The sequence below is a fragment of the Colletes gigas genome, unplaced genomic scaffold, assembly GCF_013123115.1.
Source record: "Colletes gigas isolate AHSC1104 unplaced genomic scaffold, ASM1312311v1 Colletes_gigas_Sc00003, whole genome shotgun sequence".
Lineage (NCBI taxonomy): Eukaryota > Metazoa > Arthropoda > Insecta > Hymenoptera > Colletidae > Colletes > Colletes gigas.
Window position 1 is genome coordinate 107849 of NW_025106632.1, and position 511981 is coordinate 619829.

The window sequence follows — 511981 nt, forward strand, 5'->3', positions numbered from 1 at the left end:
AGGCTAGGGTGGGTCTCCAGTCGCAGCAACCTCCACGTGGTGAGACCCGGGTCATATTATTTACTATGTAATTAATAATCATATTAATTACATAGTAAATAATATGAGCTAATGGCTGCGTTCTTCTAATAGTTCCACATATCATGTTCGTCCTGGTGTGCGGTCTGATAACACTGATTTCGAGTCGCAAATACGTTTGTTGCCGAGTTAGTTTTTAAAGAAATAATATATTACAATTTAAAATAAAAAATAGAGGATTTCCGGTGTATTTATCAATGAGATCCTTACGTATTTTAATAATTTTGAAATCTTTAAATAATCTCGATCGATTGGTGGTTGGTTATTCCAATGAAATTAATCGATTAATGTCCAACGATGGACCCTACAGCTTTAATTCCGTTGAAAAATAATAAAATTTATGTAATTTTATTTTCTCTCTCACTTCCTCTTGTGTTAATTTCGGAATCTGTTGATAACGTTGCGAGTGATAGGAAAATGGTAATGGGGTCCCGGGAGCCCATAAATTCCGGCCGAAAAATTCCATTAGGTGAAAGGTCTATTCATATAAGTACATACATACCTCGTCTGTGTTTACACCTTATGAAGTTTCGTGGGCCAATCTTACTGCCATACCGACTTGAAAATTAAGAGATGATTTTAGTGTTCTTTTCTCACGGATAGCTGTCTAGAAAATCGAATTGGGGAGAGGATTTTTCAACGAGCTAGGGGTAATTAACAGTTATTTATACCCCTTTCTAAGATGCCGGAAGTTTGCTGTAGAAAAAAAACTAAAACTTTGATTCCTGGACCGCTTCGCTGAACCAATGTCACCTAAAGGTATGTATCAACGTCACTGCTGGTCCATCGATGACCATAAGTTGAGTGACCAACGATCAATTAAAGCCATTGCGAAATGAACGACTAAAGCCTATGTATTGTAAATAAGTACAAGACTGATGGTCAGAACAGTCTGAAACAGAGTGGAAAGAGCAGCGGGAGTCATCTTTTAACCACCCGTTTCATATCTCGACAAATTATTTCGCGAAAACTTAATGTTTACGTAAACCGTAAATAGGTCCTTTGATTATTCATATGCCGCACATTGTTAAGAATTGTTCAAACTATTTCGTTGAAATGTGAAACGATGTGTTAAAAAAAATCGATACGATATTACGCATAATGTAATTTTGATGTGTAAGTAAATTAGTCGATCGTTTGAAAGTGTGTAAGCGTGTCATTGGCACGGATAAGAGTTCGTACCATTGAACGCGACGACACATGCATACGTAAATAGGACGATTAGCTGGCATAATCGAGACGAAACGAGTGAAATTCGCAGAAAGCGAGTCCAGTATCGCGCACGGAATGCTGTGCGCGTCGCGTCGCGTCGCGTCGCGTCAGTGAACAACACAGGCGGGAAACATTCGAAACTAGATCACGAGAGCCACGCGACACCAGTTACAAGGAATCGATCTACGATAACCAGAAAAAAACACTGTAAAGAAGGATGGAAAGAGGGGGGATTGAGCGATAGAGTGAATACGAAATGTTAAGAGATTGATCGTAAATGAACCAAGAAACGCCAAGGAACGATCGCGAGGAGAATAAAGATCAAGTCACGCTGAAAGTCACGTTGAAACCACGTACGATTTTTCTCGATTAAAGAAATTCTGTCCAATAGTTTCGTTAACTTGCTGGCTAAACAATTTTCCCACTTATGCCCATTTAACATGCCATTTAACATGCCATTTAATGGTCAAGGACCATTTATTGGTAAAAGTTGATTCGTCGGTAAAAAAAACATTGCGAGAAAAGAATTTATTTCGTTGTAATCGTTGGAATAGCTATTCATAAAAAGTGGCGGAATTCTAAAAGTCAGAGTCGTAAACTTTACGATGCAAAAGGACATGGAACGAATGAAATTATTCACATCCAAGTAGGTACATATTATCTAAATGCTTGTATTCCCTAAGAATACCGGAAAGATGTTCAATTTGTCGATAACTTATCCAAGGAATCATGATTTGCTTCTGCAGTCAAAACAGCAATTTCTTTCTGACTGTTCTCCAGCAGCAACTTTAGGTCGCTTCTTTTTAAACCTACGAACTCTACCGGTCTCGCAAAACCATTAAACTATTCGATCGAAAGTTTATTGTCGGAAAGGATGATTCCTTCCATTGTCAGTATACTTTTCCACCTACGTAAGTAGTACATACATACAATCGAATACATACTACTTGTACAAAGATTCATTCACGCATTCTCTATAGGATTTACAAAATAACTTTCGACAACGACAGAGTAAATATTCTTGGACGATTAGTGTATCGTATCGTATATTGTAAAGCTTATCTAAATCTGTTAATAATATCTTTATTATATCTACGGTATAAGTATGGTATATTAACTATCACGGTACTTTTTTTTTCTCCGTGAGATTTTTCTTTTTCGTTATGGGTAATCACACGTTTATGTATATTGTACAAAGTACACACGTATCTACGTACATATTACTTTTGCGTATCATTATTATAACCAAACACTAGTCTATGCGTAGACTATAATTGTTTACAAATATACTTGACTGTCCAAGTATGTAATAGCTCGCATACGTCACTAGCGCTATTTCAGTATCGGAATGTTAAGTCGACGTTAAAATTAAACGTTGCTACATAATTTGTGAACCTATACAAATAATTTGTGTACTTTTGTCAACTAAATTGATGATATAATAGAATATCAAAGAAAATATTTACATACTTGGTTCGTTACGAATAAAATTACACTATGAGAAAGTAGAAATTGTACAGTGTCGGAATATTAATTTGACTCGGTGTATATGAACGGGCCGGGCCCGGCCGCATGGCCTCGAACGAAATCTTAACTGCAAAAGTTATCTAATCGCAGCGTCATTAAATACATACGTTCGAAATTTATCGCGTTCGCGGAAATTTCATAGCCTCTAATCGTATTTTCTTCGAAATTGTGTGTTTATATTTCGATCGAACAGGAACGATGGTCGCAGGACGTGATTTTCTCATCGCGTGTTCGCTAAATAATATCTCGTTACGTAATTTACGTCGAAAAATGTGGATATTTCACGGTCGTTTCTTTCCCATCGTATACACGTGCGGGCTTGGTAACGGGCTTGGTATATTTCATTCTTACTTTCCAACGTCGAGTCAAAACGAAAAAAAAACAAACGCTCCTAATTTGTTGCTTGTAAGTTTATTCGGAAATTGGGTAAAAAAGTCGTATACGTACGGGAAAGCATAAAGTGAAAAGAAAGAAGGAAAAATAAAACAGGCCATATACAATATATTTATATACATTATGTATATTCGCATCAGGCGAGAGTAAAAATCAATGGATCAGACCACATCTCGTCGAGTATATGTAGATATTCGTGTTCAAGTTATTATTACAAATCGTAAAGAAGAGCCGCATTAAATAAGATATTTCTAAATGTTTGATCGATGTTTGGATTCGAATATGAATAGGCATATTTACGATACGTAATTTGTTATAAAAGACAATATGATGGCCGATACGATAGCCGATACGATAGCTGTAAGTTTGTATCCTTTTTCTTTATTGAAATATCGAGGGAAACGTTTATGCTGTTTAAAGGTTGATTTTATCGGAGTTTATCGTGATTTAGGTTCAATCCTCGATTCAACGATCGCAAGATCGTTATTCGCGTGATAGAGTACAGTGGTTACAGTCGCGAATTCAGGAAACGTATGAACGAAAAGAGAGGAAAATGGAAAATGAAAAATGGGAATGCGTAGCCGCCTTTGGATGAGTAGGCAGAACCCGTGGTGAGGCGTGACAGTACCGACAACGTCGGTGTCGTCGGTGTCGTCGGTGTCGTCGGTATCCTGTCGAGAAGAACCGAGTATGGCCGAGCGTAGCCGATAAAGCACGAGGCAACAGGCGGCTCGTTTTAAACCCGTGGCCTACGGGGAGTTTTCGAAGCGGTGGGCTGACAGTAAGCCGTTGGCCTCCATGGTGTGTATGTCGCGTTGAATTTAAACGATTCTTCTTGGTGGATGTACGTTAACTGTCGCGCGTAAATTTTCTTCCGTTTCTAGATTCGTTGTCTCGATATTCGTTCCGTTTCGAGAAAACACACACACGCACACACACACAGTTTGTTGGCATATTTTTGTACCGTAATGTCGTGACAAGTGATGCGCGAGTGCAACTCGAAGACATTTTTCGATAGGTATCGAGAATTTTCAATGTTTTTCGAGTAAGGTAATTTGCAGGAACACGTGTGCTCGAAATTGTTGCCGATTCGTTGGAGAATCGAATCAAGTTGAAGGAAAGTTTATTGAAAAGAATGAGTTTCGGAGGTGATTAAATGGTTAAACAGTTTGTCGGTTTCGACGTAAAAGACGTAGTAGCACGGCAGACGCGATCCATTCGAAATCCCCGAGTAAACATACAGTGTCGCGTCCAGGACAAAGTGGTTTGTGTTTGACGACAAATATCGAGTGGTTTGGTCAAGCTTGCTTATACGCTCGCAAGAGTTGTGTCCCCTTCGTAGCTAGCACGTTATCAGGCGTTTGTCTTTTGACATTAACAGCGCCAAGATCGGACTTGCTATCGTGGGAATGCGATTTCCATCTTGAGGAAATCCGATGATGGCGGTTCTCGGATTTAAAAAAGAGGCATTTTGAAAGACAAGTTTTCCCCGTAAACTAGTTTTTCGATGAAATCTCCAAAGATGACAACACCGGTGGAGCGTGGTCTGATCGTTGTATCGGTCTTGCTTACCATTTGCCAGGCCAATGAATTAAAGGACTACTGTTCGATGCATAAATTTGACAACTTGCCAGGCGGTTTAAGGTTCACGAAGGAAGTCGTGACGACAGAATATGCAAACATCGGAACATTCAAAGCCCTTCATTGCTGTCTACGGGGCTATAGAAGCATCGAATGGTGAGTAAAAGTTTCGTTTCACACGATTGTTTTTCTCTCTCTCTCTCTCTCTCTCTCTCTCTCTCTCTCTCTCTCTCTTTATCCGAATCGAACAGATCGAAGCGTTGTTAATTTTCAAGATCGGCGTTGTTGTCTCGGATTTGAAAAATATGTAATAAGAGAAGCAGAAAACGCGATTCTTTGAAAGAAAGAAAGGAAGGAAGGTTAATAAAAGCGTGTCGAGAGATGGTCCGAGTGGGAATTAACGCGCTGCCCTATGGCGGGAAGATTGCTAATTTGCATTTTTCAGCCGTGTTAACGTTAGATAACCGAGCGTGTCGTGGTCTCGACGAACCGTAACCCGAAGCGTTTCAGAATTTCCCATAGTTTTATTCCCATCGTTCGAGTGAGGTTTTCGAGGGCCGATTTGAATGGCATGTCTAACATTCGTGCAAGCTGATGCAATTTCTCGGGATTTTTTTGCTCGAGTTGGCGAATACCTGGAAACCTGCGCTTCTCGCTCTCGTGGAACTAATCCATTTATGGAACCAACTTTTTCTTTCTCTCTCTGTCGCTCCGTGGTCGTGTCGCTGGAGGAATACGTTAAACCGGTTATTAGTCCGGCATACGGCACGCTCGATTCGAGCAAACACGGTTTCCGGCAAAATGCATACACGTCGAAACATTAGCGAGAATTCGCGATCGTGTCAAGCTAAGGAATTTTCATGCTATTGAAAATTGGTATTTATTCTTTGGCATTTATCGAGTGTTGAGTGAAAGATTGCGTCGTGTAAAGAGAACGATCGATCCGATCGTTGAACCGATATTTGCAAAAAGATCTCCGAAAAAAGCAACCACGGACATACCGTGGAGGCCGAGTCACGTCGCGCGGTAATAACGTTTCCGCGAAACGCTTTTTTCTTCCACGATAAATGTAAAAGAGTGCGCGTTTGGTCGGTTGGTTGGTTGGTCGGTCGGTCGGTCGGTCGGCCGGTCGGTCGGTCGGTCGGTCGTTGGCTCTTGTACTTGGTACAAGAGATGAAAATCGCTATAGGGGGTCGCAGTTGGACTGTCCCTTGGTAACTGGAAGGCGCAGGCTAACAAAGAAACGGTTCCGAGAAGCGTTCTCAAGGGCTCGGCCACTGTCGATTTGCCCGAATCCCTTTCCGTCCCGGGAACTTTATTATTCGTGGGACAAAGTGGGACTCCACCTTCTTCATTGTGGTTATCCAGGTGTCAAACGGTGTATTTGTTCCGCGCATTGATCGCTCGAGGAGAAACCGTGCTCGGTTCTGTAAAAGTTTTAACCTAACGGACGTGTGCCGTCCATGCAAGGACTCTTTTGGCCCGTTCACACCTGTTACACGTCTCTATCGAGCGTGTCCATCTTGAAAGCACAAAAGAGGATGCGTAGTCGTCGATGAACACGCACCATGTTCATTATACGAGCATCGACTCTCTAAGCCGACCGTCGATGTCGATTTCTCTTGCGTGTTTTCACGAAAAGAAAAAGCGAAATTGTCGATGCGATGACAAACGTCCCGGTAGGCGATGGTGTTTGTTTGCGATCGAATTTAACTGGCGAATAAAGGACATAAATTGAACTTATTTTCTTTGGGCTTTCTTTCTTCAGTCAGTCTGTCTGCCGCGGGAATTTGAAAATGACCGCGTGTTATCTACGCATGCCAGCAGCTGAAATTGTAAATGGCGAAAAAATTGGTTAAACTTTGCGCAAATACGCAATAATGGTTGAAAAGTGAAAGGTGGACTGTACGCACGACGCCTTTCCTTTCTATGTTTCGACATTGTTATCGGCCATTTACACGATTATAACGAGATCGAAATGATGGGCGTAAAATACATAAAGGGAAAATAGTATCGAAAGTTTGTGTACGTATGTACGTGTATCGAGAAAGGTAAAAAGTTTTGTTGGAGTTTGTTGTCGTCGTTCGTGGCGAAACAAGATTATCGTAAGCGGGCGAGATTCGGGCGAGATCCGGGCGAGATTCGGGCGAGATTCGGGCGAGATTCGGGCGAAAGTTATCAAGGGAAAAGATTAAAGCGATGTACTTTTGCTCGACGAACAGAACATAAAGAACAAAGGATGAAATTTAAGTAAAATCGTTGACGCGTGAACGTTCCTCGAGCAAACGCAAACGATGCACGTTCACTGGTAGAAAGTGGCGCTGCAACCAGCGGCAACATCCGTTGTGAACGCGCGGCTCTTTGAAGCCTGCATGCAATGTACCTACGTATACAGGACGTAGAAAAATACGAGCAATAGAATTGGAGTCCGAGTGATTTTTAGACTAGCAAAGATACGCCTCCGTACGATTTTGTTCGGCAAGTTACAGCAGTTGAAAAACCGTTGCCGGTCATCGTCGTAATATTACAACTTAAATAATAGGTTAGGCATTGTTAGATTTTCAACGGCGGTTTATTCGCGTGGGATCGTTGCATATAATTTGCGTTTCAGCGAGTCACGTAACGAGGAGGATAAGACGCGTGCTAGCCAGAACCGGAACCTACCGTAACGAAAAATCCTCGTTCCGAGTACAACGTCGCGTCGCGTAGCGTCGCGTAGCGTAGCGTCGACAATGCGTTCTCGGCGTTGGTCGTTTTGTCAAGTTCGAACGAGACACTCGCTGAGTCGTTAGGGATAACGATGCTGGCGTGTGGAACGCGAACGAGGATCGGTGTCCCCTTGCTCGGGGCACGGTTTCGTCGACGTAGCGGAAGACGGTAATCGTTTTGCGGAAAGTTGTTTCCCAGTTGTCGGCTGACATTCGCTCCAGCTTAGCGCATGTTTTCGCAACACGCGACTTGTTTTTGCGTTTCGTTTCGGAATCATCTTTGCTCGCAACGGCAAGTTTAGCAAAGAAAAAGAGCTCCTCTTTGGCGGTAATGATGCAGCATGTAACGTAAGTACGAGTATGACACCGACTCGTATTTATTTCCAACCGTCGCGTCGTAAAGAATCAGAGTAGGGAAAATGAAAATTGTGCGGCGTGATGGAACGAATTTTGCATCGTAGTTTGCATGGTAGGAGAGGCGCGCGCGCGCGAGAGACAGTCGTGGGAGAGTGCATAGGGCACGTAAGTTTGAAACGACAGAAGTCGGCGTGGCCGTCGCGGCCGTCGCGGCGCCGCGAAGGAAAGTTGGAGGGCACGTAGACGCGTGTGTCTGGCTGCGTTCGCTCGCAGGTGCCCTCGAGGTCTGGATAATGACAAGTCAGAGAAACAGAACCGTAATTTCGCATCGGGAAAGGGACGCGCGGCACTTTGCCGTGGCTTCTCTACTCGCTTTGTCCGTTCTCAGAATGCGTTCGGGCGATTTTCGAAACGGATGGATCGGATTCCTAGGACGAGGGCCTGCTCGATGCATCGCGGCAAATTGACCGTTCCACCGACCAACCACTGATTACGATTCTCCGAATACGGTCGAATAGAAATGCGATCGAGCTACGCGACAACGACGTACTCTTTAAACAATTTCATTTTAGTAAGGTTAATCGGTCTATCGATGCCGACTCGCCAAATAAAGTTTAAGCAAGCAAACGATCGATTCGATCCCGCGCGCGCATACTGGCAGTTGGAAGCTCGTAAAATTAATTGATTGTGATTGATTTTGATACAAGTATCGAACAGTGTTGTTGTTGTTGTTGTTGTTGTTGTTGTTGTTGCGCGTTGAACGAATGGGGAAAGAAAATGTTGGTGGAAGGAGCGTGAACGCGTGACCGGGCCGTTCGGTATTTCCTCGAATTTGTCCGATAGTTCCATGCGAGGGTGAAATTTTTCGCCGATATCGGAGAAAAAGTTTTTCGATCTAGCGACCGCGCACGACCTCCTCTCCGTGTCCGTTTCGTTTCTCGCGAACGCGCCAGTCAACTCCTACCAACAGTTTTCTATTCTCTTGCTCTTTTGCTCTTTTGCTCTTTTGCTCTCTCGGTTCGTGTTACGCGATACGCGTGCACCGTGGCACGTGAACGCGCTGGCAATGCGATTGAATTTAAGGAAAAGTACGGCTGCGGGTGTGGAAACGGGATCCCGACTCTCGGTCTCTCGGTTTCGCGGTCTCGCAGTCTCGCGGTCTCGCAGTCTCGCAGTCTCGCAGTCTCGCGGTTTCCGAGCGTTATCGATGCAAATGCAAATGCAAATGCGAATGCAAATGCAAATGCAACTGCAACGCGTTGCACGAGCGGAGCTGCGAAGAAGGAAACGTCGTCGTGTCGCCGTGTCGCCGTGTCGCCGCGTCGCCTTTACGATTACAAGGCCAGACCCGCGGTGGAAAAAGTTTAGCTTTCCAGGAAAGAAATGGTTAGGTTACTTTTTTCCGTCGAATCGATCCTCGATCGCGCTCGGAGGAAACGTTTGCTTCGCTCGGCGATTCGATCGCGCGCGAAACAAACTCTCTGCGGTTTTACGAACAATGGGAAATGATAGCACCGTGTCGTCCGCTCCTTTTCAGACCTCCGATCGATTCGCGATCCACGATCCACGATTCGCCACTCGGAACCCTCTGCTCTGCTGTTCTTTGGTGAACAACGCGCGCGTAATTTCCAAGCGCAACGCAATCTTTTTGCGCCGAGAGCGAACGCGCGTACAGCGAAGCGTAAGAATTCGCGGAATTATTTCTCGTCACCTTGACGTGCATCCGTCGTGACTTGCGTACGGTCACGTTGCCGTGCGTCTCCGTTACTAGGAAAAACACGTTAAAAGGTAACGGTACATTTTGTAGGAAAGCGTAGGAGGCGAGCTTCGTCGACTTTACTTTCGTTCTCGGTCAGGATCGCTCCTCTCGATCCTCGAATCTTCTCGTTATTCCGCCTGGAAACGTACGATCCTCTCGATAATGTCTTGTACCGTGAATCCCACGGATATTTAACACTCTTTTGTCTCCGTTAATTGCGTCGGGGCATTCCCGTTCGCAACGCCAAGGTCGCGTTTATGTATATTTTTACCTTCGCGCCCAACTGTCTCTCCTCTCGTTCGTAATCCTCGACTATATTTAACGGTTGCGTATCGCGCTCCACCAATAGGCTCCAAGCCTATTACGTTACACATATTTCTATGGAGTAGCATCATTTCCGAGCCGCGATCGGCGATCAGGCGATCGGCGATCGCCGAGCAACGAGCAGCAAGCAGCGAGCAGCGAGACGCGACAGTTACCGATCCTCGGTTTTTTCCCGTCGCGTACCTGTTATGAATCATTCTCGCTCTACCAACGTTGCTCCAACCAAAAGGCAATTCTCGTTTTATTCTTCTGTCGTATTACGATAAACCTTGCGAGTAAAAGAATTTTTTTTGCGCCGGCGATTCGACCTACTGTTTTGTTCCTTGGTTCTTGTACCAATCATAATTACGGGACATCGCGATCGAGGGCCGATATTTTGACAAGTTTCGGCTCTCGGTTCCTCTTCGTTTCGCAATTTCATTCCGTTGAAATTTTTTACGTAATCCAATGTTACGTTAACATATACCAAATTGCTAAATTATACCGTAAACGCTTATTAACAACTTGACAATTGGAATATTCGATGCGAATGGATTAAAGCAACGTTGTTGCGGGGAAGAATATATTTATGGAAAGCGTTCCATGTTCCTCGTCGCGTTCGCGTTCGCGTTCGCGTTGTCTTTAGAAATTCAGCGACGTCGAAGAAACCGTGAGAAAGTCTCCGATGGTGTACGGCGATGACGTATAATAATACATACTCGAAAGAGGGGGAGAGAGGGTGAGAGAGGGACGGGGAGGGCTCGGGAATACACGGTTGAAGCGCGGCAGGATGAATGAGTAGACGCGAGTCGTCGGAAAGGGCTGCGTTCGAGCAAAGTAAGTACGAGAACCGAGGTGAAGCGGAAAGATAAAAACCGCGAGCGGAGAGAAGAGCGGTTTCGTCGATCTCGAGACTCGGTTGGTTCCGCGACGAAACTCGGCTTTGGTGCGTTTTCTTGAAAAGATATCGCGGACGATCGAACGCTGGACTCTTTGCTATCCGTTACGCGCATCTTTACAGACAAATTCCCCTCGATCAATCGTTGGAATTGTTTCGACTTCCTGACAAACGGTCCAACGATATCGAGCCGACGCTAGAATAATACAAAAGAGCAAATATACGTGGAGATATTGGGTCTCTTGGACCCTTCTCTATCGTAAACTGAAATAAAATAAAATATTTTTTTTTCATCAAATTCCGGAAGATTCCTCTATTGGCCAGAACGCGTTGACTGTTTGTTCACGACGTACGCGGCTAACGATCGAAACTGCTAATCACCGCGTATCGGGATAGTAGTTGTTTTCCTACTCGGTTACATCATAGTACTTACGCGGGATGGGGTGTGGTGTTGTTATTTAAATGTACACCTCAGGATTATTCTTGTCAGCTGGCAACGTTAAATGATTTTGGCGTGTTTGGTTAGGACCCCGGGGTATGGGAGGGAAGGCGTCGTCTCGGAGCACCGAGAGATTTCCATTGCGGCAAATATTTGAAGGAACCGCGTTTATTTTCCTACCGATATCCATACTTCCTTGTTTGAGTGACGACGAGTTCGGATTCACCGTTACTCGAGGCAAAACGCTCGACGAATGCGTCACAGTTTGCTAATTACCCAGTCGACCGTCCAACACCGAGAAAACCAACTTTGGATGCGTCGCGTATGTAAGTACTTACGCGATCCGACCTCGATTAACCCCTCGACTATCAAATAATTCCTTCTTCTTTCCTCTTCGCTATCTTCGTAACGATTCCGACGATCTATCGACGATCTATCGACGATCTATCGACGATCTATCGACGATCTATCGACGATCTATCGACGATTTATCGAGTCTGCGCCGTAATCCGAATCCCTAGGCTGGCCGTAAAACGGCCTGAACGAATGGGTCATCAAGGACCCAACAACGGGCGTTGCAATCGGGTCAAGATACGCGTTCCCAGCGTATCGTTATCTAATAGCGCTCGTTACGTTTTAACGAAGCGATGACGCGAATCTGGTTCCTGGAATCGACCTTTTTTTATCTCTGTTCGTGATACAGAACGCGAGAACCGTCCGACGAGAAAAGCAAACGAGATACGTATACCAAGAGCGAACGCAACACCGAACGCAACACCGAACGCAACACCGAACGCAACACCGAACGCTTATTGTATTACTTGTATGTACGTATACACGCGCTCGATATCAGAATTGAAATCCGTACGGCAACTCGAAACAAAACTATTAATACGAACGAAAACCTTTTATATTTCCGATTGTATCCTCGGAAGATTATCGCGAGCCGGTTGCTCCGAGTTTTATCGATTAAATTAACCTTAAACGCGACGACGGAATGAAAAATCAAACTTAATGGTTGCAGGACGCTCGGTCTTGTTTCAAGTCCACAAGTTGTCGGTCCTAAAGCGTCCAGAAATTACATATTCTTCGGATTTATCTTTCGGGGGTGAGGGATTTGTCTTTTTTCGCTGAACGCGTACTTACTTACGTACTATGTATATTTGTAGAAGCAGAGCGAAGATGCAAAATGATGAAATTTCTGAATCGAAAGTACATATCCGCCTATGCTTGATAAAAGCTAGGGAGTAGCGTCGATTCGAGCATCGGCATCTGTCCAGTTCGGTTAACTGATCGAGAGCATATCGCGAGCAGTCGAACGGACCGACGCGACGGACGAAACGGGAGGTACATAACAGAGAAAATACATATGTACGTAAGTACCTACATAATACGCGTGCGTAGATATAGATGGGAACGCAGGTGCAACTGTAAAACTGTCTGTCGGTCGAACCACTTTCTTCCTTATACATATACGCGATTAATTTCCATTTAGAGTTCGGCCTTTTGTTTTACCTTTTCTTCTTCTTTCCTCTTTTGACTTTTCCATGGCCTCGTTTCCTGGGGCCGTTGCTCGCGCTCGTGGTCGGTTTCTCTCATCCTCCATGAAAATTCTGGTGAAATTTCATTCGGGGAGGAGGAGTAAGCGGGCACTAAAGTACCACCAAAGAGGATGCCACGCCTCGTCGGCGGAAAAATTCGCAGGACGTGTTTTAAAAGTTAGCCGCGTCTCGGTTCGAATGATCCGTGGCAGTCGCCGCATATCGCTGCTTCTGGTACGCTGATACGCAAACGATTTCGGTAATCTCTACTCCAAGTATGTGCCTACACTCTGTGGCCCAGGAAACCTTTACCCGTCATCCGGTTGATCGCGAATGCGTCAGCCAACTCGAACTATACGCACTATTGCGTAAGTAACTTACCACTGGAAATCTATAAATAGTAGCCACTCACGCATAGCGACCGATGCAAATCGACGCTAATAACGTCCTCGTCTTGTTCGGCATTCATTGATTTTACCGCCACGAATCCGATCCTTTACTTTCACGCGATCATCCATGGAAATATCCACGTTTTCCGCGTCGCGTCTGATAGAACGGGAATTCGTCGAGACCAAATCGCAACGTAATCCATAAGCTTTTGGCTGCGACTTTCAATTCCTTTAGCATGCACGGACACGCGTAATGTGGGGCTAGCGAATAATGAATCTGTCGCGAGGCCACGGCGCTACGGTTCCGGTCGAATGGCACTAGAAAAGTGTCACGTTCTATCGATTCTAAGCCGACCAATGTCGTTCCAAGGATCGAAAGTCTCGCGACAGATTCGATTTCACGACGTGTCTTGCACGCGAGCAATATGTATTTACAAATCAAATGAACAGAAAAGATTCGTGTATTCTATAATCGCGTGACGACGCAACGATATAAAAGTACCGGCTTTATCGGTGAAAAGAGAAATGATCAGCATCCTTGTTCCTCTGTTTGTTTGTCCGCTCTGCGAAAGAAGAAACATTCTGTTGCGCAGGCGTAGTTTTCTTTATTCAGCGCACGTTCTATTCGGCCGGCCGGCAGTATTTCACGGCGGCGAGGCGCACCACCAACGCGATTAACTAATTCGCGAGTCTCCGTTAATGGAGTTTACTTTTTAAACAAAGAGCGTCGTCCCAGTAATTAAAGAGTGTTCCGCGGTAAGAGGATATTTTTCAAGTAACAGCGTCTCCCGTTCCTCCGTTCACTTTCGGATCGTCGTGTCTCGTTGTGGTCGATGCGCCGCGCCGCGCCGCGCTGCGATGCGCCGCACCACACCGGTCGCCTTTACGATAATTAAAATCGTGACGATGGGGAAGCAGGAGGGATACCTACTCCTCGAGGTATCCGAAACTACGAGCCAACGGATTAGTTCTTTTCCGGCGCAAATCTTTCCAAACCTCGAATCGACATTCGGAAACAGCAGAAAGAGCAAAACCTGTTAAATATTTCGCACATGGACATACTTGTTTTAAAAACATACGTTGATCGATTAAATAATCGTACTAGACGTTGATCGAGGTCGAGCCGAATAATTGGGATTCGAGAATCGGTTGATCGAGCCGTGGCGGGGAATCGGTAAAAAGAGAAGGCTAGACGGAAATTTGGAAATTCCACGGCAACCCGGGGTGGTTGGAATCTTGTTCGGAGGTCGAGGGTTGATCTAATCGGGGCTGGGGCCAGGGGCCAGGGGCATTTGGGCGCACACTTGTTCGCGGAAATCGTCGAAAGCGTCGAAAGCGTTCGGATAGTCGTGATTTCCAGGGATGCCCGCATTCTTCCGGTGCTGTGGCCGGAATATCGGACTTGCATCCGCCCTCGTTCCCCTCTCGCCTCTCTTCAGCTTTGTATCTCAGGCCAGAAGCACTCGACCGCGGCCGATTCGAACCTGCAAATGTTCGATCCCCCGAGCCCCTCCTTTCCGAAGCTTGGCCAGTCGCGCGACGATGTACCTTGCAAATTGCTTCGAGGCTGTGCGGTGCTTTGAAAATTATTGCTCGACCGCGGAAACCTCTGCATCGTTATTATATCCTTGACCATCGCCCAACTTGCTTTCGTATTCGATCCTGGTCGCAGATTTTCCTCCACGCGACCGACATTATTTTCCACCTTTCTTTTCTGCTTGTGGATCAGCTAGCCAGTCAACCGGTCAACCGGTCGCAATCGTTCAACATTTTCTACAATTTTGCTAGCAGTTGATCGCGGTTGTCTGTCGTCCAGTTAATTTTCCCTTTCCGTCTTCGTAACTTCACCGTTACGAAGCTTAACCGATACGTTTCCAATTGCGGAGTTGCTCGAATTCGCCAAAATGGGGAAATTTTTGCTGCCCGACAGCGTTAAGAGCTCTCGGGTCTACGAACTCGTTGGCGCAATTGGAAACAGACGCACTGGAGATTAGAATATGTACTGGAATCGCGTTAACGGTACGCGTTCGTTGGTCCTAGCGACCGGTTGGTGTTTCTGGAAAGGGTGCCGTATCTGCTGTTCGAGCGGTTAATTTATAGAATAAATAGATAGATGGCGAGGTCGCGCGACGCCAGTTTTTCTTTTGCCAATGCCGATAAATACTACTCGAGAATACGTATCGTGGATTCGGTCGAGCGGCGCTGCTTAATAACTAGCGATAAGTTTCTGAAAAGGGAGCGTGGTGGTAAAGTAGCAGTCGATTTCAGAGTACGTCGGTTGAACGAGTGGAGGGGATCGAAGATAATTGATAAGCTTTCCTGAGAACCGAGACTAACTGCATCGAAGCCCCTGAAAATTGATGACGGTCGTTCGCAGTACGGGAACAACGTTACGCGCAAGTACCGCGGAAGCATGGCGTGGCATAGCTGGTGCTGCTATACAGACAGCCAGCTGAAATCGTGATCATCCGCGCTATATGCACGATATTCCAGGGCCCGAACCAGCAGTTTTAGGTGGCCGGCCTTATTGGCTATGCGCTACGAGTTTGGTTACCGGCGCGGCGCGGCTCGGCTCTATCTATCTATCTACCTATCTACCTGCCTGTGGAGCGCTACCTTGCCACCGACAATCGCGTCCGTTGCCGGTCTTTCCCGCACGCTCTCGTCATTCGAGAGCCAGATATCCCCGAGGTCCGGATTCGCTTTTGGAAAACGTGTGTAGGAATTTTATTTTCGGACAAGCTACACGTTACACGCACGCGTACGTCGAAGAGAAACTCGGCATGCGAGTACGGATCGCGTTTAACGCGGACCAAGTTGTCCGTCTTTCTTTCCCGTCGGTTTCGTCACCGTCAAGTGCTCGATGCTCGTGACCCCCATCCTCTATCAATCTAGGCTAACGATATATTCGCGTAACCTAGACGTTGAAGCTTTTATTATCGCTGGTGCACGCGATCGGGTCACGAAACACGCACTCGTCCATCGCGAAACTTACCAGTCGATCGATTCCGATGCATGCGTCCCAACTAACCGCCAACCAATGGTATTCGACCATTGAAACGTCATTTCCGTCTTTTCGATACGATTTATCAGCGAACGATATTTCAGGTGGATTTCTTTCTTTTTCCAAGATTCGCGAGCAACGGTCGATCGGTTGCCGATTTCGAGGTCGTTTCGCTACGTAACAGTCGCGACGATACGTACACGGCTTGCTTGGGTCCTGCCGCTTCGTCGCCTCTGTTATATTCTTTTTTGCCTGGCAGCCAGGTCGCTGCTTCGCTTTCTCCGACGATGACTAATGCTCGTTCTCGAGAACGTTCGTGCTTGCCTGCCTGCCTGCCTGCCTGCCACGACCAACCAACAGAAGAGGAATCACGTGGGTTGCACGATTCTCCGGAGAGCTACAGGATTCGCCTCTGTCCAGTTACAGACCGTTGCCTACCGCTACGATATGCCAACAGTTTTCACGATTCGCAACCAACTATCGTTCAGGTCCAGAGAGAAGCGGCGAATAAAAATGCCCGAACGTAACAACGATGGAACATTTCGGTTTCATTGACGTACATTTCGCGGTAACAATGAAGGCGAGGCACGCGGCTCGACATACTTCTCGGAAATTGTCGTCGTGTTACGACGTGCAAGCCAGTATGTGTATTCTATCGGAAGCTTTGTCCGTGAAAGGACTCGAGAAGTCAGCGACGCGGTAATTCGTTTCCCATTATCGCGTCACAAGAAACGAAAAACTTGAAAGGAGGAAAGTAAAAGAAAGAAAAGAATAGAAAAGAAAAGAAAAGAAAAGAAAAGAAAAGAAAAGCTGTGAAATTGATAGGTTTATTATCGGCTGTGGGCGCGTACGCCCACCGAGGGTAAAGCGCGGCATAACCGTAGCTCGTCGATGCAACAATTATTATCAAAATGCCCGTGGCTCTCGAGAACAGACATTAGATGTTCGAAGATCGTTCCCTCGGCTCGTCTGGCCAATTGCCGTTCTCCGTTCGCGGAATAATCAGCCAAGGCAGATCGCAGCCCGGAGAAGCAGCCGGTGAATAGCGGTTATGAGTTCCCTTTGTTCCAACTCGCCGATCCACTATCTTGCTCCTTGTCTCCTTTTCCTTTCCTTTCCGTTCCGTTCCGTTCCGTTCTCTTCCTTTACCCTTTTCGCTCTGCTCCGCACACCGCGTTCGACCTTCTCTCTGCTGCTGCTGCTGCTGCTGCTGCTGCTGCCGCTGCCGCCGCCGCCGCCGCTGTAACTTGTTTTTTGCCTTGGCCAAGAAACGCAACTCGTCCGTTCCGGTATCGCGCAGAACTGAAATCGGTGGTTCGCGATTCGAACCATATCCGGTTATCCAGAGACTTTGTTAAAGACACGAAATCGAATCGAGCTTACGGCACGATCCAGACCGTATTTTATTTTAGGAAAATAACCGTGGTACAAAGACGAACACGATGGATTTCTTTGTCGCGTAATTAATCGATCGGATTAATTTCGTTCGAACGAATAGTAAAAGTCCTCGGACACGTTGCTCCAATTGTATACGAATGCGGGGCGAGGGGTCTTTGAATATTTGTTGCATCGTTACGCTATACGATAAGTTCGGAGTCGACCCATCATCCTCCGAAAGATAATTCAATTGGCCGGTATCGAGAGATGATGCTAAATAAATAAATAAATAAATTCGTTGTGAAAATGGTCTCGTGGAGGTGATGAGACTCGTACACGCGCAAACCGTTGCCTACCTACAGGAAACGGCATATTCCGTCCGGGACATCCGGTCACGCTTTTTATAGACAGGTGGTTATCCCCTCTTCGTCGAACACACCTACACGGTAGAAACTTTCGAATCGTCTCTGGCCTCTCGAATCGATTATTCGCTATCTTCCTTCCTTTGTCTTATTTATGTCGCGTTGCACTCGATGATTCTAATACCTACTTGTTACCATCCATTCTCTTTCAAAGGAACGATATCCCACGTTTCGGACGTAACATGTAGTATCTTTTCGCGGTAAAATAATCGTAAATAATCCTAGTTGTCGATCGAACGGTCAAGCTTCGACGAGCGACACTCTCGGGCGGACGCGGCTATGAATAATCGACGAGCCCGGTTAATTATTATACATTCTGAATGAGAATCGAAGCGACGGTCGACGAACAGAGAACGATTGCTCGATGTGGATTGGATTCGATGAAACACACCGTTTAAAAAATTAACGCTTCGAATCACTATCATTTTAATCCTAATTATACCTCTAAATGCGTACCGTTATTCGATATTTAACAATTTACTCTGAAAATATTTTATACGTGTATGTAAAAAGTCCTCCTTTTCATTTTCTCCGCACGGTAGAATTATTTTTTAACGCTGTCGTTCGGAGCTGTCCCGCGGTGACCGTGTTGCTTCCTCTGGAAAATATTCATCCAACGATCGTAGCAACGTGAACGCGATCGAGAATATCTTTGTCTAAATCGCAAACGTTTCGAACGTAACTCGAAAGACGTTGTGTTTGTTCGCTAGATTTCCATCGACTAATTCCTATTCGCTTGGAAACGAAAGACATTTAAATATTTAAATACTTGATTCGAGCTTGCTCGATAACCAATCGAACGGAATAAAATTGCACACGGAAAGATAGTACGAGCGAATAAATATCGGAAATTGGAGATCCATCCGTTCGCTTTGACGGTGATATTTAGGGAGTTGGAGGACCGTGACGTAAACGAATTGAACGTAGAACGCGCGTTAAACAATATCAGAGCGATTTGTGGAACGGCACCGATCATCGAACTAGCCACGACGAACGAGATCACCGTTCAACGGGATTCAATGGCATCGTTTCGAACAACTGGTTGGTTACGTCTTTTTCAACACCTTTCCTACCTCCGAGTTAATTATAAATTTTTTTCTGAAAAACCACCGAATCGATTTACGTGCAACTTTGTTGTACATACTTACTCTGTTGGGGACGTTGAATCATCTAACATCTGCCACTCTGAACGAAATAATCCGTACGTAAAGTCTGCGATACACACTTTCACGGATTAGGATAAAAAAGAAAATGTCCGAATGAATTTTCACGGTAAATAAGAGAGTGTCGGACGCAGAGGCATCTTCCTTCCGTCGAAAGACACCTGTTCGCGACACGTGCAGACCATTTGAACGTAGAAATACGCATCGAAGCGAAAACAACGTTGGCACGATCTGGCATCGTGCAACCTGCGCGGTGTGGGGGCTGGCTCCCCTTCCTACCTAATACGAACAAATTTTTTAACTCCGCGAAAGCAACGGGCATCCGTAGCGGTAAGCAACTTAGAATTTCGTCCCGCACGAACAACAAATTTTACTCGCTCGTAGGAACTTGCTTCTCCGTGATCGTTGTTCGATCGTTCGTTCATTCGTTCTTCGTTCCAAATGGAAATCGCTTTTCCGATCAAAAGTCGGATCGGACGAAAACGGTTTTACATCTGCAGTGCCTTACATATTACATCTTTCTACTAAAGGGTTTATAATCCCGTAATAGAATAATAATAATAAAAGTGTCTCTAGTTCTCGTTCCTTTTCCTTCGTATCGAGTCGGATCGAAAAGCGGCGTTCGTCATTATTCGTTTCGAATGGAAATCTCGAAACCCATTTTTAAAGGAAGCACAACGACCGAGGGAATACCGAAGGGGAAACCCTTTACCTACGTCGCGACATGTACTTTTTCTGCCCATTTTTCTACCCGCTTTCTTTCGTTCCAGGAAAGGATGGGCTGTTCTCAGCTTATTCTTCGACCGATCGATTCTCATCTACCGTTTCTTCAATCGCGGATAGTTTAAACGACCGATTACTCGGTGCCGAGTTACATAATTTATTTCCAACTTGAATACATGAATTCGCAAATATGTACCTACGTTTGGTGTATTTACGCGTAAAGTAGAGAATAGAGAATAAAGAATAAAGAAGAAGGAAAAGGAATAAAAAAAAAAAACAGCAGATATTGAGAAATATCGATTCGTCGTCGATACAGTATTATAGTATGTACTATACGCGTATCTCGAACGACGCGACGAGAGGAGAGCGTAACGAAGAAACGGGAAATAACGAAAGGCTGGCAGCACGAGTCGCGCGTCAGAAATTCCCGATTGGATCGCTTTTGCTTCGGTCTCTCCCTCTCCCTCTCCCTCTCCCCCCACCCCCTTATCAGTCAAACGATCCGTCTTTATCGTCGGTAAGTTCGGTGCTCGGAACGTCGAGCAGTTGGAGGCTCCTCCGAGTGGAAACGAGGGGCTGCATTGTGAACGTTGTGCCATTGTATTGGGATCACGGCAAAGTCCGAGTCGGAGAAAAAGCTTTCGAGAATCGGAAGAGTAGGTCGTAAATCGAGGAAAAGAGAGAAAAAAGCTCGTTCGGCGAGGAGGCTCCTACTTGAAATAAACGAGCTCCGAACCGGGATCTTTCTTCGTTTTTTCTTTCTCCTAGCATTTCCCCGATGGTGTGAATCCTTGTTCGCTCGGGGTATCATTTTTTAAGTACGATGCACGGGGCACGTGCCAAGCTCCAAAGATGTTTCGAATCTACCGGAATGCTTGTAAAACGAACCGAATCTTTGTCACGAAAAATGTATCGTTGGCGCCGTCGCTTTTGCGCGACCAGCCCGAACAACGACTCACTTTTACTTTCAACAAACGCTGTCGAAGGTAAGACAAAGACGGAAGCACGTCGAAAACCTTGGTTACTCGAGTGAAAAACTCTCCAACGAGCACAAGGTAGTCGTTGATGCCGATTCTCTTGAATAAAACTTTAAAGCGTTTCGGAATATGTATTTCGAAATATTTTTCTTCGTTTTTGGTCGTAACGCAACATTTCCAACCAACGGACGGTCGATGTACGGTGTTGGAAACTCGATAATCTATCCTGGATCAAAATTCTGTAGCTAACGGTATACATATACTAGAATAGAACTAGAATAGACTTTGTACGAAATTGGTCCTTCTATTAATTTTTACTGTTATCCTGTGCGACAATTTGAACAAAGTGTAGATCGAAGAAAAACACGTTTTTTGAAGGTTTAAATGCAGTTTCACGATACTTTGAGTTGAAAACTCGATCTGAAAACCCCTCTTAGTCCGCTATTCCTCGACTATAAAGTAAACCAACTTCCTCTTCCTCTTCCTCGATAAGGACCTAGTAGTGGCTTGTTTTTTCCATTTTATGAACCGTACGAGCATCATCGGTTCTCTCCGAGCTACGACGCTTCGGTCTCGCCGGCCGTTCCTTGTCATGGAAATCGGCGAATATGTACTGTTTGTTTCGCGGTAGACTAACCGATTCGAAACTAGCGGCCGATGCCGTGCACGTGGAAGCTCTTTAACGCAGCATCGTCCCTATTTATATGCGCAGCGCAACGCCGGTGAGATTGTTGCGTTTATTCGGATAGAACGAGGATGCGGAAAACTTGTATCGAAACGGAATTGACGCGGCGCGGCGCGGCGTGGCGCGGCGTGGCGCAGCGCGGCGTGGCGTTCCGGGAGGCTTAACTTTCCTCGTTTCGTGCGAGAGAAAGAAACCTACTACCCCACCCTTGCACGATGAGTTTAAGGTAAACTCGCTATCAACAGGGAGAAAAGTTTCCAGGGTATCGGGGAGATACGTCGAATTCTGGTTAGAGAGGATCGCGCGAGCACAAGTCGCGAGGCCTGAACCGTTTCAACGGAGGCTGAAGCCAAGCTTTCGCAAAAACTCACCGCCAGACCGGTTGTTCGCCGTCACCGTCGCTCCTTCATCCAACTATAATGTCTACCAACAACGCCGCTATAACCTCCTTTCGCGATCTTACTCTGCCGTCGATATTCTTGATCCGAGTAAAGAGATTCGTAAAAAGGATAACCGCCAAATTGGAATTATTCTGTACCCTGCGTTCGAACGGGACGGCATCGAGTATCAAACTTTTTCCGGTTTTCAAACGTACGTATTATTTACTCGCGGCGTTAAAAGTAATTTAAAACAGCTATTAATCTGATTTGATTTTCGCGAAATCGGCTGGAATCACGATATACACGTATAATCGTATGTACATATGTAGATAAGAGACGGAGCATAAACTCTATCGAGGATTTCGGGGGCCTAGCTTTCGTTCGATATTTTTAGTCGATTTTAAACAAGTTGTTGATACGGCTCCCGAAACTTGTTTTGTATCGCGACTGGAGTGTTTGGCCGTCGAAAGGGCTGAAAGGGCAGAAGGGGCAGAAAGGCGAGACTGGATTCGGCAATAGCATGGCTTGGTACATACGTCGCGAGCGAGGGTGGTCGGTCATCGGACCGATAACGCGACCGAGTCCATTAAAACTGGACATCGGCTGCTCGTTACATAAGTATGTGTTTCGCTCGGTTCGACATTGCCGATCGCAACATTCGAAAATCCTTCCTTTCTGCGATTCTGTTCGTAAACGTTTTCTCGGTTTGTTGTACAATAAATTTTCGCAAATTCGAGATCCAATTGTTTCCTTTTGATCGATTCGAGCGTGGAAACTTGTTAACGACGCATATTTACTCTTTCGAGCGTGGAATAAGTTGGCATCGATTTACCTGCGTTCGTAGCCGAATCCAACGTGTCGCGAGTAGATGAAAACGTAGTCGCGATAAAGCAGAGCACGCTCGGTGCTGTTGTCTCGTCGCGAATCGTGCTCGTGAACTTTGAACAAATTGATGGGAATATTTGCAGCCGTGGCCAGGTTCCCCCGATAAAGGCTGGACGGATGTAACCGAGTTAGTCTCCAGTCACCGGTCCTCGCGTAAAACTTTGCTCTCGATGTAAACGACTTACAAGAGAGAGAGAGAGAGAGAGAGAGAGAGGACGAGAAGCTCCAGGGATCGTGTTTAAAGTTTAACGATGTAACGGCGTAAAAGTTTCTCTCCGTGACGTAAATTGGATTATTCGTAGCAACGAGTTTTTGTTTCGCCACCGAAATGTCCTTCGTTGTACGGTCACGCGAGCATTAACGTTCGAAAGGTGGACGTTTGTCTAGAAGATGTCACGTGTTATTTTGTCGAAGGAACACGTATATGTATATTATACCGTTGGTCGAGGAGGGTTCTCACGGATCGCGATCCTGAAACACGGCAAAAGAAATCGTAACGAAACGAAATGGAAGATGCGTTGTCTGTGGCGAACGGGCCCTTTCGAGCCTCTTTTTCTCTTTCGACCGTCTCTTCCCGTCCGGTTGTCGGGCTCGAGGAAACATTCTTGGTTCGCGTTTTACCTGACTCTCGAAAGGCGATCGTCGCGGTGGGCCGCATGTTCGGAAATAGGACAGGCGAAGAAGAAACGGTCGTGGAAAAAGCAAGTTTCGAACGCGGAGGCTCGATGAGAGAAACGGGTAAAGATTAAAGGAGAGAATAAAGAACGATTCGCGGTATTCTCGTGGTTTGGGGGCTGCGCGAGATCCCCGCGCTCGGCGACGCGACGCGGCAAAATTCCGATATACATATGTATGTACATATACGCGAATGTCCATATATGTGTAATATGGACGGTTCCCACGTACGATACCACTCCCCTCCAAAAAAAAGGGAAAGAGCTGAGAGAATAAATGCTTTCTCCTTGGTAGCTTTCGGGGTACATATACATATACTTTTCCGAGGACGAGAGAGTGGGAGGTGTAGCAACGACCGCCACGCCGTAAGAAGGCAGGTCTCTTCTCCTTTCGAATTTAGTACCGTTTCTTTCTCGATTTTCGCCAATTTGGCCAAGTTTTCGAGCGAAATCAGAAATCAGGGTGGCGCATGGCTGGCTGGCTGGCTGGCGGCTGGCGGCTGGCGGCTGGCTTGCTTCTCTCTCTCTGCCCTCCTGGAGGTCTCGTTTCCAGGCCTGGGTCAGGGTTTTGCTCGCAGCCCTCCACGACGCATGCCTATATACGAATGAATGTTCGTATCTCGGGGTGTCCTTGCAACCTGCAAAAAACGGAACGTGCGCCTCGTAGGTCTCCGTTTTCGGGGTATACGAGAAGAAATGCCAAAGATGCCAATTTAAACCAAGTAAACGGCCTAAACATAATTTTTAAGTGCGCATAAATATGGTTTTATATGGTTCTTCGAAACAAATAACTGTCGATTGAAAAATTTAGTTACGAGTAATTGACAGATTTATAAACAGCGTACGAATCGTTGATAAATTTCTTAGAAACATGTAATTCGGAAAATACAATCCCCTTGTTTAATTTCCCTCATTTTTCCGAGTTCTCTTGTTTCGAGTTCTACTATGTATGTATGTAGTTAGTTTCTAGTAGTAAATTGAGTCATCGGACGCAATCCAATCATCGTTAGAATTTATGAAAGTTTGGTAGGCAAGAAATGTAGATGGTAAAGGTGTTGTTCGACCATTCTCCATTCACCTGGATGCCGTGTAGGCAGCAGGTGCTAATAACGTTCTCAGACGCGTCCATCCAACGATGGCTGTCTGTCGCTTGTCACGGTTTACTTCCGCCCTCTTGGTAATCGCGAGCCACGTTTTTCGGATGCAGAGATTCGCCTAACCTCGTCTATTTACGTATACGTGTACATATGTAGTATGCAGGTACATATACATATTGTAGTTGGTTTCGGGATCGATCTTTGTGCTCCGACTACGAGTTTATTGGCTCTCGTCTCTGGATAGCAAGACCAGTTTCCGTTTTCACGCTGTAAACTGGAACGAGGATTTTTAATTAACGCGCGACAGAAAAGAATCCTATTGGCTCGAAGCGTCCCGTAATTCCAACGAGGTCGTAGCTCGAAGGAATCGAGCGGGAAATTTCTTTTTTCTTGCTCCAGATATCTCCAACTTGAGTCTCGAAACAGTCTCTAGAAATTTGGTTGCTTTCGAATCGTTTCGAACGGCGTTTCGTTCCGTTCGTTCCATTCGTTCCGTTCGTTCCGTTCGTTCCGTTCGTTCCGTTCGTTCCGTTCGTTCCGTTCTTTTCTTTGAAATTCCGTACATTCGACGTTACAACGTTACAAGTGTAAAAGCTTCGTAAATCTCGCGACTTTCGCGAGATTTGTCGATCCGAAGTAGAGACCGGTAACGATACGCGGCAAGTTTCGTAGCTCGTTGAAAGTTGGAGAGCGGACCGTAAACGTATCGTTGTTCGAAAGATACCGATGATGTATTTTCTCGTTTCGAAGGAAGAAAATTTTCTTCTCTTCTAGATTGGAAACTCGTCGCCGAGAGGACTGTTAATTTTTTCGGCAGAGGGATCGTCGTCGTTGTCGCTGTCTCTGTTGGATCGGGCAACACCTTGATTCGGCTCCTTTGAGTGATTCGCGGAAGAAACACGATTCCCGGCACGGGACAATGGCTCGGAAATTTATCATTCCGAGGCACAAGTAGGTACGGAGAATAGTACGTGACGAGTGCATAATCGCGATCTCCTTTGTCCGTGCGCGATGCAGAAAGAAACGATGTCGGGCGAGCGATGGTCGCAGGCGTTTCGACGCATGCGAATTAACGTCGCTCCACCTTGGTCCGCAAACAGCAGATTTTCAGTTGACGCGTTCGGCCACGGCTTGGAGTAAATCGGATACGTTGTCCATTTCACGGTCGAGAAGGTGTCGCGATTCTCGATGCGGCCAATTACGAAATTTCGAAATTTCGAAAGTCGTTGGTCGGCTATTCCGTAAAGAAGGACGATGCACGCAAAGAATAATCGTAACGTGGTACATATGTCGGTGTACGTGTAGCTATTATCGTGACGCGTATGGGGTTGCGGTAGGACGCGACGCGATCGTATCCGAATCGACCGAACCGTCTATGGTTGACCCGACCCGTTTACCATCGGGAAACATTTTCTACTCCGATCTAGCGTAATTTTCCACCGCGGCCTTAACGTTCGAACGTCTTGTTCGGTGTTCCGGACACTCGGTGTTCCGAAAAGTTTAAGTTTCCGGTTGGATAAGTTATTAATAAGCTGACACCAACGACCGTGATAATTGTATCACGCGGCATGTTTTTCTCGTACGAATGCGTCGTGGAGAGTGGACAGTTTAGTTGGAGAAAACCAAGACCGGATGCGTTTTTCAAGATCGTTATCCCGATGAGATCACCTCACCGTCTTCCCATCCTACTTAAAAAGCCGCGGTTGGCATCATCCTCGGTTGGTTATCTTTTCCACCGGACCCGGTTCCTTTCTATCAAAATCAGATGTCTCGAGTTTCGTATCTTTATCTCTGGTTACTTCGGACAGGTATAAATTGTCCAGCGCGCGAGATACCAGTACAGAAAGTTGCCAGTGGATACGACGTATAGCTATTGCTTGTTCTCGCGGAAAACGCACGCACGATAATCGAGTTTTATCATTTTTTCGGGGCAAATGTTGCAAATGCGAACGAAGCGTATAGAAAAACGTGCAAGGTATCGTGTGAATATAAATAATGTATACCATCCGCGATTGATAGCATTCGAGAGAGACGCTAGCTTGCTAAAATGTCGTGTAAGTAGGTACTGTCCCGAACTTGGACAAGTATATGTATGTATGTATAGACCACCTAACCCTCGAGGTTTTCTCTGCTGTTCGTCACGTGTTTGCTCTTGGCACGATCAACGGACAACAAACCGCAAAATCATCTTGGTCTATTTCCGTCGAACCGATACGCCGATAGATGCGCATTCTTCTTGAATAATCCATCGGGTCAGGCGCTGTTAAAGGCGGTTAAGTCTTGGCGGTGCGGCGGTGGACTGTTACTCCCGGACAAGATTACTTATAGGGCGATTCTCGTCCTAACTCGATGCGACGCGTCGCGACGCGACGCGACTATCTGTACTCGAACCTCGTGTCGGCGAGTTCTCCGTCTATGTAGGTAGCCGTGTACTTACTCGACCGGGAGAAGGTGTAATTTAACGGGAACGGCTGCGATCGAACGCGAGTTACGTCAGTTCCCGTTTGCACTTTCCTGTTCTCGTCCCTACGCGAACCACGCGTTTACGCTAAGCGCGTAAATTTCGGACGAAAAACGGGTTAGCTCCCCGGAGGGGAGCTGCCATGCCGCGCGGCTTTCTTACCTCAAGATCGCAGACGCGATATAAGTAAAAAGTGGAGATTTTATATTTTATCGTGAAATTTCCCACGCGGAGCATACCAGTGACCAGCAGACCAGCCGACTTAAAAACCGCATCGAGTCGGGTCGGGTCGGGTCGGGTCGGGTCGGGATCAGCTTCTTTCTAGCGGATCGACGTTGTCGACGTTGTCCAAGATCGTGCACCTCGCGCATACAGGCGCGCATACCTCGGAACTTGATGCGACTAGAGGACCCGTCCGTTCCGGACGTTTATTGGACGTTTTTCTGCTTTTAAAACGTAGCTTCCTGACCGCATCTTGTCTTTGAACGACGTGCGATTTCCCATAATGGGATTTTTTTCTTTTCTTGTCGCAGAGATGGTTTGCATACTCTGTGTGTATTTGGAATCTACGAGCCTGGATATCGGAACACGCGGATAAAAGTTTAACCCGTCCGTCTCGATTGCGTATCCCGTGAAGCAAGTACTTACGCGGTAGGGCTGATGCAATCGCGAAACTCGAAATTGAATGTTCGTCGCACGTGCAATTCTGTCGGAAAGTTTCCACGAATGTAACGGTTTCTCGGTTCGCACCGTGTCCAAATCGACCTCTGTGACCCGCTTGGTTCAAATAACTCGATCGAGCATTCCGCGAAACTTTCCTGGAAAGTGTCGTGTCGCGCGAGCTCGCCGTACAATTAGTCCAAGCGACACGATAGTCTAGATACTGTTACAACCGGTACTCGATTAGTTAGCGGGCTCCGGTAACGGATTACCAACCCTATTACCAAGACTATTTTTAAGGATCAACGAGTTTTCCCCGGAATATTCCCGTCGAGGGTAAAATCTGCTAATGTCACTGGGGATCGTAGCCCCGTTGAGCTTTCGTTTCGAAAGTACTCTCCAAGTACTTGCTTCGGAACACGAGACGGAATTTCAACGAGTCTCGAAAACCTCGTACCTTCGGAACAGACTGCGTCGAGCGTCGCGTAATTGCATGCTTTCGCATCGAATCGACCTTTACGTAATTAAGCATAACGTTCGTTTTACGCGAACCTAATTACAGGCACCTGCGTGTGTATTTTTCGTTATAGCCTGGCTGGCTCGGCGGTTTTCTCTACCTTATTTCATGGCTCGTCAGAGTGTTTATTCGATACGAACTAAACTATTGTTACGATAATCGGGGCGACTTTCTTCGGATATTAATCTATCTTGCTAAACGATAATCTACGGACACTACCTACTACATATATCATCTATTTATTAATTTATCATTCGCGCTTCATAAGTATTGGAATACTTGACCGTTGTCGATGTTGGGAGTATCGTAAATTGACGAAAATAACTGGATGGGATACAGGAGGGTCGCAAACGTTTCGACACACAGAAATGGAACGAAGCTCGCGAAACGGAATAAATATGCACGCGAGCGTTGCCATAGAATGTAGAATGTACCGATATTTCCGACGGTTATCTTCCGGGTGGAAAATTTCGCTCCAAGGGCGTAGATATCGGGTGAAAATTCAGCCAACGGCGCTGCACCACGGATGTCGTTTTGTCCAGGCAAAGTGCCTCGAGTAAAATAGAATGCAAATCCTGTTGCTATTTTATCAAGAACGTATCCAGAGGTCGGTAGAATGTGGTTTCGCGCTACCTCTTTTCCTCCCCGTATATCTTTTATTTCTCCCGCTTCCTGTTCCTCGTCCCATCGTGTCGCGGCGCGGCGCGGCGCAGCGCGGCTCGGCGTCACCCTTCAATGCAAATTTTCCATCGCATTTGTTGAAACCGCAGACCTTCGGCCTTTCTCGGTCTCGCTTACTCCTTCCATCGCCCTTATCTGCTACGTCTGTTGGATTCTCAAACACCCACGCGACTGGCTGGCTGGCTGGCTGGCTGGCTGACTGACTGACTTGTTTTCTTTTTCCCTCGCGAACCGCGTCTCAAACTACATATGTACATACATACATACGTATGTAACTTTTGTTCCGATCGACGCAAATTTTCTGACCAGATAACTGGAAACTGGAAAACGCGTTTGCGAGTTCAATTTTAGTAGGAAAGTAAAAGGAAGAAACGCATAGGCAATCTGTAAGCGTCAGAATCGTTCGGTTATTAGAAAGGTTTTTCAAAATTTCATTCTCGAGAAGAGGAACGCGTTTACCGCACGAGAACGTTTCAGTCGCGGATAATTTCAAACCCAAACACCGAAGCTCTTTGTTCGTGCAACCACGAAGAGCGCTAGACCGCGGAAGTCCTGGTCGTTTCCTGCCCGGTCGGTGGCTCTTCCCTCTTCTTTCACGGTGTCCTCGGGATTAAGTCCAACGTTCTCCGAAAATAATCGAATCGCGTTTAACGTTGATTCTTCTTTTTAATTACGCTCTGTTCGTTTCGATCTGAAAGTTATGGTAATTAACGACGCGACGTAGAGTTTCGTATCGCAAAGATCTTTATTTTTCGTTGCAAGGTTATTTTACAAGATCGTAATGAAAATATGTGTAGAGGAAACGGCTTCCCGAACCGATCCAAACGAACCGCTTCCCTCGAGCAACACACTGTTGGTTAGTTTTACGATGTCTTTCGTGTCGTACGTTGAGCTACGATTCCCAGAATCTGTCGTCGCACGAAACAAGACGCCGCGTCGCGTCGCGTCGCGTCGCGTCGCGTCGCACCGAAGGGACCGTTTCTACCATGATTTACGAGATCTTTTTCCGCTAACGCGTTGACCCATGGCTCGTAAATAGAATCAACCCGTTAAACGAACAATTATTATTATTATTTAAATATATCTACGTAAGATTCAATCCGTTTCCAGCATTACGTACGAATACTTGAAAACTTTACTTTGCGTAGCCTTTTTCTCGGAATCGAAACGTTGCTGTTTGGACCCCAAGTTGGTAGGACGCGCCACGCCAACACCGCGCCGGAGCGCAGCTGAAACACAGAAACGTTTTCTACGTTGCTTTTAGTGGGAATTTTTCGCGTATAAAGAACACCGATCGCCAAAAACTGTCGCGTTCGATTCGAGTAAACTTTACGAAAGAGCGAAACGCTGTAACGATCGATCGTCGAGTTCCGATCGACCATAGTGTGTTTTCAGTGGCTTTGAAACATCGAAAAAGCGCGATCGCGAATGGAGGAACGCGTGTACTTACACGTAACGTTGGATCGTGTTTTGTCCAGCGACGCACGATGAAACCAATCTGCTACCCAACTTTTTCCGAAGATCGTCGAGAGGACGAGGCGGAAGCGAACGCGGGGAAATAATTCCGTGTTGCAATTATGTTTCTGTCACGATTCTCGCGCCGTCTGTCTGCAGCAGCGTAGCGAATCACATCGGTGTCTCGCGGTCCTCGCACGTTTTCCTTCGAACCGCTTCGTCTTCTGCATCCCCATCGTCGGAGAGAATTGAATCTCGAGGGACAGAGCGACGACGTTGCCGGTGGTATTTCCCGCGGGGGCGAGGCTCGAATAAAAAGGGGTCGCGAGGAAAGTCGTGGGGCGCGTCGTTTCAGACCCGACCCCGACCCCGGTGACGTGGCGTGGCGTGGCGTGGCGTGGCATGCTGTGGCGTGGCGTAGCGTGGCATGCTGTGGCGTGGTGTAGCGTGGCGTCCTGACTGCAGATGCTCGCAATCCTTTTCTTATGCGTCGCAACGTGTCGCGGAATTGCCTCGTTTCTTTCGCTTTCTATCCGACTCGGTCTCTCTCTTACGACCAACTTGATCGGTATAATGAATATCCACGCCGAGATCGTTTCGAAAGGTCTGCCGATCCGGATCAGATATTTCAAATTCTAACGTTTTCTCACGCTTTTTGTTTCGCTCGGAGAGTCAGGCTGCTGGTGGTGAACCGGACGTGGACAGTAATTTCTGGCTGTTTATTAAATGAGAAGGACGCGTCCCACGAGGATCTAGGCGAAGGTGTCGCGGGATGGAGAGAATAGAATTACGACGACCCGCACCACTAGGGATCTACGGATCGTCGGAACATTAACGATCGTACAAGGAAAGTCAGTTTAGCGGTTTACCAGCGGGGTCCTTGCGTAGCAAACGATCGTTTACGGTCCTGCGAGATCGCGTCGAGACAGTCGTAAAGCGATTTATAGTTTGCGCGGCTGTCGACGATGCTCGAGAAGTTTCCTTCCGCGTGGACAGCTTTTCGACGCGACATTATTTTAGATATTCGGTGCCCTCCGTATTTATGAAACCGACCCGCGAACCAACATCGATATTTATTATTATATGTATAGAAACCCAGTTGGGATCGCGATCGTTAAGACCGTTCCTTTGTTAAATCGTAACGCGTCTCCCCCCCCCCGAAGCAGTTCGGTTAGCTGGATTCTAAGACGCGTGGAGAGAAATCGAATCCACGAAATAGTAGAACGGACGAACGAGTCGTGCGAAACGCCTTGCATCGCGTAAGTACCTACTGCTCTTACGAGATTTCTGCAACAATTTCGCATTAATTAACGCGTTCGCGGTTCGCTGATCCATATTTGGCTCGGCGTACTCTTTGCTCGCACGTTCCCCGAACCGTGCGCCGATATACATACAAACAAATTTATTACGAGTATTATTTGCATGAAAAAGTTATTCGTTCGAAATTTATTAATCCCAAGTTATAGACCAGAGTTATAGGCCCGAGTTGATCGCGAATCGAATATCGAGCCACCGTCAGCGTTCCTGTTTCTTTCTAAATTAATTAATTATTTATAAACTGGTTGATTATTTGGTTCGATGTACCGCGTAAACTAAATTTTCTCGTATATACCGATTATCTGTTTTTGTTTTCGTACACTGACGTTGATGGCTGAGAAACGTTTGAAAGTCGACACGTCGCGTGGTACATACATATTTTGTTGGTCGAAAGTCTGTATTGGAAAATATAGATAGGTACGAAGACGAGTTATCGCGCGTTACTTACGAGCAATGTTGTGAGCGTGACGCGGAACGAAGCGGAGCAGAGCTAACCCGACAGTTATCGAATTTCGTAATGAGCGAAATAACAGCCCGGAGCAGCGAGCGGGCCGATGAGTTTCGAGGGGCCAACAGCAGCATAGCATTCTCGTGCCGTTTTCGCAGCTCGAAATAAATTCCCCGACCACGCCAATGAAATTCCCGCTTACGATAAATTTTCCAACCGCGGTAATTGCGACTCGGTCGCGTCGCGGAAATTGCACGCGATAATCCAACTCGTCGGGCGGAAAAACCATCGTCTCGCGTTTGAAAATCGTTATCGCGAAACAAGTCGACTATACGAGTCGCGAGAGTGTAAACTAACGATCGAGAGTGGGGAGCAAAAGGATCAAAGTCGCGTGGTCTCTCGTAATCGTAGGCAAGTAGAGTGATCGTAGAGTAGAGTTTTACCAGTTTTAGTTAGGTCCGTCTTTGTAAGTTACTCCTCGTTTAACGTGTATCGAAAGAAGCTGGTAGTTGTCGGTAAACCCGATCGTTTATTCCAAAGTCGATGAAAACGAACAACGAGAGAAGTCGGTGCTTTACAGTTCCCTCCTAAACGCACGCGTCGCGTCGGTGTAACCTGGGATCTGTTGGCGAACGATCCAACTAAACGGCAGCTTGGCGTTTCTCGCGCGCACCGATCCACTTTCCGAAACTTGAAATTACGTAGCCGCAATCTCTCCGTGAAACTTTTTCCATTCTCGAATTTGATCCCACGATCGCGATATCGAACGCGCCACGGTAACCTAACAGCAATTCTTCGGACACTTTTGCCATAGGTAAAAAAAACACTGAACGAGAGAGGGAGAGAGAGAGAGAGAGAGAGAGAGCAAACGCCGAGAGATTCGAGCAACCAACGACACACGGTTCTCGATACGAACGGTAATTCATCGACGACGGTGTGACGAACGATGATCAATCGATAATTGGTTTTCGGTTTTCGTGGATGTTTCGAGGGTGATCGATCGACGAGTTTATCAAGCGGGCGTCGATCAATAGCGACGACAACTATCGCTGTACGGTACTTTTTCCGCACGGAAAGGCCCAGACCACTCGCGCAACTATAAACCGCGACGCTACGCCGTAAACACACCGTGACATTTCTACCGACTATTTGCATAATTGTACGCGAGAGCACGTTGCCGGTAACTACCGCCCACGCTCGCGATAACTGTATCTCGTGGCGGTGACTATGGTTCGCGACAGCCGCGTCGGTTGCCATAGTTGCTCGTCGCTGGCAGACCCAACCCGGCCGCCTAACCCTCGGGACGATACCAGTTTCTCTCTCGCTGCGATTCGATTTTATCCACCCGACCCGACCAGCTCTTTACTCTTTTTCGAGTAACGCTTCGAATACTTGCTTTCGAAAGCTGTTATCCGGAGCGTCGATTACATTCCACCGATTACGCAACATCGAATTATTCAACCGTTTCGTTTCGCCTCGGTCGACTAACGCACAGCTTTCCCGTTTCTAATCCAATTTCAATTAAACGGGAATTTAATTTTCCGTCCTGCGACCCCGACCAAAACGTTCGACGCTTCTACATACATATGTATGTATGTAGTTTGGTTCGTTTTGCCCTCGTCTCGCCTCGCCTCGATTTTGTCGCGTTTCGCTTGTAAAATTACGCGATGGCAAATTCCCCTACCTCGTTCGAGGACAATATCCTCCGTGTACGATCGGCCTCCTCGGGCTCTGTCTCGCTTACCACCGATCGATGATGATCCGACTCTCTACGTACGATGCTTCTAGTTTAGTTCCATCGAATGTCTGGTAAATTGTAGAAAAATAATTAGCAACGTTTGCGATTCGATGGGCATCGAAAGAAATAGAAGGCTAAAAAATGCGTTGGGTGGGTCCCAGGGATGCAAACAAGATGCACGCATTAAACGTCTCGAATAGAAGATGCCGATCGCCTAGCTCGGTCCATTTGTCATTCGCACGAAAAGGCATTTTACGAGTTTTCAGCCACGATCGCGAGATTCTCTTGCCGCGAATGAATGAATGGATTAATAAATTGCGGTATGCGTAATGCGAGGCTCGAAACGCGGCAGTATTAACGGTTCGAAGCAACCCCTGGGGCCAGCTCGAACAGCGATAAAATCTCGCGGTCGACCAGCACTGCAAAACATTCGAATGCTCCGTAATCCGGGACACATGCGGTCCGTTATTTACGCCGAGTGCTGCCTCTGTTCGCCGAATTCTCGAAATTCTCGAGCAGCGTTAAATCGTCTGGCCGGTCTCTGCCATATAAATCGAGAGAGCCGAGAGACCGTTCGCTATCTTCCCCGACTTTACCTGCACCTCTGGAGCTTCGATCGGGTAAAACTCTTGCTTCCGAAATAGTTGCCGGCAAGATAGGCAAGATTGTTTTCCCTGAGAAAAGCAGAAGAACGAGAACAGCCCGTTCGGTGAAAAGCACGGAAGGGATTGAGGCGACTCCGCTGGACGCAACAATTCCGCGGTTTCGTCCGATTTCGATTTCGCGAAAGGTCTTGGAACAGTTTGCTTCCCGGTCTCTGTGCGTTTTCAACAACCCTCGAATCTCGTAATCCACGGTTCCCGTCGATCTCGGCCGCGTCGTTTGTTGGCAAAAAGCGGTTCGGTTGGCATAACCAGTCGTCTGCCGCGTCCTGTTTCCAGAATTCGACGTCGACGGGGAAGAAGCGGTTTTCGATCGTAAAAAGAAAGGCGATCGAAAGGCGATCGAAAGGCGATCGAAAGGCGTAACGCGTCGCGCAATTTGGCAATTGTGATCCGCGACGGACGACAATTTATGATTGGTTGTTGGACGCAACGTTTCTACGGACGGAGCGTATTTTCATTGGTAAAACAAACTCACGGCACGCTCGAAATCTTGTTAATCCGGGCTCCCCGAAAGACGAACGAGATTACGCAAAGCATCGTGCTGCGTCCCTCGATGCGTCCCCCGATGCGTCCCCCGATGTTCGGCGCCTGGCGCCCACCCCACCCCATTCCATCCCATCCCAGAGCACCGCACCGCACCGCACCGCACCGCACCGCACTCCCCTTGATTAATTAAAACGAACGACTCGCTTTGTTGGCTCTCCAGGGTGCCTTCGGTGCGCCAGGCCTTTATTAATCGTTACCGTTTATTAAACGGACGGGCCAACGAATACGTATACGTACTTGCTGGCTTTACGCTCTCGCGATCAATTCCGATCTCGTCGCGTCCGTTTCCCTTTCTTTAACCCTTCCGATATTAACGGTGATGATTATAGTCGTCCGTTAAAATGTTTCCAATTCTTTTTTCTCCCCTCTAAAAGAAACTATGCGTTTCCATATTTTGATACTTTTCGGGCCGAGTACGGTGGTTAAAAGCGGTAAAAGCCCCATCGGACGCGCGTCGCCTTTATTCGATACTATCTTTGAAACGTGTCCTCCTCTCCTGTAAGGCAACGAAATTAGCGAAAAAAAGGGGACCGACCCGACTGCCTCGACGACTTCATCGGACACAGAAACAACTTGTAACGTTCGCCGAACGGCAGGTAACAAGCCGTAAAAAAAGACTAGCTATAGGGGAACGCCGGACAAAAGGAAAGACGGAAAGAAAAATGGGCCTCTCCGGTACAAATCTATGGAATCTGTCGAAAGACTACCCGCTACCTGAAAAAGTCTGCCTTCTCCGCGTCCAGCGATCCCACTATTTCCGACAATGATCATTACCTCACCAAAATTATAAACATTTTTACATGGATATTTTTTTAACAAAATAAAATTTACTCGTTACGATAAAATTTTTATTGTTTGCGGTAAGATATTACGCAGGGATTCAACTTAAATCCGTATACTTGATTTTTAAGAAATCCCCCGATCCTCCTTTCACCAGCGATTTTGAACGAAACTTACCGTAGACATTGATCTCGTCGCGAGGCTTCCCTGGCAAGATGACCGTCACGAACGATGCGTTAAATTGGTCGAAAACTCGCAAGAAAGAGAATCGACGAGTGCCCTGGGCGTCGCTAGTCGCGAGACAAGCGTCCAAGCGTCCAAGCGTCCAAGCGTCCAAGCGTCCGCGTCGAGAGCGAAGGAAGCCAAGGGGAGAGAAAGAAAATTAAGCAAAAGGAGAGCATAGAAGAGAGACGGTAGGCGGATCCCGTCTCGACCTGCTGAAATTCCACCATATACCGGGTGCTCGAGAATACCGATTCCAAAGTTGGCTCGCGCGAAACAGTATGCAAATTAGAAGGCGTCCCGTTCGCGTTAATTAATCCTGGTCTCGCGAGCTGCCCGCGCCGCGCACCGCTTGTTCTTTCTATGCTAACAAGTGGATCCACTCTCGGAAATGACGAATGAAACAGGAGTTTGCCAGTACTCAAAGTCGCCGCACGATCAACTTTATTCCGCGTGGTAAATAAATAATCTTTTCGGGCCCGCGACTGTGCGCGAATCGCACGTCCTCTCGTATCAGCTTCTTCCTAATCAAAAAAAGAAACAAACCTTCAAAATAAGTAGACGATGGAAAGGAACGGTTCTTGTCCCGTGTTCCGTTCCACCTACCTCGAACCAAACTATGTTCGTCTTAACCCTATCGGTAGGTAAATAGAAAAATATCCTAACGTCGCCAAGTTTTTGCATCAAATAACACTTTTATTTTGTTTTATTGGTTGCCGTTGACGCGCGTAGCGTGAATTATGAGCGATCCATCAGGAGCTTGCTGACACGTTGCGCGCCGACTGGAGCGATATAGCGCGATGGATCGACGTGTGGCGAGGCGAGGCGACGCGATTCGTTCCGATCGAAAAGGTTGCCTCGCAACGCGCTCGAGACCAGCTACATACATATGTAGTTCGCGTTACAACTTGGAAACGAACTAAACTTTTGTAACGAGCTAATAATTGGGATTTAACAGGCCGCAGAGCCCCGATAAAAGTTTAATAAAGTTCCTTGTAACGGTGGCCAGTTATCAGCGACTCGTTTACAATTTTTTATCGTACCGACAATCTCGTTATCGTAATTTTCGCCCGTGCGTTCGGTCGGTTGCACGCTTTATTATCGTTGCGAGACCAGGAGCATTCGAATCGAGAAACGAGAAACGAGAAACGAGGACGGAACCGAAATTCGGCACGTTTCGGCTTTCCGCGAACTGGCATGCGACGCCAGGTAATTTCCGTCTTGGAAATAGCTTGGCCGAGCAGGAAACCGGAAGCAGCTGTCCCTGGAAACGTCGAGCCTTTCAATTCCCCTGGCTGTAGCTAGACGAACTCGGAAAAGTCCGCGCAAAGGATGGGAATGCAAATGCAATTCAATTAACTGGCTGGCCAGGTTGACCTCGTTCGAAACTCACCGTTTTCTCCTGTTTCTCGTTTCGTCGTCGGAAATCCCGTTTGCTGTAAATAAGTACCAGCCAAGGAATTAACGCGCTCTCCTCCCAACCGTACTATAGCCAAAAGAATTATCCTTCTCGAGTTGTAAGTTTCTCGGTTACGTACGGAGTATCGATTCGAACGACTATGCGCGCTCTCGGCCGGCCAGGTTCTCTCCAACGTTTCTTAAGGTCCCGATCGAAAGGACCGCGAAAATACAAACTGTAAAACCGAAAGCGGTAAATAGGTTTCGTTGGGAGCGACTTGTTAGTCGTTTAACAAGTTGCTGGTGGTTACCCGAAGCGAACAATGTATCGATCGCAACTCGTGTTTGCAGCGCGAGCTACGATATGGAAATCTTGGTGGACGATTGGTCAAGGACGATGAACCGATATCGGTCGATTCGCGTTACCTGGTCCTGGTGCGTTCGCATCGAACCAAGTACATACTTACATACCATTCTGTTCTGGTGACGTAAAAGGCCGTGGTTCCGCGCGGGCTCGAGGAAATTTCATCACGCGTGCCGGGTGTCGGAACGAACGGTGCCGTCTGCATACAAACCATTCTCCTCCCTCCGTGTCGGATCGCTCTCCACCCACCTCCAACAGCCATTATTACCTGTCCTTTGAAAACAAACTGCTCGACCTCTTTCCTCATCGTCCAACGCCGTCACTCCGCCACCCCGCCACCCCGTAACCCCTCTTTCTCATTTACTGATAACAATCCACGCTCATGACCCGAGCCCTCCTTCTTCTATTCCCACCTACCCAAGATTCGGATGCATCGATACAACCATCCTCCCTTCTGGTATAATATTGCGCACGATTCTTACTCAAACTCGAGCAGCTCTTTGCTATTATAGATAATTCAGAAACGGCGAGAGTTCGATTCGACGCTTTTCCCTCGTGGAGCGAGGCAAATGCTCTGTTGATAAGCTACGACCCTTTTGGTTCCCACGGTTCAAGATTCCGTCGACGCGACCCGGTTAACTAGATCGGTTCTTATTAAAGGTAGAATTTTTAACCGAATCACCCAACGAATTTCCTACCCGGCAACCATCAAACAGCGAGAAATTTTCAAAGCGGTAAAGTTCGCTTTGAGAGAACGGTTCGCGAAAAGAGCGAGGCGGTGACTTGATTTTGGTAAGAAACCTTGTTCGTCTAAACCGCGTTTACGCTAACAAGCCTCCAAGTCCACGATATTTTCATTCTATTTTTAAAAGAAATTCACCAACGTTTTTTCATCGTTGACGATAACTCGGTTTTTTCTCTGTCACGGGTAAGTGGTTTACTCTGTTTTATCGGGATGTTGGAAAAGAAGCCGCCGCGTTCGACCATAGGTGGTGGTGTGGTGAGGTGAGGTGAGGTGAGGTGAGGTGAGGTGAGGCGAGGCGAGGCGAGTTCGGTCTCTGTCGACGCTCCGTTAAACGCTCCACTCGAAGATAAAAGAAGGAAAAGCGCAGGTAAAAGAAAAAGGGTAATGGTTGGTCGAATAACCACGCGTTAGCCGAATCAGTGAAAATTTTGTAGGGCATAGAAAGGAAGGACTGGGCCAGAAACGGATCACTGTCCGTTCGTTGATCGATAGTGCGCGCACGCAACGCTCAAAAAGCGTTCTCTGATCCGAACAGGGACCCATTTGTCCCTTTCGCGATTACGAATCCAAAAAGGCTGGAAAAGGACGCAGCGAACGGGCACGGAGACATGTCCTAATTTCGAATTCTCCAGGCGACGCGACGGCAGCAAGTTTGACGCGTGGTTGTTACGTCGTGTTCGGGGGTTGAAAGGATGAAAGAGTCGCGCGGTCACGGTTATCCTCCGCGATCCGGTCGACGAATTCGTTACGAATTGCCAATGGGAATTAAAATCGTCGCGTTCTACTTTTCTAATCCGAATGTCATCGACTCGGCTGCGTGTCCGAGCAGTCGAATCAATTTGGTAAACGATGCGCGCGACAAATGTTCCTTTAATCTCGATCCAACGGTTTGCTAGGGTAGATCAAGCGTCTGGAAAATATCCTCCAACGATCGACCCTCCAACCTTTCTAATTTATTTATGTAAGGATATTTGGTTCAACACGTGTGCGGAACCGGTATATCGCGATCGAGCCTTTAGTCGGCGAATTCGCTTTCGGGCCTTTAGTCGGCAGTTAGTTCACACAGTGGCCACGCGAAAGACAAAGAGGAGAGTCGGGGTATAAAATCCCTAAGCCTTGGACGAACGACAGAGTTCTATCCTGACGATCATGTAGAACGTCGCGCTGCTACGATATATCTTCTTATTGATACGCATCTTTTCTTAGTTCCCTCGGTCCATTAATTCCTTTTATTCATTTATTTTCGTGGTTAATATGTGCGGTCTGTTTAAAAATATTTTACCGATAGTTCTGTAAATATCGACGAGTTCCGCGATAGCAACGGGGTACGTACGCCGTAAAGGAAATTGCAGCGTGCGATAGATTGATCGTCGATGAGAGAGAAAAGTAGCGTGTGCGGCGGACAGGTGCACGGAATCAGAAATAATGGTAATCGATCCAGTGCGAAAATTACAGTGATAGAAATAACAGACTGTAAACGGTGACAAAGAATTATTACCGTGGAATTTTCAACGAGCTCGTTGGATAAAAAATTGTCCCTTATCGAACGAATAGAAAATCGCCGTTATGTGGCCTGTGTCGAAAGGAAATAAATACGACGGCACGGCGGTGCTCCGGCCATGACCGACTATGAAAATTGGCTAAAAGAACGACCGACGGACAATTCGCGACGAGGAACAACGTAGAAAATTAGATTACGTAGACGGGGGGTGAGAAGGAAGGGAAGCTTTCGAGGCAGGTTTCTAGTTAAGGTAGATTCATCCTTCTGATTTTTCGTTCGTTTCTCCACCTTTCCACGGAAACATATCGAAGCAGACCGGAAATCCTTCTTTCAGCAGAATCGAAGAATTGCACGAAACTTTCAAGTTGTAGCGTTGGTACGTACCGCGCTTCTTCGAACCCCTTTCGTTTTATTCTCCGCACGGAAGCAAGAGCCAAGGGGCTGTCTAGACCGGTGACGGTGTTCGAAAAATCCGCGCTTTTCGATCGCGATCGAATATTTGGTAGGTACATATCAGCGCATCGTCGTTGTTCTTCAAAAACACTCTAATCGGTGAATCGGTTTCTATTTATAGAAAGAAGCAAAGTTTTTCGGTATCGCGATGAAACACGTGTTCACCCCGTGTTCACCCCGTGTTCACCCCGTGTTCACCCCGTGTTCACCACGCGTTCACCCCAGTGTCCCGGTTTCGCGAGCCATTTCTGTCGGTGTTCATAAATTCCCGAGCGACTCGGTTCCCACTCCTCCTCCTGTTTTGCTTTTGCTCGTGGTCGAAACCCCCTCGGTTTCGACGCCGTGTAAACGACACCGAGCCACTTGTAAACGATCCTTTAACGAGCCGAGTAACCGAGTTTCCTTAATGGCCCGTAAACCGTGCCCACCGCCGCGCCGTGCCACGCCATGCCATGCCATGCCATGCCGAGCCAAGTCGAACCGAGCCGAGCCGAGCCAAGCCGAGCCGTGATTCTCCTCTTTTTCCCCTTTGATATTCGATTATTGGACTCTCGATAATAATCGACCGACTTTCAGTCGAGAGCTCGCGTTTCACTGTATCGCCGAAATCCTTGCCTTTCCTTCGTTTGCTCAAACTACTCTTACATATCCTGTTATTCGCGAAACGCTTCGTACAAGACTAACCAAATATGTAGTAAGAACGTTGTTTGCAATCGTATTCGTTGCGCGTTCGCCTCGCAACAGCTATCCTGCAATCAATGAATCGCATATCGCGCCAACACGTTCTACGACCTAATTTCTTATTACTAATCTTCCGTTGATCGCGCGCGTTTTACTTTTGTTTGATGCCCTCCGTCTGATTTCGATCGTAACGCGCATAGATTAGCTAGAGAATATTTCGACAACAGATTGGCAAAGAATACACAGAGTAGGAAACGTGGAAGCGAACGAACGCTAGCCACGAGGATCGATTTTTCACGAGGCTAGCGTGCGTAAAGTATTGTTACGACCACGTGCTCTTGAGGAGAAATCGATCGCTTATCGACGCGACGCGACGCGACGCGACGCGACGCGACGCAAACTTATCGCGCGCGCGGTCTTCTCGAAACTTTACGCATTCGATTCCGTGGAAACGATTAGGTAAACGCGAATGCTAATCGATACTTTGCCGAGCAAACGCGAAACGCTCGGTTAACGAGTTTCTGGGAAAAAGTTGAGAACGAATGTTCCAGAGTACAGTCATCGAAATACTCGGGAAAAACGAACGAACCGAGTTATAGACGACTGGAATAATCGAGCTCGATCGTTTTCAAACTGTTCGGACCGGATCGGAAACCGAGTCTCGGCTCGATTCGAATTTCGAATTTCGAATTTACTTCGGAGCTAACTACGATAGAACCCACAACTGACCGGTCGAATTTAATGGATTCACCGCTCGATAAAATGTCTGATTTGACATTGATATTTTGGTATTCGATTCTCTACAGCGGGCAAAGTAAATACGCATGCTTTATCGAAGAGGTTTAATGGTACGCCGCAGGTGATTCTCGTTACGATGCATCGTCTTTATACATACAGGGTAGTTGGCGGCCACCCCCGGGGGAACATTTTAATGGAAGAGTCTAGAGGCGAAAATAAGACGAAAATGAAGGATATCAATTTCTTGATCGAGGCTTCGTTAAAAAGTTATTAAGAAAATTAAATTAAAAAATTTTAAATCATTCTGAAAAAATTATTTTTACTTGCAATTTTACTTGTCAATTGTAAGCAATTTTTGGTGAATAGACATACCCCCGAAATCCTGCGTATTTTCGAGAAAAAAAATTCAGTACGAGTGAAACTTTAAACGTTAATAACTTTTTAACGAAGCCTCCATCAACAAATTGGTATTCTTATAATTTTCGTCCTATTTTGGCCTCTAGAATCCTCCATTAAAATTTTTCCCAAGACTGGCCAAACACCCTGTATACGATTACATATTTCGTGTACGCGTGTTTCCAATTGTTGCGTAACAAATAGATCGAGCAAGAACTAAAAGCAAAAGGAACCTTATGATGTTTAACTGCGAGCTCGGTTCGTAGAAACTTGTTCCCTAGTGTTCCAGCCGGTTAATATGTTTTCGCGAGTAAAAGTTGAAGCAAACGGAATAAATTACCGTGTCTATCGACGACCCTGGTGCTTTACTTTCGTCGATTTCCCGGTGAAATTGTTTTTTCTAACGCTTTTCTCGTCGCTTCTGCACCAGAGTTGCGAAACTTTTCATCGCCAGAGGGCAAAATTGCTTTGCTTCCGGCTAACTAATCGCGACCTCCGAATATACAGGGTGATTCCGAAAATGGTAGTACGATCGGAAAAGAAGCGATTTCTCGTGTAAAAATAAGTCGAATTACGTTTGGAATTTTGTTCGGCTCGTATTTCTGAATACATAGAAATGGATTGAACGGCGAAAGTTCCAACGAGGTTCCCGCGAGTTATTTATGGGAAAAATACGCCGCCCCGACAAAGGAAAGTTTCCATGAAAAGCAGACGGTGTTCGGTGTTGCTACCTTGCTGCCGAAAAACAGCCCTCCTGCCAACCGCTGGGAAAACTTTGTCTCGCCGATGCAGTCCGAGAATTATTTAATCCTCGCACCGGAACGTTGACGCGGATTTACTCGTCCTGCGAGAACGAAAGTTTGCTCGTTAAAAAAGCCTGGCAACGCTTTACACAGTGGTATTATACGGTAAACGTTCTTATCGAACGCGTTGCAAACAGACCGAGACATTGTCCGAGCGTTGATAATGCTGATCTTGACCACTAAGACATTTATTTCGGAAATTAAAATAAATGAAAGAGAAAGGATGGCCGTGATATCTATACGCCGCGCCGGCTCGGCTCGGCTCGTCACGCGTCAAAACGTATCACGAGCCGAAAGAAAGAGGAAAGACGTATACATATGTACCAATGGAATACATACGTGTCGGAGAAAAGCGATACTATCGATGTTTTTTCCAATAATTTCTCAAGGTACGCGCAGAACGCGTGCATCGATGTAATTTAATGCAGGTAGAAGGTAAGATCGTAGAACGTGGAACGAAGCCAAGATAAAGTGGCGAAAGATTCGCGTCGACACCGGCTGCGGCCGGAAGGGGAGAGCCTTCCTTCCGAAGGTCGGATCTTTTCGCTTTATTTTCGTACGACAGCCAGGACAGCTTAATGGCAGGAGGACGCGCAGAAAATATTGGACGCAGCGGCGAATTAGCGCCGGGTATCGCGATGTCGACTAAATGCGAGGCTAAGATCGACCGGCAAAGAGAACCGGCTCGGCTCGCTTATCCGAACATCCAGAGTTCGTAGATCGGGTCGCGCGCGGCTCCTCCATCGACCGGTTCTGCCCTCGACGCGTCCTGCTCGTTCTTTATCGAGCACGCAATTAGTAAAGGGCCGTGACGATAGTGGTCGCGAGGACCCAAGAATGGTCGTTAGAACCTCGTCTCGTTTCTTTATCCTCCTTCTTCTTCTTCGTCTTCGTGGAGTCTTTGGGAATTACTTGCCGCGAATCCGAAAAAATGCGCGTGACACGGAATCAACTGGAGGGAGGGTATACCTCTTAGATTATTAATAGATCTTTTAATAGCGAAACAATGATGGTCCTTGACAGTTTGATCCTATCGAGAGATCGAAGCGAGCAACGGGAACGAAAAGCATTTAGGGTTAAACTCCCGCGTCCCGGAGAGAAAAGCGTGTCACGAACGAGTTTTACGGCGGACAGAAGACGCGAATTACAGCCAGTGTAAGGGGAAGCATCGGTATTCTCGGTCGGTGCTCAGAGATCCTTTTCAAGCTTCGGATAATTGGATCGGCGCAATCTCGTCTCGAGCCTCGAGGATGATCCGTTCCTTTTTTCAAGACGAGATCAAATTGCTAGCCAGCAGACCCCTTTAATCCCAGCGTCTGTCTGTCTGTCTGTCTCTCTGTCTGTCTGTCTCTCTTGTCCACGAAAATGTTGAACGAACGGGAGGTAAATCGAGAAAATATCTATACATTTATATCCGTCCGTTGTTCCGCCTCGCGTCGATCAAACAACTGCTTCCGTTCGTCTCTCGTACTCGATCGACGCGTCCCTACTTACCTCTTACGTATACATACATATATGTACCTCTTTCGTTGTTCACGTTTCTTTCTCTTGGATGCACGGTAATTCGAAACACCGATTGCTCCGAGTCTCGAAACACGCTCTCGACGAGTTCCCTGTCAATGTGTTGTGTTGTGTCGTCGATCGAAGCGCGCAAACATCAACAGACTTGGATATCGAGGCAAAAATTTCCGTCGAATGGCGTTGCTTGCGTTCTTTGGATTCGCCGGGACCGTCGAAACGCGTGTTTTCGTATTCATCGATCGATGTATCGATCGAACCGATCCCTTTCAAGAATAACAAGGCCCAGTTAATTGCATTCGCGAACAAGCCCAGCTCGAGCCCGACCGTCCTCGATTCAATTTCCAAGACTCGATTTCTTTAATCGACCGTCTCCGATTATTCTACGAAATTATGCCCCGCGTCCCCCGAGCAATTTCGTACTTGGCACACACTCTGCAATCATTTTCGATCATCGCGAAATCGTCGCGTCGGGCCCTCTCGAAACATCCCGACACAAGGAGAAAAAAAAGCTAAGGTCAAGAAAAAGGAATATGCAGAGACGCCTCCTCGCCATTATTTCAATCCTCTCCGAGACTCGCTCGGTCTGCCATTACCATCGTCCCAGGTCGAGACGCCACGTCACGCCACTCCAAACCGCGATCAGGAAAATTTCAAACCTAACCGAGCTACGCTTTGATCCGCAGTCAACGCAGGCGTCGCTCGAATTCGCATTTTTCCTGCAAATTAATCGTTGTAATCGTTGGACGATAATTAGAGAAATAGCCAGTCCACTGTACGTCGTGCGTACTATCGCTTTATTCGTCGGTTTCTCGAACCTGGAAAAAAGAGAGAAGAAGCTAACCGTCGCATCGTTAACTTCCGCGCGCGTCCAAATCGATCAGCGGCCCTTGAACCACCATTTACATATACATATGTATGTATAGACGGTTTCCCGACTTTCCAATCGATTCGACCTTCGTTCACGGCTCGTGCACGGAGTAGGTAGGTACTTGGAAGACGAACAGACAGACGGAGATGGACGATCCCAGTTTACCCTCTTATATCTTCCTTTGGAAATAACTCGCGTCTCTGTGTCTCGCGAGGGAACGAACGCCGCGCCGCACCGCGCCGTGGCGTTCCAGCAACCTGTCGATCAACGATTTCTCTTCGTTCGCTTCGACGCTCTTCGGTTCTCGAAATCCTCGATAATTGACTCGTTCACGGACGTCGTTGAAACGCCATCGACGTTTTCGGTCTCGTAAAACACACTGATAGACGACTACTCCCGACGCCCATCCAACTCGACGCACAACAACGTACGGCGAGGCGAGGCGAGGCGAGGCGAGGCGAGGCGAGGCGCGGCGCGGCGCGATGTTGGATGCGATAGTTTGTTTCCCTTCGACTTGCATTTCTATCGACAAGAGGGAGGATTTTGCTCGACTTGGGTCGTTAACGCGTTTCCGTCGAACGAGATCGGAAAAGCGATAAAGAATAATAAGATAAGAATAGAAACAAAATAATATAACGTAGACGGGAATTTTCCAATGAAAGTTACGTACTCGAAATTAATTAACGGTTGGATAAAGATAATAAGTAACGATAAATAGTAAGAAATAACTGAAGAGCGAATCCACCGACTGCGTGGAAGTAGGAATATGTAGGTGGTAGTTTAGGGAAGGTTCTGTCGATCAAGTACTCAACACGTTCAATTCGTCGAGTACTTTATCCATTTGATTTTCTTTGTAGAATGGATGCCGGACGAGGATGGCGGTTTTCTGGTTGCTACGAAGTTGCTTTGCGTTTCGCAACTGTGGGATTTTGTGAGCCCCAAAACGCTGTTGTCGCACAGAGGGTCCTTAAACAGGCCTAGGCACCGTCGTTACGTTACGGTCGTAAAATAAATCTGCGCCGCGGCGGAGAATCTTGTACATTGGAAATCCCCGAGTGGACCGATCGTGCACTCGATTTCGATTTATTACTATTGGTTGGTTGGAACGCGGAACGTTGGTATACATACATATGTACTTATATCGATTCGAGTCGAATGCTGACCACTCGTGAAACGAACGAGAGTCCTTTGAGCGAACCTCGGGCTTTCGGGATCTGAGTTTCGTTTTCGCGAGCACACCATCCACGAGAAAGTGGATTTACGTGGCGTGGCCGCGAGAAAGATTTCCTTTCTCTCCCAAGAGAGATTCGCTTGATTCGTCTGATTCGCGAACGCGTACGGGCATCGATTCGACGCGAGTCGAAAGGACAGGCGAGCCTAGAAACACCAGAGAGATCACGAATCCCTTTGAACCGTGCGCGTCCGCGTCCGCGTTCACATCTAAAGGGAAGAAAACGGTCGAGCTAGTCGCTCGAAAGACGCTTCCTTTCAGAAAATCTCTTATCTGCTGCATTACGACGGATTACTTTATTCCGCTTTGGTTAGAGAGACGCGCTCACGCGCGCACGCTATAGAAAGGACACAGCGCTTTTATTCCCTCTACCGAATTGAAATGTTTCGAGGCATCGAACGAAAGCTCGTTGGACTTCCTATCGATCGAATTGACGATCTTGACGAAGCATACCGTGTTCGATTTCCTTTCGCGACGCGTCTCTTGTCGCGCTGGTTTGTTTCACGGTGAAGGGACATCGCTGCTCAGGGTTACTCTAGCTACCGTTACCGGTGCTAAGAATAGTAACTGGTATTACGACAGTCTCTTTAATACTCTATATAAAATTACCAATTGTTATTAAACGTCTTCGTTACGTAAATAACACGATTATACGTACGAATAATACATTACGTGGAATAATTTTACGTAACAACGCGATACGGCTAGAAGCTGCTTTTAAACATAACGTCAGGGGTACTGCGCAAACGATTAAACGGACCCAAGAAAATATTCTGTAGATAGAGATGTTGGTACAGGGACGATGCTGTACACATATTTCATTTTATTCGATTCAACGAGTTTTCTGTTGCACCGTTACAAAATTCAAGTAGAAGAAAGTATAAAAAGAAACGTGGCAATGCCAGGTCGACGAGTCTCGGTTTGGCAATTACTGCTTTATAATCTACCGTAGTCTTTCAAATCTTGCTCGAGTATGAGACAGGCGGGATATAATGCTTCAAAGCGTAAGAGAAAAAGCATTAAAAAAAAAAAAAAAGCAAATACAAAATAAATAAAGCAACGAGCCCGTTTGAAAGAGAGACGAGTGTGAGTTTCTAACGAACGTATATCGGATAAGACGGAGATGAAATAGTAGGATGACAGATGAGAGACGAGGTCTCGTAATTTGCAAATGCGGTGAAAAATTACGGAAAAATTTCGACGAAAGTAGAATCTCCCGCGGTAAGCAGAGACAAATTAAACAAATAAGTATTACAGCCCAACGTGTTATTACAGTCTTTCGATGAACCGATTCGCTTAGAAAAATTTCATTTGGCGCGTGAACCGTACATAGAGATCGGCCGTTTCTCTTGAGAATATAGCGGCATCGTAGAGTTTAACGCGGAAACGATCGGTTATGTTCGATTCGGTGCAGGTAGCGGTGCGGTGCGGCGCGGCGCGGCGCGGCGCGGCGCGATTCAACTTTTCGTTCGGGCGTCGACGGTCGTGCTGGTTTCTTCGCGGAAAACCCAATCGCTTCCTTTCTACGAGAAATTCCTTTGTTAAAGTCCTGCACACAGGGTTCCTGGCCTTACGAGCCTTTGCCACAACCAGACTTTGAATAAGAATTTTTAATAAAGACGGGATATTATGCAAGCTTTACCCTACGGTTGGTTCCTTTCGCGGAACATAGTTTAAACGTAGGTATACGCTGGAGAAAACGGATACACCGTCGAGTAATGTTCGAACCACGTCGGTCATTCCAAATTGGTGACCTTTTCAATGTCGTTCTCTCGGTCGGAAACCTATTTATTCTTATTAGATATCATTTGTTCGATATTCAAGTAAAAGTTTCTAGTGTAATTAAAAGAAAATTAGCGGTCGAAGATGACGAGGGTTTCGATAAAAAATCTCTGCATCCAATGTCCATAAATTTACCTAGTACATATTAATTATCATCTCTGTTCGCGGTGCTCGATCTACTTGTTGGCGAATTTGTATTCTATCGGCGACCGATGACGACCGATCAACTTTCGTCGAGCATAATTGCCGGCTTAGTCCTCTCTAATTGCTCCTGTTTTCGAGCACCGGTTCGAGCTTAGCCTCCCCACGGGGCATAATTGTAACCCTGCTCGACGGCCGTAAATCCGGCGTTCAACGATCGGGGGACCGAACGGACAAACACCGATGGTCGTCGGAGGCATTTTCCGAATTTCGCAAACAGCTATCATCAAGTTGGTCGTGTTCGTCGATCGGAAAAGCAAACACGATGGAAAAGTAACGCGGTAAAACGGTTAAACGAAAGATGGCTAGCTACGATGATCACCACCGCGCACCGAGATAAACGAAACGCACCAAGGAGAGGAGAGAGGAATGTTCGAAAGGACGAGAATCGAATTGGCAGCGAACGCGTTAGACAGACGCGCCGCGTAACCAACTCTCGCTACCCATGACGCGCATTTACCGGGAAATAATGTTCCACGAACTACATACCGCCTAATGTTTACGGTTCGGGGAAACGTTTCGAGCCGTTGCGTTGGAGCGAATCCATCGATCGCACCTGCCGCCTACGCCTTATTATATTTATACGAGGTTATCTAGACCGAACGTAACGCAAACTCGGCAAGATACCAACCAGGTCACGCTCCCGGCATGCTGCGTGTGCCTTTTATTCTCATAAAGTATTGCTCGTTCAAGGTCGCTTCTCCGACAATGACCCCGCCCTCCCCAACCTCCTCCTACCGCAACCTTACGTCACTCTGTTTTTCTCTTTGGAAAATAGAGAAACCGTTCGACTCGATTCTGCACCGCGTCTCGAGACAATTATGCTTTTCAAAGCAGAGATAGACAAGGAGAGATTTACAATCACTGTACTACGTATACACGAATCGGAGACAAGAATGTCGAACGTTAGACGCGTAAAGTAAAACGAGAGTGAAAGAGACGAGGAGAGCGTCAAGACAGACCGTCTATCTATGTATGTATAACGTCACGATAGACCCAGACGAGAGGAATTTTCGCGGAATGTATAGCAAGTGTGACCAGACGAATATAGAATTTCGAAGACGGGAATAAACCGCACGACACAGATTCTTGATACGATAAATGTTCCAAGCCGGTCCTAAGCCTACACCAACATTTACAGGGCTTTAATAGTAAAGAATAACGAAGAATCGACAGCAAATATATGTATTTGCTAACCGTCGCGTCGCGTCGCGTCGCGTCGCATCGCATCGAAAGGAAGAACCCTTGGATGCGAAAGGAAAACCGCGAACTCGCGACATCAAAGTGATCCGCGTCAAGTCGAAGTTGTTGCGGTAAGCAACGAAATTACGAATCGAAATTGAAACGTTCGGGGTCCTGGTGTTTCCCAGGATATGCGGGTACAGTATCGCGCGTAATCGAAGCATAAATTCTGCCGGTAATGGCGGACCGGAGCCCGATCTAGCCGTCAGAAATATTTCCACGGGTAGTTCTCCGTGCCGTGTAATTTTCGATATTCTAGCCTCCGTCTCCGTAATATCGCAGGCGCATGCAAGCTCGAGAAATCGACCAAAAGATTTAACGACGCTACGTTTACTCAAACGGGCCTCCGAACGCGAGCTTTCCACGAGCTTCGTTTACGCCAAGATACGTAAGTACCCCTACAAGCGCAATTACGTTCTCGAGTAATTTGTTTTCCGTGGCGTCGATCGGCGTCGATCGGCGTCGAAAAAACATCGAAACCAATGCTTGCTATACGTATAATAGCACAGCTGCATTTATTCGATAACGTTGAAGGATAAGATATTTGTTGTAGGTAAATTGACTCGAATTTCGGCATGGGCACTCTGTTCGCCGTGGCAAGAAAAATTTATCGGATTCTGCGCCAGCCAAGGCATTGCCGCCGAGGCCTGTTAGAAAGGACGGGTGCGATGCGAGATCGGTGCTGCGGTAATAACCAAGTAGCGTACACACCGATACCTACGTACACGAGTTTCGCATTCACAGATTCTAGCAAAGCACGTAACCGTTCGCGGGCGAAAGCTGCGCGACCGCGCGACCGCGCGACCGAGACCACTGGAATTTAGTTTTACGTGCTGGTATAAGAAACGATAAAACGTCATGGAATAGAAAAATAGATAATGATACGTATAGGTCGTATTGGTACGTGTACTCTGTCTGTCGCGCCTCCTCTGCTTTTCCATGGAAACGGATTTTCAGAGTGTCGTTGAATAATCTTCGGTTCGAAGCAGAATTTATTAAAATCCCACCGAGCATCGAGCGGTTCCTGGATGCTGCGGAATCAGCAGACGAACCGATTCAACAAAATTCTTTTTTACAGAAAATTACAGTCGACGGGCGTACAAATTGAAAACGGTGCGCATCGCGATCGCTAGTGTTCCAGCGTGTTTCGAATCGTGGAAAACAATTGTCCTCGTGGATCGATTTCCGACGCAAACTCGCTAGAGTTGCACGGCTAAACCATGTGAATTTCACCAAGCTAGAAATTACGCGAATGATCGTCGCGAAGATTCAGGCCCCGGAAATGTTCGTCTCTGACTGGTAGCTGGTAGCTCGTCGTGACTCGTGACTCGTGACTCGTGGTCCGTGGCCCGTGCAGCAACCCCCGACGAATCGACGATCGCAAATTCTAGATCGGTTCGCCACGGACGATCGTTGCGACAAACACGCTCCCAGTAAACCCCCGAACGTTCAACGAGCTTCAAACGCACAGATTTTTTATTCGCGTCGTTTGCGTTTTTCGACCGATTCGAATTCTCCATTGTACGTCCAAATCTAATCACTCCTGATCCGTGATTTCGCAACCGTTCACTCTGGATTAGCAGTCGAAAGGATCGCGAACCTGATAAATCTGTGGAAAACTAGCCTTACGTCCTATCTGTTTTACCTTGGTTTCTTCCGCGCCATCCAATATCAAACTGTTTAAAACCGAGACCACCGTACCGTTTGCGATCGCGGAATTTATCGACAACATCGAGAACAACGAGTTCCCTCGGAGCGAAAAAAAGTAACTAATTACAGGTAATGAAAGGTCAGAGCGATGTTCGCAAGCTGCCAAGATCGTGGCGTCGATCGCGCGCACTTTTATTTGCCCGAGCAAGAAGCCGTACCCCAACCAAGTTGCTTGACGTTAATTAAAGCCGGATAAGCGATCGTACCGCGTGAAAATCTCTCGAGCCAGCCGTTTTGTCCAGACTCCCACCAACGATCGCGGGATCCTCGATTCGACGAATAACAACGTTATTTCTCAGCATGTACGAGTCAAAAATAAAATGCAACGAGTACGAAAGGGAATTTTAAGGTAGAAATGGATCGATGAATCGAGAAAATATTTATTCGATATCGGCGAAAAAATTTTGCTCGACTTTGAATCGACGTGTATCGTAGGAGAAATATGTTTTCGTCGGCTTGTCGGGCTCGTCGAAATCGACTCTCGTCCGGAGAGGGGGGAGAAAGGTTTCTAGGACGGTGCATTTTCCAAGAAGCGGCCGCGGCACTAGTTGCAGTTGCAGTTGCAATTGCAATTGCAACACGCGCAGCCAACCTTCAAAGTTGCCTCTCTCCTGAAATTGCATCGCATCGCATCGCATCGCATCGCATCGAATCGTCAAGCCGAAGAAGCCAAACGCATTCTTGGATAACTGCATTTCCTATCCATCTATCCGTTGGATTTCTTTCGTCTTTGCTGCTCTATCGACGATTCGTCTGTTTTCTTTCCAAACTGTCCTCGATGCGTCCTCGACGTTTCGCTCGCTGCTGTCTGTGCTGCTGTGCCCCTCTTCTTCGAGATGGAAGATGTTTGCATTGGGTCCTGTAGTATTACGCGCAGAATATCGAGAGGAGGGTAGAGTATCGACGATCTAGAAAAAAGAGTCAAAGCGTAAAGATCGTTGCAATAGTCCGCGGCGATAAAGAATAACGAGCCGAGCCGAGCCGAGCCGAGCCGAGCCGAGGCAACACGAATCGTACAAGAACACGCGCAGTCGGTGTCGTGGAAACGTCGAACGCGGCCATAGAACCGTATCGGCGCGGCGCGGCAACTCGCTTTTCCCCTTTAATCGCTTCTACGAACAGAAAAGTGGAAGATTACTCGGCTCGAAATCGATCCGAGTCTCTGCGTAATCGGCGTATCCTGTCCGCCTGTCCGCTTGTCCGCTGGTCCGTCGTTTCTCACCCCACAATTTCCCGGCCGAGCCTCTTTCCGTGGCGCGCGCGCAAAATGCCAGCTCGCCTATAGATATACATATGTATACATATGTTGACCATGAGAAAACTCCTCGCGAGGCCAAACACTCGAAAGGAAATACATAAACAATAAGAATTTTCTCGAGTGTTTTTCGTCGCATCGAGCGGACCAAGGACCAAGGCACAGTGGGGACAAGAAATTCTAATAAAAACGGCGATCGCCAACAGTCGCGCGCGCGCGTTCGACTTTTCTGTTTTGTAGAAAAACATTAGGATAAACGTTTGTTCTGTCGACGATTGATTTCTCAACAAACACGATTAAACTGCGAAATCATCGCGGATCGATAAAAATCGGCATCCGGAAGGCCGTCGACCGACCTGCACGACGCGTCGCGACGCGGCGCTTCTTCCACGAACATTCGAATCGTTCAACGACGCGTTTTACACGCGTGCTCGATTATCGCAACATAAACTTAAATAGTAACGCGTTGCGACGTATTCGAGCAACGTCTAGTACGTTATCGAACGTAGTCGTTCTCCGTGTATACATAGATACACGACTTTCGATACTGAGATTTCTTTTTAAGCGTTCTATAGTCGTCTCCTGCCACTGACGATACTTGTACAGGGATAGTTTAGAAAAGGACTAACGTCACGTTCTCTGTGTTTTTTTCCTTAGAAGCAAGTAAGAAATAGCAGGAATGAATGGCATTGGTCTCGGGGTGGTCGCGTCTCGCTGTCAACGGTTTTCTCTCAACGCGATGGAGGTGGGTTGAAAAACATCGCTCATTTATCATTTATAATAAATAATAAATAATGAAAAATAATTTTATTAGAATTAATTAGATGAGTATGCGTCTACATAGATCTATCTTGACTCGAGCATCGTTGAGAATCGTTCGAAGGGATCGTGGGTGGGAGCGTTTTTGATTATGTTCGGACACGCTCCCAGCGAATAATCGTCATATGTATATTCAGCCGATCGAGTCCAGTGCGTTGGAGCACGCGTTGGAGCACGCGTTGGAGCACGCGTTGGAGCACGCGTTGAACCACGCGTTCAGCGTGTTTGGCTATCGAGCGCGTTTAGGTAGTCGAGTAACGACTCGCCTCGAACGAGAGACCAGAAGCTCGGAGCGTCACGGACGCAGTCAGCATACGGCAGATATCGAAATGGCTTCGCATCATTGCGTCGTTTTGAAACGTGACGTCCGATGCCAGCGAACAAAAGCGAATTTCAGGACAATGCCACCCGTTCGTCTCGTAATCTCTTCCGCGTAATATACGTGTACGTAGATCCACGTCGGCTCGCGGTGCTGTTGAACGCAAATAAAGGTTTCTCGGAAGACAGGTGAACGAGCCGAGAAGCAAACGGACGTGTCGAGCAGGGAGCGGCCCGAGGAAAAGAAAAGGCAACGCGGCCGGGGACCCTTTGCGAGAGAAAGAAAGGTGTCGCGAGAAGAAAAGGGCTTTTCTTCTCGCGAACGTTTATGCCTGATTTTTCGCAATTCTGGATCACCGTGCGTCAAGTAGTACTACCGGTAGTTGCGATCCAGCAGCTGGGAACCTCGCGAAATCGTTGTAATTCCCGTTGAAATTCCCGTTGCTCGAAACCGAAGCAATAATAAAAGAGCCATCTATCGTTTTTAAAATATTCAGGGTACATATTTATCGCACGAGCCGTTCACGTTGGTAAAATTGATCGACGCGACGCGGCGGGTGCGACGGCCCCTTCGAGTAGATATCCCATCGTTACGCGCAATATTCACGACCGGCTGGCTAGCCTAGCTAGATTTGTTTATCGAACGAACCGAAGGAATCGTCGGTCGGTGTCGTTAAGAGGTTGGTTTGCTTGGGTTGTTCCAGGTACAAGGACAACAGGGCTTATCCTTGGCCAGGTGGCGAGAGCCACTTCATTCTGTACCCAGAGAGCGCGAACCAGACGATATACGCGCAAAAGGTGCGAGCCTCGGACGCGGGACGATATTCCTGTCGAGCCAGGAACGACACGACCATCCTGGAAGGAGACATCACGCTCGCCGTATTCGGTGAGTCAGTCGAGTTTATTCCATTCCCTTTTCCACTATCCACGTTCCTTTAAACCTTGGATATTTTACTTTCCGATACTTTTACCAATATTCGCTTACAAAAGAGATATACGTACATCGACCAAACTAGATAATTACTTTTTAAGAATATTCCGTAATATTTTGTAATCGATAAACGTTATTCGGTGTGTTTTGGGGTTGAATTTGTGCAGGGTAAAATGTGCCGAGAAATAAAAATATTCGTTCCAGGTATTTAAATCGAACACGATCGACGCACCGCGGTGATTTTAAACGAAAAGAAACGCGATTGTTATTTTGAAACGTCGCGTTTGGGTTTTGTTCGCGCGATAGTCGAGAACGGAGAAGATGGCTCGATTTATTCCAGCTTCCGCAATCTGTTATCGTTTGCTTTTCCCCGAGTTCGTCGCGAGATTGGATCTTGGAGTCGAAACGACGCGACGCGACGCGACGCGACGCGATCGAAACGGAAAAGAAAGATCGAGAAATATGTAGTTTCGGAGGTAGGTAATTATAGCGTCGGCAAACGAGTATCGATTATTTGATATTGGGACGGAAGACAATGCGAGAGACGGTGAAGAAGCAAAAGCTCTCGTTACTCGTCAAAATACAATGCTTGGGAAATAAATCAGTCTTTTGCAAACACGGTTGGGTAAAGCGTTGAAATTGATCGGTCGTGTACCGAATTGTTCTGATCGTTGGACGCGCGTAGAAAGACATACCCCGATCAAAACTTTGGGAAATTTATAGCGCCCGCCGCGCCACGCCACGCCACGCCGCGACTATGTATAATCTTGTTACATGGTCGTTCGAATCGCGCGTTCGAGTTGTTAATTGGTTAAATTAGCTAGTAGAGTCAGCCGTAACAGGTACGCGGGAAAATGTTTGGCAACGATGCTCGTGTTATCAAAGGCATTCCTCCCCCCGTTGTGTAGCCCTCGATCGATACATATTGCAAAAATTTACTTCGTTCTCGGTTATTTACGTTCGTGTTTTCGTTGCTGTCTCGCGAGTAGTTGGACGGCGTGACGGTTCAAGGGGGATGATTTACACGGAACGAAACAGAGCAGAGAGTAGAGAGCGATCGGTTAGGAACGTTATGTCGATCGATGAGTCACGTTCTCCGTGTAGGTGGTAAGTTCTCGGAGCCACGGGTCGATTCTTTTTCCTGGAAATTAAGCAAGCCGTTGCCACTAGGAGGCCGGCCGAGAAACACGAGGACGCGGAGAAGGAGAACGAGCGTCGCGGAGGCGCCGTATTATAGTTATCGGTCGGATGCGCGGAACGCGCACCGAGATAACTCGACGCAAGACTATGCGTTAGCTTCGCGGAATCCCGATTAGACCTTTTCCTCGAACGAATTTCTGTCGTTTCACGGTATCTCGCGTGTTTCTCCGACCGACGACTAATTGCGCTCTTACGCTCGTCCCAGTTTACAACTACCGCTCCTTTTGGAATTTAACTTCTTTCTGTTTATGCCACGCCGACAGCGCCGACAGCGCCGACGACGACGACGACGACGACGACGACGACAATTTCACACCGAGATTCGCACGAATCAAACTACGACTCGAAACTATACACGGCACCTTTAATACGTATCTTCTTCTAAAGTAATATGAACGTAATTGCACTGTTTCGTATCTCGAGGAACAAATTTAAATCAGCTTCTTTCGAGTCTCGCGTCAAAATGGACTCCCCAACAAGAACGACAAGACGGCAAGTGTACGCGTTGATAAATAAGTTAAATCGGATAGAGGCTTATCTCCCGTTATCCGATGTATCGATTAATTTGATCGATTCGCGCGAACGTTGCATATTTACATAATTAGAAACGGATCACGGTGTTGGTTCATCGAGTAACCGGAAACGTAGCGCGATTAACCTCGATCGGTCTGTTTGCTCCAACCACCACCGATTACCGAGGCCATTTAGCCAAAAGGTTCGAATTTCGAACGACCAACCGTGGCATACATGGTTCGGAAACGATTATTAATTTACGCGGGAGAATCGTTCGTCGCGGCTACCTATTCGCGAGATTTTTCCTCTCCTCGTCTTTCCACCTCTCGTTCCACAGGCATCTGTCTCTGTCACAGAACGACAACCTCGTTTCCCCGCAATTTCCATCGGCTTCCGGGACAGACTTCATCCACCGGACGAGCATTATTCTTGCTAGCGTTACCAGCGAAATGAGTTTTTTCGGCACTGCGAAAACAGTCGTGCGTTCCTCGCTTCCGGAGAACCAACGATGATAAACGTGATCGATAAACGGACTAAAATACCGAGTGGACTTACAGTGCGTCGCCCTAATAGATTTTCTCGGCTTTTTCGACCGGACAAGAAGAAGAGCACGCGAATACAAGACCAAAGTACTACATTCGTCGGCACGTTGTCGTTTGGCCGTTCGATATTCGATATTGTTTTTCGAGTCGTATGTAGGTACTTACTTGTAAAACCGCAGTAACGATAACAACGACAGAAAGAGCAACATTGAGAAATATTGGTACCGTAAGAAGGAGATTTTTATCCATCCGTGTCTTTGGATTACGTTTTACGATTTACGTTTCGCGAACTATGGTAAGAACGAAGGCGTGGCTGGGCTGGGGCTGGGGTTGGGGTGGGGGTTGGGGGTTGAGGGGACGGAGGCAGAAGGTTAGGAGAGAAAAAAAATAACGAGGGCAAGGAAAGAAGAAAGGTGTGCCGAGTCTGGCGAAACGAAATTAATTTCCGAGCGAGTAACCCCTTGAAACTCGGCCCGTATAAATATGCATACACGTTTAGCGGCGGCGGGGGATGCGGAAGGAGAGAATTATGAGCCAATACCTCAGGGCTAAGTGCACGGAGTGGTTCTACGCCACATACATTAACTAAATGCGTATGATCTCACAGCGAGAGGAAGCTGTACCGATGATGCTGCCCCGGTAATGCAATTAGCCGGTGTACTGTACGCTGCTGGCTGCTATCTCTCCTGGCTATTTCTGCTCCTCGAATCTCTCTCTCTCTCTCTCTCTCTCTCTCTCTCTCTCTCTCTCTCTCTCTAACGTCGTCTTGCGTTTTACGAGAGGTTTAAACGACCAACAAAATGAGCTGTTTATTTCCAATAATGTACAAGGTACACCGCCAAAAACAGAACAACGGCTTAATCTCTATACATATTTCTATTTTCATTATTTGAAATCATTCGGAGAAACGTTCGTTGCGAAAATAGTACCGGTATACGTAGAGTTCCCGCGGTTGACGTCGATTCGCACAACCAGAGGCAAATAATCCACGAACAAATTGAAAAATAACGGAGAATAAGCTATCTTTTGGAAAGTCCGAAAAAAAATTAATTTCGTTTTAGAGCGTTTAAATCGAGTCGAAGGTATCGATCGAAGCGTTCGATCGGCTGTTCCCCGGTCAGGGTAACAGAATTTAACGGGGCAATAGCCTCGCGAGGATGTTGATCGATCGAGGAAAGCAGAACGATGCGTCGCGACTCGGTGTAACAAGGAAAAGCAAACTGTCTTTGGTCGTTGTGCGGCCGTGTGTGCTCCTCTCAAAGCATCGTATGTTCAGGACAAGCCCGTCAGAGGTTTGCCGAAGAATCCTCTCCAGGGTGCGGTGGTCCGATAACCCTCGACCGCGATTCTCTCCAATATTCTGTTGCTAGTTGTTTCATTTTTCACCTTTCCGATGAGTTTGATCGAGCTACGTTCACGTATCTCGAGTATCCGTTTACGGATTAAGAAGAAAAATCCGAAGCAATAATTTATTTTACACGAGGACGACGCTTTTTTACGGACAATCGTTTCTCGAACTACGGGGAAGAAGAAGAAGAAGAAGAAGAAGAAACGTACATACGTTGAGCGTGGTCGGAAGGAACGCGAAATTAATAGTTGGAAACGAATCGAGTCTCTTTATCGACGGGAGTGAAAATATTGACGTAGATTGTTTGAATATCACCGCGCGCGAGACAGTCGAGTCAAGAGTCGAAGGTAAAGTTTCATCGAAATTCGTTAATCCCGAAAAGTAAGGATAGAACGGTGCCATTAACGAGCCGATGGATTCGTTCGGAACCGGAAGAAACGAGTTCCTTCGAGATTAATGGAAATCCGAAGATCCCGAGGGAACCTAACGGACGCGTCCGTCGACTTTCGCATCGAAGAAAGGAGAGAGTATTACATATAGCGTGATTCTCGAGTTATTAGTTTCCGAGACCACCAGCGCCTCGCGACGTTGCCTCGAGATATCGAGACGCGTATCCGTCGATTTCTCTCTGCTACCGGTTCGAACGATGGGGGGGCCGCTAACAGTGAGAGGGAGGAGAGGGGGGAGGGGGGGGGGCGTTGGCGGGGGCGGAGGCGGAGTCGAGTTAGCGCGAACGAGAGGCGTACAGGTATTTGAATAAAACTGCCCACGCGCGCTTCCGAGAAGTCCTCTTAAAACCGCGAAAGGAATGGTGCGCGCCCTTTCTTCGCCGCGGTAACCGGAATTCCTGGAAGTCTTTCTCGAACCTCTTCATGCTCGTTGTCCGACCTCGGTATCGCGAGTTAGTGGAGCTTTCGCTCGTAACTACGCCGACGCCGACGCCGACGCCGACGCCGCGCCGTACAGCTTTCGGAACTTAATTTATTACTCGACTATTTCCTTCGATATTGGATTTTTAATGTGTCGTTCGATCGGTGATCCGAGTTTTCCGCGGCGAATATACGTCGGAAGCGAAAGACAAAGAGAAACAATAATAAAATATAAGTAATAACGTCCCATCGAGAAACGATAATCGTCGAATTGTACGGTGACTGACGGTTTGGAAATTTTTTGCAGTATAGTATACAGGGTGTTCGGCCAGCTCTGGGAAAAATTTTTATGCGACATTCTAGAGGGCAAAATAAGACGAAAATCAAGTTATTAATGTTTCAAATCATTGTAGAAAAATTATTTTTATTTGCAGGGGTCAATTACAATCATTTTTGGTCAACAGACATACCCCCGAAATCCTACGCACTATCGAGAAAAAAATTCGTGTAAATGGACAAATTTTATTAACATGTTTTGACAGTAATTTTGTTAATAACTGTTTAGCGAAGCCTCGATCAACAAATTGGTATTGTTGATTTTCGATTTATTTTCGCTTGTAAAATCTCTCATGAAAATTTTTCCCAAGAGTGGCCGAACAACCTTTAGAAATTGGAACCGTTTCGAAGCGTTCGAAATCCCATCGGTAGCAACGAACGCAAGACGGGACGGGACGAGACTTTTCGACAAAGTCTCCGCACGGTTGATCGAAAAATTGCAACTTTTGCCGAGCTTCCTATTTCCTGTTTAATGGTCTCGCGACCCCGATTCCGGTGAAGAACTTTGGGCTAACGTGCACCGTAAACTGTCGAACAAAAGAACGAGTAACCGAAACTCTTGCCGATAAAACTGCTGCGAACCACCCTCTGCGATCGTAACCGCGTTTCATTACGGAGACAGGCTAGTAGTTGCTGCTTCACCACCACCGAAACATTCGTCGATCCGGCGTTTCTTTTCGTTTGCTTCTCGCTGAATTTTCCACCTGTAACGTTTTCGGATACTAACCAGCCGTAAAATTTCAATAAGTATGCTCGACGCGAAGTGCACGCTGTGCACGTGCGCCGCAACACGCGAACCGCACGCGTATCGATTATACCTGAGATCGCTGAACCAAGAAACTCGATTTATCACAACGAAAGCATCACCTTGCTCGAATAAATAGCGTCGGAGTCGTAGAAAGTAAAGTTGCGTCGTAGGAAGACCGCGTTTTCCGGGTATTTATTTCATTCTCGATCAGCGTTCGAAAAAAGATATCTGCTGTTAGGCATTAGAAATTGGCGAATGCGCGAGGATGTCCAACGACTCGGTACGGAGACGACGGTAATGTTTGCATAATGGCTGTTGCGGTAGCATGTTCGAAGAGATCGGTCGATCGAAGCAGCCATATCCTTGATGCGTTAGAGGAACATAGTACAGGATCTGCGAATTACGTACACGTGTGCGAGCGCCAGACGCAACGCGGTTCGATCGGCGGAACTCGCGCGTACCTAAGGGTTGTGTATGCATCGCGACACGTGACGCGTTCCTGCACACGTACGTACGCCACTCTATGCACACCTGCGATCCTTCAAATCCCATCAATCTATAGATCCTGGATATTGCGGTCGTGAATAAACAAACGATCTTTTGTACGCGTTAATATCGGAACAACGTTAAATGGTGGAGCAGTTTGTATTTTCAATATAAAAGTTGAAGGAGGGGTAAAGTTTTCGGCAAGGTAGGTAGTAGAGCGGCAAGTAGTTTATATTAAGTTTCCGAAGCAAAAGTTCGTGCATTTAGGATGTTGGGTAAAGTAATTTCTTGGCCGGTTTCTGTGGTTCGGTTTCGTTTCCGGGTCGGGAGAGTAGATTCCGTAGAAATGATTTTTTAATCGATCGGAACGGCGACGAACGAGCATTTCTGCCGTTTTGCTCGAGTTTACCCGAATTCCCTCGAACAGAGAATGAACTCCTTGCTGGAAAAAAAGACAAAGCGGACCGGTTCTCGCTGCAGGCACTCCAATTAATCCCATGGATCGATCACCGCGTTGACGCGGTGCATCGGGCTTCGTTGATTATCCAACAGACGATTCAACGTAACGAGTGCGCTTCGGGAGAAATTAACGCCAGGCAAATTGCGATCCGCTCGGAGAGAAACGTTGCAGCGCGACGCGACGACCACCGACTGCAACTACGCTTTGATAAAATTTAATAGGCGGCGACGCGACGCGACGCGACGCGACGCGACGCGCCTCTTCGAATTGTAAGTCATTTCGTTTTGAAAATTTCATTCTAGTTGGCGAAAAACTTTGCACCGACTCTTACCAATCGATATTCTCGTAATTAAATCTTCATCGAGGCTATAGAATGTGTATTGTTTTTATTGCGTTTTACGTTTGCGAAAGCAACGAAGAAGGACGGGGATTGAACGAACAAGGTCGTTTAAGAACCTAATCCTTTTTCAGCCTACGTATCTGTACGTATCTGTAAGTTGATCGTATTTGTCGGACTAAGGAAATCGTGCAGTTTGCAGCCGTCCCGAGACTAGGGCAATTGTTCAGAGTTCGGTTGCCGGTCCGACGAACAAACGACTCTGTAAACGTTGCGACGCGACGAGTTCTTTGTCCCCGCACGAGGGAACGAACAGTTTGCCAATGGCCAGCGGCCGCGCCACGCCGCGCCACGCCGCGTGGCGTGGCGCGGTATGCGGTTCATTTCCGTGATTTCGCGAGGGAAATGAAATTTCGTAATTATTGTATTCTCGCGAATGCACGGTGCGGAAGCCGAGAAGCGAGAGAGAACGAATCGGCCGAGAAATGAAAATCACTTTAATAAACCCCTTTCAAACAACTGTAATTCACAGGCGTTACGAATAGTTGGCATTTCCGTGAAATATTTTATACTCGTTCGTTACGTGAAGGTTTCCCCTAGCGTGTTTGGTGCACAGCGCAACCAGCAAAACGAAGAAACACGAGAAACATCGTCGATCAGAGACTTTGCTCGCGAAACAGACTACGGAGAAGATAAAGGGAAACGGTTAAAACGAAAGTTTCGCTGGTTCTATTAAGCTCAAAATGTCTCGTACGAAAGTTTGTTCAACTTGGAAGACGGATTCCTACGGAGTTTCGAGCTTAGGCCGTGGAACAAAGCTATAGCGTAAGGTTTATTAACCCCTCGATGCTAGAATGGATAGAGGTCGCGAAACGATGCATCGCCTGAAAGATTTCAAAGCGATTGTCCGTAGGTGGTAAGTAGGTACATACACGGTATCGCGCCTCACACTTTTCGCACCAATATCTTCACTCTTTGTTTTTACCTACCTTGTTTCCCCCCTCTTCTTCTTATCTTGGCGTATTCCAGTATTCTGCATAAACTATAAACAGTTGGAAAAGGACCAAACGTTGCGAACGAATCCTCCTTTTTCCTCGCGTTGTTCCCTCGGTGCCTGTTCCGATTTCATAAAACAATCGCGTTGCTGCTTTGTCGAAAGATAAAATAAAAGGGACGCTCGTGACAACGGGCCTTTGAAACTGCAAACTATGTCCGAAACGTTTGCTCGTTTTTCAAGTAGGTAGCTCTGCCCTGTTTCTCGAACTCGAAAAACGACAAACGTCCCGAAGGTTGCGTTGTTTGGAGGTGGAACTCGACACCGTGCCACGAAACGCAGATGGGAAACAGGAACCGGTTAATGGAACGTAAACGGATTTGCTCGCAACTTGGTTGGTTCGTGCAAATATCAGTTGCGAGCAGCGTCGAGAAGCATACAAAATTCTCGTTTCGTCCGCGGCGATTAAATGTATACAATCTATTATACATACATATGTAATGTTTGTCTTGCGAGTACATATATGTATGTATATCCTTTCTACCGCTATTTATTTACGGAGCAAGACTTTTGCTGCGCACCACGATTATTTCTAATACACCGAGAGAAACTGATTCGGCTCGGTGCGTTACCGCGTGTACCTTAAAAAAAAAAAATTCATTTCGACGTGTACTCGAAACTCGCGGGAAATCGCGGCTAATATCGAGATGACTGGTGGTGCTCGTAGTCGATAGCTGGGTTCTCGATCGAAATGGTTTATAACGAGACAGTCGATCGCTCTTTCAGGGGAGAAATCCGGCGGATACACGGGAAAGCCTCTACCGACGTACAGGCCAGCCTCGCAATTGGTACCTCTGGGAGGAGCGGCGAGATTGTTTTGCGAAGCTTATCTGGGAAAAGTCGAGCTTCCGGATGCGAAAAATTCGGTGACCTGGTCCAAGAGCGACAGCAACGTGACGCTTCCGAATCACGGACGGATCGCTCAACACAGGGTATCCAGGTGAGATTTTATCCATTGTTATTTTCGGAACGTGTTTGCGACGAATTTCGAATAAATTTTTTTCTTTTTTTTTTTACGTATGAGAACGGTGGCATCGAAAAACGCGTTGCTCCTCGATCGATTCGAAATGCTCGACAGCGATTCGCTGGACGATGAACGGGCCAAAGAACAGCAGCTAGAATGTTACTCGCAAAGGGCAAGGCGCATAGGGATCAAACCGCTAATTAAGGGACACGCTCACCGGGGAGTATCGGAATTTACCTTTGATCCAGAAGGGGCATATCCTGGTTCCGGGAACCACGGAAGGCGCACGGAATGCGTATATGTATTCTCGAATCGATTAATAGGAGGGCGGGGGCCTATTAACGAGGGTTAAATTTCATCGGTTATTGAAATCTTGGCGGTTATTATCACAGGAAATGGAGCCTCTTGTTCCCCGTTATCCTCGACGCGTCGTCTTTAAATCTTCATTCGTTAACCATTTTACGGACTAACAGGCGTTTAAATACTTGGCTAATCGCAACCGCGATTATTTAAAGCGACTTTTATTTCTGTTTTTTTTCGTTATTTAACGCGTCGTATCAACCGTTTTGTGGGTTATTAGCGACTCGGGTAAGTCATAGCCTGTTGTATGTAGTTAGTAGTTAGCGACTCACGGTACAGTTCCCAGTTGGCTTCTTCAAGTTTCCATTTTGGTGGTTTGTAGGATTCGCGGCTTCGGTTCAGATAGTATGTTTGTTACCTTTATTGGGAAGTGGTGGCGTGGCTGTCGTATAAATCATCGGCTGTGTGCTCCATATGATGTTTTGGGTTATAGATGGACTGCCGAGGGTTGGATCCGTCGCACTGAATCGGTGGAATGCCGAGGTAGGTGCGGTTGTATTTAATAATACGAGATTGATTGAATTTATTATTTTCTCTATGATGATCTATCAGTTTTGTACGATCCCCAGAGGGGGGTACTGTGGCTGTGTTATAGCGTGGATTATAATTGCCTGTTCTTTACCAGGGAATGGATTACTAGTTGTAGCCGACGCGTAGGATTTTCTAGGCTGTGTACGTTTGAGGATTTTGCTCGGTGTTGTGTTTGATTCCGTGGTTGGGTTTCTATGATCGGTGGGTCTCGTCTCGGTGTCACGCACACTATGCATCGTTCTGTTGTCGAAGCAGAATGATGCGGTGTGTCATCACGCACACCATACAACACAATAATACTACAATAACACTGCGCGATAACTAGTTTGAAATCGAACTGGCACTCGCGAGCGACAATAATAGGTCTGATTCGCGGTAGCCTGCTCGTGAGCGACTGACGAAAGCAGCGACCCTTATCAAGTGTAGAAAAAATATTTGGGATCCTTCTAAACGCGTTGCCGTTGCCGTCGTCGTGGTGTCCCGGAAATAACGTATAACGATAGAAATACGTAAACGGCACGATTCGTCCGGTAAAACCAGTGTATGGTTCGTACAGAGAACGGTAGGAACGAACGGGTATTGTATAATTGTTGGCAGACCAGTGAAAAGGTGTTCCTCCCATTGTCCGCGGTTTCCGCGAATGCAAATGCTTTTACGTCCAACGGTGTGTCTCACGGGTAAATTTCGAGATTGCGTTGGAGGAAACCTGTCCTCCAATTAGTGACCGCATCCGCAGCCACGATAATGGTACCGCGTAGCTCGTGCACACTGTAACAAGAGTGTGCATTTCGGTGTTGGCGTTGCTACCGAGACGATCGAGAATACAGCGTTGCTGCGTTCCTAGGGAAAATCAGGATTCATCGTTTCAACCCGATAAAAGATAAAAATGCTCGCCACAAAACATCGCACGCCACGTCTATTCCTATACCTGGGTCTCGTCTGTGCTCGCGATTCGTATCAGGACGAAATTTGTCCGTAATTTCGAGGCGAAATCGGCAGGCAGACGGTGCGTGGTAGTCGCGGTTCCAAGAACACGGCCAACTCTGCGAGGAGAGGAGCGTTCGTCAGGGTCGACGAGTGCGATCGCAGGTCCAGTGATTAGCCTTTTTGCGCCGGCAGTCTCTCAGGGCATTATATGTAGACGTAATAACGGCGGGACAAACTCGAAGCAGTGTCCAACCGAGGCTCGCCAGTCCGTCCGTTTCTCCATCGAACCAGCTCTCCAAGCAAACCCAGTGAAGAAGGGAGAGAGGGAGAGAGGATAAGGAATTCCGAGGAATGTTTGACTCTGGAAGAGAGAGAAAGATAAATATCTGCGGCGTCTGCACGAGCTCCGTCATTACACTAATGATACCTTGGTCTCTCTCCTCGGCGAATCGGCCCCTTTTTCGAGGGTGCCCCGCTCTCGCTGCACCGCTGCCGATTCCTCCGCCATGTACTCTTCTCCTTGGAAGCAGCCAATCTTGCTCGAAACTGGACGGTGGTAGAACCGAGAGGAAACAGAAAAATGTCGGTCTGGTGTAATCGTCCGTCCGTCCGTCCATTGCGTTGCAGCGTTGCAGCGTTGCAGCGTTGCAGCGTTGCAGCGTTGCAGCGGCGCGAGGTCGGTATTTCTTGCTCGGTTTCGAGCGAATCGCCCGCCGCGAATCCTCCGATCTACCACGTGCACCGAGCGAGACAAAAATCGTGCACGTTCGCTCGCTCGTAATTCAGTTCGACCGGCTTCGATTTCAACCGGTCCTCGCGGCTCACCTACCACGGTGCAATTTCAAACCAGGCATGCTCGTCTTTGCTCAAGGAGAAATAATTGGCATATTGGATCGGAGAGAGGAGGCGCGCGAGATCTTCTCATCGGTACTAGGATAACCAAGAAAAGGATATGTCCCGTAACCGAAAGTATGAAGTCTGATCGCGTTTGGCCATCCATTTTCCGTTCGATCGAATCGGTTCGCGACTGAACTCGACCGATCGATCGAAGCGAGTGCTCTTTGTGGAAAATGGAGGAGGTTCGAGCGTTCCAGGGTCCAATTAAACGCGAGACCGAGAGCACAGCGGCGGCGGTGGTGGTGGTGGTGGTGGTGGTGGCGGCGGCGGTGGTGGGCCGCACGGATAAGCCGGAGCCGAGTGCTGCGAGGTCAAGTTGGAACGGAAGAGAGGACGAACCGGGTCGAGGAGACCGGAATGAAACGGAGCCAGGGTCGCGGGCCTTTGCCGGTTCCCGTCCGGTTCTTGGTTCTTTTGTATCTCGTTTTGTGTCGTCGAGCTCTCGATCATCGTGGCGAGATACCGAGCTCGCTCGGCCATGGGTGGTCCGTGTCAAGCTTCTCATATTCTAAGCGTCGCCGTTCGGTCAGGATTAAAGGAGATCCTCGATACCCGAAAGCGACTCACGAGCTCTCTCCGACAGCCTCCAATTTCTATTCCGTTCGCTTTTAATCGAGCCTCCATTACGCGCGGAGGATCGGGTTAATACGATCGCGGCTCGTTGCACGCGCAACGAACGCTCTTCGGCCGTTCGGCCGACTCTAGGATCGAAAACCATCCCAGGCTGTTGGACTTTTGCCGTTCCCGCGCAAACGAAAATCGAAGAATCAACGGTAAGTAAACGAAATTGGTTTGTATCGATCGTGCGACGGTTAGGATCTCGTAACCGTGAAATCCACAGTCGTTCCGTTACGAACAAGAGAGAAATAACGGCCGAATCGAGTAACGTATTTCGTTGCAACGAGATTGGCCGACGGGGGACGTAGAACGGGTAGCAGTCCTCCAAATGCGTTTTCCTCGTCGCGATAAATGTGTTCGCGGAACAATCTCTCCCAACCGGCTCGTTTCTACGAAGCGGAAATTCGCTGACGCAGTCTCGCGATCGAAGTTTCTTACATTTCCGCGGTCCGAGGAACGAAATGGTTCCAGCCGGGTGGGAAAGAATAGTCGGTCATCTGTCTCCGAAGCTTGGTAAGGGGACGGTCTGCTCTAAGCTCGCAAACGTAATGAAACCGTACGAGCTCGAGCATCCGTCTGGCAGAGCTTTGAAAAATAACTTGACTCAGTCGCGTCGCGAGGACGCGAAAAACTTGAGACTACCTTGAGACTACCACGCGACGCGACGCGACGCGACGCGACGCGACGCGACGACGACTTTTGTTCCGAGAAAATGACCCATGAAATCTCGAGCCTCGTTTCTGGCCGCGAACGCGAAACTTTCGCACGGCGAAAACAGAAACGTAGAAAACTGCGAGTACGTTCATCTCCGAACAACAAGTATCAACGAAACAACCGTAACGAAACGTGCGCAGAGAAATCGGAGCGGTGGAGATCCTTTATCCCGTTCGAGTAACAAGAACGTAGCTAGGCTACAGAGACCAACCAGATTGATCGTCGAATGTAATTTCTCGCGACGCGTTAACCTGGGAACGCAGCGAGCGATCGATGGACCGAATTACCAGATGTAACGAACAGAGTCTGGTGTTGTCGATCGACGACGAACCAGTCTCGTAAATCTTGAGCGACCGGTTGCTCGAGGGCTAATAGAGACGAATTACACGCGTCGAGTACCACCGACGCCGATCTATTAACGTTGATTACGTTCGAATGCAAATACACCGATTGGAACCACCACCGCGCGAATACTCGACCAATCAGATTTCTGCTCCCTTTTGCGGCACGTAATTATACTTGCACGCGAAAAGAATCCGAATTTCAATTTTATTTACGTTTCGACCGTTGCATCGTGGAAGCCAGGAACTCGTACGATTCTCGTTAGCCGAGGGAAACGTGGATGTCGTTCGTTTTAGGAAAGAAAAGGAAAGTTTAGGTTCCGAGGCATTTGGTTACGCTGTACGGCCACGGGGGCAAACGAGACCCGAGGGATAAATTGGTTGCTTACGAGAGATACGTAATCGTTATTTTCGCGCCAAGAGAAGAGATTACCGAAGGAATCGAGAGACGTATCGTGAACCGGTGCAGAAACGAGAGATGAGCAAAGCATCGAGCAAACGGGTTCGGAGGGAAGCGAAGCGAGTCGGGGGAGGGGGATAAAAGACCGGAGACAAAGAAAGATCGTTGTTGAAATATCGAAAAGAGTCGAGAAAGAAGAAAATGAGAAAAAGAGCGAGACAGCGAGAACTGCAGAGGAAAAAGTGGACAACGGTGTAGTAGGTGGGCAAAAAAAGCCAGGGGTAAAAACGATATTCGATGGAGCGGAGTCCTCGAGTCGTCGATGGGGGATGGGCGTCGATGAATGCGATGCAATTACCGGAGGTCGACCCACTTTTCTGCGACGCATTAATTGTAATGCTGCCGGAGGCAAAGGTAGAACATTTTCCGGAACGAAATACAGACGAGTCCGACAAATGGAAGAACAAAGGGGTTGGAAAAAATGTCCGGAAGAGAAAACGGTGATGAAGAACCGACTGATTTCGTTCGTCGTGCAATTATTAATACTACTTTTCGAAAACACGCGATACATACTTGGCTGTTGTTTGCAGAAAGTATACGCGTATAGAACAATTCCCATCGATACGGATTAATATTAACGGAACCGGTAACGTAGAATAATACGTATTTGTTAGAGTGCTGCACGGGCTCGTAACTTAATTCCGATGGTTCCGTTACCGAACAGAGAAAGGAGATTAAATCCAACTCCAAGAACTACGCGTTCCAGCAAACGTATCATTTTTTTCATTCTCAAGACCCTCTTTTTCCGGACACGGTGGCGGGACGGGGACCGGGGATAGATGACTGCTGGCAGAAGAAGGTTCGTTTTAAACGAGCTCTCTGGGAAATTTCATCGCGTCTATCCCGTTCTATCCCAGCGCGTCCGCAGCTTCCTTGAAACCCTCCATCGCATCGGCTCGATTCCGCTCCTGGTCCACCCTCTCTCACGGTAAGTTCGCGTCCAAGTTCATTGAATGAACTGTTCACGAGCGCTGCCTGCCAACCAGCTTTTGTTCGATATCGTTCTATTGTTCGCCGGCGCGCACGCGAGCACGCGAGCGCTCTGTAACATAATTGGATATCGATAGTCTTATCGAGCGTTGTTCTCGTCGGTTCCTCTATCGTTGCTTCTCTGCCCCGATTATAATCCAAGTTCCAGTCCCGGGTAAGAGAAGTTTCTCGCGTTCGAACGCTCGCTGACGACCGAAACCACGATGAATATTTCTGGAGAGAAGTATCGAAGAGGAGAGAAAGGAAAAACGAAAAACGAAAAACGAAAAGCGAAAAGAAAAAAGGTCAGGACAGGTAACGATCAACGATCGCAATCTCCAGACATACACACATACATACGTTCGATCAAGCTGACATTATTGTCCGTAAAGGTTACGCAGGATAATATGCGGTATCGTAGAAAAGGAAAACAGCGTTGTTCGATCGATGAAAACGCGACGCGAATTACATAGTTTGTTAGAATTCGAGGAACGTACCGCGTTTAGCGCTAGGCGAGGTCGCGAAATGGATTCAACGCATGGAATTCACGAAACGTTGCGATAGCCCCGCGACAAACTGATTAATTAACATTTGACCGTTTCGTAAATTCGATTTTGCGATCGATGGAAACGCCGCGCGCTTGGATACGCCGCGCCCGAATGGACCGTGATGGCATAACTGTGACTCGATTAAATTAACGTATTATCGGACGTTCTGATCGATTCCTCGGCGAAATTCTCACCCATTCCATAAACTTTTTATTCGCTTCCTTATTTAAAAGTGTTTAAAATTTTACAACGAAACGAGAGCACGAATTTTATTTTTATCTTTTCGATACGTTTGATCGATCGCGAACCAAATATTTCTCGATAGCGTACGTGTACGTTTGGTCTTTCTCGGTGCGAATTTATCGCGATAGGTTGTTTGTTGGTGTTCTCGGAGAGGTTCGTAAAATGAATACATACATACATACGCGTATGAAATGGTGAGACTCGGTGCACGTGAACAGAGAGAAATCGCTGCGCAGACACTTAATCCTGTCTGACCCATGCCTACGCACGCGAAACTGTCTCCCCGGTAGAAACTTAATCTGGCCTGATTCAGCCGGTTGGAATTTGACAGACGAGTCCTGTCTGCCGGAGGCTGGTACAACGGGGACTGTCATCGCGGATTACAATGTGCCGTTTAATTATTCCGACTCGAAACGCCGCGCTGCACCGCGCCGCACCGCGCCGCACCGCGCCGCACCGCGGTCCGACAGGAAATTACGTCACGCGCATTGTCCTTTTCGCCGCGTTCCAAGTTTCGTCCTCGATGCCGCGGAAAACAGCTCGGCCCACTTTACGAACAGGTGAATCATTTTTCCTCCAAAACCGGAAAATGTTTATTTTCTCGTACTTGATCGGTTCCACGAATGCGATCGAGGCCGCGTCGAGGGCGCATCAAGTATCTACCAAGTATTCTGTTTAAAAAGCTCCAACATCGAGAAATGGAAATTTTCTTGTTCGATGTTTGCTCGTTTGGTCGATTCGAAAGAAAGGAAAAACGGCCCCTCGGGAAACCGGAGAAAGAGGATAAAAAGTTTACCCAAGACGAAACAATTGAACCATTTCGAGTACGTATCTGGTTGCGCAGCAAATTCCCAGCTCGGCTCGTGGTTGTTTCATGCAAATAGATAGACGAAGCCGCCGAATGCACCCGGGGACCGGAAGTCATTGGACGCGTTCCAAGAAATCCGGAATCTTTAACAACTCGCTCGACGGAGCTAAAATTCGAGAGGAGAAGGCTGGAAGAATGTACGACGGGTGGTTGGCTCCCTGAACTTTTATCTCGTAAAATGTTGATTTCACGCAAATACGGTGGTGTGTTGACGCACGTTCGATCTCTAGGCGCGTTTCACCTTTTCTTCCTATCAAACGCAAAGAAAGATTTTTCCGAGAATCGCGAGACGAGGAATAATAACGGTAGAAAATTGATCGTCGGACTGTACCTTTCGGAAACTACGTATAATAAGTTTCTCCATGAAAACTATTACCTGCTTGATTTTTCCAAACGTACACCACCTGTTATTTTCTTTAAAATATCGTTTCGGCGATATCCTGGAAAATCCCAGCGATTTGCAAACAGCTCTGGCTCTCTCGAAAAAGAGCATTTTTATCGTTTCGCGTGCACCTAATTCTCACGGCATACCGATAATTTTCTTCGCTCGTACTTGACGCTCCGAAATGAACTTGGCACGAACGTAAATTCAATTTCACGCAACTTCGGCAAACAAAATCAGGAATAAGGATCTTAATTTATACGTTTAAATACGCAAGGTTCTAACGGTAAAGGAATTTAAAGATAATCGTTCGTTGCCGTGTTTATAACTTAATTATAATCTAGTCTATTCATGGTCCATAATTTTTTTAATCGGTCCATGGTTTAAAGTTTACCAAGTTTTGTGAATAATAGTCCCCACCGTGTTCGTCGCGAGAAACGTGTTAAACGTCAGACAATAGGAAAGGTGTGGTGGTTGTCGGGGCGGTTCCATCTAAAAAGATGCGAGGAGAATGAAATATTGTCAAGGTTTAATTAAGAGTCCGCGAACGCTGCACTTAACGTCGATGTCGAGTTTGATGCTACGACGAAGAATACCGGAGTTTATAGGTTTCTCTTAATTAAGCCGGATCGGCCGGCCGGCCGGCCGGCCGGGTAATGTTGATCGCGCCGAACGATAGGACGCGAGGCGAGGCGAGGCGAACGAAAGTAGAAGATTCGATCGATTTCTCGTCATCTTTTACAAGATTAAACACTATCCTCGTCCGTGATCGTAACGGGCGTTTCTGCGAACACTATAAATTCCGAGCCGTTAAGTCGATTTATTAAACTATTTCAATTGACGAGATATGTACCTCGAACCTTTACAGCTTGTTCTATCAACTCCCGTTAGAGGCGACCCATCAATCTTCATTCCTGTCGATTGATCCCGAAGATACACGCGATCACGGCCACTGACGGCCGACTAATGGAAAAAATCAGGTGGCAAATTGTTCCTAGGAATCGATTCACTGTTACGAATCGACCATGTACAAAGCTATGATTTTTAAAGTTCCATCGACAAATAATAGTGCGAACGACGACGATCATCGAGGAGCTTTGGCTTTTCAAGCAATTCTTGGTTAAAGACGGTACGAAATTTCTAAACAAACCCAGTACCTACGTTATAATTGTTTACGTGCTTTATTCTCTCATCGTCTGCTATCCATACGTACGTGAAGTATTATAATTTATTCGATATTTATAAAGGACGTTATCCCAAGGGAGTAAATGTAAGTGGCTGAACTTGTAATAACTAGCTAGTGTTTAGTTGCGAAAAGCAGAGTGAAGTAAGGGTAAACGAAAAGAGTAAAATGAATGATCGGAAGAATCGTTAACGAGGATAAAGTCTGAGCCAGGGTCTTGTTTGCAAGGAGATTTTTCCGAAACTCTCCACTGCTAACGCAATGTTATTTTAAGTGGGAAAAGGACCCAAGGAGAATCGATCGGAGCGAGCGCGGGGTAACGAGCTTAAAGTTGCTATTGTAATACGCGTTAGCGATTATTTGGAATTTTAGCGAGCGAGCCTTTTAATTAGAAGCCACAGCGAATTGAATCGCGTCGGGTCACGTGAAATTGGTCATTTGAAAAATTCCCGTTGCTCGTTGGCCGCGAACTTTTCTATAACTCGAGCGAGCTCCGGTTTCGCACCGAATGAGCAGACAAAACGCGCAAAGTTGCACAGGCCGATGGAAAACGCACGATCGCGCAAACCCCGCGTCAGATTTAAACCCGTTCGAGGGTGCAATTAAACGCGACCGGGAAAATGGAATATTAACGACGCGAACGCGATCAGCGGCTCGCTCGACGCGTTTATCGAGCGAGCCGGAATTCGCTTTAACGTTGGAAAATCCAATTCGAGATAATCGACGCGCTTGAAAAAATCAGCCCAGGGCTGGCTGATGCAATTTTACCCATAGGTCGTTATATAAATATCGGCTCGTCTCGTAAACGGTTTACGATTTTTCAACGAATATGCGCGTCCTTTTTTCTTTTTTTCGTACGGCTATAACGCGAAACGCGCGTAACGTTGCGTGTAACGTTGCGTGTAACGTTGCGTGTAACGTTTCCAAAGCTTTTCCAACGATTCGTTCGTTTCCTTCCAACGAACAACGGTTTTCAACCCTTTTGAAATAAAAGTTTTTGCACGTTAGGTCCGGTCGCTGTAAATTGTAATGAAAGATCAACAGTAAACGATCCAACCGACGTATGCGAATTTCAGGAATTATTTTCCGAGAAAGAGGACGTCGTGTCGAGCGATACCGACAAAAGTAGTACCTGAACGTTCGTGGACAGCTGACGGCTCTATAAGCTTAATAAAAGCCGTGATACTGCGACAGTTGGAAGAAAAAAGTCTCGAATAACGTGGCCGCTCGAATCGATTGATTTATGATCGCCCCTTCCGATCGATCGCCGGTCGCCAAGATCTCCCTTTCGCTCTCGTCGAGGAATCTTGGTTCGTGAAACCGTACAAACTAAATTTCAGCTCGAAGAAAGCTGTAACGATCAAAGCGTTACTTTCAATTACAATGGCAACGATCGTTGAATATATTTCGTTATTTTTTGTGGTTCGCGTGTCACGTTTAAATCTAGTTAAAATAAATAAATGTAAAATAAGTGTTTTGTCATGTATTTTCAGGGAAAACAATCAGATCATCGGCTCTTATTTGGAGATCGAGGACATAACTTTGGAAGATTACGGGGAGTACAAATGCGAAGTTAGCAACGGCGTGGACGAGGAGATCACGTTACCTGCTCACGTTTACCGACAAGGTACGTAACTAAGCCTTTTAATCTGTCTGCTGGCGGTTATCTCTCGCTAGGGACCAGCGAAAAGCGAAAATCTCACTGGAGAAAAATATTTATCTCTGTATCATCGTTTCAAACACACACACATCCAGGAAACCGCGCGTCTTCCCGATGTGCGATAGAAATCGAACTCTGTCTCTATTAATTCCATCCGATTAACGACAATTCATACGCGGTCCGTGGCAACGTCGATCATCACCGAGGAGTGAGTGGCCAATCGAGGCCAGTGTTTCAAATCGTTGCCGGCTCGCACTCGCTCAAGCTACTAATTTTCCAAGTATAAAGTATTTGCGAGGAAGCAAGCCGCGAACCAACAGGAGGAACAAATGACAAGAATATAGGTACATACATGTTTTGTTGTAGAACCACAGTTCGCGTTAGGACTTCAAAACGGATCCTGGAGAAAATCGTTCCTGCTCGGCGTGCTGGTGCTGGTTCTCCTGATCTCGGCCGGCGCCTTTTACGCCCGTTGCTGGCTACCCTTGGTGCTACTATGCCGCGACAAATTCGCCCCGCTCGAACAGAATGGTAATTATCGGAAGGAAACGGTTTTGCGTCCGGTTAATCCTCGCTCTGAATTATCAGGCTTCTTCGAACTCGCGTGTACCGCGATCGACAACCGACTTTCCTTCAGTTCGAGCCGTTTCGAACAGACTGTTGTTTATCGGTTCTCTTTCGATTGCATACAGTAAGCACGTATATGTATGTATGTATACGAAGCGAAAAATCTTGTACTATATTTTTTTTTTTTGTTATCTCTTTTTCCTCCGATTCGAAATTATCTCATTTCGTAAAACCCTTTTCCAGAGAAACGATATCATCCCCCAGGCATCGTAAAATCGATGCAACCTGCAATTTTGAAGGTTCCATTTGTTCGGAAGGTCGTTTTAACGATACCGTAGTCTGCGCTCGGCATCGAATCGCAACCGAAATCGACACATCGAATTCCCATTTCGTCCAAGTTTTACGTATCCTTTCGAACACGAGTATGTCGCTCGACCGTATTATCGCCTCTCCCGCGTATTTCCCTTGGAATCGTCGCTAATATGTACATAGAATATCGAACGTTCAGGAAAAGCGTCAGGAGAGCGTGTAGCCAGAAAATTTAGTTCCCTTGATCTTGGTTTAATCCAGACCGGGAAAGTACCGCGAGTCGCGTAAACGAACAAATCGTTTGGCTTTTTTCATCGTCGAAACGCGGCAGTTTAACGGCCCTTTCCGATAGAAACGCTCCCGGTGAAAATAATTAGAGGATTCGCCTGGCGAATCGCTGCTAAGAAAATTAAATAAATATCGGGGATAGCAGACTTTCTTGCCAGTTTCGAAACTGAGATTTCAGTCTGTCTGTCCGTCGGAGACCCGGGACAATACCCGTTCACTTTACCCTTGACGTTTCGTTCGTAAATAAAAATCCACGGAAGCGCGATGACATCGACTGGTTGGTTTTAGCTACACAGATAAATCGTTGTTCGATTGTTTTTATAACGAACCTGGTATTAGATTTCGAATTGGATATTTGGTATCTCGGTGGGAATTTGTGCGAGAATGAAGCATCGCGAACCGTTGTAAAGATGGTGCATAAGCGCAGGAAATCGGTGGAATCGGATACGATAAATCGGTGTGTCGTGTGGCCGTGGCTCGCGAGTTACACGTGTAAGCCGAAGCTTCTATGTAAGTATGTATGTACGTCCCGCCTCGCGAACGAGATCTTGCCCATGGAGCTGTGCCCATCGCCGCGACGCGAGTACCCCGTATACGGAAAGTAGAAAATTACCGCGATTACGGTGCTTCGGAGAACCACCGCCGTGAACATCTCCCATTAACGTTTCACCGGAGATCGTTTTCTCTTTGTTAACCGGCTGAAAAGCAACTGCTCTCCTCTGCGCGACGCAACGCGCAGAACGTTTTGCTACCGATTACGGTGGACAGTTAGTTACTCGAAACGTTCGGTCGTTAGGTAAACGCCACGAATAACGTTCATCCCACTGGTAAGGTAAATCTTCCGCTGATCAAATACATGATACATATTATATTATCAGAAAGATAGTTATTAACCATTTTACGATTAATTAAACGATTAGTTTTTCTAACCCGAAAGCTTGTTCGTAAACGGACAAAAAAAGTCGTGTATAAAAGGAAGATAAAAAGTTTAAAAAACAGCAAGAAATCGAAGAAACAAGTAAATAAGTAATACTAACGAACGAACGAACGAACGAACGAACGAACGATTTTCCTATTCGTCTGGGTCAGCATATACTTATACGGGGTTCTCTTTGCCTCGCGTTCGATTTTCGATTTTCTACTCGGGAGAAATTGGTTCGTTTCCAATGGACCGCAAAGGACAAGCAAGCAGAGCGCGCAAATAGAGGTGGAGAGAACACCATTTTGTTGCTCTTTTGTTCCGAAGCGCACACAATTCGCGAGATTCGATAATCACGCGGTTAAAAGTCTCGGACCGCGGTTCTGTGCAGTATCGTACGTGCACGGTACGGTATACATATTACGTGCTACGTATTTATTCGTGGCGTTAATTTTTCGTTTAATTAGCCGATTGTTCGCGTGGACGCGTTCTAGCAGCTTGTATCGTTGATTTGAAATTCACAGGAGTAACAGTATGAGTAAGTACTTACTCGCGGTTGTAATCGCGATCGAGGAGCCGCGTGACTCAACGTTCCGCGAACAAACGATAAGCAGCAACTCGGTAGCGGCGAGCCGTGGAATTTGCCAGAGGATTATCCCGGACGGTGATTCGCACGACATCCTTTTGCTCGTGACCGACTCTCCTTATTCGCGCTAACAGCGAATCGTTCCACAAACAAACCAACGGCCACTTTCACTCGCTCTCGTTCCTATCCGGCAACCGATATCCTTTTATCCTTACGATACCAACGCACAGACCACCGATACGTCATTTTTTAACGATATACGCTCGTCACCTTCGATACCACGATAATAACAAACGTAAGAAGAAAAAAGATAAAAAATATCGATCGTTTCGTGTTACATGGTATGCTGAGCGTCAAGAGGCGGTGCCGTAAACACGATGATAGCAAGTAGAAACCTTGGACGGCGAAGGTCCCTTTTCTTGTAAATAGGAAATGTTTACCGCGTCGATGATGCGCGTTCCTCTATCGCGTTTTATCTCGAATCTTGTAGCTTGTTTGCGTCTCGTCTTGAAACGTTTTTCCTTGGTTCGTTGTCTGTATTCCGATCGTTTGTAAATTCGATTATGCCGATATTGCGCACTAGCGACACTTCCGACTAAAATAGTCTGACAAAAAATTCGTAGAAAATATTCCGTAACCTTCCGAAAGCCCGATTAATATGTACGACGCGTACATATTATATGATTCCTCGCTTATTCATCATTCGCATGAACACGAATTTGCAGATGGGAAGGAATGCGACGCGCTGGTCTGCTACCACGAAAAGGACTCGAATCTGGCGATCGGTATAACGATACCAACCCTGGAGACGAGGCATCGGTACAAGTGCACGCCGCTCGAGCTCTCCCATCTCAATCAAAATTGTAAGTGCCAGTTTTAATTAAAATACGCGAGTGCCAAGTTTCTCTATCGCGCGGTGATCAAAGTTAAAAGGGTAAGATGGTGGTTTTGAGGGAGTACGAACGACCGACTCGCTGGCTCCTGGCTGGCTCCTGGCTGGCTCCTGGCTGGCTCCTGGCTGGCTCCTGGCTGGGGCTGCTTCTCCGTCGAATAGAACATGTTTCTTCGATCTACTGACAATTCCAAGATTCCGTTACGATGCGAAACGAGCAAACTATGAAAAATACGTATACTCGTTGTCTCATCCACAGGTAGTTTTTACGGCCGGTTGGATTGTTTTTTAAAACCAAAACTAGTTTGCGAGTTGATAAAAAAAAAAAAATTGGTATGGTGCAACCAACTGAATATTTGATAAAAATAGATGAAAATTATTAATAAGAGAAACACGTTCTCTTTCCTTGGTTTCTATTAAACGTTTGTTCGGTCGGGGGTAGGTGTAACTATAGTATTTTGAGGCGAGATTCGCGCGGAAACCGGCCGATAGGATTTACTCGACAAAGAGAGGAAAGCGGTCGCAATTGCCGGGACAAAGGTAGCCGAAAGTTTCATCTAGTTTCGCGAGGCCGCGTCTCTCTCGCTTGTGCATCTCATGAATATGAACGGTTGGGCTGGCTAGGAGCCCGCGCGCGCGCGCACCGTGATAACGGTTGCTCACCGACAAATATTCTGACGCTAATTTCTTTCTAATTGCCAGGAGAAAATTGGGCCCGTATATGTGTTGCGAGCTGCCCGTCCGACGACCCTCATTTTATTAATGCAAATTACCGCACGTTGCCCGGTCCGGTTCGGTCCGGCCCAACCCAACCCAACCCAACCCAACCCAACCCCGATCCGTTGATGCAAAGTAACCAACCTATACATAAATTTCTTTACTTTTTCGGCATTGTCGGTCGCAAAATCATTGCGCCTTTATAAAATAATAGCGAATATTTAGTCAGCGAGGATGGATATTCCGAGCATGCGAATACGAGAAAGATTACGATTACAAGAGTTTGCACAAGCGGGGCTAGGAAGGAGGGTGTAACCGGAAGATAAAGGCGATCCTTCAGGATCGCGGAATCACGGCATCCCGGGGAGCAAGTTTGTAAATTGAATTAGAAAGTTAGTCGGTTTCTCGGACGTCTAGTGTCGTCTCGTTTGTCTCCCGAAGACAGCAACCGCGGTTTCGAGTTTACGTATGCACTTTGAAAGCGAGCATGGTTCCCCGCTCTCGGTGGCCAGTTCTACTCTTTCTTTTTGCTTCTTACCAATTCTCGAACCATCTGACTATAACTTTTGAAATGGTTTAATTGAAACAGCAGGTGGACACCACCGTTCGTGCAATGGAGGCTGCTTGTATCGTTCGCGGGTTTTTTACAAATTTCCGAGTAAATTGCGTCGCTTATCGACACAGAGAAAACCAACCTGGTCAACTTGATCTCGTAAGCCACAAAGCGTCAGCAACGATCAAGCTGCCGAACGATACCGAGCAGCGCGTTAAACGATACGCGTTATACCTTGCGTCAACTGCTGACCAACAGAAACGCTCCAATGTCGCGAATCGACAGAAATCTACCGGTGTCGTGTTCTCGTTGATGGTAATTTGTCGATTAGACTGATGTCAAGTGATAGAAAAACATTCGATTTCCCAGTAATATTAAGCAAGCAAGCAAGCAAGCAAGCAAGCAAGCAGGCAAGCAACGTCGAATAATAAAAAACGTGTATTATCTTTCAGGGAGCTTGGAGATCGGTCCGCACGCTGCTACGAGCCGTAGAATCATCGTCGTCCTAAGTCCCGCTTCCCTGGGAAACGTTTGGAACGAGACGAGCGTCGGGGCGATTCTGAAACAACTGTCGTCGCTCGCAACGCGAACGATAGTGATCGTCACGAAAGATATACCGGACGTGACGACGATCGCGAAGCGATCGACTCGAGGTTGCGAGACCGGTGATCTTTCCTTGGATCGTTTGAAGATCTTGAACTGGGAGGAATGCGGCGGTGGGACCGGGATTGGGAGCGGGATCGGGATCGGGATCGGGACCGGGACCGGCACCACCACCGGCACCACCACCGGCACCACCATCGGCACCACCATCGGCACCACCACCGGCACCACCACCGGCACCGGCACCGGCACCGCCACCGTCCTCGGTGGTTCGAATAACCAAAAGTTCTGGTATCAGCTTCGATTGGCGATGCCGCCTGTTCGACCGATCGGTAACCAAACCGGCTGCCAGTCGGTGGCTATGATCGTCCAAGCAAACGGAAAATGCGGACAGCAAAAGGCTCGATCGCGCGAGAGTCTCGAGGTGCTCGTTTAAACTCACGAAAGATCCGAGTAACGATCGGTTCGTTCGGTACCTGCGGTTTTAAATTTATTAGGATACGATCAAACTACTCGGAAAGGCAAGGATCTCGTTCGAAAAGTTCAACTTTCTGGTCCGTTGATGTATCTCTGACTTTCAGCAACCGATATATGTATATGTGTGTATCGCAAACCGACCGTCTAAGCTGTGCTATTCCAACGTCCGTAGAAAGTGGAGACTCGGAGTGCGATTCGAACCGTCGCGCGTCGTATCGTCGCAACCGTTCGAACCTAGAAACTCTATTTCCGAATTATGGTCGAAGAACGCTGCGTTTGCGACCTCAAGCACTTTTCTTTCGCTTAGTTACCTGCTTCAAATCGACAAGCGTTCCTTCGATCCTTACAATTTCACGAATACCAATCAATCGTTCTACTTGAATTGCACAACTTTGCGAGATAAAGGGAGGGAAGGACCGATTTTTTTTATTAAATATAGAGCTATGCCTACTTTATCGAGAAACTCAAATCTTTTAAAGTTTTCTTTTTATTTCGTTCGTTCGGTTTTTAAACGCGTCCCTCCTCCGACCAATTTATCACTTATCTAACTCCAACCACGACCAAAGCAATGGTTTATTTAAACATTGACGAACCGCCACTGTGCGACGAAATACGTCTTAATACTTGTAGTATAAACCGCTTTCTCGTCGAATCTGATACACGTGGCTCCACGACAACGACCGGCTTCAAGTTTCCTACCTCGAAACTATAACTATTACTTTACCGGGGACAATTGCTAACGATTCGACCAACTCCGCGATACAAATTACTTTTTCGATGTCCTGTGTTTGCAATTTCGTCAAAGTTGGTGCCAACGATTAAATAACCTTTGTTCGGAATGAACGTCGACTTTTTAGACGATCCATAGAGACTCTCTCGGTAGTGATAAATCCTCTGCGAATTTATTTTCTCCGCGCACACGACGGTTTCTATCGAACAAGAACATACTACCAGTTCCTATACTCGATAGTTTCTCCATAAATTTTTATTTGTTAAAATGCAAATCGATCGAGAATTGTCCAAAGGTTTGAAAAAATATGACTCTTTGTTCGTATGTAAAGAAATAGTGTATCAGGGATAATGTTCTTTTCTACCAGCGTTCTTCGTTTTCGATCAAAAATACATGAATTTTTTTTTAAAGGTTCGTTGGATGCGCGTGTTTCTCAGTTCCTACATAAAATCAGTCTATACGGCGCGTTCGTGTATCGTGCAACGACGATCTATTACAGAGTTAGGGAAATGCTGCTGCTGCTGCTGCTGCTGCTGCTGCTGCTGCTGCTGTTTTGTTCGAAAGAGAGCAGCTCCGGACAGAATTGTTTCGAAGCGAGGTCCGATGAGGAGAAATTAAAGCGAATCTCATATTGTTCGTATTGCGTAATCGCTCATTGCGTGGGCTACTTTTCTCTGTTTGTATATATTGCATACGTATCGGTGCTCCCTTATTTATTTAGTTAGCTATATTTTATTTATAACCGTTTACATTGGCCGGTTTTCGAAATGAATTCGAAAATGCACCAACGATACGCGTTTACTTTACCGGGCACACTTTTCTAAGCAGACTTTACGCGCAAAATCGTTCTTCTCGATGTATGCTCGCCGCGAGATTATCGAATATACATTTGTAAGGTATTTTATACTGTTTTGTACATACATGTACAAGGGGAAAAGGATACATACATACATACATACATACATGCATACACACAGACACGCTATACATATAATTACACACGCGCGTGTGTGTATATGTATACGACGACAGTTTTTATACTGTTTTAAGAATTATCATTGCATCGAGCGAATACGAAAGACTTAGAAAATTGTATTTGCGAACCTAACGGAAACAATAATTCTCTAACCCTATTCCCAGACTAATTATATTCCCTATAACTATACGGGGTGATCCATTTTATTCTATAAATAAATTCATCTTGGACGATGGAGCCGTTTATAAAAAGGTTTAAAAAATGTTCGAGTAAACTCGAAACGATCATGGCGCTTCCACCTATTTTATTAATATTATGCACATGTATATGTTCCCGTCGTTATCTTTCACCATCCGTGGTTTCGACGTTTCTTCCCGTATAAGTTCGTTTGTACATTAAAATGGAACATCCTTCAGCCACGTTCCCATGTACATATATATAGTGCGCGGGGGATGGGGGCACAGGAGATGCGTGAGAATGTGGATTTATACGTATTATATCGTAGCTGTTAATCGCGTAATTGTACTTTAGGTGTCCACGGACAGATTCGCGAAGCGAGCTTAATTTTAATGTCGCATAGTAATCTCTTTACTGTCAGTATTACAATACACTAGTGTACTTGACTCGCGAGGACACGCTTGGACGATCCGCGTCGCGAGCAATCGTTGCGAGCAATCGTTGCGAGCAATCGTTGCGAGCCGAGTAAGCAGAGTATAGACATAGCGTGTTCGTTTAGCTATAGAACCAGTACCGCGAGCCAAAATCGCGCCGTTAAGACAAAGCCGCGTTTTTATTTTACACTTTGTACGGCTGCGCGCGTTCTTAGGATTTCCTAACGGACGAAACAGAAGTAGGTACGTAAAAGTACAAGATTTCAAGCATGGAACGCACGATACGGAACACGCTCGAGACGTGTTTTCGCTGCGAATCAGTTCTAGCTCTGAGAAATCTGACTGACGCGTACGAGTGCGTGGGTGGGCTGTCGCGTGTATCGGCCGTCAACCAAAATCAGAGACAACATTCAAATATAATCGTTACCTTTTTAAATATTCCTTTTGGTTACGACCAACCAAACTATCAATAACAAGTATAATTAACGGAAATAGTTTTTTATAACGAGCAAACCGTTATTGATTACCAGAATTTTATATTAGTTACAAACAACCATATTCGACGATTAAAATTTTATTTTTTATCTACAGACAGTTATTGTCTTCCATTGTCGTGTGCTAGTCGAGGAATACAGCTGGAGCCGGCCTACTCTGCTGTACCGAGTGAGGCTATGTGCCTATCCCAGCGGTGTTGAGTGCATTTTCACCACTGCCAAGTTACACGACCTGAAACTACTAACCACCGAGCCTTGATCACTCCAAGCCCATTACTGCACTCTAAGGACTTTTATTCTAGAGTCTTATCTCACCCTGGAAGCATGGATTCCTGTCCCACGACTGTACTCTCGATCCATATTTGCTTAGCCAGAGCCTCGTTAGCCGGCAACGCCGTTGCCCAGCGTCCACCGCGTGGAGGTGAGGTTGGCTCATGCTGTGGGAGCCGGCGGCGGATGCAATACCTTCCCCCACAGCTTTGGACAGCCTTTTTTCTACACACAGTTGGCTATCGACTATCAGCATTTTACTTACTTCTGACTGTCGTTAATTATTCTTATTATTAAAAGGATCACGCGTAACCAAAATAAAGTTCTGGTTGTCTTTGATGATTATTCGTAACTATTTCCATCGATTATAATGGTTATTCGTAACGAATTTATATTCTCGTGATCGATAATTGTTACTCGTAACGAAAAACAATTTTCGTCATCCACATTATTGTTACCGTCGGGGTGCGGTAACCAAAAATAATTATAATCGAGTATGTCGGACTATCCGAACTGTTGCATCTTACAGGCGTCCGACCGCGACATTGTCCACAGTCGCGTAATGTCGGGGTTACCCACGCGCATTTCTACCAAATTCGTAAGGTGGTCCTTGAAAGACCGAGAAAGCAAAGGTCCGCGTTCGTCCGTTTCTCTTCGCGGCGAACAAAGGTTGATGGTTGTTCGTAATAAACAAGACTATTTATATTTACTGAAATCCTCGGATCGTTACTTTTTATCTTGTTGTAAAAAATAAATTACACTTTGTGAATATGCTGCAACCACTGCCGATTAATTGTTACGTAAAAACGTGTTCGTTGTACGATCAATCTTCGTTCAAGAGATCTAACAAATAATTAGATGGTGGGAAGCCGTTTAAGGAAGAAAATTAAGGCGCGCACACGCACACACGCACACACGCACACACGCACACACGCACACACGCACACGCACACACACATACACACACATACACACACATTGTATTATTAACATAAATAATGCTCTAGATTTATATTTTTCATTTGTAATAATAAAATTACATAGGCACTTGTACGTAAGGCAATTGTTTTCACCTAAAAGTACAATATACGCTTACTTGTTGGACGAAGAAGGAAACAGAACGCGAAACGATACTTGGGAGACGAATCCCTCGAAGCTTGCTTAGGAAGAATTTACTCTTCGACGCCAAGTAGAAAGTGGCCAAGCGGTTTGTTTCTATCGATAACGCGGTTCTCGTTCGTTTAAGCGTATCTTACACGTAGAACAGGTTGCGACGCAGGCAGAACATTGAAAAACTTCGGCTCGCGAATTCCTTCGGTAACAACTATGTACATACATAAATCATCAAGTACATCTTCGACGTTTTAATAAAAAAAACTGTTTCAATATACTATAGCACACGGATCGGTAAAAATAATCCATCTTAGAAAGTAAAGACACCCGACCTCTCGACGTGTATCACTTTTGTAGTTACAGCACCAACGTAAGGACAACAATATGATCGAATATCCTGCATACAGACAGAAACTATTTAAACGTTACAACAATAGAGCAAGGTTGGTACAAGGATTACTTTCTTAAACTGTGCTACGTAATGTACATAGGATTAAGTAAGTACCAGTCTCGCGACGACTTTTTATGGCTACGGTTTTCATAGTAAAACGACATCTGTGTACAAAAGGCAGTTGTTTACAAAAATCTATGTAATAATACTGTGCTCAGGAACGCGACATCCGGTCGTGAAAAAATCCCCAAGACGATAAATCACGATCGATCAAAGACATCGTTATCCACCAACGAACGATTCTAGCAATCGGTCCGACGACGATATTTGCCCACGCAACAAACACTCGTACAAAAAATTGCCCGGTAAAACTAGAAAATATACATATAATATAGCCCGTAATAACGGGACGATCCAATTTGGAAATTAGCAAATTCGTTGCACGATCATCAAAGAGCAGTCGACGTTCGATTCTGGTAGCTTACGCGAGCAACTTCTTTCAAGGCTTCCGCCATTGCTGATCCAGTTTCGTTCACCATCTTCGTCAAATATCCAGTGTCCTTTTGTAGCAACACGTGAGGTGCGTCGAATTCCTACGATCGAACAAGTATCAACGTTCGACGTTATCCTTATCGAACCGTATTTAAATCTAGTTGTCAACGCTTTTGCGAAAAAAAACCAACTTACCACGACGCTGCCAGCATCCATCACTAAAATACGATCGCTGTCCATGACTGTATTGAGCCGATGCGCGATGGTAAAGACCGTGCATTTCGCGAACTTTCGCCGAATCGTCAGTTGAATGAATTCGTCGGTTCGTGGATCAACGTTCGCCGTAGCCTCGTCGAGAACGAGAATAGGATTGTTTTTCACGATTGCGCGAGCCAGACACACGAGCTGACGCTGTCCCACGCTTAGATTCGAGCCGCCCTCGTTCACGTGACCGTCCAGACCTATTTCTTTCATTTCGACCTCTTCCAGCGCTTGCCAAAGCATATCGTCGTTGTAACTGTCGAAAGGATCCAAGTTCTTTCTCAACGAACCCGAGAACAAAAACGGTTCTTGCGGAATTATGCTGATCTTTGAACGTAAATCGTGAAGACCTATCTCGGTGATATTCACACCGTCTATCAAGATGACACCCTCGAGATCCGCGAGACGGAAGAGAGCCGAGATCAAAGACGATTTTCCAGCACCTGTTCTTCCGACTATACCGATCTTCTCTTGAGGATAAATTATAAAGTTCAGATTCTTCAACACCGGAGACTCTGCCGGATCGTACCTCATCGACACTTGTTTAAATTCAACCTTTCCTTCCTGGGGCCAATCTTCCTTCGGCTTTTTATCTGGCGCACTTTCGAGCGGTGGTTCGCTCTCTACTTTGCTGGAAAAAAAAAGAAAAAACCATACGTAGATATACATATGTATGTCCATCACCCTTACACCTGTGTGAAAACAACTTGACAACAAAACACTTTTAAAGAAAATTTCTCTTATTAAAAACTATTCGATTTTTCTATTAAAACAAACAACGATCAAATTTCTAAACAATCATACGCTACATTTCAAACGATACACACCTTCTACTTGAAAGAAGAAAAGAAATTTTTTCAACGACAAGTTGCTTTCGGACAGGTTCAAGATCGGGTCTTACTCCTTAAACATTTTCCTATTACGTGTACTATAATGTACCTGTATTCCAACACACGCTCGACGGAAGTCATTTGATTCTCCAACTCGGTGCTTTGTCGCATACCCCACTGGAACATTCCCGTCAACCCAATGCTTTGCGTTATGGCTAATCCGACGTTGCCGCCAGAGGAATCGTCCATGAGAAACAGGAAACTATAAGTCACCAAGACGATGTACAACACGCAGAAAAGATCAAGCCAAAATCCGAACGCTCTCGAGGATCCTATGAACATGAACCACGCTGACGAGTGGAGATCTTGATGTTGATCAAATTCCTTGGTGAGAATCTCCTGTGCTCCAAATGCTCGTACGGTTGGCAACCCTTGCAGAGTAGCGTTCAGATGACCAAACACCGGCGATCGGGCTGCCAATTAGTTTATTATCACACAATTGGTCACACGTTTGAAATGTTCATTTTTTCGTACGCGTTAGAAACGATAGAATCGAGTAATAGGTTAAACGATTACGAGAGGGGGAGGATAGATATACTTACTGATTCCTTCGAGTCTTTTCACGCTACGACTGGTGGCTATGTAAAACACACGAATGTAATAAAAGAGTATTCCGATGGCCAGCGTGGGTATCAATAACCATGGATTGGCTATCGCGACCACTACTATGATTCCGATCAGAGTCAGACCAATTTGCAAGCAATCGATCAGCGCGAGTGGCAACATTTCGTCTATGGCGCCCATGTCCTTGGAGAATCTATTAAGAACACGTCCCGACGTGTTCGTGTTGAAGAAACGCATCGTTGCACGGCTAATGTTTTCAAACATGCAATCGTGCAGCCGTTTAGATGCTCTCATGCACGCAGTGAAGAATGCGAACGAACGCGTTAAAGTTATTATTACTGTGAAAATGGTCAAACCGCTGTACAAATATATGCACATCTGACGTGATATCGGGCTCTCCCAGTTTATGACTAGATTACCATTCGATCCATTCACCTTTAAATAAAATCATATTCGATCGTTGCAATTCAATCGTGACAATTTAAAAATAAGCTAAATCTCTAACGGATACGTACGTATTTCTCTTCCATATTGACCCACTGAGAAATGAAATAATCTCCACCGCTGGCCGCCATTTGTGTCAGTACGAAAAACAAACCAACTACAAACACGACACACGAATTCCCACCGGCCCGGAAATATCCTGAATATACTTTGCCGGAAACCTTGCCTCTTGTACGCGCTTCGGCTACCTATAAGCAAATTTCGGAAAACATTGCAAACGGGAAACATTCGTAACGGGAAGGAAGCGTGAATTTTCTTTACCTCGACCGGGTCCACCGAGTCGGTGATATTGCTACCGTATGAACTTAACGATGTAATACTGGCATTCCGAGAATTGCTTCTGCTCGGAGCAGCAGACGCTGATCGTTCCATCTCTAAGGCTGCTTGATTCTCCGACAGCCTTCCAAAATCAACTCCCATGGTGGCTAATTCGTCGTAAGAGCTACGATGGTAAACAAACTGATCAATATAGAAATATTTAATATTATTTGAGAAAATTTAAGTAATTGTCCTATTTGAAGGTAATAGAAAACGTAAATTTAATCTACCCACCCCTCTGCTTGTATCGCTCCGTCTTTTAAAACTATTACCCTGTCGACGTTTCGTAAGTACTGCAACTGATGGGTAACAAGAATTCTAGTTTTTCCTCTCAAGTACTTGTCGATACATTCTTCAAACATGTGCTTGCCAACATGAGCGTCCACGGCGCTCAAAGGATCGTCCAATAAATACATGTCAGTTTCCGAGTATACCGCTCTGGCTAAATTAATCCTGAATGTACGAATCGATTGATCAGATAGACCTGCGCGCGCATTATCTACATTATCTACATTTTCGTTAACACACTCGAGACCGTCTCGACTGACTCACTCTATGAATCATGCAATATCTCATACGTTTAGCCGATGACGTAGCAGATGGGCTAGTAGAATCGAATCGCAAAAACCGACGCCGACAACTGGGAATAATCGAGTAATAATACGTTAACCTCGAATGTGTTTAACGAGGGGTCATGACGAAATAATCTATTTAGTTACCAACCTAGCACGTTGCCCGCCCGACAAACTGATTCCTCTTTCGCCCACTATTGTTTTATCGCCGTACGGCAGCAGTGTAAAATCCGTTTTTAATTGGCATACCTTAACCACGCGATCGTATCGTAACTGATCCATTTTCCTGCCAAATAGAATATTTTGCCTAACAGAGCCGGCGAACAGCCACGGTTCTTGGCTAGCATATGCTAGCTTACCGTTTATCTACAAAAAATTAGACAATAATTTTAAAACGTATAGCTACTAATTTTCCAGCCGCATAAATAAAATATATGTACAATACGAACCTTTACAGAACCGGTATGTACAGGCAATTCCTTTAATAATACATTGAGCAGACTGCTTTTACCGGCACCAACTTGACCAACGATAGCAACCAATTCGCCCGGTTTTATGCTGATATTAATATTCTTCAATGTGTCGTCTCCCTCTTCGTACGAAAACCACTTGGCACTAACATTCTTTAGAATTACAATACTATCTTCCTGATAATTATTCGTATTAATTTTATCGTCTTTAACGATATTTCCTTCTTTTATTATATTGTTAATATCAATTTTGTACTTGACTGGATCCTTTAATTCTTCTTTGTTCGTTTCTTCCTTATCGTTTGAAGGTTCAATTTCCTCGTACAACATGAATTTCTCCAAACGTTTTATGGAAACGAGTGCTTCCGCTATTTGTGTTATCCCTGTAACATTTATGGTTTTATCAACGCTTCGGTTAATTCTCATTCTAGTGGTACACGTTTATACAATTACACCTACCTTGTGGAAAAAAAACAGTCATAGCCTGACGTAAGACATTATAGTACGCCGTCAACATAAATACTTTCTCGGCAGTTATTTTAATACCATATAGAACGTACGCCAATATAGTAATGAAAAGTGATATTCTTGTAGTAAATATAATGAAAGACATGGTAACGCCTCTGATCCAAGATGTGGCTCGTATTACGTTTATTTCTCTCCTGAAATAGTACAAAGAAAAAATTGCTCATTTACGAATAGAAACTTGGGGGAATTTTAGTCGTGTGCAAAATTACCTTCTCGCTTTCTCGATCAAACCACTGAACGGTTTTTCCCAAGTATACATCTTGATTGCCTGAATACCACTAATAACTTCGTTCGTTAATCGAACTCTTTCGTCAGTCCTTATGGCAGTTTTCAGTCGCAGTATAGAGGATTTTTTACCCAAATACCCTGCACACGTTTTAAGAATACGACGGCGTAACATACAATAAAAGAATATCTCTCGCGAGTGTAAAACTATTAATATTCTGTACCTTGCAAGGGAATAAACATTAAAAGCGTTGCGATCCCGATAAAAGCGGATACTTCGACTTCTTTGTACATAAAATACATAATGATAATGGTCTCTAGTGGTCCAATCCACAAATAATGCAAAAATAAAATTGCCACGTCAAATCTATTAACGTCATTCGAGAGGAGATTGACTGCTTGTCCTATTGTCGTTTCACCCAAAGCTGTTCTTGAGAGTTTCAGTGCTTTCCTATATATTAATGAACAACATGCCACCCGCATTTTCATTCCCATATGAAGAATGCCCATCATGTACGGATGAATAACAAATATTAATATCCCTGAACATAAAATTACACCAGTCGCGTTATAATAAGCTTCTTGTTTTGTTATTTTGTCCGGTCCGTAGTATTTCAATAGTCGACCAAGGAATATTGGTTGTAGTACCCTGTACACAAAATTATACACGGTTAGTATTTAAATTTAACTGTAACCTCACAAATAGCATGCTCAAAATGCTATTATAAATTACTATTGCTGCAACAATAATGCGTTGCAAATTGGTTACTAATTATTCTCAGAATACCGAACGTACTAAAAACTTTACTTATGAGGCTCGTTAGATTTCTTAAAGGTTCAAGTTAGAAAAGACTCAAACTTGTAAAAAATAAGAAGCGTAAGAGAATTAGTAGATACACGGATGCAAGGGGTTTCGGAACTTAATGATCTCGTCGCATCTTCATTTTCATGAACTTGCGAATTGGAAGAATTGTATAATCTGGACAGTGATACACCATGTTTCGATAGAGAGCGATTATGTTTCGTCTGATTGTAGTAACGGATCGGAAGGCCAAGAAACATGGGCTATGATAATCTGAATAGGTAATAGAAAGATTTTTAACAACTGTACTAGGTACCATAAAACTTTCTATATTAATAATAATAATAATAATAATAACAATTTGTCAAATTAAACGACGCGTCATATCTTAAATACATACCTGAGCATAATTTCCATAACTGCTAAAATTAAACCATAAACCAATAATCGTGGACCAAAACATTTCGCAAGAACTTTTGTTAAACTGGGCTCCCTTAACTTTTTTTTCACATTATATTTCTTAGATCCATTTTCTTTTTCTTCGCTTAGTAATTTGCGTTTTTCATATGCTTCGTATTCCTCTTCCCAAGCCTTTGTTATCTTGTTACCTAAGATACTGCTTGTGTGTTCCTTAAGGGGTCTGCACAAATCCTCCATTTCTAACTCTTTCCGATAACCCACCCAAAAAGTACGTAAAATCCAGCTAGTAAGAAACATAAATTTTTGTTATTATAGTAAATAATGTTTTTATGAAATATATTTTTAGTATTATGAACAAGATAATACTACATCAATAACTTTTTTTAATTTTTGCTATCTTTGATTCAATGATTCTACAAAACATTCCAAGGCGGAAGAATTATCTTTGATTCTAAGCATTTACTATCAATGACAATCGTATAAAGATAACTAAGAACTTGCTCTAAACTGTTCTATGTAAGAATACTAATAGATAACGTATCAAAGTAATAAACATATGGAAAAGTCTATCTATTTGTCTGATAAAGAATTTGAAGATAGTTCTTCCCTTATTTACAGAAGGCTTATTTGCGTCTGTTACAAAGGTACTTTTAAAGCATAGCCCATTCGTCGCGTTAATTTAATATTTCTATTAACAGACAGTAGCAAGAGATAAAAATAACAAAGCATGTATTTTGTAAAACATACGAAAATGTTAAGGCACTAAGAGGATTTGCTCCTTCCAATGGATTCTTCACTCTTTCTGCTTTTACTTTTCCATCCATGATAATTTTGCATCTATTTACTTATTCCAGCTGTAAAATATTTATGTACAAATAATGCAAAATGTTGTAAATGCATTCTGAATAAAGTATATGCTTTAAATTAAATTTTCAGGTATTATACATAAACAAATTGTTATAATCTAAACGAATGACAACAAAAACAAGCGTATCGATCTCTTTAAGAAATTATAAAAAGGTATATATCTTTTTCTGTAAAAGATTGATAACAATAATGATCTTGTACTTTTCATAAAATACTTTATCTTTAAATAAGTTATAACAGAAATTTAATTATTGCTTTATTTTTTAATGTTTGCATACATTTTCAGCAAGGAACTACAAATGCATAAAATGTAAAAAAAAATCAAGTACAATGACTTGATAAAAAAGAAGGTCAAAGTCAGACTCGTAAAAGCCTGTTTACACTCGTCGAGATTAATGTTCCAATAATATTCTAGCTCCTTTATGACTCCATAAATGGTAAACAACAATATAATTTGTTTCTTGTTTAGCAAAACATAATTCTTAGAATAAACAAGCAATTTTTATTTTAACATCGAAGGATGTACTTATCATGAAAAACAATATACACCATGATAAGTTTGATAAGTAAATATAAAATATATCATGATCGTACAATCGGCCATAATTTTCTACTGATATTGCTTACTATTTATAAATGGAAACATAATTAGATTATACAAACTAATGTTTCTTAAATGTATATATAATATCGTATAAAAGGCAAGATTATCTAATCATCTACGACAATTACAAATTGATTTAATAGATAGAAAATCCACTTATCGCACTGTATTACAGAAGCAATAATTTCGCAAGAGCATTAATTTATTTACCTAAATCGTATATTCTGCTTAACTTTACTTATTACTTAATTGCTTAGAGTTGTTGGTACAAATGATACATTTCGCGAGTATATGTGTAAGTGTGCGTGTGTTGTGTGTGTGTGTGTGTGTGGGTGCGTGTGTGTGCGCGCGTGTGTGCGTGCGTGTGTTGTGTGTGTGTGTGTGTGTGTGTGTGTGTCACAAAAGCCATAAATTGATAACAAACACTATACCTAGCTAATTGCTCAATACCAAACAGTTCTGTGATTCCTCGCAATTTTTCCTTTTAACTTTATTTCATATAAAGTACAAAGAAAACAATATTGACCTCATTTCTTAAGAAATTACACAATTATCGAGCAAACTGTTTCTTTGAACATAATATTGCATAGAATCATAAAAACTATATTGGATTCTTCCACAATTATACAAGCTGCCTTAAAATATGATCGTACAGACCAAAGCGATTACATACTTTCAATGAAATAAATTGGAAATAAGAAAACTAATTTTGGAAATACGCGGGGCATGGCGCGTAATCGATGAAATTTCTATTGAAAGAATTTCAGTATAGATATTTATATAGAATAAATAATTAAAAGAAAAATGTGTTTAGGCATTTGAAAAGGTAAAAATTTGAATCAATGCAAGTCACATTTCCTCGTTTGAAACGCACCATATAGGATACGTTTTCGGAAGGAATTAAAAAGAATCGCTAACGTGCACCGAACAAGCGTCATTAAGCGCGATATTCAATGTACAAATTACAAATTAAATTACATTTTCTTCGTATATATTAACTCTTATAACTTCTTACTTTACGCATAAACATAAATAGAAATTTGTGAAAAAATTCGTTTGGCTAAACGCGGCGCGCCTTATGCATTTTCAAACTTGATTCGCTACAAAAACACGTTCGTTTGCAAAGATTTTATCAAAAATTTATATTTTGATTTATCTGTTAATCGAGTTATTTAAAAATAATTAGGATTAGCAAAATGTTCATAAGTACTTGTTAATTAATCTTACCTTGTTCAATCAGGTAAAAATTCGCAATCGTAACGGTGAGTTTCATTGAAGTTAATCATACATTGAATACATGTTCGATCTAATCTGTACACGATTATCTCAATTACAATTGTAAGAAACGTAATTTGCCTTTGTACACACGTCACCGAGGTAAATATTTCACGATAAGAAAGAAATTCGTAAATCACATGCAACTTATATAATGACAGAACAGAATATAATGTTTCGAAATTACGTACAATCGACGAAACTGTATTGCTACAAACCGTCAATAATGATTCATTTAGCGTTAATTGAATCGCGTTCGACGCTCAGTCAATCGTGATATATTTCCGCGTTACCCCTCCCTCCCTTCCCTTCTTCACAGAAACGATAGAGCTTTGATTCAATTGATGGTCCGTGTTGAAAATAAGTCAAAAGAAAGTAGAGGAAAATTATTGATTCGGCATGTCGTATCACTTACGTGCCAAGAGAATAATCCTATCTAGTTTTCAGCACGTAAACGCTTCATTAATTTTCAATTGTTCAATTTGTCGGACAACAACAAAGATCCACTCAAATAGAAGGCCGTTACTCGACTGGTGCTGAACTGGCCGTTGCTCGCATGTGTCATTGGTTAACCTTAAACTAACACGTGAATCACGTGACATGATCGGGAACAGCGGCCGTGGTGGGGCACTTGGTGGGCAATGTGATGAGTATGTATACGTTTAGCGAATCTCCACGCTTCTAGTATGCTTTTTCCGTGTCATCGTTCCTGTTTCTTTCCACGCTGACGATTGACACGGTATCTTACGAGGTAACGACAAAAACCATGTTCCCTTATCATCGGTACATAATCTGAAATAACAGGCAATTAAAAAGCATTATCATCGAGATAACAAAATTGGCATATAGATCCATTTCTTAAAAATAGAAACCTTGCACGATAGAATGATAATACAAAAAACGGCTGCGACTTCTGAAATTTCAAACGAAATAAATCCTGTAACGACATCTATGCAAAAGAATATTAACAAACTCAACAGATTTTCTCCAAGGCAGACAAGACCAGTCTATGTCAGTCTTGATTGTTTTCAATTATAAGACAAGGAAAAACATAAAAACGGATGTCGTTTCAACGCTTGCGTGACCCCGGGGTAAGGAAAAAGTCACCAACGTTACCTTAACTCATAATCAGTGTTACCAGACACGGCAGACCGGTCCGAGATGCCAGATGGAGTCCCGGATGCACCGAGGACACCTCATTCCGCTTTTTCATACTATGCCAGATCACGCGTACTTACGTGAGCTCGGACGAGTTTCGGAGAGTCGACAAAGGCAAACTGACACATGCCCTCTTTCTCGATTCTCCGGAGCTGCCCGAAGTAATTTCGGAGGTGGCTCGTGGGAGTCGAGAGAGGAATGCTCACATTTGCTTTTTACTTTCCGACCTATGTAGGCGCACATAAGCAAAGTATACCATCGCAGACGAGGTATACGAGGAAACCTTTCACCCAATGTATTTTTTCGGTCCATTTTTCTGGGGCTTTATATTCTATTTTCGGTAAAGAATTTTTTTCTCGAAAGTATGTACTTACGTAGGATTTCGAAGGTATGTGTATGTACCAAAAATGATTGCAATTGTTATGGTCGTTTGAAAATTGTGTTTTTTAATCCGTTCCATAGTCACTCACATGTACATTTACGCACACGCTACAACTGCTGCCCATAAATGCTAATTCAGTGAATAGTTTCTCAAATGACCGTCATCCATGAGAAGAGGCCGCTAAAATCACCCCCGAATGTTGAGGTCGGTATGGTAGTCAGATTGGGCCACGAAAATCCATAAGGTGAAAAGTCTACTCGTATACCTCGTCTGTGGTTATACAAAAGCAATATGTACTGTTTTATAATAATTAAGTATTGTAATAATCGTTGTAATTTGCCAATGTGACCAAAACAAACCATTAACGTGCTATTGGATCGTTCTGAAGTAATAGCACTGACAGTAGAAAAATCATTTCGATACACTCTTGTAGCCGTGCTTTTGGTTTTCTATTAATCACATCATTTACACAATACAGTGGCTGGACTACGAATAGCCGGTAAAAACGAAACGCAACCTAAGTAGTACATTGTGCGACCGCCAAATATTTCGCACGTAAATCAAGTTGCGTACTATGAAGGGGAAGGGATAAATAGAACTTGGTAACTTTTATATCTTGTGTTTTATTCCTCCTAGATAAAAAACAAAAGCTTTAATAACTATTAATGTTTCTAAATCTATTTTTCAAAAATAAATCGTAATGTTCGAGAGTAAATTTTAATCAAAAAATGAAATGTAAGAAGGCATTTGAAATTACTAGAGACATTGTAGTAGCGAGTCAGAAATGTTGGCAGTTAGTTCAATAATCCCTAGAGAAAACAGTCATCTGATTGAAAATCTAAATCATCTTTCTTTGGTAGAAGCAGACGATTTTTCTGAGTTACTAACGTGTTCAATCGGTTTTCGTGAAGCGGGAGAATGCAAGTTATTGGGGTCGACGGTCGTGTCGTTGGCTATCTATTTTGCTTTCTGATACTCCAGGCAAAACTCACGAACTCAAGGACCTCGTGGAGACTCAGTGCTGACAAAGTCGTTAAAACAACAGACTTTGTGAGCACGATTGAGGATGATCCTATTTTCGATATCCTGGCGAGTAGTATCAGTGTTGGCGATGGACAAACTTGGAGCAGAACTGCTGTTTTTGAAAAACACGAGAAGCCTTACTGCCAAGACTGCAAAAATGTTCTTTCTGGAAACCATGAACGGTAAGAAACCATGCAAATCTGGTTAATTCTGGGTAAGAACAGAGAAACGTACCTTCTCTTAGAATGTTAAATTGATATCATGCAAAATTTTATTGACAAAATAGATCATTGGTGCTTATGACTTTGTGTTCAAGCATACCGAAATTTATGATATTAAAATTTGGAATTATTTGTTTTCCATTGTGTAACTATTATCATGCTTCAATATCAAAATAAGAAATGCTTCAACGACATTGCAATAAATAAACGGTTTACGTATTTGAGATATGTAATGTTTAATATATGCATAACAACGTTAATACCCTTAAACTACTGAATATTAAATAACATCGTAATTTGTATTTAAACTTATTTCTTATGTTGGATAATATGCTATAGTAGTTTTTACAATGAAAAAAATCATTATACTTGTAGATACAAAAAGTAATCGATACTGCATGTTTTAAAGTTGAATTATCATTTACTTAAAATGTATGTGTACACTTAATAGTTAGCTATTGTGCATGTTCAGCAATGATGTTTTTTCTTTCATAAGTTGTGAGATATGTATATAAGAACGTATTGAATCTTCAAATTCTAAAGAAGGTAATTAAACCGAAAAATCGAAAATTGATTTACAGATATTGAGCCAATATGTGATCATTTTTAATTAATTTAAAAAATATGTTGAATTCTATCTACTTATTGTTTTAATATATTTTTGTTATTACAATTATTTTTAAAATAATTTAGATTTTGTTTTGAATAATTGTTACGATTAATCAGACATAATTTTCTTTTTCTTCCTGTAGTTAGTATTTGTGTGTGGCTTACTGTTCTTTCAGCGTTAAAAAAGCCCTAACTTTGGTCCCCTTGGCAGACGATTCTCGTCATACGTGTTGAAGGATACACCAAACGCTACCGAGTCCTTTCCTCTGTCATCTCAAGTATCAGGCGAGCAAGTCATGTGTACTTCTGGTCAACAGTGCGAGGATGTAATCCTAGACTGTGGAAAGTCTGTTAATTATTCTTATTATGATAACTTGGTTGGCATTGCAGACAGAGATAAACATCCACTAGTTCCAGAACCTAATGTTATACTTATGTTTAAGAAGAATGGTAGCAAAAGTATAGATATTGATATTGATTTGTTAGAAAAACGATTAATAAAAGCTAAACGAGAGGTACAGCATAGCCATTAGAAAATACTATATGCTTGTAAGAAAGTAAACAGATGTACAGATATACAATATATTTTATTGAATTTTTCTATAGAAACCGAAATCTGTTCAACTTTATAATCAAATAGGAAATTTTTGGCGTATAAAAGGAGATGCACGAAGGTCAATTGAATGTTTTCGACGAGCGCTTGCTGTATCGCCACAAAATGCAGAAGTTTTGTTAAATTTGGCTAGAGTGTTATTGGTTCAACAATACTTGGACGACGCAACGTATTTAGCAAGACGTTCTTTAGAATTGCAACCTCCAGATCGGAATGCATGGGAACAATATCTTACGCTTGGTCAAATATTCAAAGTAATTTTAAATTCTAGTAATATATTTTGTTTTCTACTACTGGAAGTTAAGAGTTTTACAATGAACGAAATAGCTGACCCAGTCGTTACGTCATCGATCCCATTCGCCTGTTCCCTCGAGCAGAATCAATTGTTTCAAATAGGATCCGCTAGCCCAACATCTGATCGGAACGTTTCGATCAGATGATATCGAGGTCCCGGTCGAGAGAATGGGTGAACGCAATCGATAATCTAACAACGAGCCATCTATCCCATCCATTGCAAAACTCTACTGGCAATATACTTTATGCGAGAAAGAAAATATCTTTTACATTTTTGTACTTGCGTTTTCTATGTATATCATTTATTTATATATATAAAAAGAAAATGAATTAAAGAATATTGGAATAGTTTCATTATGATGCCTTTAGAGTCTTAACATTTACAACATTATCATTTCATTCTTTGTAGGCATATGGTCATTATCAAGAAGCAGCTATACACTTCCGACATGCTCTGGAATTAAAACCAGACCTTTCTGAAGTAGCCGAAGCTCTAAGAGAAGTAGAGTCGCTTCCGGCTGCGAGTATACATACCTATACATTACTGATAATTATATGTTTGGTATGTAAGATAAGGGTTAAAAAGTACATTTCACTATAGATATTACTATACTTTATATTGAGACAAATAGTACGAATAATTATGCATAATTTTGCAGGTGCTTGGAGTACTTTTAGTAGTTCTAAGCAATGTGGAATGTAATGAAGATTCTAGTCTAGTTAATGGGCAACTTCAACGTCCAGTTCCACGTCATTTTAGTCGCGCTATGGCAATGCGTAGTCTACGGCTTAATGTTACTCGTAACAAACGTTGTTGATTGTTCGCTAAGAAAATTAATAATCTTGTGATAGACTAAAATTTCCAACTGCTGTTATCATTTATCTATCTACAAAGTATTATTTGTAATATGATTTTTAATAATTATTTAGTATATTAATAATTATGCAATTTATTATATCTACAAATGAAAATATACAATAGAAAACAACAGCATTTTTCATTTACTGCAACAAGAAGAACTGCACACTATATACTGTATATATATGCATATATGCATATATGTATATGTGTATATTGTGTAATAATTTCTTTATAAGTTAAGAACGGAATGTAATTTGCGGAATTATACATTTTCGTAATCGTGCTAAATATTAACATAGATATTATTAACAATGTCACTTAGCATCATTTACAATATACAATGACACTAAAAGTATATAAGTAATTCGTTCACTTATTCCAATCACGCAAAAAGATTAACGTTTATATCTGTAGATAATTTACAGTCATGCTATTCATGATTTGATATCATCTTTAGATAATTATTCTTAATATATACATGAAACATTTAACTTCTTTGCAAATAAAGATATGTAACAAATTTATTCTCCCCTTATTTCGAATATAAATTACTCTCTATGTTCATTGAATACAATATCTTTTCTATGTTTTTATATAACAATGTCTTTAAATGTAAAACAATAATGTTTTACCTTTGTTTATTTTGTATGCATTCTAGAGCACATCATTTTTACAAGCTTTATTCTAAATATTACTTAACTAAAAAAATATTTAATTGAAATTTATATCGGTGTAAAATAAGTTTTAAAGTGTTGTTCTAAATAGTACGAAAATACAATAGAAAAATCTTATATTTGACGATATAACTGGGTGATAGGACAAAAAATCTTTTTATCTCAACTTGCAAAATCGAAACCTAATTTAACAATTTCAAACACCTACAGCATTAGGCCTTATTTCAGCATTAGCCTCATTAATTTTTCTTTTATGTACAAACACCAGAAACAAATATTAACTAAGACTGCATACACCATATGTAATTTATACTCCTTTAAGGGTTTTAACAAAGAATGTATCCATGCAATAGAAAATACTGCGATCGTTTTTATTGCATTCTATGTTTAATACTGCGCTAATAATAAAACTCTGTCATCGATGGAATTTCGTACTTGGATATCATAAAGTTGCATTATTTTTTATTTATTCAGTGTGTTCACTACCTGTTTTTGTAATTCAGGTTATCTCATCTTTTAAAGACATCTGTACAAGGCACTAAACTTATCTCATATTCACTTATATAAAAAATATGAGTATTGCACTCATTTTTTAAAATAATTCGTCTAAATGAAATCTGTAATTATATGTACATTTTTTTGCTACTAATATTATAGTAACAAATACAAATAGCAGGAAAACAAAGTTAAATTGTAACGATGTGGTAATTACCTTACTTTATATTGTAACACAGAACAGTAATAATCTTGACAGAAATATATCCTACATTTTGAGCGAAAAATTCAAGTTTTTAAAGTTTCAATTACTTTCACGTGTTCTTCCATTTAAATGGGAACATGTATCAAGTAATTTATTTATCTATGTGAATCTATTGTATATAACTGGTTTTGCAACTAAATTAACACAGAAATTTATAGAAACTCGTAAATACTATAATATATGATACAGTAAAGGTTATGGTCTAAAAATATTGTAGTTAATTTACTATATACATAGAAACATCTTTGTCAATAATTACCCTTAAAAGATATTTATGCGCATAAGTATGCACATAGTGACATACAAATTAATATATGTATGCATAGCCTACAATTCTACAGCACAAATATACTAAATTTTAATACAACTTGTAACGAGTTAAAATTGCACCCAACTGGCATTGCCTATTGTCGGTGGTTGTTGAGCCGGAGGTTGCGATGCACTAGCAAATTCTCCCCATTCTGAACTTGTCGTTTGGTTCTGGCTCTGAACAGGTTTATGCGCAGGTGACGAAGTTGGAGTTTTAGCAGGTGGCGGTGCAATTTTTACACCGCCTGGTGGAGGAGGTAAACCTATACCCGGATTAGCACGCTGCTTTGCTTTGGATGTAACTTCACTGCCATCCTTCTTCTACACATCAAAATAAAAATTTTATCGCATTTCCTTCAATTATAGTATTTACATCTGTTGAATAATTAAATGATCTTACAGTGATTTTCATATTGATTTTAATTGTCTCCCCTTCTTTGAATCTAAGATCTAACTCCTGTTTCGGTTCATCCTTTTCTTTTTCTATCTGTTCTTGCTTTTTTAGCCATTTAAAATGATCTTGAAGCGCAACATTTAAATCAAAACTATCCGATCTGTCTAAGAATCCAACACCGATAAAAGCAGACAGTCCATGATCATTTTGAATTCTCAGAACAAAATAACGAGAAGAATCTGTGACTGGTTCAACCGCAATTCCTGGATATTGCTCGATTGGACATTCGGCAAATAAATCACCAGTAACTTTATCTTCAAGCTTTATAGTTATTAAATTTCCTTGAGATACAAGACGCATACGGCCAGTCCATGATGGCTCTTGGAGATTCCAATCAGCTGCTCTATAGACACACACACGCACACACATACAGAAAAAACTTATAGTTAAATATTAAGTTAAGTGTATCTTGTTATTCGGATTAGTCTAGATAGAAAGTAACATTTTTTTATGCTATTTCAAGATAAAGAAACTTTTTTATTTAATAGAATTAAATTATTAGAATATTATAAAAATATAATAACTTTGAATTAAATCATTATGGTCGTCTACAAGTTACATTTGACAGCTTTCTGTTCCAGATGTAACAATAATATGTTATTCTTTCAACACTTTCCGGTATAACTTTTGCTGACGTATTAGTTGTACGAGATTGAAAATTACGAAAAACACACGGTATCATCGTTTCTTTGACAACGAAGTAAAATATATCATGTACAACCATGCCTTTACGTGAGCTGTTTTTGTACAGAAATTAAATATTTGTAAAGAAAATATTGTGAAAAAGAATCAATCATACCGATAACCCCTATTCGTTGACCTTGGCGGTATTTTAAACACAAATACTTCAGACTTTACGAGTAATACGCTTTCGTACGAATCCATTGTACTTTTGACAAATTGTAGAGAAAGCGCGTACGTTTAAGACCTGAACTTGACGAAGTTCTATTTGAAAATTCGTTTATATTTTGTGACGAATCCCTGTCGTGATTTGATAACTTTATCTCTAGTCACGCCTCCCATCCCCACACAAAGACCGTTAACCACAGATTATTTCACTAGCGATAATAGATTGCCTTCTACGCGGCACGTGTTACTTACTTGTAATTCCAATTAAAACTAAGCAAACCAATTTTCATGTATGCGATTTTTAAACTGGAAATTATTTTATAACAATATCTTATATGTAACGACCGTGATATAATTACACATCCAGTCTTTTTCTCATAAAATACGTAGTTTAAATATTTTTATTCTATAAGATGATTATTCACCTATAGGACGAATGCTACTTCAATGTATGTCACAGTCACAATATATTAGAGTTTAAGTATATTATTTATATTTTTAAAATACATATCTTTTTTTTTAATTCCCAATGAAAACATACATGTAAAATTTAATCCCGTAAATATAGTTGTGAGAAGTTAATCATAATGCATTCCATTTTTCTTATTGGTCCGTTTTATGATATTTTGATAAACAACCAATAATCGTGTTTATTGGAGCACATTTGTATATATTGTGAGACCAACCCAACTGCCGTATTCGCAAGAAGCCGGGGTTATTTGAAGAATTCTGTCAATGTCTATTTCCAATTTTCTTGAATAGACACAACATTTGAATTAGATACAGTTACAAATTATAAAAACGTAAGGCTTCGTGAAGTTCCCTAACCCCCGCACTTCTCGGGGAGTTTTTTTACAGGTTTGAAATAGTCAAAAATTTCACTTGTTTATAAATTCTATTGCGAAATATCATTTGGCGGTATTTTTCTGAGACGAAAGTAATCATTCTTAAAACTATTAAATTGACAGAATATTTTATTCTTTAGGGACAGTAATAAGAAGAGGTGTAAAATGATGCACAGAAGAGGAGGTAAACGAATACGTATGGATGACCCAGTGCCTCCAGAGTATGAGGCACCAATGACTCCGATGACTCCCATGAACGATAACTCGGGAGGAGAAGCGAATGAGTCTTATTCTACTTACACGCCATATAGTCAAACACCTCAAACGCCTATACATAATCCAACGTAAATATAATGTTGCACATCTACAATTATAAATGTTTCATTATGTTGTTTTACATTAATTTTACATATAAATTTTAATATACTTGAGTCAATTTATGTGGTTTTATAATGTTACATGTTACATGTTACGTTATTTTAAACACGTTATACTTTCAGAAAATTTATGTAATATCGATACATTGTATTATATAATATTATTTTCATTTAGACCCGAGCATTATTCGTCCGAGAGCTACAGTTCACCTGGTACATCGCAGCACCAATACCAAGAACAAGCAGGCAATTTTGAGAACCAATCTCAATTCGAACAACCAATGACACCAGCAACTCCAACGAATATGAGGATCACAAGAAATACACGCGCTAGGTTACGTGGTATGTTTCTGGTTAATATTACTTTTGTTACTAATTGTTGTAAATTACAATTATTATTTCTAGGGGGCCCAATACAACAACCAAAATATAAAGAAATAGATACAGACTTTGTTCCAACTACCAGCAATAGGGGAAGAGGGGGCGGTGGACGTGGACGTGGAAAGAGAACACATCACTCGCATAGTCTAGAAGATGAGGCTAGTCTTTATTATGTCATCAGGAATAATCGTTCTTCGTTGACTGTATGTATATATGTATATATGTTTAAAAAAATATTAGACATTAAAAATGACAAATTTAAAAATTACATTTATTTTTATATTGTTTTCATCATATATAGACTATTGTCGATGATTGGATAGAAAAGTACAAAATCAATAAAGAAAATGCTCTTCTCATGTTAATGCAATTTTTCATTAATGCAAGCGGTTGTAAAGGTCGAATTACTTCTGAAATGCAAGCAACGATGGAACATGTGGCAATAATACGAAAAATGACTGAAGAATTCGACGAAGTACGTTGATATTGTTTTTACAAATAAATGTTTATCATATTTAATCAATATTGATTTATAATTTAGGAAAGTGGAGAATATCCATTGATAATGACTGGGCAACAATGGAAGAAATTTCGTGCAAATTTCTGCGAATTTGTTCAAATTTTAGTTCGACAATGTCAGTATTCAATAATTTATGATCAGTTTTTAATGGATAATGTAATTTCGTTATTAACCGGTCTTTCGGATTCACAAGTTCGAGCTTTTAGGCATACGGCCACGCTTGCTGGTAAGATAAATACATTTTTCTATAAATATATTGATACTTGTATATTTAGAAATATAATAATGTTAATATTATTTGTAGCTATGAAACTTATGACGGCATTGGTGGATGTTGCTTTGACCGTATCAATAAATTTAGATAATACACAACGACAATATGAAGCTGAAAGACAGAAAGCTAGAGAAAAAAGAGCAGCAGATAGATTGGAATTGTTAATGGCTAAACGCAAAGAACTTGAAGAAAACATGGATGAGATTAAAAACATGCTTACATATATGTTCAAATCTGTATTTGTGCATCGGTACAGAGATACATTACCAGAAATACGTGCAATTTGCATGGCAGAAATTGGTGTTTGGATGAAAAAATTTCATCAAAATTTTTTAGATGATTCTTATTTAAAATACATAGGTTAATAGAATTTTACCAACATTAAAAACTAGTACACAATGCTATACGACATCTGTATGAATTTATTGTAATTTCTCAGGTTGGACATTACATGATAAAGTTGGAGAAGTTCGATTAAAATGCCTTCAAGCATTGCAACCATTGTATGCTTCGGAAGAATTAAAAACTAAACTTGAACTTTTTACAAGTAAATTTAAAGACAGAATTGTTGCAATGACATTGGATAAAGAGTATGATGTAGCAGTACAAGCTGTGAAACTTGTTATCTCGATTTTAAAGCATCATAGAGAGATTCTTACCGATAAAGATTGCGAGCACGTCTACGAACTTGTTTATTCATCTCATCGTGCTGTTGCACAGGCAGCAGGTGAATTTTTAAACGAACGACTATTCCGACCGGATGACGAAGCAGTAGCGGGTGTAAAGACTAAGCGTGGGAAAAAGCGTCTACCTAACACACCACTTATTCGAGATCTTGTTTTATTTTTCATTGAATCGGAGCTTCATGAGCATGGAGCGTATTTGGTAGATTCTTTGATCGAAACAAATCAGATGATGAAAGATTGGGAATGCATGACAGATTTATTATTAGAAGAGGCTGGACCCGTAGAAGAAGCTTTAGATAATCAAAAGGAAACATCTTTGATCGAATTGATGGTTTGCTGTATAAAACAGGCCGCTACGGGTAAGCTTCCTGTTTTGCATTTGTCTTTAGAAAATTGTATAGTATTGGTGAAAATTTAGTTTAATTTTGAAAATAGGTGAAGCTCCGGTTGGTCGGGGACCAACTAGGAAGATTTTGTCGGCAAAAGAAATGAAGCAAGTTCATGATGACAAACAAAGATTAACGGAACATTTTATACAAACATTACCTCTTTTACTTGACAAATATAGAGCAGATCCCGAGAAGTTGGCAAACTTACTTGCTATCCCTCAATACTTTGACTTGGATATTTATACGAAATCTCGGCAAGAGCAAAACTTAGATTCATTGTTGAATAAGATTCAAACAATTGTAGAAAAAATGCACGACACTGAAGTTTTGGATACAGCTGCGAAAACATTGGAACATATGTGCATAGAGGGACACGCTATTTTCACTAGGTAAACTTTTCTTATTTTTCTCATAAGAGATAAGTAAATTTAACGTTTAACATGTTTCAACATAGGTGTGACGTAGCGCGTTCAACATTAATCGATTCTATTGTAAATAAATATAAAGAAGCTATTGATGAATATAGAAATTTGATAGAAGGAGACGAAGAACCGGATGAAGATGAAACGTTCAATGTTGTACAGTCCCTTAAAAAAGTTTCAATATTTTATTCCTGTCACAATATGAATCCATGGGGAATATGGGATTCTTTGTACAAGGACATCGAAGATGCCAAGGACCCAACGAAGTACTAACATTATGTATAACGTACATATAGAAATTTCAAATACATACATAGCAGGTATCAAAGGTTTAAAGAGTTATACTTGTTACAGGTGTTTGCCACATGAAGCAGTTAAGTATTGTATAAGTGCATGTTTCTTCGCAATTTTGTGGGGACAAAATCACCTCATGGAATCTGTAGATTCTGGAAATCGAGGTGAAGATGAATGTCGACAATTGAAGGAACGTTTACATTCTTTTATGGGTTCCATGCGTCACTTCGTTAGTGGTGATGGAAGCGACACGGTAATTAATTTCTTTCTAAATATCTTTATCGATACGTCATGTAAATAATATATAATATCTGTTAATATTTCTTTAGCCTTCTCCACCAATTTTAAGAGAAGAAGCATACAATACAATATGTGATTTATTGGTAGTGTTTTGTAATCAGTTAATAACGCATTCTAATCCTTTGATGCATCAGTTAGTGTACGAACCTGATCAAGCAATGCAATATATGCTTAATCGGTTCATACAGGAGTACGTATTTTTTGAAGAAGAAGATGGTACGTGACCTTTAGTAGAATACTTTTATTGCGATTTTTCATTTAAAAACAAACAGAGTTAATCAACATACAGTATTTTTTACTTACAGACGAACATGACGAACATTCAAAAATTGAAGAGTTGCATAAAAGGAGAAACTTTTTAGCTGGTTATTGCAAGCTGATTGTATATAATATGATACCCACAAAAGCATCGGCAGATGTGTTCAAACATTATGTAAAATACTATAATGATTATGGCGATATAATTAAAACTACACTAGGAAAAGCTAGAGATATTAATAAAACAAATTGTGCTTTGACCATGCAACACAGTTTGAATATTTTGTATAATGAAATAGTAGCTGAAAAAAGTAAAGTGAATAGAAATAGTGAAGAATTTACTGCTATAAAGGTTTGTACTTGCTTATAAGCATTTGGTATTATAAATGTATACATTAATAATTGAAAAATATTGATTTCAGGAACTTGCAAAACGATTTGCTTTATCGTTTGGCTTAGACGCAGTAAAAAATCGTGAAGCAATTACAGCTTTGCATCGAGCAGGTGTGCTTTTCGCGGTAACTCCACCAGACAGTATAGAACAAGATCCTACTGGTCCACCACCAAATTTATCTTTTCTTGAAATCTTATCTGAATTTACGAATAAACTTCTTAAACAAGATAAACGTCTCGTGTGAGTAAAATCCTTATTCACAGATTTCTATAATGTTACCTGTATTTGTACTATGACTAATTTTTATATTTATATTTTAGATTAAATTTCCTCGATAGGAGACTACAAGCTGGAATGCCGTCCTCGCGGGGAGAGGATTGGCAACCTTTACTTTTGTACAGAAACAGTCTCTTACATGGCGAAACCGATCAAGTTCCAGTGACAAGTAAACGCGCTTACACAAGACGTAAAAAGGATCATTTAGCTGGTATGTTGATACATTTAATATAAATTTAAAAAATTCAAATCCATATACTCGAATTAGAATTTTCAAAGATTTATTTATAAAATTTTAGTACTGTTTTTATTTTAGAATTACACTCTAATACATTAAAACGTAATTATTTTTATTAAAAATCTTTACAGAAGAAGAAGAAGTAGATGAGCCTGAAGAAGGTTCTGATCATGAATTTTTGGGGTGAGTTGGGTGTTTACACCAAACTAATACAGAGTAATATATACCTTACATTTTATTTATTGAAATCATTATGAAAGTAGAACAATTACACACTTGCAAGTAATCGCTATATGTAATACTTGATAAAAGTTTGTAATGACAGCTTATTAACTCTTAAACGACGGGACGCTTGCGAGAAAGTGAACACTTGTGGCCAGAACCATATCTATCATATATGATGCCTTCTATCTCCTGAACTATTTAAATTAAAATGGTCCAACAAAATGCATTATTTTATTTATAATAATCTATTCTTTGTTAGAGATATTCCGTTTATAGTAAATAAGTAAAACAAAAAATACAAATTTTAAGAATTTCAATTCAGAGATCGAGAAAAGACTGAGACTACATTTACCTTTAGGATAAGTGTATGTATATTGAAGCATGAACGATATCAAACAATTTCACATCGTTTACGCAAAATGTGCTGCGCTGAGTCAACCTTAACGGGCATCATATCCTTTTGGAAGTTTTACAGGATTACACTGTTTAACAAATAAAAATCTTTCCCTGATTTTTTATAATACTCTCTAGATGGATCTTGTAGAGTTTCTCGTACTAAATACAAATCTGAGAATAGAATTTATCTAATTTCGAAAAAATATCAGTTTTTGTAGAAATGCACGATTTTATGAAAAGATAAAGCATATTGCGTGAAAATTAAAAATGCTAAAATGTTCAATTTAGTCTTAATAGATGGAGGAAATTCATAAATATATTATCAGTGTATAGTGTTATTAAATTATTGTAAATGGTCAGAAAGTTTTATAAAAATATACATTATATTATATTCGAGAAATTTCTCGCTATCTATTAAGACTAAATTTAATATCGCAACATTTTTAGTTTTTTCATTTTTCCCGAAAATCTTACCTTTTCGAAAAAGCAAATTTTTTTAAACTAAAGGTGACGAAGCAATTCTGCTTTCGTATTTCTATTAAAAACGAGATATTTTACGAGAGTTGTCTACATATAGTATAAAAGTTTTTTTATTTGTTGAAGAGTTTTGTAAGCGTTTTCATATGGGAATGTACATCATTTAAGGGTTAATGTACAAAATTCATATATGCAGCATGTTTTTTTTCTTTTTCTTTTTTAAATTTACATTTGTAAACGGACACTGAATAGTTTTAGAAGGTAGTGCAAATTTAGATGTTACATTTAGGTGCTTACGTAGATATTTTAATTCACCATGTATTGTGCACATTTCTATCTCATTTACTATCGTTAACATTGCACTGCAATATTGTCGAATGCTAAAATAAATCTGCATTGTCGGTAGTTTAATTGCTAATAGAAACTATCTTCCTCTTTGCTGTATTTTATTTTGTGTTATTGCTTTCTACTATATGCTTTGCTAAAATGTATTTGTTACTGTAAGACGTCATATTGCTATCAAATATTTTAATTTAAACATGTAAGATATTTAAAGTAGTAAAGTAAATAACTTTATAATTTGCAACGCAGCATATTATATGTATACATATTAATAATTTTAATTTTTGTATCGTGTCAAATATCGTTAAAGATAGAATATTTTTAAAATAATAGTGGTTTACCCTTTTATCAACTAATTGCATGTTTGTGCTTAATTTATTAATGAACATTTATTACCATTGGCGTCTTTACGTACATCATAAATCTGTTGTGTTCGCATGGGTAGTAATCTTTTATGAATCGCTTGTTGCAGGCTACCTGATCGTTATTCAAGCTAAGAATTAGACTTTTTAGCAAAATATATAATATATGTAATCATATAAGGGGCAAAAATTGTATAAGGAATTGATGAGGTCTATTGTTCTTGGTGCCTGTTTTAAAATCAACTTTCAAACTAGTGTAAGGAATTAACAAGAATATATATGTAATATTGTCAAGTTGTACAAGGAATCAATGAAATCTGTTGTTCTTGGTGCCTACTTTCAAAGCAACTCACCTTCTATAAACTAGTGTAAGGAAAATAAGATAAAAATGCACAATAATAATGTTGAAATAATGAAACGATAATATTTTTGGAATGCCTGACAAAAAAGTACATAGAGAACGATGTGTGTTCTGTTGAACCTAAGAACTTAAAAGCAAGTAAGTCTAAAATACTTTGTATTCTGTTTATATATTGATAATATACAAATTGGTGATAGATACGATAAACATGTGATATTAATTAAAATAAGACCCTCTTCTCCCATAAGTTCCTGAATCCTGCTTTATCAAAATTTGAAGTCCATAGCGATTAAGTAATGCTGCACTTTGTACAGCTTTCTTCTTGAAATTTGCAGGAAATGTGACAGAATTAACCCATCATTTTACATTTCCTGCTTAACATCGGATTCTTACATTTTGTATTTTTTAACACGCCGTTCTCTATATTCATCGCAATATTCTAGACATGTTTCTAGGTATTTGATTTGTTAATACCTGGGTTAATTCTACGAATTTTGCTTGGATACTTTATTATTGTTCCTTCAGATGTAGTGATGGAATGCAATAATACGTATGTACGTGAAGTGTAATTCTGTAATATATGTGTATGTTGTATCACATGGACCATGCGTGTGAAAGTACAAAGAGTTACTTAATATAAAATTTTTGTCCCTTTATTTATGAAATTAGCTCCAACGTATTTCCATCAATAATAACTTGTTCTTTCAGCAAACACAAGAAGAAACGCGGTCCAAGAAAACACCAGTGAGTAACTTATATATCATTTCGAGTTTTATATCTTTAAGTTATCTTTTTTCTAAGTAGATTAAATTTAGATTTACACTTGCGTACAATAAAGTAATTCTAAAAAATATTGTATGAAAACATAATGGAATAACACTATTCCGTTTATATAGAAAACCGCTAGAAACGGTATTCGTGAAATATATTTAAATGTTGTGCACCCTTTGTAGTACCATTAGCTTAAATCTTTATTTCAGATTAGCCGTTAATAAAGTATCAATAACTCGTGGATCTAGGGCAGCTGTCTTTTACGAATCCGGCGATACCACACAGATGCAGACGTCTCCAACAGCAATCATTGAAGATGTATCAACCAGTCCATCTCAAGATATAGATAATAAACTTAAGACATCGCAGATTCAATCGAGGTCGTAAGTAATCAATTTTTCTGATTCAGCAGATTTGAAATATTGTGTGTATTATCATACAATTTTTTTTTTATTTTTTTTTTTTAGACGAAGAAGTCAAGATCATGCAGAACCAAGAGAGTTAAGAAGAACCGCTAGGAATTCTGGTCGCTATGTAGAAGGACAATATATGGTAAGTTGTAATAATTTACAATTACGAGATATGTGTATATAATTTATAAAATATATAATATTAAAATTATCATACATTAATTTTTTTTAATAGTAATTTAATTATAATAGACATACATATAATTATGATTTAAAATATTAGTATACAAAATCATAGTACAAATTTTTAATTACTATATTCCTAAGTATAGAATGAAAATTTATTTTACAGATATTGAGATTTGTTTGTAAATTATTTAGTATAATTTAAAATTCTAAAATTTTTAACTAAAGTTAAAAATATTTTATTATAAAATTATACCAGTTTAATAAGCCATATTATGAAATAATTAAAATTTGAATAAATTTCAAATTATTATAATAGTCCCCATTAAAATAACGAAACATCTTTGTTATAGGAATCTGATTCCGAATAATGAAGTACAATAGAAAAGAATGCATTGCATCCAAGATGGAAGTATTCCAAGAGGAGGTGATTTGTCATATATTTATAATACATGTATCGGATTGAATAGGTTTCAAATAGTATAATATATAGAACTTATTCAATCAGCTACATATACAACATAAAGTAATAGAATTTCTAATCGATCGTCGAGTTTCATTTTATGTTGAGAAATTTCTAAAAATTTTCTTTAAATCATTCTTATGAAATGGTTTTGTTATTTAAAATCGCATATTTTCTTTTTAATTCACCATATCACATTACACATGACATACCATATATTTCGTAACATTGGCGTTTTTATATTAATATAACTTTTAAATATTATTGTTGCTATAAAACTATTTAATGAATTGTCTAAATAAATGACTACAATGTATAAATTATGAACATTTTTTTTCTTGTATGCTTAAATTGCCCACTGTAAACAAAATTATAATTCTAGTTCTATTTTTCTGTACAATTCTTATATGTCTTGATAGAAAAAAAGTAATTATTCCCTTGCGGTTACAAATATCATTACTAATCGAATACTTCCATTTTACGTACGTGATTATTTTCATCTATCACTCGTGGGACGGTATTTACGGAAAATGCTACTCCTTCTACGACCTTTTGGTGTCACTGTAACATTCTATTAAAATATCGTTACATATAGTTATATATGGTTAACTTTTGATTTCAATATTTTTTAAATATACATTAGATATTAATAAATATACGAAGAAGAGAAAATTTTAGAGTTAAATAGTATCCTTATCCTTACTTCGTCTTGACGTCTTGAAGTGAATAGACTCTTTAGTGTGCGTGGTGTAGTTGTTGTTCTCTCTTTATTCCTCTCTCTTAATATTCTTGAATTTGGACTCTTCAGATCATTACCCATCGATGTTTAAAAACAACATGTGAAATAATATTTACTCATATCAAATAATATTTACTTTTGTGTAAGTACAAAATGATCGTCGCAGATAACTTACTTGTAATGACGCTTTTCCTCCATTTTTACTAGGTGTCGGAGGACCAGGTTTTTTATATGACGTCTATATAACATATAAATCATAAAATGTAACATTGGATCAGAAATACGAATTTTCGATTGCAAAAACGGAGATCTAGACAAATTGAATTGTAATTATTTTTATTATATCAAAAATTATATAATTAATTATAAAAAGAATTAATTGGAGGTTCTGGAAATCCATTATTTATTTTTTGATCCAAGATGCTTACCTGAGTTCTATCCTTTTTTTTGACCTTATGTTCGGGAAGTAAACTCTGACTTAAGCTATCATTAAATACTTCATCTGTTGCTGAGCCTGTCTACAATTAAATTTAGGATTGTATGTAGAAAAACACAAGCACGATATAAGATACATGAAATATTTATGTCATACATGACTTGCATGTAGAATTTATTGCTTACTTTAATTTCTTCTTCTGTAAATGATAGGGGATGAAATTGCATTTCTGCAGGGTAAGAAGATTTCAGATGTGGTTTACAAAGAGCATTTCTTTTTTTCAGAATAGATAATCGATCTATATCGGTGTCGAGCGATGAATGGCCGTTTTTCATATCGGCTATAAAATTAAATTCATGTCATTAATAATTTATAATTTTAAAAATTACTTTATTTATTTAGTAAGTTTATTTTAATTTACCTAAATAAATATTATCAAAAATTTCTCCCTCTTCGTCTTCTGCATTAAATGCATTGCCCATTGATTGTATGCTCCTAATACTGCATCTTCTTTCATAAGTAGTTTTCTCCTGTATTACTGCAATTTTGTGTAAAACTTCTTCTCTATTTTCTCCTGATAGTAAATTTCTTTTTTCGTAACTGAAATAAAAAGTTTTGAACAATTTTTGTAAAATACTAGAATGAAAGTTAACTTTAAATTATTTATTATTATTATAATTACTCTAACTTGGAGCTTTGGTGTCCCATTGCGGAAACGACCTGTTGATCAAAATTTTGATATTTAGCTTTAAGTTCTGTCAATTCATTTTGTAATTTTTCCTTTTCTTGTCGTTCACTCAACAGTTTCTCTCCGACATTCCAAATTTGTGAACTCATGTCAGCAACATGTGCCTTATATTTACTTAATTCGTCTGCCTGCTTACGACACTGTATTTCCATTTTTCTTTGCAACGACTCTAATCTTGCCTGTATGCATTGGTCTTGTTCTCTGTTCATCTTTGATATTTGTTCATTATACGCTGTTTTCTATAATAAACATATTATAAGAACAAGCGGATCATAATGATACCAAAAATAAAAGGTATTATATATTATATGCTTACCATTTTAAGTTTAATTTCATCTAATTTATTTTTATATTTATCGTGAATGTCTTTCAACTGATTATCAACATCTTCTTTTTTTAGCCGCTTGCTTAATTCATCCCTTTCTTCTTCTAACTTTAAGATTTCTTTCTTTGATTGCATTATTTCTACTTTCAAATTTTCAATGTTCTTCAATAAAGGTGCCTTTAGCTGTTCTATATGACCTTCGAATTCTGTGCTTTTCATATGTGCACAATCTAATTTCCTTCTTAAATCATTCTTCTCTTCGAGTAACTTATTTATCTGTAACTTTAATTTTTTCTCAATTTCAGACTGATATTTTATTTCATCAGAATTTAAGTTGATTTCAAACGTCGTAACTAAGTTAGAGAAATCATTTATTTCATCATGAAATTTAATATCTTTTTGCAATATCATACTCTTCTGTAGCTCTACTTCCATTACTGTCCTTTCATCTGAATAATTATCATAAGAAATATCGAAAGCTTGTTCATTATTTGTTGGATTTAAATAAGTATTTTTTAATGTTTGTTCAGCCCATAAGAACTTTTGCCACAAAATAGTATACAGGAATTTTATATTTTGCAAGTGATGAACATTAAGCCTAGACAAGGTATTTTCAAGGTGCGTTTTTTTGGTTTGTATATGTTTTAATACATCACATACAGATGTATCCATTGCAAAAATACTACAGAATTTTATTAACAATTTATCCCACTTTTGTTTTAATTCATCTATGGATATATTCAAACTTTCTCTTGATTTTATAATATTTTGTAAAGAGTCTCTCAATGATTCCTTGTGCTTGATAAGATCATTTAAATGTTTTATGCGTTTCTCCTCTAAATTTTCTAGTTCCTGCATCTTATTTTTCAATAATTTAATTTCTTCACATTTTGTATCATAGTTATTTACAATTAATTTTTGCTTCTGCAAGGTTTCCTTTAAGTTTGTGTTTATATTAGATAGATATACAATGCATTTGCATGATGCATTAACAGTATTAATAGATGTGCGTACAGTATTTAATACATCGTCAGTTTTATCACTATTATCCGTCCACGAAAAATCGTACTCATCCTCATAAATATTTTCATCGTTCGAGCTTGCTTCTGCTATTATTAATTTTAAATCAGTTATTGAATGTTCTAATTCTTTACAAACCCGTACAGTTTCTAATTTTTTTATGTCTTCGATTTTACAATTGTCTTTAGTTTTATTATGTTCGCTTTTTTCTCTTCTCAACAACTCTTGCAATTCTTCCATAGATTTCATTTGTTTGTATGATTCAATTTCAAGTTCTGAGTTTTTGCTTTGCAAATTTTGACATAACAACTTTTCATTTTCTAATTGTTTATGAAGTGCATTTTTCAATTCATAAAATTCTTTCTGTATCTGATCTAATTGTAAAGTTTTTTCCTTTAAGGCTTTTTCCTGAGTCGACAAAACTGCATCTTGATTGGTTCTTACTTCCTGAAAATTTAAAATGATTTCCTTCATTTTTATTTCAGAGGCAATTGTTTCTTTCGATAAGTTTTCAAATTTATTTCGTACAAGGTCCAGTGTTTCTTGTTTTAATTTTCTCTCTACATTTAACCGATCCAACTTCTGCTGTTGCTCCAGCAGCTTAATTTCCAATTCTTTTATAAAGGTTTTCGTTTTAGATTCTTCTTCCATTTTCAGACGAACAATGTGTTTTTTTTCTAACTGTAGAGAAGTAATTTCTGCTACCAAATTTTCAATTTTAGCATCTTTGAATTTTAATCGATCTGACATATTACATGCTTCTTGTTGAAATAATTTAAGTTTGTCGTTTATATTATTTAAGTCAAGTAAAATTTGTTCACTTTGAGATTTAAGATTCTTACGTTGTTTTTCTAGCGTTTCATTATTTTCTTCAAGCTTCTCCAATTTTTGTTCAGATATCATTAACTTTTCTTTAGCGCTTATTGCTCCTGCCTCTAAATCATTTATTGTCTGCTTATATTTTGACAAATTATCTTTTAGCGTAGTATTTAAATTTCGACTATCTTTCAATTCTTTTCTATTATCAGCAAGTTTGTCTTCAATTTCTTTTCTGTGCAACTGTTCTTTAGTAAAATTATTATACATCATTTTATAAGCATCTAAAATGTTTTTAATGGTTTCTTCGTTTTGCTTTTGACATTCATTTAATAAATGAAATAGATTTTTCTTTGTTGAATAGAATTCTGTTGCAAACGCATGAAAATTTTCTTGTAAAGTCTTTATACCTATCATAGAAGATTTTAACGCTACATTTTTTTCATTCGCTTCTTTTGTAAGCGTACATACTTCGTTTTCTAAAGCTTGTTTTTCAAATTGAATTTTCTTTAGACATGAAATTTCAGTAATATATTGATCCACAGTAGTAGTAAGTTCTCTAATTTTTATCATATTTTGTGTAATAGTTTCCTCGAATTTTGAGATTTCCATATTATTTTGTTTGTCCTTTTCTTCCAATTCGAATATTCGAGACTGATATTGTTGTGCTTTTAATGTCATTTCTTCCATTGCATTATTCAATGATTTTATTTTTGTTTCTTGTATAATATATTTTTCTTCAAAATTATGTAACAATGTATAAAGAGCTTGTATAAGTTGAATAGTTGTTGCACCATCTAAATTATTATTTTCGCTATCATTAATATCTAAATTATGAATTATAATTTCTTTTAAATTCGTGTTGCAATTTTCAATAAAAGTTTTATATGAATTATTTTGATGTGTTAAATCTTCAATACATTTAACATTTTCATGTATTTGCGCTTTTGCTTCTACAAGTTCATTATTTAGTTTCATACTATTTGTAGTTTCATTGTGTAATGATTCTTCTACATTTTTAATCTTTTCTTTCAAAGAAACTACTTCAATGCTTAAAATATTTTTCGATTCTTCGATTTGTATTAAAGATTCCTTCTGAGAGGTACATAAATCTTCTAAATTTTGATTTTGATTTGTTAAAGACATCTTTTCTTCTTGTAAGGATTCAACCTTTTTAGTTAATTTATTCAAAGCAGTGTTTAATTTAGTTTCTGTATCTTGTAACATTACTGTTTTTTCTTGTAGCTGTTGTGTTACACTTTTATAGTCTCGACTACTAAATTCTAACTTTTTATTTAAAACATCAACCTGAGTTTTCAATGATGCAGATTCTTCTTTTGCTTCTTGTAATTGAATTTCAATTATTGAACTCAAAGCTTCACTATTATTTAAAGGTAATAAAGATGGGCTTAAGGGTGCTACTCCATCAATTTCAAAACTTCTTTCTGTAACGTGTGTCTTATTAAGTTCTTTTAAATAAGTGCATAATTCCTCGTTAGTCGATCTAAGATTCATTAACTCTCTGTCCTTAATTTCTCCCTGAATTTGCAAGTTTTCTAAAGACTTTTCACAATTTTTTACTTTTTCTCTAAAATATATGTTTTCTTTTCTTATTTGCGCTAATTTTGTCGATAAATTGTCATTTTCTACCTCAAGCTTATCTATTTCATCTTGTTTTTGCACTAGCCTATCTTCTAAAAAATTTATTTCCCTTTTATAATATTGTTCACGATCTGTGGTATTTTCATTTGTTGTACAAGATTGTGGAGTATGTATTTTCATTATTTCTTTACGTAAAACTGCTATTTCTGTAATCTTTTCTTGTAACTTTTTCTGTAGGCTTTGAACTTTGTTTTGCTGTATTTTTATGTCCTCTTGTAAATCAGTTTTCTCAAATTTTTCCACTTCCAATTGGCTCCTCAACCTTCTTAATTCACGATTTCTTTCATTCAATAGTTTATAATTCTGGGCAGATTGTGCAATAGGAGAACTTAAAAAATCCTTTAGTGATTGTGTTTTTGGTGTCTTTGGTGTTTTTGGTACATTATTGCCTTCTACCTCGGTAATTATTCTTCTTAATATCTCTCTATTTATTCGTTTTTCGAAAGGAATAATCATTTCAACAAATGCTTTAATTTTTAGTTGAGTTTCATGCTGTAATTTGTTACTCATTGGCCCATAAAATATCGGTTCGTGTTGACATACATGCAATAAAAATAAAGAAGCAACGTCCAATTGTTCCATTTCTCCAACACATTCTTTGTCAAATTTAAACTCGGGATAATCATCTATATGAAATCATAAGAAGTACACCAATTAAATAACTATTTAATATAATTAAACAATATGTATATGTGCACAGACCTTGTAAAAATTGCGTAATAATACGATTTGTACCTAAATTTTCCTTATCACCTTCCCAAGAACTATAAAATAAAATTTATATAAATAAACAAAATTTAATGATAACATACAGATATATTATACTTTCTGCTTATTTCATACAAAAAATTTGTGTTAACCAATATTTTCCATTTTAATTAAGCATAATTAACTAGAATAGCACTTACCATAATTCTATTAACTTTTTATAGAACTTTCCATCTTCTAATTCTTTTAAGTCTGTGACATTCCTTTCTGTCACATCTAAGGAATTGAGCTAAAACATTATTTATTTCAGTATTAATTTAGAATATATATATATATCATTCTACATCATATTAAAAATATACAATCTACAGCACTTTATTATGTTTATAAAACAGTAAAAACTTTTTGTAGTTTTAAATAAACTTTGTTATGATTATCTATGACGATAATTTATAATAGTAAAATAGGAATTACAATTTTTGTTTATTCATTTAAATGTTAATCAAGTTTATTACCACTTGTTTTGTAATAACGATTACCTTTGGTTAAATAATAACGTTGACTAATTACTTCTCACGCACTTCAATTTACATAATATTGTTACTTACCCATTCCAATATTACTTGGAGCCATACTCTCATGACTTTTTAAACAAGAAATTACTTAGTTATAATTGTAGAAACGATAAAACCACAAACTTAAATAGCTTTCCGTCTCGTAACGTTCCATGGAAGATACGTTTAATTTCAAACAACTACTACTTCTTCACATCGCAGGAAGTAAAGTATTTCTCTAACGAGATAACATAAATTTCCCTAATTTTATTTAAAGTCCCTAGAAATTTATTCAAATTTAGAGTTTTTAATGAACACTATTCTCTTAACTATTATTTCTATAGTAAATTATTAATACACAACTCTATAAGATTACTATCCTTTTCTTTTTTAAACCAGAAATAAAGGATTGCGTTACATTATTACTCGTGCGGCACGGGCCCGTGGCCGTCGTGCGATAGAATATGTCGGCTGCCGGCTTTTCCCACAAGTGCTACACTGCTCTCAAGAAAGTTGAAGAATATTGTACATAAAGTTTAAACTACTGTTGTGTTAAGTAATTTTTTAAATATTTTAAGTTTTTTTTAGTCTACATACATTTTTAGTAGATTCAAAGAACACACTGTGTAGTTTTTTTATTGATCTTTTGTGAAAGTTTAACAAAGAGTTTATTATATTTGTTTTTGAATGATTACTAAACAATATGCAAACTACTCAAGAATTTCTTTTCCCTTTCCCACCATATCCTATACAAAATCAATTTATGGAAAAACTCTATATATGTCTAGAGAATGGTAATTTGGGAATCTTTGAAAGTCCAACAGGCACTGGTAAATCTATGTCAATTATTTGTGGTGCATTAAAGTGGCTAATTGATTATGAAGAATTGCAGAAGAGTCAGTTAACAGCTGCAATTTCGGTACTTGATGAGAAAATAGAAAAATGTGTTAATTCCTCTGATAATTGGTTATCTGTTCAGACCAAACAGATAGAATTGAACAGCGAAAGACAAGCGCTTAAAACAAAGTTAAACAACATTCTTCAGTACGAACGTAACAAAAATTTATTGGTAGAAACAGCTAAAAATATAAATAATAAAAAAAAATCGTACCATAAAATCAAAACAGATTATATAAAACATAAAGTATCAGAAAATGATTTGTCATTCGACGATTCACATCTGGAAGATGAAAATATAGAGGCAGAACTACTTTTAGAAGATATCGTACACTATTCAGATGGTTCTGAAAATGAAAACGAGGAAGGAAATATTTATGAAAACACCAAAATCTTTTTTTGTTCCAGAACTCATTCCCAATTGTCACAGTTTATAGGGGAACTAAAAAAAAGTCCTTATTTAAAAAATGTATCCGTCATAACATTGGCATCTAGGTAATTTTTAAGAATATTCTTTACATTATTATATAAAATTAAAATTGAAGAAATTCTAGAAATTATATTTTATTAACATTAATTGTTATATTTATATTTATAAATAATTTTAGGCAAAGTTATTGTATTAATAAAAACATAAGAAGATTAAAACACTTGAATTTAATTAACGAACAATGTTTACAATTACAAAAGAAGAAAACAACCGTTAAGCATGAAAAAGATGTTAAAAAAAAAAAAGTGACAACTAATTGTCCATTTATGCCAGGTAATCAAGATTGGCTAATAGGGGAAACTCTAGCACACATTCAGGATGTGGAAGAAATTGCACAGAAAGGAGAAAATCTTGAAACTTGTCCATATTACGCGTCAAGAAATGCTATTCCGCATGGTCAGCTAATATTAGTACCTTACAATACTATATTGCATAAAAACACAAGAATAAGTTCAGGAATTGTTTTAAAAAAAAATATATTAATAATCGACGAAGCTCATAATTTATTGGAAGCCATTGAAAGAATGCATAGTGTTATGGTTACAGGTAGACATCTATTGCACTGTTATAACCAACTTTTACAATATCAAAAAAGGTATTACACATTGTTTGTTTCGACAATCTCATTGTTATTATACTCTACAATCAATTATATTTTATATTTATAATTATACTCATTTATATTTCAGATTTCAAATGAATTTTTCTGCTAAAAGTGTCTTAAGCTTAAGTCAGTTAAGTTTTTGTTTAAAAAAACTCTTTACAATTTTTGGAGCTACTACAAAGTCAAATCCTAATGATAGTATCGACACAAAAGTATCATCGAAATTATATAAAATAGAAGAATTTGAAGTAACGACAGAAATTGACACAGTAAACATATTCGACTTGTTGAAATTTATTAAAAATTCTCGGTTGAGTCACAAACTACAAGCTTTCGTAGAACAATATGGAAATAATGTAAAACTTCATAAAAATGATACAGAAATTTCTGGTGTGACACAATTTTTAAATTCCATTAAAAACAAAGGTTTAGAATCGGACGTATCTCAGTCACTTACAGACAAAGTACCAAACGAAGAACAATCAAATAATCCATTGATATCAGTTGTGAGCTTTTTAGAATGTTTACAAAATAGGTGTAGCGATGGACGCATATTAGTCGTTCCTGGTTCAACTATTGGACAAAGTTTTATAAAATTTCTATTGTTAAATCCAGCAGCTCATTTTCATGATATCGGTACGGCCATAAATTTAAAAATACATGCTGTCTTACAATTCCTATTATTTTATGTAAATCTGATATAATCTAATTATTGATAGTACAAGATGCAAGAGCTGTAATACTAGCTGGTGGAACAATGGCACCAATGAACGAATTTACAGAACAATTATTTATAGCAGCAGGTGCCGCGCCTGATAGGATTGTTACATTTTCATGCGATCATGTGATTCCTCAAGAAAATATAATATGTAATATTATAACTCACGGTCCAACTGGTATTGAATTTGAATTTAATTTTCAAAATCGACAAAATACGAAATTGGTATATATTTCACTGATAATACCATAATTAAAGTGATTTTAGCAATTAATAAATAATCAATAAGGTATGTCAATAAAATTTTAAACATTTCAGATAGATGAACTAGGAAGAGCATTGTTAAATATATGTAATATTGTACCAGCTGGAATTGTAGTATTTTTACCCTCTTATAATTTTGAAGAATTAGTATACAAACATTTAGATAAGTCTGGAATATTAAAAAAAATTTCTTCAAAAAAGTGTGTTTTTCGTGAACCCAAATTAACTTCTCAGGTACTATTTTTATTTACATTGTTAGAATTATTTCATGAAATTTTCATATAAATCTTACATATTGTAGGTAAATGAAATTTTGGAACAATATGCACTTTGTATAAATAAACCACAAAGTCCTCAAAATGGATCTCTACTATTTAGTGTAGTAGGTGGTAAATTAAGCGAAGGATTAAATTTTTCTGACAATTTGGGTAGATGTATTATAGTTGTAGGAATGCCTTACCCAAATATTAAATCATTAGAACTACAAGAGAAAATGAAATATTTAAATAAAAATGTTGTACGTATTTATTTTTCTTTTTTGTTCTAACAATGTATATTGCATAACAATAATATAATTTAAATTTCATAATTCCTTCCATTCATTAGAAACCTGATGCCGGACAAAACTTTTATGAAAATTCATGTATGAAAGCAGTAAATCAATGTATTGGACGAGCTGTGCGACATATTAATGATTACTCAACAGTAATATTGTTTGATAAACGCTATTGTCAAAAAACAAAAGCACTCCCACATTGGATTCAACGTACAGTAATAATTCATAACACTTTTGGTAGTATGATTGGCAGTGTAGCCAAGTTTTTTGCTAAAAAAAAGAAATTATCACAATAGAAAAACAGTTAATTGATACAAATGATAAAAAATTTTGTAATAAATAATTAAAATAAAAAATGTCTTTATAATAACTTAATAGTAATTGAAATATTTTTAGTGTACTTACATAATACTAACGTATCAGATTACATAATAACACATAATATTAAAATTCGTAAATTATAAGTACAAAGTTCTAATCATACTACATATAATTTGCAAGTTGTATTTCAAACTTGTATGTTAGATCGTGACAATAAATTTGCCCAGGGTATAATATGGAACACGGAAAATGTGACTGGAAGAAATTCATTTTATATATTATTCTTTAGGATTTTTATTCTAAAAACTTTTATTCAGTTAATACTTTTATTATGTACTTATAGACACGTTAATTCTATTGTTATATACTTTAAAAAAGGGACTTACGTAATGTATTGCGTTTGGGTAATTTTGTGGCTGAATACTAAAACCACAATACTTTTTATAGCGTGCTCCTTGTTTTCCCAAGAGAAATTCCAATCCTTTAGGTTCAGATATTATTCTTCCCCATGGTTTTTCAATGTGCATTTCTTCTCCGCTATGTTCAGCATCGCTACTATAACTTTCATTGTTTTCTTCTACATTATTATCTGTCTAAAATAAAATTAATAATAAATTCATAAGTTTAAAAAGATGTTAATGTTCAAATAAATAAAAAGTACTATTGATAATTAATGTATATGAATTCAACATGTATTTACTTGTAATAAATCATAATTAGTAGAAAATTTTGGAATAATCTGAGGTGGTAGACGGCCTCCGGTATAAAATTGTACTCCACACTGATCAGAGTAGATTTCTAGGATGCTAAATACCAATGTATTTTAAACATTAACATTATTTAATAAATACTTTAAACATATAAATTTATTTACGAGTACCGTCCACTTTTTACATGCCAAGCTTTTGCAACAAATGAACTTCCAGATTGTCCATTTTTTGTAATGCAAAAATTGTGATCATAGCCTTCTCCAAATGGTACCTAATATTAAATAAATAATTGTATTCGATACTTTGAAAATGTAATGATATTGAACAACTTTATACCTTTTCCATATATTCTCCTAAAACCCTGGGTATTCGAAAGTCCATGACTGTTCCACCTACACCACGTATTGCACCTGTTGGAACTGGATCTGTGTAGTCCGCAAATGTCCATCGATCACAGTTTAATAATATTTTATGTTTTTTTAGCTCTACTTCTCCAGCATCCTATCAGATTGTTTATTTTATCAAGTCATATAATTAAATACATGTGAATCATACTGCTACTCACATGTCCAGCTAAATTAAACACAGAACCATGCGATAAGTTCACTATCGTCGGTTTAGAAGTTGTTGCTCGCATACACATTTCTAACTTATTATCTGCAGTTAATTTGAATCTTATTGTAGTTAATACTGCGCCTGGGTACCCTTCCTCTCCATCTTGACTTAAATAGCTCATGACAACTGAACATCCAGCAATGTATGAATCCCATACTTTGCGGCCAAAACCATTTACCTAATAAAATTGTGTAAAAAAAGGTATTTACATATTACATAGCCTAACGTAACATAATGAATTTACTCCTCCATGCAAATGATGTTTTCCATTAAAATCATTTTTTGTTAATTCATAATCTCTGCCTTTGATAGTAATATGACCATATTTAATACGATTTGCACATCTGCCTAATATACATCCAATAAATGGATTTGTCATAGGGTTCATGTATCCTATAAAATTCAGTTATATTTTAACAATAAATATTCATAAAACTTAGTTATTTTAAGGGTAGAAGCTGAAATTACACCTTTCAAATCATCAAATCCAAGAACAACATCAGCAGAATGTCCATATTTATCTGGACATTTTAAAGATATAATTGTAGCACCCCAAGTAATAACAGTAACTTCCATTTGATTAGTATTTGCCATTGTATATGATTTTATTATTTTTGGAATAGAATCAGTAAAAATTTGATCCCCATCGTTTTCTTATTTTTATAATTTATTATTAACTTGTAGGTATATTATTTTTTATTTTGTCACAACAAAGAATAATTAAACAACCTACCGACCCAGATTTCTCCAAATATTCCTTCTGTAATTGTTATATTTTTGCAATTACAACCACGAAAATCCATATTTAATGATACAATTATATTCAATACAATTTATACAATACTTAATGAGTTAGAATGCTTATGGTATTAAAATCAGTACAATAAATTTCACTTTTCTAATATAAAGAAATTAAAAATACTACTCATATAGGTACTAAGTATTTATTTGTTTAAACAATAGAAAGTCATTTGACGAGTACATTGTCATGCTGCATATATTTATCATTTCTAACCTTATTTTAACTTTAGTAATGTCATACATTTTTTCAATTGATTTTAAAATCGAAAAAATCGATACTATTTTTTCAGGCGCGTTTTATTATTAGAAAATGTTGAACAAGATATTGGGCACTGCATGACCATCAATATCTACAGACATAAAAAACAGGTTGATATGAGAAAAAGGGCAACAAATATTAAATTTATGATACGCAAAATTAAAAAAATGAATTCATTAAAGAAATGTAATAACGAATATCGTCTTCGATTTTTTACTCAACAGAATTAAATGTAATGGAGTATACACAAAAATTGAATGGAAAACGTGTCTGATTTGCACTAAAAATTCATGTATTTTTCCAAGCATTGTACATTATTCTATAAATATTAATTATATAAATTATAAATAGTAACCGGAGTATATATTATATTAATTATTACAATTATTGTAATGTTTAAGCATCGCAGACTGTAGGTGATGCTTTATTATCATTAATAAATCATTTCAAATAACAACAGAGATATAATTACATTTTTTTTATCATATAAAACGTTTCCGATGAGTTTTATCCAAACGGAGGAAATGGGAATGTTAGAACTTTAATATTAACTCAATTATTTAATCGAAATCAGTGTGGCCAGATTTGGCATAATAGACTATTGAATTGAACGCATCGACGACGACACTAGTAACGACGAATTTCCTTAACCGACATACCCTACCGCACGAGCCACATGTTACGTGTGGTCAGTGTTTCACGCAACTTCGGAAATCGATAAAGAAGGCGAATAGGAAGGAAGGAGCCTTTCCTTCTTGATCTTGAAGAGCTAATGTCAAACAATTTCGAATCTCGACTGCCCAGGCATTTTTACTTTCCGACCTATGTAGGCGCACATAAGCAAAGTACCCATAATGAAAAAAAAATTTTGTAAAATTTATTTTACGGAAATACACGTTTTAAGACCTCCTGATCATATTTTAATTATTGAAAAAAAAGAAATTTTTTTTTATTCCCATGTATGAGCACACATATGTATATTATTAATACGATTTTTGAAAATAAATAAAGTAAAAGTTATCTCATTGAAATTTTTTCTAGAATTAGTACCTAGAAAAAAGTATTAGACAACATTTGATTTTGATTTAGATTAAAAATCAAATTTATATTGTTTTAAATTCGCAGCCATTAGCTCGGTGTTACCCATAATGAAGAAGTTTTTCTTCAAAGGTAACACCGATTACCAGGTCTCACCACGAGGAGGTTGCTGCGAGTGGAGACCCAAAGTGAGACCGATGGAACAAAGTTCGATCAATCTTCCTTTTTACAGACTTAGAACTAACGCATGACGCAAAAAAAAAGATGCCAAGTAATTACTTTTCTAAAACAAAGGAGGAAGCTAAATTGTGGTAGACGCGACACGACGAAACGCGACACAATACTGCACAGTGCAGTAGGAACATGAGGTGCGACACGTACCGAATAGCGGGTCAAAAGGGGCAGCTCGTTACCTCTTAGCAAGTCCAATTGAAGGGGAGGAGAATCGACGCACCAGACACGGGTTCCCCATTTCTCCAACGCGTCCTGCTGGGAGCCCGTAGGACCCAACCCGGGACGTCTGACACAGGAGAGAGATCCTGAGTCGGGGCTACCGCAGACAGGAACAGGTCCCCTCTACGGCCGATGACTCTTTCCCTAGAATTGTCTCACCAGAGGACGGCAACCGACCCTTCGAACCATCTAAACGGCCGATCACTTGCTTTCTACATTAAAGCAGCGGTGACCGGAGCTGGAAACGGGGGAACGAGACTGGAAAAGAAGCTGTTAATTAATTAATTACTTGGCAATCTACGCATTAAATAAACTAATATACAATATAAACAGAAAATTAACGTCGTAGGTGGAATTAATGAGATTAAAATGGGAATTGAGAAACATAGGAAAGGAAAAAAAGAAATATTCGACGTTAATTTTACCATTCGCGCCGCGCCTTAAATTTAACGGTAATACGCATGAATCTTGCATCCGTCGTCCTCTATCTAAAAATTGATCTGAATAAAAACTAAAATAAAAATTAGTAGTTATAGACACAAATTAGAATTAATTATGTGAACAAATATAGGGACAAATATAAATATAGGGACAAATACAAATATACAACCAAGAACAGGATAATTAAAAAAATAACAACCCCACGATGAAAGACAATGAGGAACAAAATAATTTGAAAAATCACAACCCAACGAAGTAAAGAATGATGAACAAAATAATTCGAAAAATAACAACCCATCGATGTCGAAAATAAAGAACAGAATAATTGGAAAAATATCTACCCAACGATGTAATATATGTAGATAAAAGCTGAAAGAAAAAACAATTGAATGAATTATTGGAGAGAGGAACGCAACAACGAAATATTACATCCCTATATATAAATAGAAAACACAATAATGGTATTAATTATATGAATATAAATATATGTATGTATATACCAATCGGCGACACCAATCGGCGACACCAGTCAGCATCGCAGAATCAGAGAATCTGAAACAGAAAGAAAAACGCGTGACAGTACCCCCGGCGGTTCCAGGAGTACTGAAAAGAGTCGGTCAGTTGTGCCCGCTTTTATGCAGTCAAGCCAAAGAATCAACGAGCCAATCAGCAGCCAGTCAGCAGTCTTCCGGCTTCAAGAAGTTCTATAAAAACCGTGCCCCCTGGCGGGCCCGCGGCAGATATCCCTCAACCACCAAGCAAGACGGACCGTATCGAGATGAAGAATTTAATTGAAGATTTCCATTCAATCAAAATCGAAGATGGCGGCCAAGAAGATGGTTCACGAGCAGCGGCCAAGGGACAAACCGGTCTTTTTAAAGACCAAGAAAATCTCATATTTGGGAACAACACCAAAACTGAACACCAAAACTGAACACCAAAACTGAACACCAAAACTCAATACCAAAACTGAACAACTAAACTGAACAACTTTTATATTTAACAACTCAGAGACACTTTACATCTCTGTTTTGTAACAAGTTTTATATTTAACAATTCAGAGACACTTTACATCTCTGTTTTCTAACAACTTTTATATTTAACAACTCAGAGACACTTTACATCTCTGTTTTGTAACAACTTTTATATTTAACAACTCAGAGACACTTTACATCTCTGTTTTGTAACAACTTTTATATTTAACAACTCAGAGACACTTTACATCTCTGTTTTGTAACAACTTTTATATTTAACAACTCAGAGACACTTTACATCTCTGTTATGGCACAAGTTATGCAATAAAACTGAACATGGTATATTTGCCTATATGTATAGGAAAGAAATTCGTCGTTAGTATTGTCGCCCGTCAATGCACTTAATTATGCAAGATCAGTATACTATCTAATTTTATTTTTCATTATACCGGTTTGTAATATCGTAAAGATCAATGCAAAAACATTATGCACAGCTCTTGTATTTCTTTGATTTATCCAAGTAGTCAAAGTATAATATTTAACAAACTTTTGATTCAAATAAAACAACGAAAGACACAAAATTTGTGTAAGTACCTGTTACATGCAACCTATGTATAAATGCATAATAACTAATATTGATATACGCATAACGAACTTAGTTTGTGATATGAAACATTAAGAAAAGTGTAAATTAATAAATAGGTTTCAAAATGGGTATTCCAGGTTTAACAACTTTCATAAACAATCGTTCAGATCGTTATTTGGAATAATTCGAGCCATGTGATAGGTATTTAGTTATTTAGCTGTCAAATATATAATTCGTACAAGTGCAATTGTGTTTTTGGCGGTGATTACGATAAATACGCTCAACGAGTATCGGATTTTTTTGACGATTTGATAAAGTGCAATGCAGTACCATTAGTTTTGATTAAATAAAATTAGATAGTATACTGATCTTGCATAATTAAGTGCATTGACGGGCGACAATACTAACGACGAATTTCCTTCCTATACATATAGGCAAATATACCATGTTCAGTTTTATTGCATAACTTGTGCCATAACAGAGATGTAAAGTGTCTCTGAGTTGTTAAATATAAAAGTTGTTACAAAACAGAGATGTAAAGTGACTGTGAATTGTTAAATATAAAAGTTGTTACAAAACAGAGATGTAAAGTGACTGTGAATTGTTAAATATAAAAGTTGTTACAAAACAGAGATGTAAAGTGACTGTGAATTGTTAAATATAAAAGTTGTTCCATAACAGAGATGTTCAGTCTCTGATTTGTTCAATATTCAATTTCTATATATTCTCCATCAAAATACGCGTTGTTTGCAACTTGAAACATTAAGATCCTTCAATCCGTTCAAAAGTTATAATGTTTTAAAGATGCAGAAATGTTCGCTCGAAATTTCATGCGTATGGTTAAAACATTATAACTTCTGAACGGATTGAAGGATCTTAATGTTTCAAGTTGCAAACAACGCGCGTTTCGATGGAGAATATGTAGAAATGCTTTATATATACCTATAAGTATGCCATTATTGAAATAATAATTCTTTAATTTTATGTTGGGGGACAATTCGTTAACAATTCGTGTATCAAAATTGCACAGATGTCGCTCGGTCACTCGTGAGGGTCCGTGCTCCTAGGATATAAGAGCCCCCTGAGGCGTTCATCGGGGAGTTATCTCCCAACCACCAAGCAAGAGGGTCCGTATCGAGATGAAGAATTTAATTGAAGATTTCCATTTAATCAAAATCGAAGATGGCCAAAGATGATGGTTCACGAGCAGCGGCCAAAGGACAAATCGGTCTTTTTAAAGACCAAGAAAGTCTCATTTGTGGGAACCACTAAACTGAACAACTTTTATATTTAACCACTCAGAGACTTTTTACATCTCTGTTTTGGAACAACTTTTATATTTAACAACTCGGAGACTTTTTACATCTCTGTTTTGGAACAACTTTTATATTTAATAACTCAGAGACTTTTTACATCTCTGTTTTGGAACAACTTGTGTAATAAAACTGAACATGGTATATTTGCCTATATAGGCGAAAAATATACAAATACAAATTGAATTTATTGAATTGATATTAAATAAACATTCTTTGCTATAAGTTCAAAAAATTATTATTTGAAATAGTAGAACAATTAGAAAATAAATCGTTTGAAAATAATTTCGAAAGTCTTACTTGATAAACTATATCCGAACGATTTATTTCCAAAGTATTGTTTTATGTCAAACATGATCAGGGGGTCTTGAAACGTGTATTTACGCGTCAATTTTTCATTCAATATGGGCTTTGCTTATATATTTGTGTCTATATAACTTGAATTTAAATTCAAATGGTAATGAAAAATCAATGACGCATGTTTGTACATTATTTTTTAATCCTGGACTCGTTAATGGTACTTCTCTAAGATTAGATAGGGACAGTAATGAGGAAGAAAATTTAGTGTCAGTGCCTTCTGGTTCGTAACATTTAAGCTTTTTATTACAGTCTCTCATCATGTATTTCATAAAACCTCTCCTTCTATTCATTCCTGATTGCAGAAATGCATATATAACTCTAATAATTTTTAAACTTATTACATTGCTCAATGGATAGGAATAATCCTCTATTTGTACAGGACAAATATATAAATGTCGAACCAACAAATCCATAAAATATGCAGGATAATTGCCCATAAGAAATTCATCTACAAACAAATTAGGTACATTAGCTAGTGCATTATTGGTAGCAGATTCTGACCCCTTTAAGCATGTCTAATATTTCAACTTCGTCTTCTTCCTCTTCTTCTTCTTCTTCTTCGGATGATTCAAAGTCTCCATTTTTATCAGTTTCTTCTATGTACATTAGACTATTAACATCTCCATCAAATTAAAAAATTCTGTTTATGGAATGTGTTGTGGCACGAGCTGCATATTCCTGTGAAAACCCCAATGGAAGTAACCAAGTATTTCTGTAGATGCATTTGTATAGCCATTTATATTAATTTCTATTATGCTTAATATTTATTGTCTTACGGTTTTAGGTGATCTACATAGTATTCCAATGACTGCTTTGTCCAAGGTGTAAAATCCGCTCAACCATTGTAAAGTTGCTTCTATACAATACTGTCGATTACTATACCTTTTTCTTGTTATTCGTCGTAACTTTAAATAACGAAAGAGGTTTCTAAATGTACCAAGTTTTACATAATCATTGCCTAGTAATATTGCAGCTAATGGCAGTGTAGATTGACTTAAACCTCTATAAGAATTTAATAAGTGTTCAACTTTATAAATTTTACAACGTTTCGTGTAACCATTTCCAGTTGAACTTTTCACCGTGTAATTGTCCAATGTATCAAATGGTATGTGCAATGTCCCAAACACATAAAAATCTGAATCATAACTCAATAGAGGACAATTCAATATCCTTGCTACAGTAGCTATAGCATTATCAGCTTCGAATAACTTTAACAAATCGTCAAAAAAATCCGATACTCGTTGAGCGTATTTATCGTAATCACCGCCAAAAACACAATTGCACTTGTACGAATTATATATTTGACAGCTAAATAACTAAATACCTATCACATGGCTCGAATTATTCCAAATAACGATCTGAACGATTGTTTATGAAAGTTGTTAAACCTGGAATACCCATTTTGAAACCTATTTATTAATTTACACTTTTCTTAATGTTTCATATCACAAACTAAGTTCGTTATGCGTATATCAATATTAGTTATTATGCATTTATACATAGGTTGCATGTAACAGGTACTTACACAAATTTTGTGTCTTTCGTTGTTTTATTTGAATCAAAAGTTTGTTAAATATTATACTTTGACTACTTGGATAAATCAAAGAAATACAAGAGCTGTGCATAATGTTTTTGCATTGATCTTTACGATATTACAAACCGGTATAATGAAAAATAAAATTAGATAGTATACTGATCTTGCATAATTAAGTGCATTGACGGGCGACAATACTAACGACGAATTTCTTTCCTATACATATAGGCAAATATACCATGTTCAGTTTTATTGCATAACTTGTGCCATAACAGAGATGTAAAGTGTCTCTGAGTTGTTAAATATAAAAGTTGTTACAAAACAGAGATGTAAAGTGTCTCTGAGTTGTTAAATATAAAAGTTGTTACAAAACAGAGATGTAAAGTGTCTCTGAGTTGTTAAATATAAAAGTTGTTCAGTTTAGTTGTTCAGTTTTGGTATTGAGTTTTGGTGTTCAGTTTTGGTGTTCAGTTTTGGTGTTCAGTTTTGGTGTTGTTCCCAAATATGAGATTTTCTTGGTCTTTAAAAAGACCGGTTTGTCCCTTGGCCGCTGCTCGTGAACCATCTTCTTGGCCGCCATCTTCGATTTTGATTGAATGGAAATCTTCAATTAAATTCTTCATCTCGATACGGTCCGTCTTGCTTGGTGGTTGAGGGATATCTGCCGCGGGCCCGCCAGGGGGCACGGTTTTTATAGAACTTCTTGAAGCCGGAAGACTGCTGACTGGCTGCTGATTGGCTCGTTGATTCTTTGGCTTGACTGCATAAAAGCGGGCACAACTGACCGACTCTTTTCAGTATTCCTGGAACCGCCGGGGGTACTGTCACGCGTTTTTCTTTCTGTTTCAGATTCTCTGATTCTGCGATGCTGACTGGTGTCGCCGATTGGTGTCGCCGATTGGTATATACATACATATATTTATATTCATATAATTAATACCATTATTGTGTTTTCTATTTATATATAGGGATGTAATATTTCGTTGTTGCGTTCCTCTCTCCAATAATTCATTCAATTGTTTTTTCTTTCAGCTTTTATCTACATATATTACATCGTTGGGTAGATATTTTTCCAATTATTCTGTTCTTTATTTTCGACATCGATGGGTTGTTATTTTTCGAATTATTTTGTTCATCATTCTTTACTTCGTTGGGTTGTGATTTTTCAAATTATTTTGTTCCTCATTGTTTTTCATCGTGGGGTTGTTATTTTTTTAATTATCCTGTTCTTGGTTGTATATTTGTATTTGTCCCTATATTTATATTTGTCCCTATGTTTGTTCACATAATTAATTCTAATTTGTGTCTATAACTACTAATTTTTATTTTAGTTTTTATTCAGATCAATTTTTAGATAGAGGACGACGGATGCAAGATTCATGCGTATTACCGTTAAATTTAAGGCGCGGCGCGAATGGTAAAATTAACGTCGAATATTTCTTTTTTTCCTTTCCTATGTTTCTCAATTCCCATTTTAATCTCATTAATTCCACCTACGACGTTAATTTTCTGTTTATATTGTATATTAGTTTATTTAATGCGTAGATTGCCAAGTAATTAATTAATTAACAGCTTCTTTTCCAGTCTCGTTCCCCCGTTTCCAGCTCCGGTCACCGCTGCTTTAATGTAGAAAGCAAGTGATCGGCCGTTTAGATGGTTCGAAGGGTCGGTTGCCGTCCTCTGGTGAGACAATTCTAGGGAAAGAGTCATCGGCCGTAGAGGGGACCTGTTCCTGTCTGCGGTAGCCCCGACTCAGGATCTCTCTCCTGTGTCAGACGTCCCGGGTTGGGTCCTACGGGCTCCCAGCAGGACGCGTTGGAGAAATGGGGAACCCGTGTCTGGTGCGTCGATTCTCCTCCCCTTCAATTGGACTTGCTAAGAGGTAACGAGCTGCCCCTTTTGACCCGCTATTCGGTACGTGTCGCACCTCATGTTCCTACTGCACTGTGCAGTATTGTGTCGCGTTTCGTCGTGTCGCGTCTACCACAATTTAGCTTCCTCCTTTGTTTTAGAAAAGTAATTACTTGGCATCTTTTTTTTTTGCGTCATGCGTTAGTTCTGAGTCTGTAAAAAGGAAGATTGATCGAACTTTGTTCCATCGGTCTCACTTTGGGTCTCCACTCGCAGCAACCTCCTCGTGGTGAGACCTGGTTAATCGGTGTTACCTTTGAAGAAAAACTTCTTCATTATGGGTAACACCGAGCTAATGGCTGCGAATTTAAAACAATATAAATTTGATTTTTAATCTAAATCAAAATCAAATGTTGTCTAATACTTTTTTCTAGGTACTAATTCTAGAAAAAATTTCAATGAGATAACTTTTACTTTATTTATTTTCAAAATCTCGTATTAATAATATACATATGTGTGCTCATACATGGGAATAAAAAAAAATTTCTTTTTTTTCAATAATTAAAATATGATCAGGAGGTCTTAAAACGTGTATTTCCGTAAAATAAATTTTACAAAATTTTTTTTTCATTATGGATACTTTGCTTATGTGCGCCTACATAGGTCGGAAAGTAAAAATGCCTGGGCAGTCGAGATTCGAAATTGTTTGACATTAGCTCTTCAAGATCAAGAAGGAAAGGCTCCTTCCTTCCTATTCGCCTTCTTTATCGATTTTCCGAAGTTGCGTGAAACACTGACCACACGTAACATGTGGCTCGTGCGGTAGGGTATGTCGGTTAAGGAAATTCGTCGTTACTAGTGTCGTCGTCGATGCGTTCAATTCAATAGTCTATTATGCCAAATCTGGCCACACTGATTTCGATTAAATAATTGAGTTAATATTAAAGTTCTAACATTCCCATTTCCTCCGTTTGGATAAAACTCATCGGAAACGTTTTATATGATAAAAAAAATGTAATTATATCTCTGTTGTTATTTGAAATGATTTATTAATGATAATAAAGCATCACCTACAGTCTGCGATGCTTAAACATTACAATAATTGTAATAATTAATATAATATATACTCCGGTTACTATTTATAATTTATATAATTAATATTTATAGAATAATGTACAATGCTTGGAAAAATACATGAATTTTTAGTGCAAATCAGACACGTTTTCCATTCAATTTTTGTGTATACTCCATTACATTTAATTCTGTTGAGTAAAAAATCGAAGACGATATTCGTTATTACATTTCTTTAATGAATTCATTTTTTTAATTTTGCGTATCATAAATTTAATATTTGTTGCCCTTTTTCTCATATCAACCTGTTTTTTATGTCTGTAGATATTGATGGTCATGCAGTGCCCAATATCTTGTTCGGCAAACTATGTTCACCACAGAAAATTCTCTGAAATTCCTACATCTTCATACAATGTTATATTACACAAAAGGTTTTTTCACAAGCTTTGGGTTCTGCATTTCATTATTTTTAAGGCGCACACCAAAGCAGTCATTTGTTACTTAAATACACGTGGAACACATTGCACTTAGCTTATTAGTAATAATCTTATAACTACAAAGTAATTTCAAATTTAAATAAATTGCCAGTGATTACGGATTTACGGGTTGCAGTACATTCTACGTCTTCTAAGCTCGTATATTACAAAAAATACTGACAAAAAATTAATTTCACACACGAGTACCGATTAATTAAAGAATTGTGGTAACTCCTCGATATCGATATTTTGAAATGTCATTAAGTAGAATCACTTAATATATTTTACAACAAATTAACATGTAAAGAATGGAGGAGATAGCACAGTAAATATTTAGTTTCATAATTATCTTCTTGGTCACAAGTGTTATTGTACAAATTACTAATTTGTAAGCAGCATGCAGTTTTAGTAGAACTTTAATAAGGAAATATTTACAATTTTAGTTTATATTAAAAGAAACGCATTCAGAACAACAACATTTGGTCTTATTCAACTTCTTGGTGGAAAAGGAAACTATTCCCCAACTCTCAAAAACATTATTAGTTTACATATATAAATCAAGTATATTAACATGTGAATTTGAGAATGATTCTAATAGTATATATGAAAAATCACGTTTTACACAGTTATTCTGAACACTGTTTCTTCATAAATTTTGTCTAATCGATGAAACATATCATCTATAAATGTTTTTTAATGAAATACAAAACTGGGTTTTTTTTCTTACTTTAAGCTAAAGAATTTATAATATATAAAAAATAAATATAGCTTAGACTAGCACTGTTGGCGATCACGCGCCATTACACAATCGATAGTTGATAGCTGCCTAATATTATATTTTGTATAAGTAAATTATTGTTACTATCAACAGTTATTGATATTAGCATTCTAAGACTTCATTAAATATTTTTCAATTACCTTGGAAGCATGTTTAATTTTTTTGTGTCTCTTAACATATTAAGTACATGATACTAGCACCGTAGAATATCTTTGTACAGCATAGAAAGGCATACCCATGAAATATTATTCTATAGGTCTCTAATAACATCATAAATATTTCAGTCACTCATTAATTACTCTCAATTACAAGTAAGATTTAAAAAATTGAAGTTTGAACAAGTATGAATATGAGCCGGATGAAATATTTTACATCATAAGTTATGTAATAAATTCTTGTAAATGTCAATTTAATGGGTTCACTTTTCTAGCTCAAGAAACACTTGAATGCATTTTCAATGCTCGGTTAATTCCACTTTGAGAAGAATTTTATTGGTGAAATGTTCAATAAATTTTCTGATAAACAAACTGGAATGTACTAGCAGTACAAAATTCTAATTACTTAGGCAAGAAAGTAACATGTTAGAAATCTATTAGGTATTAAAATTCACCAAAAAAATACTTCTTCAAAGTTCGTCCCTCCTTATTTCTTTAATTCTACTGTATTTTATTTACATTGCGACATATCCTACAATACTGATTATCATTCAGGAAATCATTGTAAAAACATATAGTTTTTGAGACAAAAATCTGTGTCGCTTTTTTATATGTATATGTATAACATTCTATACGAGGTCGGAGAAATAAAAGAATTATTTTGATTCCTTGAAACACGGCGTAGAACATACGCAACATGTAAATAAGTTTTGATTGGCTTGTAAGTTTAATCTAAATTAGTTAGTTGTTATTTTACATTCTCGAACCAATAAATTAAACACATGCATGCTTAAAAAATCAAGTTTAGTTAATTTACTTTTAGTAATTAATAAGAAATAGAATACAGATCAGAATATGGGGCTTCATGAGTGTATTTCTTTCCTTCTTTTTACTTAATTGGTTGGAAAAAAGGGAAAGAAATACGTTTTTTTAATACCCTATATTTTGGTCATATATTAACAATTTAAGAATAAAAGAAGTTTTAGGACACTCGTGCACATAGATTTTATATAGTGTACCTATATAGAGGAATGTATCGACCATTGTTACATTGTTAAACAAATAATAATTATCCAATGTATACTTATATGTACAATATTGATTGCGTATATGGAGTGTTTTTGTTCTAAAACAGTTTTGTAAGTATATCACACCTTAAATGGCTACATACTTTTCATAGATATACTAAGGTATATCAAACACTTTTCTACAGGTACGTCAATCACTTGATTGCATACTGTTTTTATACATAAAACAAGTGTCGTATTAACTGCACACGACGTACTAAATTAAGTCTATCACGCTGGTAGCTCACAAATTCATTAAAATTCCTACTGTACAAAATGTTCACACATATACCTCTGGTGCCATGGTATCCATATAAAGATTAACACAAAATAAAATAATATGTCAAACTTGACGTAGTATAATTAAAAATAAAACAAATTCATACATATTATTATTATTATGTATTACTAGTGTTTTATATATTTATGCAAAAAAAAAATTGCATATACAGGAAAACACTGTGATTTTAGAAAAAGTTACTGTTATCTGTTGTTCGCAATATGAAATTTGCCTACAGGTATACATAAATATATTGTCAAAAAGTAAGTTAAGAAAACTTATAATTGATTTTCTATACCGATCAATGTTTTCCTGGCTATACAATTATTTTTATCATATTATGCAATCGTTAATTTTAACATTCAATTATTGTTGTAAGTTAAAAAATTTTGATGGAATGTAAATTAATGTTAAATTGAATATTTTCAATAAATGTGATCCGACATTTGTATGATTAAAGGAACAATAAAATCTCATTTCTCTAATGTGGCATTGGATAGAAACAAGTGGATACAATTTCTCAATATTCAGAAAAAGGAGTTAATATCATCTTCAACGAATCTGTATAATATAACAAGACGAGTATAATAGAACATAATACTGTTTTATATATGTTCGCTTCCAAAACAGTTAAATTAAGGCATTCATTCTCTTTCAAATGGTTGAAGTGCTCATGTGAATAATAGAAATACACAATATTTACATGCTCAATGCCAGCAGTAGATGCAGGATGTGCGGAATGTATGAATAAAATATTTCTAATACGTACAATTCAAATATCATTAGATAATGTTGAATGCGCAATGCAAGAATTACAATCCTGACATTCATACTATTTCTACAAAACATACATGAGACATACCAGTTCTTTATCGAATTAAAAACAGTCTGATCGAATATAAGAGTCTTTTACAAGGATGTCTCAATATTCCAAATGTGGAATGTTAAATTCTTACTGTATTCGATGACCTGCATTAATACATGAAAAAATGTTCTGCAGGAGGCAGTGTTTTGAGAACGCGCGCGCTATCGCAGAATTCTCTAGTCATAATGATTTGATAAACTTTTGCCGCATCAGATACTCTTTAATTCGTATGATTCTAATTAAGTGTTACTTTCAAGATTATATTTTTATCATTTTAAATGAGCCAATGCTATGATAAAAATTCTCTCTCTAATTCAGAAATACTTGGTTTCCTACTTCTGTTCATTCGTCGATTAGCTTGTAAGGGTACGGTAACATCTTGGTTTTGTCCATGTACAGGAATATCAAGTAATGTCTCTCTATGTTCACGTGAAACTCCATCACGGTCGAAAGTTACAGGTGAAAATCGAACCCTGCTTATAGAAATCTGACTATCTTTAGCCGAAACGTAGCTTGAATCCTCGGATGTTAAAGAATCTGGTGGAGTAGGATTCGTTGGCGTGCCTGAACCCGAATTATTTTTGCTTACACTTTTATTTGGAGAATTATATGAATAATTGGATCGTTTTAAACTTGATCGTAACCGACTGACCACTTCTAAATTGCTTGGTCTTTCTCCCGAGTTTGAATTTGAATCATGTGAGTTTTGACGCGTCAATAATTGTGAACTATATTCGTGATTAAGCATACTAGAACTATACGTTCCTGCATTCGAAATTACGTTTGAAGATCGTTGATAATAATGTCCAGGCGAATACAAAGAATAATCGTCCTCATCTTCTAAACGAAACGTTGGATTAATGTTACTTTGACTCGATGTGCTTGCATTTGAAACATTTGACGAGGTACGATGATGAGTATATGGAGGAAGTCTTGACACAGGACGAGCTGGACTATTTATGCTGCTCGGATTGTCATAAGCGTGTGGAAATTCGGGGCACTCAAGCATTCTATCACTGAAGGGAAAAAAAAATATATACGAATATAATATTCAAGAATCCACCTTTGATGTTACCAAAACACTTACTGGTAATCTGTAGGTACAAAATATGTTGGTTCTGGTGGTCTATAATATTCTGGTGGAACAACCGTATATAACGGGGGTCCATAGTCTGGAAAAGGGGCAACATTTCCCATGTATATCGTTGGTACTCTTTCCATTCGATCAACCCGTCCTCCTGCATCATGTGTGTATACATCTTCGTTACTAGTGCTACTACTCTTTCTTCTAGGGCTTGGCGTTGGTGCATTAGAACCTGTGCTGCTTGCATAATGTTGAGGTGAATCCGTGAATCTCAAGGGTTTGTCAGGCATCACACTCGGAGGAAGACCAGGTGCTATGCCGCCCATGTTACTTAAGAATGGTCTACAGTAATAACAATGATTCTCTTACTTTAAATGTAAACATGTACAAAATCTCAAAAAATCTATACACGTATAGAAGAAGAATAATACTATTGCATATTTAATATTTCAATTTTGTACCTATAATGTCTGGCTGGTCCATGATAGGTATTATGAGGATAACCGCTACTCGAACTGAACTCATAGTCAGGCCCAAGATAACCAGAATTACGATTTGATCCAGTGTCTGCTTGAAACCACCATCGTGGAGATTCATCCTCACCTTCACCATGCCGTGGATACAATCTTGGATGAATCGGAGATATGTTTGACATTCGTACATCATATCCAGTAGCTACTCCAGCTAGCATGGCTGCGATATTATACAAAACCAGCTCTATTATGCTTAACTTTGGTTTTTTCATTTCTCCATTGTAGAGAGTGGGCATTGGAACAGGCATTGGCATGATGTAAGGTCCAGTTAATCCAGGTTTCAAAGAATAATCCGAAGTTACCCAATCAGTCGACAGATCAGGTGGTAAAGCTGTATAATCTATAAAAGCAATCAGATTTCTACAATAATAATGGTGATATTGATGCACATTTATAAAAAGCATAAACTTATACTGTACGATTACTTAATATTTCTACTTTCCTTTTCATAATATTAAATCGATTAAAATAGTTTCTCCGTTACTAGCATTTCTTTCTTTCAGTTCCTATCTAATGAAACCCTTTACAATGATTTTATTTTTTTTCCTTACCTTTGTAAACCATCTTTAAAGGTTTCTAATTAGTATTACACGAGCCTATTATATTAAATTTATGCGAAATAAGTTTAGTATTATGGTTGCAACATGCTTACTTGTTATTGAATTACTTAAAATTAATTGTGTATATAAGCACAATGTGACACGTGCATCATATTAAAACATTACATGCTACATTCTTGTTTCAATCGTCTTTTACTACTAGTACTTATTATAAAGCTTACTCGTTACTTTTTTAAATATAGTCACGATATAAGCACAAAGCCCATATCTTAAAAATAAACGAAGTTTGTTGAAAAATACTAGAATTTTTAGAATAAAGCAGTGTAAAAAAAAAAGGAAAAAATAAAAAAAACATTTGTAAGACAATAAGCACTTACTCTAACTAATTTTAAACAGTTTTCTTTACCCTATGCAATTTCCCTTTTCTCATTTTAGAATACTTTCTCGTATCATCTTCACTTTGGTTTGTTTATTACTTTTGATTCATAATAATAAATGTATATAAAAGTACATAAAGTTAATATTAAATGAAATTATAAGATAATATTCTTTTTGGAAGAGAAATCTGTGTTTACAACTTTCTACTAGTATCAGAATAAAATAGGAATATAAAACTACTAATGGAGTATTCATTCATAAACGAGATTGGAATTTTAGGGTAAAAAAAGGACCAACCCAATCGGCGTTAACTGTTAGGATCCTATTGGAAGCATGCAAAAGGATTCTTTTACGCTCGGCCATTGGCAAAAAATAATTAAAATAATTTCGATATATATAAAATGCAGATATAATAGAAGAACAATATTCTATTATTTTTTATTTGATTTCATAATTAGTATAGTAACCAGAGCAAGTATACAAAAATGATGTATAGTTTTAACTATAAAATGTATACAATTATAATTGTTAATAAATATATACACATCATATATATATATATATATTTAAAATTGTTTAATTACGCCTGGATTACCATAAACCGAGCGTAAAAACTCAGAAAACGAAAAAACAAAATTCAATGTGTCCAACTGAAAAGGTTTTATTGAAAAAAATTTCTATTTCTAAATACAAGTGTGCGTGTCGCTCCATGTGTTGTACGTGATGTGTGCAAATTTTCAGAATCTAAAAAAATGTCAAGAGTCTATGGTAATACAAAAATGAAATCGCTGTTAACTCGGGTTGAATAATTAACAAAATTTAAAACTGACTTAAATGCATCTAAGGCAATAAAGAAAACAGTACAACTCTATTCCCGCAATTGAAACACGATAGTCTGTATAATTTTACTTTAGATTTTTTAACTTTCGAAATTACAACTGTTAAAACACACTTTTTTTAAATAAACGCTCCTAAATAAGAAAAACAATTTTAAACTAAAAAAATTCTTTTGTTGTAATGGCAGAAGCATATAATTTCTTTTCATATAGTAGTGGGCTGTTAGCTCTGCTTTTGTTAGAATGTTACGTACTCCAAATAACATCAGAAAAGAACCAACACCAGAAAGACTGCATTTACATTTTACATCATACTTATTAAATTACAGTTCAAAATATGAAGTTCTTATCAGTTTAAATTAAGATAAATAATTTTTAGATTATTACAGGGTATAAAGCTACCCTTTATTAAAATACCCTAAAATAATATAATGTTCCGTAATTTGATAGATACTTTTATCTTAATAAAATTAGTTAATTAACAGGGGTACCATTTAATTCCTGATAAAAATTTAAAACCGTTTCTTATCGGAAGATACACGGTAACAACATGTATCATTTCAAATAATTCAACTGAATAAAACAATCTTAAACACAACACTATTGGCGTAAAAAAAGAACAACAGTAGTTCATTGTTAAACGTTTGTAACTGTACACGTATTGCTAAAGTATATGCAAATATATTGGGCTTTTCTGAGATAATCAGCACATGTTGAAAATCTAATCGAATGGCGTATTCATGCACTCCTACAAAAATAACTTTAAGCACAATCTACTTAATTATAGAGTTTAGCAAAAACATGAAAAGAAAACCTTTAAATATAAACATAAAAAGGCACTGTCCATCTGAGATCTTTACTATGATGCAAAAAAGTAAAAATATCATTTGTTGAGAGACTAACTGTGATATAGAAAAGGAAACAATCAGGTCTCTTATAAAGTGTAAAACAGTTGCGCAGCAATGTAAAGAGACTTACGAGTGTGATAGATGCTTTCCTCAGAAAGGCCTGCAGTAAAGAAAATATAGGATTGTTACTAAAACATATAAAACAGAAAGAAGACATGTTTGTGAAATGCGTTTACGAGTTTATATGCTCTTACGCACATCTCTATCTTCGTGAAATGCAACGTTATTTATCACTTTTTTTCATAAATTTCTCAGCAACAGAAGTTTTAGACGACGCATAAACGACTGTATTAACGTCTTCAGAACTTCTGTGGGAAGGAACGTCCCTAAGCGATTCAACTAGGTTTCTTTTTGGTCCGTAATTAATCGGTGAATTTTGTCGTTCGCAATCCTGGATATAACTAGGTGTATGCATGATCAAATTGATGCTATCAATATGATCCTCCTCGCAACTACGCAAATATTCGTTACTTTTTGATCTTTGACTTAACAAGGAATTCATATCGAAACTCTGATCTAATTGTGGAGTGTGTTGCTTCAAACATGCATCCGATACGTTGTTGACACAATCAAAAGATGTAGGCGACCTCTTAGATTTACTCTCGTGAAACAAGCCTAATGAATTTTTTGAAATAGAACTATCGTTTGAATGTTCCGAATCAAAATTACAAAGCTCTGACTCGAGACTCTCAAAATCTATACCTTCTCGTGAATTTGCAGTCAAAAACTTGGGCACTGCGCTATTTTGATCGGAATCACGCCTACTAAATGGTGGTATATGTACCGCATTATCTAAAGCGCTATATTCTACTTTAACAGTGGCGAGTTTATCGTCGAGTGCATCTCGACTTCCCCAAGCCTTCATTTTATTAAAAACTCTTAATGGACTTTTAGACATTCTTGATTTATGTTGAGACTTTTTGCTTATTGAATTTTCGGGGCTCGACTCTAAACCATCTGTATTGTTGATTTTAATCGTAACAGAATTTTTTCGCTCTGAGCTACGTGGTGAATTCAAGGAGCTTTTCCTTGAACCGGAAGGGGAACGAAAGAAATCAGCGAAAGCAGCTAATCGTGATTCCGAACTGTCTCTGCGTTTCGATTCTTTCGATTTACTTCTTTCACGTTTCTTCTTCTTGACACGTTTCGCAGTGCCGACCAAACTAAACGCTACGCTCTGTACAACGTTCGAAGAATGTGAGTGCTCCCATTCACCGGCTACGTGTTTCTGACACTTGGGGGGCGAGATCTTTAAAGTGTTTTTACTGGTAGGCATCGAGTAACTGTCCGTGACTACCAAATGCTCGTCCGAAAATTGAGTTTTAAAATTGTTCGCCGATTTGTTATGCAAAACCACAGATTCATAAATATCGTTGTCCACAATAACTGAATCTTCGTCTATATTGCAAGGTGGACAGCTCGTACTTTGCACAATGTTGTTAGAATTTTCTGGAATGTTGTTATAACTATATCCTGGCTGATTGTCTATCAAATTATTTGCTGAGGAGTACAACTTTCTGGAGGTGGGGTTACCTATTTCTTGAAGAAGCGGGGAGCGGTGTACACTTGCCAACAGGGCGGTACGCAGGGGTGTCTTTTCAAGATCTGGAGCAGAACGAGACCACCGCTTGCCACCTGGAGACGCAGGATTTGGTGGCTGTGTGATAATAGCCCCACGTTCACGTTGGTGAAGTGTCGATGGTCCCCAAGTCTTACCCTTTACTCCATCTGCTGGTACTAAAGGAGGAAGACAAAAAACAAAACGCTACTCACTACAATTCTAGTTCTCGCTACTAGGCTCTTTTAAACTTTTTGCGCGTTTCAAAAAGATAAAGATGTTCCGTAAGATAACTGTTACTTTTTCATTCAAATTTTTACATATATGTATATTATAAATCATCAGACAATTAACAAAACTTGTGAAATAAATACTCTATATCAAATGATACTACTTATGCAATTACAAAATTTTATAGTACAAAATGAAATCGAAAACATTTCCTATAATTTTATTTAAAAAGGAGGAGAAGAGAAAATTGGAAAACACAACATAAACTTTACATGTAATCTTTAAAAAATATATAAAAGTGTATTCAATTATTCACACCATGCTAATAAAGATCAAATATTAAATTAATACAACGTGACTACAAAGCACAATCAATGTGATTCAGATTCCTAACAAATACTGAAAAATATCTCAGGGCAAAATCATTCATATCGTACAACACGTAATCAGAAACGTGAGCTACTAAAAATTCTAGAAACAAGTCACTCACATGCAATTGCACGAAGTCTTGGAATACTAGGCGAGCCTGGTGGACTGTTAGGTCTCGATGGATTTCGTACTTTCCCCCGATCTAATGCCGTGTGTTGAACAGTTATTGTATGACGAAAATCTATAAATAAAAGTGTGCGATCATTATTATTCTAGCCGATCATTTAATATCATGTTCTAGTAGTTTCAATTTTGTCAGAATACTGCTAAATAAAATTATATTTACAATATACTAACCAGAAGGAGCACTAATGTTACTTCCAGGTTCTTTTTTATTCAGTTTTAATCTTGATTTCTTGAACTTTCCGCGCCTTTTGTTTGGTGTAGGAGTATTTTGTTGCTGAATTATCATTACAGTGAGTTCACGTTCTAATAAGTCTATTTCTCGGGCTGCTAATTCTTGTTCTCGTTGCCTCAAGTTTTCTTCGTGTTGTCGTTGTTGTACTTGTGCTTTCGTTAATTCTTCCTCTCTACAGCGCAATTCCTAATCGGCAAAAAAAAATATAACAAGATTAAATTTCAGAAACATTTGATAACCCTGATATTTATTATTTAAGAGAATAAATATATTTGCTGTCAAAAACGAAAACAGTTATTAATCTCAGTAATGATTGAACATTACCTTACCTCTTCTAAGGAACGGCATGCCTTTGTATAGCATTTGAAAGAACGATTATAAATGTTATTCACGTTGATAGAAATTATATGCTTACAACTTACAATGATCGAAGAAGTTAGATCTTTAGACAAGTTTGCATTCATACGATAGAAAAATAAAAGATGTATACCTTTTCCTTCATGCGCAATCCATGAAGAACTTGTTCAATTTCAAGTCTCCAGTCTTCTTGCATTGTGTGAAATGACTCGTGTGGCGTTGCTGCAAATGCACTACGTACTTCATCCAGTGCTACCAGGATTTCGGCAAACCCTGGTCTTGAATGACTATCCGATGCCCAGCAAGCTAAATAATTAAATATTTTTTATTTTATTTTCAGGTTCAAGCAATAATTTTCATGTTTTTAATATCGATACTAATGTACCTTCCATTAAAAACCTCCAAGGCTGAGGACAAGTCGTTGGAATAGGCAATGTAAGTTTATTTACTGCAACACCATATGCTACTGCCAAAGCATCTATTCCTTTATAAGGAGTTTCACCAGTTAGAAGTTCCCACAAAAGAACGCCATAGCTGCAAATGTATCAAAAACATAGTAATAAAAGATAAAAATAATTAGACTAATTAAAACAAGGTTCATTATAATTAAAGTGATACAGGAGGCACCTAAAACTGACCTCCAAACATCACTGGCTTTACTGAAAGTACTCTTTTTAATAACCTCTGGTGCCATCCAAGCATATGTGCCTGCTGCTGACATGCGAGTTGTCTTATAAACTTCCCTTGCTAATCCAAAATCAGTTATCTTCAATGTTTTATATTGTAGATCATCATTTTCTATAGGCTCGCTTAATAGCACTATTATCGATGAAAATAATATTGACAAGTTATTTATTCATTTAAATATACACATGATGTTTTTTGTAAATGTCTTACCATTAGAGCTTTTCAAGTCCCTGTGAATAAGACTTATAGGAGCTTTATTATGAAGGTAGTCCATGCCACGAGCAATCTGAATTGCCCAATCAACAAGTACGTCAGGCCTGATTTTTCTACCACTAAGAACCCTATTCAAACTACCTCCTCGCGCATATTCCATTACGAGACACATATTTGGCATTTTTAAACAAACACCTTCTAACTGCACAATGTTCTCATGTTTCAGTAACCAAAATAACTTTGCTTCTTGTTGAACATTTTCTAACGTAACACTTGGATCTTCATCTGGATCTTGACGGGCTGCTTTAACGGCTACTTCGTGTTTCTGCCAGAATCCTCTAAAATAATTAGTAAAAATGATGGATGTTATTGCAAAAAACCATTAACATATTTAACTGTGATATGTTAGAGACATGAAACATTACCTGTAAACTTTCCCAAACCCACCAACCCCTATCACTTCTTCTAATTGCAACTCTTCAAAATCAATTTCAACAGGTTGAACTTTATCGATCACCGATGAGACCCTATCAATACTATCTGCTTCTGCAACAAAATTGGCTGGAAAAATACCAACTTTTCCATGGATTTTTCCAGTCCACCATCCCTCGTCACCTGAGATTTTTGAATCCTTTGACAGGACCTAATACAACAAACATGACACAAATATATATATACTTTAATGTCCTGATATAAACATTGATTATCCGAACTATGATTATAGGAAGACGAATTCATTGGTCTAGGAAAACTAAAATTGTAATTATCTAATAAACCAACAAGAAATAAAATAATTTGTAAGATGCATGATTATTGCTTTAAAGAACACATGGCAGATATAATAGAAAATAAAAATTAATAATTTTTTAATATAGCTAAGTTTTAAATGTTTAATAATATTTTAACCATTTTCCCAATTCCAACACTACTTTTTCCTCCTATTACTCATACTATATACAAAACATATAATTTGAACTGGGATATTTACATCTAATACTTATAAAACATTAAACTAGGATACTTGAATCATAGGTATAATGTATCTATCGAAGAGATTAGTAAAATTTTTTATGTATAACAAATACATGTTTCAAAGTGTGGACAATGTTGATGCACAACTTGTAACACTATATGTATATATGTCTATTTTATTTTGTGTTCCAATAGAATAATAGATATTTAGTCGTTTAGATATTCAACATTTTATTGTATTTAAATTGATAAATGGCAGATAGTTTACCTCGACTGTTTCGCCTCTTTGCAAGGATAGCTCATCCTCGCCTTGGGCAACATAATCGAATAATGCTGTAAAAATTGCAGAACTATTGTCCTGCCGTGATTGAGAAGAGGAATGTGTACCATGGGAAGGACTAGTCTGTTGAGAAACAGTTCTTGCTGTACCGCCACTATGTGTATCAGAAACACTGCTATCAGACATATTGTTGCTAGATGTACGTCCATACAAATATCCGTAACTAAAATACAAAGCTTAAATAAGGTACACGTTTTTAATGTTAAAGTCTCATGAAATTTGATACGTTTATGAATATATAGATAGATAATTATCTGTACCTCGTGGAATGATTATTTGTTCTATTATTATGTTGATATCGTGGAGATGAGTTGGCTGTGTTAGGACTATGAGAATTAGAGGAGCCATTCTCTGGATGAAGTAGAAACCGCTCGCTCCGATGACGAGCATCCGGTTGTCCGTGGTCCATCAAGGTAGACAAGCCTCTTGCCGATAGCCCGGCTGGCGGCATAAGGCCTGACACTCTCTGTATTCTTCACCTTTCTGGAAATTACACCTTCTTTGTCTTGTAGCTTTTGTGCAATATTGTGTTGGTAAAATTGCAAGTAATAACATAGAATGCTTTAGCTGTGTTGTTAGTTCCTCTTGAAAGATGATAAAAATACATGTACAAGAATCAACAGAAGCTCTATATCCACCTGCTATTATTTTTTAACACTGTCCACAAATCCTTGCACATTTCACATTATTTTTACACGTGTCTCTCAAAACCATTATTGATACGCGAACGTAAAGTAATTTTACTTGACATTTCAACGATAATTTAAATGTACGCACACGTTTCGCGTAAAAAATGTGGGGTGACAGGAGGTGATCACCACCACTAACACCCCATGCATAAAAACACTTTAACAGTGACCGGCATTTTGATTCGCGAGTCCGGGAGCAATGCGTGAGGATTTCGTGATCTTTCGTCGAGGATCGTAATCCTATAAAGATCACTAGAGGGTAAAATTTTAGAAGAGTAGAAAAAAGCTCGATATGCCGTAAAACCACTTTGGAGTCTCGCGTCGGGGTGTGTATACCCACAAGCCACTGTTGACGAGGCTGATTCTCCTCATTAAATCGGGACTAGAAGCAATGTACGCGGGTCGTGCAGGGTTGAAAGCGACGTGTTCGCCTCCCGGAGGACACGACGCTTCGCGTCAGCCCGCAAACCGCACGATGATTCCACATTTAATGATAGAAAACGGAGCAGCACTCATAGCAATAACCTAACGGACGCCATGTTTCGTTTGACGGCCCCACCGTTGACGTGATGATATATTGGACTGCAATTCATAGGGAGGACATTTGAAAGGCCGCTTCGCTCGTGTTGCTCGAGTCTCGCAAGGTTTATCCACAATAAAGCAATAATTAAATTGCTCAAGAAAAATCATCTTTTTACTTGAACTTTGTTAAAAATAATACATATATCTCATTTAACATTTAAATCTTTTAACAATGGAAAAGGTTCTTTAGCGATTACATTATTTGTTTTATAATTCTATTCAATATCAACGAACCGTTTATGTGCAGTAATTCGGAAGGAAATTGTAAGCGTATGTATGCACTAACCGCTAGCCCTATATGAAATCGTATGGTTCATGCCAAAAATCATCTGGGAAGTGAAGATGGCTGTGGAGTGTGGAGCCAGTAAGTTCTGTGCGCCAAATCCATTGATTAAATAAGGCCGAGATAAAATGTATCGCCTTATTATTTACCACAGAATTTTCCAAATAGAGAAGATAGGCCACGTATAAAGCTGTGAAACAGCAAGTGATGGGACGATGGTGAGAGGGTATGGTATGGGTTCTCAAATGCTGGAAATTATGAGACAAGGCGTCTGGGCTAGCCTGACAGGAGGCTGGTTTTACGATCCTCATCTCGACGTTTTTTCAAACACTTTTCATCTTTATGTTTGGCTTTTCTTGCTCTGCCTGCCGTTCACTATATATCTTGTAAGTCAATTTATATGCATATTAATATTCGTTTGAAAGTTGTTCGCTTTAGACAAGATAACGTTTACATAAACTGTATATGTTTACATTGCCATGTGGGTAAATAATCGTAATTTATTTATAGTATATTTCGAATTTTATTATTTCTTTCTCTAATACTTTAAATCTACATGTGGTAAATTTTATATAATTACATGGTTTGTCTATTTGATACATTTAGTTATTTTCTGAAATATTCATTTTTTATTTTATAGTACTTTCCACCGACATTATGTGTTTGGTTGGCGTATTGTTCTTCGATCGGAGCACTTTTTGGTACAATAAAATGTGTAAATCATGCGCTTCATTGTGTGTACGATACAACCGAGTGCTTGGAAGAATCAGGTCAAGCTGTTAGTCAACAAAGGTCAGAAAGTGAAAAAAGACGCACGACGCATAACAAATGCAGGGAACAATCACAGGATCAAGTAGATCATGGAATAGAACTTCAAGTTTTAAATGGTACTAAAAATTATGTCTTTTATAATGCAAATGTATTATATAACTCTATAAATTATATTACATGTGATTTTGATAATTTTTAGATATAAAACATAATTAGCCATTGGAATATTATTTTTTCATAGGAAAAACAGATACACCACCTGTAGAGTGCTCGTCGCGTAACTCTTTTATCGAATCAAATGTGCAAAATGCAGATGCAGATAGTATTACATCCGAATACAATCGAGACAAGCCTAGTTCAACTATAGATTTAAAAGTCGAAATTCATAGAAAAAATAGCTCGGAAAGTTCAGAAGAAGCACAACAGATGACTAAACCGATGGTACCAAGTATTTATGTGCATGAAACAGAATTAGCTTCCGCACAGTACCATGAACCACGTTTTCGAAATATAGTGAATGGTATTAATTTTGTCATTTTCACTGTGAATATTTTTTTCGATTCGATCGCTTTCTCATATATACTAATATTTATTTTTTGGTGGTTCAATTACATACAGAAAGACGATTAAAGCTGCAACAGAATGTGCAGAAATGTGTTGTAATTGCAGAAGAAGATAGACAAGGATCAAGAAAGTTATGCAGACATGCATCCGAAGAATCACGAAACCGTCATTCGAAACAAAGTAGCCTTGGTAAAACAGGTTCTGAAAGTCAAATAAAACAAACAAGTTCTTTAGAATTGGAACATCATGGAGATGATTATCCTTATTGGAAGTCTAATCAAAGTGTACGCCGTCTCAATTCTAATTCGATTCCAATGGAGACTCATTTAATGAATGATCATCCACAAAGTTTAGAAATTATATCAAAAAAGGAAGACGCAGATAAAAATAAAATTTTGTCGCACCCGCAATCTTTAGAGGTAAAAATTAAAAAATTTATAATTTCAGAAAAACATTCCTATAATGTACGGTATAAATATCTATATGTTATATTTTTGGTTTCAGGTTATTACAAAAAAGCCACATCAACAACTTATTCATCCACAAAGTCTTGAAACGATTGGTGCTACTAGCAAAAACATAAGTACTACGGATGACAATAATTTACCTCTTCACCCTCAAAGTCTTGAAACAATCAATACTAAAAAGGTATTAATATAACGTTAATGTACATATACATATACACATACATAATACTATACATATTTAATATTAAATGAAAGGTTCATACCACCGGTGTCGATATGTATTTCTTTTTCTATTAAAATTTAAAACAAGTATTTTTAATGGAATATTATTAATATTATATCGAAAATATATGGATATTTTAAAGGTATTACCTCAAAATACATTGAAAAAAAACCAACTGCAGTTATTACCATATCTTAGTTATGGGTCAGAAATAGTACACCCTATAGCGGAACAAAGCGATGAACAATTTGCTAATGAAAGCTCTGGAGGATTCCGTGATTCTTATAGTCCATTACTTACTCGGAAAACTTGCGAAACTAATTCTACATCTAATCGGGATAGAAGTCTTAGTACTAGCCGATTCGAAGATAGATTTTCGAGGTAACTTTAAAATAAAAAAAAAATATTTAATAAATTATCATGTAATTGATTTACAAATATAAAAAAACTGTCTTTTTAAATTTGACATTATATTTAGATTTAATGGAGATGGTGGTATAGATAATGATTCTGCAAACTCACGCGATGCATTAATTGAAGAACCAAAGCCTGGTGTTAACAGAAGATATAGCAATGCAAGCCAAAGCAGTCATGAATTTTCGGATGGCGAGAGGCCCAAAGACAAACAAGATAAATTGAAAAGTATAGATGACCCATTAAATATCGGAAGTGTAGTTGGAATAGATCGATTGTTTGAAAGTAGTGATTGTGCAATGGAGTCACGAACAAATAAAAGTAATTTTAATTTTTGATTACTTAATATTAAAGAGATATGTTTTTGTAATTAGATATGGTGTATATAAAGAGACATTCCTGAAATAAAATTTATCGTTCCTTTTGTTGTATAACAGATATACATAATAAAGAACCAGATTCTGGTTCGTCTAGTACAACGACACTGAGTATGGAAAACGAAGTGAAAAGAAAGTTACTTCCGCAACCAGATACGGATAACAAACGACATCAAGGTGCGATACCCAAACAAAACCGTCCAAAACCTGCAATGGATGCCATAGATGATAATATTACGACTACAGAACAAACCCGGCCGAAACTTAAACGAACGCTAGAAGTGAGAAGAGATAAAGATAGAAGAAGGGATAGAAGATTTGAGCAACAAACTAGCGGTTCAAACAACGAATTAAGTACACTTAGTTTTGCATCTTCTTTATTAGCTACATTGTTGACTTCTAGCCGAGATTTACCTGGTCAATCCAGTACTGTGTCCGATTTAAGACTAAGTCACAATTCTGAAAATCGAAATCCACGAGCAAGACGAGGTACATTGAAACGCTTAATCAGACTACATCACAGAACACGAGATAGAAGTCGAGAAGACAATGTTGTACCGCTCGCTGCTTTACTTGGATTAATATCAAACGACGAGTGTGATATAGTTGCCAATCATAACGACACGGTAGTACCTTTAGAAGCAGTACCTTCTTTTGGAGATGAAAATGGACGCTGGTTGGCTTACACCTTTGACGAAAAAGGATCTGGTGTTGCCGCCGCTGCACAAGTTCCTTCTAGTAGTAACAACAAACTATTAAACACGTTGTTACGTCAGCAACTTAATCAAGATTTACATTATGGCGCGAAGTGGGAGCTTACAGATTCCCTAAGCAACAGTTGTAGTAGCTTGTCTTTGAACTCTGCCGGCTTAAGTGTTATAATAGACACACCGCCAGTTTTATCGAGCCCAGAAAGCAACCAAACTAAAGCACAAAATTCACTGTCATCAAATTTAGTTTCTTCGAACACCGGAAGCACTAATCATTGTACAGTGGAAATTTCAGAGCGAGATTCTAATCAATGTACAATAGAAACTTTAGAACGAGATCTATTTAATCAGGAAATAATACCACATATGGACTCAATGACAGATAGAAATGGAAGATTACAAGGTTTATTAGGATATCTTAATTTAAATATTTACTCATCAGACATTCATCGCCGAATGCCACTTTTAACGTTACCACCGCATCAAGAAGCTGATATAAATACAAGTTTATCTTGGAACCGATTTATTGGCAGTTTAGATGGATCCGATTCTAAGCCTAAACAAGCAAGACATTATTATAAATGGAAAATTGGCAAATTACCGCACATGAAAGTGCGGTTTGATCGTTTATTTTTATTAGCTTTATTAGATCGAAATTTGACGATTTTTGAAACAATCGTTTCAACGTTTTTGGCAGTTGCTGTTGCGGGATTAGGTCTCGTGCTACTTCAACAAGGATTCTACCAAGATATATTTGCCTTTATGTTTTGTTTCGTAACCGCCGGATGTCAGTATTCATTATTAAAATCCGTTCAACCTGATGCTGCTTCTCCGACACATGGATTTAATCGTATTATAGTATTTTCCCGGCCTATATATTATATACTATGTTCAGGATTCATATTAATCTTTAATGAATTTCTAAGAAACTTCAAAACGTCGGAATTTCGAATATACGGACTGCGTGTCTCCGATTATGACGTTATATTACAAATTCGTAATATTTTGTTAATTTTCCTTTTGTGTTTTCCAATAGTGTTTTCTTTAGGTTTATTCCCACAAATCAATACCTTTTTAATGTATCTCTGTGAACATGTAGATATTCATTTGTTTGGTGGAAATGCAACCACCAGTCTAGTCTCTTCGATATATTGTCTTTGTCGCAGTGTCATCACTGTTGTCGTTCTGTATGGTTTTGCTTACGGTGCACTTACGGAGCCCAAATCCTCCCAACATATTTTATTCTCGATTTTTGCGGGTCTACTAGTTGCTATATCCTATCATTTAAGCCGATCGTCTTCGGATCCTACTGTAATATGGGATATTGTAAAAACGAACTTATGGCCGCCAGAAATTTATATGGAAGAGAAAGAAGCAAAAATCATCGAGAATACGACTCGTGGAGATAATTTGTCTGAAACATACAAAGAAGCAAAAATCAGAGCATCAGGAACGAAGAAACACGTGAAAATTAAAGTTGCTGAACAAATGTCGGACACAGAATTAGTGGATCCTTTGCCTGAAAAACTAAGAGCAACAGTGAACGCAAGATTGAAAAATGATTTGATAGTATGCGCAGTGATAGGTACTTTGTCATTTGGAATCCATTGTTCGACCGTGTTTACTGCTTTACAACCAGAACTAAACCCAGTCTTATGGGGTATCGTAACTTGCCTTGGATTTCTCTTACATTACATTGTACCACAGCTTCGAAAACATTCACCGTGGTTGTGCTTGGCGAGACCAATACTACGTAGTTATGAACATGGACAGTTTGAAGTTCATGAGCCAGTGAAGATTATGTGGTTTGAAAAAGCATACGTTTGCCTTTCTTTCTTAGAAAGAAATGTTCTCTATCCGGTAGTGTTTCTAGGAGCACTCACTGAATGTTCATCGAAAATCGTAAGCAAATTTGGAGAGAGTATTGGTGCGTTAATTATAATTATATGTGGATTGAAATCCTTAAGATCTGCGTATTCTGATCCATCGACACGTTACCTAGTTCTGATATTTGCTGTGCTGTTCTTCAAACTAGATTACCGAGAACTCAGTGAAACGTTTCTTGTAGATTATTTTATCACAGGAATAGCATTTGCAAAAGTTTATGAATTGCTGTTAAAGATACGATTTGTAGTTACATACATTGCGCCTTGGCAAATCACATGGGGTAGTGCGTTTCATGCGTTCGCACAACCTTTCTCGGTTCCACATTCTGCTATGCTGTTCTTACAAGCAGTCATTTCTGCAATCTTGAGTACTCCCTTAAACCCACTTTTGGGTAGCGCAATTTTTATATCATCTTATGTACGTCCGGTGAAGTTTTGGGAAAGAGACTATAAGACGAGAAGAGTTGATCATTCCAACACACGAATGTCTTCGCATTTAGACCGGAATCTAGGCGCAGATGATAATAATATAAATTCGATCTTCTATGAGCAATTGACGAGATCACTGCAACACAGTCTTTACGGAGATCTTGCTCTTGGTCGATGGGGAAACGTGGAACAAGGCGACTGTTTTCTATTAGCATCCGATTATTTAAACTGTTTGGTGCACATTGTTCAATTAGGCAATGGATTAGTAACGTTTCAATTGAGAGGTCTTGAATTTAGGGGAACGTATTGTCAACAGAGAGAAGTATGTATACTGCTATATCAACTACCAAACATTTGAAAACAAACGTATTGTTTAATTTGAAAATTATGATTTTGATTTTAGGTGGAAGCAATATCTGAAGGAATCGAAGACAATGATAATTGTTGTTGCTGTGAAATGGGACATTTTTCAAACGTATTGAGTGTAAATGCAGCGTTTAGCCAGCGTTGGCTGGCTTGGGAAGTTGCAAGATCTAAATACGTTTTAGAGGGATACTCGATTTCGGATAATTCAGCTGTTTCCATGCTTCAAGTGTTTGAGTTTCGTAAAGTATTGGTTACTTACTACGTAAAAAGTATTGTCTTTTATGCTGTAAAATCTTCAAAATTAAAATATTGGTTGGGGAATTCCGATATTTCGGACGCTCTTGAAATATCTCTCGATAAGAACTTCGTCGACCTTGATCCCGTTTTCAATATGAACATCGATGAAGATTTTGACTTTCGAGCCAGCGGAATTACAAGAAGCAGTTTTTGTAATGTTTATTTAGATTGGATACAATATTGCATTACCAAACATGATAAGGTAATTTATTGTTAACGCTAAATTATTTTAACTTTTATACAGCACTGTTTCCTTCTAATTATTTTAGACAGTAGATAGAACAAGAGAATCACCGTTAGTTTCTCTGTGTCTTGCATTGAGTCTTCTGGGGAGACGTGTTTTGGGAGCAGCATCTCACAATACTGTATCCAGCGTTGAATTTTTTCTATATGGATTGCATGCTCTTTTCAAAGGTATAATTTTGTATATAATAAATAATAGCAAAATCGAATATACATATACACACACACATATATTCGTTTAATAAATTTCTTTCTTCTATTCAGGAGATTTTCGTATAACATCAATTCGTGATGAATGGGTGTTACATGATGTCGATTTATTACGAAGCGTTGTAGCGAAAGGTGTAAGAATGGCACTAAAACTACATCAAGACCATTTTATGAGTCCAGAGCAATACGTTGAATCCTCTGCTCTTTACGAAGCTATAGATAGTCATGATAAAAATCTTGTGATTAGTCACGAAGCAGATCCACTGTGGAGAAACGCTATTTTAAACGGCGCACCCAGTCTTCTAGCTCTTAGGTATTTTAATACTGTAATAATTGCGAGTATTAAAATGTCATTAATACTCGCAATTAATATCATGTTTGTCCTTTGTTTATAGACATGTCCTCGATGACGGCATCGATGAATATAAAGTAATTATGCTTAACAAACGTTTCCTGAGCTTCCGAGTAATTAAAATGAATCGCGAATGTGTTCGTGGCCTCTGGGCTGGACAACAACAAGAATTAGTATATTTGAGAAATAGAAATCCAGAGCGAGGTTCTATACAAAATGCAAAGCAGGCCCTCAGAAATATAATAAATAGTTCTTGCGATCAACCAATTGGATATCCGATTTATGTCTCGCCATTGACAACTAGTTATGCAGAGACCAATGAACAATTATGTTCTATAGTAGGAGGACCTTTGAGCCTCGGTGTAATTAAGCGTAATGTGTTAAAATTGTGGCAAAGGTACGACCTTTTCATTATATTACAGTGTTATAAGCTGTTATTGTCCCTTGAAAAGTTTATTATTGTATAAAATATTATTTTCAGAATCAGAAGAAGGTGCGGTCAAGGTTGTTCATCGGGTGGAACAGGATCTCAAGACGATGGAGGTTTTGGAAACAATGGAGTATATGCAATGACTACTTATAACATTCATTCGGGTACTTGTAATTATCAGTAAATTAATATCAATTACTTTTTATGATATTAAAATGAGATTCTCGATATAGGTTATGGTCAATCGGGTCACAACACATCTGGCTCGCAATCTATAGATTCTGGATGTCAAATTGGCGAATCAACTGGTCGTGGTTCTTTGGGAAGAGCAAATACAGGATCTCTTGGTGGAAATAGAGAATCATTGGCTTCAGTTGGAAAACCGACTAGCTCGACGCTTGCTAGTTTGGCTGGTCTTCTTAGTAATAGTGATATTAAGACCGAGACTAAGAGCGAAACAAGTTTCTCCAATAAACTTGAGAGAGATGAAGGTGTGAGAAAAGTTCGTGTAAGTCGAAAACAAACTTCATTTTAATTGAAATATGTTTAAATATCTACAATTTCCTATATCTTCTTCAATATTATTGAAATTATTTTTCTCTTCAGTTTTGACGGTTTTATTTGTTATTAGATCATAGATCCTACTCTAGTATACGATGCTATTAATTTGGGCCGTCGAATAGATGTAATTTGGCCAGATGAGAGAATGAAACAACAGGGAGGTAGATCCGGATGGCAACATTGGGTACCAGAAAGAGGTATGGTAGGATGTGTTATTTATCATTGGTTCCCAAATCATCGTGATCCTAATCGACGATCTCACGTGGATAAAGTTATTTTACTTGTTAAAATTGATGATAAATATGTTCCAATAGCGGAACAAGGTGTACGAGACATAGGGGCAGAAGTGTGATGAAGTATTTTTTAACCTTCCATTGTAATACACACTCTGAGAATTTTCGTACAGTCATTTTTCAAATCACGCATCGCGAATGTTAATATAAATGCATTAAAAATGAAGATTTCATTCCAATTATAAAGTAAAAAATACAAAAATTTTTGATGGACGATTATTCTTAAAATTGTAAATAACGAAAATCGACGAATTTTAAAACGTTTGTTAATTCCATTATAATATATAGCTTCAAAATACTCTCCGCTATGCAGTTTTTGAAAAATTTTCATTCGCTCAATATTTCTTTTATATTCATTTGCTCCTGTATTCTTTCTTCGTTACAATAATTATTCGGTAGATGCAATTTTCTGGACATACTTAAAAAATATATTATGAAATTCAAAAGTTTGCGCAAACGATAATTAAAATTGTTGCCACTTGCAACTATGATGGAAATATTACCGAGAAGACTAATACCAATCACCAAGTTATTCAATCCAAAGTAAATTGTATCATGTTGTATTATACTATGTATCATATAACTATTAGATCGTTTAGTAGTTATGAAAACTGGATGTTACTTGTTGTTGACGAACTATCAACACAATTGGGTATATTCAGGTTTCACTAATTAGTAAAGAGATCCATATTTTTTTTTAGCACAAACAATTATGTAATATAAATTATACAAACTTGATTCACAAGTAGCCACTATACAATTCTCTATAATTGAGTATTTTTCTTTGTTCGATGTATATGAAAATGAAGAAAGTATAACAATTATTAGCTGTATCAGCAAGTATTTATACATATTTTTAAATTAGATTCTGGACCACAGAGTTTGCTATAAATTATCATGAATTGCATTGTTAATTAGAAAATGAAATAGAAATAATGCTTTGGCATTATTATTGTCGAATATGCCCAATAACAACAAGTAACATCTATAGGAATTTGTATATAATGTCATTCGTGTTTTTCTACATTTTGTTACATTTTTTTTAAACTACTCGATATAGATAAGTTGTAAATATACGTAAAATTTCTGCAAGATTAAAGCGTCCAAACGTATTTACTGAACGTGTAATTTTGCGGAGTCATACAGTTGGCTCTGCAGAACATATCGGTGCACTAATAGCAGTGTAATATATGTATAACTCGAACAACTTGGTTTGTATATCTTTATTGTATGAAAATTATGATGAACACAGTGGTGTATTTACATTTGATATGTATTTCATTATAATATCCATTGAAACTAATGCATTAAAATAATGAAACACTATCATAAAAAAAATAAAAACCACATGCCATGTAAAAACTTATCATGTGTAAATGCACCACAACATTTATCTACAAAAGAAAAATAAATATTATCATTTTTCTTTTAAAAAGACTTGTAAACGTTTCTTCCTAGTTTTGTATATATTCGTAGTTACGAATAAGTTACTTTTAAATTTATTTGTTTTGCCGCAACTGTTAAAGAAATTTAAAGCGTGTGTACTGGTTATTAAAATAATAAAAAAGACGAGGTTGCTTGCAAAAATATAAAATACTCTCTTGTTTATGATTAAATAAAGAAAGAGTAGTACATATAATTATAGTATATATATATTTGACATGAATGATGAACAATTTTGCAAGTAACCAAAAAAATCACAGCATTGCCTTATCATGGTGTCTCTTGAAAGCACCTGACTGATGAAGAAATTTTTAGCTAGTCCTTTAATTATTGGTATACATTTATGTATCACTTGCTGCCAAGGGTAAAAAATTTCTCTCTTCAGGGAATACATGGATTAAATGGTCTTTATTAAATATCTGGCCTACTATCTACAATCGACAGTACTTTCATACACAGATTGTACAGAATTGTTTTACGATGTAGAATAAACACAGAACAAAAAGTTATATTGGACAACAATTTGTTTATAATTCCTGCATCTATCATGTGTATTAATATCGTAGATTCGATATTTAACATTATATGATTGTTAGCTCTGTTGCACAATGTATTTTAAATGAATTTTATTGAGATCGCTGAGATTAATCTTATTAATTGTATTCCATTATGAGATATTTAAGTAGTAATGCAAAGAAAGTGAGTACCTTGAAATATATTTCAGTTTTACACATTAGAATTACTTTATTAAATATTGCTAGTATGATGACACTGTAGATCAAAAAAGGCCGTTAATCTTAATTATTACAATGTATTGTACTATGTAATACACAATCAGTTTTAAAGAATCATTTTATAATCATATTATAATATAATTGACACATAAAACATTACCAAAAGTTTGTAAAGTAATTAACAAGTTATTATTATAAAAATTATAAATAATAAATGAGAATACGTTATCTTTTTAGAAATAGTAGTTTTATATTTTATCCTAGTATTTATTCATTATGAATGAAGAATGCACCTACAGTGAAAATTCTAGATAGTGTTGAAATTTTCTAAGGAATCTTTATTGAAATTTTGAATGATTGATTTTCCTGGAACTACGGTTGTTTATATGTTCCCATACTATTTAATAGAATTTTATGTAACTTTTTTATATAACTATATATATGTATGTATATATATATATATATATATATTTTTATTTAATTTTATAATTTACGTTCACGACATGTAATTGCTATTGTTTTGTCTATACAATTCAGAGAAGAAAGAAGTAACTCTATATAAATCATTTTCATAAAAGTAATATTTCAATGTTAGGATAATATTTATGCTCACTGAAATAAAATTATATAGCACAATACAAATTGATTAATTATTGAAATAATTTCATACAATGTACAACCGTAATATGCGTTTAAACTTCATTCTTACCATCTTTAGAATTTGAGGGACCAGTATGAGTAAGTTTATGTATTATATTTTCTATCATATCCATATCAACTAAACCTACAAATTTATCAACAACCAGCCCCTTTGAAATTGCTATAACAGCTGGCACAGCTTTTACTTCAAAGATGTGTACTAATTCTGGATTTGATTCTAAATTTATAATCGCAAGATCTAATGTATCCATTGGCTCTATAAGGTGAATTAATCTAGGTGTGAGTATTTTACAAGGACCACACCATTCAGCATGAAAATTTACAATAACAGGTACCGAACTATTCATTACCTTACTAACAAATTCACTATTGTTATTTATTTCAAATCGTTTATTCTTCTGATGGGACAGAGAAACACTTCGCACCAACATTGATGATAGTTTAGTAGTGTTGCGCAGCATTTTTTAATCTTATAAACACTGTTTCTATTACAAGTAACAATAAATTGATTAACTGGAAACAATTTTTAATCTAAAGTACCCTTTCCCAGTTACTGCACATAATAAATAGGAATTAGCAGTCATACATATTTACACTCCTATTTTGTTGGTAGGTTCTGAAAGTTATATAGAAATAAACAAAATTAATTCCTTCTCTATATCGGTTGCTTATATCGAAATTACAATAGAAGTTTCATTCGATACAATGAAAATATTTTATGATGGTTTGTTTTAAATTGTTGATAATCTAACTAATTCGTATTATTAATATTAACATGCTCGTAACGTCATACTATTGGATATATCTATGGGAGACTCAATAATCAATGTGTTAAAATATTATATAGTCCAATATTATTAGGCCAAGAATTTGTTTTAGAAATTTGTATCATTTGATAATGGACAATCGACTACGTAACTATTTTTTTTAATTATATTACAAAATACTTACTATAAATATCTAAGAAATCCAATTACTTATTCGAATTGGCCTGACAGATTCTATTAATTCAAATTTAATATATCCTACCAAGCCAATGACAGAAGATACAACCAACAGCACAAGTAATAGAATACGCCAGATAAATAAATGATCATATATCTGGAAAAGAAATATTCTTTACAGGTATGAAAGCATGAAGATTACAGTTACTGGTTAAAATTTGTATTATTTTTTTTACATAATTATTTTATGTACAAATAGCAATACAAGTATATGTTAATTTCCTATTACAAAAATAATTATTTTGCATACCTTTTTCTCAATGGAGACCGGTTTGACAGATGCTCTTGGTAAAACAATTAAAATAATTGTACATACGCTAACAATCAATATAGCAATAGCACCAATTTTCTTCTCAACGCGTAAAGTAATAATAAACAGAAATAAAGCCAAAGCCCACAGAATCAGAATAAGGAATAATCCTATACCAATTCCAAATATCAAATTAGTCATACCACTAAAAAAAAGAAATTCAAATATATACTCATCTCTTATCATTTATTACTAATCTTTCTAATGCCTGATATATGATTCTGCTGCTTAATCACGAGTACAGGAAAGTTATTATGTGGAATCCACTGAAGATAACGATCTTTGTAAAATATGAAGAACGAATCTTTCAACAATTAGAATTTGATCACTGACAATAAATTATCGAACTCTCAAATCTACAACTACTCAAAACTATATACTTGTATTTCTATTGAAGTATCTGTCTTCACTAAATAAAATGTAAAATGTATGTTGTTACTATTCATACTTTACAACTTGCCATGCAATACGATATATCGAAACTAATTATCAACAACAAAATTCAAAGAACTATTTATCACACAATTCTACACAAAACTTTAATACAACCTATACCATCATACCTTTTAACAGTGAATTACTTATTGTGAAAACATTAATTCTTATTAATGCATATTGACTACACTTTAACGAGATATTTGTAGCCCAAACTAATCACCAGAGGGCCGTAAACGATTACTAGATAGGAACACTTTTGAAAAATTTTCGAATTAGGCTGCAATTTCTCGCCCATTTATGATTCTTTTACAGTTATTTCTGCTAGAATTGCTTAAAACAGTGTGGTCAGATTTGGCATAATTGAGTACATCGATGACGACACTAGTAACGACAAATTTAGCACCTAACGGAGTTGTGGCTGTGTGGTGTAGGCCGTGTAGGTACTATACTACTGTACTGTGGACTGTGGGTCGTGGGTAGCCACACTGTTGGGCAGTGTGGCCACCTGAATACGTGATATTGAATGAAGTTTGGAAAGGAATCGAATGGCGCGTATCATGGTTATAGATGTAGATACTAATTTATATGCATATAGAGTAATGGATTCAATTAAATTATTGGTATGTACACGGTAGATTAAATTTTTAAATGATATACGAGAAGTTCGAAAAATTAAGAAAAAAAAAAAAATGATCTGTAGTACTAACTTTTAGGTTAAAGTAAACGAATATTATTGTGAAACAAATACACATTGATAAAAGGTGGTCGTGTCTACTAAGTAGAATCACGTGTTCCAGGAAAAGAAAGGAAGAATTTAAAAATGATCATACGCAAAAGAATCTGGCCTCGTACCTTAAGTGACTTTTTTTCAATGACTTTTATATTAACAATTGTGCCTCTATTATATTGGTTTGAATTGTGGGTTGTTTTGCCTACGATGTATGGATATGGAACATTATCACATATTTTACACTTTTTGTTTGGAAATTTTATTATGTTGAATATAGTCGGTAACTTCACGTACATAGTTTTCTGTGATACCAGCACCAGAAGAGATATTATGCCAATAAGTGTTGCGAATACTAAAGATGGTTGGAGACTGTGTGCTTCTTGCGAAACTCTTGCACCACCACGTTCATGGCACTGTCCAACATGTAACATTTGTATCTTAAAAAGGGATCATCATTGCATTTTCACTGGATGTTGTATCGGTCATTATAACCATCGATACTTCATCATGTTTTTATTGTACTTATTTGTAGCAGCAACATATTGTTTTTGTTATAACAATATTTTTATTTGGAATAGGATTCGTTTTGAGTTTCCTATATCGATTATAAAAATTATTTTTCCATTAGCAATATTTGTTTTTGGATTTGATGGATCTATAAATCAATTTTATTTACTTCTGTACATTGTGTCTGCAATAGGAATGTTATATACCGGAGTTTTGTGCATTTATCACTTTTGTCTAATATTTAATGGTAATGTGGCTAATGAAAGTAATAAAAAGATCTATGTATATAATTTAGGGTGGAAACAAAATATAAAGGAGGTATTAGGCGATCGATGGTATCTTACATGGGTAATTCCATATATAATATCTGAATTACCACATAATGGTGTAATATGGGACACATCAAGTTCGTGGCAATATTCAAACTCTAAAAATAAATAAGTATCAATTGTGTAATTTTGTATAAAAACGTATGCCAAAATGAGCTACATAGATAAATTATGTAATCAACAAATTGTGTTTTAAATATAAAAATGTGGAATAAAATAAGTTATAATGTTTAGAATTGCATTAAAACGTATGTATTATTTTTTAAACTTATTAATCTTTATTATGTATCTACGTTTCAACATATAATGTTGAAAGAAAAAAAGATATAAATCATTTTTTATAATTACACTATGAATCGTTATTATTTACAAAAATGTAAATTTAAATATGTGTACATTAATTAATCCATATTTATTTCTTCTTTTTATCAACCAACTTATGTAAATAGCAATGAATATACTTTAGCAGAGAATAGTGGAAGAATTTGATTTCAATATTTACATGTAAAAATTTGGAAATATTTATGCAGAAGTTTCTATTCATACATACACTGAAAATTTTATAAACGAATGACATAGTATGATTGTACATTGGTAAGACTAGTTTAAAAGTATATATATATGTATTATTCAGTGATATATGGTTGAACTTCAATGTCTTCTATTACATATTCTTCACTTTAACACAATCATTTTAATAAATATACAATATCTGTATCGAACTTTAAAACCTTCTATTTGCGATTAAATAATAAACTATTGTAAAAAAGTTACATTGCAACAAAAGAGATAATACCATTAGAAAATTTTATGTTAAACTTACAGTTATCACAATATTCACTGGAATATAATAATTTCAAATATATAATATTTGTATCAAACAAGAATAAATACACTATTATGACTTTATGTGTAAAAATTTTAGTCAACATCATTCAAAACGCAATTAAAATTTCGAGCCATGAACACTGTATTTCCTTAAAAGAAATAATATTGTGAAGAAAGAGAATAAAATATGTACATACAATACATGTATAAACAGTTATATTTTAATAATTTTAATGAATAAAAATAAAAGTCATACTTTGCCAAGTAAGTTAACATATGCTCTTTTCCTATAAGTCCTTTTCACTGCAAACTTTACACAGACTAATATAAGTATGACAGCAGATGCAACGTACAACACAACACAAATACTTATATCAAAAATTGTAAAATCCCACCCAAGCTTTTTAGTACTTGGGTATTTATTAAATACAAGTCTTTCCTGTCTTATTTTCATTTTGTCACCATTATCTTTAAGCTTGTTGGTTGAACCGTAATAATTGATTCCTTTATAGCTATACTTTGTTTTGAGATAATATAAAACGTTTTCTTCTTTCCAAGTATTATTTTCATATCTGCAAATTGGACAGTGTTTCGCTGCTGGATATTGAATCTTCTTATGTTTAGGATCTTCTGTATCATCGTTTGACAATCTTGCATTGACTTCATTATGAGCTGACCACAACCATAGAACACTCTCATTAATATTGGACACATCAAACATTTTATTTTTTGCAGCCATTTGTACAAAATGTTCAGCGCAATCGGCACACCCAAAAAAATGTTTTATGTATCCATGCATTGCCTCTAATATCTTTTTCGGTTCACGTTCAGTATTTTTGTGTTCAATAGCAAAATTAACTGTTAACATATGAAACATTGTCCAAAGACCGCAAGAATATCCACGGTATCCTTCTTTGCTTCCTTTACACCCAATCCATTGTGGGGGTCCCGAATATATAGGTGATATTTCTTCTTCTGTGGATTTAACTATGTGACTAAATTCCTCTCCAGATATATTGGTCCTTTTTTTAATAATATCGCGAATAGTTTCTAAAAAGATATTACTATGCCTTAAAGGAAAATATTCAGCTAATACATTCAGGTACTTTTTTAATGCATTCATCTTTTCTTCTTTTATTATTTTATGTAGTGGAATTTCATGACTGATCGAGTATCTCAAAGTATTCTCTAAATCTAGCTGATACAAATGATCACCAGTTATTTCTGTTTCTTGAGGCTGTTTTGGAGTACTAATACTCAATTTATGATTTACAGTTTCTATCGAACGATTTTTCATAAGGACTTGTTCATTGATATGTTCTCCTTTTGAAATCATGAATTCTTTAATAGTATTATAGGCGCCTTCTCTCGTCGGTACTTTGATTTTAAGAGATTTTTGTGTGTCATTACGACTGAAAACTATCAAACTTGGAAAATTGGTAATTTTATTTGTCTCGCACAATAACTCATTATCGGATGTTACCCTCCTTATTTGTAATATTGTGATCTTGTACATATCTAATATAACTTCTGCACCTAAATGTGAGTCTGTTTTTTCAAACAATAGAAAGAAGTATTTTACAGTACTTGGTACAGCTTTCCAAATATTTGTGGTTTCATAATTTCTGTAATATTCAACAAAAATCTAATTACAGTTTGGGGAATTTACAGAAAAGGTCTCCTCTAATATATTTTAATCTGACTTTTTTTAATCTATGGAGAGGTACTTTTTTGGCAAGTCCATCTATTTTTTATTTGTAAAAATACAAATATGTGTTAAAAAAATATATATATTTATGTACCTATATGGCGTGATATTAGGCCACGAAGTGCCACGTCCTTCTTGCTGTTCCTTTTCTAATAAATCGATTAAATTATTTCTGAGCTCGGTAACAGTTTCAGATTTTTCCATCAATAATCCTAATGACGATGGATGCGCATTTACAGAAAAATATTTGAGCATAGGATAATTCATAATTTCATATTCACGACAAATAGGATTATTGTCATCATTTGCACAATCTATCGCAGCAACTACTACAATATCTCTCCATGCTAAAAAGAAATATTTAAATAAATTACTTGTAAAGGATGTTTAATAGTATACACTTATATATATATATTTGAAAAGATATTTGCTTCAAAAATTTGTCCTGATGTTAAAAAAAAAAATTGATGATGTTAAAACATATTTTAAATTAAATTAAATCGTACAAAATATATAAATATCTTATATCATAACTATTGACTATTTAAAAATTATTTGTTTCAGCTTTTTAAAGAAAATGTTTAAAATTATTTATATTAATCAATAAACATAAATTCATAATTAAATTAAAACATAAATAACCTTTTGCAGTAATTTCTACATATGATGTATATTGTTTTGAAGTACTTGATATTGTACTTGTTGCAATTTCATGCTTTCAAACAATTATAATATTTACCGTGAACATCGCTAGCGAAAGCTTTCCACAAAGGTGCAAATCGGAAACAAAAGCCGCACCAACTATTATAAAATTCGACTAACCATCCTTTAGTATTTCCGTAGACAGATGACTTAAAGTTAGTGACATTTAGGATAATTACATTATCACTGGCATTGTATAATCCGTGTGTAGGTATTTGACTCTCGTATGAATCTTTTGGCGCAGCAGCGTTACAATTTACTGTTATTATACTGATTAAATACAGTTTTAACAATAAGTCGACATCAAAGTGTTCCATGTTTTCTTCAGTTTCTTATCTCAATCAGTCTTTATTGGCCTCCATATCACACATACAATGTTATAACAACAATTATAACCAGGGTTGCCAAATTGAACTCTTAGTTTTAAGTCGAACAATTCAAAAACAAAACACTAGAGACAAGCAAAACCATAGGCTAGATATAGAGAGCATGAATTGAACATACATAGGTCGGCATATTAATTGCATATATTAGTTGCTTTAACTGAAGCGGTAAATTTAAACATAACCTGAAACTTATTTAAGAAAATAAGCTACATAAAATATGTAAAAACAATCGATAACAAAGAGAAATAAAGTGAAAGTGAATATTCTGTACTAAAATGTATTTTTCATAATTGTATTATAAAAAAAGACCGAAGTTCAAGTTCTTTTTACTGAAGAATCACTCGAATGCCTGTAAACATTTTCGCTTCCTAAGTTATTAAGCATCTCCGTAGATATGTTAATATTTTCATAACTTTTATTTGTAGGTAATAATTCTGTTCTAAATCTAACAATGACATTCAGAAGTTACAACCACAGACGAGGTATACCTTACAACTTGTACATATGTATACATATTCTTTTGTTTTCTGCGTTTACACTCTACGACATCTAGTGGTTCAAGTTTTTAAAAAGTATATATAGTCGTAATAGAGGCAGATTTCTCCATTATCATCCGTTTCAAATTTGCTCATGCAAATTGCGATAAACTGGCAACCCACGAATCAATTATGGTTACTTTTCCTACTTTTCCATACAAACTATGCGTATTCTGCAAAGTTGGGACGAAAGTACGGTTCGGCTCGCTAGGCACGTATACCCATTTTACTACATAAGAATTGCGCTTGTGATCATCATTTTAAAATCATTAAAAATTTCCATTTTTTCAGCACTCATTTTAAAATTGTTTTTTTAATGTATCTAAATAAGATCAGTATCATCCACAGTATCATCGATAAACATTAAATTTCAAATTCTAGATTTTGATATATAGCTTTGAACTATTTGGGATCTGTCACAAAATTTTACTATTGGTTGAAGATTTTTAATATCTATTGTCATAATTAGTCTCATCCAGATAACTTTTATTCGAAAGATATTAAATTTTGATTCGTCTGTAAAAATTAAATTACTCCAAGAAGTAGTTTTTTTTATATATCTTATTAGTATAAAATTTAGATTTTGATAAATATTTTAGATGTATTTCTTTTGATATATTTTAAGAGTGTACGGAATAAAAATTACATCTAGATTAACAGAAGGTCGTGTACTCGATGGTAAATTTTAAATTTTATTATTCAATTTTTGAAGGTTTCGTAAAGATAAATTCTAGATAATTACCCATTTATATTAAAAACACTATTTATTAGCTGTTTCAATATGAATAGCCGCTGCTTATTCCTATACAAAATGAAAACAATAGGACATCACCCTTAAGGATAATAGGAGGTTTTAGGATGGTGGAGGGAATGGGGACGAAGGTACGTCGTACGTTTATTTATTTTATAAACACCTAATTACGGATATACCATGTAACCAAACCAACTGATAAAGAATATGATCGGTATAAACCTTGGAGCACCTTATGCTCTTCCCTACTTATAAAAGATTTCGATGCTTCTTGAACTTTTTCTGAAACGTTCGGCCAGTTTCACCCCCAACCACTGGCTTGTCCAGGTCGGGGGCCTGACGATCAACGATTTCTTACTGTCTTGAGGCTTGCTTTTTATAGAGTGCTTGCAGTTCTTCTAGGCTTGAGACTTCTCAGCCGGAAATGAATGCGATTCGGATCATATTCTTTGTCACAAGCGCGAAAAACCTTCAGATCTTCGAAATTCGAGCAAGACAAACATCTTCAGATATCTTGTCTTCGACTTTTCAAAACTTTCATTTTTTCAGAGTGAAACTTCAAACTTCCCTCTATCATCCAATACCTCTTGATTCAAAACCTTATAAACAAACAAACAGGTTAGAGAACTTACTTCTATTTTTAATTTTATTTTTGTTTTATATCGTTCTTTTCTGTGTGTAATGTGTATCGTTTTCCTTTCTTTTTTCATATATAAACATTTAGGAATACCACATTTTCCAGATTCATACCACTTTTTACCAGTGATAATTAATGTCCAAACGGCTGGAATACAACTTTCAAGCAAATAATTAAATTGTCAAAGGAAAATAGAAACTCAATTATATTCCAACCTTCACATTATAGTCATTATTGTTACAATAACGTAAACCTTATCTTCATAAAGTTGTTAGGAAGCAATAGAAACGTTATGAAAATAAGATTTTTCGTGTCCATTCTAACCTTACTGTTTCATGCAAAGAATATGCTACACTCCTTTGCATATTAAGTTATCTCATTAATTGATATTGTACAATATCGTAATTTAAATGCTGTATATTTAATTGCATATGATGCAGAATTATGTAAGGTAAGAATAGTAGTGAGAATGTAGCGTTTGCATTTTTTGACCCGGTACAGTATTGTTAGAAGAAATTTGAGGTCAAAGGGTCAAGTCACACAAATGGTCTCCCAAACACCTGGCCTCTCGCATCACACTCGTGTCACTTAATACCGACCTGAAATTCATTAAGCAACAAAAACTATGATTGTTTGACCCAGGTTACGGGTTACACTTAGTTACTACCGTACGATTTTTATTGGATGCATTCCTTGATGCTCCTGTCTTCCATTCTTGCTAATTTAACTACTTATTTGTACTTAAGCATCTTGTTTTAACTAAATATAAGCGGTCTACGAAAATATGAATCCAAATTAACAATTTCTGTTATAAATGACCAAGTTTATTGCAAACGTTAAAATCACTGTAATTTGAATTCACAAAAATACCACTTCATATTATTTACTGTACATGTTGTACATAAATAACGTAGTATTTAATGTCTCCTTTTTATTATTCTTTATTTGATAAATAAAATAAATTTAGCATTTTGTTTGTTGTTAATAGACAACTAAATATCTGAGTAATTTATTTTCTTAATTGCTAATATGTATTGCACTCGCGTATAGTTAAATATATAGTTCTTTTTATGTGAAAATTGGTTTTATTGTATTTCAAAACATACAATTTATTATTTAACGAACTTTTAGTTTTGCATAGAATACCCTCTTTTCCAATTACTTCTCTAAATCGAGATTTTACTGTAGTATTTATGTTTTTATACAATTTCACGAACATCTTTTTTATTCAATTACAAAAATTCCTGTTTTTAAAAACAACTGAATACAATATACTTGTATGGAAAATTAAAGCATGCGTAACAATTGAAGATATATGTATTACACACTTTGTGCGTTTAAATCATTTTAAAAGCAACAACTATTCTGTCATTTGATATTAAAATAAATTTAAATGATGACAGCAGTATGCAAAATTTATAGTTCCATACGTATAAACATATTTTAATATTATTATAAATCTTTAAGATTCTATTGAAAACATTCAATTTCATGTTAGAGGTGTATTATTAAATAAAGTAATTTAAAAACGAAACTTTTCTATACAAGTCAAAAATATTAATATACTTCAATGTTGATACAGTAAGATTTGTCGAATTATACAATATCAAATCAATGAGTACCTGGTTCTGTATTTTCCTAAATGTGGACATTCAGTGAATTACATATCATGTAATATAAATCTTACTTCAAAGGAGACACATATCCATGTAGACTGCTTATATTAAAATATGACGTAAAAGAATAAAAAGTGAACTTACGTGGTGAATAGGAGCGTGATCTAGATCTGTCGTACCGTGAACGTCTGCGACTGTAGTATGGACTGGGTGAACGCCGATAGCTTCCTCTGTAACTGCTTCTTTTCCAGAATAAACAAATTTTGAGTGTGGTGCTTAGTAGTTTATGGATTACTGTATTGTACACAACAGAAACAAACTATACTCACTCTCTACGTCTAGGTCCATCCCATCCTCTGTCATGTAGGTGCGTAGGTTTTCCCATGTAAATTCCGGGAGTAGGTGTATGAGCTCGCTGTGTGATTGAAAAATCCACCCTTATTCTTCGGCCATCAATTTCCATTCCTGTGCATTGTTCTTTTGCTACTTTAGCGTCTTCGGATGATTCAAAATATACAAAGCAAAACCCTCTAGAACGTCCAGTCTGAAACATGAATTTTTATGTTATCCCGTTTATATATAAATACATGTTAATTCATAATATAATTTTAATAAATATTATTTCATTCTTTGCATTGAGAAAAATGAAATAAATATGTGATCAGAGGCCTTTAACAGTTCATACAAACTTAATGAATGAACGTTCTAAATCTCTGACCCAATTTACTATTCCCCATTTCGAAGTAATAATTAAGGGGTTATCACCGGTTAATATTAACTTTCTTTTATTAGAAAAATTTAACTAACATGTATATATTTAGTATATGTACGATCAAAGTAAGTTTACGTACAGATATTATATTTAAGTTTATAATATATCGATATTTAAATACCTTTGCATCGATTACAACTTGTACACGTTCAACAGGTCCATATTTGGAAAAGATATGATGAATTTGTTGCTCGGTTGTAAAAATAGAAAGTCCAAATACACCTAAGCATCGAGAAGGACAGGGATTGTCCCTGTTACCAACGTGACGTCGTCTAGACGACATTGGACTGCGAGAGTGTGAACGATAGATGTTCCTGTCACGTTCACGAGAATAACGAGAGCGTGAGTATGATCGAGATCGGCTTCGAGAATACCGCCCACCCCTGTAAGGAGAACGACTACGACTGCGACTACTACCACGATGACCTGCACTGGCATACTTGTTGCTGCGATATGATTTTCTTCCTCTTGATACAGAACGGCTACGTGATCTTGAATACTCTTTCACCGGTCTATGGGATTCTTTACGTTCACGCGATTTGCGTGATCTTGAGTGTGAACGTGAATCTCTCAAGCCTCCATCTGCCGTTCTTGGTCGTCTGGGACTTGCACTATGACTACCACTTCGCTGAAAAGAAACTTATTGTAAATATTTGGAGAACTTCTATTTTAATTTATAATTTAATACGAACTGATATATTTGGTTTGTGTTTTGAATCATTTCACACACAATATATAGATAGAAAAAATAGATTTCGATTATACCAATATATGTGCATGCAAAGATTTAAAAAACTTTTACAAGTGCGACAATTTACTTATAAGCTTAACCTTTCTATTGATAATAAAGATATTATATTTACAATAACTAATATACCTTGGACAAATTAAACATTAGCAATGGCTCTTGGACTAATTTCGCATTTAATTTTACATTAAGAAAAGACAAAACATCATTAAAATCGTAATACACGCTTAAAATATAGTTGAACGTTGATGGATCGATAATGGCTGTAGTCAGCCGCATGCCGTTACGAACGTAATGCTTATAAAATTCTAATAAAATGCTATTTTTAAAAAGAAGTAAAGGAATTACCTCCATGTCACTCATTGTGGAACTTCAAATACGAATAAATGTGGTAGAAAGTACTGCAAATTGACGAAAACGTTCGGTATAAAACACCGTAGCGTCAGTGCGTAATAATGGCGTACAATCTTTGTGCCGTTTCAGCGGGCAACAACCGGAAATGATTCCAAGTGGTATACAAATGCGAAATACCCCAACATCCGCTGTTGCCAAGAAACAATTGTTAAAATTGAAAATGGCGATGAATTCTAAAAATGGCGCCAATTTTAATAAACAACAATATTAGAAATCGTTGAGTACCATTGAAGTTTTAACTTTTAATTTATTGAATAAAATTTATTACATGTATAAATTATTACTTATAAAAGGACAATCTAGATTTTATTTTTCTATTATGTGACTTGTACCAAGATGTATTCGTAGAAAAACACAATACAAGGGGAAATTAAATCACTTTACATATGCATAAGCTTAAAAGAAAATAGCTGTTTGTATTTATCAAGAATAAGCAAAATTAAAATTTATGGTAATCTTTCAATTTTGTACAATGTACAAATTTTGTGAAAAATTTTTAGTATAACAGAACGAGAATACGTTTCCATAAAACCGCCGGTGATGCATTGCGCAGAAAGATGCGCGTGCTTTTGCGTCTCGAAAAACTGCTCACAATCGCATACTGCGGCAGAGACAGAAACGAGGAAGATTCTCCGGTAGTCAGCAAACCATTTTTCTGTCGTCAAACGGATCAAGCTTTTTGTGAGACTTGGATCGGTCACAAAAAGCGGGATTCGCTTTTCGCATAGGAATTGGCCTGTTAAGGAGCCAGCTTATTCACATAGAACATTTGAAAATTGTAAGTAAAGGTAGTGACTTTTTTGATTTCATATAGCGGACGATACTGTGACCGGTTGGTCTGTGCACTAGTCTCATTATCATCGTTTTAAATAGAACCTTGTAAACGATGAAAGACGTCACTGTCTTTGTTCTTGTTTTGATAATAATAAGACTTAACCTTTATATTTTATTCCTATATTTTCTATGCTCCACATACTAAAATTAATCAATGAATTTTATAACAATCATGGCTGCCAGCCGGTTTTCCTACAATTTTATACTGCGTAGACCTTGTACTCGTCAATAACTGATTGATCAAAATTGCAACAACTTTATTATTATTATTATCGGACTTTTATGATTTTACAACTTGGCTTAACTCTTTAGTATTTTTTATTTCGTTAATCGCGAAAACTTCATAAATGATGAATTGATGAAATATACAGGGTGAATCACGCGAATGGGACGGGTTATATGTATCTCAAATCTGTTTTAAAATAATAAAAAAAAATATAGAGGGAAAAATTGAACGATACAGCAATGTTTGTTCTCCGACGACTTCACTTTTTTTTTATAAGCGCAACAATGTATCTGAAAATTGCAAATGTATTTTTTTTTAATAGAATTATATACTTTTTTTTATTTATTAGATATCACATTTTTGATAATTTGAATTTTAACTTCCCATGAAGATAAACTGTCAGTAACTAAGTGAATTTTGTTAATCGGTAGAGTTTCTGCCCTCAAAACATTGACTATTGTTAATCACTGATATTCTTATGTTCGGAAGCATTTATAATTAATATATGAAATATCTTTTATAAAACATGATTTGTCATAAACATGAGACATTTCACAAAACATTGAATTTTTAAATATTGTACCCTAATACTTTTTTATGCAGATGTTCCAAAGAATTCACATAAGCAAGAAAACTATACGATTCTAATAAAAAAAAAGTGCATTTGAAATTTTCAGATGTATTGTTACCCTTATAAAAAAAAAAGTGAAGTCGTAGTAGATTAGATATTACTGTATCGTTTAACTTTGCCCTTCGCAGTTTCTTTTACCAAATTTTAGATATAACAGTCACAATTTACATGTCTCATCCTATGTATCTACTTAGTAGCAGTATTTGATAAATTGTTAAAAATTTTATTTATTTGCAGTTTGTACAGTATTAAAGTATCATTTTATGTATTCAATTTTTCTATGATAATCAATTAACTATCAATTGTAGTATATTGTACATAAATATTAAAATATGACCAAATCTTATTTATAAATTTCTAAATATAATTTTTGAGAGCATTAAATAGGCTTTGAGTAAAATAACATTATTTTCATCTATAGGATATAAAAATGGAGGAAATGCATCAACCACAACAGGTTGGGCCTAATATGATGGCCAGTGTAGGTGGGGTTCCTAGCCATTCGAATAATGTTAACCGGCGTAGCAAAGTTCGATTATCATTACACAGTTTGATGGTAGAAAAACTTCCGTTAAGCGAAGCTGCTCAATTGGAGATGAAATCGTTATCCAACAAAACACCAGTTTCGATTCTTCAGGAACTGCTTTCTCGTAGGAACGCAACACCAACATATGAATTAATACAAGTAGAGGGTGCTGTCCATGAGCCTATTTTTCGTTATCGAGTCACTGTTGCTGATATTGTTGGTTTGTACCTAATTTTGGCAAAGTATTAATTATTAGTTCCCTTAAATTATTAAAATAAAAATTTACACTTTGGCACTATAATGTGGATTTATCCATTAATCAAATTTAAACAAAATATAATTTTGAATTGAATATGCATTTTTAAAAGAAGTTATTTGTTTTTCCATTTAAATTTTTGTTACTTACAGTGATTACTTATTTTTTTTATCATTGAATTCAAATGGTAAATAATAAGTATTTGGCGATTGAAGCAGATCCAATTGTTTCAGCAGTGGGGACCGGAAAATCAAAGAAAGAGGCAAAGCATGCTGCTGCTCGAGCTGTATTGGATAAGTTGTGTAGATTGAATAGCGAAAGTCCAGACTCCCCACTTCCAAATAATATACCAGAGTAAGAATGCCAAGTACACATATCATCTAATTAATTTTCTGTTTGATAAAAATTTTATATAATTTATTTCTCGCAGTTCAGAAAATTTACAAGAATTACCAGGTTTTGGAGAACAAAAAATAATCACAAATCCAATTGGTTCGTTGCAAGAAATGTGTATGTCACGTCACTGGCCTCCGCCAAAATATACAATGAAAAATGCGGAGGGTCTGCCACACGAAAGACAGTTTACTATTGTTTGTTCTATTTCAAAATATTGCGAAGTTGGTCAAGGAAAAAGTAAGAAAGTTGCTAAAAGGCATGCAGCTCACAAAATGTGGCAAGCTCTACATGACATGAATATTGAAAATTCTGATATAGACGAGGATGAGGTAAGAATGTATTTTTTACCAGCATTAAATTTAATGTATTAAATATTTTAAATAATTTTAAATTGAATACGAATGCTTATTTTGATATGGTCATAATTTTTTCTGTTTTGTGTAAATGAGGATATTCAAGTTTTTATTTCATTTATGCATTTTTCTGTTTTCACTTTATATATTTTAAAATGATACACGATACATGATATATCACAATTAATACTCATTACATAACTTGCTTTTGTGTACTTGTATGTGTACAGTTTTTGTGTATGTGTGTGTATGCTTAGTGAAGTGGAAGTGATTTGGCACTGCAAGCAGTATTATGAGGTATAAGCTACCTTTCTGATCACCCTTAATCTATAACGGATAATTTTCAAGATTATAATATCAGTAATATATATGTGTTATACGTAGTTATATTAAAAATCATTTACAAACCAGCATATGTTTTAAACAATAAACACGCTTGGATCATTTCCACTTCATTTTACTCGTAATGTAAGTGCAGTCATTGGGGATCTGTCTCCAATGATTAGCATATAATTAAATTTTTTACGTATATTAATTGTCCGTTATAGGTTTTACAAAGGCATACAAACCTGAGTGCCCGTTACGCTGATCTGAAAGGTAGCACGATATCAACACTAACAACTATACATAGTCTTAAAGTTTCACAATTTCATAAAAGTATGAAGTCGTCAACTGGTGTTAAGCTATTTGAACTACAGGTTCGTAATATAATTAAGTGAAAACAAGTAAATTTTTTGATCGATTTAAGACGTTTTAATGATAAAATAATTGTTTGATTGAATTTTGTAACTTTATTAACTTTCGCGTTATTATCTATTTCTGTTACAGAATACATGTTTAAATGTTGATGATATAAATTTGGTGCAATTTTTACAAGAGATTGCTTCAGAGCAGCAATTTGAAATAACGTACGTTGATATTGAAGAAAAATCCATCAGTGGTAAGTCATTATTATATTATATTATATTAACTTGGTAACTAGTATATTTCACTGTTTAATTTATTATTTACTGAAAAGAAACGTTGAAGTCAAAAAACTTGATTTTATTTTTCTGTAAGTACACGATCCATAAATACATCATTTTCTGATGTGGGTATATCTTCCTGTATTTGTTCATTAAATGCCACTGCAATTAAGTGTGGTTTTTTTTGTTGTTTCCTCGAATAAAAATTCAAAAATTTATCATAATAACCCATTCCATGTCCTAAGCGCTTTCCTGATAGGCAATGTATAAACGTTAATTATTATGAAATAATACATTTTTTTCCTGAATAATTAGTTCAAAATTGAAGTTATCTTACCATCCATATTAAATGCAACGCCTGGTAAAATTATTAAATCCAAACCACCTGTGATAAAACACGTGTTATTTTTCATTTAGAGATTGGAACAGTTATAGAACTTTATCTCAATATGTTCTGTTAAAACAGTTAATATGGAATATTTATAATAAAAGTTCTTGTGAGAACAGAGAAATAACAATTCTTAAAAATAAAGGTCTTGATAAGAACAGATGCATTGAAGTTCTAGTTTGAATAAAATTTATAAGAAAACAATGTAAAAGTTAATGAACAGAGGTTTATATATTTAACAAGTTATTTAACAATTTTTAATACGTTTCAATAAATGCTGATAAATATAATAAATTTTGCCAAATTCTAATAATATATATATGTATATGTATACATTTATATGCTACTAACTTAAATTTATTTAAAACGTATAAACATTTGTTCGTTAATATTTTATTTAATTTCTTATAAATTTGATTCAAACTAGAACTTGCTGCTAGAAAAAGAGTAGCAAATCCAATAATTAAAAACACAATAATCATTTAGGATAAAACATATCTTTAAATTAATTATATAGAGACTTGCCAGTTTCTAATACATTTTCTCTAGGTTCATCAAAATTTGGTTGCTTAATGTTCCACTTAGTTAATGGTAATTTTTCATAATCTTCCATTGAAAGTAGTTTAACCATTTCCATTTGTTTATTCCTGTATCTAGGAATAAATACCTCTTTTTGTTTTTCAAACAGATGTTTTAATATTGGTATTGTATCAATTTCATTTTCTGTACTTAAATATAATGAAATCCTTTGACTTGTTTGAAATTCTGCTAACGCACATAGCTATACATGAAAAAATATATTTTTTTAACGAAAATTGATTTCATTTTAGGAATAGAGGTTTGACATAACCTCTTCTATTCTAATTATGGTAAATTAGTTATTTCTGTGTATACTTACTTTTTGAAACACATTCTTTGATTGCCTCTGTTTCTCTTCAGAACTAAGTTGTGCAATAACATTATTCATCTTTTTACGTAAAAGATGTTTGGCAGCTTTAATTCCACACATGATTCTTGTATCTTGTTAGTATTCCTTCTGAATCTTTCCTAACTAGAAGAAAAAAATCAATATTATATGCTTATATAAGAAGACGAAACATGTTTGCTTTCAATACTTAACGAATGAATGAAATGTATGACCTTATGACACAGTTATCACAAAATATTGAAATATCTAAGTAGTATACATGTAATATACATTTGGCATGAAATAATTTCTAAACATTCTCTCACACTATTTTCGTTATAATAATTTCTTTCATTTTTTATGGTATTTTGATCGTGTTTGTAGTCTTTAACGTTATATTCAATATTGGAAGGTAGGATTTCATTATATTTTGGTGTTCAGTTGACATGACTTTAAATTATTACTATAGTATAGATATATGTATAGGGCGAGATACATACTTACAAGCCACCTAAATAACTCGTTTATTTTTTTTTTTTTTTTTAATTGGCGTATATATTGTTTCTAAATTTTGTATAAACAAATAATTAACTTGTTCAATTTTCAAAAAATTTATTGGTACTGTACGGGTTCGTGAGTAACGCATAAATTGTTTATACATTTGTTATAAAGAAATAATTAAACAAATAATAAATATTTAATGGGTTGCTCATAAATCTGTAGAGTATTAATGAATATTTTGAAAAATTATGAAGTTAAGTCTTGATGCTAATTTACACTTTCGCATAATGAGCAACTTTAGTTGAAACTAAATGCATAAAAACAATTGTTGTAACGTGACTTACGAGCACCAATTTAATCCTGTGAATTTAACGTGATTTTTCCCGATAAATTACTACCGAGAGGAAATAGATTTTGATTTAGGTGACTATAGGTAGGTAAATAAAGTAGCTGTCGGATATCGTTTAATGAAAAGTTTCGTTGTGATTCGGTATCTATTCTTCAAAGGCTGTTGTATTTATGTCATAAATACACGATAATGTAAAATGACCTTGAATCACTTTTTAAAACTTTCGAGATATTTAGATATAAAGTTTTCAAATGAATTCCTTGTATATGTTTTGCAATAAGTATTCGGTGTGAGCGACAGCGTCCGGACGCTATCGGCGAGAGCCTTTTTTACATTGTTTATCTTTGACATTCTCTATTTTGTCATTGTACACTTTAATTTCTTATGACTGTAAAATTCTATGGACTGCGTGTTCGTGCGAAATAAAATTATTTTTCTGTATAAACAGGAAAACAGTAACATTGCATATTGTCCATATTGCCCAATTTGGAATGATCAAGAAATCTTTACGTATAAACGTACAGTTTTTGTACTGCAGTTCAATAGCATTCACGAATACAAATAAATATGAAATATACAGAGTGATCGATTACCATTGTACAATTCTAGTATTCAATCTATTTCAAGTCGACTATTTTAATTTGTAATTGACCTTCAGCAATGAGTGCTTTTCAATCGTAGATCTTTATACGCATCTTAAAATGCTTTATTAGAAGGTAAGTATAGAATATATCATTTCATTTAGAAGGACGAAGTTGAACTTGGTATCTGTTTCATATCTTCACCTATAAAAAACTACTGATATCAGATTAGATTATGCCCCCTTTGAAATCAAACAAGATTCGTTTGAAGCATTTTTCTCTGTAACCAAAAGTAAACAAGTTATTCAGGTGGTCTGTTTGTTTTAAGTCACTGTGTGCATGAAAATGACTGTTTCAGTAAGTAAGATCAATGTTTATTAAAATAAGGGACAATTTGATCATAAAATAGATTTATCAATTAAGAGAGTATTTTGTTAATTGTTACAGGTAAATACCAGTGCCTTGTGCAACTGTCCACTTTACCAGTGGCTGTTTGCTACGGTTGCGGTGTTACTAGTAAAATTGCTCAAGCTAGTGCTGCTCAAAACGCTCTGGAATATCTCAAAATCATGACCAAGAAGTGAGCCAGCGCTTTGCTCCTGCCAGCTGTCACTATCAATTGCAAATCCCACAACAATTTGCTGTCCATAAATCAAAATAACAACACAGATCCTACAATTTTGTCAGCGAACAATCAAGTGTTCGACAAGGGCAAAAGTGGTCAAAAAGTTGATCACGCGGGGAACAAAAGTAAACTATCGAAATTATCGGTCAGAGCAGTAAGTAGTACTGCCATAGGGAACAAAGATGACACTTTGAATATAATTACCACAACGTCGGGTGTCACAGTCTCTGCGAGCAGGATAAATCCATCTATAAAAAAGAATAGCGAAAACAACGAGAATTTAAAATCGAATGTACAACAATTAGTAAAGAATACATCGATTATAACTACAAACCAATCTGGTTCTAAATTTAGTAGCGTACGAGGTGTTGCTGCATCTTGTGTTAGTGGTAATGTTTCTCACGAGAATGTGTCCAAATCCAAAGATTATTCTGCTAAAAAGTTTCCCAGCGAGATTGATTCCAAAATGAAGAATTATCAAATGCAATCCGACTATAAAGAGACCACCTCTGTAAACAATCAAGATTACAAAACGAGGAATAGCACAGCTATGAACAATTTACCATCGAGGTTTGTCAATCAGTCGTCCGTTCAAGCATTGCACAGGGAGAATCATGCGAGCTCTTCTGGTGTACATCATTCTCGTCCAGCATCACGTAACGATAACACCGCCTTTTCTATAGCTAGAAAAGCTTTGGAGCAACAAAATCCGACGTCAAAAATGGCACCGATCAATTTTCCTCCGTTACGCGCCCCGCAGAGTATCGTGAACGTTCGTCACCCATTCGTAACGGAAGCGAGAATCAAACACAATGAGATAGGCGGTCCAAACTCTAAATCGAAATTAAACATGGGAAGTTCCCTGCAGACCAGTGTTAAAGATCTGGACCACAGTAGGCAAACTTTTCATAGTTACGGAACGTCGCAGATTGCTGGTATTCCAAACGTTCAAAGTTTGAGCAACGTCACGGCAAACATATCGCCTTATCCCAGACCAGATAGTTTTCCTCAACCGACCGTTGCAAGCGTGCTGTTCCCAGATACTTCGCAGTTCCCCCAATCACCGCCCTTCGGTACAACGCAAATTGGACAGCTGAACCAGTATCAGGCTTACGATCCTGGTAGTTTTGCGACTACACCAGTGAACGTAAATCCAGTAATTCCACAGTTCTCCGCAGAAAGTTCTATCCCGTATCCGCAGTACGACAATCCTCCTCAGTTCGTGCAACCTAATCATTATCCGACAGCGGATATAGCGAACAGTCAATATCAATTTCAGGCGGCGAGTGTGGGACAACTACAAGACTCACCGATGTTCATACAAAGTCTACAAAGTCCGATCGCTGTGACGGATCAGTATGTTGCACCGAATTACGCTAGAACGGTCAGGACCGAATTGGTGCCGCGATTGAGGAGGCCACCGAGATTCAACAAGTAAAAATGATTTTTTTTTAATATTCCTGAACAGAAATCTGTAGCCCTAAGTAAAAGAAGAGTAAAAGGGGAAGTAAAAAAGGAATACGATGAAGAATGTAGAACCGTATTCGACTTTTTAATCGAACAAAGGGCGTTTCTCGTGTATCTGCAAATTTGCCAATTTAGTTGAACTATTAATGTGTGGAAGATGTGGTAAAAGTTATTTCAATTTCTGATCCATTTTGAAATAAATTTTAACCAGTCTGCATGGTCGATGTAGTAGTATGCATTGTGAAGCGGTAATTGTTATTTCTTTTGGCAAAATTTGCGCGGATGCACATTTTTAGATTGCATTAGCCGTTTGAAAATTCTGTCTAAAATGGTTTTATACGGACACACATGTACAGAAAAGAAACACATACATGAAAGTAAAAAAAAAAAAAAATTAAAAAATAAAACAGAAAAAGGAAAAAAATAATCATTTTGACTTTTTTCCATCATTTGATGTGACATGGCAGAGCATAGTAAGTTGAGCTCGATTACGATCCTATGACGGAATTTATCGTGGAAACCCGAGAAATAAAAAGAGGCGGTTGCATACAGTTCGTTAAATTGTATATAAATTATGACTACTCCTAAGAATAGTCACATTTCTATAAATATAATATTGCGAAATCCTTCTAAGCGACAAATTTGTTTTTGTCGTGGCCGACCAGTGAATGGAAATTTGTTAAGTGGAACAAAGCCCCACAGTCACATTACACGTAAAACTAAAAAAAGAAGAATCCATGAATTGTGAAATAACAAGAAGGAAAACAAAGCAACTGGATTATAATTATAATATAAGTTCTAGTTTTAATGAATGGTATTCTACAAGCTATACTTTGCATAGAATTAGTGGAGGTTTTCCAATATTTGCATATTACTTAGCTTATCGCTATGTTTTTAATGTGCTTTACTATCTATAGATGGGATGGCGGTGTAACGATGTTCATTGCAATAAGACGTGCACCAAAAAGAATTCGACCTATGGTAGAAAGGAAATGCGTGTATCATTTTTAAAATTAAAAACAACAAGAGAAAAAGCCATAGAAATAAAAAAGGGAGGAAAATATCAGTCCCTTCGGCATCTTTGCTTAATTTGAACATCGTCTCTCCACCGAACGTATGTACAGTGCAAACGTAGCTTTCGACGATCCGAGTATAATAAAGGCGATCGCAAAGAAATAACGATATAATCTTTCAGTGGTGAATGTTTTTGCTTTAGTATAGTAGCTCATAAACTCATAAGCATCATATATTAATACGCGTAAGGTTAATCGTTAAGGATTCCTTATTAAGTACACATCTTGTATAACCAAGTATGTATAATACTCGTGTGTATTGAATTTTGAATTGCCTGCGTGTGTCGATCTCACCGGATGAGACATTAATACTAAATGAAAAAGAATAACATTGTATGGTCACGTGGCGTCGAGAGGATACAAATGGAAACAGGGAGGAAAGTGGATGCGTTGCGCGACAGTGTACTTCAGCCCGTGGATCACTACCATCATTTGTAGATACAATGGATAACGGAGAAATTGAGAGAAAAAAAAGAAGAAGGAACGATATTACTGAACGGAGGTTCGATTTACATCGAATAATATATACTGCGTTCGTTACAGCAAACTCTGATTTTTCTCCTGCATCCGATTACTATTCACGCATAACTGGAATCCGTGTGTGCATACGTGATTTCATCAGACGACGATTCTTCTCGTACTACAAAAAAGCGTCTTGCTCATCAGTGATTCTACAAACGTTACAAATACATGTATTTTATTTGTTTTTTTCCAAATTCATATCCACGTACAGTTTGAACAAACTCGCCCGCTTATTGACGCTTCTCCTTTTGAATTATTAAAGTTGCTAATCGATGGATACATTATTGCGTGTCACAAACGGAGGGATGGATAACTGATCCAGAGTCAAATAGTGTGCCAGTTAATGAAAACTGAACGTATGATGCAAATGAAAAAACTTGAGACGCAAAAGTTTCATGTTTATGAAATGGTGTATGCATACCGCATTAATCGTTGACTCGATAGCGATGCAATAATGTGGCGATGGATTATGCAGGCGTAATTTCGATACGTTTGACGCGCGTCCAACTTACACCGATAGTACAAAAAGTTCTTCAGTAAAGCAAATCGAATGTGCGAGCCAAGATATCGCGGAATCGCGTTGAACGAATGGAAAGAATACATGTGTTTGCGCGCGCGCGCCTCTGTGTATGTGTGCGTGTGTGCGTGTGTGCGTGTGCGCGTGTGTGTGTGTGTGTGGTGTCAAATGACTGATACGACTCGTCACGAGTATCTGGAGGATGATGAGGAAACGATAAAACTATCCAAAGCGATGTCTAGAGAATCGTGACATGATTTCCTGGTCGGAGCATATTTCATAATATACTTTTGGAAAATAGGCATTACTTACATGCAAAGTATAGAATGTGTATGTATGTAACGGAAGTACATTGCTAGGTTGAATCTCCAACCAATTGTTTCTTTAAGAAAAATGGGAAACAGTTAGAAAATAAATAAACGATTCGATTAGAAATCGTTGCCGATTTAACCGAAAATTCGTTTCGACCTAATAACGAAGACAAAGCGAAACGATTACTCGCCACGGGCGATGTTGATCTTGTGCAATTATTGTTTATTTCCTTAGTGTTCGTAGAATTACGAAACACACGGTGTGCCTTCGGTTCAATGATCTGATTTTTCTTTTTTCGTTTGTTTGACTGTAGAGCGCTGCTTCGCGCGATGACAAATCTAAACAGTTCACGCGTATCCGCCGTCCGCGAGCAGTTTCGTGCCAAATACGACACACAGTCGTCGCGAACATTTTGTTTTTAAATGACAAAACGAATGCGACAACAGACGATGTTCTCCTCGTCACTGAAACGTGGCGAAATTATTGAAAATTCACTGCTTCTAAGGGAACATATCAGTTATGTGATGTAAAATTTAAAAGAAAAAACGATCTACTGCAAATCTACCTAGAATTGATCTCTTCTTTTGTAATTCTGTATACAAAGTTTTGCACGTTTTTTCTTCGTTATGTCGACCAGAGTTTATGATGATACATGATATTCATGGTGTTCGTCTTCTTTAAGCCTAAATTATATTTTTATATAATTTGTAAGTTTTCTTTTTTTTTTTCTATTTTGTTTCAACCTTTCGTATGACTGTGACGATTGCAATTTGGTTGATTTGTGCATATTGTGAATGATCATATGCGCGAGTGTAATATATTCGGTTTTAAACGGAGCGTAGCAAAAATTTGAATTTTACAAATGTATATGCACCCTTAAAAGTATTTCGTCCGTTGATCTTTATCGATTTTGCTTTATCTATTAGTGCGTGTGAATGCCAGGAGGATCTCGGAGAGCGTTTTAGATCGAATAGATCCATTGCTCAGAATCGTTCATCGAACACGATTAATTGTTTAAAAATTAATTGATTCAATTAATCACTACTAAAAATGAAGAAAAAAAAAAATGAAAATGAAATTGACATGCTTACTTAATTTATTGCACCCCTATGCTGTTAATATTCCCTCGCTTAGGGGGTCTATAATTTTGAGCGAAGTAAAGTAGCATATAATTGGGACTAGCAGATGGAAAATTGAGGTATAATGAGAGAAATATTGTAACACATAATGAGATCGCAATGAAGAGAGAACGAAGAAACGGAAAGGGAAAGATTTTTCGTCTTTTCCGATAATGGGAAAGTATTTCTTTGTGGACCAAATTAGGAACGAGAAAAGAAAAGAAGAAGTTTTAGATTTGATTCGCAAAAAGGCAATTCACTTGTATAATATTTTTCCTTTTGTTAAGTGTATCATATGCTTTTTTCTTTTCTCGTTCGTATTATTCATTCACAAAAGAGGTCTTACTCGTAAAAAAGAAGAAGAAAAAGAATAAAAAGAAAAGCATATTTTCAGCGACTTGTACGAAGTCGGCTGATACAGAAAAAGTAATAGTATTTTCAGCGAAATCGCAGAGTCTCGTGTACGAAGCGAATATAATAATCTTCAGATGACTGAAACGAAATTATCTCAACCATTGTTATGCATAGGTGGGATCGAATTTCATTTGCCATTGAAAATTTAAAATTCCTATATTTGTCATTGCATCTTCATGTGATTATTATCAATAGATTGTGAGATTGTCTTGATGAAAATAAATCCAAACACAACCGTATTGAGACTATTTAGAATTATACGTAAATAAAAGTTTTTCAGAAACGACTTGAATAATGTATAATTAAAAATAATTCGAACGATGTAGTGTTTGGATACAATATCACTGGGAAAATTATATTAATCCATTAGTGATATGTATGAAGATATAATGGAAAATATAAAATTTTCATTTTCATTAGTGGATGATTCATCTCGGTGTTGTATCTCGACCACTTTCCTCTTTGAACGTTATGTGTCCAGTTCGATTATAGTCTAAAATTGATTAGATCGATGTCTGGAAAACTCGACCTTCATCGTACGACTGAAATACCGAGCACCCAATTTCGTGTTAGTTATCCGACGATTACTGTATAATATGAAATTAAGTCAACTACGAAACAATTTTGTCATACGAATTCATCTATGAGTTTTTGTTCGAGCGTTACCGCGTTTTGTAAGATTTTAGAGATGAACGAAGAAATAATCAGAAGAAGTAAAAGAAAAAAAAAAAAAGAAAAAAAAAAAGAAAAATAGAATTTCCTGTAGATAGGAAGGCACGTTTTGAAACAATTTTTTATGCATTTTTCGTTGCATCTGTGCATGTGTCACGGATTTCTACCCTTTTCTCTCAACCGGCGTCGAAATGCAATTGTACAAAAAGAAACAAAACAACCATCGTCATCCTTGATCTTCCCAGTACGATCGACTTTTTAGATGAAGGAGAGCGAGCGCGAGAGCGAGATCGAAAGCGAAAGCGAAAGCGGAAGAGATAGAAGGGTTTTAAAGGAAAAAAAGGCAATATTTATTTGCTATAGAAAAAAAAATTGAAAGAGACGAGTTGTTGAAATTTTAATGTCGTTGCATAAGCGATATTTCTCAATTTCCTTTTCCCTTCTCAACGAACTTCGAATGCTTAGGCAGATCGGGGACTGGTACTAAACACCAAGTAAATTCCGACGATTTTACATGGAAATGTAGATATTCGTTCAATCCTTGTAAGAAAAAAAGAGGAAACAGTTTTATAAGATGTATAAATATAAACGATTCAGCGTGACTGGATGTAATTTGTAATTTTTATATGTGGAGGGGGATACGTTATTATTTTTCATTTTTTTTTCTATTCTGTGAAAAGCTTTGCTCCCTTCCGGCCCCTTTACCTTTTCCCCCCATCTATTTTCTTTATAAGTTAAATCATTTTCAGTTTGTAAAATAATATAGTCGATTTGAATAATCGACACGGTGTACTGGCACACGACACGGACATGGCATACAGATAACGACTTAAAACAATATAGCGAGGCCCGTTTCTGTAAACGAGGGCCATAAATATTTATAATCAAGGTTGTTTTATGTATGATTGTGCGTGTAACATTGTTAATAAACTAACGATGCTTATGAAAGTTGTTTCGCGCTTTGTTACATCTCGGTTTCCTCATTGCCGTACTTCCTCTTTTTTTTTTATTGAGATGTGCGATATAATTGTATGTATTAGGAAAATGTGAATGTTTTTTTAATTTATGTAATTTCCTAATAGATGTTAAATTTTCTAAAGAGATATCAAGTACAATAAGTAATTATGTTACTTTAACGCTAAGCTTACTTACTTAACAACCTTACGAATCAAAGGTAAAAGGAAATTAGTGTACGAACGAGTATAAAATTTGTATTTGTTATTTGTGAACAAAATTTGTTCGATTTTGCTAACCAGTGCATAGTAAATCATACGAATGCTTGCAAAATAGGTTTTGTATATGTCTGGCGTGTGCAATTCTTTCCACTGCAGTTCTTATCGCGTTTATGTACCTGCAAAACCATCCACTTTTTATACTACATAAATTGAATCGGAGCTACATGTTGATAACAATATTTTACTCGAATAATCGGAGCAATTATAACCAATAAAGAACATGCATTGTATCGTGTTTTCGCGTTCGTTTAAAATCTTATTTCACCTCTTATGCAGAAAGTTACGTCGATTTATTATAGCCGGAGAAAATGATTGCCCTTGTTCACGTGACTATTAGCGGCACGCCTTACGTGTTTCTGTAACGGCAAGCGGGGTTAGATTTAACAGTGATGACAATGAGTGGATAATAAATTTCTGTAGTTAAATTGCTACCCTCAACATCGTACACTTGTATGTATATCTGTATACATATAGTGCCATTCGAAAGGGTTCTACAACTCGATAGTACGATACTCCTCGACTGTAGTTTAAGAACAATTACGCGGGAAAGAAAGAAGGTTAAACGTTTGTCTTGTTATTAAATGCAAACGTACGCGGGACACGTTATAATTTGTACGCGTAATTAGATTGTCTTTTGTTTCAGTATGCGTTACGATTCGTAATTTGATCCGTCACGACGAAAACGATACTACCATTATCGGAGCACGATTCGAGAAACGTGGCATTGTTTTCTTGGATAGAAAGTCAGTATTAACCAGGAAAACGAGACTCTTTTTCTCAGAAACTTACGATCCAGTAAGTTTTCACAATTCTAATTCAGAAATAGAATATTATTTTGATTAGATTTTTTTTCAAATTTACGAACGCATGCGTAGTTTATGTTATACTGCAAATGAACCCTTAAGAGTCGAAGCGATAGTACCGCCGCCATGCCGGTAATAGTTGCGCGCGCACTTCGAGTCACGTTTCTATCACTGGAAACGTTCAGTTGCCGCTGCGCGGCCGCGTGATTCGCAGTTTTTCAAGTTCTTCTTCGGGAAAAGTTCCTTGTTTCTGTTATGTGTCTTATATTTGATCCGCGACATAAAGTTAGTAAAAAAGTTACTAGTTTGTTAATAACAGTTCATCGAGTTCCTTCTTTAAACAATTGTTCGCATTAGTATCGATGTGGAAAGAAAGTGACTACGAAACAATTAAACGTTAAAATCGACAAGCTAAGATTTACAAGTGCACCTACACAAATTATAACGACGTTCAAGTAAGAGGAATTTTATTTTATAAACACTTTATTTTCTGCATTAAACAACGACAGTGATGGAACTGCAATTATGCTCGAGTACTAACATGTGTCACACGTTGACGGGTGCGGGAACACGAAATTTGTTTCTAGGAAGCGGAACAATAGAAAAGCGAGGGTTATGAAATAAGAATAGTGACCTTGGTGCAACCGCATTGTTAACAGATTGTTTATAGTTACTGGTTTTTTGATAACTAACCTGATGCTTCGGTAGAATGACATGTTGTGGCGTGCTCGTGTAAACACAGTACCTTCGATTTAAAGATTTTCTTTTATTGGCTTTCGATCGTGTAAAATTTTACGTGTCGAGTAATAAATGGCAACGGGTGTGACGTTTTATATTTTTAGAGACAAGTACCTGCATACACCGAAACGGTACTCTTACGTACGGAAATACACGGAAGTCGTAAATTGGTTAAAAGTTTTAGGTTAAACTTGTGAACCTGAATGGACCGATTAGTTCGCGTCAGCTGTCTGTCATAGGCAAATCGAATCCGTCTTTGTAAAATACTGTGTTTGTGTGTCGCGAAAGCAACAGTTGTCTCAAGAATATCAGTAGATATCGAAACCTGGCTAGTTGATTTAATCGGACAAAACTTTTGCAATACTTTCGTCAATTCCTTTTACGAAACTCGACAAAAATACCTTGAATTATAAATTATGAAATTTTAGACGTTTCTTGTTCCCTCTTATTTAATTGACAATCTTAAAGCGCTGGTTGCCGGTTTTCTTAGAGAGTGTTTCGAACATGTTTATCGCATTAAGTTTCCGCTTTCCTGGTGAAAACAAATTTCGCGCAGTAAAACTTTAATCGAGGCGCTACAATACGTTCCATGAGATTTCGTACGGCTTGATTGGACAATTGTTTCACAGACGCAAAGACGTAAAGACGTATTTCGAAACTTTCTTATTAACGCGAATTTCCTGTTTAGACGAATGCAGTTTCAAGCAAGGAGTCTCCATCTTTCATAAAAATCGCACTTTTCAGTTGCGTTTCACATTAAAAGTGTTTACGTAAAATGTGTCTGACCAAATTGATAATTAAATAATCTCATACGAACGTTCGTTTAATTTTAATTTTATTCAATAAATTTTGTTAAACGATCAACACTGTTTAGGAATAGTATTTGGGTGTGATATTATAAACGATTCTCGCGCTTGAACAACCATTCCTCTTTTATGTTTTGAATACAATTTAATTGTGTAAATTTCATCGTTAGAAAATCAGTAATATTTTTTTTTTTCTCAAGTTTAAAGTATTGTCTGTCGGATAACAAAAATTTCCGCTTCTGTGTAATACAGTTTTAAAACGAACCCGGAGACTTAAGTTCCTCGAGTGTTGTTTTCGAATGAAATTTTTAATTAAACGAAAAAGATGAGATAGAGAAATGAAATATGGAAAAGTAGTGAAATCGACATTGGAGAAGTACATGGACATGCTTCATGAATGAAACGTGCTATCTCTGTTTCCCGAAGAAGGCACGGTGTTTCCTTCCTATCGGGATGAATTGAACGACGTCGTCAGGAAAGTAATTGCATTCGATCAGCTAATTGCGTCGCGATAAAACGCGTAAGTTAGCTGCTCCTGTTACGAGATAGGACCTGGGCATCGTGTCCTCGGTGAGTACCACCTTGTTCCATTATTCAAATTGAATCTCTTGTGGAATTGCCACGCAAACGCCGCAGCCCTCACGCGTCGAGATCAATTATACATATGTATATCCGCGGGATCGATCAATCGTTTTGCATTTCTCGCGATACTGTATTCAGAGGTTTAGGATGAACGGGGGGAAAAACGAGAATAAATTACGGAATATGTCAATAATTTTCATGTAAACGAAAATGTGACCGGATAGTCGAGAGTCCAGTGTAGTTGTTTTTCGTATTTTCCACCCTCTAGTCACCCTTGTCGTGCAAATCATTTCGTGTATGAAAATTTGAATCCAGTCCATCCCGAGATCCATGTTCGTTGTGCTCTCATTTTGGTGATTTACCAGTGCTACGCGATCGTTTCATTACAAAATGGCCATTTATCAACTTCACGTAACCGCTGCGTCGGACCCTTGCGTCGCTGCATTTTCACGTCACACTTTACGATGCAGTTAGTTGGCCAGCTAACTACAGCGATGTCTTAACTCGATAAATTTGTCTAACGACTAGGACTCTCGAGTGCCTGCACCTCCTGATATCCTTTAGATTTTATTGGCTATGAATAGGGACGTGAGCAACGAGTCCGTGGCAAAGTCGTTATCGAAGTTTATCGGTTATACCGTGAAAACGATGCTTTGCATTCACCACCGATCAAATAAATATCGATTATCGTTTAGTTATCAGCGTTTTTTAATCGTCTCGTTCGGCAAAACTACGCAGCTATTACAATTCTTTTAATTTCGATCGCGATTCGAAAAGTATTATTATAACATTTCATTCTATTCTACGATTTACGAAGCTTCGTACTAGATTACTCGAGTAAATAGAAGCAGTAAGGCTGAAATTTCATGAACAGTTTTATCGCTCAATGGTAACGAAGTTACAGACTTTATCGTAATGCAGTCTGGTGTACATATACTTGCAATATCATACAACGCCATTAAATATCTTCGTGGTAATAACGGGCACCCACACCTATCTTCATAAATCGAACACATAACTCTGCGTTCGATTTTATGATCGATGCTTTATTTTCACGGTGCTGCGCCGCGTGTAGGTATTTATGTACGAAAGCATCGAGGTGTTCTTTAGTACAACAAAAATCCCAGAGAGAATCAAGGGTAAGAATATGCGCATCGCGTGTAAAAATGAATCTACTATTTTTCGGAGCTTTTATTAACAGTAGATTTATTTTCCGAGTAAATTCGAGTATAAGGACACAAATAAAATTGTAACTTTCTGTCCCGGAGTGTAAAATTTTTAAATAATTCCGACTTAAATCTTGTATAGTCTATAGCAGCGGTTACCTTTAAGTTGTATAATTATTTGCATCTGTGAATACGTAGAAATTGTCCGAGCAAAAGGTTAAGCGTCTCGCATATTAGATTTTGATATTTTATTCGAACCGTTTTACTTAATATGCACTTACACGTAGCTTGTATACTTATGCTCCTGTGCAGGGTTCAGTGAATTCAAAATGGGTTATTCAGATTATAGACAAGAGTTACCTCTGTATCGTTCTTAGATCTGAACTTTGTTGCATGTGCCTCTTTATCATTAAACTGTAGCTTTGTATTTTAGAGATTTTAGCAATGAAAAATTACCGAATAAAGAATTTCGTGAGTAATTGAACGTTCGTATAGAAATGTTTTTTTCTTCCGCAAATAATTCTTGTCTTGGCTAAAAGATTGTACATATAGAAGTAATTACAAAAAATAATTTCATTCGAAAGGAGACAACGTTAGATCTGTAGTGAGTAGATTGCGACGTTAATGAGCAGCCACGTAGAACTGAATTACAAACTGTACAATATAGCGTATATGTATGTTTGTACGTGTCTTTAAATGAAATTAATGTTTTATACCGAAGATTATACAAAGTAATATCAAAGTCTTACAATGAAATTTCATACGAGATAGAATTATTAACTTAAGTAACGATTCAGATTAATCTTGAAAGACCAAGTTCATTTTTCCAAGTGCCAACCGATCGTTGTGATATATGTAGTATACTTTATATTCTATTGTAAACGATTATGGTTTGAAGAGTGTGTGTATAAAACCTGATGACCAAACACTCGGTTTCTTTCATACTCTTTTAATCCATATCCATAATCAATTAAGCTTTGATTAAATTTCAATTATTTACCGATTGTCAAGTGAATTTTAGTTAATCTCCAATCAAATTTTTGTTCTCGATACGTGATTGGGGTTCCGGTTGAGTTTGCGTCCGGACACCACAGAATCCAAACAGTTTTGCTCTTTTGTCAGTATTTGATCGTGCTCGAAAGCTAGAGTAGATCGATTATCTTAATCGAAGCACTTATTATAAAGATTGTCATCAAAGTACCAGGAATAAAAAGTTCTATACTGGGGAGGAAATTAACAGTGGCTTTATGCGATACCGAGTGCTCGTATCTTTGCGAAACTGCATCTTGAACTGTAGTATCGATTTCCACTATTTCTTTTGCTATTTTAAGCTGGCATGCGCCGAATAAAATGCTCTTCAATCAGTCTTTAGTAAAATTTCTAAGGATGCTATCGTCTTGGATCTTTCGCAAACTTCGTTGCAACTACTGGAATACGCTTCTTAACATCGCATTTCAATTCACGTGAAATATACATACATATGTATACACGACGTTGCTCGAGCCGATCGAGAAAGTGCTTTCTTACTCGGGAGTAATACATATGTACATACATATGTACATATATCAGGTTGATTCGTAAATTGTATCCTTTGACCAATAACATAGAGATCAACCAACATTGGCACCAATCGTTTTTAAATCAATTAAAAAAATATTTAGTAAAATCTCAGCAATTTCAAACACACAGATCGATACTCGTATATTTATATATTGCAAGCTGCATTTCATATAAATGTATTACTTACATTTCTAAAATTATCGAGTATCCGCACCTAATGTTTTACATATAGCAACAGGTACTTGCACTATGTAATATATCAGCCAACAGAAGCGTGTTAACACTCCATACTCCACGTTGTTTATGAAGTCACATATTTACTATCTACATTTTACTACATGTTCTTCGATCGTCATTTCCAAATAAAATACAAACATATTTTTCACCCAACAGCCTAGTGGAATGCTAAAGTCTAGACGGTAAACTTTGTTGTAACAATAGGAGCGTACTTATCATCGATGATAGTGCATCTCTCGAAACCAAATAGATTCGTGGTTTTAGCGTGGCATGGATGCATTCGATGAAAGCTGTGCGTGCGTCATGATACAGAGAACAGTCAGGTACATACTAGCACGGTTAATAGCCATGTTGAGAACATTATCGGGTGACCTTCGTTAACCTCTCTTCCGCCTTCGTTCCTAGCATGAAACTCTGTCGAAATAAACGCGATTCCCATCTATCGACCTAATTTCGAGGGGTCTCTCGAACTTGTCGATCTCGCTCATCGATACGAGCAATTTGCTGCGTGAACTTGCGGGAACTCTGCACTCCAGTAATTAATATTCTTTTAACGAAGGGGGGATTTCGATTAGGAACGCTAGAGAAATCACTATTATCTACTGAATTTCTTGAAAGCATGTATCCCTTAAAACTCCACTTGCATACGACCCAGTAGAAAAAAACTAGTGGTCGATTGAACTTGTGAAATCGGTACAGCTACCAAACGTGGAAAATTCTTTTCTCCCTTACACGATGTACAAGCTAGCTGTTATTAACAATTTTCACGAAAAATAACTTTTCTATCGTGGGTAATACCGATTGCCAGGTTTCACCGCGAGGAGGTTGCTGCGAGTGGAGACCCGAAGAGAGATAGGTTCCAATTATTCCATCGATCTCTCTTTCACATTCTTAGATTACTAAACTTGGGAGACGGAAGGAATCAAAGTTCCTTCGATCTTCTAGTTTAGTTATGCCAAGCAATTATTTCGTTAAAAAGGATGAAGTTAAATCGAGGGAGACGAACGCGACGCGGAACCGTGCAGCGGATCTTGGGATCGAACCTTACTGGCCCTTGCTAACTCGATCTCTATAGGAAAACGGATGCTGCAACCCTGAATCTCATGGTATAGAAGTTCAACGTGTATATCGTTCAAAACAAGGGAATAAAAGAATAAATGTTAATTACTATCGTGATTGTAATATTATTTATATGTATACATATTTTAAATGTTGTTGGTTCATATAAATAACTTTTTACCGAGTTTCATAGTAAAAGATAATTACGTAGGTAAAGGTTTATATAACAAGGAAAGTAATAATTGTTTATCGGATATACATATATAATATAACGTTTGTTTAATTTTAATAATCGGTCATATTTTTCACGCATGATTACGTTTTGATCGTAAGAATATCGTTGATCACGATTCGGAACAAAAATTTATCGATTACCTTGAGTCGTCGTCTATGGTATTGTAGTATTCTATTGACAATGATATAGATATTTGTTGCGTCACAAATCGATCGGATGTTTAGTAACCTGGTATCTGGCACGTCTGTTGCAGCAGCTTTTCTTATTAAGCGAATCTCTCGTGTCTCCTTTTGATTCGAGCTATTTCAAGATAGAATTCCGTCGACGTTTTTACCGCAACTAATAACAACATAATTTTAATAATGAAACTTTCTAGAATTGCCATTTTGGAAACAAATGAGACTGCATAATATTATAGAGAAACTGTGAACTTAAAAATATTTTACAACCACCGAATTAATGTATCAAATAATTCGATTGAAAAGCAAATACTACCGTCCGGTTTGTCGTATTGCGCGGATTAAACGTTTGTTTCATCGTTTTGCGTTCGTTTCGCTTCGTCGACCGGTTTTCAGCAAAACTTTTAAGTACGCCCGGCCTCGTGGTGTTTCATAACAACTTCCAAAAGTATCTGAAAATTCAACTTCTCGGCGGAATTATTTGTAAGCCCGACGAGCGGTCCGCGAAGCCGATCTGCGTCATTATGATTTATTTTTATTCCACGGTTATGAAAGACGCTTCGATGGTCGGAACATGATCTCTCTGAGGGCAAATAAAGGATATATGTATGTATACATATATGGGTTTTCCACGTATTATCACGGTCCTTCGTTTTTCTTTCGTCTGCGCGACCAAATGCTTCCCGGCGCGGTCAAGAATTTTTTGAGGGAAACAGTGAACTTGGAGTTTCCGGTTCGGTTCGTTCTGATTCAATACCAAGCGACTGCACATTGAACAATCCTATCAAAACCAGGGTATCGATTAAAGGTGTACCTACCGTACTGTAAAGAAAAGTTTTGGTAGCCAAATTCAACGACCACTTTTGACTATCCCACGCGAAGGTGGGCCCCCTTCGACTGGAATTGATTGTCTTCGAGGGAAGTATATTTTCGTTGGCAAGTGCTAATCCGTCCGATCTTTACGCCTCCGCGAGCAGAGAGAAAACGTTTCCCGCGGGACACGAGGAAATTCCTCCAACCATTTTATATTCGTTGTTGTCGATAAATAGGGTGTACATAAATGAACTCAGCGATACTTACGTCGGGTCTAATCAATTCAATCGATCGAACAATATATTTACGACTATGCAGTACAGATATTAGGAACTTTTTACAGAAACAGGATGATAAAAACAAGTACATATGTATACTCGTCGAATTTTATACTAATACGATATAATATCCATATTATGGGCACATTATTATTAATTTCTCATAATTGAGTCAAATTATTCTTAATTGGTTTAATATGCAAGCTTTGAAAGCAGAATAATCGAATGATCGGCACTCGTATTAACGTTCCGTTTGTCCTGGAATCGAGATGTTTTAGTTGTTTTTAATTAAGATATATTTTCAGTATTGAATTCATAAACACAAATGTTCACCGAGATCACATTTTATTACAAACATCTACTCGTTTCCGACCTACCACGTCGCTCTCTTCGCGCTGAGAATTCAACTTTATTAAAGTTCGCGTGAAGTTTGCACTTTAAAATCTCGTACACGTCCCGAAAGGAACGCGGTTGCCAGTTATGTATACACTTCGTAGGATGTTATATGTATGCTTTTTCTGGCCGCTGCTACGGCCGACACGACACAGTTTGTAAGGTATTATTTGAACATCACGATACCCGAGTATTATACCGCCTGATGATCGGTTAGAGAAAAATATCACGAATTCATAAAACCACGGTTACACCTGTCGCGTTTTAGTACACGAAATATTCGCTTGCTTTTTAAGTAAGATGAAAACACGACAGCTTTTTAACAAAACAATTTCATCGACCGATATAATCATCGTTCAAGTCGAAATATTTTTGACAAAGTATTATAAAGGTGTGTGCTGATTCACTGGCTTCCTAAAGGTATCAAAACTGCGAACAATTGAACCCTGGTTAATTGAGATTCCACTGTATTCGTTTTGAGTAGTAGAACATTAGATTGATCGGACATCTTATAAAATCTTAAATTTGGTATATGTATAATATCTCGAATCATGTCGCTGCAAATAAGCAATATATTTTCAATTATAGATAAGTGAATGATTGTGTTGAGTAGAAGCTGTTGAAGCAAATAAATGGCTTCGTAGGGGGTTTATATTTGCAGGAAAAGTTTATCCGTAGCGAGAAGTCGATTATAAAGTTTCTAATAGCCACTTCGGAGAAGATTCTATGTGGTGATACGAATTGTTGCAGTAAATATCTTTGCTTCTCAGGAACTATCAGTCGAACTGAATGATATAAAGATCGCGATGTGTCGATGGTGCTTTCGAAGTGATATAAAACGTGATACACGTGTGTGGAATATCTTCTACGTAGCGGACACTTTAATTTAAACATATTTTATTTCTTGAACGTTTTACATAGAAATGTACGTATATGTACATTGTTAAGGGAACCTCTGTTTTATTTAACAAAATTTCAAATTTGTTCCAGGCATTCGTTCCGATTAAAGGATCACTTAGTCTTTGTAGCAATAATTGATTGGTCAAATGGGGTTTAATTTTCGAAACTGAACCATATAAACGTACAGACTTGATCGATGAGAATAAAATTCAATTAAACACAAAATGAATTATGTGAAATTGTTTCAGTAGACGTTAATCAAATAGCATTTAAATGTTATAAATAATAAATAATATAGTTTGAAAATATGCTAGAATTGCAGATAACGTTCTAACAGACTATTACCATGTTATTAACTTAATAAAGCGTTTAATAAAGAAAGTGATCATAATTTTAATCATGTTGCGGATAGAGTAGAATAAGTAGAATAAATTATTCGGTATGTATATCGATTGTGGAAACGATTTGAAAATATTTATAGCAGAAATTTTGCCGATCGATTGGGCATTTGACTTTTAGCAGATAGTCCGATGCAAGTAAAATTAATTTGAATGTTGGAAAGCGTGTTTCGAGGCTGGTTGCTGTTTTCATTGCTCGCGCTGTTTGCTTTTCCCTCGATTCGATTTACGACACTCGAGTTATGTTGACAATATACATACGTTGAGATTGAAAACGCTTGGAAAACGAATGAATGGATACACCCATTTAGACAACAGAAAGCAACAGTGAAATATGCCACGGGAGATTTTAACTCGAACGTGAATAATGTTTGTTAGAAACAATAGGGGGTATGAATATTTTCGAAACAATCCATCGATGATATAATGTTCCTTTCGATAGTTTGTGATGTATCAAAACGTGTTCAGTTAAAATTGCTACCGTGAAAAACGGATGATATACATATAATGAAATGTGTCGCTATTATTTTTAGTTCGATACGTGAAACGTGAAAGAATGTAGTTTCAAAGTGAAAATATTATTACCGGTTGCCATAAAACAAAGTTGGACACAGGACAATAATTGAACATTCTATCAATTAACAAATTATATTAGTCAATTATTTTCGTCAGAGTATGGAAAGACTAATGAAATGATGATAATTATGCAAATAATAGAATTTTCAGAACATACGTGAAAATACTTTAATACACGTAATTAAAAGAGATTAAATCATAATTATTTAGTAGTTACACGCTATGTCTGACATTGTTATGCGAACGATATTTGTAGAAAAATGGAGGTTGATTGAATTTCCACGTAGTGAAACGAGGTAATTCAGTCCATATTCACATAGCAGAGGTAAAAATACTATACGGCTTATCGCAGACCAAAGATCAATTACCTCGTGGTTGAAATATCGTAATAAAATGTTTCCACGATTGTGTCAGGAATTTCGAAAATACCAACATCTCCAAACACACGATACACGATACAAACAGATAATTTCGATACGCTGACTGTCATTGAAAAATGTTCGTTCCTGTTATTCTGTCGCAACCTGTAAAAATACGATATCCGGTCAAGTATTTCTATTGTGATATCGAGCGTGGCGCAGCAAAGTAAAACGAATTTCTAAGAAATTATAATTTCACGAAGCTGTCGGCGGTAATGTATTATTGAATTACGATAGAAATATTTCACGATCGAGATAAAATCGAAAATCGAACGCAACGGTGGTTGAATTTAGTAACCTCGAGCTGGCAAAATGCATCTCGAGGTTGTTTGCGACGCAATAAATCCGCGAATTACACCGTTGACGTCGTTCTGTAGCAACTGAAATAATAACGCGCATTGGTTGAATGTTTTATCCGACTGATAGATAAACATTGACTTCCGCATCTATGTTCCCTGAGATTTACGTACTCGATCCATACCTCTGATTTTCTTTTATTCTCTATTTTATATTATTCGTCGATCGACGAGGCGGTGTAGATTTCATTGGAAGCTTTCCCGAACATTGTTTGTTTTGCACGTACAGTGAAAATAGACTGAAAATTCCGATATTACCTACTCTTTGTCAAACCCGAATATTAAAAGGATGAAACATGACCGGTGGCAACTAAACACGCGATGTAGAAAATGTCAGCCGTACACGCTGCACGCGTCCATTCGATGATATAACTATACGCAAGTGATATGTACAACGGACAATTCGAAATGGTCATTATGCGGAGGCAAATATTTGTTAACGATGTATAGTAATATACACACGTGCTCCCAGGAGCACCATAGTCTTCTATCACAAGCTATTTCGTAAACGCAAATCAATTTGTGTTAGGAATCGTACGTTCCTCACCCACTAACACAACCCGTTCGACCAACCACGATTTAATTACGTCCTGTCCTCCACTGGAGTCTCCTCACCAACCACTTCTGCTGATATGAATCTAATTTTACAGATTCACACGCACACCGGGTAAGTCAGGCTCTCTTCAGAAAACAAATTCAAGCGGAACCGATGTAATTTATCGAGTGGTCGGAAAAAACAAAACTTTCAATCGCTTATAACTGAAATTTGTAACCAAAAACATTGCAAGTCGCGAAAATAACGTTATCCTACAATGTTTTTTTTATTGTGGTTATAACAGTTAGGGTATTTGCTAAGGGCCGTTCTATTATCGAACAAAATCCAAACTTCTTAGCCAACTCCGCCTTTGTTTCTTTTATAGTTGCTGTTAATTCACTCGTTCGATTAAATTACTTTGGTGCAACGTTGGCCCTATATGTTTCGCCTGAATGGTTCAAGTTTAATGCGATCCGATATTGCACACGCACGAAACTTGCCATGCTCGTCGAAAAGGAGCTGGTCCATAAAGAGCTTTCCGTGTGAAAGGGTCGTGAGAAGTAAAGACGGGAAGGCGGTTTCTTCTTTCATCATTCTGTAGGTAATCGATGATCCTCTTTGAAATTTACACACTATATATATATATATATATATATCGTTCGAAAGTTTGGAAGCTGTCGAGTATTGTAAAATCACGTTGCAGATATTTTTTCTGTTTAAAAGAAAAAAATGACAGAATATAACGCATTAAAATTCGACAATATGTGATGTAAAAAAATTCGTTAAAACATGCGATAAAATTTTTCTTACATGCGGTTATTTTCGATCTATTTTCGAAGGAATACCGCGATGTATGCCAAACTTTTGGACGATAGTGATCCGAACGGAGGAATTAGAAGCGTCCAAGTATTTACAGACGTTTCAATGCATCGAAACGTACACTTCCCGTTTTTTGAAGGATACGTCGGGGGTATTTCTGTTATATGTATAAACGAACAGTCGTGATCTATGTATATCCACGGTATGGAAATGCGGGGAATAACATGTGGGTAACTGCGTTGGAACAAATGGAATTGTTTGGGGCGTTTAATTCTGCGGAGGAAAATCTGGGAGTAATTGTTGCTCCGTTGAGTGCGCAATCAGGCAAGAAGATAACAGTTTAGATTTGCGAATACTCGTTAATTGTAACTCGAATAATGTTTATATAGGGATTTTCAATAATAGCGATTTCCAAATGTGTGTGTACTATGTAATATCAAGTTTAAGTAAACCATACAAAATTTACCACGATCGATAAACATTAAATTGGAGGCTCGTGTTTAACCGCTACGAGAATTATAACTAGGACGATAAAATCAGAACAGATACAGAAATTTGACCAGAGAATTATAATTTTTGAAACACGAATAAGTATGTAGTTACAACCCTTTCTTTTATGAATTTATTCCGCAATAATTTCGTTTTTATTAGGCAACAGCACGCAAAGTATTTTTAGCAAAATTTTTTCAAGAAACGAACATTCCCGAACGCATATTTGTCGGAACTTTTTTCACTCGAAGCTATAAACAATTGATTGCATACTAAATAGAAAGTTTAGAAATGTTATGATCAATGGGTCCGAGGCTGGACCCAAGCGACTACGCTTTTGTAAAACTAATGTCCTTATGAAGAATAACTATTTATGGAAAAAAAAGATGCCGAAATTGGGATGTGTGCAAGCATCCTATCATATCAGTTAAAGCGTGAGCGTGTATTCCCTTTAATCGGGTTCCATAATAAATTTTAGCGTGCGGGATCCAGAACTGCTGATTACGTCACTGCGAACCGCGCGGCTAATTCATTAACGAAAGCGAATCGCGAACTTGCACGGCACGAGTGTGAACGTTCAGTCAGTCACTGCATATTTATAGTTGCCGCTCTGAGACGTGCACGAACGTACCATTTATGCTTTTTAATTACAACGATTGTTCCGAATCATTCTTTCGAGGTGTTAAAGGGTCAGTCAAACCTAACATTTTGTTTTTATTCGCATTCACCCTTAAATTACGGTAGAGACTATAGTATAGTTTCGAAGCGGTGCAACGCAATTAATGGAATTAATGCGTTGTCGCGTGCGTAGATATTGTTTAATAAACGCTGTTAAAATTTAATCGCGGAAGTAAATTAAATTTTAATGATGGCATTGATATTGCATGGCGGATATTATGCATCATCGAGTACATACAGGGGTATTGAATCTATTGCAAATCGTAAAGCCTTCCGATTTACGAGTCCTATTTGCTAAAATATGTGACGCTTTCACAGTGTCGTTCCAATAATCAGAACCCTAGTTATGTATGCGTCGTGGCCTCACGACAAATTCAATAATTCTTCTGTAACTACTTTTGGAACTTCCTCTTGCTTTACTCGATCCATGGACCCGATGAAATTTATTCAAAGATTAGAAAAAAGGTCGTTAGAACCAGTGGCCAGTAGCTCACCGAATCATAATACTGGAAATGGAGCTGTTCGTGCTGTGCCAAGTTCTTTTTGTTTATGGGAAACGTTTAAACGCGGTTGATTTTTATTCACGGTTACTTGTTTTTCGGTATGTTTCTACAGATTTCTTTTCCATTTCTGCTGATTACCTTATCCGTTTCATTATAACACTTTTGATTGCTAAATATGTAGTTGGAATAATTCATCCTGAAATTGAGATAACCAATTTTATTTGGTCGAAACAAATATTATTTGATGTCAAGAGACCGATAAAATATTTCCAGTAGAACAGTTTACTTTCCTTTCTGGGTCACTTCAAGATTTGATTGTCGAATATTTTGCAATTAGTTTAACAGTAAAGTAGAGTTGGGAATATATTTTATTGGATTTTATGAGTGTCATTAAAAAGCGATTTTAATAATTAAATTTTTTCAAGAGATCTTGCCAATAAACACTTGGCCTTCTTTTCGCACATTTTCAGAGTACATATTTAACAATTTTATTTAAGATTTTAACCATATAAAGTGCGAAAAACCTCATAAAAGTGGTCTAATTTCCAAACGATCATAATTCCGAGCTCATAGACACCAAAAAAAAAGTCTTAAACATTTCCGTAGAGGAAATCAACAGGGGTTAGGTGCCTAAATTTTTCGGCGAAATTGAAAAATTTCAAATCACTCTGGAAAAATCATTTTCGATTGCAGGGGCCAATTACAATCATTGTTGGTGAATAGGCACAACCTCGAAATCCTAATCATTTTCGAGAAAAAAATTCCTCACCGAAAATATACATATGTATAATTTCAGGCCAAAAATGTAACTCGAAAATTTCGCGCGTATCTTTAAAACGTCATAACTTCGAGTATTGTGGAAATTCTAACAATGTTGGAAAAGTTGTTCTTTAATAAATGTTCTCGTTAAATGTAGGAGCTTTGTTTTGTTTCAAATGTTCGACACTGTCTTGTAAATTCAATAAACAGTCGAATGAAAAATTATTTTCGTTTCTCATTAGTTTCGTATTAAGCAGATAACGTGTCTGGTACGGCAAAAATACTGGAATATTTATAAGAATTAGCTAATTTGAAAACCACAGATCAGAATCGATCGCCAAATAAATTTGAACTCGACAGGTTTCCGATCCTTCAAAATCGGGCAAACGAATGGTTGAAATCGCAAATCTCGCAAGCCTACGCATGCTTCTCGAGGGATTGATTTCCTGGCGCAGCTGTTGTCGTAAATCTATTTTAACATACACACTCTTGACGTTTATCGGCAAAATAGATGCGCGAGCTTCTTTTTACTTTGAATCTCCCTTTCGACGCTCTCGTTTTCGAAGATGTTGTTTACATCGTACAGTTCGCGACGGAAAATAGTGCACACCATGTTTTCAAATTAATTTTTCTTGCAACCGTAATGTATTCGAACAGTATAGTATAGAGATTCGATATCGTTTACCGAACACGATACGAGACGTTTCTTTCTTTAAAAAAAATAAATAAAAGTTACGATCGAGACCTGTAAATTAGATCCGATAAGGTATTAATTTCTTTTTGGTTGTACGGTGTAAAGAATTTTTTAAATTAATTGTCCGAGGCCATTGCTCTTCATCGTAACAGTTTTTTTAACGTATTTATGTTATCTAGGTAGCTAATTCAAAATTATTGCTTCTTTTATTATCGTACAAAAGTACAACATTAAATATGTTTTTTTCCATGGCAATTTATCCAACATACTTTTGTATTTGTTCGTCCATTAATTCTGTGTGACCAACAGTGTCTATTTGTTCCGATACAAATTTAAATTTAGTCTTTGCCTCATATTGTACAACTCTGCCCTACATCCTGACGCGTCCACCACCTACTCGCAGTCGATACATTCAATGGAAAAGTAATGGAGAAACGTTATTTTTATGAATGTCAGGAGGAGTAGTTTACGAAGAGTAAAATGACAAACGTAAAATTAATCTACGAGCAAATCTTTAAGTAAGCTGGACAAATTATTAGAGAAAAATTCACGTTTTCGATAGAAGATGTATTTTTGCAAAAAATCGGTGTTGGTATTGTCTGAATTTGTACAAATTGGTTCACTGATTTACGTCACGTGTAAAAATAATTCGAAACTGCGACGCGCACTGTATTTTTTGTAAAAATTGCGTACAATGCTTTTTGTTGGCCGCTAGGTTCCTTTATTTTCGCGCGAAAATATTACTCCGAGTGAATAATCGTTGTTATCGTTTCGAGAAAAACCGATAGACCGCGCAGAAAAATGTTATAAGTTGGTTCTTGACACCGAATACGAAACATTATATTTCATCGTGTTAAAGTTATCGATGACGAAAGAGAAAAAGAGAGAAACATATCGAGTGGCGACCGGTATCGGTTTTGGTGGAAAATTGAAACACAATGCGAAACATCGGTGGTATTCGTGTTTCAAAAAAATGTTTAGCCCGCCGACGCCAGGTTCTGTTTCAGTTATGCTGTTGATGAATGAGGCAGATTGGTATTGGAAACTTGTGCTCTGTGGTTAATTCGTCGGAAATTGGCACAGAGCCAGATACTGCGTATAAGACCGCAACGCTTCTGTCGAAACTGTTTCGCGCTAAATCGAAGATCGTAGAACGTTCCTGGATGCGTTATAGCAATCGTACAGCAGCTCGTCTTTCATCCATGAACGTTGACACGTGTTTCCTTTGGGAATTGGTACATAAGTCGAACGTTTGTTTCGACTTTATTCGCCGAAAAGAAAAGAAGAAAGTTTACATACGGTACAAAAGTACAAATAAGTGATATGCATCTGTTTTACAGCGCCGTGAATAATTATAAATTCAAAACGCTTATTCTGTTTTGGAAAATGTGGAATGAATATTCTTTCGTATAATGTTTCTTTTCCAAGATAATTGAACTTGAAAATTTGTCAGATATCCGAACGATTGAATACGGTTTGTCTGCCGCGTCTGTCCATTGCTCGCTATTTCTACTTGTTTCTGATGGCCAAGTGGTGCTCTACTCATTCTCAGACTCTATTGCTCGCTGTTTTGCGGTGTATGGTTACCATTTTCGATAACCGTATTTCGAATTAAACAAAATATTTTTCCCCAAATATTGATCGTGCTTTATTGTTTTTAAAGTTGGATCATTTTCGCGTCCGATCGTGTATATTTATACTTCTCTGGAACACTTTCATAACGGCGAATTGTAATTGCAAAAAATGTCACCATTACGCTTGAATAGAGTGGCGCGATCGACAGAGAACATTCAACTTGGTCAAGATCGACAGAATGATTTTGTTCAGAATCGTTTTAATAAACTGGAAATGAAGTGGATTTGCACGTAGACTGTGAAATAAATGTTAAAAAGTGTAATTCGATGTTTAGCAGTTTTCATTTTGTTTAAATTCAATGTTTTATCGGTCTTGGGATTGAGTGGCACTCAAATGGCTAAACGAGGAGATCGCTTAAAACTACAGATTTTTTACGAGAAGAGTATTTCAGGTGGGGCAACACAAAGTTCCATTAAATGGTAATTAAATTCCGTACCTCGTCTATGATTCCAACAAGTGTCATGCATATTCGTTAATGTCAGTAATGTGATTGTAATTGTGCCGACGTGACAATGTACATATGTTTTCGTAGCACCGAAAATGTTTAGCAGAGGGAAGAGGCCAATGCGAGCCAATAGAAGTATACATACATATGTATTATGTAAACTTTCCTTCTACTTTATGTTCGAAACAATAACGTTAGACGTTCAGTATGAAATATCTATCTTTTGCGATTAAATTGTTCGAATGGACGTTATTTTAACATGAATTAAGAAAAATATTAAAAGTTATTATTTTTATCGAGATGAATGATCACATTAGGTATCTTTTTTCGACCAATGGAAATGAATATACTCTTAAGGAGAGGTATAAAATAAATCAAGTACAACTGGTATTCACGAATCTCGGTGAAGGTAAAACTAAAAAAATAAATATTACGACTAGTTTTAAGTTACATGTATGGAGTCACAACATTAGTTTCCACCAATCTTCATAGAACGGTCTAGCAATTCAGTGCTGCACGTTCCAAGAGAATGAACAATAATAATCTCTCAGGACATTATAGAAGTGTTTCACGTAGCACCGAGTGTAAATATCCGAATGGCTTGCCTTTTTGCATCAGAAACAAAGAGCATGTATTTCAGGGTTAAAAGCGGATCGTCACCATCCGTCTGTCGACTGTCCGTTAAATTTCATGAGCACTCACGCTATGTGTTCGTCGGACAACTGATTGATCGTGTATTCTGTTCCTTTGTTATCTTATTGTGTTTGAAAAATTGTTCACATCGTTCAGCAGCGAGACTTAAAACATTGTATAATATTTATTTATAGTTCGCGTTAAAACGCTTTTCTAAGTTAGAAACAAAAATAGATAGGATGAACGCGTACATAAACTTTTCTTTATACGCCTGTGTGCCGAATACATCTTCGATGAAATCACATGTTATGAAACGTCAGTTTTCGAAAAATTTCATCTCAAGTGGAGTTTTTTACACGCATTGATCTGGCACTTACTATGTTAAATAAATCGTATTTCTTTTTATGAATCCTCCGCGTATAAAAAGTTTGAACGTAACGCTTTCGATAAATATACACTATGAGGAATAAAAAATGAATCCGTTTATTCCATGGTTTTATTGGATGTTTCGAACGTCTTGATAAATCGTAAGCTATATTTGAAAAGCTGTTCGGATGTTTCACCACCGTGGAACCTTATTAGGAAGATCGATTCTAAAATATCGCAAATACTTATCGTTGAACGTAATGTTCAATTACGAACGATTGATTCGACGAATAAATAACATCGTCGGTAGTAATGATTACTATAGAAGGAGGAATAAAAATAAACTGACTGTTCAAAGCCTCTTCTCTGACTGTGAATCAATCAAATGCAACTGCGTTTGCGCAATGATAATTTGTTTTTCTGTTTGGGAGACAGAGAACTTGAGCAGTAGTATGGTAGAAATAGCACGTCAGTAACCTTGAACAGTCAATTGATTTTGTTCCGTTTCATCAGGTGGACGTTGTTACGAACAAAGTCCTGAAGAGTGACAAATGAAACCAGCTTCCATCGATCTCCTTTCTCATAGTCCCTATTGTCGACAGCCTGAACTATTAAATTGGGTCTACTAAACTAACATGATAAATTGTCTCGCGTTAAACGTCCTGAACATGTATAAATACAAAAGTAAAAATGTAGTACAAAAAGTGATAAAATAACATTTACAGATATTTCTTACACGCATTAACGAGTTTATATGGTTTTTCTGTTACAGTTCCTGCTGCGATTTCAGTCATCACATCTTTCGTAGTTTCAATAACGATCGTTAACATGGACATGCAGACTGAGGTGAGTGACACTAGTCTACATATACATCAAACACTTGAACTTTATATTTAAAATTCGAAGAATTCGATCAAAGGGACAAGAAAGTTCAAATAAACGTGTTTGTGACAGTTTCAGAGATTAGCTTTCTAATTCGAAAAGTAGCTTGAAATCGATGTGCTCCGATATGACAGTAATAGAGCAACAGTTAATTAATAGGCGTGAAAATTTCTGTACGTAACATTATTGGTTGTCGTGGTTATGTATGAATTATGTGCACAGTGGACACAGCATTCGAGGCGTTAATTCACACCAAGTAATTAACACAATTTGTAAAGACATCGAGTTCGAGATACATTGTTATCGAAGCACCGATTATATGTATACGTACATAGATATATTGTAATTTTCGCTTTGGGGTAACGTTGCGATAAATTTTACCGTTGATTCTACGAGATATGATTGACAAAAAATGTAAAACATTCGAATTGAACGATCGTAACGAAAACTTCAATAGTTTAAAATATCTAAATATAATCTTTCAGTAGTAGAATTCTTAAAAATTCTACTCGTTCGTTGTACATTAGTTTTATTAATAAAAAGAATCTTACATTCGTCATAATTAAATTATCAGATCATCTGAAAATTAACGAGTGTATTATTGCAAATATTACTTTAAACGAAGGTATATGAATTTTTGTAAAGACTGTTTTTCAACCTTATGTAAAAAGAAATTTGCATTAGTTATGGGATGGCTTGGTACGGAAGCAATCGTTGAGTTCATCTTTGAGAAATAAATTCTGCCCTACGCTACGGTTCGAATGAAAATAATCTAGACGCGAGCAATCGTTTCAAGATCCACGAGAGGTAATGTTAACAAGCAAATTCGTCTTCATTCGTGATTCCCAGCGCCAAGTTTAAGTACATACAATAAATACAAGCTGGGCTATCAATCTCACGCTGCTTGCATCTTTCATGATCTCCGATCCGTTAAGATGATTTCATTTTCTATCTCGTAAACGCACGCGTATCTGTTGTATTTCGCGAGGCTGCACTTACAGATATTATATGCACTATATTCTCAAGGTAACGAAAGAGTGATCATTTTTTATAGTAAATATTCATGAATAAAGAACATTTTCAGCGCACACATTTTCAAAACAATTTTCCTCGAGCCATGATCGTATACCGTGCGTAAATTAAGGGTTGGTGTAGCTGGACGATGATCGATGTCGATCATCAACTGACATTAATGAGATTCACCGATTCTCTGTGTGTTCCATTAATTACGATGTCGTCGAATTATAGCCAGCCTTACTGCTCTGCAGTCTGCGAACATGGACACTGTCAGGAATGTCAGATCATTTGATACCGAAGAAATTTCTCATGGGCGATAATAATTGTATCCTTGTTGAAAAGTTACCAAAATTGTTGAAACGATAAAGCAAGAAAATTCTTAAGAAGTAAACTGCAAATTGCAAATGTTAATCAACAGTTTCGTTATTTAGAAATTGCAAAACATCTAAAAAGTCTTTCGATATCGGTCGAATATTTTAAATAATAATTGTGTAAACGAGAGATGAAATATATTTCTCTGTTTGTAACGCAAGTTCGATTCAAGGATACAATGAAGTAGAGACGGACTCTAGTTGTTGTTTAATTATTATTCGTTTGAATGAGTAAAACTAATTGTCACAAAGGAAATTCTATAGAAATTCCTACTCGCAGTAGTAAATACAGCACTTGTGCTTGTTTTTATTCCTGTTACTCCCTGTACTTGAAATAGATTATAACATATACAATTAGTATTTTAACATTTGTAATCGTACGACAGCTACATATAACTTAAAAATATTTTTAGAACCATACATTCTAATACGTATCTTGCGAAAATATTCTTAGTTTCATCTGTCCTCGTATCTTTGAAATAATCCAAGCACCATCTATTTTAACAGCAATCTATGAAAATACATGGAGCTTATTATTAGAGTATTTTCTGAGACTGACAGGAACAGATAGAACGTTGAATATTGTCTGAGGATGTTTATTTTGTTTCTCACCACTAATAGAGAAGTTCGAGCTTGTTATTATTAAGCTTAAAGTCTCAGAATTTTAAGAGGATCGTAATTTCACAGGATTATATCCACTCTGTTGCGTATAAATCGTGAGAATCTGAGAAAATTAGGACGATTATCAGAGCCAGAGATATTTTATAATTTCATTTGTTCCACTATCAGGTTTCCAATTAGCCATTTAATTTTCTAATAATATTCTGTAAACAAATATCCATTAGTTTGGAAACCGATCGTTAATTCTATTCCATTATCGATGAAAACGTTCGGATGACGGAATATCGCTTCACCTTGGCATTAAAACGTTTTCGTCGAAGATATGACTTTTATCGCACCCTAGAGCGTTTTCCCACTCGATAATCATTTCGTTACCCTTAATCGAGTTACGCTCGCAGACGCTGTCGGGCGAGAAATATAAAACATTTTATTTCCACTGCAATAAAGCGCAGAAAGAAATCGATCATCGACGAGATATACGTTCGTAGATTTTCCTCGATCGTCCACGGCTCCACGAGCAACAACAAAAAGCATTTGTCCCGCGTGTACCGTCGCGATTATCCTCGACGAGCATTAAAAACGAACGTTGTTTTTAGTACATATTTTACGCGCGGCGTTAATGAGCTGTTATTGACTTGTTTCTTTTACTTGACATCGACGTTCAATCGGTAACCGGAACACATAGGCGATTAAACTTAAAAAGAAGGAAAGACACGAGAGCATAAAGTAACCAAATGCAATTTTTCTCGGTAACGGTTGATTCTTCTATGCACGTATGTAACTATTTTCCGCGCTGTGTGCATCGCAAGAGCGAAATTTGTGCTTGATCGGCCACGATCCCACAGCATTTCACCATCTGGAAATTTTATTTAACCGCGACAGTGAGTTTAATGGCCAACAGAGGATTACTCTATAAATTATTCAGCTGTCGTATACGAGATTGTCCGGGAAGGAGACATATTTTTTGATCGTGGCGCAAAGACATATGTACATACATACATTTGTATACGCGCTGAGGATTCGAGGTCTAGGGAATACATACATCCGAAATGAAACGCGTCCATAAAAAGTAATTGAAAAATAGATAGATGTAAAGCAACTCAGATATTTTTCGATATATCGACCGACTAACGATTTTCTGAAACATTATCGCATTTTCAATATTTGCATTTCCACATACCTGGCATGTAATTATTTGCCCATTTGATTAATCGACCGAGTAGTCTTCGCGTCGGTCGTTTCTTGGCTTTCTGTCATGGTAATTTAATAGCGTGTGATTGTTTGGGCGAATACTAATATAACTTGATCGTGTAATTAATCATCTACAGAAGCAACGTATAGTTTGAAGCAGACCTACCGAACGTGAGCCGTTCGCGCAATTATAGCATTTTAAAGGGCTCTGTTCGCGGAATGCTGGTCTTTCCTTTAAATCAATCTCGACTTTGAATTAAAACTGTTCAAGATTACGGACGAACAAGTTATTTGCAAACTAATTTTCTTCGTTGCGATAGATATAACAAACTTTGTCTACGAGTAAATTAAAATAAAATTACAAACACGATGAAATTGTTGAACGACAATTTAGAAAATATTTCGCGGCAAGTTATCGGGTGACAATCATGCTCTGGCACTTTGGCGTTTTATTTAAGGAAAGAGAGTGGTAAACGTAAATCAGTTTTTGTCACAATAACTTCTTCTCCGGTCGTGCAATTTCCTCGGATCCGTGGACTTTCTGCACGATCGAGAGCAGTTCGTCGATCTATTAATAAAGTGCATCGTATCAAACGACGTATCAAGGACGGTAAGTAACGCAGATATTCCAGCTAGCTGTAACAATTTTAATATTTGCATTTTACACCTATTTGCATTACCTCGCCTATAATTATTTATGTGGTTGATTAATTGGCCGAACAGTCTTTGCGTTGTCACTTCTTTGCTTCCTATCGCGGTAATTTAATAGCGTATGATTGTCCGGGGCGAATACTAATAATTAATAACTTGATCGTGTAATTAATCATCTACGAAAGCAACGTATAGATTGAAATGTTCTAATCAACGTTCGCTGGCTCATTTCTACGATCTTCTTACTTTGCTCGATTTCTTTCCGAGGGGAAAACTGAAAGATGATGTTTACCGCGAACAACCATCCACCCCAGAGAATACGCAAGGGAGAATAATTGGGTCTTGTAGACGTACATTTCGTCGGCAATGAGCGAAAGAACACTTGAGAAAGTTCTACAGAACGTTTACATACTTGTACCAGTACTGTAGATAACTGTTGTAATTCAAATGGATATTATTATCATACATCATAGTATTTCTCTTAACTCTATGGATATTTAGGTAGCCTGCTTCTCGTAATTCACACTATTATATTATATTTCTGATTTTGATAATATCTGATTAAAAATAATCCGAGTGATATTATCCCATTCACTTTCATCGTCAGATTTTATCACTTGGAAGCGGGTATTACTTTAATCGAACTACTAGGGAGACACGGGTGTCCAGTTCGATCAATAGTGGAGGTTACGGGTACTTGGAACAATGGATAATGGATTGCTAGTGGAATTGCTAGGAGCTCGTGGGTCGCGGTGGCTATCTTAAACCGTGTGTCTCGTCTTAAAGTGTAAATTAGCGTGCATAGGGTCCGTGTTGCTCGAACAAACAGGCAAGCTTGCGTTCTTGACACGTAGAAATCATGTAGAATCATGCCTGACGTAATTCACAGTCAGAGAAGTGGACTCGAGTAACTAATTAAGTTTGATTCGATTACAGTTTGGTCAATATTCAAGTGGTATATTTAACTGGTATGATATTCTAAATTCAATCGATCTCAAAATGTTTAGGGATGGATTGCTTTTTAAGGCTGTAAGTGTATTTTATCGATGAGATCGAAGGCGTTCCTTAACGCGCGAAGGAGATTGCAGAGATACGGTAAATGCGAATTCATTCGTCGGGACTCTCTCGTTTTCAATGCGTCAGAATATGTATATTGAAAAAGATTTCACGCAATATGTAAGTACTGATCCGATGGCGAGCTTATTCGGAACGCTGATGCATTTGAATGCCCTCAAGAGACTTGGACGAATCATAAATTTTAGATGACCTCATAAGCGATGCTCGAGTGGATTCGGATCTCAGGATCGAATTGCATGCTTGGAGGTCGCGCAATTGGTCCAACATATTCCATTCGTTTAATATAGACACGTTCGTCTTGATAATACATATTCAGTTTCTGGATTTGAAGCAAGGCGAAGCACAATCGTGCAGGAATCACATACGACATTTAATGTAGATAAATGACAGGAATGATTCGTTCACATTATCCAATACTTTAAAGCAGATCAATTATTATAGATTTCGTACGTTATTCCGTATACTTTCAACAGCACAGAATGAAAGTAGTAACAGTTTTGTTTGTGTATTCGCAACTCTGTTTTTGCCTATTATCCTAAAAATTATTATCGTTTCTGCATTCAAGACACGCACAGATAGATCGATTCGGGTGAAGTAGATTTTCTTTGACAACTTTATTCCGTCTTAGATTCTAACTTTAGGTAATAAATAACAAAAGTTGATAGAATTTCTTTGGTTTGACGCAAAACTTCCGAAACATGGACGTATCATCGTACCGAAAAATATCGACACTGGTCTCTCGAGTAAAGCACGAGCCGTCGCGTCGTTCGGATAAATCTTCGTATGTATGTATGTATGTATGTATGTATGTATGTATGTATGTACTTGAACCTATGACGCGTATCTCAACTTCGTCCGTACTGTTTTTGCTCATATTGCGTCAGCACTATTATTTTTGACCTCGCGGTCGAACGATTTACCGGTCGATGGATTTTAAAATACGTCAATTTGTAAAAATACAACGCGAGACGAACAATTAAAGTTTGAACGGTGTTCGAAATATTGTCGTCGCGATGAATGTATTATGAGTGTTCCTCCAGTTATTATTCATGTTCAAAGTTTCATCGTGTGGCGCAGCATTCAGAGTTTCTACGGCTCTCGTCAAGATTATTTTTAGCGTTAACTGTTCCTATTTATAAAAATTCCGAATATGGAAAATGGCATAGTCAAGTCTTATATCGCTCTTGTGTACTATAAATGTTTCGTTGTACGAGGTAAAAATCAATTTTTTTTTTTTTATTTTTTAGTTATCAAAATTATACGTTTTGTAACGTAAAGTGAATAATATTTGGTTAAGATTTTATAATTTTGGATTGGCTACTCGTTGATAAATACACAACGGAGTAAAAAGACGCGTGACCATAGTTTGAATAATGTTCTATAATACATATATTGCAAGTTGCTTGCATATTTATCATATTTTTTGTGCATATATGCATATTTTACATGCATAAGTATCATATGTTCTTTGCATATCTTACGTGCAAACGTATTCGCGGTCTAATCATCACTGTTTAAAGCTACGTGTGATAAATTGGACGTCTTCTTATCGATAGACAGGCTCGTTTCGAACTTCTGTTCTTTTGAAAGTCGTGTATTCCATGTACAGTGTCTAATATAATGTAAGCCGTCGATTCAGAAGTTACTATAAAGTCTGTCCTATTTCGCTTTGTCTTCGAGTTACCAGACTCTTTGTGTTATACCATTGTCTTCGCAGGAAGTGTTCAAAGTAACTACTGCGTTGGTCTTCAATACATGTTCTTAGTTGTCTCATTACTGACATTGTGATCTAGGTTAGGCTGTAAACCATCAGTCACTGAACCTCCTTCATTCATTCTACTATAGATATTAAAATCTTATTTTTCTTTTTTATTCATAAACTACGTTTAATAAATGAGTTCGAAACTGGGAATTTAATAAATTCGATAGTAATTGTCATTAACAAAGGTAATATTATTTATTTGACTGTAGGATCGTGAAAAAATTGTAGTACAATCCTGAAATTAATTTTGCAATCGGTAAATAACATATAGGGTGTAAAGAAATCATGCGTCACGTCTGTTAAAAAAAAGCAGCTTCCTTTACGATTTACTCTGTACACTAAATTTTCTTCCGAGGTTTATGCGCATAATTTATTGCACACGCTATGCAAGTCAGTTGCCTATGAATAAAAGTATTACTTTCGTTCCTCCCATATATGCGATCTGTTCGCGTTGGAAATAAATTCAACGGCTCGGATTTAAAGGTACTTTTTAGTTAAAATTATAATTCCGCTCGCATTTTTTATTAGCTGTCGCGAAACCACGGTATGTCTCGATAATCTGATTTTTCACTTCCGTCACGTGTCGCATGGAATATCAAGCCGGGCGTTCTTGCAGGAAATTCGATTGCATTTCACGAGTCGTTTCACGAAGGTTCGATTTCGTCGACAGTCGTCTAGTTTGTGCTTCTTGTTGGTGTGATTGCTACATACAGCGACGATCATACACGTATGTATGTGCAGGCCATATTTTAATTTTCAATCTACGTACATTTCCCTTGGGAGCTTGGAACGGTAACAAAATTACGTTCTCAGGGAATCTCAATTTCGTAAATTGCCAATGAAGTTTTTATTTATTCAATATAATACACAAAAAACGTTTGAATATTTTATATTCAACGGTACTTTTTGGGACTGGCATTTACTTACTTACGTACGTATGAAAATTTCCTCCCTTTTACAGTTAATATTAAGTCTCTTGTTCGCTGCTTTTCATTATTACAAAAAAGGAAGCATCAAAGCGTCATTACATTTACAGTATACATGTACTCCTTTTTTGGGATCTGTTGAAACAGGTTAACCGAGTTTAGTAATTTATTATTCGATTTGGCTAGTATTGAAATCAATTTTGTACAAAGTTTCGATCGACACAGCGATTGGTATAAATCTAGGATGAGTTGCAACTGCGATATTGGGAATAGGAGTGAGGAAGGTTTCAGAGGAACAGGGAGGGATCGTGGAGCGTGGACGACTGCATTTTACAAGTACATATGTATAAGTGATGCAGATGTCGGATGAAACATTGTAGACGAACAGCTGCGCAAAAGTAAGGATGGATACATTACAGTTGTAACTCATGATATAATTTATTTCACCGGGAGCTTTCATGTCACGATTTTCAATGTGAAAAGTTTTTCCATTCCGTGTATAACAGCGAAAACTTTAATTCATTATTAACGATAGAAAGTCGCTAAAATGAGACATTTTACATTCTCCTTGCTAATTAATTTACACTGATTCAATTTTCTTTTCTTTTTCGAGTAGGATTTTCGATGAATTTATAAGGTTGAAATTTATTCTTTTCGAAGGATTTATTATTTACTTCATCCGTTCGTTTGTTTAATACTTGTGACACTCTTTCCAAAATTTGTTCCAAATCGATGTTAGCCGTAGTTAGTTCCAGAGAAAACAACTGTTTAAGAAAAAGTACTGTCTACTAATTACGCAAATACCCTGTATTTAAATTTAAATTAATTTGCAATTAAATAAACAATTTATGGATCAGACCGGTCGTGATAATCAAGGCAGACTACATATTTTTCTCAGAAAACAAACAATAAGAATAGAAGTGTGAAGTTTGAAAATTCATTGTACGTACATATATTATAAGAAAAGTCGTAAAGTTAAAATGGCGCTAAAATAATAGTCGCGATAAATATCAGAATCGCGATATCGTGCATTGAAATTTCAAATACGATTTTCCTTTGGACGATTTTATATTATACATTATTCGCGCAAGGCAACAATGAATTTGTACGTTCTTTATCAACGTGTAAAATTATACGTATAACTGAATGCAAACGCGAGTATCGCTACCAAAGTTCGTTTGATATTTGCGAATATCATTAATATCGTGATTCCAAACGTTTCATGTCGTTTGCGAACGACAATTTTTACACAACGAAGTAACTTATGTGATTTTTCATCGTCCATATTTACATGCTTGAGGAATGCCTCGGCGAGCCCGGAAATGAGTTTTAAATTATCCCGTGAAACGAATTCACTATTGTTCTTGGCGATAAAATGTTCGAAGAGGGACGTTGATTCTGTCGGACAAATGATTTAAAAATTTTCCTTCTGTTTTCGCGTACTCCGAGACAGATGTACGAAGTTCGGGTCGCGGGACAGATATTGCTTGCATTTGAAATAAAATTGTAGTTCTTGGAGCGCGTGTTCCGGTTTTCAAACGAAATTTCTTCCACCTCGAGAACGTTTTCGGTTCTTGGACTATCCAATGCGGGTGTTGCAATATTTTATGCTAACGGAATCACGTCACGAACATTTGAGCCTGCCCTGGTTATTCTATAGCGTTTAAAGGCGACACTCTTTTACCGCGATACGCGCAATTTGTCATTCACATGATAATCCTGGATGAGAAATTACGTCGAAAGATATTTTTACTGCTCTTCTCAAAAGAACCATTTGAAGCCGTAAACTTTAATATTCTGAACCGGTTTTCAACCGTAATAGAGTGCTTGTCGATGGTAATGAAAAAATTAGTCGTATTCGTCACTTAAGGCTAAGAACTGTAGCTTTTAAAGTGGTGTAAAGCAGTTTTTATAACTTGATATTATTACAATTAGTAGTTCAGCACGTTGGAGTAATTTCGACCATACTTTTTTTTGGGGTTTAACCTTGTTGAAAAACGGAGAAAAAGCATTACATGCAACGCCTATTCTATACCTCGTCCGTATCTAAACTCATGCGCTTTATGAGTTGATATCTAGCGAAGACCAATTGCAAGGGACACGTGGAACTCCTGCCCGCGTCACCAGAAAAAGCGGTTCTACGTATTTGGTGCAAGAAATGTAATAAGATACTTGAGACATCTCCTCCAGTGGTTAACCAGTATCCTTGTCGAGTGTCTCAAAATTTCAGTTTCTCTACCGAAAGAAAGGTTATATTTTGGTTGTCGGGCCGCGTGTGATGGATTTCAGGCAGTCTGGCATCTTCCTTTGTTTTATTTATTTTATATTTTTAACGCACCGATCGCGTCTCTGAGCGAAAATATTTTTCGAACGCTCGGATAGGCGATAAATCCCATTCATTTAGAAGTTGAACTGTTCGATAAGTTTCTAAAATCGAAGTTGCAGATTAAATATGATCGCACCGCGTTAAAGTTCTGCACGATCGAAAAAATTTAACTTTCCATCAGGAAAGTTTCGAACCGTTGAAGCTGCGAGGTTCGACCAAAAAATTTTCAACTTCTATCTCGCGCCAAGACCATTCGCGGTCTGTTTTTATCGTTGAAAAATTCAAACCGGAGAAAAAAAGTCGGCGTAAAAACTATCGGTGGATCCAGGTCAATTTAAAGAATTTTTAATTAATTTTTGAATCGATAGCGGAACAAAAGTATTTAATTTGTTTTTTTGTTTTTATTGTACTTATACCATAGCGTCTCGTTGTTAACGAAAGTGCTAACAAAAAATGCCGTTCCTGGCAATTATCGTTTGACACTCGGTGCAAGAAACGAGTTTCTTTTGTCAGAGTTTTTAAAAGAATTTAATCTTTGGAGAAAAAGGGAACAGTGGAAAAGCAATCAACGGTTCGTAGAACGTGGACAAAATTAAAAACTAAAACAGCAATGGAATTTGAATAAAGATAAGGAATACTAAAAGCTATGAGAATATGTATAGTTATCGAGTATCTGAGATGCTTCCGGATAAAGAGGGGTAGAATGGAATGATGAAATTGATCGCCTTCCGTAATGGAATTCTTCCCCGAGACACTGATAGTGCTTTCATTAAAAAAAAAAAAAAAAAAAAATTGAGAAAGATAACATTGAGAGGAATGGAATAATATTGGAACATACCTGGATTACGATCGAACGTTAATTTTTATTACGACAATTATGCATATCGGAGAAAAGTGTGTTAGTTATTTCTTACCAAACTTAAAAAACGAATCACATAAGAATTTATCTAATGCCAGATTAATTCAAATCTTATTTGATTCATTAATTTTTCTGTTATGTTTCTATAAGGGGTGTATAAAATTTATTACATTCCTATAATCTTTCGATCCTATTAATATTGGGAATTTGATGGTTTCGATGAAATGGAAGTGTTAAATCCAAGTATGAAACGATGGATAGGTCGAGTTGGAAGTTTTCACTTTTAGCAGTAAATCGCGAGATTATTTTTCCGATCGACGAGTCGTAAATTGACGCTCGAATTCTTGTATTGCATGGAAAATTTGGTGGCTTAATTTTTTGTAGTCCAAGGATCGATGATGTAACCTCGGTCCACCAATGGTGTCTCGAACGGATGTCATTTGCCGTTTTTCTCCCAGTTTCGGTAACAATGATGTTCTACGAGCGACGTCGCAACAAAGAACTTTTTAAAGTTCTGCTGATATCGGGCTTTCCGTCTCTTATTACGTCGCTTGTGCATAAACTGCACTTTAGATCGCGCTATCAACCGAGCTAGAAAAATAATACGCGATATCTTTAGAGCAGAGAATAAACCGAGCAATTCTCGATATCTCAACCTAGTTTCCCGCACGTTCCCATCGAGACGTTAATGTTCAAAAATACAGAATAGTACTTCTCGAACAGTAAATATAATGAACTTGTACGAATTTCGTTTCCATCGAATATCTTCTTGTCGGTCCTTTTTCGTATAGAGATTGAAATTTTGAATTTAAATGCTGATCGTCTCGATTACATTAACAAAATGATATTCTTTCGCGAGGTAGTAAACTGCCCTTCTCAAAAGTGGAAAGCCAACCAGACGTTTCCAATCCTCGTTCGCGTAATGTGCACAATATTCAGAATCTTTATGCGATATGGTTTTTAATTAAAATGGAAAGTCATGAGAAGAACAAAGAGTCAGGAAATCCTGAAATTATCAAAACGAGGAAGTAGATGCAGCTTAATCTTCAAATTAAAATTTGCGTAACCTAATATTAATTAAAAAAATGTCTGAAAATACTTACTGTTTAAATTTTCTATTAAATATGCTTGGTAATTACAAGAGAGGAAACAACGTAGTTCGTACAAACGATCTACAGATTTATACTGTCCAAGACTCCGACGAAGATTGAAGCACGCGACGAAAGAAACTATTCTGGCGAAAATGACGTTGAAAAAGGGCCCGTCGGAAAGAGCAAAGTGCCGTTTTACGGACATAATTTTACTTTGTAATGCGAACGCCGTATCAGAAATTTCCCTCGAAACGATCGGCATTGATCTTCATCAATCTTCGGATTGACTCGTCAACACGATCGCAATTGATCTTAAATGAACCCTGAGGAATAGGGGCGAGGGAGCCGTGTTAATGTCAAGGCGCGGATATTGTTTTGGCCATAGGCTGAATCTTCTGTTCGCGGCAGAGAATTTTCCTTTCAGACGCAACGAGCTCTTTGGTCTTGGTCCTTTGATCCTTCTAGCGTGCGCCCATCGCGAAGATTGTTTGTCATGGAAATCGCTGGAGTAAATGTTATTCAATTACCGAGGCCGTGATGCGTTCGCACGGACGGCAGCGACGCGACGTTACCCTCAACATTAATAAAACACGAATCGTAAATATCGCCTTCGGTCACGATTGTCTGAAGCAATATGTAAAATAGAAAACTAGACGCTTCAGTTCTCCTGTTTGGTATTCACGGGCTCGGTCTTTGTTAAGTCTCCGCGGAGCTCGCGGAATGCGTAACAAATAATAACTGATTGCCAGCGCAAATTAACCTTATTAATGCAAGTTCGCTCAGCCTGGAATATTTGCTCCTGCGGGGCTCCGATCTACTGCCTTTCCACGTGATACGATGCTACAGCGTGGAATTAAATTTAAATAAGACATCGTTTAACGCAACCGTTGCGATACTTTGTTTAAATATTGCCGTCAATTATGATAGAACTTTACATCGAAGCTGACGTCCTTGTTTTCTTCTGGAAATTCTAACTAAAAATGATCATGTTCCAGAGCACTGTAGTCTTCCGAGTCTACCGGGACACCACCTTCTTATCCCTTATCGTGCCACAAAGTCTATGAAACCAGGGAGCTTTCGACCTAATATAAAAAAAATGTACGAGTCATTTTACGACAGAGACGAAATACGGGGCCAGAATCGATCTTCGTTCGTCGACGGATCGTTATCATTGACAATTCTGTGGTATTATCTGTTTCAACTTAATTAGAAGATAGCAAGATCGTCGCAAAACGGATAATACGACAGCACGACAACATCTTTACAAATATTGGCAGAAATGGAAATAACGAGCAAATATAGATACGTTAGCCAAATCGTGTTAAATAGCGCAGGTGTTTTATCATTTCGAAAATTTATTTTGCCGACTAAAGGAAAAGAGCTTCGTGCTCGTAAATAAAAGGAAATCATTCCAGGTCAGGAACGATCTCGAACGGAATTAAATACTTCGCTGCTACTCTTAATGCTCGTATACCACCTACCCTTTTTCATCAGAATTTTCTCTGTCAGTTGTAATTTACTACGCTCTCAAGAAGTCAACGAGCTGAATGCATTGAAATACTTTGACTATTCAGAGTGATATACGAGCCAGCGGGGACCATTAACTTTTTCGTTTGCGCGGCCCTGAAAAAAACATCATCTTAGAAAACAATTTCCCGTCCTGGACGAAATGTCTTTCGCGCGAACATTTGCATCAGAACGCTACGTGTCACTGTCTAAACACAATGGAACCCTCTCCTGGTTCTTCTCGGTGCATCGCTCTTCTTTATTCGAAATAATTGCATTAATTACGAGAACGTATTCGTGTGTCGTGACCATGCAGACGAAAATTTAACGGATTACTTAATTGGACGAGAGTCAGAACGGTAATTAGAATTTACGAAGCTTGGTGTTGTTCCGGCTACGCGGCATGAACAATATAATTTAATACAGGCCGCGTCAGTAGGATTATTTCAGTCTCGAACAGGTAAGTACTTATGTACTTCCTGACTTTATTTCTGTCGGCTTTCACCTTTGACACGTTTCCATGCTTTCACTTATTTCGGTCGGAGCAGTATTAGTTTGCCTAGAATTGTCTTTTTATGCTACGTACACTCGTATCTTACGTTAAGTTCTATTTTCTCTCTGTTTCTTGTCACCTTTAAACTTTCATTGACCGATATATGTACAACGAAATTCTTCAAACGTTGATTCGTATAGTTTACGCAGAATAATTTGGAGCATCCTAAAGCATTTACATAAATTGATCGTAGAATGTAATTAACTCTGCTTGATGAAACGGAGGAAATTTGATGAAAAGCCGTTGAATATCCGATCGCGAGATGCATTACATTCCGCGTTTCTTTCTTGCAATTATATTTATTATCTTCATGATCGTTTTTCATTAGACACTCCAGAATGAAAGGGATAATGGAACGTTTAATAAACGGCAGTTCAGTCTCGTTTGAAAGTGCTCTAATCGCGATCTTAATGAAAGAAGAAAATTAAACAAGTCCGAAATTCTAATAAGAAACGTCGGTTGCTTTCTAAGAGAATAATGTCGATTTACATAATAGTTGAACTACATCGAGTAAATTTAAATGTTCGATCGAATAAATTTCTATGCGTTTGGGTCGGTCTTATCGATTATTTATTACTCGAATAGAATTTTGCTGGTTTCCGGCGTGAGCATTCGTGACGTGCAAGCGTTTGTCGAACCGCGTGGCTAGAGCGAGTATGCGAGTTCAGAAGCGCATAATTGTATTGGAATATCGAACGCGATCGTGCGAATTCGTTGCCGTTTCGTGCCGCATCTCAATCGGAATCTATGTTTCGCGTCGTTCCGTCGGCGTTTCTAGCTTTAAAAGCAATAAGTTTCGAAATGGATAATGCACGTAAAACGCGGATGCACGTAACAGTGGAATCGGAGGGGAGGTTTCAGTTGCCTTTAAAATGGGAAGGCATCGATTTGAACCGTGTCGAAACGCATCGATGTACTTGCTCGACGTTCGGACAAATGGGAAAATTGCAACAGGTTATACGCGACATCTGTTGCTTCGCACTTGGATCACTATGGTCTGCAAAAATTGAAACGGACAGCTAGGTGTACGATTTCAACGAGAAAATAAACGATATAATTCAGTCGTGTCGATATATTAGTTTGAAGGGGTTCGTTCGTTTGGGCGGTGAAAAAAATGGATCTTTAAATTGCATTTCTTCCATTAGAGCGATATTTTTAAGAACAATAGATTTCGAAACATTTAAAGTGCACTTGTTTTTTGTATCTCTTACAAACTTCGTAGAATTGGAAGCTGTTCGAAGCAATTTATGCTCGTCTCGTGGAAAAAGCTTCTTGGTACGTTCTTTCTGCACGCTTCGTTTCGCCATAATTTCAGCGTCTAGTCACAGAGTGTCCAATATTACTCTTCAAACGTAAAGTTTTCTTTTGCAATGTGTTACGTGTGCCCCTTTGCCTTCGATCGTAGCATTTCTCATAAACAGCACCGCCAACTACTAATTGCATCGAATAAACGAAAGAAAAAATAGTAGTAGCGTTGATAGAAACGTAATAAAAAAGGTTAAAAAAGGTAAATATAGTTATGAAAAATGTGAGAATCAATATGTTACAGCCAATTCTGACGATACGTCGTATCACATGACATTTTTAACTTTGTATACAGGTTAAATTAGAATATCTCTGCTATGAATTGTTTCTTTTAATTTCTGATTTTTTTCGTAGCTGGGAGGACCGAACCTGAGAGCAAACTTGGGCAAACTTTATTCACGAATAACGAATAAAAATTTTAGACTCGTAAACCTCGCGTGGCCGGTGGTTTGACAAATCCGTTAACCAATTCTATTTCAGCAATGAATTTGCGAATGAAACGTAAACGGAAACTAACGGAAGTTAGTTCGCTAATGAACCTAAAATTTCTATTCATTATTCGTGAATAAAATTTGCTCGACTTTGCTTTCAACCTCGCCCCCCTTGCAACGAAGTAAATCCAAAGTTGGAAGCAGCGGAAATAAATTTAAGACTAAGGTGAAGCAATTGTGACGTACTGTGGATTAATTTAAACTTTCAATGCACCTTTTCTTTGCAATTTCCAACAATTTGTACAATCGACGCTCCTTCAACGCGTTTAATTATATTTAATACATACCGTGTTATAAGACTGTACTAAAGACATTCAACCAAGAACATTCAATTTTCGATTTAAACATAATGAAATTCCATTTGAGATTTTGGAGAAGAAAGAAGTTGTGTCCAGGAGATGCCACGAGAGCGTCTATGTTTGAGGATCAAAGCGAACCTCGCTTTGGTCACGTTTCTCTTCATATTTTATTCAGGCTTAGACTTGGCAAAGATACCAATTAGTGTCAATATCAGATCCGAGTTAGAATTTCCGGTTTAAATCAAAGCGAGCTTCGAGATCGTTAAGTTTGCGTTTGTATCTTATTTGGACGTCGTATTGTCAGATACGACCATTTAGTATCGATATCAAGTTTGTGGGAAAGTTTTTTTTGCGCGCTTCGATTTGTGCTACCGTTTTCTTTGTTTCGAATGTATTTTCTAATTACTATATGTATAGCTAGAAACTTTTGTTTCTCCGGCTCGTTGTTTCTTCCTAATATTCATCGGTCATTCGACAATAAAACATTCGAAAGAGAACAATGTCGTTTCATTCGCGAGAACCGCGGCTCGGTATTGCTTCTCTCGAATTGAATGTTATTTTATAACCTCGTCCGTCTCCTCTGGTTCGTTTATTTCGAGACAGGGGTTGGAAATGCAATTCAACCCCCAGAGTCGTACTCCCTTCGAGCGTGCAACCAGGAAGAAAGGTATTCGTTAGAGAGGAATGAAAGGAATTTGTCCGCGGGCCGTAAACTGAATTATCGGACACGTTATTGCGGAATTAAATTTTGCGGATTGATGTCGAATGTACAGTGTACCTAGCGAACCGGGGGAAAACTCCGGTGAACTCCAAGAGGTTCAATCGAGTTTCAGTATCGTCGCTTTAATCAGATTCAGTGTCTTTCTCTTTCGTTTAGTGAATTTTTCACGAGGATTATTTAACTAGAGCTCCGAAGAGTCTAACAAAGAATAAGAACTAGACCGCTACTGGGGACTGAAGAAAGGCAAAGTCGAATCTTTCGTGGAAAAAGTAAAGTAAAACACCGATCGTGAGATTCAAATTTCTAAATTCTCGTGATCGTTCTTAATTCAAAGTACATATCTTATGATTTAGTATCTTCACTTTTGTACATACATACATACATACATACATACGCACGTAAGAGTAAACTTTCGTTCCTTTGCGAAATATAGAGTTCTCTACGTGGCTCGTATAGAGGGTTGACATCGAATGTGTATGTACTGTTTCGGGGTGAGAGTTAACCACGCGTGAACCTAACCATCCGACGGACGAAAGTGAATGGGATAGCGGTGACGGATTACGTGCACTCGGTGGCTGAAGCAACAAAGCGATGTCAGAAGCGTATCAGTGTGTGTTAAATGTAAATAATTACCTCTGTACTTACCGAAAGACAACCTCTTCGAGGATCGATAAACCACACTCGACTTGGATAAAAATTTATTTCTACGCTCTTATTTCTTGTTTCTTCGCTGGAATTTAAAGAAAACCGTCAAGTGTTGCGTAAAATTGGTAGAATTTTCCAACAAATTCAAGCAATCGACATATCGTGTACGGGCTACTGAAAGATTCAATGATTCCGATCGATGTATTGGCGAAAATAACACAGTGAACGTTATACGGATCGCGTCCGTGGTAACAGCCTAAATGAAGAGAATCAGATGTAACGAGGGAGGTTCCTGGTACGGCCACATCGAACTTTGCGTTTACATACGACGTATATACAATGTAAATGACGTTCGTGCGATACATCAATGACGGCATTGATGTGGTAGTAAACGCGGTTCTGGTGGACGAGGACTGAAATCGATCACGTCAGTTACACGCGAAATTGGAGAGGGGCAGGCAATTTTATTAATAACGAGTTGAAACGAATCCATGACAATTTTATATTAAAAGATCGGGAATGCTCGAGCATTTATTAAAAAGAATTTCAAATTGATTCGTGGAAAGTAGCCATGTATTATAATGTAGTTTCGATGAAATGGAAGACTACGTTTCTCGATCGAAAATATTAAATTCAATTTATTTGCTTACTTTATGCATGTTTAGACGATTCGATGAATTAGGACGTTTTGGTAGAATTGTAAGGTTAAACTTGTTCGTACAGTTTTATGCATCGGATCGTTGGGGATCCAAAAGTTAAAAGTTTTACGATTATTCGTAACGAGATCCGCGATTCCGTTTATCCAGCGATTTGCCGACATCCAATCGCGAAGCCAATTTATACGACAATTTCAACCTATCGAGCGTGATGCGATCGTTTACCACACGTGTGTCTTTCGCAACTCCTGCCCGAGTTTAGAACCATTTACCACCACGCGTCTATTCAAGCTGGACATTTTCTTCGTCTTCGCGTCAACGTATCGTCGAACGATCGGAAAGATCTGTCTCTTCGTGTCTCGGCAAATTGCACGATGGTGTCCATCGGTTAAACGAATTTGGGGAAAAATAGATTGAAGATATTGTTTCCAAGTACATATATTTATACCAGCAGAAAATCTGAAGGATCTTGCGCGCAAGACTAAACAACACATAACGCGAACCTATTTCGATAGGACGCCAATCTCCAAAATAATCTTACGCAGGCCTTGGTCCTAGATTATCCGCTCGAAAACCTTACGACTCTGTCTTATTAATAAAAATATGTTTGCTTCCGAAGGTTTAAAAATAAATGTTGTTTCCCTGTTATTTTGTAAGATGAAACTATACTGACCGCAATGTGTGTGTTTTTTTTTCGAGTTATTGTAGTCAGCGATATTGATGTTTACCGATGAAACATGGATTGGTCTCAGCAAAACTTGTAATCGATATCTCTGACGTGTTTCTTTTTCGAGCGTACGTTTATTAAAACTTGTTAGCGTCATTCGATAAAGTGACTTTTGATCCGTGACCCATCGCTTCCTCGGCGAAAACTTTTACAAGAAATCATTGCAAGGTTCGATCGATATAAAAACAATTAATTATTATTTAGCGTTAATTCTCTGTACGCGTGTTTTTAAGCGTACCGATCTACTATAGCTTAGCGTAATAGTAAAATTGGAGCGCATGTGGCGCGCACGTGCGAAAATACAACCGTCTGTGGTTTCAAGGTGAACCGCGAAGCCATTATATTCGATGCAATTCACGGACTTTAACAATATTTCTTAGAACTTTCTTCATGATGCATCCGTTCAGAAAAAAAGAGACGCGAAAACACCGAATAGCGATTCACATTCGCGACGTTTATTCGATCGGACAGTCGTTCGAATAAGCTTTTAATAGTTTTACGCGAAATATATTTTCATTTTACAATTCAGAGTTGTTCGACATTGTTCTTTCACATTTTCTGTAACATCTCTATTTTTCTCGAACGTGCAAGTAAAAAGCGTGGTTCAACGATAGGACAGCTGTCGTTGTTAAACTTGATATTGAATTATTTGGATAAGGATTTTATAATGCCTGCATACTTATCTTTCCAATTACCTACGGTTCGACGGCAAATTGAAACGATACGGCCTCCGGATACTGTTTGCAAAAGAATGTAATCGAAAGCGAGCAAGAATTTTCTCTCGCGACAGCGATTCAACGGACGTTTCCTATTCCTTAAATATACTTTCTTTCTTGCACCTTGCGCCCCTTCGGTACCTTGATCGGTACGTATACAAATGGAATCGTTGCATTCCGAGGTTGAGATGTCCTCGGGGAATTTCAGTCGAAGGCAGACTAAATTACTCTGCTCGTGGGACGACATATTATTAGGTTATTATGTATACCGAAATTAGTTGTAATTGAAGGCACGACCGTGTCGACGGTGATTGGCGAATATGTATGTATTTGCAAGGAAATAGACCGCCGCGGCGCGATTAATTGCCGGACTATCAACGCGCCGATAAATTGCTGAATATTTCACCAGTCCTGTCCAACTGGAAAGTGATTTGGTTTGTCAGAAAGCAGCTGTTGCTCGTCGATTATATTCACCGCGTTTTGACGTTTACGTACCCCGGTTTAGAAACTACGATATTTTGTGAAAGCATACGCTCTGAAATAAAACGAGTAAATTTATTTCGTAAACAATGTTACTTCGTTTCGCAAAAAAAAAATAAAAAGCATCCTCGAAGAAAACTCGATTAACGAAATATTTTCATTCGACGTGAATGCTTTCTTCCGCTAGGATTAAACAAAAGCCAATTCCACGAGTTCCCGTGTTCCTTTCGCGAAGTACATATTGTCATGAAATGGTTGGTAGTTGCATCGATGCCAGGATAAACTCGACACGAGAACCGGGAACACCGAAACTTGTCACTCAGTTTTCGTCGGATCGCGAAACTTGTACGAAGCTGTGTACATACTATGTTTCGCGGTACGAATGAGTAGCGAAGCGAGTCGGAAACCTTGTACATAATTCCTTTAGTCGTAGCGCTGCTATGGCATGTGTAGGAACAAAGTATTGCTATCGACGGAAACTTTGATTTCAATTATGTTGGTTGGTTCGATCGAACCATACCTTTTACCGGAACAAGTTCCTGATTCGAATTTTATTACGTAATATCGTCGAAATCGTACGTTATGTATATTAAGAAATAGAAAATGATTCCTTATTATATATTATTTTAAATTACTATAGTTTGTTTGATTTTTGAGTTACTCATTTTATTAATATCTTTTAATTACAATTTTTAATTTTTTCGTTTCATATTTGTTTTTACTTACAGTTCTTTATGCGCGACTTACGTTCACGAGGTATTTAAACGACGTGCCTGCGGACCAAAGGATAATTTATTTAACGGTAATTTGTCGACATTATGTTTTATCGTTTTAGATTTATTAAGTGTTGTGGAATAGATCGAGATTAAAAGTTTTGTATTGTAGATTATGGAGACACTTTTGTCGGTTTTTTATGAATTTGATAAACAATTATGTATACGGGTAGTAATTCGATGAATATTTGTTTGCAACAGATGCCCGGGAATATGACAGTAGGGAGCACCCTCATTGACGAGGAATTCCGTCGTATTAAACTTGAAAGGGAGCAAGAATGCTACATACAGGCCATGAATTCAACAACACCCCCACCAGGTACGAATTGAATGTTTTTAATGCATGCGAATATAACGGAAAGAACTTTTAAAAATATTTGCGGATTTTTTATTACGTCCGATCGGAGCGTCTCAGATTCGGTAAACCTTGAGACGAAGATATACAAATGTACGAAATGTTCGAGTATTCAAGGTATCGTTATCTCATCGAGAGCTTGAAATTATACCGAACGATAAAATGAAATTAATTGTTAATCACACACACACACACACAGCACGCACTTATGCATTAAGAGAACTCAATTCTTCTTTTTCGACTCCGGCGATTTGTTTTTCCTTTTCGAGCGGGATTTTGAGCCGAATAGCAGTTCCTTCAGGTATCGAAGAACGCGAATCACGACGTAGAGCAATACCGCGATGCTGGCAAGTACAAAGCCATACACGTCAAAGAGATGTAGTTGCCACCAAGAAAGATAAATGGCGGGCGATTGTAGAACGTTTCCATTTCTAGCAACGTATTCCACCCAGTAAACTGCCGTGTCCACAGCGCTCATCGGTCTATCCTTGAAGAGTCGGGAAACTTCCTTCACGTTATCTCTGAAAATTCACCATTTCTTTTTATTTTAGAACGGTTTTGTAAATACGCGAATGATACAGAGTGTAAGATATAGTTGCTACGTGTACGTACCGATACGTATTGTTCTTCAAGATCACATCAAACGCGTACGTTAGCGTTTCTTCCGTGACATTGTTAAGGGATCCAAGAGACACGGCGAGATTTTTACTGGCAGCGTTCTGTAAATTGGTGGGCTGATCACCGAACAGAGGAATACCGATCATAGGAATTCCAAAGTATATAGCTTCTTGGACACCCAGTAGACCGCCGTGCGTGAGGAATGCCTTTGTGTTTTTGTGCTCTGAAATTTTTCGATTAAATATTTGCCTCGGCTTCTCGATACAAAAGGATGAACGCTAAATACCAGACTCGAAGTACACGGGCTATCTTACGCGGCTGCGTTTTAATTATATTTTTTATAGCATATTTAAGAAGAAATTTCAGCGTTCTTCGAATCCTGTTCAGATTTTTCAATAACGATTGTTCAAGTTATTTGGTTACGCACTGAAGACGGCCACTTGTGGAAACCAGGACTGTGTCATAACGTTCTTCGGCAGTCCTGGAACGAGCTCCTCTTTCTTCGCGATTTTCATCAGCACTCGAACTGGGGCGAGTTTTTCGAAAACTTTGTAGAACGTTTTCTGAAGGGATTCGGGGAACGTTTCGATCCTCATCATTGACCCAAACGTGACATATACGCAACCGTGCTTGCTCTCGTCCAGCCATTTTTTCACTTCCTATCGAATCGCAAGAAAATCATAATGAATTTAAATTTTGGAGCTGAAGTATATTTTTCTTTTTTATCATTGATCGTACACGCGTCTCTAAAACTTGCAATTTTTCCACGACGTGCGGGTCACGTAAATTGCACGTTACGTCACAGCTATAACCAATTATCTTCAATGCTCTTTCAGCGTTAACACAATTACGACACGTTTCTGAAGTTTTGCCGGAACAAAAACGATTACAAATGTCTCTAAAAATTTACAATTTATTCCAGTTCTAGTAGTTTATTTCGAAATTGAGCCAGAGGAATATTATTACGCAATTATTAATTTTTTCTAACTAATTTCCGTGAATAATAGGAGGATATTAAATACGACGGTATATTACATAAAGGTCGGACGTTGCAGTCGGTGTTTTCTTTGAAAGTTCCGTCGTTTTTCGTAAACAAATTGTATTTCAGGAAATACACGTGATCAACTGCAGGGCATGTTTTTCATAGAAATCAACCTGTTAAGTTTCAAGAACATGCCCACTGCCGATTACATCGAATCTAAGTCGTTAAAGTTTTGCGGATATTGGAAAGACAAAATTGTCTTAACTTCTGTATTAATACTGTTATAAGTTTTGTGGATACTCGAAGCAGCTTGCGCAGCGTGTTCGTCTAAATTAATTTTGAATACCAAAGTGTACCAAACATGAACTTTCTTTACGTTCATGCTCAACTCTGATCTATCATTCGTCTCGTTTCAAACTCGTTTCTGTCAAAAGAATTCGTATGTTTTCGTATGTTTGCTAATCTCGATCCTTACCCGATCGATGTTAATTCGACTTCGATATCTGTTCGAGGCTTTGATCGAGTACTTTGTCATTACGGTAATCATAGTTATCGATCGTGGATTTATTTACGCGATAATCATCAGATTAGATTATTCTTACGACCTTTAGAAGAAACGTGCGCGAATAGATGAAAGCAATTCCCTGAGATCGAAAACCTCTACCTCACCGGGGCAAGTGGATCCGAGTCTTCGGTGACGTGTAAACCACCGATCTCGATCACTCCTGGTGTCGTCGGTTTAACTCCGTGTAAACTGTGATGCGAGTTCACCAGAACCGCTGACAGATCTCGGTGAAGTTCGTAGGCCGGGACGTCGATGTTGAAGTATTTTTTCACGTATTCACGTTGAAAGTTCATGTAGTACGTCATTTGTACGGCGATAGTGTTCGTTATGAAGGTATTCACTAGCCTCTCGTAAAAAGTCATTCGTTGGCCGAAGGGAGCGAATAGGGCTGGCATGAAGGATGGATTATGCGGATATCCCACACTGTTTGAGAGCCAGTCGTGAAAATTTGCTGCTATCACGCCAATCATGGGGACCTTTAGGTGACGACCAAATCCGAGGAAGCAGGGCGCGATGAATAACTGGAAAAAGTATCGAGAATTCTGTTAATTTCATATAAAAAAAAAATCAAGAAAGACTGATTTTAGAGCAACGATATCGGGTATCACGACTCGATTTAAAACTACCAACTACATATTATTAAAAGAAACTAATTTCCCTAGTCTCCTGTTACGAATTTCTGTTTCTCCAGGATCGTGAATTGTAGGAAAAAAACGTGTAAATTGATTTAACCACATCGATCGATCGATCAATATCTGGTCAAACTTGGCGTTTAACTCACGATTGTCACTCTGAGAACAGATTGCTTCCACTTTGACTTTGAACTAATGTATTTGTACTTGCCAAGTATCGTATAATACATACATATAATGGGGTCTCTACGAGCACTCTGGCCAAAGTTTCAACATCCACGTACAAATTCAGTTGGCCACCAGTGTGTATGTATTTACTTCGGAAAGCCTCGGTGTAACAACGACAGCTATTATTTGCGCGTGTGTGTTTTACCACGAAAATTTACATACATAATTCCTATAGCGGAATAAGTACCTTAATAATTAAACTTTGGCCTATTCGATTCCATAGTTTTACAGTTTATAAACAAAACAGATAGCATCTTTTAAAACACCCATGTACGTATTTACTAATTCGTTGTGTTCGTGAAATAAACACAGCCCTTATTGTTAGTTTCTAGGGCAAGCTAAAAGTTGTTTGGGAACGTTACACGTCGAAAATTTTCCAATCTTCCTAAGAAAATATATGTAGATTGAAAATTGAACTCTAGCTTATACGTAAATGCGATATACAGCCGTCATCACTGTGTGTATACATGTACAATACATTGTTTAAGATATTTCCTTTTCGATACGCGTTTAATACGAATCGACACGTTCGAATCCTTGAATTTCAGTCACGGAATAAATTAACCCATATTCCGAATTGCAACCTCATTCTGTCTACATACATACATGTTCAAGCTTCGACATCGGTTACAAGAATGTAAACATAAGAAAACAGACAAAACAGAAATAGAAATAGTTACGCGTGGGGAAATTAAATCATTTTCAACTGTCATCTCTATCGCGAAAACATCCATGAATATTTTTATCACGAGGAAATTTTCCAAATTGATCTTGTTACGTAATTGGTAATTAAACAAAGATTAAGAGACGACAGGGATACATATTGCGCTTTGATAGGTGTCAATATTGGTGTACATCGTGTGTGAGAATTATGCTTGCCAAGTGTCACTCGTTGTGTAAGACGTAGATTCAATGACTCATATTATGTAAAGAGGTTACTATACTGCTACCTAACTGCCTCGTTTGTTTTATTCCGTCAACATGAACTTACATAACTAACTACATTTACGAACGGCTTCGATCATTCATAACTTTGTCTACAACATTTTCGCAACTGTTATAGATATTACGAGATTCTTTTTAAAATTTACTTTCAGAATGTTTCAAGTATTTTTATATCGCTTCATTGATTTCGTTAAATATTGATCGACAGAGTCAACAGTTGCATTTATTATACATAATTATCACGAAACAAGACGCTGTTCGTAAATTAAAATGTCTGCACGAACGAGATTCAAGTTTTACGTACGTTTAGTCGATATGTATTTAAACTTTGCAAATTATGATGCAACAGCTGATTACCGTGTAATAATTTTATTAGACGAAGAAAGAATGTTTTTACATTACGAGTCATTGAAAACCACTTACGACACGATAAGATTAGAGATACTTTTTATTTAATTTCCTAGATTAAGAGGCAAGTGTGTGTTTATAATCAGAATTTGTTTTTGCAATATTCATAAATCAGCCAGAGAAATAAAAACAGAGTAATACACGTTGATTGATCGAATTTCATCGAGCTTCGCAAAAAGGTGTGGAATACGTGTCTTTTATAGAGAACAACAAGTTGTAATTCAATGGTTAAACAGTTTCTTAAGTAGGAAGAGAAAAAATGAAATCGTTTAATTTAAACTTGGCCAATAAAAAAGTACCGTGACCCTCGTTGTATTAACCCGCGGAGTTTCTGCGAAATCAACGTTGTTTAAATTGTACAAGGAAGAATAGTAACTAGAATACGGGTATAAAAACTGATAGCGAGGAACACTGGATAAGAAAATCTTGTCTCTATATTTTTTTAAGACCGTAGCGGCCATTGTATCGCCACTACGCCCTTGCCAGGGTATGAATGGGAATGAAATGTAAGGATAGTTTTAAGCTTTCTATTTTTCCATTTTCCCAGGGTCTCGTGCGAGCCTGGTCGTCCCCTGTTAAACACTTGGCGATCAGAGGCCCCGGGCCTCTTCACTTTTTGTTATGACTCTTTTCCGCTGTAACTAAACTTTCCCTACGCTAAGTATTTTCCAGTTTCGTTTTTCCACCTTTCTGCCCTGTCTCTTGTTCTCATCTCCCTTTATTATCAGGGTAAGGAAATGTATACATATGTACATACTTATGTTGCGAAGGGGGCGAATGAACGAGGCTCAGTCAGTCCGCAAAGACGCGTTCATACCACATCAGTCTGGTAAAGATGTTGTCGTCTACACACCCACACCCGCGAATAATCATTTAATAATTGTGGAGTAGATAGTGGAGTTGTTATTTGAACCACCAGTCCTCCCAAGACTATCAGTCCTGGAATGCTTTCTTTTTAACGCGTTATCAAAGTATGGGACGGAAGACATTGTCAGTTCAGTATTTGAATTATCTTTCGCATTATCGAGCTACGTTTAATATTCTGACTCTCGAGTCATTTTGCACTATATTATCGATAACTGTCAACAATGTTTATAGGAGAAACGTAAACATGAATTTTAAAATATTCGAGAAGAAGACAATTTTCGAGATATCTTAACGAGGTAAAAATCTTACCGATAATTACACAGTGTGTTTTTCTTATACATATTTAAAGACATTTAAAAATTAAAAATTCCACTTTAAATTTCACGTCGATCCTTTTATTTAGCTTTGCATTTATTTGTTTGGTGACTTTCAATTAGAATTAAGCAATAACCACACGTGTGATTATTTTGCAATTATAATAGTAAATAAGTAATCAAGTTATTTTCATTCAAGTATGTGTATACATATAAGTATTAGTAGCGATTACCTCGATCTTTACACGAACCTCGATACTCGCAGTAAATTTTCAGTCCGGTTTTCTTGCAATAATCGAGGTTCTACTGTATTCGAGCAGGCAGTAAAATGAAATTTCGTCGCTCGCTTACCTCCACGATGACTAAATCGTACGGCGGATCCTTGGGTGGATTATTTATCAGGTTCTGAAACTTCTCGTGGCCCAATAAAGTACAAACTCTCGAGCCCATATCGATTATATGTTTCACACTGGTCGAAGACAGTTTTTCGAGGATAGAAGCATTCATATTGTTCACCACCTCTTCCAAGGTACCTTTCATGGAGATTTCATTGTAATTTGGCAATGGTTTCTTCTGGGGGAAATGCGTGATGGCGTCCACTTGATGACCACGTTCCGCTAAGCTCTTCAACAGCCGTTCTCCCGTAAGCCAATGACTTTTCCCGTTATTGGGAAATATCCCGAGTATACGTAAGCCATTCGCGATCTGGCAGCAAGCCAATATCGTTAAAAGAATGGACAGACCAAGTTTCATCCTGTTTATACGGAACTTGACTTATATTCTTGCAGCTAACGTTCAGAATCCAGCTGACGGTTTGTTGACCATCGATCCTTTGATCAATTACTTAAGATATTTCGAGTCTGGTAGAAGTGCATTTTCCTCGAGTTCAATTACTTGACGTTACACTCTCGAGATACCGCGCTTAAAAAGCGCCGATTTCTTTGAAGAAAGATTACGAATTTCTTCAGATAACCCTTCTCCGTCGAACGTTCCACACGCTGCCGAACGTAACTCGCGACTAACGACTGACCATGTATCGTCACTGCTCTCAGGAGCTAGTCATTTATCTGCACGATATTACGTCACGAGATAGTGGCTTTTTATAGCGGCAATAAAACCAATTGTTCCGTATTTGATCTAGCATTACACAGAAGCAACGAAATTTTATTTACATTGTATTAATAAAATTTTTTTAATCGGATCGATTCTCGTTCTTTTTAAATTTTTCTTTACATAAATAGAAGATGCACGAGGGAAGAATGTTAGGGCGATGGGATCTGTTTAAAATAAATTTAGTATTACGTTTAAAGACAAAAATATACACTATAGTTTGTAAACGGTACTACGTCGCAACGCGTGTCATGGTTTCGAGACGCGTTGAACAGAAGGACGCTGCCTGGCATAATTGGTTCTTGCCAGTAGAACGAGCATTTGGACCAATACACGCACGGTACCAAGGCTGCGTGTTTTAAACTCTGTCTAATAAAAACTGTAGTACCGTCGATTCGAAGTCATTTTAACAAATGGAAATAAATTAGAAGAAAAACGCTGTATATCGAAGATGGGAGCGAACTGATGTTCGAATTCGTCTTACGAGATACATATTTGGAAGCGTAAAATCTATTTGCGTCGTGGTAGGAGTAGTCAAACGAGATGATTGCGAAACAGCGTTTCCAAAACTTTGCTATCTTCAGATCTCCTATCGCGAAATTAGATTACGGTTCGAGTTTTCAACAAAAACAGTGAAAGCTTTTTTTTTTTTTTTTTTTTTTTTTATAAAAGTTTTATCAAACAAAAGGGTAAGATTTCTTATTTTGTTGTGCGCGAGAAAGATAGAGAAACGGTAATTAAAACAGAGAAATTGGATACGTTTTGAACTGAGATTAAATTGAATTTTTCGGATTATGCGAAACAAAGTTATTTTCAAAGTTTAGATCTCTCTCGGCGGTAGTGACGCGGTTAAAAACATCGAACAGTTTCGTAGTGATGTTTCAGAGAGTCGGGGATATTAAATGAAATGCGAGAATTTGACCTCTTTTTGTGCATTATTCGCTGAAAAGGGAGAAGCGAAATGTTGCAGCAATTTTAAACCGGTTTTTTACCTGCGAACAGATGGGCATCTCAATTTAGTACGGGAGACTAGAATCACATAACACACACGGGCTACAAAAGTGACACGATAATAGGAGTAGCACAAAATCATTTTTCATTCGAACCAAAGGGGTAAAATCACATCTTGAACAAATTGCAGATGTTTCTTTATCGCGAATCGTAGTCCAATTATTATCGACATGCAGTTTTGTAGATATAAAAGAAGCGTTCGGCTTTCGTCTAAACTTTTTTCTGCATTTTTGTCAAGAAATGATTTCATCCACCCTAAAGAATTCATTTCGACACCCAAGTCGCCTTATCGTCTCCGATATAAACAATCATCGGCTCAAGATTGCCATCGTGAACCGAAGTGTTCGACGAAGCTCTCGAAAATCTGGGTCAAAATGGACCCGACAGAGGCGTTCGAGGATTAACATCATCGTCTCGTTGAAAGGTAAATTTTCACGTTAACCTTCGATACGTTTAAATTTATATTTTTATCCGTGGTGCTATCTATGAACATTAATGTTTCTTTTCCTTCAAACTTTTCCACCTCCATTATGTCCAAAAACAATTAAATATTCCAAACATACTGCATTTGCTCTACCGTTTTTAAGCTTTCTGTTCCAGTTGATATTTAAAAATAAGCCGTTGTTCAGACTGTCTCTCCGAAGCTTATACTTTGTCTAAATCCTTGTATCGATGTTTTTCTTCTTCGTAAAAAATATTCCCCACGCGAAAGTATTTACTCGATATTCAGCGTTTCGCGAGTCTGGTACTTACATATGTACCTCCGGTTTCTTTTTTCTCGCGAATTAATGGTTCTCTATATTTGTACTATATTCTATTCCGTGTATTGTACGTGTTATTGCAATATGATTTGCGGTGCAAGGTCGAGTCCATTGCTCGAGTAAATACCAATCTGAATGCGATTTGCGGGTTTCTATGCAGTAGTTTATCATATTGTGCTCTGACAGATGTCCTTTTAGTGCCTTTCGTATCGACGAATCGAGTTTTCATACACTCGGTGACAAAAATGTTGGAACGTTATAAAAATGTTTTATTTATTTTGTACTATTCTTTACGATAATACGATAGAAAATCGGACAATTTGGACGCCGAAAATACGTATATTTTAAAAATTGTAGTTTTTACAGTTACTTGAATAGTATGAATGGCGGTCGAGGTGTGAACGAGCTCTTTCAAAACAACAAATCGAATGAAAGGCACGCAGTGGTTACTTTTTTTTGTTCAAATGGCTGTGCATTCGGTGATTCGAGGCTCGTCAAAGGTACGGATGGACATTAAAGCGCTATATGTATTAAAAGTTAAATAAGAAGAAACGTATAATTTTATATAAAAATATGATTATTTCACTTTTTTTTCTGTTTTCAAAGGTAAACAGATTATTCAGACGGCCACCCTCAATGTGTAATTCTTGCGAAAAAAGAAAGGAAATTATGCGGGTCCGATAAACTTGTTGAGAGGGCCAAATTAGCTTGCGGTACGGACTTTGTGCATCACTTTATTAAACCATTTGCATCATGAAGCGGAATGTGTTGAGTTACCGGGGATTATCGAGTACGGAATAATCTGCAAGCGATGGCCCGTTTAAAACTCATTTGCATGAGTAATCTAGATTTACCTCGTGCTATGTACGACACAGACACAGTCGATTCATTGACAATCTTAGTTTTTCTATGTTGTTACACTACCTGCAGATTGTTGTTCCACGGTCGATGTTGCATTACTCGACGAGCTTCTGTGCATTCAAACGAACCTTTGCCCGAGTATTATACATAAATCATAGTTTCACCTACAAGACATATGTACATCTTTGCTTTATATTCCGTATTTTGGCATCAATTTTATTTCATAAATCATTAAATAATTCGAGTTTTGAATTAGTTCCACGAGGGAACGATCCTCTTTGGCGAAGTTGTTACTTGCGAAAATTTGAGAAACGATTGTACATATTTTTATTGAAATTCGACATAAATTGCCCCCAAGTAATATTCAGGAGTTCCGTAAATCTACCGTTAAAGAAGCATCGTATAAACAGTAAATTATCTTTTATCCTTTGATTGAAATTTGTATTCAGGGAAGAATTTTACGAACCGTCAAAACTGCGAGTGACACGTGTCGCGTCGCGCGTGTATTCGTTCGGTGTGCATCCACGCAGCGCGGCGCGTAAAGGTCGACGCGCGAAAAATCAACGTCAGCGCGTAACTTTGGAAAAATTCACTTCCACCAGTGACGCCAAACGAATATCTACTTTTCAGCTTTCCACGGTCCCGCCGACGGCAATTTACGATTCGCTCGCCTCTTGCCAATGAAACGGAACGGATTCTCGACTCGCGAAACTCCCGTGAAACACGGATCAAAATGAAAAATCATCGGACACCAGAACTTTAGTATCCCTAACTTCTTTAACGCTCTGAACGGATTTGCGGAGCGTCGTCCATTACAATTTACGAACGAATCTATTTTAACGAGTACGTTTGTTCGCACGAACCCAATATTAGAAACCCTCTCACCGAAATAACATCAAAATCATTTAGATTCTTTCTATATACATATACATACATATGTATCCGGACGATATCTTGTTCGCGAATCCAAGCAGTTTCAGATTTTTTGTTGCTTTGTCACGTATTTGTTACATGCGTATCACTCGGTCAGTTTTTATTAGATAACAAGACAAAATTATTTTATCTTATCAGCGATGCGGCTGATTAATTTACGATAGTACATACATGCAAACGTAATGATAATTGACATCTTGAGTCGTTTATATCTCGGACTGTACTACGTGGATTCAAGTGTCTTTTTTTTAATCGATGCGTCGATGATTTTAGAATAACAACACTGTGAAGATTACATTGTCAGATGTGTTTGTACAGTAAAGATATTTATCAAAAAATGAAAGTTAATAATAGAAAGATAAAATCATACCATTCTATTGACAAGAGATAAAAGGGATTTACTACACGAGAGTGAAAAGGTCCTGATCTGTATTTCATGGAAAAAAAATATACTGAAACGACTCGTTGCAAAAATTATAATTACTTTGTAGAATGAAAGTAAATGAATTTTTACGTTTACGTCATGGCCGTTTTGACGCGTAAAAATGATATTTTTAATAAGAAAAAAGTGCAAATAATCGCTTGTGGCGTTTAATACAATATCTTTCAAGTACGAACAAAACATGAAAAAAATAATTAAAACTGACAAATAAAAATGGGCGGCAACGGAAATCTAAAAAAGTTGTAAATATCAGTTCTAAAAAATTCTTTATTAATATTCACTAAATAATACATAGAATACAATATTTCAGCAATTTGATAAGGACTAAGGTTACCATGTCGTGGAATACTTGGTAGAATTTTCCAACTTTTTTCCTTCATTTGTGTGCTTGAGGGTTAAAAATGAATATTGTGTAACAATAACGATGACACTCGTATTTCTTTATCCGTCGATACCAATAATCACGTAACGATTAGCAGTCTGACAGGAACAATTCAGTTTTATCGTACAGGTGAACCCTGTGAGGATAAGCATCGGGTTTGGTCACTTTCTATTTCACACATGATAACAAATAACAGATAAAAATGATCATTTTATAAAATAATTTGACATAAGAGATTGATGAACAGGCGAACTTAGAATCTGGGAAATTTTTCAGTTATTTGAGAAATTATTCCATGTGAGAGCGAAATAACGAAATTATCTGAAGAAAAATCATTGTACTATCGAAACTTCGATTCTACAACGAAATCGATAAGTCTCATAGCCGCTTCGATGGTGCCGTTTATACTTCTGAACGAGTTTTAGTAACTGCCTCTATATTAACCCTTATTAACTACCACAGTCGTGCGTCACTATAATTTTCTTTTCACCCTCTTTACAGTCATTTAAGTTTAACAAAGGTGTACTTTCAGTACTTTCCTAAATCCCGGTCGACGTTCTGCGTGTAAAGTAAGCACTACATAGGTACTTGGGACGACGTATTTCGTGAGAATTTCGTTTATGGTTTTTGGAAGCGCATAACTTCGTTAACCCCGAAATTTCCAAGTGAGCTCATATGTATGTATATCATACGTTATACGAGCCCACTGAATACATTTTCTCTATCCATCGTACGGTACATTGACTCAATATCGTAATAAGCCAGCATTTTTTTCGTAAATGGTAATTATTAATAGTTTTGTCGTTTTTTTTTAACCAACATAATACTGTATGCCAATTTGTTATACATATTTATAGTCGGCTCGATCCATCGAATATTACGCTTACGCCGAATATCATCCATGCCACGTATCGTGTTGCATCGATAACTGCTAGAAAGCAATTTTCAATATCGTTTTTGCATTTGGTCAAAGCAACAATATAATCAAAGCGATTCCCTTCCGTTCGTGATTTCATTTTCCGACGAAGCAAAATTGACAAACTCTGATCACGTTAATTGAATTTAATTAACATTAGCGGACCTCTGAAAATTCTCATTGGACGAGAACAGCAGAGATTCATTATGAGTAGGCTTTAAACGATTGATGTGACCTCATCGATAACATAATTATACGACCACGTTCCGGTATAATTATTATTTGACAAATAGGTACAGTTCGTTGGAATTTTTTCGGATTATTAGGGAGTACATACATATATCGCTCGACAAAAGAGCTGTAATGAGGTCTCGACGAAATGTTAATCCATTATATTTACCTGGAGTACACGTGCATACATACACTACGAAATAGGAAATTTAATAGGAGATAAATAGAACGTGACTGATTCGTTTATTTGATATTTCCCTCGTTGTTACGTTCTTGACGCGACTGAGCACCATCGTCCCAAATTGTGTATCCTTAAATCAAACATTCGCACTTGAAACAGTCTCATACAATCAGTCAAACAGAAACATTCTCAAACACTCATTCGCAGTGAAATATTCTCATACATTCAAAGCATACAGTTTAAATCACACTCAGTCTACAAATGAACAAACGTAAAGTTCAAATACTTGCTAAAAATCAATTTATTGACATGAAAAGACGAAAATTATAAGCGATTAACGCAAACTGTAGCCACGTTTTGTTGGAGCTCGGATAGAGTTGTTACGAGCATCGAACTGCAGCTTTTGCATTTTCACTTCGCTTCAAGTATTGTTTTTGTAAATAGTTCAGCCTTCGAGAAGCTTTTATATCGTACACTATTGCTCGCTGAAAGTTCATGTAAATGCACTTTCCAAGATAATGAAACGATGGTATTCTAATACGTTTATGTGGAAATGGTGTACTCGTTTTACAAATAATCTCTGGAAAGTATTATTGGGATTCGGATTGTTTCCAATTGTTCCGGAAGGCGAGTATATCTGGGATGGTATCGTAGGAAATTACTACGTAAAAAAAGATAGGGCAAAAATAGAGCAAGTCGAAGCTGCATTATCCGAACCAGAGCAATCTCGACTATCATTATTAGAGATTGTAGCGATAGCTCTGCAGAAAGTAATACATACAACGTTAATCGACCAAGCAGAGGTGGAGTGTTCCACGAATATAATATTTATTGGCATTTCTAGGGAAGCTTTTACTAACGCGTAGAATGTTGAGATCCAGGAAACGAGTGGTCGAGAATATAGCTAGATCGTTTCATAGTGTAACGAAAACTAGTTTAGTAAATGTACAAAGTACATAGTTTATTCGAGTGGCGTCGTGAAAGGAAAAAAGTTTACTAGATGTATAAAGTAGTTTAAATAGTATCGCCGATAACCTTGTTATATCATAGATAATAAGCGATAAGATTGCATCGCGTCAATCCTGTCTATTTTCTACATACCGATTGTGTCAACATGAAGTCAACGTATTCTATAAATAATATTTTTCATTGTTTCATCTTCTTTAAAAGATTTACTTTTGATATCCCCCATTAACAATAGCTGTGTTTGCACTATCTTTAATATTGATTACATTATATAATAGATACCGATAACGGACAATAGTTGCACATTTTCGATTTATTCTCTCTTTGGAAATTATATTTTGGAACGAAAGTAAAGTTTCGATTATACGCAAATTGTTTACAACTATGTTGACGTTTCGATATGTTAAAAGTTTGTACATGTCAACAACGAATAGTACTTAAAAATTAATAATATACTCAAGATTACGAATTAAATTAATAAGAACTATGATTAGGGTTGTATTTACTTCAATTTATATTGAAGATTGGACCAGATGATTCGCTGTGTGATTCTAATTCTTTGCAGATTGATTATTTTGCGTTGCATTCGACGGTTCCCGTTTAACTTATCGGAGATGCTTGTCTAATTTTGTTTTTCAAGAGTGACATAATTTATTCTAGACTATATTACTTATATACAAATAGCTTCTTACAAGCTCTATCCCCATTTGAATTCTAAATAAAATTGAATCTAACTAAATACAGTAGTCCATGGAAGATCGTAAACGATTTCTTAACATGCCAGGAACACGATAGGAACAAGAAAGTTTTCATGAAACTTTTTTCTTGTTTGACACTTTCTGATTGCCATTCGCTGACTTCAACACGAATCGTACCGCGACTATTAAAAGATAAACCGAAAGCAGCGCGACAACCAGAAGGAACGCGTAAACGTCCAATAGCTGCACTTGCCACCATGTTAAATCCATCGCGGGTGATCTAAGCGCATCTGCACCGTGTCTAATAATGTATTCGATCCAATAAACAGCAGTATCCGTCGCGCTCAGAGGTCGATCTAAGAACTTGGCAGAAATCTTCCGCACCGTATCCCTGAAAACGAGACACAAAATACAGTTGAATTATTCGTATTTGTGCAATTTGATATTTTTAACTCGATATTTTAATTTCTTATTCACCCCCCCTCCTCCGCCATCATTGTAATTATCAATGCCCACATTCAAATTTGTAATTTTCAACATCCATTTTCTAATTTGCAATCTCTCGTTCTTAAATTATTATACAGGGTGTTCGGCTACCCCTGGCACAAATTTTAATGAGAGATTCTAAAGACCAAAATAAGACGAAAATGAAGAATATCAATTTGTCGATTGAGGCTTCGTTAAAAAGTTATTAAAAAATTAAATTAAAATATTTCAAATCGTTCTGGAAAAAGTATTTATTTTCGGTTGCGGGGGTCAATTGCAATCATTTTTGGTGAATAATCATACCCTCGAAATCCTACGCATTTTCGAGAAAAAAATTCGGGTAGATGGACAAAGTCGACAAAATTAAAAAAATTTCAAATCGTTCTAAAAAAATTATTTTTAGGTTCAGGGGTCAATTACAATCATTTTTAGCCAATACACATAAAAAAATTCTTTACCGAAAATATACTCTGTGGCCGTAAATGTTTCTATAACTTTTTAACGAAGCTTCGATCAATAAATTAGTATCCTTGATTTTCGTCTTATTTTGGCGTCTAGAATCTCCCATTAAAATGTTTTCATTAAAAATACCCCAAAAATATCCCAATAAAAATACCGGGTCCGCCAAATAACTTTTTTTTTTCTTGAAAATGCTATAAAAAAAACTACTGAATATTTTCTCAAATTTCTTTTCTTATTTGAAAGTACAATCCTTCCGGTTAATAATGGAAAATAATTTCATTCAAATGGCTGCCTCGGCTGGCCATGCAGTAGCCTTCACGATCGGTCCAATTTTTAAGCACATTATCGATTGTGTGCAGCTGTATTTCCACCAATGGCTTCACGAATATTGTCCTTTAAAGCGTCAATTGTCTCTGGCTTGTCGGCGTAACACTTATCTTTGACGGCACCCCACAAATAATAGTCCAACGGTGTCAAATCGCAGCTCCGAGGTGGCCAAACGACATCAGCTATGCGGCTGATAATGCGATCTTCAAAAACAGGGCGCAAAGCATCGAGTGTAGCTTCGGCTGTGTGGCACGTAGCGCCGTCCTGTTGAAACCAAATGTTGCCAATATCCTCCTCTTCAATTTTTGTGAAAAAAAATTCGTTCAACATGGCCCGATAACGATCGCAATTGACTGTAAAGGCCACTCCTTGCTCATTTTCGAATTAAAATGGCCCAATTATGCCTCTGGACCAAAATCCGCACCAAACAGTGGCTCGTTTTGGGTGCACCGGCTTTTCAATGTATGCGTGTGCGGGTTTTCTGTGCCCCAAATGCGACAATTTTGCTTGTTTACATACCCGCCAAGATCGAAATGAGCTTCATCTGAAAAGATGATTTTTTTGGCAAAATCGGCATCTTCTGTAAGTCGATCGCAGGCCCACTTAGCGAAGCGAAAACGCATTGGATGGTCAGTTGGCTTCTTCAACTCCTGAACCAATTGGACTTTGTATAGCGTCATACCAAGGTCTTTATGCAAAATTCGTCTCAATGATGTCTCCGAAATGTTCAATTGGTGAGAACGACGGTGAATTGATGATGTTGATGGCGCTTCACGCACACTTTCTGCCGCAGCAGCAATATTCTCGGGTGTACGCACTGTTTTTGGCTTTTCACGCTTTGGTTTATCGACGAGGATGCCAGTTTCTTTCACTTTTTTCACAAGATAACGAACATACGGAGCTGACGGTGCTTCTCTTCTTCCAAAATCCGTACGCAATTTTCGCACACATTCTGCAACATTACCATGATTTTCAAAGTAATGTCGCAATATTTCCCAGCGTTGTTCAAGCGTATACACAACCATATTCGTTCAGCGGAAGGATAAAACTAATTATGTATCTGTCAAATCAGACATGAGCTAAGTGTTACCATTCACGAAATAAGCACTACGTACTTGAAAAAAAAACGTTAGATGGCGGACCCAGTACATAAGATAAAAGTTTATACTTGGTATTTGTGCATCTGAATATTTTATTTACGCTTGGAGCATGATTTTAATATGTGTTTAGGGAGAATGTTAAACCAATATGCAATAATCTACCTGTATTTGGGATCGTGTAGAATGGCGTGCAGCGCTTTGTCCATTTCCTCCTGAGTCAGTGTCTCGATGTCTAATCCTACTGCAATGTTGTTACGAACGTAGGTATCGATATTGATAAATTGATCGGCAAATAGCGGTATACCAATTAGGGGTACACCGTAGTGAATCGCTTCCTGTGTGCCCATAAGACCACCATGAGTGATGAACGCTTTTATGTTTCGATGCTCTGCAAGAACAGACTCGATGTTATTCAAAAACGTTTCTATTTGTTTCCATCGTGCCTTGTAATTAATTGCAATCTTTTAAGAAACCACTAACAATAAATCTAATAAAATAGGCTCTGTATTCCTTGTCTCTTTTAAACTACTTAATGGGATATAAACGATTCTACGTTTTACAAAATCTCTATTCTTTTTTCCTCGTCCTTTTATCATTATCATCGTATAGACCGAAGCAAATAGAATTGCTCAAAAGTATTTTCGATAAAACTGGCATACTTGTTCGTTTTATCTGTTTCGGGCTCGACCCATTTAGTCTTGTTTGAAATGCTTTTAAGGAAAGCGACTTACTCAGAACTTTGACCTGGGGAATCCATGGTAAAATGTGAATGTTTTTCGGTAAGCCAGGCGGCAGCTCGCTCGGATTTGGAATTTTCATTAAAACTCGAACAGGTGCTATCTTTCCCAGAGAGTTGTAGAATATTTCCAGATATTTGGCCGGGAAAGATTCGATTTTCACCATCGATCCGAACGAGAAGTACATAAATCCACTGGTGCTCTCGTTCATCCATTTTTCTAGGCTCTGAAAGACGCGTTATATGTCGTTTAAACAACAATGTTTCCGGTAAAAATTTACTATATTTTGAATCGTCGAATGTCCCTGACTCGAAGCCAAAACCATAAACGCGTAAGCTCGAGTGGTCCAATTTAGCGACGTTGGAACCGTTCCGGTGTACGAGGTACGAGATTAGAAGGGGCATTTAAAACGACATGGGAACAGTAATTACAGCAGGCAGTTCCACTCCCTCCTCTTGAACGTGTAATCCTCCGACTTCGATAAGCGCCGGCGCCGTATCCTTTATTCCGTTCATGGACATGTGAGAATTAGTCAAGATCATCGCGACGCTGTTTTCCAGTTCCCTGATGTCCGGTAATCCGGGGCCCAGGTACTTTCGCATGATCTCGTTCTGTTCTCGCGTCGCGTAATTAAAGTAAAATTTGTTGTACAAAGTGTGCAGAAGATTATACGTCCTCTGCGAGAAGCTCATGTGCTGGGAGTAAGAGAGGAGATTGTTCGGCGCGAAGGCAAGATTCTCTGGATTGGCGATCATGTCGTTGCTCCATGGATAAAGAACCGAAGAACTCACTCCCACCACGGGCACTTTTAATATGTGACCGATAGCCGCGTAACAATGAGCACCGAATATCTGAAACAGATCAAGGAAGAATAGTTTTAGGCGTTGAGTAAGGTTTGATGAAAAGATACCAATGAATTGAGTCGACCGCGAAACGATGGAATTGTTCTACGAACGATCCATCTTCGATGCAGCCATTTGCAAGCGCACCCTTGGGATTTCCTAGCTCACCTGTCTTAAAACTTTAGCGTCCGATGACGCGGAGGAGAAGTTTTGGTCATTGGGTATTACCGACGACTGTAGGAATGTTTGGAAACTACACGGTGTTACAATGCTTGGAATTTACGCAGCAGTTGGCCATCCGTGTTGGAAGTCTGAAATTTCTTTCAAGTCTTGTACACGCTTTACGAGTGTAGCAAATATAGCGCAGAAGATAACGAAGATGAATCGTCAATCGTCAATTGCAATTTCATTTTTCCCGCCCAGTAAGCCAGTTTAGACCCAACATCGACAGTATGGTTTCTTTCACACGGATACTATATTCCCTCATTCGATAGCAACCCACGCGGGTAAAACTCTCGAGCGGATATGTAGCATTAGAGAGCAACGATAGCAGTCTTCGCGAAGGGTCCATTCGGTGAAGAGAAAATTATACTGCCCGAAAAGATTTATTTCCCCGAGATTCCGAGATTCCGAGATTCCGAGATACCGTATAATCTATTTTATCCTCTTTCGTCCGTATTCTCTTTTCCTTCCGTACCTTCCACATCGGACACGTTCAACTACCCAAAATGCAGGCACGAAATATGTATACTTAAATGCCACCATCTTGACTCCAAATATTCTTTTCTTGCTTCTTTTTCCAAATCGAGTCTATTTTTCATTACTCGGCCAGGAGTTGGATTTTGGATTTACGCGAAACGATTACACAGCAATTCTGTACTTTATTCGCTACAATTTTTTACCCTCTTCCGTCGTATCAATAATTATCGCCGTCGATAATGATTTATCGAATAATAACAGAACATGGGTGTGTCATCGTTAGTCTCGGGTGTCATTATTATCGCATGTTTCTAGATTAGGCACAATGACTTTGTAATTACAAGCAAACTGTTTGCGCAACTGAAGTTTCTTAACGACGCCTGTTAATTTACGAGTTTCGTTTAAAAAGAACGAATTCGATAAAGATTATCGTGTCGCGTTCTTTTTACTTTCACCGTCGTTATTTATGATTTCTCGCGATTAGTTTCTATTACACTCGAACTCGCTGCAATTTGACAGTAAATTACCAACAACGGTTCACGTAAATAATGCTGTCGAGGTAGGAGAGAAAATGTCTTGTAGAAAATACACCGAGTAAATAATATCGGAACCACATTAGGCTGATTAAAAAAAGGCTGCGTTCGTACTTTACAATTCATGAGCTGGCTAGTCAAATCGTTAAATGCATTACGGTCGAAGGTCGACGCAAACCGCCGAGTCACGATAATTGTAATCGAACAATTTCTAATACCAGACTTGTTCCAAAGCTGTGAACGTTCAAAGTTATTTTTATGTTTCCTGTCTACCGTTCAAGTAGATATCATACGTTATGAAACACTCTGTACATCGACAATAATTTCTAACCAGCTCTCTTGGAATAAATGAGATATGTAAAATTCTTATCGATAGAAATAATGATTCTCGCCAAGTAAAATTCAAACGTTCGTGGTTTAGGAAATCCTTTGAGGAAATAATGATAAATTCTTTACACGTTACTTATGACTAGACTGCGAATGTTTATGCATTTATGGGAAATTTTAATCCTGAAAAAACTACAGAATGCATTTAATATGCAAAAATATAAGAAATACTTAAAGCAAGATACGAATTATTATATGTATTTAGGGGTTCGGACAGCCCTCTGGGAAGCTTTCGTTTCATTAATTCTATTAATAATTATGACTTATTTTTATTTGTACGAATTAAACATGGTTGCTTCGAGTTGAGATTTGTTCAGGCATTAGAAATGCCGATGTCGTCCGTGCAGCGAAAATAATGGCCAACGCGTCTAATAAACTGTTGCGTATTAATATCGTGATCATATTGGCGAGCAATAAAGTGGACGAGGGTTGTGGATTACGAGAAAGGGAGGGTCGTATAGGGTGGAGTGGAACCACGAAGAGACGGAATAATTAGCAACAATTTTCAGAGCTCTTAGTACAATAATGCCTCGACTTGGAGATGCGTTTGATTTTGTTTGTTAAGCAGACGTTCGGCATTCTATCCTCGTGCTATGCCGATGTGTACGAAACACGTGAGCGTTGTGTAAGACACTTGAAAACGTATGACACGTACAGACTGTTCCGTTTCAATTCAGAAACGAATTGTGCGTTTCTTGGAAAGTCTGTCGAATCGAACTTCGGCTAGTGATATTCGATCGCGACGCTAATTATTATTAAAAGTTTCCATCGTTTTCGTAAATTCTTTTCTTTATTAATACAATATAATATTTTCCACCGGTTCTACTTAATTGTTATTTTTTCCAAGAATATTTCATTTTCTCGCTCGTCTGGATAAGGTCATTGCCCTCGCGATGGTGTGGCGTGGCTGGACTTTCCATGAAAATTCATATCAGATTAGTAGCATGCACGCCCTCTCTATTATTTTAGTAGAATTTTCAGGTATAAAAGGAGCATGCATGCTGCACGTTTCACGGGCTCGGTTTCTCAAGCAAAGACTTACGAATAATTATCGTTCGAGAGCAAGCAACGATGAAGAGTCGGGTTATAGACCCCTTCGAACGTTTAGTAAACCTTACGGTACTGTAGCCATCGCGATATAATGAACGCTTTCGCTATTATTATTATGTTTTGGCGATAAGAAAAGCACGCATATACCGCTCCTTCCAGCAATTTCCTATCGATACTCGCGAGTAATCTGATTTTAACGTACTTGAACGATAAGATGATTACTTGCTTAAAAGATTATATGTATATACATAATTCCTTTCAATTTCCTGTGTTAAATTTGAAATTAAGCTCTTTGTAAATTCATTACGAGTCCATCGATCTTATCTAATTTTCCCTAAGCCCGTATCAACCCATATAGAAATGGAAAGATCTCCATCGATATTTTCCATCTATCTTTTTTAACGTTCAAACTATCCGTCGTACCTATCCGAATAACACGTCCCCGCAGAAAACATATTAAAGGCTGTGCTCGTGATCGAGTCATAGAGAGAGTCTATAGAACGACACTATCGTACCGCTGTTGCATGCTTAATACGTTTTAGTAAAAAGATTGTTGCCGCTAATGTGTCAACGCATATTGTATTTTGCACGAAACGTAAACAGCGCGTTATGACGTGATAGTCAATAACGTTCAGTCGTATGTTCGTAATTAAGAGAAATTATTTTAAGGGATGATTTTACGAAATTCCGTTCGATTGGTCTTTTTATACGTACATATATCCACTTATAAGAATTAATAAGAGTCAATCAGTATTTCTTTCAAACGAGACATGTGTATTTATAAACGTGAAAGTGTGAAAATTTCTCGAGTTTCCATCAACACTTGCACTCTATCGAGCCCCCACTTTCATTGTCAGGTGTTTTGTATCGCTTTGTAGTACGAGCAAGAATTCTTTTCGAGAGGAACAATAAGTACAGAGCATGTGATTCGAGAGAGGGAGGGGCTACGCATAGCGTTCATGGAAATAGGTAAAAAGATCTTAACGAATGTAATAATACATATACATATAGAAGACGTCTTGATAATCATGATTCTTCCTAGATGCAAAAAAATGATAAATTGGAAAAGTGAAACTCGTACCTCGATGATAACCAAGTCGTAAGGTGGATCCTTGGGCGGATCACGCACGAGCTTTTGTACATCAGGATGTCCCAAAAAAAAGTGACAGATATCGTTTCCCACCAACGTGGCTATTACGTAAGACATAGGCTGATTTAGGCTGTATTGGAATTTTGAATAAGTCAAATTGTTCATAAACGCCGTGGACACTGGAAGGACGACCACATCCGTGTAATTCGGAATCGGTTTTTTAAGAGGAAACAACATGCCTATTACGTCCACCTGGTGACCCTTTCTAGCCAGACTCTTCATCATGTGTTCGAACATTATGAAATGACTCTTCCCTTTGTATGGAAACACGCCCAATATTCGATATCCGTGACGCATGAATAGCATTGCCCAAAGGCAGATTATCGACAGCAACTTCATCTTGATCCTCAATTATTTAACGTCACTGCACCTTCTTCGAGTTCGGTGTAGTTTGATCAACATGAATTCTTTAGAACAGAATAAGCAAACTGCAGCAGAGAGAGAGTCTGTGCTTCAATTTACTGGCAAGCGAAGTCTCAATAGGACGGTAGATCCATGTTTAAATAAAATGTTACATCGCACAACTTGTGGCATATCAGCAAACTATTGAACAGATTGCTCCATCGGGAAACTGGTCCTCTGGTTAGGTTCTATTTTTTCAAAACTGATACTTTTCACGGTCCAAGTACCGTTCGGTTTAAATGATCGAGATGAACTATCAATTGCAATAATATTTTATGCATACGTATGTTTCGATATTTGTTGCGTCACAGATGCTCTTATGCATTTATGTAACGATTGAATAACAAGACTTTTTATAAATACTATTTTAAAACTACTGACAACAGTTTAGCATCGCGTATAGATCGATCCCAAGGAATTTGACGAATACCAAGAACGTTTATTCGGATGTACATTCGCACAGTAAAACTGAGAAATTGATTTACCAAAATTTCACGATGGATATATGTACATAATCAATGAAATACTCGAAAAGGTTCATCGTTCCTGTATTAGACTTTTGCATTTTCCAACGAACGATCTAATAATAAGAATCGTCGAATACTGATTGACGAAGAGATCGAAACGTAATCTAATTTACTGCTTACACGTTTACGTAAGTTGAACGTTTCGTGTATTGAACGAAATTTAACGTAGGTAGTATACTATATTACCGAATGATTGAAGTTGGGGAAAGTTTCACGTTCGAGCAACCAATCTCTTTGACTTCCATCTACTATTCTCTACCCCCGAAGTGTAATATCAGAGACATTGTGCGATTTCTGTTTCTACCAATTACCCGGAAAGTTTGCAGTTAATTGATGATGTTCTACATCTCTTAATTTCGTACTTGCGTGCAACCGACGTGTTCAAGGGGATTTGAGGCTAGGATCTATATTTTGTTAGAATGTCAGATGTAATTACTGTTTTTCGAAAAAGAATTAAGAAGAATTTTTTCATTTATAAATCTTTAAATCTCCAAAAATTGTTTGAATAAATATTGAAATAAAAATTTATCAAAGAACTGTGAGAAGTTTCGGGCACAATCGCTACTGTTCGTTAGGAGATTCGCTACTTTCGTCATCTCACTTAACTCGTGTAGATTCCACGAGACGTATGTACATAGATCGCGTTATAGGGGTCACTCGACAAGCTGATAATAGTAATTTGTGTTTAAATTATAGTACGAAACCATAGTACAGCCGGCCACTTTGTCCAATCCCCTTTGGTTCAATCAAGCGCTGACAATATTACAGATCTTACTCGACAGGAGAACCTGCTTTTCAAATATTCAGTCGGTCGAGGTATGTATATTTCACAATACGTGTGTACAGAAATATTTAGCGATTCTTGCACACCAAAGGCGTGCAAAGTCTCTGCTCGAACTATATAATAAAAGTGTTTTTGCATTAAAATCTGCATTGAATTAAAATGTATAGAATTATATTGTCTTACGAACCAATTCGAATAAAAAATATAGCTGGACCTTTGCCAGTTATGAAATTAACTTCTTAAGATAGCAGTTCTAGGTCAGTCATATTGTCACTTGCCAAGCATACTAACAGTTTCAAAATACAAACTTGCTCGTAAATCTTCCGAAATCTCTATCCAATTATGCTAAAAAGAACAATCGTACAATATTTTTACGAGCTTCTCACGAGTGTCGGGAGAGTGAGAAAAAAAAAAGAAATATACCAAGAACACAGTTAGCGAGGGAAGCTTAAGTTCATACCTCCATGACGATCAAGTCGTAGGGCGGATCCTTGGGAGGATTACGTACGAGCTTTTGTATCCGAGGATTTTTTAAATTTTCACAGATACTGTTTCCCAAATACGTGCCCATAGCGTAAGCCGTTGAAATTTTTCCCTCCTCCACTATCTCATCGTAAGTCACGTTGTTCACTATCTGTTTCTCTACTTTAAGCGCGATCAAGTCCGTGTAATTCGGGATCGGGTTTTTAAGAGGAAACGTGCTTATTACGTCCACTTGGTGGCCCTTTCTGGCCAGAGTCTTCATTAAATGTCCGAACATCATGAAGTGACTCTTCCCGTTGAGAGGAAACACGCCCAATATTCGATATCCATCGCACATAGATATCATTATCCAGAGACAAATTATTGGCAGCAGCTTCATCTTGCTTATTTAATTTTCGTTCACCTCGGAACTCAAGTTGGCCCTACTGTTTACGAGCGAATCTCGCCAATATATAGTAACTTTAGTTTTTCGTTCTTCGTTCTTCGATAGGATTTTTTTTATCGAAAATGTACCTCTCAAGCATCGGTAATTTCATTGGAGTAATGTAAAGGAGCACTCGGAATGATCGCACGATCCTCGGTTCACTGTTGAATCGATGTGACAATGTAAGCTGCGACACATGTCACGAGGCACTTGTAGCTATACTGGCGCGATAAACTAGCGCTATATGTACTTAGAGAGTGCTGTAGATAAATCTGACGTTACAATATTCAACTTGCTTTACGATATCTAACAGAGTGATTGGGGTTCTTTCACCGACGAATAACCCTCTTCTAAATCTATGCGACTACATACTCTTATTTTCATTCATGTTGTCGCAAAGTTATCCAGGAAATCGTCGAAATTGATTCCTTCATTCCTATTGCTCGAGTATCCCGTCTGGTTCGATAGAAATCTAAAGTGAAACTGTCGAAGCTTATATTTAACACGACGGCTTGCACGTTTTTGTTTCGATTACGCTGCATTCGCCTCTTTCCTTGTTTTGCATTCCTCAACGATTTCGAAAATACGGAAACTTATTCGGTTTTCATTTGGCTCTGCTATTCACTTTATACGTAGCATTAAACAGTGCCACTCTATCGCGATTAAATATCGTTGATACGTATAAGGAGATGATCCAAATTGTATCGTATCGACTTTAACGATTTAACAGATTCGTCTATACGAGGTTAAACAAATTTTATAAATTCTGGCTGAATATTATACGACGAAATGTTTTCAGATTTATATAATCGACGAATACAGTGTAGATACTGATAATAAAATTATAATTGGAAGTTTATGTTGCGTGCGTCTCATCTGTTCCTAATAATCGTCTCCTCAACACAGCAAGATTTGGTACGCCGATACAAAGTTCTTTTTTTATGTGTTCAAGAGTAATTTACTTATATGTATGTATAGTACATATATGGAGAAAGTTTCAAAGAAAACAGCTAAAAATCTGCGGTGTACAGAAAAATTTTAAATCATATCCACGCTATGATTAAGAAACGGTACGATTTCAGCAAATAGTGTATCGATATGATTTGTAATTCTTGCTGTTATTTGGAAGACGCGGAAGTAAAATTTATTCGTACGTAAAAAAATGTAAGAAAGCAACGAGTTTCATACCTCGATGATAACCAAATCGTAATGTGGATCGTTGGGCGGATCGCGTACGAGATTTTGTATACCTGGGTGGGCCAAATCCTGACAAAGGTTATTTCCTAACGTTCTGGCTGTGAGGTAAGCCATCGACGGATCCGTATAACTCTTCATCATAGTATATGTTAGATTGTTTAAAAAGGCCTCCGGCACTGGGAGCACGACCAAATCCGTGTAATTCGGGATCGGTTTCTTCATAGCGTAGGTACTTATTACGTCCACCTGATGACCTTTGTTAGCCAGACACTTCATCAACTGTTCGAACATGACGAAATGACTCTTGCCTTTGTAAGGAAACACGCCCAATATTCGATATCCATGGCACACAGATAGCGTCGCCCAGAGGAAAATGATCGGCAAAAGCTTCATTCTCGATTTTCGTTTCTTTAATTTCACTTCACTTTCGAATTCTACTCAATTTATTGTCTGAAATTAAACTTAATTTCTGATAATCTCGCGTCGCATTGCCGTTTAAGGGTGTGAACGTAGGAGATTGCCGCGATCCTTGAATACATATGTACAAACTGTCGGTAATTTGTTAGAAAATCAGTAGAACTTAAACAGAAACTCTGTGCTTGAAACTACTTAGCTGGATTACTTTGTTTTCTCTGGCGAAAGGTCCACAGGATATACTTGCACGATATTCGTGTGTTCGCTGAAGCGATGGGTCAGTAAAAGCTTTGGTACATATTCCGAGGCGCTTTGGAGTTAGAGTGACTAAATTACCGTATGGCATCTGTGCTTGTTAAACCGTCATCGATCAATCAGCTATTAAAATATTTGATTCGTCTTACGATAGAAATATGATATCCGTTGGAGAGATTGATATTCGTTAGCAATCTCAATTAAGATTGATCGTTGGACGGTGGTACTCGAACGGTCGTTGAAAGTTTTGTTTACCCAAATATCAGACGAGTGCTCTGACGTGTGCTCTGTTCGACGAGCAGAGGCAGAACAAAATAAGGAACAATTTGCGGCTGTCCTCTGCTCGTCTTGGAAAGAATTCTGCTTCATAAATTCTTAAATAATACGAGTTTAAAAATTTTTTCGAGAGAATGATAGCTGTTGAACCGAGAGGAAAGACGCTGTTCCGCGTTGAAGAAGGTATTTGCGAAAAATAAGGAAATATGGAGACATAGAAAATATCAAGCGTGGAAAAATACTAGTATCGTGCTCGGTGCTTTTATTGAATTAAAAAATTCAAAAGTGTTTGATTATCACTAGGGTCGATAGCGATAATAGTTTCGTAAATGATGCGATCTAGGCTCTTGAATCCATTATCGCGAAAAATATAGATTCCGCAAATTGTAAAGAAAGAATTTTAGATCAACAAAAACGGTTTCCCAGTTGACTAAGAGATCAGTCTGTTCCGAAAATAGAACAGTAATCGAGATAATCATATCCGAAAATGTGATAACGCTTTGAACTTTGGAAACGATCGTCGGTGAAAAGATCATGCCTGCGTAATCATTTAATTACGTTCCAAAATCCATTATTCATTTTTAATCTTTGTCGTATCGATTATCGTTCGTTGATAGTTTACTGCGTTACGAATAAAGTAATCGCGAAATACATACATATGCGAGTCGTTCCGACGACCGAAGCACGATTACGGAGAAACCGAGCAATCAGCCTTGAGGGAGTTTAATTCAATCTGCGACATTTAACGCGAGTCACCCGTACTCGCTGTTCCGTCCACGTATGTAGCCTAATTGTCTTGTTTGTAATAGTCGCGTGTTAAGTTAACGCACCGTGTCAGAGCTAGTATTGTCATTCGACGAGGTCATTTAACAGCCGTGATACACGTTCTTGAAATTTCATTTGATCCTTTTAAAATCTCTTTGCAGCAAGCATCAAGCGCAAGGATCTCGCTAAATTTAAATAACAAATAATTACTAATAATTAATGTGTATGTTTTTAAAATTTACTTACTGTGTTTGCTAAATAATTTCTTACCGATTTCTTCCTAGAACCTATCATTCGAGTTTCTTCGGTGAACATTTCAATTTTTGAATATTTTGCTGGGGAGGATCGTAAGAATTTTGGAAAGGCTTAGGAGGGGCATAGCAGAAAAAAGGTTGGGAAACACTGGTACAGATTGAAAGAGCTTCAACTCTCGGAAACGAAAATAATCGAGTGCAACGTTGTGCAACATTGTAAGAAAATGATAGATAGTTGACGTAAACTTTCATTATCTCGGGTGTATTACGTGCTTATACTCCAAGAGACAGGGAAACAAAACACCGATACAAGGTGGCAGAGAAATTGAAAAGAATGGTTTGGAACGGTATTATAATATTGTATAATATTATCTCTTGAATTCGTACCTCCAAGATGAGCAAGTCGTATGGTGGGTCCTTGGGCGGATCGTGCACGAGTTTTTGTATTTTTTCATGCCCCAAATTGTCACAGACAGAATTTCCTGCTATCACCGACACACAGTACGTCGCCGACGCTTTAAATACGTCGTTCAATAACTCGAACGACATGTTGTTTACCATGTTTATCGACGATACCGGAAGCACGACCAAATCCGTGTAATTCGGGAACGGTTTCTTGAGAGGAAACGTGCTTATTACGTCTACCTGATGGCCTTTTTTCGCCAGACTCTTCATCATGTGTTCGAACATCACAAAGTGACTCTTTCCATTGAAAGGGAACACGCCTAATATTCGATATCCATCGCACATCGACACCAACACCCAGAGACAAACTATCGGTAGCAGCTTCATCTTCGTTTCTCGTTTATTTAATTTCACTTCACCTTCGACTATGAGATCGATTGTTACAAGTTACGATGATCTTTAAAGGCACATTGTTCTTCACTAGCACGATCCTTTCTGCTCTTCGCCGAGATCAGCTGTCGAGTATGATTTCTTAAACGTTGATAATTATTTTAAAGAAACTGTGTACAATCGGGTCGTAACCTCTGTAGTCGAATCTAGTTAGGTTAATTAGCTTCTTGATGGTGGTACTGGAAGAGATTGCACAATCTTGAAATATCCGCTGGGCTGATCAGCTAGCTAAAGTTTCGGTACATGTTGGCAGACGTTTCGCGTAACACTGGGGCAAATGATTTTATGAAACGCTTACAGTCTCGTAGATAAACACCCAAGCTATAATGCTTGATGACAGAAGCACGATACATATGTATATGTACATATAATGGGGAAACTGAGATTCTTTAACGAATATACAATGTATGTCAACGGACTCGTTCAAGAGATAATTCGAGCGAGTTCAATCGGTCGGTTCTGTTCACCCAGCAAGGCGGTTGTAATTTTGTTTGAAACTATTCGTGAAGCCTATCATAGGTTACAAACAATTTCAATATTCTGACGTCCTTCGTTGCTCAAATTATGTCGTTAGTATGTTAAACGATTTCATATGTAAATGCTGTTTCGAAGCGTCCATTAATGGTACCTATCGTTAGCGGGCTATTTTGAATTTATTAATAAATTGCGATTACGAAACCATTTCTATTTTACTATAAATCGTCGAAGCTGCTGGAGGATAAAAATATCAAAATCACTTTCACTTTATCGTATTACTTTTTTTCTTTTATTTTTGAACGATATGTCGTCACGTGTTTCGACACATGTCGCAAAGCACTTTGAGTAACATTGGAATCATTATGCAACGCTTTGAGTTCAATAGTTGCATTCGTCGTTGCATCGTTCGACGATAAAAGCACGATAGTTAACGGAAGAGTCGAGATTTTTTAAACGATTAGTGTATCCATCGATCGTCGAGCAGAGAACTCGAGCGGATTTAAAAGATTCTCTCGACCCAGTTCAGCGTTTCAATTTTCTGGGTCTATTAATTTCCGAAAATATTGTTCAATCGATAGTCCATGGTCAGATTTGGAAATTCGAAGCTTAATATCTGCACGCGTGTAAGAATTTTTTTTTAAATTGACAAAATACGTTGATTTTGTAAACCTAATTATCTAAAATGATAATAATAATAAGATACAGTAACGCGTTTTGTTTTTAAAATAGGATTACGTTGGTATCTGGAACAGTCTGTTGCTCCTTCGGTTCAATTATTACGTAACTATGACATGCAAGGAAGTGAATACATATATGACTCGGCACTATTCTATCTTCGAACAAAACACCGTTAACGTTTCTAATCACACAGCAAGTGCCAAGTTCAGTGACGAAAGACAAGTCGGGACGTTGACTAATTGGTATGGACGATGGAAACTACCAAATGTTTCTAAACGATTTCTAGCTTCAGAAAAATAGAGTTATCTTTTAGAGCTATCTATGTGTTTCTACCATTAGCTATTGACATGTTTTCTTAGCGGTGTCCAGTTATCTTATGATTTTTCTTTCCATTAATTATACATAAAAAATTTGCAATTAAACATCGATATTCCAGAAATTTGTCTTTGAAATCGGCCAGCTTGTCGCACTCGAGTGCTTACAATTGGTGTTTATTCGTGTCCATGACCTAACTGTTAAACAAATCTTGCTTGGTCATCTTTTAATATTGCTTGTTACGTGCCTATCAGGGGAATCATTGCTCAACGGAACGAAGGAAAAGTACTATCTATCGGGATAAGCGATGGAAGCTTTTCCAAGTCCATTTTTACTTCTATCAGCATGCGAACAACGGATCTGTATTTCAATTCTGTACGCGTATCGTAATACGGGTTTATCTTGTTATGAAACGCTCTCGGAAAAATTGCAATTACAAACTTAGAAAATTTTGCACCGTGTGCCAAGATTGACAAACGGTATCGTTCCAATCGAGAAACGACAGAAATATTTATCGATTTTTTAATGGAAAATAAACAGGACAAAGAGACACGATAAGATAGTATGTACGTATATTGTTTCCATACGACAAAACGTTATGCAACCTTTTTTTAATTACCATGAATACACACACAAGTGAATCTATTTCTTTAACTATGTATCGTTTCATATGTATATGTACAGGATGATAAAAAAAACTTTAAAGGTTTATAATACCGAAAAATATCAAATTCTTTCGATTCCATTTTGTGGAATCGCCTAAAGGCAATGGTCTACTCGACGACGATAAATAATGTGTTGGATCTAATACAAGGAATAGAAAATGTACGTCGGTCTTATGATCCGCAGATGCGAGACTTGCATTGAAACGAAAATAAGCTGTATCAAATGTCGAGTACGATAAAGAAGGCGCTTAGACGTATAAAGACATTTTTGTTAATATTGGCAATAATCTTTCGTCTATAATCTTGAACTTGTGCATTTCTGATAAAGCAATTCTTCTGTATTGCATTCAATGTCCTGCGATAAAGATTTACGCGCGATGTTAAAAGCTTGTATACGTAATGACAAAAGTTCATTTTTCATCTAAACTACTGATTGCGGAATCTACAATTGGTCAGATATCATTCGTCCCTCTCGGAGAGTGAAAATTATATAATAAATTAAATATGTTTGATGGGTCAACTATTCTAAATAGACCTACAGATCGTACTCCGTTTGTCTGTACGAATATTTAATTAAAAATAGCTCTTACACACACGCAACGCGTGATAACGAACGTGTTAATTATCGAGCATTTTATTACGGTTTGACTTTTACAACAATGGTAAATTTAATATAAAATTTTCTTCGATAAAGAAACGTGGTTCAAAGCTATACATCGATGACACTGATAATTCAATAATAATAAATTACAATTAATATAAATATAAGAAGAGTAAGCATATCTCACTGAAACTATCGTCGACGGACGAATAATGCCCAGCATTTAACGAATAATTCTTACCTCTATGATGACCAGGTCGTAAGGTGGATTTTTTGGTGGATCGCGTACGAACTTCTGTATCGCTGGATCAGCCAAACTCTCACAGACAACGTTCCCTCCCAAGTTCGATACGACGGACGTCACCGAACCTCTCATTGACTTCATTATTTCGTCGAAAGTCATGTTGTTAACGAACTGCCGCTTAGTCGGGAGCACGATCAAGTCCTTGTAATTCGGGTACGGTTTCTTCAAAGGAAACGTATTTATCACGTCCACTTGATGGCCCTTCTCGGCCAGAGCCTTCATCATGCGTTCGAACATCATAAAGTGACTCTTGGCGTTAAAGGCAAATATGCCCAATATTCGGAATCCATAACACGCGGACAGGATCGAGAGAAAGCAAATTATTGGTAGCAGCTTCATCCTCGATTCTCATCTATTTAACACTTCGGTTTCGAGTTCGAGTCGATCTGACAATTTACAAGACGAACGCGTCTAAAAATCAATTTTTAGTAAATTAAAAGTACACCGATCTCGAAGGATGCATCGTTCTTCGGTTTGCTCGTCGCCAACAACTAAAAATCAGCAAAGTCCGCTGCCAAGTTTCTATGCTCCGATCTGTTCGGTATGACGTTTGAAAGAACAGTACCGTTTGCACGATCTTCGACTACTGATCCGTAGATCAGTGCAAGCTTCTGAACGTATCTAGACGCGCTTGCAGTTACGTTGGCTTATTGAACTTGAGCTATGTCTGCAGCGCCATAGATAAATTCGGCCTTTCGGTACTTTACTTACATACGTGTCACGCTAATGCAACCAACAGCGCGATATCTAACAGATGCATTTTTAACGAGCCTTGTGTCATCTAACGATCGAACAAAAGATTCGTGCCTTTGTAGACAGTTTTCGTCGATGCAATTGACTCTGGCGTCGATAATGGCATGCGATAATTTCTCAAAGATGGACGATGGATCTATTCTACTCTCCAAACACCGTTCGGTTTGCACGATTTAGACCAACTGTCGTTTGGAACGCGGTGCAATTGGGTACGTGGTGTAACGTAATCGCGATTACATCACGGGCTGCCTTTATGCGTTTAAATCGTCTGACGAGTATGAAAAGCGATTTTATAAATACTGTTTTGGACTTGGCTCGATCCCCCATTTCATGGTTTGCGTTTCTATTTATTCGTTGTCGCGGATAACGACGAACGCGGCGACGCATGGAATTTGATGATGTTTGCGATTGAATATGCGCACGGTAAGGTTATTCGATACTTTCGCGTACATCTGTACAGGAAATCAAACATTCATGCCGAATCTGTTTCATTTTTTATGTCTTCTTCGACCTTTTGTTATCGAACGCTTTTTAATTTCCATTCGAAAGTACATTTACATACCTATCTGCGGCATATATATGAGAATTATTTTAATCTAGGTCGATGGTAATTGTGGCAATTTACATTTGACAATTTGTGCACATCATAGATAATTTCTTATTTGTGTAATTACATGTTTTCAGGCATATAATTCGTTCGTGGTAGGAAAGACACGTAAGCTAGTTTTATTATTTTGCAATTTTAATAAAGTTCTGCATTTACAAAGGCGTAAAATTTACACGAAAAGAGTGTAAAAAAATTCTTTGGCTCTTTTAATCGACTCGTGATTTGGCAATACTAATAATTTTGGTACGAAGATTACCTTGGTCCCGGATTTGTTAGGTGAACTTATTAGTACGATTTATCTAACAGATCCAGTCTTAGATGCGACGCTATTAGATAATCGTTTGAACAATTCGTCCGTGCCAATTATACGTATTAGTAACTTATCGAGTAATTGGATACTATTCAAACAATCAGTGGCACATCTAAAGCAAGATTTGCTGGATAAGCCTTAATAATGAATTCCTCGATAAATAGATCTGGGACGAAACGCAATAATATATAATCGCGTAAGAAAATTTATTTTTATAATATGTATATCGAGACTTTTCAATACTTTGATCGTGAAAATGCTTATTAATTACTTTATCGAATTGTGCCACGTAAGACTGTTTATCCCTCACCTAGGCGCGAACCTTTAGTTCTTGATAAATAATTTCACTGTGAGCTTATAAAATTAACAATTTACAAATACCGGGACGAAAAAGTTGAAATCAGAAATTTTTTACTAGAAATCTAAACGATAAAATTCCGATACGAGTCAAAATGGATAAAATATTGTTTTAAAATTGATGTAACCCTCAATATGTAATTCTTAAAGCAAAGTTCTGAAACTTGAACGAATTAAAATCGATGGCGGAGCGGAGCTTGCAACTTTATTAATATTGTTTCTGGCGCGGAGGTGAAGGTTGTGTCTGTAAATCGGAGGACGAAATTCTTTCGTGCGTGAAAGCCGGATACGTCCGGTGGTTGCACTCACTTTGTTCCGTTTTTCGGTATACTAAAAGCTTTACGGTTTTACCATCGGTCGTGATTTCCGTTCGACGTTTTCCATGACCACTTTAAGAATCCAGAAGTAGAATTGCAACCGTGTTTCAAAGCGATCGAAAGTTAATTTTTTTAATTTTTTTGTTACACATCCGTGTAGTCGTATTTTGACCAAAGTTCCTTTCACAGTAAAAGAATTTTCTTCTCTTAATCATCGTTCGATCGATCGTGCTCAATGATCCAGGAGGCCCTTGTATCTATTCCGTTTCTATCGATAACAATTCCAATTTTTAACGATCGATCGGTGCTCGTGAATTTGAAGTGTCTGTAAAATAAATAACAGAGAGCTTGCACGTGATCGCTTAAGTTATCGCTTAGTATGTAATTATAGATAGATCGTACTGCTTCAAAGTTTCTTTCACTCGACGAAATTGATTTGATTAATTTTTTCGTCTCTCTTATCGAACAGTATTTTATCAAAGATTTTCTCGCACAAGTTCCGTCGCGAGTTTATTTTATTATTTATTCCGATTTGCTCGTGAATTTCAATTTTCTCTTTGAAGAAGTTTACGTTCGTCGATAATTGCAACTTTGCGTCGAAACATTTTTTAAAAGCTTTTACATAAACGTAAGTTTCAAACTAGTATTCAATTATCGAAATTATGATGTTTAACGAATATACAGTCCAAGACTAATTATATGAGACACGTTTGTACATTGCTTTCATTGAAATATAATTTTTATGGATGGTTTAACACTTAATCGCTCACGGACTATTATTTTTTAAAGAAGCTATGAATAGAGTGTTGCGTCGCGAAACATGACGTTCCGCGACGCAACAGCAATTTGGCGTTTACATTAACGCTACGAGCCCATTAGCGAAACGGCTTTAGTGTCAATGTAAACTAAATCACATAATAATAACCGTCATAAAGGGCCCGCTTGAGCGAAATACAAGTAGCAGCGCACCAGTCCTGAACGAAAAAGGTTCTAATTGGATGTGGCTGGATTCTTGCATTAGGATACAAGGCGCGACATTTCGCATACAATCGAGGGACAAACACGAAAAGTTGTACGAACCGAACAACAACGAGAGAGAGAGAGAGAGAGAGAGAGAGAGAGAGAGAGAGAGAGAGAGAGAGAGGGAGAGATTCCAAGGAGCTATAGTCCTCAACAAACCACAACAAACATGCAGGAAGAGCTACCAGAGGTGTCTCACGGATCTCGCAGACACCGAGCTCTCACATAGAGAAATGACTTATTTCTACTTGCCACGCCTAGAATTTGATAAAACTAGCGCGGAAGAAAAGAACAAAGAAACTCATTAAATTCTATTCGGTAAAATGAAATTGGAAAAGTTTGACAAGGTCGCTAAACGGTGTTTGAAGTTTCTTAGTTTTGTAGCGATTTGTAGTTTAACGAGTACATACTCGAGACGTTTCGCTTGGAATTCTCAAGTATTTAGAACTGGAAAAGCGAGCCTAACAATTGGAGAACAGATTTCCCTGGAGAACTTTGCACGTTACATTTCTATTTGAAATTCTTACCAATAATATTTTGATATACGTAACAATGCAGGCAGCTGTTTCATGTTGTTTCGAGTAAGATTTAAACGGATTTCGCCTAAATCGTTTTCACGCAACAAACGAATCGCTACGCACGTGATCGCTTCAACGTTGATGCATATTGGATAAACGATAAGATAAAATTCTCGATATTCTGGAACTCTTAAACGATTTTTAGAGCGGCGTGCAAAAACCCTCGATAGACACACGGTTGTTTCAGTTTTGGAGAAGATTAGATAAAATATGCAATCATTTTTTACACAGCTCGAATGGATCCTTATTAAATAGATTTTTCATACAGGATTTTAGTGAATTCTTCAGAAGGATTTCATTCTCTTCGATACGAGAAAATTATCCACGATATTCATTTAAATTTTCTTTATTGTCAGTACTATTACTTCGGCGCTTCTATAATTCTTTAATAGACGCCTATATTTAATCCGACCTGTATTTTGGATCGTGCAAAAGGGCGATATACGTATGTATGTATATTGTATGTATTTTTATGTTCTGCGAAGAATACGTCGTGCGGTTCGTTAATTTTATTCGGTTCGACCAAGAAACATTACACACGGACTCGGTGACTTTACGATTACGTTCCATAAGAAATTTCATATCTTTACAGAGTCTGAATACATTCTGAAATCCAACTATACAACAATGAAAACATTTAAAGTTACGTATGTAAGTACGTATAACGCTTTCATGTTGAAAAGTGGTGTTACATTGTTGAAAGAATGAAATTCTTTAAATGTAAATGTTACATTCTGACCAACGATTTCAAATGCTTGTAGGAATTTTCAATTTATCGTCATCAATAATAAACGATGCGTTTTCGATCGCATCAGTTTTTGCAAAAGTTTGGTTCGTTGGAGATGTTTCGAGAGCCGGGACGAATAGTTTTGGGGTGTTAAGAATTTATTTACTTACCGAGCACCGAAATCTGTGGCATCCAAGGTGACGCGAGCACGTTGACGGGAAGACCAGCGGGTAGTTCCGTGGCGTTTGCTGATTTCATTAGAACTTTCCCCGGCGAAATTTTCGCGAACGACGCGTACAAGTTTAGTATCGTGCTTTGCGGCCACGTTTCAACGTTCATCAGTGTACCCGACGCAAAGTACACTTTGTAAGCCATGGTTCGCCGAATCCAACCATCTCTGCAAATCCCTAAACCACGACACGCAGACCCGATAGATTACACTTTACAAGCACTTGCGTGTTACATCTATAATACAAAATAATTCATAAATACTTGGCCATACCGCAGTATGTGAATCTACGCGTTAAAAGAAGCCTGGAAAAATTCTTTTCTCCATATTAAAATATTCGATTTAGATAGTAAATCATTCGTACATCGCTTCACGATTATAATTGATTTTAACTACGTATTGTATATTTATGATTTGTTGGTCTGAAAGAAGAACGATAGCCTCTTGCTAAGTGAAAATTTAGATTCGAATGATCGAAAGATTTTCACGTACACTCCTCTGCTGATACTACGATGTCTATTCGTCAAAACTAACGCCACATTTCTCTCCGATTGTCTAACGTCAGGCAAATCTGCTCGATTTCAGCGGACGTTTGACGATAGAATTGATACATTTGTTCCCAACTCGAGAGGAAGTTCCATAATCGATCGGAGAACGTGGTCAGCACATCTTTGTCGTAGGATCCCCCGGAATAAAAGGGATATCTTGCAAGATTAGCCATTAAATCGTCGATATTAGGCGTTTGGGAGGAAGTTGTAGCGATAGCAGCCGGTACTTAGCTTCGATATTTATTTCAAATCCCAAGTAGCAAACTGAACCAAGATAGTAAATATAAGAAACTATTTCTAAGTTTGCAATATTAGATTAGTAAATTTAGTATAAATCTATTATATTGCACATTATTTACCTCTGCGATTACCGAATTGTAAGGTGGATTTTTGGCCGGGTTTCCGATAAACTGTTGCATCCTCTCGTGGACCGTTAATTCGCATAAGCCACCATCGAATCCGGGTGCAATATTACATATACGCGTTACTTTACCGTCCAATGATTTTCCAATCTCTACGTTTAGGGTATTAGCCGCGTTTCCCAGAGTTCCACTTGAATCGACGATGTCCGTGTAATTAGCGATCGGCGTTTTTCTCGGGGAAATGGCTAATCGTATCTCTTTGCCAATACTTTCCAGAGAGCATCGAACATCGTCAAGTGGCTCTTCCCGTTCGAGAAAAACTGGCACAATGTTCCGTAACCTTCATTTAGGTATACAGGGTGTTCGGCTACCTCTAGCAAAAATTTTAATGAGCGATAGTAGATGCCAAAATAAGACGAGAATCAAGAATACCGATTTGTTGATGGAGGCTTCGTTGCAAAGTTATTAACGTTTAAAGTTCCGCCTGTAGAATGACAATCCGGTAAACAGTTGCGTTCGCGCGGACGGTTGCGGCAGGCGAGTGCTAGTGGTTCTCACGCAGCATGAAAAATTCTGCTTACCGACATTATCGACAGCCTTAGATTTTTCTCCACTTATGGGAATGCGAACACCTTACGTTGAATAAGATTCAACCTGTCTTATGAAAATCCAGAAGGGCATATCAAAACTCGCCCGACGAGATTTTCACAGAGAAAGGGTGAATGCCAGTTCCAATACACAATGTTGTGAACAAAAATCACCCACATGCGATTATACACGCCCCACGATTGTCCACAGTGTCCACAACTATCCACAAATAATCCTTTCAGGCACTAACCACTATGCAATTAAATAAACACGTACCGCGATTATGTTATTCGCGAATGTCTACGTGTACGTGTATCACGATTCTTCCGAGTCACTTACGAATAAAACTGTTATTAATTTTTCAAATACGCTTCAATTTAAAAATGTAAAAAGGAATCGCAGGATAAATGAAATTTTCGATAACGTAAACTGCAACGATCATGCACAAATTTATAAACCGTCTCTATTTCTATTTTGAGAAAAATATCAGTCGTAGGCTTAAGTTTCTCGAGCGTGATATTAAAATAGATTTAAATAAAAATTTTAGTATTTTGTATTCGTTTCTCATTTCGTTGCTCCAATTATCCGGATCATGTTGTTATTATTCCGAACATTCGAATATCCAGATTATCTGGATAATCCTTCCTACTAGGAGCCTGATCTATGGAATGCCTTTGTTTCCAAGTTGATCATACTTGCTTGACAGTATTTAAATAAATCAAATCTTCAGCCTCGTGCTAACGATCTTATCAATGGCAAAGAAATCCAATCTGACGATTCATTGTTTGATAAGAATTCTCTTTTAGCGAGAATCCTAATCCTAATCTAAGGACAGTTCTGGTAATTCATCAGTAGTAGAAACAAACGAGCAAGGCATAAATTCTGCACATCAAATAATGCATGTAAATGTTTGTGCAAGGCTCTCGGTATTATTGCACCGATTGTTACAAGCAATGCTATCTACTTGTTTCTCGACTTTGTGTTATCATTATACGTATAGACTCAACTGCGTGTTCGGTCGACCTAAAATTATCATACTTAGAGATTATAATTCGATACAATTACAAAGGGACTTTAATTTTAAAATGCAAAATTTTTTAAATCAAGGAAATGGTGCATTTAATTTTTCAGCCATTTCTTCCTAACGTATTCACACTTTTAAACTTACCAGTTAATTTTTAAGATGTCAGGCACACCGTGATAAAAAAGAAAATGTCGCTTTTAAGAAAATTCATTGAAATGTCCGCGAAGGGAAAAGAATCCATTGTTAGAATTCCTTTTAACACACACATAATTAATTAGCTGTCCTAGATACGTGGGATACCATTTTTTAAAATTCCAAGTATGTAGCTCGTTTTCAGCTTGTTTCTCCAGGCTTAGAACTTTTTTCACCTCTTTTACTGTCACGTCCTCCAACGTGCCATAGTCGATGCTCGTTGAGAAGAGCATAATTACAAGTTTTCTTGACAATCGGTACAGCTATGGCTAGAATTATTTCTAAAATCTATTTTTATATTATTTCAGCGACCGCTATGTGTATATGTACTTCCAAGTGAATTCTCTGACGGATCTTTCAAGTAAACTATCGGTCGTGGGATCTTTGTAAATAAATTTAATTGCTTTTCGAGCAATTTCAGCTCTGCAATTAAGAGGAATTAATTTACCGACATTTTCAATTACCGATAATTCGGTAACATTTTCAATCGATACCACCTTGCTTGTAAACCAGCGTTGCAATTTATCCACGTACGAAAAGAACGGAAAATTTTACAATTTTACAAACAACACGTTTTCCATGTCATAATCTATATTTTTTATACGAAAGGACTTTCGTACGTTTCATTTTTCACTTTGTTCGCCGTGATAAAAATTTTTCCAGTGGTCGGAGTCGTAGTTCTTCTCTGTGAAAGTACCATAGTTTATACCGACTCGAGGTAAAAGCATTACGGAGAACATTAAGTTCACGGTTGGCTTGAAACTTTAATATTCTTCTCAAGAACTTGTCAAACGCTTACGCATTTTTAATACAATTAAACGTGGTACGCTCCGTATTCAATTATACTTGTATGAACTTCCGGTAGTTTGTTAATCCAGTTAAAAGCCCCGTCGTTAAGATCGTGTAGCGGTTCCGTTAGCCATTTTAAACGTTTATCTCATCGCCTGTGCAAGCAGTACCATCGTTTCGTAATTTCTTCGAGACCGGCAGTGTTTGCAAATCATACTGCAAAAGAACATTCTCCGATTCCTTTTCTCGTACATCTCGAACAACATTCAAATATTATTTCGACGAGGAAAATTTGTCGTTCGTTGCTTGCAGAAATTAACTATCTCCTGGATCTTCAAATCTAACAATGTACATTGTATATTAGTTTCTATCAATTTTGTACAAATGATTTTGTAAATTAAATGACCCGTGTTTAAAATACTTGACGGTAAAGTGAAATATTTTACTACCGTCGTTGGTACATTATTATCATGAATACTTTATTACTAACAATGAGTGAAATACGCAACATTCGTCGATGCATCGTGTAACAATTAAATTATATCGTATCTTGGATTAAAAATTGTCGACGCGTACAGTGAATTAGAAAAAATACTTACATCTACTTAGAACTTAGATGACCGTGTTTAGCGTGAATGATTAAATATAATAACAAGCATGTCGTTTCTCGAATTAGAGCCATCGCGCAGCAAGCAGTTACGAATCAATTAATATAAAGTAACTAACTAAAACGAGCCTAAAAAATGATAAAAATGGCAAAACTTGGACGTTCTATGAATTACGATATAAAAAATTCGTGAATTGTTTGTCGCGACTCGATGTTATCTTCGAATTACACTTGAAGAAGACGGCTGCGAGCCTTTGAAAAGAAAAATACTCTGAATTCACGAAAATGATCCACATCTTCTTGAAAGTAGTCTTTTTGTAAAAATCGACGAATCGTCAGTTGAATTTCTTTGTACTTTTCGCGTCGTCGTTCTGGAGTTTCTTCAGTACAATCTTCAAGAGAACTATTAGTAGATAAACGCCGAGCGAAGAACAGAGGGCTAGGAAAGCCAAAACGTCGAGCAAGTGTAGCTTCCACCATGGCAGGTCCATCGCTGGCGATCTCAACGGTTCGACTCCGTTTCTGATCACGTATTCGATCCAATACGTAGCTGTGTCCATTGGGCTCAATGGCCGATCTCTGAACACTTTCGACAGCCTTGTCGCCGATTCCCTGGAATAGAAAAGAAAATTCAAACGTGTATAATTGAAGTTTTTACCAGTTTCGGTACGAAGATTCTACCGTGATTTGTTAAGATTTTCTTTCTATTTAAAATTCTATTTAAACTGGTTGGAAATATTAAATGTACATCGATTTAGGGAAGAAGTAGGAGGATGCTCACTTGTATTTTGGATCGTATAAAACGGCGTTCAATGCAGCATCCATGGTACGTTCGTTGATTTCGTCGTCGTTTATCTTTGCTGCAACGTTTTTGTTCATCAAGATGTCGATGTTTCTCATTTGGTCAGCGAATACTGGTATTCCAATTAGGGGAACTCCGTAATAGAGCGCTTCCTGGAGTCCCATAAGACCACCGTGGGTTATGAACGCTCGCGTATTTTTGTGACCTGTGGAGAATAGGTTGCATCCGTCTTTTAATTTCTTCGCTCGTTTACATATGTATATGGACAAAGTGTTATTTGAAATGTAATGTTAGACTTACTGAGCACTGGAACTTGAGGTATCCAAGGTAAGGTCATCACGTTGCTGGGAAGACCAGGTGGCAGTCTCGTGGTGTTGGTCGACTTCATTAGAATTTTCACCGGTGCAATTTTCGCGAACGACGCGTACAAGCCCAGCACCCTGTCTTTCGGTAATGTTTCGATTTTTATCAACGATCCCAAGGTGAAGTACACCACACCATGCTCCGCGGAGTCCAACCAAGACTTCAATGCCTACATCGAGAAGGGGTGATTAATTACACTTGACGAATTTCTGGAATTTCAAGAATTCGGTACGAATCGTTTTGAGTAGGGATCGAAACATACGCGCCATTTAAACGAATTCTACGCAAATAATCCGAATAGAACTGTGGGATCCTGTGGAAGAGATGTCAAAGGAAAGGGGAGGGAAACCTTAGACAAAGCGACGGGATATTGAGTGTCGATCGAGGAGCGTATATCACAGACGAGGTATACAAGCAGACCTTACACCTTACGGATTTTCGTGGTTCAATCTGACTGCCATACCGACCTGAAATTCAGGTGACTGAATACCTGTAAAGAAGTATTAACCCTTTGCACTCCGAATTGTATTTGAATTTTGTTACCAGCGGCTTTCAACACTTCCAAGTACAAAAAGTAGGGTTAAATTTAAACAAATTCAATGAAATATCTGTTTTACTTACACTATTGTTGTATTTTGTAATTTTCAAGTGTACGATATCTCGAGTCACATTCGACATAGGAGTGCAAAGGGTTAAAGAACATTTACGTACGACGACGAACAATTTTCTAAAAAATCAAAATCGAATTTTTAAGAAAAATCGACAGGAGGGAGTAGGTGTCTAAGAAACAAAACAATTTTTTAATCGTTCTAAAAAAATGATTTTCGGTTGCAGAGGAAAATACAATGTAACGTGTAAGTACAGGAGGCGATGATTTTACGTATTTCGAACGAAACAGAGTAATAATCGAGTTATAAAATCGTCCAGGGATTGGCGTGGAAGCAGAGATATAATTTATTGATTTTGATTCCCAACTTACCGGTGTCAATGTGGAGTTATCAGAGAGGACGTGGAGTCCACCAACGTCCACGATGCCCGGAGTTAAGGGTCTGACGCCAGTAATACTATAATGTCCGTTCACCAAAGCCAGGACCACGGATTTCTCTAATTCTCTGACATCGGGTACGTCTTGGCCCAGGTACTTCCTCATTATTTCGGTGTGACTCGACGAGTAATAATAAAATTTGTTCAAATCCACGAAGCTTTGTAGAAAGTTCGTCAACCGATCGTAAAATGTGTTTATCACGGTTTTTTCGTTGAATCCCCCGGAGAAGAAAGCGTAGCTTATGGGGCTGCCCATAAAATCATCGACGAAAGGCATATCGAGAAAAGATACAGCGATGGCGACAGGAGTTTTCAGCCGATAGCCAACTCCTAAATAGCACGGCGAGCCGAAATACTGTAAATAAAGAAATTATTTAATCATTTAGAAGCTCGCTCGTGACATCGCGAGCAGTCAAGAACGATCATGAAAAATACTTGATCAAATATATAGTAAATAAGTTTCATTGCCACGCATTGGGACTAAGCTTTAAGTCATGGAACAAAGATATTTCCAACCACAAAATAATTACTTTCTATTTATACGTTGAGAGCCCTATGAACTTACTGGTCAACAAAGGTCTGATATTATCACTGTGTTGACCAAGCATTTTTTACACATCGAATCGAGCGTATATTTATACCTCTGTTATGATCAGGTCGTAGGGTGGATCGTTGGGTGGATTGCTGATGAAATTTTGAAATACTTCGGAACCCATTAAATCGCACACAGGGGCACCAAAGTCCTTGGTCAGATAATATATGACGGGGTCTCTGAACTTTTTCGCGGTCTCGATGGACAAGCTGTTGACTACGCTTTTCGTTGTCCCTCTTAAATCGACGACGTCCGTGTAATTAGCGACCGGTGTTTTCGATGGAAAGTGACTGATCATGTCGATTTGGTGTCCCTTTGTCGCCAGTCCTTTGCACAGAGTCTCGAACATCCTTTGGTGGCTTTGTCCACTGTAAGGGAACAGGCACAGGATTCTGTACCCTTCGATTTGCTGTATCGAGACGGCGAACACCAAGAAAAATAAAATCTTCAGATGCCTCATTTTCCTTGGTCGTTTTCTTCCTTAGTCCTCTGTACCCGAAACAATTAAATATTCCGATTTTAAACGACTGCATCAATATTCCCTTTATAGATTAAGAATATATTCCAGTGTTTTCATTCGACGCGTTACACCGTGCGACTTTTCTCTTATCGTCGCTATTAATGAATTTTTTTAACGCCTTTTGATACGTCTCGGCTATTGCATAACCTATTTTTTATTATACGTTAATGAAAGATTACGCGAGTATATCGCGCGCGACGATGAAAGTCATTCTACTTTTATCAATGAAACGAAACCAATTGGCCTGTCTAGTTCTGGGTCAATGAAAGCTACAGATAGCGATGCGAGCGGTATTCAATTAGTTTCGAATGATTTAAGACACTTGCTGAAATAAGTAAGTTACTTGTTGATATACAACATTTATAAATCAAGCCAATTTTACGTGTTTTATATTTTTAACCTTATCGGGAACAATTACTTTTTATTCTTAATATTTATTCACCGTTTTAATGCTCAAAGTGTTACACCGTCATACCGCAAGAACAACGATGAATTCTTCAAATTAATAAATATAACCTGCTGGATAAAAGTTGAATAACTAGATTTTGATAAAAATTATAAAAAGAATAATCTTGTAGAAACACCTTCGATAATATTCTACTCCTAACCACTCTTCTGATTTGTGTTTCAAAAACTAAAGAACAATTCGATATATGTATCAAGCCTGTACCAGGTAATTCGGTGAACGTTAATTAGATAATTAAATTATTGCATCGTCCAGACGTGTCTTGTCATTCGTTGACAATGAGCTTCGACTGTCACTTGGAAATGATTCGATCAACAATTCTGTCCACTCGTTGGTCAATATATGTATACGGGCTGTTTAAATTCCAATGATTATCTGCACAGTGTACAGGAACGAACAGCTAGATAGCAACACTTTTATCCAGTTTATTAACATAATTATAGCCAATGATATATTACAATGCCACATTTTTCATGATAAAAGCCGAGGCACCGGTAACGCGTAACGTTTAACGTTACGTTTTTATTATTTTTTATCCAAAAACTAGTTTACGCTGTCAATTTGTTCAAAGTTACGTCCAAGTCGAATGGTACAGTGTGTCGTAAAAGGAACCAAGTTACAACGCGTTGTGTTTCTAAATAAATTTCAAACCGATTTGGAGATGTCCATTTTTACATAAAAAAAATACCACTTTGGTAAACTTTAAAATATTCTCCCTTGTTATAATCACACCATTTTGCAATTAGATAAATATAGAAATTTTATTAATTTACTGAATAAATGTACGTTTTAGTACGGAGAAAAATGACGCATTTGTTTTGTTCCTTAAAAATTAATGATTCGATTACCCAGTAACTGATACTCTTATCGACGACGGAAGAACAGTTAATAATATATTAAAATAAGTTCCTGCATAAATACAAGTATGATATTGAAATTACAGTACTGTGGGAACATATTATCGAAGTTTGAATAATAATTCATTGAAACACATTCCGATGTTACCATTCTTACAATGCAAATGTTGTTGTTGTTGGTTTACGTTACGACATTCGGTTTGGCAAGGGTATCTTACATCAGTTTATCGAAGCATTGTATAAGTTACCCAAGGTCACAAATGGTCTTATGTTAAATTTTTTTATCTTTTCATACCCACGAATAAGAGATCTAATCTAATGTCCGGTTATGGGCCAGTTGTAATTATAATATTAACGAGGCTCGTTATTTATCGCTTACATATTTTCTGATATGCTGTAAAGTAATATTGTAACACGTGCCAGTTTCATAATCAGCGGAATTAGGAATCTTAAATAGAAATGATAATTATTAGATGCAATTAATACGTTACACAGTTCAGATCAAAAGTACTAATAGTATTATCTTGTATGACTGGTACGAGGAAGGAATTAATATAATAATACGTTTGTCTCTTGAAGTTAAATGCTTTGGGAAATTAGGTATTGCAGGAAGGATGAATTAACAGAAACGGAACCGGTAAATATCCAAATGACAGCTTTTCGATACAGCGATGGAACAAAAATATCTGTATAAATACTACTTGGACGGTAATGAAACGTGACAAATACCATATTTCACTTTTAAAACACTGGCAACGTTATACTAATTTCTATGGTAATTCGAAACAGTGATTGTAATTGTAATTGCGATTTAAAGTTTCGTTTTCGAGATATCCATAAGTCAAAGTTACGCGTACGAATGTCATGGGCATTGCTCGTGCGTGGGTGACCGATAAGCTGATTCGGTCGAGAAACATGCGATTATGATTTTCACGCGTGCAAAAACTACAACTGCTTGCCAAATGTGTTTTCAAAGTCGTTTCAAACGCTTACTATCGATGTTTCTTGGACTATCTAACGTTTTCGATTCTCAATTCTCGAGTCTTTGTCCAACGTACTAATATTTTGATAACCGAACATCTTGGAAATTGTTAATTTAACGATACATACACGATCGTGCAATTATTGTTTTTGATAAAACAAATAATCAACGATAATATGAAACGATGAAATGGTGATAAATCGTCACTATTCCAAATTGCCTGTCGAAAAATTACGTTATCGATTATTACGACATTATTCACGCGCCTATCATGATTTTAGTTCCGTTTCCCCCTCAGAATCTTTACACCGTACAACCTTGTGTTTTACCAAATTTATAATACACCGATAATCTTTAGTTTACCAAAGACCAAATGGCACTGTATCAAGAAGCCATTCTTCACGACCCTATCGTACAAGGAAAGTGAATAAATCGGGATATCTACTTTTCAAATGAAAAGAATTAACTGTATTTTTTGATCAGTTATTTTTCTTTCAACTCGAATCATTCTGTTCGAAAAGGAGAACGCTTTTCTCCGACAAACAAATAAAACTTGTTCGTTGCCGCGGACCAAAAGTTTCGCCCGGGGCAAATCCCCCCTCCCCCCCCCTCCCTCTTTCCCCTAGTTACACTGCTGTCTATACCACGTCTACGTAGAAGCGGTATAACTGTAACGTGGTGGCCTGTTTTTAATCCAACACACTTGAAATTGAAACAGAATCTGTCGATATCGAAGACGTATTCCCGAGGAACCCTACGCAGAAACGTCTCAACGTTTACGATGCTCGTCTTCCGTTCCAATCTCCCACGTTTTACGTATCGTTAACAATAGATGCACGGAACAGCTCTAACACCTATCTAGATTGTCGCAAATTGCACGCGATATTGACACTGCTGAAGACACTCGGTGAAAATATAGTCCTGTCTCTCGATAAGACTCTGGGATAACATTCTTGTCAGACGTGTATGTCATTGATTAGAACATTTTGTATACGATGGAACAAACGATAGAACTTTCTCAAACTATAAATCACGTTTAGACTATAATTGTTTCAATAATAGGTGGTTAAAACTCTATCTATTCGTACATTGAAAATTCAACTTTAGGGGTAGTTCTACCATGATTGTTCTATATTGTGTTGATTCTGTACAATTTCAAAGCGCCTGAATCGATCAAATTTGGAAATATTTACAACGTTTTTGGGATCACAAAGCATTCCCTAAATATTATAGACAGTTGCAAATTGCAAAATTGCAAGGTTCGATAAAATACGAAACGACATCGAGAATGTCAAGGTATTTGGGCAAAAAGTCGAGTGAGATATACCAAAAGTTAAAAGTTCAAGAAAATGTTACTCTCAAAATATTAATGTAATTTTTGAGACGTTTTTTTTACGAAACGATTAAATCGACAATGTACCAAAGGGATGAAAACGACTCTGAAAGTTGTCGTGAAAAGGATCCGTGATTCAATTTCTCGAAGATCGCGTATTTTTGAACGAGTAGTCCAGTTACGTAATCAGCAAATAATCCATCGAAAGTTAGTACATTTTCATTAATTATTCTCCTTAAACGTATTGATATGTATATTTTGTGCAAGGTGGAGTCCTTGGACTATATGATCGATGGATGGTGATATCTCGAATAACATTGTGCTGCGTGCACAGGTATTGAATAAAACTTCCATTGTAAGTCGGGTAAACCATAAATAAAACAATTTACATTACAATAGTGGAATTAAAATTTCTAAGAAACTCGTGTTCCCATACTTTGATCTTCAGTTTTCATACACAAATTTTCGCAAACGTCGTTTAATATTTTACCAAAAAAATTCAGAAGAATATCGCTAACCTTTAATCCATTATGTGAACCAATTTATTCTGTTGAAATCCGATTAATCGATCGAAAATACTAATAGTTTTCAAAGTATTGGACGAAGTACGTATTTACTAAAAAAAATACGTACAAAAGTTTCCTAAAAATTAACGAATTGCACTTTGGAACGTTCGTTCGCCGATTCCTCGTCTAATAAATTAATTATTTACAAAATATACAGGGTGTTATTGGACGAGTGGGTGATTCTACGTACAAAAATAAGTCGAAGAAAAGAAATAAAGTTTTGAGAGAAAATCGAATTTGAAAATGCATTGAAAATACGTTTATTATTATTCGGTATTAAGATCTGCTTTATAAAAATTTACAGGTCTTTCACGACCACCGGATTTATGGTAATTATGAAATGCACCGCACTCAATTAATCCCTGTTCGATTTCGAAATCGTTGCCTGTAATACTTGGCTCCTGTTGTTGCGCTCTCATTACTAACTCCTAATGCTTTCACCGTGTCAACGTGTTCACGATAGCTTTAGCGTGACATTTTCACGATTACATTTTCGACCGATACAGACTAACAATAAAAATGTAAACGAAACAATTTTCAAACTCGATCTTCTCGTAAACGAAATTTCAAACGGGGAAAATGTTATTCCTTTTGTTTCGACTTATTTTCGTAGTTGGAATCAAGTCCCTGTCCGACATTACCCTGTACATTGTATTCTGAACACGCGCGGGCAACAAATATTTAATGTCGAACCTCTCGAAAACGAGGTCCCGCACGGAAACAGTTTATTCTACGTTTTCCACTAAATGTTGCACGAGGAATCACCCGAATCACGGTTCTACGGTTTCGACTTGGTTTACGGGATTCACGTCACCTTCGTCTCCTGTTAATTCAACGTATAAATCCCTCGAACGTCGTATAGCTTACAGTTCACAGCGATTTCGAATCTTCCGATCGGCAATTACGCGAGGTGGCTCGAATTAAAAACGGACCGTTTCACTGGTTTCGTTCGGGGGACGGAAAGTGAACGATTTGTACTTGAAAAAAATTTCACCGGTACCAGCACCACGCAGACTCCGTCGCGTCGTCGCGAATGGACGTTAACTTAAAAGCAAAGATCTTAATTTACCCCCGGGGACCAACTGAATCGCGACTCGTCCATGACTGGCTCTTATAGTCAGCAAGTTCGGCAAGCTTGCGCTTGTAACCAATCAGAGTTGGATAACCTCTTTGCGCTGGTCATCTCGGTGAACTGTTCTGAAACAGTCGGTGGCGGGGTGGCAGATTCTCTAGACATCGATTACTTTTTGGTATCATTAGCAATTCATATTTTGCGCAAAAAACCTTATATTTCATCCTTTACCATCGAGCCCTAATCAGTATTTTCCAGCACAGCTAATTGTCTCTTAAATTAAATTTACTTCCACCCTTTGCTATTATATTTTCTGAATTTTCATTTTTACCGTAAGATGTTCTCCTTTCGTTCTTAAATATGTACAACACGGTTAGGAAAGAGAATTTTCTTTTTACAATTACGATAGTCTCTAGCGTCTACCATTGCAGCACCCCCATACGTGTTTACTTAATTGCCTTTCAGCAAAAATAGAAATATTTTTAGAAAAATCTCTGTATTCTCGACAGTTTCGATCACAGCTTCCAATTCTTCGTAATGGCGCGAAATTTTAATCATTCTTTTGTTCGACGCTTTTCCTCATTGAAGCTTCCAAGCATTCGTATCGTGGAGGCTTCTCGGTTCAAAGTTTCGCCTTGGCAACGTTACTTACTTTTACTTCATTGAGAACGTCTATTTCATCAATTCAAATGTACTTGTAACGTGCGTAACTAGCAGTCTGGCCACTCATTGTGCAATCGGTATTGCATCATTCATAGAGACATTGATCCGAGCAGATTAGGATTTTATTTCGGTCCTTATTTAAAAACTAACACTTACTATCTGTTGGATAAGCTTTTTTTCTTTTAACCCTGGAGCACCAATATGTAGAATTATATCTCGGTCGGCAATCGTATTCGCGCCATTCCTAGTTAGTTTTGCAGTGCCATTTGCTTCAATTTATTAGCCAGCTCTGTCAAGTTGAACGTTTGAATTTACTTGTTTTTTTTTTTGTATCGTTGCTTTAGAGTCGAAGCCTTCAAATTGAAATATTTTCGTAAAATATATATATATGTATATATATATATTCCGTTAGTTTAACGATCTTCTTCGTGATCCTCGCGGAAGGACGAAAAGCACAAACGCTTGGCGTCCTAATGCTCGATGCGATAATCGATAATGACCGATGCATGCAGCAGCAAGCGAGTACTGCAAATAAAGTGCATCGTTTTATTTTTTTTTTTAACAATCGCCATTAAAAATTCAGCGATAATACCGTTCGAAGTTTAATTAAATGCTCGCTCGACCTTGTATTCTTTCCGCGAGCACAATCACGATTAACGTTCAAATTACCGTTCAACGACGAGAAATATAATTTTGTATCAAACAACAAAAATGTGGCCGTCGTTGACAAATTTTTGAACATAGCGACTTTACTGATTGCACGCGATTATATCGTTTAAAGAAATTAATATATAATATTTAGAAAATAACAAGGTAGACGAATTAAGAATTTTTTAGAGACGCGTTATAAGAAAATTTTTTAATCGTCCTGTTCGTAATCAACGTCGTAAATATTGATATATATTTATAATAATATTATTTTATTTGTATAATTATTTCCAACGAAATTCGTATTAAAGAGACGCGTCGAAAAGTATTTTTCGTTTCCAATTGTTGCACGAGACGCGTTCGTGATCGACGATTACGTCATTTTCGGTACAATACCGGGACATTATTAATAATTCACTTATCGTTGCAGTAGATTCCGTGAGAAATACATATTATCGGTAGTACATTAATTAGCATAAAATGTTTCGATTTAATGCGTGGCGTAATTTCCTCTCTCGGGTGAAAAAAACACGAGAAAAAAGTATCCTAGGGTACGTGTTGCTTATTTCGCGACACGAAGCACGAGGAAACTCCGTTAAAAAATAACAAAATTAAGATAACAAATACGTGTACTTGAATGGCTATCGTAATTATATGTATAGAAATTTGAAATATCTGAGGAAAGAAAGGACCTTGTCCGTGGAAGTTCGTAAACGCATGTATTCGTTTTTAATCTGTCCAGACGAATTATCAATTCCGAAAATAGTTTCATTACAGTAATAATTGTCTTATCGTTTGACACAACAATTTTTTGACACATTCGTTTCTTTGTTGAGTGACCTTAAGTCAGTGATACTTACCCTGACGCATTGCTATTTAAAAACTAAAATATTTCATCGAATCTTTAGGTGATATTTAATCACGTGCAATTCTAATATAGAATATTTCTATAATTGTTTTCTTTAAATAATTATTTTAATTTAACATTTGTAGAATGCTTTGTCGACGATGCAATCTTTGCGAGCATCAAAGACGAGTAATTCCCGAGTAAGATAAAAATTTAAAAAGTTTACAAATTTACGAATTCATGTTACATTACAAAAACGCAATGTTTGCACTTGGTTTACGGAAGCATTTTTCCGGTACTTGACTATGCAAATGTTATCTTTATCTTCAACGCGAGAAGAGAATTCTCCTAAAGTTTAATTATCCGATGTAATTTTCGTTAAAAAATTAGAGCGAGAAGAGAATGGTAGTAATTTTAGTAAGGATAGTAACCATTGTTTTCTAGATATAATTATAATAATTTAAATATGAAGTATCATTGATATCCAATTTAAATTCCTAGAACCACCCCTAAACGCACATTATTTTTTAGCGAGAGCTAAACTATTTGGACGAAAAAGGATTCGTCCTATAAAAAATTGCGAGCCTCGTCGTGTCGGACATTTTATGGCGTGGCCCGCGGCTACATAGAAAATACTCGACCTTGTTCACATTCTACTCGTTGATGGTACCTCGTTATCCTCAACCCGGAACTGATATTCGCGTTTCGATAAATACGAAGCGTCGACGGGGAAAAGGAACCGGATCAGGCGTGGCGGTGGTTCAAAAACCGATCTATCGTCGCAGGCGTTTGAAAATCGGGGTTCGTGGAAAGGGGAAACGTTTATCGTATCGTGACATTCCAATATCAGGAAGATGACATTTCACAACGTGTCAGCGTAACAATCCAACGCAACGTGACAACGGACACGATAACACAACACGGTCGATGTGCCCGCTATCAACCAAGGAAATTTCTCGCGGTTCTGCTTTATTTCAGGTATCAAGACACATAATATGTATACTCCCATAGATAGCGAAACATTCATCGTGAATGAAACGCAGGGTGTCATAGACGAACAGCTACCGTTTTACGTTTAAAGAACTTTCAAACGAAACGATACAAATATTGAAAGGCACAGGAAAGTATTATAATTAAAATGGACACAGATCAAATCTCGTTTACGTAATGTTCAATGCAGAAACAAATTCGTTATGGAAGGTCATAATTTGGAGCGCACATTTAATTTAAATTCGAACAGAGAAAATATTGGAGAAAAGAGCACGCAAGATAAAGGATAAATCATTTTTCGAGCTTCGTAATTTTATTTTCCATCACCTTTCCGTGGACAACGACGTCCGTACGAATTTTTACGCTCGCTTTTAGGTAGAAACGACTGTTCCATTTTATACGGGAGAAGTTTCCAATAGGTACGTCGATACTTTAAAAGGACAAGACAGAATCGTGAAGGATCTTAAACTCCACGGAGTTGAGTCTCCCGGGATCTCTGGAAAATGGTCCTCCGAGGGCCATTCGGTGGCATATATGTACCTGTTGTATCGTCTCCCACTAGCAATAAAGCGAGCAACGGCTTCTAAACCCGGAGCAACATACGTGCGATATTTGTTCCGAAAAAATGTCAAGGGAAGGATACACGGCGTCTATGATACTCTAAATAAAAATTGCAGACCATTTTCTACTGTAACGAAAACAAAACAAATCGCTCCCTTAAAGATATTGTAGCTTCTGTAATTATTATATGTATACTTTCAGAGATGCACACGTACAAAGACGTTTTAATACCGCAATTATTTCAAATATAATATTCAGATCCAGACATTACCAAAGAAGATTTTCTGCGCTAGGACCGACAATTCTGGGTTCAAGCAACGATCCTTCCTTCGTTCGAAACGTTAACGAAGAAGGAACTCCTATTCCATTAAATTTAAGTTAGAGTTTTAATTAATAGCAACAGAAGCTGAGCGATTAAGGCAGCAAAATTTGGTGTTTGAGATTGAAACGAATTTCAAGCTTAATTCGATTCAATCGCACAATGTTAGAATTGAAATGACAATTCGGAGGCGGTGAAATTCATTAATCATTTGGACGATTACGTGCCTTCTGTTTTTTTTTTTTTAATTTAATTGTATCAAATTCTGCAAATTTGTTGCGTTTAACTCGGTTCTCGTATAAACGGTTGCAGAAGTTGTAAATTACGTACAGAGAGGCTCTCGTGCAATGTTTTCTCGGATTGCAATTCCGGCTCGAAGGATCGCTTACTCACCATTCAGATTTTTAATTCGTTGCCCGACATTATTGAATTATATCGAAAGTTACGAGCGTCGCTGTCAGCAAAATGTGATTGTGATATAAGCTTATCCCTTCGTTTAGGTATCATACGAACGATACGGTCTCGTGGGACTGTAAAAGATGTAAGTTTATTATACATATAATCGTTCCTCCATGACCTAGATTGACCTTGTGATAAAGGTCTTTGCACTCGCCAAAAGAGCTCTGCTATCAGCTGATAAACATAAAAGCGTGAGATGTAATAAATGAAAAAAAAAACACACAAGAGACGACCTTCGTATCTCCGAAATGACTTCATCTATGAAAAAGTTGGCACGATCATACGATGACGCTCTTTCCATTAAACAATTTTTATTCGAAGATTCGCTCGCGTGATTCCAAAGTTACTCACGGTGCTAATTATTATCGGACCCCCCTTTTTTCTCCTAGTTCAGTTATTTTATTTACACGTATCTGAACGAAGCTAACAAAATCAAAAAATATTCGTTTGCCGTCGTTTCCGGACCGGGAATTGTAAACTCTGGCGTTATATTCGCGATCGATATCGCAATTGTTAATAACAGTCGTCGAAGTTATATCTTTATATCCGCGTACTTGTTTTTTAATGTCAATAAAAACCAAAACTTTACGATTTTAAAATAAACACATTTAATTTAAATATTCGATCGAACGATGTAAAAAAATCAGTTATAGGTAACAAAAGATTTTCCATTGCAGAAGATGAAAGGTCGATCACGTTTATCTCTTATTTGTGTATTTATATCGTGTTTACCGTCTTTTAATTGATTGATACGTAATATCAATGACAATGATGTAGTAATAAACTTATTGCATAATACGCTCAACGTTTAAAAATGTCGTTCTTGTACGTCGATACAAGTTTTCCATCGATGCGATACTCTTTGGAGTAATTTTTCAAATTATGTTCAACTTTGGACATGTTGCATCCCGTAGCACTCAATTTTACGCGTCTGTAACTTTAACGATTTACAAAATTGTTATTTATAACACCATTGAATGCTCGCGCCAATCGAGTTATTAATTCTATTGCTTCAGAGTTCCGCGTAGGTATAAATCAAAGTATGAACGATCACGAATTTTTTTAAACTTCTGCATTATTTCGAACGCTCTTGGAGAATAAATTTACGCGCTATTGGGCGGCTTGATTACACATGGAATTGCTTTCCAATTAATCCCTTACCGTGGAATTCCCGTCAAAGAAAGAAAAAGGATGGAATACGGCTGATGCTGGTTCGCGAGTTACAAAGCTCCCAATAGTCGACCAAAAAGTTCGAAATCGCGAACAAAGATTTATCTTTCAAACGGTGAAATATTTCCACACCCAATAAAGATTTATAGTCCTTTGCTTTCTGTAAACGTACTGCGGATCCTTGGTGGAATTTTTTTTTTTTTTTTATCAATATTGACAATCAGAATTAATTCGCAAAGTAACTCTTAAAACGAAATATAGTTCTGTTAACACGTGATATACATATATTAAATCAGTGCAAAAATCAGGACGTTCAATTTTCAAACTTTTGATCGGTACTTCGGAAACCTGTATCAACCTGCATTACATTTAACATAAGCTCCTTTAGGTGACTGCAGCTGTTAAATACGAGTGTAGTTACGATAGTTGTGTATAATATCCAAGTTAAAATTTTTTATTCTCCCTATTTTCTTATTTCATCTTGAGTGTGAAAGTTAAAACATATATTAAACAATTTATCTATTAAATGGTGATTGTTTATTACTACGGAAGTAGATGTCACCAAAAAACTATAGCAACGGAAAGAATTATATTAATTAAAATCTCCATTTAATATTATAAACTACTATTATGATTTAATTTTTATTTTAAAGTTCGAACGATTGAAAATTAATTTTACATTATAATTTTTAATAACTACGGTTTTTTCCAAACCTTGCGAAGGATAAGGGTAGCCTTGATCGTCGATGGATGTCGAGCAAACTCACATTCGATTGTGTTTATTACCGGACGATAGGAAGTCACTTTTCACGAGAACAAAACGAATTGGAATATATTTATAAATTCTGTAACTTCACGATGTCACACAATATTCTTCTAAAAATATTTCTTCGTTCTCCTTTAATGTCTATTTTGGCTTTACCTGCCGCTAAGGAGATTTGAACGTAACTGTTTCTTTTGGATCGATCGAGTTTCGTTAGCTCCGTTAGTTCAAAAAAGAAAAAAAGGAGACGATGACCACGCGATACACGCAGTTGTATCGGATCAAAATTTAAATAGCGGTGTCTGGTCAAATCAATATTAAAAATCTTGCATTGTCTCGTAGGAGTAGCAAGTGTTACAAATACGTAATTGTTTTTTTAATGTTGCGGAACAAAACATTTTCACGCGTGATTCCACGCATGGAAACGATAAAAAAGAAGGTATACTTTGAGACACCGTGCGTTAAATGGTTGGAAATATAATTGATTGTAATCCAAGTTACGTTTCGCGTAAACGGAATATCGTAGGGATGGAAATTCCAGATACAGGGGTAAGAATATCGGGAGGCATCCGCGTCGCACATTATTTCCACGTGGGGTAACGTCACATCGTGGCGAACCATCAGGTTTCTAGTCACGTTAATTAGAACAACCTTCGGCCGGTAATTTCTGTTGGCTGTGGGAGAACGGGCGACGGAAAGTGCATCCGCGTGTAATTTAAGTTACAAGTGGAACATGCGACGTTTACATTAATTAAGGATACGTGGTTGCGTAACAGACAGGTCCTGAACAGAGATGCCTGACGGAGCCCTAAAGTGCACCGGGGACACCTCGTTCCACTTTCTCGCACTATGTCGGATCACGCGTACGTCAGCACCTAGAGTTTCGGACAGTCGACAAAGGCGAACTGACACGTGCCCTCTTTTTCGATTCTCCCGAAATAATTTCGGAGGTGGCTCGTGGGAGTCGAGAAAAAAAGACTCACGTTTGAATTTTTCTACAGGCCTCTGTTGACCACTGCTAATATTTCTGACAACTTATTAACGATTACTACTGATTACTGTCAGCCTCTACCAGCCTTCATTTTACATTATACCTATGTACTGTGTATCGTGTCAGCAGATGCACGCAAAGACCATCAGAGGCGAGAAGAGGACCAGGGTCAGCAGAGGCAGGCAGAGACAAACAGTAGCCAGTAATAATCGTTATACATTGCCAGATATGTATGTATATCAGAAGCGATAACTGAACTAATATACATATGTATGCTCGTACATAGGAATAATAAAAAAAAAAATTTCTGTTTTTTCAATGGTTAACATATGATTCGGGGGGTCTTAAAACGTGTATTTCCGTAAACAAATTTCACAAAATTATTTTTTTATTATGGTATGCTTCCTTCCTCTCTGGACTACCACGAGCCACCTTCGAAATTATTTCGGGCAACTTCGGAGAATCGAAAAAGAGGGCCGTCAGTTTGCCTTTGTCGACTCTCCCTCCGAAACTCTAGGATAGTGTGAGAAAGTGGAATTAGGCTCCGTCTGGCATCTCTAGTCCCGAAGCATCATCCTTCCATAAACGTGTTATTAAACTTGTTAGCCGAAAACTGCATTAACGACGGATCGACTAATTTGCAAATAATCTTATTGATATACATAATTCCATCGCATTTACGTCCGATTCTTGTGCAAGATTATTATTTGTATATTTCAAGCATAGAACTAACATTGGTATTAGAAATAAACGAGCACACACGACGATTTCGTGAATTTATTACCGTGTTGCGACGTTGTAATCCGCGAGAAGAAATAATTCCTTTTCTTCTTCTCCTAATGGAAATCCAACGTCGGAGCAAGAAGAATCACGATCGAAAATGTCCGAATAAATCCAATGGAAAAAGTCGTTTATTTCCGGTTGGATCGTTCCTTGCTTTTCTCATTTATTCGATCTCGAAACCTCGATGTCCTATTAATTCGAGTAAAATGCAACCGATGTGCTTTACCAAAGGGAATATTCTCTCGTTTTACGCATGAAGATCGATATTTAGTTGTAAAGTAGATTGTGGGTTTAACACCTTTATTTCGATGGTCGATTAATACCTGAGACAGAATTTAGGCAAGCTTGCCCTGGTAAATCGCGGTTTCTAAGACGAGAAGATCGATCGACGTTGTTTTCTAATCGAGTTTCCATACGAGAGCGCTACACAACTTCCACTATTATTTTGCGCGGAGCTGCCTAACAAATTGGATTTAACGCATCAATAACGAACTACGAAAGAGCCAGCTTGCGTTTATAGTTACCAAGTTCCTCGCCAAACTGATTACCATGTACACGGCGAATATTCGTCATCCGGGTAATCGGTGTACATCTAGCTATTGCAAAAAAAAAAAATGACTCGCATTGTAAATAAAATCATAACTTCCCGAGGATAGTAGCTTCAGAAAATAAATACTTAAATTACCGATTAATACATTTAGCACTAATTTTCTCCTCGTTGCATCGATTGCACTTTTGTAAATATTTCTACTGCAGAATCAACCGGTGTTATATCTTCCTTTTAATTGAAAACAGATCTACTGCCTTTTTTCTACGACAATACCATTTAAAAAATATTTAATTTGTAATGTTTATTCCGGCACTAATACTCACCATACTATTACTAAATGTAATTTTGTTTAAAAAGAAAAAGTACTTCATTTTCCATCTCTACCATAGAAATTGAAATTGAAATCGGATCGTTACTTTTAACTTAAAACGACAAGAATTCTCTTTATAAAATTAAAAAGAATATAATTTTTACGTACGGGATTTTTGTGTAATAATCAAAATACTCAAACTGTAATTATCATTTATATTTATACTTTATAGTATGTAATTTCATTTCTGTGAAATTATTCAGGATAGATGCGATTCCCGATTCCTTTTTCTCGCACGATTAGAATTACTTTAATTTGAAAGACATCAGGTACATTTCGACGTTTGATTTGTTAACATGATTTCTCGGAAAATTGTTACTACGATTGGTAAAATATATATTGTTGATTAGATCTTGTATGATATCGATTTAATCAAATCAATCGTACCACAGTCGAACAAGAAATTCCGGTCTTATATGTAAGTACATATGTATGTACGTCTAGATTCGTTCCATTAAATTTGAAAAAAGAAAACCATTACCGTGTAAATTGTATTTAAAAAATAGACTGGGTATCACAGATATTTATAATTTCTATAATGTATTTTCATTTAACGACACTCGCTACTTCTTTCAGAGCCATACTGTCCAATAACGTTCGACGGATGGTCCTGTTGGCCAAACACCCCAGCTGGAACAACAGTGTACACGCCATGTCCAAATTTCGTCACCGGTTTCGACCCGTCGCGTGAGTTACTCTAACATTTTTCTCCTATTTCTATTTTCCTAGGTCTTCTAAGGCAGGTAGGAGCGAACGAATAAACAGTCCTCGTATTATTTCGGTATTTAATATACTCCAAGCGTATACATAATAAATTACAAAGAAACAATCGTGTTTAATTGTGCGTATCAAATCCACGTATGTATCGCTCCTCGTAACGTGTGTACGTATCACAATAATGTTGACTCGTACCATTGAGCGCACGTTTCGGTAGAAAAATATGTCCGTTAACAAAATAAATCGCGGAGATTGTCTGTGTTCGTTGAAACTCTTAAATCGTACGTGATACCTATATCCGTATAAAAATAAAAATGCCAACCGTTTAAAAAACGCTTATCGGGTGTAACCGGCGGTCGAGCGAACGCCCCCGCCACGAATTCTGCGCGCACGAACGTAATTTACATGTCGGATATGTCATCGTAGCCGGTTTTGTTTATGATATCGCACAAGAGACTCCTGATCGCCGGATGATCGTAATCCGCGAACTTTGTCACTAGCTTGTCGTATCTGGCCAAGTTCTCCTTGGACTTGGACGGAGTCAACATCTTCACCGCCATCAGCGTAGCCTCGATCGATCCATTTTCTATCAGTCCCTCGATCACGCCCAGAGTCGCGTCCTCCTTGTCGTAATCCTTAAACAGGTTTTGATTGAACAAGTATTGCATCGTGTTCGACATGAACGAGAGGAACATCGGCGAGAATGTGTCGACCAGATCGGGCAACTTCTCGCCCAGTTTCGTCCCGAATTCCTGGGGCGTTTTCACGGACACCTGTTCCCTCGTGTAGACCAGCATCAAATAAGACGTGGCGTCCATCTGTGGCGTCAGAACGCTCAGGAAAGCCTTCAATATACCGTCGATGAGCCGGGGATCCACGTCCACGTAGGGAATCATTCTGATCAGGTAATCGACGAAGCTGTGAACGGCGTGATTCACCGGGTAGAAGTGCGTCCTTTTCGAGTGAGGCACGTTCCATCCGTTCTTCACGACCTCCGCGAAGATAGTGGAGAAGGTCTTCAGTCGCGAGTCGAGTTTTTCCTTGGCTGGCAGCAGATGCGCTTCGAGCACGAAATGCCCGGCGGCTCGCGAGACGCTCATGTTCGAGTTGAAGAGGAACCTACGCAGAAGTTCCTCGGTGAACTCTTCCGGCAAAAGATTGCAAACGGCCGCGTTGATCTGCGTGAGCAACGCCTTCACGTACGTCGAGACGGTTTCACGCTCGACGCCGGCCTCCGTGAAACTGTCTATCGTTCTCAGCAGCAGCTTGACAAAGTCCACGATGTACTCGTCGGGGATCAAGTAGATCGTGCGTATCAGCACGGAGAAGCTGCCCTTGTCCTTCGCCGTGACGGTGGAGGCCATCTGGCTCAGCAACGACCACGTGGCCGGACCTGGTTCCTCGCGGAACAGCTCGATACCTTTGTCGAACAATACCTCCCGGATCGAATGGTGCTCCTCGGTCCTGCACAGCGAGACGAGGAAGCTGTGAAGCTGATCGCGCGGCGCCAGCATTCGCATCAGTCTTATTCCGTGTTTACGAACGGTTACTCGTTGAGCGATCAACGTTTTCGCGAACGCGATCGCGTCCATCAATGCGGTTCTTCTGCAAACGTTGGTCAGAGCCGATAGAGCTAGGGACAGGTAGTCTCCCTCGCAGAGATTTCCAATGAGCTGCAAAGACACCGGTGGATTCACGTACTTGACGCTACTGACGATATCGTAGATCAACGAGTAATTCTTCTTCGCGTCGTCGTTGTGAACGTCGATCGTTTTCTTCGTGGGTATCAGCGGCTCGATGATCTTCGTGAACGTTTTACCGTGAACGAGGACGGCCACGATCTCCAACGAGACGCCGCTCTTGTTCTTCGTTAGATTCTCGAGGCACTGCTCCACGAACCTCGCGGGTATGTCGTTGTACCAGCGAGTCGCTCTGACGAAACGCCTGGTGCTCTCGCGACTCCAGGTGCCCATGCAAGCCTTCAGGTACTCTTTCCACTTGGACAAGATCTCCTCCGGGTTCTTCTTCAACAATCCGAGAGCCTCGCCCGACTCGATGTCGGCGATGCTCTTTTTCTCTTCCGCGAATAGACGATCGAAGAGGTCCTTCTCGTGCTTCTCCAATATGGATCGAAACTCGCCGAGCACGTAAGTGCTTTGGTCCTTCGTCGTCAATACCCTCTCGACCTTCTTCAGCAGCCAAGGATAGTTCTTAATGGACATGCGTTCTACCCGAGCGTTATGCTTATGGTTCACGTGGGTCTCGTTGAAATTGTAGAGGGACGAGCACAGGGTGTACAGCATTCGATCCCTGTCGGTGTTCCAAGGAGGCTCGTTGGAATTGTAACACTGGGAGACGACGGTCAGACAGGCCTCCAGACACGTTCTTTCGTACTCGGGATACTTTGTAAGGATGTTCCAAAATCCGGAATACCTGTTGCTCTTCAGCTCGACGAGCGCGCGTATGAACTGATCTATCGGCTCGTCGTAGATGATTTTAAAATGAATAGCCGATTCGAGCACTTTCTCGCTGATCGTGCTCGACGTCATGAAATCGTTCTTGACGATCGCGCGCACGATGATGTCCATCAGAACCGCCCAGTGGTTTCTGCTGAGATGCGGCAGATCGTAAAGATTCAACAGACACTCGAACACCTTCAACAGGAACCAAGGTTGCTCGTTCTTGAACCTGTCTCTGAAGTAGGTCAGAGCCTCCAACAGAGCTTGATCGTCCTTGTTCACCCTGCACGAGTATATCATTTGGCAGAGCAGGGAAGCTCTGTTCTCCATCTCGGATGTCTTCGAGACCTCTTCCTTGATCATTGGTATCGTCTCGCTCGTAGACAGGTAACACCTCCATACGTGGGTGTAATCCACCGTGCTGGCTGGACTGCTCTCTTTCTCCATCTTGATCCTAGCTTGTTTGATTCGCTCCTCGGCGGGCAGCATTCTCATCACCTGTACGGTCACGCTTTGCCAGTCGTCCAAGATGTTTCTCCCGTAAGCCTCGCGATAAGACTTGACGAGCAGATCCAGCTTCCTGTCGTGTGGATAGTACTCCAAATAGTCCAACATCTGATCCGTGCAAAACTCTTTGATGCTGCTGGGGAACAGCTTGGAATATATCGTTTCCATGCGTTTCGCGGTGATCAATTTCAGCGGTACCAATTTTATGTACAGCTTCGGTTTACGTTGAAAGTACTCTTTGCCGTTTTTCAGAAAGTTCTCGGCCCCCTTGTTGCTGAGGCGCACGGCGGGAGGGAGTTTCTCGTGCATCTCGTACAGTTCGACGAACGATTTCAATCTCTTCTTGATCAGTGCCGCCAAGAAGTCACCGAAATCGTAGATGTTCACACGGTGAAGGTTCCTGACGTAAGGGTCCGTCTCTGGCTTGCTCAGTCTGAAGTAACGGACGATGAAGTCTGGGTTTTTCCGGAAGATCGTGTCCACGAGCTTTCTGCTCAGGACGATTCGTCTCTCCAGGATCGCGTTGTACATGAAAGTCTCGCTGCAAGCTGGTAGCAACGGCAACGCTTGATCGAGGCCGTATGTGGTGGCAACCGCGGTAAAGAATTCTTCGGCCAGGGTGGATCTCTTGGGCGCCAGACGGATGGCCAACGTTTTTATAATGCGTATTCTCGTGTTCAAGGAGACGTAGGGAAACAGATGGTCGAAAAAGTACCGTACGTTCGTGATCGTCGTGTTGCTTCCATCGAAAAAGCTCGATGCTTGTAACGCTTTGTTCACCACGGACGCATCCTCGGATTTCAGAGCCTCGGCGATGGCCGCGTAGTTGTCCAGATTGTTTGGTTCGTTTTTGATCAGCATCTGAGCGGCCTGCACTTGTATCAGTGGAACCAATATACGCGGGATCTTCTCCGACTCGACTATTTCTTCCAAACTGTTGCATTCCGATATTCGTTCCTTTATCAGTTTCGCTATCCATCTGTACTTCTCGCTGGGAGTGGCGCCGCTTATGGCACGAATGCCGTCCAAATAAGGCGTCTGGATATTCATTTTTCCGTGACTAGGAGGTGCCGTTCTATGGATGCGTTTAAGAATTATGGTTACTATTTGATATTCGATATACAAGGTATAATTAATAATAATGCAAACATTTATTTCGACCTTTGAATAGTTTTAATTTAAATTAAATTCAGAAAGCTTTGACAATTCGTAAGAGAAGTATTAATATACCAAAGTGAACGTAATTTCGCTTCTACTATTGGAAGAGTATAGCGGTGTGGAACTTGATTCTAATCAAATACATATATATCGATGGACAAACGCTAGTTACGAGTAATTACGTCACACCAGTATATACACGATGATGATTCAGAAAAGATGCTACAATCAGTTTTGTTGCAAGTAATTAGGTACAGTAGCAACATTCGTGGTTTAGTACTTTCGGATTTACTGCGGATTTTGACGTGGTAAATATAGCACAGTTGCTAGTTCTCCCTCCCAGGAATACGAAAATGCCTCTTAATTCTTTTTTTTAAGAATAATGTACATTGTTACATCTTCGCACAATTATTTCAAATGTAATTTTTAGCCGAGAAAAATGAAACATTAAATCAAACAGAGAGGCATCGGTCAGATAGTGAGAATCAGCTGGTAATTGTAAAATGCATCAACAATTGATTTTTAATTAATATTTACTTGTCGGTATATGGAATCAGTCGAGTATACAGGATGTTTGGCCACTCCTGGGGAAAATTTTAATGAGATTCTAGAGGCCAAAATAAGGCGAAAATCAAGAATATCAATTTCTTGACCGAGGCTTCGTTAAAAAGTTAACAATTAAATTCAAATTTTTCAAATCGTTCTGGAAAAATTATTTTCGGTCGCAGGGGTCAATTATAATCATTTTTGTTCATTAGACATACCCTCGAAATTCTACCCACTTTCGAGGAAAAAATTCGAGGTGTGAAATTTTTCTACAAAATTTAAAAAATTTCAAATCGTTCTAGAAAAATTATTTTTGGATGCAGGGGTCAATTACAATAATTTTTTATGAATAGACATACCCCCGAAATCCTACCCACTTTCGAGAAAAAAATTCGACAAGGCGTGAAATTTTTCAAAAAATTAAAAATTTTAAATCTTATTAAAAAAAATTATTTTTAGTTGCAGGGCTCAATTACAATCATTTTTGGTGATTAGACATACCCCCGAATTCTTACGCATTTTCGAGAAAAAAAATTCCTTACCGAAAATATAAATCCATGGCTTGAAATGGTTCCCCGAAATTACATTCGAATCTTTGAAACATCATAACTCCTCAACGGATTGGACGATTTTAATGTTCAAAAAGGCAAACTACGCGTATTTTGATGGAGAATACGTGGAAATTCCAAAAATATTCAAAAAGTTGTTCCTTGACCCTGCAAAGTGAGAAAACCCCTATAAAAATGGTCCAATTTTCAAACGGCCATAACTCCTATAATAGTGAATACATTTCAATGAAATTTTTTTCTGATATAGTGCTCATGAGTACCTACAAAAAAGTATTGGACAACTTTTCTGTAGGGCGTTAAACAATATTATTAAAAATGAAAAACGATATTTTAAGAAAAATCGACAGGGGGGTAGGGTAGGGTGCCCAAATCTTTCGGCAAAATTGAAAAGTTTCAAATCACTCTGAAAAAATTATTTTCGATTGCAGGGGTCAATTGCAATAATTTTTGGTGAATAGACCTACCCCCGAAATCCTACCCACTTTCTAGAATAAAATTCAGTACGGGCGGAACTTTAAACGTTGATAAATTTTTAACCAAGCCTCCATCAACAAATTAGTATTCTTGATTTATTCTTGATTAAAATTTGTCCATGTGTGGCCGAACACCCTGTATAATGAAAGGACCGGTAACTCGCGAAATGTTGATATTTGGGTACATCGTGACACGATCTTTAACCAAAACAAAAAGAAATGGTAATGGAGTGGGGTGTATCAGTGTCATTTCATATTGTCACGTAAAACGACACAGAGAATCCAAAGTACAGTTCCAAACAAATGTTTTTTTAATCTTTAAAAACACTGTCCAAGAATATAAAAATTTCTTTCCTATACGATATTTAACGTTCGTTGTTCAAATATGTTTCTCATCGCATGAAGTTCTATGCGCGTTAAAGTACCAAAAAGAATCATCTGTACGTTAAATCTACTGATTAGTTGTGATAAAGATCGCGGTACTACTTTGTCGTTCGCTATATACACGACGTATGACGAAATCAACGTAACACTCGAAAGCTTTACTAACGTATGTGTACAACGAAAACAATTCGTTGCTCGAAACGTGATAAAACCCGTCGCTTGTACGGTTCATAACCAAAGAACAAGATGTCCGAGCACTTTTTTATCTACCTCAGAAATGATAGCCGATGAACAGCGAACAGAATTTCGTCCAATGTTTTGTTACAGTCGTCAAGCACTTTCGATTTTTTGTATAAATCAGCCAGGAATTTGTTGTATTTTTGTAACACTTCACGGCGAATTTTAGCTGCCCATACTTGGAGATATCGTGACGACCGACCAGTTCGTGACAAAACACGGACGGGTCTATTCTTGCTACAAAATGAAGTTGATCAGCGTTGACTAATCTCAAACGTCACTATGTATTTACCCAGCCGGTTTAAGTTAGGTTAGGTTCACTCGAGTCGTACGCGTTCCCGGAGAGCGACGTTACGAGCTTGTCGGAATTATTGTTCCATTGCTATTTCGATCGTTGATCGACAGACGGAAGCTTCGTTTAATTACGGTACGCGTTATTTGTAAAAACTTTCACGTAAATTTCGCGATCATTTCGTCCCGTGGAACTGATCGAGACGCGAACCACTGCGCATGCGCGACCGTATGAGCCTTCTGGCATGAATCCAATCTCTCTTCCTTCTTTCTCCGTTTCACACAATCGATTACCGTAGGAAGCGTAGTGTTTGCCCTTTAATGCATTCCTTCAGGCCCGACGCAGACATTTGCCGGGCTGTGTGCCAAACTTGAGCACGGGGCCTTTTCTACAAAAATTAAAACATTCAGCGAAAAATCGCGAAAATGTGTAGCGTATATTTTTCATTAAATTTCATTTTTTCTAACCATACTTGTCGTATACAATGAAATCAATCTAAAATTTTCTATCTTTCTTAAACGTGAATTTCATAATCGCATAAACTTTTTTATTGCCGTATCTTCAGTCGATAAAATCACTTTTAGCTAATTGTCGACGTTAAAAACCTCTGTTGCACCGGTTTAGATTTATTTGAAGCCGGCCCCGTGTTTCATCGTGCACACAATGCTGTAGTTGATGGTCTTTTACAATTTTCGAAATGTACTTATTTAATTATTACAAATGATCGCAAAGCCTACAAAAGTGTCATCTAGTGGCCAACGTAGTAATCGTTTACCAAAATAACGACATCACCGATTTTCAAAGTTTTTAAAATATTTTTAGACCATTGCTTTTTGCTCGTGATGGCCTGGTTTCATTTATATGTAATTTTAAATTCAGAATAAATAATAATCATTTGCTCTTGCTTATTTTTGGAGCGCCCCTAGCGACAGGCAACCCGATGCTCGATCGCGTTCGAAGTGCATACGGATATTAATCTGTATCCTACATATACTATTATACGTTTGTTTAAATTCGAGAACACCGGATCTATTATGTTTGGTAAATTTGCAGATTTTGGACAGTACAATTTATGAATATTTGAGACAGTAAAATATATAAATTTTTATATTTATTTCATTCAAGTAGAATTTTACGAAGGTGTTTAATTATATTATTAAAATTAATAATAAAGTTGCAGTAATACGTATGTACAAATAATATCTAACGAGGAGTAGTCATCATAATTTATTCTTCATTCTCTTCCAGTCGCAGGTGTGCTCCTCCCGTTTCCCAACTTTCATTTGAAGCTTGTTATCGATCTCTAAATAATTATATATGTCGCCATTCCCGACCGGTTTCCAAATGGTTGAGATCAGCTCTGTCGTCGTTGGAGTTGGATTTCTAAAACAAAAAAATAAATATGTATGACATAGTTTCACGGTTTTAATATAATAAATCTATGAAAAGAACCAATAGGGCTGAGAAAAATTTCAAATAGTTTCGGACAAAATACTAAAAACTGAAATATTTCCACGAGCAAATCCTATCTACACTGAAACACGAGCAGCATACCCAGTTTTCGCAAAGTTGGTCCACATTTCGGTGAAGTACTCTATGACTTTGTACTTTTCGGTTCCGGGTTCCGGTGGCCTCAAGTTCATTAATTTCATCAAGTGCGGGAAGAACAGAAAAGTCAGATCTTCCGCATGCGTTGTTCCTGTAAACAAATTAAATTAAAAAATATGCGAGTCCGTCGACGCATTTATTCGCGTTCGCATTAAACGCAACATTTTCCCTGTGCTTTACATTTATCGCCAGATACAATGCACCAGCCTCTTCCCACTAAATATATGTATACGAATGTACAGAAGAATTAACTGGACATTCTGTCTCTTTATCTTGAACAGTTTATATTTCTAGGGCAGCATTCAACCACTGAAACTTTGCCAGTTCGTTTCTATCTCAGGATTGAGCTGCAGCAGTTAGTGGAAGATTGCTGTTCTAGAAATTGATCGTTGTCGTTTATCTCCGACTCTACGGAAACTGTTGATACGTACTTTTAGACGCGGACGATTAATCAAGAGATATTTAACGTTAACTGTAACGCGACATTTGGAAAAAAAAACAGAAAATACGAAAGTTGGATGGATACTATGTTATGTACATTCATACCTGGCAGAGTGACGTTCAATCTCTGTTTCATTAGCGAGTTGCCAGTGTCGTAGGTGAATTTATACAAATACGTGACCTGGGAGTCTTTCTCGGCGAGAACTTTAACCACTTCGAAAATATCCTGAAGGAACATCATATCGCTCATGAAATCCGCATAATTTTGCATCGTGTTCGCAGCGACCCGTTGATCGCCAAAATAGATACGCTTCAAATCCGTGGCAGACATGTCGTCTTTCTTTAACGCTTTCAATACATGCGGATGGACGACTATCTCGAAATTCGCATTGCATTTCTCTATGTCGTCCACGATCCTCAACACTGAAACACGAAACGCTAATGAATTGAAGATCAAACGAGGAACGTCATCAAACAAAAGTTATAGTCAGCCTTTTTCTAGTTTTACAATAAAATCTATAGTAATAAATTCTTATTTATTTCGTTACTTCGTAAATTAATTATGCATTTACAACTACTCTAAATTCCGTAATATTTTAGTTCGATAATACAGCAAGCAGAACGAGGATCAAGTGCATTTAGTATAGAGGATTTTCGGTCATTAATGGTAATCGCCTTAAGGGGCCAATTCTACTGCTCAAAGACGAAAATCAACATGACGAAATAGCGGTAGAGGCTTTGTGTTCGAGTTACTAATTGCTTAAAATACGCGAGAACCCTAAGATTTCGTCCACTTCATCTTTATCACGATTTTAAAGTAAAAAATAATTTCTCTTAAAATCGATTGAAATTTTTTGAACGATGACAGATTACAAATATGTGCCAGAGAAAATAAAAAATTATTATTCCACTTTCACAAATTAATGTAAATCGTAAAGTAAAAAAGCCTCAGCCCGTAATTCCGTTATTCGTCTAGATTTTCGCGTTATTTTGGCTTGCAGAATTGCCCCTTAAAAGGATCACCATTAGTGGCCTGATATTTTGTGAGTGACGGAAAGAAAAATAACAAAGGAATTTATACGTATAGTTCGCTGATCCAGATTATCCTTATCTTAATCGGGATCACCTCTCCTCCCAATTACGTTGGATCAATGTGGTTTTGCAGTACTGTATTCGATGGTCGAATAAAATTGGAATTACGTACACGTTAGAAAAATCTCGTCTTCGAGTTGTTCGAAAGAAATAATTTTTAACGAAATATAAAAAGTAACATATATTTCATCGAACGATAGAACTTTGTTTTTTAAAATTGTATTCCCTGCGAAAACTTTTATAATCGTTTGGAACGGCAAAAAAGTGTAACGGAGCTCGATGAAAGGGAAAATGAACTTACAGGGAACCAGCAAACTTCCTTCGTTGCTGTTGTAACCGAGCAAATAGGGCAGTTTCGGAGCCGCTTTCATGAGAATCGATGGATGTTGCGGCAGAAATGGATTCGGAGATTTATCGTCGATGCACGGGCCAAACACTCCGAATAGAATGTATTTTTCCTACAACATTTGACATGTAACAGAGATTCATGATTTGTTTTGGCAAAACTCGCTATTTATTGAAACCGTAGAAAAGTAGTAGGGAAACAACAAAAAAAAGTAGCAAAAACACGTTAATGTAATTGGCGCGTAGCTTCCAATTATGGAAACATCCCAAACTGTCTAATTTTGGGACTTTGCCCATTTGGCACGTCCATTATACAATACTAAATAAGTTACAATTAATAATGTTACGAACGGTATCCCTTTCATGTGCTTGAAAGCGATTCGATATTAATATTGAAATCATATAACGATTCTGATCTACGTTCGATCGAATCTTATGATTTGTGTTCATCAATCGTTCCGTCACGCAATGTTCTCGAAAGTAAAATACAAATTAGGCAATAAGGAATTAAACCATCATCGCGCCTGACGTTGCATTTAATACAAAGCCACGTAAAAAAATTTAACGTAGCCCCGTAATCGCGTTAGTACTTTATTGAAATTTTTGCAATATGTTCGCGTCGTAGTTAAAAACGAATTTAAGAACATTTCATAATCTTCGCGTTCAATGCATTAAACATCAAACATTAATTGAGTTTCGTTTTAATCAAACACCGCCATAAACTCTTGCTGCTACATGTTTTATGCAGGCAATATCGATGCAAATATGCTCGATTGTATAATAATTTACAACGGAAAAGGTCCAATTAGCGGGTAAAACGTTATGGTATCCTGTGGTTCAAATTACGAACGGAGCAAGTTTGATACCATTTGGCATCCAATCATTTCTAATTGCAATTTTCTTACGACTGTTTCCTAAAAAATTAGACGATCGTTCAAAAGGGCCGAAGAAATAAATCGAGCAATACGTTTTATCGTAAAGAAATCGCTCAAAATATGGCGAAAGATCATAGAACAAAATGGCACATATACATGTGTATAGTTGATCAAGTAAATTCTGCACAAAATTGGCAGTATTCAATATGATAAAAATGAATTACATCAACCGCAATTTCTTCTTTTACTTATCTTAAGAGAGACTAGAAGAAACGCCATCTTATTAATGTTTGAAATTTCGTTTTTCTTCTCATTTCACACTGTAAATTTCGATCTTTTTTATCGTGGTTCCAGCGAATAAAAACAGCAATCTAGTTGCTCTCTTATGAAAAATAAAAGAATGAAATTCCGCCAACTATCGGAATACTCGAGTTGCGAACGTTGCGTGACCATAAGTTTCGCGTAATTCTCGAAAAATGAGGACCACCCGATCGATAAAGAATCGATAAAAGATTGAGGAATGAAACGCTTTTGTGCGACCTGATGAGCTTTACCTCTTTCGTGAGACACTGGTTGTCGGCGGTTACGAGTTTTAGCGCGTCCACAGTCCTGAGGAACTCGAGCGCCGTTTCAGGATCGGTTGTCTCTTTGCCGAGTTTCGCTGCCAGCTTGAGAACTCTCGGTATTGGGTTTTCCATGGCCATGGCCCAAGGGTTCGTCGCCACTCCGCTCTGTGATATTGCTTTGTGAAACAATCCTGCGACAAAGAAGATGGGGCAAACTTTTCTACGAACACAATACGGGAAAATCGACGAAAAAATACAATAAACCTTTCATAAAAGGGTTAGGTATCTTTGACGATATTTGGACGATTCGAAATATCTGCAGTGAACAACAAGAGGGCTTCTGGGTGTATAAAAACGTAGCGAATTGAACCTCGAGCCAATGGTGATATAGTGAGATAATGGACCGACGCTGCGCCAGCGCTTTCTCCAAATATCGTTACGTTATCAGGATCTCCCCCGAAACTCGAGATATTTTCCTTGATCCATTTCAGAGCCATTACTTGATCCTTCAGTCCTTGATTACCTGGCGCAGATTCTCGCTCCAAGTTAAGGAAACCTGCAACAATTCACGGTCGATTAAACAATATGATGCAACATTTCAGTTCTAGGTTTGGACCATTTTCAATTCCGAAATAAGTACCAAGTTAAAATCATTTAATAATTCTACGGCTAAATTACGCTACCGACGTAGTTATTATTGCTCCCGAAAATGGTCGAAACGTTCAACGTTGATCAAGTTAAATCGTTAAACTGTTTATCGATACGATCGATTGGAAAAAGAACCGTAATAGCAAATAGCCAACGCTATCGTCTGCGTACAGTCTGTCTCTGTCAGGAGCGACAGTTAACGAGACGATGCATCGATAAAATTCATGGGAAAATGACACCATCGCCGATACCAATAACGGCTACCCACCCAAGACGCCAACTCTGTAATTAATCGTGACCAGAACAATGTCCTTGCGGATGAGATAATCGGGCCCATAAATTGTGCTGTCGCCAGACCCGTTCATAAAGGCACCGCCGTGTATCCACACCATCACAACACGCTTCGAGGGTGCCTTATTCACCGGGGTGAACACGTTCAGAAACAGGCAATCGTCACCTCCAACTAATTCGTGCAACATGATGTCGATCTGAGCGCAATTCCCGCCGAACTCCGAAGCGTCTCTGATTCCGGTCCATGGCTCGGGGGGCAAGCAATCCTAGATACAAAAACAAACGCTTCGATACCAGTTTTAGTACTTTGGCTCATCGAGTTCAAGGGAAACCACTGTGACGGATTGAAAAAATCCAATTTTTTCTTATCTCTTAAAAAATATTTATGTAAAATTCACAAAAATGATAAAGTTACGGAAGATTTGGTAGATGTCGAAATTTTAATATACATAACGCTTCAAACATTTATGAAAAAAAAATTCTTGAAAATTCCCTTTGTCTTCGCAGTGGTTTTCTCCCTTAAATAACTGTAAGATCTGTAAATATGCACTTATATACACTTACAAAAAAAGAAAACTGCTACAAGAATATTTAATTCGAATTGGCTACTTTTTCAGGAAGATTATGTTCACCAAAGGACGCATTTACATTATTTGTATTAATACCGGGACTACGGGTTTTATGCATACATGACAATCGCGAATATGAAATATGATAAACGTATGCAGAAGATGCGCACATGTGCGGAATGAAATATTGTAATTGTCGTGTTTAATTACGACAATTACTTTTTCCACGGTTTGCGTATGTTTCTTACATTAACATACATCGTGAAAAGGGGTACAGTCTGCGATCGAACAATGAAAAATTAATCATTCCCGGCGCTCTATAACGGTAATGATCGGGAAAATACGTTCGCATTATTTAAATGAGAGAGTGCGAGAAGGTGGTTATCGGCATCAATGAATATTAAAACGTACACGCAATATCTTATTTATCGCAGAAGTTGTAAAATCAATCGATACGTTAGATGCGATTTATAATCATGTAATTAAGTAATTGAAACGAAAGAATCGCGAGTGTTCACAATCTGTTGTTCGGATTCGTGTCGTTGATTACTTTTAACATGCTTTATCATCGATGTAATTGTTTGATATTATCTTGCTGAAATTATTGAATGGTGTCTAAAATTTGTATAAATAATAATTTAAATATCTTTGCCGAATCATTTTGAAATTTCATGACAAAAGATTTGTAATTTAAATGGCGAAAGTAGAATGAATTTGCAAAGTATTCAAAAATGTAAATTTAAAAATTGATGATGGAGGTTACTTGAAAAATAGGTTGAAGATAATTATTTCTACGTAGTTTTGTAGTTTTAAAGAAAAAGAATGCAACGTTTGCGTCAACTTTTGTCAATATTTCTGTCCTCGCTGGAAATATTTCACGAGAAGGAAAAATGTGCATATTTTTAAAGATAATTTCACACCTTTAAATCGTACTATGACATAGGAACAATGGTTTAATAGAAATATTCTATTTGAACAGTGTTTTAATATCTCGGGATTTCCGGGTTTATAAATCTCCCTTATCAAATTCCTTCTCTTATCAGCAAATAATGATGACAGTGTAGTAATAATTTGGAGCAAAATAATATTATTCTATTTATTAATTAGCTCGGTGGCTTTATTTACAGAAGACGTTGGAATGGTTCAATAATACTTTTAATCGAGGATAAATAAAAATTTATTGCAACAATATCTATGCGTGATATTGATTTTACAAAATGGCTCGATAAAGTACAATCGAACCTGAATTTTCAAAGTTAAGTTTATTACAAATTTTAATCGTTCTTAACTTCAGACTCTGATAAATAAACATTAGTTGAAAACTACTATCTAATCTTTGTACTATGCACTGTCTTTATTGCGTAAATGTTTTGTAAAAATGTCTAGTGTTATGGGCTTGAACGATATGTTCGACGAATCAACCGTTATTAACGTTCCTTTTGAATATTTAAACACGTATTCGCAAGATTGGCGGAGCGCCATACTTTATCGCTTACATTATAATACCGATTATCGTTAAATTGTTGGTTGCAAAATTCAACGTTTTTTCTCTCGAATCGAGACATCTGTTGGCATTAATTCTCCTGCAATTATTCAAATAGATTTCCCCAAGATCATATCTCTATCAGTTGTCGTTTTATTTACACCAAGAATCGTAAAACAGATTTACGATGTAAACCAACCGTAATAGTGCTATAAAAAAATCGAGTAATGATGAAAGAATGTATAAGTTCTGACAATGATTATAAATCGAGACAGTTCCAAGTGCAACTAGTATACATATTACGACTGTGGCTATTTGACATTGCAATTATTGACAATCATTCTCTGTTTCATCCTAAACGTCTTCGTATTTTATACAAGTGTAAGTCTAATAGAGCACAATTTACTGTGCCGTAGATCGTATCCGTGATGTTACGTGTGGATCTACAGCGTGCAAACGTAACCTTGTAACTGCACGGTTGTGTGAGATATGTAGAAATCGGTGATATATCAGAATGCACAACAGATGTTCCAACATCATCGCTGGGGCGGAAAAGTATACACTACTGCAGATACCAATTTAAAATAAGAGTACACCACGATCGTTCATTTATGAATATTATTTCATCGGTAATGGCACCATATAATACATACATATAATAATACATTGTTACTTCGACTCTATTCCACAAATTAGCATCGAGGTACAAACAATTTGTACTCTTTCTTTTCTATCGACAAAATAAAACTGTTATGTACTGTTATTGATATAGATTCAAATTTTGAATTCGACCATTTCGTTTGTAAAATATACGAACATTTTTTTTATCGTTCGAGGCCTGTTGGAAAATATTTGAAAGTTAGAGGCAACTATGCCGAAACTATCCGCTATCGACTCGTATTAAACACACTCGGCATATTTTCCAGTTGGTATTCCAGTTGGTGAAACTCGCGGATGACAGGCGATTCATAATCGACAATATCAATAACGTTTCACCTTGAATCTGAACGGTCCAATCGGCGGTTTCGCGTACGGTATCCCACGAAAGGCGAGCAGTTGTCCACCGTAAATGTTCTCGTCTACCACGCCGCGAAGTTGGCCTTGTTTCACGGTCACCACGGGACTTGTGCACGCCATCTGACGATCGGATAGAAACTTGTCGAAGCAACGCAACGGTGCGAACTGGTCCTACTGGTCGCCTTGTAGCAAGGTTTTATAAAGTCTTCTGCACCACGGAGTCGTTGAACCGTTTAGTGGGGGAGAGAAGGAAATGAGAGACTGGCCAGCAAGAGCCAGTGAATCTTTGGCTACACTCGCGAGTACTACGTACGTGCAACTTGCGCCAGTGTAACGTATTTCTGCAGTCGTACAGAGATATTTCAAGGTTGATGAATAACTCCAATTACACTCGGTTCGGTCGGTAAAAGCAATCCCTTTTCCTGTGCAATTTCTATACAGAGAAAAGAATACAAAGTATGCTGTTATAATAAAAATGATAGGCACATACTTGCTTTGCTTCGAGGTGAACGTAAGATACCCTAGTAGCACAAAAATATTGTATACACATTCATATTATATTAAAAAGAGATTCAATCTTTTTTTAATATTCAAATATACATACAATATTTATTTTATATCAAGTAACAAATATTTTTTTTTAAATATGCAGGAAATATCTATTTCATGTTACGAGAAAAATATGTTTTTCTCGATATTAAATGAATCTTTATTCCATATTAGAAATAGAATATTTATTTTTAAATATTTAGGAAATATTTTATGTTTATCATGGATGAATATTTGTTCCAGAATATAGTTGCGAAGTAAAATGTTTACTTTTAATTTGCATTAATTCGTGTATATCACTTAATCGACATGTATTTATATTATAAGAACATTAATGCAACAAAGTTGTGTATGAAAAATAATCGTGTAGCTCTTACGTCTTACGTAATATGATTGAACTGTAAGATTAAACATCCTTTTAATTATTATTAATTTTTGTTATGTGTTAATAAAATAAATGAATTAACAAATAATCAAAATATTATTTTGTTAATTGGATAAAATTTATTGTAGTATTATAAAATAAATTTAAATTATTAGAAAATGGTGAACTTGGATCTTGAAAAGAAAATTTTGTTTACAATTTCGGGAGTGAAAGTGCTGAAATTTATAGATCCTGAAACTAATAATTCCCGAGATTATTACAATCTATGAAACGCTATTCACGATGACGTAGATTTCAAGAAACGTTCAAAAAATAGGAAGAATCTGTAGCAACGGTTGAAATGGAACTTTATTAAATAAGAGCTCCCAACGAGAACGGACAAATAGAAGTTTTAATTTGAATTTTTTAGAACGACGAGTAGGAGTTCTCGTAAAATGTACGTTCGAAGTGAGAAAGTTTCCGATCGCCTTTTACATCCGTAATCTGTACACTTTTAAAGTCTCGATGGGTCTTCTTAACTTTGGAGATAATTAAATTCGTAACTTCATAAATACCGATGAATATTAAGAAAGTGATCGATTTTACGTAACGTAAAAGAAATGGAAAGTCCTGTCCCGTATTTGTTCACATAAATATCAATATTTTTTAATATTAGTTATTTTCTGTGGCAAATTGCTCCATTCCGGCTTGACGTTTCATTGATATGCGTATTGTATTATGACCTCGGTGCACCATAATTAGAATCAATTATCGAGGAACGGAATATAATTAATCAAATCACGTTTGGTTGCTTTTGTAACTCGAGCGTGGCATTTAAACAAATCCTTGATTGTCTAGACGTCAACGAATTTGATACAATATTCTGTTTGCACACCCTACTCCTGAAATAGTCAATTTTCTTAATTTAAAAATAAAAAACAAATCTTGATCTCCCGAATACCACGGTTTTATGCCTACTTGTTTTGACAAAACGGTGACTTTCCAGTTGAAATGTCAATTATACTCTGAAAAAGAACTTTTACGGACGTTATTATTTACGATAAAATACTTCAGATAATTTTCACGGTCAATGTATTTCATATTTTACTCATGAATTATTTATAGACTTTTCTTAATTCCATCGTTATTGTCAAGGAAAATGAAGATTCGCGAAATATTAAAAACGTTCCATTGCATATTGTCTAATAACTGGACTAGTTTACTAATTTTCAACGTTTCATGGAGCTCTGAATTTTTACTAATGTAAACAAATTTTTCAAACGAACTCGTTGCGTAACTGGTTGAAGCTGTTGTTTCGAGATCGCTGCCTTTTTTGCGCGGGAGTTCAAATTCCAGTCGATCGAAGGAAAACATTTTTTTATCGCGCGTTTCTTTTTATCATACAGCATAAGGAAAATTTTCCCTGACCAATAAATACTAAAATTTGATCTTTATCTAAATAGCTTGGCTTCGAACGAACAACTTTGATCCTCGACTTTCGATTTGCTTTTCTTTGCACCCTCGTGGTTTCCATAGTTTGCTACTTGATTCGTTCGTAATCAACAAGTTTTACTTGGTTGAAACGTCGAGGCGAACTACTTGTTGCGCGATATCCCTTTCGTTCGAGGAGTACATTTACTTTTTTCTGTAGCACCGAAAAAGCTCTCTCTATTGCGTACCGTTCGAATAAAAAGTAATGATAAACAATCTCTGTTGAGTAATATCCCGACCACGTCCTTAAGAGGCTATTGCTGTCCGGACTCTCATTTTTTCGGCCTTTATGATTTTTTTTTTTAATGGTAGGTAGGCTATTCTCTACTGAAATTTTGCAGATATATTTAATCATCTTATAAGCATGTACAGTATTTTTTTCATCGAAAAATATTAAAAATTGTACGAGTTATACTACTTCTTGTTTAATGGCGGTTTTGAAGAATGTGCTCCACTGACTAACACGATTCCAGTCAGGTTAAAGTATACTTTATTTATTTATTTATTATTAATTAGGAAGGGTGTAGTTATAGCAGAAACTAGGATGGAGTCGAAATCTCGATAAATAAAGGAACGACGACGCTTCAGGTTTCGAATTTCTATTTTTTAACTAAATATTTTTTAAAATCTCTAATTTCAACGATAAAGGCGTGTGTAAAATTTGAAGCCAATCGGTCTGCTAGATCTTGAAATATCATGGAAGTCAGTTTAACAAAACAAATTTAAAGAAAAAGTATAATAGTATAACTCGTAGAATTTTTAATATTTTTTTATGAAAATCTGCAAAATCTCAATAGAAAACAGCCTACCTATTATTAAAAGAAAAAGTCAGAAACAATGACAATCTAGACATCAATACCCCCTTAAAGTTAGATACGAGTACAAAATTACATTTCTATTGCAACGTTATGCAACTGAAAGTACGATGAAACCTAGCGAAATTTTCTTTTCATCGTGGACTGCACAATACGGAAACGAAAAAGTTACAAAGTTTGACGTAACAATAATCGACCGACAAGAATTTAAAATTAAAGTATGTTTAAGAAAAGAGAATTAGTATCGAAGAATGTAACTATAACCCTTATATTCGATTCTATCGTTTAAATGTTCTTTACTTGGTATCTCCTTGTAATTATTCACAGACAGTCTCGTACTTGATAACATTCAATTTTCTTTTCCTGTTCGTCTTTGTTATGTAACCATCTTCTACACTTGCATCTCTTTCTTTGCTAATGGGTCTAATTTAATCCCGTGAATAAATAAATAAATAAGTAGAAAAAAGCCGTAAGAGAATCAACGTTCGTTTCATTCAACGTTTCTCCATGCAGTTACGTTTTTCTTTATCTCTTGCCGAAATTTAGATATAACCCGTTCCATTTGCATGACTCACCCTCTATATTCAGAATTCTGAAACTTGGAGCATCATCGTGCTACGCACGTTCTACCATATTCTGAGTGTTCGCGTTAGTATTTGGGTCGATGGAATTTCCGAAATCTCTATTCCAATACCGTACGATTAAAGTTTCACTCGAGCAAATCTTCAACTGCATCTTATACCAACTATATAAAACAGTATTAAATAATTTTAAATAGATTTTTCGAGTATCTGACGCTCCCTTAGAAAAGGAAAAATTCTAGAATATTTTTAATGTACATTTAATCGGATTTCGTTCGAAAATAAAAATCTGACGGAAGCTGGAAAGACGTGGATCGATTTATCACGGGATCACTGTGACTGGATTATTTAAAATCCTCATCACTTACTTCGCGTCACTCCTTTTGATAGAAAAACATCCGATGTCACGCAAATGACGTGGCTCTTTAGAAAATTACATTTAAATTGAAGTTGGACGACTCGATCGAGATTGCTCGTAAACTTGTTAAACTTTAACTAACGTTACACCGTTTTCTTCCAGAATTTTTATGCAAAAACACGAATACTTTGTGAATATAATTAATTATGCGAATCCATTTGAACCTTTACGGTCTCTTTGTTACGCGATATTTTAGTTTTATTTTTACTTGCAGGAGTACGAACGAAAAAATGTGGGATACTTTCTATAAAATATCTCGTAACATTTTATTGATCGTACGCGGAACGGCGAGAAGAATCGATTTGCATACAATAAAAATACATAATTCAATTTAAAACACGAGTGCAATATGCAAATGGTACCCAAAGGGCAGTCGAACTGGTAATTGTTACGGGCGATCGATAAATCGAATCCTCGGTTTTTTAAATTCAGTCGATCATCGTCGTTTCGAGGGAATGAATTTACGATTTATTCGAGTGGAAGATCATAAAAACCAATTTGAACGTGGTTGATCGTCGCGTTCAAATCGATGCACGGTCTGGCGGCTACTGGGGAAAAAGTTTCGCGAGTTACAGCGCGATATGTATAAGCAGGTGGAAATTTCAAAAATTCGTTTCTACTAACTCACTGGTCGCTGATTGCTAACAGAATGCAGATCATCACCGATCGAAACGAATTCGTAAACCGTGAGAATATGTATTGAAACGAGGAAATTATGGCTCGGTTAAGTCGGAACAGAAAAATTTGCATTCGTATACATTTTAAAATCAATTATTTATACCTAACTGTTTTTTGTTTAATAAGCCCTTACAAAAAGACTCGATCTAACTGCCTGGTCCCGTTATTACTGTATAAAATTTTTTAAACGCGGATAATAACGGATAATTGCAGCGTCGCATCGAATAAAAAATGGCAAGTTTTCACTCGGCGAATTTTGAAAGTAATTTCGATTTTCAAACTAAATTTCCGGAGAATTTAAATCAACGTAAATAATGACGAAATAAAAGAGATTGCAATATTTTAAAAACATTATAAAATGGTGTGTTTTGAAGTTTCACGCCCCGTATATTGTGTACCTATTGAAATAACCGGTGTCACTGGTGAAATAAATGGTTCCGGGAATTTCGTGAAAATTAACAACCATACGATTCGCTGATGAGTATCAAAGCTTAAGCTCTAAAGCCACGCCTGTAGACCGTTCCTTCTATCTACCATTCACGGATCATTTTACGCCACACCTGTACACTGTTTCTCGCCGAAGCTGACGATATATTTAACAAGTACACACCGTCCTGGGATTACGGAATATAAGCAAAATTGCCCGGGTAATCAGTATTTCTGAAATACAACCTCACTCGAAGCGGCTCTAGATCTCCGAATTATGACAATAAATTCTACAGAATGAATCATACGTTCCCAAAACTTTTTAATCGTGCAATGAGTGTACACCTCGACGCGACGATACGAATGTTCTAACAAACGAAAGAACATTTGATATTTACTTGGGGGAAAAAATAAGATAATCTGCCCCGCGTAAACATAATGTTTTTGATGTAATCTTGTGTTATTTTGTACTAAACATGTAGTGTTATAAATTATTAGTTCAGGCACGTACTGATAGAAATAATAACAAAATATTGTTTCAAGTCAGTTTGTTTTAATAATCGTAATAATAAGCGTAATCAATTTCTGGTTTGCTATGTCACGATTGAACTTTAAACGCAGAAATATACAAACATTGTTACGTATCGCTTAATAAATCCGTCACAATTTTAGAACAACACGATACGGAATACAATTTCAAATTAATTTCATTATTTTCCGGTGGTTTCCAAGATCCAGTGTTGCAAAAGACAAACTTTAAAAATAATCGTTTCTGCTTCGATCGATATATCTAATACATTACTAGAAAACTTTCTAGAAATATTGTAAGGATGTTACAAATTCAGCTCGTATCGTTAATTTATTTTTCTCGTAATTATCGTTCATTATGCCGTTGTTCCCGCGTACCCCTAATTGAAAATCATCGTAATACCTCGACGTTGTTGCTTCAAGTATTCGAGTAAAACGCTCCTAAGGGCGTCAGCGCGAGCAGGAAATTGCACGTTGCTAGAGTTTCTTCTAACTAATTAAACGATTAAATCGATCACACTGGTTACCCTTTCATACTACCGTTTAATTTCCACTAATTATTATTAATCTTTACAAAGATCGTTCGACTCGTAATCCACTAATCGTACAGCATTTTCCCTTATTTTATTTTCTACCATGTTGTTCTTTATTTAATTAAATCGATTTGCAGTTAAGAAGCGTTATCACGTATGCAGAATTTTTTTTGCGTCGAAAATCGAATGGAAAATATGAAGAAAGCGAACGCGTTGCGCGACTTCCGGCAAAATCGATACGCGCGAGCTATCCATTTCCGTTCCATTCGTCAACGAATTGACCGTCCGGTTTTCCTTCTTTTGTGCAGAAAATAATTTACGGTGCTGGGTGTCCCATATTTAGTTTCCTTCCGTGCTCGTCCGCGGAAATTCAGCAGAAAAATTACCCGGCAACGTATTCGACGTCGAAGATTCTTATTCTTATTCTCTGGTATCAATTTCAGCTAACGAACTAACGAAAGGAACGCTAGAAATAATATAGAAACCCAAAAGTTTTCTCGATTATTTACATACAAGCGTAAAGTAAATGCATGTTTGTGAAATCCAACGGAAATACAAGCGAAACGACGCGACGCGTCGCGATAAGAAGTCGAGGGCCATAAAACTGACTCTACTTCGTAGGCGATATTTTCTGGTTTGGACAATCTTTCGTGGTTCGAATAATATTTGATCTTTTATTCGATCCTCCGGGGATTCGGAAGTTTTTTTAAGCCTCGGGAAACGTAAATACGGTTAGCGGGGGAAGTAAATGTTCCAAGAATTGACGGTTGTTATCCATCTTCGCTACGCTGGAGCCTGAACACGCTGGGGACAACGATGAGAAACAGCGAGAGGGTATAAGAACCAACAGGGAACGAGATAATATTAAAACGTTAATGATAGTACTTGAAAACTTTTTCCTACGTTCGATAGTTCTCGAGATATTGCGTTAAATATATGAGCCGTTTATTTTGAATGTGGCGTAAGTCCATTTTCCAAAAAACTCGAGTTAGCTACCTTAATAGTTACATTTTTACATGATCTTTTCATTTTTAAGCAACTTGTTACTAGTATATTTTAAATCGTTAAGATTTTGTAACACGAAAATTTGCTGGTTAATGAAGTGATGAAAAAGTTTATTTCGAAAGTGGCGTAAATCCCATTGTGAGAGTTTTAAATGGATATGGAAAATATTGTGCAATAAAATTTTATGAGATGCCAGCTTTTTTATTTTGTTGCATAGTATTATCAAAGTAAAAAATTTACGTTGATTAAAAATTATTGTATTTTGTAATTTTCAAGTGTACATCTCTTTGGTTTGGACTTGAAAACATTCGACGTAGAAGTGCAGAGGATTAAGGGAGGAAGCCACTGTGACGGATGAAAATGAAGGCAATTTTCAAGAATTTTTTTGGGGCTAACTATGAAACTTTGGCGAAATTCTTTCGGATTATCCAATCTTTTCGCTTTAAATTCCATCGAGATCTCCGACTTTAACGCTTCGTCGCGTCGCGTCGGTTGCTTTTTCTCATCCTTCGTGACCAGCAAGTCGCAAATACTCTCTCGTGTTCTTGTTATTTTCTCTTATATTTTCCGATATTCTTGCCCGTGACTTTTTCTCCCGCTGAAAGAGAATAGGGGAAGATAGCCTCGCGCGATTTCCACGGCTGGAATTTATTTTTCTTTTCTGTCGCCGGTTGACATTTCACGGCGTTACAAGTTGTAAAATGCCAGAACGAAGGTTTTAGATTATCGAGATACACCGTGCAACGCTCGAACCGGAAAACTCGATAACAAACCCTTTTTCTGCAGGGACGAATTAGTATGTCATAAGTAGAATACGGATCTTCGTGCAAATTCATATTTTTATTAATGGAATTAATGAAATTGGAGCTTTGTAGAGTAATAATTCGTACCTTACTTTAAGTATTTCTTATATTCTTGCATATTAAGTAAATTCTGTAGTTTTTTGAAAATTAAAATTTCCCATAAATGCATAAACATCCGCAGTCTAGTCATAAGCTATGGGGAACTTGTACAAGCGTATAATATTTAAATTTTTCACGCAGAATACGATACATCAGATATGTAAACAAATCATTTAATTTCAGATAATTCGAAATAACTTGGTAAACGGTGTAATCACGGAATGGGGGGTGATACAGGGTTACCTTAAGTGACAAGTATTTATTAAATTAAGCCAATGGATTACCAAGGAAATAATGGAACTCCGCGTGCTCGTATAAGGGTTAAATGTCGCAACAATGGGAACGAATGGAACGAGAAGGGGCGTGTACAAGACAGATAACGATATCTGATCCTAGTTTTCTTTTGAAACGAACCGCTGTAAAGGAACTTCCATTAAGCTAGGAATAATAGTGAATCGAATGAATGAGAACGAATGAGAGAGCAGGCAATCCTGATACAATCCCTCGGTGAGACATAGTCCGCCGTCTCAGAAATGGATAGGAACTCTTTGTACGTGTCTGAAAAACTGTTCTTGCGATCTCTTTGCGTAAAGATCTTAATCGAGCGATTCCACTACGGTTATTCGAGTTTAAACTCCGAAAGGGATAGATGTTCCGATGCCGTGTATACGCGAAATCCTTTTCTCTATCAGTTTCGTTACGACAGTAATTATTCCAGTACAGATAGCCGTTCTACGACGCAATTAATTTTTATCGCGATTTATCCAAACTGAGTTATTGTATACAAAATTACGTAGATAATAGGTCGACGAATTAACGCCTTATCGACGGGATTCGATTCAAACCTTACGAAAATATTGAACTTGGTGGAAAATAAGGCAAATGTTACGATATCAACGAAATTCTAAACGTTCGGTCCATGCAAAATCTAAAAACTAATTTTGATTGATTTGTAATGAATTTAATGATTTAAAAAATTTCACTTATATTTTTTTTTAATTATAATTAGGCGGACTGTAAACGCTGGATCAATTTTCATCCTTTGACCTTCGTTTGGAGGGCGGTCCGCTTATTTCTCGAGTAGATTAATTGAAATTCTTTATTCAATTATTTTCAAACGATGAAGTGCTCTTGTACTTCTTTGCAATTTCTCGTTAAAAATTTAAACAACTTCACGGATCTATTAAACTTTTCACTATGCAGATACGTAGAACCATCCGAGGGAAATTGAATTATTATTTTTTTGCGTCAATCTATTCCCTCTTTCGCATCGTTTCGAATTAAATTTGAAACTTTAAGTTTGATCTGTAGCAACCGTAAGAAATTTCTTGCGGGAGGAACACTTTGAACTTTCAGAAGCGGTCCCACTGATTGTATTAAATACTGTTTTTAAACGTCGAGCGATCGAAACCCGGGAAGAAGTTTCTTGCCTCCGCGCAATAGATGCGAAAACGAACGATCGGGTTCCTGTGTATAAGCTTTTTGCGGGACGGAAGTGACTTACACACGTGACTGGCAGATTTATACCGTTCCCCGATTTTTATTCTTTCTCGTTCGATTGGCTCTGAAAATTAGTCGGATCGGAGCGAGAAATTGTCCGCGTAATTTAATCGTTCCCTTGGATATTCTTCCACGACGCAAGTCGTCGCTGCATTCGTAAGTGATGACATATTCCTAATTAAAATTTAAACAAACCGTGCAGTATAGTAAATATTTTTAAATTGTCGTAGAAGGCGAAGAAATTTTTCGGTGAAAAAAAAAATTTCAAATCGTTCTGGAAAAATTATTTTCAGATGCAGGGGACAATTACAATAATTTTTGGTGAATATACCTACCCCCGAAATCCTACCCACTTTCTAGAAAAAAATTCAATACGAGCGGAACTTTAAATGTTAATAACTTTTTAACGAAGCCTCCATCAACAAATTAGTATACTTGATTTTCGTCTTATTTTGGCCTCTAGAATCTCCCATTAAAATTTTTACGTGGGTTGGTCGAACACCCTGTATACGACAATTTCAAAATATTCAGTATACCGTACAATTTGTGTAAATTTCAATTAGGAACATGTCGTCGTTTAAATACTTTCGTGAGGTCTGCGTATTTATGGTTCGTGAGTGAAACGAGAAGTATTTTCACCTTCGAGCTCGAACGAAACGTCTATTCTTTTTCACGACGAATGATATTACAGTTTTAGGATGTTAGTAACGCACGAAGAAATCCCGAGGATTTTCAAATCCTCGAGTCTCTCGGATTACAGTCCGGCACGTTCACTCTCGCCGGTGACAGTTATTGAAACGCGCGGCGATCGTAATAACGCACTTGTTCCGGTATGGATTATGTTAAAATTCGAAAAATTGGCGCCGTTTCAATATTTTTAAGCGAAACCATACATATACGTATATTATCTCGCGTGCCGTGCGCCAAACTTTAAAGCCGTTTCTCTCGAAACGATATTTTTCAAGCTGGCTGCCGCGATATCTCAGAAACCAATAGACCGATTTACCTATATGCACCTCGATGCACGCGTAAAATAAATTCACCTCACACTCTACGCTCTAAATATCTCCTTTGCAGCTTGGAAAAGTAACGAGATTCCGACGAAGAGATCGAATATCTTCTCCGACTCGTTGTAATTATTTTTATTTACAATTTTCTCGTTTCTCCTGGTTCAAACGATAACCATATTTATACGGAATATGTAAAGTTCAAGTTTCAAATCGATGCATCGAACATGTTCGGTGCTTCGAGCTGAACAGACGTTGGAACGAATCAGACCCGTTGTTTAAAAGCGTTCGAGAAGCTCAATTCGTTCCTTTATTAAGCACTCCTCGAATAAATTGTCCCTTGTAGCATTAATTTATTCTGAATTGGAATTTAAACTCCTCGGTGACTCCGGTCGTTGTCGTAAAATACGACCAATGAAACCGTGCGCTCGTAAAAAATTCAACGCATCTGCTTATTGATCGTATCTCACGCGTACCGGGATCGAACGACCGAGGGAACGATTGAGCGATCGGCAAATATTTGATCTTTACAAGCATCGTTGCAAATTGCTTTCCGCGTTTCGTCCGTGGGAACGACGCGACGTCAAAGAGTTACCCCAGAAGTGCTCCAGCCATCGTGTCTTCTCGATCGAAACGAGAAGAGGCACGCGTCGTCTCGACAAGTGTTTAATTTTTACTTGCTCGAACGCGAAAACATAGTTAACTAGTGTTAGTTTGATAACACGGGACTTGGAAAGTCGAAAGTGGAAAGAGGAATCTTTTTAAAATAACGAATACGCTACACGTGGTCAGATTTATTATCGTCTAATAACTGTCGTCGTTTGGAAATTATGTTTGGAACACACCTGGATACAAATTCTTGGTACACAGCAGTCACAGTCTGTTTTTTCACTGCTCATTTTCTAACGAAGTTGAGGAACAAACATTCAATCCATTTGCACGTAAATTAACATCGAATAAGATTACAGTAGAAATATCATGCGAGAAAAATATATTAAAATATTGCTGGAACTCGTTTAGCACGTTAACGCGATAACTGATTAAAACATTCAAACTGTGAACTGTTGAACGAGGAACTTTATTTGCAAAGCTTTGGTTAGAACGTCTAGTCTCTACAAAGTCTCTCCTCGTAGTTCTCTTTTAAATCGTTGCCGGTTCCTCTGGCAACCGGAAGGTACGGGATCTCGCTTCCGCTCGTTCGAAGGGGCAGCTTCGCATCGTTGCGAACAGTATGATATCACGCGGTATTTGTTCAAAATAGTATAATTCTGGTCGACACGTTTTGGTCAACAAGCACGTTTCGTTTACTTTTAGCAAAATGATCGTGGCAATCCGCGCTAGCATCGCGATTTCTAGAACACGATTACGGTTCGCGTGTTCGAACGTAATCGATCGCAAATTTTATACAAGTTCTCGAACCCCGCATTTGAACTAAATGGTGAAACTGATAACGATGGAATCCGTATTGTAAATCAGTTTCGTAAACATCCGTCGTGCGTTGTTTACGAGTTTCGAACCACGTGGGAAACCACGCCGTAAAATTTCAAGATAAAAATGCACTCGAGTTATTAACATTTTTTGTCCAATAATAAAAATAAAAATTTCTGCGTTCCACGTTTCTCTGTATTTTCAAAAGATAAATTCGGTTATCGTACTTTGTATGTTTGCAACCTTTTTTCAAATTTACCCGTGCAATTTTCGAGAAATAGTTTCTCGTCAGTCTGGAACTAAAATTAGTGTTGATTGTCTGTCGACGAGAAACATTAATTTCTGAATTGTATTGCACCATGGAACTTTATTTAAAAAGTATAATAATTATTGGAATGGAATGGAGGTTGACTAGATCTTCGTGAAAACGTGGATAACACCTATAATTCGATTTATTATGGCACAAGGAGTTTCTCTTGTCACGTAGTTAAATTATACATTCTGAGACTGTCGTCTGAAACCTGTCGTACAGCACGTGTCTGAATATATAATTTTGCTACGTGTCTAAGAAGAATTCATTGACATTTAATGAGCGAAATTGCGAGTCATTCATGTATTTATCGAGACGAAGTCAAGATTTATTTTATAATATTTTATATTAGAACTTCGTTCGAGTATGAACTTCCAGGAGAGGTTTCCTCGACTCGAACAAATTCAACGCACGATCCCGCGTAACTTTACTGTTTTCCGTTATTGCGCCGGCAAATTCTAATTTCAACGAAACGTCCAAATTAAACATTCTTCGTGTACAAACGAGAGGCTTTTGTAGATTTCTTGATACAAAAATTTAGCAAAAAATATTTCCACGAATCAAAATGTAAATAAATTGTAATAAATTGCAATAAACGAGCAAACTTGCTTTAACGATTAAAACGATGAAGAAAATCTAATATTGTATTCCTGTCACGAAGTTAGGGTTATATTGGACGCTTTATCATCTAGTGGCGTTAGGTCAAGTAAGTTAAAACGAAATTGGAAAACCGATGGGCGATGTTTGACATGTTTCAACGACCTATAAGAGTAGAAATTTGCAATCAATGGAAGTACTATAGTCCACGCAAGAGTGGTAGCAAAGAGAGATTTTATTTCCCCGAACGTTCTATACTGGAAACAATTTTACAAAACAAAAAAATATGGATGAAATATACGTAGTAATTATTATAGATCATTTGAAGATTCAGGTAAATCACGTACACGTTTCCAGAAAACAACATTTTTATCTCGAGACAGAGAAAATCGTAAACGACTGGGTTAAAATGGTCGACAAGAACGCGTTAAGTGCAACCAATTGCACCCTCGCTGAACAAGCTCCTTGCTCGATGTTCCGTTTTCTCGGTCCCATCTGGTACGTTGGTTTTTAAGGGCAGAGGGAGCGATAAAATTCACGGAGGTACTTTTGAGGAGGTCAGAACAGCGTGAAATACGAGCTGTCACGGCATGAAGCAAAGCTTATACGTGAACGACTCGCGGTCAGAGTCCTGGCCAAGAAAGTTTGTCATAACAGCAACGTTCCCAGGATTTATTGGCGTACGTGTGCACGCGAAACTCTGAAAAATTTGTGCGTTTCCCGAACCAATGGAATCTGTGTGTGATCGCTGGCCTATCCTGCTAGTTCTCCGTTTAATCAGAAAACTTCGTGACTTGGAGAGTCGCGAGATGTTACGAAATGTGCAGAATTACGAGCGAGGAAAAGAGAGAAGAAATCCCTGCAACCGAAGATAAGATCCAAACAAAGAAACTTTTCTGAAATATGAATTCTTCAAAAATTTTCGGAAATGGATTCCATTCTTCTCTCTGATTTAGCTTCCCCCCTTTTTACTATTTGATCCATAAAGAAGGAAAGTATCGCAATAGTTTCGAAAATATTTGATTGAAAAAGAGAAAGCATTTGAACGCCCCATGATCACGTTTTCCACGATAAATTATCAGCTCGACAAAAACAATTTACAGATCACGTTCCATTATCGAGCCAGAGCCCAGTTTAAATGTCTTTTTAAGAACTTATAAACGAGTTTCTTTTTCCGCGGTTTTTCCACGATTCAAACGAGAAAAAATAGTCGACGAGAGCGTTTTAACACTGTGCTACAAAAATAACAATTTCCTCAATTATAAATGCAAACAACGTATCGTATAATTTCGATTTGCTTTGCGCGACAATCAGTGTGCATTTCTATTCAAACAGGATTATTTATCAAACTTGATTGCAAAATGGAATGGTTTTAAAAGTTGTATTAGTTCTTTTGTACGGATGAACTCGTCGATATTATTGTAACTGAATCCAATCTGTTTGGATTGAGTTTGCATTTTACGAATAATACCGCACAATCGACAATTCTAACGCGTCGAATCTGAATGACGCACGGTTTCCGGATACAGATGATCATAGCAAAAGGAAACTAGGTATCCATATAGAATTAGCTTTGCTATTTGATTCGACGATAAAGCTACAGTATCACACGAATATCACTTTCAGTCTATTTATTAACTCTGCATGAATTGAGAAAAGCAGAGATTACGCTTCTACTGCGAAATGTACTCAGAATTTATCATTTAGTAAATCAAAACAATTGATCGTTAGATATTATATTTCAATTTTACAATCTTTTCCTTACTCGGTTCATTTTTAATTCATAGAACATTTTGTTATTCGATCAATTTGCAACTATCGACGTGGAAAAAAGAAAATATGATATTGTATACATATAACCATCCATTTTTATAGCTTCATAAAAATTTAGATAAGGCCTGAAAACCTTAAGAGACACGATAAGAGTTGGAACATGAAATATTTCAGCAAAATAATTGAGAACAATCAACTCGTATCTATTCCTATGTCATGCTCTATTATCTCACAATCTAATGAATCACACAATACCATAAATCATATAAAGCCACGTAAGTAAAGAAAGGAATTCAAGGGAGACTCAGATTGTTATTGTAAGAATAAGTTTACCGAAACGTTCAAACATTAAGTCCCTCGACCCGTCCGGTGGACAAATTATTTCGCGAAAAATTATTATTTACTCATACTGATGGGGCCTTTTCATTATTCATATACCACATATCGTTAAGAATTGTTCAAACTATTGCGTTGGAATGTTAAACAATGCCAAGTTTTATTTATAATTGTTTAATTCACACCATCGTCGAGTAGGTACTCTGTATAGAGTTCACATGCAGCGATTGGTATTCTCGTAAAAAATTATTTTAATATTTGTCAAGATATCGTATCGCGCTTACCAATGATCGATAGCATTACCATCGCGAAATCGCGTTTTACGGGCAAAAAGACAGATTTCAATAAAGAATGTGCAATAAAGAAACCTTCGATGTTAATTTTAAGATTCGCGACTAAGCTTAAGACTAATTGACTTAAAATTAAAAGTCCCTCGGCGAATGAATCTGCGATTAATCTGGATCTGAGCTGAAACTAAAATTGATGCTTGTATTGGTGACACGTGAAAGGAAATTTAATAAAGAATTTGTTGTGCTGACGTGCAGCGAGGTAGATGAGATGTTGATGTACCATCCATGATCATAAGCTGATCATTGTTGACCATCGAATGACCAATATACAATAAAGCCATCACGAAATCGAATATAAAAGGATCGAATCGAATTTTTACAAGGATCCTCTTAGATGCACGATTCTGTTCCATTTTGACATTTTGTTCCAGTTTGAAGGAGATTTAAAGTAGAAAATAAATGTCCCATTGCACCGATTATTTCCGAGTTTTGACTAATTTTGCTCGCGAAGAACGTTGCTTGTCTACTCTATACGTCGTCTGTAATAATATGACATATAATATATCTCGTTAAGCTGTCGAAGACTATGCGATGTTTGATTGTGAAAGGAACTCGGCGTTAATCTTACGTTACTCGTGAATTCGGTTTCGTGGGATTTGGTGTTCCTGTTTCCGTGTGTATCGAACCACAGTCGCGGGCTTTAAATTTGCATAAGACACTGTCGGTTGCGTCTCTGGAGGTGACGGAAAACGAGGAACCGTGTCGTCTCGTCGCGTCGTATCGGGTGGAAATGTGAGGAAAATAAGGTATTTCCTAGGGAAGAAAGCGTGTAAGTAAGTTTCGACGAAGGAAACTTCGAGGGAAAATTCTCGTCGATATCACGAACAGCGTCCGTTGCACGCGAGTATAAAATTCTGTCGAGCCTCCGCCACGAGACAGTAGACATTCTTACTCGGTAACGAGATTCGAAGTTCGTGTGTACGTTTGCCATATTCTCGCCACCTTCTGCTTCGACAATTCCGGATCTTTAAAATGCAGAACGGCCCTTGGCGCTTTAGCGAAGTTCGGCCCAAACTTCGGGACGAACGCGAACGAATTTAAAAACTATTTCAGCGATTAATTGTTGCTTGTCATTTAAGCAATTTACCAAAAGTATACCACGACGTTGTCTTTCGTCCGAATTTTTCTAGACGTGCCTTGTTAAAAGTTTCGTCACGTTCGCAAAGTTTATACGTACCGTCTTTGAACGTTGACCGCCTGATGTGGACTGTTTCGAAACACTTTTTAAGAGAACGACACCTACATAGGTTAATAAATTGAAAAGGCTGACGAAACGCAACGAATCACCAAGTTCAGTGTTCTCGTAAAATAAAAAAAACAGAGACTGTCTCGAGTGCACATCGGATGGTTGATCGTCTCGGATCGATAGACCGAGAAGAGCACCAAAGAAGCAATAACGTCTCCGGTTGATCCAGAGGGGCGAACGAGTTCGTGGGGATGCTAATACAGAGACAGAGCGTGTCTTTGTCACCGGATATGCGGCTAGATCTCGACAGATCTTTGACTAACGGAGTTATCCATCGAGCTAATAAAATAGACGCTTTATCGCCGCGACCGTTAACCTGGCTAAGAAACTCGTCATTTACGATTAGAGGAAATGACCTCGTGCACGTAATCTCGAAAGTGCTCTATCCGTCGAAGCGCTGATAGGAAGAAGCGAAGGTAAATTCCACACCTAACCTGGCCATCTTGTGTTTTGAGCGAGATAGAGGCAATCAAAACGCAGACAGATCCGTACTACTCTCACACTTATCTCCGTTTTACTATAGATCGGTCCAACAACTCCAGAAAATCGATTTTTTCCCCCAAAGTAATATTCAGAAATTAAATACCAAAGTTTCATGACGTTGTGATGGAAAAATAAGGATTTGAAAGATGAAAATAGTAGGTTTACTGTGTAAATAATAAATAATAACAAACGTCCAACAGACTCGTTTCCGACAGAGACGATAATTATACATAATTTGTCACAGAACTTAGTTTTGGAGCCTCGTTAAAATTCGAGAGTCTTGAGAATCTTGAGAATTAATTTTTGTAACTTGATAGTGAAAATAACTTTAATTAGATTCGAATAACAACTGTTTCTACAAGTTTAATTCTTTCTCCGACTGTACCTGTTAAAATATGCGAAAGGGCTGCACCGAACGTTTTAAAAGGTCGCATGCTACCTTTAAGTAGCAGGTTTTTCATCCCTGGATTAGCGAATAGCAGTGAACTAGACCTGAAATTCGTTTTAGGAGCTTCTGGTATTAGCTCCCAGCCGCTGGGGATGAAATACTTAACGTGTAACGCTTACGTCGAGACAATTTAATCTTAATTTTGAAATATTCGAAAGTACTCTGTCGATCACAAACAAAATTACAAAATTTCGCTCCGGTAACACCTTCTATCTCGATAATTGTGAATTATCTTTTACCGTTTGTACATTTAAACTATAACCTATGTAATTAAAAAGCACGAAATTAATTATAGAACATTGTTTGTCCCTCTACACTATATAACTTCTGTTTTAAACGTGTTCCCTAGATACTAACAGTTACATTCTACTCTCCTGAGATTTCCGTTCCCAACACGACCAACATTATATTTGGACAAATTTAATATTCTCTGTGTTACACGGGTGGAAATTTATTAGCAACTTCTACGATACTAAATCGCTTTGTTACAAACTTACGCTCGATCCTGTGAAAATTCAGTGGTCTAAGGAAATTTACATTTTCTGGAATTATCAAATTAAATCGACACTCTTACGTTGCAGATTCGATCAGTTTTCAAAGAGATGCTCGCGGTAATTATTCTTGTTATACCTTTGATTAAACCATCGGTTCGAAACTCCAATCCTATCCGTTCCAAGTGGCAACGACGCTTTGACTTTCAGTTTTCGTCTCAAGTTTAATTTGAAACTCGTTGCTATCGAATTAGGATATATCGTTCGATTCAAATCCAAAGCGGAAACTTGATACGTCTCTGAATAGTTCGCTGGGTTTTCAGTTCCAGCAACACTTTCGCTGATTAATCGCGCTTTCGATTGCTGTTTTAGCCATTTCCCTGTCGTTTTCCTACCGCGGGGATAAGAGAAAACTGAACGACTGGTGCTTTTACCATTGATGGAAATGCGCGCCACGCAAAGTAAGAAACACCGAAAGAAAACAATCGGGGAAAATATCAGCGAACAAAAATATGGTCCAACCAGGAATTAGTTTTCTAAATCAACGAATTTAAAATCATTTCTCTTATCGCAATTCTCTCATTTTCCGCTTTTTTTTTCTCGTAAGTACTTTATTAATTAGTTGTCGGACCTTATTCTTTTAAACTCTGATAATTGCAAAAATTATTTTCCCTCGTTTCAGGTCTTCGCGAGGGAAACTTTATTATTATGATATTAACTTTGCGTTGTTATAACTCGGCCAACGAAAATATTCTCCCTTTAATATTTGCTCGTTTTCACAACCTTTGGTGAATTTTCCTCTTGTTAAATTGTAAACTGTTGACAATGGAGCAAAAAGTAATACGGAAAACCTATTTGCCTTTACAAAAACCTTTATAGACCGAGAGACCAATTAAAAATAAAAATTGAACCGTTTCGTATCGGACTTGGTCTAAAAAAGAAAATCCATCGATCGCGTATAGATTTGTTCGATATTAATGCAAAAAAGATACGACACGGTAGAAATTAAAGGGGACTTTCTAAATCAGAAATTGATTTAAATTCTCGCATTAAACTCGATCTTCCGTCAGAACTGATAAAATTCTGATAGAAGCCATTATTTGAAATTGATGCCGTTACTTTTCCTACGAAATTCCACCGATCGATTTAATACGATTACTATAATACTGAAATTCTTCGATGGAGGATAGAAAATCAATTTAATAAAATTTCTCGGTCGGGCTGGTTTAATTAATTCGCGACTGAATACGGAAATTAAAATTTTTCTACCAACAAACAATAAATCTAGACAATAGAAGCTCTTGTTTGCGATCGAATGAAAGCACAAACACAAACACGAATAAAATTTTAATAAAATGAAAAATTTAATATAGCTCGTTTTAATAAATATAATGACATTTTTGAAATTCGATGCTACGCGATTAACTGAATCGATCGATAATTTAATGGCAAAACAAAGTTAGGAATTTGACTTTGCCGAATGCTGAAACCAATTATGTACATCTCTTTCAGCCAATAGCTCGAATGTTTCTGGAATGGAAAAATAGTTGGGGAGAATGGGTTCAACCATTTTGTTCCGGCGGAGAATCGGCCAGAAGCTGGATATTTGCAGCGAAATCCTCGGGAACGCACGTGCATTAATGTGTTTGATCGACAAACAAGCTAAGAAGCTTTGAAATTAGCCACTTGCCTCCCAATCATTTTCAGTCTCGACCAAGTAGTCGTTTTTCCTGCCGTGGAAATGCTCGTCGTATTTAAACAACGTTTTTAATCGAATTTGTACCATTTAAGAGAATATGTGGAGAAAGAAAGATTTAATGATACGTTCTTGCTGATTAAAACAATATTTTTTGGAACAACGAGAAAACCCTTGAACATATTTCGTAACGAAACACGCGCGTAAGATTTAGCTCGCTAATGTGTTATTTTTATTACCCGCGTGTGTATCCGCTTTATTACGCTCGAAATTGCGTTTTTCGTTTCGCTATTTCATTGCAGGCATAATTGAATAAACCAAAGTACGTTCTTTAATAAATTTTAAACGCGGTTTGCCGGATGAAATATTACGACGATTAAAGGAATTACCAAAATCTGGGAAAAAATGTAGAATGGTACGGATTTCTGCCTCCCATTTGCATTTTATTCTACGGTAAAAAATTTTTTTTAAGAGATAAATGAAACGAATCAATCCATGAATATTTGAAAGGCAATAAAACCGATCGTAAAAACCGAACAAATAAATACGTTCAACAAACATTAACATCACCACCGAAAGTTAAATTTTTAATTGGTAATTTTAGAGACGAGTTATTTATCAAATCTTAGTTCATGTTTGTATATACGATTATAACATGAAATCAACTGTAATTTCATTTTCCAACGTGTCTCGTATTTTGCACCGTATATTTGTAAAGATTGTAATTCGTTTGCAGAGAAGAATGAAAAATTTTGTACGGTAGCATAGAAAACCAAGAACTGGGCGAAACAAAAGGAGTATCTGTAGAAAAGAATGGACCTTGATAACGATCGAGATTCGACCATGAAACAGTTGTTGGATGCTTAGTCGTTCCTTAAGTCCGTCGCCAACAACTCCCACTTATTTGTTCCCTCCGGGTGCATTAGCTATTTCTCGATAAGCCACTATCGATTTCAAGACATACGTCGTTTGATACTTGCTCTCGTCGTACACGAAGAGCTTCTAACTCTGCAACCCGGAAACTTCATTTTGGACTTACGTAACTGACCACCGAACAACTTCATTCCTGGAGAAATCTGTTTCCGCTTCCCCTTAATTCCCTTAACCGCATACGACACAGTACTTAAACGAATCGTTCAAAAAATATACTACTTTATGCCTTCTATACCGTTTTACATATAATTTAACAATATTAGAAATCAATAGAAAGCATCGAAACAAATAATATTATCACATTAGTTAACTGAAACTTTGGTTAAACTTTGCAACGCTGAATTTCCAAATTTTTATCATTTTGTTGAATATATCTCTTCCGGTGATTATATGTGTATGTGTACGATATTCTTTTCTTTTTATATCAACGAATAACAGTAATATTCCATTTTTAAGAAGCATGTCCTTTCAACAAATTTTTTTTGAAGAAGTCTATAGAAAAAAATAGTGAAAATTTTGAATTGTCTTTTACAGAGATCACTGAAAACCATGACAACAAAATAAATATCATATAAGATATTTTAGCTTAGATATCTTGGAACAATATTTCAATTATAAATTGAATAGAAATGGCCGGTGACGTAAAAAGACGAAATTTACCAATTCGTACAAAATCCCCTGACTTTTCCCAACGCGATGAGCTCGTCTTGGCGTCGACTCGATTACATTAAAAATTTCGAAAGAAATAGCACGGAGAAAAGGGAACCTCGGGATAGTAAGCTTTTTTTTCTCGATATCCCGGAGAGGAAGACATTTAGGCGACTGGCCCGAATACGTCAATCATATCTTTTCTGTGTCGTTCGCGGGAATGGGAACGGTATATCGCGTTGCCTTCGACAAACGTTCTCCGGTTTTAATGGTTCGAACGAGCCTCTGTTCGGCAAACGGCAGAAGAAAAACGAATCTTTTTAACCGCGGAAAATCAAGCAACGACGTCGAAAAAAAAAAGGATTCGTTCGCGTGATTAAAAATTTCGAGAACGTTCGACCGTAAGGCACGTTATTTTTTAATCTTGACTAAAACATTTACGCTACTTTCCATATCTTGGCGTTTCGGGCAAAAATTTTAATTTTTCCTTCCAACAAACTTTAAATGAAATTTTTTTTTAAATCCTCGAGGAATTTTAAAATGATAATGTTATTAAATAAAATATCACGAGAAACAAAAATTAAAAATGCTGGAAAACTTTCTTGACAAATAACTCCTCGATGGGTTTCGTGCAGACGTAACATCGAGTAAATAAACGCACAAAGGAACACAGCTGGAAATAAAATGTCCGTGGAACGACTTTCGTGCGAGTGCCCTTAAGGAACGTTTTCTAAACGCCTTACGTAGCTTCGGTTCTAAGGGTTTTATATTGCTTACATTCTTCACTTTCCACTGTGACGTTGATGAATGGTAACCCTGTGCTCTGCTCCGATGCGAGTTTTCAAGCAGAACGATATTACAGGCACGGGGAGACAATGGAAATTTTCAAACGAATATCAACTCATTTAAATTCAATCGTAAAATTCAACGTGCGCCTGCGAAGTTGCGAAAACTCCAGAGCGTGCTATGTATCTTCGTTCTATTCCAACTAATTTGCATAATTCTCTGGGTCGAAGAAACCCGTGATACGTGATACTATCCGGTGCAATCTTGGACGATACACAGAATGTTTTATAACTATACACGAACTCTCGATCTATGTATTTCATTTTTATTTAATATTCGTTCAACAGGTTGTACCAACATCCAAAGAAGGTATCGAGAAGAATGTTGGAAAATTTTGTTTAATACGAAAAGAACCCTGGATAACGTTATTATTAAGATAGACAAATATTGTTCGAACGTCTGCATAAACGTATGCATGTTTGTTATTATTGGAATTTTATTTTAATTTTTATAAACTTGAAAAATTTCCACACGCGTTGTAAATTGTTGTCTATCGTTGTATGTAATCGTCTTCCGTGCAAAGCAAATTGGAATGATTTATGAAAGACAGTTTAAATGCCAGAGATTCTCGAGTAATCTTTCGCGTTATGAGTTTGTATACAAAAGATAAGCTATCTGGGGTACAACGTCTCAGAGGTTCATTAATACGCCATTAGCATATTCATTCATGCAAATTATAAACAGTGGCTTATTTTTCGCAACAAAACTTGGAAAATTAAACAACAGACACATACTGATAACGAAGATAACACAATTGGCATGAGCAAAAATAACACTGTTTCTCAAGGTCACAAGATTGCACCTTCTTTTAAAAATTTTAACCTTCGAGTAAATAATATTAGAAATGTTTTTTAACAATTTCTAAGAAAATAATTACTATTTACGACGAATAAATCTACGTAGGAACGGTTATGTAGTTTCTTCCAAAAGCAAACGAAACGGATCTCTCGGCTGTTCGAGCTTGAATTCCCAACGACTTCGATGCAATATAACTCGGAAACATCGATAAAGATTCGAAGCAAAATTTTCTTCGAATTTCACGCGTCTTCCGGCGGGATACGAATCGCTCAATCAATACTTCCGATGCGTGGTATGCTTGTTATGCATAAGCCTTCTCGTGTCGCGTAACCCGATTCCGTCGTTCGACGTCGGATTTATCCGCGATCGTCGAAAAAGCTGCTCTTCCGCGACATTACGGATGCGATCGCGAGTCGCCGCGTCGCGAACGTGACGAGCATCGACAATTTTCTACGTGCGTGTCCCACTGCTCGAAACCTGAGAGAAAAGTTGAAATACACTGGGGGGGGGGTCCGGGGGAAAACTGTGTCCTTTGCAGAAGTCAGTCGCTTCGAGTTGCAACGCGAACTACGACCGTACACGTACGGATTATGTACGAATTCGGCTTCTTACGAACGGCTAACACCCTCTATTTGCAGCGAGGAGAAAAGCTTCTACATAGAATTGTACTTTATGATAAAAATTAGTAGCTTGTAGCGGCGATTAAAATAAATATAGTAAATGATACGAAATATTCTTGTGGAGATATAAAGATACGTGGACGGACGATGAAAAATGAATTTCCTAAAGGTGATTATTTTAAATATAGTTAACCCTCTGATGCACGATTTAATTGCAAGCCTTTTTAAAAATTTTATTCAACCTGTAAAAACGTGTTAATTTTAATATATTAAACTTTACAACGATCGTAGCCTCATTACTGCGAGACTTAACAAACGAAATACTAAAAATGGTATAAAGTTACATTTAACGGTAACAGAATTTATTTCTCGCGAATGGATGTCGCTGTATATTTAGTAATTGCATATTTTCCATCGATTTGGTATTTTCGTAGACGAAGCTTCGAACGAAGAAATATTATTTTTGACCAGTAGATTTTAATTTTTATTTTACTAAATTCGCAAAACCGACGCAGGACATTATACGACGACAAATTACGAAAATTTGGTCGAATCGAGGAAAGAATTCTGGATGGACGGAGACTTTTTTCCCGCCATCGTGTGTGTCTCTCGCGCGACTTTCTCGATATGTCGCGGGACCGTGTAAATGCAGCGTCAGTTTCGCAGTCACGTTGACACGCGAACGCGACTTTCCGCGCGTTTTTGCCCCGTCCGCATATACAATTATTCGGTGAATACGCCACGAGACAAAAGCACCCGCGAACAATGGCATTTTCGTCGAAGCCAGCCTTACGCGTTTTGTGTCCGCTGCAGATGGCATCTCGAGCTAGTAATGCGCCCGTCAACAGTCGACGAAATTTCATGCTTTCCATTAATAATTGGGGAAACGTTTAATGCACTCGAGTTTTTCTATGCTCGCGAATTATGCAGGCTCATTTTAAAAAAAATACCTTTTCTGTTTACTTAAATGTTGATATATCCCAGTCAGCTCATATTTTTTCTTATTGTCAAACGCTTTTGTGAATTTCTGACCATTCTTTATCTCCCTAAAAGATAATATTTGTTGGTTTGTCTCTCTCAAAAAGAGAACATTTTCTTTCATTTACAAAAACCATCGACTATTGATTGGTCATCGACTTGGGAGAGGAGGACCCATTTTCCTGCCCCATTTCGGCAGGAAACTCCTGAACGTGGTTTTCTCCTCAAGGAGATTATCCTTTTTATTATATATTAGGAGATTATCCCTTGGCTTATTTAGACAATGAATAGGACCGATCGGTTGACTGACCTTTCTTCATTCTAACACTTTCTTCCGAACTGAATGGACGTGCCCTTCCATGTGTTTCGAACAAAGACAAAGTTTAGTTTAAAAGGTATTTGAACTGTATGTTTTATTTCTATTCCACCACCTATTTCCAATAATATTTTTACTCGACTTAAACAAATTTGTCCGTCGAACATGTTTTCCTTCGAGTTCGTGCGAGAATCGCCCGAAAAGTTTACGCAGCCTCGAGTTTCGAAAGAAAAATAAAACTAACGCGTTGATCTCGTAAATCGCACACGTGCACGTTAATGTTCGACGACGTATACTCCGCTCTAAGAAATTCCGATCGAACGAGCGCGGAGAAAGTTTTCAATTTTCGGTGTTGGTCGTTCGGTGTCGGGAGAATGTTGATGTGACGTTTATTGCAAAAGCGCGCGTGATCTACGATACATGCTGTTCTTCTTCTCATCCGACACCGTCTATCTCACGGCGCTGCTTCGATCTTATTGAACAATACGAAAAGGGAATCCGAAGGTCCGAACATCTTGCGCTTAAACATTCCGAACTTGCCTCGAAAAATAGCCAAAACGGTTTTATTCCTCGCGACATTCCCAAAAAAAGAAGTTCTATTGTAGGATTTAACGAAGAGAATTTATTTGAGGAAAATTAATTGAACATAATTAATTAATACTTGGCAACGCAAATTAGAATCACGTCTGTCTTTCACAGACACTCGTTTCATACTCCTTGTTGTCTCGCTGTCCCTGATTATCCATTCCTTTACAAACAAAACACTTCCAACCCTTTTGCACATAAATTAATATTCATAAAACTATAGCGCGGTACAAATATTCGATAGAAATCTCCTAGCTATCGTTATTTGTCGACGATCTTACATAAAATTCCAAAAAGACTAAAGCATTGTCCACGATAAATGAAATTTATCTTTGTTTCGTAGTTCTATCTGAAGAAATGAAATTTGTCCAGCCTTTTTATTTATTCCTGTTGCAGTGTTTTTGAAATACCGTGTTATGGGAGGGTACTAATTCATAAAATTAAATTTTTCCTTAATGATTGAAACAGTACATTTATCAAACGAGTTATCTGTTTAATTGCTATAAATTTGTCACTTTTAATGGTAGTGCGTTATGTTTCTTTTTACGAGACACTCTGTAACTGTTTATTGCAGAGTCAGACGAAACCGACAACATCGTTAACAATTTCCAAGCTACAAAAAACTCTGATCGTGATAAAAGATATTAAAATGGTATAAAAATTTATATTAGAATAAAGTTTCAAGCCTGCCCTAATATTAGAAACAACAATTTTTGCGTTCCACGGTGTTCATTGAATACTTTCACTTTCATTTATGTTGCAAATCCTGACCTAAATTATATACTCGATTGGCAGTTTTAATTTGGATAAATGTACGTACTTTCACGATACGTTTCCATTATAATCCTTTGATTTGGAATATTACAAAGCAGCTGTACGATTTATTTTAATAGTATCTGCTGCCATTCGGTGTAAATAATACATTTTAAACGTTAAATCTAATAGAATATTTGAATCCTGTGAAGTAAAACAGGTTTTATTGACATTAAGAACAGAGAAATATCGATATTCCTATTATTCAGAGAGTTCTTTATAATGGTGAATATTAATTATTTACGAAATTAAACCGTAATCGCGACACTGTGCATTTGCTGTACATTTACAATTCCAGTATGTCTCCATTGGAAATTCATCGATGATGGTGATAAATTTCCTTGTTGCAGGGGTGGCGCACAAATATTGCGAATCAAACGGTACCTGGTTTCGACATCCAGAGTCCGATCTGGTGTGGAGCAATTACACGACATGCGTCAACATGGAGGACCTCAGCGTAAGTGTGTCGAATAAGAGTTCGTTCGTAGCGGAGTTACGTTTTAAGGTTTGATAAAATCAATACGAGATAGCTGGAGTTAGCTTCGTTAATGATCCGTGGTTTAACTAACGACGTGGACGAAGCTACGCGATGTGCTATGTACCACTTGTCGCGAACTGTAATTCCAGAAAAGCAATAGCAAGGATCCCCCGTTTCCGTGTTCCTTGAAACTAGTCGTACAGCTGCCGTACGATCCCCAGATGCTTCTGGCGAGGATTAATGCCGGGAACAAGATAAACAAGATCCTGTTTCTTTCCCGACTAACGTCTATTTAGCAACAGTTTCGAACAGAGATTATTTCCATGGCGTTCGATGCGATCTTCACGAGGGAGTAAGGTCGAGGATCAGCCAGCGGAGATAAAGGGACAAAGGTTAAAGGGATAACGTGTCACATCGACGCGCAAAGTGCGCGTGATGTTTCGAAAATTTGAATCTTTCGATTCAGGAGAATGTTCCTTAGGTACAGAATATGGAATACAAATTCTTTTCGAAATGCTAAATTTCCAAATTTTTATCAATTTCTGCTGTTTGAATATATGCTGTTTGAAAATGAAATATTACTGTTATTTGTCGATATAAAACCACAATCACGCGCACGTACACTTTCCAATTCAAATTTGTCTCTCCCCCTCCGGTGTTTTCTATTGTTTTATATTTTTAAATAACCCGCGACCAAAAATACAAAACGTACGAATGGTCGATCTCTGTATCGCTTTATATCCCAGGAATGATTTATCGAGAAATCAAGAAAATTGGTACACTTAGTGTTCGAATTATCTATAATACATAGAAGGTGGACAAGTTTTTCGGTGAAATTAAAAAATTTCAAATCATTCTGGAAAAATTATTCTCGGTTGCAGGGGTCAATTACAATCATTTTCGGTCAATAGACATACCCTCGAAATCCTACCCACTTTCAAGGAAAAAATTCTTTACCGAAATGTCTGACCATACCATTGATATGTTCCCCTGAAATTTCATGCGTATCTTTAAAATATCATAACTCCTGAACGGATTGAAGGATTTTAATGTTTCAACCCGCAAACAACGCGTATTTTGATGAAGAATATGTAGAAATTCTAAGAATATTCAAAAAGTTGTTCCTTGACCCCGTAAAATGAGGAAAACCCCCCTAAAAGTGGTCCAATTTTCAAATAGCCATAACTCCCTCAATAGTGAATATAATTCAATGAAACTTTTTTCTAAAGTAGAGCTCATGGGTACCTACAAAAAAGTATTAGACGACTTTTCTCTGGAGCGTCAAGCAAAATTATTAAAAATGAAAAACGAATGTTTAAGAAAAATCGACAGGGGTAGGATGCCTAATTTTTCGGCGAAATTGATAAGTTTCAAATCACTCTGGAAAAATTATTTTCGATTGCAGGGGTCAATTAGAATCATTTATGTTCATTAGACATACCCTCGAAATCCTACCCACTTTCAAGAAAAAAAATTCGAAGTGTGAAATTTTTCTACAAAATTAAAAAATTTCAAATCGTTCTGGAAAAATTATTTTCAGTTGCAGGGGTCAATTACAATAATTTTTGGTGAATAGACCTACCCCCGAAATCCTACCCACTTTCTAGAAAAAAATTCGATACGGACGAAACTTTAAACGTTTACGAAACTTTTTAACGAAGCCTCAATTAACAAATTGGTATTCTTGATTTTTGTCTTATTTTGGCCTCTAGAATCTCCCATTATAATTTCTCCCAGGAATGGCCGAACATCCTCCATAATTATCAGAATTGTAATCTTTTAATTCAGCGTTTTAAATTTAGCTTAAATTTAGCGTTTCCAAAAGAATTTGTGTTTCATATCGTACCTAAGAAATATTCTCCTGAATTAAAATATTCAAATTCCGATGACTATATGAATACCTAGTTGTTCGAACTTTTATATTCTATTCTTTTGATATCGACGAATAACAGTAGTGTTCCATTTTTTCGCAGCACGTCCTTTCAACAAATTTTGTTTGAAAATGTCGATAGGAAGAAATAGTGAAAAATTTACGATAGTAGAGCGTCAAAATGTACGTATACGAGTTCATTTATTTTAAAGAAGGTAGCTTCAAAGTTTTATGCAACGATGTACATATATTGTAATAAACGGAGAAGTATAATAGAATAAAATATGAACACGGAGGTAGGATGGAAGCTGTCAGGTTGGAACGAAGGGGAGAAATAAATATATGAAAACAACAGACGGAAGCAAGGAAACCTTTTTCCCATCTAATTTTCGAATAAGAGCACCGGATCTGTTTCCAGGAACAATTTTTCGGGGGGAAAAAGGTGAAAATAACGATGACTATGCAATAACAATTATCCAGCGTATAAAAATCTAGAATGGAACGAAAAGTTATACGTTGGATAATGTTTTTGCTATCCATCGCGCATTATGAGAATTTATTTTCATCCATTGCGAAGAAGGATAATATCGAAACTTTTGAAATTAAATTTGTACGTTGCGGGAATGTGTAAAGCGAAACGTGAATTTATTGATGGACTTTTTGATGTTTCGTAAAATTAAGAATGGTTCGGTTCGATAAATGTTTCGATGTAAATGGTACATGAAAATTATATTACCGATGATTTTACCACGTTATTCCATTTCATTTTTAATATCCGTGGTTGTTCAAAGTAGCTCGTTTTCATCAACGTTTTTTTAACGAAATTTTTGTTCAGCATCGAGAAAAAATTTAATAATCAACCTTGCGCGTAATTCTATGAAACATTATTCAAACGCAATGTTTAAATATTTATGCGATGTAATTATTATTTTGATTCGTACAGATTTCTGTCTTTTTAACTTATCCTAAACCGGTTAAAAATCTATAATTACTATACTTTGAATTCCTGAAATTTGATCACCTACTGAACATTTATAAATTCTGTTAAATATTATATACGATTTCAAATTTTCTAGATTTTCTGAAAGATATAAATATGCCCAACTTTGATTCTATTATTCAAATATTAATCCAGATTTATACAATATTACACAAATATTAATATAAATTTCTACAATATTTCTGTTATACACATATTAATGTAGATCTGCATAATATTTGAATTACGCAAATGTTAATCTGAATTTCCAATGATATCTAAATCTCATCTCTGTGACAAATTCGATAAAATCTGATTTCAATATTACGCATCCTCGTTATAAACTTTTTCGTTATTTTTAAAAACTTTTAAAAAATCCATCACCATCCACCATTTACTTTACTTTTTATCCCATTCGTGTATAGCAACCCAGAAGCAACGAATGCAAGTTGTAAAAATCTATTTATGTTTTTTTTACAAAGTCTTTAATTGTACCTCCGCGACGCTTTCGAAAAAATTTTAACATTCCATACTAAAATTTGCGACAGCAAACAAGAGAATGTAAAACACATCCAGCGAGAATAAAACTGCAAGTCTGCAGAATATCATAAACACAGAAATTGCATTTCTTTCCTAACTAAAAATTATAGAATTTTATCGTAAAATTTATACCCTCCACAATGTTCTGTTTTTTAAACCGTTGCTACTTTTTCCATAGTTTTTCTTTTTTCTGTTAAGAAAGTAATATACTTTAATGCTCGCACACTTATCTGAAAAGCAAACGCTTTCGTACTTCTTTGGCTATTGCTGCACGATCAAATTTATACTTACGGTTAACACAATTTCTTCGCATTTGCCCCTTTATAGAGTCGGAAAGCACAGCACACGTCGTGCGCGGGAAATCCCACCAATTTAAAATTGAAGAACGAAAAATAAATACACACGGTATTTCCAAGTCAGAAATAAAGCTGACACGAGTGGAAACAGATTCATCTTTGCAAACGTTGACGCGTACAATTTAGAAAAATAGTCGTTGATTCGGTCAAATTTTCATAAAAAGATTTTATAGTCTCAGTGTGTTCTCATACATTTTTATAAATTTTAGAATCTTCCTTCTTAAGGTCTTCGTCAATTTGTACGTGGTAGATTGATTTTTCAAGAAGGTTCGTAAATTTGACTAAAATTTTATTGTCTCTTTTACGAACGACAATATCCGTTTCTAAATGGAAGATATGGAACATATGATATCTTTATAGCGCGTTTCTTCTCAGTTATTGAACTAACAAGCCATTTGAATTTTTCACTGTTTCCATAAAAATATCGTAACTGGAACATTAAGAGTGGCATTCAATTAAATTTTACGTTGAAAATATCGCTGAAACCACTTTGCTGGACATAAACTAGAAGGCACTTGAACTAAATGAAATAAACTATCTTTATAGATGAACGTACGAATGGAAAAAGGTTTCTTTTCTTAAAGCCACGACTACTGATTGAATATACTGTATCTAAAATAAAAATAAAACTACTTGAAACAAGTCTCCTGTTTGAACAAATAACATAGGAATATATTTTACGGTAAAAGCACCTTCGAAATACTTTTAGTAGCACTCAAACGGGAAAATACATAAAATGAGTGAAAAGGGATGTCGTCGTAAAGGAATGAATAAATAAGAACAAACTTTTTTTTCAAGCCATCATTCCGTCACCGGGGCTGACATGGAATTGTATTTTATAGTAAAAGCATCTCCGAGTGGTTTCCGGTCGTAGAGAAGCGAGAAAAAAAATAAAAACGAATTAAAAAAATATATCCTCATTAGTAAGGGAATAAATGCAAGAAAAAAAAAATTCTTTCAAAACCGACCCCATTAGTACGAGTAACATAGAAATGTATTTTATCTCTTAAACGTTTGAATACCACATTAACGAGAAAGTATATTGCAAAACAAACGAAAAAAGCTGTCGTCGTAAGGGGATGAATAAATAAGGGCAAACTTTTTAAAGCAGAGACTGTTATGACTAACATAAGAACGTATTTTACGCTAAGTACGCGTTAGACATACTTTACCAGCACTTAAACAAGAATATACATAAAATGAAAATATCTCCTCGCGAGCAAATAAATAAGAGAAACTCTTTTAAGCCACGACTTCGCCGCTACGAGTAACATGGAATTGTACTTAATGGTTGAAGCAAAGCTTCATAGTTATTAGTAGCGCTTAAACGAGAAAGTACCTAGAGCAAATGATAAAGAATATAGATACCTCGTGAACAAATAACGTAAAGTTGTCATTTAATTGTAATAGAATTTATTTCTTGAGAACAATACCTATGAATGTTCTAGCTTCTAAATGCAACTCTTAAAGAGAAACGTTGAGAATAAGTGGACTGCTAATTTGAATAGCGAACTCGATAGAAATTGTATGTTTCGCCAAAGTGTCTCTGTCCTTTCGAGATATTCTCTGACGTAAATGAAGAAATGAGCACAGCCTCGTTCTTTTCTATTCTTCGGGCTTATCCCGGGCAAATTCATTTCATTGCATCTTAGCATATTCATTCGCTCGACCGCCTCGTGGGATTCTTGAAAGCCGTCTGGTTCCCTTATCGCCGAGCTTAGTCGTTAGATTTTGCTCTTTAAAGCAGGAAATTTTCACTATGGAACGAAATCTCGATCATTGCGGCTCGCGGCGAAAAGAAATTGTCCACAAAACTTATTATACAGGGTGGTGTTCGGCCAACCCTGGAAAAAATTTCAACGGAAGATTCTGGAGGCCAAAATCAGACGAAAATCAAGAATACCAATTTGTTGATGGAGGCTACGTTAAAAAGTTATTAACGCTTAAAGTTCCGCCGGTACTGAATTTTTTTCTCGAAAGTGGGTAAGAATTCGGGGGTATGTCTATTTACCAAAAATGATTGTAATTGACCCCCGTAACCGAAAATAATTTTTCTAAAACGATTTGAAATTTTTTTTTCGCCGAAAAATTTGTCCACCTTCCTGAATTTTTTTCTCGAAAATAGGTAAGATTTCGGGGGTATGTCTATTCACCAAAAATGACTATAATTGACCCCCGTAACCGAAAATAATTTTTCCAAAACGATTTGAAATTTTTTTTTCTGTTGAAAAATTTCACACATTCTCGAATTTTTTTCTAGAAAGTGGATAGGATTTCGGGGGTATGTCTATTCACAAAAAATGATTTTAATTGACCCCCGTAACCGAAAATAATTTTTCCAGAACGATTTGAAATTTTTGAATTTAATTGTTAATAACTTTTTAACGAAGCCTCCATCAACGAATTGAAATTCTTGATTTTCGTCTTATTTTGGCCTCTAGAATCCCCTATTAAAATTGTTCCCAAGGTTGGCCGAACACCCTGTATACAAAACCATCAAAACCATAAAATAAGCTAAATGTTCCTTTTTCTTTTACCTTCAACGAAAGAATTTGCTAAATTATTTATCTTTCCGTCTCGTTGATGTTTCACCATCGTATTAATTTGACAAAGGGACAAATTCGAAGCAAGAACATTAAAGAAAACGAATTATGTTGATTTAATTCGACTAAAGTTTGAATGGTATCCTGAATTATGAAATATAATTGAATATGACGCGCGAGAAGGTCGTCCTTTCTGTTGAACAGCGTCTTCCGTGTGTCCTTTAAGGACCGATAGCAATCAACGTCTATTCAGCAGAATTGTCACGCGTCACGAGAAGACTTTACGCGCGATTAATCATCCGTTTACTGGACAAAACAAACGAAGAGTGTCAGTCGTTTCGTTTGGTAGCGGGTTAAATGAAATTTCCGGAAGACAAAGAGGCGGCGAGTTTAATTAGACACCGCCGGAAGTTGATGCAAAGTTCATCTAACTAGAGGCGGCAACTGTTATATAACTTCAAGCCCATATTAATACGACGACCTCGCGTGGAGACCATTATTTTGAATTCCATTATGCGCTGGTCCAAGTTCCTTATTGTCCGGAGGAGGACTTTCAGCGTTTTTGGCCGTGATAATTTCCGAATTCAATTGAGAACCGTTCGAGTCGCCTCGTGGTATTATCGATACGAATAGTTCCGGGAAATATCTTCGCCTCGGGTCTATTTTCTAGAAGGAAAGGCGGAGGAAGAAGTTAGTAAGGGATTACGTCGTTGTAGGGATCGAAGAAAGGCGAAGTTTGTAATCGAAATTGGTGAGATTGCCCCTTTTCCGCGTCATTACCTTTCTTTTAATTAAAGAGGATTACTCGATACACATTCTACACAAACATTCATCAATGTTATTTCTACCAGAGGTGCTGTTTTAACTTTATGAAAATATTTCTTTTATTTCCATAGTTATTTGAATCCGGGATGCGAGAGACGTAAATTTGATGGAAATGGATACAAACCTCGGGAGAAGTAGTATTAATAATAACAACCTTAAAATATTTTCTGCCTAAAATTATCATTCTCTCGATTCGTTATTTGTGGTGTTGATCGGAAGGAATTAATTATAGCACGTCCAGCAACGAAAACGACGCATCGTTCGATTCGAGAAACGATTCCGATCAATTATAGATTTAAATTGGCGTGTCTCATAAACCATTATCTTCGAAAGCGATTCCCTAACGATGAAATTAATTTTGGTTTCAGTGGCAGCAGGTGATTAATGGAATTTACGAAGCCGGATACGCGATATCGCTAATAGCGTTGTTACTGTCGTTGGTAATACTGACGTACTTCCGGTGAGTCGGTGATAATGTAACATCCAATTTCTATCAAGAAACTCATAAAAACTTGATCTAATTAAACCTCTACAACTCATCATCAATACGCACTAATTGAGATTTTAAAGCAATAAATATTCTATATAACTTATAAAATTAACTAATATTATTTTCACGGAATAATCTGTGCCCATTGAAATTTACTTTCCAATTTCTATCCAAATGTATTATCTATATTTTCAAAGTCTGATTCAATCCTATTATCGATACTTGTCCATACGTATATGTTCTACAAAAAATATTTCACAATTCGTTACGCCGGATGAGTGCAGCTGATAGTCTGAATCTATTAAAATTTACCTTTTATCGTACGACTACAATGGGTTAAAAGAATTTTCGAAAATGTTCCTGGCGCAGGAAATATTGATAGTTCGGTTATTCTATTGGCCCGTTTCTCTTCCTTTCGCGCCGGATACTATAATTCAAAGACCAAACTGGGCCAAACCAGCTTGACGTAAAAATGGTCGTTATGGTTATCCGTGATCCATAGTCGGGCGAACCTTTCAGTAGCCGATATTTTCTGCTCCCAGGAGGTTGCACACATCGATGAGTACGATCATACAAATATGACTCCATTTTCTGGTACAACGAGTGGAAGAGATATATGCATTCAACTCCTTAAAGGGATAAACCACTGTGACGGATTGAAAAAATCGAAATTTCTTTTTTCATTTCTTTCAATTACACGGGGCTGCACTGCCTTTACTTCTTTACTTTGAAACTCTTTATTAAATTATAATATTTAACTGCTTTGAAATACCACTTGAGTGGTACTTTACTTCAAATTTTGTATGGTGGTACCTAATACTATTCTTATATCGCTTATATTAGGTATTTACATAGAAATGATGATTTTGTCACGGCGTTTTGAGATTTTTCCTTCAAAGTTCCACCATCTTATAATAAATAATTATTTTAAAAATTGGGTACGTGCAATTGAAGCTACTGTCTTGTAGTTTAAGAAAATTGCATGATTTCTCGTTTCACAACTTGCAGTGAAAAATCACACGTCCGGAAGTTTCTAACAAATTTTTTGGGGGGCTCTCACACTGGTTCCTATTATAGCTATAATAACTAATATTTTTGTACGAAATTTTTACAAGAAGTAGTTCAAGAAATGCACTTTCGAAAACATTTTTGAAAAAAATTCAGAAATTCTTGAAAACTGCCTTTATTTTTAACCCTCACAGTGATTTTCTCGAATAGCATATCCACAATTTATTTTTACTAGTTCGCGAGAAGTTCTCGACGAGGATAATGATGCAACGAATAGAAAATTTAGTCTTTTTCGAAAGGTTGCCGACCCCTGGTCCAGACGATAGTCTGATCGGTGACTCTCGTCCCTGGCACTCGCTTATCAACGCTCGAGCCACTACCTTAGGGCCCTTATTACACTCGTTGAGCTACGTATACCAGTATACTCGAAGGGGTTAAAGTCTCTTCGTGTTGCGCGATCCACGTCACGGTAACTCTGCTTACCCGCGTCGCGCTGGATCCTCGACGAAAAAGATGAACTCGTAAATCTCGAAAGAAATTCACTTGATCAGTTTTCATCTAAAAACTAAAATAAATGGTCCCTGTATCTCTTCCGCTCCGAGTACACGAATGGCTCTGTTTCGCGATTACGGAGAAACGCTTCGTCGGTATGTTTATTGTTCCTTTCTGAATGCAGCTCTCTGAGGTGTGCAAGGATCACTCTTCATATGAATCTGTTCGCATCGTTTGCTTTGAACAACGCCCTCTGGCTCGTCTGGTACAGATTCATCGTCGCGAACACGGATTTACTGTTAAATAATGGGGTACGTGCGAACAAGTCGTCCTCTGACATTTACCCGTCTTATTTACTCGTGGAACACTGTTTGGCTTGTTGCAAAGCCGCGAGAGAAATTATCCACTTCGTCGCGTTTAACCAGAGACATCCAAACACCTTGTCTTTCGCGATAATCTCGCGCTATAATCTACCCACTTATCCAACCTCTTAACATTTACTGTTAATTAGACGTGTCTTGGAAACTATTAAATAATATAATATATTCCCCAATTTTGTGCAATATCGCTAAATTTTGTAAGCTGTGGTCGAATTTAACAAGAGCTCATATTAGATAGAAACATAAATAGACCAAAGGCCCGAATTTTGTTTGATAGAGAAGGTGATGTTTGCCATTTTGGGGACACAACGATTTCTTAAAAATGTTTAGATAATGTGTCGCCTCTTACACATCGTCCTGCACTATTTTCTGCTCACCAATTACGCATGGATGTTGTGCGAGGGTTTCTACCTTCACACTCTTCTCGTTAGCGCCTTCATCAGCGAGCACAAGCTAGTAAAATGGCTGATGGCGCTCGGATGGCCGGTGCCGGCGGTCATCGTCACCATTTACGCCTGTCTCAGAGCGATAAGCAACAATCCTGCGGACTCTGCACAGTAAGTATATTGAAACTTCAATACGCGATCCTCTGGGTGTTCGCCGTCCCAGATTCGTTGAAATTACGGCGCGAAACTATTGTTTCACGAACGAAGCCTGACCCCCTTTCCTTTCAAATTAAGCTGCTAAAGTTTACTTTTATTCTTAAGATCTCGGGGCTTTGAACAGTCGAGGTACGATTTAATTCGAAATAATTGTTCAAACGTATGTTATTTTATTTTATTTAAATTTGCTCGTAAGAGGAATGGCTGCAAACGAGAATAGATTTGTTTTATGAATACCTCGCGAATGGAAAAATGTGTTGATTTTTATATACATAAAAATTGATGACGAGTGTAGTCTCATGATTGGGAAACTTGACATTGAAAATTTATACACGAATTAGACTCTCGTTATTGTACGACAAGGGGTTAAAATCTGGTGGTTTTGAAGAAAATCAGTGTTGAGCGATCGAGTAAGCGTTGGCTAAGGGGTCTGACCATTATTCATTATTTCTACTTATTTTATCGTACCTAGTACCTAGTAATATCGACGATGGTGTGATAGTCTCCTCTACTTTCCGTCAATTTACTACCTTTTAGCCTCGAAACAAGCTGAAACGGATAATATCAAAACACTGTTGGTATTAACACTAAACATACCGGCACTCTATGGTTATACTGTCATAAATGACTTGATTTTTCTCTTTCACGAGGCAACGTACTTCTAATTTTTGCATTACACGTATAGAAAGTTGTGTTTTGATGTTTATTCGTAAGTTCATTGCCAAGTTAAATGGCACTAAAATAATATTGGGTGTTAGAAATTCTAAACAAAATTTAAAAAATGGTCATTTGACCGGTCGCGGTAGGTTTAATGTTAACGAATCTCGATGCAAGTAGAGATAGCGAATAATGGTCAGACGCGTCAGCCACATAGCGATCGAACTCTACTTAAAAACGAAGTCTCGCGCTAAAAAATTTTTTCTACATTTTTTATTTATCCCACTAGTACTACTACACGCTTTTAAACAATCTATACGGATTTTTATATAGAATATTCGGCTGAAAATGTCCGAAATTTTAAGGGGTGATTCCACGTACGAAAATAAGACGAAGAAATTACATTTGACATTTTTTTAAAATAAAAAAAAAAATGCACGTTTTAAGTATAGCACTATTTAAACAAGAATGATCTTGCGAATGAAGAGTATAATAAAATCGAGGAAGTAAAATTAATTCATTATTCAAAAGGTTGCTGAAGAACAATATAAGGGACACAGTTGGAAATTTAATTGGCCACCTATATCGCTGTTAAAAGCAATAAAGTCGAAAATGTATAATATAATAAATGTATAATACTACAAAAATGGTAATGGAATGAGACGTACGATACACAGCAATGAAGTGATTGTAGAATTCTAAACAGAAAGTATAATCCGAAAACGAACTGCAGGAGAAATATTGCAAGTCAAAGTAATTAAATTAAAAGCACCTTTTATTATTAATATCATTTGCTTATTCTTACCCTGTTGATAATATTGAATTATTCCTGAGTATTAACCGCAGCTCATTATTAATGTTCTGTATTATTGTGCACAGTCGAATCGATTTTCACCCTTCGAATGTACAATGTATTTCAGTTGCGTTCGTTTATTTCGCTTCTTTTTTGAGTTTTAACTTTCCAACGTTCACGAAAGAGAAATATTTAAATTCCAGCTGAATTCGGCATGCTTAGAAATCAGAACGTCTCTACAGGAATTTACATTTCATTGAAACATTCAAAGTTTACTTCCTGACCAGACTCGAAATACTCGCTCGTTAAGAAACATTGAATGATATTTAAACAGAATTAAAATCTATCATTCACTGTCTCTGTGTAAAAAATTATAGAATGCTTCTACCTTTAAAATACGACAGTTTCATGCAATGATTAATAATTAGAGTTCACAGGTATGATCAAAGAATTTTAAATTAAAATAAAAGCAACCAAACCCCACGTCATTACGAAACGAAATATAAAAAGACAAAAGAGCGAATGGTTTGACACGAAACATAATTTCGAACATGTATTTTAAGAAATAATGACCGGGCTGGAATGAAAATAATACAAATCTACTAGTACCCTCGAAGCCAAAGTATTTTAATATACCAACAATGGTATATTTTTCGGTGAATTGTTAAAAAAATTTTCGAGCAGTATGGAAGCCAACCGCACGAATCACAATGCCTCGAAAAAAGTAAAACAGAAATCCATTTTCGAGGGAAATGTTTGAAAATCGTCGAGTTAGATAAAATTAACAAAGAACACCGGGGCGATAGAAACACGCGAAAAGATAAAAAAATATCAAACAAAAGTAACGCTTTCCATAGAACAATTCCGAGTGATCGAGCTAGATTAAATACGAGTAAAACCAACGCCAATTCGGTATAGAAAGTCCAAAAAGTATAAAGAAATTATTTGAAATAATCTAAAAAGTTTATTTACAAATATCATCGTCCAACTGATAAGATTCTGTAGCCAAGAAAATAATTTTTTAATAAGAAGCTAACAAACAACGACTTTATCGGTGGTTGCAGGTAAATCCAATACGAGTAAAACCAACGCCAATTCGATATAGAAAGTCCAAAAAGTATAAAGAAATTATTTGAAATAATCTAAAAAGTTTATTTACAAATATCATCGTCCAACTGATAAGATTCTGTAGCCAAGAAAATAATTTTTTAATAAGAAGCTAACAAACAACGACTTCATCGGTGGTTGCAGGTAAATGCAAACTGACGATGTTCCGTAAACCATTTGTTTCACGAATTTGCACTGATTGAAATTAAACGGACTTCCACTCGACATCAACGCGTGACGTCGTTACACTGTGAACGATGACGAACGACCAAACTTCCCATAACGATACCTCGTGAAGACTGACAAATGGGCGTAAAGCATAATTAAATACAAAGTTGGGCGTTTAACGGACTCTGCTATATTACGAAATTCATAACACGGATTTACTCTTTTTCTTGACAATACAATATTTCTATATTCGTGGAAGTTTATCATTCTCTTTTTAACTGCTATAATTTTTATAATTTTTTTGAAATTCCAAAAAACCGCATATTATTGAGAATATCTATACCAAAATTAAATTCAGTCGAACGGTTTTTTGCCATTTTCTTCGTTATAAATAAAGGTAAACGTCCAAAAAAAATTGTTTCAAAAAATTCAATGTATGGTTCGTAGATTGTAAACAGGTCGTTTCAATCAAACGAACACATTTCCTGTAAAAAAATTCGTGAAAATACCGCTCGTGTTGGAGTAGAGAAATTTGTATTTGTTTAAGTGCTCGCTACATGGTTGTTTGACAAGATTTTATAATAAAAAATTTGTATCCGTATAGATTTTAGGCTACCAAAATATCGTATAAAAAGGAAATTATCATTTTTCTTTTAAATAGCTCCTACAAAATGGCTCGATCTGGTCCCCTTGAGTTCGCGAGAGGTTTCGAACACCACTTGGTTTTATTTTAAGCAGATCGCTATGTATATTTGCTTCGCTCCACGGCCGGGTGTCGATCACGAAAATTAACCAGACTCGTGCATTAACGTGGACGAATCGAAAGGGAGCAGAAAACCGTGATATCCGGGGTCGCGCCATGTCAAGCGACCGCGTCGCGTTAATTTCCTATTGCGTCGGTTGATAGCAAACGGATGCATCCAAGTCGTGCAGACGGTGATACCAGGGAATACCATTCTCTGATATCATCGGGTCCGTGAAAGCAAAACGTGCGCGGACCGCAGGATCAAAACCAAGGCAATTGGATTACCATCGCACTTGCCCCGAGGACAGTTCACTCTCAAAATCCCTAATGAACAAAGAGATTCTGTCCGAGCAAATTAATGAGCATCGCGATTTCCGTGCACCAGCTCGCGTTGCTGGCCCACTCCAGAGTTATTGATCCCTGAAATCGACTATAACGCAACGTGGAGGTCCTCGTCGATTCCTGTTGTCCTTGTTTTCCTCTAAAAGTTTACACAGAATGTCTTGGGGCCTGCTAGAATGGGACTCATCTCTGAGTCAACTCTAGCAGGCCCTGCTTGTATCAATGGAAGGTGGGGTCGAGCGCTTGCGAGAGAAACAAGAAATTTTATAACGATGAGATTTGGAATCGTCGCCATTATTTTACACATTTTTATATCTTCAAGTTAAAAGCATGCACCGCGTTGAATGAATATATTATAATACAATGGCCCATGATGCACGAATTTATTTCCAGTTTGCCCTGACCTTTGCAAACTCGTTAGAGGAAAATTAACAACAGGAATCTTCTGATCTCTATCTTCGATATTTCCGTGCAACGAGATAAAGTTAATCGTTCGACCAACCCAGTCGCGTTGATAATGATCGCAGGTGTTGGATCAACGAAGGCAATTACATGAGCGTGCTGATCTATCCGGTCTGCGTCTCCATGCTTTTGAATCTATTGTTCCTCTTCAACATCGTGAGGGTGCTGTTGATGAAACTGAGGGCGGGACCTACGATCGGCACACAACCCTCGAGATCCATACGACAGGCATTTCGGTAACTAATCAAACGATTCTACTTTATACCGTTTACAGTCGACAGCAATTCGATTTTCTCACGTTACGTTTCATCTGTTATTACACTGCTCGAAATTATTAGGGGACGAAGAATGTTGGAGAATTTAGGAGAATGAACGAAACACCAGAGGCGAAAGAAGTATATTTCATTGTGTTTCTCTTGCGTTAGAATGTCTTTTACTTTGGCTTCACGTTTCAATAAATCTGTCTCGCTTGGAACGTGAAAATTATTAACATTGCACAATCTTGTTCCAACTGCATATAGAAATGTACGTACAATTTATTTAGATCGTAGTTTGTCTATCCTTTTCACGATACCACTGTGCCGTTTCGTTTAATTTTCCATTGATAAACATATTATTTTCCAATTTTACAGTTTCTACATATTATCATCAGTAAAATTCTAATTACATTACGTTCGAAGAATGCTTGGCTACGACTAGATACTAAAAATCAAAAGTATCAGTCGATATTAAATAATAATCGCAATAACCATTGATTGTATATTTAATGTAACTAGATTTTTATTGTATCTCCTGTAGCACGTTGCAATGTTTTTTTATTAAGAAACTTGAAATTTTTGCTTCTCGAGTAGATAAAGTAGAGTGAGTAGACAACCCCCTTATTCTTTGGAGCAGTGTATATTTAATTCTTTCACGAATTCCCTTTCACTGTTAGTTGCTGTTCAAAATAATACTTTACATTTACTAATTTAAACTTCACACACACTCATCACCAGGAAAATACAAGAAACAATGAATATAACTTCTTTAAACTAGAAGAAAAAGTAATGCTATACGTTCTTGTATTTTACTTTCAAAGACTGTTCTATTCCAAGCCTTTCTAAATTTACCACCAACGCCAGGAGCAAAGAATGAAAAAGTCCAAGCTATCACTTTCAAATATTACTTGCAACTATTAGTATTTTGCGAATCTGCTCGTTCGAATCGTTCCAGCTAATCGTTTTTACGCTTTGTTAGAGCAACGTTGCTTCTCGTGCCGCTTTTGGGTCTACATTATCTGGTAACCCCGTTCAGACCACCGAAAAACCACCCCTGGGAACAATTTTACGAGGTTCTCTCCGCAATAACGGCCTCGTTTCAGGTAAATAAGCGGATACTCTCGATGGAAAATTAACCGCAACTTCGATAAATTGCAATTAAGACGCGTTAACGAGTTTGGTTATAAAAAAAATTGTTTGGTAAATAAGGAGAATATTTTGTACGATCCCCGACGAGTGTTGTTTTTACAGGGTCTCTGCGTCGCCATATTGTTCTGTTTCTGCAACGGTGAGGTAAGTGAAACGGACGCTCGCCCGTCGCGGCGTTTCTAATTAACGAAAGTGCAACGAACGGGACATTTTCATTAATAAAACGTTGTTCATCCCGCCAGGTGATAGCGCAATTCAAGAGGAAATGGGAGGGCACGGCGCTTCTACGAAATCGGGCCAATTCTTGCACAGCCACGACGGTCTCGGTACGGCAAACTCACAAGACATTCAGCATTCACGGTCCCGTAGAAATGAAAACGCCTTAATGAAACATCATTTACACGTTCATATCGTCTTCCATTCCTACTGCGTCCCGTATCCTTTTATCGTGAATCCGTTCTCATAAATATTCACGTTACATCGACTCGGCTTACGGTACGCATAAATGTTTCATCGGGTTCGTTAGCGATACCAAACGCGAGAATCATTCGAATCTTAAATCTCGACAATTAGAACGAATCATCGAACAACGGTTAAAAATACAAAGAATACCTAGTTTATAATTTTCTCACTTTCGTCGATTCTTTACTGGTTTTCTAATCTTCCTTGAAACGTTATTAAACATTTTTTAAGTAACTACTCTAAAAAAAACTATACAGGCTGTTCAGCCACCCCTGGGAAAAACTTTAATGGGAGATTCTAGAGGGTAAAATAAGACAAAAATCAAGAATACCAATTTGTTGATCGAGGCTTCGTTAAAAAGTTATTAACGTTTAAAGTTAAAGTGTGCAGATTGCCGTTCTACGAGCGTAACTTTAAACGTTAATAACTTTTTAAGGAAGTCTCGATCAAGAAATTGGTATTCTTGATTTTCGTCTTATTTTGCCCTCTAGAATCTAAAATTAAAATTAAAATTTTTTTCAGAAGTGGTCGAACATCCTGTATATGTGTGTATAAGATCCTTTTGAATCGCGTAAAACAAATCATTGTTTCGATTATATTTTTGCTCCGTCGAGTGCACGGTATAAATGTCTTCCCATATATTTCCAAAATTCACCGGACTCGTGCGAACGAAATGGAACCCACAGAACAAACGGACCATTATAAATGTTCGCACGACCGCGCAGTAATATTTCCGTTCATATTGCATGATTGATTTACGGCAGCCTTGATATACAATGCATATGACTCTCTGATACGCTGTTAAAAATTTTATTATACTCCCGTATCGCGTCGCGAAATGAAAATAAAATATCATTTAGCTTTCGACGTAAACCGTTTGGAAAATTTTCAATATATCGATAAAATTGCAACTAAATTCGTACGAAACGATATTTCTCTTCGCGTCAAATTTATTAGTATAGATTACGAGATCGTCAAAATGAATTAATTATCTTTTTTTTGTGAATTTAAGGCCCCTGTAAGCGCGAGGCCCAGCTTCTGACGGGGCCTGGTCAATGGTGCGATACGGACCGAACAAGTCCAACTAATCGAAACTAATTACTAACATGATCGACCTGTTTACTACTAGAACGAACTACTAACATTCTAGCGAATGTAGGGAGCGAGAGAGAGAGAAATTTGTCCGTGTCGTGCCAGTGACAACGTGCCCGAGTCAAGTCCATTGTGGGACGTTGACTGTTTCAGTTTATCCGCTCGACCGCAGGTCCGATGGCGGGAGAGGAGAAGGTGTGACTACCAGTCGACCACGATGGAACAACTGGACCTAAAGCCCGTAGACAGACAACAATCCGAGCAACTGGTCGCCGCTCGTCGGGTCACCAATAATCTCAACAATCACGCTTAACTGTTCGTCGAAATCAATGACTCTCTCAACAGCTACGAACAAACGCAGTGTTGATGGTTCCCGGTGAGAGTGATCGTACTTGACCCGTGAAACGATTGAACGGTGATTGAAAACATTGGCGATCGAATACCGTAAAAAGATGATTTTTTTAGCTGGAGAGTTTATTTTCAGTTTGGTCGTGGTTTTGGAATTTTTTAATTTATTTAAAAATAACAACCAATTAGAACAAAAACACGAGGACGATGATACCGAGTTTGCGTATTAGTCAATAACAGATTGTGAAAATATTACGATAGCTATAAGACAACGAGTACGATAACTTACAAATGTATTTCCAAAAAAAAAATACAAGACGATTAATGTTTTCATCCGTGTTTCCGAGAAGCTTAATTTTGAGAGAATGGAACAAGAGTTATTTGAATATTTTAATAGAGTCTTAGGAATGAATAAAAATAAATATGATTTCAATTTAGAAATAAGTTTTCTTGGGACCCTCGAATATTTTTGGGGTAGCGTTTAAACAAACGAAAACAGAGAATAAAGAATATTATCTCCCAGTCCATACACTGTATGCATCTCATTGTTCAATTAAATATTAACGATCATTGTTCAGGTTTATAGAATTAGAATTTACCGAAACGAAAGATAGTTTATTAACCTCTTGGGCACGAGGGATTTTCTTTCGCGGATGCCATCTTTTTGAACGACGCGCCACTACAGTGGCGCTAAATTCACAGTTTGCTCACTCTGCCGTACAGAGAAAGTCGCGCGCAAAATTCAGCCGTGGCTAAGAGGTTAATTCGTGAAAAAAGTCTGTTATAACTTACAACAATTTTCATATTTTTTCTCGTAATATTTGATTGGAATAATTTCTCGCAAAACGCATACCACCCCCAAGAAAATAACGACTGTTAATTGGTACTTACGTAAACGAACTTTCATACTGAGTTAAGGTGTGCAACGATTCTTAATTTATACATACAGAATGTTAGACCAACCCTGGGAAAAATTTTAATGGGAGATTCTAGTGGCCAAATAAGAGGAAAATCAAGAATACCAATTTGATGATGGAGGCTTTGTTAAGAAGGTATTAAAACATTAAATTAAAAAATTTCAAATCATTCTGAAAAAATTATTCTCGGTTGCGGGGGACAATGACAATCATTTTTGGTGAATAGACATACCCACGAAAGCCTACGCACTTAGGAGGAAAAAATTCTTTACCGAAATGTCTGACCATACCATTGATATGTTCCCCTGAAATTTCATAAGTATTTTTAAAATATCATAACTCCTGAACGGATTGAAGGATTTTAATGTTTCAACCCGCAAACAACGCGTATTTTGGTGAGGAATATGTAGAAATTCTAAAAATATTCAAAAAGTTGTTCTTTAACCCCGTAAAATGAGGAAAAACCCCCCCTAAAAGTGGTCCAATTTTCAAATAGCCATAACTCCTTCAATAGTGAATATAATTCAATGAAACTTTTTTCTGAAGTAGAGCTCATGGGTACCTACAAAAAAGTATTAGACAACTTTTCTCTAGAGCGTCAAGCAAAATTATTAAAAATGAAAAACGAATGTTTAAGAAAAATCGACAGGTGTAGTAGGGTGCCTAAATTTTTCAGCGAAATTGAATAGTTTCAAATCACTCTGGAAAAATTATTTTCGATTGCAGGGGTAAATTACAATCATTTTTGTTCATCAGACATACCCTCGAAATCCTACTCACTTTCAAGGAAAAAATTCGAAGTGTGAAATTTTTCTACAAAATTAAAAAATTTCAAATCGTTCTGGAAAAATTATTTTCGGTTGCAGGGGTCAATTACAATAATTTTTGGTCAATAGACATACCCCCGAAATTCTACCCACTTTTTAGAAAAAAATTCGATACGGGCGGAACTTTAAACGTTAATAACTTTTTAACGAAACCTCCGTCAACAAATTAGTATTCTTGATTTTCGTCTTATTTTGGCCTCTAGAATCTCCCGTTAAAATTTTTCCCAGGACTGGCCAAACATTCTGTATATGGTCATGGTATAAATAATATGAAAACCAGATAATGTACATATTGTCTCAAAAATGCATGTCACGGGGATGTAAAGGGGTAAATGAAAATGAGAAACATTCTTATATGACCGGTATATTGTATCACTATTTCGGAATTGCTGAAATAAATATTCCGAGTTACTATTTTAAAAACCCTTGTAGAGAAATTTTCGAGTGTACGTAAATAATGAACGTTTGAATACGAGTGTTGTAAAAGATTAAAAATATTCAAGACCATAGTGATTCGAATCGTTTTGAAGGTTATTTGATTCGAGACTCCAACCCCTTAATTACTGACATGTATTTTTTAACTGGTCTTCTACATATGTACATACATTTCTCTCATCACATAACATGAATCATTCAAGTTGTATTCTTTTGCAAGTATTTAACTTAATAAAAGTTTGATAAGAATAAATATTAATTTTGACTCGATAAAAAAAAACTATCAGATAATTCCATTATTTTGTGTTTCAAAAATTTGTTTCCATTGAATTTGAAAAAGGAATGAAAAAGAGAATTAAAATTATATGATTGACCAGAGCAATCTTATTTTTCTTTGATTCAATATTCCTTTTAAATAAGTTTTTTGGGAAAGCATAGCTTTTATTAGGTGAGAAAAAAACAATTAATGCAATTCATCATATCAATGGCGTCACATAATTTTTATACAAAATACTGGTTTTGTAGAAAATATTTACCGTAACAATGCTGTACGCGCGGATATAGCTAAACATGTAAGAAAATGTATAAATACTTCTAATACATAAAGATTTACAGTTCAGACCAGTAATAAAATTAATTACCCTCTGCCCACTGATTAAATGCTTTATTTGCACAAATTGTCGTTTCCATGCCGACGAAGGATTTAACACGAAAAACAGCAATTCTTTTTATTCTTTATTCTTGTGTGCATAACAAAATATGTATTGTAAAAATAATTATATGTGGTTTAAACTTTAATCTAAGTTATATACACATACTAAAGAAAAGTGATTCTGTTTCCATATACTTGGATACTCCAAACCAATCCCATCTTATATACTATACATATAAATACATATTTAATGAAGTACATCAAAAAATTTATAGATCTAATTAAACTTTTAAATAATTAAACACTACCATTCCATTGGATTCAATTAAGTAAAATACAATAAATACTTATTTATACATATATTTGATTAAATATTGATTTTAATGAGGTATATATTTCTAAGGCCAAATTAAGTTTGCTATTTTCGGTAAAGTGAAACCAATCCCGATACTCGACAAAAGATTGACACTGTGATTATCTAAAATTTGTCTACCACAAATATATTTTACTCCTTTCCCGGGATGTTCTACTACAATACCATTCTCGTCCATTCCTATAATGATAAATTTTATTATACGACGCAAAGTGCATTTTTTCAACGTAAGAAAACACCAATTTACCAGAATATTGTAAAGTAGCCCCTAGAATAGAATCTAAGATACTACCAAATAAACCTCCAATTCCTCCAACAATGATAACAGGCCACTGTGGTGCAGCTAATTGAATCATAGCTGTATCTACAGTGTATAGTATGGTTAAGTAATAAAACAAACCCACTGTTATACCTCCAAGCGCAGAAACAAGAAGACCTACCCAAGAGACACCACCATTTGTTCCTATACACAAAAATGCATAACACGTTACAATCTTAGACAGACACACAGCTTTTTGGGGGTCCTGTGGATTAGATGGTAGGAAAGGACTCGTCGGTAAGGCAACCCAACAGCCCCTGCCTTAGATGCCGGGATATTGGGAGTATATGGATATTCAGACGGACGATTGGTCAAGTGCTTGCGAGAGGAACGGTCCTTCTAGCGGCGAGTACGGGAAGCAATGGACCCCACACCTTTATAATCATAATTTTTTCTATCTTTACCTCTTGGTACTCTTTTCCTTGTGGTAATTAAAATGGGATTTCCACTACTAAGAACCGATCCAATTTCCGAAGCCCATGTATCGCCGTTACAACATGCAAAAGCTCCTAAATTATAGTAATTATAAAAGATTAAGATGCTGTTTCGCTAAGTTATTTTCGAAATCCTGACAATCTTGTCTGCGCAATAGAATATGGATTATCATCCACTTTGAATGTACCTAAAATTCCTACCGACAACCAGGAACCCCTATAATTCTGATTGAAATCAATAGGTAGTTCTGTGCATCCTATATCCACTAAGTATAAAATTGCCAATTGCGTTGCCATACCGCCATTGCATAATACTTGAATCCAATTTCTTTGACCACCCTCCTTATAATCGAGTTCAAATTTTTTCTTTTGAGCGGACCGAAACTTTGTCGCTTTGGAAGAGGTAACAAAGAATGCAAAGAGACAAGCCACGTGAGCGTAACTTGTTAGTGTCAGAATAAAACCCATGAACATTCCTGTAACAAAACATCCAACAGCTTCTTCAAAACGTATCGAACGTCTTGATTTTAAATCCTACAGAGAGTAATCATTGCGTACCTCTTTTCAAAATAATACAATATATTTTAGTAAATATTTTGCAATTTACTTTTTTACTTTTCGATATGTCCGTCTCATTGTATCAGATTACGAACAAAGTATTTATACAATCATTTTTATCTGAGTTGTACCAACGACTAATAATCATCCTAATCGACTTTATATAATACATATTTGTTCTCTACAATGTAGAGAAAGCATTTTATTACCAAGTATAGCACCACTGATGTCCAAGCTTTTCTTTCTGAAACCCCAAAACGACATGAACATGGGAATCACAACTGCAGCCAACCATCTCCATGGTGATATCACCAAATGCTCTAAAAGAAAAAGGTTATGTCTTCCAAAACAGTTCACGTAATATACCGAATAAGTAGTGAAGAAATAAATTACGATTAATCTGCCAACGTACCTTCAAAGTGGTTCTCAGTATCTGAATATAATGTTGAATAAATCACATTTATGGTCCAAAAGAGCATAGAAATTGGAATTGCACAGGCAGTAAGGAAAACCGGCAACAATACACCAGACCGTTGGTTCTCATTTTTCGTCGAAATCATAATTAAACACTCGATATAATCAGTCTACTACAAACACTAGTCTCAGATCAAGTGACTGGTCAATCGAATTCAATATTAAATTCGTAGTTAAACGTAAAAAACTATTTCGTAGTAAGTTTTTGTTTCCAAAAAAAGTTTGTACTCCGATCTAAACATATTCAATGGTACACCCATCAGTTATAAGATCAATACCATCTATCGGGATGTATTAAGTTTCAATTCCTGCCACGTATAGTATTGCAATCTATTGCAAGACATTGTCGGTTATGTTACACGCGGTATCACAAACGAGGAATACGAGCACGGACAAAATATACGAGTAAGACCTACGTACACCTTATAGACTTTTGTGCTCCACTGTGAGATGATTATAGCGACCTCTTCTCACGGATGGCGATCAACTGATAAACTATTCACTGAATTAGTATTGATAGGCAAACAGCTGTAGTGTGTGCGTAAATACATGTGAGTTGACTATGAAAGGGATTAAAATTCATTTCTGAATCTGTTGGTAACGTTGCGAATGATACGAAAATGATAATGCTGTTTCGAGACCCCATAAAAATGAGCCGAAAAAATAAATTGGGTATACCTGATCTCTGACAATACTTTAGAATCTTTGATGAATCAACGAGAATCAAAACTAACCTAGCGAAGAAGCTCTATATTTATGATGATCTATGCAAAGCGGATCGCAGCCAATTTGCTAATATTATTTAGTTTTTAATTAATAATTGCATTACCCGGCTAAGAGCGATACGATTATTAATTAAACGGTAAATAATATTACCCAGGTCTCACCACGTGGAGGTTGCTGCGAGTGGAGACCCGAAGGGAGATAGATGGAATCAAAGTTCCATCGATCTCCCTTTTACATTCCTACAAGCTAGATTACTAAACTAGAGAGATAGAAGGAAGCAATGTTCCTTCGATCTTCTAGTTTAGTTGTACCAAGTAATTCTTTCGTTTAAAAAGGGATGAAGCTATATCGTGGGATACGCGTGACGCGATACGACGCGACGTCGATCAGCAGTGATCGACGCAAGGAACGAGATACGCGACACGCGAACCGAGTAACTGGTCAAAAGACTCAGCTCCGTTGCCTCTTGGCAAGTCCAATCGAAGGGGAAGGGAATCGACGCACCCGACCCAGTGGTTCCCCATTTCTCCCACGCATCCTGTTGGGAGCCAGATGGACCCAACTCGAGACGGCTGACTGAGAGAGGGAGCGTGTGTCGGGGCTACCGCAGACAGGAACAGTCCCTGATCCCCTCTGCGGCCGAAGTACCCTTTCCTTTGGATCGTCTCGCCAGAGGGCGGCAACTGACCCTTCGGACCAGCTAAACGGCCGATCACTTGCTTTCTACATCAAAGCAGTGGTGACCGGAACGAGAAACGGGAGAACGGGTGAACGAGAAGCTAGTTGGTAAAAGAATTACTTGGCACATACGCGGACGCATACAAGGGAGTCGTCGATGCTTATATCTAATTTTACCAAGCAATTATTTTGTTTAAAAATGGGTGAAGCTAAATTATGGGATACGCGACGCGATGCTGAACCGTGCAGCAAATCTTCGGATCGGAGCAAGAAACGAGAGAACGAGTGAACGGTAAGCTAAGTTAATAATTGCTTGGTATCGCGGCCTTAAAAATAAATTTAACTTGGAAATAAAAGTCCCTCGATGTCCCAAGATAATAGAGGCCTGTAAGTAATCTGAAAAAAAACTAAAAAAGGCAGCATTTACGATTAGTTAAACAATTAAATATAATGAATTGGTAAACACAAAGCCCTGAAATAAAATAAATGGACCCAGAGAAACCAGTGACGTAAAATAGACATGGACAAAACCACAATGTATACAATAAGCAACATTTAAGACAAGAATAAAATACGGGAACGAACAAGGAGCCAGAAGTAAAATATGTAAGGAATCCAGAGAAATGAAAACGATAGATTCAAGCCCAGCAGACATTTGAATGTCGAAAAACAAGTGAGAAATTAGAGATTGAGATATCATTCATTTACCACTGTGTCGATAGTGGTCGATGAAACAGATTTGTACATGCAATATAGAATGTGCATCGAACAAACCAAACAAGGAAGGAACAAGTATTGAAATATGGAAGGAGACCAAAGAAATAAAAGTAAGATGAAACCCCACGTTCAAGCCCAACGGACGCTCGAAGGTCGAAAAGGAAAATAGAAAGAGAGAGACAGAACTCGCTCATTACTGGTCACTAATGGTCAATATTGGTCAGTACTGATCAGCAAAGTTGACCAGTGTTCGACCAGTGGTCAGTAGTGGTGAGTAAAGGTGGAGCGCGGACCCACGAGGGTCCGTCACGTCCGCCAGCGCCGAGAAAGAAAGAGAGAGTGAGAGAGTCACCGGCAGGTAGCCGCGAGGCAGAAGAATTAAAGGGGTGGGGATGACCGTCCTTGGCGAGTTCACCAACCAATTAACGGTTAACCGTGCCTTTGACCGAAAAATAAATATTCTACGCAAAATGGTATTAAAACAATTATTTATACAATCCACGCTATCGAGTATTATTTTAACTATTGCCTGATGTTAATTAATAATTATTGCAAAGAATAGATATGAAAATATGGAGAAATTCGAGGAGACTGAAAGTTTCTTTGAATTTCTGTCGAGAACCAAGGTCGTACATCACGTATACATTTCTTCGATCTTCTGTCCTTCATACGATAATTTCTTTTGTATAAGTTTCCATCGTTCATTTCTTATCAGTAAATTATACAGGATTCTAACGAAGATACGTAAACTGCGTCACTAAAATCGTAAAACAATATGTTGCAATACCTAATAAAACACACATTAATGCAGTTGTGCATTTTGGATCGTAAATTTGGAGTGTCGGTCAATTGGAACCTTTTTAAAAATATTAAAAGAATATTAATCGTTCTGGAAAAATTATTTTCGGTTGCAGGGGGTCAATTAGAATCATTTTTGGTAATAGACATATGCTTGAAATCCTACGCATTTTCGAGAAAAAAATTCTCGTCGAGGTTACCCCAGGTAGGAATCACGATTGTAAAAGAAATACAGTAAACATTCCAAGCTACCGTTTTTCTTTTGATGCTATGCGAAATACACACGAGGTATACGAATAGACCGGTCATCTTATGGACTTTAATGATCCAATCAATCTGACTGCCGTTGACGGGAGGTTGGATTTCAGTTCTTTAGAGCGAGAAGGCAAATGTCAGCCTTTCTGTCTCGACTCCCACGAGACAATTTGCCTTTGTCGACTTTGTGACATGTGTGAGCAGTGCACCGGGTGCTGAATCTGGTATCTCTGGTTCCCGGTGCACCTAGTGCCCGGTCTGGTAACATCGCAGGGGAAGCATTTTGAGTTCCAAAAATTTAGGACCAAAATTTGAGAGGCTTCGAAGCGTGTTACCAACGCAGGCTCAAAAAACTGAAAAAACTGAACATGGCGCTCGCGATAAACTCTTTCGATAGCTGGCTCAGTACGAAACTTCAAGCTTTAAATACCGACGAAGGTGTGTTTGGATCGTACATCAAAGGAGTTTTAGAGGGTGATGAATCGGAAGATGAGAAGACCGAAGCCCTTGAAGGCATACTCGCGGGCATAACGGTGAGAAGCACACGGATTGTGAGGTTAGAATGTGCTTGGTATTCGTAGACGAAGTTAATCAGCCGGTCAAAAATAACAGACGAAGCTATTACTATTCTTTCTATCGTCGACTGGCATTGTGTCTCTTCAAACTTGGCACATTATACGTCTCATTTTCGGTGCATGCCTGCTCAGCTGTTGTCACGTTCGTCGTATTGTTTAACATCCTAATATAATGCAGCAATGCTATGTAATATACAATTCTACGAACAATATCTTCTATTTGAAGATTGTGACTTTTGGTCCTATCGATTTTTAGGATGATAACATTAGTAAACACGTGTCAGAAATTTTGAGCGCCTGGGCTAAATGGTTACCTATTGAAGAAAATGCAACTTCGAAGGAACCGGTGGAAGATGTGGATGTTAGACTAGCACGAATGTTGGAGTCCCAATCTCTTCCGACTACGACGCAAAGGAGTTATACGGAAGAGGAAAGGCGAATAAGGGAGGCCATTCTTGCACAATATAGTCAGACAGCGGAGGAAGATCACAGTGAAGGTGACGGTGAAGAGGAAAGCGTAAGCAAAGGAGATTGTGGAATCGAGAAGAATACGAATGCTGCCACGATAGTGCAACAGGAGAGAGAAAAGAGGGAGAAGGCTAAATTAGAAAGCCAGAAGAAAAAGGAGAAAGATAAAGAAGATAGGTATGTTTACAAACTTTATACGTATACCGTACTTACAGACAGATTAGTCTTAATAAATGTATTTTTTTATTCAGAGAGAAACAAAAACAATTAAAAGAAGAGAAAAAGGAGAAACGAAAAACACAGAAAGGAGAGCGAAGGAGGTAGCATTGGGAGAAGAATATTCTAAATTCTACGATAGTCAAGATTTCAAATAATCAAATGCAAATTAGCATATGTATACATCTGTGTTTATTCTCGTGCATGCAAGGATCTCCAACAACCATTTAAATCATTTACTAATACTCCATTAGTAATTTGTGTCTGTAGTATGCATATCCTAATAGAACACAAATTCACACAAAATACCAAACAATGCATGTTACTAAATAATGTTTATTACGTTTCTGCGGTTTGTAACATTACATCTTGTGCCTTCTATCGGTTGAAAAATCTTTGTAAAACATTATATCTTTCTGTGAAATAATTTTCTACTTATCGTTTTTGTATTCTTCTTACGAAAACTGTTTAGAATTGAATTTCTCAAATTCTGTTGTTGAAATAAGGTTCAAATGATAATAGAAATAGAGATAAATGATTTGTACTTCTCGTTACGTTTAGTGTGTCACATTTTCACACTAGATAGATCATGTATTTAATATCAATACATCAAATAAACCATTTAAATAGTCAACATCGTACCTACCTGAATGATCGTAAACTATAATGTTATTTTCCTAATTTTGACGAACGACAGAACATACGTGATGTAAAGGAGAATGATTTTATTCAAAGTAATTTAACTTGAGCGATGGTTAATTGATCGAACATTGTTCTTATATTTGTATTTTTTATTAGTATATATTTACACACAAGATACCATGTCGAAACCGAGTCATCTTGGTATTGCATTAATAATGAAAGACAAACGCAGTAAGATAAAAACAAACGAACAAATGATACAAAAGATGATGATGCTTCAGTATTGTATCGTTACATATACTAATGTCATTATCATAATCATTTATTATTAGCAATTCTTTTCTTCGTTCACTATAATTAAGTTGGGCAGAAATTGACGAACTCGCACTTATACGATATAACAAGGTCTTCCCTGTTCAACGCCGAGTACAAATCATTGTATCAACTCCTGCTCTCTCGCTCTCATTCTCTCTCTCTCTCTCTCTTTCTCGCACACCTTCCTATATTTTTCTCTGTGTGTATATATGTATATCCTTTCCCCCTCCCAGTTTTTATTCATACTCATTAACATTTTGCAAAGCTTGTTACGATGCAACGAATAAAATCTGGGATATATCGATTTTCTATGAATATACTTCAAAGTAATACACTAATAGATTCCTAATGAAATTACAATTAGAATTTACGCCATCAATTTTAATTTAAACATGCAAAATACTTCGTTAATTTCCAAAGATATATTTATTGTTACATCTTGTACGTGTTTCTATATTCATAGAGTATGATCTATGTATATTAATAACATGAAGTCCAATAGAATTCGATAATGATAAAAAACATACGATAGAGAAGTTTACAAATTCAGTTACAATCTCTCGTTCGGCAGCAGCGTGGAACACTGTGAACCAAATTGATTTTTCGCAAAGAAGAATGAAACTCGCTGCTCGTATTCATGCTCTAAAAACGTTTAAAGAACTAGAATCATTTTTGACGACATGCTAACGTAAAACCCTTGCTAGTGATCGTTTTATCGAGGGTACTTTAAAAACGATCGATCGTTATAACCGCTTGATAGATCGATATGATACTACGGATCAATCTCGCGTCAAAAGGGGAGGGGGAAAAGGGACGGTCGCGGGATGACAACAGTCTCACCATGTATGCACAGTTATTATCTAATTGAACTCGATAGATCTAATCACGTTGTTAACTCGATAACTAGTCGGACGCTGTTCTAACAGATATACGCTAACAGCATTCCACGCTGAAGCTTGAGAATGAATCTTCCCTTCTCTCGTACAAATTTAGACCTTTTTAGACTGTCATCTCCTTTTTTTTCGCGACAATACCGCAGTAGAAAGTGACTGTGGTTTTCGTCCACATTAATTCCGACCAAATCACGACAACGACGATCTTCTCCAAATGTAATTGAATTTAATACGAACTTTCACTCGTCGTGCCGTTTCGTTATTCAAGTTCGAGTATCTCTTCCTACTCGTTTCGCTGTTTCTCATTTCAAGAAAGTATACACGAATATTTTTATTATTTTTTTCTCACAACGTGGTTAGTTTACGTAGATTTAGCCGATCCTAATGCATGTAATTTGATCCCACTGTATACGATAGTGAATACAACTACAAATTCAAGGACTATACAATTGGCGTAAATGATTCGTAATGACGAAAAAAAAACGTGACAAGAGGCCGCTAGAGGTCTTTCCTCTACTCGATTTCACCACGTTTTTTTTTACACGTTCGTAAATTTTTTGCGCCAAAGCGTGTTCCAGTCGACTTAATGAAACCGTTTGCGCAAAAACGGACGCGAAGAATAGATGGTTTAGTTTTTGCTCGGCACACGCGCTGCTTGATTAGTTGCTCGTCCATTTGAGGACGTGACGCTTCGAAATTTTGTAACTCTGATCGCTGAATATACATCGCGTACAAGATGGAGGCAATCGCAACCGAATAGTCGTCGTCCACGCGCGGTGAATAAGCTAAAGGATTGGCATGCCCACCGAGATAACCTCTGTTGCGCGTTAATTTTTGTTGCAAACGATTCGATCGACACGACTGTGCATTAAAACATTACCAGGGAGAGGGGGCAAAGGAGGAACGGGGCTCTATATACCGGAGCTAACACATTGTTCGAACGAACTTTTTCGCTATTTATTTCTAAACGGATAACCTATATTTAACTCGTTTTTTGTCGCTTTTGCGTGAGTTTCTTCTTAATACGTAAAATCGTATATGTATATATGTGTGTATATATATATATATATATAGTAATGTAACGCATTCTCCCCGTATGTTTTTCCTTCGTATTCCATTTCTTGTTTCTCTCTTCGTTCGCTCCAGTCACACTCACGCATCCAGACGCGCACACACGTTGTTAATGTTAGTTATCATACACGATTTGATATTCTTGTTCGCTATAAATCTGTGTGTTGCCTTAGACACTACACTCGTTAAATGAAGTTCTTTTGTGGACAGCTCTTTCTCTCTCTCTCTCTCTCTCTCTCTCTCTCTCTCACACTCTCACTCTCACTCTCACTCTCTCTCCCCCTCTCAGCCGTTATCGCCTGTGAATTGTTAATCGCTTAGTGTCGCTTATCCAATCAACCAAATCGATCAACGATTCACGAACCCGCGAAAGATTTGTAAAATGTATATAGTGGAGGCGTTGTTTGACGCTTAACGCTACCTTGTCAGTCGTTCTAGCGCGGGTTCGTCTTTCGTACTCTTCAGAATTCTTTATAGCTTCTGCAAGATGAGGCACTTGGGACAAAAAACATACCTAAATATCTCTGTTGTTATCGGAAGTATGAAAGTGGTAAATACAAGGGCCATATAGACTTAATTCCTCAACATTTTCAGGCTAATACGGTGCACTATCACCGTTCGTTGAGGTTATCTAATCAATGTTTACATTAATATTACATCTCCTTTAAAACTCTGGGTCATTCAGGATACCGTCAACAGGCTCGTACATATTTCCTTTCCGTTTTCAACACTCTGATAATCGATATCAACTATACACAGATTATAATTTACTTACACACCGATATATTTTTTTACACAATGCAAAATCTATATATTTTGATCTTTTGCAACACATATATAGAAAATTAAGGGTAAAGTCGAGTCTAGAAAGAACTTTTAAAGGTTTACAAAGATTTACTTTCATGCAACGCGGCGAAGGATCGGGCCAAACAATTGTTCACTGCAATACCGAAACCTTCGAACGAACAAATTTACATTGTTTTCCTTCTATAGAAAGGAATAATTTTTACGGTTACTCTGTCTCGCGTGAAAAACAACAGAGATATTCACGTGCTTTTTTAGATACCTCACCCTGTGTTATTTATGCTTCCTTTATACAATTATTCCTTTCTGCGTTATTTTTTTGACGATGCAACTACTTATTCTTGGGTAATGGTGTAAGCTGTCTTCTGGTATCTAATGTGCGAGTTTCTAACCTCGTGTTAATCAATGGAAGAGCTCTCGGCTTGCGACAGAAAATTTCTTCCAAGCATATATAAAAGTTGCTTATCTTTACAAACATTTTTCTCGAGGTGTCTGGAACGTATCGAGGGCATACAGCGATGATCAAAACGCGCACAGCGATTACCTTTTGCTCGTAGCGTGTTACAAACGGATCGAGTTTCCGTGTGGAGAGTCTGTCTGAAAGACGCGAGGCCGTCGTGTTCGACTAAAATCAACGCTACCGTTTATCGAATTGCACCGAACGCGAGAAACTAATAAAATGCGTTTCATAGAGTGATAATCGTGTGCTCGTATACAAATACTACGTGAACAATGGTATTACGTATTTCGACGAGTCGTCGTCCTTACGGAGAAGACTCGAAATAAAATTCTACAATGACGTTTTATACTTTTCAGTCTTGTTACGTGAATCTTTTGTCTCCTACTTTTTATCTCCACGCGCAAGTGTTCTTCGACAGGTTTTGGTGTTCGTCGCTTTAAAAATATGTTTTCCGTGGTTGTCTCTTGTAGGTTTAGCGACGAACTTACGGGAACGCCCTCTGTCTTGTATCGCACAGCGGAAAGCGGTTTGTCTGTCTCTAACCGAATTAGTCGTAACCCAAATTAAAACATTGGAAAGGTCGCTAACAATGAGTGTACCGCAAGCTACGACATTACGATAGCTACGAGCTGGAGTATCTCTCGTCGAGTCGAACTTTCATCGGTGATCTTTCTCCGAACACGAGCCAGAAACACTTCGTTCGCGTGTATTTCGGTAACGTGACAATTTACACGGTACAAGGTTTCTCTTCAAATCCTTCGCATATACTAAAGGGCAGTGGTTGTCAAGAATCTTCGATGTTAATTTAATCTAATTGTTTGTAATCGGTGCGCGAAGAAAGGTGATATCACTTTTGACAGCAACAAACAGCGAGTAGGAGGGCAAAGCGGTTAATTAATCAACGACAATGTCCCGTGAGAAGCGAAATCAACGAGACCGGAAAATCGCAGCAACTGCAGCAAAAGTGGGTTGAAAAAGTTCTGGAAAATTTTCCAGCCGATCTTCCACGAGAATAGAGATTAATTTGTTTCCATCGAGATAAAAGGAAAAAAGCGAATATGCGTGCTTGTAAACTCTTGGATTTTCATCGGCTTAATTAAAGTCTGTACAGTCCTTACTTTGTATAATTATAATACGTTATATCTCTGTGTTATTATACTCGTGATAGAACTTTCGTTAATCGTAATTATAATCTTGCGATAATAGTGAGAGCGATAATCATATTTAAGAAAAAAAAAATAATGATTAATAGTAATAAAATCATTATTAGCGATCGTTTACATCTTAATATCAGAGAGATCTACATAAGACAGTGGTAGATTAATATCACAATAAGACTAATCAGGCCTCGTGAAACCGGGGTACGCTTTGTATTGTATTTTTTTTTCCTTTTTTTTTCTCTCGAGCCGTACCATCCAGTTGCCTTTACGTTTCATTATTAATCACGACCCTGTTGTTTGCTACGGGGTTTCAGAGACGACTCAGGTTCTCCATCGACGTAACCGCAAAATTCGATGCTGGTTCGATGGGAATCGTGTCGCGCGGGAATCGTTGTTAAAAACACATTCACCCTTTTCGCTAACCTACTCGTACATTTTTTTCCCTATAGTGATCGTAGATTTGCGAATCGGACACACGTTTGCGTCGTTTGCGCTCGCGGGATCGCCGAAGTTACCACCGATACGATCCGCGCGCGGTTCTACGCTTTCTAAATCCACGGCGAATGGTTCTTTCATCCCGATACCGATTCGCAAAGCGCATTTAGCTAAGTAAATTCTCACTATTACTCGGAGGACAAGGGTCGAATGTCGGGGGGAACGAAACACTCTACGTTACTTTCGATCGACTACGATTGGTGCATACACGTCGTTACCATTACCTGAGTGACATATATCGGGGAACGGCGCGACGCGTCGTCTGTTCGTCGAACCAACGAACGAGCGAAACGATCGCGTGGCGTTTTCGCAAGGACGCTCGCGCCTCCCGTTCGTCAAATCATTTTGGCCTTATGGCTCGATGCATGCCAAGACTAGCAACATTTTGTTTTTTTCTTTGCGTGTGTTGTGTGTGTGTGTGTGTGTGTGTGTTTTTGTATCTTTTTTCTTTTGCCTAGCCTTTTGACGTCGTCGAAAAACGATCGGGCCGATCAAGCCAGCCAATTCTACATGTCTCGATTGTTGCATATCCTGAATACACGAGTGTGTTCGCTCACTCTAAGCGCGGATCGGACACGCTGCCGCACGAACGGTACAACGGTGCATTTACGAATGGATTCGTCGACGAATCGCGATCAGAATCATTCCGTACCGGGGCTAAATTGGTCTTAGGCTCACGGACGACCGTGTTATTGCTTTATTGTCGTGACCAAATCAACCGGTCGTGTTCAAACCTGTTTTACGACCTGTTCCTTCCGATCGAATTGTTTCCTCTCTCGAACAACAGAGACGCACCGATATCGAGGATTATCGGAAGTGGGGGGGGGGGGGCAAAGTTTGAGGGTATTCTTTATCGGGTGTCCCGGTTGTACGCGCGAGAGCGAGTTCGATCGCGACACGGTACGGCGCGATAACATCTAGAAGTGGCTAGCGCAGACCCGACTTCACAATATCGGCGGTAAAAACGTACCGGAATCGTCGAGATTCGGGTCCAGGCTCGCGACTATATCGCCGGTCGAGGCGTGTCTCGCGGTGGTGGTCTGCACGCTGCTCGAAATAGCATGACTGCTCGCGCTACCGTTCAGCTTGCTCTTCACCACGAGGCCGGAATTGTCGGCCCTGCTGATCCTCTGCGGACACCTACGGCTTCTGTGCATAGTGCGGATCGGGTACGGAGGATCCTCGACGGTGATGGCTCGTTGCCGCGACGCGCTAACCGCCACGCTCACCGTCTGCGCGTGCGTAGCCTGCGACGAGCTCTCGACGGTCGTCGTGTTCGTGTTCGTGTTCGCGTTCGAGTTCGAGTTAGAGTTCGAGTTCGAGTTCACCGTCGTCGACGAGGCCACCGTCGCGTAAGAGGGACTCACGTGAGAAGAAGATGCGTTCAGCCATTCGTGACGCCTCGCCTCGTCGGGGGTCATGCGCTCCTTTGGATCCCACCTGCCGCAAACAAATGTACAGTTCGATTACATTTCATTTCGGTGTTAATCTATACAATTTCTTTTGGAAATTTAATTTTTCATAAACATGTGGTAGAATATAAAGGGAAAGGAATTAGCGTTACGTGCAAATATAAAGAATGGATGAAATTCATTAATTCCAAGAATAGATAGCTCACTCCTTGCTAGCTGGCTAGATAGCTGGCTAGCTCACTCCTTGCTAGTTAGCTAGCTAGCTCACTTCTTGTTAGCTAGTTAGCTAGTTCACTGCTTGCTAGCTATCGAGCTGGTTCACTCCTTGCTAGCTAGCTAGCTCACTCCATGTTATCTATCTAGCAGTGAGCTATCTTCGAGAGACTAGTCCTGATTAGGAGATGATCGAATGGGAACGCGGTAAGCAATACCGATGTTTCTAGGGCTATTTATCATTCCTCCACACCTCAAAACTATATACGAGTACGCTGAAAACTTACTCGAGGCATCTGCTGACAAAGTCCACGAAAAGTTTGTCGGTGCAGCGTAGAGCCATCCCAAGGCTCTTGCTGCCAACCCACCTTTGCTTGCCTTTGCTATTTGTCACGCATCGAGGACCTCCCTTCGGATCTGAAACGATATTTCATTTTTCCAGGGAACTATTCGACCGTGCTATCAATATTTTTTCTAAGAATTTTTGCTATCATAAAAGTATTCACAAACTGATCTATAACGAGAAGGTTCGATGTAGTTTTATTTTTGTTAAACACGTTTTGATCGTTATCTTTGATATTATTTGAGATCTTACCGAAGTAAAGTCTGCGACGAGACGCATGATTCATAATGTGCTCTGGCGGCAGACCGAGAACTTCCATGATGCAGGCGAGCTGTTCGATTTCATCCTCGCCCGGGAACAATGGACAACCCGTGTACAGTTCGGCAAGAATGCAACCCAAACTCCACATATCGATCGGCGTACCATATGGAAGACCCAGAAGTACTTCTGGACTTCGGTAAAACCTGGACTGAAGGTATGTATATACACGTTGGTGGCTGTAGCACGAGGATCCGAAGTCTATGACCTTAATCGAGCTGCTTCCCCGTTGTTTCAGTAGCACGTTTTCCTGCAACGAAACGCAGCCAAGATCAGACAAACGATATCAACCGAGCTGCTTATTAACTAACCCCTGTTACTTGTTACCTCCCTCCTTTAATTTTTCTAACAAGATTATTTAAAGTAGAATTTTAACGATCGCTGGCTGGGCTCGGAGAACCCTGACGCTTTTACAATTGAATTTAACTAAAATAATTGCATGTAATGTAAATACTTATTAATATATAAATATAAAATTTATTGTTAATAAATTATGACTTATTTATTTATTCGATGAAATCATAGATATTTATATATTATCAAGCTATACATATATATATATATATTAATAATAATATCTTTATCGATTAACGACCGTAAAGAAATCGTAAAATGATGAATGTTCATTGAACTAATATGATATCTAAAGAACCGAAGTGTACGTTCGCATACTTACGGGCTTCAAATCGCAGTGGATAATGTTTTCTCGATACAACAGTCTCAAGCAGCTGATCAACGAGTTAGCGAATCGTCGTATCAAGCTCAAACTAAATCCCTGGTAGTTGTTCTTTTTGATTAGCTCGTATAAATTCAAACTGGAAAAAGTAAACGACGAGGAGCGGTTAAGAGAAAAAAGGGCCATTCGGAAAGGGCTGGAGCAGGGAACGAAGTATAACCGGGCGTACCTCATTAACTCGAAAGTGATGCACAAGTGGTTCCTGAAGTAGAAGTATTCTAGCATGTGTATCACATTGTGGGACGCGTTCGCGTCCAAGTCTTTCTTCCTGAGGTGGTCCAAGATTTTCACCTCGATGAGCGCCTGGTGATGGAATCTCTTTTTGTTTCTGCAAGGACGAGAGAATGCGTCATTCGAACGAAGGAACAAAGCATACACAGGCCAGCGAGCGGATACGACAACGATGGAAATGCAGGGAGGGATTGGCGACAAAGCGTCTATAATTGAACGCCCGTAATGTAATTGAAAGTGATTCACGTTCATGACTGGTCTCCAGCCACGTTTGCTCACCTGATGATCTTGATGGCGATGAACTGATTCGTCTTGTGATCCATCGCTCTGATTACCTGCCCGAAGCTTCCTTTTCCTATTACCTCCAGTATCTCGTATCTGAACAGACCGGACAAGCAAATTTTCCAATTACGAATCGCGAGATACGATTTCATAACGAGAACAACGTTCGCGCAACAGTTTCACGGAACATTTCATTTTTACGCTTCTATGAAAATGCAATCTTTTCGTTCATCGGCAAAAAGTAACATCCTTCTTTTCGTTTAGCGCAATAAACTCGTAGGGAAAAAGCACACACACGCACGCACACACTTTTTCCCCCAGTTTATCTCGTTTATGCGTGGCTCTTTCTTCGGTGATTTTTTAGTGTTCTATGTATATACTGTTCGAGCACTTAGTCTTCCACAATTTTTATTAGAAATCTCTCAAGCTGGTTACGAAACATTGGAAAACGGATTTTCTTTGATTTTTCACACTATTTTTCATTTCTCTTCTATTTTTCAGTTTTCTTTGTTTATTAAGACGACAAAATTGAGAATAATGATAACAGGAATCTGCTTGGGCAATTGAAACGTTTCAGATATCTTTCGAAATTTTTCAAGCGATAAGAAATTGAGCAGAAACGAAATTTTCAATTTTTTACCATTGGGTACTCCCCCCTCTCGATCGAGATAGAGGACAATTTTTGTTTACAAGTTGTTATCGAAATTGTTTTAGGCTTATTAGGCTAGACGCTTAAAAAAATTAGCCACTCCGCGGCGGATCGAAGAGGTAAAAAAAAGTTTCTAGAGAATCGAGGATAAAAGGAAAACGCACCTGTACGAGATATGATCGTGGAGGACCTTGTTGTAATTACCGTTTTCGTCATCGTAGCCACCGTTTTGGGACGCGCCCTCCTCACCGTGAATTTTATTGGACATCATGCCCAGATACCAAATCTCCGAGTATTTCTCGATTTCAGCGCGCTCGAACTCTGTGAACTTCGAGCCGTAATACTTGATCGCTTCTTGAGGTGTCATAGGCAATGTCAGAGGCAATCTCACGGCTATAATTTGTTCGCCCCAAACAAAAAACAGAACGCATTAATGCACACACACGGAACGCTCAGAGACATCGATGCAGGCATCGAAATGAAATTATACGAGTGCACCAAAGTGTCTCTTGAATCTTCAAAACGGTATTAGGAAATTTCTATTCGAGCTTTAAGAAACGAAAACTGCAAATCGATCAACTTGGGAAATAAACAAAGTGCAACTGATATGGTAAAAAAAAGGCAGCAATTTTCGTTCGATGTTTTGAATTTGTTCGCGTGGTTTACTTTGTCGATCGAATGTTTTCGTACTCGATGGAATAAGAGCGACCCGACCCGCAGCTCTGGAATACCATTTCGAGTTTAGGCAAATACGAACTCACACGTACGATACACTTCGTGAGGTGTGGCGTTGATAGAAGGCTCGTGTATCGGCATATTATGGATGTTATTAGTCGTTGAATTGTTCGTGTTGTTGTTGTCCGATTTGTCCACTCGTGTCGGTTTCGGATGAAAGAATGACAGTAATTTCTGAAACAAACAATCATAGTTTTCTAGTCAGATTTGTACATAAGTTTTGAGTTAGAGAATTTATTGAATTGCACGTTCATGGATCCAGAGGATCAAGCATTCGAGAGAGTCGTAGGACAGGACACTGTTTCATCAAAATTACAGGGTTCAAATTATTTATACGTTTTCCCATAAATAAATAAATAAATAAATAAATAAATAAATACCGAAAGTGCAAGTAGAATGGGAATTATCGTCGCTAATTAACATCGAAGATCTTATCGTACGGACTACTTTCGCCGGAATAATGGCCGGCTATTTACCGACAACGTTCGAGAGTCCGCGAGTTTCCCAACGCAAACAAGTTTTTCCACGCGTGGCGTGCTCGCAACTTTCAAATTTATTTATCCGCGGCGCACAAAGAAAGTCGCGTTTTCGTCGCTCAGTATTTTACAATCGCCGGGAGTTTCACGACAGGAAAGTGGGCAACGGGGTGGCGGCGATAAATTTCACGGTGGACGTCGACGACAACGAGAATCACACCGGTGATTACGTTCTGCCCAGAGCTCAGCGATCCTGGGCTCCACCATTCGCGTAGAAAAGTCCCCCGGGCAGTAATTATTCGACCGAATGCTCGAAAGAACATCGCGGAACGATCGTTAGAATTTTCCAGAGCTTTGTTTCACTGCGCGTTCGTCTTCCGTTACGACGCGCAATTTTCTCATTATTATTTGCTCCCGGTGCCTCGATATTATTTCGTGATTCAAGACTTTATATATTGTGTCGTTCGAATTCGTTCGAATTCGTTCGAATACACTCGACGGAAACGCAAATCATCCGTAAAACCGAGATACGAGGACAGAGTACGCTCGAAAGGTTTAATCAAATTTACCTTTCAATGTATATAAACGAAAACTATAAAGTTACTTTAGACAGTATTTCCATAGGCCGTCAAACAAATTTACTAAGAGCAAAAACGAATTTAAAAAAAAAATCGACAGGGGGAAGGTGCCTATAATTTTCGGCGATATTAAATTATTTCAAATCATTCTGGAAAAATTATTTTCAGTAGCGGGGGTCAATTACAATCATTTTTGGTCGATAGACATACCCTTGAAATCCTAACCATTTTCGAGAAAAAAATTCCAGTAGGTGGACAAATTTTTCAACAAAATTAAAAAATTTCAAATCGTTCTGGAAAAAATATTTTTGCCTGCGGAGGAGAATTACACTTATTTTTGGTCAATAGACATACCCTTGAAATCCTACGCATTTTCGAGAAAAAAATTCAAGAAGGTGGACAAATTTTTCGTCGAAATTGAAAAATTTCAAATCGCTCTGAAATAATTAATTTCCGTTGCGGGGGTCAATTACAATCATTTTTGGTGAATAGACATACCCATGAAATCCTAACCATTTTCGAGAAAAAAATTCAAGAAGGTGGACAAATTTTTCAGCGAAAAAAAAATTTCAAATCGTGCTGGAAAAATTATTTCCAATTGCAGGGGTCAATTGCAATCATTTTTGGTGAATAGACATACCCCCGAAATCCTACCCACTTTTGAGAAAAAAATTCAGAAAGGTGGACAAATTTTTAGGTGAAAAACAAAATTTCACGGAAATGTAAAAAAAGTACGCACGGAAAATTAATGGGACGTCGTAGGTCGTGTAACTCCGTAGAGAGAACACAACGATACCAAACGACTGCTGATTGTCATTCAAAACAGCGCGCACAAGCGACCGGTGGACTGCCCTTGGCCATACGGAAAGACGACGCTACGCAAACGAAACGCTTTAATGTCTGAAAAAAAGAGACATAATTGTCCAGCCGTTTCTCTACGTGTCGTTAAACTTGTCTCTGTCGAGGGTCAATATCCAGACTAGCGACTATAATCACGGACAACGTATACGAGTAGACAGCTTACACCTTATGAACTTTCGTGGTCCAATCCGACTACCATACCGACCTAAAAAATTGAGAGGTGATCGTAAGCGCCCTCTACTCATGGATGGCGGTCAGTTGAGAAACTCACTGAATTAGTGTGATAGGCAAACAGACTAGTTGTGTGAAAATGCATACGAATTGACAAGTACGAATTATTCGCGATTCTTTGACTAGTTAAAGTTGTAAATAATTTCCATGTAATCATCCAAGTGAATAATGTTAACAAATTCAAGAATCTTGTATACAGGGTGTTCGGCCACCCTTGGGAAAAATATTAACGATTCTAGAGGGATTCTAGAGGCCAAAATAAGACGAAAATCAAGAATACCAATTTGTTGATGGAGGCTTCGTTAAAAAGTTATTAACAATTAAATTCAAAAATTTCAAATCGTTCTGGAAAAATTATTTTCAGTCACGATGGTCAATTACAATCATTTTCGGTGAATACACATACCTCCGAAATCCTATCCCTTTTCGAGAAAAAAATTCAGGAAGGTGGACAAATTTTTCGGCGAAAAAAAAAATTTCAAATCGTTTTGGAAAAATTATTTTCGGTTGCTGGGGTCAATTACAATCACTTTTGGTGGAGAGACATACCCCCGATATCCTACCCAGTTTCTAGAAAAAAATTCGAGAAGGTGTGAAATTTTTCGACAAAATTAAAATATTTCAAATCGTTCTACAAAAAATATTTTTAGTTGCGGAGGTCGATTACAATCATTTTTGATGATTAGACATACCTCCAAATTCTTACGCATTTACGAGGAAAAAATTCGGGAAGGTGAGAAATTTTTCGACAAAATTAAAATATTTCAAATCGTTCTACAAAAAATATTTTTAGTTGCGGAGGTCGATTACAATAATTATTGATGATTAGACATACCTCCAAATTCTTACGTATTTACGAGGAAAAAATTCGGGAAGGTGTGAAATTTTTCGACGGAAAAAAAAAATTTCAAATAGTTTTGGAAAAATTATTTTCGGTTGCGGGGGTACAATTACAATAATTTTTGGTGAATAGATATACCCCCGAAATCTTGCGCGTTTTCGAGAAAAAAATTCAGTAAGGACGGAACTTTAAACGTTAATAACTTATTAACGAAGCCTCCATGAACAAATTGGTATTCTTGATGTTCGCTTTATTTTGGCCCTGTATCACCCTGTATTCAATATCGGTAAAACGATTTTGATCGATAATTTTGTCGAATTATCAATAAATGAGAACGTCGGTGAATTTACAGTCTCTAATCGACAAAAAAAAATAACATTGTACAAGTAAAAGATTTTGTAACTTTTTAAACAACTGGTTTAAGCGATACAGGGGATACGACTCACACATATTCCATCTTAAAACGAAAATGTTAAGAAATATTTCGCTGCCTGTGATCCTGGTTAGAGAACTCACACGATCGATCTATCGTGGCGATCTATTTTTGATGTTATAATTGCATATTCGGGTCACTAATGGCACCGCAAGGCTCCATTAGATCGTTTAAACGTGTCGTAACGAGAACGTTGGTGTGCAGCGAAAAAAATTTGTAATAAATTAATCCGAAGTTTATCTTTGCGATGCCTCTGATGAGTTTTGTTGCAAAGAAATACTTAAATTATCCAAAAGACGACGAAAGATTAAAAAACAAAATGGCACGTACGTATATTAGCGATCGAGTAAATAAAATTAGCAATATTTGATATCGTTATAAAAAAGAAACGCGAACCGGACTTATCGCACTATCTAATATTTTGACCCAGTTACTAAACTCACCTCGCGTAGGTTGAGCGTAAAAGGGTAAAATTATGGCACCTAAGAGCACCCGAGAAAATTATTTAAAGCTCGAAGAACAGAGCAGCAAGGGAGATGTTCTCAAGGGAACGCGCCGAGGGTCAAACAATTTTTGGCTTGCCGTATCGGGCGTTGCGTGAATCTTGGCTTGTCGCGAGTCACGGGTTTTATTTATGCTTTCGAGCTGTTAGGACAGTGTCGCTTGGCAAAAGCTCCGCCGTGCCACCGAGAAAAGAAAAAAAGAAAAAAAGAAAAACGGAGGACGAGAGGGACTCGCGAGTGCACGATTACAATTTATACCAACGGGCTGTGCTTCGAGCAGAGGTTTCTCCGTCTCGGTCATACCACTCTTTTACTTTTTATATTATATTTATGCCGATGCAGCGGAGCATGGGTGTTATGCGATGGCTGGACGATAATAATTTTTCATTACACGAGGTCGATCGAGCAACGACCATTGCGAAATTCAAACTTCCAAGTGGTTTTCACGCTTTGAAAAAAGTGGTACACAAATCCCGAAAAAAAACAACGAACGAATCGTCACGGATTTGGGAAAATTTAAAAATGAAAATTAAATCCTCGAATTTGCTAATATCTTCATTCAACTGTTACCGTTGAGCCTCGGAGGCGACTTTGAAAGAAAAGAGAATAAAAAAAGCATTGCCTTATATAGAAATCGTTGCAGCTGACTCTAAGGGGGTTCCCCCCGGTTGGAAGAGATAAAAATGTTCGACTTCGCGTCTGGGTTCCAATTTAAGAATCATCGCCGTATTCAGAATCGTAGAAGAAAGCTTGCTCATCGTTCTTGAAGAATGATACGATTTATTTATTTTTCGAGGAGAGGGTAAACAGTTATTTTGTCTCTTATTCGTTGCACAAAGTGTCTCGATGAGCATTTTGTCCATCTCCGGTAGAGATTCCTATTGGCTCCCCGATACGAATAGTTTGATCGCGTGTAGAAGAGGAAACGAAGCACGGAGGAAGAAAGGATACGCTCGTAAAAGCGGATTTTTCCCAAGGACGACACACACAGCGTTCCAGCTCGGCAATGCCGGTGTCCCGATCTTCGAGAGATATGTAGGTACCTACACGTACAATAATTCCCTACGTCCGAGTTATGCATGCGGTTTACCTTGTGACATCTCTTGGCTGTGGCCACGCGCCTTTCTAATGCGATTCCTCGACCGCGACTGCTCCTATCTATTGCTTTACGGGATCTCTGAAACCTAACTGCCAATTTTAATAAGAGGGGGTCACGACTTTTACGACTTTCTCGGATTCGTGGAAATCTTTTTTCGCTCAATTTCGAACGACGATTACGAAGAATGTTTTTCCTAACCTCGATACATTGCAAAAAAGATTATAACCAAATTGTATTGTACTTTATTTAGGTTATAACCTCCATGACACATTACGTATCTTTCGATAAGGACAATGTAACGTCGCTACCCGTACTCGCCACTAGAGGGCTACGCTCCTGTCGCTCTCATCTGATGGACTCGTATAACTAATTTCAACAGGATAATATGTTAACCCTTTTAGTGCCGAACGACGATATATCGTTGCACATGCGATTGGTGTCTTATTCTTCGCATTAGAGGAAAGCTCTGTCACAAAAAGAATTTATAAAACATTATAAAGGGTCTAATTTTATTGCAAAAGCATTTAAGAAATTATTTTTGGGTTTAACCCTTTGCCAGAAGCCTTTTTCGCTCGCCACTAAAAGGGTTAATATTACTTCGATTACAGCGACTCCAAACATCAAGAAATTCCCATCGAAGGCAGAATTTTAACGCGCCTAAACGAAACACGGAAATATTCGCGACGAGAGCAACACACGCCCAAGCCCCTAATCTTTCATGACCTAGCCTCGAGTCTACGATAGAAAGCACTTCGCCGCGGAACCTTTCACGGTCCCAAATCGGCTCGTGAACCGTCTCTGAACAATACGGGACGGGACGGTCCGTTTGGTAAAACTCGTGTACGGCCAACTGCAGAAAATTATTCCAAGAATCGAATCGCACCGTTGCTCTCGGAAACGCGACTCGACACGCAACGCCAACTTTCACCCTCGTGTAATCGCGAGTGCCCACGCGTCGCGAAACATTCTCCTTTCCATCGGGAGCATAAACAAATCGACGGTCAACGCGTTCCCATCGATCATTGCAATCCACTCATCCCTGGCGCGCTACCCGATTTTCCCTTCACCGTAAAACCGTGACCCAACTGGAAAACGTTCAGTCGTGTCCTGGACACGCGTTGCACGCGTGTACCTACGTGGATGCGTGGGCCTTGGAGACACGTGGGCGTTTGCAAGGTATCTCGGAAGCGCATTAGAAACGTCGAGCGAGCAAACAGGGGCTCATTAGACCAGGTGGGACGACGCGGAGTTATTAGAAAAGTAACGCTAACAAAGTCTCCCCGTAATTAAATATTTATTCGCTAATAATCGAACAGGTGGGTAAAAGAAAAATAACAAGGGGAGACCAGAGAATAGAAACGTTAAAAACTATTGAAGAGATTGTTTATACTACTTTTTTTTTTTGCGTAACTTTATTTACAACATCTCATCTACCTATATACAAAGGCAGATTGAAATCAATAATTAATAAAAATCTGTGTTTTATAATTATCTGATACCTGGACAAAAGTATCACATTTTATATAAAACCGTATTAAATTGTAATTTAATATTTTTTAACGTGTCCTCTTCGTTTCGCTATTTCTTTTAATCTATTTGGCATAGAATGGACCAACTTCTTTGTTAACTCACTCCTGATACGTACAGAAAAGAAGCGATCATCGCAATATATTCACATTCATGATGCAAAATAATTAATTTAGAAGATATTTCAAAGATATTTCGGGTAGAGCAGCTCCATGGAACTTTTTGAGTCTGTTATTTGTACGAAAGAAATTGTTATCTATAAGAGAAATAAAATAAATGAATTATTATTAATTTAATTTAACGAGGGACGAATTAAAAATATGTACTATTTCTCTAGAATAGTTTATTAATAAAATAGCAACTGCACGGTATCAAGTCTCGTCGAGTCTCGGTCCCCTTACCCTGACCCGGACTGACCCGGCTCGTTCATCGAGTAAAAGACAACTGAACTCGGCTGTGCCAGTTTTCATGGCGCCTTCGTTGGCGGGGAATTACCGAAATGCTACCCCAACACATTCCTAAACGCAGCTGCCACGATCGAAACGTTGAATTAAAAACGAATTTCGCTCGTAGCAACCAGCAATAAAAACATTCACATTTTTTTACGATCGTCGGGTAATTACTATCGTTAGGCAAATAAACGAAACGATTAGAAACGTAACCGTTGACACGCAAACGAGTCTAATAGTTTTCGAAGCATGAAATATTCAACGTCTACCGGGGCACTTAAAAAATATTTAGCTTGCGCTCGATTGGTCGTTGACGGTGCTTGTCGCGAAAATTTTTAAAAGGATTCTCGTGCAGTCGAGTAAAAAAAGTTACGCTTCTGCCGTTGATCTAGCATTATGTCTTTACGACGATTATTTAACAAATTTAGGAACCTGTAAAATGGCAAACTGTACACATTTTGACGAGCGAGGGTAAAACATGGAGCATTTTCAAGTTTTCATTAGAATTTGAACATCTTTAGAACCGTACTTATAGTATTCTTTTTATTTGTCAAATAAACAAAAATGGTAAAACTTGAAAATACAGTAAATTCTTGACTCGCGTGATTAATTTATTCCAGAGCTTTAAAAAGTAATTTATGATCAGACGATCATCCTGACATACATATCCGCGATAATGTAATTCTCTTGCGAGAAAGCGCTCGAGAAGCTTCGCCACCTGGCGGTGTAATCGCAGTACTGCTACGGGCGAGGTATCGCGCGGGACGAATATGCGCATGCGCGCGCAAGTAGACTGTCGTATACAGGGGTCATGTGGTCTGCCAAACAGTCGTACACATGAAATCTTTGCATATAAATTACATGTTAATAACGCGCTTCTGAGACATGCTACATAGCCTATGTCCGTCCTAGAGTATGCAGGAATAACGTGTCAAAATTTTAGGAAGATCGGTTCAATAGGTCGTGAGTTTTGCGCGAACATAAAAATCGGCTCTCTCTTTATATAATAGTAAAGATAATAGTAACGGGGAAAGAAAAATAGTGCTCGAGTTAAGAACAACGAATTACCATCCTCGAGGTAAATGTAGACGGTGTCTTGCATTTTATGCTTCTAAAATGTCTGCTCGTGAGTACCGTTTTTAAATTCCAGGAGAATCCGACATTCTGAAATTTTAAAATCCTTTCAGAATTGTTCGCGAGGCTGGGCTTGTTTCGTCGGACAACGACGCGGCGAGTCCCTCGACATGTGTTAATATAATTCCCTTGCTCAACCAGCTGGCGAATTAAAATTGCATTATTCATAGTTCGCTACCGCGTAACACTGACATAACAATGCTGCCTATAACTGTGCGTAATTGCCTGGCAAGACGACGCGTCTGACAATCTTCAACCTCAGGACCGTGGAACCCTAACGATTAATGCTAATCAATTTTCAGCGGTGGCCCTTTGTGCGACGGACAGCCTAATCGTATCTCTGTGCACGCAAACGCTCGACGAGTCACGAGGTTCGTTGTTCGGAACAGACGAAAAATGAACGAATCGAACCCGTGGGTACTTTCGTTCGATACAGTTTCTCGTTTTAAACTGCTCTTCTTCGAGAACAAAAGCCTAAAATATTAATTAATTTGTCCTGCAAAAAAAAAATAGACAAAGCGAGTCCACGCGCGTCTTGGTAAAAATTATACCAAGATTACACTTAGTTTTTAATTATCGTAATAAAAATAGAGAAATATTTTCTTGGAATTTCGCAAGTTCTATAAATATATTTACGTATATGCCTTTTACTCGTATAGTTGTCGAAAATTAATTATTAATTAGTATTAAACGACGTCAACCGACCAAATTGAACGCTAAATATTAAACGTTATTCGACGTACCAGACTCGAATTGGTACGATCGTTGAAAATTGGAGGAGAAATATGTACGAGAAACACTGTATCGATTAATAGCAACGTCAACTCAACGATCCAGATCGAACTAGCAAGGAAAGTATGATTATCAATCACACGGCGTGGTGGTCTCTTTAATTGTGGAAGAGCGTCTTAATGGAAGCGCGAGAGGTTCGTTTCGCACCGAATTATCGATATTCGATTTAATGCGAATTTTGCACTCTGATCGCAAAGCAGAACGAGAACGCTCGCGTCTATGCATTTCGAGCTGCATTTGCGAATCGTTCGCAACTATAGCGATCGAGAGAAAGAAAAAATATGTTCGATAAAATTGTCTCGAGTCGGCGCAAGAGATGCTTCTAAATTTTGGCTATGTTATTTCGAATACAAAATGATTTTCTTCTTTCCTGGAGACTAGAAAATTTCATAATGAAAAATATAGTTCAAATTGAATTATTTTTCATTTAAAAAATTTGTAAATGTTATTAAAAATGTAAAATAATTGACTGCTAGTTTCTAGTTTTTCCTGTTTAACGATATCTTCGACATTTTTTTTTAATTATAGCACGAGAAGTGGAAGTATTTGATTATTAGAGTCAATTTATTTGTTGCAAGGGACCACCAGTGGCAGTTACCGTGTTAATTCGAAAGCAATGCACCTGGCGAACAAGAGGATCGTCGATATCAACTGTAACGCTATTATTGACCTAGTTGCTAAACCTATGAAAGTCGACGAAAGTGGTATCGGTTTGATCACGATGACTCTCGTAACAATCGAAAGTCACGGACTGCATTCGCGTTCCTCCAGCGCACATCTTGAACGGAAATCGACTTGACATTGAACAACAACGATGGCGTGTTACAATGAATACTTTTAACGCGTCACTGGCTCCGAAGAAATACTTATTTGTTTGTTGTACGGGTGCATCATCTATGATAATAAAAATAAAGCGAGGAAATGCACGTTTCCATCTTTCGCGTATCCAAAACTGCACGAAAATTACGTTTAAAAAATCTGAAGGGGCTGCAGCAATTATTAGGAATATTACTAATCCGTTCGATCGAATAAACGTAAAGTGTAATTGTTGCGCGTTGATTTCATTTACTATCTGTTATTCGAATTAAAATTTTGCCGATTTGTGCCTGGAACGATGTCGATTGCGCGGCGGAAATAACGCCGTGGTTCGGAGCCAACAGTTTCAGGAAGCGGTAAAGATAACACGTTGCGTGTGACACGTTGGAAGAGAAAAATTGTGACACTCGGAAAGAGAATTCTCGCTGTACGGTCGAAAGCTCTGTCGTTTACTCGCAGGTTGAGAAAAACGTATAGAATTTTCGCTGTACGAACGAGTAATGCGCTCCGAACCCGCGGCTGAGTTTCATAATTACGCGATGCTAATGAAATCGGACGAGAGAAACACGCGAACGTGGAATTGCAGCAAGCATGAGCCCGTTATTATGGCGCGTCGTCGAGAAGAACGGTTGGGAATTGGTGCACAGGTGTATTTATGCCAAAGGATAATACACCGTTCTCCGTGCACTGGTTGCAACAAAGGGTAAACGCAAAACGACTTCATTTGCAATACGTAACATTAGGCTCTTGCGCATGAAATGGCTGATTTTGCAAACGCACAAAACCACATTCGCAATCTAACTAAAATCTTCATGATAACATTCGTATATAAAGTAATGTAAATATCTTTATTTACTATCAGTTTTATATTTTATTAGCTATTCGAACAATTACGCATGGAACAATGTCTTGATGTACTGTTCGTCTAGATACAAGAGTTGTATTTGTCATAAAAACAAACGAAGGTATATTGTATGTAAATGTAAATTATTGTAAATGATAACCTATTTTCTTTTCAGTACATTGTAACTCTCAACATGCACTGATTTTAATACACAGCTGATAGTGGTTCTCACTAAGAAAACTGTGAGGCTGTCGATACGTCAATAAGTAGAGTCTCGATGTGTATTATTGCAGTTTAAGTTCAAGTTTAAATTAATAAACAATTCCAAGACATTGGAAGTCTTTATCAACATAAACTTCAACCGAGACAATGATCTACAGCAAGATCTGTTATAAGAAGATATGATCAAGTGCACGCGTACCAAAATTTCTAAGCCGATTTTCTCGAAAGCAAAGCCTCGCACGAAAGATTGTTATTCTATATTTTTGACTTATTTTTTCATGCAGAATCACACTCTGTATATAATTATAAATAGGGTAACAAGATCTATCAGTTCTGAAAATCTCGATAAAATCGGAGGCGCGAAGGTCTGCGACTCCTCATTGTGTCATTGCGCAATGGAGGAGAAATGCGTGAAAATTTTGACGCGGGTAACGGAGGAACGCGATCTACAATCCGTACTTGATCGCCTCGTATCTTGGATCTTCCATTGTTGGAGCATTTTGCCGCGGTTAGATCCGACACCGATCGCGAAACTCTCGCACGCGTACCAAGTAACGAACTGTTGGCTCTGACGGCTACCCGAGCGAGCCGGATTTTCTGTAAAAGACTCCATATTAATTACATAGTAATTACATAGTAATCGACTTCGGGGCCGGAACCAGCGAACGATTTAACGGCCTTACTCTTGCTCGTTCCGTTTGCCAACGTTCCGACAAATTATGCGGATTGCTCAACGCTCGAGCGACGCAACAGAACGGTTTTCCTGCGTCCGAGGCGAGAACGAAGCACACAGCGCCCGTGAATAGGCGCGCCCGAAGGATTCGCGACGAAAATAGTGACGCGCGTTAAATATTTAACAGCAACGATGCAAAAACAGAACCTGGCGTGCGTCAAACGACGATCGTCCTTTATAATATGCGCGGTGCAAGCCGACGGCGCTCTTCCTTGCCTACGAAACGCCTCCACGGTTATTTACAAACAGTAGCTATATCGGTACCGACGATGGTTATGAAAAAAATTTGTCAAAATTAAGCAACAGCTTCGAGGTTCTCGTAGAAATTCTTCGCTATAAACGAAAACTATACAGTTTATTTATACGATACTTCCGTAGGCCGTCAAACAAATTTACTAAGAGCAGATACGAATTTTTAAAAAAATTCGACAGGGGGAAGGTGCCTAAATTTTTGGGGGATATTAAAGTATATCAAATCGTTCTGAAAAAATTATTGTCACACGCAGGGGTCAATTACAATCCTTTTTGGTCAATGGACATACCCTTGAAATCCTAACCATTTTCGAGAAAAAAATTCGAGTAGGTGGACAAATTTTTCGACAAAATTAAAAAATTTCAAATCGTTCTGGAAAAAATATTTTTGACTGCGGAGGAGAATTACAGTCATTTTTGGTCAATAGACATACCCTCGAAATCCTACGCATTTTCGAGAAAAAAATTTAAGAAAGTGGACAAATTTTTCGTCGAAATTGAAAAATTTCAAATCGCTCTGAAAAAATTATTTTCAGTTGCGGAGGTTATATACAATCATTTTTGGTAAATACACATACCCCCAAAATCCTACTCGGTTTCAAGAAAAAAATTCGAGTATGTGCCTAAATTTTTCGGCGATATTAAATTATTTCAAATCGTTCTGGAAAAATTATTTTCAGTTGCAGGGGTCAATTGTAATCATTTTTTGTGAATACACATACCCTTGAAATCCTACTCAGTTTCGAGAAAAAAATTCTCCATTGGTAATGGGGTCTCGAGAGCCCATAAAAATGGCCCGATAAAATACGTTGGGTGAAAGGTCCTACCGGTATAAGTCGTCCGTGATATTTCGTTATTTAAAACGGTCGGCTCGGGATCGATCAAAACCGACCGTTACATTTATGGATGAGAGATAGGATTTTGTAGGGAAACGACAATGTCGAGGGTAGTCCTGGTCGACAAAAGAGATTCCCATTATTTTCCCACGAAGCACCGGTGGTCTCGAACGAAACCTGGTAGAAAATACGCAGCTCGGTCAGCTTCTTTCTCCGTTCGGGCAGCGTGGCAGGACTAACCTACGTTTCGAATAATAAACTGGTTTCGGAGTTCCGGTTTTCCGTCTTTCTTCGTCCCGATATCAAACAGCCGGGGATCGCGCGGACCTTAATAAGGCAACGAAACCTTTATGCTCGTACATGGCAAGACTAGACGACAGAGTGCGTCTTTTTCTATCCGTTAGCACAGCGCATACCGACGTGTACGAGCATCCTCCTTGATCGATCGAGGACCTGCTCGACGACGGCAATCAGCGCGCGCCATATACAGGGGCGTCAATAAATATCGGGGACATTTTTTTTCGGCGTCGACTTCCTCGGTTAAAACAGTGCGTCGATACAGTAGGTCAGAACAGTGTTCCAACGATCGGAATCGAACATTTCAAAATATGTACTTTTAGAAATTTATTATTTCTATGCACAAAGGACGTCGGTAAATTCGAAGTATTGTATTTTACGCGCGGTCAAGCATTATACTTTCGCCGTTACGAGCAAGTAACGCCGCCAGTCGTTCCAACAAAAGTCCATTGTTATTCGTAGTTTTCATTCGAACTGTAATACTTTCGCGTCTAAAAGCGTCGATTTTATTAAAACGCGCATGACCAGTCGACGCATTAAGATTCCGTTACACAGCCCCCGCGCATCGGTTCCAACGAAAACCCTCTCCTACGTCGCGATACTCGTAGAGCCCGACCGAAGACAATGGAAACTGGAAAGACAATCGAACGTCAAGCCCATGGAAGCCTTTCATTGCCCAACATACAAGCTTCTGCGTATTGAAATTCAATCGTGCTGCCGCATCTCGAATGCCTTTATCGTCCGCGTCCGTAGGCCGCGCCGACACAATTTCCGTTACGTCGACGGGACATTCGAATTCCCGAGTTTCCCGCTCGTTCCTACGATCCCGCCGAGGACGCACAAATGACCGGGGAGAGCAATTATTTCGTCACCTCCGATATGTCAAAGAGCCTCTCTCCGTTCGCCGGTGCACGAAAATTACTTCCCCGTTTTCACGGGTACGGCCCTGGGAGTCGGCGATCGATTTCGTATCGCTCGAAACACGGTTCCAACCACCCACCGATCGTCGATCGATCAACCTTATCGTGGGAATGGATCTTTTAATTGCTTCGCCCACTGCTGCGGATCTCGTTAAAGATCCTCCGGGTAGTTTTTTTTTCTCGCGAAGCGTGAAACACACTCGGGTCGAAACGTTCTCGTTCCACCGACGGAATGAAAAATCACGGGTTAAATTTTTATCCAAATAAAACAGCGACAACGTCACTATTACTCTTGGTAATTCTGCGGTTTAGTGATTTTGTTCTAAATGTTATTTTTTTACGTAAAACTTTAAATCTTAAAAAACTACTTTTGAGCAGACATAGAGGAGTAGATTCTCAACAGCTTTTGTTTGAACAATAATTGCATGAATGCATTGTACTTAATTTTCGAAATAGTTGATACTACATACATATTCACTCCGTCTATATGTGTGACGAAGGCGCGTTGCACTGCAAGGGATTGTCGAGCGTCTTCTGTTTACATCTAGGTGACCGACAGGCGAGAGCGTATGTAACGGGTGGACAAAGAGATTTAATTTAACCAATTTCAATAATATACCAGCTCAGATTTACTTATACATATGTATATGCTTAGTGTCGAACTCGTTCCGGGCTAAAAGCTGCTCTCTCCTCGGCGACGAAATAAAAAAATAGCTGGACCTAACTTAATCACTAAAACTAATTGTCGAAATATAGGATTAAATGAACTAATTAGTTTTATATTTTGTAGCGACGCTGAGCATATATGAATTCGGTCTGAGATGGTATATTATTTAAATTGATTAAATTAAATATTTTAGTCCACCCGTTACATATACAGCTCGCCTGTCGATCACCTCCTCGACGTAAACAGAAGACGCTCGACGATTGCTTGCAGGACACAACGCGCCTTCGACACACGTACAGGCGGAGCGAATGGTGGTAGTGCGAACGAAAAGAGTCACTAAAGTGTCGGATTACATTCTCTGTTTCTAAGAAAAACATCTGCCGTTTCAGGGTTAAGTATTCTCGCTCGATCGTCGATTTGGCAACTGCCTTGGAACGAATTATATCAGTCGGTCAAACGGAGAAACGTGAACTCGAATCTCCAAGTGTTTGTTATTCGAGGATTCCACGAGGGGAACAATAAACGATATAAATTTGTAAAAATAAGCTGTTAAAAAGTGACGAGTAGGTTTGTTCGAGACGCGCGAAGCGTGCACACGTGTTACGGACGGGGTTCCGTGTGTCGCGTCGTGTTGACACATGTAACTGGCGAACGAACGCTGGAACGCAAGAAGCGCATCGAATGCGCCGAATCTCGGGACTTTCTCTCTTCTCGGCGTGTCTGGAGATCCTCGCGGTCGGACACGAACGCAATTCTCGACGTTGGAGGAACGTTGCTTGATACTCGAGATTAAACGGGCGGGAAGAGTTTGGAACTCGTCCAAAAATGCTCACGGCGAAGACAATGGGGATCGCGCGCGTCCACAGAAAGTGTAAACCGAAGGCAGATGGGCCGCTACAGCTTTATTTTCTTCCCTCTGTTTGGCCGCGTCTCTAACACTCGGAAATAGAAAAATGTTGAAGGAACGATATCGCGATAAAAAATGCTAGCAATGTCTACGTACTTCGTACGAGTCTTTACTGACATGTAAACTCATTGTATAAATAGTTTTTTTTTGTTTAAATTAACTTATTTCGTATTTACATCGATTTCAAAATTATAGAATTGTACAATTATTTAACGAATTATATAATCCTGATAGAAAAGCGACGAACGATGTGACTGTCAGAAACAATGTTATCTTCCTTCCTCGTCTCGTCGGAGGGATCGAACTCGAGAGTCTCAAAGTTCTCAAGACCGTTTCTCTCAGATTGTAGGTTATTTCGGTCAAGGTTACGGTAAAAATGTATCAGACTTTCTCTTAATACGTCGAAACGTATCGATCAAAAATTTTAGTTATCTCTAAGATCTTCGCTCAGTTTCAGTCAGAAATTCTCTCGTTTCTCAATTCGTTCCGAAGTTATCGAGAGACGTGCAACCGGTCGAGAATTGCGGTCACTGGTTCGCGACTCCCTGGTTAGGTTAGGGTAATCGAAACGCTGACTTTTGAATTTTTGCGAAAAATATAGGGCCCCAAAAGGCTGAGTTGCCTTGACATACAAAGAGACGTTCACTCTGGAAGCCGGAAAACGTTAATCGTGCTGTCTCGTGAACGATAAGTTGTTTTGCAACCACGTACCTGCATGTTGATGCAAGGTGTGTTTATGTTGCTATTATCCAGCCGGTAGAATAACAATGTTCGACGCGACGAAATTTCGGACAGAAAGGACCACGAAGCTGATCGTCGTAATGCAAAGTATTCTGCATCTTCTACCGTCTTCTGCACTTCCTGTTACCTACAGAGACGTTTCAGAACGTGAATCGCGATTTAAAGCTACTTTTTTTTTTTTGCAACGATTACCATGTCGTGTAGTATTCTCGTTTTGTCTGACGGATTTAATGCTCGGAAAATGATTAATTGTTAAATTAAAATTAGCAGTAAATACGATATCACGATTGCTTCAAAAGCAAATTCAAATTTTGATTTCGTTAGTTCGATGAATATTCCTTTGTACAGCTTTGTTCGATTATTCCGTGTAAACCCAACTGCACTTGACGTTTCCACGAATCTCCCGAATATTCCACGTGCACACGAATTCGATGATTTCGAGTCGAAATAGACAATAAAATTAACGAACGAGCAGAACTTTTATTCCGAGCTCGACGATACTCTTCTCCAGAGCATAATTTTTTATCAAAACGTTCGATACGAAACGTGATCGTTGTAACGCGTATAGACAGAATTTAATAAGAGAAATAACTGTCTCGTAGCGGGAGGAGAAGGATTATTTCGCGAATCTGAACGTATCATCGAAACTTGGACGATGTTTTCGTCCGGATAAAGTTAAATAGGTATCTCGTCGTAACGGGCAGGGCGCAAACAAGCATTTCGTATGCACCGGGTGCGTATGGAAATGCACATTGTTCGCCGTGTAAACGCGCGAACGAGCCGGCGGAAGTCACGTGAGAGGCTCGTACAGCCCACCGGAAACGAAGTCGATACGAACGTCGGACAAGTCCCTGTTATTACATAAGAAAACGAAACATCGTTCGATCGAGTATCCAGCTTATCTGCCCCGACGATCGGGAATCGACGAATCATCGGAATGGTTCTATTAACCCTGTGAACTCGCGGTAACGTTAACGGGACACGCGTGACCCCGGTAAACCACGTTTCTGATCTAGGTGGAGCGAAATTAATACACGACTGACTGGCTGTGGTCCAGCAGCGTTCTTCGATCGCTCGGAGGTAGTCGCACGCTACTGCGCAGAAGGGTTGGCGCAGTCACGTGCCTCGGTCGCTCAAGGTCCGTGCAAAAAGTCTTAAGGATAGGCGCATACTATCGACTTTCCGACGACCAAACAGATTTTGGTCGACGTTTCAAAAGGCACTGCACCCTATACTTGTAAATACTATAATTATAAATTCAAACGCTTCCTCTGGAATGGGACTGTTACACTATAAAAATAAGTGTGATCGAGTAGCATAGGAAATTCACAGATCAGAGAAGGGCAAAGCAGGATGTTCGGGCCACCATTGGGACAAATTTTAATGGGAGATTCTTGAAGGCAAAATAAGACGAAAATCAAGAATATCAACTTGTCGATCGAGACTTCGTTAAAAAGTTATTAACGTTTAAAGTTAAAGTGTGCTGCTCGCAGATCGCCGTTCTACAGACGGAACTTTAAACGTTAATAACTTTTTAACGAAGCCTCGATCGACAAATTGATATTCTTGATTTTTGTCTTGTTTTGGCTTCTAGAATCTCTCATTAAAATTTTTCCCATATGTTTTGTAAACGATGTTTACGTACGAAAGTCTTAATAACAACGCGACGCGGAAAAACTAATTTTCTAAGGGGGTTCGGGCGTATCGATGATATCGGTACCGCTACGGAGAGCAGCAGTTCTTTAATTAGCGGAGTGGCTGACTGCTGAACCACTTGACCCGCTGCACGTGAACAAGAATCGATGTCATTTGGTCGAGGACTCCGCGGTGTTCGTTAAACCTGTAATCCTGGGTGCTTCCTTCGAATCGTCCTGCGGCTTTCTTTTACCCGTGCACAAAAAGAGGTTGTCTAACGGTTAAATATTCTGTAATGAATTTTAAATGTGGACGCAACGTTTCGTTCGAAAGAGGAATTTTGTACAGTTGCTCCCGTTACGTAAATAATTACGTACATTTACATTCGTTTGTCTTTCATAAAGAGAAGCTGTTTCCCCGCGATATTATTCCTTTTGCAAAAAAGATTTATTGAAAAATGTTATCGGCGCTACTCGAACGAAATAACGTTTCGATCTCGACTCCTGTGTTCCTGGAGTGCATCTACGAATGCTTGTTAGATTCTGAATCGCGCACTCGAAGCTCGAGAACCTTGGAAACGACGTTGGGTCGAACGCGGATACAGCAGGGACAATTTCGCTGATAACCGAAACTGGTTATCTCCGTACACCGGACGGTACGAAGCTACTGGGTATGGTTCATTGTCCTTTTGTCGGTTAGGCCACACATGCTTACAACCACTTACCGGCGTCAACCGACGTTTACAAAGGCGTAATTGTGATTTGTATCTGCATACGTATCCGAGCATCCATCGCATACGCAATAACAAGGAACGCAGGCCTCGCGATCGCGGTTTCTGCTAGACGTATTTATTCAATCAGCGACTTTCTTTTATCACCTGTGTATCATTAACCCATTACCATACAATTACGAATTTATTGATCATAAATAAAATAAAAAAAAATACTTATTATTAATCATAAATCCTTTATAGAAAATTTCACAATTACGAAGACTACGAAAATTCAAATTTTTTACTCGGACCTTTTCACGAGATAAATCGTATATGTATTTGTAAAGTGGTTATTGGAAAGGTGAGTCATCGATTTTCAAATTTAGTGTAATTTTAATTGTGAACAGTTTCAAGTGTAAAAAGACATTTAAGAAAATTGAATTTTAAGTATTCGATTGTTTAAATGACCCTATAAAGGTTGTAAAACTATTTTTTACTAAATTACAACGATTCCTTTTTTAAACATAAGCGAACGTCTGCTTTTAATTTATCCATTTTCATAGTCCGGTTATCGAGTAAAAATCTCTACTAAAGTATTATTGTCAACGCAAACGGACTTATTGCGCAACCTAATACAATAGAAAACTTCCAAGATCCATCGATCCTCGGAGTACATAAATAGGAAAGTTTATATCTACTTAAATGTTAAGCAGATGGTACAAGTCGAAAAAAAGACAGTAAATTGAAACAACATAACGTGCATTAGAACGAATTCAATGATAGGTTTAGCAACAAATCAACTTTCGAAGACCTTTCGAAACCAATTTCCGCCTAAGTGAATCGCACACGTGACACACATCCCTATATACATACTATAATTTCCGTCTCCGTGCGTCGTACATATCTTACGTGGAATTCTCTACCGATTAGTTTTCTCCCTTCGTGAAACGAGGCAGTCGTTGCGCAAACAGTAATCGCGATTTCGAGTCGTCTCGAGGTAATTATCAATACCGCTTCTATCGCTTTGCACGAGATACCGTTTCGATAGCTTATCGTCATATTTAAAAGAGAAACGAGTCAACCCAGTTCTACATTGTACTGTGTACTTTACGCGCCTAGCAACGACTATCGCTCGTAGAAAACAACGTCCACCGGATGTACAGTTACGAATTGCAGAAAAATCATCCAGTTCTCGAAATTTCAACCGACGCTTCGTAAAGTTCTCGGATCAAGTCTCGACAAATATCCACGCTAAACGGATCAGCGTGTTCTTACCGGGCTATAAAGCTCGATTCAACAAGATTTCCTACACACGGTTGCGTAACGAATACCGAGTAATTGTGTTTTCCAGATTTGCGTCTGCTATCCGCAGGATTTCTTTGTTTCTACGCGATAATCGACGTCAAGGACTCCCGTTAGACTATACATAACGTAAACGGTGTAAACATTTCTAGGGAATACTCAAAATTAGTGTGATTAAAAATAATCATTTATCTTTCCTTTTCTTTCGAATAATTTCGTATTTTATGTTCAAAACAGATTCGTTTGTATGTGTTTCATAGTATTCGATGGGTATACGTGTTAATAGAGCGTGTAAAATATACACAATACACGAAATATGTAGAGTGTGTTCAGTAAATAGATAACGATTTTTCGTAGAAATTTTTTTATGCGTTCCATTTTCCACGTAGGCGTGCTGGGGGAAATTAATGGTAAACGTGGCGGGTGTAGAGGTGTTTTTAATCATCCGTCAGGTAACAAGTGGATGGTTAAACGTTAAGGGGGGAACCTCATGTAAAATGAAATTTTTGAGCATCTTTTTTTTTTTATTTTTTACTTAAAACCTTGTTATTAACAATTGTTCATAATCAAAAATCCGGTTATTTTTTCAAACCTTCGCCATTTTTGCAATTTTGCAAATTTTAACAAAAGAAGAATGTCATGCTGAGCGTTTCTGCATAAACTAACTATTCTATTTTGATTTTTTTGTTTCAGATCATTTTTGTGCATTGTAGCTTTGCACGGCGAATTTACAGGATGCCATTTTCAAGCCACCATTGCACCATTGTTATTAACAATTAAAATTTATAAAAAATATTTTTCTTTACATTATAACGTTAATAAATGATACTTCAAATTTTAAATGAATCTGTGCATTGGATTTTTCAAAAAAAATTCTTGAAAAACAGGCCATTTACATGAGGTTCCCCCCTTAAGTAACCGCAAAATGGAGAAGCGATCCGCCAGGGGGCCAAACGAAGGCGCAGAGACGTTAACGTCGCGGCGCTTTCGCTCGTGCACGCGGCCTTATAATCGAACGGACAAATGGATATCTCCATTAGCATAGGTATAAGTGCACCCGGGAGACCCACATATGCACGGGCGCATAAAGTCAAAGTGCGTATGGAGATAACGGTAACTCGACGATGCGCGTGTACACGAAAACGTGCATACGAGAGAAAACACGCCTGTTGGAAAAATTATGCCTTTCTATCGACACGGCACAGCGACATGGAAAGACAATAGATTCACCTATTCGCCAAAAATCCACTTATCAAAAACGTTTCTTTCCTCGTGCAACGATAAACAACGTTAAAACATTTGAAATACAAAGTATCAGGCTTTCCGCTAGACTTGAAAGTAACAACAATCATATTTTCATAATTCTTGATTAAAATTTAATTTTTGATTTTTAATACCTTGAATATAATATTAATAATACTAATATTAAATACTAGCATGTATTTGATTTTAATTTTGACCTTGTGCAAAAGCAATTTATGACCAGACGATCGTCCTGACATATATATCCGCGATAATGCAATTCTCTCGCGAGAAAGCGCTGGAGAAGCTTCGCCACCTGGCGGTAACATCGCAGTACTGCTACGGGCGAGGTATCGCGCGGGCCGAATACGCGCATGTAGACTGTCGTATACAGGGGTCATGTGGTCTGCCAAACAGTCGTACACATGAAATCTTTGCATATAAATTACATGTTAATAACGCGCTTCTGAGACATGCTACATAGCCTATGTCCGTCCTAGAGTATGCAGGAATAACGTGACAAAATTTGAGGAAGATGGGTTCAATAGGTCTTGAGTTTTGCGCGAACATAAAAATCGGCTCTCTCTTTATATAATAGTATAGATAATATTTAATACCGGTAAACTTAAAACTGACAAGGGGACTCCTTACAGTCGTGATAATTGCTTTTGAAAATATAGCAAGTGCAAGTTATAGTATATGTATACAGATTTGTAGGTACAACTTGTACCTGGTATCGTTAGAAAAGCAATTTCCACGCGTGTAGGGTCCCCTTGTGAGAAACTTCCAAAGCGTTAAAATCAGCCAAAGGTTTCCAGGTGTCAGTCGTACCTGTTCGAAGGCTGACGCGATGTTACGTCAGTATTACAGTTAGCTTCGTCCAAGACCCGGGCATATCTCGTCGGAAGAAAGTTCCAACGCGGATAAGATCCTCGAATTATCGTCCAAGAAAGTAGCATCAAGAACGTTTTTTTATATTTCGAGAAAGGGACCAGCAACGTTTCTTAACGATGTCAAATCGGTTAAAGCGTACGAATAAAAGTCACAGGCCTTAGAAAGTGCAGAATGCGTGTTACGAACGAGAGTCACAAAAGAAACTTTCGCCGGAGATGATTGGAAATTTCATAAAATCGTCGAATCTAGTCGATTACAATTTTTGATTGCATTCACCGTTGGCTTAATAGCCTTGGTAAATCACCGTTTCACGAAGACGTCGACTAATCGCTTTCCCTGTAACATTGATGCTTCTTTAAAGCAATATCGATGTACAAGGTGTCAGCAATGAACTTTACGATACCCGTATCGAAAAAATTTAAATATTAATTTGGTGTTTACGAACGAAGTTAAATAAAATTGTACGAAAAGAGCAATTATATTGGTGGAACGGTATCAGAGGTGAAAAGTTATAATATATTATTAGCAGATAGGTATACTATATTATCGCAGTTATAATGTTTCTGACCGCGATTTGCGAATGGTCATTATGTCGAAGATGCATCGCTGTAATCCGTATTATTTACGTTCCGTTATCGCATTCGTGTTATCCGAGGCATCGGTATATAATTTATCCGGTGTTACGTGTACCGTAAAACGTAATTGGCGCGATAAAACCGATTAAACGGATCTCGGTGGAAACCGACACCCGTGGAATTTGAAACAATCGTCGATTGACACTCGGCAACGATCCTCTTGCAATTGTATAATACGTCCCTTGTACTTAGTCGGGAACGCGTTCCTTCCTCGAACGTTTCGAAACGCGTGTTAAACATTCCACGGTGGACTCGTTTGATCGGTTTCGTAGCCGCGATCGATCACGCTTTTTCTTAACAGAAACGTTTCGTTTCTTTTTTCGTCGCGGAGAAATTACTCGAAGCGTCAAAAATAAAATGTTGGACGTTTATTTACGCAAATATCTCGACAACCATACTTTCCTCCGGTCAAAGTATACTGCTCAAAATATAGTACGTTTTGATCACTGGCAAGAATTAAATTAAATTATATTTATAATTTATCGATACGTCGAATCGTTGATAATGTTTCGACATTTATCGATAGGTCTAACTAGATGTGCGCATGCGCGTTTCCAGAGGCGTGCATCGCGAGCAACAGCGCACCGTGTTGCATGCCTTTGCAGTGTTTTTTTTACCGGTGCAAAAGGCGGCGAGCGTCGCCTTGGTTGCGCAACGCGAGCGACGCAACGAAATTCGATCATCTTTGACTCGTAATAACGGCATGGAAAAAAAAAAAAGAACATTAAGGAGACAAATGGCAGTGACGTGGCACAATTCGTATCGCGGAGAAACTGGAAACCGTAGCTCGACCCACGAGGTCGCGATAAGTGAAAGAAATAATCGTTACCGACGTCTACGGATTAATCGATCGAATCGGAAGAAGCTGACTCACGATGCTTCTAGGGACTCGCGAACAATGGAGAAAGAATACAGATATTCGATACTGATTGTGAATCGATTTGATAGAAAATCTATCATTTCCCCGACTATCGATGCTCGAATCGATTCTTAGATGTTCGTGATTCAGAATGACTCGTCGAACTTTATATTTAATATTCGACGAATTGTTTTGTTTTCTTCTAGAGAGGATAATAGATCGAACCAATCTCACGAAAATTTCTCGATTATAATGCGAGTGAGCGAGAAAAATGGCTATACGCGGCAGACTTGACGTTGAAATTGACGTTATTAATAATTTGGCAGCGTTCGAAAGTTGCCAAACTTTTTAATCCGTTCCAGATTGAACGGCAGGCGGCGGTGTTCGAGGCAAGTTGCTCAATTTTCTACACGGCAACGTAATCGACCGACAGCAATTTGTCTCGAACGTAACTCGCCTTGTACCACTGAATTTTTCTTCGATCGAATTCGAAACGACCAGCGTGAAAACTCTATTTCTCGAGGAGCGTACTCGACCAATACGAAAAATATACACTCATTTATATGTGTAACAGGCTTTGAAAAATATTAACGATCGAAAGTTCTCGATGAATTTACCTGTAGATTGAATTTTTATAGCTCGAACCTGCAAATCCACGCGCGTGTCGTAAACGCCCAACAGCGCTCAGCAATTATGCTTACATAAATGAAAATGTAAAGGTTCGAAGTCGAATAACATACATTTAAGAATCTCCAGTCTTGAGCGCCAAGATTTATGTGTTTTATACTTTTTCGCTCAATGTCAAAGTCTTGTTCGGTATTTTATAACGTTCGTTTACATAAAAAATAGCCTGTTCGAAAACGATGCTCGGATAAATATCAAAATCTGATTTATAGAATGAAATTATTTTTTGCCTGGAACAAATAAAAATTTAACCGAATAACTATTCTTCTGATTATTATTCGTATAAAATTCTCTGTTCGAACAATCTCGAATAATCACAAATTATTAACGAATTATTGTTGTAATTATTATTCGTATAAAATTCTCTGTCCGAATAATCTCGAATAATCACGAACGAATTATTAGCGAATTATTATTGTAATTATTATTCGTATAAAATTCTCTGTCCGAATAATCTCGAATAATCACGAACGAATTATTAACGAATTATTGTTGTAACTATTATTTTATTCGTATAAAATTCTCTGTTCGAATAATCACAAATTATTAACGTTTAAAAGAGCCGGAAGTTGGTCTTCGTTGACTTCGTCGATTCGATATAAATCGATCGAGAGGATCTGTGCACCTGCGACGGTTAATTGTCGCGGAACGATCTCTCTGGAGTGTCCCGAGCTATCGTCTACTCGAGCACACGGTATCTCGACTTACCTCTTGAGATACAGGGATGTTGTTTTTGTTCCGGCTGGTGTTGGATGTATTATAAATGGAGGAGAGTGTGGTGAGGGTTGCAGTCCCGACACCGCCGACCGTCTTTCCACTGACCTTGGTACCAGCACCACCGACATCTTTGTGCAACGTTCCAGGACTCTGAAATGAAATATCGGCGCACGTTAGGACAATGCCGGGGGCGTACTTTTTCAATGATAATGAGAATACGACCTGCCGTCGTTAAATCACGAATGAAATACGAGGCTAAGAGGGAATTAATGACAGCCTCGTTTTAGAAAAAGAAAGAAAAAGATGATGCTCGGTCGGTAAGGCAGAATTGTAGCAACCTCAGATTCGATGGACTCGTACAATTTCACCGATAACTAACTGTTTAACGTTTTAATTGCCACGTCACCCATATATTTACCACTATGATACCAGAAATATTAATTCTCAAGTTAAGACGTCGAAGAAAACAAATTTGGATGGAAGTTGTGAATTTTAACAAGGTTATGAAAATAAGTACCGAAACAAATTTTAGGTTATGCAGGTTACAATGGTGTAAAATCAAAATTTTAACCTTCTAGAATATTATACAGTTTTCATCTGGCAGTGAACGTGTTAATCCGATACATTTGAATCTCGTTCGTTGAAAGAAAAAATAACACAAGTCCAAGGAGCGAAGCTGGCTCAGCTGAACATAACCTATGCGACGTGATCTTTGTAATCTTTGATGTCCTATCGTATTATTTAAGTATTTCCACCAACTTCCACAAACGATACGCGTATCATATTTTGGATTAAAATAGAGACATTAACAGAAATAGCAGCAAACATCCTTTTTAAATCAACAATAAGCCCACTGGACGATGTTGATATTACAAACTTATATCTTTCAAGATCAGAGGCCGATCAACGGCTGAAGAAAGTGAAGTAGAACGCGCCAAGTCTGATATGGGTTTGTGTCAAGAGCAGGCGTGGGCAATAAGGAGCTAATTAGCTTTTCTCGAACCTATACACAATGGCTCATAAAAGGAACGGATCCAAGTGTGTTCTCAACGATGTGTATTATTTACGTAAAACGTATGATAGATTTTCGATTTCAATAAAATAATGATTCGCGTGAAAGTGTGGACGAGACCGTGGTCGCTCGGAGGCATTATTTTTCTTCGCGCGCCATGACAGGTGGCGTTCGCGGCACAATCGAAATAGGAACAGCGGCGAGTCGCAGCAAACGAGAGATGCACGCTTTCACGTCATAACGCAAACCGTCGACATAAATTCTCTTGTATTGGAAACGAGCTGTAACGAAACCTCGCAGCAGCATGTCGGTTACGACTGGAAAAGAACCGAGAAGCCTATCATTTTTCGACGTGTAAAATATGTGCGAGGTAAGCTGATAGGTATCGAGGACGGTTTTTCAGATTTTAGAAAATTAGACACCGAAGAAACTTGGCTACGAACAGTCGTAACAGTCGCGCATCCATCAACCACGGTATTAGAAACGAAAGTAAATCGAGAATGTACGCCATTACTGTTTTTACGATTGCAACGGGGGATCGACGGGAGCTTAATATTTATTTTATTTTATCCGTTCCGCGCGTCGACGTCTTTTAATTACAGGAGAGTGGAACACGACTCTCAGCTCGTTTGCACAAGATTAATTTGTTCGAGAGTACAATTCAAATTTTCAAACGACGATTATCCAAAACAAATTTTGTTTGATTTAATTTACTTTTAGCAGTTTTTATTTTGTTTTTGGCGTTACAGTGAGCCACAGTCAAAATTGTACATCGCATGTGTGAAAATGTTTCGTTCTAAAAAAAAAAGTTTAGGAATGATTTGGAAAACAAAATACGGCGGACATATATTGTAAATAACAAAACATTCCACAGCTAAAATCGTACACATTAAGAATATTGTTTTATATTTAAATTGAATTAAAAATTAGTACTTCGTAGGGACGGAACTTTAAACGTTAATAACTTTTTAACGAAACCTCGATCTTATTTTGCCCTCTAAAATCATTCTTAAACTTTTTGAGACTCGCTGTAATGTTTACCAACGTTTCGTGATATTTTGAGAAAGAATCAGGAAACGGGAAGCGTGAATGTGTTGAAAAAATGATGTTGTACCGTTTCGAGCGATAAATATCGCGTAAAGCCAGCATTATTGGGAATGTCTTGTAAACGGAAACGTTAGCGAAGCGCACGGTGACGCGTGTTGTTCCATTTCCGTCGCGCAGTTGTCAAAGAAACGCGAACAATGGCGTCGGAACACTTTCCACGGTAAACACATCCTCGTGGAAAGGTACGTTGACCCGTGTGATCTAATGACACAAGGTTACCGTGCACGTTTCGACATTGATAATGAACCCACGGACACGTCGAGAAACCAATGGCGGTGCCCCGTTACTTCCAGACGCGCCTAAGTTCGTTTAGCAAAACGGAAAGCTCGTCGGCCGGTACGCTCTACGCACCTTTCGACTTCCTTAATTACCGAGAGCTCCTTAGTGATCGATTTCACCTTAACGCTATATGAAATTACAGTCACCAATATAGTGAAACGATAAGAGTTCGTTGTACTCGTTTATTAATCCTTTGCGGTCGACGGGGCTACCGTACACCTCGCAGATATTATTTCAAACAACGCGTTATTTTATTCAATAATCATTTCAAATTATCCTCGTTTTTGGTGAAAATTGTATTTCGATTTTGGGTCTGGTTTACAACTTTTTTTTTGGAGATCGAACATCTCGTACAATATACCTTTTTGTTAATTATTTATTAATAAAATTCGAAATAAAAAAAAACTGTTTATTTTTATTTTCAGGCAACGTTCGAAAATGAATTATTTCAAACAGTTGTTTTTTTATTTTTATTTCAAACTTTGCTCGGGTCTGTTCGTAACGCAAACTATAGCTCAACGACGATGAATCAGATATCCTACCGATGACTGCACCCGAAGAAAGTCATCAAGCCCACCTTAACGATCAGCAATTTACTACGACAATACTCGAAGATCGCTTTCACGAGCCATTGTCTTCGGACGAACCGGTGATCGTGATTATTCGTTAATTAAAAACCCACCTATCTTGCTTCCAGGCTCTTTAGACACTGCCTTAATTATGGAAACAATAACGAGTTAGTCATCGAAAGGCTCCCTTGCGTTTCTTTATCGCTGAAACTAGATATTTGAAAAAATGAAAATGCCGCCATTCCTTTACGTAAGAAGTGAGAATTTCAAGTAGTTCGATTCGAAGGAGAAACTTTTTATAACACTTTTCACGAACGAAGAAAAAAGAAGAAATAAAAAAAAAAAAAAGACAACTTTCTCGTACCACGCTTTTCCATTCAATTTATGCGTCCGATCGAAAGCAATAATTTCTCTGGCTCGCGAAACCGAACAGTTTACGGTGCTTGGAAGTAGACCATAAAGGTATTCAATCCGGAGATTGGAAGAATCTTTCGAGCAGATGCGTGTTCGGGCTTGGAACGGACGAAAGAAGCGGGGAATACAGAATGAAGACCGGACGGAAGAGAAAGGAATAAAAGGATACTGAAACCGCACTGCTGCTGGAACCCTATCATTAGCTCTCTGCCAAGGGTCGAACCTTAATCCTTCGCTAGACCTCGCGTTTTTCCATTTTTCTCGAGACACCTGGCCATACGAGCACACCGCAACAATCAGCAGGTGAACGGATTCACCTCGTTTGTATACAAGGTGCGTCCTGAAAGCTTCCAGGACTCCTTACGCGGACAACTTCTTTGACGAGTCAAAAAACGATCTATTCTCGCTTAAAATCCAGATTGTTTTTCCAAATCACACTGATTTTAGCTATTCTTTTGCTTTATCGAAGAATATGGTAGTTAATGGAAGTATTCGAATGTTTGGACCTACGATTTTGGGCGTCAAATTACAGGGTGTTAGACCACCCCTGGGAAAAATTTTAATGGGAGATTCTAGAGATCAAAATAAGACGAAAATCAAGAGTACCAATTTTTTTATTGAGGCTTCGTTAAAAAGTTATTAACGTTTCAAGTTAAAGTGTGCAGACTATCGCACGTACGTTCTACAGGCGGAACTTTGAACGTTAGCAACTTTTTAACGAAGCCTCCATAAAAAAATTGGTACTCTTGATTTTCGTATTATTTTGGTCTCTAGAATCTCCCATTAAAATTTTTCCCATGAGTGGTCGAGAACACTCAGTCAATTTTCATCCGATTTACTTAAAATTTTGTATAATACGATAGTTTCTAATACTATTCTCTTGAGTTGCACCTACGGAATTTTCGATCAAAAGAAATATTGATTCTGTCACAATTTTATTAAGATTTTTCCACCAAAGTTCCATCATTTTATAATAAACAATTATTTTAAAAAATCCGTGCATGCAATCGAAACTACTGTCTTATAGTTTAAGAAAATTGGACGTTTCTAACAAATGTTTTCGAGGCCTCTCATGCTTGATCCTATTACTGCTATAATAATGAATATTTTTGTACGAAATTTTTTCAAGAAGTAGTGTTCAAGAAACGTACTTTCGAAGAGATTAAACATTTATCACAAAAAGTTTCATAGTTAGGGCCAAAAAAATGATTGAAAATTGCCTTTATTTTCGTCACGGTGATTTTTCCACTTAAATCGTGGAATATTGTTGACACACCGTGTACGTCGCCGATCGGGAACGCACCGGTTGTTCGTCGAGCGTTTCGCCAGCACACGGACGCAAGAATACAGGAGAGAAGCGAGATACGGCTCGGGTCGGATACCTGCTCGGACCCACGAACACAAACGCGGCCAGAAATCCCTTCGGGACACGTGCAAGGTTGGCAGATGCGTTTCGTCTCGACACCTGCCGGCTCGCGCAGGTACAAAGGCTAGGCTTAGGACGGCAGTCACAGCTGCTCGTCCCAGCTATCGCATAGAAAAACGATCTTACCCGAGAGGAAACCTTTTTCGACCTTTCAGGACCGCGGCGGCCATCAGTTTTGTTCCGGAACGATGTGCACGGTGCGTGGGCGAACAGATAAAACGGAACCCAGGACCGCACGAGACAACGCGAGGGAAACGATCGATAAAACCACCATCTCCCGGACGTTTTTCGAAACTTCTACTTGGTCGCTGACCAATCTTGGAATTCAGATTCTCGTTTTGCTCGTTTATAAATGCAGTATTACTCAAGGACAATACACAGTGCTGACTAAATATTAATATTAAATTCCAAGTAATTTTAAAAAGTTTTAAATATTTGATAAATACATTTTTGTTATTGTTTAGTCAATCAATGTATTTACATTATTAAACTAAAATAGATAACAAGTAGTATGTCAAAGTTTTTTTTCAAAACAATTTGTTTAGTAGTTATGAGCATTTGTATCACCCAATCATAGCAATACTTTTGTCCAGCACTGTATACATATAGGAACGGAAGGGTCAGTCAAGTGCTTGCGAGAAAGCGAACCCTCTGGTGGCGACGCTGCAGATTACTCTACGAGACAACCGCGACATCCCTAGCGAAATGATGAAATTTTTTATTTTCAGCCATAATTAGAATAATAGGGTTGTGGTTACTTATTTGTATTGGCATCGTGAATTATTGTCTCTCGGTTGAAAAGGGTTTCTCCGTTCGATTGTTTTTCGAACGCAAACACGGGAGTGGGAACCTTAAAACCTGATTTATCGAACTATTAATGCCTCGGTATATTATACAGAATGAATGACGTAATTGGGACGGGCCGTGCCTCTTGTTTCATCCAAGGCAGACAAAAATGGTAAAGATGAAAGTTAAATGATACGACAACGTCTATCTTCTCACGACCTTACTCCTTTATGAGCGCATGAATACTCCTGCAAAGCGCAAATGCGCTATTTTTAACGAAATGATAGGTCAAAGTCTAGTTACGGACAAGGCTAACCAAAATAATATGTTAGTCTTGCGATCAAAAATATTGGTAAAACCGAGTTTAATGATATTATTTTCACTGTGAAAATTTCATTATTTGAGGTTCATTCTACGCAAAATCAAACACTTTTTGCAGACGAATGTTACTTCAATTTGGATATACAGGGTGGTTCATGCAACTTGTGCACCTCTATAACTTCCAAGATACGTGTTGCACGAAACAATTTTGTATACAAAAGTTGCATGGTTTAAAGGGGTACATTATCCAGTGCATTAATTTTTTTTATAGGTGGAGACGTTTTGGAGATTTGAAGGTCAACTTTGTTTTTTTAAATGGAGTAGTCAATAAAGATTTCTATGTATTATTTTTAATTATTGATAACATTACTGCCAATTCTAAGTTTAAAAAATTTTCCTTTGAGAGTGTGGCGGATGCTACCAAATGTTTTTAATTATGCATTTAAAAATGCAATTGAACTTTGTGGATGTTGCAGCCACGAATCAAAGGAGATCGTTCTCGACTTGTTTCTACACCAGCGTGCTCTACAAATAACGAAACAGGTGGGACCAACGTGTCCCAATTACGTGACATACTCGGTATAGACGTACAGTTATGCTAGATTGGATCTAGTCGCGAAAGAATTGCGTCGAGCAAGGTTCGGTCTGGCCGAAGAATGTGGATCGGTGTAACAACTTGGGTCGTGAAAAGATTCGTTTATGACACGATTAGAATCTGGTCGACTCGAGTATATCGAAAGGATTAAAAACGATCGGGTTCGGTCGGGGAGGAGATTCGATCGAGCCTGATTGGAAGAAAATTAGGCCGAGTCGAGTCGAATCGAATCGTAAAGTGTCCGTACAAAGTCGATTTAGATCGTGAGAAGACTCGTTCCGATCGAATCGTGTCGCGAGGAAATTAAACCCAATAGTTGACTGAGGTCGCGGCGAGATTGAATCTTATCGAGACGGGTTGCGGAAAGATTAGATAGATTTCATACAGACCGATCTTATCTGAACACAAAAACCAGTAGTCGGAAAATATTTGGAGTACGACTCGTAAATCATCGTGCAAGAACCAATATGGCGCGTTCGATAGAATGGAATAAAAACGCGTACGTGTTGCATTGAAAACATAGCTTAGCGTTTGCTCAGCGTGGTAAAGCATAGTCGAAGGAACGTTGTTAAAATAGTTGGTTAAAGATTTAGCGTGCTAACTGGCTGGATATATGCATAATTAATGATGTGTGTGTATCGTGGCTGTCATTAATCGGGTTGCACGCGTTCTGCATTCTTGTGCGTCGGCTAACCAGACAATTGACAACTGACCTAGATGTTAAAACTTACGATTCCTTCTTACGTTCCAGCTTCTCGCGTACACCCATTCTGCGGACCACTTATGAAATATTCACCGAGTCGTGACTCGGTTCTATAAAACCCGCGGCAAGAAAAATTGACGCGTAGCCACGATGTGAAGAAAACTTCCGCGTAAAAAATAATTGCAAAATACCGTTGCAACGACCTCCGGGTTTCGACGAACAGAAAACATATTTCAAACGTAAAGTAGATATCGATCGTTTCTAAGGAATCGAAATTTATGAGGTTTAAAAATTACTCAGTTTTGATAAAAATTTCTACAAAAAAAAATAATTGATATAGAGTAAAGGTATGAAGTACAAAAATGTGGATAGCGGAGAGGTAAATGGGATGTTCCGAGTGCCTTGCACCGTCGTGGATATCTGGCTTAAGCTCATGAATTTTTAAAAGCTGCATCTGTTACCCATCTTTTCACGACCCTGCTCATAGTAAACCAATTTCTTCGTGACCCGATTCGACCAAATCCACCTTCTTACAATTCGACATGATCAGAGCCCTCTTGCTACGATCCACTTCGACCTGAAATCTTTTCCCGACACCGCTGAATCTCACAATTCGACTGCAAAGGGTGATCCTAAAAACTGGAACAAACTGTTACGCCTTTCTAACGACCAAAGGCAGAGAAAATTGATAAAGGAAAACGTCGGTACGGGGCTTAACGAGAACTATGCAATTATCATTCTGTGACATTATTTTTTTCTCAAGCGTGACGACGAGGTCGAAATATGCATATTTTCTCTAAAAGAAACTGCTTGCTATTCTTGACCATTCATCTTTCAGGGTACTCTGCCGCTACTTACTATTTAAGATGCTTACAAGGGGATCTTGCAGTCGTGGAAATTGCTTTTGAAACGATAGCAGATGCAAGATATGGCATATACCTAGTATCAAAAAACTCTAATAGGATTCTTCACGATTGGACCTTCGTGCTCGAGACATTTTGATTTTAAATTTGGTGAATTTTATTATTTTGACACAAAGTTTTAACATTTATGTCATATACATATGCATGAAACGTCATCTTATGGTTTCATTCTACAAATTTGAAAAAAAAAAATGAACATAGATTACAAAATTATAACATATGATATATACAGGGTGAGGCATTTTAAACAGGTCACCTGAATAACTCGCTTGTTTTTGAAGATAGGAGAAAATGCATTAGACCAAACTTATTTGGTATCGGGGGGCTCATAATCTGGTATTACCAATTTTTTTGTAGGTGGAGGCGTCAAGGAGATATGAAGGTCAACTTTGTTTTTTTAAATGGAACAGTATATTTTATTACTTACATTCTGATAGAGTGTTTCAAGGCGAATACAATGACCTATTATTAAGGTCATTCAAGGTCACCCAAAGTCAACTGCAATAGAAAATAAATTGTGTCAGAGTACATTTCGAATACTTGTGTATCACGTGTGTGTATTGCGTGACACGGGTCACAAAAGATAAACAAACATTCAATCACATTGTACGCTTATCCGTATCCTCAAACATTATTGGTAATTTTACTACCGACTAGAGCACAGCTTCGTAACATTTATTCAGTCTAAGTGTTTAGTTTTCTAAAATGCGTTACACGATAGCAGAGAAAGTAGAAATGGTTCTTATTTATGGTGAATGTCATAGAATTATGAGGGAAGCGGTACGTGTGTATAGTGAAAGATTTCCCGATCGTAATAATAGACCTTCACTTTCTGTCTTTACAAACATTATAAAAAAGTTCCAAGAAACTGGAACTGTGGATAACAAAACACGTAATCTTGCCAAACGAGCAACTGATGATGGAAACTCGATAAATATTGTAGCAGCTGTAATACAAGATCCACATGTTAGTACAAGACAACTGGAACGCGAAAGTGGCATCAGTCAACGAAGTATTTTACGAATATTACACATTAACAAATTTCATCCGTTCCACATATCACTTCATCAACAATTAACTGAAAATGATTATACAAAACGTTTACAATTTTGTGAATGGGGCTTACAAAAACTACAAGACGATGAAATGTTCTTGAGTAAATTGTTATTTACCGATGAGGCCACATTTACAAACCATGGAGCAATTAACCGTCACAACATGCACTACTGGTCGGTAGATAATCCACGATGGTTGAGAGAAGTCGACAAACAGAGACCTTGGTCTGTAAACGTCTGGTGCGGTCTTCTTCATAATAAAATAATTGGTCCATATTTTATTGATGGCACGCTAAATAGTAGTAAGTACCTGAGAATCTTAGAAGACGTTTTGCCAGAATTGTTAGAAGACACTTCACTGGACATACGACAATCCATGTGGTTCCAGCAAGACGGATGCCCTGCTCATTCAGCACGCAATGTTACAGAATTTCTAAATAGAAAATTTGGAGATTCTTGGGTAGGTCGATCAGGAAGTAACAAATGGCCGGCACGATCCCCAGACCTGACACCTCTCGATTTTTATTTGTGGGGAAAATTAAAGGCAGAAGTGTACCGCGAAAAACCAACTACCAAACTTGACATGCAAGAACGTATAAGAAGAGCTTGCTCTGTAATAGATACAAATGAAATTTGCCAGGCAGTGTCATCAGTATTGCAACGATTTAGACTATGTATCCATGTTCAAGGTCGCCATTTTGAACACTTGTAATAGCAGTATCAAAGTATCCAAGTGTTCGAAGAGTGCTTTGACACAATTTATTTTCTATTGCAGTTGACTTTGGGTGACCTTGAATGACCTTAATAATAGGTCATTGTATTCGCCTTGAAACACTCTATCAGAATGTAAGTAATAAAATATACTGTTCCATTTAAAAAAACAAAGTTGACCTTCATATCTCCTTGACGCCTCCACCTACAAAAAAATTGGTAATACCAGATTATGAGCCCCCCGATACCAAATAAGTTTGGTCTAATGCATTTTCTCCTATCTTCAAAAACAAGCGAGTTATTCAGGTGACCTGTTTAAAATGCCTCACCCTGTATATATCTGACATATATATCCGCGATAATGCAATTCTCTCGCGAGAAAGCGCTCGAGAAGCTTCGCCACCTGGCGGTAACATCGCAGTACTGCTACGGGCGAGGTATCGCGCGGGCAAACAGTCGTACACATGAAATCTTTGCATATAAATTACATGTTAATAATGCGCTTCTGAGACATGCTACATAGCCTATATCCGTCCTAGAGTATGCAGGAATAACGTGTCAAAATTTGAGGAAGATCGGTTCAATAGGTCTTGAGTTTTGCGCGAACATAAAAATCGGCTCTCTCTTTATAATAGTAATAGATAGAATACAGCAAAAAGAAAATCAGAGAATACACTTTTATAACACAAATGTATAGAAGAGTCAAAAAACTCATTTCAAATCGTACTAAAACAGTTGAAAAAATGAGTCAAAAAGTCTACTATACTGTTAAAAAAAATAGAAGTTTGGGTACAGGATTTTGCATATTATTTTTTAAATCATACAAAAAAATCAGAGAAGAGATTGCAACAGTTTTGAGAGCCCCTGGTATCTCCGATTGCAGGCAGCAATGTTCCAGCGAGACGTTCGCAAAGTGCGCTAACGCAAGTGCACGACGATGGATTTCCTAGTCGAGATGTTTTCACAAGTACCAATTAGCCGGTGGTCATTGATCGGTGAAACCGCTCCTGGCTCCTATTACCGACCGACGGTTAACTCTCAACCTATTTCAGAATATTGCGACACGGCTTGGGGCCGGTTCGCCACGAAAAATTGCACGCAACTTTTTACGGGGCCACGATACGCGACTAATTAGCGACCTTATTTGAGAACTATGTTTTAGAATCGTTCTGGTATTCGAAACGTTCGAGTAACTCGAGACGCTCGAGACGAGCAAAATTTCATTTCTTCGAACGTATCGAGTACGAGTCTCACGAGTAACAGCTTTTATTTTTATTTACCAAACGAATGCACACATTTTGGTATCGTTAATTATCGCTGATGACAAAATTATTTACAATGATATAACCTTGATACTTATAAAATTGTTAATAACATTACTATTGTTACAAGTACTATTGCACAAGCACGAATATATCAAACTATGCAATTTCTACGATATCAACCTAACCTAACTCGGGGACCTAACCTCGCGAGAATTCCGTCGTAAGTAGAATTCGATTAGATTCGTTCGAAAAAATGAGGTTAGGTTTACGGGTGCAGAATCGTAAATGTTTATCCCAATTCGCCAGACGTATCCGTCGAGGGGAGCAAAAAAAAAAGAAACGCGACTCTTGCCTTTTTGCACGAACAGCCGCGATGGATTTTTGCGTAAGTGAATTACACGGGTGTGCGCGTAACACGCGATGACGTTCCTCTTTCGTTCGGTGGAAACTGGTCTCGGGCGAGGAGATCGACCGACAATGGTATCGAGGACCGAGCAACACTCGAGCTACGCAGGGCCAGGAACGACGGGCAAAGGGAGAGAGTCGCGGCGCGTGTTCCCCTGGGGTACCACGAACGCCAAGAACGCGTAGACGAGTATAGAACACGAATCCGCTTTGACTCGTGCACGCAGAAGAACGAAAAAAGGGGTTCTCTGCTCGAGAGGCGACGTCTGTTACGGCCAAAGGACAGAGAGGAGAGTCGAGTGTGTTTCCTCGACGTCGAATTATTTTATTGCCCACCGACGAAAACCTAACCTCTCAGGTTTGCGTCTTACGCTCGTTTCTCCCGCAGAAATAAAAATCAGATCGCGAGAAGCACTCTGGTGACTTTCGAATTTGTACTTACAATTTGAACGAAGAAAAATTAATTAATTCGATCGTCGTGAATATAAGCTAATTTTTCAATTGTACGAACAAAAATATTACTGCCATGGATTTACCATTATGGTGCTAGAAAAATTCATTCGCAAGATAAGACGTTGGGATTTTGAAACACATTTTAGGTTATGTAACTTACAGTGATCTAAAATCAAAATTTGTACTTTTCCAAAATATTATACGGTTTTGTAAAAAAATAAATTCAGAACTAAGGAGGTTAAACGTACTTTGGAAATATTTCTTAACAGCGCTTAAATACTTCTCCGGTATAAATCTTCGTACAACGATGAATTAAAATAGCAAATTACCATTCCGAGAAACATAAACTATTTCTCCAGCAAGTAATACTCGAAGAAGTATTTTACCACTTTAAATTCGCGTGTATCGAGATTGCATGTGCGATACGTTCAAACGGCGGAAAAAATATGCGTAATATTCAACAGATTACGGGAATATTATAGAATTAAATAATTATGTTGTAGAGATACGCGCGAGACGCGATGTACGAAGGAATCGTTCGTATTAGGCGCACGAAGGGTACATATTCGCCGTGCGAGTGTCCAAGGTGATACGATCTGTCGCTCTCGGCCGAAAGAAACCTGCTCCGCTCGTGTTATTAATCGAAAATTGTTTAACCAGTTTAACGTTCAACATTTATTGCCCCGTAAATATATAGCGTTTAACTACCGCAACACTATTAAATCATAAATGTATTCCGACAATTTTTCTTGTATAATTTCAGTACGCGGTGCAGCAATGCATATTGAATATACATATTACAATAAAATCAATAATATTAAAGATATTAAACGAACGCTACAAGTTCATTAAACGCAATAAACTTATACATATTTGTCTCTGGACTTGTAGATTCGAGGTTATGTCTGATAAGATGGAACTTTAACTGACTTAGTATATTTCGAACAACCAAAGTTATTAGCTTGTTAACAATTACAATTTAATAAAGCACAAACCTAAAAAAAGTGCCACTATAACCACAGACCTGTACTAGAGATCTTTATTATCGATCGCGCGCTCGAAACGTGTCGTCGTTTCGCAGATAAAGATACATACATTGGAGAATAAAATGAAACTGTTCGAACCAGCCTCGACTTCCCCGTATTAAAGTAAGAAACACTCTGTAGTACACGCGGTGAACATTATTCGCTGCTTCCAGTTTTGCATAAAAGGAGATCGAAATCATGCTCTGCAATCGTATGTAAAGTAAAACAAAGGGAAAAAAAAAAATTAAGAGCGAATCAACCGGCTGGGAAAGATCGGAGAGAAAAGGATGCGCGGTAACTTGTTCGAAAAGGCCCGTCTCGTCGACTTTCGAAAATTTCTCCCTTTCCTCGAGGCGAACGACGGAGCCCCCTTTACCGCCATCTTGACGGTCGCGGGTAAGCTGGAAGACGGCCCTGATGGCCTGTAAACAAGTGAAACAGAACTTTCACGGCCACGGGCTCGACCTGGTCACTTCGTTTCAGGTATATGCTACATATATGTACGTATGATGAGGTCGAGCAAAAAACAACACACCGGCGAACAGCAACTATCCTCCTGTTGGCTGCTCTCCGTGAGAGCGGAATCGACGTATAAAAAGGAAACAGGTTATCGAATTAAAACGATACTACCGCTCGGTTGCTGGCCCCGAGACACGTAATTTCTATCCCCCGGCCTGTCCAGGAGGATATTCGGAGGCAACGGTACACGCCCCAAGGACAAATCCGTCCCGATATACCTTCGATATTAGGTTACAAACCAAAGCGCCTCGCAGACCGGGCCATTCCGTGAAACTAACCCAAACCTAACCTCATTTTTCTCCTACATCGCGGAACAAGATATCGCCTTTCGAAATTCATAATTACGACGTCAATTTTTGTTCCATACATACTTTCAGAATTAAAAAGCTTATCCTCGTTTAATTTCTATCGTCGTAAGGGTTTTGCGTTGCGTCGATACGCAAACGTCGAAATAATATTATTTCAACCCTAGTATTTACAGAGAGAAAGAAACGATGCCAGATTATGTGTGTTTACGGATCTACGGCTCCCGGCGTTCGTTTTTCTCGGATGTCCCCGTTAAAAACACTCGCTACGCAGTTGGATTGTTTTCGTTTACTTACAAACTCCCGGTTGAATCGCGTTAAATTTTTCGTTTCGTCGCGTTACCGTTCGTGGAATTTCTAACGTCCTTGAATAGTTTTTAGATGAAAAAGTGATAATCAACTTACAAGGCACGTTGTAAAAATAAACGATTTAAGAAAAACGTATTACGCAGCGGTCGGCGATCGTCAATAATGTATCGTTATCGTCTGCAAAATCGTATTATATGGGTAAACAGGTTTTAAGATAAAGTGTGCAACAAAAGCACACAAGTTTATTTCATATCCTTTTATGTCAACACATTTGTGGATTTTTCACGAGGATCTTATCGCGTGCAATGTGTGTAATTACGACACAGCGTGTTACACGTTCCCGACACGATATCGATGAGTTATCGTGCGTTCCTCCGTGAATCGATTTATTTATCTGGCTACCAGGAATAATAGTTGGAGGTTCTCGAGAGAAGACGAAACACATTGGTTACCGCGAAATGACACCATGTGTAACGTTCACGTATACACGCACGTGTCCCCGCGGCCGTTGAAGTTTTCGTCACCTTCGAGCGGGTTTCCTTGCGCTTCTATTCCCACACGCCTGTCATTCCTTCTCTCCTGCAGCAGTGACAGTGAATTAAAACCACTCACCACGCTGTGTGTCTGTTTATATTTAGACCGTAGATGCACCGGAGAACATGCGAGTCGACTTCGCGTCGAGGGAGTCACGTTGCTCGAAACGTTACACGATACCGATCGTCGGACTGATATCCGATAATGAAAGTTATTGTTGTGCCGGCGACAAAAATAGATATATTTTTACGCTCCGAACTAAACCTCGGATTCGCTCCTACGACGAACAACTGCACGATTATTATGTAAATCGAATGTCTGCATTCCGCGCGAGAGTATCGTTTGAAATGGAATCGAGCGGGGCATTTTTACGAATAAGAAACGAAGACGATCGGCTTTGTCTAGCGAAGGCAGATGTCGATAGCGTCGCGACAGTCCAGTCGATGTATAGGGACTTTATGCGTTCGCGAAGATGTCGAATACTTGCGAAGCTTGTTTCAAGTGACAACCAAGTTTTTTATCTAGATAAAAATTTACAAACACCGAACAAAGATGTAACGCTATAAAGTATTAACATTTAATCTCTCGTTTCTAAAAACATTAGAATAATGCAGTGTGTTCGTCAAAACGCGCCTTGATTGTATCGTTCGCACACGCGCGTGCAAGCGTATACGTTTACGTGTAGAGGAGCGTGAGACTCGTGGACGGACATCTCTCGTGTATTCATCTGCATTCGCGTCGAACGAGGTTAACGTTAATGAGGCACAAACATCTCCAGACACTGTGGCCAGACCTTCCCTTTATTCACCCTGCCACGAACCCTCGCTGATACGCCACGTGTACACGCAGCCGGGGATGGGATATTTTTTGTTCGGTGTGACCGTTGGTCCGTTCCGTTCGACCAATGAACTGCGCCGGTCAACGCACGCGGCTTTACGAGCGAACGGACAGTTCCGCAAAAAGCTTGGACGAATTTTCGAACCGTATCCGAATACGCCAGATTCGTTTTAACCATTGCTCGCGTTCGTTTGCGTTACGAAATGTTTACGGTTTTAACGGTATCTCGGATAATTTCGAATCACGCAATTATGCTCGTTAACTATACTAGGCCAAGTCTATAAACCTTCGCTGCACACACTTGTTTAACACTTACGATAATATTCCAGTCTTCTTGAATAGACTCGTACGATGTACCGAATGTGATGGATAAAATATAGTAAATGTACTGGATGGGCAAAGAATATAATATCTTTAGAAATGCCCCGTATAGGCTGCATCGAGAGATCAGTAGGGAAGAAAGTTCTCGGAAGATTCGAAAGGGTCCATTAAACTTCTCGCGACGAACAAAAGCGCATCCGTGCCGCCGAAACAAAAGGCGGTAAAAAACGTTCGATACATATATATTGTATATCGTATATATATACCAAGTAGAAATCCTCTGAATCGCGTTGTCGTACCAAGACCATATATTATCCGTCTCGGGTCACTAACAAACACGACACACCGCATGCCCACGTACCGTTATGTTCGCTCTTGAAGCTGGTCCTTATCAAACGCACGGTATTGCATGACACCACGTATTTAAGATACATGGTATACCAGACCAGTGTAAGGGCTACTTACTCCGTACAGGGACTTCAACTTTACATGATTCAGCGCGGGTACATCCACCATGGAACACTTGAGAAGAATAGTGGTGGTTTGGCTGGGCATCTTGGAACCGTCTCTTCGCTTGCACGTGTAACAAAACTAGCGGCACGTCACTACCGTGGGAAACATCCATTGGTGTCCGACACTACCGATCTACCGTATCGTCTTGCAACGAGGATCAGAACACAACACCGGCAACCATAAAGAGAAAACATAGAGACTGAAGTGTATCGTTGCTACCGATCGACTTCACGATAGGAGAAAAAAACACACGAGGCCGTTCTCGCGCGTAGGATAAACAAAATAAATGCTGGTACGAACACAAAGAATCGACGGACAGCGAGTCGAATCCGCGTCTCGTGGCAGTGGTACAAGTGGCAGTGCACCGTTACTGATCCCGATCGAAACGTACGTTGTTCGCGACGTTCTACGTTTTTTTTTTCTTCTTCAACGACTAACGACGGGGACACGATCGTTTCGGTCCATAATCACGTACCTATCGAACGAGTATCGTTTGAGGGTGCTCGCGAGAGAGCTCCCGTGCTGAACATACTCCTACCTGCTGGCCGGCTGACTGACTGACTGGTTTTCACTCACTCACTCACAACGCGAAACCGAGTGGAATTGTACATCTCTCCCCACCGCTGCTCGTTTCCCTATCCCCTCCGGCACGGCTCTGTCCAATAGCGATCCCAACGCACGCAACGCGTGTGCGTCAACACACTTGAAAACCACGTGCGTGCGTGAATCTGTGTCGGTGCACTCGGTGGTGCCGCCGATGCACGCACGTTTTGGCTTCTGTGCCCGGGTTTGCGTATGTGCAAGCGTTTCATTTTACTTCGTCGCGTACTTACGTACTTGGAGAAAATCGTACAAACTCGTCGATGAATCGTCTCAGATTTCGATCATCTTTTAATATTTTAAGAGATAACCTTCCTGCTTTACGCCGTTTCTTATCGATGCAATTCTGTTTTCACTGCTTTAAACTATTCTTTGGTACATTTAAATATCCCATTTTCTCCGGTATTTCTGGGTTTCGTATATAAATTTTTTTTATATACATTTTCAGACGAGCATCAAAGCGAAGTTAAAAATGTATTAATCCGCTCCAATCGCAACATACATATAGTGCGTATACGAAGTATTACGTAAGATTCATAGCTAGCGAATAACGCACTTTCACTGTCATCCACCGTCTCTGATTACACGATATGAAGGAAGTTCTGGATCTGCTCGGATTTGTTTCCTCTTGGTTTGCGTCACGAAAAATAGTTCGCGTAGAAATGCTTTAATTAGCGTTGCAAAATCGAAACGATAACGTTACGTATTGGCTGTACGAGCGGAAGTTGATTTCTTAAGAAATGATCGTTGATTCGATCGCGGAAACAGGTGACTCATTCATTCATCGACGATCTTCGACAAAATATTTTATCTAAAGCCTATCTTCTGACTGATCGCATCGCGAGTGAATGGACAAAATTAAGGGTAACGTAGAAATATTTTTTCAGCAAGGAACGGAAGAGTCCAAAGTCACGATCAACTGCGTTTCTGAACTATACACGGTATTACGCATATTCCAACGAATGACACGATAACGCGCGTGTATCCGCGTGGCGAACGATACACAAGGCGTCTCTACCCACTACCCATGAAACAGGAAGAACGAATACGGCCGACCGTATTTTTTTTTTTCGAAGCGAACGCGACCGCATGTTACGCTCTTTTGCCGCGTTTTATCCGGCTTAAGATCAATGTGTCAAAGTTATGCCACACATTTGTATCGAAGGTGATCCGAGCTGGACGTTATCCAACGACCGCACAGAGAGAAAACCGCAGACAACTCGATCACCGGCCGGGCAGATTCTAGTTACGCGACAGGTGACAAATTTTTCTACGTCCGACGGGGAGACACGAGCTTTTCACGGGAGACACGGTTCGTTCGATGCTAATCGACACGTAACCCATTATTTTCTCTCGGGAAGCAATTGTTCGCGTTTCCACGAACTCGGTACTCGAATGATCGCGCTATATCGAGCAAGCACGACAGTACGGTGGTGGACAAAAGTAGAAGCATCGCATGTAATTTCAAATAATTATTCTCTGTTACGTGCACGTTTATTCAAGATGTGTCTTATTTGTTTATATGTAAAAAGACCAAGGGTCCTGTGGATTAGATGGAAAAGAAAGGATAGGGAGGAGTGTTTCGTTCGAAAGTTCGAAGGTCGGTCGAGTGCTTGCGAGAAAGAACGGTCCCTCTGGCGGCGAGTACGGGAACCGATGGACTCCACAGTTTAAAGTCTGAAAATGATTTATGGAACCTAGCAATTAATAAACGGATGTCGAAATTAAAAATACGATTTTGTTAGTATATGGTTGATCCTACCTCGTATTTAAATAAATTGGAAACCAATCGTCGTACAAAGTTCGGGGTATACGGTACCGTGACTTTCTTGTTGACTAAATATTTATCAACGTTTTCTATCTTATTTTACGATCCTGCAATTTAACGTCCCAGCTGACATGAATTTCACCTCGAGTAACACACGTTTTACTCTGTGTAATTCTTTGACGTTTACAAAAATGTTGGGTCCTCCCTACAGTCGGTGCGAAGAACATGGTTGGTCGTTTCAAGGCCGCTTCCCTTAGCGTCGGTGACGTCACAAATTATCTCCACCATTACCAGACATCAACTTTCTTCGGTTACCCGTGCCAAGCGCGTATAAACTTATTTTCTTACTGTCAACCATTTGCCTTTCTCTTTCACTCCGACGATTACTTTCTCGCTCTATCAGATGATTTTCTAGTTTGTCGCACGCTGTGCACCATAAAGGAATCGAAGTGTAATCGAAGGAAATATTAGGTTGTAACGTGGTCGTTATACTTTCCATTCTATTATTAAATATAATTTATTTGATCGTCGGTAAAGAAGAGGCGAATTACCGGCAAATCATCGAGGTTATTTTTCCACATTTACCGACAAACCGGTAAATCGATTTTACCGATATTACGATCGCAACTAGCGACGTTTTGCTGGAAGAATTTGACTGTAAGTGGGCATTAGGGAGACAGCAGAGGATCCTATTATACCGCCACGTTTACGAGGGTGTACGCGCGTGGGCGTACGGTGTGTACAACGCGAGACCCGCTGGCCTTTGTTACCAGCTGGGGAAAAAGGAAACGAAACAACGCGACTGGGAGGAAGAGACAGAGGTGTGCGCACGCCCGACGAGACAGCTGTCTGACCTGATTCCGCGAAAGGGTTTCCAATCATAATGACAAGGTGGGCGAGCGTTTTAGAGGACGAGGCATTGACCGGATGCACCGTGAGAAACGCATATCCGATCTGACCAGAAAAAAACACAAAGACGCAAATCGAGAATTTTATCTTGTTTGAATACTCCAAGTTAGATTTAATTCTAGAATTGCTCGTTAACCCTTTGCACTCCGAATTATATTCCAATTTTGTTACCAGCGGCTCCCAATGCTTTTAAGTGTTTTATTTGAAATTTACCTGTTAAAATAAGTATTTTATTTACACTGTTGTTGTATTTTGTAATTTTCAAGTGTATGATATCTGTTTGGTTTGGACTTGAAAAAATGTCCTCCTGAGATAAAAATTGATGTCGAGTCACACTCGACATAGGAGCGCAAAGGGTTAAATAAGAAATAACAAATTTATAGAATGAAACATTACCATCACGGATCAATTGCTGTTTGCTGGTCTCATCGATCAACATCGTGGATTTGCACGGTTAAGTTTCCAAGGGTAACGGAACCGTGAAACTACTAGAAAAGTGTTTGTAGGGTGTTTCGAATCTAAATAGACTCTGAATGGAGCTACACATTGTTTGGAATTTCTTGGGTGGCCGAATCGAGGGCCAAGCATCTGGCAGAGCCAGCATCTGGAACGTGTCTTGGAGACCTAGAAACGCAGCGTTTCGAGTCAACGTTATTGTCAGATTGCAGGTTTCTCTGCTGAGAAACAATCAAGGGAAAAGTACGATAAGAGCGAGACCAGAGTTCCGTGGCTTACTTGATCGCGATAAGCACGAATGTAACGTTTGTATCTGATTTTCGAGGGGATTGTCGGCATCGTCGACGATTGGGTAACGAGGGGGAAGAATGTCCGAAGAATTTGAAAAAACGCCAACGCTTATCTATCGACAGGGTATGGGTGATTTCACCTGCCCGGACACGTACACGTGACTGTTAATGACTCACTATCGGAAATCTGCATGAGTGTACAGAACGGTAAACCTGAACAACGTGTTGACTAATTAAATTACTACGTTCAACGGTCTCCGAATAGGAACTTTCAATGCCTCAGCCAACGAAATAGAGTGCAACTAAAGGTGAAATATATTTTTAGATACCTACTGTCGCGCTGCACCACGCTGCAATAATGCATTTTTTTTTTCTTTTTTCACCTTTTCGTCGTTCCATAAAATTGGGTTATACGGTCGACAAATACTCTAATCCTTTTACCATGCAATTCTTATTCATGAAATCTCTTTTAGAAAACAAAGCACACCGACTTATGCGTCAATCCTGTATTTATCGATCCATTTTTGAAAACTGTACAACGAAATATGAATGATTCACCCAGATTTCTCGAGGCGGGAAAAAAAAAATGGAGATCGACGCGACACTGGTTTGCTCGAACTCTTCACGGCCAGTGCAATACGACATAATTGTTTCTCCGTTCTGGATACCGTTAAGGGTAATAAAACTGGCCACACTTCTGTGTTTTAACACACCTTTCGCAATTAAGATAAAGAGATCCTCCGTAAACATTCGGGGAAGGCGTCTTTATCGGATCCAGGAGAGAATAAACCTTGTCGAACGATAAAAGTCAACTTTCTCGGAGGAAGAATACAAATTTCGATGAATGTTAATGCTCTAAGAGCCCCGGAGGTTTATTGCCCCAATTTTAGACGCTCAAATAATAACATTGTCACGGTCGTAAATTTTTAACGTAATCGTCAGAAAGTAACATTCTTCTTTCCCCCAAATCGAAAGCAAAGCAATTTTATGTTATTTATTCTTTGGAAACTTGGAGAACAAAGAATAGCAAATTCGAGATAAACAATTTTTTATTGGTAATTTACTTAACTTTGAGTTTTCAGGACACAGAGAAAGTTTTGTGAATTCGTTAATTTTGATCAAATACGCGAATGTTTTCTTAACGATGCTTCTTTTTATCACAAAACTGTTTCGAATCGAGTTGAATCGTTTTCTAACCTTTTTTTTTTGTAAGAAATATTATATTACAGAATTTGCCTTTTTTATATAGTTTAAGAATATGCAAAAAGTATATGGTACTTTTTATGAAAGCCTTTTTACAGCCATAAATTTTAATACCAATAAAATTTGGTTCGAAACACTTAAAAAATTCTTCCCATCATTCTTTCCTTAACTTTAATTTGAAATGGTAAAGTTACGATCGCGGATATCGAAACAGCTGGTTAGAACCCTCTAAAAAATTTTCTAATATCAGATTGGTACCAAAAGGAATTAAATGCGTCGCTTTCTCCTATGATTTATTTATACATCGCGCGTTACTTTCGTGTGCATCGTATTTTAATACCGTTTCGCGAAGCGTATCGTGCGCTTCCACGTGCATTTGGAAAATTAGGGTTGTCCAGGAAAGAAACGGTAGGAATTGGCAATATGATCTAATACGAATTATTCGAACCATTAGAAATGAAACAGCCAACGTGTCACGACGCGAGTTGCATTTGTTGGCTTTGGAATTGCTAACGCGTTGCTTCATCGTCGCTGAATCAACGAAGACTGGTAATTTTCATAGGATTCCTACGTAGCGGACAGTACGATCGTTATTTCGCTAATAATTGCCCGGCTGGCCGTTAATAATTTTCGAGTCGCGTTGCTCGATGTTCTCCAACGATTCGAAAGAGCGGCCAAACATCAAATTAATAATTAACCTCGACATTTCACCGTATTCGCCGTTCCGGATGCGAAGCGGAACGACTAGCGCAAAAATGATATAATCCAGCGAAAGGGAAACTCGAAAAAATGTTACCGCGTTAAATAATAGCGACTTTCTCCGTGGAAATACAAAAGCTGAAAATGATTTCTTTTTTTCGAGATTAACAAGAATACGCAACCCGAAATAAACGAGACTCTTTCTTTCCTACGATCCTGGTTAATCTTCCGTCGAAGCGAAAAAATAAGAATGAACCAGAAAATTAGGTTGCATATTACCTTTGAGCACCGGCTTGGCGAACTTTCACGTTCTCTGGCCGAAACGGACAGATTTCACGACAAATAGAAACTTACGGTAGGATGTAAACGCGCGCCAACGAAATATCGGATATAAAACGTCGACAATGTGATTCACTTGTAATTTTGTTACGAGCTTACTGGGTCTTCGATATCCGATTTAATATTGAAAATTAGGGGAGTCATAAAAAGTGAAACACTTTTTACCAGTGGATAAAAATGATCTTTGCATGATATTTCAATATTTTACTAACATTTCGCTTATTATTTCAAATGACTAAGAGGGGCGTTTTACGTTGATATTGATCATAGTTAAAATGTAACTGTGACAGTAAATGTGAAATTTTTCGGCAAAATTAAAAGATTTTCAATCGTTCTAGAAAAATTATTTTCGGTTGCGGGGATCAATTACAATCATTTTTGGTGAATACACATACCTCCGAAATCCTACCCGCTTTCTCGAAAAAAATTCGGAAAGGTGTGAAATATTTCGGCAAAATTAAAAAATTTCAAATCGTTCTAGAAAAATTATTTTCGGTTGCAGGGGTCAATTATAATCATTTTTGGTCAATGAACATACCCCCGAAATCCTACCCCCTTTCTAGAAAAAAATTCGGGAAGGTGTGAAATTTTTCGACAAAATTAAAAAATTTTAAATCGTTCTACAAAAATTATTTTCAATCACGGGAGTTAATTACAATCATTTTTTATGATTAGACATACCCCCGTATTCTTACGCATATTCGAGAAAAAAATTCAGTACTGGAGGAACTTTAAATGTTAATAACATTTTAACAAAGCCTCCATTAACAAATTGGTATTCTTGATTTTCATCTTATTTTGGCCTCTAGAACCCCCCTGTATATCGGCTCAGTCTGGTTTTGGCAGCTTAGCGAGTACATACTTCTTACTTTTGTATTTACTTTGTATATAAATTTTATAAATGTACAACTGTAACTTGTTCAAACAATATCCCACCAATCACCATATCAAATACCGTGAATTATCTTTCGAATAATAATAACTCGTGGCTGGTCGTTTTCGAACAACAGGAGTTCCTAGTGTTCTATTTCCCTTGTACAGTAAAAGGAGTTAATTTTCTCAAGATTGGTTAGAAACGCGGGCGTTACGCAAACACGGTTTAACAGAAATAACGAAAGAAACAGGATATTACAAATTGTCTAACAAAGGCGTATCAATATTTGCCTTGTCCCAGTTTTTCAACGTACGAACCAGCCTGCACATAGGCCGAAGAAGCAATACTCGCGGAATTAGATTGTTGCGTCCGCGGGACCGTCGCGTCGTGTATACGCGGCCGACTGAAATACAAAGAAAACAGGATATTGCAAAGTGCACGGTATGCCATATTGGCTCCCACAATTACACTCGCGTACGCGCGTAATATCGCGCGGATAATTGTCCCTGGTTTTACGGTCCGAGGCAGGATTCCCTGGAAACTGGTAACGAGAACCACGCAGAAAACGCGAACCAGCGACGCCTTCGACGCGCACGGCCGCCTTTCATTTTCGACTCGTTTATTCAGTGACACCATTTTAATGGAGTTCCCAAGGTAAGAAAGTTCGTTGCCAGCCAGACGGTTACTCTCTGATCGATACGAGCTTTTCGGTGAAACATAAGTACATTAGATGAAGTAATAGCGACCGAGATAGCAGAGACGTGGACAAAGAAAGGAGAGGGGACGATAGTGCTTATGAGATACATGTATACAAACAGAAAAACACAATTTAAGAATGAATTACTTAAGGGGGGAAATCAACCACTTTAACGACTGAAAATAAAAGCAATTTTCAAGAATTTTTTTCGCCATAACTATGAAACTTTTGCTGATAAATGATTAATGTTTTCGAAAGTACGTTTCTTGAACTACTTCTTGGAAAAATTTCGTATAAAAATATTCATTATTATAGCCGTAATAGGAACAAATGTGAGAGGCCTCGAAAAATTTGTTAGAAACGTAGGTGCTGAAATTTTTCGGCGAAAAAAAATTTCTCAAATCATTGTAAAAAAATTATTTTCGGTTGCGGGGGTCAATTACAATCACTTTTAGTCATTACACATACCCTCGAAATCCTACGCATTTTCGAGAAAAAAATTCAGTATGGACGGAACTTTAAACGTTAATAACTTTTTAACGAAGCCTCCATCAACAAATTGGTATTCTCGATTTTCGTCTTATTTTGGCCTCTAGAATCCTCCATTAAAATTTTTCCCAGGGGTGGTCGAACACCCTGTATAGAAACAAAAAGGTCAGTCGAGTGCTTGCGAGAAAGCGAGCCCTCTGGCGGCGAGTACGGGACCGCTTAGATCGTTCTCCGAGACTGGAATCATTAAAGTGCAGAATAATTTCAAAAAATAAAAGCTACATAGAATCGAATGCACGATGTGGCTTATAAATTCGAATGTCGTAGCATTCGCGTCGTTTCAACGCGTTGATACTTTCCGTTTTACGTTTTCAATATCGCTCGTTTATAAAACCTATAAAAAAAAAGTGTTGCCAGTTTTCGATCCCAGCCCACTCTGTGGCTCTCGGAGATTTCTAAAGCCTGGCGGTTCTATTTCTCTCGGCTATCGTGCGGACGAACGCGCGAGAGCAAGTTTTATTGACACCTCGCGTCGGACCGACGCGTCGGGCTTTACGTAACGCCCGCGATTCGTTCCCCGACGTCACGCTAATGACAGCCGGGTCTGTTGACAGCGAACGACTTCGGTGGAAGCGGTTTACAACGCGACGTTGAGTCACGTTCCAAGGAAAATTGCTCGTGGCGTGAGCAACACACCGCAGAGGCTGGTATGAATGAAAATATCCGTTGTCATGACTACCAGGTGAGAGGAGCGCGGATACTTGTAGGAAGTTCCGCTTTATGAATGAATCGACGACAATACAAACACGATAAACGCACACAACAGTGGCGTACGTGTACGTGTACGTGTACGTTGTGAGAGCATTAACGCGGTCTGCTGGCACGTGTTAAAAACGGTCTACGCGTGCATCTCCAAGGGATCGAGTAGCCGTTCAGCGACCATAAGGGACGATCAAAGTTCACGATCACGATCCCCGTTAGGGTCCCTCGATCATCCATTTTAATTATTGGGTTGGAACATAAGTTTGAGCCGTTTTTTTTCAAACATTAATACTTCGAGCTACCGTGTTTTGGCAAAAACCAAAGTTTGAAACACGCTTCCGAAAATAGCTGTTACGCAACGAATCTTGTATAACGGTAAGAAGCTGTTGGAAATGTTCCTCATTCCCATGTTGGCAAACATGCACGTGTGGAAATATTTCTCTTTTCTGTGTTGGCAAACGTGCACACCATCTTTTGTTTTGGTATAACAGTTGAAGAGTAGTACCATGTATGCAACGATTCGTGCAATATTGAAATATAATCTAAAAAGTATGTGCGTCGTTTTATTGTCTAATCTTATAACCTCCGCTGCAGAAACACAGGACCGAAATCGCACGTAGTTAAGTTTCAGTTCCCAGAAAGGCACGAGTCGAGAGTTAGGTTAGGTTATTACGAACGGCGTTCGGCTTTGTATCTTGCCGAACATAGAGAAGGACAGCGAAAGATAAATAAGAATAACGCGACACGAAACTTATTTATTTTTTTATTCTTTTGTTAATGGGATCGTTACTAATATATCTTTGAGGTTTTTCTGATTAAAATGAGACCAAACACGATATCGCTAGGATCGTATTTGCGTATTTGATCGAATTTAACACGATCTTATACTCCTAATTATTTCAAGTGTCTTGAAAAGAAATTATATTGTGTTTGGTCTTATCTCGATCGGAAAACTCTCACGAATACACTGGTAAAAGTCTCATTAGAAAAAGAAACAAAAATAAAAAAAGTTTCGTCTTTACATCGTGTACTGTGCACGTGTTGTCTCAGCGGTATTCGAGGCCAGATCAGGTTACGTTACACGGTCAGCTCGACGTTGTGCTCCTTTGATGTGTCAAGGGGAGTCCCCTCTTAGTAACAGGGATGACTTTCCCTTCATTTATTCGATCGAAAATGATTCACAGCTATCCAAACATTCCTCTACTAACATTTCGATGAAAACTGCACACAGAATCTAGCCGTGATCGAAATAGAACTGAAAAATAACAGTTACAGAACCAATACGTATAACAGTTACAATGTTACACATTATTCGAAAACTACAGGGTGTTCGGCCACTTTTGGGAATAATTTTAATGGGAGATTCTAGAGACCAAAATATATTTTCGGTAAGGAATTTTTTTCTCGAAAGTGCGTAGGAATTCGAAGGTATGTCTATGCACCAAAAATGATTGTAATCGACCTCCACAACTAAAAATAATTTTTGTAGAACGATTTGAAATTTTTCAATTTTGTCGAAAAATTTCACACCTTCCTGAATTTTTTTCTCGAAAGTGGGTAGGATTTCGGGGGTATGTCTATTCACCAAAAATGATTGTAATTGACCCCCGCGACCGAAAATAATTTTTCCAGAATGATTTTATATTTTTTAATTTAACTTTTTAATAACTTTTTAACGAAACCTCATTTAAGAAATTGATATTCTTCATTTTCGTCTTATTTTGCCCTCTAGAATCTCCCATTAAAATTTACCATAGATTTACCTAATATATATTTGTCTCCAAATCGGCTCCGAGCTTCTATACCATTTAAAATATGCTTTCGTTCGAAATTCGATGCATACCCTGTTTCAAGATCGAGCCACAGACATTTTTCAAGTTCGAGCGTGAACACTAGCAACGTTTCGGTAGATTATTGCACGTACGTGCTCGGATGTCGGATGGTAGCCGGACTCGAATTACACAACATGCAAATAATTGACCGGGAAACGTTTGCTCGTGCAAACAATACACGCGATAAAAGGAATTACACAGTCGGTTACGATCCGGTTAAAGCGCGAACGTATGCAAACAACTTCGAAATCCTGAGCGAGAAACGAAAGCCTGGTTATCCTATCGGATGATACCAGGCGCGAACTAGGCACTTATGGTCTCTCCGCATATCCGCGCGTATGCTCTTGCATCAGTGCATCTTGTAAGTAAACATGTTTAGCGCCCACTCGGTGAGTTTTCTCAGTGGTTCTCAATCGTTGCATCTTCGAGACCACCAAAGATACGCCAATAATCGCGCGTTCTTATCGGCCATTTACCGATAAGAGATACGATGCTTCTCGTTTTAGTAGATCTCTAGCAACGTCCACGCGTAAATCACCTCCTTTTAGTTTACTTTGGGCGTTAACACCATAACTATGTACCTTGACTGGTGTAAACATTCGTTTAAAATTATTGCACCGCCATTTTACGACTTTTCCACGACTGGTCGAACGATTTATATTTCGTAAAAAAACTAGACAAAATATGGTATCAAATTCTGAAGTGTAACGAAATTACTCGAAGCGATTAAAAATCATTTTTATTATTAATAAAGGATACTGTTCTACTGACTTATACGTCTGATTTCTGTACGAAATTAAGTCTAATTACTAAGCAAAAACTTTCCAATAAGATTCATTTTATTAAGAATATTGTAAAATAATAAATACACGCTTCCTTTACACAACAATTTGAATAAATTTTCCCAGAGACGGGAAGGCATTTTTTTATAACTAATAAAACAATCCATACTTTTCTTTCTCCGTAACATTCTTGTTCCGACGTGATCGTTGAGATGAATATTAAAATTGAAGGAAAATACTATTTTATTTAATTCGAACGTGGGAAAGGGACGAAAGAGTACGAAATGAATCGTGCCTATGTCGATTGAGGAGATGAGCAACAGACGACAAACGAAACGCTGTAATATTCATGTAGAAGTACTCTTCGCGGGTTAACGTCTAATCCGACGGAATTCTCGTTTACGAGCGATTAATATCGCATCCACGCACGCCGCCCACGTAGATTAGATCCGTGGATCTTCTCGGCCCACGCTTGTCACTGCATCATAATACAACGATTTAGAATCTTCGTCTGCCACGTAAGAGAGAATTTCGTGATTCATCGATACCTTCGACTGCCTCCTATTCCTTCCTTAACACTATAGCGCGACAATAGTGACTAAGTCCAAGTGACTAAAGTAATTATGCACAAAACTGTCACGAAATTTATATCGGTATAATTTCCATTTTTTTTTATATAATTATATCATTTTTTGTCTCGAAGTTCGTAAGTATATAATAAAACTGTGGCGGCCAAGGCACCACATACGCCTTAGCCGTTCGAAGCCGCTACAATGTATGGTTGCACACGAGACGATGGTTGCACACGAGACGACCAGAGCCGCGTGAGCCGAAAAGCCGTTGTCGTCGTCTCTGACCGTCTTTTGTTTTTGAAGGCCTCTTGGTACGGTGGCGATGATCGTACCAGAGAGTCGAGCGTAACCCGCACCACGAGTCACGTCGTTGTACGACAGCAACAATAAAATTGTGCGGAACGGAACAGAGCGGAGTCATTATCTTCCCGATCCCACATTGGTGACCCCGACGTGATCTCGCCGCGCAAGTAAAGTTTTTTTAAGAAAATTTGGACATTTTTTGTATACGGACAATATTAGTTAGTGTAGAGAAATAAGTGTATAGTGTTAAGGACATAAGAAAAGGACACGGTCTGACAAATAGTAAGCGCGGTGTGTGTGTGCGGTGAAACTATTTTTTTTTTTGTGACTAAGACTGGTAAAATGACTGACCCTAACGTTAACGCAGGGACATCCGCGGGTGTGCCGTTGGCAGTTGATCGCGTCGCTGTACGAATACCCGAGTTTTGTCCGGGAGACCCGGAGATGTGGTTTTCGATGGTAGAGAGAAGTTTTGAGGTATCCAATGTAACGTCGGAGACCACGAAATTCGGGTACATTCTCGGCGCGTTAAGTGCGCGACACGCCGCGGAAGTAAGAGACATTATCATGAATCCTCCGGCCACGGATCCGTACACGACGCTCAAAAATGAGTTTATTCGCCGGCTTAGTGCGTCGCAGGAACAGAAAACGCGGCGGTTATTGGAACACGAGGAAATCGGGGACAGAAAACCGTCCCAATTTCTTCGTCACCTGCGCGGATTGGCCGGTACGGCTTTTTCGGACGGTGTATTGCGGACGCTTTGGATGGGCCGACTACCTGCTAATATGCAGGTGATTTTAGCCACGCAGCGGGACACCCCGCTGGATAAGGTGGCAGAGTTGGCAGACGCTGTTGCGGATACGATGACACCGCGGGTACACGTCACGGAGGCCGCGATTACGGGCGTATCTACATCCTGCCAAATACCCCCGCCGGGCCCGAGCATCGAGGCCATGTTAAACATTAAGATGTCACAATTGGCTCTTTCCTTGAGGCAGGAAATTTCTGCCATCCGTGAATCCTTGGTGGACCAGGGGCAATCTTCCCGTCGCAGGTGGACCCACCGAAATCATCCAAACTCGCGCTACCGCAGACGATCTCTATCGCGATCGCGAGAGCGGCCCGCGGGAGGACAAATGGACCATCAAGGGAAATGCTGGTACCATTGGCGGTTCGGTCCGGCCGCGCAGAGGTGCGTTGCACCGTGCAATTGGAACGCCACGGATCAGGGAAACGACCTGGGGAGTCGTTGATGGCGGCCAGCGACACAAATCCAGCATCACGCCGCCTCTTCATCTTAGACAACAGCTCGAAGACGGAATTTTTAGTGGATACCGGGGCCGATTTGTGCGTTTTTCCGCGCCGCCTGCTAGGCGGATTGCGAGAAAGATCGGAGTACCAGCTGGCGGCGGCGAATGGGAGTGTAATTAACACCTACGGGACAGTGTCGTTAAACCTGCACCTCGGCCTACGACGGGATTTCGTGTGGCGATTCGTGGTTGCGGATGTTACAAAACCCATAATCGGGGTAGACTTTCTCGATCACTTCGATCTTATGGTGGACATCCGCAATCGTCGCCTCGTCGATCGGACCACGTCGTTAACGGTCCGCGGAACACGAGCCGAGGATGAAACGCCGTCGGTGAAGACAGTAGCAGGGACTACCGTTTACCACCAGCTCCTGATGCAGATGCCGGAACTTACACGGCCTAGCGGCACCCCGATGAGGACTACGCACCAAACGGTGCATTACATCGAGACAACCCCTGGACCACCCGTTTCCAGCAAGCCGCGGCGGCTTGCACCGGACCGGCTCAGGGCTGCCCAGAAGGAGTTCGACGCGATGGTGAAGATGGGCATCGCTTGTCCTTCGAAGAGCGCGTGGTCAGCACCCCTTCATATGGTTCCGAAGAAGGGCGAAGAAGCTTGGAGGCCTTGCGGTGACTATAGAGCGTTAAACGCACGGACAATTCCCGACCGATACCCCGTGCGTCACATTGAGGATTTTGCGCAACAACTGAGTGGCAAAAAGGTATTTTCCACAATAGATCTCGTCCGAGCTTATAATCAGATTCCGGTTGCGTCGGAAGACGTCGGAAAAACGGCCATTACAACGCCGTTCGGGCTTTTTGAATTCCCGTACATGTCGTTCGGGTTACGAAATGCCGCGCAAACATTTCAGCGCTTTATCGACGAAATTTTACGCGGTTTCGATTTTTGTTACGCGTATATAGACGACATTTTGGTCGCCTCAGAATCCCAAGCCGATCACCTGCGCCATTTAGAATTATTATTTAAACGATTAAAAGATTATGGCATTGTTGTTAATCCGAATAAATGCACGTTCGGACAGGAAGAAGTTAAATTTCTAGGCTATCGGGTAAATGAAAGCGGCACTCAACCTTTGCCCGGCAAGGTACAAGCCATAAAGTCATTTCCCCTTCCGAAAAACGCGAAGGATTTGAGGCAGTACTTGGGAATGCTTAATTTTTACCGCCGTTTTATCCCAGATGCCGCTCGCTTTCAAGCACCCTTGAACGACCTTCTAGCCGGCAATTTAAAGGGCAAGACCCCGATAGCCTGGACTTCGGAAGCGCGTCAGGCTTTCGAAAATACCAAAAATAGTTTAGCAAACGCAACCCTGCTTTCTCATCCTGCGGTCAACGCTCCATTGTCGGTTACCTGCGATGCTTCTGATTACACCGTAGGAGCTGTTTTACATCAGTGCGTCGGCAACGAACGACAACCATTAGCATTCTTTTCTAAGAAATTAGGATCTGCCGAAAAGAAGTATTCAGCTTACGACCGGGAACTACTTTCTATCTATTTAGCAATAAAACATTTCAAACATATGCTCGAAGGCAGACATTTCACGATTTTTACAGACCATAAACCCATAACTTTCGCTTTCAAACAGAAATTAGATAAATGCTCTCCTCGACAATTCCGATACCTAGATTACATTGCGCAATTCTCTACAGATATTCAACATATTTCCGGTAAAGACAACGTCGTTGCCGATGCACTGTCCAGAGTGGAAACGGTTAACCACTCGATTAATTTCGAAGAATTGGCAAAATCGCAAGCCCAGGATGAGGAGTTGCAGCGGTTGTTGAATAGCGAATCTAGCCTGCAATTACGCAAAGTCTCGTTGCCTGGCACGTCTTCCGAAATTTTTTGCGATATTTCGACTAAGAATGTAAGACCTTATGTCACCCCTCCTTTCCGACGTGCAGTTTTTAATATGTTACATGTATTATCACATCCAGGTATTAACGCGACGATCAAGCTCATAACGCAACGTTATGTTTGGCCGTCGATTAAAAGAGATATTCGCACGTGGACACGTTGCTGTATACCGTGCCAAAGATCAAAAATTTCCCGTCATGTGACTGCACCATTGGCTACATGTGTTAAACCTTCTGCGCGATTCGAACACATTCATTTAGACATAGTAATTTTACCGGTGTCCGAAGGTTTCAGGTATTGTCTGACCTGTGTAGACAGATATACGCGGTGGCCGGAAGCCTTCCCCATGGTCGATCAGGAGGCCCAAACCGTAGCTCGAACCTTTTATGACGGTTGGGTAGCGCGGTTTGGTGCTCCCGTACGGATTACCACCGATCAGGGTAGGCAGTTCGAATCCAAATTATTTTTTGCGCTGAACAATTTAATTGGATCCACACGCCTTCGCACAACGGCGTATCACCCAGCGGCCAATGGGATGGTAGAGCGTTTTCACCGACAGCTCAAGTCGGCTATAAGGTGCCACGGATCCGACAGGTGGACAGAAATACTTCCGACGGTTCTACTCGGTATTCGTTCCGCCTGGAAAGAAGACCTCGGCGCTACCTCAGCGGAATTAGTTTATGGCGAGCCATTAAGATTACCGGGAGAGTTCTTGTCTTCGCATTCAGCGGAAGGCACAGAAAATGCTTCCGATTTTACTAATAGACTACGCAACCATTTTTCTAAATTGAGTCCCTCTAATGCATCACGCCATTCCGTTAATCGTACATTCGTTTTCAAAGATCTTAGCAGTTCAACACATGTTTTCATCCGAACAGATTCAGCCAAAACTATTTTACAACCCGCTTATGAAGGTCCATACGCCGTAGTGCGCCGAGGCGAAAAAACATTTACAATAAACATTAGAGGTAAGGAAATAAATATATCAATTGAAAGGCTAAAGCCTGCTTATATGCTAGCAGAAAACAGACCGGATCCCGTGAGCATAGAAAATCAGCCGGTCACACAAACAAACGTACCTGACAATGCGCCGGTTATACAGCAACGTGTTACGCGTTCAGGTAGACGCGTACGTTTTCCCGAGCGATTTCAAATTACGCGGTAGTACTTAAGGCTTGCGCATTATTATAATAAGTATCATATACCATTTATTTTTATCCATCACTTTTATGTACTTTCATGTATTTTTGGGTATTACGTATTATATATTAAACTCCATGTAAATTCCTTTTTTTTTTCAACTGTGTTCAAATACTGTAATGTAAATCTTAGTTAGGATAACGTATTTTATATAATAGAGTAAATGGTAGTGGTAATGTAGTCGGTCAATTTTTCGTAATTGTGCCAATTACTGGCAGGGGGGTAGTGTGGCGGCCAAGGCACCACATACGCCTTAGCCGTTCGAAGCCGCTACAATGTATGGTTGCACACGAGACGATGGTTGCACACGAGACGACCAGAGCCGCGTGAGCCGAAAAGCCGTTGTCGTCGTCTCTGACCGTCTTTTGTTTTTGAAGGCCTCTTGGTACGGTGGCGATGATCGTACCAGAGAGTCGAGCGTAACCCGCACCACGAGTCACGTCGTTGTACGACAGCAACAATAAAATTGTGCGGAACGGAACAGAGCGGAGTCATTATCTTCCCGATCCCACAAAACAAAGGACTTTTCAATGCAGCGATATTGTTATACATTGATACGTGTTCCGAGAGTACTAAAAATTTTTTTCAACACGAAATAGCAACAATTGTAAAAGTTATTGAAATCCACGTACATGGCAGACAAATCTTAAAAATATTCTGTTTAGTTCCGACCATAACTGTATCCTTACTAAACAGAATGCTTTTCGATTGTTGTCGAAGCACCCTATACTTGGAAAGTACAGACTTAGAAAGTACTTTTTTTAAAGGAAGGATTGAAGAAACAGCTTAATTTTTCGCAGAAACGAAGCAAATAATCCGGAAGGAGATTACGATGTAAAATTTTATGCAGCACGTCGGGTTGAGTCAGCGGTTAGAAATTTAAAAATCCTGAATGTACTTTTCCCCGCGTACACGTAATATCGAATAGAAGAAGTTTTTATCTTCGATACTCTGGTCGACGGAAAAATCGTCGGAAATCGCTATCGATCGGGCTGTTCGACGTCTGTCGTTCAACGTCACTCGTTAGACGTCCCAGCCAAATTGGGAGGCACGCTTCCTGCTCGGGTGCTAATTAATTTGCATTTACGAGACGTTGGTTGCCCGTGCAACGACCCACTTGCGCGAACCGTTCGTTCCCCTTTATCAATCGGCTCGGTTTTGAGAACCTTTCGAACAATCACGACCGCTAGAGAAAGTTACAGGACAACTTCGTTAATTAATAGGTTCGGCCAGGTTGACGCTGGGGATCGACGCCGAATCCAGTCGGCACACCTTCTTTTCGCACGATCGATCGCGATCAATTGGTCACAGTTACGCACAGATACGAGAGAAAGGTTCATTTTCCAGAAAAAAAAGCCCAAAGAACCGATAAATTATTCGTGAAATAAAAAAACATACAATTGATTCTTTTTTAAAAATAAAATTCATTCTTTTTTATCTTGTGGAATAATTACCGAGCAACTATTCCAGTGAAAAATAGTCAAGATTATACTCGAGTCGAGCAAGTCTTCAATCCGTCCAGAAGTTATGATTTTTTAAACATACGCTTGAAATTTCGGGAAAACTTTTCTGGCCACACAGTATATTTTCGGTAAGGAATTTTTTTTCGAAAGGGCGTAGGATTTTAAGGGTATGTGTATTCACCAAAAATGATTGTAATTAACTCCCGCGATTGAAAATAATTTTTGTGGAACGATTTGAAGTTTTTTAATTTTGTCGAAAAATTTGTCCACCTACACGAATTTTTTTCTCGAAAGTGCGTAGGATTTCGGGGGTGTGTCTATTCACCAAAATTAATTGTAATTGACCCCTACAACCGGAAATAATTTTTCTAGAACGATTGAAAATCTTTTAATTTTGTCGAAAAATTTCACACCTTCTGGAATTTTTTTCTCGAAAATGCGTAAGAATTCGGAGGTATGTCTAATCATCAAAAATGATTGTAATCGACCCCCGCAACTAAAAATAATTTTTCTAGAACGATTTGAAATTTTTTAATTTTGCCGAAAAATTTCACACGTTCTCGAATTTTTTTCTTAAAAGTGCGTAGGATTTGGAGGGTATGTCCCTTGACCAAAAATGCTTATAATTGACCCCTGCAACCGAAAATAATTTTTCTAGAACAATTGAAAATCTTTTAATTTTGTCGAAAAATTTCACACCTTCTCGAATTTTTTTCTCGAAAATGCGTAAGAATTTGGAAGTATGTCTAATCATCAAAAATGATCGTACCCGACCTCCGCAACTAAAAATATTTTTTGTAGAACGATTTGAAATTTTTTAATTTTGTCGAAAAATTTCATACCTACTCGAATTTTTCTCTCGAAAGTACGTAGGATTTGGAAGGTATATCCATTGACAAAAAATGATTATTATTGATCCCTGCAACCGAAAATAATTTTTCTAGAACGATTGAACATTTTTTAATTTTGTGGAAAAATTTCACACCTTCTCGAATTTTTTTCTCGAAAATGCGTAAGAATTCGGAGGTATGTCTAATCATCAAAAATGATTGTAATCGACCCCTGCAACTAAAAATAATTTTTCTAGAACGATTTGAAAATTTTTTTATTCGCCGAAAAATTTAGACACCATGCGATCTATTCAGGCGATCTATCTATGTCTCCCGAGTATCCTCATCCTCCGTGCTACTTAAAATTCGACAGCGTGTGTTTTTCTTGGATCGCACGAAGAACCTGATCTTGCGAGAGACGCCTTATTGTCACAGCTTTCCCATTGTTCAAACTAATTGCAAACATTTCGCGTACATCGTCGTTCGATAGCCGTGAGAACGAGCACGGTTATTTACGAGCCTGTTGGTTTAACGAGATACTTTCGTCGACGCTGCATTAATCGAGCATGGCTCACGGTGCAAACTTTATACGTGTATACAACCGATCAAACACCTCATATCAAGTCTATACGTCATATTTAGAAACGTATCAACCCCGTTTTCGTCAACAATCATTATTGTTTGGTGTAGTCTATCGCGTCTTGTTTAGCGATTCTTTCCCGATCGACCGTTGGCAATTTTGTTCCGAGCGCTTTTCAAACGAAGTATTAAAAATGCTTGTGCGTAATTACCAACACCCCGACACACCATTTGTTAACGTTACGCTGTATTTTCGAGCGATTTACATAGCCCGACGCTCGCGCCGATAAATACGAACGTTATCGAAGTCAGACTTTTCTAAAAATAAGTTTCCGTTCATCACGGTAATAACCCATCGCGTTACAATTGCACAAAAGTTCTCGTGTTACGCGGAAAGCAAATCTGGCCGCGGGCCAAAAGGAACTCTACGCGGACTACCGGATTTTTTTGTTGCCGCCCCCGACTACCTGGCGTTCTTATCTCTCGCATATTTTGAACCACGGACACGAAATCCGGAACGAGAAAACGAAGATAAGCTGTGAACGTAAAAGAACAGGAAATACCATCGCGGGGTTCGGACGAAACCGAAACCGAAACCGAAACCGAAACCGAAGCACCGGGAAACTGGAGAACCGTCGAACGCGTATCGCCTCGAAAATGCTAAGAATTTCCAGCCCCATTATCGTCGTATTTCCGCTAGTTATTTCTTTTCCCTTCTTTCGGTGGGCGTCGAACATCGCGTCAACCGATAACGTTTTCTACGTGTTATGGTTTCGGTAAGACCACTATTAATACTTATTATTACTTTAATAATACTTTAAGACTACACAGTGTAACGTTTAGAGAGTGAAAAAGTCACGTAACATCATCGAGTGCAGCGAACGTTCTAGTCGTCGCGCGGCGAAGTCCAATTCGAATCGGTCTCATAGGTGGCGACACTGCATTCCTCAACACTACGATTTAACTTCACGAAGATCACGAGGAAAATTTTGTTCGATTTCAATTTTTATTCCACGAATAACGGATCAATCGATTTAACGACGATCTTGATTAGTCGATCGAGTTTGTTTAGACTCGGAACGCACGCAAAATCTAATTGGACGCTAGAGATATTGCTATTTACTCCGACAAGGTCAGTTTACGCATCCACGTTAATTGAATTACACTTCCCAGCTAATACTGTACGATCTTGCAATCATAAACTCCGGGGTTTTTGTCTCCGATATACTGTTTTCTATCGATCCGATGTTACCGTGTTTACTAAAACAACCGACACTCGGAATTGAAATAAATTCGAATTGGAACCGGCGCGGCAAACGTTACAGATTAATCATCGATGAAATGTATACTCCGACGCGATTGCGTTCGGAGATTTAAGCTGATTGCAGGTTTCCACGAATATTATTGTTGCATGCAGCGGAACCGTGGAAAAATTTCGAGGTAAAACCGAGCCCGAGGAGGAGGTCACGATTTCAACGAGCTCTTTTTGAACGTGACCTAATTCAAACTGTAAGAGTGGATGCGTACGAACGAGTCGTAATTTACGCGTGGATGTCATAAAAACCGAATAAATAAATTTTGCGAATTATAGATTCGAACAATGAAATTTCAGTGTCGTTGGATCGATTTCGTTTTCTCTTCTAAACGAAAGTTTTCTAAAAACTTTTTATTTTATAATTTAAAATGAATTTGGAAGTCTATTTAAAATGCGTTTACAACATTAATATTTGTAAATATTTTATTAATACTGTCGACGTTTGGAATGCTACAAAATAACAAGTACTCCTTACTATTGAATATTTCTGTTACGGTATAATTCGAAAAGATTTGAAGTATACGTTTTGGATGGCATTAAAAATATAATAAATTAAATAAGATTCATGGCTTTCGATAAAATTCTAAAAATTAATACCAGGATAAATTTTGTATGTGGTAATTTCCTAATCGTCGAAAAAGAAAATTTTTATTTCGTTGAATTTTGCATTTCGAGTTTGTTGTTCAAAGGCGCTAGAAAAAAAAGGGATTCAAGGAATTGGATCATCTAGGTGTACGGACATCAAGGATACAGTTACCGATGCAGCGTGATCATGGTCACTACAGTATGTACACAATCCCACGGGCGAAATTGACCGTGAACCTTTCTGACCTACTTGCTTACATAATTGATACGTCTTCGTTAGTGCAACTCTCGTTGTGCCGCAGCGATGCAACAAAATTACGTGACCATCGTAAACGCGAAGCACGAGGCATTGAATATTTCAAATATTTTCCATCGCTAAGTTTTCCACGAATTTATTGGACGTCCTGATATGAAGAAAAATGATTAAAATACCCTTTTTCCAACGACTACCATGGGAAGATGTCGAAACGGTTTTCGATTCGTATCGTTCCGTTTCCGTTCCGTTCCGCACGTTCGAAGCACATTTTTGCTGATTGCTATCTACGATCTAATTCCACTAAAGTTTCAACTCAATATAACTCACCCTCCCCGTCTCTTGGTACAGATACGCACGTTCTTTGGGTCGCCTACTCACCTGAAACAAGCAACAGAAACCCATTAATTGACCGACCCGACCATTGTGAATACGACAATGATGTAACGGTATAATCGTCGAACGTGTATAAAATGTACCCTGTTCCGCTCGTTTGGTAGATACTCGCTGGTAAGGTTAGGTCGTCGACGCGTCAGCGTAGAGAGACTGACAGCTGATTAACGACAAAAGAAGCGGGCAACACGAGATACCCAGAAGCGAGGCGAGTTCAAAGGAAGTTGATTCGAGCTGAATTCTGTTCGAAAGACTCGTTGTAGGTTAACACGCTTCTTCGTCGGAACGTTTCAAAAAAAAACTCCTACGCACTTGCACGAGCCGTTCGATAACGATTAATCACACGCGACGTTGCTCTTTTACGAAGATTATAATTATAAAATTTTAGCGTATAGATTGCAACAGTTGTCGATAAAGATACGTCGCTTATAGAGTTAGTCATTCGAGGCTTTGTGTACGTTAAGAACGCGCCGTATTGTTTACCGCGCACGACGACCGCGCAGCTCTTTTGCCGCGTACAAATAACCAATAAGAGAACAGCCACGGTGGTAACAAAGCAACAACGATACCGATCATTCTATCTCTCGTTCGTGTTTTGGAAAACTGAATGTTTGTTGAATTTAACTGTAATAATTTTGTAATAAAATAGTAAGCTGTAGAAAAAAAAAATTCGAACAAAACAGTAAACTTTAATAAATAAGGGGGTTAAAAAAACGATTACGACGTAACTCGATAACTCGTAACGAACTCTCTTTCTCAGACTGTTATTTAACAGACAATTTATTAAGCAATTATTTTCATGTCGTTTAATCGATCCTATAAATTTCTGTCTCCCTTTCCCCCCACTCCTCTCTCAAGATTACGCTTCGTGGCGACGCGGAAAGCAATGGAATCTCGTGCTCTCCCGCGTCCTCGTTTTTATTCAGCTCGGAGCGAAACCGAGAAGCGTTTGATATTCGCCTTAGGAGCGAAACTTCGCCCCGACCATTTTATTGGCCGTGTTCCAGCCAGATAATTTTCATAGAGGAGTTACGACGATGCGACGACTGACAAATTGCATCGCCGTGTCACTGCACCCCGCCACACGCTGATAAAGTTCATTGGGCCTTTGTCATTTCCCGCCAGGTCTTTGTGCCCCCGCTGCAAAGAATAATGACCAGCTCGATAAAACTTCTCACCGCGAAACAAATTGACAATGAATAACCAGCGCAACGCAGACGGAACGTGGACAACGAGTGCGCGTTAGATTTATTTCCAGAAGCAAAAAAATCGACTAGAAAACCCAACAATTGTACGAAGCTTTCAGAAAAGAAATGCTACTCAAACGAATTATCTTTATTCGAGAAACTGAATATCGCTGTTCCGTTATCTGAAATTTGTTGTTTAAGAATGAATTTGTTCGTTAGTTCGTTCGCCGACCGGTTAACCGAGAAACGCGAAAACATTATTCCGTAAGATTTCGTTCGAAAGCGAGAGCCGAGAGAGCATTTCTCGAACGATAAGTCTGTGTCCGCGAGGAGAATCTTCGAGAATGGAAACGGAAATTATTTATCGTGAAAGCTCGTCCGTTGCTGGTGCGAAACAAAGATTCTAATGGTCGTTAGCGCGCTATCCCGTGGTTCTTGATCGCCGAAGAATGCTGAGTTGGCACAGGGATGTTGCACGGATAGTGCCAACTCACGCCCAATGTGGTACACACGGTTTATTTTATCGTCAACTTTTTATTCGTGAGATCGTTGAATGCAGAGTTCGATCCTACGAGCACCTTTATCGCGTTAAAATCGAATATACGCTCTCCAATGTTTAATTCCCTATGGTAATTCTGCTGTTCAATGACTTTTACCTAAACGTAAAGGCTATATTTTGATATTAAAAAGAAAAAAGATAAAAAATGTTAAGAAACGATAATTGTTCGGCCTTAATCTTCGAAATATTTGCAGACACAGTTGATACTGCCAGATTCACTCCGCCTGCGCCATGGAGCGTCTTCTGTTTACATCGAGGTGACCGACAGGCGAGCTGTACATGTAACGGGTGGACTAAAATATTTAATTTAATCAATTTCAATAATATACCAGCTCAGATTTACTCATATATGCTTAGTGTCGAACTCGTTCCGAGGTGCAAGCTGCCCTCCCGTCGGCGACGATATAAAATACAACCAAACTTTTACACAATTTAGTGATCAAGTTAGGTCTGGTTATTTTTTATTTCGTCGTCGAGGAGAGAGCAGCTTTTAGCCTGGAACGAGTACGACATTAAGCATATATCAGTTAGGTCTATGCTGGTATATTATTGAAATTGGTTAAATTAAATCTTTTGGTCCATCCGTTACATACGCCTCGACGTAAATAGAAGACGCTCGGCGAGCCCTTGCAGTCACACACAACACGCCTTTGGCACACGTACAGGCGGAGCGAATGGTGGTAGCACGAACGAAAAAGTCACCCGAGTGTCGAATTACATTCTCCGTTTCTAAGAAAAACGTCTGCCGTTTCAGGGTTAAATATTCGCTCGACCGTCGATTTGGTAACTGCTTTCGAACGAATTTTATCCGTGTTTGCGAGTGGTCAGTTAAACGGAGAAACGTGAACTCGAATCTCCGTTTGTTATTCAAGAATTCCACGAGGGGGAACAATTAAGACCGACAAGTCGAGATTGATCGACGATCCGGTTGGAAAAAAATACGGATCGTTATTAATAACAATAATCGACCAATAATTTACTAACTGAATGGGACCGTTTATCTGAAACACATACCGTGGCTGTCGCTCGAACCGATTTATCGCGGTAAAACTTGGAAGACCAGTCGCGTCGTTTATGAAAGCCGTGTCGGCGCGATCCTCGCTGCGCGTATACATAGTGTATACCAAATAAAACGAAAGCTAACGAGAATCTCGAGTTTTTACGAATCGCGGCGGGCATGCATCAACAACGTTTATTCGCAAATTGACAGTCGATTGCCGATTGATTCCTGCAACCTAATCGCGTTCAAATTCTATGATTTTTAAATGAAAATTTAAAGCAATTCCCGATAACAATCTGGTCTTTCTTGGATAGTAAAAATTATAGAAAATTCTTGGTTCGAACGCGTCGCTAAGAACGTTACGATCGGTGAAAGGGATAGCATAATAATCTCGTTGAGCGAGGATTAAATAAACGGCCGCTTAAGCGAGCAATTGAATCAGAAAGTTAGCTGCGTTCTCGGATCGGCGAGAATGGCTATTGTTACCGCCGCGAAGTTAGGAAGCCGGGGCACATTAACAATAATTACCTTGTTAACGCTTTCTCGGATGATAACGCGGTGCCAAGTTTTTTTCGAATTTAGGAAACTCGTGAAACACGTCGCTACGTATGTATTATGTATGAGATATAGTATACGTTTTAACGAATGGACAACGCGGTATAAAGTTTCGAGTGAGAATTTAACGCGATGACTCTCGATGTGCTATATTTCTTAAATTCGACAGATTTACCGACTCGAAACGGTCGCTCCGGCCGGTTGGTTTTTCTCCGCGGTGCGTTCCCCTCGACTAACCTAAACAAGGGCCTGATAAACAAGTTTCCCAACGAGAAAATAAAAACGGAAGAAGTTAATACGATACGTTCGCCGGCGGGGCAGTCACGAGAACAAACGATTACCAACCGAACAAAGACCTCTACGTTTATTAGCCCACATATTTACCCCGAGACGAGAGCAAGACTAACGGTAGCCTAACCGGCTGGCGCGATAAGTGGCGCGTGGTCGAGGAACGCGTCATCTCGCGGCCAACTACTTACATACATCGCATAATGCTATTCTTTCATGGAGGATATCGGAAAGGTCGTAGCGTATTGCGGATCCGCTATTATCGCTGGCTGTTTCTTACGCGGGTAATTATCGATAAAGTCGGGCTGGCTGTCGGTCTCCCTAATAAAATTCGAGGCAACCCTCTGTCATTCCTGTCCTATCACCCCCCTCCTCTTACAGTCGTGATAAAAGCTTCGAGAGAGAAAGAAGAAACACGCTCGGGTCGATATCTCGCCGACCAAGGTATCCTTGAGACTTTTCTTAGGTATTGAGACGTCTCTCTCGTTTCTTCTCGGAAGCTCTTCGCCATGGATACCGCGGACGGAAATATATCGGTTGTTTCGCGTCTAGATATTCGATTAATAAAACGTTCGACACACTCGGGCGTGAATGGCTCGTTCCAGCCCACGCTCGAACAGGGTGACACTTTTCCGTTCGCGTACGCCGCTTGATAAAACTAGAGGATCACAGGCGGTGGATTTATCGTCGAATTAATTCGCTACTTTTTTTTTTATAGCCAACACGACGACTACACGGGGTATCGAACCAGTTATTTTATAGGCATTCGCGAGGCGACCTTTACCGATTTTAACGAAATTTGTACAACGCTACAACTGTTTCAGAGGTCTCATGCACTATGATATTCACCAACTTAACGACCTAAAAGATAGTTTTCGAAGAACGAATCAAAGTAATCAAACTTGCAGGCAACGTTGAAAGTTGTAACGATTCTTAATATGCACACGCTTTCGGGGCACACTCGCATGCAGGTGCTGGGAATGATTCATAGGCGACGGACACACTATGCCCCGGAATCTAGGTAAAAAATATTTCCCAATCGTATCACAGAGCTGAATTAATGGTTAAATAGTTAACAAGTGAGGTCACGAAGTTGTCCACCTTTATAGCAGCGTTTCTCAAACTAGCAAGTTTTAAACTGGAATCACATTATTATTTTTAATCCTGTTTTTGTCTTGTTTAAATATAATACAAAATTCTCTTATAAAACAACGCGCAAAGATAAATATCTTTAGAGACCTAGAAAGTCGTAAATAGAAAACAACTCGAAAAAGAGTGGGTGTCAAAATTGATCGGTATACAAAGTTACAGTTAAATCGGGTGTCCCGAAGGTCTCGCGTCCTATTTTCAGGATACCCCAGGTGTCCGCGAATGACAGTACGAAACAGAGATAGGCAAAATGGTTATTAATACCGAACAGTTCTATTTTGACTCGGTCATTGTAAGATATTTCTTTTTTTTCATTCTATTTTGGAAAATTTATTGTTCAAGAAACACTGTTATACGAGGTGTTCAGCCACCATTGGAAAAAATTTTAATGGGAGATTCTAGAGGCGAAAATAAGACGAAAATCAAGGATACTAATTTGTTGATCGAGACTTCGTTAAAAAGTTACAGAAACATTTACGGCCATAGAGTATATTTTCGGTAAAGAATTTTTTTCTCGAAAGTGCGTAGGATTTCGGGGGTATGTCTATTGACTAAAAATGATTATAATTGACCCCTGCAACCGAAAATAATTTTTCAAGAACGATTGAAAATCTTTTAATTTTGTCGAAAAATTTCACACCTTCTTGAATTTTTTTCTCGAAAATGCGAAACAATTCGGAGGTATGTCTAATCATAAAAAATGATTGTAATCGACCCCCGCAACTGAAAATAATTTTTCTAGAATGATTTGAAATTTTTTAATTTTGTCGAAAAGTTTCACACCTTCTCGAATTTTTTACTAGAAAATGCGTAAAAATTCGGAGGTATGACTAATCATCAAAAATGATTGTAATTAACTCCCGCAACCGAAAATAATTTTTGTAGAACGATTTGAAATTTTTTAATTTTGTCGAAAAATTTCACATCTTCTCGAATTTTTTTCTCCAAAATTGCGTAAGAATTTGGAGGTATGTCTAATCATCAAGAGTGATTGTAATCGACCTCTGCAACTAAAAATAATTTTTGTAAAACGATTTGAAATTTTTAAATTTTGTCGAAAAGTTTCACACATTCTCGAATTTTTTTCTGGAAAGTGCGTAGGATTTGGAGGGTATGTCCATTGGCCAAAAATTATTATAATTGACCCCCGCATCCGAAAATAATTTTTCCGTGAATGATTTGAAATTTTTTAATTTAATTTTGTTAATAACTTTTTAACGAAGCCTCGATCAAGAAATTAATATTCTTCATTTTCGTCTTATTTTGGCCTTCAGAATCTCCCGTTAAAATTTTTCCCAGGTGTGGCCGAACACTATGTATAAAAAACGATTCCATGTTTCATTCGGAATCGTAAACGTAAAAATTCATCTACTTTCGTTCTACAAAGTAATTATAATTTTTTCAACGAGCCGTTTCAGCATATTTTTTTTTCATGAAATACAACTCATGACCTTTTCACTTTCGCGTGGTAAAACCTTTTCATCTCTAGACAATAAAAGGATACGATTTTTTTGAATAAAATGAAATTTCTGCAGAAACGTTTCATTTTATATTTTACTTTTTGATAAATATCTTTACCGTACTCATCTTATGGGGTTAACTGTGTTCGAGAGTGTGTGCTTGAGGGTTAAGAAAGGCTGGTGTAGAGGAACGATCATCTCGATCGGGGCGTTTCGCCCGGTGATATGCGTAACAAATGATTCAGAGGTGAAACGGGGTAAAAAGCGAAGTCTAAGGTGTTATCTACAGGTTGAAGCCTCACCGTGGAAAACTTGACGGTTAGGAAGTCGTAGTATTTCACCAGGAACTTCATTATGCGGCCCGTGCGATCGGCTCCGTTCGAACAGCATGCGTTTCCTAGTCGTTCGGAAGTTGGCTTTCGTTCGCGATCGTGCGAATAAATCGTTACGGGGTAATTAAAAGACGATTGGCCATCGCGGTTACCCGGCCGCGATAATCGTTAGATCGATTCGTTAACGCGAGAGAAATCGAGAGAAACGTTCGGAGATTTTCTATTCGCGGCAGAACGCTCGTTATTTCTGCGCTCGTACGAAGTAAGGGTTTGTTTTCGAGGTAGCTGAATTCGATTCGACGCGTTGGTAACGACGCCCCGTGCGATTCCTCGAACGATCGATAAACGTTCGACGAACGAGCCTCCGCGCGAGGTCGACTATTATCGTTCCTTATCTTCGTCGACACTTTCAATCACCCATCGCTAACTATCAATCGCTACTGAGACGAAACGACGACTCTGATTCATTTCACTCTCGATTCGCCGCGCGCCTCTCTCCCTCTCTCTCTCTCTCTGTTCTTCTTCCACGAAACGTCGAGATTTTCGTTCGAATCGGGATCGCTGCTCCCGCGTGATTTATCGTTCGTTTACCCGTTTCGATGCAGGGTAAACGTCCCAATAATTGCTAGTTTAATCCGTTCCTTCACGATTTCGTTTCATCGTCCGAATCCACCCTTGTCGATCGATTCCGGAACTCTGCGGGATCGTTACTATTCAGAATTGCATTTTAAGAACATGAAAACATCGAAATAGACATGTTATGCCTCGATCCTATAACCGATTTAATAAAAGAGAAAAAGGTGTACTTTTGCAAACCATTTAATTGAAGCATTCTATTTTAATAATTTTGATACATCTGTGTCAATAATTTGACGACTTGTAAGAGTGTACGAACACGATAATTAAAGAGTTACAAGACATCGTATCAGAGAATGATAAAAAACTTTCCAATCGTTATTTTCATTGGTTATATTATTTGAGAACCTATTGAATTCGACAGTGGTAAAATTATGATAACTTGGTAAATCTACATTTTAAATCGATAAAATTCTAATCTGGCCCGGTGCGCGAGAGAGCAAAACGAACGAGTCGATTAATCATCGAATCTACATATACTATGTATCGTGTGGTTGTTCACGCTGAAACCGAAACGAATCGAGCTACTCGAGCGTCGCACGTGCAGATGCAAAGATCACTGTCCGACTCTCGATTATTTCCTCCGGAGGGTTGCGCATTATCATGCTGCAGGCCGCGCGAAACCGCCAACTATCGACGAGGAAAAACCCCGTTGGCTCCTTTCGTGGCTCAAGGCGATCGTTTCTTTCGAGCGTTGCGAATCAACGCATCCATAAAAAAAAAAGACGTGGCAGGCGTTCGTTAATTACCGCTCAACGGAACGATTTCCAATTAACGGAGCAGGTGAAAAGCAAATAATTGCGGGTGAAAAGGCATCGACGGAACTTCCGTGCTCGCGAATTCGAGCAAACTTCTGAGAGTTTCTCTCTTGTCTCGTTCATTGACCCATTCGGTAAAAAAAAAGAAAGAGCAACAACGAGAACGCACCGTCGTGCAAAAATAAAATCACGTTTTCGAGATTACGAACTCTAGCGCCATCTACCATAACGGCAACGAACGATAAACGGTTTTCTGCGTTTAAAAATATACTCGACGTTGAAATTGGATAACTATTTTATAAGTAGCGAGTGACCGCCATGATAATCAACGCGTTGTATTCTTAAAATACTAAAAATTTAAAAAAAACTAAAATCGGTGGGTTGCTTCCTTCGTAAAGGTTTTTGTTCGACCGCCTTCGGCGAAACCCTCGAGAAGGTTACGCTCTCCTCTCATTTCCGAATACGACACCTCTCATATCTTAATCCCTTAACGTTCATGCCCGAGTCTGACTGCTTTGAAAAACAATATTTGTTTAATCCAACGGTTTAAGGAATGATAATATTTATTTTCCTTTAAATTATACGTTAGATACAACATTGTACTTAAAAAAAAAACTATATTTTCAGAAACAAATCCACTAAAGAAAACTGATAATTGTTGGTTAACGATCGCTTACACGTTTAAATAGGATAAAGATCAAATTATATTCCATGTTTTTGACCGATCGTTTTACGTAAAATCGTCCTACATCCGGTTGTAAATAAATTAACGAGTCACGTTTGAGAGACAAACGGCGTTTAAGCGGAACAGTTTAGGTCCCGCGAACCATCTACGACGACCGAAGCGGGGCAAACGTCGCTTTTGTTGCAGTTTTCCCGTCGTATTTTCACACGGTCGACTGTTGTGGAAGTGTCTCGACGTCGTCACGCGCCGATAACCCGAACGCTCGTATTTCGCTCGATCGTGGACTCGCGAATTCAATTGTGTGCAAGCGGACGGTTTGCCAGCACGTTCCTTTAACCGCAACACGATCCTCTCGTCGATCGATTCGCAGTGTCTCGATCGAATGAAAAAGACTATTATCGTTTCCGATCGAGAAGGCGACGTTAAAGATTGTCCTCGAGCAAAACGTTCATAATGCACGAAAACTCCGCCTTGTCACGAAACGAACGAAAAAAAATATTATTTTAATTTATCACCGTGGTCGTGTGCAAACGGTTGTTCAGCTATATGCAATATTTAGAGTATAAAATAATGCGATCGAAGGATCATGTTGAGTATTAAGGTACATTTACATTCATCACGTTTCATGAGAACAAGATCATGAGTGAGACAACGCCATCTAGTGTATGTATGTGTGCAGTAGCAAAGAAGAAGAATTTACGTGAGCCTAGAGCGAGAACCCAAGTACAAATGTTAAAACAATTTATAATAAACCAGTTCGTAGATCAGTAGAACCTTTTCACCACGCATCTTTATTTAACAGATCATTTCTGTACTTTTATTTTGTTTCCTTCTCTGCGATCGTTGCTTCTCGATTGACGGTAATAAAAAAGTTTCTTGTTATGTAATCGCCTAATTAATTTGACAAGAAGCTTAAACGCGTCCGGTATCGGGGGGACTCCCCCTGATGCCATTAACCCCCCGTAACCTCGTGTAACTGTAAAGTCACCTATACTTTCAAAGTCGGACTTCCTCTTTTCACTTCTGTCAGCCATATTTAAATAACAGCTCGTATCTCCTAAATGAAATTTTTCGAGACCAACGACATTTAGACTCTGTTTGGTAGCGGAGCATCGTTTCCTCGAGATTCTTGCGTATTTCGAACAGCTTCTGCCGGCGTTATGACCCAATTTGAACTCGCGAAACATCATTATTCGTAAATTGCGGTTGTTCGTGTCCGGAAAAAATTCTGTGTACGGTGTGGAGCCTAAAGCAGGCCACCCGAATAACTTCCTCGCTTTTACCGATAGAAAACGATACATCGAACCAGTGCTCTCAAGTCTTATTAATTATAAAACCATTTCGTAATAGTTTAACTATATGTATAGTTAAGAAAATTTAGCGAATTCGTTCGAAATGAAATATTTTCGACCCACGATATATCATTCGAAATAAATTTTCCTATTGTTCCGACAAATCTAACGATCGAACGAACAGTGTGATCATCTTAAACTTAATCTTTTTCTCCTACGGGACCCCTCTGTTGGCACTCGTGCCAAGTTCTTCTTCACATCTTGACATCCGTAATACCGTCGAACGAAGGAAATAATCCTGGACTAAATCGCGAGTGAAACATCGTAACAAATTAAATAAAATGCGACGAAATCGATACGCGTAATAAATTGTTTGTAAAGACTCTTTTATTCAATGTTATATTTAATTTTAGCTACACAGAGGGTTATATAGTTTATAGAAGTGTGGGGGTCCCGATGATTTACTAGTGATTAAGACTCTTCCTTAGACACTAGGATATTGGGTGTCGGTCGAACGCTTGCGAGAGAGACAAGAGCGTAGCCCTCTAGCGGCGAACCCCCACAGAAGTAAATTTATAAATGATTAAAATTGAGTAAGAAACCTTTCCCAAGAATTCTCTGATCACCGAAAACCGAATTTCATCCGGAATGTCTCCGATTCCCCGGTTGCAAAGTAAACGATACTCGCGTTTCACGAAACGTCAAATTCACGCAGGATGAAAAGTCACTCGACGATCGACGCCCGCGCGAACGTTGACGTTCTTCGAGAAGGAAGAATGTTCGATTCTCGAAGGGTCGAATCACTCGTTGTTCTCCGACGGGAGGGGGAAAAAATGTGATCTTTCGATGGACAAAGTCACTGGTGGATCGCGACGCGAGCTGTTGGCGTCGCGACTAGTTTCCGCGGCGGACGGCGAGGAGCCCGAGCGGATTTCTGCACGCATTCCCGTGCGTGTCGCGTTTACGACGCACGCTTACGCAACGCGGTCGCGTCTTCTGGGGGCCGCGTGTTTATTTGCAGCTCGCGGTCGACAGTTTCTTTTCCGTCAGCCAGCAAAACCCGCCGGAAATTCTAACGCGATTCGGTCGAAATTGCAGACTCGATCGATCAAGGACAAAAATCAGAATTTAACACGTTGTCGTTTCAAATTTTCTGGTTGTAAGAAGAAAAAAAATCAAGTTTACGTATCAATCGGATTGTAAAATGTGGGACTTGCATAATCGATGTTATTTTTATCCAACAATTTTGCTCGCGCATCTTTTTTTAGAAAAGGCAAATACGCGCGGATTAACAAAATATATTAATGTAGGATTTAACGAAGAGGATTTATTTGAGGAACAAATATACAAATCATGTAATTATAATAAACGAATTTGGAACACACAAATTAATAATTGGCAACACAAATTATAATCACATCAATTGACAACGCAAATTAAAATCAAATTAAATCCGCGTTGCGTCTTTCACAATCACTCGTTTCTCACTCCCTGTTGTTAGTTAGTTAGTTTGTCTGTTAGTTAGTTACTTTGCAGTTAGTTAGTTTGCAGTTAGTTAGATAGTTTGTTAGTCTGTTAGTTAGTTTGTCAATTAGTTAGTCTCGCTGTCCCTAGTAAAACACTTTCAACCCTTTAGCACATAAATTAACATTGAACAAAACTACAGAGTGGCACAAATATTCAATACAAATCTCCCACATTAAAATGTAAATTTTCGAAAATTTAGAACAACGCGAGCGTTGATTTAGCAGAGGTATTGAAATATTTTCTTTTTCTCATATAATTTTGTTATAATTCTAATTTAAAAATGTGCTCTTAAAATCAAAGGATAATAGATTTAGAGCATGAGTACCTAGTGCAACTGCATCGACTGGTCTAACGAAAACTATGGGGTTCCATCTAAGAAAACGGTTCGATTGAAATTTGCAAATTATTGGAAACCATTTAATTTTTTCGTATCCGTTTCCTAGCCTAACCATTTCGAAAATCCATCTCGTTCTGGTTGCCAGCTGTGTACATAGATATTCTCCGCACGATACTAATGCTCGCCGTGACTGAAGGCCATTTAAATTAATTTCTCCCCTCGCGAAGAAATCTCCCGTCGCGTTTCGTTGCGAACAATGAACGGCCACAATCGGGAATTAATTTCCAAAGGAACTCTCGCCGCAACAAAAGTTGCTGGGTAAGAGCGAGGAAAAACTAGGCGAAGCGCCTAGATTCGCGGGAATTCGATCGACTATCGCGATAAAGAGCGCGTATCTGCGCGATTAATTGCGAGAAAAGTGAGGTATTAAAAGAAAGTTGCCGAGAAAAGAGAAATCTGGTCGTGGCGCGTCATAAGTAAACAATTCTCGCCTGGTTAGCGGTAATGGCGTCGACGACGGTTTCCGATTGATCTCGACCTTCTCGGATATCGTCGATCGAGAATCGAACTCCGTCGACCATCGATCAACGCCACGGACCGGAGAGGTGAAACCAGCCGATGTCTAGGCCCGCGGGTTGTGCAATCGGCTCGTTAAATGCACGATGTAGGCCTCAGCGATGTGCCAGAAACGAAAATACCTCGAGACGAAGTGGCAAACCGAAAATCGCGGTTACTTCCCTGAACGATTCGACCGACAAAGGGGACGTTCTGACGATTCGGATAATCGTCAAACCAAAACGTCCAAAACAACAGTTATTTTCTAACTTTTGTCCGTTTAAATTCTCGATCGAACGAAATGTAATTTTTACGAATGATTTGTTCTTTTTGATGGCCATATTTATTTAGAATAGGGAGAAATCATCTCTTTATTTTTTACCAATTGCTATTTATTATATTGTGTTACTTATCTATTTATTTATTACAGAACCGACAGAGAGGTATAATAAAATAATATTGGGGTTTTTTTTTCAAGCGGTCATCCCCATCCCAGTACTGACCGCGCCCAATGGTGCTTAACTTAACTGATCGGACGAGAGTCGGTGTTTTTCACGTGGCACAACCCTTCGCTGATATTAATTTTAATTTATTCGAACACAAACCTTTGAATATCTCAATTCGCAAGAAACAACCTTTTTTTCCACTTATTATAAATCACCATTATAGTGTACGAAAACTAGAACCAAACGGGGATTACACGTATATAAGAAAAAAGTTGTTCGGAATATTGAATTCTATAAAATATTTGAAAATAATCGAAATCGGTGAGATGATCCCTATTCTAAATAATTACCGGTAAAATGATACAAAAATTGATGTTTACTGTTTCAAAAATGACAATTCGATGACTCGAAGGATGAAAAGAAAATTGAAAAATTCACTGTACGAAAAGTCGTGAAGTAACGTTGTACGTAAGAAATTGTAAAAAAGTTTTTAAAACGATCGTGTTGAGTGTAGCGTTGATGAAATGATAGTATTTACCAAGATATCCTGAAGCGACACCGGCATCAGCGAGCACATTGACATGACTACTAGCAGGTTACTCCTGTGTGAAACTTGGCGTCTGTGTGGGTCTTTTAACGATTTTTTATCGCTCACAGGTTTGGTTCGATGAACGCAGAAATACTATATCGCCGATAAGGTGGCTCGAGAAATTGTTCAGCCACGTTCGAAGCGTATCGTTTATGGGACGAGCAACGCGTGCCACTGGTATCGGTCGAAAGCCATCAATGGACCTCGATTTACACGATTTCGCGACGACTTTTCGAGTCAGAAATTCGAAATTACGATACCGATACGATATCGTTGGCAGAACGAGGCTGGAATCTCCGCTTCGCGGACGATGAATCGATCGAGCGTACTACACCGACGCGAAATAGAAAGTGTGACGTTTAGGAAAATACCAGGACCGACCTGGTTGCGAGAAGTTTCGTCGCCGGAGACGAAAGAACTGATCTCCTCGCAATCGGAAGGCCGACTCGACACTGGCACGTCCTGATTCCGCGGAAGACTCCCTCGCGCATATATTAAATTAAGCCACAGTGCGAGGCAGTATAGTCACCGCGCTGCCATAATCCAATATCTCGCAGGTAATCGTCGGTCGACGATAGAGTCGATACTAAACATCCAAACAACGACGCCGCGGTGCGTCGCGTCGTTCAGCCGCAAAGAGACATCGACGAAAGTCATGTTCGAAACGATTTCTTAAATTTCCACAGAACCGTCTATTCGACCTACGACGAGGGAAATCCCAGTAATCGTGATATTCAACAAACGGAAAGCATATTTTAAAAATCTTTGAAATATTTTCTGGCATGATGCTTTCATAGTACTTTAAACAATTATAACAAAGTACACTATCTAAAAGATAATTGATAAAACGTAAAAAATGAAAATTGTAACTATAAGAAGAACAGAGACGTTTAAGCGTCTCATAAAATTTGTCGACAATTATGAAATGACAAACAAGTTTTTACGCGTAACTTTCTTAATTAGAGATTCGGGAGCAATTACAACGTTTCCAACCCTGCCAGATGGGCCTCGAATCGAACGAACGTAACCGCGGTAAAGTTTAGCGAAATACGACGTCGTTAAAATTAAGCATCGAAGCTTAACGCGTTGAAAGAGTTCCATCGAGAAATACGCGTCTGGTTTTATTCTCCAAAGATGATTCGCGCAGGTGGAATTTATCGAACGGCCGACGAGGTTGACCACGGACTGCAACAACGCTATTAACCACTTAATTTAACGTTGCGGACCATTAGTCGCGAGTAACTAGTCCGAGTAACTAGCGGCTAGTCTGATTTAAGTGGAAATCAGCGGCTCGTTGCTTTGAAAATTCCTGATTTTCCATCGCCGTGGCAACGAAGAAAAATAAGAGAAGCCTCGTTCCCCCTTTGAGGCAACCGGTTTCGTACGTAAAAATATCCTTTAAATTCGCCATTCGTGCGAGACGGGAACGTTGCATCGCGACAGGACGGCGAGTCACGTTGCTGGGAGCAGCCAGCTGTTAATGCAGCAGGCTTCGCGATTAAACGCAGCAAATGGAATCAAATAATCGTTAAATACGGATAATTTGTCTTGTACGATCGAGCACCGCGAGTTTCGAAAATCTCATCTAATATTACTTACAATATTTATCTCGATATCCCTAACGTTCGTTTCTTTCGAGGATTCTTAACAACTCGCGGTGGAACTCTCCGTATTCGTGGCCGAATCGTTTTTCAATTTTTCTAAAACACTGGTAAACACTCGTCGTTCGATGACAGGCGCGAAGAATATTCGATTATGCGTGGCTCGACTCGCCTCGCCTCGAATATGCATTCTGTTCAACGGTCGTGTCTCTAGGAGTGCGTGCTCGAGTAGTAGAATTCTTTCTAGAGTCTCCGGTGGAATGTTATTGTTCGTCGTTGTGCGTTTCCGTTGGCAACGCGAACACCGGCTTCGCTTTCGTCCTACGTCGCGAACTCTCCTACGAGGCGTGTCGAAAATGTAATCACGCACTGGTACACACGTAAAAGTTACAAAATAATTTCAAACTCACGTTCAAGGAGTAACTGACGCTTGGCCCGCCACTACACTCAATGGCAGCACCTCTCGGGCACGCTTTGAGCGCACAGGGGATAGGTGGCAGTCGCTCAAACAATGATGCGCTCAACGCCAAAATTGGGGATCTGCTCATAAGTGACGAGCGCGCGCATCGATCGTGGGGCCTGACGATCGGTGCCTCGTGGACACACGGTGGCCAAAATCAACGGCCAATCGCCCCAGTTGTATTCAAACCGCGAACAGTCAAGGAGTTTGTCAAGTGACTTTTATCGTGTATCGTTTCTCTCATTTTCATATAATTATTATATACTCAAGGTACCTACGATTATAAACCCTTTGCAATTAATACAATTTCGAAGGTGTTATGTGTTTGATTTAAATGCGTAACAACGGTCGTGGCTCATACTCGCTCTCTGCAGGAGATAGCGATCAATAACGCCGTCGCTATCTCCTTGTAAACTCACCCGCGCTCATAATTCTAACTCAACGCTCGTTCATTTTGTCTACTCTGTAAATAAATTGTGAACACCTTGATTAAATAATATGCCCCATTTTCATTTTTTGCGACTCTGCGAACAATCGAACTAAAATGAAAATTACAAAAGATAACGCGTTGCTTCGAGATATAGAAATACGTCTTCGTGGTATCTGGTCGGTAATTGTTGTCGCAAATTCTTGCGTTTACTAGCTGTCGGCGTTCGTATGGTCCTTATTAACTCTGGTTGTTGTTACGTTGCACAAAACACCGTGATAGAAACGATCGATGAATCGTTTGCAGCGGCAGCAAGATTGGCAGTTACTCGCGGACTGTAAATATCCACATCCGGCTTTATACAATTATCAGGATGTGCGTGATACCGAATTCGATGTTCGAGCAGTCTCACGCGAACGCCTCGAAGCCAAAACGAGCCATCTTTTTAAACGTCGTCGATTCAGATCCAAAGAAAGAACTTTGATAACGTTTAGCTCCCTTCGAGGCTCGCGTGAAGAAAAAGAAACGATACAGGGAGACCATTGAGTCCTGTGCGTGTAACGGTTATGTGTATTCGTTCGAAGCACACGGCCTTCGAAAAGAAATCGGTATTAATAGACGCCTGTTCGTAGACTCGGATTAATTTCAGGTCTCTCGTAATTTTCCAAGGTAAGAGAATCACACGACGCGCCGGGAATCGAGTATCCGACCCTTAATAAGGCGGCCCGTAATGAATATTAATTATATTTTCACCGAGTATATGCAAGACGAGCGACCTTACACTCGATACACACACATATACGTATACCATAACTCTGTAATTTGTCTTTTACAAGAACCACGTGACGTTTAATGAGACGCTCGAGATATGTATATTTCGGTCGAACTTGGGCCCAACTTGCACATTCAGGGTAAGGAGGCTCCTTTCAAGAATCCGACCAGATACGAATAAGTGGAACGCGTAACTTTCCAAATAAAATCAACAATTTTTTGATATTTGATATTCGAGTAACTTTCACTAGCCGCGTTGGAAACGAATGTTCCCTGGAAACGAGTATTCGAACATGATAATTCTCTGCTGCACAGATGTCGAGTAACATCTCTCTTAATCGCTTCACCCAATTTCCTGGGGCAAAACCTCGGATCGGCTCTAAGTCGATTGATCCGGATTCGAGCGTGTATACGTAGGCGCTCGTACAGGTCGGTGTTGCACGTATAACGTGTATGTTACGACCGGTCGCAACAGAAGCCCTTAAGTAGATACTCGCCACCCCTTGCGGATCCGGCTTAAATCTTAGTCCGGCGCGTAAGCACGTGTACACGCTGTTTCGCCTACAGATTCTTTTTTTAAGCTTCGTTAAGTCACGGCCCGAGCCTTAATTAAAAGACTGACCCTGTCGGTGATTCCATAGCGAGGGGCGCCAACCCCGTGGCGAACGCCTAGGGTGCTGGACCAACTCGGGGCTCGCTTTGCACCCGGTTTAATGATAATGAACGAAACGAAGGGGTTGCAAGCGTGGCTAACGCCGTACACTGCCGATCATAAATTTTAAAAAACCTCCCTTATCGTTCCCTTTCAACTCGATACCTTTATTCCAGACGCGTGCCACTTCGTGCCCTTATCGAAAACTTCACCCTTCAATGTACGATTTAATTTCGAATCATTTATCAAACGTATACTATTTAATTTTTTAATATATTGTACAGCAAGGGTTTGATATAGAGGTTAGGAAGAGAAATAAAGCGTTTATTTGGAAATTTTATATAACGTTTCTTTCCCCCTTTTTAGTTTTAGTTATCAAGTTCTTGCAATAAGCTTTATAACCTCGCGAGACGCGTACACCCGGAATGAGAGTATAACGTTACGCCTATGCCTCAATGTCGAGCAGATATAAATCACGACCAGCCGTCTGCGCGTTGCCGCGGCGAATGTTTAACGGTGCTCCTGTCAAAAGTGAATTGCAACAATCTTTGCGACCCGGCAGAACTAGGTTTCGATTTCACGCGAGTCCGGTTCCGTGCGAGGACTGATACGCGTTTTGCACGACATCCGATCGTCTCGCTCCGTACATTTTTCCGTTAGTCCAGCGCCATCTTGTGGACGCCAAGGAATTATTCCCGTTCGAAACATCGTTTGACAATCCGTATTCAGGATTTGATACAAAAATTTTGTTACGGGTACTATTGCATCGTTGAAAAACTGTGTATTTAAACTTTTAAAATTCGTTGAGCTATATTGTTTCGGTGTATCCGTTACACGAAACAATATAGGTTAGGAAAGCCATGGTTCGCGGGTTTTTTCCCCGAAAATAACGCGATCGACCTAATAATGTTTATTTTCCTGAGCACGACAGTCGGAGCCAGGATTGCGTGGAATAAAGCAAGACGCGAAACGCGATAAGCGTTTGGTTTTTTGTTACCGGAGAGCGAGACGAGAGCCGTAGGCCTGCACGTGGCTACAAAAAACAGGCGGCGAGACCGTCAGCCAGTCGCCTCTCTTTTTTCCATCCTCGTGTATCGATGTTTAAATTTAAATAAACGGCTAAGCGAAAATAAATTATATTTCTTACGTTGCATCAACATTATCAATATTTCTTTAATTTCTTCTGCAAAAAAATGAAGAATATCGAGAAAACGGAAACGCAGAATGATTGTCCAAAATATCTTTGATATTAAATATCTGAAATTCGTCCAAGTACGACTAATTTCGTGTCTGGAAATAAAGTCGATTGGAGATGTAGAGAGATTCGTCGATAAAAGACAACAAAAAGAGGATCGGCAATAATTTCTGCATTCTCTCGCGATAATTACTGTTCCTTTATGCACGGCGACCGGTTGAATGAATTCAATTACACGCTAGATGCACTACTCTGACTGCCAGCGTCGCACTCATCAAAAGCTCTCAATGGACGTCTTAAGTGGGTTATCCTTTAGGTTTAAACGTAATATGTACATAGACGCTGCAAAACTCGATTCTGGATTTCTTCGCGTTAAAAGATTAATATAGACCAAGAAATTACGAAATTTATTTACTGCACACTTTTCTCGAATTCTAAGGATGGCCTCGAACCTGTCTGCTAAAAAGTGTACAGAAATATTTATACAATACTATGTGTTTAAATAAGCTTCGTGTTACAATCAATCCAGAAGGATATTTAGTATTTGAATTAATAAATCGTTGGTAAAAAACGAAGACGGTAAACTTTTATTGTTTTTAATCGGTCGTGCAACAGACGTTTGAATAATTTTGGGAATTCGGGTCACAGTACAGGGACATTCTATTTTCCTTGGTTTACCAGACAGGGCGGAATCGTTCCGGAAGTACATATGCCCATTAATGTCCGCCTGGCGATAGTCTAATGGCGGTGTGGACAAGTGGCTCGCGATAGACCCATTAAGTGTTGCTTTGGAACAAGTGCCACAAAGGTGCGTGCACGTTTAAAGCGGTAACGATCTAGATTTCTTGCGCAAACGCGTACTTGCCACGACAGAATATATGTATACCGGCTATGTACCGTCACGGAACGCGTCGTCCTTTTGTCTATTGAATTATACGCGGCTACGGTAGCGTTGCAGGGTGCATGGAATATCAGACAGAGCGTATCCCATTATCCGGTGACTTGGTGATACAGATTCACCGACGCGAGGGCAACTGTTATGTGAAACCGTTGTGCACTTTCGGTGACTGAGAACGTTCGACGTTCGACGTTCGCTCGTTGGCCAAACGAACGGATCCGTTTCAGGGTTAGGTTCAAGGCTCGAGACGGTGGCGCCACTGCATTCTGTTACGGAAACTCTAGTTCCGTAATTTTTTCCAGATTTTGAACACGTTAACCGTGAAACTTATTTCTAAAACTCTACTTTCAGGCGAATGTTATATAATAATTGTGACGATTTAAAATAAATAACTAATACCTTTTACACCGACTGTACACGACCAGTAAAATTTTATACCAAGATCGATAAGAGTGTTGTTTGCACATTAATTCTTTTTCGATATACATATATACGTTATTTAACGTAATTGACTCAATCTCGTTATTTATAAGTTTCCTGATAAAAATTTCAAACTTTGCACTTGGAACCTTGCATTCACGTTTGAATTATTCCAAGATCTTTTAATTATTAAATAATATATCAAAAATTATTGTATAAAGTCAAATTGTTATTTATCGAATACCTAACGCAGGAGTGCGAATTTTGGAAATGTTGGTTAACATCGACGAATTATGCGCGTTAGACATATTTCGATATTTCCACGATGCGTCTGTACCTACAGTGAGAAGCAGATGTCGCGATGAATTTACATGAGACGGACGAAGCTGAAAGCGTAATGCATACCAACGATAAGGAAATTAAGTAATCCGAGCACTACGCTAGCGTTATTTCTCGCGTCCATATTACGGTAGTTTATACCATTCGAGGCTTTCGCGTGTAAATTCCATACTTGGCTCGCAACCATCGTTACGATCGCGCAACAAAATCAACTCGCGAAAGCCACTTTATCGGCCATAAATCACATCGAGCGCAACTGTTGCGACTCATCGACATCTTAAATTCTTTTCTCTTAATTGTACCATAAAATCTGACAATTTTCGACAAGTAATGGACCGCGTTAACGTGTTCACCGTTTCCATAAATAGAAATTGGTTTCGCTCGAAACTTGAACCATAAGGCTCCAGAGAGACAAAACTGTCCTGACCCATATATGGGGTCAAGGACTCCCGAGTGAGAACTGCCCTGACCCACATGCGAGTCACAAGACAGTTAATGCGTAGACGTATTAGAAATTGTACTCTGTATAGCTTCAGATAGTGATTAATAATACACACAAGGTAATTAATTATCTACCAAATGATCGACTAGAGTGATTTTACAAACTAGGACTAGCAATAAATTGTGCGCAGCGTTTGACTGACAAGTTGATTTTGTTTTTAATGTAATTTCATTCGATGCATAGACCTTTTTCGACGGATCTTATAACCCATTAACGAATATTTTAAACCAATATTTGAACATTTTTATTCATTTATTCATAGATACGATTTACCCAACTCTGGTCGAACGATCATGATTGGATAAATAAATACTATCGACGTAAATGACGATGTTGTTAACGATTATAAGATAACCTATTTTACAAATGAAAGCCTTCGATGGTATAAACTGGCATGCGCTTGGAACAACGAATCAAAGTTTTCGATTCGTTCGTAAATTACAATTAACCCTTAAGTGGACTCTCAATCTCGACTGAATTATTTTACTTAACGTTGAAAATCAACTTTCTTTTAAAGCGTTCAAAAAAGTAATGAACTCACGGAGGATTATATAAATTTTCAAATAATTACATTTACATATATCAAATAATTGTTAGTTTAATCTTGCAAAAAGGGTCCCAATAATCCACTTAAGGCTTAATAAACATCAAAAGAAACGAAGCCAAGACAAAAGCTAGCTCACGAATGAATACAAAAATTTGGTATTCGTAATTAACGAATAAAATTTTATCAACTCCAGAGCGACCTAAAAGGGCCTAATAAATAAGGTAATTGTTTACTTCAGGGGACCTGTACTCCGATTTTAATGATTTTTAAATATAGAATAATATAACGGGCGAATCTAAAAATTGAATTTAACCAATTTCAATGATTTTTAATTGTGATTGCACGACCCTCTAACTGAACCTAATGTATCCTCACTGGGTGGTACGTACGTGATGTTAAGATCAAGTTTATTCGATTTGAACAATTTTGAATATCAATGTGCGTGGCCAGCGACAAATTGATGGATTGGGTTAGGGTTAGGGTAGATTTATTATTTCCCACGCAAATCGAAATTCAAAAATAGTACGATTCATTCTGTTTTAGGCTCACCCGTTATAATATTTTGGTCGTCGTGCGTTGCAATTTTGCAAATATCTCAGGAACTACGGCCGTGCGGAGGTTATGTATACATATAGGAAAAAATTGTTCGGAATCCTATTTTTTATAACATATTTAAAAATCATCAAAATTGGAGTTGAGGCCCCTAAAGTAAACAATTAAAAAAAACTAATTCGACATAGCGTAACAGCAACAATAACAAGAATGCTCAAGCGATCGAAGGTAAGAGGAATATAGTTTTGAAAAGATCGTGCATGGTATGCGTGGTGTTTGGGAACGCTAATCTACGGTGTACACAAACATAAACTTGCATCGCGCAGCTGGTAACGCGAAAACAAAACCGCGTGAATCGCGTATCGAAACTCGTCGATTCCTACGTACGAGGCTAGTTTGGCCTGGATAGAAGACGCGCAACAATTAACATTCCCCTCGCCGTACGACAACTAAAAACAAACATCTCACGCCGTCCTACACAACGAACACTTTGGTACAACCACAGGACTCACCACATGAGATCTATGTCTCTTCTCCTTAGATTGATGCTTAGCGTGATGTTTGCTGCTTCTGTGGGGCGGGTAAGTGTGATAAAAGATAAGGTCGAAGCAAGGCTGGCGTCACCTGACCTCCGCCATATTGCATTTCGCGAGGCCTATCTGCTGGCTGGTCTGATGATTCTGATGACCGGGTACGGTCAGGTGGGACGAGCACTTCCCGTGAAGCTTCCTGGTGGCGTTCGTGGCCGTTTGCAGCGTCGACGAGACGTTGCTCGACTTGTCGTCGTTCTGCGTGCTGGATTCCAAGGTCAAAGTGTTGTCGTCCAGGTCGACGGTGAAGGCGATACGATGATGGGGCGGCACGATCTTCACGTTTGAGCCGATGGGCGTGACCGTGGTGGCCGGGTCCAGCTTGACCAGGGCCGCTTGCAATTCCAGGGCATCCATTTTCACGCGATCAACAGTTCAACCGTCGTTAACGTCGAACGGGCGATTCACTTTGTCGATCGTTCGATCCGATATTGGATCACGCGTCGAACCGGAAACACCAGCACCCTTCGCGCGGATATTTTAAGACGCCGGAACGGAATCATAGGAAAACGGCACGATCCGCGGATACTCCTCCAGCCGTGCATCGAATCATCGCGCAAAAATGTTCCTTCGACTATTTTTACGCTTCTGGAACACGCGTTTCGATCCCCCCCCCCATCCACACCCCCCACCCCCCAATTCGCTTGTTGATGTCTCCCCCAGGCGTATACGCCTTACGATATTTCTCGATCGCGGGATCGCATTATTCCGGCCCCCGTCGTTGCTCGATCGTTCTTTTCGATCGCCGTGAAAACCGCTACGGACTCTGCAAGAAAAAGACAACACGACGCTTGAACGGCGTTTCTTCGCGGCGAATCTCGATCAATTCTCGTCAAATGTCGTCGATAGAAAATTGCACTTTGTCTTTTTTTCGATTGCCACCGATCGATGTAACTTTCGATGACGTTGGGCTGTTTTGTGGTTCGTTGCAGGCTGCACGCGACGACTCTCGATGGAAACTGGAGGTGTCGCGGAGTATCGAAACGCGTGGCGTAGCGTCGTTACTTCTCGAAAGATCGCGTGACCCGTTTCGTTACACGTTGGCGAACGATCTTTCAGATTTACCGGGAAACCTACGCCTACTTTATTGTTCTACACGCGTTCGAGTTGTACGCTGCGTCGAATAGACAAGTTTATGCTCGCTACGCGGGTGAAAGATGCTGTTGGCGTGAAAGCTGGCATTTTGTGCGCTCGTTTTGCGTGGTCTTTCGACAACTTATTTCATACAGGGGATAGAACAAAATCTAACGAAATTAATGTTTCAAGAAAGCTTCCATATTTATACCACGAAACTAATTAGTTTGGCTTCGATTCTCCTTAGAAGCCGAGTAAACGTAGCTCGTTCTTCTTCGATATTTACAATTAATTTTTAACACCTTACAGTATTAATTTTCATAAAAGAATCGCTTGGATTTCTTTTTTTATTGACACAAGAATTCTGGAAAGACTGGTAACCAATTACAAGATTTCAGCTTAGATGGAAATCTAAATCAAACCGTTTTGTTATGGCTCGCTTTTATGAAACATCCTGCACGTTGAAATTTACGAAGCAGGGTATCTTAAATACAATTAAGGAGCGAACGATGATGTCTACCGACCAATCGATAAGAAAATGCTGATATTGGAACGGTACAAACGTCTACGAGAAAGCAGAAAAAATGATACTGATGGTCGACCGATGGGGGTGCAATACTTTTGATATAAGCACTGAGTAGTACGGTGAGATTAATCTCTTCTAGATGAAGAAAATAGGTGAAACGTAACAACAAGGTACAAAATTAACTACGGTCATACAAACGCAAGTCGTGAAATTAATGTGGAGTTCCAGTGATTCTGGGTATTAACATTTTCTATGCTTCTAATTCACCATCTTCCTAACCCGGACAAGACACCTCGTGAAATATCGACGACACTTTTAGTATCGTTGCATTGAAAAAGGAACGTGCATTGGAGTTTGCAAACGCATCATTGTGCTAGTTGAGAAAATGAAGTCACGCTAACAATAAGATAAACTGTCCCGTGCCATTCTACTTTGTCATCTATAATTTTGTTCTACCTTCGACGAGTTGGATACCGCCACCCATGTTAATCGTGTCATTTACTCCGCGTAAAGAGATTCCTACTCGTATCGGAGTAATTATAATACTGCTACGGAATAACAATTTCGATTGTCTCGCAGACACCGACTCGAGGGAACATTTTGTTATAATATTTTTAAAAGAAACGTCATCTTCGCGGCGACAACCGTGCTCTTATAACTGCGAGACTTAGGGTTCGTGTTTCTCGCAGATATCCAAGATACGCCGTGTACGAGCAATGTTTATAATCCGGATTGCAACGGTGTCATAACACAGCCCCATAAACGGCGAAAGTGACAGAGAAAAAAGAAAACCGGGTAAAAATGCACGCGCGGGTTATTTGCGTTTCGTTCGAACGCGGCGTCGGATGTTATTTCCTGTTTGCAACTGGAGACGCCCCGCGTCGGGCCACGCGGTGTGATTCATACACTCGATAGAAGGTAGAAAATTTGCATACGACGTCTAGGAGGCAGCATCGGTTTCTTTTTTTGTTTTTTTTTTTTTGGAAAAGAAAGGAGAAAGGAAGGATCGACCGAAACCCGAGACCGCTTCTTGCATCCGTGGGCGTTGCAACGGAAATCGCTCAGTGACCCGAACAATCGATAAGCACCCAAGAACGGTTCGAGGAAAACCGAGTAAGACAACTTCCATCGCGCGAATGTCGACGATGCATCGATAAACCCAATAAAAAAATATTTCACTGGTTCTTTTACAAATTTAAAACTTCGTTGAGAATTTTGTTCTACTTTCGATGTATTCGATATATTCTTAAAGGATTTGAGATTAGTGTGGCGTCACCTCCTATGCTCGCCACCAGAGGGGTCACACGCTCTCGCAAGCGCTCGACCGATCCCTCTTGTGGCGAGCATGGGAGCTGACGCCACATTAGAACGTAAAAAAGAATCGATTGCAAATATGTTAGAGCGGAGGAAAAAGGCGGTAAAAAATTAATAAAAGTTATATGGGAGTTTAATGATTTTCGGTACAGGTACGCCAGTGTTGCAACGTTGAAGAAAGAGAGAGAGAGAGAGAGAGAGAGAGAGGGGGGGGGGGGGAGCGCGGGATTCCACTGTGGGTTGAGGATGTTGCGCGTCCTTAAAGGACCCGACTCGCAACAGAACCGTTCGCGCAATTAAAAACCGTCTATTCCGTGGATCGCCTATTCGCGAGCTCGAGATGGTCACGGAAAAATTTTATGCCCGCTTTATGGGACCTTTATCTTGCTTTATGCGCGGTCGGTAAGTCGGTGCTAGTGTTCGCGAAAGGAATCCCAAGGGCACGGGCCTAGACCTCGAAAGGACGGTCAACGCACTTTGGGGATCCTTTGTGCGAAGTCGATCGTGTTTCTAAATCGTTTTCACCGAGTACGGAGAGTTGTCGGGCCCTGAAACGCCTACGACGACACCGATTCAATCGCATTTCGTTCATCCTTGATCGGAGATCGCAAAACCGTGACCGAAACCCGAAAAATTAGCGTCAAGTATTCTAAAATAGGTATAACTTTAGGTATCGCCGAACAGAGCGTGTGAATTTTGTACGGGAAAATTCTAAACGGTAAACACGAAATATTTATTTTTGTACGCAATGGTTAAAGATATGTACGGATGAAACAGAAATAGACGTACATTATCAATTTGTAAACGTTAATTATATTTGCTTACCCTTCCCTTCTTCTAAAATAGAAATGCACGCGAGGAAGAGGAACGTAATTAAACGCGACATTTATTCCAGAATACGAGTCTTTGCGAACCAAAAATAGAACCCACGAGCGATGCTGGTGTATCCGTTGTTCGAGAATCAATATTCGTATGTATTGGTTTCCGAAGATCACGTCGTGGAACGAAGAAAGTAACCAAGTTGTGACTTAACCTCACAAAACACCGAACCACAAGCATCGTACAAAGAACCGACGTATAACTATCGATATAACTAGCGTTAATTATTACGAACGTTCTTGCTTTATGTTATATTTGCGTATGTTCGACTCAAACAATAAAATTCGTCTCTAAAGAGATTAGAAAACACTCGACATTGTGCTACGCGATAAGAACACAAATGGAAATGAAACAAACTTGGCGAATGCAAACATAATAATAAGAAATATAAAGCTTAAGAAAATGATTAAATAACTTTTATTCTCGCCCCGAATTACGGACTATACCGATCTCGAACGTGCACCGTACGATAGTTTCTCGCATCGTTTACCAAATACCGCGTCACTCGGCGCTCGCTGCGCGTCTAACCTCAAATTTTTTACCGAAGATTATCGCTCTTTCTGTATTATCTTGCGTCCGAACGCGGTCACGAGAAACGGAATCACAGGATGTCCCCGATGACGAAGCCCGGGATCGTTAAAGGTGGACAGAGTCGAGTGTCTCGAACAAAGAATCTTGAACCGCAGATTGGACAATGACCACTCGCTTGGAGCGCTGCGACCTTTGCGTATCGCCGCGAGGAGAAAATGATGGCGGATGTGAGAAGCAACGACGACAGTCTCTTTCTAGTCCTAATGACAACTTTGCTCCCCGCCCGTGCCATAGTCGACGTCGAGCCGGAGGTAATTAAAGGGCGTGGAAACTAGTTGGAACAGTTTTCTTTCGGTGCGGATACGGTATTGGACGAAAATATAAGACGCTTGGAAATGTTGACGATCTTTGTGTCGTTGCAACATTCATGGAAAGTAGTTAAATAATCTTTCTAGCATCGTTTTAAAGGTTTACGATGTTTCGTTGCGAGAAACTTTGCAGAACACAGATTAACGAACAAAGAAGAGAGGTTATGTTTTCTTATCAACGTTCCGTGGCGTGTTTTCGCTTTCGTAGACTGTCGACGTTGCCAGAACAGTTAAAATGTTTAACAAAATTGATATCGATAATAAATCTATGGCAATGATAATAGACATCGTGCGTGTCAGAGAGAATTCGTTGTTGTAATAATAATAACGGTTCGGTAATGTGATAGAGTCACGGTGGTAATAATTGGAAATAGTACCGTCGGAATTTAATAGCGACCGTCTTTGTCTGAACGTTACATTCACGTACACGGTAATCGCATTGGATCAAAATTTGATTAAAATCGCATACATTCCTTGAAATTACTTACATTACGCGAGTCGGTGCTGCGATTACGGATCGTAGCTGTTCGACGCGGGATACCATTAAATGGTTATTTTATATCGTCGTGTAAAATAACAGAGGTACATTCGTTGCTTCGATATGAAAAAGAGGAGATGAAGAATGCGTAGATAAAGCTTGTTGCGATTTAATTGAAGCTTGCTCTAATGAAGATAATGAATCATCAACTCAGCTACTTTTCGTTAAATTTCAAATTAGCTTACCTTCGGGAAACTTACTTTTCTATCCGTTCTCCTGTGCTCGAAGTCTTTCATAATTTCTCATTAAACAAAACGGACGCGCGTATTCGACTGATAGAATAATTGCTTATGCGATTCGAAACCCTTCGAGGTCGTTATCATAAAGAAAAGAAAAAAAAATAATTGTTCTGTAACTGGTTCCCATTAATTTTTAAAAAGAAAATTTATTTTTCGGTAGTTTTCGTTGGTAATTGTTCAGAATAATGTTCTCCTCGCCGATTTCATTGCACCTTTGCCATAACGTGTGTTTTGGTGTACAGATTACGAATCTGCAAGAAAAAAAATTGCCGCCCTCTTCTCGTTTCCGAGATAAAAATGTTTGTATATGTGGAAAAAAGGGTCGTGGCCATGTTAGTCATACATACGGTGCTGGCAGAACAGAGGCGCATGCGCGTTCACGCGTAATCACGGGACGTGCAATAGACGAGGTGGTTGAGAAAACTTTATATTCTTTCTCGATACGAGATCAAAAATTGGAAAAATATGTAAATTATGTACGTAACCTGTCGATTAATTGTCAGCTAAGAAAGTGTGAATCTGTTCGATGCGAAACATTTGCAAGAAGAAAAGATAATTTAATCGAGAATAGTGGCGACACCTATGACTTAACCATAGTTTTATTTACATTGGTTTAATTGCTCATGAAAAATCATACATTTCTTATGTCGGTTGACGAGATATTTAAGAAATTGTGTGTGTTTTACCCTCAATTGTGGGAGTGAGAAAAATTCCCCTAAACATGAATGTCTAATATTTTTCAATACCCTGTCAATTAATTTATTTTGTTAAAATTTTATAAGCGATAATATCTGACTGCGTAAAATCCACATTTTTAGTTTCTTACATATTTATCAATACCCTGTCAATTAATTTATTTTGTTAAAATTTTATAAGCGATAATGTCCGACTGTGTAAAATCCACATTTCTAGTTTCTTACATATTACACCTTTTGTACCAAAGAAGACTTTATTCCCGTTAATAAATGAATAATAATAATAATATATCAAGTTTGATCAAAATTGAAGCTTCCGAGGCAGCGTTAAATACTTTCGTTGGAGAATCGAAAGAAAGAAAATAAACAGATTCCATTTTATCGCGCCTCTGAACGCGTCGTTTCGGGTTACCGCATACGCTGTAAACCCGCCCTTTATGAAAATCAGTCTGACCGCGCACGAAAAGAAAGAAGCAGTATCGCGCGTGCACTTTATCGCTGTGCACATGTCAAGGAAGAATAGAGATAGCCTGGAATCGCGACTCGGGCTGTCCTCCACTGTGGACAGAGCCTCGATATTGGACAGCAGGTTGGCCTCATTTACATTGCGCAACCTATGGAGCTCGGACGCGAAAAAAAAAATCGAATAAAGTCCCATCGAAAAAATGCAGCTCGCGCCAAGGATACTGGAAACCCAGCGCGGCGTCGCTCATCGAGACGATCGGGTCGGTTACGCTCGATGCGAGCGAGTCCCTTTTCTCATAAACTACGCTACATTATGGACACCACGCACACATTATCCCGCGTCACGAGATTAGCTTCTACGCTAATATCGACCGTGAACTTAACGATTCTCTGTGCAACTACTTATCGAACCCGATAATTACGACCGATTCGTCCAAAACAAATTAAACACTTTAACGGCCGGTATAATCAATTAATGCAATCAGAAAGTTGTTTCGATCACAATCATTAACAACAGACTTATTCCATTTTCAAAAAAAAAAGAAATTTCTTTCGATCAATCTATAAAGATATCGTATGTCTATATCTCACTGATATAATTAACTCATTTCCCCAAAATGTACTTATATCGATTAACGGAAGAACACCTGACGATTCCTAATGCGAGCGCTCGTTCTTCGAGCTACCGTGTATCGATGGATCGGTGCCCGCCTGTTGCGCTCGATTTACGAGTCACGAGCGATCGATCGGCGATCGAGATCGAGCCGAGCATAAATTCACCGGCAGCTCGATATTTGCTCGAGCATGGCCAATAAACACGCCCGTTTAATGATTTATCGCGATCTTGCGGTTGACGCACGCACGGTACGCAAGTAAATACATACGTGGATACGTGTAGGTACGTGGGGTACGTTCTCCGTCGTGTCATTCGGTCGGTACTTTTGTCCCTCTTATTCGTCCACGGATCGCGGGAGAACGCTTTCTTTCGCGGGACGGGTCGACTACTGAGTCATACCGAAGCATTTGGTACAGCAGGAACCGAACCCGCGCCGCGGCCAGCTGGTTTTATCGAGAACGCGACAGCCGTCCGGCGGACTTTTACGCCCCGAAGTATTTACGAGCATTACGGTCATCGGTTGTCCTCGCTGGAACGCGATTCCGGGTATTAAGCCGTTAAAGGCCACCGACGTGTGGTACGTTCCGCGATTTCTCACCAAACACCAACTACGATCGATCATTTTTACACGTCCAACGATACGCGATTAATTTAACGCGTTTACCCAGATTGATAATACACTGTCCCATTCATTGGTCGTAAGAAACTGTACAAGCAGTTTTTTCTGATCAGCACAATTTCCGAAAAAATCGCTGGCTAGTCAGAATCGCGTGAAAAATTTTTTGATACCTGGACGAGTTGATGGAATAATATTTACACAATTTATTTCACAAGAACCAGTCGCGAAAGAAGCCAAAGGAGGAAGATATACATACAAGACTTGAATTTTTATAGGTTTTGAGATGAAAATGCTAACTCTGTCCTACTCTATGATTCTCAAAGAAAAGATTGATTTTCATTTTCATGAAGCAACAAAGGGATCATAACTTTACAAGTGAATGCGAATAAAGCGTTTGCAAACATATTTTCAGAGAAAATTTACTTTTTTTCCCGATAACCTAAATTCATATTTTAACGAGTAAATTGATTCTAGAAGAAACACGTGTTTTTAAAATTTAAAATTTAATTTTTTTTTTTAATTTCTTGCATCGTGCAAGTTCCATTTTAAAAATATTCCCCTGTTCCAAAGACATTTGCTCGACAATAGTTCCATATATCCGAGCCTAGCTCGCCAAGAGCTCCGTATCAGCTTTGTTCGAATTTTCTGCAATCGAGGAGGATTAAAAATTTTCTACGCCATGGATATACACCTGGACTAGTTGGTTGCGTACGACGTAAATGATATCGTTCCGTCATATATCGTCGATCGACAAATCGAACTCTTCGCTCGTAGAGATACCTGGACACTTTGCGTCAAGAATTACCGGTCCACTACGACGACTTTACTCGCGACAGTAAATTCCGCGATAATGGAGTTTTACACGGTCAACGAAGCAACCTAAACCATACCCAGTTTCCATTATACGGCATTATGGGGCCGTTAAATCGAACACGCGGCCTATCTTCCTCGAAATCGCTCGGAAGTTTTCTTCCGCTCTCGGTCCATTAGACAACTTTCAAAGGATTTAGTGGATTTTCATTTTCACGCGTCTCTAGCCGATACTACGTCGCGATTTTCGTTGCATTTAATATTACGTTATCGAAATATAACGATCTTCTCTCTGAAAAAGTACACTCCGTACTCGTATTTCTCGCATTAAACGCTGTGCATCGAGACCTAGTTTCCGAAGAAATCTCCCTGCTCCCAACCGTCAGCTTTTAAAGGTACCCTCGAGGAATAAATTAATACGTTGGGAACCGTGATCGATATTGTGTATTGTACCGTTCAAGTACAAGAATTTTAATACCACGTTTGCGAGTGTTCTTCAGCTTTTTTTAATAATTTTACGTCGAAGGGGATCGAAACGAATAACCCTCGTTCCGAAGTTATTATCTGTGATCTGATACCAGCTTTCAAAGGACCCTCGAAAAATCCGTTAATATCTTGAAAACTGTAATTAGTTTCTGCTTTGAATAAGCTCAATTATTAGTATGCGATGAAACATTGATCGAGGGTCACCGCGTAACCGTGACTAGAGCAATTTACCTGAAAATTGTTTTCGATAGGAGAGTAATTCTTCAACTTTTGTTTGTAACGTACAATGATGATCGAGAAAGCACTTTTCAAGTAATTCTCGAGAGTGCTTGCAATTCTTTTCGATAAAAAAATAGCAACGAAACGTAACTAAAACGTAACGTTACCGAAACATACGTGCAAGGCGTTTCAACGGACAAATCAAAAAGCATCTTGTTTAGCAAGGACACAGTTACGGTCAAAAGTGAAAAGAAATCATAAAATTCAATTCGTTTTACTAATTTCTTTTCGTTTAAGCTCGAACGACAAAAAAAAAACAGAAAAAAGTGATATTTCAATTTTAAACTGTTGCTAGTCTTACCAATTTGTATGTTTAAATACTTGTAGAATCGTAGCTATTTCTTATTGAAAAAAAATTGAAAATTGAAAACTCTCGGAACGTGCATGAAATTTCTGATAAAACCACTACGTTAAACAGTCCCGCCGAGTCTAAAGTGATTCTTTTTCGATCCCGAAAACCAGAAGGCCGCCTCCTTAAATTATTTACGACTCCGGTAGTTATTTATGACTCGACCCAACGTCGATGTAAAGCTTCTCTAAAACGCTATTTCAACCGTTTAACCTTCTGACGGGGCACGGGACAGCCACGCAAAACACACATAGGATAGAGGAGAGAGCGTACGTTCGTACCGCCGCGCCGGCGATAATCGTCGAGAAGGATCTGGAAGTTGGCAGCGATCGCGTCTATCGTTATTCCCTACGGCTTTGTTAGTCAAGCACGCCCTAATTTTGCGAAAGGCATATGCGGGTCGCGCCCAGGACGGCGCTCAGAGCGTCGTCGACACGCGGATACGCGAGGATTTCTCGAGGCGCGATCGTCGCCGCCGCGTGCAAGAGCAAAGAGCATCGAGCATCGAGCATCGAGCATCGAGCGTGTGGGACACGAACAGCGAGACGCGACGCGGAGGATCGTAGCGTACGTTACGCGTAGGCTTGTTCACCTGCAGCCTGCAGCCTGCAGCAGAAAGGGAGCAGCAACTCGTCGATCTCTCTCTCTCTCTCTCTCATTCTATCGTAGCCGAGGTTACCATCGCGTTTCCATCGCGAAAATATCTATTCGAGCACGGTGGTTAGCATCGATACGATTTAGCAATTTATTCTCTCGTAACGTTACCACCGCGTTGCACGAGTAGCAATATCGTGGTCGCTTCCGTTCGTTACCCTCGGCGCGCACGAAAGGTTTCAAGGTTGTTAAAAATTCTCGTGAGGAGGCTAAGAAACCGATCGAATCGCCGCGAAGGAACACCGCGCCGTCCCCGATAAATCGGTCATTTTTCTTATCCCCGTTGGAACCGATCGTGCGTGAGAACGGAGAAAGTAAGCGCGGGGCTAACGAGATCGAGATAATCTCACGTGATCCGTTCTAGGCCCCGTGGATCGTAACGGTCGCGACCGTTCGATCCGTAGCGACGGCCAGGATACACCGCGAACGAGAGCCTTTGTCCTGAAAGCCACTTGGGGGGTTCACACCTTCTCTCGGGACGTCTTCCTCTCTTGGTTCGCTCGCTTCGTCCGCCTATCAGTGTCTTATCTCGTCGGCGATACCGACGGTGAGTCACCAAAAGCCACAAACGCGACAACGTCGCACGGATACGCGGGTACGCGCGAGCCACCGATCAGGACACGTCGACGAGGACGCGATTTCGACGCTCGAGCACCACGACTACGCACTGGACCACCCGGAGTCCACCATTCTCTGATTTCCTTCGACGTTCTCTCCCTTCGTACTGTGTATACGCCAACGAACCACCACCCATCCTCCCCAACCCTCCCTCCGACCCCTCCGTTCCTCTCTGCCACCCCTAGCCAGCCCGTTATAGTAGGATGCGGGGAGTTACTGGGGTGGGATCAATATGAGGTTGAGCGAACGCGGGAAATTCGCGCGCAGGTCCTTCTCTAACCCCCACCCCTCGACGACTCTACGCCACCTGTCCTCTTTCCTCGCAGCTTCTGCATCTCCTCGTCGCTCGTCGCTCGAGCCAACGCGTAACCGTTTCTCGCTTTCTCCTATCCCCACCTTCTTCGTTTCTTTCATTTTTCTCGTTTCGTTCATCATGGTTTCGTGGCCGTCTTGTCCGCCACCACCTCCGCTTTCAACCCTCGTCCACGATCATCCACGCGCCTTCGCCTATTCCTCGACTTACGTTTCAGCCTGTTTTCTACTCGACAACCACCCGAAACAAGTTTTTTTTCACGATTCCCTTCCCACCCCCGGGGGAGACTCGACGGGAAAATTGCGTTATCAAAGCGTTCCGTCGGCCTGACAACGTAAGAGGACCAACCGGTATCGCGGGCGAATTATTTCGGCGATATTGATTTCTCAGACGCCCTAGACGCACGGTCGTTCTTTCTATTTCTGCGAGGGTTTTTCGATCGTTTCGAAACTGTCTGTTAAGAGCAATCAACAGTCCACGATTGTACTATTTACGTCGACTTGGGACTATCGCGTTTTCACCACCGAGATTTTCTTCGCCATTTGGCTAAGAGCTGAACAGAAATATACGCGTACGTGAATATTCGTCGCATTATTAATATCGTAGTTACCTCGCGACAGAAGTTGATCCAATCGTCCTCGAATTTATATTGTTCATAATTTTTTATCGAGATTATTCGAAGCCTTGACCTTGATGCGTATTATCAAAATCAAGGTCACTCGAAACTGCTCCCCTAATCTGTACAATTATAGTTGAGGTAATTAAAATTAATTTCTAATGACTTCATGACTATTGTTTTTGTAATCTTTGAGACAATGTATCGAACGAGTAAGGCAACAATTACGACGAAAGAACATTAACAAATTATTGTATAAAACTTTATCGAATCGAATAACTACTGTCGTACAAAATAAAGAAGAAAGTAAATTTTATTCTTTAAATACATTTTGTATCGTTTTGCCTGGTCGAATGTATACATTTCCATTTGCAAATATATAACCTACAAAACCTCACGAATAAAACTGTTATAATTGAACATACGTAGCAATAATTTTCATTCGAGTATCGAATAAAAGATACAAAATTAATACTGTTCTATCCTTTTGTCTCTAATTGTATTATACAATGTGTACATCCAACGTACTTTCAACTCGGTAATTTTCTTAAAACACCAGGAATTTTAATTCGGCGGAACTAATATTTCCCCTTGAATTCTACAGATTCCAAATACACGAGAACAATGTTTTACATAGAGTAGGCAAATTAGAAATTACACAAGGAAAATGGTAAATGCATAATTATGGTCGTTGATGTTACTTCGATATAGTATGTATATTAATAAAAATCAATTATTAATTTGATAAATCCGAGTTATGAGACGAGCACGGTATAAGATTCAACTTTGCGTTAAAAAGATGTTTCGTTATTTTCCCAAATAAAAGTGAAAAACTATCGAAAGGTTTCTAGGTTATGTATGCAAGGAAACTTCGATAGAGCTATCGAGCCACCCACGTTCCATTTCGCTCGCAAAATTAACACCGAGTCGCATCGTAACTAAAGACGGAACGTTCCACGAATTTATAACCGACTACGGAACAATATCTGCGTCTGCAATAGGGATCTCCATTACAGTTAATTCGCCTGTGGGTTCACGGTGTTTAGCATGTGAGAGAGCAAGGGGAGTCTCTGCGGCGCCGACGCAACAGCAAATTGTACCCGGAATCTAAATCTCACCAGTGCCCACATACTCACCTGAGGAACTACGTACTTGTACCCGCATTCCCGATACAAATGGATAGACTGACACTGTGATTAAGTGGCACGGCATCTCGTGTTCACGTGCACGCCTAAACCTCTGTGTCCTGTGAGAGAAAGAGGGCGAGAAAAAGAGAAAGAGAGACAGAGAGGGTGTACAGTTGATCGCAAAAGTAACTCGCAACAATTTTCGCATAATGGAACATCAAACGGTTAAGTACTAAATTTTATACAATATACGAGGTAAAATGATAAAATTGCTCCCTGGTCCGAACCAGTTTTATGGTGTTTTTTATTCGCGATCGTTGGTAGCCGTGTTTCGGTGTCGTGCAAACGACGTTTTAGTCGAGAACGCGACTTGTGCGACGCCGAGAACGGCTCGTTCCCTTTTCCGACTTTCTCGAGACGAGTGCGTTACTTTTTAAATTTTCCACGAAAGTTACGGAAGTTTACAAACGACCAAAGTTTCTTAATTTCGAAAAATGATTCGATTCGATAAAATATTGCCAACGAATACGCGACACGAACGTTTTGTTCTATGAATCGGAACTTTGGAAATGAAGCGCACGATATAATGCGCATAGTTACCCGTCGAACGCTTTAATTAAATCGCATTCGTATCCGACGACACGAGAACTTCGACAAAAGCTGAGCATGTGCTCGATTGCTAAGTACTTAGAGTCCGTCGAAAGCGATACAGAAAAGTGGAGAAGGAATTGAAGAGATAAATAGGTATACGCGGTACGCGTTCCAAATCCGATGTTTCCCTCGCGATAATAACGTAATGCGGAAAAATATATCGACTCGCGAAACACATTTCGACGAGTGTTTTATACAAAGCGATTCCAGAGGAAATACAAATACTTTGCCAATGAATTCCGGGGCTAATTTTAGATAAAAAAATTTTGCATCGACGGTACAGTCGATTGCAAAAAATTGTAAATTCGATTCCGAAAGATAAATTACAAGAATACTGGTCCGAAAATTAAAATTTATTTTAGCAGAACGAATGTTGATCGAAACTTTTGTAAATAGTACATTTGAAATTCTCTGATCTTCTAACAATCGTCTCAGTGGGAAAGGGAACAAAGGAGAAACTTGAAGCCCAAGGTTGCAATTAACGATGTCGATGATGGAAGAGAAATATATTTCTAATGAAAAAATCTGACATTTTATCGAATAAGAAATATTCTAACACAGTACTGCCATCCTTAGCTAATACACTTAGTTCGTAACTTTAATACTTACTAATAGTTATATATGTTACAATAAAATAAATTTCATTTTATGTACATACATACCATCTTGTTCCTGGAACAATCATCGCCCAAATTTTCCGTCTAGCCAGTCTGACTAAACATTATATAGAGATATCGTCGATCCATTGAAATTTATAGATAATTTTGAATTCGTTAAGGTTAGGCTTGTCGAGTACTCGAGTGCTCGATATAAAAAAATTCAATGTGGTGTCATCTCATCGGTTCGAGACACGAACTGTACGTAATACTGGTAATACAGGAACCTTCGAGTCGATAATGAAGCGATACTACAGAATCCTGCTACACCTACAGCCGCGAAAAGAAAATGTCGGTACGAGTCTATAAGAGAGGAACCAGACATTCCCCATTACCCGTTCTACGAAATCATAGTAACAAATAATAACTGCACTAAACAAGTTTCTCTACCGCGTATTAATCCGTTAGCTTCAAATATTTTACAATAAGATCGCATCATTTAGGAAATAGAAAATATACACTGATTTTATAATTTTATTGAACATAATCTCTTATTATTCCTAAAAGATTTTTTAACAAACTTATATTCCTATATCGACGTTCGAATCTATTGTCTCGTTCGTTCTTCGGTTTCCCTTAATACCATCGCGCAATTTATCCTCGGGTACTAATATAATGAGATTCGTCATGGGATCTTCGCGATCGTAATCGCGAAGCAGATTCCTGGAAAGATTGTATCGCATCGAACGAGAAAAGGGGAAGCTTCGAGCGGACGGGGCATTAATAATACGCCTAATGGGGTTTTCGGGTCTAACCGCAAGTCCCGACCAACCGTAACATAGAACCAATTTTCACGGTGATTTTAAATTCATCTCGCCGAAATATCGCAACGCTCGCTAACGAGATCCCGTTGGTCCTTTTTTCGTCGTGGCCCGTCGTCCGACAAGGACAACACTGATTCTGCGGTTTAACAAGGGGAATTTCGCTCGGTCTCGTTTATCAGACGATTAACGCGTTGACCGCAATTTAAAAAAGTCTTAAAAGGATATTGTCCACCGCACGGCTTGCCGACCGAGCAAACAACACGGCCGTGACTAATTTTACCAACGAAACTCTGTCTTTCGTTGTTCTTCGACCGTCGTATAGCAGGCCATTGTTCCCCTATCTTCGTGACAAAATATTATTCCACCAACAGTGATCTTAAATAAGAGCTCTTAAATATACATATACAATAGATATATCTTTCGGGAATTAACTTCTATCCAGTGTCCATTACGTTGTCGTTTGACAATATATATTGAGATAGTAAAAAATAATTACGGGGAAATAAAATTTTGATACTGGTGAAATTCAAACGAATCAAATTGACTAAGCACGAAGGGGTATAATAAGGATAGGGAACAGAATGGCGACTTTCCGAGTGTAGAATGGGCAGCGATGGCTCAAATGGTCCGTATTTCAATAATGATAAATCACCCTGGTTCGACGCAACGACAGACATGGCCGGTTTCAAGATCTCGCCGCGAGATATCACCGTCAGTGGTCTATCTCGTGCCTTCTATCTTATACGGTCCTGTCTCCTCCTGTGCTCTACAGGACGTTTCAAAGTTCGTAACTTTCGTCCGTGAAAGAATCTTCTTCGGAAATGATCTCGAGACTACGTGTTCTCCGATTTGGAGGATTACACGTTCGAAAAGAAATCTAAGGGAGGCTAACGAAACGTAGGAAAATAATTCGAGAATTTAAAGATTTAGAAATTCCACTTGTAAAAATTATGAATAAAAATAGAAATATCGAAGTTTTGATAGTCAACGAATAAAGAAAACGCTTGAATCGATGAAAATTTAAACATTAAATTTTGTTGACTATATGTATAGGGGGGGACTCGGGCCCTTTCCTTTTGCAATACTGAATAGTAGTGGTTTAATCAAAATCGGTTCGTTAGATTTTTAATTAACCCGGAACGAAGAAAAAGAGGCAAACAAATCAAAAAAATAGAAAAAATTGTAAACACACATGATTCGACTTAAATACTCTATAAACGTCCAAGTTGGAACTACCTAAAAATGTTATAATTACAAACAAAGTGACAATTTTATTTATCGATCCGTAATTTTTCTTACGCTACGAATGATATTTGTGCAACGAATGTGAATTTGCGTTGTAACTTCACGGACACTCTGTATACCATTCCAACTTTCCCCTGATCAATGTTTCCAGGGACTCTTCGAGTCTCTAGCAAACATCCGTGAAAGAGACTTTAATTAACTTAAATAGTAGTTCGTTACTTCAGGAAACAGAATTAACGCACCGCGTATGTACATGCACGTATAACGCTTAGACCGAGACAGCACTTTATACTACTTCCCAGGACCGAATTAATGCCATCCAATACCCTAAATACAGCTCATGGGCACACCCTTTTATTTACAATTACTACTCTATGCGTATGACTTTGTACGGTGATAGTTTCAAACGATCGAAAACGCGGATACGTAAGAGCTAGTTAATATTAGAATTGCAGAAAGATGAAAAATCATATAGTCACAGATTGGCCAAAAGCATCAACAAATAAAGAAAAGAGAATCTAAATACTTTGGCCAGAAAATTTGTTCAAACAACTACCAACAAAATTTGAACTCTCAAGTGGATTATTAAGTGGAGGCCACTGCCGCCCTCCGCGAGTTTAAACTAATAATTGTTTACATATATATGTCAATGTAATAATTTGATAATTTATATAATCCTCTTGGAAAGTTAATTTCCAATAATAAATTTAGTAAAAATCAAACATTAAGTAAAATAATTCAAAGGAGGATTACGATCGAAAGTTTTGAGAGAGTTGATAAATATGGAATCTCTAATGGATGTTTTTTTGAAAAAAGTTGGTTGCAAATGGATTGAATAATTCATGAATCGATGATCAAGGAGGTCCGGGTGTGTGTCCGATACGCGATACGTACTCATCTCTTCCGGGGACTTACCTCGTCTACGAAAGATCTCGGCTGCATATTGGTCCAGCACATTTTGCACGGGCACGCGTCCTTTTCCTTGAAATTCTCGTTCCGTTCCCGGTCCCGTGTGGCGACCTGGGGCGGGGGTGGCGGCACAGGCGGCGGAAGAGGACTAGTGGCGACCTCGAGGCTATCCGAACTGGAGTTATGACGTCGCGGCGGCGTTATGTTGGTCAGATTGGCTTGCGTGGGCTGCTTGGTCTCCGACTTGGAATGCGACGGGGACAAGTACACGTTGAGCATGCACTTGTTCTGTTGAGGCTGCGGCCGCAAGAAATCGTCCAACAGATAAAAGCTCTGAGCCCTGCTGGATCTGGTGAACGCGGTGCGCGTCTCCGCGGTCGGCTGATCGACCTTCCCGGCATTATCGCGATTCGAGGCGCCTATGCACTCGTCGTAGAACTGGTGTATGGCCGGAAGGTGTCTGTCCTCGGCGTCCCTGTCCGTCGATTCCGCGGCGTCCTGGTACAGCCTGCGGCTCACCTTCGATCGTCCCGTCTGACTAAACTCCCCGTTCTCTCTGTAAACGTCCCGGCTGACTCGCGACACGCGGGCGGAATAGGACGTGGGCTGCTGATAACGCGACGACTTGTAACCGGAGCCGCGCAGATCCTCGCGTACGTGGTCGGCCTCGATCATCGAGACGCTCATGTTGTGGGACATCGAGTGATGGACCGCGTGCGAGCCGCTCGGGGCCCTCAGCAGAGCGCCCAGGGACCTCCACGTCCTGTCCAGCTGTCTGCTGGAGTTGGACGACACGGAGGATCGGGTCCACTTTCGGTCGTTGGCCGGCGACGTGAGCGCGTTGTTGCCCACGGACCACTTCCGGTCGTTCGCCGGCGAGGTCACCGACGGCCATTTTCTTTCGTTCGACGGCGAGGCCATCGACGCGTTCGACCACTTTCGCTCGGACGACGACACCGTGGCGGTGCTGCTGGTGGTGGTGGTGTTGGTGGTGGTGGTCGTGGTGGTCAGCGAGCAGTCCGCGGACGTACCGTTCAGCTGATCCTCCCGTTGTCTGGCTTTCCACCAGGACGAGGTCGAGGTGAACAGTATCAGGGCGCCTCTGAGGGGGTTCTGGTTCTTGGATGCGACGCCTTTCGGCGAGTGTTCCCGGTCCTTGATCTTCAGCGAGCAGTCGCGGAAGTTCGTGTCGCACTCGCAGTCGCTGAACGCCGACGCGTCCCGGTCCCACAGCGCGCTCTTCTGCGCCGCCACCTCCTCCTCGTGGTAGAGCGTGGCGTTGGTGCTACGCAGACGGGGCCTGATCTTCACGAAACCGTAATCGTTGCTGTCCTGTATGGACTCGAGCGCCTCGACGCGATGCTGAACGGTGCCCGTCGACGGTTGCACCAACGACGTCTGACCGGACGCGTACTGATGATGGCTGCCTCTGAGCTGCAAGCTCGGCTGTTGCAACAGCGTCGAGGTCCTCGCCCGGTGTCCCTCGCCGGCGGTGCTGCGCTGCAGACAAGAGAAGCTCGCCGAGTGTCGCAAGCTCGAGGGCGGATTTCCCGGTTGACTCACTCCCAACATCTTTTCGCTCTTTGATACGGTCTCGCGGTCTTTGATCTCGAGCGTCGGACAAAAAGTGATTTCACTCGGGACGGATCGATGATGCCTTAGCTCGTCATCACTATATCACGGGGCCAGCGATCTTTGTCGATTGTTCCTGCAGCGGCGACACGCGCGACGACGATAACCTTTCCGTGTTCAGCTGCTCCCTTCTGCACATCCTCGACGCGATTCTCCTGGTACAGGCGGCTACATCCTCGTTGCTCTCGGTGCCTTTCGTACCGTACGCAGACGGTTCGTACGAAATCTGTAACAGAAAGTAGGAACAGGATAGGGGCTAGCAACTCAAAAGAAAAACGACGACGACGACGACGACGACGACGACGACGACGAAATTAAACGATCGTGGGCGATCTTCATTTTCGGGGATGGAAAAATAGCATTTCTTTACCGATACGTGTTACTCACAATTTTGTTCGACAAAAAACAGTCACGATTGCAAAAGTTACCGAAACTCAAAGTGTTTTAACCGTCAAGAAACACTTATTACGTGGGAAAGAAATTCAACGAAGTTAAAACTGATCGTTTTTAGCGGGTTAGATAAAAAAATGTAAGCGTGTCGAGGAGTTAATGAAATACTAAAATTTCGAAGCGAGCGTTTTCCATGCTTTTCGACTCAAGAGGGATGCAGCCGCGTTAAAAAGAAGCTGTGGGGGTTAAAACAACAGAAAGCAAAAACAAATTCAAAGATAACAGTAGGGGTGATGGTGAACGTAAAATCAGGGAGAGATCTATCCTAGGTTGGGTTCGGATATCAATCGATGCGCGTTTAAATTATATTTTTCGATTATCGTACGGTGAAACTTGTACGGTGAACGTCCAAAGGTCCCCGGCGGATCGCATAGTCTCGAGCCACGTTGAAAAAATGCGAAGGAAACGCACTTTCGTATTTCGCTGAACTTCGTGGCCTTTTCGTGGCGTCGATGGAAACGTTGAATCGAGTTTCTTGCGATAGGATGGCTCGACGGGCGCATTTCGAACGCTGATTAAAATTCTCTGGGCTGCTGGCGGGTCACTGTTAACGTCCAAGGGACGATTACGCGTGCACGCGAGTATCTTGGCGACACTGAACGCCTTCGCTGCTCGGTTCACATACTTTGGCCGAACAACGACCGCGACTGCTTCCGATTTGCGAAGTCACGAGACCACGTGACGTTGCCATTGCTCTTTCGTGCATTTCCCAGCGACGAAATCATTTCGCGCGTATTACGAAACCGAAGCAGCGTTAAAGCTGAACCAGCGTTCAGGTGGAAAATCCTCCGTCACGGACCACGCTGTGTTTCTAACAATCTTATTCGATACAATACAATAAAAAACATTTAATGAACCAAACGAATATTTATATTCGTAGATGTAATATTTATACATATAACGTGACGATACAATATAGGTAAATAAATCAACGGATGACCATTGGCAACTTTTTTATAATATAATCGATATTCCTGTTTATGCTGCCTACTTCTATCGATAGTAATGGTATTCTGAAAGAGAAAAGAAATAATTGCCGTGTATCATAGTTTCTCGAGCATACAAATAACGACGCGTCTTTCCACCGAATTAACAATCGAAAGTGTGCTAATCAGACCAGCCACGATAATCGACATTTTCTATAGCTGGAACGAGATGTAAATGGGGAAAAAAAGAAAGTTAGCGTGTTCTATGTGTCGCGATGATTTTCTGTTAGAAAACGCAGAAAAACGAGACATGAAAATTGTTTTCCGTTAAAAGTAAATAAACAGATTTAACAAAGAATCGTATAAAACGTTCTTATATAATAAACCCAACTATAACTTGCGTTATGTGGGCACAAGTATATCTCCAAGTCCTCGTACTCGACAGTTTCTTCGCAAATTTTTATTTTCGAGACGCGTATCAACGTAGACAAGAAAGTTAGAAATGTTTGTGAATGAAATACGGAGAAGAAGATTACCCTGGCAGCTGATTAATGGCTCAACATTCTGTATCGATCGACGTATTTTTCTGAATTTCAAAAAATTGTAAGATCTACTAGACCAATTGTTAAAACAACAACAAAAACTCAATATTTCAATTTTAAAATGTTGCCTTTCGATTATCAAATTTATTTCTGCCCTTTTGGTGCCCTGCTGGAAAAAAATGGATCGTTTTCGTTCACTTTTCTGGTTTAGACAAACAGAATGGCTGGGAATCGTAGAAAACACGAGAACGAAGTTCTGACCCCTAATTTTGAATTTTGACCATTCCTCGTTGCAAAGATTCGTAAATATTTAAGGAAAACGCCAAAATGCAAGAAGTTGCATAGTTTCTTCGGAAAAGAAAAAAATACTTCCGATCGCGAGGTGTTTTCTTGCTGTGTCGTCCACCACGTGTGCTATTTCTTATGTTCACCAATGTACTTGTAACAAAGATAATAGTTAAGCATACAATTACACAAGTGAGTCTCGATTAAACCTAATCCACGACCAGCCACCCCCGGTGAGGGTAAAACGGAGAAACGATTCCGGTCGCGAATCGCAAGAAACAAGCGCGATGTCGTCGAATCGAATGAAATGGAATTGGACGATTGTAACGGGTACATGGAACGAGTTACATGCCTCCCCAAGATTTCTCTGACTTTATGGCAACGGCACGCGGCTGTCTACCGCGTGTCTATGTAGGTGCAAAACAGTGAATGGTTTTTCAAGGCACGAAAGTAAGGAACGCCCACACGCGGCCGATGCTAATGTAAAAAGGCAAGGCCGTTCGCGCGGATAAAAGTTCACTGCATCGTTGCGAAACCGATCTGTTGCGACAACAATGCCGCCTAATGGGACACCGGCGAATCTGAGCGAGAACTTGGTTTTAATTCCGCTACGCGATACCAATTAGACGCCGATACGCGCTCAGCCTGTACTTTCTACTATGCTTGCTCGTACCTGCGCGAGCTATTATTGCTTCAGTGCGTTCTTTTACGCCGAACCACGCAGGGGAGGGGGGGGAGAAAATTTCAACACACGTAGAAACGAGCAATCTCTTTGTCCTTGCGTCGGATATTTTCGATAAAATGCGCCTCGGATACGAATATTTCATCGAATACAGTCTGACGGGAGGGATAACAATGGCGGATGCCAATTTCGAGATGGTGGGCTCTCGCGTCCATGATATTACAATAATCCTAGCTTCTGTACGATACACCTTCTCGCGTCAAAAATTCACCAACGATCGAGTATTTATTTATTTATTTAGTCGATACACAGGATGCTCAAAGTACAACATGATAATCGAAATGAGGTTGTAAAGGCAATTTTTTAACGCGAATTGAGTAAACAATGTAATTACAAAACGTTAAAAAACTTTAAATACACAGTTTTTAAATCGTGATTGCGAAATATTATTAATCTTCATCGAGTGGAATTATTCGAAAAACTTGTCCAAAGCTAATATGCAGTATACTTTTATAACTTTTTTATAAACGACGTTCACAGCTGCTTTAAATACTTGTTATTTATTGCTTTTTGCTGATGATTTTTAACACTAGAAAGACTGAAACTTAGTATATTGCACTTTAGTACGTTTGAAAATAGAATATGCATCGGTGATTTGATCGTCTTGCTATATTTATCAAACAAACACTCTCGAAAGGTTCAACACGAATTTTTTACGACCAGCAGCAACGGACCATGAATATTTATCGATTCAACTTAATCTAAATATTTGGCCGCTTGAACGTCGTCCTATCAAATCTGACCTAATTTTCATTTACAAAGTTCTTAATAGATTGGTCGTGTCTCCTGAGATACTCTCCATGTTGCGTCTAACGATACCTAAATTAACTGCAAGAAGACACCATACAATCATATATATGTATATCGAGAATTTCATACTACGTTATATGGAAAGTTTATCTGTTTTTGTTTAATAATCGATAACTTCTTCTCCTCTTACACCACATTCGTACAGAAATTAGATAATAAATTTTCCAAGCGGTGCAACTAGATATGGCGTCTGTTGTATTTACGTTTACTCTCTCATATAAATTTCTCTATCTTTGTATACATATAAGGGGATTCGTGTACCCATAAAGAAACAAATGATAGATAAATACACGATTTTAGCCTCCCCCTGTGAGATGGTCAAAGAATAAGTGTCGACAGGTTATAGGTGTTAAATTGAAATCGACGTTTGTTATACTGGCCGTTCCTCCTCTTCTCGAGAACGCCCATCGATGAGGTACGTTCGATGGCAAAATACGAAGAAACGGGTCTTTCCTTCCCCTAGCTTTGAGCGACGAACCAAAGGCACGATTTTCTGCGGTTTAATTTCGACGTCCGCTACGTTCGAGATCGCGATCTCGCGGGGCTCGCTTGCAATTCTAATGCAGTCATTAACCAGCATCGTTTAAGTGGAAAAACGTCCGTCTCTCTTTGCCCGGCCCCCCACCACCACTTTCTTGCTCGCCCACTAAAATTCCGCGCTCTCGCGGAGTTACCTGGCAAAACGCAAAAGCGGCGTTTAATTAATCCCGCCGACTTGACCGAATTTTTTCAGCGGCGCGATGCGGATCATCCTAGAAACCGCAGAGCTGTATAGCATTCAGTGCATGAAAAGCAAGGAAAACGGAGGCGGCTGTGTTAATGCATCGAGCCGGCCGCGGTATCGCGAAATAAACCGCGTATCGCCCGTTGTCGAAGCCAATTCGAATCGACGAAAAAAAAGAAAACGGAAATAAAAATAGAAAAGGAAAGGGAAGAGAAGAAAGAACCAGACGGTTTTCGAACGACGGATGTTTATACGGTTGGCTCATGCATATGCGCGTCGAGCCTTATACGCGATTCTAAAATCTGTCGTTCGTCATTGTTCGCGAAAGGATTGCGAGTCGAAGGAACGACGTTCTAGAAGCACCGGTAACGGAAACCATATTGTTGAATATCGATGAATATTAATAATTACGATCAAACCTCCAGGGAGCAGGGAAGAACTAAAAATCGTCGAGTTAAGGTAAATGTACCGATAACTTGTGCCGGGATGGATCATTTACCGAAAATATGGTTTCAAAATGCTCTGGGAAAATTATTTTTAGTCGCAGAGCTCAATTACAATCATTTTTGGTGATTAGACATACCCCCGAAATCCTACCCACTTTCTAGAAAAAAATTCGACAAGACGTGAAATTTTTCAAAAAATTAAAAAATTTTAAATCGTACTAAAAAAATTATTTTTAGTCGTAGGGCTTAATTACAATAATTTTTGGTGATCAGACATACCCCCGAATTCTTACGCATTTTCGAGAAAAAAATTCGACAAGACGTGAAATTTTTCAAAAAATTAAAAAATTTTAAATCGTACTAAAAAAATTATTTTTAGTCGTAGGGCTTAATTACAATAATTTTTGGTGATCAGACATACCCCCGAATTATTACGCATTTTCGAGAAAAAAAATTCCTTACCGAAAATATAATTTCTGGCCAGAAATGGTACCCCAAAATGTCATGCGAATATTTGAAACGTCATAACTCCTGAACGGATTGGACGATTTTAATGTTCAAAAAGGCAAACTACGCGTATTTTGATGGAGAATACGTGGAAATTCCAAAAATATTCAAAAAGTTGTTCCTTAACCTCGTAAAATGAGGAAAAACCCTCTAATAGTGGTCCAATTTTCAAATAGCCATAACTCCTTCAATAATGGATATAATTCAATGAAACTTTTTTCTGTGGCAGAGCCCATGGGTACCTACAAAAAAGTATTAGACAACTTTTCTCTAGAGCGTCAAGCAAAATTATTAAAAATGAAAAACGAATTTTTAAGAAAATCGACAGGGGGTAGAGGTGCCTAAATTTTTCGGCGAAATTGAAAAGTTTCAAATCAATCTGGAAAAATTATTTTCGATTGCAGGGGTCAAATACAATCATTTTTGTTCATTAGACATACCCTCGAAATCCTACCCAATTTCAAGAAAAAAATTCGACAAGGTGTGAAATTTTTCTTCAAAATTAAAAAATTTCAAATCGTTCTGAAAAAATTATTTTCAGTTGCAGGGGTCAATTACAATAATTTTTGATCAATAGACATACCCCCGAAATCCTACCCACTTTCAAGAAAAAATTCGACAAGGTGTGAAATTTTTCGAGAAAATTAAAAGATTTTCAATCGTTCTAGAAAAATTATTTTCGGTTGTAGGAGTCAATTATAATCATGTTTGGTCAATAGACATACCCCCGAAATCCTACGCACTTTTCAGAAAAAAATTCAAATAGATGGACAAATTTTTCGGCGGAATTGAAAAGTTTGAAATCGTTTTAAAAAAATTATTTTCGTTTGCAAGGGTCAATTACAATCATTTTTAGTGAATACATATATCCCCAAATTCCTACGCACTGTCAAGAAAAAAAATTAATTACCGAAAATATGTGTGGCCAGAAATGGTTCTCCGAAAATATGAAAAATCATAACTGCTGAACAGATTGGAGGATTTTAATGTTTCGAAATGCAAACAACGTGTATTTTAGCGAAGAATGTGTAGGAGTTCCAAGGATTACTCGAAAAGTTGTTCCTTAATCCCGTAAAGTGAAAAAAAGTCCATAAAAATGGCCCCAAATCCTCGTTTTTATCGCTTCGTACTAAGGTATGGTCCAATTATTCGGCATATTCGATCGATGATCAAAGTTTTACTGCGTTTAGTTTTCGTTGCATCGAAGGAAGAAGAACCCGTCCGCGAATATGAACCTCGATATATGCTGATCTGTTGCGAGATTTCTGCGCGCGTGTGGGTACACGTTGAAAGGAATCGGAGTATCGTTGATACAGCATCCACCTTTCGCCCGATAATGATGCATCGTCGCAATATTCGACGGTGGGATACGTAGATTTAAAGCGGCGGTCGGCGAACATGCAACCGAGTCCAAATACGCAGTTCGGTAAACGAAGGAAGCCAATTATATGTACGATTCCCGGGCCAGGTACGGCGAAAAAGAAAGCAGAAGAGCCGGTGGAACGACGAAGGGACGAGCGGAGGAGGCGGATAAGTAGAGCTTGTTAGACCAAAAGGAAAGATAAAAGTTGACGGCGCACGAGAAAACCACCGCGCCGTGGACGAGAGAAGAGAGAAAGAAACGGCGCGTGCCGCGGGTAAAGAAAGCGTGAACTTTTATACATATAATTAGAGACTATATAAATTACGCTCATTAATTGCCAGCACATCGTCGATCCCGCATCGACGATCGTTAGCGCGGCGTGCTCGCATGCCGATCCTTTGTTACTGATTGGCGTGTTAATTATATTGCTGCCGATTCCGACACACCGCCTAGGTACTTGTACGAGCCTCGAAAGTCGTGACTATCGAGCTCGTACCGACGTCGGTGAAAAAAAAAAACACAAATTAAGACACGAAACGACGAAATAACTTTAGAAGAAAGTTCCATTACGATGATGTGGCCCGTTATGCAGACGATTCAAATGGATTTGTCGTCTTTGGCGAGACGTTTCCATCGTGGAAAGGGGTTTGGATTCTGCGAAAAAAGATCGGAACGACCGATTCGTATAAACGCGGAGACAGGAAAGAATGTATCGTGTATCGTTTTTTTGGTTGGGTAAGGATCGTTAACCCTGAAAAGAAGGGGGATCGAAACTGTTGCGTGGAAGATCGATCAAAAGTACATTACTTTTACAAGAGATACAGCCTTTTTTCAAATAAAAACGGAACAAATTCTTTGGGAAAATCACTAAAATGTAGGTTTACCCTTCTGGTCGCTTTCCGAGCATCTTAGCGTTTTTAACGGCAGAAGAACGTTGATAAATGCCTTCTAGAGGTTCATCGATCCTCGAGATCAGCTCTTGTATCGCATTAGGAGAGATTATTTCGAATACAGACGTTAAACGACAGAATCGTCAAAACGAGAAGCGAGAATCGTATACGGATTTTTTTATCTAAAATGTTTAAGTAAAATTCGCAAAAATGGGAAAGTTATAGAAGATTTAGTATGATAACTATGACAAAGTAACTATATCAAGAAATGTATTTAAACCGAAAACATTAAACATTTATCAGAAAAAGATTCATAGTTGCGGTGAAAAAATTCTTGAAAATTGCCTTTATTTTCAGCCATAAAAGTGTACTAAATGATCTTCAATGGAAAATATTGAACTTGTATGGTGTTGTGCAGTTCGAAAACGGGGGATTAGAAACCGTGTAAATTTTCTAATCGAGCCAGTAATTCGCGCGGCGGTCGAAGCGTTGAATATTTTCTATCGATTTCGAATCATCGTTGCGTTGCACCGCGATATTCGAATCGAACTAAAACGCATCGAAAGTCACAGGTGTGCAGGAATGAGAGGCGCGTGGGCACAAACCAGATACGTACATACGTGTACGCAAAGAATCCTTGCGCCGCGTCGAGGAAAAATTCGAAAAGCACAGGAATCGCGTACATACGTATTCTGTAACATCGTTTCCCGTTCGGGTGGTTCGGTCTTTGTGAGTTTCACGCGATTTTCCGCGACGCTTTCTTACGGTTGAAATTCATATTCCGCGTCTGTCAGCTCGCTGTTTCAATGCCCACCCATTTCCCCAGCGGAGGCATTCTTTGCCTCGGTGTAAAGCAGTTTTCGAGAATAAAGACACGGTTGTTCCTGCACACTTTCTACATACGTACGTACGTACGACTCGACACAGCACGAATGACAGAATTTTTAAAGGCAATTGCGTGGGTAACAATGTCTTCGAGAACAGTGCAGTTGGGTTCGATGTGCTTTTGGAAAAGTTCTCGATTCGATGGGGAAGCAATGACAACGGGTTCTTCTATTTCGACGTATCGAAATTACAAATCTATGTTTAATCCCTTGCCATACAATTACGTGTCTGACTCCGTGACAAGTTCTCGATGTCAAGTTTCACAATTAGGAGACCACTTGTCATCAAGTCTTATCCCTCTGCACTCCTATGTCGGGTGTGATTCTACGTCAATTTTTATCTCAGGAGCTCCTTCGTCAAGTCCCACTCGACATTTTTTCAAGTCCAAACCAAACAGATATCGTACACTTGAAAATTACAAAACACAATAATTTTTAATCAACGTAAATTTCAAATAAAACACTTAAAAGCATTGGGAGCTGCTCGTAACAAAATTGAAATATAATTCGGAGTGCAAAGGGTTAAAAATGAAACTGTTGGTTTTTCTCTTCTAAAAGAGAAAGTTTTCTTTATGTAACAAAAACTATCGACGCGTATGTTGCGTTTAGAGATACGAGTCAAGAGGGTGCAGCTGTGTCCCTTCCTTGACTTTTTTAGACAAAATATAGGACCGATTGGGTCTGAGGGTACGATTGGGTCTGTATGTTTCTTTCAATGCGTAAAGACGTGCCTTCCAAGTGTTTCAAATAAAGCTTAGTAAAAGTTATATCGTTTAAATTATTTTATTTATTCCACCACCTATTTCCAATAGAAACCATTTACCATATTTTTATACTCACGAGGTACTCGTAAAACAAATCTATTTGTATCGTGACCCACTTTTGTTCCATGCACGAACAAATTTAAACGAAATTAAACAGTATACGTTTGAAAAATTATATGAAATCGTACGTGAAAGGGTTAAGTTCGATGGATTTTGAAGGAACGATGCTCTTGGGATTCGTTTAAAGTAAAAACGAGTTAATGCCATCGAATTATTTGTACATCTCGTATCCCGTTGTACCTGTGTCGCCTACTAATTCGAGGTAAAGCAACTGCAGTTGGAAAACTGCTAATCATTCGCTACCTTCTGTTCCGCGAAACAAGAATAGATTGGCCATTGTACGCCTAACCTGGCCGTCCTACGCTCCGAGCAGCGGGAAAATCGCGACACCAGCGGCGACGCTAGCTTCCATTTAGTGGCCGAGAAACGTTTAAGCGAGGTCGAAGATTCCATCGACCTCGGCGGCGCAAATTACTCGATTAAATCGTCCAACGCTCGAGCCACTCTCGCGCAGATTTTGATCGATCAATTTTAATTTGCGTCCACGAGACTTCCCTCTCGTTTACAACGTTCGCTCGAGCACCGGCGGCTGCTCGATTCCTCGACACAAAAGATGCACCGAAAAAGGGGAACCCGTGTCGTTTCGAATCCAAATCGTTCCGTACACAATTGCCAATGGTATCGTTCTCTCTGCGAGAAGTGACTCGAGGGCGTGAGCAAATTGCAAGCCTAACTGAATTCAAATCTTTTTGCACGAGGACCGTCTGAAAAGTTTCGAGCCTGTTGGATTTCCTAACCGTCTCACGTTGTTACAAAAATCATCTCCAGTGACGATTGTATATGTCTAGAGTTTTGGTCATGGGTTCTACGAACTCATGGTGTTTATTATAGAAAGATAAAAGTTCGTCGCTAGGGCGAACTGCGCTTCACTCTCGCCTTTCTTCTGCGGGTGAAGTCACAGTCTTGTAACAGATCTCTTCGAGAACAGAACTGAACTCTTAAGCCGTGTCCCCACTGGGTCGGCTTTTGCCGTTCGGCAAAAGCCGAGAATTGCGTCTACACTGCGTCGGCAAAGAAATGGATTTGCCGCGGTGCATAGCAGTGGCACGGCCGTGCCGCCTTGTGCCGCCTTTTGCCGCCTTTTGCCGAACGCTGTGCCGATCGGCAAATGCCGAGCCGTGCCGACCCAGTGGGGACGCAGCTTTAGATATACCTTTTACGTATCATTTAATAAAAAGTACATTCTGCCAGTAATTATTGTCGTTTCATTCGAATCACACGTCTCATAGCCCTACCTTTTCCAATAGAGTCTAACATAGAAACAAGTATTTTTCCGGTTAAATATAGATTTATTTCTCAACATAGTCTCTTCTTGAGTCGATACATTTTTCCCAACGTTTCTGTCTGTAACCCTTTTAACCCCTCCAAATAGTAGTTGGTGTCATTTACTCCTCGTTCGATGGAAATCTTTGTCCTCCAAGGGATATTTTAAGCTTGGAAAAGAGGAAAAAATCGCTGGGGGCCAGATCCGAATACGGTGAATATGGTGGGTGGTCAAACAATTCGAAACTCAATTCGTGAATGCGAGAGCCAAAGTGTGAGCAGGTCTATCTTTACAAAAATACTGACATCGACCGACACAAACGACTGTTAAACGATAACCAAGTGCCAAAAATTGCTGAAATTTTCACAGGTATTTGTCAAAGCATACACCATTGTACTGCCAAAATGGTTTTGACGAGAAACACCACCTTCGTGTCGAGGCTCAAGACTTTTCAGACAACCCTGGACGAATCGTCTTCGAAAGCAATTCCTCGAGTTAAATTCGTTAACCGGAAATAGTAACACGATGGTCGATCAATGATGGGAATTAATGAAATTTTTTACACACGTAAAACTAACATTTGAGTATCGACGAAGCGTTGATGAAGCTCGAGTCTTGGAAAAAAAATGTATTTTGAATTCGGAATAAAAGTGGGAGGCGTTCGAGCACGAGCATGATCACGATTCGAGGAACTAGTTCGAACGTTTCTAGATTCTATCGACGTGGAATTAAAATATCATTGGACGGTAAATGGCTGGGTAATACACGGAATTCGAATTTCCGTGGGGTAGATAGGGAATCTTGGAGAACGTAGGGTGGAGAGGACCGGTGAATCGCGAGAGGACACTCCTGAGGAGTGGAAGGATAACGTTACTGCATCGAGCCACGGTGGCTGAGCCAATGGCGTGGGCGTTAGGCGGTGCTCGAACCCGTACCTGTGCCGCACTAAGTGCACCGTGGGTATTTGTATGTGAAATAACGCCTTATGCGCTATCTCGTTGGAAGGTGCGATATATTGTGAACCCGGTCTTGTCCACGTTGTCGCGTAGGAGTCTTTACCAGTACCCGCCGGGGTCTACGTTCCACCATTTTATTCCTCTCGCTGCTCTCGATCTCATCTCGTTTCCTTCTCTTTTTTTCCTCCCTCCCCTCCACCCTATCTCTTCCTTTCCTTTTCCCTATTAGTCGTGCTTGCCAACAACCGTCCTTTTTCCATACCACGATCCACGTTACATCATAATATTCGTCGACAGAACTTCCCTCGAAATCTGTTTGAAAATGTTAGGTCTGGACGTGTTTAAAAACAAAGCTCTCCCCCAACGACGACTTCTGTTCCGTTGCGTTCGAGTATCGAGAAAATGTGATATTTCAAGTTAAAGGTTTTCGAACGAACCGGAACAGATCACGAATGATATCGCGAATGTTAAATTTGTTTTCTGTTTTCAGTAAATATTTTATTTTTTTTTTGTAAGTTATCGAGTGAAGAAGAAATTGTACTCTCCACTCTTAAAGAAAAAATTAAAAATTGTTGGAACTGTGGCGGCCAAGGCGCCACATACGCCTTAGCCGTTCGAAGCCGCTACAATGTATGGTTGCACACGAGACGATGGTTGCACACGAGACGATGGTTGCACACGAGACGATGGTTGCACACGAGACGACCAGAGCCGCGTGAGCCGAAAAGCCGTTGTCGTCGTCTCTGACCGTCTTTTGTTTTTGAAGGCCTCTTGGTACGGTGGCAATGATCGTACCAGAGAGTCGAGCGTAACCCGCACCACGAGTCACGTCGTTGTACGACAGCAACAATAAAATTGTGCGGAACGGAACAGGGCGGAGTCATTACCTTCCCGATCCCACATTGGTGACCCCGACGTGATCTCGCCGTGCAAGTAAAGTTTTTTAAAGAAAATTTGGACATTTTTCGTATACGGACAATATTAGTTAGGGTAGAGAAATAAGTGTATAGTGTTAAGGACATAAGAAAAGGACACGGTCTGACAAATAGTAAGCGCGGTGTGTGTGTGCGGTGAAACTATTTTTTTTTTGTGACCAAGACTGGTAAAATGACTGACCCTAACGTTAACGCAGGGACATCCGTGGGTGTGCCGTTGGCAGTTGATCGCGTCGCTGTACGGATACCCGAGTTTTGTCCGGGAGACCCGGAGATGTGGTTTTCAATGGTAGAGAGAAGTTTTGAGGTATCCAATGTAACGTCGGAGACCACGAAATTCGGGTACATTCTCGGCGCGTTAAGTGCGCGACACGCCGCGGAAGTAAGAGACATTATCATGAATCCCCCGGCCGCGGATCCGTACACGACGCTAAAAAATGAGTTCATTCGCCGGCTTAGTGCGTCGCAGGAACAGAAAACGCGGCGGTTATTGGAACACGAGGAAATCGGGGACAGAAAACCGTCCCAATTTCTTCGTCACCTGCGCGGATTGGCCGGTACGGCTTTTTCGGACGGTGTATTGCGGACGCTTTGGATGGGCCGACTACCTGCTAATATGCAGGTGATTTTAGCCACGCAGCGGGACACCCCGCTGGATAAGGTGGCAGAGTTGGCAGACGCTGTTGCGGATACGATGACACCGCGGGTACAAGTCACGGAGGCCGCGATTACGGGCGTATCTGCATCCTGCCAAATACCCCCGCCGGGCCCGAGCATCGAGGCCATGTTAAACATTAAGATGTCACAATTGGCTCTTTCCTTGAGGCAGGAAATTTCTGCCATCCGTGAATCCTTGGTGGACCAGGGGCAATCTTCCCGTCGCAGGTGGACCCACCGAAATAATCCAAACTCGCGCTACCGCAGACGATCTCTATCGCGATCGCGAGAGCGGCCCGCGGGAGGACAAATGGACCATCAAGGGAAATGCTGGTACCATTGGCGGTTCGGTCCGGCCGCGCAGAGGTGCGTTGCACCGTGCAATTGGAACGCCACGGATCAGGGAAACGACCTGGGGAGTCGTTGATGGCGGCCAGCGACACAAATCCAGCATCACGCCGCCTCTTCATCTTAGACAACAGCTCGAAGACGGAATTTTTAGTGGATACCGGGGCCGATTTGTGCGTTTTTCCGCGCCGCCTGCTAGGCGGATTGCGAGAAAGATCGGAGTACCAGCTGGCGGCGGCGAATGGGAGTGTAATTAACACCTACGGGACAGTGTCGTTAAACCTGCACCTCGGCCTACGACGGGATTTCGTGTGGCGATTCGTGGTTGCGGATGTTACAAAACCCATAATCGGGGTAGACTTTCTCGATCACTTCGATCTTATGGTGGACATCCGCAATCGTCGCCTCGTCGATCGGACCACGTCGTTAACGGTCCGCGGAACACGAGCCGAGGATGAAACGCCGTCGGTGAAGACAGTAGCAGGGACTACCGTTTACCACCAGCTCCTGATGCAGATGCCGGAACTTACACGGCCTAGCGGCACCCCGATGAGGACTACGCACCAAACGGTGCATTACATCGAGACAACCCCTGGACCACCCGTTTCCAGCAAGCCGCGGCGGCTTGCACCGGACCGGCTCAGGGCTGCCCAGAAGGAGTTCGACGCGATGGTGAAGATGGGCATCGCTTGTCCTTCGAAGAGCGCGTGGTCAGCACCCCTTCATATGGTTCCGAAGAAGGGCGAAGAAGCTTGGAGGCCTTGCGGTGACTATAGAGCGTTAAACGCACGGACAATTCCCGACCGATACCCCGTGCGTCACATTGAGGATTTTGCGCAACAACTGAGTGGCAAAAAGGTATTTTCCACAATAGATCTCGTCCGAGCTTATAATCAGATTCCGGTTGCGTCGGAAGACGTCGGAAAAACGGCCATTACAACGCCGTTCGGGCTTTTTGAATTCCCGTACATGTCGTTCGGGTTACGAAATGCCGCGCAAACATTTCAGCGCTTTATCGACGAAATTTTACGCGGTTTCGATTTTTGTTACGCGTATATAGACGACATTTTGGTCGCCTCAGAATCCCAAGCCGATCACCTGCGCCATTTAGAATTATTATTTAAACGATTAAAAGATTATGGCATTGTTGTTAATCCGAATAAATGCACGTTCGGACAGGAAGAAGTTAAATTTCTAGGCTATCGGGTAAATGAAAGCGGCACTCAACCTTTGCCCGGCAAGGTACAAGCCATAAAGTCATTTCCCCTTCCGAAAAACGCGAAGGATTTGAGGCAGTACTTGGGAATGCTTAATTTTTACCGCCGTTTTATCCCGGATGCCGCTCGCTTTCAAGCACCCTTGAACGATCTTCTAGCCGGCAATTTAAAGGGCAAGACCCCGATAGCCTGGACTTCGGAAGCGCGTCAGGCTTTCGAAAATACCAAAAATAGTTTAGCAAACGCAACCCTGCTTTCTCATCCTGCGGTCAACGCTCCATTGTCGGTTACCTGCGATGCTTCTGATTACACCGTAGGAGCTGTTTTACATCAGTGCGTCGGCAACGAACGACAACCATTAGCATTCTTTTCTAAGAAATTAGGATCTCCCGAAAAGAAGTATTCAGCTTACGACCGGGAACTACTTTCTATCTATTTAGCAATAAAACATTTCAAACATATGCTCGAAGGCAGACATTTCACGATTTTTACAGACCATAAACCCATAACTTTCGCTTTCAAACAGAAATTAGATAAATGCTCTCCTCGACAATTCCGATACCTAGATTACATTGCGCAATTCTCTACAGATATTCAACATATTTCTGGTAAAGACAACGTCGTTGCCGATGCACTGTCCAGAGTGGAAACGGTTAACCACTCGATTAATTTCGAAGAATTGGCAAAATCGCAAGCCCAGGATGAGGAGTTGCAGCGGTTGTTGAATAGCGAATCTAGCCTGCGATTACGCAAAGTCTCCTTGCCTGGCACGTCTTCCGAAATTTTTTGCGATATTTCGACTAAGAATGTAAGACCTTATGTCACCCCTCCTTTCCGACGCGCAGTTTTTAATATGTTACATGTATTATCACATCCAGGTATTAACGCGACGATCAAGCTCATAACGCAACGTTATGTTTGGCCGTCGATTAAAAGAGATGTTCGCACGTGGACACGTTGCTGTATACCGTGCCAAAGATCAAAAATTTCCCGTCATGTGACTGCACCATTGGCTACATTTGTTAAACCTTCTGCGCGATTCGAACACATTCATTTAGACATAGTAATTTTACCGGTGTCCGAAGGTTTCAGGTATTGTCTGACCTGTGTAGACAGATATACGCGGTGGCCGGAAGCCTTCCCCATGGTCGATCAGGAGGCCCAAACCGTAGCTCGAACCTTTTATGACGGTTGGGTAGCGCGGTTTGGTGCTCCCGTACGGATTACCACCGATCAGGGTAGGCAGTTCGAATCCAAATTATTTTTTGCGCTGAACAATTTAATTGGATCCACACGCCTTCGCACAACGGCGTATCACCCAGCGGCCAATGGGATGGTAGAGCGTTTTCACCGACAGCTCAAGTCGGCTATAAGGTGCCACGGATCCGACAGGTGGACAGAAATACTTCCGACGGTTCTACTCGGTATTCGTTCCGCCTGGAAAGAAGACCTCGGCGCTACCTCAGCGGAATTAGTTTATGGCGAGCCATTAAGATTACCGGGAGAGTTCTTGTCTTCGCATTCAGCGGAAGGCACAGAAAATGCTTCCGATTTTACTAATAGACTACGCAACCATTTTTCTAAATTGAGTCCCTCTAATGCATCACGCCATTCCGTTAATCGTACATTCGTTTTCAAAGATCTTAGCAGTTCAACACATGTTTTCATCCGAACAGATTCAGCCAAAACTATTTTACAACCCGCTTATGAAGGTCCATACGCCGTAGTGCGCCGAGGCGAAAAAACATTTACAATAAACATTAGAGGTAAGGAAATAAATATATCAATTGAAAGGCTAAAGCCTGCTTATATGCTAGCAGAAAACAGACCGGATCCCGTGAGCATAGAAAATCAGCCGGTCACACAAACAAACGTACCTGACAATGCGCCGGTTATACAGCAACGTGTTACGCGTTCAGGTAGACGCGTACGTTTTCCCGATCGATTTCAAATTACGCGGTAGTACTTAAGGCTTGCGCATTATTATAATAAGTATCATATACCATTTATTTTTATCCATCACTTTTATGTACTTTCATGTATTTTTAGGTATTACGTATTATATATTAAACTCCATGTAAATTCCTTTTTTTTTCAACTCTGTTCAAATACTGTAATGTAAATCTTAGTTAGGATAACGTATTTTATATAATAGAGTAAATGGTAGTGGTAATGTAGTCGGTCAATTTTTCGTAATTGTGCCAATTACTGGCAGGGGGGTAGTGTGGCGGCCAAGGCGCCACATACGCCTTAGCCGTTCGAAGCCGCTACAATGTATGGTTGCACACGAGACGATGGTTGCACACGAGACGATGGTTGCACACGAGACGATGGTTGCACACGAGACGACCAGAGCCGCGTGAGCCGAAAAGCCGTTGTCGTCGTCTCTGACCGTCTTTTGTTTTTGAAGGCCTCTTGGTACGGTGGCAATGATCGTACCAGAGAGTCGAGCGTAACCCGCACCACGAGTCACGTCGTTGTACGACAGCAACAATAAAATTGTGCGGAACGGAACAGGGCGGAGTCATTACCTTCCCGATCCCACAGAACAAAGAGTGGAGTACATTAGCAAAACCCCTTACAAAATTAATAAAAAACGACTTTTATGAAAAATCCATTACCTGGAAATTACCCAGACCAGACCAAGCGATAGTATCTCGAATTATTATAGGTCACACTAAACTGACCCATCAACACCTCCTCCATAAAGCAGACCCACCAATATGCGAAACGTGCAAAGATCTCCTCGCAATAGAACATATCATCATCCACTGCTGAAAATATATTCCAATCAGGCAACGGAACAACATAAAACCAACCCTAAAGGACAATCTGAATCAGTACCTCAAAACGACTAAATTGTACAACAAGCTCTAACAATATATTCTCCGAGTCGCTAATAACCCTTAGCGGTTGATGCGACATTAAACAAATAAATGAAAAAAAAAAAAAAAAGAAATTGTTTTCGTTAAGATATCGTAGGTATATTCTACTAGCTCACTGTACATGCATACATATGTACAATCTGGTCTGGCGTGACCCGAGAGACGATTGATTCACGGCCAGCGAAAGAACTATTCGAAAAAGGGCATTAAGCCGTGGAAAAATCAAGCGGCAGTTTGCTGGCTGAAAACGACAAACGCGTTACACGGAAGAGCGGTCTCGCTGTTTTAAAAATTAATCGGACTCCGTGAGCCGCGCGCTCGGTCGATTCTTGACACCGGAATGTACGGCATAATTAGGATCTTCGAGTCCCACGCCACGACGCCGTTCAATTTATTTCTGACTTTACGGTTCGTCTTATTGAATTACTGGCATTACTATAATAGGCCGTTCAAAAGGCGACGTTAAAGTTACACGCACCAACAACTATCCGCCGCAAGACTATTAGCCGGCGGGAAAAATACGTTTTCCATTATTGCTAAAACACGCCGGCCGGGGGATTATCGTCGTCCAAGGATGGCGAAGACGTGTGCAAGCGTAACTACGCGTGGACTACGAAGACAGAAAAGACACGCACGGCCTAGCCCCTCCATAACAGGATACTCGCGATGTTAAGTACTTCCGTAATCTATTGCGTATCCTTTTTTCTTTCCCGACCACTCGAAAAGCGTTACGAAGCAATTCACTTCGCTTCGAGAATTCAGAATTTATCGACAAACATTGGCAAACGTCGACGAATATTTGATCGATCTATACGTACAGCGACTCTTATTAACACATCACGGGAAACGAGTATTCCTGTTTTCACGACAAGCGTGTATTTCTTTGGTAATTTCTCCGATAACGCAAGGAAAAGTTATAATATTACGAACATTTCGATAAAATATATTTTTAATCACATTTTTAGTGTGTGCACGTTGAGAGAATTCTGTATCATTAAAATCACCCGTCGTATAGAATATTCGGACACTATAATATTTCATTCATTATTCCGGTCGTTCTTAACCTGTACGTGCAGAGCATTTTCTACTAAAAATTACCCTGTAGTAACCTGACTTTTTTTACGTAAAATTTATCTCTTGTTGTTGGAATTTTTAGGTTCTACTGCTGTGAAAATTCTATCGTTGAAATTATAGATAATTCAATAACAGTGAGTTATTCTTCCATTGTAAATGATTTTAAAATGTATTTGAAAACTAAATGGCGATGCTTCGCGTCGTGACAAATTTTTCTAATAAATTTTATCGACGAACACGAATGTCACGAGCGAATAACAAATATGGCGGCTGTGAGACGATTGGAAGGACCTCTGTTCGCAAGAAAGAATATAAATTATTCTCGACTGCTTGTTATATATCCAAGTGCGTAAATTATTGGTTGTTAAATATTGTATAGAGTCAACGATCGAAACGAGCTTTCGATTTTAATTCTCAGGCGACTAGAAGTCGCGAGAGTCATTAGTATCGATGATAGAGAAGGCACGCGAGCGCTGAGGCGGAATCCAGAGGAGACACGCACGTTGCGTATGCCGTATCTAACGAGCGCACTCTCCAAGCAAATCTTATATCAAATCTTTCCCTTTGACCGGTACCTTGAGTTTTCCTCGCCGGGAACACGTTACGCTAATAATCCTACCGTATTAGACGGGACGATCTCGGATCTCTTATTCGAACGACGAATAATTGATAAAAGATCAGCGATAAACGTTTCGTTCGTCGTTAATAAATTCCCAAATATAATATCGTACTGTTATATTAAATTACATAAGTAAATATCATCCAAATTACAAATTACGTCGTGTTCCGTTTCACTTTAATCAGAAAATCATCTCGAAAATGTTGAAAAAACTTTTATTAAATTACCATAATCTATTCTGTTTTAGATGTATAAGTTTGTAAAAAAGGGCATTGCCCGTTAAAATGTATTATTCGATAGTAATAATAATAATAATAAAAAGAAGAATAAAAAAGTTTTGCCTTTAGAGATAAAATTTTCACACTGAACGCCAAAGTCCTTTTTCACATTTAAGATGAGAGCACGGTATTATAACGATTCGCTAGTCTATATGCATTTTACATCGGACTTTGTACCATCGCGTAAACGCAAATTCGTTCAAAGGAGCTGACGCCCACCCGGTATTCAAATTCGTGACTAGGAACTGAGATTCGTTGACCCATGACTGGTCAACAGCTAAATAGGGTGGTCGTAGCCTGCATGCAGGAGGACGACGCCCATTCTCCAAGTAACTCCCACGTCCCGTGGCATCAGGGAGGAATTACTATATCAAACGGCAGCGTGAGAGAAAGAAAGGCCCCCGCCGTTAATGAAACAACGCTAGTCACGTCTGCACGTTTCATACTCCGTATCATTTCGAACGCTGTTACGAAACGCCGTTACGATACTCTCCTGGTAGTCTCGATGAATCGTTCGGGTGTTACGACAGTCAAAATAGTTCGCGAGGAAACAATGATTCTGCAGACTTACCGGTAAACCCACGGTCCGTATTAACCTTTCGATCGTCTTTTTCGCAATTTACATTCATATTTACGACGTACCGTGCGCTCGAAACTTTCATACACTGCACACGGATTTTCTTTGTCACGTAATTAATTTACTTCCGTTGTTATATTTCGGTTTCACTTCACTCGCCGCGAAAACAATATATCCGTGAATGATTCGAAATTTTTTAATAACTTTTCAACGAAGCCTCGATCAACAAATTGATATTCTTCATTTTCGTCTTATTTTGCTCTCTACAATCTCCGAAAACCGCACTTTATAACTCGAACGATTCCACGATTAATAATAATAGAAAATATACAGAGTAAGCGTTAACGGACTCGGTGGAGAAATGTCCAAATGTCCGTAAAATCCGACCGCGTTGCGTCACTTTATGAAGCGAGTAGAGACGAATGAATGACCAAGTGCGTCCCACGGTTATAAATAACGAAAATTTCGTAAAAGATCGCGTGTAAATTCCAGGCCGCGCGAAGACGCGAGCGGAACGCATCTAAAACGAGCTTAAAACCCAATGGACGCTTCACGCCGCGTTTCTTTTAATTTTCCGGCCTGTACATCACTGTCGCGTTTTGTTAGGGGGACGCATTTCCATTTGCTCGTATCGCGTTAACCGTTGATTAGTCAAATGCATTCGCACCCCTACCACCTTCCACCGATCCGTCTCTCTCTTTCTCGATCAGCTGGTGGCTGCTTTACCGTCTTTGTCCACCGGTCGTTCCATCTCTACCTTCGAACGTCACTTATTTCTTTCAACATTTTATTTCTCCCCTCGTTCCTTCGCTCGACTCTATTTTTCACCCCTTGTTTCTCTCGGCGTTCCTTTTTCCGTTGTTTGTCTCCTCGACGTCCCTCGTTGCCGAGCTGAAAATACGAGCACCGGAGCTGCTGGTCATTGTGTCGAAGAAACTGTCTTTGGTGACTGCGCGAGCACGCGCCGTGAATTCTTAAACGATCCCAGGACCCCGGAGAGAGAAGCTACCGAAGGAGACCGAATAGATCAAGGGATTACTTTGATGGATAGATACGACGATAGTTACCTTAACCTCTATATTCTTTCCGTCCATCAAGCTTACAGGACATTTCAGAAATGCGTACTGCTCGAGAAATAATTAAGATTTTGCTCACCAGGGCGCTCAATGGCAGCACCTACCAGCCACGCTTTGTATGCTCATGGGGAAGCTGATCGACTGATCGTCGCACTCGTAAGCTCAGACGGAGATGCGCTCAACGCCAAAATTGGGCATCTGCTCATGATTGATACGCGCGCGCATCGATCGTGGCTCTAAGGATCGTTGTGGCCTCGCGATGCCCAAGTTCTCGGCCATCTTCCCAGTCTCATTCTAACCGTCAACGTATACGCGTCTTTCCGTTAGAAATAAGTGACCGTAGTGAACCCATTTTATTATTTTCTCACACTCGTCAGTTTCTCTCGATTGATACGATATTATAGAATTTCTGCAAAAGTACTCGTAACCCCCTTACAATTAATATAATAATAACGCGTTGATTTTCTTTTCCTTTTTTTCTACGATCTCAAGTGGCTAATAAAATGTGACCGAACCCTCTCGTATATTTGTACCGTTTTATTATTCATGCACTGGACACCTAACCGGCATTCACAATTTTATACAATCCCATTAAATTTTTCTCGCATTCTCAAACACATATCAAATACTTTACACATTGACGTTGAAGCGTTTCGAACCAAGTGTCTTAATCCAGGGCCAAATTGACCATATAGGTTGCAACTTTAGTTTTCCTGAAACGATTATCGACGACGAATTTATCTCCCTATTACTTCGGATAATCGACCTTCTACTGTACGTATAGTGAATTCTCGAGTTACGCAGATTCATTGATACCTACAAGGTTGTGGCTTCGCTTATGTTCTTGTACATATTTTGCAGGTATGTACGTATGTAACCACTTGTTGAATCAAGCTTTATTTTCATAAAGGTTTCATTTTGTACACGTTAAATTGAAACTTTAAACTATTCAGGAAGAATAACTGTAACGTTGTCGAACATTTAACCTACACAGGATGAATTAATACGAAATATTCTATTATATTAATACATTTACAATATGTAAAATTTCAAATACATTAAATATATTTCACTGCGTTTCAAGCACAAATACATGCATTCCTATACGAGTCTCGTTAATAGCTATGAAATATCGAAATATTAATAATATGTAAAATGCGTTAAAACGTTAAATACAATTGTTAAACACGACACGTTACAGAGCCTGCAATGATCGAGATTCTTACAATAATTATGGTAACTAATCAAATGAGTAAAAGATCTACTTAAACACTGTATCTCCACGACACGTACGATCATTACTACTCGTCATTGTCCCCTTCAATTTCACTCGTTGTTAAGTGATCATTTCTTCCACTTAGAATTATATTAGAAACACTTACCACACGTTATTCAGCAAGAATTACTCACACTGTACGAATTGACGTATACGTACCTGCAACAAAATTGTATAGGATTAGAATCATACAATGTATCGATATGTTTTAATGTTGTAAAAATGTAAATTAGATACTTCGTTACAAGAATTTAATTGTTGATTTATTTACTGCAACAGCAATGATATTGCTTTGGTTATTTACCACATTTCCTTAATTAACTCGCTGTTAATTATTCAACTTTAAAGAGAATGCGAGACCTTCTGATAACCAATTATGTTAAAACTCTAAACTCTGGCAAAATTTTGTAATTTTATTTACGAAAACCTAACCTACGATACTTGAAAATGTCAAATAAATCGTTCAGCGATAGTTTTGTTGATCGGTAACTACAGAGAATAAAAAAAACTCAAGTAATAAATCTTGGATCTCTAGAAATTTTCCAAAATAAATGCATACGATTAATACTCAACAGAGACAGGTACGAAAGAATTCAAACTTTCCACGAAGATTCCAAGTCCCGCCATCTTGTAATTAAATCGTAGCGAATAGAGTTACTAAAAAGATGTTTCCATTTCATCAAAGAGAAATCCATATACGTTCCATACGTTGCAAACTAATATTTATAATAAATACGAAGAAACGAAAACGTCAGAACGGTGCGCCTCGTAACTTCGTAACTGGCCAGTGGAAATACGAAAGAAGCGAATAAAAATTTCGTTACGAGCGAAATATCTCATTGTTATCGCGCTTTCACATCGCGGCGCGCGTAGAAACGCATTTCGAGCGAAAAATTTTTCGAAATCGTTGAATAAAATCGCAGCGAACACGAATTCATCGCGGGCGTTGCTCGAAGATATTTTTTTCGCGATACGGACCGGGTGAATCGTTACTTTCGCTGAACGGCGAGAAAAAAAATTGGTAGAAAAGTGTTTCTCATTTTGTTTTCTTTTTTTAGTCGCGGCGAACAGAGGAGAGAAACAATATTCATACTTATGTATGAGGACGGCGGTAAGGCAACGGGTCTAATATACAGTCGATGAATGATTTATAGAACGGTATCTGGTTTTTATCCAGAAGATTCAGGTTGTTATGCTCCGGGCAGCAGTTGTGCCGAGATTGGTCCGCCGGAGGATGCAAACCGTTCCGTGTAATTGCGACCATAAACATAAAGGCTGTTTAATAAAATTCATCGCCATAGTGAGACACCACACCTCGGCTAACCGTCTCGGGTGATTTAATTCGCTTGCCGGCGTTAAACTGCACAACACTGTTGCTTATAAAAAGAATGTTTACAAGGAGGTACGATTTTACGAGATACTACGGTATAACGTATTGTACAGTGCGCGTCACGCTATTCATACGGGTCATACAAACGCTTTTTTCCCCCTGTAATTTCAGTATGCGTTGCAATACGTATCGTATTAATTAATTACGTATTTATAATTCATGCATTTTGTCTTGTTTTATAGATATTTTTATTCTAATAATAAATAAGATAAACTGAGAAACTGCCATTAAAAAAGAAACGAAATTACTGTCAAATGTTTTACCTACAAATAATCGATGATTGATACTAAATAATTTTTGTTTAAATACTTTTTTTCTGTTACCATTGGAGTTCATAAAGATAAGGTGTACTGGGGACACCCAGTACGTGTATACCTAGCCATTTATACTGACCAATGAGAGATTATATGTATTGTAGACTGTACATATAGTATGCGCTTTGAATTATTCAAACGATAATAATAAGTAATCCAACTTGATATTTAATTCCATGTAATCACCGCCAATTTAAACACGGCGATTCGAGCTCTAATTTTTTCACTAGTCGCATAATTGTTCTGCGATTTAACTGGTTTAATCGCAAGAGACGGATGTGCCTTTCGTGTATTCGAAGAACTATTAATTGGTGCACGTGTGGTAATTTCGATTATTACGGATTTCAGAATATCCAGTGCGTAACGGTAGTACGGGAATATTTCCTATCAAGAATTATAATTAACAGGACACGTAAGCTTTCTTAACATTGTCAAACTGCTTCTACGATCCTGCATACATTATCAGAATAATATTGGAGAAATTTGAAGAAAATTTGAAAATGTACACTGCGGGCAATAATAATAGAATAAAAGTGAATACCCCTGATTTTATAAATATTTTTTTTGGAACAGTTACTAGTCGTAACGTTACTGTTATATCAGAACCAATTAAAAAATTTAACAATTAAAATAGTTTCAGAGTGGCTTTTTTTAATTTATTGCTATTAAGTAGATTATCGTTTCTATTTAAATATTCTAGTCTTGTGTACTATGAAAGGAACCTTACTAAAAATACAATATGCATTCTTCCAGGCGAGCAACGTCGTTCGAACAACCATAAGCGTCACTGCATGCTTTTGCTTGCGAGAGGAAAATCTGTGAAGAAATCCAATCGAAACACGTTGTAAGATCGTCTGACCCGAATTTCGATTTGGATAACTTGTCCTACTGATAAATTCGAATTACATCATGCATATAAATTACATAAGATGCAACATACGGACATTTTATATAAAGACCAATTGCAAAACTTTCTGCCATTAATACATCACCTGCTTCGGCACTCGCGGTAACTATAATTGAACCGCGCCAATTTAAAACATACAATAGAACCTTTCCGTTGACATCATTTATACGAAGAGAACTCGGACAATGATCCCGTTTAGATAATGTTAGGATATAGTATCTACTATAAATAGACAGATCTTATGAAACATACTCGTGGATGAAAACAAACGCACGCAGACAGCCCGGAGATCAAGAATCGTTACTCAATGCACTTTAAATAGTTTCAGATTTATTCACCTATTATACACTATATAGAAGTATCGTGTTTACGTTGCATTTGTTTCCTATACAGATCAAAATCCATAGAAGATAGTAACGAATCTTTGATTGCAAATATTTCAAAAAAATCTATCAATGTGCAAAATTTGAATTAAATCGGTGCCCGGAAGGCCTTGCACTCTCCTCGTTAAATGCTTTTTTTACCAATTTTCTTTAAGATTCCTCGATAGTATAAAATTCATTTTCCTTGAAATTTAACAAAAAAAGTTCTATTGTATCATCGATAGATAATAATAATCATTATCAAATACATTCAAGCGATTGTGTACATGAAATCATGCTGCATTAACTTAAGTTAATTATCGAATAAAATAAAATTCAAATTCGTTTTCCAAATTATTCGATTCGTTCCTACTAGAAACTATACTCGCGTTTCTTTGAAACAATTACGAATAAACAATGGTAACAAGGAAGTTTGTTTTTAAACTTACTCGATACATACTGTAGGAATCGAGGAAAAACGAAAAACAGAGGTACGGGATTCGAAGCCACGATCTTCGGATTGCTTGGCCAGCCGTTCAACCAAATCCGCCATCGCCGTACCGCTGCTATTCCGGTGTTAGTGATTCCTTTTCTGTGGTTTTTCGGGATTCCCGATTCCACGATACTTTCGTGTCTTCGCTCTAAACATCCAAAAGCTTATTCTCACCCAATTGTCGGTCCAAAACATTTCGAATTTGCTCGACAAAGATCATCAAAATGTTCATAAACGATTCGAAGTTGAAATAGGGAAAGTGGATTGGAAAATACCAGTTTGTTTAAAACGAACAAAAAATAACGATCGAAAATAGGAAGAAATAAAATTGCATAATATCGTAGGAAAACGAATAGACTTTTTATTTTCAAACTCTCCAAGTTCATATGCTCGACCAAAATGACCCAGAAACAACGGAATCGTTTCTGTCGTGTTCAAACAAACGACCGTATAATGCAACGCCCGTTTATGCCCCCCTCGATCCTTTCCGCCTGTCGCGTAACCCTATCCAATTAAGTCAATTATGAAACGACAGGCTTTACTTTCAATTAAACCAACGGCTACGGAAGACTTAATAAGAAATCGCGTACGAATGCCCTTCCTTTATCTACGATTCACGCTTTCACCAGAGAGTTTTAGCTTTACGCCAATCTAATTGTTCGCGCCAACGTCTCAACCGCGAGACAAACGGTGAAGCGAACCTTAGAACCGTAGGTGTCGACCTTCGATTAACCCGTGCTTAGCGTGCTATGCGCGAGGAAAGTAATGAGAAAGCGTGAGAAAAGTATCCTTTTCTCGTTCGCTAATTTCCCCTATCTTTTACCCCAGTGCGCCCGACCAAGTTCGTAAAGTCATAATAAATGTTCGATTACACAAATTCTGGACAAATTTATCGTAGATATAAAGCAGAATAACCTCATTTTATATTTTCTTGGAACAGGAAAGTTACCGTTACATCAGAATTAAAAACTTGAACAGTTTTAAAATAGATACTTTCGAAGTGTTTGATAACTTCTTTCGATTCGATCGAGCAGATGATCGTTTGTATCTCGATATTCTAACCTAGCATCGCGAAACGAACCGCGCTAAAATATGCACTTTTCCCCGACGAACAGTGCCCTCTGTACGACTATAAGCGTCACTGCACGCTTTTGCTCGCGAGAGGAAAATCTGTGAAGAAATTGAATCGAAACTCCATTGGCGGAGGATTGTCAGTGGCGGCTGGAATCCAGGTGAACACCCAGGCAAGATTAAAGTCGAGTCGCGGGTCAACGCGACGGCAGCAACAGCGGCAACCACTGGCATCGCTGTTGCTGGTGTTGGCTGCCTCCTCTTCAGAGAATCTTTCCTCGATGGACCAGTTCCGGCAGTGCTGCTGCCGTGCAGCCGTTGGCGAATGGAAATAGACTTGGAAAGAACATAGAAGAGAGGCAGAAAAGAGAAAGAGGGCGAAGAACACGACCCGTGTAGGGAGAGGATAAAACAGGAGCAAGGTTAGGAGAGGGACGACGAAGGAAGGAAGAAGATGAGAGCCCGTGTAAGAATAAGAATAAAAGGAAGACGCGAAGGATGGCAGCGCGGAGGTGCCACCGTGATAGACAAGGAGGATCGCGCGGACAGGGGGGAAAAAGTGAAAGACAGAAATAGGAACGAGGAAGGCGAGAAGAGGATGAAAATACCTAGTCGGACGAGTAAAGGGGAAAGACGAAGGGAGACGGACAGAAGGAGCGGCGAACGCGATAGAAGCAGATAGACGCAGGTTTCAGACGAAAAAAGGAAAGATGAAAGCCACGGTAGGTGTAAAGAGAAAGAGGCAACGAAAAAGATGGGCGGAAGATAAGACGCGGGGCGAAGAGAGACAACCGAAGGAGGTTGAAGGAGGCGACCAAGAGGCGTTAGAAGCGACTAGACGCGACCGACTGGAGCGAGCCAGAGAGAGAATGCAACCGCGAGAGTAACACGGTGGAACGAGTTGAAAAATTACTGTCTGTAAATTCTTTAACTCTCGGGACTCAAGTGGAATTCTTACAGAATCGGTCGCACGTTTACGCTTTTCTTGAAAACGCACGCGTTCTTGCAAGCTCATCGTTCCACCACTCGAACGTACGATTCCGTCTCTGTCGCGGCGAATATTTCATAACCTCTTGTAATATTTTCAAACTTGATGCTTCCGTCTTGTAACAGTTACAGCGTATCGAAGTTGTACCAGGCCGATCAACGATCGCGAGTAAATCGTTCCGTTCGATTTTGTTCGAGAAAAATACTCGCGTTACTTATGGATGGTGACTCGATACGTTCGCTGGAGCACGTGCAGGGGGCAGCGGTTCCGAGCAGGCGCGCGTGCTCGCCCGCCTTTATCACTTACCGGGTGCCAATTTTCGACGGTCGAAAATTACGCTCTCGAAGTTGACCATAATTGAGGACGCCGCGCGGAATTATCGTCCCTGGGGCCGAACCGTCCGGCGTCCGTTCGGCGATATACATATATTTCCTATCGAAGCTGCCGTCTTGGTTCCGCGCACGCTCGAACGAACGCGTGCATCACTTTCAATATGCATCGGAGGGAGTCCGCGTCGTGGCGTCCGTCCGCCTTATTTCTCATTTTTGTCACCGGGGCCGTAATGGACTTAATTCGCCACGCAGGACTCTCGGTCTCGAAACGGAGGCTGCCCGGAGAGCGAGGAGGAGGGGGATCCTCCTCGCGCGACAGCCAACATCACACACACAGCCGGTTGGCGTGCCGGTTGGGGCTATAATCGTACTCGCGTGTAATGTACGATCGGTAGGAGGACAAGACCCACTGGGTTTCTTCGTGAACGAGCTCGCCTCGTGGAGGAAACTAGTGTGTGCGGTGATGTCAATGACACTGCAGCCGCGCAGCTGCTGCACACATAAGTCAAGCTCAACACACAACACGTGCAACCCGCAGGTACGTGCGTGCCTCGGTCCAGCCACCAGACCCCGAACGAACCTGGCACGAGTCCCAATACCTGTGCTCCTGCAGGTATTTGTTCGTCCGTATGTTACGTGTTCGGGAGAACCCGCGCCGTGAACACGTACCGTGGTCAGAAGAGAGGATCCTACCTCTGTGCACGCCTCCGAGGGCAGAAGTCAAATATTTCAGTTCCTTCTGTGACAGAGCAGGCTAGGTTAGCTGAACCCTCACGCACCTTTTCCCGGACCCTCGTTCTCTTCATTCAGAACAAAAGACGACCGGCGTTTTATCTTCGTGTACAATTACGACCCTCGAAGAAGAAACGTGCGATGATTAGTTACCAAGTATGCAGTAACGTAGATTACCGTCCTCGCGTTTACGGTCACGCACCCTTCGATCGTTCTGACCGAAGTTATGGGCAAAAACTGGTTCCGAAATTATCGTACATGCAGTCAGCGATAAAATTGACGCGACATCTATCGATTCCGCGTGAAAGTATTATACCAGATTGTCCCGTAAGTTGTGTTTTTTTTTCGTCACATCTGAAGAAATACGTTCAAACGGTGTATATTCTTGATTCCGAAGGGTATTTCGGGGTTCGGTTTCTGTACATTTTTTAGTATAGAACACCAGAGAAAGACGCTCCACGGTTTCAATAAAGGCAACAAATGTCACGTTTGATCTTATTTTAATCGAAATCATCTTACAAATACGACGGTAAACTTAAAAAAAAATAAATGAAATCCTACTAATGTTACAAGCAATAAAGTGGTTTTTAAACTCCGCCAACTGCCACGACCCACAGTCCATCTTTTTCTCTCTCTCGCTTACTGTCCTTTTCTACGTTCGACGCTACCGTAAAGAGGCTGAGACTGCCACGAACCAGAGTCTGTCTTTTTCTTTCGCTTAAACTCATTGGTATCCTCTTCTACGTTCAGAATGACCGAAGAAAGTGTCGACAAAGGGGTTTCGAATTTCGTGTCTATGCCTCGATAAATACGAACAATCCCGAAGGTTTCGTTTTTATCGCGACAATACTGTATACCTAAACCGAAAAATTATTAATTTCGTTAAGTTTTCACTCCTGAAACCGTTCAGCACATTGGCATGACGCATAATGTTGAATGGACTTGGGTACCTTCAAATTTTATAATGAATCTGATTGTTAATTTTTTAAAGTGGCCTAACTCCATTCTTGATAAGAAAACGCATATTATTCGCTTAATAATTGCCACTATTTTAATAGGAACTATAAATTTAACACCCTTGGATACACTTAAGCGGTATGACTCATTAGTATCCTATACGTATATTTTTAAATTCATTGAAACGCAAACCCTTAAATATCTCGATATGAAGATAAATGGACTTAAGCCACTTTCAAAATAAACGGCTCATATATGAGTCATCTGTGTTTTCTTACTAGGGGTCGAATGATGTAGAAATACTCGTCATGGAGATTTCCATGTATCTGTCTTAAAATAAATTTAAAAAAAAAATATTATTTATTTTAAAAGCTACAGCAGTTTTTCCTAACGTAACGCGATTGAAACAAAACACGTGAAATTTTCCCGCACCCACGTAAAATACGACCTCGAAACGCCCCGGAGTCGATGCGTTGATAAAAATTTTTTTGAATTTTCGAGTCGCCGAACTTCTCTTGCGAGCCGAGTAAAAAAATGTTAAAGCAATGGGGACGCGGCTTTACGCAAGACTCGCCTCTTAATATAATCTAGAAAGGAGTACGGGACGTGTTGGTGGATCAAACGCCAGAAAACGAAATGGTATCGAACCGACGAGATACGTAGACGGGAGCCGGGACAAAAATAGACAGTGAAACACTCGCGCGAGGACCCTTTCGTCGGGACTAAGTGCGTAAGTGGTGTAGAGTGGTTGACCAGTTGGTCGGAAGTGCACGCTACGACCGACGTCTATCGGTCGATGGGACGTCAACACGAATCGTGACGAAAAGATGTAACCGAAGGAGGAACGGGTTAGGTTAGGTGGGCCGGAGAAACAGTAGTTTTTCTGTTTCGAAGAAACGGGACGGGACGTGATATAATCGTATAATCGTATAATCGTTGCGTCGAGAAAAGTCAAAGGCACGAGAAACAGTACAGAGAGGATCGTTTCGTACACGTTCGACTCGTGATTTCGGGGCTCTTCTTCTTCGTGCTCGGAATCCGAGGAAAGAAAGAGAAACACGGAGAGACCGAACGAACGCGCGTCGGAGTTGTGCCTCAACTTTCACTCTGATCTGTTACGCCTCGACTATATTCCGCTGCCCGCGCCCCCTCTCGCCTCCGCGCGCTTACCACCGTCGATCCTGTTCTGATTCCTGTTGCGAGGGTACAAGGTAACCAGACGTATAAATGCGTACCACCGGACACCGATAAACCATAGGGATCGGCCGTAGCGGATCGATATGACGTCAGAGACGTGCAATCGATAGGCAACGACGAAAGGGATGCAGGTGTATATAACCCGTACCAACCGCGTCACGGTAGAACAAAATCCCTGATTATGACTAACGATAGAATTAGACGTACTAACGCTCGTTTACAATGCAGTCGCCCGAAGCTATGCCGCATACCAAACAGCCAATCCGTGGTTCCAACCGCTTCAATCGCGTTTGCACAAAATTCAAACACAAAGGTTCGCTGAAGCAGCTTAACATTATTCTGACCAAACACGTCGAAAAATACCATTTAAACTTTCAACTTGAAATTACTCTCTAATTATTTATCCGCATTTATTTGCACGGAATACACATTTTTAGAAATGGCGTCGAGAGGTTATCTCGGTCTAGAATTTCGAAAAGACGATTTCCTTCCCCTATTTTTTCGAGCAAAAGTCTTGGAAAATTTGCACGGCGACGCCAACGATTTCTACGTGTCTGCGAAGCTAACGAATTTAACTACATATATGCCCGATGCGACAGTGAAGATTAACGAGACCTGAAAATGCGTTCGGTATACGTGTTCCAGCCGAGATCGATTGTCGTACTGCGACACTAGTGTTGGAGTTGGCACAACTTGAGGGTTGGCGTTCGCGGCTGGCCCTGGGATCAAGCTTCGGACCACGGAGACCTTCCCAGATGCTCTCGACGTTCAAGAGTAAACTTTGATCAAATTTAGACGTGCCTCGCGGACACCATTTCCGAAACCATTCACGATTAGAATAATACTCGAGGGAGCAATACAACCGTTTTGAACGCGATCCTGCCAAGGTTTACCGTTCCTTCCCTCGTTTGCATCAGTTTTCGTACGAATAATTGATTCCAACTGGAAATCGATACGGCAGCCAACACAACGAAATTACTTTGAATTTTTTCCGCCAGGATCCGGTTGTATCTTTGGCTTTCGCGAATAATAAATTTAAATTAGAATTAATTTATATAAACATAAAAATTTACAACATAGAATTGTAGGCTTTTTTAAATATAACTAAATCGAGAAATTTAAACCTATTTTTGTGTACGATAACAATTTGCATCGAGAGAAACTTTTTCTGTTTTTATCAACGTTATTTTCGTTAATAGCTAATGAAATGCATTTTTACGCGGAAATTGAAAAATCGTTGAAACCACTCTCCGATGAGTTCCCTTTACGCGAAACGAAACCGTGTCACTGTAAATTATGTCTACGTACATATTACGGAATCATCGATAAAACACGCTGCCTTGGTACGAGAAAACGCGATGAAGAATGGGTGTTAATATTTCATCGAACACTTAAACGAGAGCAGATAAACAACCGAATAATTGAAAAGTTGAACGACCAATTCACCGAAAACGATCAAAGAGCTGAATTATTTTCTCGATACGTGCTTCTTCGCGTTCAGACACAATAATTACAAAAGTGCTTGATAATTTTATCACTCGGAAAGATACGTATCTCGCTAACTAAATCGGTTAAAATTACATTAACGAGTACATGGTATTTATTTTACGTCCGACACGCTTTCCAAATTATGAAGGAATTGCATATTATTTGATTTTATCGAGCAAACAAGGTAGAACTAATTTAATTCTTTATTAACGTGACGTTTCAACCATGAGGCTCTTTCGAATGTAATATAAAGTTATGAAAATTGCAAAATTATACGGGAAAATTTAGTTAGAAAAATGTAAAACGATCAGTCAGGATAATTCGAGAAAAGTATGAAAGCCTTGGATACGAAATGGTAAAATACAACTGATCGTAATAAATAAAGTCTATAATCATATACATATAAATGAAATATGAGTAAACAAAATTAAATAATGTAAATTATTCATACTGTTAAAAATTAGAAGAACGAGACATAATAATAATTCTGTATAAAAATCAATGTTCTCTCGCTAAAAGAATAATCAAGTTTATCGAGAAAATGTTTGGAAAATAAAATAAATCCAATCTTCGAACTTTTCCTTTACAACGTACAGTTAAATGTTAGCCAACGAATAATAAAAATGTTAACTGTGTTTCAGAAGTTTTTGGTCAACTCGAGGGAAGGAAACATCGACCTAAAATCACCGCCTGAGAGGCCACATGCTTTCGTGTCAACGTTATTGCATTACTTGGCGTGTTTTAGAATTTGTGTTTGCGTATCGCGTTTTAACTCTTCGTTAAACCCCGACTTTCGAATCTTTCCTGTGAAAACGTAAGAAAGGAAAGAACACGACCACGATATAAAACTTGTTTCGCACGTTCAACGTACACAATTGAGTCGCACAACTCGTTGCGCGTCGTATTTATTGAAATGTTTCCTGTTCGCTTGATCGCGCTATGATATTAGCAAGATGCTGCGAAATATACAAGACGAGCGCGGTGAAATGTAATGACATTAAATTTCTCGCAAACAAGAATCACTTCCTTGGAGCGACAGTAGGAGATTTATTTACCCGCAGAGATTATTTTCTCCGTCGAGGAAATAGCCACGAAACGCTGGAATAAAAATTTTTATAAAGAAAATCTCTTTGTACTTTAATAAGGAATAACTCTGACTCACGGCTTTGTTTCGGTTTCGTTGGACATGTTTTTTTTGTCCCGAAGTATCCTTTTTCGCTTCCAATAATAAATATGTATCAAGCTTGCGGGAACTACAATGGATATTCATGATTTATTAAAAGTAAACAATCACTCTGATTGGTTAGGATGAAATTAAATTCTTCCGTAAAGTAATTTATAAAATATGGATGTGTTTTCCTTTCGAAAATATTTATATTTTTATATGTCATTTAATTTTTCGTTACTCGTCATTTATCAGTTTTCTGTTAAATATTTTCTCGTCTGTACAAAGGAAACGATATAAATAATTATAATCCAAAAGGAGAAACGATAGTAAACATTGTTCGCATAGAAAACATGACGCGAATACGGTAGAAAATAACTTGCAATTACACCACATAATTACGCACAATTTGAAACTTTTATGTTACCGAAAGCACAACCGGTATTACATACACACGCGCGTCAATTGTATAGCAGGCGTCTCATCATGTACGATATGTTACCTTGGAAACGTATACTTTGTCGCACACATATACGGAGATCCAACAAAAACCGAACCCTTACTATTAAGTGGAGTCGTTATTTTGCAAAGGGTGTCTTTTCAAAACATCGTTCAATTCGCACTCCATCTTACGACACGTGGTTACCGCATAAATTTTTCATTCCTTCTGTTGGCAAATAACATACAATTACGGTCTATTTAGAGTAGTTTCCGATGCAACGCGTTTGTTCCCTTTTGGGCATTTTTGCAACGTAATGCAGCCCTGGTGTCTCGCTTTGCGAATTTCTCATAACCAACAAAATAATACTACAACAATAACAACGGAAACAAAGACGCCGGTTCGAGAAAAATATATTTTTTAAACGATATCCTAACAGAAGTTTGCGCATTCCGGAAACCGAAGTTTCGCACGTGAACTCTCGTTCGTCGCGTAGTTCGGTAAAACGTCTTTTTCAACGCGAGAACCAGAAGTCTAACCTACCATCCAGTTCGTATTTCTCTCTCTCCGTTGCATCACTTAACCGCGTCCCGAAGCTGTGTACGTATAACACTTACATACACGTGTGAACACTTTACCCAACGTTCTTTCTTTCTTTCGAGCAAGCCTCGTTAACAGAGCCCGACCGAAACGGAGTTTCTACGCGAAACGAAACATCCTCTCGCAGAACGGAACGAAAAGATTGCGAGAGAGGCTTAGGCTTCTTCGCAAGAGGACTCTCGCGTTCACGACACCTCCGATGCAACGGAAGGGAAAAAAGACAGCGGTATTTCTCAGCGTGTACTTACCATGCAGAAGAACTTCACGTCGGCGTTACGCCCGCGTACGAAAACAATCTGGAGGAATACACAAAAAAAATCCGCAAATCCCTAGGCTTTGGTCCTGTGTGTCAGGAGGTTCCACCGGAACCCACGCAGTAGACTCGTACCGTTTCCCTCGGTCCGATCACCTTCGCAGATCATACGCGGGTATGGATAGCCGGTGAATAGAAAAACCTCACACGCGTACTCCTACGATGCCGAGTAAAAAAAAAGAACTTTACGCGACGGAACAAAGTCAAATGCAACACACACGAACAACGGTACAGCGCGCGGGTTCAGCGGCCGACTGAAAGGATGCAGTCGCCTTTGGTCCGCCATGGTCCGCTCACGGACCCCTGTGGCCCCTCGTGGTCCGGCCAACCCCCCACCGCAACGCAACCAACAGAGACAAAGCAGCTGCGCGCGCACCTACACATTTTTTGACCCTCCGCCATTCTCCCTTCCCTCCACTCCCCCCCCCACTCTGCCACCCTTAGGCTCGATTCACCACACCACGCATCGGTGATACTAGACGGCAGAGACCTGTGCCCAAAGGAAACTGCTTCTCCGCTTCCACACACTAATGCACAGCCACGGTACATACATACGTGAACTCCACCGCTTCGATCACAGCTTCGGGGATTCGAGAAAGAAAGCAAACGCGTATTCTTACTTCTCGCTCGCGAAACAGCTGAAATCCTACTTGCGTCAACCGGCATATTTCGAGTCTCGACTGCCCAGGTATTTTTATTTCTATTACACCATAAACGAGGTAAAGATCACACCTATCGTTTAATGGAACTTGGTCCAACCTCGTAAAATATCAGGTTTCAGAATAATCTTTCCGTTTAAAGAACAGTGGCTTTAGAAATTATAGCCAACCGAACTACCGAAATCGGTAAAGCTATCAAACATTGCCAAATCTTTCTTTGCTCGGTGTTACAACCACACTACTTTTCTTTGTGCGTGAACATAGCGTTTACACCGTGTTAAACGTAATATACATTTACTTGAGATTATATATGTCAGTGTATTTGACAAACTTAGTCCGAATCTTATTTCTATAATAAAAAAGAATGCACTGCCAAACGAACGATTGCACCGTCATCTACGGCGAGACATTCAAGTTTGTCGAGAGCAAGTATGCGAAAGATATTTTCTACATATTATCGTTGTGTTGAAACCAATTGAGATTTCTTTCTTCTAAGATGGTTTACAAGTAGACGTTACATCCAATGTATGTTTTTGACCCATTATAATTTTGGTGTCGCTCGCAATATTACCAATGGGCTATAGAAATAAATACAGGAGGAAATGGTCTGTAAGAAAAGCGACAGATCCATGTTGCCGACTGCAAAATAATCCGTAGGTCTACAGACCAGGTCTACACGTATACCTGGTCTGCGATGACAGTCAGTTTTGGCCAGAAAGTCTATAAGGTGTATGGTCTACTCGTATACCTCATTTATGGTAAATTAATATTTGAAAATATTTTTCGATCGTACACAATCGAGGCGCTACCTAGCGTCGAAGACATCTTCATTTCTCGATAAAGTTGGACGTTCTGCCGTAGATGACGGTGTGATCGTTCGTATAGCAGTGCATTCTTTTATTACAGTACTCTTTTTTTATATCTCAAGTTAGTTTACACACAAAGAAAAGTAACACTGAACTAATGCGAATTTAAAATATAAATAACTTTTTTACCGAGTTTCATAGTAAATGGTGGTCCCTAAAATGTTTCTTAATTACGTAGGTAAAGTCTTATAAGGAGAGATAACATTTGTTTAATTTTATTGGTCATATTTGTTATATATAATTTCGTTTTGTTCGTAAATCTAGAGATTTGTTCATAAAATCAATAATCATAGTATATTGTACAATGTTACAATATTAGAATGTAATAATAATGATGGTATATAGAAATATACTATACCAAATTAATAACGAATGATAAATAAAGTTCATGAAAAGTGTAACGAAGAACTTGTTTCAGTTTTGGAAAATATAATGTATGGTTCCACGCAAGCAAGTTCACAATAGTTTAAATGTATTTAGACAATTGACCTAGATTAAGAAACAAGAAATATTTTAAGAAATGTGAAAAAAGAAACCGTTAAAAAGTATATAATTCAAATTATATTAATTGTATGGTCTAGAAATTGAACTTGATTGCAATCGAGGCATTGAATGGAGAAAAATTATTTATTACCATAATTTATTTTCCATAAATCTATACATATAGATTGACTCTGAATTGATTTAAATATGTTATGTATAAATACATTGGTTGCACTGGTCTTAAATATGGAAAGCAGGTCTTGAATACTGAATTCGCAAGGAAACAAGTTAATTTAGAGGAAAGAAAATTCACTCTTAAATCAACTTGTAAAGAATCGAGGAAACTAAAACGTTTTACAGGACAAAGTTATACATCTTACTCAAGAAAGAAGATAAAACACATTTTTTTTGTTACAAAGTGCTGAAAAGAGGAGCTTCCAATGCCTCGATTGTAAATTTAATATATTCTAATGAATTCGTCACAATTCTGCATGTAGACACGCTTAGTAATATCACGAAACTTATTAAATTCTAATTTATGTTGTAATGTATGTTATTCTTTTATATACTTAATATTATGTATTCTTCCATAATTACTACATCGTATTTCGTTACTTAAAATTCTATTCACGCTGATCTCATCTACTAATTAACATATTTTACAGATGTAATACTTACATCACGCAGTGGGGTAATTAGGGTTGTAGGTAATGCATATTAATAGGAAAAGGAAACTAAAGTATAATTCGAACTTCCCTCCGCACGTTGTTTCTCACTTCGTCGTTATTTAGTTGTTTGATTCGGCCAGTCGCGGCGCTGCATGGGGTTTCACTGAATCTCGTGCACGGCTATCCCTGGAGTTTATCAAAGTGTACGATGTCGAATAAACGCAACAAGCAGCGCGTCTACTTGACACTGCAACAACGGTACGACATTTTGCTGCGATTAGAGAATGGTGTTTCGATGATTCAACTGGCGAATGACTACAACGTGAACAGCATGACCATCCGTCGCATCAGGGCGAACGCGGTCCTGATACGACAACAATCGCAGTTAATGGGAATTAAAAATCAGAAAAAGTTTCGGTTACCCGTACTGCATCAGTTGGACATGCGTCTGTACTCGTGGTATTTACATCGACAGACGTTAGGCGATCATGTTACCGACACGATGTTGCGCGCAAAAGCAAAAGAACTGAACGAAGAGTTCGGCGGTCCGTCGTCGTTTACAGCAGCCAGAGGTTGGATATGGAGGTTCAAACGACGACATGGCATCCACCCCCCCAAGTATCACGACGAGTGTGCATACACCAACAGGAGGACGAACGAAGATATTTCCTGGCTGTCTGTACAGCAACTGGGAGAGAAAGATATAGAGCTGCAGAACTTTCACAACATGGAAGAAATGGGACTAACGTGGAAGATCGTTCCACG

General features: G+C 39.0%; 27 protein-coding genes and 1 long non-coding RNA gene across 67 annotated transcripts; 10 read left to right on the forward strand and 18 right to left on the reverse strand.

Annotated features, from left to right (window-relative positions):
- The first annotated feature begins 4009 nt into the window (after positions 1 to 4009).
- On the forward strand, positions 4010 to 83734 carry LOC122404709. 3 transcript variants are annotated; one of them, XM_043408912.1, is made up of 8 exons: positions 4010 to 4947; positions 54793 to 54974; positions 63639 to 63852; positions 74411 to 74544; positions 74944 to 75108; positions 77972 to 78109; positions 79861 to 80116; positions 80240 to 83734. In XM_043408912.1, exons 1-8 carry the CDS (start codon positions 4718 to 4720, stop codon positions 80445 to 80447), a joined length of 1527 nt encoding a protein of 508 aa, XP_043264847.1. In that variant the 5' UTR covers positions 4010 to 4717; the 3' UTR covers positions 80448 to 83734. The 3 variants fall into 3 exon arrangements, with proteins under 3 accessions (XP_043264847.1, XP_043264846.1, XP_043264849.1); XM_043408914.1 differs by adding an exon at positions 53609 to 53696 and having other exon boundaries at positions 4820 to 4947; positions 79861 to 83734; XM_043408911.1 differs by having other exon boundaries at positions 79861 to 83734.
- Positions 83735 to 83872: 138 nt separating this feature from the next.
- Positions 83873 to 95982, reverse strand: LOC122404707 (probable multidrug resistance-associated protein lethal(2)03659). Its single transcript, XM_043408906.1, has 18 exons — positions 95765 to 95982; positions 95398 to 95675; positions 94281 to 94657; positions 91867 to 91973; positions 91100 to 91402; positions 90122 to 90546; positions 89882 to 90038; positions 89604 to 89806; positions 89124 to 89527; positions 88826 to 89040; positions 88337 to 88555; positions 88046 to 88226; positions 87796 to 87972; positions 87259 to 87715; positions 86766 to 87129; positions 85761 to 86457; positions 84028 to 85666; positions 83873 to 83985 (listed from the first exon to the last, which is right to left on the reverse strand). The coding sequence occupies exons 4-17, from the start codon at positions 91941 to 91943 to the stop codon at positions 85523 to 85525; spliced, it is 4023 nt and encodes a 1340-aa protein (XP_043264841.1). The 5' UTR covers positions 91944 to 91973; positions 94281 to 94657; positions 95398 to 95675; positions 95765 to 95982; the 3' UTR covers positions 83873 to 83985; positions 84028 to 85522.
- A 243-nt stretch (positions 95983 to 96225) lies between these two features.
- LOC122404710 (tetratricopeptide repeat protein 17-like) lies at positions 96226 to 99146 on the forward strand. 3 transcript variants are annotated; one of them, XM_043408916.1, is made up of 6 exons: positions 96226 to 96610; positions 97470 to 97543; positions 97649 to 97773; positions 97865 to 98125; positions 98575 to 98727; positions 98825 to 99146. In XM_043408916.1, exons 1-6 carry the CDS (start codon positions 96324 to 96326, stop codon positions 98981 to 98983), a joined length of 1059 nt encoding a protein of 352 aa, XP_043264851.1. In that variant the 5' UTR covers positions 96226 to 96323; the 3' UTR covers positions 98984 to 99146. The 3 variants fall into 3 exon arrangements, with proteins under 3 accessions (XP_043264851.1, XP_043264850.1, XP_043264852.1); XM_043408915.1 differs by having other exon boundaries at positions 97470 to 97773; XM_043408917.1 differs by having other exon boundaries at positions 97470 to 97773; positions 98575 to 98750; positions 98825 to 98976.
- A 1425-nt stretch (positions 99147 to 100571) lies between these two features.
- On the reverse strand, positions 100572 to 102244 carry LOC122404711 (NECAP-like protein CG9132). 2 transcript variants are annotated; one of them, XM_043408919.1, is made up of 3 exons: positions 101749 to 101831; positions 101171 to 101567; positions 100572 to 101091 (listed from the first exon to the last, which is right to left on the reverse strand). In XM_043408919.1, exons 2-3 carry the CDS (start codon positions 101522 to 101524, stop codon positions 100840 to 100842), a joined length of 606 nt encoding a protein of 201 aa, XP_043264854.1. In that variant the 5' UTR covers positions 101525 to 101567; positions 101749 to 101831; the 3' UTR covers positions 100572 to 100839. The 2 variants fall into 2 exon arrangements, with proteins under 2 accessions (XP_043264854.1, XP_043264853.1); XM_043408918.1 differs by lacking the exon at positions 101749 to 101831 and adding an exon at positions 102024 to 102244 and having other exon boundaries at positions 100576 to 101091.
- A 503-nt stretch (positions 102245 to 102747) lies between these two features.
- LOC122404708 (cohesin subunit SA-1) lies at positions 102748 to 111969 on the forward strand. 4 transcript variants are annotated; one of them, XM_043408908.1, is made up of 20 exons: positions 102748 to 102876; positions 103059 to 103262; positions 103471 to 103637; positions 103701 to 103879; positions 103978 to 104151; positions 104218 to 104422; positions 104501 to 104830; positions 104910 to 105515; positions 105592 to 105934; positions 106000 to 106233; positions 106322 to 106514; positions 106591 to 106777; positions 106867 to 107171; positions 107242 to 107453; positions 107534 to 107700; positions 107859 to 107910; positions 110599 to 110634; positions 110871 to 111044; positions 111129 to 111213; positions 111611 to 111969. In XM_043408908.1, exons 2-20 carry the CDS (start codon positions 103084 to 103086, stop codon positions 111626 to 111628), a joined length of 3846 nt encoding a protein of 1281 aa, XP_043264843.1. In that variant the 5' UTR covers positions 102748 to 102876; positions 103059 to 103083; the 3' UTR covers positions 111629 to 111969. The 4 variants fall into 4 exon arrangements, with proteins under 4 accessions (XP_043264843.1, XP_043264842.1, XP_043264844.1 ...); XM_043408907.1 differs by having other exon boundaries at positions 102750 to 102931; XM_043408909.1 differs by having other exon boundaries at positions 102750 to 102931; positions 110910 to 111044.
- Positions 111970 to 111992: 23 nt separating this feature from the next.
- Positions 111993 to 118892, reverse strand: LOC122404712 (myosin-2 heavy chain-like). Its single transcript, XM_043408920.1, has 11 exons — positions 118783 to 118892; positions 118375 to 118463; positions 118169 to 118230; positions 113960 to 118092; positions 113584 to 113882; positions 113317 to 113495; positions 113081 to 113235; positions 112888 to 112977; positions 112642 to 112697; positions 112424 to 112544; positions 111993 to 112291 (listed from the first exon to the last, which is right to left on the reverse strand). The coding sequence occupies exons 1-11, from the start codon at positions 118813 to 118815 to the stop codon at positions 112217 to 112219; spliced, it is 5292 nt and encodes a 1763-aa protein (XP_043264855.1). The 5' UTR covers positions 118816 to 118892; the 3' UTR covers positions 111993 to 112216.
- A 539-nt stretch (positions 118893 to 119431) lies between these two features.
- LOC122404733 (ATP-dependent DNA helicase DDX11) lies at positions 119432 to 122553 on the forward strand. The gene is made up of 7 exons (XM_043408955.1): positions 119432 to 120120; positions 120234 to 120710; positions 120805 to 121355; positions 121439 to 121662; positions 121756 to 121935; positions 122003 to 122218; positions 122308 to 122553. The coding sequence occupies exons 1-7, from the start codon at positions 119432 to 119434 to the stop codon at positions 122551 to 122553; spliced, it is 2583 nt and encodes an 860-aa protein (XP_043264890.1).
- LOC122404564 (galactose mutarotase-like) lies at positions 122398 to 124870 on the reverse strand. 2 transcript variants are annotated; one of them, XM_043408627.1, is made up of 10 exons: positions 124748 to 124870; positions 124374 to 124663; positions 124148 to 124296; positions 123854 to 124081; positions 123625 to 123789; positions 123453 to 123559; positions 123279 to 123384; positions 122965 to 123171; positions 122663 to 122833; positions 122398 to 122527 (listed from the first exon to the last, which is right to left on the reverse strand). In XM_043408627.1, the coding sequence occupies exons 2-9, from the start codon at positions 124495 to 124497 to the stop codon at positions 122741 to 122743; spliced, it is 1179 nt and encodes a 392-aa protein (XP_043264562.1). In that variant the 5' UTR covers positions 124498 to 124663; positions 124748 to 124870; the 3' UTR covers positions 122398 to 122527; positions 122663 to 122740. The 2 variants fall into 2 exon arrangements, with proteins under 2 accessions (XP_043264562.1, XP_043264560.1); XM_043408625.1 differs by lacking the exon at positions 124748 to 124870 and having other exon boundaries at positions 123459 to 123559; positions 124374 to 124556; positions 124637 to 124706.
- Positions 124871 to 130166: 5296 nt separating this feature from the next.
- Positions 130167 to 131464, reverse strand: LOC122404697. The gene is made up of 3 exons (XR_006259717.1): positions 131453 to 131464; positions 130905 to 131033; positions 130167 to 130806 (listed from the first exon to the last, which is right to left on the reverse strand). It is a non-coding gene; the product is annotated as an uncharacterized LOC122404697 (long non-coding RNA).
- A 6322-nt stretch (positions 131465 to 137786) lies between these two features.
- LOC122404941 (mitogen-activated protein kinase kinase kinase 10-like) lies at positions 137787 to 148880 on the reverse strand. The gene is made up of 15 exons (XM_043409348.1): positions 147910 to 148880; positions 147578 to 147812; positions 146763 to 146980; positions 146335 to 146675; positions 146076 to 146256; positions 145823 to 145971; positions 145571 to 145743; positions 145410 to 145430; positions 145020 to 145266; positions 144784 to 144903; positions 144038 to 144241; positions 142575 to 142604; positions 139751 to 140162; positions 139293 to 139631; positions 137787 to 139221 (listed from the first exon to the last, which is right to left on the reverse strand). Exons 1-15 carry the CDS (start codon positions 148098 to 148100, stop codon positions 138495 to 138497), a joined length of 3588 nt encoding a protein of 1195 aa, XP_043265283.1. The 5' UTR covers positions 148101 to 148880; the 3' UTR covers positions 137787 to 138494.
- A 297-nt stretch (positions 148881 to 149177) lies between these two features.
- LOC122404602 (pecanex-like protein 1) lies at positions 149178 to 159175 on the forward strand. Of its 4 annotated transcripts, none has more exons than XM_043408703.1 (16): positions 149178 to 149284; positions 149372 to 149589; positions 149844 to 150090; positions 150216 to 150494; positions 150593 to 150957; positions 151043 to 151186; positions 151371 to 151609; positions 151707 to 151963; positions 152080 to 155366; positions 155448 to 155909; positions 155977 to 156121; positions 156215 to 156473; positions 156556 to 156909; positions 156994 to 157106; positions 157176 to 157450; positions 157574 to 159175. In XM_043408703.1, the coding sequence occupies exons 2-16, from the start codon at positions 149419 to 149421 to the stop codon at positions 157853 to 157855; spliced, it is 6879 nt and encodes a 2292-aa protein (XP_043264638.1). In that variant the 5' UTR covers positions 149178 to 149284; positions 149372 to 149418; the 3' UTR covers positions 157856 to 159175. The 4 variants fall into 4 exon arrangements, with proteins under 4 accessions (XP_043264638.1, XP_043264639.1, XP_043264637.1 ...); XM_043408704.1 differs by having other exon boundaries at positions 149280 to 149589; positions 157574 to 157700; positions 157818 to 159175; XM_043408702.1 differs by having other exon boundaries at positions 149280 to 149589.
- Positions 159176 to 159362: 187 nt separating this feature from the next.
- On the reverse strand, positions 159363 to 162814 carry LOC122404604 (thioredoxin, mitochondrial). 2 transcript variants are annotated; one of them, XM_043408710.1, is made up of 4 exons: positions 162511 to 162814; positions 161888 to 162092; positions 161585 to 161734; positions 159363 to 161249 (listed from the first exon to the last, which is right to left on the reverse strand). In XM_043408710.1, exon 4 carries the CDS (start codon positions 161092 to 161094, stop codon positions 160666 to 160668), a length of 429 nt encoding a protein of 142 aa, XP_043264645.1. In that variant the 5' UTR covers positions 161095 to 161249; positions 161585 to 161734; positions 161888 to 162092; positions 162511 to 162814; the 3' UTR covers positions 159363 to 160665. The 2 variants fall into 2 exon arrangements, with proteins under 2 accessions (XP_043264645.1, XP_043264646.1); XM_043408711.1 differs by lacking the exon at positions 161888 to 162092.
- Positions 162815 to 162865: 51 nt separating this feature from the next.
- Positions 162866 to 164128, forward strand: LOC122404603 (probable palmitoyltransferase ZDHHC24). 3 transcript variants are annotated; one of them, XM_043408707.1, is made up of 2 exons: positions 162866 to 163005; positions 163099 to 164128. In XM_043408707.1, exon 2 carries the CDS (start codon positions 163206 to 163208, stop codon positions 164061 to 164063), a length of 858 nt encoding a protein of 285 aa, XP_043264642.1. In that variant the 5' UTR covers positions 162866 to 163005; positions 163099 to 163205; the 3' UTR covers positions 164064 to 164128. The 3 variants fall into 3 exon arrangements, with proteins under 3 accessions (XP_043264642.1, XP_043264644.1, XP_043264643.1); XM_043408709.1 differs by having other exon boundaries at positions 162879 to 163005; positions 163183 to 164128; XM_043408708.1 differs by having other exon boundaries at positions 162881 to 163005; positions 163086 to 164128.
- A 785-nt stretch (positions 164129 to 164913) lies between these two features.
- Positions 164914 to 167554, reverse strand: LOC122404612 (sulfhydryl oxidase 1). 3 transcript variants are annotated; one of them, XM_043408731.1, is made up of 3 exons: positions 167227 to 167554; positions 166582 to 166834; positions 164914 to 166404 (listed from the first exon to the last, which is right to left on the reverse strand). In XM_043408731.1, the coding sequence occupies exons 1-3, from the start codon at positions 167504 to 167506 to the stop codon at positions 165030 to 165032; spliced, it is 1908 nt and encodes a 635-aa protein (XP_043264666.1). In that variant the 5' UTR covers positions 167507 to 167554; the 3' UTR covers positions 164914 to 165029. The 3 variants fall into 3 exon arrangements, with proteins under 3 accessions (XP_043264666.1, XP_043264668.1, XP_043264667.1); XM_043408733.1 differs by having other exon boundaries at positions 167369 to 167504; XM_043408732.1 differs by having other exon boundaries at positions 167310 to 167492.
- A 1231-nt stretch (positions 167555 to 168785) lies between these two features.
- On the reverse strand, positions 168786 to 173118 carry LOC122404886 (transformer-2 protein homolog beta). 6 transcript variants are annotated; one of them, XM_043409221.1, is made up of 5 exons: positions 172984 to 173118; positions 172009 to 172515; positions 171445 to 171659; positions 171260 to 171354; positions 168786 to 169461 (listed from the first exon to the last, which is right to left on the reverse strand). In XM_043409221.1, the coding sequence occupies exons 1-5, from the start codon at positions 172996 to 172998 to the stop codon at positions 169436 to 169438; spliced, it is 858 nt and encodes a 285-aa protein (XP_043265156.1). In that variant the 5' UTR covers positions 172999 to 173118; the 3' UTR covers positions 168786 to 169435. The 6 variants fall into 6 exon arrangements, with proteins under 6 accessions (XP_043265156.1, XP_043265158.1, XP_043265155.1 ...); XM_043409223.1 differs by having other exon boundaries at positions 168786 to 170098; XM_043409220.1 differs by having other exon boundaries at positions 171260 to 171357.
- Positions 173119 to 173656: 538 nt separating this feature from the next.
- On the forward strand, positions 173657 to 180684 carry LOC122404502 (interferon-inducible double-stranded RNA-dependent protein kinase activator A homolog). 6 transcript variants are annotated; one of them, XM_043408502.1, is made up of 7 exons: positions 173657 to 173837; positions 175162 to 175486; positions 175741 to 175876; positions 175953 to 176247; positions 176820 to 176969; positions 177100 to 177211; positions 180410 to 180684. In XM_043408502.1, the coding sequence occupies exons 2-7, from the start codon at positions 175171 to 175173 to the stop codon at positions 180544 to 180546; spliced, it is 1146 nt and encodes a 381-aa protein (XP_043264437.1). In that variant the 5' UTR covers positions 173657 to 173837; positions 175162 to 175170; the 3' UTR covers positions 180547 to 180684. The 6 variants fall into 6 exon arrangements, with proteins under 6 accessions (XP_043264437.1, XP_043264436.1, XP_043264438.1 ...); XM_043408501.1 differs by having other exon boundaries at positions 173657 to 173827; XM_043408503.1 differs by having other exon boundaries at positions 173657 to 173827; positions 175756 to 175876.
- LOC122404503 (5-formyltetrahydrofolate cyclo-ligase) lies at positions 176991 to 181049 on the reverse strand. Of its 2 annotated transcripts, XM_043408507.1 has the most exons (6): positions 180922 to 181049; positions 180792 to 180835; positions 178523 to 178675; positions 178150 to 178405; positions 177574 to 177621; positions 176991 to 177488 (listed from the first exon to the last, which is right to left on the reverse strand). In XM_043408507.1, the coding sequence occupies exons 3-6, from the start codon at positions 178631 to 178633 to the stop codon at positions 177316 to 177318; spliced, it is 588 nt and encodes a 195-aa protein (XP_043264442.1). In that variant the 5' UTR covers positions 178634 to 178675; positions 180792 to 180835; positions 180922 to 181049; the 3' UTR covers positions 176991 to 177315. The 2 variants fall into 2 exon arrangements, with proteins under 2 accessions (XP_043264442.1, XP_043264443.1); XM_043408508.1 differs by lacking the exons at positions 180792 to 180835; positions 180922 to 181049 and adding an exon at positions 178765 to 178815.
- On the forward strand, positions 180547 to 188108 carry LOC122404734 (the record flags this gene model as incomplete). Its single annotated transcript, XM_043408957.1, has 1 exon — positions 180547 to 188108. A coding segment is annotated over one exon (1479 nt), but the record flags the coding sequence as incomplete, so codon positions are not given.
- An 810-nt stretch (positions 188109 to 188918) lies between these two features.
- LOC122404548 (calcitonin receptor-like) lies at positions 188919 to 349172 on the forward strand. Of its 7 annotated transcripts, none has more exons than XM_043408596.1 (14): positions 188919 to 189175; positions 207744 to 207817; positions 228573 to 228646; positions 228819 to 228936; positions 287768 to 287878; positions 330311 to 330417; positions 337920 to 338011; positions 339726 to 339852; positions 340252 to 340478; positions 344863 to 345033; positions 346034 to 346157; positions 346306 to 346347; positions 346446 to 346529; positions 347930 to 349172. In XM_043408596.1, exons 4-14 carry the CDS (start codon positions 228819 to 228821, stop codon positions 348068 to 348070), a joined length of 1344 nt encoding a protein of 447 aa, XP_043264531.1. In that variant the 5' UTR covers positions 188919 to 189175; positions 207744 to 207817; positions 228573 to 228646; the 3' UTR covers positions 348071 to 349172. The 7 variants fall into 7 exon arrangements, with proteins under 7 accessions (XP_043264531.1, XP_043264529.1, XP_043264532.1 ...); XM_043408597.1 differs by lacking the exon at positions 188919 to 189175 and adding an exon at positions 190737 to 190834; XM_043408594.1 differs by lacking the exon at positions 228573 to 228646.
- Positions 228930 to 235523, reverse strand: LOC122404544 (UDP-glucosyltransferase 2-like). The gene is made up of 5 exons (XM_043408584.1): positions 234883 to 235523; positions 231242 to 231658; positions 230018 to 230249; positions 229585 to 229813; positions 228930 to 229493 (listed from the first exon to the last, which is right to left on the reverse strand). Exons 1-5 carry the CDS (start codon positions 235282 to 235284, stop codon positions 229196 to 229198), a joined length of 1578 nt encoding a protein of 525 aa, XP_043264519.1. The 5' UTR covers positions 235285 to 235523; the 3' UTR covers positions 228930 to 229195.
- On the reverse strand, positions 242693 to 258047 carry LOC122404547 (UDP-glucosyltransferase 2-like). 2 transcript variants are annotated; one of them, XM_043408590.1, is made up of 5 exons: positions 256965 to 258047; positions 246567 to 246986; positions 246130 to 246361; positions 245561 to 245786; positions 242693 to 243414 (listed from the first exon to the last, which is right to left on the reverse strand). In XM_043408590.1, exons 1-5 carry the CDS (start codon positions 257367 to 257369, stop codon positions 243135 to 243137), a joined length of 1563 nt encoding a protein of 520 aa, XP_043264525.1. In that variant the 5' UTR covers positions 257370 to 258047; the 3' UTR covers positions 242693 to 243134. The 2 variants fall into 2 exon arrangements, with proteins under 2 accessions (XP_043264525.1, XP_043264526.1); XM_043408591.1 differs by lacking the exon at positions 256965 to 258047 and adding an exon at positions 252970 to 253576.
- Positions 268772 to 278068, reverse strand: LOC122404545 (UDP-glucosyltransferase 2-like). Of its 5 annotated transcripts, none has more exons than XM_043408588.1 (7): positions 273472 to 273588; positions 273244 to 273296; positions 272331 to 272770; positions 271625 to 272044; positions 270583 to 270814; positions 270262 to 270487; positions 268772 to 270092 (listed from the first exon to the last, which is right to left on the reverse strand). In XM_043408588.1, the coding sequence occupies exons 3-7, from the start codon at positions 272739 to 272741 to the stop codon at positions 269816 to 269818; spliced, it is 1566 nt and encodes a 521-aa protein (XP_043264523.1). In that variant the 5' UTR covers positions 272742 to 272770; positions 273244 to 273296; positions 273472 to 273588; the 3' UTR covers positions 268772 to 269815. The 5 variants fall into 5 exon arrangements, with proteins under 5 accessions (XP_043264523.1, XP_043264520.1, XP_043264524.1 ...); XM_043408585.1 differs by having other exon boundaries at positions 273244 to 273317; positions 273472 to 273579; XM_043408589.1 differs by lacking the exons at positions 273244 to 273296; positions 273472 to 273588 and adding an exon at positions 277820 to 278068.
- LOC122404542 lies at positions 287903 to 294706 on the reverse strand. Its single transcript, XM_043408582.1, has 2 exons — positions 294275 to 294706; positions 287903 to 291949 (listed from the first exon to the last, which is right to left on the reverse strand). Exon 2 carries the CDS (start codon positions 291922 to 291924, stop codon positions 288310 to 288312), a length of 3615 nt encoding a protein of 1204 aa, XP_043264517.1. The 5' UTR covers positions 291925 to 291949; positions 294275 to 294706; the 3' UTR covers positions 287903 to 288309.
- Positions 295679 to 303748, reverse strand: LOC122404543 (juvenile hormone esterase-like). Its single transcript, XM_043408583.1, has 8 exons — positions 303448 to 303748; positions 300377 to 300665; positions 299831 to 300016; positions 299449 to 299651; positions 297976 to 298132; positions 296688 to 297005; positions 296088 to 296232; positions 295679 to 295916 (listed from the first exon to the last, which is right to left on the reverse strand). The coding sequence occupies exons 1-8, from the start codon at positions 303586 to 303588 to the stop codon at positions 295754 to 295756; spliced, it is 1602 nt and encodes a 533-aa protein (XP_043264518.1). The 5' UTR covers positions 303589 to 303748; the 3' UTR covers positions 295679 to 295753.
- Positions 349173 to 351156: 1984 nt separating the features above from the next.
- LOC122404651 (transmembrane protein 19) lies at positions 351157 to 353490 on the reverse strand. The gene is made up of 6 exons (XM_043408814.1): positions 353033 to 353490; positions 352830 to 352940; positions 352251 to 352538; positions 352033 to 352137; positions 351557 to 351772; positions 351157 to 351489 (listed from the first exon to the last, which is right to left on the reverse strand). The coding sequence occupies exons 1-6, from the start codon at positions 353178 to 353180 to the stop codon at positions 351335 to 351337; spliced, it is 1023 nt and encodes a 340-aa protein (XP_043264749.1). The 5' UTR covers positions 353181 to 353490; the 3' UTR covers positions 351157 to 351334.
- A 3000-nt stretch (positions 353491 to 356490) lies between these two features.
- LOC122404942 (coiled-coil domain-containing protein 43) lies at positions 356491 to 357874 on the forward strand. Its single transcript, XM_043409350.1, has 3 exons — positions 356491 to 356801; positions 357100 to 357488; positions 357563 to 357874. Exons 1-3 carry the CDS (start codon positions 356637 to 356639, stop codon positions 357633 to 357635), a joined length of 627 nt encoding a protein of 208 aa, XP_043265285.1. The 5' UTR covers positions 356491 to 356636; the 3' UTR covers positions 357636 to 357874.
- A 4217-nt stretch (positions 357875 to 362091) lies between these two features.
- LOC122404943 (probable serine/threonine-protein kinase dyrk2) lies at positions 362092 to 474257 on the reverse strand. Its single transcript, XM_043409351.1, has 12 exons — positions 473953 to 474257; positions 472558 to 473403; positions 471552 to 472512; positions 393117 to 393275; positions 368319 to 368460; positions 367716 to 367944; positions 366900 to 366998; positions 366559 to 366717; positions 366330 to 366468; positions 365588 to 365903; positions 365280 to 365409; positions 362092 to 364807 (listed from the first exon to the last, which is right to left on the reverse strand). Exons 2-12 carry the CDS (start codon positions 473115 to 473117, stop codon positions 364312 to 364314), a joined length of 3390 nt encoding a protein of 1129 aa, XP_043265286.1. The 5' UTR covers positions 473118 to 473403; positions 473953 to 474257; the 3' UTR covers positions 362092 to 364311.
- LOC122404944 lies at positions 453921 to 454769 on the reverse strand. Its single transcript, XM_043409352.1, has one exon. The coding sequence runs from the start codon at positions 454559 to 454561 to the stop codon at positions 454235 to 454237; it is 327 nt and encodes a 108-aa protein (XP_043265287.1). The 5' UTR covers positions 454562 to 454769; the 3' UTR covers positions 453921 to 454234.
- Positions 474258 to 511981: the final 37724 nt, after the last annotated feature.

What these genes read in the sequence shown, in the direction of transcription:
- LOC122404564 (XM_043408625.1), bottom strand. Translation starts at nt 124,706, where the DNA reads ATGGATTTTCGTGGTTGTAATTGCAAAAATATAACAATTACAGAAGGA. An exon ending in AACATCATTTGCATGGAGGA is followed by an intron (nt 124,082 to 124,147) that starts GTAAATTCATTA and finishes CAATTTTATTAG; the next exon opens with GTAAATGGTTTTGGCCGCAA. An exon ending in TGTTTAATTTAGCTGGACAT is followed by an intron (nt 123,790 to 123,853) that starts GTGAGTAGCAGT and finishes ACAATCTGATAG; the next exon opens with GATGCTGGAGAAGTAGAGCT.
- LOC122404944 (XM_043409352.1), bottom strand. Translation starts at nt 454,561, where the DNA reads ATGGATGCCCTGGAATTGCAAGCGGCCCTGGTCAAGCTGGACCCGGCC.
- LOC122404612 (XM_043408731.1), bottom strand. Translation starts at nt 167,506, where the DNA reads ATGGAACACTTTGATGTCGACTTATTGTTAAAACTGTATTTAATCAGT. An exon ending in TTTCGCTAGCGATGTTCACG is followed by an intron (nt 166,835 to 167,226) that starts GTAAATATTATA and finishes ATTTCTTTTTAG; the next exon opens with CATGGAGAGATATTGTAGTA. An exon ending in CCTAATATCACGCCATATAG is followed by an intron (nt 166,405 to 166,581) that starts GTACATAAATAT and finishes TGAATATTACAG; the next exon opens with AAATTATGAAACCACAAATA.
- LOC122404886 (XM_043409217.1), bottom strand. An exon ending in AAGTTGTAATCGATGCAAAG is followed by an intron (nt 171,660 to 172,008) that starts GTATTTAAATAT and finishes TTCATGTTTCAG; the next exon opens with ACTGGACGTTCTAGAGGGTT. An exon ending in GATGGACCTAGACGTAGAGA is followed by an intron (nt 171,358 to 171,444) that starts GTGAGTATAGTT and finishes ATTCTGGAAAAG; the next exon opens with AAGCAGTTACAGAGGAAGCT.
- LOC122404710 (XM_043408915.1), top strand. Translation starts at nt 96,324, where the DNA reads ATGCAAGTTATTGGGGTCGACGGTCGTGTCGTTGGCTATCTATTTTGC. An exon ending in CTTTCTGGAAACCATGAACG is followed by an intron (nt 96,611 to 97,469) that starts GTAAGAAACCAT and finishes TCCCCTTGGCAG; the next exon opens with ACGATTCTCGTCATACGTGT. An exon ending in CGCTTGGTCAAATATTCAAA is followed by an intron (nt 98,126 to 98,574) that starts GTAATTTTAAAT and finishes CATTCTTTGTAG; the next exon opens with GCATATGGTCATTATCAAGA.
- LOC122404651 (XM_043408814.1), bottom strand. Translation starts at nt 353,180, where the DNA reads ATGATTTCGACGAAAAATGAGAACCAACGGTCTGGTGTATTGTTGCCG. An exon ending in CATCAGTGGTGCTATACTTG is followed by an intron (nt 352,539 to 352,829) that starts GTAATAAAATGC and finishes GTTTTGTTACAG; the next exon opens with GAATGTTCATGGGTTTTATT. An exon ending in GTTGTCGGTAGGAATTTTAG is followed by an intron (nt 352,138 to 352,250) that starts GTACATTCAAAG and finishes ACTATAATTTAG; the next exon opens with GAGCTTTTGCATGTTGTAAC.
- LOC122404709 (XM_043408911.1), top strand. Translation starts at nt 4,718, where the DNA reads ATGAAATCTCCAAAGATGACAACACCGGTGGAGCGTGGTCTGATCGTT. An exon ending in GCTCAACACAGGGTATCCAG is followed by an intron (nt 63,853 to 74,410) that starts GTGAGATTTTAT and finishes ATGTATTTTCAG; the next exon opens with GGAAAACAATCAGATCATCG. An exon ending in CGCCCCGCTCGAACAGAATG is followed by an intron (nt 75,109 to 77,971) that starts GTAATTATCGGA and finishes ACGAATTTGCAG; the next exon opens with ATGGGAAGGAATGCGACGCG.
- LOC122404941 (XM_043409348.1), bottom strand. Translation starts at nt 148,100, where the DNA reads ATGCCGCCAGCCGGGCTATCGGCAAGAGGCTTGTCTACCTTGATGGAC. An exon ending in GGGTTTGGGAAAGTTTACAG is followed by an intron (nt 146,676 to 146,762) that starts GTAATGTTTCAT and finishes TAATTATTTTAG; the next exon opens with AGGATTCTGGCAGAAACACG. An exon ending in GGACTTGAAAAGCTCTAATG is followed by an intron (nt 146,257 to 146,334) that starts GTAAGACATTTA and finishes CATCGATAATAG; the next exon opens with TGCTATTAAGCGAGCCTATA.
- LOC122404542 (XM_043408582.1), bottom strand. Translation starts at nt 291,924, where the DNA reads ATGAATATCCAGACGCCTTATTTGGACGGCATTCGTGCCATAAGCGGC.
- LOC122404503 (XM_043408507.1), bottom strand. Translation starts at nt 178,633, where the DNA reads ATGTGTGGAATTAAAGCTGCCAAACATCTTTTACGTAAAAAGATGAAT. An exon ending in AGAAAATGTATTAGAAACTG is followed by an intron (nt 177,622 to 178,149) that starts GCAAGTCTCTAT and finishes GTTTTATCACAG; the next exon opens with GTGGTTTGGATTTAATAATT. An exon ending in CGTTGCATTTAATATGGATG is followed by an intron (nt 177,489 to 177,573) that starts GTAAGATAACTT and finishes ATTGCCTATCAG; the next exon opens with GAAAGCGCTTAGGACATGGA.
- LOC122404711 (XM_043408918.1), bottom strand. Translation starts at nt 102,109, where the DNA reads ATGGATTCGTACGAAAGCGTATTACTCGTAAAGTCTGAAGTATTTGTG. An exon ending in TCAACGAATAGGGGTTATCG is followed by an intron (nt 101,568 to 102,023) that starts GTATGATTGATT and finishes GTGTGTCTATAG; the next exon opens with AGCAGCTGATTGGAATCTCC. An exon ending in AAATCAATATGAAAATCACT is followed by an intron (nt 101,092 to 101,170) that starts GTAAGATCATTT and finishes TTTGATGTGTAG; the next exon opens with AAGAAGGATGGCAGTGAAGT.
- LOC122404545 (XM_043408589.1), bottom strand. Translation starts at nt 272,741, where the DNA reads ATGAGGCATCTGAAGATTTTATTTTTCTTGGTGTTCGCCGTCTCGATA. An exon ending in ACGACCTGATCATAACAGAG is followed by an intron (nt 272,045 to 272,330) that starts GTATAAATATAC and finishes CTTTATTTACAG; the next exon opens with TATTTCGGCTCGCCGTGCTA. An exon ending in TTATACGATCCAAAATACAA is followed by an intron (nt 270,093 to 270,261) that starts GTGAGCATCCTC and finishes TTTCTATTCCAG; the next exon opens with GGAATCGGCGACAAGGCTGT.
- LOC122404712 (XM_043408920.1), bottom strand. Translation starts at nt 118,815, where the DNA reads ATGAGAGTATGGCTCCAAGTAATATTGGAATGG. An exon ending in AAAAAGTTAATAGAATTATG is followed by an intron (nt 118,231 to 118,374) that starts GTAAGTGCTATT and finishes TTTATTTTATAG; the next exon opens with TTCTTGGGAAGGTGATAAGG. An exon ending in CTTCAAGACGTCAAGACGAA is followed by an intron (nt 112,292 to 112,423) that starts GTAAGGATAAGG and finishes ATATTTTAATAG; the next exon opens with AATGTTACAGTGACACCAAA.
- LOC122404942 (XM_043409350.1), top strand. Translation starts at nt 356,637, where the DNA reads ATGGCGCTCGCGATAAACTCTTTCGATAGCTGGCTCAGTACGAAACTT. An exon ending in GCATACTCGCGGGCATAACG is followed by an intron (nt 356,802 to 357,099) that starts GTGAGAAGCACA and finishes ATCGATTTTTAG; the next exon opens with GATGATAACATTAGTAAACA. An exon ending in GAGAAAGATAAAGAAGATAG is followed by an intron (nt 357,489 to 357,562) that starts GTATGTTTACAA and finishes TTTTTTATTCAG; the next exon opens with AGAGAAACAAAAACAATTAA.
- LOC122404602 (XM_043408703.1), top strand. Translation starts at nt 149,419, where the DNA reads ATGGTGAGAGGGTATGGTATGGGTTCTCAAATGCTGGAAATTATGAGA. An exon ending in AAACAATCAATACTAAAAAG is followed by an intron (nt 151,187 to 151,370) that starts GTATTAATATAA and finishes GATATTTTAAAG; the next exon opens with GTATTACCTCAAAATACATT. An exon ending in GTGTTAAAATTGTGGCAAAG is followed by an intron (nt 156,910 to 156,993) that starts GTACGACCTTTT and finishes TATTATTTTCAG; the next exon opens with AATCAGAAGAAGGTGCGGTC.
- LOC122404502 (XM_043408502.1), top strand. Translation starts at nt 175,171, where the DNA reads ATGGAGGAAATGCATCAACCACAACAGGTTGGGCCTAATATGATGGCC. An exon ending in CTTCCAAATAATATACCAGA is followed by an intron (nt 175,877 to 175,952) that starts GTAAGAATGCCA and finishes TATTTCTCGCAG; the next exon opens with TTCAGAAAATTTACAAGAAT. An exon ending in TTAAGCTATTTGAACTACAG is followed by an intron (nt 176,970 to 177,099) that starts GTTCGTAATATA and finishes TTTCTGTTACAG; the next exon opens with AATACATGTTTAAATGTTGA.
- LOC122404544 (XM_043408584.1), bottom strand. Translation starts at nt 235,284, where the DNA reads ATGAAACTTGGTCTGTCCATTCTTTTAACGATATTGGCTTGCTGCCAG. An exon ending in ACGATTTAGTCATCGTGGAG is followed by an intron (nt 231,659 to 234,882) that starts GTAAGCGAGCGA and finishes TACTTTTTCCAG; the next exon opens with TTATTCATCGCGCCCTGCTT. An exon ending in TCCACAAGTGGCCGTCTTCA is followed by an intron (nt 229,814 to 230,017) that starts GTGCGTAACCAA and finishes GAAAAATTTCAG; the next exon opens with AGCACAAAAACACAAAGGCA.
- LOC122404707 (XM_043408906.1), bottom strand. Translation starts at nt 91,943, where the DNA reads ATGGATGGAAAAGTAAAAGCAGAAAGAGTGAAGAATCCATTGGAAGGA. An exon ending in TACATACCGGTTCTGTAAAG is followed by an intron (nt 89,041 to 89,123) that starts GTTCGTATTGTA and finishes AATTTTTTGTAG; the next exon opens with ATAAACGGTAAGCTAGCATA. An exon ending in GGAGCGATACAAGCAGAGGG is followed by an intron (nt 88,227 to 88,336) that starts GTGGGTAGATTA and finishes TTACCATCGTAG; the next exon opens with CTCTTACGACGAATTAGCCA.
- LOC122404548 (XM_043408593.1), top strand. Translation starts at nt 228,777, where the DNA reads ATGTATACGGGTAGTAATTCGATGAATATTTGTTTGCAACAGATGCCC. An exon ending in TCTGTTTCTGCAACGGTGAG is followed by an intron (nt 346,348 to 346,445) that starts GTAAGTGAAACG and finishes TCATCCCGCCAG; the next exon opens with GTGATAGCGCAATTCAAGAG. An exon ending in GCACAGCCACGACGGTCTCG is followed by an intron (nt 346,530 to 347,929) that starts GTACGGCAAACT and finishes GCTCGACCGCAG; the next exon opens with GTCCGATGGCGGGAGAGGAG.
- LOC122404708 (XM_043408908.1), top strand. Translation starts at nt 103,084, where the DNA reads ATGATGCACAGAAGAGGAGGTAAACGAATACGTATGGATGACCCAGTG. An exon ending in GTGGTGATGGAAGCGACACG is followed by an intron (nt 106,515 to 106,590) that starts GTAATTAATTTC and finishes ATATTTCTTTAG; the next exon opens with CCTTCTCCACCAATTTTAAG. An exon ending in AAGAATTTACTGCTATAAAG is followed by an intron (nt 107,172 to 107,241) that starts GTTTGTACTTGC and finishes TATTGATTTCAG; the next exon opens with GAACTTGCAAAACGATTTGC.
- LOC122404547 (XM_043408590.1), bottom strand. Translation starts at nt 257,369, where the DNA reads ATGAAGCTGCTACCGATAGTTTGTCTCTGGGTGTTGGTGTCGATGTGC. An exon ending in TCCCCAGGTCAAAGTTCTGA is followed by an intron (nt 245,787 to 246,129) that starts GTAAGTCGCTTT and finishes CTGTTCTTGCAG; the next exon opens with AGCATCGAAACATAAAAGCG. An exon ending in CTACACGATCCCAAATACAG is followed by an intron (nt 243,415 to 245,560) that starts GTAGATTATTGC and finishes TCTCGTTTTCAG; the next exon opens with GGATACGGTGCGGAAGATTT.
- LOC122404604 (XM_043408711.1), bottom strand. Translation starts at nt 161,094, where the DNA reads ATGCTGCGCAACACTACTAAACTATCATCAATGTTGGTGCGAAGTGTT.
- LOC122404543 (XM_043408583.1), bottom strand. Translation starts at nt 303,588, where the DNA reads ATGGCGTGCACAAGTCCCGTGGTGACCGTGAAACAAGGCCAACTTCGC. An exon ending in TTGGACCGTTCAGATTCAAG is followed by an intron (nt 300,666 to 303,447) that starts GTGAAACGTTAT and finishes TTTTGTATCTAG; the next exon opens with GATTGCTTGCCCCCCGAGCC. An exon ending in ACCAGTGTCTCACGAAAGAG is followed by an intron (nt 298,133 to 299,448) that starts GTAAAGCTCATC and finishes CAAATGTTGTAG; the next exon opens with GAAAAATACATTCTATTCGG.
- LOC122404943 (XM_043409351.1), bottom strand. Translation starts at nt 473,117, where the DNA reads ATGTTGGGAGTGAGTCAACCGGGAAATCCGCCCTCGAGCTTGCGACAC. An exon ending in ATCGCCATCAAGATCATCAG is followed by an intron (nt 366,718 to 366,899) that starts GTGAGCAAACGT and finishes TCGTCCTTGCAG; the next exon opens with AAACAAAAAGAGATTCCATC. An exon ending in TCCACTGCGATTTGAAGCCC is followed by an intron (nt 365,904 to 366,329) that starts GTAAGTATGCGA and finishes GTTTCGTTGCAG; the next exon opens with GAAAACGTGCTACTGAAACA.
- LOC122404603 (XM_043408707.1), top strand. Translation starts at nt 163,206, where the DNA reads ATGATCATACGCAAAAGAATCTGGCCTCGTACCTTAAGTGACTTTTTT.
- LOC122404733 (XM_043408955.1), top strand. Translation starts at nt 119,432, where the DNA reads ATGCAAACTACTCAAGAATTTCTTTTCCCTTTCCCACCATATCCTATA. An exon ending in CTTTTACAATATCAAAAAAG is followed by an intron (nt 120,711 to 120,804) that starts GTATTACACATT and finishes TTTATATTTCAG; the next exon opens with ATTTCAAATGAATTTTTCTG. An exon ending in ATCGACAAAATACGAAATTG is followed by an intron (nt 121,663 to 121,755) that starts GTATATATTTCA and finishes TAAACATTTCAG; the next exon opens with ATAGATGAACTAGGAAGAGC.